This window comes from Coregonus lavaretus (assembly GCF_964263955.1).
Source record: "Coregonus lavaretus genome assembly, chromosome: 9".
NCBI lineage: Eukaryota > Metazoa > Chordata > Actinopteri > Salmoniformes > Salmonidae > Coregonus > Coregonus lavaretus.
In genome coordinates this window covers 17,065,452-17,595,598 of record NC_139996.1, presented here as the reverse complement: position 1 = coordinate 17,595,598, position 530,147 = coordinate 17,065,452, and the positions used below count along the sequence as shown (strand labels likewise).

The 530,147-nt window shown below is 44.1% G+C and overlaps 2 protein-coding genes, 1 long non-coding RNA gene and 2 pseudogenes across 5 annotated transcripts; 3 read left to right on the top strand and 2 right to left on the bottom strand.

The window, feature by feature from the left end:
• Positions 1-51,492: 51,492 nt before the first annotated feature.
• LOC311135029 (protein-methionine sulfoxide oxidase mical3a-like) lies at positions 51,493-157,637 on the top strand. The gene is made up of 32 exons (XM_084168882.1): positions 51,493-51,693; positions 76,392-76,776; positions 77,057-77,264; positions 77,480-77,596; positions 77,869-77,970; positions 78,674-78,829; positions 81,048-81,148; positions 84,527-84,784; positions 85,128-85,243; positions 85,488-85,614; positions 86,234-86,330; positions 92,207-92,354; positions 96,108-96,310; positions 96,570-96,688; positions 96,856-96,927; positions 97,054-97,236; positions 111,419-111,605; positions 113,909-114,003; positions 115,641-115,734; positions 119,525-119,720; positions 119,953-120,185; positions 122,204-122,266; positions 125,945-126,019; positions 126,436-126,635; positions 129,512-131,546; positions 132,103-132,197; positions 133,902-133,952; positions 135,001-135,108; positions 137,380-137,473; positions 152,605-152,704; positions 152,894-152,967; positions 154,799-157,637. The coding sequence occupies exons 2-32, from the start codon at positions 76,498-76,500 to the stop codon at positions 154,981-154,983; spliced, it is 6,171 nt and encodes a 2,056-aa protein (XP_084025008.1). The 5' UTR covers positions 51,493-51,693; positions 76,392-76,497; the 3' UTR covers positions 154,984-157,637.
• Positions 157,638-158,502: 865 nt separating this feature from the next.
• LOC311134881 (tetratricopeptide repeat protein 38-like) lies at positions 158,503-210,683 on the top strand (annotated as a pseudogene). Its single transcript has 13 exons — positions 158,503-158,538; positions 158,944-159,021; positions 164,154-164,235; positions 164,508-164,682; positions 169,838-170,008; positions 176,316-176,391; positions 177,074-177,175; positions 177,368-177,427; positions 177,902-177,941; positions 178,549-178,798; positions 181,560-181,665; positions 205,554-205,639; positions 210,596-210,683. The product of its transcript is annotated as a tetratricopeptide repeat protein 38-like (transcript).
• Positions 209,340-209,834, top strand: LOC311134659. Its single transcript, XR_014613711.1, has 2 exons — positions 209,340-209,417; positions 209,541-209,834. It is a non-coding gene; the product is annotated as an uncharacterized lncRNA (long non-coding RNA).
• A 2,207-nt stretch (positions 210,684-212,890) lies between the features above and the next one.
• LOC311134880 (tetraspanin-33-like) lies at positions 212,891-229,538 on the bottom strand (annotated as a pseudogene). Its single transcript has 4 exons — positions 229,443-229,538; positions 213,642-213,699; positions 213,277-213,404; positions 212,891-213,029 (listed from the first exon to the last, which is right to left on the bottom strand). The product of its transcript is annotated as a tetraspanin-33-like (transcript).
• An 8,944-nt stretch (positions 229,539-238,482) lies between these two features.
• Positions 238,483-357,685, bottom strand: LOC311134414 (tetraspanin-9-like; the record flags this gene model as incomplete). The annotated part of the gene is made up of 7 exons (XM_084168090.1): positions 238,483-238,562; positions 243,659-243,742; positions 244,992-245,123; positions 256,267-256,368; positions 274,636-274,710; positions 277,271-277,462; positions 357,305-357,685. The coding sequence occupies 7 exons, from the start codon at positions 357,683-357,685 to the stop codon at positions 238,491-238,493; spliced, it is 1,038 nt and encodes a 345-aa protein (XP_084024216.1). The 3' UTR covers positions 238,483-238,490.
• Between the last annotated feature and the right edge of the window lie 172,462 nt (positions 357,686-530,147).

Here is a 530,147-nt window from a genome sequence, read left to right as displayed (position 1 = left end):
AAACAGATCTGGAAGTCATGCTAAGCTGTCAAATGATAGAGATTGCTGCTGCATCAATGACTTTATCACATCCCCTCCAATCATTGAAGAAGTCAGTCAGTTCTATTAAACATTGGTCTGTTTTGGTACACTATAGCAGCTTGACTAATGCGACTCACATGGTATACAGCGAGGGAGAGCTGTGACACACTGGTCTGGACAGGAGTCCAGTTGTTGGTGCAATATTTGCGCAGAAATTGGTGTGAGCTTTGATTCAAACTCAAACTAGTTTTTTTCCTGGGGGGGTTGAGACCTCTCGTTGTTTGGATTTGAAAATCCAACAGTTGTATAGGAAGGGGGCGGCGCTCGCCCCCAGCCACACAGTGTGGTGTCCATGTGGGTGTTTGAGTGAGAAAAACACAAACGAGAACCAATCAGTAAAAAAGCACATCCCCTTCATTACCGACGCATCGTGCCGACAACATCAAGGAGCCTTTCCAGACTCTGAAGTCAAGAAGACATCCAGTTAGGTGTCAGCCAGACTAACACTAGATCACCAGTCATAGACCATAGAGCACCAGTCATAGACCATAGATCACCAGTCATAGATCATAGATCTCCAGTCATAGACCATAGATCACCAGTCATAGATCATAGAGCACCAGTCATAGACCATAGATCACCAGTCATAGATCATAGATCACCAGTCATATACCATAGAGCACCAGTCATAGATCATAGATCACCAGTCATATACCATAGAGCACCAGTCATATATCATAGATCACCAGTCATAGATCATAGATCACCAGTCATAGATCATAGATCACCAGTCATAGACCATAGATCACCAGTCATAGATCATAGATCACCAGTCATAGATCATAGATCACCAGTCATAGATCATAGAGCACCAGTCATAGATCATAGAGCACCAGTCATAGACCATAGAGCACCAGTCATAGACCATAGATCACGAGTCATAGACCATAGATCACCAGTCATAGACCATAGATCACCAGTCATAGACCATAGATCACCAGTCATAGATCATAGATCACCAGTCATAGATCATAGAGCACCAGTCATAGATCATAGATCACCAGTCATAGATCATAGAGCACCAGTCATGGACCATAGAGCACCAGTCATAGATCATAGATCACCAGTCATATACCATAGAGCACCAGTCATAGACCATAGATCACCAGTCATAGACCATAGATCACCAGTCATAGACCATAGATCACCAGTCATAGACCATAGATCACCAGTCATAGATCATAGATCACCAGTCATAGATCATAGAGCACCAGTCATAGATCATAGATCACCAGTCATAGATCATAGAGCACCAGTCATAGACCATAGAGCACCAGTCATAGATCATAGATCACCAGTCATATACCATAGAGCACCAGTCATAGACCATAGAGCACCAGTCATAGACCATAGATCACCAGTCATATACCATAGAGCACCAGTCATATACCATAGAGCACCAGTCATAGACCATATGATGGTGGTCCTCTGTAGCTTAGTTGGTAGAGCACGGCGCTTGTAACGCCAGGGTAGTGGGTTCGATCCCCGGGATCACCCATATACAAAAATGTATGCACGCATGACTGTAAGTCGCTTTGGATAAAAGCGTCTGCTAAATGGCATATTATTATTATTATTATAGAGCACCAGTCATAGATCATTGCTTAAAACCTGTTCATGAAACACAGTGACAGCTCTGTTGTCAGTTTGTTCTAACCTCATTAAAGTCAACCTGTCAAAATTTGTTTTGGCTTAATCATTATCCTATCTGTTCATTATCCTACCCAACTGTCCTAACACTCTACACACAGTCATAGGACACAGGCATGCTTTCTAAGAATTTAGACTGTGCTATAAAAGACTCTCTCTCCTCCAGTAATCCAAGACTTACGGTCCCAGGGTGTGTCCGAAATTCCCTAGAGCCCTTAACCGTCAAACAGAGACTAGGAGCCTGGAGGCAGCAGGGAGCTCCAGTTGACAGCCCTTCTTGAGAAGGCTCAAGAGAAAGCCCTGGGGACAAGGGAGACATACCAGCCCAGGCCTGGTTGTCTGTCTGGTGAGAAAGGGGGGTGAAATTTGTATGACCTGGTTTGGGTTTTGGTTGTGTGTGTGTGTGTGTGTGTGTGTGTGTGTGTGTTTGAGGGGTGTTTGATTACTGTCCTTGGGATTAACTTGGATCCAGGTTTTTTGACCGTGAGAGTCATGGCTGCCATGTGTCCGATTCAAACACTGCACACTGAAACCATGACCTCTGTCTGTTTCATGCTGACAAAGTAAACAGGCTTGTGTTTAGTCTGAGTCTAATATATCATCTGTGAATATCCCTGATAAAAATATGTCTGCTGCTATTCCCCCTGTAGCTCAGTTGGTAGAGCATGGCGCTTGCAACGCCAGGGTTGTGGGTTCGTTTCTCACGGGGGGCCAGTATGAAAAATGTATGCACTCACTAACTGTAAGTCGCTCTGGATAAGAGCGTCTGCTAAATGACTAAAATGTAAATGACAGTCAAGATCTAGCAAAGGTCAACATCATAAAACTCTGATTATTTTTTATACAAAGAAAGGTATGGCTATTTTAGTGCGTCTCCTTAGAACGTACAATACATCAAAGTGCTCTTCCTGACCTCCGGGCCAATGTGTTGATTTAGAATTGGTCCAGGCTACTTTCTGTGATGTCCTTTAAGGTCATTGTGTAACCTGTAACCACAGAGCTCTGAATGGTCTGTGAGAGAGTTTTAATGAAAGGCTCTGTCCAGGGCTGTGCCTCAGTGCTGCCTATGTTACCTACAGTATGTTAACACAGGCTGGCAGGGAATGGCTGACCATGCTTACATAAGACCTCCGCTCTCTCTCTCCCAGTCACTCTCCAGGCATTAGAGAGAGGGAGAGAGAGGGAGAGAGAGGGGGTGGTGGAGAAAAAGGGAGAGGGGGAGAGAGTGAGAGAGAGGGATAAAAAGAGAGAGAGAGAGAGAGAGAGAGAGAGAGAGAGAGAGAGAGAGAGAGAGAGAGAGAGAGAGAGAGAGAGAGAGAGAGAGAGAGAGAGAGAGAGAGAGAGAGAGAGAGAGAGAGAGAGAGAGAGAGAGAGAGAGAGAGAGAGAGAGAGAGAGAGAGAGGGGACAAGTTGGCAGTGATCAAGAATGCAATTCATATTCTGGTCAAGGACAGACACAGGGGGGGAAAAAACACTGGGTAGAGTGGGTAGATTGTGTGAGCGTTTGTGTGAGAGCAGAGGACTACTCTCTCTTTCTGTGTCATCACATGCACGATTGGCTGGCTACACTGTGTCACTGATATTACCTGAGAGTAGACTCCACTAAAAACATGCATCACAAATGAATCAGTGTTTAACCCATAAACAACATAAACACATACACACATAAAGATGTGGGATCTTAATTTGACCTATATTGTCACAGCAAAATAAACCTGCAGCAACAGGATTTGAACGTTTAGTCCATAACTTTGCTTGATCGGTAGTAGGCTACATGAAAGGTGCAATACTGTTAATATAACTGTGTGTTAGTGTGGGTTTTCAGTGAATTCCTGCAGTGCAGGAAAATTCTCCTCAACAAAATAGTGATTAAATGAAGATCCTAAATCTGTACAGGTCAAAGTGTTTCCATTCTGACATCAACCTCATGACATCTCCAGATGATGCATCCATCGCCTAGATGGAAGTGAAGTGAACCATCAATTCAACATACCGCCTAACCTGACATCATGGATCAAGCGTCTCAGACTAGGAGAGCTGATCTAGGATCAGGTCCTCCTCTTTCCATATAATCTTTTTCATCATGATCTTAAAGGCTAAACTGATCCCAGAGATGCTACATGAATATGTGCCCAGGTTGGCTCTGTGTGGAATTGTTCATCTCCATTCTAGGCCTATCAGTCCAATAAGCTTCTTCCTCATCATGTCCTGAGTTGATATTAGCATTGACATGTTTATTGATGTAGTTCACCTGTAATTAATTTAGGAGAATGGAACAAGACAATGACAGTGACTCAGCTTCAGTCATTATGTTGGATTAGACAGGGCACAACCCTATTACCATTCCCCTGTCTGTCTCTGTCACTGTACAAACGCCATCTGCAAATAAACCTACATGGTATCTCTCCTTAGTCTATTTTGACTCATTGTTAGTAAGACATACACCGATAGATTTGTGTGGACAATGTGTGCTGTACTAGGAAAAGCAGTCGAAAGAGACAGGCACAGTGTGTGTGTTTGTGTGTGCTTTTGCATGCATGCTTGTGTCTGTCTGTCTGTACAGTGTGTGTGTATGTGTGTGCAGTCTCCCGCCATGTTTCTCTCTGTTCCCAATGGAGTGATGTCACCAACAGTGTCTCAGCCAACAGGGCTGTGGATCCTCACGCAGGCCGCGGCGGGAAGATCTGGTTGCCATGGTGACTGATTAAAGCCCTGTTTGCCAGTCGCCGGGGTAGTGCTGAGTCGCAGCAGACGGTCAGCCTGTGATTGGCCGTCTGAGAGAGGCACAAAGACATAAAGCTTTGGCTTAATACACATAGAACACAAACAAATACACACATACTAATACACACATATGCACATACCATGCATCGCACACACACACACACATGCCCACACAAAACCACCCCCACACACAATCAAGCACACATGACAGGATATATAGCCTGTCAAAATAAATGCCTGCTTCAATTGTATCCGGCGATTTATTTATAATTATTGATGTTGAATAAGGTGCTCTTAACTGCACCGTATAACTGTAGTTATGTTGGATGGTAAAAACATGGACCCCCGTACTCCTGATCAAATCATGGTAATTAGTATTCCATCTACTGCTTGTTTGTAGAGTGAGACAGCAAGAGCATCTATAAATCCTACTAAGACCACTCTCCTGTCCTGTCCCAACCTTGCTCTGCCACTGCCCTGTCCTCAACATGACATGAGTGGAGGAGGAATAGCAATATGAACCGAACAGCTGCTCCTTATTCAATTAGTGTCCTGCCGCCTGTCTGTGCTTCTGCTGCTGGTTGGGTTAGACTAATGCATCCTGATCAATACCCTGTAATGGGTTCTGCACGCTGGGAACAGCATGTGCTCTGAGTCTCTCTCTGTGCTCAACCATGAGACTGGTCGGAACCAGAGGGTCATATTCATTAGGGTACACCGTAACGAAACGTTTCTTATTTAAAAAATAAAAGTTCAGGTAGTCCCTCCCTAAGTCTGTTTTCTTTCATTTGGTGCCTAATAATACAACCTAGGATACTGAATGTCGGTAGAAGACACTCTCCATAGAAGAACATTGCACTACGAGATAGGTATTTAGAATACGGAGATGTTTTAGTCACAATGACCTTCATCCGACACCATGAGAACCATACAAGCTTCCTCAGTTACCCTGAACTCTTTGACACCTGACTACTGACCACTGAGCAGGACTTTTGACCCCTCAATGAGTTGAATAGAGTCCATCTAGGAGCATAACTGTAGAAGGCCTCAGTTACCATGAACTCCACGACACCCTCAGTCATTTTGTACAGGACTTATTTTTAGGTATGGACCGTCTCTCTCTCTTTCTCTCTCTCTCTCTCTCTCTCTCTCTCTCTCTCTCTCTCTCTCTCTCTCTCTCTCTCTCTCTCTCTCTCTCTCTCTGTCACTCTCTCTCTCTCTGCTGAGTCTGGGCTCCTCAGACAGACTGTAGTTGATTATAGCGTGTTGTCTCAGGTTTAGCCTGGATAGCACAGGAGGAAATTAAATGTACACGTTACAGGTTAGCCTGGATACATGTTGCTTAATATATTGATGGGATTCTGGGAACGAGTTAAAATTTCAGAGAAACTGCAACTATTATGTCATAATTCTGAAATCCCAGTGTACAGTCAAAAGTTTGGACACACCTACTCATTCAAGTTTGTCTTTATTTTTACTATTTTATACATTGTAGAATAATAGTGAAGACATCAAAACTATGAAATAACACATATGGAATCATGTAGTAACCAAATAAGTGTTAAACAAATCAAAATATATTTTATATTTGAGATTCTTCAAATAGCCACCGTTTGCCTTGATGACAGCTTTGCACACTCTTGGCATTCTCTCAACCAGCTTCATGAGGTAGTCACGTGGAATGCATTTCAATTAACAGGTGTGCCTTGTTAAAAGTTAATTTGTGGAATTTATTTCCTTCTTAATGCGTTTGAGCCAATCAGTTGTGTTGTGACAAGGTATGGGGGGTATACAGAAGATAGCCCATTTGGTAAAAGACCAAGTCCATATTATCAAATCAAATCAAATTAAATTTTAAAGATGGGGTGGGAGGGCAGTGCAAATAGTCCGGGTAGCCATGATTAGCTGTTCAGGAGTCTTATGGCTTGGGGGTAGAAGCTGTTGAGAAGCCTTTTGGACCTAGACTTGGCACTCCGGTACCGCTTGCCGTGCGGTAGCAGAGAGAACAGTCTATGACTAGGGTGGCTGGAGTCTTTGAAAATTTTGAGGGCCTTCCTCTGACACCGCCTGGTATAGAGGTCCTGGATGGCAGGAAGCTTGGCCCCAGTGATGTACTGGGCCGTACGCACTACCCTCTGTAGTGCCTTGCGGTCGGAGGCCAAGCAGTTGCCATACCAGGCGGTGATGCAACCAGTCAGGATGCTCTCGATGGTGCAGCTGTAGAATTTTTTGAGGATCTGAGGACCCATGCCGAATCTTTTCAGTCTCCTGAGGGGGAATAGGCTTTGTCGTGCCCTCTTCACGACTGTCTTGGTATGTTTGGACCATGATAGTTCGTTGGTGATGTGGACACCAAGGAACTTGAAGCTCTCAACCTGTTCCACTACAGCCCCGTCGATGAGAATGGGGGCGTGCTCAGTCCTCTTTTTTTTCCTGTAGTCCACAATCATCTCCTTTGTCTTGGTCACGTTGAGGGAGAGGTTGTTATCCTGGCACCACACGGCCAGGTCTCTGACCTCCTTCCTATAGGCTGTCTCATCGTTGTCGGTGATCAGGCCTACCACTGTTGTGTCGTCGGCAAACTTAATGATGGTGTTGGAGTCGTGCCTGACCATGCAGTCATGGGTGAACAGGGAGTACAGGAGGGGACTGAGCATGCACTCCTGAGGGGCCCCCGTGTTGAGGATCAGTGTGGCAAATGTGTTGTTACCTACCCTTACCACCTGGGGGCGGCCCGTCAGGAAGTCCAGAATCCAGTTGCAGAGGGAGGTGTTGGTGTTTAGTCCCAGGATCCTTAGCTTAGTGATGAGCTTTGAGGGCACTATGGTGTTGAATGCTGAGCTGTAGTCAATGAATAGCATTCTCACGTAGGTGTTCCTCTTGTCCAGGTGGGAAAGGGCAGTGTGGAGTGCAATAGAGATTGCATCATCTGTGGATCTGTTGGAGCGGTATGCAAATTGGAGTGGGTCTAGGGTTTCTGGGATAATGGTGTTGATGTGAGCCATGACCAGCCTTTCAAAGCACTTCATGGCTACAGACGTCAGTGCTACGGGTCAGTAGTCATTTAGGCAGGTTATCTTAGTGTCCTTGGGCACGGGAACTATGGTGTTCTGCTTGAAACATGTTGGTATTACAGACTCAGTCAGGGACATGTTGAAAATGTCAGTGAAGACACTTGCCAGTTGGTCAGCACATGCTCGGAGTACACGTCCTGGTAATCCGTCTGGTCTGAATGTTGACCTGCTTAAAAGTCTTACTCACATCGGCTACGGAGAGCGTGATTACATAGTCATCCGGAACAGCTGGTGCTCTCATGCATGCTTCAGTGTTGCTTGCCTCGAAGCGAGCATAGAAGTGGTTTAGCTCGTCTGGTAGGCTTGTGTCACTGGGAAGCTCGCGGCTGTGCTTCCCTTTGTAGTCTGTAATAGTTTTCAAGCCCTGCCACATCCGACGAGCGTCAGAGCCGGTGTAGTACGATTCAATCTTAGTCCTGTATTGACTCTTTGCCTGTTTGATGGTTCGTCGGAGGGCATAGCGGGATTTCTTATAAGCGTCCGGGTTAGAGTCCCGCTCCTTGAAAGCGGCAGCTCTACCCTTTAGCTCAGTGCGGATGTTTCCTGTAATCCATGGCTTCTGGTTGGGGTATGTACGTACGGTCACTGTGGGGACGACATCATCGATGCACTTATTGATGAAGCCAGTGACTGATGTGGTGTACTCCTCAATGCTATCTGAAGAATCCCGGAACATGTTCCAGTCTGTGCTAGCAAAACAGTCCTGTAGCTTAGCATCTGCGTCATCTGACCACTTTTTTATTAACCGAGTCACTGGTGCTTCCTGCTTTAGTTTTTGCTTATAAGCAGGAATCAGGAGGATATAGTTATGGTCAGATTTGCCAAATGGAGGGCAAGGGAGAGCTTTGTATGCGTCTCTGTGTCATGCCCTGACGCAGAGGACGCTTATATGTTGAGTCAGGGTGTGTATATTCTATGTTGTGTATTTCTATGTTGGTTTTCTAGTATGTGTATTTCTATGTTGGCCGGTGTGGTTCCCAATCAGAGGCAGCTGTCGCTCGTTGTCTCTGATTGGGGACCATACTTAGGCAGCCTTTTGGCACTAGTTAGTTGTGGGATCTTGTTCCGTGTGAGGTATGTTGTTTGTCTACCTTGGACTTCACGTTTCGTTTCATTTGTTGTTTTGTCGTGGTGTTTAATCAGTATAAATAAACATGTATGCATATCACGCTGCGCCTTGGTCCGTCCCGTCTATAAACGATCGTGACAGAAGATCCCACCAAACGAGGACCAAGCAGCGTGTCCAGGAGCAGACAGCCTGGACATGGGAGGAGATCCTGGAAGGAAAGGGTTCCTGGACATGGGAGGAGATTAAGGCCGGGATGGATCGCCATCCTTGGGAGGAGACAGTGGAGGCGCGGTATAGAGAGAAGCAGCGGCAACGCAGAAGGTGCCGGCCGAGGAAGAAGCCCGAGAGACAGCCCCAATAATTTTTTTTGGGGGGGGGCTAAAAGGGTGGTTGGCGGAGCCTAGTGTTAGAGCAGAGCCAACTCCCCGTACTCACGCGAGGAAGCGTGTGACTGGACAGGCTCCGTGTTATGCGGAGCTACGTACTGTGGCGCCAGTGTTCCGGCACAGTCCTGTACGTCCTGTGCTAGCACCACGCACGTGTCGTGCGAAGATGGGAATTCAGCCAGGACGGGGTGTGCCGGCTCAACGCTCCTGGTCTCCAGTACGCCTCCTCGGTCCCGCATATCCTGCGCCTGTTCTACAAGCTGTATCGCCAGTGCACGTGCACAGCCCAGTGCGTCCTGTGCCAGCGCCCCGCATGTGTAGTGCGAAAGTGGGCAGCCAGCCAGGACGGGTTGTGCCAGCTCTCCGCTCCAGACCTCCAGTCCGCCTTCGCAGTCCGGTCCGGCCCGTTCCTGCTCCTCGCACCAAACCAGTGGTGCGTGTTCCCAGCCCGGCCCGGCCTGTTCCTGCTCCTCGCACCAAGCCAGTGGTGCGCGTCGCCAGCCCGGCCCGGCCTGTTCCTGCTCCTCGCACCAAGACAGTGGTGCGCGTCGCCAGCCCGGCCCGGCCTGTTCCTGCTTCTCGCACCAAGCCAGTGGTGCGCGTCGCCAGCCCGGTCCGGCCTGTTCCTGCTCCTCGCACCAAGCCAGTGGTGCGCGTCGCCAGCCCGGCCCGGCCTGTTCCTGTCCCTCGCACCAAGCCAGTGGTGCGCGTCGCCAGCCCGGTCCGGCCTGTTCCTGTCCCTCGCACCAAGCCTGTGGTGCGCGTCGCCAGCCCGGTCCGGCCTGTTCCTGTCCCTCGCACCAAGCCAGTGGTGCGCGTCGCCAGCCCGGTCCGGCCTGTTCCTGTCCCTCGCACAAAGCCAGTGGTGCGTGTGTCCAGTCCGGCACGGCCCGTGCCTGTCCCACCGGTGCCTGGTCCGGCACCGGTCAGCTGATCCACTCCGGAGCCAGAGCAGTCCGCTCCACCGGTGCCTGATCCAGTTCCGGTTAGCTGCTCCACTCCGGAGCCAGAGCAATCCACTCCACCGGGGTCCAGTCCAGCTCCGGTCAGCGGATCCACTCCGGAGCCAGAGCAGTCCGCTCCACCGGTGCCCAGTTCAGCTCCGGTCAGCTGCTCCACTCCGGAGCCAGAGCAATCCGCTCCACCGGGGTCCAGTCCAGCTCCGGTCAGCGGCTTTACTCCGGAGCCAGAGCAGTCCGCTCCACCGGTGCCTGATCCAGCTCCGGTCAGCGGCTCCACTCCGGAGCCAGAGCAGTTCGATCCACCGTCGTCGGGTCCAGCTCCAGTCAGCGGTTCCAGTCCAGACCCAGACGTCAGCCCCTCTCCAGGTTCGGGGAAGGAGAGGGGAAGCGACGCGCCGAGGTCTAGACCAGACCAGGGGCGCAACAGGGAGGCGAAGAGTGAGAGGTCGTCACGCCCTGAGCCGGATCCGCCTCCGAGGCGGAATGCCCACCCGGTCCCTACCCTGTTATGTGTATGTTGTGCGGTCGGAGTCCGCACCTTTGGGGGGGGGGGGGGTACTGTCACGCCCTGACGCAGAGGACGCTTATATGTTGAGTCAGGGTGTGTATATTCTATGTTGTGTATTTCTATGTTGGTTTTCTAGTATGTGTATTTCTATGTTGGCCGGTGTGGTTCCCAATCAGAGGCAGCTGTCGCTCGTTGTCTCTGATTGGGGACCATACTTAGGCAGCCTTTTGGCACTAGTTAGTTGTGGGATCTTGTTCCGTGTGAGGTATGTTGTTTATCTACCTTGAACTTCACGTTTCGTTTCATTTGTTGTTTTGTCGTGGTGTTTATTCAGTATAAATAAACATGAATGCATATCACGCTGTGCCTTGGTCCGTCCCGTCTATAAACGATCGTGACACTCTGTGTGTGGAGTAAAGGTGGTCTAGAGTTTTTTTTCCTCTGGTTGCACATTTAACATGCTGGTAGAAATGAGGGAGAACGGATTTAAGTTTCTCTGCATTAAAGTCCCCGGCCACTAGGAGCGCTGCCTCTGGATGAGCGTTTTCCTGTTGACTTATGGCCTTATACAGCTCATTCAGTGCAATCTTAATGCCAGCATTGGTTTGTGGTGGTAAATAGACAGCTATGAAAAATATAGATGAAAACTCTCTTGGTAAATAGTGTGGTCTACAGCTTATCATAAGATACTCTACCTCAGGCGAGCAAAACCTCGAGACTTCCTTAGTATTTGATTTTATGCACCAGCTGTTGTTTACAAATATACACAGACCGCCACCCCTTGTCTTACCGGAGTCAGCCGTTCTATCCTGCCGATGTAGCGTATAGCCCGCTAGCTGTATGTTATCCATGTCGTCGTTCAGCCACGACTCGGTGAAACATAAGATATTACAGTTTTTAATGTCCCGTTGGTAGGATAACCGTAATCTTAGGTCATCCAATTTATTTTCCAATGATGAAGATTGGCTAATAGGATTGATGGGAGCGGCAGTTTACTCGCTCGCCGTCGGATCCTTACAAGGCACCCCGACCTACGTCCACGATATCTCCATCTCTTCCTCATGCGAATGACAGGGATTTGGGCCTTGTCGGGTGTCTGTAGGATATCCTTCGCGGCCGCCTCGTTGAAGAAAAAGTATTAGTCCAATATGAGGTGAGTAATCGCTGTCCTGATATCCAGAAGCTCTTTTTGGTTATAAGAGACGATGGCAGAAACATTATGTACAAAATAAATGGCAAGAACAGCTCAAATAAGCAAAGAGAAACGACAGTCCATCATTACTTTAAGACATGAAGGTCAGTCAATACGGAAAATTTCAAGAACTTTGAATGTTTCTTAAAGTGCAGTCGCAAAAACCATCAAGCGCTATGATGAAACTGGCTCTCATGAGGACCACCACAGGAATGGAAGACCCAGAGTTACCTCTGCTGCAGAGGATAAGTTCATTAGAGTTATCAGCCTCAGAAATTCCAGCCCAAATAAATATTCACAGAGTTCAAGTCACAGTCACATCTCAACATCAACTGTTCTGAGGGGACTGTGTAAATCAGGCCTTCATGGTCGAATTGCTGCCAAGACACCACTACTAAAGGACACCTATAAGAAGAAGAGACCTGCTTGGGCCAAGAAACACGAGCAATGGACATTAGACCGGTGGAAATGTGTCCTTTGGTCTGGAAGCCAAATTTGAGATTTTTGGTTCCAACCGCCGTGCCTTTGTGAGACGCGGTGTGGGTGAACGGATGATCTCTGCATGTGTAGTTCCCACCGTAAAGCATGGAGGAGGAGGTGTTATGGTGTGGGGGTACTCTGCTGGTGACACTGTCTGTGAATGCACACTTAACCAGCATGGCTACCACAGCATTCTGCAGCGATACGCCATCCCATCTGGTTTGGGCTTTGTGGGACTATCATTTGTTTTTCAACATGACAATGACCCAACACACCTCCAGGCTGTGTAAGTGCTATTTTACCAAGAAGGAGAGTGATGGAGTGCTGCATCAGATAACCTGGACTCCACAATCCCCCGACCTCAACCCAATTGAGATGGTTTGGGATGAGTCGGATGGCGGAGTGAAGGAAAAGCAGCCAACAAGTGCTCAGCATATGTGGGAACTCCTTCAAGACTGTTGGAAAAGCATTCCAGGTGAAGCTGGTTGAGAGAATGCCAAGAGTGTGCAAAGCTGTCATCAAGGCAAAGGGTGGCTATTTGAAGAATCTCAAATATAAAATATATTTTGATTTGTTTAACACTTTTTTGGTTACTACATGATTCCATCTGTTATTTCATAGTTTTGATGTCTTCATTATTATTCTACAATGTAGAAAATAGTAAAAAGAAAGAAAAACCCTTGAATGAGTAGGTCTGTCCAAACTTCTGACTGGTACTGTACATATCTGATTGATGACTTAAATGACATAAGAACTGGTGGAATTTGTTTTAGCTTGAATAGATGATCAACTAAAACACGTAAATATTTGTTTAATTGTTGACTACCAGGAATTCTATAATTCATATTTGGAGTACTTAAAGACTAGTCTGTAAGATGAGTTCCTCATGTCATAGGAGTGTTTGTTTAGCTTTAGTGATACCTTCTGTCCATACTGCTCCCATTAATGATGATACATCTATGGGCCATAGCAGAGAACCCAGTCACACCAAACCTGTCAGCCCACATTGGTTTGGAGACTGGAGAAAAACAGCAGGTTACAGGAGGGGAGGGTCACCTTGCATCATGTACTAATCCCTATGTCTCGCTCTATTGCTCCCTCTTAGTCTAATGAGCATTAAGAGGTCACGGCCAGGATGACCCCAAACGCCTTGTCTCTGATTCAAACTGTTTGGCAATTACATCTACATCTGCTCTTTTACTTCTTTGTTTTTCTGTGTGTGTGTGTGTGTGTGTGTGCGTGCGCGCCTGTGTCCCACTAAGTAACACATGTTGACTGCAGCAGTCCCCTTGCTCTCCTTTGTGCACTGAGCAGTCCCAGCAGCAGGCCTGTGCAGTGTGCTCTCCATGCTCAGTGGCCCGTGACAGAGCTCCTGATGACTTGCCCATGATGACCATGCCCATTAGTATCACTGCTGTTATCATCACACCAGCCCTTTATGATGCTCCAGCCTGGTCGCCCAGAGAGGCGCATGGCCATGTACATCAGACATGACAGACAGGGAGTGCAGCCATTAACAGGCTCAGCCAGGCAATGTCTCCCTATAGTCCCTATGTGGCCTGAAAATCCCCCACAGAATACAACACTCTGGAGGCCCATTGTAACACAGGTTCTGGGGTAACGCAGGGTCTCACAGCACATTGTCACACCATAGCATTCCAGATCTGTCAGAGAGCTGGCTTTAACATGTTTTAGCCAGACCTCTGTAAATACATAGTATAGCCTGGTTGTGTTGCCCTGAGGCAAGGCTGCATGGGATCTGTGTGAGGGCGTCAACGGTGGTTGTGTGTGTGTGTGTATGCGTGCGTGTGTGTGTTCGTGTGCATGTGTGTGTGAGGGTTTGTGTTTTGTACCAATCTGCTTTTCATTGTACAATTAGATCCATTTGGCTGTAATGATGTTCACGCTAAAGCTTTGGGTATACGTAAGGGGTTCAATCATGATGTGTTGTTATATAGCACTAGTTGTTTTAAACAAGATACAGTACTAAACTCCTGCCATTGAAGAGTTGTACTGTTGTGCTGCCAAATATAGATTTCACTGACCACTCTTTCCCCGTTTTTGTAAGATGTTTTGCTTATCCATAATTTACTGTAAACAAACATACTTCTCTTTCCTCAGTTCTTTAATTAGAGCAGTAGAGGCATAAAAATAGAATTAGTTGAATGGGCAATAACGTAATACAGATCTTCTTTATTGGTACAATTCCTGCTTTACTTCCTGTCCGCCAGTCACTGATTTGAATGGGGATTCCCGTTCTAGTCATTCTATTTCTATGAGTAGTGGATCCAATGCGTCATAAATCATGACATCTTACATAAAGGTGTCAGAAACCCATGCAGCGATTAGGACAGGGAGGCATCTTGGTACTAACTGCCTCTCCATGTCTCTCACAACTCAAGAGTTCTCAATAGCAGTTTCACACTTGTTGCTCACTTTGACTTAATTAATGCAGAATGCTGGGCGCTCCACCCTGATTCCTGTACTTTATGATCCAGTGGAGTGCTAAAAGAGGTGTCAGGAGAGCTTAGTGTAGCGAGAGGCCTTTCCTATACACCAGTGGTTCTCAATCCTGGTCCTGGGGAAATAATCAAAGCCTGATGATGAGTTAATGATTTGAATCAGGTGTGTAGTACTAGGGCAAAAACAAAAATTTGCACCCCTTTGGGTCCCCAGGATCAGGTTTGAGAACCACTGATCTACACGCTTCAGATCCATGGTGGTGATATAGACTACACACACACACACACACACACACACACACACACACACAAACACACACACGGTCGCACACAGGCACTCCCCCACACACACGTTCACACACACACACACGTTCACACACACACGCTCACACACACACAAACACAGAGACCAGCATAGAGCTCCTGTCAGATTTGTAGCAGTTACCAATGAGATGAATTAAACTATCTTTACGCAGTTAAAAATGTCTTGTAAGACTGGAGATTGGACATAAAACAAAAGCAGCTCTGTTCAATTGTAAGATAATGAATCCAATGGCTTTAACCCCTGTTATTTTTCTGTCTAAACCACCACTTGATGCAATGCTTATTCAACACACGGTTCATGTGGATAATCCCTCTCCTCTGATTCTGTGATACGGCTGTTTGTTTTTCTGGCCCGTGGGAAGTCTGACTGGCAGTCGAAGTTCGTGTGTGTGTGTGTGTGTGTGTGACACACACCAGTAGGGCAGAAGGGAGTTGTAACAGAGATCCACACACACTGACATTTTTCCTTGTGAGCCTGAGTGGAATGTGAGCCCACTAGCGCCCACTCACATGTTAGAGAGGCCATCAAAGCCCTACCGACTCCCAATATGTAAAGCAATATGGCTGAGGAGGCAGGCCTGGCATCAAGGCTGGTTATATCAAGGCTGGGTTTATCGACATACAATATATAAAAAGGATACTAGGCTCTCTGATACAAAAATAATCTATCCAGATACAACCAAATGCTTTGCAGAACCCTGTATAACCCACCTTCCTAATAAATGCTTTGCAGAACCCACCTTCCTAATATTGAGTTTCACCCACCCCCTTTTGCCCTCAGAACAGCCTCAGTTCATCGGGGCATGGACTCTACAAGGTGTCGAAAGTGTTCCACAGGGATGCTGGTCCATGTTGACTCCAATGCTTCCCACAGTTGTGTCAAGTTGGCTTGATGTCCTTTGGGTGGTGGACCATTCTTGATACACACGGGAAACTGTTGAGCGTGAAAAACCCAGCAGTGTTGCAGTTCTTGACACAAACCGGTGTGCCTGGCACCTACTACCATACACCGTTCAAAGGCACTTCAATCTTTTGTCTTGCCCATTCACTCTCTGAATGGTACACATACACAATCCATGTCTCAGTTGTCTCTAGGCTTAAAATTAAATCTTTAACCTCTCTCCTCCCCTTCATCTACATTAATTGAAGTGGATTTAACAAGTGACATCAATAAGGGATCATAGCTTTCACCTGGATTCACCTGGTCAGTCTATGTCATGGAAAGACCATGTTTTGTATACTCAGTGTATATACCTACCATTGACTTTTAATATTGTGATCAAGAGGGTCATTCATTTACAGTTTATTCATATATTTGATATTATATATATATATATATATATATATATATATATATATATATATATATATATATATATATATACATATATTTAAAAATATATATAGATATATATACTTTTTTTTATAGGGGGTAGATCAGATTTAATATTGCAGATAGATTGTAACTTCTATCAACGTAATTGTCTGCATCACTTCCAATACCCCACTTCCAATACCCCAGTGGGGAGAACAAGTATTTGATACACTGCCGATTTTGCAGGTTTTCCTACTTACAAAGCATGTAGAGGTCTGTAATTTTTATCATAGGTACACTTCAACTGTGAGAGACGGAATCTAAAACAAAAATCCAGAAAATCACATTGTATGATTTTTAAGTAATTAATTTGCATTTTATTGCATGACATAAGTATTTGATACATCAGAAAAGCAGAACTTAATATTTGGTACAGAAACCTTTGTTTGCAATTACAGAGATCATACGTTTCCTGTAGGTCTTGACCAGGTTTGCACACACTGCAGCAGGGATTTTGGCCCACTCCTCCATACAGACCTTCTCCAGATCCTTCAGGTTTCGGGGCTGTCGCTGGGCAATATGGACTTTCAGCTCCCTCCAAAGATGTTCTATTGGGTTCAGGTCTGGAGACTGGCTAGGCCACTCCAGGACCTTGAGATGCTTCTTACGGAGCCACTCCTTAGTTGCCCTGGCTGTGTGTTTTGGATCGTTGTCATGCTGGAAGACCCAGCCACGACCCATCTTCAATGCTCTTACTGAGGGAAGGAGGTTGTTGGCCAAGATCTCGCGATACATGGCCCCATCCATCCTCCCCTCAATACGGTGCAGTCGTCCTGTCCCCTTTGCAGAAAAGCATCCCCAAAGAATGATGTTTCCACCTCCATGCTTCACAGTTGGGATGGTGTTCTTGGGGTTGTACTCATCCTTCTTCTTCCTCCAAACACGGCGAGTGGAGTTTAGACCAAAAAGCTCTATTTTTGTCTCATCAGACCACATGACCTTCTCCCATTCCTCCTCTGGATCATCCAGATGGTCATTGGCAAACTTCAGACGGGCCTGGACATGCGCTGGCTTGAGCAGGGGGACTTTGCGTGCGCTGCAGGATTTTAATCCATGACGGCGTAGTGTGTTACTAATGGTTTTCTTTGAGACTGTGGTCCCAGCTCTCTTCAGGTCATTGACCAGGTCCTGCCGTGTAGTTCTGGGCTGATCCCTCACCTTCCTCATGATTATTGATGCCCCACGAGGTGAGATCTTGCATGGAGCCCCAGACCGAGGGTGATTGACCTTCATCTTGAACTTCTTCCATTTTCTAATAATTGCGCCAACAGTTGTTGCCTTCTCACCAAGCTGCTTGCCTATTGTCCTGTAGCACATACCAGCCTTGTGCAGGTCTACAATTTTATCCCTGATGTCCTTACGCAGCTCTCTGGTCTTGGCCATTGTGGAGAGGTTGGAGTCTGTTTGATTGAGTGTGTGGACAGGTGTCATTTATACAGGTAACGAGTTCAAACAGGTGCAGTTATTACAGGTAATGAGTGGAGAACAGGAGGGCTTCTTAAAGAAAAACTAACAGGTCTGTGAGAGCCGGAATTGTTACTGGTTGGTAGGTGATCAAATACTTATGTCATGCAATAAAATGCAAATTAATTACTTAAAAATCATACAATGTGATTTTCTGGATTTTTGTTTTAGATTCCGTCTCTCACAGTTGAAGTGTACCTATGATAAAAATGACAGACCTCTACATGCTTTGTAAGTAGGAAAACCTGCAAAATCGGAAGTGTATCAAATACTTGTTCTCCCCACTGTATACACATACATATAAATACATATACATATATATATATACATATCCTTTAAAAATATATATATAATATATATAATATTACTTTCCAACCCCACCACCTCTCCCCTAATTGGAGTAAACTAGGCCTCTACTTCCAGCTTATACATACTATATACATTTTATGGACACAGTCAATTTTAGAATAATTATATTATGTTTGTTTTTACTCCTGAACTTCCTCTACCCTCAACCTCTCCGATCATTGTCCATCCGGTTTGCTTCTATATGCCATTTCTTTCTAACTGTGCTCTTTCACAAAATCTCTCAACCTATAACCTATATACTTATTATGGACACAGTATGCTTACATTATTAGTTATCTTGTTGTTATTAGTTGTTGTTATTTCCATCCTTCAGCTCCATTCAACACCACCCATCTATCTCTTAACACCATATTATTATATTGACTTCATCAAAACCATAGAAGGTACAGTACAGTACATATTATCGGACCTTAGGAGGGAAGGAATCCAGCAGTCAGCATCTATACTGTATGTCTTTTGTTCTATAATCTCTATGTTGATGATCTAAGCTCTTCTCTGTCTCTTTGGAAAAGTCAACATAAGTGGGAAATGAGTGGAAAGATCATGCATTTGTCTGAGAGCAGGGATGAAGGTAACCTAATCTACTAGACTGATTTGTGTGTGTGTGTGTGTGTGTGTGTGTGTGTGTGTGTGTGTGTGTGTGTGTACGTGCGTGCGTGTGCGTTTGTGTGTGTGTTTGACCAACAGGATGGGCCACTCCTTAGTAAGGGCTAAGGGCTTCGACTTCTGAGGCGATTGTCTAATGTGGGATGGTCTGTACAGACTACTCCACTAAGCCATATACACTTCTAACATTACCACTCTCTGTAACAACACATTTTAAAATAACCTAATGCAAAGTCCTTCAATCTAAATGCAAAACAAGCATTTATTTAGTGTGAGGAAAAAACATCACATTGTAGAATATACTATAGTAATGTTTCCTTAATCTTAAATTGAATTGCACTTCCATATTGTTTGTCTGTCTGCTTTGGAGAAATGGACGGCCTATTCCACAGGCCCAGTATGTTTTATTCATGGGGCTTAACAGTCCGCCTGCCTGGCTACAGTATTGCATTAGAAGTAAAAATGGGCTGCATAATACATAACTCTGAAGTGCTGCGTTTGAGTGACCTCTCTGATTGGCTGTGACAGTCACTGTCCCAACAAGACCCTAGCCAGATCCAGCCAATCAGGAGACTGTAAGTTCACTCTGGTAAACACAGATCAGAGATAACCAGACAGTTAATTCATTGTTTACTGAAAACCCTGGGAAGTTTAGCTACACCTTATTCTAGCAGTAGTGCACAGTTGTTTTGTGTATGTCTGTGTGGAGTGATCCTGATCTTGGGAAAACTGTTTTATTTGTTGGTGTGGTTATCAAGCTTAATTGCAGCCAGAGCTGATGGATCTGGCAGTCAATCACTAGCATATCTCCTTGTCTTTGGAGAATAGTGTAACCACATGTTGTTGACTAAATCTAATGATTATTATTATTTGCTTAGATTCAAAGCTTCAGAAAGGAATGCCCTTGGTCCATTACAGTATTCCATGTATAGGAAACAACACGTTATTGAATATGTCTTTTACTATGAAGAATTGCATGTAGATGCTCTGAGAGTATGTGTGTTCCTGGCAAAGACAACACAATGACCTTACCGATATGTTCCAGAAACACTTCACGTCTCCTCCCTGGTTTGGCAGACTGGACCAATCACAGACCATTATCTTTGCATCAGTGTCTGTGGTCTGGTTGAATCAGGGTGTACCCTGAACCACGATCACAATTCACATTTGTCATCATTTGGAGGGACAGTGAAATAGACAGAGAGCCCCTCTTTCCCAGATGGATTGTAAAATATTCTAAACCCTCTTTCCAAATTAGTTTGTTGCTGCCATGAACAGTGGAATTAATGTTCTTTCCCAGCTTCCCAGCCACCAGCTAACTGCGCTCCAATTGCTAGCTGCACTTGGTCCAAGCCTCAAGACCAATTTTCTTGACTGTAAAATGTCTAAAAATGTAAATCAGGTTGTTATCATTATGTAATTATGGCACTTATGCTGTTCATCAGCCTGCCCTGCTATGACGGTACCTTGGGTTTCTTGCTTGTATCACTCTTCAACTCTGGCAAGTTCATTCTTTTGATAAGTAAGTGTGCAGTAATCTGTTCATTCAGGAAATTCATCTGCACCACGTATTGTTAGATATGGTTTATCAGCAAATGCAAGGACAATCAATGCTATTTTACCCTACTGCAAACAGAGATCTTGGTCTGTGCTACAGAGTGTATAGACTCAATGAGTTCTGTAATAGGTGAGATCATCTGACATTGGTTTTTGTTCAATGCCTCTGTCAAAGGAATATTATAATATGCATTGTAAGGGTGTGTATGTGCTTGAGCATGTGATCTATTGTTTACCATTCACAGAAAGGTATCTAATGTTGTCATGAGGTGAGGTGTATGTGTGGTGGAAGTCAGGCGCAGGACACCGAGGCTCAGTCCAACAGAGTTTACTCAGAATTCCAAAAAGGACACGGTAAACTAACGACCTCAAACAAAAAGAGGCGAGCATTTACGCACATGCGTAAAACACTAAAATAACAAACAAGAAACGTAACACGCAACACAAGACAGGCGAACAACAACACACAATCCTACCAAGCAAAAAGACGGAACTTATAGGACAGGTGATGAATACACAATAGGACACAGGTGTGACAGACAGACAAAAGCAATCACACACAGAAACATAGATCGGTGGCAGCTAGTACTCCGGGGACGGCGACCGCCGACGCCTGCTCGTACCAGGAGGGGGAGCAGCCTCGGCAGAATCCGTGACAGTACCCCCCCCTTGACGCGCGGCTCCAGCCGTGCGCCGACCCCGGCCTCGGGGACGGCCAGGAGGACGCGGACCCGGGCGCGTGGGATGCCCACGGTGGAAATCAGTCAGGAGGGATGGATCGAGGATGTCCCTCCTGGGCACCCAGCACCGTTCCTCCGGACCGTACCCCTCCCACTCCACGAGATACTGGAGACCACTCATCCGGCGCCTCGAGTCCAAGATGGTCCGGACTCTGTACGCCGGGGCCCCCTCGATGTCCAAAGGGGGCGGAGGGGTCTCTCCTATCTCATTATCCTGGAGTGGACCAGCTACCACCGGCCTGAGAAGAGACACATGGAACGAGGGGTTAATATTTTTGTACTCTATAGGCAGTTGTAACCTGTAACACACCTCGTTCAACCTTCTCAGGACTTTAAAGGGCCCCACAAACCGCCGACCCAGCTTCCGGCAGGGCAGGCGGAGGGGCAGGTTTCGAGTCGAGAGCCAGACTCGATCTCCCGGTGCGTACACCGGCCCCTCACTGCGGTGGCGATCGGCGCTCGCCTTTTGTTGACGGATGGCACGCTGCAGATGGACATGGGCAGCGTCCCACGTCTCCTCCGAGCGCCGAATCCACTCGTCCACCGCAGGGGCCTCGGTCTGGCTCTCGTGCCACGGTGCCAGGACCGGCTGATACCCTAAAATACACTGGAAAGGTGTTAATCCGGTGGAGGAGTGGCGGAGAGAGTTCTGGGCCATCTCTGCCCAGGGGATATACCTCGACCACTCCTCCGGCCGGTCCCGGCAATAGGACCTCAAAAACCTACCCACATCCTGGTTCACACGTTCAACCTGCCCATTGCTCTCTGGGTGGTACCCCGAGGTAAGGCTAACCGAGACCCCCAGGCGTTCCATGAAAGCCCCCCAGACTCTGGAGGTGAACTGGGGACCTCGGTCGGACACAATATCCTCGGGGACCCCATAGTGCCGGAACACGTGGGTAAAGAGGGCCTCGGCGGTCTGTAGGGCAGTAGGGAGACCCGGCAGTGGGAGGAGACGACAGGCCTTAGAAAACCGATCCACAACGACCAAAATGGTGGTATTACCCTGGGAAGGGGGTAGATCGGTCACAAAATCTACCGAGAGGTGGGACCATGGTCGTTGTGGAACGGGCAGAGGATGTAACTTACCTCTGGGCAAATGTCTAGGTGCCTTACACTGGGCACATACCGAGCAGGAGGAGACATAAACCCTCACATCCCTGGCTAACGTTGGCCACCAGTATTTTACGCTAAGGCAGTGCACCGTCCGACCAATACCAGGATGTCCAGAGGAGGGTGATGTATGAGCCCAAGAAATAAGCCGATCACGAACCTCGAGCGGAACGTACGTCCGCCCCACAGGACACTCGGGGGGAGTAGGGTCGGTACACAGCGCCCGCTCGATTTCCGCATCGACCTCCCATACTACCGGAGCCACCAGACAAGACTCCGGCAGTATGGAAATAGGCTCAATGGACCTCTCCTCTGTGTCATACTGCCGGGACAGGGCGTCTGCCTTACCGTTCTGGGACCCAGGGATGTATGTGATCTTAAAAACAAACCGGGTCAGGAACATGTTCCACCTAGCCTGACGAGGGTTCAATCTCCTAGCTGCCCGGATGTACTCCAGGTTACGGTGATCAGTCAGAATGAGGAAAGGGTGTTGAGCCCCCTCAAGCCAATGCCTCCACACCTTTAGGGCCTGGACTACAGCTAACAGCTCTCTGTCCCCAACGTCATAATTGCGCTCCGCCGAGCTGAGCTTCTTAGAGTAGAATGCACAGGGGCGGAGCTTAGGTGGCGTGCCGGACCGTTGTGACAGGACTGCCCCAATACCGGTCTCGGACGCGTCCACCTCTACTTGGAAAGGCAAAGAGGGATCCGGATGCGCCAGCACCGGGGCCGAGGCGAACAGGTTCTTCAGCTTGACAAATGCCATGTCCGCCTCAGCTGACCACTGCAAGCGCACCGGACCCCCCTTTAGCAGGGACGTAATGGGAACTGCAACCTGTCCAAAGCCCCGGATAAACCTCCGGTAGTAATTAGCAAAACCCAAGAACCGCTGCACCTCTTTTACGGTGGTTGGAGTTTGCCAATTACGCACAGCCGATACCCGATCTACCTCTATCTCCACGCCAGACGCGGACAACCGATAACCCAAAAAGGAGACGGACTCCTGGAAGAACAGGCATTTCTCTGCCTTGACATACAAGTCATGCTCCAACAGTCGTCTCAATACTCGGCGCACCTGGGCTACATGCTCGGCTCGTGTAGAAGAGTACACCAGGATGTCGTCGATGTAAACTACTACACCTTGCCCATGCATGTCCCGGAAAATCTCGTCAACAAAGGATTGGAAGACTGAAGGAGCATTCATTAACCCGTATGGCATGACGAGATACTCGTAATGACCCGAGGTGGTACTAAATGCTGTCTTCCATTCATCCCCCCCCTTAATGCGCACCAGATTGTACGCGCTCCTGAGATCTAACTTTGTGAAGAATCGCGCTCCGCGTAATGATTCCGTCATCGTCGCAATCAGTGGCAGTGGGTAGCTGTATTTAACTGTAATCTGATTGAGACTACGATAATCAATACACGGGCGCAATCCCCCGTCCTTCTTCTTCACAAAGAAGAAACTCGAGGAGACTGGGGAAGTAGAAGGCCGTATGTATCCCTGTGCCAAGGACTCGGCTATGTATGTCTCCATAGCCGCTGTCTCCTCTTGAGACAGGGGATACACATGACTCCTGGGAAGAGCTGCTCCAGTCTGGATATTTATCGCACAGTCCCCCTGTCTATGAGGAGGTAGCCTTGTTGCCCTCGATTTACTAAAGACCAGTGCTAAATCCTCATACTCGGGGGGAATGCGCAGTGCGGGCACTTGGTTCGGACTCTCTACCGAGGTCGCCCCTAAGGAAACACCTAGACATCTCCCTACACACTGGGCAGACCACTCCATAAGAGCCCTCTGTTGCCACGCTATGGTAGGATCGTGGGTACTTAACCAGGGAAGCCCCAACACCACTGGGTACGCAGGAGAGTCAATCAGATAGAACTGAATGATCTCCTCATGACCCCCCTGCGTAGTCATCGTCAGCGGTGCTGTGACATCCCTGATCAGACCCGACCCCAACGGCCGGCTGTCTAATGCATGGACAGGGAATGGAACTTCTACCGGCCGAAGGGGAATTCCTAACCTAGCACAAAATTTACGATCAATAAAGTTCCCAGCTGCGCCTGAATCTACTAGCGCCTTATGCTGGGAATGAGGTGCCACCTGTGGAAAACGCACAGGAATACTCATGTGACCAACAGAGAGCTCTGGGTAAGTGGGGCGCCTACTCACCTGAAATGACTCCCCAGTGCGTGACCTGTTGTCCCCTCTCTCAGAAGACCCTCCCCAGCACCTGGCCGTGGTGTGTCCTCCACGGCCACACTTGGTGCAGGGGTGGGCCCTCCTCGGGTTCTCCCTCCTCCTCTCTCTAGCGCCAGCACCCCCGAGCTCCATAGGAATAGGCTCGGAGGTGCTGGAGGATGGAATGGACGACCCCCACTCGGGACGTCCGCGGGTAGCCAGCAGGGTGTCTAGACTGATGGAGATGTCCACCAGCTGGTCGAACGACAGGTTGGTGTCCCTGCAGGCCATCTCACGACGAACGTCCTCTCGTAGGCTACACCGATAGTGGTCAATGAGGGCCCTCTCATTCCATCCCGCATCCGCTGCTAGTGTCCGGAACTCCAGTGCGAACTCCTGTGCGCTCCTCTTCCCCTGTCGGAGGTGGAATAGACGCTCTCCCGCCGCTTTCCCCTCAGGTGGATGATCGAAGACAGTCCTGAAGCGGCGGGAAAACTCCGCGTAGGTGATGGTGGCGGCGTCTATTCCCCTCCATTCGGCGTTGGCCCACTCCAACGCCTTCCCGGAGAGACAGGAGATGAGGGCGGAGACGCTCTCGTATCCCGAGGGCGCCGGGTGTATGGTGGCAAGGTAAAGTTCTACCTGTAGGAGAAAGCCCTGACACCCGGCTGTAGAACCGTCATATGCCCTCGGGAGCGAGAGCCGAATGCCACTGGGTTCCGGTGCTGAGAGAGGAGGACTGGCCGTTGGTGCTGGGATGGTGTGAGAAGGCGTGGGCACCTCCCGATTCATCAACCGGCGCAGACTGTTGGACACCTCGTCCATGGCGACCCCGAGTTGCCGGATCATGGCGTCCTGGTAATTAATCCGGTCCTCCAGGGAATCGGGTATCGCCGCTGTTCCTGCTGACTCCATGGAGATGGTGTGTTGTTCTGTCATGAGGTGAGGTGTATGTGTGGTGGAAGTCAGGCGCAGGACACCGAGGCTCAGTCCAACAGAGTTTACTCAGAATTCCAAAAAGGACACGGTAAACTAACGACCTCAAACAAAAAGAGGCGAGCATTTACGCACATGCGTAAAACACTAAAATAACAAACAAGAAACGTAACACGCAACACAAGACAGGCGAACAACAACACACAATCCTACCAAGCAAAAAGACGGAACTTATAGGACAGGTGATGAATACACAATAGGACACAGGTGTGACAGACAGACAAAAGCAATCACACACAGAAACATAGATCGGTGGCAGCTAGTACTCCGGGGACGGCGACCGCCGACGCCTGCTCGTACCAGGAGGGGGAGCAGCCTCGGCAGAATCCGTGACAAATGTGCATTGTTCAAGTGTTTGCATTTGCACGCAGAGTAGAATATCACACATAGCTTTGAATGAAACAACAGCAGTGCATCTGTCTGGTTTCTCCGGCAATATATACAAGTGGCTTGCGAAAGTATTCACCCCCCTTGGCATTTGTCCTATTTTGTTGCCTTACAACCTGGAATTAAAATAGATTTTTTGGGGGGTTTGTATCATTTGATTTACATGCCTACCGCTTTGAAGATTAAAAAAAACAGAAAACTTGAGAGTGCATAACTATTCACCCCCCCCAAAGTCAATACTTTGTAGAGCCACCTTTTGCAGCAATTACAGATGCAAGTCTCTTGGGGTATGTCTGTATAAGCTTGGCATATCTAGCCACTGGGAGTTTTGTCATTCTTCAAGGTAAAACTGCTCCAGCTCCTTCAAGTTGGATGGGTTCCGCTGGTGTACAGCAATCTTTAAGTCATACCACAGATTCTCAATTGGATTGAAGTCTGGGCTTTGACTAGGCCATTCCAAGACATTTAAATGTTTTCCCTTAAACCACTTGAGTGTTGCTTTAGCAGTATGCTTAGGGTCATTGTCCTGCTGGAATGTGAACTTCCGTCCCAGTCTCAAATCTCTGGAAGACTGAAACAGGTTTCCTTCAAGAATTTCCCTGTATTTAGCGGAATCCATCATTCCTTCAATTCTGACCAGTTTCCCAGTCCCTGCCGATGAAAAACTTCAACACAGCATGATGCTGCCACCACCATGCTTCACTGTGGGGATGGTGTTCTCGGGGTGATGAGAGGTGTTGGGTTTGCGCCAGACATAGCGTTTTCCTTGATGGCCAAAAAGCTCAATTTTAGTCTCATCTGACCAGAGTACCTTCTTCCATATGTTTGGGGAGTCTCCCACATGCCTTTTGGCGAACACCAAATATGTTTGCAAATTTTTTTCTTTAAGCAATGGCTTTTTTCTGGCCACTCTTCCGTAAAGCCCAGCTCTGTGGAGTGTACGGCTTAAAGTGGTCATATGGACAGATACTCCAATCTCCGCTGTGGAGCTTTGCTGCTCCTTCAGGGTTATCTTTGGTCTCTTTCTTTCCTCTCTGATTAATGCCCTCCTTGCCTGGTCTGTGAGTTTTGGTGGACGGCCCTCTCTTGGCAGGTTTGTTGTGGTGCCATATTCTTTCAATTTTTTAATAATGGATTTAATGGTGCTCCGTGGGATGTTCAAAGTTTCTGATATTTTTATATAACCCAACCCTGATCTGTACTTCTCCACAACTTTGTCCCTGACCTGTTTGGAGAGCTCCTTGGTCTTCATGGTGGCGCTTGTTCGGTGATGCCCCTTGCTTAGTGGTGTTGCAGACTCTGGGGCCTTTCAGAAACAGGTGTATATATACTGAGATCATGTGACACTTAGATTGCACACAGGTGGACTTTATTTAACTAATTATGTGACTTCTGAAGGTAATTGGCTGCACCAGATCTTATTTAGGGGCTTCATATGCACGTACCACTTTTCTGTTATTTATTTTGTATAATTTTTTGAAAAAGTTATTTTTTTCATTTCACTTCACCAATTTGGACTATTTTGTGTATGTCCATTACATGAAATCCAAATAAAAATCCATTTAATTACAGGTTGTAATGCAACAAAATAGGAAAAACGCCAAGGGGGATGAATACTTTTGCAAGGCACTGTATAAATATAGCCTCTCTCCCAGTAAGCCTGTGTAAGGCCCGTGGGTCAAGCTGCCATATATGGGACCAGTGGTATGTCTTATTGAACATGTGTTATTTCTGTACCCTGCCAGCTTGGAGCACTGGGGGTACATTTTGTGCCCACCCCATTACAAAGCCCAACCCAGTAGTAGTAGACAGACCGACAGACAGATACCTCTCAGATCAGTCAGTCAAGTCCTCCCTGTTGCCTTGGTGCATTATCTCCAGTTACCCCACCCCTTCTTAAGACTTCCCATTGTGTGTTTCTTTACAGGCGGACCAGGGAGCCCTCCCTTTGTGAGCCAGTGGGCGTGTGACGTCACCGCTGAGAGGAGGGGCCTCCTTTCCCCTGTCTGGCCAATCCTCAAGCTCGGCGACTAGGTCACGTAAGAATCTCCCCTTTCAGGTTGCCATGACAACGTGCACTGGACCAGGCAGCATCTTACTGTGGTGAGAAGGGAAGACGAGGGAGGAGAGAACGAGGGAGGAGAGAACGAGGGAGGAGAGAACGAGAACAAACCACAAACAGAGGAAACACCTAAGCTCTTCAGCGGCTGCGCCTCTTCTCTCTGTAAGTACTGTCACCACTCTCTCCTACACATCCAGCACACTGAATTCCTTTTTGCTGCATATGTGACATTGTGAGTTTATCATTAGCAATGTCATACCTGGTACATGCCTTTGAAGATTGCAGGGATGACATTGTGCATGTTTCCTTTGTTACATGTGGAAGGTGTGTAGAGCTGTCTACCTTAGGTAAGAGTCCTTTGTTAGCAGGAGTCAGTGAGACTTCACAGTTGTTCTGTGTCTGTAATTTACAGATCTTCAGTGGAAAAGGATGCCGTACAACAACAAAAAAAGAGGGGTGGTTTCGTTAGAGTATAATTAGAGACAGTTAAATAATGTCACCTGCAGAGATCTGGGTGGATTCCTCTCTGATGTTTCTTAATGACTGTTATCCTCACAGTTGGTTGTGAATCTCCTCTTTTATATTAGCTCTCTTTATTAGCTCCTCACCCAGCAAAGTTTCCTCCTTTCAGTCTCAAATAAATTGGAGTCAGTCGACATCCTCAGGCCCCCTGTGGTTAGTTGAATTAGCAAACCCCTGCAAATACAACTAGGGCAACCTGTTCTGACAGGAGGCCCCATATGTGGAATGTCCTTGGAGGGAGGATGGAGACAATTATGCTATCCTTCACTATGGGAAGCACTACAGGTTTCTTCAAAGTCAAGCTATTGTTGCTGTGGCTGAATGTATTTTTGGTCCTATGGAGTGACCTTGTCCTGTGCTGTGACGTGACAGGTGTGGTGTGGTAATTTGGTCATTATGCAATCAGTATTTAACCTAAGATATGTGAGAGCAGCAATTTGAAATGTTGTCAACCCTAGCCAATGAATATGCTGTTGTAGGGTTGTTTCATAACATTACATAGCATAACATTATTGTCATAAAATATCATTAGTGTTATTATGCAGCGAACATGCAATCTACACACTACGGTACAGTCATTTCATTTATTGGACAGCAGGATTTTTCATAGAAGCTGGTTTCTCCCCTAATTGGATAACTATCATAGCTCTGTAAATGGCAACTAATGTAATGGGAAGATCAGAGTTTTCTGTTTACTTGACTTTATTTAATGGAACCGTTACACAGGACCGTGATTCACTGTGTGTTAAACGGGGAAGTTAAAAGGGTAATGGTTTAACCCACACATAAAGAAAACATTACTGAACTGGCTACTGTTTTTGCTGGACTGGGAGTCCGTGTGTGAGTTTTTGAAGCCCCAGGAGCCCATGTCCCTGCCATTGTTCTGTAGGCCTACCTAAACCTCTATTAGATATCTGCATGATAAGAAATTCATGGAGGTAGCAGTGTGTGTGATCAGGGCGCTAAAGTGGCACAAAATATTTTGCTGTGCGACCACAAGTTTTATTTTGAGAGCACTGTGCTACTAGGAAAAAATCTTCCAGATAATGTTGTAATGATAAGGCTTCGCGCTGAACGGTTGTTTCCTAGTGCTCTAGAGAAAAAAGCGAGTTCAGATTCGATAGCATCATGGTTGCACCATTACTACAGCGAAAACGGATTGTTTCTACCCGAACCAGGTCAAAAGATCTGTATCTGACCCATATTACATGTGCAACATTCTTATCCTCCTATAGCATAGCTGATCGCAGGGACCGCATTTTACATAAATAAACCATGTCGTGGCCAGTTCTAAAACTACTCGCGCGTTGTTAACCGTTTGTTTACACTTTGTTCAGTCATGTTACCTCATTGGCTAGCTTGCTAACAACCTGTTAACTTTAACAGTATATCCAAACATCTGGGGGCACACAATGAAAGGAAAAGGTGGCGCTTGTTATAGCGGATAGCTTTTTCAGGAGATAAATTATCATAGCAATGAATGAATGACAGATCTCTTGCATGTCATCATCACAAGACCGTTTTTAAAGACAGTGTACAATTTTCAATGTAATGCATCCCAAGAGAAGGATGTATTTGCAGACCGCAATTAGGGGCCTTTTCTGATATAGGCGTTTCTTGATATCAAGTTACACCCATTGATGCTCGTCATTGGTTGTGGCTGTTTCTTTTGCATCAGGGACAACAACTGTAGCATTCTAGCTAACCCTAACAACCTATTTATGCTTGATCCGAAAATGTGATCGGAGGCGCCATATGGATGGTGTGACGCAATCGCGGAGTCACCAGAGGAACGCAGAGGCCAAATTGAGCTCTGTACCACGCCTCTCAAATTTTGTAACAATGCAGAGGGCTCCGTATAGCTCCGCATTGACGGTAGGGCGGGAGGTCCTGTATAAACACAAACTCACTTCCTTGACAACTTCCTTCACAACAGCTCTGCGCTGCTCAGCGATGCCCTGAAAGGCAAACGCCATGCTCTATCAACTGAGCTAACTCCCTGCCGGCCATTCCCTCCCCTACCCTGGACGATGCTGGGCCAATTGCGCGCCGCCCCATGGGTCTCCCGGTCGGCTACGACAGAGCCTGGATTCGAACCAGGATCTCTAGTGGCACAGCATGATGCAGTGCCTTAGACCACTGCGCCACTCGGGAGACAAAGTCTGCTGCCTCAGTTTTGATGATGGCATATACTCCAGAATGTCATGAAGAGTGATCAGATGAATTGCAATTAATTGCAAAGTCCCTCTTTGCCATGAAAATGAACTTAATCCCAAAAAAACATTTACACTGCATTTCAGCCCTGCCACAAAAGGACCAGCTGCCATCATGTCAGTGATTCTCTCGTTAACACAGGTCAGAGTGTTGACGAGGACAAGACTGGAGATCACTCTGTCATGCTGATTGAGTTAGAATAACAGACTGGAAGCTTTAAAAGGAGGGTGGTGCTTGAAATCATTGTTCTTCCTCTGTTAACCATGGTTACCTGCAAGGAAACATGTGCCGTCATCATTGCTTTGCACAAAAAGGCCTTCACAGGCAAGGATATTGCTGCTAGTAAGATTGCACCTAAATCAACCATTTATCGGATCATCAAGAACTTCAAGAAGAGAGGTTCAATTGTTGTGAAGAAGGCGTCAGGGCGCCCAAGAAAGTCCAGCAAGCGCCAGGACCGTCTCCTAAAGTTGATTCAGCTGCGGGATTGGGGCACCACCAGTGCAGAGCTCAGGAATGGCAGCAGACAGGTGAGAGTGCATCTGCACGCACAGTGAGGCGAAGAAGGGCAGCAAAGAAGCCACTTCTCAACAGGAAAAACATCAGGGACAGACTGATATTCTGCAAAAGGTACAGGGATTGGACTGCTGAGGACTGGGGTAAAGTCATTTTCTCTGATGAATCCCCTTTCCGATTGTTTGGGGCATCCGGGAAAACACCTTGTCCGGAGAAGACAAGGTGAGCGCTACCATCAGTCCTGTGTCATGCCAACAGTAAAGCATCCTGAGACCATTCATGTGTGGGGTTGCTTCTCAGCCAAGGGAGTGGGCTCACTCACAATTTTGCCTAAGAACACAGCCATGAATAAAGAATGGTACCAACACATCCTCAGAGAGCAACTTCTCCCAACCATCCAAGAACAGTTTGGTGACGACCAATGCCTTTTCCAGCATGATGGAGCACCTTGCCATAAGGCAAAAGTGATAACTAAGTGGCTCGGGGAACAAAACATCGACATTTTATGTCCATGGCCAGGAAACTCCCCAGACCCTAATCCCATTGAGAACTTGTGGTCGATCCTCAAGAGGCGGGTGGACAAACAAAAACCCACAAATTCTGACAAACTCCAAGCATTGATTATGCAAGAATGGGCTGCCATCAGTCAGGATGTGGGCCAGAAGTTAATTGACAGCATGCCAGGGCGGATTGCAGAGGTCTTGAAAAATAAGTTTTTTTTTGCATAAACTTAATGTAACACTTATGGAATGCTTGTAATTATACTTCAGTATACCATAGTAACATCTGACAAAAATATCTCATAACACTGAATCAGCAAACTTTGTGAAGACCAATACTTCTGTAATTCTCAAAACTTTTGACCACGACTGTAGGCTGTTTCTCTATCAATTTAAAAAATCGTATTTTCTGATGCTCCTAAATTTAATGTGGTGCTCCTAACTTTTTGAAGTTGGGAGCACCAGTGCTACCAATTAAAATGTTTAATTTAGAGCCCTGTGTGTGATTCATTTTGGTTTTGTAAGAGGCATTTTTCTTCATGCTTTTTCCAGTGGCTTTCAAATTCTTTGACCATGAAATGTTTTCTATTTTTATTGCTTACTTGTGAGGTGACAGTTTTATCACTTTGGGTGGTGGTTGTCAGATACCGTAGGCCTTTAGTGTATTATAGCATAGTTACCTGGTCATATATCTCTTCTCTATTACTTTATGGTTATCAAATCAAATCAAATGTTATTTGCCACATGCGCCGAATACAACAGGTGTAGACATTACAGTGAAATGCTTACTTACAAGCCCTTAACCAACAATGCAGTTTTTTAAAGAAAAAAGTTAAATAAAATAAGTGTTAAGTAAAAAAAAATTAAAGCAAATAACTAAAGAGCAGCAGTAAAATAAAATAACAGTAGGGAGGCTATATATACAGGGGGGTACAGGTACAGAGTCAATGTGCGGGGGCACCGGCTAGTCGAGGTAATTGAGGTAATATGTACATGTGGGTAGAGTTAAAGTGACTATGCATAAATAATAAACAGAGTAGCAGCAGCGTAACAGTGGGGGATGGAGGGGGGGGGGGGGGGGGGGGGGGGGGGTAGTCTGGGTAGCCATGATTAGCTGTTCAGGAGTCTTATGGCTTGGGGGTAGAAGCTATTGAGAAACCTTTTGGACCTAGACTTGCCACTTGCCGTGCGGTAGCAGAGAGAACAGTGCCTTGCGGTCGGAGGCCGAGCAGTTGCCATACCAGGCGGTGATGCAACCAGTCAGGATGCTCTCGATAGTGCAGCTGTATAACTTTTTGAGGATCTGAGGACCCATGCCAAATCTTTTCAGTCTCCTGAGGGGGAATAGGCTTTGTCGTGCCCTCTTCACGACTGTCTTGGTGTGTTTGGACCATGATAGTTCGTTGGTGATGTGGACACCAAGGAACTTGAAGCTCTCAACCTGTTCCACTACAGCCCCGTCGATGAGAATGGGGGCGTGCTCAGTCCTCTTTTTTTTCCTGTAGTCCACAATCATCTCCTTTGTCTTGGTCACGTTGAGGGAGAGGTTGTTATCCTGAAACCACACGGCCAGGTCTCTGACCTCCCTATAGGCTGTGATCAGGCCTACCACTGTTGTGTCGTCGGCATACTTAATGATGGTGTTGGAGTCGAGCCTGGCCATGCAGTCATGGGTGAACAGGGAGTACAGGAGGGGACTGAGCACGCAACCCTGAGGGGCCCCCGTGTTGAGGATTAGCGTGGCAGATGTGTTGTTACCTACCCTTACCACCTGAGGGCGGCCCGTCAGGAAGTACAGGATCCAGTTGCAGAGGGAGGCGTTTAGTCCCAGGATAATTTGCTTAGTGATGAGCTTTGAGGGCACTATGATGTTGAACGCTGAGCTGTAGTAAATGAATAGCATTCTCACGTAGGTGTTCCTCTTGTCCAGGTGGGAAAGGGCAATGTGGAGTGCAATAAAGATTGCATAATCTGTGGATCTGTTGGGGCGGTATGCAAATTGGAGTGGGTCTACGGTTTCTGGGATAATGGTGTTGATGTGAGCCATGACCAGCCTTTCAAAGCACTTCATGGCTACAGACGTGAGTGCTACGGGTCGGTAGTCATTTAGGCAGGTTATCTTAGTGTCCTTGGGCACAGGGACTATGGTGGTCTGCTTGAAACATGTTGGTATTACAGACTCAGTCAGGGACATGTTGAAAATGTCAGTGAAGACACTTGCCAGTTGGTCAGCACATGCTCGGAGTACACGTCCTGGAAATCCGTCTGGACCTGCGGCCTTGTGAACATTGACCTGCTTAAAAGTCTTACTCACATTGGCTACGGAGAGCGTGATCACATAGTCATCCGGAACAGCTGATGCTCTCATGAATGCTTCAGTGTTGCTTGCCTCGAAGTGAGCATAGAAGTGATTTAGCTCGTCTGGTAGGCGTGTGTCACTGGGCAGCTCGTGGCTGTGATTCCCTTTGTAGTCTGTAATAGTTTTCAAGCCCTGCCACATCCGACGAGCGTCAGAGCCAGTGTAGTACGTTTCAATCTTAGTCCTGTATTGACTCTTTGCCTGTTTGATGGTTTGTCGGAGGGCATAACAGGATTTCTTATAAGCGTCCAGGTTAGAGTCCCGCTCCTTGAAAGCGGCAGCTCTACACTTTAGCTCATTGCGGATGTTGCCTGTAACCATGGCTTCTGGTTGGGGCATGTACGTACGGTCACTGTGGGGACGACGTCATCGATGCACTTATTGATGAAGCTAGTGACTGATGTGGTGTACTCCTCAATGCTATCGGAAGAATCCCGGAACATATTCCAGTCTGTGCTAGCAAAACAGTCCTGTTGCTTAGCATCTGCGTCATCTGACCACTTTTTTATTAACCGAGACACTGGTGCTTCCTGCTTTAGTTTTTGCTTATAAGCAGGAATCAGGAGGATTGAGTTATGGGCAGATTTGCCAAATGGAGGGCGAGGGAGAGCTTTGTATGCATCTCTGTGTGTGGAGTAAAGGTGGTCTAGAGTTTTTTTCTCTCTGGTTGCACATTTAACATGCTGGTAGAAATGAGATAGAACGGATTTAAGTTTCCCTGCATTAAAGTCCCCGGCCACTAGGAGCGCTGCCTCTGGATGAGCGTTTTCCTGTTTACTTATGGCCTTATACAGCTCATTGAGTGCAATCTTAGTGCCAGCATCGGTTTGTGGTGGTAGATAGACAGCTACGAAAAATATAGATGAAAACTCTCTTGGTAAATAATGTGGTCTACAGCTTATCATGAGATACTCTACCTCAGGCGAGCAAAACCTCGAGACTTCCTTAGTAGTAGATTTTATGCACCAGCTGTTGTTTACAAATATACACAGACCGCCACCCCTTGTCTTACCGGAGTCAGCCGTTCTATCCTGCCGATGTAGCGTATATCCCGCCAGCTGTATGTTATCCATGTTGTCGTTCAGCCACGACTCTGTGAAACATAAGATATTACAGTTTTTAATGTCCCGTTGGTAGGATAACCTTAATCTTAGGTCGTCCAATTTGTTTTCAAATGATTGAACATTGGCTAACAGGATAGATGGAAGAGGCGAATGACGGGGATTTAGCACTTGTCGGGTGTCTGTAGGATATCCTTTGCGTCCGACTCGTTGAAGAAAAATCTTCGTCCAATACGAGGTGAGTAATTGCTGTCCTGATATCCAGAAGCTCTTTTTGGTCAAAAGAGACGGTGGCAGAAACATTATGTACAGAATACATTACAAATAACGCAAAAAAACACACATAATAGTACAATTGGTTAGAGGGCTGTAAATCAGAATTTAAAGCCAGGGCCATATTTTCTGCTTAACACATATTTCTTACATCAGCTGTCCACTGATATAACAGATAACAATGTCAATACCATAAGAAAGCCACCAGGTTGGTGGCAAGGTAATTAAAAATTACCCTCTCACACACATGCCACGTAGCGTCGAGTCAACATTTCAAGTTGAAGTTCATGCTGTATCAATTTCAGTGGCAGAGATAGAGAACCTTTATCTATCTGTTCTGTACATTGATGCCAGCTTGGCTGACCACTGCGTTCAATGATAGGAGGTGACAGGAGAGTGTCTGCCTTTTTGGGACCTAGAGAGAGAGCAGCCAGAGTCTCTAATGTGCAGAAAGCTGATAGTGAGTGCATGTGTGTGTGTGTGTGTGTGTGTGTGTGTGTGTGTGTGTGTGTGTGTGTGGGGGGGGGTATGTGTGTGTAACAGGGTCGCCTCCTGCCAGCGTAACAATACACTCTGGTTTGTAGGGGGCTCACAGCTGCACACAATCCCCCTAAACATTCATGTTAGAACAGATAAGGGCCTATTTTTGACACGTTTATCTGGGCTTTATCTTAACAAGTCACATTTTGGAGTGGTCGCTGTCTTCTGATCCCCCATGTCCTTTGTGAACATTTGTACATTTGCAACCCAAGTCACTGATACAGAAGTGTTTCTTATTAAGGGCAGCCAGCACAAACGTTTATTTTGATTGGCGTCCCATCAGGTAGCCTGATTTCAGATCAACTCAAATTCTATTGGTCGTGTACACATACAGTACCAGTCAAAAGTTTGGACATACCTACTCATTCAAGGGTTTTTCTTTCTTTTTACTATTTTCTACATTGTAGAATAATAGTGAAGAAATCAAAACTATGAAATAACACAAAAGAGTGTTAAACAAATCAAAATATATTTTATATTTGAGATTCTTCAAATAGCCACCCTTTGCCTTGATGACAGCTTTGCACACTCTTGGCATTCTCTCAACCAGCTTCACCTGGAATGCTTTTCCAACAGTCTTGAAGGAGTTCCCACACATGCTGAGCACATGTTGGCTGCTTTTCCTTCACTCTGCCGTCTGACTCATCCCAAACCATCTCAATTGGGTTGAGGTCGGGAGATTGTGGAGGCCAGGTCATCTGATGCAACACTCCATCACTTTCCTTCTTGGTAAAATAGCCCTTACACAGACTGGAGGTGTGATGGGTCATTGTCCTGTTGAAAAACAAATGATAGTCCCACTAAGCCCAAACCAGATGGGATGGTGTATCGCAAAGAATGCAAAGACGGTTGGAACCAAAAATCTCCAATTTGGACCAAGGGACACATTTCCACCGGTCTAATGTCCATTGCTCGTGTTTCTTGGCCCAAGCAAGTCTCTTCTTCTTATTGGTGTCCTTTAGTAGTGGTTTCTTTGCAGCAATTCGACCATGAAGGCCTGATTCATGCAGTCTCCTCTGAACAGTTGATGTTGAGATGTGTCTGTGACTTGAACTCTGTGAAGCATTTATTTGGGCTGCAATTTCTGAGGCTGGTAACTCTAATGAACTTATCATCTGCAGCAGAGGTAACTCTGGGTCTTCCTTTCCTATGGCGGTCCTCATGAGAGCCAGTTTCATCATAGCGCTTGATGGTTTTTGCGACTGCCCTTGAAGAAACTTTCAAAGTTCTTGACATTTTCCAGATTGACTGACCTTCATGTGTTAAAGTAACAATGGACTGTCGTTTCGCTTTGCTTATTTGAGCTGTTTTTGCCATAACATGGTATTGGTATTTTACCAAATAGGGCTATCTTCTGTATACCAACCCTATCTTGTCACAACTTAACTGATTGGCTCAAACGCATTAAGAAGGAAATAAATTCCACAAATTAACTTTTAAGAAGGCACACCTGTTAATTTAAATGCATTCCACGTGACTACCTCATGAAGCTGGTTGAGAGAATGCCAAGAGTGTGCAAAGCTGTCATCAAGGCAAAGGATGGCTATTTGTTTAACACTTTTTTGGTTACTACATGATTTCATTTGTGTTATTTCATAGTTTTGATGTCTTCACTATTATTCTACAATGTAGAAAATAGTAAAAATAAAGACAAACCATGGAATGAGTAGGTGTGTCCAAACTTTTGACTGGTACTGAACGAGGGGTTAATACGGTAATTAATAGGAAGATGTAACCTATAACAAACCTTGTTCAATCTCCTCAGGACTTTAAATGGCCCCACAAACCGCCGACCCAGCTTCCGGCAGGGCAGGCGAAAGGGCAGGTTTCGGGTCGAGAGCCAGACCCGGTCCCCCGGTGCATACACCGGGGCCTCACTGCGGTGGCTATCGGCGCTCGCCTTTTGTCGCCTGATTGCCCGCTGCAGGTGTACATGAGCAGCGTTCCAGGTCTCTTCCGAGCGCCGAAACCACTCATCCACCGCAGGAGCCTCGATCTGGCTCTGATGCCAAGGTGCCAGGACCGGCTGATAACCTAACACACACTGGAAAGGCGTATGGTTAGTAGAGGAGTGGCGGAGTGAGTTTTGGGCTATCTCTGCCCAGGGGATATAATCTGACCACTCCCCCTGCTGGTCCTGGCAATAGGACCTCAGAAACCTACCCACATCCTGGTTAACTCTCTCCACCTGCCCATTACTCTCGGGGTGAAAACCTGAGGTAAGGCTAATCGAGACCCCCAGACGTTCCATGAACGCCCTCCAGACCCTTGAGGTGAACTGGGGACCCCGATCCGACACAATATCCTCAGGTACCCCGTAGTGCCGGAAGACGTGTGTAAACAGGGCCTCAGCAGTTTGTAGGGCTGTAGGGAGACCTGGCATAGGAATGAGACGGCAGGACTTAGAAAACCGATCCACAACGACCAGGATCGTGGTGTTCCCCTGTGAGGGGGGAAGGTCCGTCACAAAATCCACCGATAGGTGGGACCACGGCCGTTGTGGAACGGGTAGGGGTTGTAATTTCCCTCTGGGCATGTGTCTAGGTGCCTTACACTGGGCGCACACCGAGCAGGAGGAAACATAAACTCTCACGTCCTTGGCTAAAGTGGACCACCAGTACTTTCCACTAAGACAGTGCACTGTCCGACCGATGCCAGGATGACCAGAGGAGGGTGACGTGTGAGCCCAATAGATCAATCGATCACGAACCTCGAGCGGCACGTACATCCGACCCTCTGGACACTGGGGGGGAGTGGGCTCGGTACGTAACGCCCACTCGATGTCTGCGTCAACCTCCCACACTACCGGTGCCACCAGACACGACGCCGGAAGTATGGGAGTGGGCTCAATCGACCTCTCCTCTGTGTCATACAGTCGGGACAGGGCGTCTGCCTTAGCGTTCTGGGAACCTGGTCTGTAAGTGAGAGTAAACACAAAACGAGTGAAGAACATGGCCCACCTTGCCTGACGAGGGTTCAGCCTCCTCACCGCCCGGATGTACTCCAGATTACGATGGTCAGTCAAAATGAGAAAAGGGTGTTTAGCCCCCTCAAGCCAATGCCTCCACACTTTCAGAGCTTTAACCACAGCTAACAGCTCCCGGTCCCCCACATCATAGTTGCGCTCCGCCGGACTGAGCTTCTTAGAAAAGAAAGCACAGGGGCAGAGTTTTGGTGGCGTACCCGAGCGCTGAGACAGTACAGCTCCAATCCCAGCCTCGGACGCGTCCACCTCAACCTGGAATGCCAAGGAAGGATACGGATGAGCCAGCACCGGAGCCGAAGTAAACAGGTCCTTCAGATGCCCAAAAGCCCTGTCCGCCTCAGCTGACCACTGTAGACGCACCGGTCCTCCCTTTAGCAAGGAGGTAAAGGGAGCCGCTACCTGACCAAAGCCCCGGATAAACCTCCGGTAGTAATTGGCAAAACCCAAGAATCGCTGCACCTCCTTCACCGTGGTAGGAGTCGGCCAATTACGCACGGCCGAAATGCAGTCAATCTCCATCTCCACACCTGACGCGGACAGGCGGTGTCCTAGGAAGGAGATGGATTCTTGGAAGAACAGACATTTTTCCGCCTTCACATACAAGTCATGCTCCAACAGTCGACCAAGCACCTGACGCACCAGGGACACATGCTCGGCCCGTGTAGTGGAGTATATGAGAATGTCATCAATATACACCACTACACCCTGTCCATGCAGGTCCCTGAAAATCTCATCAACAAAAGATTGGAAGACTGAAGGAGCATTCATCAAACCATATGGCATGACGAGGTACTCATAGTGCCCCGAGGTGGTACTAAATGCAGTCTTCCACTCATCTGCCTCCCGGATACGCACCAGGTTGTACCCGCTCCTGAGATCCAATTTCGTGAAGAAGCGCGCCCCGTGCAATGACTCCATCATGCTTGCAATCAGAGGTAATGGATAGCTGTATTTGACAGTGATCTGATTTAGACCACGGTAGTCAATGCACAGGCGTAAGCCACCATCCTTCTTCTTCACAAAAATAAACTCGATGACACAGGGGAAGTGGACGGCCGAATGTATCCTTGTCTCAGAGATTCGGTGACATATGTTTCCATAGCCGCCATCTCTTCCTGTGACAGAGGATACACGTGACTCCGGGGAAGCGCAGCGCCTACCTGGAGGTTTATCGCACAATCCCCCTGTCGATAGGGTGGTAATTGAGTCGCCTTCTTTTTACAGAAGGCGAGAGCCAAATCGGCATATTCAGGCAGAATGTGCATGGTGGGAACCTGGTTTGGACTTTCCACCGTAGTTGCCCCTACGGAAACACCTACACACCTCCCCAAGCACTGACTTGACCATCCCTTAAGAGCCCTCTGTTGCCATGAAATAGTGGGGTCATGAGAAGCTAACCAGGGAAGACCCAACACCACTGGAAACGCAGGAGAATCAATCAGATATAGACTAATTATTTCCTCATGCCCCTCCTGCGTCTTCATCCAGAGTGGCGCTGTGACCTCCCTAATCAGACCTGACCCTAAAGGGCGACTATCTAGGGCATGTATAGGGAAGGGCACATCAACTGGCACAATAGGAATCCCTAACCTACGGGTAAACTGACAATCAATAAAGTTCCCAGCTGCGCCTGAATCTACTAGCGCCTTATGCTGGGAATGAGAAAAAACTCGGGAAATACAACTTTATACACATATGCACAACAGTGAGCTCTGGGTGAGTTGGGTGCCTACTCACCTGAAACGGTTCACCAGTGCGCTGCCTACTGCCTCGACTCCTTGAAGGCCCTCCCCAGCACCGACCAGCAGAAATGATCAGTCTATAATTTTAATGGTAGGTTTATTTGACGGCCCCTCTACCGGTCTCCCTCATAGCAGCACCTCCATAGGGGTAGGGTCGAAGGTGCTGGGGGATGGAACGGACGGCCCCTGATCCGGACGTCCGCGGGTGGCCAACAGGTTATCCAGTCGGATTGACATATCCACCAGTTGGTCCAGGTTTAGGTTAGTGTCCCTGCAGGCCAATTCCCGACGAACGTCCTCCCTTAAGCTGCAACGGTAGTGGTCGATTAGGGCCCTCTCATTCCATCCTGCGCTGGCAGCCAGAGTCCGAAAGTCCAGTGCAAATTCCTGCGCGCTCCTCTTCCCCTGTCTGAGGTGGAATAGACGCTCACCCGCCGCTCTCCCCTCTGGTGGATGATCGAATACCGCCCTAAAGCGGCAGGTAAACTCCGCATAGCTTACAGTCGTGGCATCTATTCCCCCCCACTCGGCGTTGGCCCACTCCAGCACTTTACCGGACAGACAGGAGATGAGGGCGGACACGCTCTCGTATCCCGAGGGAGCTGGGTGGATGGTTGCCAGGTAGAGCTCTACCTGGAGCAGAAAACCCTGACACCCGGCAGCTGTACCGTCATAAGGCCCCCAGTGGGAGCGAGAGCCGAATCCCACTGGACCCAGATGGTGAAGAGATGGACATCGGTGTAGGTGGTTGTGTAATTGGAGGAGGTATAGGGATACCTCCTCTCTCCCATCGCTCCATAGTATTAACTACTCGTTCCATAGCGGTGCCGAGAGCCTGGATCATGGCCGCTTGTTGTTGGACGCGTTCCTCCATCGATCCGGCTGGCATAGCTGTACCTGCTGACTCCATGTTATGGTGCGTGTTTCTGTCAAGGCGTCAGTGTAATGCGGTAGGCGAAGTCAGGCGCAGGACACAGAGCTAATCAAAAGGCGTACTTTACTCGTAGGTAAAAGAATGAACAACAACCTCCACGCAGGGAGGGAACAAACCCGCACACTAACGACAACCAAAACATGAACAACCACGCACAACACACAGTGTGAGACAGAGGGTTAAATAGGGAAGACATAACTACATGATAGGAAACATGTGTGACTAATTAAGACAAAACAAGTCGAACATAGATACATGGATCGGTAGCAGCTAGTACTCCGGTGACGACGAACGCCGAAGCCTGCCCGAGCAAGGAGGTGGGGCAGCCTCAGCTGAATCTGTTATATCTATATATATGTCACGGATTCAGCCGAGGCTGCACCTCCTCCTTGCTCGGGCAGGCTTTGGCGTTTGTCGTCACCGGAGTACTAGCTGCTACCGATCCATGTATCTATGTTAGACTTGTATGTGTATATATATATGTGTGTGTGTATATAATTGTGTGTATAGACAGTATATGAATAAGATATGAATAAGAAAGGTGTGTACAGTGAGGGAAAAAAGTATTTGATCCCCTGCTGATTTTGTACGTTTGCCCACTGACAAGGAAATGATCAGTCTATAATTTTAATGGTAGGTTTATTTGAAAAGTGAGAGACAGAATAACAACAAAAAAATCCAGAAAAACCCATGTCAAAAATGTTATAAATTGATTTGCATTTTAATGAGGGAAATAAGTATTTGACCCCCTCTCAATCAGAAAGATTTCTGGCTCCCAGGTGTCTTTTATACAGGTAACAAGCTGAGATTAGGAGCACACTCTTAAAGGGAGTGCTCCTAATCTCAGTTTGTTACCTGTATAAAAGACACCTGTCCACAGAAGCAATCAATCAATCAGATTCCAAACTCTCCATCATGGCCAAGACCAAAGAGCTCTCCAAGGATGTTAGGGACACGATTGTAGACCTACACAAGGCTGGAATGGGCTACAAGACCATTGCCAAGCAGCTTGGTGAGAAGGTGACAACAGTTGGTGCGATTATTCGCAAATGGAAGAAACACAAAATAACTGTCATTCTCCCTCGGCCTGGGGCTCCATGCAAGATCTCATCTCGTGAAGTTGCAATGATCATGAGAACGGTGAGGAATCAGCCCAGAACTACACGGGAGGATCTTGTCAATGATCTAAAGGCAGCTGGGACCATAGTCACCAAGAAAATGATTGGTAACACACTACGCCGTGAAGGACTGAAATCCTGCAGTGCCCGCAAGGTCCCCCTGCTCAAGAAAGCCATATACATGCACGTCTGAAGTTTGCCAATGAACATCTGAATGATTCAGAGGAGAACTGGGTGAAAGTGTTGTGGTCAGATGAGACCAATATGGAGCTCTTTGGCATCAACTCAACTTGCCGTGTTTGGAGGAGGAGGAATGCTGCCTATGACCCCAAGAACACCATCCCCACCGTCAAACATGGAGGTGGAAACATTATGCTTTGGGGGTGTTTTTCTGCTAAGGGGACAGGACAACTTCACCGCATCAAAGGGACGATGGACGGGGCCATGTACCGTCAAATCTTGGGTGAGAACCTCCTTCCCTCAGCCAGGGCATTGAAAATGGGTCGTGGATGGGTATTCCAGCATGACAATGACCCAAAACACACGGCCAAGGCAACAAAGGAGTGGCTCAAGAAGAGGCACATTAAGGTCCTGGAGTGGCCTAGCAAGTCTCCAGACCTTAATCCCATAGAAAATATGTGGAGGGAGCTGAAGGTTCGAGTTGCCAAATGTCAGCCTCGAAACCTTAATGACTTGGAGAAGATCTGCAAAGAGGAGTGGGACAAAATCCCTCCTGAGATGTGTGCAAACCTGGTGGCCAACTACAAGAAACGTCTGACCTCTGTGATTGCCAACAAGGGTTTTGCTACCAAGTACTAAGTCATGTTTTGCAGAGGGGTCAAATACTTATTTCACTCATTAAAATGCAAATCAATTTATAACATTTTTGACATGCGTTTTTCTGGATTTTTTTATTGTTATTCTGTCTCTCACTGTTCAAATAAACCTACCATTAAAATTATAGACTGATCATGTCTTTGTCAGTGGGCAAACGTACAAAATCAGCAGGGGATCAAATACTTTTTTCCCTCAATGTATATACTCCCTCTGCCATTTGTCTTTGTCGGTCATTGTAAATGTTACTTGTTTTCCTGAGAGGAATCTCTCATACTATTTCCTGAGTACTTTATATTTTGCACTTTGGGTTCGCCCTGTTTATTTTATTTATAAAGATATATTTTGAGCACAACAGCGTTTGGATTTTGTCCCGCTTTGAGCTATGTTGCTTAAATAAATTCAGTAGTTCTAAACCTGCGACTGCCTCCTGCCTACTCCTCTCTACACCAGTGACAGAATGACCGACCCGAGAAAACAGGAAGCAGCAGCACATCCCGACCTCTCCATTTACATTTACATTTACATTTACGTCATTTAGCAGACGCTCTTATCCAGAGCGACTTACAAAATGGTGCATTCACCCTATAGCCAGTGGGATAACCACTTTACAATTTTTTTATAAAAAATAAAATAAAAAATTAGGGGGTGGGGGGGTGGGGTAGAAGGATTAGTTTATCCTATCCCAGGTATTCCTTAAAGAGGTGGGGTTTCAGATGTCTCCGGAAGGTGGTGAGTGACTCCGCTGTCCTGGCGTCGTGAGGGAGCTTGTTCCACCATTGGGGTGCCAGAGCAGCGAACAGTTTTGACTGGGCTGAGCGGGAACTATGCTTCCGCAGAGGAAGGGGAGCCAGCAGGCCAGAGGTGGATGAACGCAATGCCCTCGTTTGGGTGTAGGGACTGATCAGAGCCTGAAGGTACGGAGGTGCCGTTCCCCTCACAGCTCCATAGGCAAGCACCATGGACTTGTAACAGATGCGAGCTTCAACTGGAAGCCAGTGGAGTGTGCGGAGGAGCGGGGTGACGTGAGAGAACTTGGGAAGGTTGAACACCAGACGGGCTGCGGCATTCTGGATGAGTTGTAGGGGTTTAATGGCACAGGCAGGGAGCCCAGCCAACAGCGAGTTGCAGTAATCCAGACGGGAGATGACAAGTGCCTGGATTAGGACCTGTGCCGCTTCCTGTGTAAGGCAGGGTCGTACTCTCCGAATGTTGTAGAGCATGAACCTGCAGGATCGGGTCACCGCCTTGATGTTAGCGGAGAACGACAGGGTGTTGTCCAGGGTCACGCCAAGGCTCTTCGCACTCTGGGAGGAGGACACAACGGAGTTGTCAACCGTGATGGCGAGATCATGGAACGGGCAGTCCTTCCCCGGGAGGAAGAGCAGCTCCGTCTTGCCAAGGTTCAGCTTGAGGTGGTGATCCGTCATCCATACTGATATGTCTGCCAGACATGCAGAGATGCGATTCACCACCTGGTTATCAGAAGGGGGAAAGGAGAAGATTAGTTGTGTGTCGTCAGCGTAGCAATGATAGGAGAGGCCATGTGAGGATATGACAGAGCCAAGTGACTTGGTGTATAGCGAGAATAGGAGAGGGCCTAGAACTGAGCCCTGGGGGACACCAGTGGTGAGAGCATGTGGAGCGGAGACAGCTTCTCGCCACGCCACTTGGTAGGAGCGACCTGTCAGGTAGGACGCAATCCAAGAGTGAGCCGCACCGGAGATGCCCAGCTCGGAGAGGGTGGAGAGGAGGATCTGATGGTTCACAGTATCAAAGGCAGCAGACAGGTCTAGAAGGACAAGAGCAGAGGAGAGAGAGTTAGCTTTAGCAGTGCGGAGAGCCTCCGTGACACAGAGAAGAGCAGTCTCAGTTGAATGACCAGTCTTGAAACCTGACTGGTTTGGATCAAGAAGGTAATTCTGAGAGAGATAGCAAGAGAGTTGGCTAAAGACGGCACGCTCAATAGTTTTGGAAAGAAAAGAAAGAAGGGATACTGGTCTGTAGTTGTTGACATCAGAGGGATCAAGTGTTGGTTTTTTGAGAAGGGGTGCAACTCTCGCTCTCTTGAAGACGGAAGGGACATAGCCAGCGGTCAAGGATGAGTTGATCAGAGAGGTGAGGTAGGGGAGAAGGTCACCGGGGATGGTCTGGAGAAGAGAGGAGGGGATGGGGTCAAGCGGGCAGGTTGTTGGGCGGCCTGTAGTCACAAGTCGCAAGATTTTGTCTGGAGAGAGAGGGGAGAAAGAAGTCAAAGCATAGGGTAGGGCAGTGTGAGCAGGACCAGCAGTGTCATTAGACTTAACAAACGAGGATCGGATGTCGTCAACCTTCTTTTCAAAGTGGTTGACGAAGTCATCCACAGAGAGGGAGGAGGGGGGGGGGGGAGGATTCAGCAGGGAGGAGAATGTGGCAAAGAGCTTCCTAGGTTTAGAGGCAGATGCTTGGAATAAAGCTCCACCACCACGACTCGTGCCTGGAGCGCATCGGGACTGCCATGTACGAGGTGCTCCGGACCGTACACCAACTGCAGGCTACACCACCACCTTCACAGCTCCCCACGGTCATTCCAGCCACCCCACCACCATCTACATCACCCGGTCCGATCAGCAACGTCCACCTGCCCCTCCCGGAGCGGTTTGACGGCACCACAGCTTACTGTAGGTGGTTTCTCCTGCAGTGTGACCTCCACCTTGCCCGTCATGCTGGAACAACCTCAGAGAGGGGCAAGGTGGCCTTGGTGATCTCGGTGCTGACAGGCCGGGCTCTGGAGTGGGCGCACGCCGTCTGGGATAGGGACGGTCCAGAAGTGCAGTCCTATGAGCGCTTCACCCAACTTTTCCGTGCCGTCTTCGACCACCCAACAGAGGGCCGAGAGGGAGGTGAGCGTCTCCTCCATCTACGCCAGGGCTCCAGGACAGCGTCGGAGTACGCTCTGGATTTCCAGACAGTGGCTGCGTCCACTGGCTGGTACGACCAGGCCCTGTTGACGGTTTTCCGCAGCGGGCTACAGGCTGACGTCCAGACCGAGCTGGCCTATCGCAATGAGGACCTCACGCTGGACCAGCTCATCACCATGGCCATCCGCCTGGATAATCTCCTGCGTGTCCGTCTTCGCCCATCCCGGGGTTTCGAGTCTCTCCCAGGAACCTCCAGCGAGACTGAGCCCATGGAGGTGGGCACGACGCACCTTCCCCCTGCGGAACGTCCACCCAGCCCGTCCTCCTCCCTGTCACTTTCCCTGACTATCCTGGTACCCCACTGAGTCCTGCCCTAGTGGACTCAGGTGCTGCAGGCAATTTCCTAGACCGGTAAGTGGCCTTATCATTACGCATTCCTCTAGTCCCTTTACAACCCACTATCCCAGTCCATGCCCTAGACAACCGTCCCCTAGGAACAGGACTGGTGCGCCAGACCACAATTCCCATTTCCCTCACAGTTAATCACAACCACCATGAATGCATCACTTTCCTCATCTTAGACTCTCCTGCACACCCCGTAGTTTTAGGTTTCCCCTGGCTACAGTTGCATAACCCCAGTATATTGTGGACAGAGAGGAGGTTGTTGGGTTGGTCGCAGGAGTGTCAGGGGAGGTGTCTCTCTGTGTCAATCTGTGCCACCTCCGTGGAAAGTCCGAACCAGGCCACCCACGTCCCTATCCCGGAGGAATACCGGGACCTACAGGTGGCCTTTTCGAAGATTCGTGTCACGTGCCTGCCCCCTCATTGCCCATGGGACTGCACTATCGACCTACTGCCTGGTTCAACCCTCCTGTGGGGGCACATCTACCCTCTCTCGCATGCAGAAACCGAAGCCATGGAGGCCTACGTCCAGGAGGCGCTGGCCCAAGGATTCACCCGTCTGTCCATCTCTCCGGCCTCCTCCAGCTAATTTTTCGTGAAGAAGGACGGTGGTCTCCGCCCCTGTATCGATTACCGGACACTGAATAAGGCTACTGTTAAATTCTGTTATCCTCTGCCTCTCATACCCACTGTGATCGAACAGATGCACAGTGCTAAGTACTTTATTAAATTGGATTTACCCAGTGCATACCACTGGTGCGCATCAGAGAAGGGGATGAATGGAAGAACGCCTTCAGCACCAGCACCGGGCACTACGAATACAGGGTAATGCCCTACAGCCTGACAAATGCACTCTCTGTGTTTCAATCATTCATTAACGAGGTGTTTAGAGACATGTTGGGTCGCTGTGTAACATGTCTCTCATGTCAGGTCCGTTTTGGAGAGGCTGATAGGGCATCACCTGTATGCCAAGGTGGAGAAGTGCCTTTTCTTTCAGCAGACGGTCTCCTTCCTGGGCTATCGTATATCCATTGCGGGAGTGGAGATGGAAGAGCAGAGGGTCAGTACAGTACGGTTGTGGCCTGTTCCATCCAACATCAAGGCGGTGCAGCACTTCCTTGGTCTTGCCAACTATTTCAGGCGCTTCATTAGGGGTTTCAGCACAGTGGTGGCCCCTCTCACCTCCCTCCTGAAGGGAGGTCCTCGACAGCTGCACTGGACTGAGGAGGCCAACGAAGCCTTCCGTGCATTCAAGGAACGTTTTACTAACGCACCTGTTCTGGCTCACCCTGACCCGTCTCTGCCCTTCATCGTGGAGGTGGACGCCTCCGAGGTTGGAGTAGGGGCTGTTCTCTCCCAACGCACTGGATCGCCGACTAAACTCCATCCATGTGCCTTCTACTCACGGAAGCTGTCTCCCGCGGAGCGGAATTACCATGTGGGGCCGTCATGAGTTGTTGGCCGTCAAGAAGGCGCTGAAAGCATGGCAGCACTGGCTGGAGGGTGCTAAACACCCATTCCTTGTCTGGACGGACCACCGGAACTTGGAGTACATTCGAGCAGCGAAGAGGCTGAACCCGCGTCAGGCCAGGTGGGCCCTATTCTTCGGCAGGTTTGACTTTACCCTCTCCTACCGACCGGGATCAAAGAACATTAAGGCTGATGCGTTGTCCCGGGTGCATGGATCGGAGGGAGAAAGTGACACCCATTATTCCCCTGTCCCGTATTGTGGCTGCTGTCGTGTGGAATGTGGACGTGGACATCCGTCAAGCCCTGCGACAAGAGCCCTCACCTTCCCACTGTCCCGAGGGACGTATCTACGTGCCCTCTGTTTTGCGGGACCGTCTCCTCGCCTGGGCACACACAGCACCTGTGTCGGGGCACCCGGGTACAGCCTGTACTATCGACTGTCTCTCCGCCAAGTACTGGTGGCCCACCTTGGCCCGGGACGTCCGGGTTTACAGCTCTTCCACCTTCACCTGCGCACATAGCAAGACACCTAGACACCTCCCCTATGGCAAACTCCACCCGCTGCCGGTTCCACAATGACCCTGGTCCCATTTCTCCATGGACTTTGTCACAGACATTCCCCCCTCGGAGGGGCACACCACCATCCTGGTCATTGTGGACCGGTTTTCTAAAGCCTGTCGTTTGATTCTTCTGCCTGGTCTCCCTGCGGCCCTGCAGACCGCAGAGGCTCTCTTCTCTCACGTCTTCTGGCACTACGGGATCCCGGAGGACATCGTGTCTGACCGTGGTCCTCAGTTCACCTCCTGTGTCTGGAAGGCCTTCATGGAACGACTGGTGGTCACGGTCAGCCTCACCTCCGGATACCATCCCCAATCTAACGGGCAGGTGGAATGGGTAAATCAGGAACTGGTTAGGTACCTTCGGAGTTACTGTCAGGACCAGCCGGGGGAGTGGGCTGCGTTTCTGCCTTGGGCAGAATACCCAAAAAACTCCCTCCGTCACTCCTCCACTAACCTCACACCCTTTCAGTGTGTTCTAGGCTAACAGCACTCTGGCACCGGAGTCAGATCCTGCGGTGGACGATTGGTCTCCAGCGCGTCGTCCTCCGGCAGAAGGCGCAGGCCGATCGTCACCGCAGTGTGGCCCCGGTCTTTCACCCCGGTGACAGTGTCCAGCTTTCAACGAAGGACCTGCCCCTCAGCCTGCCCTGCCAGAAGCTGAGCCCACGGTTTGTGGGGCCGTTCAAAGTTCTGAGGAGAGTCAATGACGTGATGTACAGATTACAGCTCCCCGTCAATTACCGTATCTCACCCTCATTTCATGTATCTCTCCTCAGGCCGGTGGCAGCTGGTCCCTTGGCTATTGCTGGACCCCACAACGCCCTTCCCCTCCCTTGGACGTCGAGGGGGCCCCGGCGTACTCCGTCCGCAACCTGTTGGACTCAAGGCATCGTGGGGGGCTTCTCCAGTACCTGGTCGAGTGGGAGGGGTACGGTCCCGAAGAGCGGTGCTGGGTTCCGGCGCGGGACGTCCTGGATCGCTCTCTCATTCGGGACTTCCACAGGCGTCGTCCCGACCAACTTGCACTGCGTCTCCGGGATACATAGGGCAGCAGTCTCTAAGGTGCAGGGTAGAATACCGGGTGGTAGCTGGCTAGTAACAGTGACTAAGTTCAGGGCAGGGTACTGGGCAGAGGCCGGCTAGAGGTGACTATTTAACAGTCTGATGGCCCGGAGATAGATAGAAGCTGTTTTTCACTCTTTCGGTCCCAGCTTTGATGCACCTGTAGGCCGTCATTGTAAATAACAGTTTGTTCTTAACTGACTTGCCTAGTTAAATAAAGGTAAAATAAAAACCTGTACTGTCTCCGCCTTCTAGAAGGTGAACAGGCCATGGCTCGGGTGGCTGAGGTCCTTGATGATCTTCTTGGCCTTCCTGTGACACCGGGTGTTGTAGATGTCCTGGAGGGCAGGCAGTGTGCCCCCGGTGATGCGTTGGGCTGACTACACCATCCTCTGGAGAGCCATGCGGTTGCGGATGGTGCAATTGCCCTACCAGGCGGTGATACAGCCCGACAGGATGCTCTTAATGGGGCATCTGTAGCAGTTCGTCAGCCTCTTCTTATTGTCACCTTGTCTAGGATCAGAATGTCATTGTCCTTTTCCTTAGTAGCCGGCTATTTGACCTAGATAGTGTGTGTGTATGCATTGATATGTAGGCTACGTGTGCCATTTTTAAATTGATGTAGTTCTGTCCTTGAGCTGTTCTTGTCTATTAATGTTCTGTTATGACGTTTCATGTTTTGTGTGGACCCCAGGAAGAGTAGCTGCTGCTTTTGCAACAGCTAATGGGGATCCTAATAAAATACCAATGCCAACAGTCACAACACATTAATGTTATTAGTACAAGAGGCAATGTAAGTTTCTGATGGTCGCATGGAGGCCTATTGTTCTGATGATCTTTAGGGTAATGAACCTCTGATGTGTTTGTTCTGGCAGGGCAAGGTAGGATCCTTGACAAAATATTTAATTTGCTGGATGTTAGATGCAGAATGTAACAGTGAAAATGTTTACTTTTGTCTGTAAAGGCTCTCTCTGCTCTGGGCCTTTTCATGTGATGTCTTGCCATACTGTATGAAAAGGATCAAGTGGGAAACCTATATTGTTCTCACAATGTAATCTCGGTTTGATGATAGGCATTGCATTCGCTCAGCCTTTTCTCATCTACAGTTTAAAGTTAAATAACAGAAACCATTGTAGTTATTTGTGCTTCACAGCTTGACAAGCTCTCCCTTCCCACATCAGTTAGACTCTAGACTAGGTGACAATAATAATTTGTTGGAGCACCTACGCACACACACACACATACAATTTCACCAAATTAAAAATGTCTCATTATTACTAGGCTTTCATTACAGTAGCCTACTACGCATGGTAGGGCTACATCGCAGGTATCGCTGTCTCGACGTACCTTATATCACACAGACAAGAGAAAAACTTACACAAGACTTTGCTGCCTCTACGTATGTTTTTGGTGTATTGACTGACTCACACTCCAGCGTCACTTTCGAAGAAACTAAACTTAGTTAAAACATGTCTCACTTTGAACAGTTGAGGGGGTTTTCTCATTGCAGTTCTATGAACATTCAGAGTTGTATCACAACATGTGAACAATTTTCTTTGATTAGAGCAATCTAGTTTTTATATATAGCGGTTTAATTTATGTCGTTGGCATATTTGCGCAAATATGTTGTCTTCGAAAACCGCTTCTATTGTCGAAGGTTTATGTCCCCCCTCTATAACATCGTTATGCGCTCTCCCGCTCCCTCTGTCCGTTTTCAAATTGCGCCTTCTCGCAGTGTAGCTGAATGTGCCAAACAAGCTATAGATTTCACACACATACAGTACTAGGCGGAATATAGAAACGGCAATAATAATCGAAATGGGATATATCTTCCGGATATACGGCAGGATTCTATAAACATATGGACCAAAGCTAAGAAGAGGTGCATTCGTGGATCGTTTGTAACAGTGTCCATTTTCTAAGATTCAAGCTAGGTAAGTGAGCGACTCCTGCACGTTTCAGAATGTCACGCTTTGGTGATTTTATTTTTTAAATAAACTCGTTCACATACGTTACCTTTTTTCGAAATGCTTCTCCTCTATTTTGACGTGCATTCGGCTACAAAATATTATTTTCACTTGTTGTTTACATTGGCAGTTGACAATGCTTGTTGGTTTGCAACATTGTAACACATGACTGAGCTAAATTGTATATATTTTTAGCCACATTTTTGGCCAGACTGCAAGTGGTTAACATTTTACCCAACTTGTTACATTGTCTCATTTTGCATGAAACATTCTCTGTTACAGAAGAGATTAGGTGGCCTATTCATTACATTGGGCATGATAATTATTGGTCCTGCAACTACAGTAGGTTCCATATTTTTAGTACAGTCCCATGTTTTCTCATATTGCTAACTGGTAGACATCATAAGGTGTAGACTAAGATATGTATAGGCTATAAGTGGGCTAAAAAGTTGACCATGACATCTGTCCTCCAGTAGCGGTGCATGGGTAAATCCCCCAAAAAGCCACATTACAACCTATGTGTTGTGATAATTGCGTTGTTTGCTATATAACCTGTTAGTTCATATGCCTTGCACAGTGATATATAGGCCTAAGGCCGAGACAATAAGACACAGTGGCAGAAAAATTCAACCACACATTTGTTTCATTACAAAACCGGACAGATGTTGCTGTCCGGTTTTGTAATGAAACAAAACATATTCTATGTAACAAACAGTTACATGACCTACAGCATTGTCAAGCAAGGTAATTTTTATGACATTTCGGACCACTAAACAACTATTGATTTAGAACCATGGAGAGAAACAGTTGCCTCCACTATTCCAGCACCATTTCAACTCCAACATTTAAACATAATCTAATCACCTATGCATAGTCTAATACAGTGAAAACTAAAAGATACCAAATCAATTTAGTCCAATCAACTTAAGCGAAATATGATGTGGCTGGCCATGGTACTGATTTCTCTGTGGGTTGGTGTGTGTGTGTGTGTGTGCGCAAGTAGAAAAAACATGTTGATTCACCCGACTTGTAGAGAAACGCCAATGCCATCCTCCGCTTTCATGTTGCCTAAACGGTCTATGACTCTGTCATACAGTAGACGCTTTTAGTTTTTGTTGTCCTAGGCTACATGGCTAAAATACTTGCTCACTAGCCTAACTTCCTTTCATGGGCAACGATACGCCAGGCCAGCTAGTTAACATTACTATATATGTTGAACTTCCATCCTCTCAGGCCAGGGGCACAATGTATGAATTTATGGTTGGATCAGAATCCCCGTTATAATCATTGGCCAGTACGGAGAATTAAGTAAAATCACAAGTCCAAATCCCTATCTCCATCGTTGGCTAATTTAGGAAAGGGCCGATTTTAGCTAGCTAGCCAGCCACCGGAGGAGAACAACACAACGAGATGCAACAATTCAAGTGTTTTTCTGTCAATAATGATGTTTGGCTTGTGATGTGTTTGGTCTGAAGCCAAATCCAAACTTGCTTCCCGTGACACTTTTTTGGTGCGCCAGGACCACTCATAGCTGAGCTCACTCAGTTTAGCTCAACGCTAATTGGCTACTATTTTATACTTTTTTTAAATCAAGGGAGGCCAAATGCTCACTGGCTTCCCTTGCATTCAATGTTATGGGCGGCAATAATGTCATACTCTTTCTGACCAGACAGCGTCAGATAGATACGCTACACATACTGAGACAGAGGGGCACTTTTTCTTTCGCTCGGATGCTTTCTCCGGTGAGATACAGTACATTTAGCCTCTTGCGAACTGAAGGACATTTATGAAACACATAAAAAATTTTTTTTCTTTTTTTCTTTTTTTTCTTGGTCAATTTTTTGGGGAAGCCTGTCTTCCCTTGGCATCCATGAATACACGTCATTGCTGTCCTCATAACACCCAGTCCAGGCTGTTGGGTATGTCTCCATTTTCTATTTGAGACCACAGCATGGTGAGGAAGAGGTGTATGCTGGCTTCTTATGCAACTTGTACTTGTTTTCTTGCTCAAAGCTAGGAATCTCAAATTGACTTATGCCGGTCAACAACAGGGTTACACTGAAACACTGGAAGATGTTAATATTCAGGACAGGAGGGAAACTGACTGCAAAGCACTGAAGTCCCTAGGTACAATGAATGGGAAATCTTGCACAATGACAACAGAACAACCTCATTCAATGTTTGACAATTCTGTCACAATGTACTATATATATCATCTGCTTTTGTTGCAGATGCACATTTGACTCTTGTATGCCATTTTAGGGGGATTCTCTGTCTTGCATTGATCTTTGTTGATAGACCGTACACTGATGCCAGCAACACTAGCCTAATGTACTTCGCATGACTCCATCTGACCCAGATTTGACCATTCATCAGCACATACACAAAAGTCAGTCTGTGGCTAAGTGATAAGGTCTCGACCTGACAGACATTTCCTCTGTGGACAAATGGGCTCTTACTCCCTCTTAGCGGAGTAATCCAGTGCATTTAGCCTACATCATTGATTTTGATTATGAATTCCATTTGCTGCATTTTGCCAGGCCCTCTGTGTACTGTATGCTCCTAGACCAGAGCAAAGGTCTGGGCTTAGTGTGCATAGTAATGTGAATTTTACTATAATGCTGGCAGTGGTGTCTGGGTTAATGCAGCTAACCCAGGCCCCTCTGATCTGTGCTACTGTAGATCTGTATTCCCTTTACCTAAAGACCGTGATTAGGGTTGGGCGCTATCCAGGTATTCATATCGCCGTACCGTCCTTCTCTCACCCGGGATTTATGGTATTACCAGTTTAGTACACAAGGGGGTGCCAAAAAACACAAAAAAAGCCCATTGGGTGTTTATTACCAGAATGCTGACAATTGGCACAAGTAATAGTGAATTTCCATGGAGGGTGCTGGCTAAATATGCTAACGAGCGCAAACAAAAATAAACTAATTGCAAAGACCGGCAATCCAGCTCATAAAGTTATATATATATACACTACCGTTCAACATTTTGGGGTCACTTAGAAATGTCTTTGTTTTTGAAAGAAAAAAAAAGTTTTTGTCCATTAAAATAACATCAAATTGATCAGAAATACAGTGTAGACATTGTTAATGTTGTAAATGGCTATTGGAGCTGGAAATGGCTGATTTTTAATGGAATATCTACATAGGCGTACAGAGGCCCATTATCAGCAACCATCAGTCCTGTGTTCCAATGGCACGTTGTGTTTGCTAATCCAAGTTTATCATTTTAAAAGGCTAATTGATCATTAGAAAACACTTTTGCAATTATGTTAGCACAGCTGAAAACTGTTGTGCTGTTTAAAGAAGCAATAAAACTGGCCTTCTTGAGACTAGTTGAGTATCTGGAGCATCAGCAATTGAGGGTTCGATTACAGGCTCAAAATGGCCAGAAACAAATAACTTTCTTCTGAAACTCGTCAGTCTATTCTTGTTCTGAGAAATGAAGGCTATTCCATGCGAGAAATTGCCAAGAAACTGAAGATCTCGTACAACGCTGTGTACTACTTCATTCACAGAACAGCGCAAACCGGCTCTAACCAGAATAGAAAGAGGAGTGGGAGGCCCCGGTGCACAACTGAGCAAGAGGCCAAATACATTAGAGTGTCTAGTTTGAGAAACAGGCACCTCACAGGTCCTCAACTGGCAGCTTCGTTAAATAGTACCCGCAAAACACCAGTCTCAACGTCAACAGTGAAGAGGCGACTCCGGGATGCTGACCTTCTAGGCAGAGTTGCAAAGAAAAAGCCATATCTCAGACTGGCCAATAAAAAGAAAAGATTAAGATGGGCAGTCTGAGATATGGCTTTTTCTTTGCAACTCTGCCTAGGTCAGCATCCCGGTGTCGCCTCTTCACTATAGACGTTGAGACTGGTGTTTTGCGGGTACTATTTAATGAAGCTGCCAGTTGAGGACCTGTGAGGCGCCTGTTTGGAACCAACAAGACTCTTCCTAGAGCTGGCCGCATGGCCAAACTGCGCAATCGGGGGAGAAGGGCTTTGGTCAGGGAGGTGACCAAGAACCCGATGGTCACTCTGACAGAGCTCCTGAGTTCCTCTGTGGAGATGGGAGAACCTTCCAGAAGGACAACCATATCTGCAGCACTCCACCAATCAGGCCTTTATGGTAGAGTGGCAAGATGGAAGCCACTTCTCAGTAAAAGGCACATGACAGCCCACTTGGAGTTTGCCAAAAGGCACCTAAAGGACTCTCAGACCATGAGAAACAAGATTCTCTGGTCTGATGAAACCAAGATTAAACTATTTGGCCTGAATGCCAAGCGTCATGTCTGGAGGAAACCTGACACCATCCCTACGGTGAAGCATGGTGGTGGCAGCATCATGCTGTGGGGATGTTTTTCAGCAACAGGGACGCAGAGACTAGTCAGGATCAAGTGAAAGATGAACGGAGCAAAGTACAGTGAGATCCTTGATGAAAACCTGCTCCAGACCGCTCAGAACCTCAGACTGTGGCGAAGGTTCAAATTCTAACAAGACAACGACCCTAAGCACACAGCCAAGGCAACGCAGGAGTAGCTTCGAGACAAGTTTGTGAATGTCCTTGAGTAGCCCAGCCAGAGCCTGGACTTGAACCCGATCGAACATCTCTGGAGAGACCTGAAAACAGCTGTGCAGCGACGCTCCCCATCCAACCTGACAGAGCTTGAGAGGATCTGCAGAGAAGAATGGGAGAAACTCCACAAATACAGGTGTGCCAAGCTTGTAGCGTCATACCCAAGAAGACTTGAGGCTGTAATCACTGCCAAAGGTGCTTCAACAAAGTACTGAGTAAAGGGTCTGAATACTTATGTAAATGTAATATTTCAGTTTGATTTATTTATATACATTTTAAAAAGATTTCTACAAACTTGTTTTTGCTTTGTCATTATGGGGTATTGTGTGTAGATTGTAGAGGGGAAAAAACAATTTAATCCATTTTAGAATAAGGCTGTAATGTAACAAAATGTGGAAAAAGTCAAGGGGTCTGAATACTTTCCGAATGCAGTGGACATACACTACTAGTAAGATAGAATGATCAACTAAATCAAATGCTTTTGATAAATCAATAAAGATTGCACCAGGTAGTTTGCCTTGGTCAGATGAAGAATGTATATAATTAGTAAGTTTCACTAATGCTTTAGTGGTAGAATGGTTGGATCTAAAGCCGGATTGAAAGGGTGAAATAAAATAAAATTTTCTAGGTACTGATACATTTGGGAATGTATTCATTTCTCAAAGATTTTTGCTATTACACAGATTACTTGTATTGGTCTATAGTTATTTGGGTCCTAAGGAGTGTCCACCTTTATGAAGAGGGGTCACTCGGGCACATTTCCAGGTCATTAAAGAGATCTGCTACTGCAGCTAGAGGATACATTATAACATTAGTGGACCACTTTAGACAGTCATTTATCGAGGACGTAGGTTGCTACTCCCCCACCTCGAGTGTACCTATCCATTCTATATAATATGTAACCCTGGATTTTTAACTCAGTTCTTTTTAACTTTATGTTCTTCTGAAGGCCATTGTTGTCATATTTAGTCCTATGAGGGCAACTTTTTCAAAATAGAACAGACATATGGGACATTTTACAATAAAGCGGTTATCCTCCTACCTTCCTGCCAACTTAACCAAATATCTAAGTATACCATCAAAGATTAATGAGCTGGAATTAGAAATGTGATTTAAATCAAGAATGTGGTGAAAGCAGTGCCAACAAAGGCATTATTGATTGTCTGATTAAAACATGAAATCTAACGGCAATTGCTAAACCTTAGGACATAATATGCCGTGTCTACAACCTTTTGCTATGGTGATTTAGCGTACACAGGTCTTTCTCTGGGGGTCAGGACTGGGTCAGTGTGACAAGCATTCCATAGTCAGATGAGGCATTTACATTTAGCCAGTTAAGAGACCCTTGAACTTTTCCAGTGGAGATGCAGTGTTTTTTGTTGAACTGTATGAAAACCGGACTTGCAGGTAATGTGGGCTTAAATTTTTTAAAAGACAAGATACTGTAGCTTGTCATTTTTTAAAACATTTTTGTCATTTAGCAGACGCTCTTATCCAGAGCGACTTACAGGAGCAATTAGGGTTAAGTGCCTTGCTTAAGGGCACATCGACAGATTTTTCACCTAGTCGGCTCGGGGATTAGAACCAGCGACCTTTCAGTTACTGGCACAACGCTCTTACCCACTAAGCTACCTGCCGCCCCTTGTCTACCTAGTAAATGTTGTTTTAACGGTTCAGCCCAAAAGCATTATACTTTTCTGTACTCTATATGTGTGCAATTCGTTTTTTTTTTATTGCATGATGTTTTTCTCATCACATATTTCACAACAAAAACATTGCACTTAAGTCCAATATAACCTTGGAAACAAAAGTGTAATGGGTCCAAATGTAGCATAAAGCTTACTTCATTTAAAAATGTTTTTTATTCTTTTCACTGCATCAGGGATAGCGTACACAGAAGTTTAGGCTTTACAGCCTTCAGTGTGTAGGTCAAATTGTATTTTAATTCAAAACAGCATTTGTAGGGAACAACTGATGAGCTGCAGGTGCTTCTAATCAGGGTTGCCACTCATCTGCCAATCAGGGATGTGGCTTTTCTGGTCTACCTGTATACAAGTTAGTCACATAAAATACAGAATTATAGGGTATGGGAGCGGGCACGAAGGGCAATTCATGAATCAATTGCCTTAGGTGTTGGCTCACTTCGATACATTATATAAATTCATGAGATTGCTTACCACAAAGGACATCCGGCTCAGTCGTTCATAAATATGTGGGGCTAACTCATAAACGAGATGCAAAATCTGATATGGACAGTGTTCTTGTATAACAGTCTAGATTTGGCCTAGAGGTGAAATCTAATTATTTGTGTAACCAAGTGTAGATACAGAATTTAATTTATACTGTATATCCACATGGCTTCTCTTTGGAGTAATTTGTTGTCGTAATCACCACCTCTGCGGGTGGATGAACTTTTTAGATCCCGACACAACGCAATTCATTAATAGAATAATTTTGTTTTATAAAGTGTCTCGCAACTGGTGAGGTGATATCTTGACGTCTAATAGTGGATTGATGTTCTCTTAGGCGTACTTTCAAGGCGCAGGAGCTTTTTCCAATTTAAATCTTATTGCAAGCTTGGAATTTTCCATGTCAGTGAAAGTATTCTGCAGGAGTGGACTTACCTGTGCTGGCAGGTGGAGTGACTCCTGAAATGACCTCTGTCATGACTGTCATTAATGCCATGCTGGAATGTACAAAATGTATATACTATACCACTGAGCTTAGTGACCTCACCTCTTAAGATACACTGGCTGAGATTTATGTGTGCTTTGATGAACTCTTAACAACAAACCCAGAAGACTACATGATTAATATACCATGCCTGCATAGAGAGGCCAAGGAGCAATGACACCCCTGGGTTTAGTACACAGCTGATATACCCTTCAAGATTGAGGGCGACGCTACCTTTCAGGTCGCATGCGTCCAACACTTTTTCAGTTAACTTTATTTTAACATTTTCCACTTTGTTGTAAGAGAACACTTTATAAGGTGAATGTGATTTTTCGATCAGGCTATACTGCAAACAGCTGTGATTTTTCGATCAGGCTATACTGCAAACAGCTGCAACTTTTGCTCCCACCACACCCCTCCCCAACTCCAGCCCCTCTTCTCTAGAAAACCTTTCGCCTCTTGAGACCACATCATATTTCACATTCCCTAACTCTCTGCATTTGAAGGTGCCCCTGGCTCCTTTACCACCTTATCTGGAGAAAAGAAAATAATGGAACAGATGAACAGAACTTTCCCTGCTTGTCAGAATGTCAGACTTGCCCTCCATGTCCATGGTGGCCCATCCCTCTTTCCCTCAGGGTTGTGTGTCCTGCTGAACATGTGTCTCAGAGATAACCTTCCCCCAGTGCTAGTCCACTGCCACCCTTGCCCCCCATTGCCACCCACTGCACATCAAAGCACACTGTCACTTCCTTTCACTCACCCCTCATCCTGTTCCTGACTTCCTTAGCGACGGTAGTCAGGCATGCCAGACGAGGGGGCAGGCAGGCAGGCAGAGGGAGATGGTAATAGGAGTAGGCCTACAGGCGTGTGAGTCAACGAGTGGGACTCCACAGATGGATTAGGATTGAGGCTTTGTTTTGTTGGTCGAATATTTATTCAATATTTTGTTCAAGATCACTTTTTTCCCCCATATGAGGATTATTTTCTCCAGGTGCAAAACTGAATGCGCTGACTTCCTGACCACTATGACAGCTGTCAAGACCACAAGGCCTATGCCTATGTTTCTTCACCTCACAAAGTAATGTGAAAGCCATTGTGTGGTTACATTTGATATAGGACTCTCTCTCTGCTGGAGGATCACTTGCTCAAGTCAAAACTCTGTTACCATGTTAATTTCAGTCACTTGAAATCAACTTAGTGCAGATGTACAAAAATACCCCAAACTCTTTGAGTTACATTCACGACAGAGAACGTAAAGAACCCACTTGTCACCTGCAGGCTTCTTCACACCACGTTTGGCCAAGCGTTAATTTAACTAGCGCCTGCAGCCCGTAAAATCAGTTTGGGATTAAAGTGTAATTCAGTAGGAATCTGTTTTCATGCTTTCAGGTAAAGCTATCAGCGTGCTTCATGGCTCTGCACGGTGCTGGGGTTTGGTTACCGTCCCATTGAATGAACGACAGCAGCGCCGCACCATTCAGACAGGAAAGCCTCTCTTCCTATAGCTCAGGATGTGTGGTGCTGCGGTGAGTGGAGCTGGCAGCAAGTCTCTTACTCTTTAAATTTAGTAATGGAAGGCAGGAAAGCAATTCACAAGTTAAACCAGTCCTTTCCCACTTCTCCTGTCCGTCTTGGCCAAGTTGGCCTGGCCTGGTGTTGGCTTGAAGCCTTCAAATGAGAGGTGGCCTAACACTCCACTGCTGCTTAGGTAAAGTGGTGAGGGGAGATTATTTAGCAGGTTTTTCCCACTGATTGATGAGAAGGGGATGTAGCCTAGCGTAGTCTTCTGTGTCTACGCTTTGTGTTAAGCCAACTCACTACTGACATGTCAACAACTGATCCCAACAAATGAGTTTGCTCAGACTGAGATTCTGTGAGCTCAAACATTATCTGGAATCTGGCTATTCCTGGCTTTATGAAGCCTGGCCCAACCATTCCCTCTTACTCCAATAATAACAGTGAACTTGGGCCTGGCTCTCTCAAACAGTCTGTGAGAGGAGACTTCTCCAGTGCTGCCTGGAGGCCTGCTGGGGCAACAGCTGTTTTACTGCCTGTTTGTCCATATGACCTGAGGTCACAGGTCATGGTGGGGTCCAACAGGTCAAAGCTGCCCTGATCACAGGCCCAGAGGTCCAGGGCCCTGGGGGCAGAGGGCTGGTGGGGCCCGCCTCTCTCGGTCTCTCTGGTCCTTCCATGATGGACCATAGGTCCACTGGTTTTCTACCCTCTGAGCTGCTCATAAGTCCACCCACGAAGCGGGATTAAAGCTAGTGTGTGTGTCTGTGTCTGTGTGTGTGTGTGTGTGTGTGTGTGTGTCTGTGTGTGTGTGTGTGTGTGTGTGTGTGTGTGTGTGTGTGTGTGTGTGTGTACTGTAGGCTGCAGGATTATGGCTCTGCTGTGCTTTGGGACTGTGTGGCACGGGACAGACATGCTAGTCACTACACAACATTGTCAGCTTGATAGCCCCAATAGACTAACGTTGTCCTTTTGCCAATATTTGTAATGCAGGACATTTGTTAATATTCGAGACATACTGAAATGTAACATCATTTGAACTTTCCATGGCTCATTGTAACATTGCTGTGAGTTGACTGCATTTATTTATTTACTCTCCAACAATTTTGCAACCAAGAGGTATTTAATCAACCACTGCTTTTAAGATCTCTTACTTAGAAAAATCCATCTTCATGGCAGGAGACAACACGTTTGGCTCTGGACGGTCATAACCACAAATTCTGCGAGGATTTCGTCATACCAAAATCTTGCAGTTCACCCCAAAATGCATGAAATGTCACAGTGCAGTTGACTCCTCATTCTTAAGATTGTATGATTTACTGCACCATTTGTGTTTATATTTAGCGCCCGGCCAAACGGCCTGGAATTCCGTCTATTTGCTGAGGCTCTCCAAAGTTTAAACAGTGACTTTGTAATTAATATGAAGACCAATAATGGAGTAGAGTGCAGAGAGCTGTAGGTTCCCATGCATGACCACTGCGAAAGCCAATGGAGTTTAGACTAGCTGCTCTGTGTTATGCAGGTATGTCATGATACTGTGGGATATAGCCTAGCTACTGTTCATGTGTGGACCTCCAACCTATCAATCATACGTCTTAGCCTAAGTGGCGAGAGGGAGGTAAAGCCTCCAGGGATCCTTTTTAAAATTCTGTGTTTGTTTTGTATCATGAACATGGTCACGGAAAACATATAACCTCACTGAACGGCAAGTGAGATATTTCACGATGGAAACCAAGAGAAAGAGAGTCTGTGTTGTAATATTATTGCTATTGGTAAGGAGGTGAATTATGGCTTGGCCCACATAATAAGTGACTCTTTCACAAACAAAAGGATTACAGATGATGAAAAGCAAACATGTTCTTGGTCTGAGGCCTCCTCCTCTCCGGCTCCACCATTCCACAGTTGACATGACTAAGCCTTGGAAACTAGGAAACTACTCGCTGTATGGCTCTGTTTGCTCCCAGGTTTCAGATTGGGCTTCCTAGTTTCCTAGGGATCTAATCTAATGAGTAACTGGAGATACGCCACCACACACCCTACTATTGCAGTAAAGTATGCAAATGCTTTGAAAGATTGGCATTGACAGCTGTAATGGCTGGTACAACCCAGGGCTGGGAGGCTAGAAGGGAGGTGGTGTCTAAACTGAGATTTGAGAGGTAGCCTAATCCAGGTGACTGACTGGCTCCTGTAATCGAGCACGTAGAGGCATGACACCACAAAGCAAGCACACACCGGCCACACAATCAGATTACACAGCTCCTGTTACTAATAGACATTTGTTAAGAGTAATCCTTTGTTGCTGCTAAATATTCCCAATGAGTAGTTAAGAGATGTTGAGTTACTACTGTAGGCTAATCCCTTTTTTTTTTTTTTTCATTTGTCAGTGACTGAGTTCCCTAACAAATCCATAGTCCAGGTTGGGATGAATTTAATGAAAAATCTGGAATTCAATTGCTTTCCAATTCAGAAGAAATCCCATGTCTAATTCAATTGGCAGGAATTAAAATGGAATTCCACTCTGTCCTTAGTTCCCTCCATAAAGGGTCAATATATGTTTTTGCCTGAATATGAAATGAGAAAGACAGATTGTTCGGATACGGTCTTTGCCAGAGGTGGTTTTTGGTTACAGTCAACAAATGGCGTGTACTACATGTGCTCTGAATCCTTGTCTTTTCATAGCCCTTTGAATGAACACAGACAACCGTCTGCTTTAGGAGGGGAAGCTGAAAAAGGTGAAAGGGTTGAGACTGCCCTTGTATGTGGAGCTGTAAGATCTGTGGGATGCTGTTGACAGGCTTACAATTGGTATATTTCATTTAAAACAGAAATGGTAGAGGCCAGGGCTTAAACCCAATACATCAACCCATTGACTTCAGGGCTGTAATCTTATTAATAATCTGTATTTTCATTTAACCACCAGGGTCTCATTTACAAGGGTGCCCTGGGAACAATAAATCAACATGATCAGTCTCAATATAACACTTTACATTTACAATTACACATTACAACAAATCAAATTCCAAAGCGACAGATAAAATTACACATCAATGAAAACAAGTGCAGTTCTCCTTCACCACATTCATCAAGTCCCAAACTGACCCTCCGAGACCAGAAAGTCAAGCCTCAAAGTGGCCTGCAGGTCATTCCATGCGCTAGGGGCACAATAACTAAAAGCAGTCATCCTGGACTCTGTGAAGACCCGCGGAACCGTTTAGAACCAGCCAGTCTTGAGATTGAGTCTGATGGTGGTTGGATTTCTAATTAAGAAGTGAGGTGAGGTAGTATTGGAGTTTCTGTAGAACTGCTTTATATACAAGTAGCAGCCAATGTTGGGCCTTTCTGGTAGTCAGAGAATCCCAGCAAACACAACTACATAAAAGGCAATGATGTGTACAAAAATTGTCTCCAGTGATAAAACGCAGGGCTGAGGGATAGACTGAATGTAAAGGTTTTAAACCAGAGGCTGCTGCTTCCATGTAGATTATATCACCATAGTCAAGTACTGGGAGGAGCGATGCTTGAACAATCTTCCACCTGTTTTCAAAAGTATTGCAGAATTTATTTCTATAAAGGAAACAGATCTTAATCCTCAGCTTCTTTGTATGTTTTTCAATGTGTTTTAAAAGAAAGCTTATCAATGTAAATACTTATAATGAGGGACTTGTTCAATTTGGGCTCCCTTCAAGGTGCAGATACGCAGATCTTTAGGGTCAATTTTACGACACCTGGAGAACAACATCAACTTGGTTTTATCAACATTTCGCACTAATTTAAGATCGGTGTGGGCTGAAGGTCGTTAATGGCCTGCTGCACAGAGGGGCCACGGGAATAAATAACTGTGTCATCCACATAGAGATGTAGACCCCAGTTATTATTATTCAGAGACAAACCAACATTATTAATGTACATAGTGAACAGTAAAGGGCCTAGTATTGAGCCTTTTGGCACTCCTTTGGTTATGTTAAGAAAATTAGACTGAACTCCATCAGCAGATATACATTTACTTCTGTCGTGCAGGTAATTTTTTAACCAGCCGCAGCCCGCTTGGTCTAAACCAATTTTGGATAGCCTCCGTAGCAGGAGTGCATGACCAACCATATCGAATGCTTTCAACAGATCAATATAAAGGGCAGCGCAGTGCTGTTTCCTGCCTAGTGTGTTAACTATGTCATTTATGACTAGAGAAGCAGCCAAGATGGTGTCCTGGACTAAAAGCCTGACTGGTGAGCATTAAGAAATACATTTTCTATCTAAAAAGGACCGCAGCTGAGAATTTACCAACAGTTCTAATATTTTAGCTAAACATGAACATTTTGAAATTGGGCGACAGTTATTAATAATGGCAGTGATCACCACCTTTGTGGAGCGGGAGAATAAGGCATACCTTAGGAATAATGCCCAAGAGAATGGGATAGATAAAAATACGTGTCAAGGGCTCCACAATCAGAGGTGCAGAAAGCCGTAGAAGACACGACTCAAGCATGTCTGCCCCAGTGGACTTTTTAACATCAATTACAAAGAGAGTCCAGAACTTCCCTAGTAGTGACTTGCGGAAGAGAGAACAGTGTGTCACCATTTAGAGTAGCAGGCAAGTTCAAGTGATTGAATAGAGGGGTGCATCAGAGATGAGCTTGTGTCATGAAGAGTCTTTTCAGAGTTGTCCTTATTGCTGCTATTTCCCCTTTCAAATAAATGGCCTACTGCTGGTTAAACATGTCAGTTATTTCAGTTTTGTCCATTACGGTATTGGAGTTAAATAGAACCTCATTGGGCAGAGAGGTGTGGCTGCTTCTTTTTAGCGATTTAATAGCCTTCCAAAACTTACCTGGATCGCCACGAGAGTCAGAAATTAAATAATTAAATAGTACATTTGTTTCTGTGTTGTCTGAATGTAAGCCAGAGCAGAGCTATCACTATGTCTGGCTTCAGACTAAACTTTGTTCCTTAGCTGAAATAACTCAGCAAGTTCAGGCGTGAACCATGGGTTGGCTCTATCTTTAATTCTTTATCTCTTCATAGGAGTATGTTTATCAGATACATAGATAAACATACTAGAGAAAGGTTCCGCTTCCGGAATGTCATTAACACTAAGTAAGCCTGAATGGTAAAGGTCATGTAAGAACCCTTGCTCATGGAAGTGTTTAAAGTTTCTCTTAGAAACTGATAAGGTGTGGTTTAGTTTTAGGCAACTTTGTGTTAAAGACACAGACAATGAAACGATGATCACTGAGGTCCATAGAAAAAACACCACTAGTTGAGTATACTGTACAGTGGCTTCGGAAAGTATTCAGACCCCTTGACTTTTTCCACATTTTGTTACGTTACAGCCTTATTCTAACATTGATTACATTGTTTTTTTCCCTCATCAATCTACACACAATACCCCAGAATGACAAAGCAAAAACGGGTTTTTAGAAATGTTTGCCAATTAAAAAGAAAAAAACTGAAATATCACATTTACATAAGTATTCAGACCCTTTACTCAGTACTTTGTTGAAGCACCTTTGGCAGCGACTACAGCCTCGAGTCTTCTTGGGTAGGACGCTACAAGCTTGGCACACCTGTATTTGGGGAGTTTCTCCCATTCTTCACTGCAGATCTTCTCTAGCTCTGTCAGGTTGGATGGGGAGCGTTGCTGCACAGCTATTTTCAGGTCTCTCCAGAGATGTCCCCCCCTACCTTGTGACAACACAACTGATTGGCTCAAACGCATTAAGAAGGAAATAAATTAGACAAATTAACTTTTAAGAAGGCACACATGTTAATTGAAATGCATTCTAGGTGACTACCTCATGAAGCTGGTTAAGAGAATGCCAAGTGTACAAAGCTGTCATCAAGGCAAAGGGTGGCTATTTGAAGAATCTCAAATGTAAAACATATTTTGATTTGTTGAACACTTTTTTGGTTACTACATGATTCCATATGTGTTATTTCATAGTTTTGATGTCTTCACTATTATTCTACAATGTAGAAAATAGTAAAAATAAAGAAAAACCATTGAATGAGTAGGTGTTCTAAAACTTTTGACTGGTAGTGTACAGTCTGAGGGGGGGGGGGGGGGGGGGGCAGCAGACTGGAAGAGCAAGAGCAAACAGTACTAATGGGGGGAAGTAACTTAACAGGAATTAGATTAGAGATTTTACCACCCCTAGCACATTTCTAGCAGAACATACACTGGACTGAGTAGTAATAATGGGAATTACCTCTGGGCTTGGGCTGTCTGAGAGTCACTGGGTTATGTTATGTTCAAACAGCCGCTGTGCTCCGTTTGGGTGTCTTCCGTCTTCATTTAAACAATCCTCCCGCTTCCAAAATCGGTTGAAATTGTCAATGAATGCCACTTTCACTGAGGCACAGTATGTTTTCAGCCAGTTGTGCATGTGGAGGAGTCTGCTGAAGCGGTTAGACCCACGGCCTATTGAGGGTAGCGGACCCGAGATAAGTATCCGCTTGCCTGCTTACTTTGGGGTTCCCATCAGGTCCATGAAGTCTTGTTTCAGGGCATTTGGAGCTATCCTGCTTAATGTCATTCAAACCCACATGTATTACCAGAGTGTAAGCCTCAGGTACAGTGGCTTGCGAAAGTATTCATCCCCCCTTGGCATTTTTCCTATTTTGTTGCCTTACAACCTGGAATTAAAATTGATTTTTTGGGGGGTTTGTATCATTTGATTTACACAACATGCCTACCACTTTGAAGATGCCAAATATGTTTTATTGTGAAACAAACAAGAAATATGACAGCGTGCATAACTATTCACCCCCCCCCCCCAAAGTCAATACTTTGTAGAGCCACCTTTTGCAGCAATTACAACTGCAAGTCTCTTGGGGTATGTCTCTATAAGCTTGACACATCTAGCCACTGGGATTTTTGCCCATTCTTCAAGGGAAAACTGCTCCAGCTCCTTCAAGTTAGATGGGTTCCGCTGGTGTACAGCAATCTTTAAGTCATACCACAGATTCTCAATTGGATTGGGGGCGGGGCTATGTTGACATGGTGCACTGGTACCTCCGTAGCCCGGTGGTGTGGGGGTCCCTGTTGGAGACAGGCCGCTGCCTCAGAGAGTGGGGCTGTTGCGGGGAGCGACGATGGCCTCCGTTGGCTCAGTGGACCGATGCTGCGGTGGTGTGGTGGATCTCTGTTGGGAATTGTCTGGCTGCCAGCTGGAGGCGATTCGGATTGTTATGCATGGCTGGAACTGGTGTTGTCGCCTGGTTGTTTGAGGGTAGCGACTGCTCGCCTGCTATCTGCTGCTGGAGGTTCTCCAGGGCAAAGCTAGTTCCCGGGTCCGGACAGTCCACTTCCAGTGGCGCAAAGCTAGTTGTTAGGCAGAGCGTATCTTACAAGGCAGGAAGGGGCCGCCTAGGTCGTGGCTCCTTTCGGCCCTTTCACCTAACAACACTGGCCAAGTCCCTGTGTAGCGGAGTCGAGCAAGCAACCTGCTCCGAGGAGTGGAACAGGTCGGTATTTCCCAGCTCACCACTCCAATGGGCGAAAGAGATTTAGCGCCGAGATGTGCTTAGCCTGGGCTGTAGCAATGTCGGTGAACTTGGTGACGAGGCTCTCCTTTTGTTTAGCTTCTCGGTTAGCCGGCGAATGCCTCTCTGTAGCCACCCAATGTCACATTGGAGACACTTTTTACAGACAAATCCCTGCCCAAATGATAAAGAATGATATAGAACTTACGTAGTATGTCCAGGTCCATAGTCTGTATGTGCCCCATAACTGCATAACACATACAAGCTGCTGCTACTCAGTTTATCTTATATCCTTAGTCACCTTATCCCTTTACATATCTACCTCCATCTCTTCCGTATCCCTGCACAGTGTAAATATGGTATTGGAACTGACCCTGTATGTCAGGGATCATCAACTAGATTCAGCCGCGGGCCGATTTTGCTGTATATATATTATGCTTACTTATGCCTACTTATTGTGTTCTTCATATTTCTTCTTATTTCTCATGATAATTTTCTAGTATTACATTGTTATTGCATTGTTGGGTTGTGAGTTTGCAAGAAAGGCATTTCACTGTACTTTTGCTTGTGACATTAAAACTTGAAACTGTTCTGATAACCTCATTAAGGTAAGTTGCATATTTTCACAGAGAATGTTAATATGATGTTGGATAAGGACATGTTACTGCTGTCATAATGCCTTTGTTTTGAACAAGTTTGACCTGGGTTCCACATAACCAATTGTGTAATTGTATTTTAATTAGTGTGGAGCCCTACAGTCCTACAGTCACACATTCTCTCCGCAAATTCTCCAGAGCTTATCACACCTTTATCTTGTTCTTATCGTCTGGCTGGCTGACTGGAGGTTGGTGGCGGTTTTCCACTGGAATGTGGAGTACTGCTTTTCTCAGAATGGTCTTAAATCAACCCATACTGTAACTAACTGTATGATGCTTACAGTCATGTAACTATATGCACAATTTCATAACTACTTGCCTAAAGAAAAGGAAAGTCATAGACCTAATGTGAGCAAGAATTAAACATGTTTTGTGTCCTGACCGTCCTAATTTAACCCTTCTTTGTCCAATTTTGCTCCAGTACCCAGTTCCTCTGCCTTCAATCTCAGACTCTAGAAACACATTTCGCATGCGCTGACAAGCTATTCGTCTGTCACTGAGACTACACTACCTTAAACATAGTCTCATCCCAGGAGCACCAAGAGAAGGTCAGCAGAGATGATTGTGTGATGACACACTAGCTGTACCACTGTGATTATCCACTTCATCCACACCACCTTACTGCTCTGTGGAGGGTATATGACATCATGCCGTCATCATGCTGTGTTTTAGTTCAGACAGCAGAGTGTCTGGAGCATGGGGAGCCCATTCCGGAACAGTCTCTGGAGGCTCCCGTCGTGGAGTTCACCAGGAGAATGCTTCTTTCTGGAACAAAGAAAAAGAGGAGAGAGGGAAAGGACAAAGGGAAAATAGGGAAGGAGAAATTGGATTATTTCTTTGCTCCTTTCTCAGTCTAAAGGCTTTGATCATCTGCAGTGGAGAATGAACACTTAGTCTTAGGTTGAAGCCCGGACACTTAGTCTGTTTATTGTGTCTGGGACCCCAGACCATCTCTCCAAGATCCTCTCTGACCCAACATAAAATATGTCATGAATGAATGTCTAACAACCAATGGACAGCGAATGATGTCCATTCAAACATGTAATCTGCTCTTTTTTTTTTAACGAGAGTGATGTAATCCAACCTCAAAGCTACAAAAGCAAACCATATGGATGTGTTTGTTTGCTTGATTGTGTTTGTATGTGTGTCTGTGAGTGTTTGCGCGTGTGTGTACCCTTACATTTGTGTGTGTGTGTGTGAGCTAACGTGTTTGTGTGTGTGTGTGTGCGTGTGTGTACTATTTGTGCATGTGAAAGCCTGCCATATGTCCAGATGCCACAAAATATTTGCTTTGTGAGGCAGAGAATGATGCAAAACACGTTTTGCTGCTTCTTGGTCTTTCATTTGTTTCTTACCCATAGAAACACTGCTGGGGGTCTAATTTAATGACACCTGAGTAGGCCTACACAATAAACATCTTGATTCACAGGATTCATCTTTGGAAAAGCTTGAATTGTTTGCATTGAGTGGCCCATTCCTGTCTCTCCCATCCCACCCTTTCTCACTCTAGATGTCACTTAGCTATTTCTATAATGGCCACGATTTAATGTAAATGCCCTTCTCCCATTCGTAAACAGTGCCATAAAGGTAAAAGTTCCCAACACTGATAGGCTAGTTCTTAATGTGCTGAGTTTTATTTATACCTACTGTATGTATAGAGATGCATGCACAGCATTTCCTATGGCGTGGATAATATGAGTATCCACATTGCTCTAGCCCATCTAATTATAGTCTTCTCTGGAAGCACGCTGTAGCATACTGCACACTGGTGACATGGCACATCCTGTGTTGACTGTCTGGCTTGAATCACCCCCCCTCTACCTCCACCCCCCCAAACTTTAGTCGTTTCTGGGTTGTAGAGAGGCGAAGTGTGCCACGGGGTGTGATTCTGGTGGAGTGCTCCTTGCTCCCCTGATGATCTCGCGTGATGGTGTGTCCTCCTCTCCAGACTAGAGCCTAGCGGTTTGGGTTTCCAGGACCTTGAGAGTAAATGCTTCAGTCCCTGTGAGAGCTTCTAAAGTTAACTTTCAGGCTCGGCTCAATTCCAGCCAGTCTCAAAAGGGTGATATTGTCCTGCCAGAGCAAACAAGGAGACCAAGATACTCTGTCCACATGGAGTCTGGGAAATGTTTACTCTGCTTTTCTGGTTTTTCTTGGCCTCAAAGTGTTCCAGTAGTGGGACTGTTCTCCTCTCCCCTCTCCTGTGCTGTTTAAAGTCTTATTCTGACCCCCTGTTCTCAGCCAAGAATCTCCCATAGAGGGCAGTCAGGGCACACAGACTCCTTTTTGGAACTTGAGGACTGTAACTTCAGAGGTGTTTTGAAGTTCCACTACTTTCAGTTTGAGGAAACGTACACCTTGTATGAACAGAGAATCCCAGTAATAGATACTTCCTGGTTCATAGTTCTACTATATAGTTCTAGTCTGCTGCTGGTATATTTCAGAGGTTATCCAAGTTACAGGGAGGAACTGAACCAGTCCACCTATGCAGGTGGCTAGTGTACATCAGCAGGTGAACCCACACAGACTGAACCCACAGGTGCAGAAAGCCTTCTCAAGGAGCCCTTTGAGGTATTTAGGGAGAGTACAAGCATGGAGGTGGTGTCGAGGAAAGGGATATGGGGGCCAATATGGAGAGGCCACCTCTGCTTGCACTGCACTTCCAGAGCTGAGAGGGCAAGCCTAGTTGTTTTGACAGCGGTGAGGAGTTGGCAGGGTGTGAAACAGCGATTAGAAGACCCCTGTTCCTGCCTCACACTCTTGTCTTTCATCTGCTGGAGTCAGGGACAGTTTTTCCATGAACTGGTTTTCAACAGTAGACGTGAGACCTTCAGAAGCCACATTATCAAATCAAAGTTTATTGGTCGCGTACAGGGATTTGCAGATGTTATTGCAGGTGCAGGGAAATGCGTGTGTTTCTAGCTCCAACAGTGCAGTAATACCTAGCAATACAAAACAAAACACACATAATCCAAGAAGAAAAAAATTAAGAAATATCAGAACGGGCAGTGTCAGAGTCCGGAATTAATTAATATATACAGTGCATTCGGAAAGTATTCAGACCCCTTGACTTTATCCACATTTTGTTACGTTACAGCCTTAATATAACATTGATTAAATCGTTTTTTCCCCTCATCAATATACACACAATACCCCATAATGACAAAGCAAAAACTGGTTTTTGAAATTTTTGCAAATGTATATATATTTTTTTTTACAGAAATACCTTATTTACATAAGTATTCAGACCCTTTGCTATGAGACTCGAAATTGAGCTCAGGTGCATGCTGTTTTCATTGATCATCCTTGAGATGTTTCTACAACTTGATTGGAGTCCACCTGTGGTAAAATCAATTGATTGGACATGATTTGGAAAGGCACACACCTGTCTATATAAGGTCTCACAGTTGACAGTGCATGTCATGTACATATACAGTACCAGTCAAAAGTTTGGACACACCTACTCATTCCAGGTTTTTTTTTATAAAAAAAAAAACTATTTTCTACATTGTAGAATAATAGTGAAGACATCAAAACTATGAAATAACACATATGGAATCATGTAGTAACCAAAAAAGTGTTAAACAAATCAAAATGTATTTTATATTTGAGATTCTTCAAAGTAGCCACTCTTTGCCGTGATGACAGCTTTGCACACTCTTGGCATTCTCTCAACCAGCTTCATGAGGTAGTCACCTGGAATGCATTTCAATTAACAGATGTGCCTTTTTCAAAGTTAATATGTGGAATTTCTTTCCTTCTTAATGTGTTTGAGCCAAATCAGTTGTGTTGTGACAAGGTAGGGGTGGTATACAGACCAAGTCCATATTATGGCAAGAACAGCTCAAATAAGCAAAGAGAAACGACAGTCCATCATTACTTTATGACATGAAGGTCAGTCAATCCTGAAAATTTCAAGAACTTTGAACGTTTCTTCAAGTGCAGTCGCAAAAACCATCAAGCACTGTGATGAAACTGTTTCTCATGAGGACCACCACAGGAATGGAAGACCCAGAGTTAATTAGAGTTACCAGCCTCAGAAATTGCATCCCAAATAAATGCTTCACAGAGTTCAAGTAACAGACACGTCTCAACATCAACTGTTCAGAGGCGACTGCAGGAATCAGGCCTTCATGGTTGAATTGCTGCAAATAAACCACTACTAAAGGACACCAATAAGAAGAAGAGACTTGCTTGGGCCAAGAAACACGAGCAATGGACATTAGACCGGTGGAAATCTGTCCTTTTGGTCTGATGAGTCCAAATTTGAGATTTTTGGTTCCAACCGCCGTGTATTTGTGAGATGCAGAGTAGGTGAACGGATGATCTCCGCCTGTGGTTCCCACCTTGAAGCATGGAGGAGGAGGTGTGATGGTGCTTTGCTGGTGACAATGTCTGTGATTTATTTTTCGAATTTAAGGCACACTTAACCAGCATGGCTACCACAGCATTCTGCAGCGATTCGCCAGCGCTTAGTGGGACTATCATTTGTTTCTCAACAGGACAATGACCCAACACACCTCCAGGATATGTGTAAGGGATATTTGACCAAGAAGGAGAGCGATGGAGTTCTGCATGAGATGACCTGGCCTCCACAATCACCCGACCTCAACCCAATTGAGATGGTTTGGGTTGAGTTGGACTGCAGAGTGAAGGAAAAGCAGCCAACAAGTGCTCAGCATATGTGGGAACTCCTTCAAGACTGTTGGAAAAGCATTCATCACGAAGCTGGTTGAGAGAATTTCAAAAGTGTGTAAAGCTTTCATCAAGGCAAAGGGTGGCTACTTTGAAGAATCTAAAATAAATGTTGATTTGTTTAACACTTTTTTGGTTACTACATGATTCCATATGTGTTATTTCATAGTTTTGATGTCTTCACTATTATTCTACAAGGTAGAAAATAGTAAAAAGAAAGAAAAACCCTTGAATGAATAGGTGTGTCCAAACTTTTGACTGGTACTATATGTGTGTGTATATATTTAATATAATTTTGTGTATGGACAGTATATGAATAGAAAAGGTTTGTACAGCAGTAGTTATATAGGATGAGTCTTGACTAGAATAAAGTATATACATATAAAGTGGGTAAAACAGTATGTAAACATTATTTAAGTAACCGGTGTTCAGTGACTCTATGTACATAGGGCAGCAGTCTCTAAGGTTCAGGGCAGGGTACTGGGCAGGGACTGGCTAGTGCTGACTGTTTAACAGTTTGATTGCCTGTGGACGGAAGCTGTTAATCAGTCTCTCGGTCCCAACTTTGATGCACCTGTACTGTCTCCGCCTTCTAGATGGTAGCGGAGTGAACAGGCTGTGGATCAGGTGGCTGAGGTCTTTGATCTCCTTGGTCTTCCTGTGACACCGGGTGCTGTAGATGTCCTGGAGAGCAGGCAGTGTGACCCCAGTGATTCGTTGGGCTGACCAGACAACCCTCTGGAGAGCCCTGCGGTTGCGGACAGTGCAGTTGCCGTACCAGGCGGTGATACAGCCCGACAGAATGCTCTCGATGATGCGTCTGTAGAAGTTTGTGAGGGTTTTAGGTTCTTCTTCAGCCTCCTGAGGTTGAAAAGTCGCTGTTGCATCTTCTTCACCACGCTGTCGGTGAAGAGGGACCATTTCAGGTTGTACATGATAGGCTGTACCGTTTGTACGTGTGCCCACTGCCAGGGTGTGTGTGTGTGTGTGTGTGTAGGCATGCAGTTAAAAAAATGTTAAGTTAAAGTATATTCTAATAATCTACTAGCAGTCTAGTATCTGTAGCCATGACTTCAAACCTTCAGTAAAACTCAGACCTGTCTCTAGAGCTGTTAAAGTATTAACCATGGCAGTTCATATTCTTGGTGAATTGGTTTGGATTCTGGAATTCTATGGACTAGCTAATTCTGGTGAATTTGTCCCATCCATCCCCTCACTGGGACGTTTGACACTGACAGGTCCTAGGACAGCAGTGTTTCCCACTGTATTCATTTAGCTGTGACACACCGCCACTGCTAAATTGTTGCCACCACTAGGGCTGTGACGGTCATGGAATTTTGGATGACTGTAATTGGCCAGCCAAATGACCGCGGTCACCGAAATAACTGTTTGAATAGTAACGCGTACACTCTTGACCGCATGTGCTGCCATAGAAATAGAATGAATAGAACGGCATTGGGATACTTTTTGAAGAGGTAGGGTTTCAGAAGTTTTCGGTAGATGGGCAGGGACTCTGCTGTCCTAGCTTACCTGCCAGAATCATATCAGGATTATTTGCATTAATAGAGTGGGCATTTGTTTTGCATACTCCATCACGTGTGCTACAGAAACACAGCTAACCAAACAACAGTGCTAGGTAAATGTGCACTTGAATTAAAGGGTAGGTACATAAAAAAATAAAAATAAATCACAGATGTTTCCCAGACCTCAAAAGTGGTCTCCTGATGTGGTTTTGGCATTGTTGTGTAGCCTACCTGAAAACCTGAAAAAACAGGGGGAAATCCGAAACCTGAACACCACCAACTCACCAATTGCTCAGAAACATGGTTGGATCAAACACAGTAGAGTTCAGTACAGAGCTGTTGCCTTTCATTCACTGCTGACTAGTTTGCATTGCTCATGCTTTCTCTTCATCCTTTCTGTGCACTGCATTGAACTAGTAAAATATGGCTTATGGCTGTTTTAAAGGGCACAGTCTGCACTTTAATCCAGTCTTGAAGAGAGTAGACAGAGAGACATTCCAGACCTGACAGCTGATTTATAGACACCAACATGTGGGAGGGAACTCTCCCCTGAGCTGAAAGAGCTGGAACAAGAACATTTAAAACCACACTGCATGTTTAAGCAGGTGAACACAACAGAACAGGGGAAAGTGAACATTCATAAACAAGAGACATTGCCTGGTGCCTACGGTTGATGCCATTAAACCACAAGCTGAATGAATGGGAGTTTTTTATTTTTTATGAAAGTGTTTTGGGATGAAAGAAGGAAAGACATCCTGTGTCTAGAGTCTGAACTCCTGTACCACTGAGAGTGGCGTGCTGTGCTCACTGGTGCCCCTGTTGCTTTTCCTGTTTGGCCTGTGTGTTCAGTGGACTTCCTGTCTCCGGTGACAGTGGCCTCATTCCTAGATAACAGGGTTAAGGTCCTGTGGCCACAGAAGCCCTCGCCAGTCAGCAAACACAGTCAGCAAAAAACAGTCAGCAAACATTGGCACTGCAACAAACATCTAAGACCTGAGGTAACCGCTCTTTGGTTGGCTGGCTAGGTAGGCTACCTCCTTACAAACATTTATGTCAAAGAGGCTGTCTTGTAGTTGATCACGGAGGGATTTCACCTACATAATGGCTAGCAGTCACAACTGATGCTTGTGATGAAAGGAGAGGAAAGGCAAGGAAGGGTCAGTCAAAGGCTGAACAGCGTGATATGGATTCATAAATAGATTTTAATTGGAGCAATTCAAATTCTCATGTACAATCAACCTATGGATATTTTGTTTGATGTTCTGGCATTTATAGCTGAGTAGGCCAATCTTCCATACCCTGTTTATGATGCAGTGGACTTGATATGCTGCAGGAATCCCGCAGTAATGGAAAATGATATCCCATTAGATCCTGTTGGATCACTCCTCTACACTGTCACCTGTGGTATGTCCAGAAATTCTTATTGAAGATCATTTAAGGAAGTTCCAAATCAGCCTCAGTAATGTGTCTTGATGACCTTGTGAAATATGCAGACATTCTCCTAACTCAGTAATCATTGTGCTTGTCGTCTCTCTCCCTGACAGAACGAAGATGCCTGAGGCAGGGAGCTAAAGGCCTCACCGGAGCAGAGTGCGTGCTAGAGCCAGGGGCTGGGGCCTGACCAGAGGCCCCTGAGAGGGGTGCAGGACCATGGGGGATCCTGGAGGCTTCACCACCACAGGGGAGAGGGTGAACCCTGCCCACGTCATGTTTGACCGCTTCGCCCAGGCCTCCACCTGTAAGGGCACGCTCAAGGCCTTCCAGGAGCTCTGTGACCATCTGGATCTCAAGCCCTGCGAGTACCGGGTCTTCTACCACAAGCTCAAGTCCAAGCTCAACTACTGGAAGGCCAAGGCGCTCTGGGCTAAGCTAGACAAGCGGGCCGGCCAGAAGGAGTATAAGAAGGGACGAGCATGTGCCAACTCTAAGGTACAGTATGCAATGATGTGACTTTTTTTCTGTCTCAGATCCTTGTTCAAAGTACCTCAGAGAGAATTGTTCTGTATATAATAGGGTTGGGCCGATATCCACATTGTAATATTGTCTATTTGCCCTTGTTGAATATTGTAATAAAAAATATATTAATAAATACTAAATAAATGATATATACTTATAAACTATATTTCGCGATAATCTATATATCGCCAATATTCAATCATATTTTTATATCAGCCAACTCTAGTATATGAGACATTTTCCCCTTCCTCAGTGTCTGATCATCGGGGCGGGACCATGTGGCCTGCGGACGGCTATCGAGCTGGGCTTCCTGGGGGCCAAGGTGGTGCTGCTGGAGAAGAGAGATGCCTTCTCCAGGAACAACGTGCTCCACCTGTGGCCCTTCACCATCCAGGACCTCAGGGGCCTCGGGGCAAAGAAATTCCACGGAAAGTTCTGCGCCGGAGCCATCGACCATATCAGTGAGTGGATAAGACTATCCTACTCCCATTTCCTACTCTCTGTCTTTTAGAAAAGGGTTTAAATGATTTCATGTTTTACTGTGTACAGCATTATCATATATTAGGAGAAGACTTCTGGTGCTTTCCAGGACTATCGATCAGCTGGAACATTGCAGTCTTTTTGGTTGTTGAAGCTAATAAATGTTCTCCTCTAATCTGTCTGACTCTCTGTGCAGGTATCCGTCAACTCCAGCTGATGCTGCTGAAGGTGGCCCTGCTCCTGGGCATCGAGATCCACGTCAACGTGGAGTTCAAGGGTCTCATCGAGCCCCCCGAGGACCAGGAGAACGAGAGTAAGACCCTTGTAAAGTGACTGCTCTATAGACCCCTGTCACATGACTGCATTAAGACCCCTGTCATATGACATGACTGCTCTACAGCCAGACATTATGGGAACAAGGAAGGGCCATATGTTACTGTACTGTTACTGTATGCCACAGTGCTAACAGAGAGCTCTCCCTCATCCTCCATGGTTGTCAGTGAAGGAAAAAGTCAAATCATATGCTAAATAATACAACGTTACATGTCTTGTCATACTTATTTTTCCCATGGTGTGTTTTTGCAGGTATAGGGTGGAGGGCTGAGGTCCATCCCAGGACACACCCAGTCAACGAGTTGGAGTTTGATGTCATCATCGGTGCAGACGGAAGAAGAAACACGCTGGCAGGTAAAAAGCAACACGTGGTTCAACATGAGTCTCTCTCTCTTTCTTTCTTTCTTTCTTTCTTTCTTTCTTTCTTTCTTTCTTTCTTTCTTTCTTTCTTTCTTTCTTTCTTTCTTTCTTTCTTTCTTTCTTTCTTTCTTTCTTTCTTTCTTTCTTTCTTTCTTTCTTTCTTTCTTTCTTTCTTTCTTTCTTTCTTTCTTCCTGCCTCACTCTATCCGTTTTCAGAGAGCACTCCTCCGTGGCCTCTCACTGGAGCGGAGCAGGAACCTGTTTCCTGTATGAGCTAACATCCCTCACAAGCAGCATTAGGAGCCCTGTAGTGTGTGGACTGCTCTGACCCCTCTCCTCTGCTGCTGCTGGTGCCTGCTGAAACCACTTTAGAGATTCACTCTAGAGGGGAGGGGGAAGCAGTTTCCCTCAGGGCTACGCAGTAGTCACTGCATACAGTGTCCGTACTCAGCCCGCAATCTTACATGAGATTATTAAAAAGTATTGCAGTTACATTGATAGTCAGTCAATGACAGTGTGCATCAAAGCCTAACAAGCACCACATTTTTTCTCCCGTCTCTTTTACAAACATGTGAGTAGTGTGTAATACAAGGCAATGTTCTCTTCATTTCTGAACCTAACAAAGAATGCTGACATATTCACTGTCTACATAATGACTCTGACCCCAGTCTAACGTTTACATCCTGTCTCCAAACAGGGTTCAGGAGGAAGGAGTTCCGAGGCAAGTTGGCCATCGCCATCACTGCCAACTTTATCAACAGGAACACCACGGCCGAGGCCAAGGTGGAGGAGATCAGCGGAGTGGCCTTCATCTTCAACCAGAAGTTCTTCCAGGACCTCCGGGAAGCCACGGGTCAGTCATTTATCCTTAGGGAGACCTAACATGTAATAACCCTCGTTATAAGATGTTATAAAGGCTCATAGGTGCTTATAACAACTTATAAACATTGTAACTCTAGGCTTTAAGTAAAGTTGTATAGATTGTTATAGATTTAGAGCCTATGGATTAGGTGATACACAAAAAAAAGTAATAGCTGATGAGCACATACAGTGTCTTCAGAAAGTATTCATACCCCTTGACTTATTCCACATTTAGTGTTACAGACTGAATTCAAAATTGATTAAATAGATTTTTTTTCTCACCCATCTACACACATGTTTTTATAAATGTTAGCTAATTTATTGAAAATTAATTACAGATATCTAATTTAGATAAGTATTCACACCCCTGAGTCGATACATGTTAGAATCACCTTTGGCAGCGATTACAGCGTTGAGTCTTTCCGGGTAAGTCTCTAAGAGCTTTGCACACCTGGATTGTACAATATTTGCCCATTATTATTTTCGAAATTCTTGCTAGACAACCATTTTCAAGTCTTGCCAGCAGATCAAGTCAAAACTAACTCGGAATGACGGAACATTCACTGTCTTCTTGGTAAGCAACTCCAGTGTACACTGAATGTACAAAACATTAAAGGACATTTTCCAGCACCACCCCCAACATCAACATATGTGAAAATTGAGCATTTCTAGATAGAAGATATCTAAAAGATAGAGAAAAGTGTTTCCAATGACATCATCAAAATCAAATCACATTTTTATTTGTCACGTGCTGAATACAATAGGTATAGACCTTACTGTGAAATCAGTGTGCATTGTGTGATTTTTAACCAATTATGAGTAGGCATTGCCTACTAATTGTCTCCTAATTGGTGGTTGATGTCATTGGAAACACTTATCTTTACTACAAAACATAGAAACGTGCCATTTTCACATATGTTGATGTTGGGGTGATGCTGGAGATGATGAATATGAAGTTGAACATTTTTGAAATGTCCCTTTAAGAACACTTTCCTAATATTGAGTTGGACAAAGTTTTGAAAGCATTCCACAGGGATGCTGGCCCATGTTGACTCAATGCTTCCCACAGTTGTCAGATTGGCTGGATGTCCTTTGGGTGATGGACCATTCTTGATACACATGGGAAACTGTTGAGCGTGAAAAACCCAGCAGCGTTGCAGTTCTTGACACACTCAAACCGGTGCGCTTGGCACCTACTACCATACCCCGTTCAAAGGCACTTCAATATTTTGTCTTGCCCATTCACCCTCTGAATGGCACACATACACAATCCATGTCTCAATTGTCTCAAGGCTTAAAAATAATTTTTTAACCTGTTTCCTCCCATTAATCTACACTGATTTGAAGTGAATTTAAGAAGTGGCATCAATAAGTGTTCATAGCTTTCACCTGAATTCACCTGGTCAGTCTATGTCATGGAAAGAGCATTCATAATGTTTTGTATACTCAGTTTATATTTGGCCTTGTGTTATATTTTAATGTCCTGCTGAAAGGTGAATTCATCTCCCAGTGTCTGGTGGAAAGCAGACTGAACCATGTTTTCCTCTAGGATTTTGCCTGTGCTTAGCTCCATTCCGTTAATTTTTTATCCTGAAAAACTCCCCATTCCTTAACGATTACAAGAATACCAACTATACCACCACTATGCTTGAAAATATGGGGAGTGGTACTCAGTAATGTGTTGTATTGGATATGCGCCAAACATAACACTTTATATTTGCAGTATTACTTTAGTGCCTTGTTGCAAACAGGATGCATTTTTTATTCTCTACAGGCTACCTTCTTTTCACTTAGGTGAAATTAGGTTAGTATTGTGGAGTAACTACAATGTTGTTGAGCAGTGTATCACCTAGGAACTGACAGTTTTATGCCGCCATGCATTTTCTATCTGCATGGTTTATCTATGGATTAGAGAAAAGGTAAACAAACAAAGAGGTACTTCCTGGTTGGGAGCTGAAATCTGTTCACATTTCTCAATTAAACATTTTGATCCCATGCCATGAGAGCTCGGCGCTGAGCTGGCACCGTCTATATGGGCCTTTAGTTTTGTCTCCTGGGTCGTGTAATCGTCGAGGTTGTCCTCATTCCCCTAACAAAGACAACCAGAGAGACTGTCAATAGAGGAGCCATAGGAGCAGCTATAGCCATAGAAAAAACATTGGTTTACCAAAAGTAAATAACAAAACTCTCTCTTTCTATTGATTCCGTAGGAGTTGACCTGGAAAACATTGTCTACTACAAGGATGACACGCACTACTTTGTCATGACTGCCAAGAAACAGAGCCTGCTGGAGAAGGGAGTCATTCTGCATGTGAGTGATCAAAGGGACGATCGCAGAGGGGGAGTGAGACATATCTGGAGCTGTCTCTCTCGTACACACACAAACACACACACACACACACACACACACACACACAAACACACTTTATCCCTCTGTGTGCCTGCTCCATGCCTAAGGACCAAGCCAAAACTGTGCCAGGAACAAACCACCAGCTCAACCACATTTAATGAGTTTGTGTCCCACTCCCAACACATCACTTCAGAACACTGCTGTTTCCTTTGACTAGACTGGGCACTTTCCACAGGAAATCAGTCACAAGCTCTTAGGACATTAGGACCTATTTTAGAAGTTCAGCTTTCATGTTCCAATAAAAGTTGCCAGTGCTTTTCTATCTCACTTTGAGATTAAAGCCTTGTGGGGGAAAAAAAGTGTTTGGTAACGTTTTGCAAATCCAATCAAAATCGTTCCGAAGGCATTCGAGTAGTTGGGACGTGTTACCCTTTTGGTAATTGGATAGGATTTTTAAAATTACCACCGAATGTGAGTTTTCATCAGCAGTCATAATCAGGCCAAAACATAACCAGACCCTGTAGGTCCTGTGCTGGGTCGTAGTCATTAGCCACCAAAGTGAAGAAAATGGACTGGGACAGGGAGGGTTTTAATTTCAGTTGCAAAAGTTTTGCTACAAGTGTACACTAATGAATATGACCCTGATGAGTTGGGCCAGGCTGTTGGCTGAAGGAGGACGTGAGAGTGGACACACTGTGTCCTGTGTTTCAGACTTCAGTGTTTTCACGCCTGCCAAGTTTGCATAATCCCTAATGAGGGGTGTGTGTTTGTTGCAATGGGGGTGTGAGGGGACAGAGCCCTGCTGCTCACACTCTCCAGACAGGCCTCCCCTAGTTACCCCCAGGCCCCTATACAGTCATTTACTTATACAGTAACAGACCAGTGTGTTTGAGTGAGCTAGGAGAGACTGACACAGGCAGGGCATGCTGTACAGAAAGGGGTGGTGCATAGACTAACTCTTCTTCAGGGTATTTTTCCATCCAAAATCAAGACCCATTACTGAGCTGATTACAGTACTTGCACACCCATAAACCTTTGGTGGGTTTTCTACAAGATGACTTACTTCCAAGCAAGGTCCTTTTATAGCAATGGAAATCACTCTCTAGTCCCTTTTTAATGCTCCATCCTGCCCCTGGGAAAGGGGAGGTTGGCAGACAGGCAGGCAGACAGACAGGCAGGCAGGCAGGGGAGTGCTGGGTCGAGTCCACACTGTTCCACCCAGCACCATGAATCAGAGAACAACACCCTTTCAGATCCTCTGTCTGCTCCACCTTCACACCCATCCAGCTCACCAGTCAGCCTGGCACTGCCGGCCCAGCCTAGCCAGGGAAAGTCAAGGGAAAAGAATGTGCCTCTCACCGCCCTCTTCTAAAACACAGTCATTTAAAGCGTGCCTTGATTTGATGCTACATTCCGGAGACCTATAGGAGCCTCGCTACATACACACAGTACCAGAGAGTTAGGTATAATAGACTATACAGTGCCTTGCAAAAGTATTCATCCCCCTTGGCGTTTTTCCTATTTTGTTGCATTACAGCCTGTAATTTAAATGGATTTTTATTTGGATTTCATGTAATGGACATACACAAAATAGTCCAAATTGGTGAAGTGAAATAAAAAAAATAACTTGTTTCAAGAAATTCTAAAAAATAAATTACGGAAAAGTGGTGCGTGCATATGTATTCACCCCCTTTGCTATGAAGCCACTAAATAAGATCTGGTGCAACCAATTACCTTCAGAAGTCACATAATTAGTTAGATTGCACACATTTAATTAGTTAAATGAAGTCCACCTGTGTGCAATCTAAGTGTCACATGATCTGTCACATGATCTCAGTATATATACACCTGTTCTGAAAGGCCCCAAAGTCTGCAACACCACTAAGCAAGGGGCACCACCAAGCATGCGGCACCATGAAGACCAAGGAGCTCTCCAAACAGGTCAGGGACAATGTTGTGGAGAAGTACAGATCAGGGTTGGGTTATAAAAAAATATCCGAAACTTTGAACATCCCATGGAGCACCATTAAATTATTTTAAAAAATTGAAAGAAATGGCACCACAACAAACCTGCCAAGAGAGGGCCACCAACCAAAACTGACAGACCAGGCAAGGAGGGCAGTAATCAGAGAGTCTACAAAGAGACCAAATATAACCCTGAAGGAGCTGCAAAGCTCCACAGCGGAGATTGGAGTATTTGTCCATAGACAACATTAAGCCGTACACTCCACAGAGCTGGGCTTTACGGAAGAGTGGCCAGAAAAAAGCAATTGCTTAAAGAAAAAAATAAGCAAACACGTTTGGTGTTCGCCAAAAGGCATGTGGGAGACTCCCCAAACATATGGAAGAATGTACTCTGGTCAGATGAGACTAAAATTGAGCTTTTTGGCCATCAAGGAAAACGCTATGTCTGGCACAAACCCAACACCTCTCTTCACCCAGAGAACACCATCCCCACAGTGAAGCATGGTGGTGGCAGCATCATGCTGTGGGGATGTTTTTCATCAGCAGGGACTGGGAAACTGGTCAGAATTGAAGGAATGATGGATGGCGCTAAATACAGGGAAAGTCTTGAGGGAAACCTGTTTCAGTCTTCCAGAGATTTGAGACTGGGACGGAGGTTCACCTTCCAGCAGGACAATGACCCTAAGCATACTGCTAAAGCAACACTTGAGTGGTTTAAGGGAACACATTTAAATGTCTTGGAATGGCCTAGTCAAAGCCCAGACCTCAATCCAATTGAGAATAAGTGGTATGACTTAAAGATTGCTGTACACCAGCAGAACCCATCCAACTTGAAGGAGCTGGAGAAGTTTTGCCTTGAAGAATGGGGGGGGGGGGGATTGATTAGTTATGCACGCACAAGTTTTCTGTTTTTTTGTCATATTTCTTGTTTGTTTGGCAAGAAAAAATATTTTGCATCTTCAAAGTGGTAGGCATGTTGTGTAAATCAAATGATGCAAACCCAAAAAAAATCCTTTTTAATTCCAGGTTGAAGGCAACAAAATAGGAAAAATGCCAAGGGGGGTGAATACTTTCGCAAGCCACTGTAGTGGTGTTTAGATTGTTATAGTAGGAATGGAAGACATTTAAATGGACCTATATTTATTAAATTCAATATTACTTCAGAATGACATTGGCTTGATTTGGAATGAAAGTACTGCTTTGGTGGTGCAGGCTAACCTCTGTGTAAAATATATCCTTTTCCAAATACAACTTCATCGATGTCATGCCCCATTCTCTGTGCATGACAGGCCATGTTCCATCTCTTATGTGTCTCTTAGTCCTCCAGTCATCTGAGCCATCTAACCTCTTCATGTCTCTCCTGGTTTCCTCCAGGATTACGCAGACACAGAGATGCTGCTGTCCAGGGCTAACGTGGACCAGGAGGCCCTTCTCTCCTATGCCCGCGAGGCCGCAGACTTCTCCACTAACCACCAGCTGCCCACTCTGGACTTTGCCATCAACCACTACGGACAGCCCGACGTGGCCATGTTCGACTTCACCTGCATGTACGCCTCAGAGAATGCAGCGCTAGTGCGCCAACGCAACGGACGGCAGCTACTGGTGTCTCTGGTGGGGGACAGTCTACTGGAGGTGAGGGGGGCTACTGGGCCGAGGGTGTTTCAGTCTTACTTAGAAGATATACTCTGTCAGTCACTCTGGATAAGGTAGTGTCTGACTGTCTCGTGTATAGAAATTAAAAAGGGAGTGAATATCAGCGTGAGCAAGAGTGTGGGAGAAATTACAGTGAATTGAGAGAGCGATTCAAGTATCAAGGATGACAGATGTGGATTGACGTTTGCTTGCTTGAAACAGACAATTTTACTTTAAAAAAAATTGTATATATTAAAAAAGGTGTATTTTTTAAATAAATTTCATTATTCTCTGTATGCTTACTTGGAATTCACCATGTTACTGTATTTGTCTGTTTCTACAGCCCTTCTGGCCCATGGGCACTGGTATAGCCCGGGGTTTCCTGGCAGCCATGGACTCAGGCTGGATGGTGAAGAGCTGGGCCCAGGGAAACAGCCCTCTGGACGTGCTGGCTGAAAGGTGAGGGAGCAGACGCGTCATAACACACACATTATACTCGCACGTCATACTTGCACGCACACACCCTCGACACACTGTTATCTCTGCGTGCTTTATCTCTGAGTGCTCCAGTGTCAGCCCCAGCCCCTACTTTAGTACTGTAGTTGGAATGGAATAAGAGCCTCTGGAGCTCTGAATGGAATGTGTTGAGTCCTCTGTTCTCCTGCCTTCTATAATTAAGTAACCATGGTTTCCTCTTTTTTAGGGAGAGCATATATCGCCTGCTGCCTCAGACAACGCCAGAGAACATCAGTAAAAATGTCAGTCACTACAGTGTGGATCCCACCACGCGCTACCCTAACATCAGCCTCCACTTCCTCAGGCCCAACCAGGTAGTGTATACTCTGAGATCATATGACTGTATGATTGTAGCATGATGAACTACAGTACCCATAATGCTCTGTGTATGATATCCAGTTTGAGTAGGGCAAGGACTTTGTCCTTACTACCTAACCATCTTGTGAATGAAAACCCAGTGTCTGCTTAACTAAAGACACACACACACACACACAGACACACACACACGATACGATACGATATACTTCATTGTCCATTTCATTTTGTGACGTCAGCATTCAAATACACAAACACAACACAAAATATTACATGCAGTACGAAAAACTGGGAAGTTAGTATACAAGTCACACATTTACATTTTCACATATTCAAAGTCTCTGCGGCCTACAGTCTGACCGTGTGTTTGGCCTGCATCTGTCCTATGTCCCACTGTTCAGCAGCCTGATGGCTGATGGAAGGAAACTTGCCTTGTTCCTATTCTTACTGTACAGCGGGACCGTTAATCTCCTTCCGGAGGGCAGCAGCTCAAAACATAACTAAGAACCAGAGTTTTTTTCCCCAGTCCAGATGCATGGTCATGAAAAACTCCTATCAGTAGCTATGACCTATGGAAGATGTCCTATGTGAAATCCCACCCCACTCTGTTGTTGTCAGGTACGACACCTCATTGACACAGGGGATTCAAGCAGTGAAATGCGTATCGAAATGGAGAATGTAGTCAACTCGTCAACACCCAAGCTCACCAGAAATGGTGAGTAGTGTTTAGAATAAGCTATACGATTTTTCATAGCGTTGTCTATTCATACCAAGTTCATATTATTTAATTGTCATTCATGTCTGTTTTTCAATGTCTCTTGTTTTTGGGACCTGGTTGTTATTACGATCACCGAAATGTAACAATGAATTGCTTTCATCCTAGACCATTACCTGCTTGAGAAGCATTTCCAAGGTAATATCATTAATGACTGAGGTCCAAATGCATGACCATCTGAGGATTCCTTCATTATAGTCCTTAACAGTAGAAACAAGCAACTGCCATGACTCCATGTGACTTGGTGGATGTAGATGGATGGACTGATTTTATTTTATTTATTTTGTGTTCACTAACCTGGTCATTAACGGGATGGTGAAATATCACTTTCTTTGTCCGAAAAGTTAAAAAGGTCACTTCACTTAAATTGACAATGGGACTAACATGGATGGCAAATCAAAATCAAAGTTTATTGGTTGCGTACACATATTTGCAGATGTTATCGCAGGTGCAGCGAAATGCTTGTGTTTCTAGCTGCAACAGTGCAGTAATACCTAGCAATAATACAAATTAAAATACACACATAATCCAGAAAAATTAAGAAATTAAGAAATATCAGAATGAGCAATGTGTCACGCTCTGGCTCCAGGACTCTGTATGTTGAGCCAGGGTGTGTTCGTTTCTTTGTGTTCTGTTTCTTGGTTGGGTTGTTCTAGGTTGTTGTATTTCTTTGTTTGAGTGACTCCCAATCAGAGGTAACGAGTGTCAGCTGTTGGCTCGTTGTCTCTGATTGGGAGCCATATTTAAACTGTCTGTTTTCACCTTGTGTTTGTGGGTTTTTGTTCCTAGTCAGTCATTGTACTGTGGACTTCACGAATCGTTATTTGTTTTGTTGTTTCGTGTTTCGCTTTAATTAAATAAAGCATCATGTTCGTGCAACACGCTGCGCTTTGGTCCGCTTCCTGTAACGACGATCGTGACACAATGTTAGAGACTGGAATATAAATATATATATATATATATATATATATATATATATACATATAATTTATATAAATATATACGGTGTGTATATATATATATATATATGTGTGTGTGTGTGTGTGTGTGTGTGTGTATATATATATATATATATATATATATATATATATATATATATATATATATATATATATATATATATATATATATATATATATACAGTTGAAACTCGTTTTTCAACCACTCCACAAATTTCTTGTTAACAAACTATAGTTTTGGCAAGTCGGTTAGGACATCTACTTTGTGCATGACACAAGTAATTTTTCCAACAATTGTTTACAGACAGATAATTTCACTTATAATTCACTGTATCACAATTCCAGTGTGTCAGAAGTTTACATACACTAAGTTGACTGTGCCTTTAAACAGCTTGGAAAATTCCAGAAAATGATGTCATGGCTTTAGAAGCTTCTGATAGGCTAATTGACATAATTTGAGTCAATTGGAGGTGTACCGGTGGATGTATTTCAAGGCCTACCTTCAAACTCAGTGCCGCTTTGCTTGACATGGGAAAATCGAAAGAAATCAAGACCTCAGAAAAAAATGGTAGACATCCACAAGTCTGGTTCATCCTTGGGAGCAATTTCCAAACGCCTGAAGGTACCACGTTTATCTGTACAAACAATAGTATGCAAGTATAAACACCATGGGACCACGCAGCCGTCATACCGCTCAGGAAAGAGACGTGTTCTGTCTCCTAGAGATGAACATACTTTGGTGTGAAAAGTGCAAATCAATCCCAGAACAACAGCAAAGGACCTTGTGAAGATGCTGGAGGAAACAGGTACAAAATTATCTATATCCACAGTAAAATGAGTCCTATATCGACATAACCTGAAAGGCCGCTCAGCAAGGAAGAAGCCACTGCTCCAAAACCCCCATTAAAAAAAGCCAGACTACAGTTTGCAACTGCACATGGGGACAAAGATCGTACTTTTTGGAGAAATGTCCTCTGGTCTGATGAAACAAAAATAGAACTGTTTGGCCATAATGACCATTGTTATGTTTGGAGGAAAAAGGGGGATGCTTGCAAGCCGAAGAACACCATCCCAACCGTGAAACACAGAGGTGGCAGCATCATGCTGTGGGGGTGCTTTGCTGCAGGAGGGACTGGTGCACTTCCCAAAATAGATGGCATCATGAGGAAGGAAAATTATGTGGATATATTGAAGCAACATCTCAAGACATCAGTCAGGAAGTTAAAGCTTGGTCGCAAATGGGTCTTCCAAATGGATTTGACCCCAAGCATACTTCCAAAGTTGTGGCAAAATGGCTTAAGGACAACAAAGTCAAGGTATTGGAGTGGCCATCACAAAGCCTTGACCTCAATCCTATAGAAAATGTATGGGCAGAACTGAAAAAGCGTTTGCGAGCAAGGAGGCCTACAAACCTGACTCAGTTACACCAGCTCTGTCAGGAGGAATGGGCCAAAATTCACCCAACTTATTGTGGGAAGCTTGTGGAAGGCTACCCGAAACGTTTGACCAAAGTTAAACAATTTAAAGGCAATGCTACCAAATACTAATTGAGTGTATGTAAACTTCTGACCCACTGGGAATGTGATGAAAGAAATAAAAGCTGAAATAAATCATTCTCTCTACTATTATTCTGACATTTCACATTCTTAAAATAGAGTGGTGATCCTAACTGACATAAGACAGGGAATTTTTACTAGGATTAAATGTCAGGAAATGTTAAAAACTGAGTTTAAATGTATTTGGCTAAGGTGTATGTAAACTTCCGTATGTGTATATATATATATATATATATATATATATATATATATATATATATATATATATATATATATATATATATATATAATGGTGTGTAAAGACAGTATATGAATAGAAAAGGTGTGTACAGCAGTAGTTACAGTGAGGGGAAAAAAGTATTTGATCCCCTGCTGATTTTGTACGTTTGCCCACTGACAAAGACATGATCAGTCTATAATTTTAATGGTAGGTTTATTTGAACAGTGAGAGACAGAATAACAGCCAAAAAATCCAGAAAAACGGATGTCAAAAATGTTATAAATTGATTTGCAGTTTAATGAGGGAAATAACTATTTGACCCCTCTGCAAAACATGACTTAGTACTTGGTGGCAAAACCCTTGTTGGCAATTACAGAGGTCAGACGTTTCTTGTAGTTGGCCACCAGGTTTGCACACATCTCAGGAGGGATTTTGTCCCACTCCTCTTTGCAGATCTTCTCCAAGTCATTAAGGTTTCGAGGCTGACGTTTGGAAACTCGAACCTTCAGCTCCCTCCACAGATTTTCTATGGGATTAAGGTCTGGAGACTTGCTAGGCCACTCCAGGACCTTAATGTGCCTCTTCTTGAGCCACTCCTTTGTTGCCTTGGCCGTGTGTTTTGGGTCATTGTCATGCTGGAATACCCATCCACGACCCATTTTCAATGCCCTGGCTGAGGGAAGGAGGTTCTCACCCAAGATTTGACGCTACATGGCCCCGTCCATCGTCCCTTTGATGCGGTGAAGTTGTCCTGTCCCCTTAGCAGAAAAACACCCCCAAAGCATAATGTTTCCACCTCCATGTTTGATGGTGGGGATGGTGTTCTTGGGGTCATAGGCAGCATTCCTCCTCCTCCAAACACGGCGAGTTGAGTTGATGCCAAAGAGCTCGATTTTGGTCTCATCTGACCACAACACTTTCACCCAGTTCTCATCTGAATCATTCAGATGTTCATTGGCAAACTTCAGACGGGCCTGTATATGTGCTTTCTTGAGCAGGGGGACCTTGCGGGCGCTGCAGGATTTCAGTCCTTCACGGCGTAGTGTGTTACCAATTGTTTTCTTGGTGACTATGGTCCCAGCTGCCTTGAGATCCTCCCGTGTAGTTCTGGGCTGATTCCTCACCGTTCTCTTGATCATTGCAACTCCACAAGGTGAGATCTTGCATGGAGCCCCAGGCCGAGGGAGACAGTTCTTCTGTGTTTCTTCCATTTGCGAATAATCGCACCAACTGTTGTCACCTTCTCACCAAGCTGCTTGGCGATGGTCTTGTAGCCCATTCCAGCCTTGTGTAGGTCTACAATCTTGTCCCTGACATCCTTGGAGAGCTCTTTGGTCTTGACCATGGTGGAGAGTTTGGAATCTGATTGATTGATTGCTTCTGTGGACAGGTGTCTTTTATACAGGTAACAAGCTGAGATTAGGAGCAAAATTCATAATGTCATTTAGAGCATTTATTTGTAGAAAATGATAACTGGTCAAAATAACTAAGATGCAGTGTTGTCAGACCTCGAATAAAGCAAAGAAAATAAGTTCATGTTCATTTTTAAACAACACAATAGTAATGTTTTAATTTAGGAAGAGTTCAGAATAACCCTGATTTTTCAATCACAGCTTGTATGCGTCTTGGCATGCTCTCCACCAGTCTTTCACATTGATGTTGGGTGACATTATGCCACTCCTGGCGCAGACATTCAAGCAGCTCGACTTTGTTTGATGGCTTGTGACCATCCATATTCCTGTTGATCACATTCCAGAAGTTTTCAATTGGGTTCAGGTCTGTAGATTGGGCTGGCCAAGACAGGGTCTTGATCTGGTGGTCCTCCATCCACACCTTGATTGACCTGGCTGTTTGGCATGGCACATTGTCCTGCTGGAAAAACCAATCCTCAGAGTTGGGGAACAATGTCAGAGCAAAAGGAAGCAAGTTTTCTTCCAGGACAACCTTGTACGTGGCTTGATTAATGCGTCCTTCACAAAGACAAATCTGCCCGATTCCAGCCTTGCTGAAGCACCCCCAGATCATCACCGATCCTCCACCAAATTTCACAGTGGGTGCGAGACACTGTGGCTTGTAGGCCTCTCCAGGTCTCCGTCTAACCATTAGATGACCAGGTGTTGGGCAAAGCTGAAAATTGGACTCATCAGAGAAGATGACCTTACTCCAGTCCTCTACGGTTCAATCCTTATGGTCTTTTGCAAACCTCAGCCTGGCTCTTCTTTGCTTCTCATTGATGAAGGGCTTTTTTATAGCTTTGCACGACTTCAGCCCTGCCCCTAGGAGCCTGTTTCGAACTGTCCTCGCCGGGCACTTCACCCCAGCTGCCGTTTGCCATTCTTTTTTTTTAGATCACTTGATGTCATCCTACGGTTGTTGAGTGACATTCGAATGAGTTGGCGGTCATCCCGGTCAGTAGAAAGTCGTTTTCGCCCTCTGCCGGTCTGTAGCTTTGTTGTCTCCAATGTTTGCTGCTTGACCTTGTTCTTATGAACCGCCGTCTTTGACATTTTAAGGATGGAAGCAACCTGACGCTCACTGTATCCCTCTGCCAGTAAAGCCAGAATTGAACCCTTCTTTTCCTCACTCAAACCTTTCCTTTTCAACTCTTTTGGCATGGTCAATAGTTATTTTTTGATTAATATTACTTTTGAGGTACTATTAGCACTGTTTTTGCCATCCAGCTGGTCCTATTGCAACAGGATAGTGATGATCACAGCAGTGGTTTTTATACTTTTCCTCGCTAAATAAGATTTGGTTCATGTGATCACCTAATCAGTACCTAATTAAGTAGAATGAGGTGTGCCTGTGTTGGAATTCAACAGACATTGGAATGGAATGGCTGTCATACATGTAGATATGCTGATTTAAGAAAAAATTGCAGTGGTCTCTTAATTTTTTCCACAGCTGTACATATAAAGTGGGTAAAACAGTATGTAAACATTATTGAACTGACCAGTGTTCAATGACTGTATGAACACTCCAAAGAGCAAAACTTCTGACTGTTTGGTCTAAAACACCCTCAGCCCTGGTCCAAAAAATGTAATAATCCACTACTCACTGACTGTGCTTTTCCTTTCCCAGAGTCCATCGCTCGCTCCAGCAAGCTGCTGAACTGGTGTCAGAGACAGACGGAGGGTTACAGGAAAGTCAGTGTGATCGACCTCACCATGTCCTGGAAGAGTGGCATGGCCCTGTGTGCCCTCATCCACCGTTACAGACCTGACCTCATGTGAGTCATATATACAGTGTATATATGTGTGTGTGTGTGTATATATATATATATATATATGCATGTGTGTGTGTATATAAACACCAGTCTCAACGTCAACAGTGAAGAGGCGACTCCGGGATGCTGAACTTCTAGGCAGAGTTGCAAAGAAAAAGCCATATCTCAGACTGGCCAATAAAAAGAAAAGATGGGCAGTCTGAGATATGGCTTTTTCTTTGCAACTCTGCCTAGAAGGTCAGCATCCCGGAGTCGCCTCTTCACTGTTGACGTTGAGACTGGTGTTTTGCGGGTACTATTTAATGAAGCTGCCAGTTGAGGACCTGTGAGGCGTCTGTTTCTCAAACTAGACACTCTAATGTATTTGGCCTCTTGCTCAGTTGTGCACCCACTCCTCTTTCTATTCTGGTTAGAGCCTGTTTGCGCTGTTCTGTGAAGGGAGTAGTACACAGCGTTGTACGAGATCTTCAGTTTCTTCACAATTTCTCGCATGGAATAGCCTTCATTTCTCAGAACAAGAATAGACTGCAGAGTTTCAGAAGAAAGTTATTTGTTTCTGGCCATTTTGAGCCTGTAATTGAACCCACAATTGCTGATGCTCCAGATTCTCAACTAGTCTCAAGAAAGCCAGTTTTATTACTTCTTTAATCAGCACAACAGTTTTCAGCTGTGCTAACATAATTGCAAAAGTGTTTTCTAATGATCAATTAGCCTTTTTAAAATGATAAACTTGGATTAGCAAACACAACGTGCCATTGGAAAACAGGACTGATGGTTGCTGATAATGGGCCTCTGTACGCCTATGTAGATATTCCATAAAAAATCAGCCGTTTCCAGCTACGATAGCATTTACAACATTAACAATGTCTACACTTTATTTCTGATCAATTTGATGTTATTTTAATGGACCAAAAAATTGCTTTTCTTTCGAAAACAAGGACATTTCTAAGTGACCCCAAACTTTTGAACAGTAGTGTATATATGAACAGAACAAAAATATAAATGCAACATGTATGTAAAGTGTTGGTCCCGTGTTTCATGAGCTGAAATAAATATAATTTTTCTCCTTTGCCAAGATAATCCATCCACCTGAGAGGTGTGGCATATCAATAAGCTGATTAAACAGCATGATCATTACACAGGTGCACCTTGTGCTGGGGACAATGAAAGGGGGGGCGGTGCTGAAGAGTATTTCTGTCTGTAATAAAGCGCTTTTGTGGGGAAAAACTCATTCTGATTGGCAGGGGCTGGCTCCCCAGTGAGTGGGCCTGGCTGCCAAGTTGGTGGGCCTATGCCCTCCAAGGCCTACCAATGGCTGCACCCCTGCTCAGTCATGTGAAATCCATAGATTAGGGCCTAATTTATTTATTTCAATTGACTGATTTCCTTATATGAACTGTAACTCAGTAAAATCTCTGAAATTGTTGCATGTTGCGTTTATATTTTTGTTCAGTATATATCTGTATTTCTCCTGTAGAAATGCTTACAGGTGAGGTTTACTGTCATAAGCGACTTTGGGTTCTTGAAAAGTGCTATATACAGTGGGGGAAAAAAGTATTTAGTCAGCCACCAATTGTGCAAGTTCTCCCACTTAAAAAGATGAGAGAGGCCTGTAATTTTCATCATAGGTACACGTCAAATATGACAGACAAAATGAGAAAAAAAAATCCAGAAAATCACATTGTAGGATTTTTTATGAATTTATTTGCAAATTATGGTGGAAAATAAGTATTTGGTCAATAACAAAAGTTTCTCAATACTTTGTTATATACCCTTTGTTGGCAATAACACAGGTCAAACGTTTTCTGTAAGTCTTCACAAGGTTTTCACACACTGTTGCTGGTATTTTGGCCCATTCCTCCATGCAGATCTCCTCTAGATTAGTGATGTTTTGGGGCTGTCGCTGGGCAACACGGACTTTCAACTCCCTCCAAAGATTTTCTATGGGGTTGAGATCTGGAGACTGGCTAGGCCACTCCAGGACCTTGAAATGCTTCTTACGAAGCTACTCCTTCGTTGCCCGGGCGGTGTGTTTGGGATCATTGTCATGCTGAAAGACCCAGCCACGTTTCATCTTCAATGCCCTTGCTGATGGAAGGAGGTTTTCACTCAAAATCTCACGATACATGGCCCCATTCATTCTTTCCTTTACACGGATCAGTCGTCCTGGTCCCTTTGCAGAAAAACAGCCCCAAAGCATGATGTTTCCACCCCCATGCTTCACAGTAGGTATGGGGTTCTTTGGATGCAACTCAGCATTCTTTGTCCTCCAAACACGACGAGTTGAGTTTTTACCAAAAAGTTATATTTTGGTTTCATCTGACCATATGACATTCTCCCAATCCTCTTCTGGATCATCCAAATGCACTCTAGCAAACTTCAGACGGGCCTGGACATGTACTAGCTTAAGCAGGGGGACACGTCTGGCACTGCAGGATTTGAGTCCCTGGCGGCGTAGTGTGTTACTGATGGTAGGCTTTGTTACTTTGGTCCCAGCTCTCTGCAGGTCATTCACTAGGTCCCCCCGTGTGGTTCTGGGATATTTGCTCACCGTTCTTGTGATCATTTTGACCCCACGGGGTGAGATCTTGCGTGGAGACCCAGATCGAGGGAGATTATCAGTGGTCTTGTATGTCTTCCATTTCCTAATAATTGCTCCCACCGTTGATTTCTTCAAACCAAGCTGCTTACCTATTGCAGATTCAGTCTTCCCAGCCTGGTGCAGGTCTACAATTTTGTTTCTGGTGTCCTTTGACAGCTCTTTGGTCTTGGCCATAGTGGAGTTTGGAGTGTGACTGTTTGAGGTTGTGTACGGGTGTCTTTTATACTGATAACAAGTTCAAACAGGTGCCATTAATACAGGTAACGAGTGGAGGACAGAGGAGCCTCTTAAAGAAGAAGTTACAGGTCTGTGAGAGCCAGAAATCTTGCTTGTTTGTAGGTGACCAAATACTTTTTTTCCACCATAATTTGCAAATAAATTCATTACAAATCCTACAATGTGATTTTCTGGATTTTTATTCCTCATTTTGTCTGTCATAGTTGACGTGTATCTATGATGAAAATTACAGGCCTCTCTCATCTTTTTAAGTGGGAGAACTTGCACAATTGGTGGCTGACTAAATACTTTTTTTCCCCACTGTAAGTCCCTTTAAAAAAAGTATTATTATTATTATAAGCATAGGAATAAAGTAGGACCTGCACACATGATTGCTCCATCACAAAATTAGGCTAGTAAATATTAATTAGGCTAGTAAATATTCATCAGGCTAGTCAATATGCACACGGTTTTGATCTTTGTCAGGTCCTTACACACACACAGCAGAGACAGACACATTGCCTAACGAAGGGAGAGATTGGGTCGTTACCCTCTGCTGGCTACACAGCGATTAGCATTATAACCCTGACTGACCTTTACCAAATAGTTCTGTTCTGCCCTGCTGCCTTTCATAGTCCAGATGATTGCATCAGGGGTGTGTGAAAAGGCTGCATTGATGGGAAATATGCACTAAGTGCAGGGCACAGACAGCACTAATTAGTTCACTGACTTCCCGCACTGCTAACAGTATGGTGCTAATGCACTAACACTAACCATTCAAGGAAAGGGGGTGGTGTGCTAACGTCAACCTTTGCATCCACTGCATTAGAACCTGCTTAGTGTGCTTGTCATGTTTGTGATGTTAACATTCACAGTGCTACTGGTTGTTTTGACTGTCATTTTGACTCCCAGCCATTCTGTCCCTCTCTGCCCCAAAGTGACTTTGACTCCCTGGACGAACAAGACCAACAGAAGAACAACCAGTTGGGCTTCGACGTGGCCGAGCGGGAGTTTGGCATCTCGCCCTGCATGACGGGCAAGGAGATGTCCCAGGTGTCAGAGCCCGACAAGCTCTCCATGGTCATGTACCTCAGCCAGTTCTACGAGATGTTCAAGGACACAGTCCCCCCTGGGGCCGGAGGTGAGTACTGCTCACCTTTGGTTGGTTTCATAAATATCATTTTTATTCGGGGGGGGGGGGGGGGGTAGTGGTGAAGATTGATTGAAATGTTATACACACTGAGTAATTGGTTATATACATTATGCACCAAACAGACCAGAAACAGGGAGGGACTACCTGAACTCGTCCAATGGGAAATGCTTGTAATTTTTCATTGCAAAACCTTAATGGATACAACCCTGGTTTAACGCCTTACATTTTCTATATTTTCTATTTCCAGATAACCAAAACATGAGCCCTGAGGAGAAGGCTGCGTTAATCAACAGCACCAAGTCTCCCATCTCCTTCCTTAGCAAGCTGGGCCAGAGCATCGCCATATCCCGCAAACGCAACCCCAAGGTCAGGACCTCCAATACATCATTGTTAGCTCAGCAGTCCCATTCCCTTTCGCACTGTGTTTTACTGTGTTACAACTGTGTTTAACGTCATGTTATAATGCTACTGTATGAGTCAATAGCTGTCTGCCCGAAAAAAACAGTGACAACAGGTGATTATGTGATCAACAGGACAAAAAGGAGAAGGATGTGGATGGTTTGGGGAAGAGGAGGAAGACTAGCCAGGCTGGCCATTCTGAAGACGTGAGTAAAACTTTCAAGGGTTAAAAATATAATTCAGACGTTGAACTCTGCGTTGCAGACGGATAGAAACGGTCTCTCAGGTCAAACTCATTCTCTGGTGTCATACTGTCCATGTGTTTGTAACAGGAGGAGGTTTCGAGGGGTAACCGTGATGACAGGCCGTCCAACAGTACTGCTCTAACGGAGAGGAATATGAAGGAAGAGACAGCGGCTGTAGGGAACCACAACAAAGTCAAGTCCATGGCCACCCAGCTCCTCGCCAAGTTTGAGGAGAATGCTCCTGCAGAGTCCAAGGACCTCAAACGACAGGTATGGAGAAACTCATTATGTCTAGGTGGTGTTAACAATGGGAGAAGGAGTAGTCTTGCTTGCCCGGATGTGGGAAGAGACTAGAGATGGAGTAAACGTTTTAAACATGAGAACTGTTGGTTGGGATTTAGCTTTCCTGGATGATAATGACATGACGACAGCTTTGTTTGCACACAGTGTTTTGTTTGTCTAGACAGAGTAAATATGCAGACGTTAGATGTAGATCTATTTCATCTCATGGTGTCTAACAGGACTCCTAGTCTCGTGATGCTGAATGTATAGCAACACTGTACTACTGTATTAATGTGTTGAACTCCATTTAGCAGATGCTTTTATCCAAAGCAACATACAGTCACGTGTGGATAGATTGTTTTAAGTATAGATGGTCCCAGGAATCCAACCCACTATCCTGGTGTTGCAAGAGCCATGCTCTACCAACTGAGCTACAGAGGACCTGATCCTAGGTCAGCACTCCTACTCTGAGATGCTTTGTGAATACGGGCCCGAAATGCTAATATTGATGTGGCCCGGGCCTGACGGCGTACTGTTCTGTGGTACAGTAGGTGGTCTAATAGTGGTGACTGGCTGACTCCTCCAGGACTAGGGGGTGAAATGGGTTTACAGACCCAGCCCACGACCTGATCCTGGGACAGTCACCCTGAGAGCCAGTACTGCAGGCCTGGAGCAGTGGGAGGTCTATGTGGGCTAGTGGAACACAAGCCACTATTGTTGACATAGAAAGACAACTCACAGGCAGCGTTCCCAAGTGGTGCCATTCCAAAATTCCTGCTCGGGCTGTGTGTTTTGCAGTTGTTACATCTGATACCATCTTTGATACACAAAAGACTCGGTTCATGTAAATTGAATTGATGAAACCTTAGAAGTGAATAGCCTGCCTCAGGTCAAGTGCTGTGCTGAGTAAACAGGCTTTGTGCAGAACACTAGAAGCGTTTCTCTCTTGGTCACCGTTTTTTTCTCTTGGTCACAGATTTGTACAATCTGAAATATGATTGGTTAATCAATGTTGAGTCATCATCTATCCTAATGGTATAATAACCAGCTACAAATGCCCGTCAAAGAGGATGTACAGGTTGGTTTATAGGAGCTAAGCCCTACTTATGTTGAGTCCCACTGGTGGTAATATTCAATTTGATTCTGCTGCTGCTGTGTTGAATTGGGACTGTGTGTCGCACCAGAAAGGCTGAAAGTGGAGTGTGTCTGCGTGCGTGCCTGCGTCTTTCCAACCAGGAGGCTTCTCTTTTTCATCCCTTCTTTGACCCTTCTGCTCTCTGCATGAAATGCTGATAATGTCTTTGCTACAGTGTCCATATTCTTTTTCTTAAGTTTATAGTCAATTAAAAGCCTAAAATAGTTCCAGTTGGTACAATAATAACGCATGTCATATTGTACAGATGTAGGATTTTAATTTGCTACAGCAGGAAAAGAATCCTGGAGCAACAGGAAATTGAAATTATTATGTGGATTATAATTAATGGACATGTTTGCAGGGGTTGATACATTTTTAATTACAGCATGTCAAGTCTGAAATTTAAAAGTGGAAATTACAAACTTTAGAAGCCTTTTTAAAACTTAAATACACTACAAGTTTGCATTTCCTGCTTTGCAGGAAAATTCTCAGCAACAAAACAGTGATCAAATTAACATCCTACATTTGTAGTCACATTACATTACACAGCATGCTATTCTTATGACACACACAATTTCCTTTGGGTTTTTGCTCCCAGTTTGTTTTCCAACCAGCATGACTCTGTGTTCTCATGATTCACTTCCCTCTATTTTTCTCTCTTCTTCCTCTCCTCCCATCATGGATCATGACCTTGACTCATGGTTGGTTGCGCTCACTGTGTCCTGGTCTCTTTTTGGCCACTTTGACTGTCACTCATCTTCCAGTGGTCAAAGGGGGATTCTCTGCCCAATCTGGATCTCCTCGTGGCGCTGCCCCCTCCCCCTGCACCCCTGGACCCCCCCAGGGAGCCTGTCCGCCTAGCTCTGGTCCCTGCATGGAGACAGGTAAAGAGTGGACATCTCACCTCCCTCCCCTAGACCCTAGTCTAACCCCTGGATGTCCCTAACCAACCGTCTCTCTGCTGTGTTTTACAGTAGTATACAGTATAAAGCTGCTTTGTGTCCAGATTGTAGCTGATTAACTCTTATTGATCCTAGACATAGCATGTCTTATTTTCTGTGGAGTGACGAAACCAGTAGTTCCAATTTAAAGGTCTCTCGCTCTCCTCCAAGACCTAAGGATCAGATAGTTGTCGGGATGTCGTGTGTGTGTTGCCAGAATAAGCAGCTGTGTGTGGGTGCTGTTCGTCCCAGACAGTGAGTGACGTGATGTCATGTTCTCTCTTGTCTCGTGTGGCGTACCCCTCTCCTTTTCCCTATCACTATCCCTCTCCCTCTTCCACCCCTGCAATGTTGTCTCAGAAACAAACCCAACAGCAGGAGCAGCTCAGCTTCGGCTATAAGGAGAAGTTCAAGTGTCAGACCCTACCCAACAGAGGGGAGCAGGTACGACTGGCCGGTCTGACGCTGTAGTAGTCCCTGCCTACTAGGCTGTCTCCCCTCTCCAGCTAACCAGTTAACCATGCTATCAGAGCTAGCTACTAGCTAGCTAATATCCCCTACTTTGATAAACAAACAGGCTATCGCTTCAGCTTAGCTCTGTTAGCTTCATTGTGCTAATCATCAAAGTTTTAGCTTAGCTTAGTTCGCTTAAGTGCGCTAATCATCAAAGCTTCTTTCTTTGTTTTTTTGTTTAGTTCTTTTTAAATCAAAGATGCAAAGTCTTAACAGTTTGAGCCACTAAGTGAAATGGCTAGTTCAGAGCTGTGCTTGATTGACCCCTGAAAGCTAATCCGCAGTTGAGCTAATTGGTTGGAAATAGTCTGCCGTGAAAAAAATTAATGTTCAGTGGAAATATTAGCTAATGCCGTTAAGACATTAGCATCTAGACCAGGGCTCTCCAGCCCTGTTCCTGGAGAGCTACCCTCCTGTAGGTTTTAATTCCAGCCCTGTTCCTGGAGAGCTACCATCCTGAAGGTTTTCAGTCCAACCCTAATCTACCACACCACATTCTAATAATTAGCTGGTTGATGAACTGAATCAGGTTAGTTATAACGGGTTGGAGCGAAAAGCTACAGGAGGGTAGGTAGCTCTCCAGGAACAGGGTTGGAGAGTCCTGATCTAGACTGAGTGGACAGTGAGAATTCTCCAGTACATTTACATTACATTTTCATTTACTTTTTCGTCATTTAGCAGACGCTCTTATCCAGAGCGACTTACAAATTGGTGCATTCACCTTATGATAGCCAGTGGGACAACCACTTTACAATATATATATATATATTTATTTTTTATCTTTGGGGTGGGGTAAGGGGGGGAAGAAGGATTCCTTTATCCTATCCCAGGTATTCCTTAAAGAGGTGGGGTTTCAAGTGTCTCCGGAAGGTGGTGAGTGACTCCGCTGTCCTGGCGTCGTGAGGGAGCTTGTTCCACCATTGGGGTGCCAGAGCAGCGAACAGTTTTGACTGGGCTGAGCGAGAACTGTGCTTCCGCAGAGGTAGGGGGGCCAGTAGGCCAGAGGTGGATGAACGCAATGCCCTCGTTTGGGTGTAGGGACTGATCAGAACCTGAAGGTACGGAGGTGCCGTTCCCCTCACAGCTCCGTAGGCAAGCACCATGGTCTTGTAGCAGATGCGAGCTTCAACTGGAAGCCAGTGGAGTGTGTGGAGGAGCGGGTTGACGTGAGAGAACTTGGGAAGGTTGAACACCAGACGGGCTGCGTCGTTCTGGATGAGTTGTAGGGGTTTAATGGCACAGGCAAGGAGCCCAGCCAACAGCGAGTTGCAGTAATCCAGACGGGAGATGACAAGTGCCTGGATTAGGACCTCTGCAGGGTCGTACTCTGCAAATGTTGTATAGCATGAACCTACAGGATCGGGTCACCGCCTTGATGTTAGCGGAGAACGACAGGGTGTTGTCCAGGGTCACGCCAAGGCTCTTTGCACTCTGGGAGGAGGACACAACAGAGTTGTCAACCGTGATGGCGAGATCATGGAACGGGCAGTCCTTCCCCGGGAGGAAGAGCAGCTCCATCTTGCCGAGGTTCAGCTTGAGGTGGTGATCCGTCATCCACACTGATATGTCTGCCAGACATGCAGAGATGCGATTCGCCACCTGGTTATCAGAAGGGGGAAAGGAGAAGATTAATTGTGTGTCGTCTGCGTAGCAATGATAGGAGAGGCCACTTGGTGTATAGCGAGAATAGGAGAGGGCCTAGAACTGAGCCCTGGGGGACTCCAGTGGTGAGAGCACGTGGTGCGGAGACAGATTCTCGCCATGCCACCTGGTAGGAGCGACCTGTCAGGTAGGACGCAATCAAAGAGTGAGCCGCGCCGGAGATGCCCAACTCGGAGAGGGTGGAGAGGAGGATCTGATGGTTCACAGTATCAAAGGCAGCAGATAGGTCTAGAAGGACGAGAGCAGAGGAGAGAGAGTTAGCTTTAGCAGTGCGGAGAGCCTCCGTGACACAGAGAAGAGCAGTCTCAGTTGAATGACCAGTCTTGAAACCTGACTGGTTTGGATCAAGAAGGTCATTCTGAGAGAGATAGCAGGAGAGTTGGCTAAAGACGGCACGCTCAAGAGTTTTGGAGAGAAAAGAAAGAAGGGATACTGGTCTGTAGTTGTTGACATCGGAGGGATCGAGTGTAGGTTTTTTGAGAAGGGGTGCAACTCTCGCTCTCTTGAAGACGGAAGGGACATAGCCAGCGGTCAAGGATGAGTTGATGAGCGGGTGAGGTAAGGGAGAAGGTCTCCGGAAATGGTCTGGAGAAGAGAGGAGGGGATAGGGTCAAGCGGGCAGGTTGTTGGGCGGCCAGCTGTCACAAGTCGTAAGATTTCATCTGGAGAGAGGAGAGAAAGAAGTCAAAGCATAGGGTAGGGCAGTGTGAGCAGGACCAGCGGTGTCATTTGACTTAACAAACGAGGATCGGATGTCGTCAACCTTCTTTTCAAAATGGTTGACGAAGTCATCCACAGAGAGGGAGAAGGGGGGGGGGGGGGGATTTAGCAGGGAGGAGAAGGTGGCAAAGAGCTTCCTAGGGTTAGAGGCAGATGCTTGGAATTTAGAGTGGTAAAAAGTGGCTTTAGCAGCAGAAACAGGGGAAGAAAATATAGAGCGGAGGGAGTGAAAAGATGCCAGGTCCGCAGGGAGACTAGTTTTCCTCCATTTCCGCTCGGCTGCCCGGAGCCCTGTTCTGTGAGGTCGCAATGAGTCGTCAAGCCATGGAGCAGGAGGGGAGGACCGAGCCGGCCGGGAGGATAGGGGACATAGAGAGTCAAAGGATGCAGAAAGGGAGGAGAGGAGGGTTGAGGAGGCAGAATCAGGAGATTGGAGGGAGAAGGATTGAGCAGAGGGAAGAGATGATAGGATGGAAGAGGAGAGAGTAGCGGGAGAGAGAGAGCGAAGGTTGCGACGGCGCATTACCATCTGAGTAGGGGCAGAGTGAGTAGTGTTGGAGGAGAGCGAGAGAGAAAAGGATACAAAGTAGTGGTCGGAGACTTGGCGGGGAGTTGCAGTGAGATTAGTAGAAGAACAGCATCTAGTAAAGATGAGGTCAAGCGTATTGCCTGCCTTGTGAGTAGGGGGGGACGGTGAGAGGGTGAGGTCAAAAGAGGAGAGGAGTGGAAAGAAGGAGGCAGAGAGAAATGAGTCAAAGGTAGACGTAGGGAGGTTAAAGTCACCCAGAACTGTGAGGGGTGAGCGATCCTCAGGAAAGGAACTTATCAAGGCGTCAAGCTCATTAATGAACTCTCCAAGGGAACCTGGAGGGTGATAAATGATAAGGATGTTAAGCTTGAATGGGCTAGTGACTGTGACAGCATGGAATTCAAATGAGGAGATAGACAGATGGGTCAGGGGAGAAAGAGAGAATGTCCACTTGGGAGAGATGAGGATTCCTGTGCCACCACCCCGCTGACCAGATGCTCTCGGGGTATGCGAGAACACATGGTCAGACGAGGAGAGAGCAGTAGGAGTAGCAGTGTTTTCTGTGGTAATCCATGTTTCCGTCAGCGCCAAGAAGTCGAGGGACTGGAGGGTAGCATAGGCTGAGATTAACTCTGCCTTGTTGGCTGCAGAACGGCAGTTCCAGAGGCTGCCGGAGACCTAGAACTCCATGTGGGTCGTGCGTGCAGGGACCACCAGGTTAGAGTGGCAGCAGCCACGCGTTGTGAGGCGTTTGTATAGCCTGTGCGGAGAGGAGAGAACAGGGATAGACAGACACATAAGTTGACAGGCTACAGAAAATTCCTACAATGATGCAAAGGAGATCGGAATGAAATGAACTAAACATCTGGAAAAGCGAGAGAGCGGGGCCTCCCTCACTTACGTTTCACTGAAACACTCAAATATAACTCCCAACTTCCACTTTAGAAATTATAATTGTTGTAAACTACAGCGGTTCAATGTTTTCTAGGAATTAACTAACTTAGTTTATTCTGCTAGCTAACTTGGTACAGTATTCTTCCGTGAAAATCGTCCAGGGCACCAAATCCTATGACGCCATAGCCAACTAGCATGCCAGCCTCCAATAACACGGTTTAGCACCAATACTCGGTTACAACAAACCACCAGTGTGTTAACACGCCAAGCAGATCATTCGTGTCCGTGTCTAACGTTGTGTAAAGTTTTGGGTTAGTTTTGACAGTTTGAGTGAGTCCGCCAACTTATTCAGCCAGTTAGTTAGCTAGAATAGTTAGCATACTAGCTAGCCATTGCTCTCTGCCAATGAAAAACCCCTCCTCCCACGGCACGAACACAGAGAGAGCCAAGCTAACGTTAACTAGTCACCCATGTCCCGAATTCCCTTGAACGACTCTGGTTACCAGTATGTAAAAACAAAACACAAATGTAGGTTATAACTTACCCTTAGTAGCTACTGTTAGCCAGTTAAGTGCAAAGCTAGCCACTGAATCGATTCAGCCAGTTCGTGTCTGTTCGCTAGGTCGTTCCAGCTATTGTTTAGTTAGCTATCCAGGTAGCAACAAGCTAGCTACATTTCGAGTACAGTAGCTACTAACTACCTAACGTTAACGCTTCAGATAATGAGGTTAGAAAAACAGCTGAATGGTAGGCAGCTAGCTGGCATAATTACAGGTACTCTTAAGTGTGAAATAACATTGGAAACAACTATCCACAGTTGCTAATAGTTACCAGTAGCTACCCGCTAGCTAGTCCAGGTAGTGGGTTAGCTAGCCTCGTGCTTCACCAGGCTCAGGTGAATACAATACTTACCTACAATAATTACCTACAATAACCTACGATAACTACCTAGATAAACTACCTACAATACCTAACTACAATCTAAATACATGGTTTAAACTTTACTCGACACCATATAAGCCAAGCTTACCTCCCGCCAGAGAGAGACACAACCTCACCCGACGACTCCGACTCCGGGACAGTACCACTTTTCCATCTCACACACTTTTTTTTCACTGATTAGTGTGAATGTTTTAGTAGCTCTTCAGACTCACAAAATAGGGTTTCAAAATGTCTGGAACTTTCAATAAATTCCCTGGTTTTTCAGAAATCCCAGTGGAGGATTTCCCGGAATCAGGAGTGAATAAGCAGGAAATCCGGACTCCTCCAACCAGGATTTCTGGAAAACCAGGGAATTTATTGAAAGTTTCCGTTATTTTGCAACCCTACACATAAGTATACTCTCGCTCACCGCAGTATCATGATATTCCTCACATTTTTTTCTCATTCACCAACAAGAGCGACCCAAAAGGTTTTTGTGGCCGTTGAAGAAAACATTATTTATTTTTTAATCTCATGCTTGCTAACTGTAAACTAACTAGAGTTGGGAAATGTGAAGAAATGTGGTTTATTTGCCTTAATTTTCCACATACATCCAGTGGGTGGTGTGTGTGTGTGTGTGTGTGATGCAACAGTGTTGGCTTGAGTGTGTAGTGTGGTAGAATGCCAGCGGTAGTTACAAGAATGAGTGTGTGGGTGAGGGTGACACTGTAGAAGATGATTGTTTTAGCCTATTGGATGTGAATCATTAGTTAAATTGATTAATATGTAAATGTGTATGGATGAGGTAATCAAAAGTGAATTTGGATGAGGTAATATGATACCTTGAATGGTGTGTGTGTGTGTATGTGTGTGCACGTGTTGAATGGTGGAAGTGTGCACGTCGGTGACACCAGCAAGTGATGGCCTGTCCTCCTCTCCACTCTCAAGCCAAGAAGCAGTACAGAGTCAACCTCGGGCACACGGAGCTGCCCTAAGAAACCCATTCTGCTCTCCTCCTCTTCTACCACCTCCTCACTCTCTCTTCACTCACAGGTGACCAGTCTGTGCCAGACCAGACCAGACACACTCTCCTGTCCTCTTCCTTGTTGATCCTTTAGCTAACATCTATCCTCTCAGGTCTTGACACTTGTCTTACCTTACGTACAAGTTCTCCAATTGTGCCGTCAAAGTAGAAAGCTAAATGTAGTGACTCTTCTTCCCCTCCCCATATTAACGTTGTAGAGGACTTCCAACCTAAATAAAATAAACTATATCTAGTCTTAGTTTCCATTCTTCCTGTGAGTGGGTTGCTTTTTGTTAACTTTGAGAGGGTTTGCTTGTGTTGTGGCTGACCAGTGTGTAGGTGGGGGCCTTGTTGCCATACTTTCTGCAGTGAAAGATCTGATGCTGTATATGTAATGATGTGGTTTGTTTATGAAGGCCCAGAGAGGAGAAACATGGTCCTAGCTGTCAGTGGTCAGTATTGAAGTGTCTGTGTGTGTGTGTGCGTCCTTCAGCATTGTGATAGAGGAGGTATGGAGGAGGAAGACACCACACAGGACCAGACCCCTCTGACACACAGGGTAACCATGGTTGAATGGGCCTGTGATCCGTGCTAACCCTATGGGAACTAACAACACAGGCAGAGTGTGTGTGACTGGGTGTCTCTACGGATTGTGTGGAATGGAAGGGATTGTTGTGGTCAGAATATAATGATTGGAACAATCAACAAAGTGTAAGCAGATGATGACTTAAAGTATGTCATTTCAAGGCTGGTTTCATATGTTTAGTTTGGGCACCATTGTTTGTTCTCTATCACCATAGCAGTGCTTGCATGCTGACTCATATACAGTATTATATGATATGTGTGCAATTTGTAAATTATAATAATAATTTGGTGGGTGCTTATATTTGTCCTATTTCACACATGTACAAGTGTGTGTTAATACGCATGTGTGAATTGGAAATGTGTTTTTTGCATATCCCAACTCCCCCTGAAAGAGTGGGTTGTCAATAGAGCTATGTTATTCCATAGCCTGTCATAAATTCTCAGGCCAGCCATACCAGCTAACTGCATCAAACCAGTATTATCATGTTTTGGGACAAACAGACTGTAAACACACACAATGCTTACCTTGGTTTAATCTGCAGAAATGGAAACCCGTGCAGCTTGAGGAGCCAGAGCCTATTCACATCCCTAGCATTCAGGAGAGGTCTGCGAGATTAGTCGCTAAATTTAAGTGTAAACCTGAGAAACAAAAGGTATGGCATGTTGTGTGAAAAAACAGAGCCGTAAATAATCAGTCAATTCATTATCTGTAAGTGATAGGCCTAGTGGATTTATTTCATTTTTTCATAGTTTGAATGTCTTTGGTGTTGGTTTACTACTGTACTCTAGCTAAGTGCTAATTCCTCATTCTCATCATTCTCAGTCCTGTCCTCTAACACACCACATTCACTACCTTAACTGTATGGTCTACACCTGTTGTATTCGGCGCATGTGACAAATACAATTTGATTTGATTTGTTGCCTTTTATGAACTGTCCTATTTTGATGTCCTCTCTCTTTCCCCTGGAGCCTAAGAAAAAGCCCTCACATTTCTTTATAGAACAGTGGCATCTGTCTCGCAGCCAGAACCCAGAGAGCCCCCTCTCCTCCCCTGAAACTATCAGACAGGTAGCCCCTCCTCTCTGGCGACAACTACACTAACACATTACCTCATCTCTGCTTCCTGGAAACCTCACTAGATTGATTTTGATAGATTGGCTCTATTTAAATTATATAAGATATACCTACTGCCGTCAATGACAGCTGCATTATAACATTTCTCCTCAGACTGCTACATTTTACATTTTAGTCATTTAGCAGACGCTCTTATCCAGAGCGTCTTACAGTAGCAATTAGGGTTAAGTGCCTTGCTCAAGGGGACATCAACAGATTTTTCACCTAGTCAGCTCAGGGATTCGAACCAGAAACCTACCAGTAACCACCCTGCTAACCAGTAACCTCATAAATTGACCTAAGCTGAATTTGCCCCTGTGTTTCTACTGCATGGCAAATGGAGATTGGCTTTGGAACAATGCAGCATTTACAAGTACATCATAAATGAGTAGTTACCTCTGCTAATAGTGGATTAGTTATGTCAAGGCGCAGCAGTCAGGGCACCCTTGTTAGTATGCATAGGTCAGATGAACCTGTCACATAAAAATCCCTTAAACCACTAAAGCACGCACAAATAGCCTAACACACAAAGCTAAATCATCTATCACAATCAATCAGGTTGCTCTCGCAAAATAGTTTTCTAACCTCAATGGTCTTTCCTGGTTAAAGAAAGGTTAAATAAAATCTGGATCTTGTGTGGAGCATGGGATGTTTTGTGAAAACAGCACAAAAACAAAAGTGCATGGCTAAATTCTGCCTTACCCGTCCTATTCTGTTCTTTGTAATCTAATAATGCCTTCTTCTGCAGGAGCTAGAGCATCTGCGCTCTGATGACCAAATGCCGTTACATGTCCTTAGTATACAGGAGAGGGCTGAGCAGCTAGCCTCACAGTTTCAAAGCAAGCCGACAAAGCCACAGGTGATACACACCACTCGATAGCCTTGGCCTGGGTTCAAAGTCCAGGTGATACACACCACTCGATAGCCTTGGCCTGGGTTCAAAGTCCAGGTGATACACACCACTCGATAGCCTTGGCCTGGGTTCAAAGTCCAGGTGATACACACCACTCGATAGCCTTGGCCTGGGTTCAAAGCCACAGGTGATACACACCACTCGATAGCCTTGGCCTGGGTTCAAAGTCCAGGTGATACACACCACTCGATAGCCTTGGCCTGGGTTCAAAGTCCAGGTGATACACACCACTCGATAGCCTTGGCCTGGGTTCAAAGTCCAGGTGATACACACCACTCGATAGCCTTGGCCTGGGTTCAAAGTCCAGGTGATACACACCACTCGATAGCCTTGGCCTGGGTTCAAAGCCACAGGTGATACACACCACTCGATAGCCTTGGCCTGGGTTCAAAGTCCAGGTGATACACACCACTCGATAGCCTTGGCCTGGGTTCAAAGTCCAGGTGATACACACCACTCGATAGCCTTGGCCTGGGTTCAAAGTCCAGGTGATACACACCACTCGATAGCCTTGGCCTGGGTTCAAAGTCCAGGTGATACACACCACTCGATAGCCTTGGCCTGGGTTCAAAGCCACAGGTGATACACACCACTCGATAGCCTTGGCCTGGGTTCAAAGTCCAGGTGATACACACCACTCGATAGCCTTGGCCTGGGTTCAAAGTCCAGGTGATACACACCACTCGATAGCCTTGGCCTGGGTTCAAAGCCACAGGTGATACACACCACTCGATAGCCTTGGCCTGGGTTCAAAGTCCAGGTGATACACACCACTCGATAGCCTTGGCCTGCGTTCAAAGTCCAGGTGATACACACCACTCGATAGCCCTGGCCTGGGTTCAAAGTCCAGGACTTTACCACAACAACTGACCTGATCTCTGATCTCCTTAGTTACTTTACAATATGTCATTAATGTCAGATCGAGTAATAAAACAATAGATAAAACACCACTGTGATTCGTCCTACTGTTTACTCAGTATCTGTCATTCTTGTATTCTGTAGAATTAGAAAATGACCCAGCCAAGGGATTTCCATACCAGCTTCTCTACCTACTCTCTCTGTTCTCATGCCATGTCCTCCTGCCTTAACTGTCCTCTCTTTTCTCTCTTTCCCCTGGAGCCTAAGAAAAAGCCCTCACGTTTCTTTATAGAACAGTGGCATCTGTCACGCAGCCATAGCCCAGAGAGCCCCCTCTCCTCCCCTGAAACTCTCCGACAGGTAGCCTCTCCCTCCTGAGGAGATCTGCAGTGTGGCTGACTCTAACACACTACCTTACTCAGTGCCTCTGGGAGATGGGCCAAATAACTCACTGCCTGGCCTCTGATATGGGATTGAACTGATATCCAATGTGTGTCCTAACAAGCATGTGGATAATGCATACAGGAATGGTTCATCTCTATGGGTGTAAACGCATGTGCCGTTTTAGTCCAAGATATTGCTCAGCTAGCTGTGGTGAAAAGTGTGATGATGACACAGTGAAAAGTGGAAGAGAATGTACTGTAGTCATAGCTATATGAATGATTTATGTTCCAATAGATTTATATTAGCAGTCCCTTAGGTGTGGCCTGCATTATTGCAGTTTTGTGGTCACTGTGCTTAGGGAGACCCGGCCAGGTGTTTTTGCCTCAGGACAGCCTAATTTGATCTTCATGTTGACAACAAATAATTTTCTGTTCCAACTGTGTTGGTGTAATCATGGCTCAGAGATGATATATTATAATACAGCATGGTATATTTACAGTAAATCTCATCCATACTTTTAAATATTTAAATGTCATACTTTTCTATGGCTTACACTGTGCTAACTCTGACCTAAATTCTGTCTCTCTGCAGGATAAATGTTATTTAGGGATTTTTGTAGATCTATTCCCGGCCATTTTAGGGTTACAGTTAAAGCGTGTTTGAGATAATACAATGAATCACTGATCTTTTGAATGTACATAGTTGATCCTAACATCCTGTGTCCATGGTGAGCAATTATGTTTCTTGTTTTATTAGCCAAAGGGTTGCGCAGGGAAAATTAACACCATAAATCTGGATTTGTGCGGATGCTCAATCACATTTGTGCGTGTGTCTGTGTGCATCTGTGTATGGGTGTAGGTTCATATAGCCACAGTTTATTGCTCAGCATCACAGGGCCAGTCAACAGCTGTTTGCTCCTCATTAAAGTAATAGTGTATAGACATCACTGGTGTTGTAATGCTTCAACTCCCAGTACCCTTTCTGTCGGACACTGCATGTGGTGGTGTGGCTCATGGCTTGATTAGTGTAAATGAGGGTTCAAGAGTTCTAAGCAGTTGGTTTGTACATATTTCTCTTCTGTTGAAAACACTAATTCAAAGCAGTTCATTGGGTTGGTGGGCCAACACATCTACATGCTTGATCAACCAAACATGGCTTCATTTCCCTCTCATGATATCAGTTTATTATTATTTTCCAGTGCTCTTTAGTGCCTTACATAGTGTACTACCTGACCTCCTATCATAGTTTACCCCTCTTCCTCATACTACTACTCTGTCGTTCCGTTCTCTCATATTCCTTTGCATTCTTTGCATGTCTTTATTTTTCCTCCATGTCTCTTTGTCTCTCTCATCCTACTGTCCTTTCTTCCTCTCTCTGCCGTCCATAGAGATATTTAAAGATGTACACAGGGGGAGTAAGCTTATTGGCTGATCAGATAGCCAATCAGCTTCAACCTCAGGAGGAACCTAAGCCCTCACTTGACAAGAGGGAATTGGTGGAATTGGTAAGAGCCAATGGTGTCGTAGGGCACTGGGCATGTTGTGGACCCAAGAGTGAAGTGACTCCAGCTTGCGAATGCAGCTGTGGTGTTTGGTGATAATGAGTGTAACTAGGACTTCCTGCTAGTTCTAGAGAAGTATTATAATTGTGTGTTTCTTAGGAACTAACTCTGTGACCATTGTTCTGTGTGTGTCGAACATTTGACCTCGCGTTTGTTGTGGTATCCAAAATGTGCTATAATCTCCGGTGTTTCTGAAAATGCGAAGTTCTTCTATTTTAGTTTCCCATTTTATGGCCTACTAGGTTGTGAATGGTTTGATATCAATGGAACAGTTGATCCCATATCCCATAATTCTCTATCAGTTAGATTTTCCCACTAAGTTGTGAAGCTGGGGCTTCAGGAAAATAGCTACCCTCTCTCTCCATCACTCTGCACCTCTCCCGTGCCCCTGATTTAGTCTCCTCTCTTCCTCTACAGGGTTCGCTGAGGAAAGAGTTTCCCCAGAACATCGGGGGCAGCGACGTGTGCTTCTTCTGCCGGAAGCGTGTGTACGTGATGGAGCGGCTGAGTGCCGAGGGCAAGTTCTTCCACCGCAGCTGCTTCAAGTGTGACTACTGCGGAACGACGCTTAGACTGTCATCCTATGCCTTCGATGTGGAGGATGGTACGTACGCCCAATAAGCTTCTTTAGACCACTCGCCATGATCATATTGTAGTGTTCTTTTCAGTCAATACAAATGTAAGCTGGTCCCAGATCTGTTTGTTACATGTGAACAGACCTACCTCGCATACACTGTTGATATGTTAACAAAAACACCTCACTGAATGACAGTCACTTTGTTTTGTCTTGACAAAATTCAAACAGGGCACAGACATTACTGACATGCAATCAGATCATTTGAGAGTCGCTCAAATGAGCTTGTTACATGATCATGATACTGTAGAAAATGCTGACTGACATGTTGGCCTACTCATAGGCAGACATACAGTACCAGTCAAAAGTTTGGACACACCTACTCATTCAAGTTTTTTTTAAATTTTTACTATTTTCTACGTTGTAGAATAATGAAGACATCAAAACTATGAAATAACACATATGGAATCATGTAGTAACCAAAAAAGTGTTCAACAAATCAAAATATATTTTATATTTGAGATTCTTCAAATAGCCACCCTTTGCCTGGATGACAGCTTTGCACACTCTTGGCATTCTCTCAACCAGCTTAACCTGGAATGCTTTTCCAACTGTCTTGAAGGAGTTCCCACATATGCTGAGCACTTGTTGGCTGCTTTTCCTTCACTCTGCCGCCGACTCATCCCAAACCATCTCAATTGGGTTGAGGTCGGGGGGATTGTGGAGGCCAGGTCATCTGATGCAGCACTCCATCACTCTCCTTCTTGGTAAAATAGCCCTTACACAGCCTGGAGGTGTGTTGGGTCATTGTCCTGTTGAAAAACAAATGATAGTCCCACTAAGCGCAAACCAGATGGGATGGCGTATCGCTGCAGAATGCTGTGGTAGCCATGCTGGTTAAGTGTGCCTTGAATTCTAAATAAATCACAGACAGTGTCACCAGCAAAGCACCCACACACCATAACACCTCCTCCTCCATGCTTTACGGTGGGAACTACACATGCAGAGATCATCCGTTCATCCACAGCGCATCTCACAAAGCCACGGCGGTTGGAACCAAAAATCTCCAATTTGGACTCCAGACCAAAGGACACATTTCCACCGTTGCTCATGTTTCTTGGCCCAAGCGGGTCTCTTCTTCTTATTGGTGTCCTTTAGTAGTGGCTTCTTTGCAGCAATTCGACCATGAAGGCCTGATTCACACAGTCCCCTCTGAACAGTTGATGTTGAGATGTGTCTGTGACTTGAACTCTGTGAAGCATTTATTTGGGCTGTAATTTCTGAGGCTGGTAACTCTAATGAACTTATCCTCTGCAGCAGAGGTAACTCAGGGTCATTCCTGTGGCGGTCCTCATGAGAGCCTGTTTCATCATAGCGCTTGATGGTTTTTGCGACTGCACTTTATGAAACTTTCAAAGTCCTTGAAATGTTCCGTATTGACTGACCTTCATGTCTTAAAGTAATGATGGACTGTCGTTTCTCTTTGCTTATTTGAGCTGTTCTTGCCATAATATGGACTTGGTCTTTTACCAAATAGGGTTATCTTCTGTATACCCCCCTTACCTGGTCACAACTCAACTTCTTGGCTCAAACGCATTAAGAAGGAAAGATATTTCACAAATGAACTTTTAAGAAGGCACACCTGTTAATTGAAATGCATTACCTCATGAAGCTGGTTGAGAGAATGCCAAGAGGGTGCAAAGCTGTCATCAAGGCAAAGGGTGGCTATTGTTTAACACTTTTTTGGTTACTACATGATTCCATATGTGTTATTTCATAGTTTTGATGTCTTCACTATTATTCTACAATGTAAGCAATATAAAAATAAAGAAAAACCCTTGAATGAGTAGGTGTGTCCAAACTTTTGACTGGTAGTGTACATATACTGTTAGCATGGTCAATTATACCAAGCCTTGTCCTTGTGGTTACAGTAGGAGTTATCAGATTGTCCTGCATTGCCCTCTTAGAGCCTGCTCCAGTCTTGTGATTTCATTACTTTTTCTCTATGGGTGTCATAAGGTGTCTGTTGTGCTCGTGGAACAAGTAGCAGATTGTTAGCAATGACAGAGTGACTGTTTCTCCCTGTTTAGTTAGTGATCCCAGTCATCCCACTGGTAGAGCAGACTCCAGAATGTCCACTGGGAACCTAGGGAGGGAGGGAGGGAGGACAATAATAGTGTCTACCTATGAGCAGCATACTCTCATACACACAGAGGCTTTCACCATACTGAAGAGTATGCAACAGCCAGATGAGGTGAATGCAGGCTGATCTGGAAAAGTGTTTTGTTTTGCACTGATTTGATATTTCTCTGTTTTTGTCTCCTCTCCTATAGGGAAGTTTTACTGCAAGCCCCACTACTGTTACCGCTTGTCTGGTCAGGCTCAGAGGAAGAGGCCGGCACCGAGCCCTGCTCTGCTCAATGCAAGGGTACTACTGACCCATCCTCTCTCTCTACACACACACACACACACACACACACACACACACACACACACACACACACACACACACACACACACACATACAGTGGGGAGAACAAGTATTTGATACACTGCCGATTTTGCAGCTTTTCCTACTTACAAAGCATGTAGAGGTCTGTCATTTTTATCATAGGTACACTTCAACTGTGAGAGACGGAATCTAAAACAAAAATCCAGAAAATCACATTGTATGATTTTTAAGTAATTAATTTGCATTTTATACATCAGAAAAGCAGAACTTAATATTTGGTACAGAAACCTTTGTTTGCAATTACAGAGATCATACGTTTCCTGTAGGTCTTGACCAGGTTTGCACACACTGCAGCAGGGATTTTGGCCCTCTCCTCCATACAGACCTTCACCAGATCCTTCAGGTTTCGGGGCTGTCGCTGGGCAATACGGACTTTCAGCTCCCTCCAAAGATTTTCTATTGGGTTCAGGTCTGGAGACTGGCTAGGCCACTCCAGGACCTTGAGATGCTTCTTACGGAGCCACTCCTTAGTTGCCCTGGCTGTGTGTTTCGGGTCGTTGTCATGCTGGAAGACCCAGCCACGACCCATCTTCAATGCTCTTACTGAGGGAATGAGGTTGTTGGCCAAGATTTCGCGATACATGGCCCCATCCATCCTCCCCTCAATACGGTGCAGTCGTCCTGTCCCCTTTGCAGAAAAGCATCCCCAAAGAATGATGTTTCCACCTCCATGCTTCACGGTTGAGATGGTGTTCTTGGGGTTATACTCATCCTTCTTCTTCCTCCAAACTCAGCGAGTGGAGTTTAGACCAAAAAGCTCTATTTTTGTCTCATCAGACCACATGACCTTCTCCCATTCCTCCTCTGGATCATCCAGATGGTCATTGGCAAACTTCAGATGGGCCTGGACATGCGCTGCCTTGAGCAGGGGGACCTTGCTCTCTTCAGGTCATTGACCAGATCCTGCCGTGTAGTTCTGGGCTGATCCCTCACCTTCCTCATGATCATTGATGCCCCACGAGGTGAGATCTTGCATGGAGCCCCAGACCGAGGGTGATTGACCGTCATCTTGAACTTCTTCCATTTTCTAATAATTGTGCCAACAGTTGTTGCCTTCTCACCAAGCTGCTTGCCTATTGTCCTGTAGCCCATCCCAGCCTTGTGCAGGTCTACAATTTTATCCCTGATGTCCTTATACAGCTCTCTGGTCTTGGCCATTGTGGAGAGGTTGGAGTCTGTTTGATTGAGTGTGTGGACAGGTGTCTTTTATACGGGTAACGAGTTCAAACAGGTGCAGTTAATACAGGTAATGAGTGGAGAACAGGAGGGCTTCTTAAAGAAAAACTAACAGGTCTGTGAGAGCCGGAATTCTTACTGGTTGGTAGGTGATCAAATACTTATGTCATGCAATAAAATGCAAATTAATTACTTAAAAATCATACAATGTGACAGACCTCTACATGCTTTGTAAGTAGGAAAACCTGCAAAATCGGCAGTGTATCAAATACTTGTTCTCCCCACTGTACACACACTGGATCTGTCATGTCGGACAATCAGCAGATGTAGGATGTGTATTGACCCCCTCCTCCCCTCCACCTCTGTTGCGTCTTCAGGAAAACCAGGCGTCCTTGCCCGCCGTGGTCACCGTGGACTCCCCCGGGAGGGGGGAGATGGCATCGCCGTCTCCCACCGAGCGCCGGACCTCAGGTACCCCCACTAGCCCACTCTCCTCTCCTCTAGCTGTGGTGCCACTGCCCCGCCTGGCCCCGCTGGCCCGGGCTCGAGGGGTGGGGGAGGGGCCCCTGCGCACCCTCCGCCGCACCCTGTCCTGGACCTGCCACCAAGTGGAGCTAAACCCCCTCGACTCGCCCTTCCTGTATACCTACTGTATCTACCTCGTCTGCTGTTTCACCCTCAACGCCCTGCTCAATCTCCTAGCATGACCTGCAGCATGATGTACTACAGTACTCATAGAACATATCCCCCTCCCCCCTCCATACTTCATAAATGAATGACTCTGAGTGAATGTAAGCTAGCATCCTCTATTCCTCTTTCGTATAGCTAGCTGTCCTATGGATGTGAATCTTGTGATTCTGTGCGTGTGGTGTGTTGTTTATTTCTTGAAGATGCAGCATTCCCTCCCCTTCGCATCCAATTTTTGCCAGTAAAGTAGCCCCACTGGCAGCTAAATTTTAAACGAATGGTGCATCTCCTTTGATTTCTCACGGCTGGGAAATTAAAATAACAGTCAGGCAAAATGATGAGCCTTCGCTGTTTGCTTCTCTGGGTTTTTAAGACTTAATTCAACTGTAGTTACTTACCTTTTCTCACTGTGTTATTATTAATTTAACGAGTTAAGTCATTTAACAGTAACCTGTTGAATTGATTTAATAGTTGTACATTAAATGTAATATTTATATTAATTTAATTAAAATATTAAACATGTTATATTACTCAACAAATACATTGAGTATGCTCTTTTGCCTGCCTGTGCTTTAATCGAAGGCCAAACTCTATTGTGATTGTAACCTGTAGTGGTCTGTGACTTTCTTAGCTTTACCTTGTCCTATTTGACCTGCTCACTAGAAACATGCCTGTATAGGTGCTTGTGATTGGTTCTTTGTAAGCTTTACCTTTTCACCCTCCTGTCAGAGCAGCCTGAAGCTGAGAGCTAGTGCTTGAAACAGTGCTTGTGATTGGTCCCTTGTTAGGTCCACCCTCCCTCTCCTCTCTCAGACCGTACCGTCAGTGGCTGTCCTGTCTGTCCTCCTGCATCCCTCTACCTTCCCACCCCTCTCTTTGCATTCTAACACCTCCACTGCTTTTGCTAAATGCTGCATTTCTCTTGCATGTACTGTAGTCTCATAGATGCTACAGATGAAACGTGTAGGTTGATGTATCTAATGTACGGCTAATTATCTAAAGTGTGAAGTTTGTAGCTTAGATTATTTTATTAAGTAATCTGTAGGCCTACTAGGCCAGTATTATATTTAAGGTAAGTATAAGGTATCATCCCGCAACTACTAGAACATTTATACTTGGTAATAAGATAAGATAGAAGCAGGCCGCAGACATGACATATACACTACAAAAGTATGTGGACCCCTGCTCGTCGAACATCTCATTACAAAATCATGGACATTAATATGGATTTGGTCCCCCCCTTTGTTGCTATAACAGCCTCCACTCTTCTGGGAAGGCGTTCCACTAGATGTTGGAACATTGCTGCGGGGAATTGCTTCCATTCAACCACGAGCATTACTGAGGTCAGGCACTGATGTTGGGTGATTAGGCCTGGCTCACAGTCGGCGTTCCAATTCATCCCAAAGGTGTTCGATGGAGTTGAGGTCAGGGCTCTGTGCAGCCCAGTCAAGTTCTTCCACACCGATCTCAACAAACCATTCCCCAAACTGTTGCCACAAAGTTGGAAGCACAGAATCGTCTAGAATGTAATTGTATGCTGTAGCGTTGATTTCCCTTAACCGGAACTAAGGGGCCTAGCCCGAACCATGAAAAACAGCCGCCCGACCATTATTCCTCCTCCACCAAACGTTACAGTTGGCACTATGCATTCAGGCAGGTAGCATTCTCATGGCATCCGTCGGACTGCCAGATGGTGAAGCGTGATTCATCAGTCCAGAGAATGCGTTTCCACTGCTCCAGAGTCCAATGGCAGGGAGCTTTACACCACTCCAGCCAACGCTTAGCATTGCGCATGGTGATCTTAGACTTGTGTGCAGCTGCTCGGCCATTGAAACCCATTTCATGAAGCTCCTGACAAACAGTTATTGTGCTGATGTTGCTTCCGGAGGCAGTTTGGAACTCTGTAGTGAGTGTTGCAACTGAGAACAGACGTTTTTTACACGCTACGCGCTTCAGCATTCGGCGGTCCCGTTCTGTGGCCTACCACTTCACAGCTGAGACGTTATTGCTCCTAGAAATGTGTACTTCACAATAACAACACTTACAGTTGACCGGGGCAGCTCTAGCAGGACAGACATTTGACCAACTGACTTGTTGGAAAGGTGTCATCCTACGACGGTGCCACGTTGAAAGTCACTGAGCTCTTCAGTAAGGCCATTCTACTGCTAATGTTTGTCTTTGGAGATTGCATGGCTGTGTGCTCGATTTTATACACCTGTCAGCAACGGGTGTGGCTGAAATAGCCGAATCCACTAATTTAAGGGGTGTCCACATACTTTTGTATTAATGGCTAACATTGATCATTTCATAACACATACTAACCTGTGGGAATCCCTATCATCAGGTTGGTCGAATCGGATTCATTGGCTCATGAATCTATTGTCTCATGAGACTGTGATGCAGACTCTATTGTCTTCTAAATGCTCCCTCTGTGATACTAGAGTTCTGCATTCTTCAGTTTCACTAATCTGACATAAACTGTCACCACTAGCGCCATCACATAAAAACAAATGAAGTATCTCACTCGCTGCCTCACCACACCATGCTTTGGTGAGGGTTGCATGCGGCCATTGCTTACAACACATTTTCTGTTGGTAAGTTTATCTCTCACCTTATTTTAAGCTATATTTATCATTTTAAATAACAGTTGCAGTGCCCTATGCCAGTGTGTAATCTCACCTAAAATTTAGACTGATTCTACTAGACCAGGAATGGGCAACTTTGATGGGGGTAGGGGGCCACATAAAATCATGAAGGGCCGCATTGGCTCACTGGTCTGCGTACTCACATCCATATCCATCCTGCAACTCTACACATTTTGCCATGGGGCGGAGAGAAGATTTTGACATTTTATAACTAATTTCATACAACTCTACACATTTTGTCATGGTGCGGAGAGACGATTTTGACATTTTATAACTCATTTCATACAACTCTACACATTTTGCCATGGGGCGGAGAGATTCGGGATGCTAGTTGCCCAATCCTGTACTAGACTGTCAGTGTCTGTCAGTTTTACGACTTGCTAGAAAGGATGGGAAAAAGGCAAAGTAGTACCAACCTTTACCCTGTTGCATATAGAATTTTAGATTATATCATTCTATATATTATAGTATAAATAATATATATTATATTTGTGAGCCACTGTAGGAAAAACAATTAATGCAATAAATTCTTAGAATGACTGTGTGTTTTTGTCTGTTTGTCCTAGAATCTAAAGAAATGTGTATACAAACATAAAAATGTCTCAAACATGACACACATCAGTTGGTGCTCAACTATAGTCATGGAAACGTGACTATGGAAAAGATCTGGTTGCTAGAATGTTATACAGTAGGTACAGTATACTGGTCCGATGGTATAGTGCAAACCTTGAGAGAAGTTGCAAAGGAGCATAGCACCAGTTTGAATGATACGCGAGCCTGCATAGTGTCTACAGCCTTGCATGGCTCTTGCACTGCTGTATCCCTCCAGCTCCTCTCCTCAATCATGCTACCCATCTGATTCTTAGAAAGCCTGTCTGTATTCTCTCCCCCACACCCCTCCGCCCTCGCCCCTCCACGGTCCACCCCAGTCCCAGAGGTCAACGGGCTGCAGGAGCCCAGCCTGCCTAAGCGTCTGCGGGGCACGCCGGAGCGCATCGAGCTGGAGAACTACCGTCTATCTCTGCAGCGGGAGGAGGATCTGGAGGAGGTGCCCGAGGAGATGCTGGCCGAACACAACCTGAGCAGCGTGCTGGACAAGGACAAACACGCAGACCTGGGCTCCAGGTAAGACAGAGGGACAGTCAACTCTGCGAGGGGTGGCTAGTGGCAGCAACTGTTGAATATCACCAACTTAGGACTGTGTATTGTAATGTACACAAACCGTGGCAGATGCTTAAATTATCATTTAATATTGCATGCTCCTATGTGATGGTTATGGTCAGTGCTTGTCTAGTATTAGATACATACAGTGCCAGTAAGTGTTGGTGTGTGTATATCCTCTGTTGCACTCCTACAGCAGCTCTGAGTCTGACATGGAGGAGGAGCAGGAGCCCCCCAGCCCCTCAGACCTGGGAGGGGTACCCTGGAAAGAGGCTGTGGAGCTTCATGCTAAGCTGAAGACCGACAGCGACCCAGGGGCTGAGGGAGAGGACGGGGCTCAGGCTCACATTGTTAGAGACCTAAAGGTGGCGGAAGAGGAGGAGGAGGAAGATGATGAAGAAGAGGACGATGAGGAGGAATCGAGTGATGGTAAAACTATTTTTCTTTACAAAATGAAACAGTTTAAATTTGACAAAGTGTGTCTACTGTGTGTAGTTTATCTACAGGTTCAGTTTTCAGATGTCCTGTTGGAGTGCTGATATTCTGTCATGAGAAAATGTATTTTTTTTTAATGAGATGTGTGATTTGGAATGTAGCAGACCTGTCACTCAGTGGGTTCTACAGTAAACTGGTGCCAGAGAGGTGTCATCCCTATGATGTCATCCCTATGATGTCTTCCTCATCTCTCCTCCTCATTTGTATGTGAACATTCTGTCTTCATCTCAACTCTGTGACTATCGGTCCTCTATTTATCTCAGAACAGACTAATTCTGCTTTTTAGAGAAAAGTGTACCTCTTTCACCTGTCACTGTAAAGTCATTGTTTTCCTCATCTTCTCCGACCTCCTCCCTCTCCCTCTCCTCCTTTCTTCCTCCGTGTGTGTGTGTGTGTGTGTGTGTGTGTGTGTGTGTGTGTGTGTGTGTGTGTGTGTGTGTGTGTGTGTGTGTGTGTGTGTGTGTGTGTGTGTGTGTGTGTGTGTGTGTGTGTGTGTGTGTGTGTGTGTGTGTGTCTCTCGTGTGTCTGTGTGTGTGTCTCTCGTGTGTCTGTGTCTGTGTGTGTGTCTCTCGTGTGTCTGTGTCTGTGTGTGTGTCTCGTGTCTGTGTGTGTGTGGGATATGATATGGGCCATGTCTCCCCCTACTGGCAGAGGGGGAGTACTGCCCGTGGGACAGGGAGCTCCAGTCAGGCGTATGGCTGGAGAACCTCAAAGATGAAGAGGATACAGGTACATTTAAAGGTAGCACCACTGCCTGCAGATGGGGTTTGCACACTTATCGACGAGTGAAGGAACCTTCTCATTAATTAACTCTTGTGTTGGGTTTGTTTCTTTTTACCAGGCTTTCTCCTGAAGTGTTGTGTTGGCATCTTTGTGTGTTTGTGTTATCTGTTTTGGTTATGTTTGAATTGTGGAATTTTGATTGAGAAGGACGGTTATTTTTTATTCTCAGTTTTACATTCTCAAGCTGAAATATTACCACTTGTTTTATTCTATCCCTTAACATTCTTCTTATTCACTTTTTTTCTTGCAACTTTGTTTTTGTACTAATCCACTTATACTAAGAAAATGTACAGTGTCCCTTTTAGTCAGTCAACAGTTTTGCTATGGTAGAGACTTTGTCTTTCAGATGTATAATATTTTACTGTAAAGCTGTTACTGTTGTTCTAGGACACTAGTGCATGCAGCCTCCATCTCCTTCCTGTGGTAAATCATATTTCAACCTTACTGTCTCCTACTGGTCTAAAATCACCTCTCTGCCTTCTCTCTCGTCTCCCTCTCTTTCTCTGTTCTGTCCTGTCTGTTTACATTTGTGTTCCTACCCCCATTCCTCAATGACTCTCTCATACAAACCACACACACCACCATCACACACCAACCATATACGGTCCACCCCCTACACCTCCATACAGCCAGATACCTGCAGATCCAGCAAGTGCTGCAGCCTGTGGATCCTACAGGCATTAAGAATATCAGAGGAGTCTCCGTGCTGTCGGAGGGGCCTCCTGCCTCGGCCTCCCAGCCCTCCACCACGCTCACCCAGCCCTCCTCCACAGGTAACCCAGCCCAGAGGAGCTGATCCCTGGGTACACTTCCCAGGCCGACCCCTTGGCTCCCTGGCTGTGGGTCTCCCGGTTGGGGGAGGGGACCAGTGTCTCTCATCAGACTGGCTACTGCCAACCCTCCCTCCCACACTAACCAACCTCTTGTCTATAATCATATGTGGTTTTGATTGTCCTGCTTTCTTTTGTGTCTCTGATTTATGTTGTGTCTCAGTGTTGTCGCGAAGGGGTCTGGGGTTGTGACCGGTGGACAGAGACACAGGTGTCACTTGGTCAGGTCAAAGTTCACCAATCACACCCCAGATTCCTTCCTTTATTTATTCCGTTGTTTCTTTCCCATGTGTCTGTTCTGTTAATTTCCTGTCCCAACCATGTTTGTTTTAAATGTAGCCCCCGCCAACACATCCGCCCGTCATGAGGCTGTGCGAGTCTGGTTGGAGTCGGTGTCCGGAGGTAGTGCAGAGCGATATATGTGATCATTATATATGATGATCCCTATACCTTTGGCTTACAGCTCTATTCTGCTCTACCTTCCTTATAGCATGGCAGCACACACAGACACACACTCACAAGCATGCATGCTGGAACTATACCAACACTTTACCAGTTTACTCACCACCCAACCTTGCTTCCCTGTACGTCTGATCAAACTATAAAGTAAAGTATTGGAGTAGAAGGAGACGAGTTATGGGGTGGGGGGGGGGGGGGGGGGGGGGGTAGTGGTAGTTTAAAAGCCTGTCAGATATAAGGGGTCTGATCATTCTGGGGCATCACCGCAGGGTGCCAGGCCAGCCAGGATAAAGCTCTGTAAAAGCTGTGCTTCTCTTGTAGGCTACACACCACACTCACCAGGGCTGTTGCAAGCCTATGGTAGTCTGCCTGGCGTGCACAATGATGTCACTAGATGGGTAATGACTTGTGTGGGTGGAGTTGTCAGTTAGAGCGCTGTCAGTTCTCTTGAATCCTTGTTTTCCTTTGATATTAACAGTGGCATGTTTCTGAGGTGGGCTGACTCCCATTTCAAGGTTTTGGGGCAGTTTCGTTCTTGACAAACACACAAAAAACATACAAACTAGTAACATAAAGTGTATGGATCTCACAAGGACCCTTTTGACAGGAGGGATACTTTTGCTTTCCCACTTCAACATGGATGCAATTAACACCTTGTGGATTTGCAATTGCTTGATGCAAGTGTCCTCCATTTGCATTTGCAGAAATGGATCAGTGCATGTCTCTAACCACGAATCATGTCATGATATATGCTCTTCTTTTTGTTTATTGTTTATCTGCAAAGGCTGTTTTGTGCAAATATATGTGAGTGTTATAATGACGTGTCTATGAACATCTTACCACAAATCTCTTTTTATAGTTGTCCCAGAAATGGACTTTTCCTAAGCCTAGTCTGTATTAGGAGTTATTATAGATCCCCTTTCATGTGCTTTTCTCATTTCTGTCTCCACGCTTCAAATTCACCCAAAGGCCTTTTTCTTAAGTGTTTGTTTAACCTTTCATTTCTTGCCTTTGCCCTGAGGTCAGAAAATGAGAGGGTTCAGATTAGACAGCTTTGAGCGAGTCTTAGACAGCTCTCTTTGGTTGAACCTAGGGCTGTTACGGTGATTGTATTACCGCCACACAGGTGGTCACGAGTCATGATGGCAGTCAAATTCCATGTGACCGTTTAGTCACGGTAATTAGGTTTCTCCAAGCTCTGATGCTGCTGATGGTCATTAGTAGCCTACCAAACTTGCTAACTGCCTGGTACTCAGCACTCTATTGTCCCTCTAATCACTCTGACATTAATGCAAAGGTAATCGAAAATCTAATCAAACACTTCATGAGAGCTCATGTTGCGCAACATTTCTGTAAGCTATGCAATTGCTTGAGAAAAAAGAGTGATGGCCTCTATTAAAAAGAGGAGGATCCCATCAGCTCTCTATTATCTAGGCCTACTATATTTATTTGTCAACTTTCCTAATATTAAGCACGTTGCTTCTCTTTAAAACAGGAGTATAGCCCACCTGGCTGGCATGAAAATGAACCACAGGAAAAGCGTCCTCCATTCGCTATTTAAGTGCATAGATTACATGTTTTTTCCCTGCTGCCCCTGTTTCGAGACAGGTGCATGATAATGGTCCATTCTAAATCAAAACAAATTTCACACATATATTCTTTAGTATATAAAAAATAAAAAATAAAAATGTGCCATTTAGCAGACGCTTTTATCCAAAGCGACTTACAGTCATGTTTGCATACATTTTTTGTGTATGGGTGGTCCCGGGGATCAAACCCACTACCTTGGCGTTACAAGCGCCGTGCTCTACCAGCTGAGCTACAGAGGACCACGTAAAGACAAGATTAAATCAAGAATAGTGTGATGGGTGACAATATTAGCCTATCACTTGTCAATGATGCCCAGCTTAAGGCAAACAGCGCATGCTTTTTTTTTTAGACTTTATGAAATCATAGTCGCACACCTCATGTAGCCTAGCCCATAGGCCAATATGTTTTGTTAAGGTTTGTATCAGAACTAAAGTGGTCAAATAACTTCTTAAAATGAAGCACATTAATTCACTTTATAACGGGTGTATAGCCTAACTGGCATACATACGCAGCGCGTGAGTTTCAAGTTTGGGGAAGATAATTTTCACCATACAAATGCACCTTTATAATAAAAGCATTACATGCATAATCACATTTGTGGTCACTTTTGAGAATGGTGTTTTCCTGCTAATGGAACATTTGCAATTACAGCTTATATTATATTACTGCTGTGTGTGCATTGCTGCGTGACAGAATGTGACAGCCTAATAGTTTATCAACATTTTAAGCTAAACGTTCTCATCTGTTGCGTCAGACTCATTGCTTAAAGCATTTTTTGATGCTAGTGGTTGTATTAATTTGGGATCTATCGCATCCCACAACTGTCCCGGACTATGTTTGGAATATTTCTTTCTCACATAGAATAGAATAGGTCAACTTTTGTAATACGGGTGATAGTAGATTGATATAGGCTAGTGCTTTTGCTGTGTGTTAGGCGTAATCATCTTGTTGTCTGACGAAAAGTAAATGTGGACAGTTCTTCCAATATCTTCAATATGTGCCTCGGAATTGGATAAGGACATTTGCAGTTGCGTCCCCCGATGTGTCTGTCTTTACTTGTAGCCTGTGAGAAAGACCTGATCACGTGACTGAGAGCCATGTGAGTGAGAGGTGCTTTGGCACGCAGCGGGGAGAAGGGAATTATAATTATTATATTCAGCCCAAGGGCACAGCGGCCGCTGTCCGCAAAAGGCATGGATATTTTTTTTGGGGGGGGTTTAAAATAAAAATTGCAGCCGGGAAATTCGAGGCAATATCAAGTGCTTGTCAAATTGTGAATGAGAGACTGATGAAGTGTGTATAGCCTGCGCAAAAAACAAAGCAGAGCTCATGCCTTTCATGCAACTTTTTTCAAATCATCATTAGAGTCTCATCATGCAGCCTTAGAATGTATTAAAAATCTAAACTTATAGCCCAACATTTGTATCACAACTAAAGTTACATAAATATCTCTAAATTAAGCATATAGGAGTACCTGTTTAACTGCTCAACACAGAATAGCCGCATGTGCGCACTGCCTCAAATTGTTTGTAGAAAATATCCTTTCTATTTTATTCAGCTTTGTTCAATTGTATTCTTCATACTATAAAATAATATAAAATAATGCCACTTGTCTGCTAAATGAACTAGTGTAGCCCACAGCCATATGGTATAGCCAGATCAGGGCCTAACATAAGGACAACGCAGAGTATGCTATTCTGTTCTTCTGAAATAGACTACATTTTCTTCATATCATGTTTCTTTAGACCTGTCTAGAATAAATAATGGATTTATTGTGATGGTGTAGGCTATATTACATGGATTTATTATACTTTTTAAAATGTAGATATTCCAAAGGTCTGCATCAGTGGCTTGTAGGCTATGCTAAATGTGTTTATGTTAATTAACGGTAAATTACCGTGAGACAGCCAGTTATTTGCTTGACCATCACCGGCTGACAAAATGTCATGACCGCCACAGCCCTAGTTGAACCAGACTAAAAGCTCAGTTGGTACCCTGTTTAACTGTTTCCTCACTCTCCTGTGCCCTCAGAGACCTGTGAGGATGATGACCCGGAAGCAGAAGTTGGCAGCCATGATTTTGAGCCAGGCACAGAGATGGACCAGGGTATGGAACCAACTTTTTCAACAAATCTGCTATTTAGTTTTCTACTTATTCATTTAATACTAGAGTGAGGTTTCACAGAATGTGTATGAACAACTGTACTTTATGAGCTATGATGACAGCAAGGGTTAGACTGGTGAGGTACATTATCGGGTTCTAAGATGTACTTGTTAGTACATTGTTAGGGCGGAGACATGAGCATCTCGTCATTATATACAGATCTCTGGTATAAGTGAGAGTCCACCAGGAAGTGACATCACACTTACCTCTCACCTCTCACACCACAGATGGAACAATGAACCAGATATTTCACTGGATGTATAAATGTGAAGCATCCGGTTGGCGTTCCCACTCACTACCAAATATGGTGAGGTACATTATCGGGTTCTAAGATGTACTTATTGTCTATGTTATTACAGAAGACATTCCCTCCGACGCGGAGGCTGAGGCTCATCTACACCAGTCAGAGATCAGTGAAGCACTTCCTGAAGAGGACAAGAAGTCGGAGAGTCAGGGGTTCGCCTCCAGCATTGAACAATCTAGTGTCAGTCTGGTGAAGTTAGTTGGGGAAGTTGTGCTCTTGCCAGTCAAACCACCGACTCCACAGCCTGATTCACAGGTAAGAAATGTTGGTAACACTTTACATTAAGTTGCCCCTATTACTAACAACGTAGGAGTTACATAGGCTTTACTATATAATTACATGGTAATCGGGTTGTTTTGTGGAATCAGTTATTACACAATTGGAACAAGGAATGTGTAATTACACATTCACTTGCTGAAGGTTATGCCACATGAGTAACTTTATGTTATTACTCATTTTCTTGTTCCACTATGTAACTAATGTTTTGTAATTACATGTTTGAAAGTCACCTGTGAATTACAACGTTAACACCTCAAACCAAAATCGGACCTTGTTACATGTTACTACATGGTGCCACTACCATTGAATCCAATGTAGTTACATAGGATATACTTGTAATTATCATGTACCTATGCAGGCGCAGGCAACTTAATGTAAAGTGAAACCCAGTAGAGTATAATCTTTATAATTACTATGTAGTTACAATGTAACAACCTTTGCAGACACTAGGCTAAACAGGAGAAATTAGGAGACATGACAAATTAGGTATAAACCTTTTAGTTACAATGTACTTACAATGCAACAATCTTTAACAACCAACCCTGTATTTGCAATATTGTTACAAGGGATATACACTGAGTGTACAAAACATTAAGAACACCTGCTCTTTCCATGACATAGACTGACCAGGTGAATCCACGTGAAAGCTATGATCGCTTATTGATGTCACTTGTTAAATCCACTTCAATCAGTATAGATGAAGGGGAGGAAACAGGTTAAAGAAGGATTTTTAAGCCTTGAGACAATTGAGACATGGATTATGAATGTGTGCCATTCAGAGGGTGAATTGGCAAGACAAAATACTTAAGTGCTTTTGAACAGGGTATGCTAGTAGGTTCCAGGCGCACCGGTTTGTGTCAAGAACATGTTATTTCTCCAACCTCGTGAAAGTGACAAACTGGCCCATTTTCATTTTTGTCAAAAATAACATTATATCGAAGGACCGTTAGACCCGATGACATGTTTCTGGGCATTACGTGTTTCTGAGCTTAGCTAGACAACGTCACCATGACATCGCCTACAAGTGTGATCAGGGATGTGCCTATCTTCATACTGTACTGTCTTTGACCTAAGCTTGTCACCTGCCTTCCCACCTTTGGGACAGCGACTCCCATTGTTAGGGCGGAGACATGAGCGTCTCGTCATTATATACAGATCTCTGGTATAAGTGAGAGTCCACCAGGAAGTGACATCACACTTACCTCTCACCTCTTACACCACAGATAGAACAATGAGCCAGATTTTTCACTGGATGTATAAATGTGAAGCATCCTGTTGGCTTTTCCACTCACTAGCAAATATGGGGATGAGAGGAAGCCCAGTGGCTGGCAGTGGGAGAAGATGGAGCAAGATGGATTTTGGTCGACATTCTGCACATTTTCTCATCGATGAAACATTTGATCTCCATACAGTTTTCTGTTTTCAAAACTAAAATCTGTAACAAACTGAGTGGGCTGCGTTTTGTAGACTTTAACCTTTGCCAAAGTTACAAAAAAATTGAGTTGTTTAGAAGGGGTGCAAGGGCGAATTGAGTTATTGCACATGTGCACTTCACAGAGTAGACATTCCCTAATGGAAATATGCAAATAAATGCTAGAATGCGCCAATAGGATCTCACTAGCTCGTGCTTGTTCTGCCCACTATGATTCATTTGCTCCCATTGGAAACAACAGGCTCTGGTCTATCTTGGGTTAGTTATACAAATCTTTGCTCACACTCTCCTCTGTAGCCAAAATGGAAGACGCATGCTATTTCTTTCTCTTCATTATTTTGTGTTTGTATAGGTTTATAATGTGCAAAAGTGCAATGTAAGTCTAAAAATAGTGAAATAACATTGTTAACTAAATGTTTCGTAAGATTTATGACGATTTTGTAATGTTTATTGACCAAGTTAGAAAATGTGTTGACATTGTGCCAGTGCTTAGCTAGTTAGCTAGCTAGCAACATTAGTGAATGATGGGGGAAGCTAGCTAGCTAGCTTTACCACCACCCGGTGTTAGTACGTTTTACTAACTAAAATAGTTATTGCTTTGAGTCTGAAATGGGGAATTTAATTTGAATGGTTTGAATATGAATCTTTGTCAAATCCATTCAAGAAAAGTCAAACTGAAACATTTCTCCTGTCTCCTTATTTCTCCCGGTTAGCCTATTGTCTGCAAAGGTTGTTACATTGTAACTACAAAGTAATAAAAAATGTCACTTCACTTTACATTGTTGCTTGCTCTTGGGTAAGTACATTGTAAATACATGTAAATCCCTTGTAACAACATTGTAATTACAGAGTTGGTTGTTAAAGATTGTTACATTGTAAGTACAATGTACCTAAAAGGGTTATACCTAATGTTGTCCTGTCTCCTAATTTCTCCTCGTTAGCCTATTGTCTGCAAAGGTTGTTACATTGTAACTACATAGTAATTATAAAGATTATACTCTACTGGGTTTCACTTTACATTAAGTTGCCTGCGCCTGCATAGGTACATGATAATTACAAGTATATCCTATGTAACTACATTGTACTAACATTACACTTGATTCGGTACAGCCTTTGAGCCAGGTTATAACATACAAAAAACGAATTGAAAATGACCAGTAGTTAATGACAGGGTGTTCCTTGTTACAATTGTTGTTACCAGGTCCGAGCATATTTATCAACTCTGGTAATACCATGTAAATGCATAGTAAAACCTATAACTCCTATGTTATTACTGTGTTAATTACATAATAATAGGGGCAACTTAATGTAAAGTAAAGTGTTAACTAAATGTTTTCCTCTCATCTACTAGTTCTGTGGTCTTGGCATTCTATGAGTTTCTCAGAGTTTAAATGCTCCTCTTCCTCTGCTTGTCTTCCAGATGTCTCACACCTCTCCTCCCTGCCTGGTCAAATCCCCCGGCATGCACTTTTTCCCAGAACCCTTTGCACTGGAGGACGTCACAACACCACAGAGGACAGCTCAGACTCCCAACGCCAAGAGCCCTCAATACCCTGCCCCCACTACGTCCCCCATCCGCTCCCCCGTTCGTTCCCCCGTCCATTCCCCTATCTGCTCCCAGCCTGTCCCACTGCTCGAAACCGTCACCACCAAATCCCCCGTCAACTCTCCGCCCTGCTCCTGTCCCCCGACAGGGAACCCACTATCTCCCATCTGTGCCCAGCCACTGCCCTGCCGAGAGTCCTCCTCATCCCTCACCTCTGACTCCCCCGTCAGAACTCAGCCTGTCCCTGCAGTCACCTCCACGCCGCTGGCCAAACCAGCCTCCTCTGACAGGGCTACCCCTGAGCCACAAAAATCCCTAGACTTCTCAGAGCAGGAAACCACAGTCAAGAAGACGGACATCATCGAGGAGTTCTGGCTGAAGAGTGCCGAGATCAGGAAGAGCCTGGGTCTCACCCAACTGGAACGTAGCAGCAGCAAATCCCCAGAGAAAAGTCATGTTACTGTGGGTAGGGTTCCCACCCCAGACTCCTCCTCGCCCAAGTCCTACACCCCAGAGGACCTGTCGGAGGAGCTTTCCCCTCTCCCCTTCACCGGCCGCTCGGTAATCCGCAGGCTGAACATTACGGTGGAGGGCCAGGTCATCTCCCCCGTGGAGGCCAAGAGCAACGGCACGGATCAAAGGGACCTCAGCAGCAGCTCTGGCCTGGGCCTCAATGGCAGCACGACCACCAGCCAGACCAGCCAGGCGGCCAGCGACAGCTACAACACCTCCAACTCCACCATGCTCACCCCGCCCTCCAGCCCCCCGCCGCCCCCGCCCAACGAGGAGCCAGCCACCCTAAGGCAGCAGCAGAAGCACCATGTCTCCTGGAACAATGGGATCGATGGCCCCACTACACCTGAGCCAGCCAAGGAGCCAGCCAAGGCAGCACCCACCAAGACCAAGAGCCCTGTGCCTGCACCGAGGACCCAACTCAGCCATGTATCTATGCCAGTGCCCAAGCCTGCCCCCAGGACTACACTGGTCACCTCACCGGTCACAGCTCCGGTCACTGCTCCAGTGGTGATCATGAGACGGGAGAAGAGCAGCAAACCATGTCGGGAGGAGGGGAGGAAGTCATTCGTGGAATGCGTGGCAGAGATCCCGTTTGCGGACGACGTGGAGGACACATACGATGAGCGGACACCAGACACGACCATGGACAGGTTCTACACCCCACCCACAAGCAGGCCCAACAGGGAGAGGGAGAAACCTCCTCTTTACCTGGCCCTGGCCATGGAGAATGGAACAGCCAATTTCACCGGGAACCAGCAGGCCTCAAAAAAGGCCCAGCAGTTCTCCCCTGAGGCCAAGGAAATAGCAGAGGAGCGGATGAGAGCCAGAGAGAAGTCAATCAAGAGCCAAGCTCTAAAAGATGCCATGGCCAAGCAGCTCAACAAGATGAAAGAGACGGACTCGGCGAAGGGCGCTGCCGCCACGGCTAAAGTGGTGTGGAACGTGGCCTCATCAGAGACTTCCGGAAAAAGTACTAAGAAGTCGTCCGGCTCTCCAAAGACGTCTGCGGTGAAAGCTCTGGAGTCAAAGAAGGTGGAGACTTTGCCAGAGCTTTTATTCAGCAGTCAGATTAACAAGAGTCTGGACGGCTCAACTGTCTCCTCTGAAGGCTCCGCCTCGGGAGGCAAGAGCAAGAAGCGCAGCTCCCTCTTCTCTCCACGCAAGAACAAGAAGGAGAAGAAAGCCAAGAACGAGAGCCGGCTCTCCGACAAGCACGGTACAGACAAGACGCCGTCGCCTCCCAAACACAAGTCCCTGTGGAAGGCAGTGTTCTCAGGGTACAAGAAAGACAAGAAGAAGAATAAGGACGACAAGTCGTGTCCCAGCACGCCATCCAGCTCTACCACCAACGACTCTGGGAGGAAGAGATCGTCGCCTCTCGGGAGGTCGTCAGGTGAGACAGACACAAAGGATTTCATGGAGCCTGTAGTTTACCATGGACCATACCGCACTGACTTGCTTAGAGCTTGGTCAAGGCATTTAGTCTAGATATCAAATAAAATGTTATTTGTCACATGCGCCAAATACAACAAGTGTAGACTTTACCTTGAAATGCTTACTTACGAGCCCTTTCCCAACAATGCAGTTCAAAAGTAAGAAAATTAACAAATAGATAAAAAGAAAATAGCAACAATAAAATAACACAATAAAATAACAATAACGAGGCTATATACAGGCTATATACAAGGAGTACCGGTACCAAGTCAGTGTACTGGGGTTTGGTTAGGTGATTGATTGAAGTACTATGTACATGTAGGTAGGGGGTGAAAAGTAGAAAGTCTGGTTAGCCGTTTAATTAACTGTTCAGCAGTCTTATGGCTTTGAGGTAGCAGCTGTTCAGGAGCCTTTCAGTCAGTCTTTGGTTATATGTTCTAGGCTAGTTATTTTAGTTATGGTCACTTCAAGTCCAGACAGAAATAACAGGTAGATTGTTTGTTTCTCCGTTCCAGATTTGAAGTCGCGCAGAAACCTGAGCTTCTCTGAGGACTCGGATATGTCATGTGATGATGTGCTGGAGAGGTCGTCCCAGAAGTCTAAGGCAGACGTGAGTCATGTTTGTCACAGTTTTATTTTCATCTATCATCAGTTCACTCTCGAAAAACCTCACCCCCACTGTGGTAATTGTTTGTGATTTCATATGTTGATTTAAACCCTTAACCCAAGCGGCATACAGACATCTTTGACCTAGTGTCAGGCATTCAGAAGGAAATAATAGAGAAGAAAGCGGAGAAGGAGAAAAAAGTGAGGGAAAGGGAAAAAGAAAGAGAAGGGAATGAGAACGAGGTCGAGACCTTGATCGAATCATGAAGACATCATGGAGGTACTACACCAGGTGCAACAGTGGGATGAATGCTTTTGAATTTCAAACAAGCATCAAAATTCAAATGTCGAATGTCAATTACAATAACTTTTTGAGGACTGTATTATACTCAAGCACCTAAATTCTTATTTTAACAGGAAGTAACTCAACCCAAAACAGAATTATAAAAGTAATCAAAAAAGGTCTGGAGCTTTTCCATTTTCTACGTATTGAATTGGCATTTTATTCTGTCTGCAAGCAAAGTATTGTTATATTCACATTATAACTGGACTCGGGCATCTTCTAGGGTGGGAGTTGAATTTAATTAGTTTTACTTATCATATTAGTGAATAGTCAAAATATGCAGTGTAATTTGCATTTATTACGCTGAAATGGTTGAAATTCTAAAGTGTTTAGTCCGCTGCTGCTGTATTTGTGGAGGTTTATACAGTAGAATAGATGGATCTCAGGGCCAGAGGCACGCATTCATCATCCTAAACTTTTAAACACTTTCCAAAGCAACTCGGAAGAAAGAAAGTGGTATTTTCCGGTTGTCGTTGTTATTGTCTAGCCCATGGTTATGATCACAACAGTCTGAACATGTGTCGAAGCATCAATGGGCATGACAAACATGCTCAGAGTTTCCTTGACATATTTTGGACCCAGGTGCCTAGTCCCAGACGGTATAGGTCTGATGGTGCAGCATAAAACGTATTTTTAGCTCAAACACTTAAAAGGGCACTTCCTGTTCATAAAGAGTGGATCTCTTTGCTAGATGCTAATAGGCCCTGTGACGCTCAATGAGGAATACCAGGACTCATTTGGTTCTGTGGTTTGTTTAGTGTTTGTAGTTCTTTAGAGATGTGACGTTGAGTAGTGACAGTTCTGTGAGGTGAAATAGTACCTTTTCTTCTCACTGGAATAGTAGGTAGTCTACTGTATCTTATTGTCACCTGTTTTTGGCACAGACTGGTCTGCTATTAGCTGTTCAGATTCATCTATTTTTGGGCAATCCCTTAATATTCATTTAATCAACCGTTGTGCGTCAATGTTTTGGGTCAATGTTTTGGTGACTTTGTCGCTGGGTGCCTTGGGTATCTATTTAAAAACAAATAATTTAATTTAAATGTTTGATGAATAATTCATGGTCGTAATGTGGATTCACAACTCATAAATAATAATAATAATAATAATAATAATATGCCATTTAGCAGACGCTTTATCCAAAGCGATTTACAGTCATGCGCGCATACATTTTTGTGTATGGGAAGAGCACCCTCGTCTTTGTGTAGGTGGGGGCCCTTTAACATTGTCTGTTTGATTGTGTTAGGGATTGTGTTGAAATATGTAGTTTTTGTTGCCGATTTTGATTTAACATTAATCAATTTAATAATTTCATTTGTTTGTTTGTTTTGTTTTTTCTGTTTGTTTTGTTTTGTCTTCCCCAAGTCTGTTTATGTCCCTCACGCATTGGCGTTCAAGAGAGCGTACGCCACCAAGGTAGTGTGTACATACATGTCCATTGTCCCACGTCATATCACCCCTGCGCATGCGCCAATCGTTGCACTACTACCCTAACCCTCTCTGTCCATTTTGCCACAGCGGCTACCCTGACCGACCTGCTGGAGGTCCAAACTACTGCACTCACTTTTCTGGTCACAATGAATGACAACTTTCCAACTTTCCAATGCTGTTCATTTTTCTGCTCCGGTCGGGTGTCAATCAGCTTACCTTTTGTCTGTACTGGTCTGATGTTAACCCACTGTTCTCCAGTGCTGCTATCGGATCCACTTGGATTCCAGCTACCTCTCCTTGTTACGGTGTACTCCTTCTCTATACTACTATCGCTTTTCCTATATCGCTCCAGCTTTTTATTGCAGAAAAATTATAACTGAAAGATGACAAAAACCTTGTTAAATGTAAATGGACCAACTCATAAAATATCCATACATTTCCATACATTTCAGAGAATTTATAGACTGGGGAAATAGTACGAGTTTGAAATATTATACAAGGAAATCTAAGGTATCTCAGACATTTATTGTTTTTGGTGGATTTATGTCTGTTCAGTTTTAATTGTGTGTTTTGAACATCAGGTTGTGTTAGAGCAGATTGTGTTAGCAGCTCTGTCTATTAGATCCCTGTAGTAAAAGTCTCACCCTGTGGGCCTTATCCGAGCTATGCCATTTCTAGAATTGGTGAGCTCTTCTCGTACTCTCAATAGTAGTCTTTGGTATAACTGATAGCCACCTCTCAAAAAGAAACACCAGTTTGTTATTTACTCCCACTGTGGAGGAGGAGAGCTATCGTTCTCTCCCATAGGAGAAGGCTCCTCTGGTGTTTTTCTGCAATGTCATAGATTGTAGATTACATTATACTATATCAGTCACATCTCGCTGGTCTCTCCCTAGAAAACGTTCTGTGAATGTGTTCTGAACATTCTGTGAATAGAGAGGTTCCACTGTCCTGTCCGTGAAGGGCTTGGTTCCCACAGAGCCTGAGGGAGCACCTCTCTAAAGGCCTCTAACATGGTGTAATGTTGTTACAGAAAACCTACACAGAGGAGGAGCTCAATGCCAAGCTGACACGGAGGGTACAGAAAGCTGCCAGACGACAGGCCAAACAGGAGGAGTTGAAGAGGCTGCACAGAGCCCAGGTAAGTAGTCAATAGGAAATGTTGTTTCTGGAAGAAAACTTAGTTGGTGTAGTAAGTATCTTGTGTGTGAGTTCACAGGAGGGTCCAACTGGTGAACCAAGACTGCTGTGAATTTTGAATGATTTTGGCAAGCCCAATCATCAAAACAGAACTTCATGCAGAGATCAAGACAATACTAATTAGCTATGCACCCTCTGTGTTACCGCTTATAAATACTTGATAAGACAAAAAGTGTGCCTTTTTACCGAAGAACAAAACCAATCCAACTTTGAGAAATTAATTATTAAGAGGGTTTCAGACATTAACTTTAAACTCTTCTCATACAAAAAGTTTTTAGTCCAGGGAACTGTCAATTCATTCAAATATGTTGAATATGTGTACTATGAGACACTCTCCAAGTGTGTGTGTGTATGTATGTGCGTGTTCATATGTGTGGGTTCATATGTGTGGGTTCTGGCCTGTCGTTCCTTCCTCGGATCATACAGAGGGTTAGGGTTAAGGTTAGTACAAGCTTCACTCTGTTGACCTACGTTCGTGTATGCACGTGGGTGGAGTGGGATTTTTGGAGTAGCGGACACCTTTTGGTAACATAATATCCTCGCAAGGTCCCACTCCCATTCACAAGGGGGCGATAGCAAAGTTCTTTATTTTTGTGTTTTTATTTTGTGAAAGCAAGGAAGAGTTGCCTTCCTTTGCTAGTAGTAGCTACAGTGCATTCAGAAAGTATTCAGACCCCTTGACTTTTTCAACATTTGTTGCGTTGCAGTCTAATTCTAAAATGGATTAAATTGTTTTTTTCCCCTCATCAATCTACACACAATAGCCCATAATGACATTTTACATTAACATTTTAGTCATTTAGCAGACGCTCTTATCCAGAGCGACTTACAGTTAGTGAGTGCATACATTTTCATACTGGCCCCTGTGGGAAACGAACCCACAATCCTGGCGTTGCAAGCGCCATGCTCTACCAACTGAGCTACAGGGGACAGACAAAGCAAAAACAGGTTTTTTTATGTGTGTGCAAATTTATATTAAAAACAATATCACATTTACATACAGTACCAGTCAAAAGTTTGGACACACCTACTCATTCCAGGGTTTTTCTTTATTTTTAAAATTTTCTACATTGTAGCTCAATTTCGAGTCAAAGTAAAGGGTCTGAATACTTATGTAAATAAGGTATTTCTGTTTTTTATTTTAAATACATTTGCCAAAAAGTCTTTACCTGTTTTCACTTTTTCATTATGGTGTATTGTGTGTGGATTGAGGATTTTTATTTGATTAATCCATTTTAGAATAAGGCTGTAACGTAACAAAATGTGGAAAAAGTCAAGGGGTCTGAATGCATTCTGAAGGCACTCTATCTGGCAGCCTGGCTAGCTGGCTTTTGCCTGGCTAAAAACATTGCAAGCTAGCTAACCTTTTAAGCTTCCCACATCTCCATGTGAAATAATCAGATTTGTAATAACAAAATATGCCTTGGCAAATATTCTTATACCTGCCTGTGTAACCTAAAACATTATCCCAGTTTGGTAAGCGGAGAAAAAAGCACATGGCTAGCTAGTTGGCTACAGCAGGTTCTACCATTTCACAATAGCCTGTAATCACTAGTTATTACTTCTAAACAAAAAAAAGTTTTTTGTGGATTCTTTTTGTTTGGTTTACTGTTTGAAAAGTTGCTTTCATTATATTTGGTTATCGATGCAAAATAGGCTACTTTGATGAATAGCCTATATAGCATATAGATCAGATCAAGTGACCAAGCGACAACACACAGCCCCCACGGCTGTGGAAGGAATGATAAGGCGTGTCTCAATTTTCATGTAGTAAAAAAGTATGTTGAATGCCGGAGTGTATTACAAGGAGCCGCCCCTTTTGTGAACGACATTGCAACACTCTGAATCTTGCGTTTTGCGTAAAGCTTGTAGTAAGCTTTACGCCTTGATCACACCGATAGTCATTGCGCAAAATAGTACGCAGCATCATCTCAATATGTGTGCAACAAAAGTTCAACATTCACCTTCTGCTACCATTTCTGTCAAGCCGTCTACGCATACAGTTTGACGCATACGTTCGATAAATCCAACATATGGACCACACAGAACGCACTGCAACTGTCTCTGCAGCGCAATGCTGCAAGGCAAACGCAGTGTTCCATTGGAAATGAATGTACTTCTGGTGTACCAAAATGCAATAACCCTGTCGGTGTGATCGAGGCGTTAGTGTGTGTGTTCTAAATTGTTCTCTGGCATGTCCTTGCTCCGTCAGATCATCCAGAGACAGCTGGAACAGGTGGAGGAGAAGCAGAGACAGCTGGAGGAGAGGGGCGTGGCCGTGGAGAAAGCCCTGAGAGGGGAAGCAGGTACCTATCTGTCACTCACTTCTTATTTTTCTGATTGGGTTACATCCCCCCATGGCCCACCTATGGGGTGTGGTCATACTTTTTATGGAATGGATATGGAGTTTCTGCATCTCAATTTGCCAAGGCAAAAATACTGATATTTCTGTACATGTGCAGGATTTTTTTATTTTGTAGCCGAGTGCCCACTCCGCTGCCTACGTAGCTGCTGTACTGAGTGCTCCGCTGCCGCTCCCCCCCTCCTTCATCACCTTTGTCTGGTCACTGGTGTAGCCTACAAACTTCATGTTGTGCACAAAACAGTTTGAACTCACATTCCCTCAGTAGGCTGTTAAGCATAAGCGCGATTTCCTACAAACTTCATGTTGTACACAAAACTGTCCCAACTATTGCATTCCATGTCTTAGTAAGCATAAGCGTGATTTCATGTTCTTTTTTCAGGAGGGGAGTAGGCTACATGCAGCTATTTACATGTTTTAAACAAAATACATTATTGACATGTACAAACTTTGTCAGTATTGCAAAGATACGCACGACACAAACAGGCAGTCTCATGATATCATGTTCTTCTTAGTTGCTGAGTTACATGCAGCTATTTACTCTTGCCACGATATCAGCAAATATGGCATAACTATGGCACAGGTCGATACAAAACGAACTTGCCCATTGTCCGACTCTTTTTACCGGTCCGGATACACACTCGGCTGCCTAGAACATTCGGCTGCCCAGAGGTGGAGCGCAGCAATACACAGACACTATAATTAGCAATTGAATCTTATTTTTTCATCATCATTGCAAACATTGGCTAAGATGTGCAGGCAGACAGGTAGTCAAGTAGTGTTATTTTTTCAGGAACTATGATATGGCAGCAACTATAAAGATTAGCATACATCATCACACAAAACGCTGATTGTTTTTGCTCCAAAGTGTAGAGACTGCGACCTGCTTGTGCAACTGCAAAATCCATTACAACAGACATAGGGAGAAGGTTGTAGCATTCATAATATACAGTGCCTTCGGAAAGTATTCAGACCCCTTGACTTTTTCCACATTTTGTTATGTTACAGCCTTATTCTAAAATGGATGACATTGTTTTTCCCCCCACATCAATCTACACACAATACCCCATAATGACAAAGCAAAAACAGTTTTTTAGAAATGTTTGCTAATTTATAAAAAAAAAAAAACATATATCACATTTACATAAGTATTCAGACCCTGTACTCAGTACTTTGTTGAAGCACCTTTGGCAGGGATTACAGCATCGAGTCTTCTTGGGTATGACGCTACAATCTCTGCAGATCCCCTCAAGCTCTGTCAGGTTGGATTGGGAGCGTTGCTGCACAGCTATTTTCAGGTCTCTCCAGAGATGTTCGTTCGGGTTCAAGTCCGGGCTCTGGCTGGGCCACTCATGGACATTCAGAGACTTGTCCCGAAGCCACTCCTGCGTTGTCTTGGCTGTGTGCCTAGGGTTGTTGTCCTGTTGGAAGATTAACCTTCACCCCAGTCTGAGGTCCTGAGCGGTCTGGAGCAGGTTTTCATCAAGGATCACTCTGTACATTGCTCCATTCATATTTGCCTCAATCCCGACTAGTCTCCCAGTCCCTGCCGCTGAAAAACATCCCCACAACATGATGCTGCCACCACCATGCTTCACCATAGGGATGGTGCCAGGTTTCCTCCAGACGCGACACTTGGCATTCAGGCCAAAGAGTTCAATCTTGGTTTCATCAGACCAGATAATCTTGTTTCTCATGGTCTGAGAGTCTTTAGGTGCCTTTTGGCAAACTCCAAGCAGGCTGTCATGAGCCTTTTACTGAGGAGTGGCTTCCGTCTGGCCACTACCATAAAGGCCTGATTGGTGGAGTGCTGCAGAGATGGTTGTCCTTCTGGAATGTTCTCCCATCTCCTCAGAGGAACTCTAGAGCTCTGTCAGAGTGACCATCAGGTTCTTGGTCACCTCCCTGACCAAGTCCCTTCACCCTCGATTGCTCAGTTTGGCCGGGCGGCCAGCTCTAGGAAGAGTCTTGGTGGTTCCAAACTTCTTCCATTTAAGAATGATGGAGGCCACTGTGTTCTTGGGGACCTTCAATGCTGCAGAAATGTTTTGGTACCCTTCCCCAGATCTGTACCTCGACACAATCCTGTCTCTGAGCTCTACGGACAATTCCTTCGATCTCATGGCTTGGTTTTTGCTCTGACATGCGCTGCCAACTGTGGGAACTTATATAGACAGGTGTGTGCCTTTCCAAATCATGTCCAATCAAGTTGTAGAAACATCTCAAGGATGATCAATAGAAACAGGATGCACCTGAGTTCAATTTCGAGTATCAAAGCAAAGAGTCTGAATACTTATGTAAATAAGGTACTTCTGTTTTTAAATTTTTTACATTTGCAAAAATTTCTAAAAACCTGTTTTCACTTTGGCATAATGGGGTATTGTGTGTAGATTGATGAGGATTTGTATTTATTTAATCAATTTTAGAATAAGGCTGTAACGTAACAAAATGTGGAAAAAGTCAAGGGGTCTGAATACTTTCCGAAGGCACTGTATGTTTTGGAATGTTCGTTCAAATCGCAGCAGGGTATTTATTCAGCTGTTCAGAAATATGAGGCCTAGACATAGGCTATGTCATCATGGTTCAGAAGTGGGTGAGTAAAGAGCGAAACATGAAGGGAGGGGGAGTCAGTGGTGGGTAAAGTAAAAGTTAAAAAAAGTGAAATTAAACCAGTAAAATATTACTTTGGTAAGTCTGAAAGTATTTGGTATTAAACACACTTAAGTATCAAAAGTAAATGTAATTACTAAAATATACTTAAGTATCAAAAGTAAAAGTAAAAGTGTAAATAATTTCAAATTCCTTATATTAAGCAAACCAGACAGCGTTTTTTATTTTTTATTAATGGATAGCGGGGGCACACTCCAACACTCAGACATCATTTACAAACAAAGCATGTGTGTTTACTGAGTCCGCCAGATCAGAGGCAGTAGGGATGACCAGGGATGTTCTCTTGATAAGTGTGTGACTGAATCATTTTCCTTTCCTGCTAAGCATTCAAAATGTAACGAGTACTTTTGGGTGTCAGAGAAAATGTATGGAGTAAAAAGTACATTATTTTCTTTAGGAATGTAGTGAAGTAAATAAAAATATTAAAGTACAGATACCCCCAAAAACTACTTAAGTAGTACCTTAAAGTATTTTTATTTAAGTACTTTAAACCACTGGGGGGAGTGTGAGCAGCAGCTACGTTAGAAAAACGAATGTGTGCGTAAAATAAACACATGCGCAGAAAGTGATCCGGATCCTTTCCGTGGGGGCGTGGGTGAAAACTCAGTATCCGTACCAACGGCCTACTTTTTAAAAGTTGGGATTGGGTAATGAGTTTGGAGCTTTTCATTCAGTTTGTTGATGTACAAGTGTCCTAGTTGGGTGGAGATGATCCTCTTCAACAGTTTATATGTTAATCTCTGTTTTGTGGTAATACATTTCTATAAGTTATACGCTAATATACCCTAATTGTATACTAATTACATTCTGGATATGTAAATACAGATTCAGTTTTGACAGCTTGCACTCTGAATCAACTCAAACACTCTCAAATACTGTTACTGATGGGTTCTTAACTATGTACCTATTTTCCTCATGCATTGACCTCCCTTTTATCTCGTTAAAGTAGTTGTGATAGCAGCAATTCTGCTTATCTTTCTTGCTTGAGAGTATCCAAACTATACTTTTCACAAACATTTCACAAAACCAGTCACCCAGGTTTAGCAATGAATGAAAGTATATTCTTACATTTGTAGAAATCCTACTCTTGGTCCATCTTGTACAGTGGGGAAAAAAGTATTTAGTCAGCCACCAATTGTGCAAGTTCTCCCACTTAAAAAGATGAGAGAGGCCTGTAATTTTCATCATAGGTACACGTCAACTATGACAGACAAATTGAGAATATTTTTTCCAGAAAATCACATTGTAGGATTTTTAATGAATTTATTTGCAAATTATGGTGGAAAATAAGTATTTGGTCACCTACAAACAAGCAAGATTTCTGGCTCTCACAGACCTGTAACTTCTTCTTTAAGAGGCTCCTCTGTCCTCCACTCGTTACCTGTATTAATGGCACCTGTTTGAACTTGTTATCAGTATAAAAGACACCTGTCCACAACCTCAAACAGTCACACTCCAAACTCCACTATGGCCAAGACCAAAGAGCTGTCAAAGGACACCAGAAACAAAATTGTAGACCTGCACCAGGCTGGGAAGACTGAATCTGCAATAGGTAAGCAGCTTGGTTTGAAGAAATCAACTGTGGGAGCAATTATTAGGAAATGGAAGACATACAAGACCACTGATAATCTCCCTCGATCTGGGGCTCCACGCAAGATCTCACCCCGTGGGGTCAAAATGATCACAAGAACGGTGAGCAAAAATCCCAGAACCTCACGGGGGGACTTAGTGAATGACCTGCAGAGAGCTGGGACCAAAGTAACAAAGCCTACCATCAGTAACACACTACGCCGCCAGGGACTCAAATCCTGCAGTGCCAGACGTGTCCACCTGCTTAAGCCAGTACATGTCCAGGCCCGTCTGAAGTTTGCTAGAGTGCATTTGGATGATCCAGAAGAGGATTGGGAGAATGTCATATGGTCAGATGAAACCAAAATAGAACTCTTTGGTAAAAACTCAACTCGTCGCGTTTGGAGGAAAAAGAATGCTGAGTTGCATCCAAAGAACACCATACCTACTGTGAAGCATGGGGGTGGAAACATCATGCTTTGGGGCTGTTTTTCTGCAAAGGAACCAGGACGACTGATCCGTGTAAAGGAAACAATGAATGGGGCCATGTATCGTGAGATTTTGAGTGAAAACCTCCTTCCATCAGCAAGGGCATTGAAGATGAAACGTGGCTGGGTCTTTCAGCATGACAATGATCCCAAACACACCGCCCGGGCAACGAAGGAGTGGCTTCGTAAGAAGCATTTCAAGGTCCTGGAGTGGCCTAGCCAGTCTCCAGATCTCAACCACATAGAAAATCTTTGGAGGGAGTTGAAAGTCTGTGTTGCCCAGCGACAGCCCCAAAACATCACTGCTCTAGAGGAGATCTGCATGGAGGAATGGGCCAAAATACCAGCAACAGTGTGTGAAAACCTTGTGAAGACTTACAGAAAACATTTGACCTGTGTCATTGCCAACAAAGGGTATATAACAAAGTATTGAGAAACTTTTGTTATTGACCAAATACTTATTTTCCACCATAATTTGCAAATAAATTCATTAAAAATCCTACAATGTGATTTTCTGGATTTTGTTTTCTCATTTTGTCTGTCATAGTTGACGTGTAACTATGATGAAAATTACAGGCCTCTCTCATCTTTTGAAGTGGGAGAACTTGCACAATTGGTGGCTGACTAAATACTTTTTTCCCCCACTGTATCTAGATATGAAGTGTCTGGATATTGGCGGTATCCCTTACTCTGAAACGATACGTTACAACTGTGCAAGATAAGGGACTATCACAGACATCAGAACTTTCACTCAGTGATGAAGTGATTATTGGTTACTGTAGAACATTACACAATACAATGCTAACACAACATTCATATTGTTTCAAGGCATGCAAAGTATAGCATAAATATATACAATTTTGTAATTTACTCTTGGCATGAAAATAAATGGTAACTTTTTGAGTGATTAAGTCTAAAAATAATATATTATTGGTAACCTACATGATGCTTGCTATATGAACTACACAAACTGGTGAATGCTTGCTTATAACATACAGTGCCTTCAGAAAGTATTCATCATCCTTGACTTTTTCCATTTTTTTTTGTGTTACAGCCTGAATTTAAAATGGATAAAATTTAGATTTTGTGTCACTGGCCTACACACAATACCCCATAATTTCAAAGTGGAATTATGTTTTTATATATGTTTTAAACCAATTAATACAAAATGAAAAGCTGAAATGTCTTGAGTAAATAAGTATTCAACCCCTTTGTTATTGCAAGCCTAAATAAGTTCAGGAGTAAACATTTGCTTAAGTCAAGAAATAAGTTGCATGGACTCATTCTGTGTGCAATAATAGTGTTTAACATGATTTTTTAAATGACTACCTCATTTCTGTACCCCACACATATAATTATCTGTAAGGTTGTTCAGTCGAGCAGTGAATTTCAAAAACAGATTCAACCACAAAGACCAGGGAGGTTTTCCAACGCCTCACAAGGAAGGGCACCTATAGGTAGATGGGTAAAAAACAACAACAACCAGACATTGAATATCCCTTTGGGCATGGTGAAGTTATTAATTATTGTACTTTATCAAAACAACACAAAAGAAGATCAGGTATTAGACTCACTGTAGTTAATACAACACCCGTACTGTACTCTGTCGGTCATCGTCTGAGCTGCATGCCATTTGGAGAATGTCTGTGTTTCGACATAGATTTGTGTGTGCTCACATTGGATGTGGTTGTCCACAGCCTCATATGGAAGAGTTTCTGTTCGCCAAGACAGTCGAATTTTGCCCGAAGGGCATACATATGCTATATTGCATTTATGTATTGGTATGGTTACCAATCAAAAGTGGGAATACTACTGTGCATATAAGAAATCTAAAGCATCAGTGTATCAGATGAGTGAGTCACAGGTACTGTGACACTCCAGACCTGGTGTTGCTTCACACACACACACACACACACACACACACACAGTTCATGTGTCATACACAGAGGCAGTACACAGCCATACAGGAAATCTATGTAGCCACCCTATCATTACGGAAAAGTCCATGTAGTACAAGCCAATATGTGTACTTGACTGCATATGCATTGTGGTGAGTACTTGGGTGCATGTTGGAACTGTGTGTGGTTGTGGGGTGTGTGGTTGTGGTGTGTGTGGATGTGATATGTGTGCAGGCATATGCATGACCCTCTTGTTGCAGATTGGTGTTGCCCAGTGGGGGCTGTGTGTGTACAATAACTCATATCTCTAATATATCCCTGTTGTAGACTTTTGGGGAGAGTCTAATTACAGTGAAATCCTGGACTTGCATCTGGGCGGTATGTATTTCAAATCTGTCGCTTCCAACTAACTAACAGCTAACCCACCTATCTGTCTTTCCCTTCTTTACTACTGGTCTGGAGCTTGTTTCCCCTGAGCTACATCCCCTGCTGCTGCAGTACTCACCCTCGGATCCAATTTCGAAATTGGGTAGTGCATCATCAGTTCCTCTTGTCATGTTAGTCATTGCATACTTTAGAGAGCTATTTATAACTTGTCAGAAATGTCCAGATCAACTAGCCCATGTCAGCTAAAATTTTTTTATTTAGGTTTTTTAGCCCATACATATTATTGTAATTTTTTTGTCACTCAAATATCACGAATACACATTAGACATAGAATTGTATAGAATTGCAAGAAAATGTGCTTTAAAACGGAACAATTTTCTTTGCACCCCATGGCAGAATGTGTAGAATTGCAGGAAATAGACGTGGCACGTGCACGGTATGTTCCCCAATGCTGGAAGGGCCCCGAGTGGAAAGAGTTTGAGAACCCCTGCTTACACATAACACACCTATTTATGATAATGTTAAAGTAGAACTACACACACACCCACCCACTTACCCAACTGGAAAATAACTAAACTGGCCCTTAACTAGCCGATGCTATATCCCTGTAGTCCCAGCTCTGGTGCTGCTGTATCCCTGTAGTCCCAGCTCTGGTGCTGCTGTATCCCTGTAGTCCCATCTCTGGTGCTGCTGTATCCCTGTAGTCCCAGCTCTGGTGCTGCTTTATCCCTGTAGTCCCAGCTCTGGTGCTGCTGTATCCCTGTAGTCCCAGCTCTGGTGCTGCTGTATCCCTGTAGTCCCAGCTCTGGTGCTGCTTTATCCCTGTAGTCCCAGCTCTGGTGCTGCTGTATCCCTGTAGTCCCAGCTCTGGTGCTGCTGTATCCCTGTAGTCCCAGCTCTGGTGCTGCTGTATCCTTGTAGTCCCAGCTCTGGTGCTGCTGTATCCCTGTAGTCCCAGCTCTGGTGCTGCTTTATCCCTGTAGTCCCAGCTCTGGTGCTGCTTTATCCCTGTAGTCCCAGCTCTGGTGATGCTGTATCCCTGTAGTCCCAGCTCTGGTGCTGCTGTATCCCTGTAGTCCCAGCTCTGGTGCTGCTTTATCCCTGTAGTCCCAGCTCTGGTGCTGCTTTATCCCTGTAGTCCCAGCTCTGGTGCTGCTGTATCCCTGTAGTCCCAGCTCTGGTGCTGCTGTATCCCTGTAGTCCCAGCTCTGGTGCTGCTTTATCCCTGTAGTCCCAGCTCTGGTGCTGCTGTATCCCTGTAGTCCCAGCTCTGGTGCTGCTATATCCCTGTAGTCCCAGCTCTGGTGCTGCTTTATCCCTGTAGTCCCAGCTCTGGTGCTGCTTTATCCCTGTAGTCCCAGCTCTGGTGCTGCTGTATCCCTGTAGTCCCAGCTCTGGTGCTGCTGTATCCCTGTAGTCCCAGCTCTGGTGCTGCTGTATCCCTGTAGTCCCAGCTCTGGTGCTGCTGTATCCCTGTAGTCCCAGCTCTGGTGCTGCTGTATCCCTGTAATCCCAGCTCTGGTGCTGCTGTATCCCTGTAGTCCCAGCTCTGGTGCTGCTGTATCCCTGTAGTCCCAGCTCTGGTGCTGCTTTATCCCTGTAGTCCCAGCTCTGGTGCTGCTTTATCCCTGTAGTCCCAGCTCTGGTGCTGCTTTATCCCTGTAGTCCCAGCTCTGGTGCTGCTTTAACCCTGTAGTCCCAGCTCTGGTGCTGCTTTATCCCTGTAGTCCCAGCTCTGGTGCTGCTTTATCCCTGTAGTCCCAGCTCTGGTGCTGCTGTATCCCTGTAGTCCCAGCTCTGGTGCTGCTGTATCCCTGTAGTCTCAGCTCTGGTACTGCTGCTCCTCTGACACGCCCATACCTGCCCCGTTGCATAACTCCCTGTAAAATACGTGTCTGTGCTGAAAAGCAGTGTTTGTTTGGTCCTGACCCCTCGTAGCCGTCCTATTCACATTGTGAGTGTATCCCAAATGGCACCCTATTCCCTATTTAGTTCCAGGACCCTATATTGTGCACTACTGTTGACCAGGGCACATAGGGCACTGGTCAACATTAGTGCACTATATAGGGAATAGGGTGCGGGCCCTGGTCTAAACTAATGTCCCATACAGGGCCATAGAGCTCTGGTCAAAAATAATGCACTACATAGGTAGTAGGGTTCCATTTTGGATGCAGCCTGTGATTGTCCAAAAGAGTCTCTGTATTAGTGATCCAGCGTGGATGTGGTGTCTTGACCGCCTGACTGTTAGACTGTCCTTCTCTCTGTGATGATGATGTCGTTGTCACCCATTAGACAGGAGATAGATTTTCCCAGTGTTACAACACTCCACCCTATCTGGTCATTGTCCCCAAATAGTATGATCACATTCACGTCCCCCTTGACTATCGTTCTTCACTATGTGGTTTAAAGACCCTCGGTACAATTGCATGCAACCATTATAAACGTTTTGTTTCTTGAGTAAATCACAGCAAGTTAGATGAGGCATCCATTGAAGGTAAGTATTTCTGGAATTGAAGAATGAGAGACACCATTGACACTTGGTTTGATCTTCCAAACTGAATGCAGTGTATGTCTGGTGTTCTCAAGCTTCTGGGCTGTGTGGAGGACAAGGTATGCATGGTCAGCATTCTGCAACTTGGGCCTGGTACAGTGTTGCCCTGTGTGGTGAAGTGATGTGGACTGGCCTCCATCTGGCTGGCACTGGCCAAATCATGCTCCGAAACACAGGCTATTGAGGGAGGCAGCATGGCTGTGCTGTGTGTGCAGTAGCCCTGCAGGGGGTGCTAAAAGCTAGCGAAGGAAACTGCTGTCATGCTCTCGCTTTTGGCCAGCAGGGTTGGTTGACTGCAGCGACACATCTTGTCTATCACTCCATTTACAACCATAATCACCTCCAATAGGCACACTAGTTTCACAATGATTCTCAATTATTTGGTACTTTATATACATATTATTATCAATAACTGCGGTTTTATGATGAGGTATGAGGCGGAACCAATGCACTTTAAAATCTCACAGCAGTGAGTGTATGAATGACAGCCTATCTTGTTTGAGTCGAGAGTTATGATTCTACTGTGATAGTCCCTTGTGGTTAATTTTCCCAGCATTCCATTCTCTCCTAGCTCTTTCACCCACCCAAGTCTCAGACTGTTGAGTACATTGTGTGCGTTTCCTGTTGTATCGGTGTGTGACAGGGTATGACGCCGTCCCTCTTTTTCACTTGTCCTATCAAGATCCTCCCCTACTAATCGTTTGTCCCATACTCTCTCTGATAGAAGGCTCTTCTTTGTTGAGAAACTCAATGACTTTATCTACTCTCCACTTTACAGAGTGTGCCTAGTACAGTGTTTTGTCTCTACTTACTTACTATATCCAGTAGACAGTATGACCTAATTATCCGTGACAACTTTCTCGTGGAGGTTCACACGCATTTGTACGAAATGCTAATTTGCACTTCAAAAGTAGCCACAACAACATCAACAAATAGAAGTTGTAATGTTTACCTGGGAGAGCTGAAATATTTTCTAAGATGGAATAATGAAATCATCTAAGCGGGAAAGGGTTATCTACTATTTCTGTAAACCTCAAGTGATGATGAATAAAAAGCTGTTTTTATTTGGATGAATTTAATTTGCAGAGCATTGTCGACACATTACACAACATTGGTATTGTGAAGGCTCCTGTATCACCCCATAGAACTCTATTGACACAAAACAGTTTTGCTGAGTTTGAGGAGTAATATTCTGAGTCCAACAGATGAAAGAAGAGGATTATTTCCCCCGTTCTTTCCAGCCCTTTGTGTTTTCACTCTCCTTTTTTTCTCCTTCTCTCACCACACAACTGATCTCTCTCACCTCCTCTCTACAGGTGCTTTCAGTCCTCTCCCCTCCTCCCCCCTAGTGTTCTCACTCTTTTAGATTTTTCTCCTCACTGTTCTTTCTTCCTCATCTTCCCCCCATCTCCCCCTCCCTCCTTCACTTCCTCTCACGCTTTATGTCCTCTACACTTGTTTTCTCTGTCTATCACTTCTCCCTCTTCCTCCTCTTCCTCCACCCCACTCCTTGGCACTCTTTCCCTATGTTGTGGAAGTAGTTGAGCCTTTTGTCGGGACCCCTCGCCGAAGACCTATCTCCTTCTGTCCCTGCTGTTCCTCTGAAGGTAACGTAACCTATTGCCTCGCCTGCTACTGGCTGCTGCAGGTTACCACAGCAACCGATCGTGGGGATCCATGGAGCAGGGCTCCTCCCCCTGGTCTCCTGAAACTCCTCTCCCTCTGTGTGTCCAGGCTCAGTAGATTTCCCCAGGATGTCACCGTTCTCTATCTACCATAGTCGTATCACATTCAACATTACACACATTTATGTAGACATTTGTAAACTTGCTGGAAAGGTGTAGATGAGAAAATAAGGACAGGACATGTCTATGCTACTGATGTACTTTTGGTTAGTTCAGTTGAGGATACTCAGAGACCTAGTGCACATTGCCACCAATAGTATTTTTAAATGGTTTATTTACTGCCTGTCTTGAATCAACCATGTAACATTGACGCTTCTATAGACCCCCTCCCAGATTAATTTGCCTTTGAGATTAACAGTCTCAAGCAGAAACATATTAGAAACCCCTCAACCCTGGTTAACAACCCAAGTAAGTAAACAACTATTGTGCACACATTTTTCCATCATTCCAAGTAGCTGCAGCTAAAGCTAAAGGGGAAACTACTCTGCTTCATTGTGTGTTTAATCAACAGCATGTCCTCTGCTGTAAAACTAATGGACATCTGCACGACTGAGTGGTCTAGTCTCTCTATAGTGTGTGAAAGCTGCCAGACAGCCTCTGTCCCTTGACTATAGTGTGTTAGAACTAAGACTGTGTGTGACAAGGTTGTGGTAAAGAGAGCGATAGACCTACAACGTGTGACACGTCTAAGCTTTGCATATTCTATACAAACATAGAGTATTTAGAACAAGAAATTCAACATTTCTGGATCGTCTGGTCTACTGTCTCTAACACCTGTCTGTGTGAAACTGCTTGAGAAGCCTTCTGATCAATGTGGTAAACAAAACATGCCTGTGTGTGTTCTGTGCGATCTGGTTTTCAGGCTGGTGTGTGTGTTATGTTGCTAACTGTGGCTCTTCTCTCCTGTGATCTTGGAACCTGGGCTAAGGGTGGTGGACGAGGCGCAAAGAGAGAAAGAGAAAGAGAGAGGGAGAGAGAAAAGCAAGCACATTGTTGGATAAGTTAGCAAATCCACCTGTTTCCATCTCCTCTTTGTCCTGTCTGAGTTCCTCCGTCTGAGGAACTCCGCTTTGCCTCTCTCTGTCCTTGTCTGTTAATCAGCGAAAGCCGGTAGCAGCACCCGAGAGCACAGCCATTCGATTTATGTGTGTATTGTGTTTTTCCTTTTCGTTTTGCAAGAGACTCCACCACTCCAGCTAAGTACGTCATGCTGCATCATTGGTTTGCCCCCCAGTGTCTCATTGAAACCGCTTGGCTCCCACCTGCGTGCGACAGATAAAAAATGCTAGCAGACTTTCTATAGCATAGCATAGCATAGCATGGACTGGCCACCTTTACAGTGGCACAAGGGTGAAAGTAATTTGTCCCCTGGCCCTTGGCTGCATTGGCCCTTGACTGCAGTAATGTATAGCAAATACCAGTAGAGGCTTCTCCCTCAGGCAAATCTAATAGGGGATAATGATAGATTCACTATTGGTCTAAATGACAGATCGCCGCCACCATTTGACCCAGTAGTAGAAGCTGATGGGAGAATTAAATAATTCATAACACGGGTCTTATGAAACCACTCTGTATAAATAGGATCTGACAGGATCCTTTATTTCTACTGGTGGTTCATTGTTGCATGTAGGGATGTAGAACTTCCATAGAGATAAAAACTCTTCTGGTGTTTTATCTCTGTGTTGAACGTCCATAGGTTCCTTGAGTACAACGTCCTGGGTACAATGGGGTGGAATAGACCACAGGTTTCTGCCCTGTACCCCCCTACCCATGGGCCTCTCTGTAAGGAGGGCACAAACACGGGTATGAGACGACCACTGCTCTGAACATACAGTGGTCCTCTGTAGCTCAGTTGGTAGAACATAAGGTAGAACATAAGCTTCCAACACCAGGATAGTGTTTTAGTTTCCCGGGACCACCCGTATGTTAATGTATGCAGGCATGACTGTAAGTCGCGTTTGGATAAAAGTGTCTGCTAAATGGCATATATACTGAACAAAAATATAAAGGCAACATCAACAATTTCTAAGATTTTACTGAGTTACAGTTCATATAAGGAAATCAGTAAATTAAAATTAATTCATTAGGCCTTAATCTATGGATTTCACAACTGGGAATACAGATATGCATCTGTTGGTCACAGATACCTTAAAAAATAGGTAGAGGCGTGGATCAGAAAACCAGTCAGTATCTGGTGTGACCACCATTTGCCTCATGCAGCGCGACACATCTCCTTCGCATAGAGTTGATCAGGCTGTTGATTGTGGCCTGTGGAATGTTGCCCCACTCCTCTTCAATGGCTGTGTGAAGTTGCTGGATATTGGCGGGAACTGGAACACGCTGTCGTACACGCCAATCCAGAGCATCCCAAACATGCTCAATGGGTGACATGTCTGGTGAGTATGCAGGCCATGGAAGAACTGGGAAATGTTCAGCTTCCAGGAATTGTGTACAGATCCTTGCGACATGGGGCCATACATTATCATGCTGAAACATGAGGTGATGGTGGCGGATGAATGGCACGACAATGGGCCTCAGGATCTCGTCACGGTATCTCTGTGCATTCTAATTGCCATCAATAAAATGCAATTGTGTTTGTTGTCCGTAGCTTATGCCTACCAATACCATAGCCCCATCGCCACCATGGGGCACTCTGTTCACAACGTTGACATCAGCAAACCACTCGCCCACATGACCCCATACACGCTTTCTGCCATCTGCCCGGTACAGTTGAAACCATGATTCATCTGTGAAGAGCACCCTTCTCCAGCGTGCCAGTGGCAATCGAAGGTGAGCATTTGCCCACTGAAGTCGGTTACAACGCCAAACTGCAGACAGGTCAAAACCCTGGTGAGGACGACTAGCACGCAGATGAGCTTCCCTGTGACGGTTTCTTCAGTTGTGCAAACCCAAAGTTTCATCAGCTGTCCGGGTGGCTGGTCATAGACGATTCCCGCATGTGAAGATGCTGAATGTGGAGGTCCTGGGTTTGCGTGGTTACACGTGGTCTGCGGTTGTGAGGCCAGTTGGACGTAGTGCCAAATTCTCTAAAAGGCGGCTTATGGTAGAGAAATAAACATTACATTCTCTGACAACAGCTCTGGTGGACATTTCTGCAGTCAGCATGCCAATTCCATGCTCCCTCAAAACTTGAGACATCTGTGGCATTGTGTTGTGTGACATAATTGCAAATTTTAGAGTGGCTTTTTATTGTCCCCAGCACAAGGTGCACCAGTGTAATGATCATGCTGTTTAAACAGCTTCTTGATATGCCACACCTGTCAGGTGGATGGATTATCCTGGCAAAGTAGAAATGCTTACTAACAGGGATGTAAATACATTTGTGCCAAACATTTGAGAGAAAAAGCTTTTTGTGCGTATGGAACTTTTCTGGGATCTTTTATTTCAGCTCATGAAACATGGGACCAACCATGAAACATGGGACCAACACTTTACCTGTTGTGTTTATATTTTTGTTCAGTGTATTATTATTGATTATTATTATATTACAGTACAGTAGCAAGGGCGTCTGTCTCAGAAGTCCAGATTGAGTGACACACAAACTCTCAACTTTGAAACACCTGTTTTTCCTGTGCATTTTCCAAAGTTGAAATCTCCTCCATTTCATCTTCTGTGAGCCATACGGCAAGACCATCCCGACCCCTGGTCAACAGTCCGGTCCATCCCCACTTTGCCATCCATTCCCACAACAAAGACGTCTTGGCTTGGCTGTCATTGCATTGCCTGTGTCTGCATCAGACCCACCTAAAGCCTCCTCTGCCCTGCCGTTTCCCTCACTCCCCTTTCTGTGTTGCTTCTTCTTCCAGGGATGGGGAAAAAGGACGACACCAAGCTCATGCAGGAGTGGTTTAAACTGGTCCAGGAGAAAAACGCCCTGGTGCGATACGAATCTGAGCTGATGATATTGTGAGTTAACCATTATTATCCTTTGTTATAGGCCTACTGGAGGTGAACTCTGTATCTATATAAGGTGCTGTAACTGAAGGTAGACAGACATCATTTAGACATAGATTGGAGACATCATTTAGACATGAGACATAAGTCAGGTCCACAGGTGTCATAGTTGGGCCGTAAGTCTGTCTTTCTGTCCCCCAGTGCACGAGAACTGGAGCTGGAGGATCGCCAGAGTCGACTGCAGCAGGACCTGAGGGAACGAATGGCAATTGAAGGTGAGGACTGCAAATGTTCAACTCAATAAATCTTTATTGTCCCGAAGGGCAATTCGTGTGCAGCTTTAACAAATATGAAAGGTGCAGGACCATGGGAAACAACATTCATGGTTTCATCAAATTCTGATTACCTCAGAGTGAGACACTTTTCACTTTCCTCTCCACATACAGTGGGGAAAAAAAGTATTTAGTCAGCCACCAATTGTGCAAGTTCTCCCACTTAAAAAGATGAGAGAGGCCTGTAATTTTCATCATAGGTACACGTCAACTATGACAGACAAAATGAGAATATTTTTTCCAGAAAATCACATTGTAGGATTTTTAATGAATTTATTTTCAAAATATGGTGGAAAATAAGTATTTGGTCAATAACAAAAGTTTCTCAATACTTTGTTATATACCCTTTGTTGGCAATGACACAGGTCAAACGTTTTCTGTAAGTCTTCACAAGGTTTTCACACACTGTTGCTGTTATTTTGGCCCATTCCTCCATGCAGATCTCCTCTAGAGCAGTGATGTTTTGGGGCTGTCGCTGGGCAACACAGACTTTCAACTCCCTCCAAAGATTTTCTATGGGGTTGAGATCTGGAGACTGGCTAGACCACTCCAGGACCTTAAAATGCTTCTTACGAAGCCACTCCTTCGTTGCCCGGGCGGTGTGTTTAGGATCATTGTCATGCTGAAAGACCCAGCCACGTTTCATCTTCAATGCCCTTGCTGATGGAAGGAGGTTTTCACTCAAAATCTCACGATACATGGCCCCATTCATTCTTTCTTTTACACGGATCAGTCGTCCTGGTCCCTTTGCAGAAAAACAGCCCCAAAGCATGATGTTTCCACCCCCATGCTTCACAGTAGGTATGGTGTTCTTTGGATGCAACTCAGCATTCTTTGTCCTCCAAACACGACGAGTTGAGTTTTTACCAAAAAGTTCTATTTTGGTTTCATCTGACTATATGACATTCTCCCAATCCTCTTCTGGATCATCCAAATGCACTCCAGCAAACTTCAGACGGGCCTGGACATGTACTGGCATAAGCAGGGGGACACGTCTGGCACTGCAGGATTTGAGTCCCTGGCGGCGTAGTGTGTTACTGATGGTAGGCTTTGTTACTTTGGTCCCAGCTCTCTGCAGGTCATTCACTAGGTCCCCCCGTGTGGTTCTGGGATTTTTGCTCACCGTTCTTGTGATCATTTTGACCCCACGGGGTGAGATCTTGCGTGGAGCCCCAGATCGAGGGAGATTATCAGTGGTCTTGTATGTCTTCCATTTCCTAATAATTGCTCCCACAGTTGATTTCTTCAAACCAAGCTGCTTACCTATTGCAGATTCAGTCTTCCCAGCCTGGTGCAGGTCTACAATTTTGTTTCTGGTGTCCTTTGACAGCTCTTTGGTCTTGGCCATAGTGGAGTTTGGAGTGTGACTGTTTGAGGTTGTGGACAGGTGTCTTTTATACTGATAACAAGTTCAAACAGGTGCCATTAATACAGGTAATGAGTGGAGGACAGAGGAGCCTCTTAAAGAATAAGTTACAGGTCTGTGAGAGCCAGAAACCTTGCTTGTTTGTAGGTGACCAAATACTTATTTTCCACCATAATTTGCAAATAAATTCATTAAAAATCCTACAATGTGATTTTCTGGATTTTTTTTCCTCAATTTGTCTGTCATAGTTGACGTGTACCTATGATGAAAATTACAGGCCTCTCTCATCTTTTTAAGTGGGAGAACTTGCACAATTGGTGGCTGACTAAATACTTTTTTTCCCCACTGTATGAGTTCTCCACTTATCTGTCCCTCTTTCTCTCTTTTTCATCCCCCTCTCCTCCTCAGACCACCTGAAGACGGAGGTGGAGCTGGCGCAGGAGAAGCACATCCTGAATGAGATGCTGGAGGTGGTGGAGCAGAGAGACTCCCTGGTAGCCCTCCTGGAGGAGCAGAGGCTCAGTGAGAAGGAGGAGGACAAGGACCTGGAGTCTGTCATGCTCTCCAAGGGCTTCAACCTCAACTGGGCCTGAGGAGGAGAGACTAGACTCACCATCCACCCTAACTCAGATAATACTCTACCCCTCCCCTGTGTCAGGGCTCAATGAAGGCCCAACCCACGGTCCCATGCTTGGTCCCAGTTAACCCAGCAGAGAATGTGTGCAGAATGGAGTTGTCCCATTACGGCTCCTCTGTTGGAGCAGTCTATAATGTTTACATATCTACCCTGCCACCAGCCAGGCATCATTACCTACAGTGATATCTCACCTCACGGTGGGAGGAGCAACTACAGCCTGGACTTTCTCAGAACCTCAGTGGTTCTCCAGAATGGGGAACTGTTTTTCTTTTAATTATTTCTTTTAATCTCAGACACGCAAAGGGAAGGAAGAGGTTAGGTCCTGCTGATGTAAAGGAATTCAATGTATGATACCTGTTTCTATGTACTACATGTGTAGAACACGACACATTAGCGAAGCTGTGGTTTTAGATGAGGGTAGGCCCTTGACCTATTGCCTGTTACAGTGTTACAGGGTTTCTGTGGGAAGGGGAGGAGTGGTCTCACTCTCATCCTATCAGTCTCAACCTAACCTCGTGACATCCTCTGCTATTGTGACTGCTGACTGGGGGAGGGACATCCTCTGCTATTGTGACTGCTGACTGGGGGAAGGACATCCTCTGCTTTTGCTGCCTTTCACTCCAATTACACACTGGCTTCCACGTTCTGAGGAGCCAATAAGGATGGCACTCTAAAAGGCCCATCATTTTTTTGCACAGAGATTCACCCTAAGAGTCAACACTAAGGATCAATAGAATCTGGTCACTTGTTTGTTTTGTATTTATTAGCTTGGTTTTGACAGAGAACCTGAATGAACTGTTTTTGGTATTTTCCGTGTTCACGGAGGAGAGTGCCCGAACTGGAGGCTCGACGGATTGCACTTGTGCTCTCTTTATGACATTGACTGCAAGGACACCAACTGAAAACTCCATCACCAAGAAGCCATTGTGTGTCAGGAGTGGAGGCTGCTGCAGGCTCATAGAGAAAAATATCCTGCGTTACATTGTCTTTGACTCTGAAAGTTGTGCTGGTGTGAATAGTTAACCTGTAGCATAGATTAATTGACACATGTACACTTTAGCAAGCAACCCACTTGACACATCTGTTGGTGTCCTAGTTACATTTACATTTAAGTCATTTAGCAGACGCTCTTATCCAGAGCGACTTACATAATTTTTTTATTTTTCATACTGGCCCCCCGTGGGAATTGAACCCACAACCCTGGCATTGCAAACGCCATGCTCTACCAACTGAGCTACATCCCTGCCGGCCATTCCCTCCCCTACCCTGGACGATGCTGGGCCAATTGTGCGCCGCCCTACGACAGAGCCTGGATTCGAACCAGGATCTCTAGTGGCACAGCCTTAGACCACTGCGCCACACGGGGACTAGTTCTGAGTGATCATGCGACTTCTCCATACCATGCCATTCACCATAAATCACACTGATATTTCATTTTATAATCAGTAACCCTTATTCAATACTAATTGGCATATACCATGAAATGTCCTCAGTGTATGTTAAACAGTGAAAAGATAATGACATTAGGGGCAGTGTCTTATTGAGCTTACACAGTATCAATGCATCGTGTTATCATCATAATAACCTTAAGTGAACTGACACATCACTAACTGGTGTCACAAGACACTTGCGTCATTGGATATTTTGCAATATCAAATGGATAAACCACAGAACTCAAACACAGCCTCTGGCTTCACTATCCCTGGGGCTGAGACATGACCTGCTTTGGAGCAAGATGCCTTTTACACTTAAGTTTAAATTTTTTACCGTTTTCTTTTTAGGGTTTAAACTTTTATGTATCCTACCGGAGGTACATTTCTATTTTGTGTTTTTTGGTAAAATCCTTTCATACAACTACAGGTTGTCAAACAGCAGTTATGAGTAGAAGTGGAGACACGAAGTTGCTCTATTGCTCTAAGTAAACCGCTTCTATTCTGTCAGTCACAGGAGGCATTTGACCTTACTAGCCTTTCTGCCAAACTGTAAATCTTTGGTTGCTCACAGTTTTGTTTTTTTGCTGTATAGATGGGTACATACAGTGACAATTTGTGTAAGAATTAAATGGAGCTGTGAATACAAAAAAGTTACATAATTTCAAGGCTGGATTAGATGGTGTGTAATAAGTTTGACAGATTTTATTGATATTTATTAACATGTGTGCAAAAATGTATCATATGTAAGAAAAATGAATCCTAATTTTTAAAACTGTATGTTGACACACAACAGATACATAAATGCTGCTTCATTTAGTCATAATGCATAGGGTGTTGGATGTATGCTGAAACGGCAATAAAACAATGCAGTTGTTCATTTAGAAAAGTATGTCTCCTTTTATGGGTAGGCTTTTGTATAAACCTACTACAACTATGATTTTATAATAGAAATGTGAATAATAACCTTAATGACAGTCCTGCATAGCAGGTACCCCCTGTCAATTCCACTTATTTGGTATATTCCAGAACTAGCACACCTGATGAAAAGCTCAGCTTGATTAGTTGCCCAATTCAAACCAGGAGTGCTTATTTTATGGCATATTAGTGCAACTGTCTCAGAATCTTCCCAACATGACAGTATGGCAATAAATTAATTAAAGGAAGTTTTCACTTTTACAAGGGCAAAACCTGGCATTTAGTTTCTTCACACACTGATACATTTGATCCACTTGCTGGTTGAAAACGCCACTCCGGTATTTGTGTATCCAGTATTCTAGCGAGGCCATCTGATGTCTGCAGACGAGACGGAAACGTTTTTAGACACGCAAGACAGCTGAGTAGAAATGATCTAGTTTCAGGGACTGTCAGATAAGATGACCAATGACCAATGCTGCATGTTATGAATTGCATTGCATAGTATTTGTTTAAATTCAATAGTCCATAATAAAAGGAAAGTTAAAGGTGATTGTTTGGCCATGCCAAATTCCGGACAGAGGTTTACAGCTGCTTTTCAGTGGATAGCTACATTTTACACTATTGTCCTGTCTTTATCGATATCATTGTGCACACAAACATAAAAGCATGACAACAAGCTGCATTTGCTACTGTAATGTTTGTAGGCTATGTTATCGCGATAATAAACTATTTTCTATTGCAGTAGCCTCAGTGCAGTGAAGGTGTCTGTCGGCAGTACACACTAGAATCCCACTTCACAACAAAAGTCTCCTGAGGCCAACAGTTTATAGTTTCTTCTCAAGGAACAAGGTTAGTACAGAAGTCCAGACATATGAATAAAAAAATAATTCCCTCGTTATGTTGAGATCACAACTTATTTATCTCATGATCATGACATAACAAAAGTTGTTTTGTCGAGATCACAAGATAATTTTCTCGTGATCACATAACAAAGGTTGTTTTGTCACGATCACAAGTTAATAAAAAGTATCACGCGTCATCCATTCATTTGTTCAGATGCATGATAACCACCTCATCAAGGAGCCCAGTGGTCGCAATGCTCTCATGGGGCATTTAAGCACTGAACAATGCCTAACAGGCAGCTCTGTCTCCCACGCTGCGTGGTAAGGGACATTTAGCGTGCTAACATTCTAACTTATAAAATGATAATGTGCTCCAAACATAAATGAAAGCATGATGTTAGCATGAAATGTACCATCCGTAAGTGTAGCGATCAATAAAAACGTATGCGCTGATCTACTGTGGGCTCTGCCGCCTCAGCCTCAGTCAATCTATGATCAATATCTCCACTCCTATTTATAGATTATCTCGTGATCTCGACAAAACAACTTTTGTTATGTCGTGATCACGAGAAAATGATCTTGTGTTCTCAACAAGACAACTTTTGTTATGTCGTAATCATGAGAAAAATAAGTTGTGATCTCGACATAACGAGGGAAGTTTTTTTATTCATATGTCCTCTCTGGACATCCGTAGGTTATTGTCATAACAGCTTTCTATTTCCATAGGCTTGGAGGGCAGAGGGTCTTCCATTGTCCACATCTAGCAATGAGGCCTGCATAATGTATGATGCCATACTCACACAGGCAGTCCTTTTATTAGCTTTGTACACACAAGCACACACACACACAGAATGGTCATTATGTATAATTGCTGACATTATAATAATAGTAATAATTTATTCAACTTTTATAGCGCTATTCATTACATAAAGAATCTCAAAGCTATTTAAAGCACCACAAAAAAACAAGCAATTTAAAAAACAACAGCATCATTCATCAGATGGAAAGTCATGAGAGGGTCAGGAAAGTTCATGGCTTGAGTGGTCATCGGAGGGAGGATGTCAAAGGCGGAGAGCAAGCAAAGATGATCTCTGGGGCAAGGCCGGGGGCAGGCAACATGGTGTCATCAAGGTGTCTCGTTGTCCTTGCAGCTTCTCCATAGTAGGACTCAGATGAAGTTAGAGCTCAGCCACTGCAGTTCATGGACTCCATACCAAAATGAAGCACCAACTTGGGTGAAGCTAAAGCAGTCATTTGGCGCCAGAAAGCACACCACATTTAAATAATAATTAAAGAGTAATATCCTCAACCTCCTCACCCATCTCATTAACTGCTGGTGCGAGATGTCTAATATTAATATTTTATGTAATTTCTACCAGCATGTCACATGTGCAACCAGAGGGAAAATAACTTTAGACCACCTTTACTCCACACACAGAGACGCATACAAAGCTCTCCCTCGCCTTCCATTTGGCAAATCTGACCATAATTATATCTTCCTGATTCCTGCTTACAAGCAAAAACTAAAGCAGGAAGTACCAGTGACTCGCTCAATTCGGAAGTGGTCAGATGACGCGGATGCTACGCTACACGACTGTTTTGCTAGCATAGACTGGAATATGTTCCAGGATTCATCCAATGGCATTGAGGAGTATACCACCTCAGTCACCGGCTTCATCAATAAGTGCATCGACGACGTCGTCCCCACAGTTACCGTACAGTGAGGGAAAAAAGTATTTGATCCCCTGCTGATTTTGTACGTTTGCCCACTGACAAAGAAATGATCAGTCTATAATTTTAATGGTAGGTTTATCATGACTGTAAGTCACTTTGGATAAAAGCGTCTGCTAAATGGCATATTATTATTATTATTATTTGAACAGTGAGAGACAGAATAACAACAACAAAATCCAGAAAAACGCATGTCAAAAATGTTATAAATTGATTTGCATTTTAATGAGGGAAATAAGTATTTGACCCCCTCTCAATCAGAAAGATTTCTGGCTCCCAGGTGTCTTTTATACAGGTAACGATCTGAGATTAGGAGCACACTCTTAAAGGGAGTGCTCCTAATCTCAGCTTGTTACCTGTATAAAAGGCACCTGTCCACAGAAGCAATCAATCAATCAGATTCCAAACTCTCCACCAAGGCCAAGACCAAAGAGCTCTTCAAGGATGTCAGGGACAAGATTATAGACCTACACAAGGCTGGAATGGGCTACAAGACCATCGCCAAGCAGCTTGGTGAGAAGGTGACAACAGTTGGTGCGATTATTCGCAAATGGAAGAAACACAAAATAACTGTCAATCTCCCTCGGCCTGGGGCTCCATGCAAGATCTCACCTCGTGGAGTTGCAATGATCATGAGAACGGTGAGGAATCAGCCCAGAACTACACGGGAGGATCTTGTCAATGATCTCAAGGCAGCTGGGACCATATTCACCAAGAAAACAATTGGTAACACACTACGCCGTGAAGGACTGAAATCCTGCAGCGCCCGCAAGGTCCCCCTGCTCAAGAAAGCACATATACATGCCCATCTGAAGTTTGCCAATGAACATCTGAATGATTCAGAGGAGAACTGGGTGAAATTGTTGTGGTCAGATGAGACCAAAATCGACATCAACTCAACTCGCCGTGTTTGGAGGAGGAGGAATGCTGCCTATGACCCCAAGAACACCATCCTCACCGTCAAGCATGGAGGTGGAAACATTATGCTTTGGGGGTGTTTTTCTGCTAAGGGGACAGGACAACTTCACCGCATCAAAGGGACGATGGACGGGGCCATGTACCGTCAAATCTTGGGTGAGAACCTCCTTCCCTCAGCCAGGGCATTGAAAATGGGTCGTGGATGGGTATTCCAGCATGACAATGACCCAAAACACACGGCCAAGGCAACAAAGGAGTGGCTCAAGAAGAAGCACATTAAGGTCCTGGAGTGGCCTAGCCACTCTCCAGACCTTAATCCCATAGAAAATCTGTGGAGGGGGCTGAAGGTTCGAGTTGCCAAACGTCAGCCTCGAAACCTTAACGACTTGAAGAAGATCTGCAAAGAGGAGGGGGACAAAATCCCTCCTGAGATGTGTGCAAACCTGGTGGCCAACTACAAGAAACGTCTGACCTCTGTGATTGCCAACAAGGGTTTTGCCACCAAGTACTAAGTCATGTTTTGCAGAGGGGTCAAATAGTTATTTCCCTCATTAAAATGCAAATCAATTTATAACATTTCTGACATGCTTTTTTCTGGATTTTTTTGTTGTTATTCTGTCTCTCACTGTTCAAATATGCCTACCATTAAAATTATAGACTGATCATGTCTTTGTCATTGGGCAAACGTACAAAATCAGCAGGGGATCAAATACTTTTTTTCCCTCACTGTATGTACATTTCCCAACCAGAAGCCATGGATTACAGGCAACATCCACACCGAGCTAAAGGCTAGAGCTGCCGCTTTCATGGAGCGGGAAACTAATCCAGACGCTTATAAGAAATCCTGCTATGCCCTCAGACGAACCATCAAACAGGCAAAGCGTCAATACAGGACTAAGATTGAATCCTACTACACCGGGTCTGACGCTCGTCGAATGTGGCAGGGCTTGAAAAATATTACGGACTACAAAGGGAAAACCAGCCACAAGCTGCCCATTGACGTGAGCCTACCAGACGAGGTAAATGCCTTTTATGCTCGCTTCGAGGCAAGCAACACTGAAGCATGCATGAGAGCACCAGCTGTTCCGGATGACTGTGTGATCACGCTCTCCGTAGCTGATGTGAGCAAGACCTTTAAACAGGTCAACATTCACAAAGCCACGGAGCCAGACGGATTACCAGGACATGTACTCAAAGCATGCGAGGACCAACTGGAAGTGTCTTTACTGACATTTCCAACCTCTCCCTGACCGAGTCTGTAATACCTACATGTTTCAAACAGACCACCATAGTCTCTGTGCCCAAGAAAGCGAAGGTAACCTGTCTAAATGATTACCGCCCCGTAGCCCTCACGTCGGTAGCCATGAAGTGCTTTGAAAGGCTGGTCATGGCTCACATCAACACCATCATGCCGGAAACCCTAGACCCACTCCAATTCGCATACCGCCCCCCAACAGATCCACAGATGATGCAATCTCTATCGCCCTCCACACTGCCCTTTCCCACCTGGACAAAAGGAACACCTATGTGAGAATGCTGTTCATTGACTACAGCTCAGCGTTCAACACCATAGTGCCCACAAAGCTCATCACTAAGCTAAGGACCCTGGGGCTAAACACCTCCCTCTGCAACTGGACCCTGGACTTCCTGGCGGGCTGCCCCAAGGTGGTAAGGGTAGGCAACAACACATCTGCCATGCTGATCCTCAACACTGGGGCCCCTCAGGGGTGCATGCTTAGTCCCCTCCTGTACTCCCTGTTTACCCACAACTGCGTTGCCAAGCACGACTCCAACACCATCATCAAGTTTGCTGACGACACAACAGTGGTAGGCCTGATCACTGACAATGATGAGACAGCCTATAGGGAGGAGGTCAGAGACCTGGCAGTGTGGTGCCAGGACAACAACCTCTCCCTCAATGTGAGCAAGACAAAGGAGCTGATCATGGACTATAGGAAAAGGAGGGCCGAACAGGCCCCCATTAACATCGACGGGGCTGAAGTGGAGCGGGTCTAGAGTTTCAAGTTCCTTGGTGTCCACATCACCAACAAACTATCATGGTCCAAACACACCAAGACAGTTGTGAAGAGGGAACGACAACACCTTTTCCCCCTCAGGAGACTGAAAAGATTTAGCATGGGTCCCCAGATACTCAAAATGCTCTACAGCTGCACTATCGAGAGCATCCTGACTGGTTGCATCACCGCCTGGTATGGCAACTGCTCGGCATCTGACAGTAAGGCGCTACAGAGGGTAGTGCGTACGGCCCAGTACATCACTGGGGCCAAGCTTCCTGACATCCAGGACCTACATACTAGGCGGTGTCAGAGGAAGGCCCAAGAAATGGTCAAAGACTGCAGTCACCCAAGTCATAGACTGTTCTCTCTGCTACCGCACGGCAAGCGGTACCGGAGCGCCAAGTCTAGGACCAAAAGGCTCCTTAACAGCCATAAGACTGCTGAACAATTAATCAAATGGCCACCCGGACTATTTACATTGACCCCCCTTTGTTTTTACACTGCTGCTACTCACTGTTTATTATCTATGCATAGTCACTTTACAAATTACCTCGACTAACCTGTACCCCCCCACATTGACATTGACTCGGTACCGGTACCCCCTGTATATAGCATGTTATTGTTACGTAATTTTCTTGTGTTACTTTTTGATTTTATATAATTTTTGTACTTTAGTTTATTTAGTAAATATTTTCTTAACTCTATTTCTTGAACTGCATTGTTGGTTAAGGGCATGTAAGTAAGCATTTCACGGTAAGGTATACACCTGTGTCACGCCCTGACTCAGGGGACGCTTATATGTTGAGTCAGGGTGTGTATATTCCTTGTTGTGCTTTTTCTATGTGTGGGATCTAGCATGTATAGATCTATGTTGGCCGGTGTGGTTCCCAATCAGAGGCAGCTGTCGCTCGTTGTCTCTGATTGGGGACCATACTTAGGCAGCCTATTGGCACTGTCTAGTTGTGGGATCTTGTTCCTTGTAAGGAATGTTGTGTGTTCTACCTTGGACTTCACGTTTCGTTTCGGTTGTTGTTTTGTCGTTGTGTTTATTTCGTGTTAAATAAACATGTACGCATATCACGCTGCGCCTTGGTCTGACCCGTCATTCAACGAACGTGACAACCTGTTGTATTCGGCGTGTGACAAATAACATTTGATTTGATTTGATTAACCAACTCATTACTGGATAGAGAACATGTGTTCCTTTTTATGACATGCACACATTCTCGCTTTCTTTTTTGGTTTGTGAATGGTTTTCTTGTCACCCAGTATGTAACCTGGCGCAACGATGAGACCCTTGGAGGAATCGAGGGATGCATCGCTGCAGTCAGGTCAGCTGACTTAGACTTTGCTATGTGAGAACATGGTGAGACTTCTGGCAAATCCATTCTCTTTATAAAAGATAGCACTGTGTGGGTGTTAAACCCTCAGTAGGCTTGCACAGAATGAGATTCAGCATATAAAGATACAGTTTTAAAAAGCTATGACACTCTATAATCTACGTTCAGTACTTTAGTACTAAATCATTCACTCATGTCCCCACTACTACCTTGTGATAAGTGAATAGAAGTAGTGGCTAGGGCTTGACCACATACTTCTGTGGCCCTGTGCCCTGCCTTGCAGTGATGGGTCATTTGATCAGCACAGGGCTGGATCTGGTGGGGAAGGGGAGTTTGGTGCGTCTGAACGATCACCTGGCCAGCGTGGTCAAGAGGACTGTAGAGCTGGCCCAGAGCCAGCTGGACATCACCTCCAGGGAGAGGCTGCACGTCAGGGCCATGGACCACTTCTCCAAGGGGTGAGAACCAGGGAACTACTGGACATCAGAAAGTGATCTGATTTACTTTATTGATCCCCAAGGGGAAATAGAAGACTCACAACAACACATATTACAAACCAATAAAGTAATGTTATGCATTAAAATGTATACATATTTTACACTGAATGGTAGGAAAAGACACATAGTAGAACACTTTATTAAATCTACAAAAGGCATTATTCAAGATGAGCAAAAATAAATGAACACTGGGGCAGTAGTAAGGAGAATGGGGGAGGCAGGTAGCCTAGCGGTTAAGAGCATTGTGCCAGTAACCAAAAGGTTGCTGGTTTGAATCCCAGAGCTGATGTACCCTTGAGCAAGGTGCTTAACCCTAATTGCTTCTGGATAAGAATGTCTGCTAAATGACAAAAATGTGAATCCCTAATAGTTTTACAATCTGCCAAAAGGTTAAAACATAGAGAATGGTACACTATATATACAAAAGTATGTAGACACCCCTTCAAATTAGTGGATTCGGCTATTTCAGCCACACCCTTTGCTGACAGGTGTATAAAATCAAGCACACAGCCATGCAATCTCCATAGACAAACATTGTCAGTAGAATGGCCTTACTGAAGAGCTCAGTGACATTCAACATGCCATCGTCATAGGATGCCACCTTTCCAACAAGTCAGTTCGTAAAATGTCTGCCCTGCTAGAGCTGCCCCGGTCAACTGTAAGTGCTGTTATTGTGAAGTGGAAACATCTAGGAGCAACAACGACTCAGCCGCGAAGTGTTAGGCCACACAAGCTCACAGAACGGGACCGCCAAATGCTGAAGTGCGTTAAAATCGTCTGTCCTCGGTTGCAACACTCACTACTGAGTTCCAAACTGCCTGTAGAAGCAACGTCAGTATAAGAACTGTTCGTCAGGAGCTTCATGAAATGGGTTTCCATGGCCGAGCAGCTGCACACAAGCCTAAGATCACCATACGCACTGCCAAGCATCGGAGTGGTGTAAAGTTCCCCGCCGTTGGACTCTGGAGTGATGAATACGATTCACCATCTGGTAGTCCGACAGACGAATCTGGGTTTGGCGGATGCCAGGAAAACGCTACCTGCCCGAATACATAGTGCCAACTGTAAAGTTTGGTGGAGGAGGAATAATGGTCTGGGGCTGTTTTTCATGGTTCGGACTAGGCCCCTTAGTTCCAGTGAAGGGAAATCTTAACGCTACAGCATACAATGACATTCTAGACAATTCTGTCCTTCCAACTTTGTGGCAACAGTTTGGGGAAGGCCCTTTCCTGTTTCAGCATGACAATTCCCCCGAGCACAAAGCGAGGTCCATACAGAAATAGTTTGTCGAGATCGTTGTGGAAGAACTTGACTGGCCTACACAGAGCCCTGACCTCAACCCCATCGAACACCTTTGGGATGAATTGGAACGCCGACTGCGAGCCAGGCCTAATCGCCCAACATCAGTGTCCGACCTCACTAATGCGCTTGTGGCTGAATGGAAGCAAGTCCCCGCAGCAATGTTCCAACATCTAGTAGTAAGCCTACCCAGACGAGTGGAGGCTGTTATAGCAGCAAAGGGGGTACCAACTCCATATTAATGTCCATGATTTTGGAATGAGATGTTCAACGAGTATGTTCAAGTAAGAGGAGTGCGATTGAGGTCCAAATCTTGGACAGCAGAACAGATTCCACAAGATAAAACAAAAAACATCTGTTTATCTTGTCTTGAGTAACAGCACTGGAATTGGGTCAAAGGAAATCCTTGGATTGAGGTCACCCAGCAAAACAGACCATTCACACCCCCACTGCCTCTGTTTGTTTTTACTAGGGGACTCAGCCTTATGACTTCGGCACAGGCTTCTAAAAACAAATGGTTACCTCCTTAAAAAGTCTAGAAACACATTAAGCAATAGAGATGTGACGAGGTGTGAATGAAGGAGTCAGGCGCAGGAGGTAAAATACCGAACTCCAGAGTTTATTCCGTTTACATAAATCAAACGCTCCAAGCGTCAAACGAAACTATACAAGGGAAAACATCCACCTTGGCATAAACACAGTGAATAGTAGCTCAACCGAGCTACACGCTCTCACAACAAACAATCACTCACAAAGACAAGGGGAACAGAGGGAACACTTATACACATAGTAATTAGGGGAATGAGCACCAGGTGTGTGTGATTGACAAGCTTACCCGCTGGGAGGTGCCTTACTCTGGGCGCACACTGAGCATGAGGAAACATACACCCTCACGTCCTTAACCAAGGTAGGCCACCAGTACTTCTCGGTCAGGCAGCGCATTGTACGACCGATACCTGGATGACCAGAGGAGGGTGACGTGTGTGCCCAGTAGATCAGACGATCACGGATAAGCGCAGGCACGTACTGCAGCCCAGCTGGACACTGCGGTGGAGATGGATCTGTGCGTAATGCCTGCGCTATTCCTGCGTCCATCGCCCATACTACCGGCACAACAATGCATGAGGCCGGGAGTATGGGGGTGTTGTCTCTGGGCCTCTCCTCTGTGTCATACAGCCGAGACAGTGCATCTGCCTTCATGTTCTTCGTACCCGGAATGTATGAGAGTATGAAATCAAACCGGGTGAAGAAGAGGGCCCACCTGGCCTGGCGAGGATTCAGCCTCCTCGCTGCCCGAAAGTACTCCAGGTTACGGTGGTCTGTCTAGACGAGGAAAGGGTGTTTCGCCCCCTCGAGCCAATGTCTCCACACCGTCAAAGCTCGGACAACAGCCAGCAGCTCCCGATCACCAACGCCGTAGTTCTGCTCCGCCGAGCTGAGCTTCTTAGAAAATAAGGCACAGTTGCTTGGGTGGCGTGCCCGAGCGTTGGGATAAGACAGCTCCTATCCCTACCTCGGACACATCCACCTCCACTACGAACGGTAGTGATGGATCGGGGTGAGCCAGTACCGGGGCTGAGGTGAACAGGCCCCGCAATCTACTGAAGGCCAAATCAGCCTCAGCAGCCCAGCGGAGCCGGGACGGCCCACCCTTCAACAAGGAGGTAATGGGAGCTGCGACCTTGCCAAAGCCCCGAATAAACCTTCGATAGTAGTTGGCAAAGCCAAGGAAGCGCTGCACCTCCTTTACCGTGGTTGGAGTCGGCCAATTACGCAAGGCTGCAATGCGGTCTCCCTCCATCTCCACACCTGTGGTGGTAATGCGATATCCGAGAAAGGAGATTGACTGCTGGAAAAACTCACACTTCTCTGCCTTGGCATAAAGATCATTTTCCAGCAGTCGGACCAGTACCTTGCGAACCAGGGACACATGCTCGGCGCGCGTAGCGGAATACACCAGGATGTCATCAATGTAGACCACCACACCGCGACCAAGCATGTCTCGTTCACAAAGGACTGGAAAACGGATGGAGCATTCATCAAACCGTAGGTCATCACCAGGTATTCATAATGCCCCGAGGTTGTGCTGAATGCTGTTTTCAACTCATCCCCTTCCCGAATACGCACCAGGTTGTAGGCACTCCTGAGGTCTAATTTGGTGAAAAAGCGGGCCCCATGCATTGACTCAATCACTGAAGGAATGAGGGGAAGAGGATAACTAAATCGTACCGTCACATTATTCAGTGGTCGATAATCAATGCACGGGCGTAAACTGCCATCTTTCTTCTTCACAAAGAAGAAACTCGAGGAGGCAGGTGAAGTGGAGGGACGTATATACCCCTGGCGCAGGGACTCGGTGACGTATGTTTCCATAGCCTCCATTTCAGCCTGCGACAGGGGATACACATGACTCCTGGGAGGTACAGCGTCTACCCGAAGGTTTATCGCGCAATCCCCCTCCCGATGAGGTGGTAATTTAGTCGCTTGCATCTTGGAAAACGCGAGCGCCAGATAATGGTATTCAGGGGGAATGCGCACGGTGGGGGTACCGTCTGGACTTTCCACCGTGGTCGCACCAACGGAAACACCTAGACACCTACCCAACCACCCCGTAAGAACCCTCTGCGGCCATGAGAAATTGGGGTTGTGAAGGGCTAACCACGGGATACCCAAGACAACAGGGTAAGCAGGAGACTCAATAATCATAAAGGTGATCTGCTCAACATGCGTAATCATGGTGACTGGTACCGTAACTTCCTTAACCAACCCGGACCCTAATGGTCGACTATCAAGTGCTCTAATGGGGAGTGGAATGGTTAGGGGAACCAATGAAATGCCTTGACGGCGTGCAAATGCCCTGTCCATAAAATTCCCAGCTTCGCCTGAATCGACTAGTGCCTTACACTGGGAACCTACCAAGTGATCGGGAAAGGAGATAGATAAAGTACACTGCGCCGCAAAGGGCTCTGAACACGTTTGGGTGTTCGTTGGAGTAGGAATCCCTTACATCGCGCTGCCGTCCCATCAAACGCCGGTGGCCGGGATATCTGGATCCCTCCAGGGGCTGGGGTGTAGGTGGCTGGATCCGGTTGACCAGCTGGTCTCGATAGATCGGATCCTCTCCTCTACAGGCGTTGTACCACCTGAAAAACCCAATCCGTTGCTTCCCCCATGCTGGCCAACATCGAGGAATACTCCTGGACCCTTGCCACAACTCCAGGCATGCAGTCTTCTCCTGCTGACTCCATATCAGATCGGGTGAGTGATTCTGTGATGAGGTGTGAATGAAGGAGTCAGGCGCAGGAGGTAAAATACCGAAGTCCAGAGTTTATTCCGTTTACATAAATCAAACGCCCCAAACGTCAAATGAAACTATACAAGGGAAAACATCTACCTTGGCATAAACACAGTGAATAGTAGCTCAACCGAGCTACACGCTCTCAAAACAAACAATCACTCACAAAGACAAGGGGAACAGAGGGAACACATACACATACTAATTAGGGGAATGAGCACCAGGTGTGTGTGATTGACAAGACATGACAAGTGGAGTGATGAGAATGAGATCGGCAGTAGCTCCGGTGACGACGAACGCCGAAGCCTGCCCGAACCAGGAGGCGGGGCAGCCTTGGCGGAAGTCGTGACAGTATAAATAATATTACATTTTAGTAGTAATTTACAGTTAGTGAATGACTACTAAAAGTTAGTGTTCAAGGTAACATCTAATTTGCTCTTTTGTTGATTTGCTTTCATTGTGTTTTTGTGGTTTTAAGGTGACTTGAGACAATAGAGAATAACTACTGGCTGTCCTCTGTAGGAGTTTCCCTAAGGCATGTGACGTGTGTGAGGAGATCCTGGTGGATCCTACTGACCTGCTCGTCCTCAAGTTTTCCCACGATGGCTTCTTCTACCTGGGGGCCCAGACCCAGATGAGGGACTCTGTGGCCCGGGTGCTGCCCCACTGGAAGCCCCACATCCCCATCTATAGGTAGGGAACTGTGCTGCTTCACTGGAAGCCCCACATGCCCCTCCACAGGTAGTGATTACACAGTAATTGGGGCTTTTTTGTACTCTGAGGAGATGCTATTGTTTAACTGTCCCAAGGGTACCCTTATCTGATTACGCTTGTCTCGGAATTGCGATAGGTTAATGCGAGTTACCATTTCTCTGACAACTTGAAACTCAAGGTTTCAGTCAGATATAGCCTTCTTTTCTTTTTTCTTTTTTTTTTCTTTTTTTCGGGGGGAATGGATCAGCTTAATATTGCAGATAGATTGTATCTTCTATCAATGTAATTGTCTGCATCACTTCCAATCCCCCATGTTTTTTTGTTTTTTTTTAATATATATATACTCCCCTTTATTAATTTTCAACCCCACCATCCTTTCCCTACTTGGAGTAAATTAGTGAACAACAATGCCCAGGCCTCTACTTCCGGTCTATACTTACTATCTACACCTTATGGACAGAGTTAATTTTACAATAATTCTATTATATATATATATATATATTTTTTTTATTTTTTATTTATTTTTTTTTTTGCTCCTGAACTTCTTCTACTCTCAACCTCTCCGATCATTTTCATGATGTCCATCCGGTTTGCTTCTATATGCCATATCTTTCTAACTGTGCTCTTTCCCAAAAGCTCCCAATATACAACCTATATACTTATTATGGACACAGTATGCTTACATTATTAGCTATCTTTGTTATTATTTGTTGTTATTTGTTATTAGTCCCATCCTTCAACTCTATTCAATACCTCCCATCTATCTCTTAACACCATCCATATAGGATTTCTATTTGCCATATATATTTTAACCGTACTGTGATGTTTTACAAAAGTTCTGAACCTTTCTATTCTCATTGCTTCTACAGATTGTGAATTAAAAATAAACATTTTTGCTAAAAGTATTATTATATTATTGATTGATTGACTATGACTTTTCAGATCACCCAGTAATGCTATCTGCAAGGTTAGTTCCAGGTAAATATTGCAATCCTTTAGCCATTCCTGGACCTGTGTCCAAAAACAAGCTACAAATGGACAGAACCAAAATAAATGATCTAATGATTCTGTCTCTTCACAGCAAAATCTGCAGAGCTGGGAAGATTGTATCCCCCAAATAAATAACATTATATTGGTAGCAAGAATTTTATATAATAATTTAAATTGAAAGATTCTAATTTTTGAATCCGGTGTCGTTTTGCGTGTCAGTTCATAAACACTATGCCATGGGATCGGTACGTCAAAGATCTCTTCCCAACTATTTTGCAATCTATATGGGACGGCTGTCAATCCTTTGGTCCTTAAGTGAAACTGATATCAATCAATCAATCAATTTTATTTTATATAGCCCTTCTTACATCAGCTAATATCTCGAAGTGCTGTACAGAAACCCAGCCTAAAACCCCAAACAGCTAGTAATGCAGGTGTAGAAGCACGGTGGCTAGGAAAAACTCCCTAGAAAGGCGAAAACCTAGGAAGAAACCTAGAGAGGAACCAGGCTATGAGGGGTGGCCAGTCCTCTTCTGGCTGTGCCGGGTGGAGATTATAACAGAACCATGCCAAGATGTTCAAAAATGTTCATAAGTGACAAGCATGGTCAAATAATAATCAGGAATAAATCTCAGTTGGCTTTTCATAGCCGATCATTAAGAGTTGAAAACAGCAGGTCTGGGACAGGTAGGGGTTCCATAACCGCAGGCAGAACAGTTGAAACTGGAATAGCAGCAAGGCCAGGCGGACTGGGGACAGCAAGGAGTCACCACGGCCGGTAGTCCCGACGTATGGTCCTAAGGCTCAGGTCTCTCAGTTGGCTTTTCATAGCCGATCATTAAGAGTTGAAAACAGCAGGTCTGGGACAGGTAGGGGTTTCGTAGCCGCAGGCAGAACAGTTGAAACTGGAATAGCAGCAAGGCCAGGCGGACTGGGGACAGCAAGGTGTCATCATGCCCGGTAGTCCTGACGTATGGTCCTAGGGCTCAGGTTCTCAGAGAGAAAGAGAGAACGAGAGAATTAGAGAGAGCATACTTAAATTCACACAGGACACTGGATAAGACAGGAGAAGTACTCCAGGTATAACCAACTAACCCCAGCCCCCCGACACATAAACTACTGCAGCATAAATACTGGAGGCTGAGACAGGAGCGGTCCGGAGACACTGTGGCCCCATCCGAAGAAACCCCCGGACAGGGCCAAACAGGAAGGATATAACCCCACCCACTCCGCCAAAGCACAGCCCCCGCACCACTAGAGGGATATCCCCAACCACCAACTTACAATCCTGAGACAAGGCCGAGTATAGCCCACAGAGGTCTCCACCACAGCACAAACCAAGGGGGGGGCGCCAACCCAGACAGGAAGATCACGTCAGTAACTCAACCCACTCAAGTGACGCACCCCTCCCAGGGACGGCATGAAAGAGCACCAGCAAGCCAGTGACTCAGCCCCTGCAACAGGGTTAGAGGCAGAGAACCCCAGTGGAGAGGGGAACCGGCCTGGCAGAGACAGCAAGGGCTGTTCGTTGCTCCAGCCTTTCCGTTCACCTTCACACTCCTGGGCCAGACTACACTCAATCATATGACCTACTGAAGAGATAAGTCTTCAGTAAAGACTTAAAGGTTGAGACCGAGTCTGCGTCTCTCACATGGGTAGGCAGACTGTTCCATAAAAATGGAGATCTATAGGAGAAAGCCCTGCCTCCCGCTGTTTGCTTAGAAATTCTAGGGACAATTAGGAGGCCTGCGTCTTGTGACCGTAGCGTACGTATTGGTATGTACGGCAGGACCAACTCGGAAAGATAGGTAGGAGCAAGCCCATGTAACGCTTTATAGGTTAACAGTAAAACCTTGAAATCAGCCCTTGCCTTAACAGGAAGCCAGTGTAGGGAAGCTAGCACTGGAGTAATATGATCAAATTTCTTGGTTCTAGTCAGGATTCTAGCAGCCGTATTTAGCACTAACTGAAGTTTATTTAGTGCTTTATCCGGGTAGCCGGAAAATAGAGCATTGCAGTAGTCTAACCTAGAAGTAACAAATGCATGGATTAATTCTTCTGCATCATTTTTGGACAGAAAATTTCTGATTTTTGCAATGTTACGTAGATGGAAAAAAGCTGTCCTTGAAACAGTCTTGATATGTTCGTCAAAAGAGAGATCAGGGTCAAGAGTAACGCCAAGGTCCTTCACAGTTTTATTTGAGACGACTTTACAACCATCAAGATGAATTGTCAGATTTAACAGAAGATCTCTTTGTTTCTTGGGACCTAGAACAAGCATCTCTGTTTTGTCCGAGTTTAAAAGTAAAAAGTTTTCAGCCATCCACTTCCTTATGTCTGAAACACAGGCTTCTAGCGAGGGCAATTTTGGGGCTTCACCATGTTTCATTGAAATGTACAGCTGTGTGTCATCCGCATAGCAGTGAAAGTTAACATTATGTTTTCGAATAACATCCCCAAGAGGTAAAATATATAGTGAAAACAATAGTGGTCCTAAAACGGAACCTTGAGGAACACTGAAATGTACAGTTGATTTGTCGGAGGACAGACCATTCACAGAGACAAACTGATATCTTTCCGACAGGTAGGATCTAAACCAGGCCAAAACTTGTCCGTGTAGACCAATTTGGGTTTCCAGTCTCTCCAAAAGAATGTGGTGATCGATGGTGTCAAAGGCAGCACTAAGGTCTAGTAGCACGAGGACAGATGCAGAGCCTCGGTCTGACGCCATTAAAAGGTCATTTACCACCTTCACAAGTGCAGTCTCAGTGCTATGATGGGGTCTAAAACCAGACTGAAGCATTTCGTATACATTGTTTGTCTTCAGAAAGGCAGTGAGTTGCTGCGCAACAGCTTTTTCTAAAATTTTTGAGAGGAATGGAAGATTCGATATAGGCCGATAGTTTTTAATATTTTCCGGGTCAAGGTTTGGCTTTTTCAAGAGAGGCTTTATCACTGCCACTTTTAGTGAGTTTGGTACACATCCGGTGGATAGAGAGCTGTTTATTATGTTCAACATAGGAGGGCCAAGCACAGGAAGCAGCTCCTTCAGCAGTTTAGTAGGAATAGGATCCAGTATGCAGCTTGAAGGTTTAGAGGCCATGATTATTTTCATCATTGTGTCAAGAGATATAGTACTAAAACACTTAAGTGTCTCTCCCGATCCCAGGCCCTCGCAGAGCTGTGCAGGTCCAGGACAGCTAAGCCTTGGAGGAATACGCAGATTCAAAGAGGAGTCCGTAATTTGCTTTCTAATGGTCATGATCTTTTCCTCAAAGAAGTTCATGAATTTATCACTGCTGAAGTGAAAGCCATCCTCTCTTGGGGAATGCTGCTTTTTAGTTAGCTTTGCAACAGTATCAAAAATAAATTTTGGATTGTTCTTATTTTCCTCGATTAAGTTGGAAAAGTAGGATGATCGAGCAGCAGTGAGGGCTCTTCGGTACTGCACGGTACTGTCTTTCCAAGCTAGTCGGAAGACTTCCAGTTTGGTGTGGCGCCATTTCCGTTCCAATTTCCTGGAAGCTTGCTTCAAAGCTCGGGTATTTTCTGTATACCAGGGAGCTAGTTTCTTATGACAAATGTTTTTCGTTTTTAGGGGTGCAACTGCATCTAGGGTATTGCGCAAGGTTAAATTGAGTTCCTCAGTTAAGTGGTTAACTGATTTTTGTCCTCTGACGTCCTTGGGTAGGCAGAAGGAGTCTGGAAGGGCATCAATGAATTTTTGTGTTGTTTGAGAATTTATAGCACGACTTTTGATGCTCCTTGGTTGGGGTCTGAGCAGATTATTTGTTGCGATTGCAAATGTAATAAAATGGTGGTCCGATAGTCCAGGATTTTGTGGAAAAACATTAAGATCTACAACATTTATTCCATGGGACAAAACTAGGTCCAGAGTATGACTGTGGCAGTGAGTAGGTCCAGAGACATGTTGGACAAAACCCACTGAGTCGATAATGGCTCCGAAAGACTTTTGGAGTGGGTCTGTGGACTTCTCCATGTGAATATTAAAATCACCAAAAATTAGAATATGATCTGCTATGACTACAAGGTCTGATAGGAATTCAGGAAACTCAGAGAGGAACGCTGTATATGGCCCAGGAGGCCTGTAAACAGTAGCTATAAAAAGTGATTGAGTAGGCTGCATAGATTTCATGACTAGAAGCTCAAAAGATGAAAACGCCATTTTTTTTTTTGTAAATTGAAATTTGCTATCGTAAATGTTAGCAACACCTCCGCCTTTGCGGGATGCACGGGGAATATGGTCACTAGTGTAACCAGGAGGTGAGGCCTCATTTAACACAGCAAATTCATCAGGCTTAAGCCATGTTTCAGTCAGGCCAATCACATCAAGATTATGATCAGTGATTAGTTCATTGACTATGACTGCCTTTGAAGTGAGGGATCTAACATTAAGTAACCCTATTTTGAGATGTGAGGTATCACGATCTCTTTCAATAATGGCAGGAATGGAGGAGGTCTTTATCCTAATAAGATTGCTAGGGTGAACACCGCCATGTTTAGTTTTGCCCAACCTAGGTCGAGGCACAGACACAGTCTCAATGGGTATGGCTGAGCTGACTACACTGACTGTGCTATTGGCAGACTCCACTAAGCTGGCAGGTTGGCTAACAGCCTGCTGCCTGGCCTGCACCCTATTTCACTGTGGGGCTAGAGGAGTTAGAGCCCTATCTATGTTGGTAGATAAGAGGAGAGCACCCCTCCAGCTAGGATGGAGTCCGTCACTCCTCAGCAGGTCAGGCTTGGTCCTGTTTGTGGGTGAGTCCCAGAAAGAGGGCCAATTATCCACAAATGATATACTTTTTTATTTATCAGAAATAGCCTTCTTGGTAATACTGTATTTTTCCTAGTATGTGAACTCATGAGGGAACTCCAAGGCTCATACTATTGCAGTAGCATTCCGTCAAGGGCTGGGGCCTGCCTATACATTCTCAGCCAGACAGTAATTGCCTCAGTATATTAGTGCTTACTGTGATCAACAATCACCACTGGCAGTCAGACCATGAAACGAGTCACAACAGTCGATTCAAATCTAATGATTCCATCGATTTTTCTCAAACAAATTGATGGCTATTTATAACAAGCCATTATCATTAATTCTTAATTGTTTTCCTTGTCAACTGTGCTCTGCGATCCCACAAAATCAATGCATGCTTTATTATTTCACTAAAATAATGAACTAGCTAGCTAGTCTCGTGTCTGGCATTGCTGTATGACTGCTTTTATACTTGTACAATATCTATTGTATTGAGATTCTCTGTACTTTTGCCTGCAGCTACCTAAAATGATTATATTCCTTTGGACTTCTGGAGACAAATTTCTATGACCAGGCTGAGAAAATGGCTAAAGAGGGAAGACGTTCCACTGTGTCAATTTGCCATGGAAATGATTTGCAGCTGTAAATCGTTAATTCTGTCATCATTAAACGATGACCTCTGCTGGTTAAATTGCCATCAAGGTTGGACAATCAAACCACATTCCGAAGACATAATTTTTTACATTTGAGTCATTAAGCAGACGCTCTTATCCAGAGCGACTTACAGTTAGTGCGTTCATCTTAAGATAGCTAGGTGGGACAACAACATCATAGTCATAGTAAACACATTTTTCCTCAATAAAGTAGCTATCAGCAAAGTCAGAGCTAGTAAGAAAAGACAAGTGTGAGTGTTTAGTGCAAGAAAGGCAAGGGTGTTACTTTTTATTTTTAGAATACATTATTACTGTGCATAAGTTTTATTTGCATAGACAATCAACTTTACTTGACTGGACTGACCAATGTGCTACCATCGCTGCATTTAGACAGGTATCCCAATTCTGATATTTTTCCACTAATTGGTCAGTCCAGTCAGGTAGAGTTGATTGTCTATGCAAATGTTTTTCAGAGCTGATCTGATTGGTCAAAAGACCAATCAGTGAAAAAAAGTTTAGATTTGAGCTGCCTGTCTAAACGCAGCCCATGAGAGGTAGTTCAATCTACTGCTAGCATTGACAGGGTCCAGAAACTGTCCCCCTCCTCTAACCTCTGCCCCCCAGGGCCTGGCTCTGACCCCGGAGGACGCCTGCTGTGTCCACGAGATGAAGGCTGAGATGGATAAGGGCCTCAAGTTCATGGAGAGTACAGAGAAAGACTGGGTGGTGGGTCATTATGAGTCCCTCTGCTGCATGTTGTTGTCATTCAACACCTCAGTATGGCTTGCTCCCAGATCTGTTTGTGCTGTCTTGCCAACTCCTATGGTTATTGTCACACCAATGCATACAGATCTGGGACCAAGCTAGGCTTAAACTATCTGTGTAAATAGGTAATTAATTTAATGTTTTCATTTGCAGGGATGTGACATGTTAGCCTGTCATAACTACTGGCATTTGGCCCGATACTTCATCAAAAAGGTACATCTTGTAATGAGCTACTCCAGTCAAGCACACTGTTGTCAGACAGTAGAACTGTTGAGATACAATTTACATTGATATACCCTCCTGTGTGTTCTCTGAAGTGTAAAGTTGATTACAGTAGGAAATTAGTTTGTATTGTATTAGAGTGCATTATCTGTATAATGGACTTTAAAGTTGGAATCCTTAATGGTGAAACTGCCATGTCCGTTTGCGATATTACAACAACAAAGAAGTTACTGCAAACAACAAACACAGTTTTTTTCCCTCGGACATCATTGCACGGGCCATAGAACAGCAGCATACGTACTGCAATTTTTATCCCTTGATGTGCGACGCTCCCCACCTCTGCTTGTCAGCAAAACAATAACGGTCGTGGGGCTAACCGGGGCGCTGTTTCCCACTACTGTGGATTTCATCTTTAAGACTCATGCTTGTTTTTCAATTTAGATTTGTTTGTATTTTTCCCCGCAGGGAGAGTATGATGCGGCTCTGAACAAATTCGATCAGCCAGGTTAGTGCTCCCAACAAGTTCATCAAGACTCATTTGGCCTCATAGACAGTGTACCAGAGGCCTTCCAAGACTCATCCTGTAGCAGCACTTATGGGAGCAGAGTCAAAGGAATATGGTGTTGTGCTTCTGAGTGCTACATACTGGGGGTCAATCTGTGTCAAGGAAAATGGAAGTTCAATCTGTTTTTGTTTACATGATACCCGTGTGCTATTCCTCTGGGCAAAGAGCTAATCCCAAAATTATGAAAAGATGAAAACTAAAGTTAAATGGTGTCTCTGGGCTATATGCTGACATTTTATAATATGACATACTGCAGTCAAGTCGGCCTTATTATTGTATTGCTACATTGGTAATGGCTAGAAAGTAAAGCAAATATGTTGGAGAGGCATTTGATTAGATCTGAGGAGGCTGCTGAGGGGAGGTCGGCTCATAATAATGGCTGGAATGGAATACATTTATTGGTATCCAACACACCAAACACATGGTTTCCATGGGTTTGATACCATTCCATTTACTCCACTCCAGCCATTATTATGATCTGTCCTCCCCTAAGCAGCCTCCTCTGGATTAGATAGTCAACCATACGGCTGCAGTCTGTGCTGAACAGAAGTGACTGTTTCCCCTTGGGCGTCTCGGCGCGGTAGGGCTTCAGGGGCCATGCTGGACGCCTGCTCTCTACTCTATAGACTGGAGATGGAGGGTTAGACAATCTTTCTACTGTACTCTTACTATTACACACTCAGCCATGTGCTACTGTTCAACGACCTCCACTTCTTCATGTCGTCGCTGGGAGCCATGGAGTCCGGGGGAGCGGCCCAGTCCCAGCACCTACTGGAGGGTCTCCGGGAGAGCACCACACCGCCGCTACCACAGGCTCCTTAGGCAACTCCCACACAGCCCACTTACAGTGAGGGAAAAAAGTATTTGATCCCCTGCTGATTTTGTACGTTTGCCCACTGACAAAGAAATGATCAGTCTATAATTTTAATGGTAGGTTTATTTGAACAGTGAGAGACAGAATAATAACAAAAAAATCCAGAAAAACGCATGTAAAAAATGTTATAAATTGATTTGCATTTTAATGAGGGAAATAAGTATTTGACCCCTCTGCAAAACATGACTTAGTACTTGGTGGCAAAACCCTTGTTGGCAATCACAGAGGTCAGACGTTTCTTGTAGTTGGCCACCAGGTTTGCACACATCTCAGGAGGGATTTTGTCCCACTCCTCTTTGCAGATCTTCTCCAAGTCATTAAGGTTTCGAGGCTGACGTTTGGCAACTCGAACCTTCAGCTCCCTCCACAGATTTTCTATGGGATTAAGGTCTGGAGACTGGCTAGGCCACTCCAGGAGCTTAATGTTCCTCTTCTTGAGCCACTCCTTTGTTGCCTTGGCCGTGTGTTTTGGGTCATTGTCATGCTGGAATACCCATCCACGACCCATTTTCAATGCCCTGGCTGAGGGAAGGAGGTTCTCACCCAAGATTTGATGGTACATGGCCCCGTCCATCGTCCCTTTGATGCGGTGAAGTTGTCCTGTCCCCTTAGCAGAAAAACACCCCCAAAGCATAATGTTTCCACCTCCATGTTTGACGGTGGGGATGGTGTTCTTGGGGTCATAGGCAGCATTCCTCCTCCTCCAAACACGGCGAGTTGAGTTGATGCCAAAGAGCTCCATATTGGTCTCATCTGACCACAACACTTTCACCCAGTTCTCCTCTGAATCATTCAGATGTTCATTGGCAAACTTCAGACGTGCATGTATATGGCTTTCTTGAGCAGGGGGACCTTGCGGGCACTGCAGGATTTCAGTCCTTCACGGCGTAGTGTGTTACCAATTGTTTTCTTGGTGACTATAGTCCCAGCTGCCTTGAGATCATTGACAAGATCCTCCCGTGTAGTTCTGGGCTGATTCCTCACCGTTCTCATGATCATTGCAACTCCACGAGGTGAGATCTTGCATGGAGCCCCAGGCCGAGGGAGATTGACAGTTCTTTTGTGTTTCTTCCATTTGCGAATAATCACACCAACTGTTGTCACCTTCTCACCAAGCTGCTTGGCGATGGTTTTGTAGCCCATTCCAGCCTTGTGTAGTTCTACAATCTTGTCCCTGACATCCTTGGAGAGCTCTTTGGTCTTGGCCATGGTGGAGAGTTTGGAATTTGATTGATTGATTGCTTCTGTGGACAGGTGTCTTTTATACAGGTAACAAGTTGAGATTAGGAGCACTCCCTTTAAGAGTGTGCTCCTAATCTCAGCTCGTTACCTGTATAAAAGACACCTGGGAGGCAGAAATCTTTCTGATTGAGAGGGGGTCAAATACTTATTTCCCTCATTAAAATGCAAATCAATTTATAACATTTTTGACATGCGTTTTTCTGGATTTTTTGTTTGTTATTCTGTCTCTCACTGTTCAAATAAACCTACCATTAAAATTATAGACTGATAATTTCTTTGTCAGTGGGCAAATGTACAAAATCAGCAGGGGATCAAATACTTTTTTCCCTCACTGTACATAACATAAGAGGGGAAAAACAAGAAACGAGTGGGGGAGCACTCGGAGAGAGGGAGAAGCCTCAGAGTGGAAAGGGGGGGCAGGGACGATGTGTCAATGCAGAGAGGTTTCCCTCCCTCTGACAGGCTATTTCCTCCTTTCTCTATCCCCCTGACAGGCACTCTCTCTCTCTCTCTCTCTCTCTCTCTCTCTGCCTCTCTGTCTGTGTGTGGCTGGTAGTGGTAACGTATGTGGCTGTAATTTGTTCTGACAACCCAGACCACAGGCTCTATACAATGCATGTTCCTCAGCGCACAACCCCATCTGAAAAAAGAGCACCATTAAATCCAATCCTAGGCAGATGTCATGTTTCGTAATGTTACGTTTTGTAACATGAACACGTAGTGTGGAGGCAGCCAAAGCACCTTTGGGCCAACGCAGCTGTTTTAAGAGGGACAAATCAATTCCCAAAGTGAGGTGAGGGGAACTCGATTCCATTATGCTGCTATTTTGAATTGGCCAACCGGGCTCTTTTCAGATGTATGATCTTTTGGTAAATGAATTTCCATCGCTTAATGCATTCCTTAGACCCTGACACATGGAATAGGCTAACCATAGAAATAGTATGTCTCAATATACACTTCGTCTATTCTATTTCTTTGAGACTTCCTTTTATGTTTCCGTGTTTGTGAACAGTGATGCATGCATGATCTAGTCTAGAGATTGTATGAAACCAACTCTGATGTCTGGTGTGCTGTATTGTCATTTTACACAGTTTCACATTCTCTCTGTTGCAATCACATGCTGTAGTGCCCTACGGTATCCATTGTCAAATGTTAATCCTACAGAGTTTTATAACTCCAATTTACCTTTAGTCTGGATGTGGAATGATGAAACCCTAAAGCTCTAGCCATTACCTGTATCTGACAGTACAGAATAAATATCAGACCTTGTCTTAATCATTCTATGATTCCTGTGTGGCTCAGTGAGTAAGAACATGATGCTAGTAACACCACGGTTGTTGGTAAAATTTCTGCAGGGATCACTAGACAAAAAAAATGATGTTCTCACTGAACTGTATGTTGGCTCCATTGTCTTTTTATCTTCTCTCCTGCTGTGTGTCCAGAGCTCCAGAGGAGAACTACCATCACCAGCTGACTGGCAGCGTGTGGCTGCCCATGTGTCAGGCCCTGCTAGAGTATGACCATGGCAACTTCAATGGTAAATATGATGTTCGTATATACGGGTCCACTGAAACACCACGCAAGGCAGTCAGAGAACTAACTGTCCCAACCCAAAATTATTATTTTAATACTCTGACAGAGATAGTTCCTGCTCCAAGCAGGCCTATCAGAGTAGAGACTGAGCGTGGTTTAGACTTACTCAGCCTATCGTTGGCGCACAGGCTGGTCCCAGTCCCTTGGCGCTTCACTGTTGCCAGGTATTAGTTGTTATCTCCACAACTTGTCTCGAGTCAGCAACCTCAGACATCTGTGTAGCAGAACACATGTCCTTGAGCGGTTTAACAAAGAGGCAGTGTGTGTGTATGTGAGACACAAGTCTTATCTCATCCTACCCCCTAACAGTTCCTCACATTAATCACAGCTTGTTATGTTAAACAGTCTATATCAGTACAGTACAAACCTATTATGTTTAGTCATTAATGCTTTCTTATTAAGCTAACAGCACATCTAAAATATAAGAGAATAATTTCCCACAATCCCCCTTTTCACACCCACTGGGTGTGAACCCAAAATAAGAAAACCCAAAGTAAGAAATTTCAGGGAAATGTAGGATTCCCCCTTTTGACACCCACTAGGGTGTCACTCATTAAAATACAATACAAACAAAAAGAATCACACTTTTATTAATAGGCAATAATGATAATAAAAAGGCCTTCAGTCCTTCCATCTAAACCCAACTTGTACTAGGTTGGCTACCAGTCACCCAGGAACTTTAAACCTTCACATAAGGAAAGACAAACATTCACAATGGTTAACTTGATTAATAAAGCATAAAACATAAACAGGGAAGTAAATTTTGGTCCCCTTTAGACACCCACTATGGTGTCACTCCACCACCTCACCAATAGCAAACCAAGGGTCATCCTTTGTCAACCCCATCTCAGTGTCTGTATCCCCTTCTTGAGGCCCTAGGAGGGGCATCATACCAGCCGTATGCACGACATCTGTAACAGACTTTCTCAAACAAGGAATTACACAGGCAGCACAGCACATTAATATTAGAAACACAACTACTAGGGTCAGAAATCCAGTAACCACCAATGATGCGAACTTACCAAACCACTCCCCCAACCAGGAGAACAGTCCGTTTCCCTCCATTCCAGCCATGCTCTTCATTTCAGCTGATAGTTTATCTAAACCAACTAGGGCTTTAGAGATACTCCCGTCAGGACTGGTATTGTTAGGGATAAACGTACAACAATGGCTTACCATTCTATAGACACCACCCCTTTCTGCCTGATCTAGAGCCAACCTCTTTTTACTAAGTCATAAGAGTGAGATGGCGGATAATTGTTCAAAAGATCCCTTCTGTTGCATCCCTAGTACAGCCAATAAATCGTTGTTGGTCGTAATAGATATAATTAATCCAATTCACAATTTTGTTTATTGTCACCCACCAAAAGAATGTGGTAGTAAACCCTTCCCCTAATTGTTTCATAGCTCGGTATCCATCCGATACCCCCCTTGGTATCCCAATCGCATCCATCTAAATAGGGCTATTCTCCTTCTTGTTAAAACTCCTCCTACATCTGTTTAATCCTTGGTTCCTGGTGACTAATTCTAACTAGCTGAACCAGTAGAACCAGGGCACACGTATCTAGCCACCCCTTTGGAATTCTCTGCCTTACACTGCCCTTACTGGCACACGCCCACCACACATCGGTTACAGGGGCTGTAAGGTTTAGAATTGTCTCCTGTGCTTCCGAACTTAAGTCTGTCACATTACTACTATCTCCAATTGATAATTGGTGATGTCTTTATTTCTCTTTACCCCCCTTCTGGATGTTCAGTCCCCCTCGGTCTCATATCCCCATCCCCAAGTGTATTTAAACACTTGAGTCTAGGAACAATCCGCCGTGGGGGCCGAACACGAATATAATAGGATTTTATAATCCCAAGTTGCTTATTGACATGTACCCCACCCGTTGGCTACGTCCCTAACCCTAATCATTTTTTTTGAATCTGACAGTCTGCCCTTCTCTGACTCCCATTTTGTAGGCCACTCGTCCTTGACGGTCAGTATGTCGGGTCGCTTCTCTTCTCTTTTACTTCTTAACAATGGTAAGGGCATAGCGTAATTGGTGGTGGATCTTGACATATCAAGACCATTACCGAGACTATGATGCAACTCAAGTTATCCATATTCCCAAAAACCGCCAACCCTCTCCTGTCCTCAGTCTTTCTGCTTGGTACTACCCCATACTCACACCCTGAGAACACACTACAGTGATGATAGGTCGGGGTAGGAGATCTTCGTTAACAGAGGTGATCCCCAGACCCTATTGGGGTAGTCCTTCTCTCTAACTCTGCATGTGTTCTTACCTTTTTGCAGTGGGTAACGTGGACCCAGGTTGCTCTTTCTGCTATTCTAATGGCAAAGGCAGTGACCAATATAACCTGATAGGGCCCTTCCCAACAGGCCTGCTTCCAGTTTTTCTTCTTTAGGGACTGGATGTTCGCCAGTCACTTGGTTAGATAGAGTGGGTCACCTTCTCCTTTAGTTCACCTGTGGGGCACAAAACCTCTGACATACGGGTGTGGTTAATAAACTATCTTCACACATGTTCAGCTCTCAATTTCTATTTCTGACTGCATTCTCTTTCTAGACTGTATCTAAAAGACTGTATTTTTTTAAAAAGTATTTTGTCCTCTCCTTCGTATATATTTATTATTTAATCCTACCATCCCCCTTTTGACACATGTTTTGCTCATGTGTCAATATTACCACCTACCTAAACAATCACTTAGGTAATATTGGTAATTTATCATCCAATTGCCATCCCTTATTTTTAAATACTGCCTAATTTTAACATAACAACCCTTTATAACCATCATACTAGGTGTGTTGTTTTTTATTTGAAAAACCCAATTTGAAAAACAACAACCACAAATAGCCAGGCCCCACTTGATTTGGTAGCTCACTGCCTAACTTCACTACTGCTCCCCCTCGCCCTGGGCAACATTCAAATGAGATAAGCTAATCTCTTTCTCCTGGTTAAACATTTTGTTAACCTTCAATTACCATCAGTAATCTAAAGATGGTAGTACACACAAAACATGATACAGATATCCCCAGTCCTAACCCATCAATAATTGTTTGTATCAATCTAATTCCTCATAACTAATCCATAAAACCACTCAAAATTCCTCGAGTATACAATGATTATTTAATTGATTACCCTAAATCTGCTACATGTGATCTCATCTCAAATGATCCATTATCAATTATTTGATCAACCCCCTAGGAAAATCTGTCTCCCCTTCTATTGTTCCTGTCCCCCCTGTAAATGTCATATTTCATTTTTTAGCCAATACAATCACGGTTACATCAAATGTTCCCTCCTTTGGCCATTTAGTTACTATCTTTCTGGTCCTTTTTCTCATTTGTTAGAGATATTACCAATATCTTCACTATTTTCTGGGAACCTTCTCTTCATGATTGCTACTGGTGATCCTGCCATCTCTACTTCTGTTGTGGTCTAATGTCTATATTAGGGTGTAAGGTAAATTATTCCTGTTGTCTTTTTCAGCTAAACGTTTTATATCCCTCAGTTAATGGTATTTTCTCCCTAATATATCTTCATACTCTTCCTCTTTCCCTAAATGAGATTTAATCCCTTGCCTTTCCTCTACTATCCTTCTATCATTACTGGATCAATGATAACTGTAATAACTATTAATAATAATTGTAATAACTATTTCACATTAAATTGTGCCTTTTTCTGATAATGTTATAATTGTAGCCTATTGCATTACTTTAGTTTAAAATATAAGTTTGTTTATTTAACAAATCTAGAACCCACTATAGGTTGGTGCTATTCCCTCAGTGTCACGCACTGGCTCTGGGGACTCTTAAATGTTGAGCCAGGGTGTGGACTTGTTATGTTTAGTTGTCTATGGGTGTTCTAGTTCACGTATTTCTATGTTGGCCAGGGTGGTTCCCAATCAGAGGCAGCTGTTGCTTGTTGTCTCTGATTGGGAACCATACTTAGGCAGCCTGTTGGCACTTTTGTTTTGTGGGATCTTTTTCCGGAAGGTTTGTGTATTTAACCTAGGACTTCACGTATCGTTTATTGTTTTGGTTCGTTGTGTGTACAAGTAATCATTAAAAGATGTACGCCTATCACGCTGCGCCTTGGTCCGCTTCTTACGACGATCGTGACACTCAGCATAATAGCTAAAGCTACTTGCATCCCCTGGTCCCCGTAACGAAAATAAATTATCGTTCTAGAATTCACCAACTATTTGCATACACCACTGGTGTTAAGCAACCTATCGAATAAAGTAATAACAATTAGAATTTATCAAAGCACTGCCTTCCAGTCAAGTATTTAGACCTCTACTTGAAATCTTACAGCTCAATCTAACTCGCTGGACTGTCTCTATATTTTTTTCCCGCTAACCAGAGCCATAAATTATTCTCCTTTGTCCTCAACTCAATTTTCACAGCTCTATCGCCATTTCAGTTCGCTATTCAATTTCTTTAACTGTTCTCTCTGATTAGGCCCTAATTAATAAAACAAATACTTGCTATCGTTGATAAGCATACATTTAATGATATTCCCATCATTTGAACTATCTCTCACCCCTCCCCTTGCTCCTTCCTACACAACGGGGAAGACCTTGTAACATATTTTCATCGACCTTTCTAGAATACTTCTACTTAAGCTATCTAATTCAACCTTTCACATTTCTCAATCCACGTAGTAATCTAGGTCTATAGCCCCAATGCGAAAGCTTTACCCACTGTCCCTACCTGTGTTCGAACCAGGGACCCTCTACATACATTGCCAGTCACCCCACACATTCCGCGATGCTTTCAAAGTAAATACTTCCAGTTCATAGAGCAAGTGACGTCACCAAATGAAAACCGCACTAGCTCTCACCTCATTCAGCAACACAAAAACTCTCTCTCCCTTCACCCATTCCCTATTGAATAAGTGAGTCTTTCTATTTAACCCCAACCACGCTACAAATCTTCCATTCAACATCAACAAACCAAATACTCAGTAGTATCCGGTCACCACCCATACCAGCCGCCGAATTCACTCATACACACAGACCCCACCCCATGCCACCGAAATGCCCAACAAAACATAATAGTTCAATGGAACCCCCTATTGGCTCTCCACTATTTATACATTACTTCCATAACCCAAATTGCTTCAACTTAATTATTTAAAACCAGTATTATGCTATGTCAAACATCAAACGTTAAATCAAATACTAAACCAAATTGCTTCAACATAATTATTTAAAACCAGTATTATGCTATGTCAAACATCAAACGTTACAGTTCAGTTATATCAGTTCAAACGTTTCAGTTTAGTCATACTAGTTATTCATTATTCTACCTTTATATTCCCAATTGTTATTAACGGGTTATACGGTTTAAGCAACCACAGACTTCTTTAACTCCTAATTAGTTTTCTATCAAGGTATACAGGTTTATTAATTTTAATAACCTGCATTCACTCTTTTATTACACTGGGATCATTCGCACTCTCATGCATACAACACCCTATACTCTAAAGTGTCCCTCTGATCCTAGCCCTCTGGTACGAGTCAGTAGTGCAACACTATCTAAAATTGTAAGTGTCCCTCTGATCCTAGCCGTATCTAGCCCTCTGATACGTGTCAGTAGCGTAACACCTTTAACCAATAATTCCCTACGCCTCCAGTTCTCACCACTGGTGATCCTAGCCTGGAGTCGACTAAAATGTAATTATCCATATGATCCTAGCCGTATCTAGCCTTCTGATACGTATCAATAGCGTAACACTATTAAGCCAATAATTCCCTATATCCTCAGTTCTCACTCCCGGTGATCCTAGCCTGGGAATTTCAGTATTTTCCCCGATCCTAGCCGTACCTAGCCCTCTGGTACGTGCCGGTGGAACAATACTTTATCTACAATTTTAAGTGTCCCTCTGATCCTAGCCGTACCTAGCCCTCTGGTACGTGTCAGTAGCGCAACACTTTTAGACCAATGATTCCCTATATCCCACAGTTCCCACCCCTGGTGGTCCTAGCCTGGGGATTTCAGTATTTTCCCCGATCCTAGCCGTACCTAGCCCTCTGGTACGTGTCGGTGGAACAATACTCTATGGTACCAAGATTTAACATCACATTCACCACAGGTTTGCATGTCACAATATGGTGCTTATCTACTCATAATAATTTGTATAATAATTCATAATTTAGTTCACTTACATTAGACAGGTGTTTCACAAAATGTATTTGGATAAAGCCAATGTGCAGAACTTTAGTTATATAACAATAGGTGTCTGCTTACCTGTTTTTAGTAGTCCGGACTCTTTGTAAAACACACCGTCCAATGACAGAGATGTCCAATGGGCCGGACAATACCCAGCGAAGTCCCTCTACCAGATCACGTCGGTGGTCACCAATTGTTAAGTTGCGTCAATTCAAATCTGGTATAGGAACAAAAAGAGGTCAATACACGTCTTCTAAAATAGACTAGTATTTTAATTAATGCAAAACACTTCAATGGTAAATATGATGTTCGTATATACGGGTCCACTGAAACACCACGCAGGGCAGTCAGAGAACTAACTGTCCCAACCCAAAATTGTTATTTTAATACTCTGACAGAGATAGTTCCTGCTCCAAGCAGGCCTATCAGAGTAGAGACTGAGCGTGGTTTAGACTTACTCAGCCTATCGTTGGCGCACAGGCTGGTCCCAGTCCCTTGGCGCTTCACTGTTGCCAGGCATTAGTTGTTATCTCCACAACTTGTCTCGAGTCAGCAACCTCAGACATTTTTGTAGCAGAACACATGTCCTTGAGCGGTTTAACAAAGAGGCAGTGTGTGTGTATGTGAGACACAAGTCTTATCTCATCCTACCCCCTAACAGTTCCTCACATTAATCACAGCTTGTTATGTTAAACAGTCTATATCAGTACAGTACAAACCTATTATGTTTAGTCATTAATGCTTTCTTATTAAGCTAACAGCACATCTAAAATATAAGAGAATAATTTCCCACAAAAGTATGCCTTATTTACTTTGAAAAACTACTAAAATAGTGATTTTGTCAGACAGCATAGGCAGCAGCTCTATAGAGATGAGATGATGACTTGGAATGAAATGATAAAGTCATCAAATAAAACAAATGTAATATACACAACAACTGAAATATTTATTAAAGTAAATGTGAATAAATTAAGTGGAGCCAGTTCAGAAAGGAAACCCTAGTGCCCCGCCTCAGGCTGATGCATCAGCTGAGATGGCATCAACTAGAGGCTAGTATCAATCAGGCCTACCTTATTTGGCTGTGTATTTAAGGTGACCGGGTCTGCTCACTCATCCTGCAGCCGCTTGCTGCTACTATGCGCTGGCATCTATTTCTGCATTGATGCTGTAACTAGCTTTTCTCACTATGCTGCTGTTTTCTGGTATAATATTTTCTTTGGGAACGCTCGCTAGCTGTGTTTGAACCTCCCCCGCGTCGTTGAATATGCTCATGTTGCAATGTTTGGCTGCTGCAGGGATGTCATTGATTGCGAGGATCAGCCATGTTGTTTCTCTACTGTTGTCAGTTAATAGCCGGCTACAAACTAGCTAGCTAAGTAGAATTAACCTCAGGAGTAGCCTATCATATAGCCTACTTGTTTGTTCCCAAGAACAGCTTTCGGGCAGTGTCGGGGGGCTCTGTCAACACATCCCATCATGGAGACTCATCCCTCATCCATACAAGAAGGAAGTAGCCTATGCTATGCTAGCATACAGGATATGCACCGATATACAGTGAGTGATTAGAAATGTTTTCCGATCATGAGCAAGAGATGGAGCTTATCACGGTGATTCGACTGTATTTTAGTCTATGTGGACGTTAACCTCTATGGGATCGGTGTCCCGTATACGGGACGGTTGAGCTAACGTGCGCTAATGTGATTAGCATGACTGTTGTAAGTAACAGCAAACATTCCAGAACATAGACATGTCTTTATGGGCAGAAAGCTTAAATTCTTGTTCATGTAACTGCACTGTCCAATTTACAGTAGCTATTACAGTGAAAGAAGACCATGCTATTGTTTGAGGAGAGTGCACAACAACAACAAAATTATCTAGACTCCATAGACAAACATTGGCAGTAAAATGGCCAGTAATGACGAGCTCAGTGATTTTCAACATGGCACCGTCATAGGATCATCTGTTTTGAGCCCCACCTGTTTAGCAAAAATAATATATATACAGTTGAAGTCGGAAGTTTACATACACATTTAAACTCAGTTTTTTACAATTCCTGACATTTAATCCTAACAAAAATTCCCTGTCTTAGGTCAGTTAGGATCACCACTTTATTTTTAGAATGTGAAATGTCAGAATAATAGTAGAGAGAATGATTTATTTCAGCTTTTATTTCTTTCATCACATTCCCAGTGGGTCAGAAGTTTACATACACTCAATTAGTATTTGGTAACATTGCCTTTAAATTGTTTAACTTGCGTCAAACGTTTTGGGTAGCCTTCCACAAGCTTCCCACAATAAGTTGGGTGAATTTTGGCCCATTCCTCCTGACAGAGCTGGTGTAACTGAGTCAGGGATGTAGGCCTCCTTGCTCGCACACGCTTTTTCAGTTCTGCCCACACATTTTCTATAGGATTGAGGTCAGGGCTTTGTGATGGCCACTCCAATACCTTGATTTTGTTGTCCGTAAGCCATTTTGGAAGTAAGCTTGGGGTCATTGTCCATTTGGAAGACCCATTTGCGACCAAGCTTTAACTTCCTGACTGATGTCTTGAGATGTTGCTTCAATATATCCACATCATTTTCCTTCCTCATGATGCCATCTATTTTGTGAAGTGCACCAGTCCCTCCTGCAGCAAAGCACCCCCACAGCATGATGCTGCCACCCCCGTGCTTCACGGTTGGGATGGTGTTCTTCGGCTTGCAAGCAACCCCCTTTTTCCTCCAAACATAACGATGGTCATTATGGCCAAACAGTTCTATTTTTGTTTCATCAGATCAGAGGACATTTCTCCAAAAAGTACGATCTTTGTCTCCATGTGCAGTTGCAAACCGTAGTCTGGCTTTTTTATGGTGGTTTTGGAGCAGTGGCTTCTTCCTTGCTGAGCGGCCTTTCAGATTATGTCGATATAGGACTCGTTTTACTGTGGATATAGATACTTTTGTACCTGTTTCCTCCAGCATCTTCATAAGGTCCTTTGCTGTTGTTCTGGGATTGATTTGCACTTTTCGCACCAAAGTATGTTAATCTCTAGGAGACAGAACGCGTCTCCTTCCTGAGCAGTATGATGGCTGCGTGGTCCCATGGTGTTTATACTTGCGTACTATTGTTTGTACAGATGAACGTGGTACCTTCAGGCATTTGGAAATTGCTCCCAAGAATGAACCAGACTTGTGGAGGTCTACAATTGTTTTTTCTGAGGTCTTGGCTGATTTTCTTTTGATTTTCCCATGATGTCAAGCAAAGAGGCACTGAGTTTGAAGGTAGGCCTTGAAATACATCCACAGGTACACCTCCAATTGACTCAAATGATATGAATTAGCCTATCAGAAGCTTCTAAAGCCATGACATCATTTTCTGGAATTTTCCAAGCTGTTTAAAGGCACAGTCAACTTTGTGTATGTAAACTTCTGACCCACTGGAATTGTGATACAGTGAAATAATCTGTCTGTAAACAATTGTTGGAAAAATTACTTGTGTCATGCACAAAGTAGATGTCCTAACCGACTTGCCAAAACTATAGTTTGTTAAAAAGAAATTTGTGGAGTGGTTGAAAAACTAGTTTTAATGACTCCAACCTAAGTGTATGTAAACTTCCGACTTCAAATGTATGTTGTTGCCACTTTTGCATGTTATTTTGGCATTAATATGTGTCACATATCAGTTTGCAAACAATATACAAAAATAAATAATAATAATCATACAAACATGGTCTCTTTTTTGCTTTCCTGAGTAAGGCAGCTCCAAAATGCAGGCGTTTCAGCCTAGCTCAGTGCTTTCTGTGGTGGTGGGGCAGCCAGCAGAAAATACGGAGCGTAGGGGTTGGTAATGGTCCCGTTGCGCCGTGATTGGCTCTGTGTTCTACGTCACCGCAAGATCTACGGGGAGAGCTCGAAATTTCAAGCCCCTTGGGTGCTGCCATAGTTGCATTAGAAGTGCCCATCCAAGAAGGCTCAAGATCATTGGCCACAGATAAATTGACGTCAAAACACATATCTACCGTAGCTTTGATTGGACTGGTCATGTCAAAATCATATTTTCAAAATCTTAGCTAGCAAGCTAGCAGTCATCATGATGAATCAAGTCGACAATCTACTGGCAAATCCTTGTCATATGAAGAGAAATAATAGATAAAACGTATCAGTGCTCATCGGCCATTGGATATAAACATTACACAACAAGTTGGAAATCGCAAATTCAACAGTGAGTGGTTTGGAAGGAATTAGTGGCTAACTGCAAGTATTGCAAAGCAATCACTAGCCTGCTATTCAGTGGAGTGGGGTGTGTGGTCCAAGTCTGGGTTTATGGGTCTCTTTTCCAAGCTTAAAAGGATAAACATTCAATATTGGCCATGCTGTCAATCCAGCATTACTACTGCAGCGTTCATAACAACTGGAAACTCTGAACTGGAAAATATCAGACTTCAGTGAGTTCAAGGCAACTGGGTACTCAGGAAAGAAAATGAGCTCAGACTGGGAAAATATGTTTTGAACGGTCATCCAACTCGGAATTGCAAGTCGGGAACTCGGGCCTCTTTCTAGAGCTCCGACCTGAAAATCACTGACGTCATGAGTCGACCTTGTTTTTTTCAGAGTTCCCAGTTGTCTTGAAAGCACCATACATCCAGAAAATGTCAGAATTTGATGACAAAGCTTGATGACAAAAATTGCCCATGAAGGACCGCCGCGCCATCTTCCTCTTCAAGTGAGCACAGCACAACAAGGTGAGTCCAAAAATGTATTGTATGCTGCTGCATAAATGATGTTATATGCCAGGGAGATATGTATACTGTAGCTAAGAAAGTAATATTAAGTGTATGTTGTGTAGTAAGCTGTTAGTAGCTGTTAGTAGCTGCCGCTTTCAAGGAACGGGACTCTAACCCGGACGCTTATAAGAAATCCCGCTATGACCTCCGACGAACCATCAAACAGGCAAAGAGTCAATACAGGTCTAAGATTGAATCATACTACACTGGCTCTGACGCTCGTCGGATGTGGCAGGGCTTGAAAACTATTACAGACTACAAAGGGAAGCACAGCCGCGAGCTGCCCAGTGACACAAGCCTACCAGACGAGCTAAACCACTTCTATGCTCGCTTCGAGGCAAGCAACACTGAAGCATGCATGAGAGCACCAGCTGTTCCGGACGACTATGTGATCACGCTCTCCGTAGCCGATGTGAGTAAGACTTTTAAGCAGGTCAACATTCACAAGGCCGCAGGGCCAGACGGATTACCAGGACGTGTACTCCGAGCATGTGCTGACCAACTGGCAAGTGTCTTCACTGACATTTTCAACATGTCCCTGACTGAGTCTGTAATACCAACATGTTTCAAGCAGACCACCATAGTCCCCGTGCCCAAGAACTCTAAGATAACCTGCCTAAATGACTACCGACCCGTAGCACTGACGTCTGTAGCCATGAAGTGCTTTGAAAGACTGGTCATGGCTCACATCAACAGCATAATCCCAGAAACCCTAGACCCACTCCAATTTGCATACCGCCCCAACAGATCCACAGATGATGCAATCTCTATCGCACTCCACACTGCCCTTTCCCACCTGGACAAGAGGAACACCTACGTGAGAATGCTATTCATTGACTACAGCTCAGCATTCAACACCATAGTGCCCTCTAAGCTCATCACTAAGCTAAGGATCCTGGGACTAAACACCTCCCTCTGCAACTGGATCCTGGACTTCCTGACGGGCCGCCCCCAGGTGGTAAGGGTAGGTAACAACACATCTGCCACACTGATCCTCAACACGGGGGCCCCTCAGGGGTGCGTGCTCAGTCCCCTCCTGTACTCTCTGTTCAGGGGTGCGTGCTCAGTCCCCTCCTGTACTCTCTGTTCACCCATGACTGCATGGCCAGGCACGACTCCAACACCATCATTAAGTTTGCCGACGACACAACAGTGGTAGGCCTGATCACCGACAACGATGAGACAGCCTATAGGGAGGAGGTCAGAGATCTGGCCGTGTGGTGCCAGGACAACAACCTCTCCCTCAACGTGACCAAGACAAAGGAGATGATTGTGGACTACAGGAAAAAAAAGAGGACTGAGCACGCCCCCATTCTCATCGACGGGGCTGTAGTGGAACAGGTTGAGAGCTTCAAGTTCCTTGGTGTCCACATCACCAACGAACTATCATGGTCCAAACACACCAAGACAGTCGTGAAGAGGGCACGACAAAGCCTATTCCCCCTCAGGAGACTAAAAAGATTTGGCATGGGTCCTCAGATCCTCAAAAAATTCTACAGCTGCACCATCGAGAGCATCCTGACTGGTTGCATCACCGCCTGGTATGGCAACTGCTTGGCCTCTGACCGCAAGGCACTACAGAGGGTAGTGCGTACGGCCCAGTACATCACTGGGGCAAAGCTCCCTGCCATCCAGGACCTCTATACCAGGCGGTGTCAGAGGAAGGCCCTCAAAATTGTCAAAGACTCCAGCCACCCTAGTCATAGACTGTTCTCTCTGCTACCGCACGGCAAGCGGTACCGGAGTGCCAAGTCTAGGTCCAAAAGACTTCTCAACAGCTTCTACCCCCAAGCCATAAGACTCCTGAACAGCTAATCATGGCTACCCGGACTATTTGCACTGCCCCCCCACCCCATCCTTTTTACGCTGCTGCTACTCTGTTAAGTATTTATGCATAGTCACTTTAACTCTACCCACATGTACATATTACCTCAACTACCTCAACTAGCCGGTGCCCCCGCACATTGACTCTGCAACGGTACCCCCCTGTATATATAGCCTCCCTACTGTCACTTTATTTTACTGTATATATAGCCTCCCTACTGTCACTTTATTTGACTTCTGCTCTTTTTTTCTCAACACTTTTTTTGTTGTTGTTTTATTCTTACTTTTTTTGTTTAAAATAAATGCACTGTTGGTTAAGGGCTGTAAGTAAGCATTTCACTGTAATGTCTGCACCTGTTGTATTCGGCGCATGTGACCAATAAAATTTGATTTGATTTGATTTGATGTGCCTCACCCTAATAATTTGGTCCCTTTTCCCCTCATAATTTAGCCTACTGTTCTGACTTGGTGGTGCACATGTAGCCTATAGCCTGTTTTAGAGAAATGTCATCATTGAATATTGTAAGAGCTTTCATTGTCTGCTTATATGCCCCCTTTATTTATCCTACGGTTCTGACTTGGTGTACAGGGAGAATACTGTAAGAACAGCCCATGTTCTGAATTCTGTCGCTGTGCTGAACAAATAGTTACAGTGCATTCGGGTATTCAGACCCCTTGAGTATTCAGTATTCAGACCCCTTGACTTTTTCCCCATTTTGTTACATTACAGCCTTATTCTAAAATTGATTAAATAAAAAAATGTCTTCATCAATCTACACACTACGTCCGTCCTAGCTCACTCATTAATGGCTTAATCGAATATCAGCTATGTATTTTTTTTGTTTAGGCAGTAAATGAGGCTGAATTAACTGTTTCACTGCCAGACAAGGCTCCGCTGATCGCCAGGTGTAGCAGTGGTAAGATGTTGGGACTCTACTGTTGGGACAGCTTTATGTAGGCCCTAACAGTTTGTGGGTACTGTTTGTCACCGTTATAGTGCAGTTAATGTATTGTTTAGTGTTGTGTAGTGGCTTTGCTGGCATACATATAAAAAATATAAAAAATTGCCCCACCAAGATTTACATTGCTAAAATCGCCACTGCATGGGTTGCCACCTTTCCAACAAGTCAGTTCATCAAATGTTTTCCCTGTTAGCGCTGCCCCAGTCAACTGTAAGTGCTGTTCTTGTGAAGTGGAAACATCTAGGAGCAACAACAGCTCAGACGCAAAGTGGTAGGCAACGCAAGCTCACAGACTGGGACTGCCGAGTGCTGAAGCGCGTAAAAATAGTCTGTCCTCAGTTGCAACACTCACTACCGAGTTCTGCCTCTGGAAGCAAGGTCAGCACAATAACTGTTCGTCGGGAGCTTCATGAAATGGGTTTCCATGGCCGAGCAGCTGCACACAAGCCTAAGATCACCATGCGCAATGCCAAGTGTCGGCTGGACTGGTGTAAAGCTCGCCACCACTGGACTCTGGAGTAGTGGAAACACGTTCTCTGGAGGGATGAATCATGCTTCACCATCTGGCAGTCCGACAGACAAATCTGGGTTTGGTGGATGATAGGAAAACGCTACCTGCCTGAATGCGTTGTGCCAACTGTAAAGTTTGGTGGAGGAATAATGGTCTGGGGCTGTTTTTCAGGGTTCGGGCTAGGCCCCTTAGTTCCAGTGAAGGGAAATTTTTACGCTACAGCATACAATTACATTCTAGACGATTCTGTGCTTCCAACTTTGTGGCAACAGTTTGGAGAAGGTCCTTTCCTTTTTCAGTATGACAATGCTCCCGTGCACAAAGCGAGGTCCATACAGAAATGGTTTGTTGAGATCGGTGTGGAAGAACTTGACTGGCCTACACAGAGCCCTGACCTCAACCCCATCGAACACCTTTGGGATAAATTGGAACGCCGACTGCGAGCCAGGCCTAATCACCCAACATCAGTGCCCGACCTCACTAATGCTCTTGTGGCTGAATGGAAGCAAGTCCCTTCAGCAATGTTCCAACATCTAGTGGAAAGTATGAAACATATATGCACTCACTAACTGTAAGTCACTCTGGATAAGAGCGTCTGCTAAATGACTAAAATGTAAATGTAAAATGAAAGCCTTCCCAGAAGAGTGGAGGCTGTTATAGCAGCAAAGGGGGGACCAACTCCATATTAATGCCCATGATTTTGGAATGAGATGTTCGACGAGCAGGAGTCCACATAGTGTATCTGCTAGCTCAGTCGTGCATACTGTTGCATGGGTCACTCTTAGCATACATTTTACGGTATCATTTCAGTCAACGTAGTTATTTCATTCTTAACTGCAGCAGTAGTTTTAGGCTCTGAGTTTATGTTCTAATTACATTTTACATTTTAATCATTTAGCAGACGCTCTTATCCAGAGCGACTTACAGTTAGTGAGTGCATACATTTTTCATACTGGCCCCCCGTGGGAATCGAACCCACAACCCTAGCGTTGCAAGCGCCATGCTATACCAACTGAGCTACAGGAGGCCCTAATCATGTGTCATGCATTTTACATAGGTGGTCTTACCTGTCAGTCCATCTTTGCGTTCTAGTAGTATTATTCTAGTGACTGTTCTTATTCTTACATATGGTATTGTATGCTATTGTTGCAATGACTTAGTTCTAGTCATCACATTATCACTGTTATTAATTCTTATTTTTCTTGCATTTTGTTATCTTCATGTCTTACATACTAGTTCTATGTGTTTTAGGCTGCAACTCTCGTGTGGTGAATGCTCTCATATTCAGCTGTTAGTGATATTCTTGCTTCATCTACACACAGTATGCATGGCATGGCTGCCAATATTTGCATCGCGGGAGCACGTGCATGGTTAGGCTCTGTATCCATCACCTTGCCGAGGTGAATGTTGTGCTAATTCATGCATTGGCTGTTATGTTCTGTATCATCTGCACATAGTTGTTATGGCATGGTTGCTATTATTGCTATTGCCAAGAGCACACCGTGACGTCATAGTGACAGAGGCCTACTCTAGCTATCCCTTCCACAGCATCTGCTTGGAGCATGGCAGCACGATGGCACATAATTTTAGGATAGTAGTAAGCAAGTTTACGTGCGTTATCATGCATGCTTGTACATAGTGCGTATGCAGGCATCTTATACCTTGATGCAGCTCAGTCTGCTACAGTCATTTTAGTGAGCGTATCTCATAACTACCACAATTGTTCTGGCCCAAATGCTGTGGGCCGCTACAGGCACTGTTCAGCAGTCGAGCAGCGTGATATCTTGTGCTACTTGAATGGCGGTAGTCTGTCGTCGGCTAAACATTACTGGTTCTTTCCATCACTAAGCATATATTCCAGAAGTACAGCCTCATTTTGTATTGATACTACTGCATATCCCTTTCTTCCTCAGATTTCAAGTTATCACCTTGGACCTTAGTTTCAGCCGTGTTGGATGGGCTGTTGATACTAGCATTACCTAGCATGCGGTGGGCTTGCTAAACACCCTCATGGTGATCAAGAGTTAATTGCCTGTTATGGAAATGTCTGTTAGAAAGCTTATTTCAGACACTCTTAAATGCAGGCTTTTTCTAGTAATCTATGGGGTCTATTTCTCTCATTATCAGGCCATTTATTCTTCTCTCATGGCTTACTGAAACACTAATATAATACATTTACTATAATAATAATCATCATGTCAATGACCGTAATAATATATTATTTAAAAAGTTAAACATTTAACCCCTGCCCTCACAAAAGGTGCCTGTTTGAACCTTTACAAATGAACTGAAAGGGTTCCCCAACAGTAGCAATCATTTTGAGCACCAAAAGGTTCCTTGAGGCTCCTTTTCTTCTTCTAAGAGTGTGCACTGAGGACACTTACCTACAAAACCTTCCTCTCCGACCAGCTTCAGTGCAAGCTTGTCTGCCAGCACCGAGGAGTTGCCATGGGCGATGTTGGCAAACGGCCCCACGTGGACAAACACTGGAGAACCCTGATCCTCTGCTGCTATGATGTTAAAATTTTATTGATTCTGAGAGTGTGAAACATACATGAGTTCCTGCAGTATTGCTGTATGATCATGATTCTGATTCTGTCAGCCCGTGTTCCAGTAGCTATGTTGCATCGGTAGAATATCCTCATACACCAAGATGACAGCTCTCTCTGCCTCAACGGGCTTCAAAAAGAGCAATCTTCAGGCAATGACAAAATATAACTTATCACCCTCACTCGATTGAAAAAAATAGGTTCATGTTAAAGGAAGGGTGTTTCGGCTCATACAATTATATTTTATTAGAGGCAGTCTGTTTTTTTGGCTTTCTGCGGGTTTTTACAGTTGGGGAATACACTTCGTATTCATTTCTATTTAATCATTGCATAATCTCATGATTTCTGATTTAATTGTGGACACTCACATGGTCACTGTGTTGGTAAAGCATTCTTAAACTGATAGGAAGGGTAAAGCTCCTCCAGTTGTCATTGCTCAAACTAAAACTGCTTTCTGTCCTCTCATTTTACGCTACCTGCGATGGCGACTACTGGCCACGCCGGGCGACCCATTATTTATCACTGATGCAGCAAACCAATGACGAGATGCTGGTTTTCATCATGGCTCAGTCTCCTCTGCCAACGCTGTGGGCTATCTCCTGAGCTATACGCAGCCATTAATTTTGCATCAGCGCCGCTTCAACGGCTTTTCTTTCTGTCCCTGCATCCACAATGAAGATCATGGGGCGTGGTCCTCTGCTTCCTATGAACGCTATATTAGATTAAACGCCAAGGAGATTTTGGAATGCCCAAAAGTGATGAGTTTATCTGCGAGTTCCATGCCTTATATAGTTCGCTATGTCGGCGTTCAGCCCAGTCAATAGCATTGCTTTGGTGGTTATTGTAATAAAGTTCAGTGCATATTAGCTACAAGTGGTTGGCTGGGTGCATATTGCTTGTTAGTAGATATTTCATGGCTACTCCTATAGTTCAGTGAGAGCACCTGGCGGTGCCTCTCTAGGGCGGCTGGATTCACACTGCTACGTTGGCAAGATGGGCAGATAGTTCACACGTGCCAACATGAAGCTCACCTTGCCTCAAGTGAGGTTACCCAGTGAAACGTCACGAGGGATAGAAGTCATACGTCGCTCAGTTTATGCCACACATGGTTTACATTCTCATATAGTATTCATTCTTGTGATGGTAGGTTTACTTTAGCTGGTCTACTTGATAATATCTGAATGGCGCGCTGCCGTAGCTACACATAGTCGGCTGACGTAAGGTTCTGCTGTTTTGGGGGATTGGTATAGTTTACCGCGCTCACTGCCTGTAGGCGATTTTATATTGACGCTTTGTTTGGGCAGTGAGCTACCCTGAAGCCACTGAGCCTATATCGCTAAGACTTGCATTATTCATTGCTTAATACATGGTTAAACATATTTCCACGTGGCGTTTTCTTTCTGAACTAATGGTTAATAAGTGATAAGCAGTCATGGCCAGTCACTACCATCATGTGACTTTTATTAATTATTTTATTCTGTGTTACAGCATTCAACCCACATAATGCAAGGTGCATTTCATGTTTTAAAAAATTATTGAAAATCGTGATTATTTTTTTTGTAACCGAACCAACCTCAAAAAGCACTAATCACTCAGCACTAGTATAAACCCATGTTCACAGTTAGCCATTATGTAAATGACGCATGAAAAGCCCCAGCCAGCTTGCCTTGGCCCCAAGTCAGAGCAGGTCCACTGAGACCATGGCCCAGTGAGTCCCAGGAGCCGGGCCATGCAGGTGGAAACACAAAAGTCTGAGGCTTTTGGGTAAAACACCAGGGATGTAGCTCAGTTGGTAGAGCATGGTTTGCAACGCCAGGGTTGTGGGTTCGATTCCCACGGGGGGTATGACAAATAAATAAAAAATAATCATGCACTCACTAACTGTAAGTCGCTCTGGATAAGAGCATCTGCTAAAAGACTTAAATGAAAAATGTAAATTCTCATTGGAAATGCACCATTGACATACACTCACTGAGGCATTCAGGCTATAGCTCTGTGTGTTTCTATTTTTTTTTATTTAACCAGGTAAGCCAGTTGAGAACAAGTTCTCATTTACAACTGCGACCTGGCCAAGATAAAGCAAAGCAGTGCGATAAAAACAACACAGAGTTACATATGGGGTAAAAAAACAAAGTCAAAAATACAACAGAAAATATATATACAGTGTGTGCAAATGTAGCAAGTTATGGAGGTAAGGCAATAAATAGGCAATAGTGCAAAATAATTACAATAGTATTAACACTGGAATGCTAGATGTACAAGAGATTATGTGCAAATAGAGATACTGGGGTGCAAAAGAGCAAAATAAATAACAATATAGGGATGAGGTAGTTGGGTGGGCTAATTTCAGATGGGCTGTGTACAGGTGCAGTGATCGGTAAGGTGCTCTGACAACTGATGCTTAAAGTTAGTGAGGGAGATAAGAGTCTCCAGCTTCAGAGATTTTTGCAATTCGTTCCAGTCATTGGCAGCAGAGAACTGGAAGGAATGGCGGCCAAAGGAGGTGTTGGCTTTGGGAATGACCAGTGAGATATACGTGCTGGAGCGCAGACTACGGGTGGGTGCTGCTATGGTGACCAATGAGCTAAGATAAGGCGGGGATTTGCCTAGCAGTGATTTATAGATGGCCTGGAGCCAGTGGGTTTGACGACGAACATGTAGTGAGGACCAGCCAACAAGAGCGTACAGGTCACAGTGGTGGGTAGTGTATGGGGCTTTGGAGACAAAACGGATGGCACTGTGATAGACTACATCCAATTTGCTGAGTAGAGTGTTGGAGGCTATTTTGTAAATGACATCGCCGAAGTCAAGGATCGGTAGGATAGTCAGTTTTACGAGGGCATGTTTGGCAGCATGAGTGAAGGAGGCTTTGTTGCGAAATAGGAAGCCGATTCTAGATTTAACTTTGGATTGGAGATTCTTTATGTGAGTCTGGAAGGAGAGTTTACAGTCTAACCAGACACCTAGGTATTTGTAGTTGTCCACATACTCTAGGTCAGACCCGTCGAGAGTAGTGATTCTAGTCGGGTGGGCGGGTGCAAGCAGCGTTCGGTTGAAGAGCATGCATTTAGTTTTACTAGTGTTTAAGAGCAGTTGGAGGCTACTGAAGGAGTGTTGTATGGCATTGAAGCTCGTTTGGAGGTTTGTTAACACAGTGTCCAATGAAGGGCCAGATGTATACAAAATGGTGTCGTCTGCGTAGAGGTGGATCTGAGAGTCACCAGCAGCAAGAGCGACATCATTGATATACACAGAGAAAAGTGTCGGCCCAAGAATTGAACCCTGTGGCACCCCCATAGAGACTGCCATAGGTCCAGACAACAGGCCCTCCGATTTGACACACTGAACTCTATCTGAGAAGTAGTTGGTGAACCAGGCGAGGCAGTCATTTGAGAAACCAAGGCTATTTAGTCTGCCAATAAGAATGCGGTGGTTGACAGAGTCGAAAGCCTTGGCCAGGTTGATGAAGACGGCTGCACAGTACTGTCTATTATCAATCGCGGTTATAATATCGTTTAGGACCTTGAGCGTGGCTGAAGTGCACCCATGACCAGCTCGGAAACCGGATTGCATAGCGGAGAAGATACGGTGGGATTCGAAATGGTCGGTGATCTGTTTGTTAACTTGGCTTTCAAATACTTTCGAAAGGCAGGGCAGGATGGATATAGGTCTGTAGCAGTTTGGATCTAGAGTGTCACCCCCTTTGAAGAGGGGGATGACCGCGGCAGCTTTCCAATCTCTGGGGATCTCAGACGTTATGAAAGAGAGGTTGAACAGACTAGTAATAGGGGTTGCGACAATTTCGGCGGCTAGTTTTAGAAAGAAAGGGTCCAGATTGTCTAGCCCAGCTGATTTGTAGGGGTCCAGATTTTGCAGCTCTTTCAAAACGTCAGCTGTCTGAATATGTGTGAAGGAGAAGCGGGGGGGGGGCATGGGCAAGTTGCAGCGGAGGGTGCAGAGTTGGTGGCCGGGGTAGTGGTAGCCAGATGGAAAGCATGGCCAGCTGTAGCAAAATGCTTGTTGAAATTCTCGATTATTGTAGATTTATCAGTGGTGATAGTGTTTCCTAGCCTCAGTGCAGTGGGCAACTGGGAGGAAGTGCTCTTATTCTCCATGGACTTTACAGTGTCCCAAAACTTTTTGGAGTTAGTGCTACAGGATGCAAATTTCTGTTTGAAAAAGTTAGCCTTTGCTTTCCTGACTGCTTGTGTATATTGGTTCCTAACTTCCCTGAAAAGTTGCATATCGCGGGGGCTATTTGATGCTAATGCAGTACGCCACAGGATGTTTTTGTGCTGGTCAAGGGCAGTCAAGTCTGAGGAGAACCAGGGGCTATATCGGTTCTTAGTTCTGTATTTTTTGAATGGGGCATGTTTATTTAAGATTGAGAGGAAATTACTTTTAAGGAACAACCAGGCATCCTCTACTGACGGAATGAGATCTATATCCATCCAGGATACCTGGGCCAGGTCAATTAGGAAGGCCTGCTCGCTAAAGTGTTTTAGGGAGCGTTTGACAGTGATGAGGGGTGGTCGTTTGACCGCGGACCCGTTACGGACGCAGGCAATAAGGCAGTGATCGCTGAGATCCTGGTTGAAGACAGCTGATGTGTATTTAGAGGGTATGTTAGTCAGGATGATATCTATGAGGGTACCCATGTTTACGGATTTAGGGTTGTACCTGGTAGGTTCGTTGATAATTTGCGTGAGGTTGAGGGCATCTAGTTTGGATTGTAGGATGGCCGGGGTATTAAGCATATCCCAATTTAGGTCACCAAGCAGTACGAACTCTGAGGATAAATGGGGGGCAATCAATTCACATATGGTGTCCAGGGCACAGCTGGGGGCTGAGGGGGGTCTGTAGCAAGCGGCACCAGTGAGAGACTTATTTCTGGAAAGGTGGATTTTTAGAAGTAGAAGCTCAAACTGTTTGGGCACAGACCTGGATAGTATGATAGAGCTCTGCAGCCTATCTCTACAGTAGATTGCAACTCCACTATTAGGCCAATAGCAGTGGTCACCAACCTTTTCTGAGTCAAGATCACTTTCGCATTCAAAAAGCAAGCTGAGATCTACAGCTCAGACATTTTTTAAAACATGACTTAAATGTAACATTAACCTAATAAAACCTTTTTGAAGGAAGGCTTGTGCAGTAGGCCTAATAGCCTACATTATTACAGTATATTGGCTATATGCCTGGCCTGCCAATAGTTCTTCTCAGACCATCTATTTCAAAACTCGAGCTTTGATAACAAAATAGATCAGTTGGTGTAGCACTTGCAAGGCACAGCTGAGCATAAATTGAAATAATTTCCTTTTCTATTTTACTGGACTGATGGTACCTGCATCGGATGGTCATGGTGCTTTCAAGACAACTGGGAACTCGGGAAAGAGGTCAAATCATGACGTCAGTGATCTTCAGGTCGGAAAGTCTGAGCTCTAGAAAGATTTCAGAGTTGGAACGATTTCTCCCATTCGGATCTCGTTTTTTTTCGGAGTTTCCAGTTGTCTTGAATGCACTGAATCGAAAATCAGAGTTACGAGTTCCCATTTGTTTGAAAAATAAAATAAAAAATGTATCCTCTTACTAACTGTAAGTCGCTCTGGATAAGACCGTCTGCTAAATGACTAAAATGTAAAATGTAATGTAGGCTAAATCAAGTGTTAACCAAATGTTATGCTGTTGTGGCAGTACTGTTGATTTTTAAACTACACTGAACAAAAATATAAACGCAACATGTAAAGTGTTGGTCACATGTTTCATGAGCTGAAATAAAATAAATTGTCCATATGCACAAAAAACATATTTCTCTCAAAGTTAGTGCACAAATTTGTTTACATCCCTGTTAGTGAGCATTTCTCCTTTGCCAAGATAATCCATCCAGCTGACAGGTGTAGCATATCAAGACGCTAAACAGCATGATCATTACACAGGTGCACCTTGTGCTGGGGACAAAAGGCCACTCCCATTTGTTTTGAACACGGCATTCGTCTCAGCGGAGGGAGGGAGTGAGCAGCAGAGGGTCCGCCTCTAATAGTCCCTGCTCTCTCCTTCCTTTCCTCCGGTGAGACTGACCAGAGAGAGACATTCTTCCTCCTGATGGAAAAACTCGAGTCGCACCGCAGTTCATGTTGTTCCTATGACATGAGAAAGTGAAACATTCCTCGATATTAAAATAGACACGAGCTGCTAATAATAATAACAACTCAGGGCTATCGATACGCTTGGCTACTCATTCATTGCAGCGCAAGTGGAATTGGGGAGTAGCGCATTTTATGTTTTGTAAAGGTGTTGAATAAAAACAGTGACGTGCTGAATAAAAACTTAGACATGAACTCACTCATAACAGCAGCTCTTGGCTGTATTCTTTGACAGTCTCTCTCTGGTCATGCTTTTAAAAGTTATGACATCTCACGTAGGCTAGTATCAAACTTTGCTGGTTGTGGAAACTGTAGGAACGGTCCGATTGGCCAGCGCAGTAAGCGAACTCCATTTAGCCGCAGATCTCCGGGTCCGCTGGGCAGGCAGATTTGGTCTTTTTAGACAAATGAAAAGGTTCAAAATGGGAACACTTTGCCTACCTGGTGTGCACGGCATCTGAATCAAGTGCTACCTCCAACTGCGCAACACGAATAATATACACATAGGAGCGCAAGCCTTTATCGTCGGCCTTTCTATAGAAATGTTTGATGTACTAGGAATGCCTGGAAGATCGACCAGTCAATCGCGATCGACCGGTTGGTGACCACTGGCCTATAGGGATGGGAATGTAAAGCACATTGCAATGAGTAATAAATAATTTAACCCTGTGTTGGCAATCAATGGTCGGTCCATAGGTGTTGTCCATAGGAAAACAATCCCTATATATAGGTACAACGCCAAGGTCGTATTCACTTGGCACAAAATAGAAGCAAATGTGTCGAAACAGACAGGTGTTACCCGAACTTGTTGCACCGTGAAATGGTGTGCCGTAGTGAATACAATGACCCAGAGGAGTGGATACAGTTTGTTCTGTGTACTGTAATTGCCTTGTTTGTTCCCATTTATCAGAGAGATGTCTTCAGTCTGCTGCTGATTCACGCGGCCATGAAGTCAGGAGAGACGCATCACCAGAAATTAGCGAGGAACATTGAGCGGCCAAGTCCAATTGAAAGGCTTTTAGCCCTGAATCACAACGTTATTAGCCCTACGGTGACTTCCATTACTGTGTCACTGTGATTCGACATTGGCGTAGATTCAGTGCATGTTACTTTCTCAATTTCCATTGATGAGAAAAAAGTGAATGGCTAAATACACATGATTGGTTTCTCTGTATAATATAGTTTTTTCAGTTTTCCCATAAACACATAAACACGACTAAGAAAATGGTCCTCTCTCTGTCCAGTAAGATTCATATTTTTTTCTGCTCTGCCTGCTCCCTCCTTAACATGAGGCGTGTTTGTAAACCACAAGGGGAGCTGAAGAAAGAAGGTCTCTAGAGTGTAATCTTGACTGCTACATTTCATCAGTATCTTCTCATGGCTAAGCTTGTCCTTATTGATGCTCCTGCAGTCTGTAAAATGCAGAATGTCTAGGAGCCATACAGACACAATTCTTTGTAGCAAATTTTCCCCAAACATCGGACACCCCCTAACCTCGGACACTCTCTAGCGGTTGGAGGACTGAATCACCTCGAGCTCAACATTTAAATGGATTGAAAAATAACGGTACGTTTTGTGACTAACGACACCCTTTTAGCTAGCTGACCACCGATTTTCAGTGCAATTTATGTAAGTTAAGTTAAGTTTTGAGAGTTTTCAAAAAAGTTATATGTACACATTTTGTGGAACACGCTGCATATTGTAAAATTCGACTGCGCGACAGACCACACCTAATTTCGGGAGACTCATGGGCGGCGCACAATTGGCCCAGCGTCGTCCAGGGTAGGGGAGGGAATGGCCGGCAGGGATGTAGCTCAGTTGATAGAGCATGGTGTTTGCAACGCCAGGGTTGTGGGTTCGATTCCCACGGGGGGCCAGTATAAAAAATAAATAATGTATTCACTAACTGTAAGTCGCTCTGGATAAGAGCGTCTGCTAAATGACGTAAATGTAAATGTAAATGTAAGTAAGCAAAAAGGAAATAAATTGTAAGTGTTAGATAATACATATCACGAAAACAGCTGCATGTTGTCAAGCTTTACCGTATCAAAATTGGAGTCCTCTGACGGAGGCGTTTTGCACAATCTGCAAAAATTTATTTGGAACTTTGAACCATGAACTTTTTGACACCTATCACTGTTGGCTATGTTTCATCTTACAACAGCTACATAGAGGCAGTATTTAGTCAAATGGTACAATGTATGCATCAATATTACACTAATTGGGACACTAATTTTCATTACAGATAACATCAAACAAAAAATGTGGGTACACTTTCAGTTATTGTGAAAACTTTCATCACCTTTCAATGCCTTAGCTTTGAAATGTAAATGTTTATACATATTCAGATTGAGTTATCTTTCTAAAATGTGTATTGTATGCCAAGTTATTTAGCTACATGTATTTACCACTGCAGCATGGAGAAAGTCAAGAGGAAGCAGTGGAGTGAGGTGGACATGTTCCATGCCATGGAGGACTGCGGGGCAGGGATGGCTATCCGCCAGGCTGCCAAGGTTAGGCATCTTTTGTTTTTAGGAGATTACCATGTGTATGTGAATTTTATCTGCTAGTAACAGTTTTATTTTCTTATCTACCAAGGTGCGTGGTGTACCTCGGCAGACCCTGGCGGACAGGCTGAGCGGCCAGGTGACCCATGGTTGTTGCAGTGGACCACCCACATTGCTTGCACCAGAGGATGAAAAGTCTCTGGTGCAGTACTGTATCTACTGCGCCAGCCATGGGTTCCCCTTCACCAGACAGAGGCTGATGAAATACGCCAACAAAATACGCAGGTATTTGGTGTTCTATGTGTTTATGTATGTAGATTGGTGGACTGACTGTTCTCAATGTGTGTGATGTAAATGTGGATGTGTATGGTGATGCCAAAACAAACATTTTCATCCTGGATGGACAATTATATATTATATTCTATTGTAGGTTACGGCACCCAGGGGAAACAATCCCACCACTGGGGAAGAGGTGGTGGGAAATGTTCAGGAGGAGGCACAAGAACCTAAGCATGAGGAGGCCGGACACCCTGGATAGGGAGAGAGCTGAGTGTGCCACACGTCCGACGATGGACACCTTCTTCACTTCTTATGAGAAGCACTTGGAGGAGAGTGGGTTGAGGGAGAAACCCAGACAAATATATAACTGCGATGAGTCTGGGTTTCGTAGCGACCAGAGCAGGCACAAAGTGCTGGCTCCCCGGGGCGCAAAACACGAGGAGCACATCAAGGAGCACATCACAGTGCTGGCCTGCTTCAACGCAACTGGGGAGGACGTCCCCCCGTTTATCATCTACCCCAAGTGTTTCCCCGGTGGCCACTACACACTGGGAGGCCCCCCCCCAAGCCTTGTATGGACGGTCAAGCAGTGGCTACATTGACGGGGACCTGTTCAGGAAGTGGTTTCAGCACTTCATTAAGCATGCAGTGAAAGAGCGCCCTCTCCTTCTCCTCTTCGATGGGCACAAGAGCCACATGGACCCGGAAGTGCTCGCGGCGGCACTAATGGAAGGGGTTATACTTCTTTGTCTTCCACCACACTGCACCCATGTCCTGCAGCCGCTGGACGTGGCATACTTCTGCCCTTTAAAGGCTGAGTTCTCCAAGGTAGCTGGAGACCTTAGCCATTTTGACCACTCCTACATGGTAAACAAATCAGAATTTGCCAGAGTATTCCGCTACCCGTACCAGCGATGCAAGGACATGCGCTATGTGGTGGAAGGGTTTAAGAAGTGTGGCCTCTTCCCTTTTGACCCTTCAGCCATTGAAGGGTCCCGTTTAATGCCGTCTCATACCCTACCGGGTCCCAACACCGCCTCTACTGGAACCAGCAGCACTGTGCCATCCATCAGCACCTCCTCCCCAGCGACCACAGGAGGACCCTCAGCCCCTGCTCCAGTCCCAGCCGCTGCTCCAGTCCCATCCCTAGCTCTAGAAGAGCACCCCCTAATAGAGGGGGGGCTGATAGCGAAGGACCTGGGGCACATCCTTACTGTCCTGAAGTATCGGCTGGACCGATACAGAAGACTCCCTGTGGTCGCCACATGCCTCACCGGGGAGGAATACACGCGCCAGTGGCAGGAGAGGGGTGAGAAGGAGAGGGCCGAGGCAGAGGAGAAAGAGCGTCGGGCAGCCCTCAGAACACAGAGGGCACAGGAGAGGGCTGCCATGGATGAGACCATTGACGCCATCGCCTCTGCTGGACCCCCTGCTGGAACCACATGCCTACTCTCCCGGCCACACCATCGTCGGCCCCTCAACCCCACCATTACAAACACCAGCTCCTCCAAGCCATCGTCGGCGGTTTTGTCCACCACCACCCCAATGCACACCACCCCCCATGTCTGTCACCACCAACACGGCCTCCTCTGGACCAACTGCCTCCTCCGTCTCCCCTGGTCACACCACCATGGCAGCCTCGTCTGGTGTCCTTGCCCCCTGCAATTTGAATACCACCACCTCCACAGGTAAACACATGTTAAATTACGAAAAAATTACTGTTTGTTATCTGTTTTATAAAACAGCAATGTAAAAAAAATACATATATCTTGATATATCTACAGTACATAGCACCAGCCCTCAAGTCATCTCCACCTCCTCCAAAACCTCTGCAGCTTCCTCCAGAGGTATTGATGTAAAAAAGTTGAAAAGGGTTTTTATGCAACATGCTCTGTCTAACACTACTTTTTCTCAAACTGCAGCACAGAAAAGGAAGAGAAAAGCTACACCGGTCACATCTGTCACACCACCCATGGCACCACTCTCAGGTACTTCATAATCTGTTTTTCTCGCTCTCTCAGTTGTATCAATTACTATTGTTGTTGAAGAACTTCTACATTTTGCAAAACCATATTAATCCATTTGTATTATTATTTTATTTTTTATAAAAGAAGACACCACCTGCTGTGCTCGCTGCGGGGAGCGTGATCCGCCTGCAAGCTCCTCTCAGGAGTGTAGATCCGAGGTGCCATGGGTGTGCTGTGACTTCTGCCAGCACTGGTTCCACTGCAGGTGTGTGCAGTGGGATCAAGAGGTAGCGGTGGAGCTGGATTTTTATTGTGATTTTTGTGACAATATAGGGATGGAGGTCGAGATTTAATTGTTTGTTTTGTTTGTGTTCATATGAAATTATTTATTTGTTCAAAAAAATAAATGTCTAAAATATAATATATATATTTATTGAACCCATCTTGTGTATTTCTTCCTTTACTTTCCAAATGCACCTCTGCAACACAAACTCCAACAGTGTTTTCATTGTTTATGTTAATGCACATAACTGAAATTAAAGTGTATTTGATGTAAATTATTAATACTCATATTTTATTTGGTTACAACACTGAATATGTTGGTGAAGAACCATTTTTTAAGAGTCCACAGGAGGGCGCACCGGGCTACGCAATGAAAAGTTGACAGGCAAATCATTATTTTTTACCGGAAGACTAGCCAACTAGTCAACTATCTAGTAAACACTTCGGGTACGTGGTTGGTGTCTCTTTTTTCAACAAAATTAAACAGATATATCTTGTAATTGAACAAAATAGTAAGGTGGCCAATAACTAGGGGCCGTATACCGATAATACGGGACGTATTTTTTTGCTAAACCGCTTATCAAAAGCTGATAACAGTAGCATTTCCAATGAAATGTCAAACTTGCTAATTGCTAACCCGTTAGCTAACATTTTTACGACACCAATAATCACAAAATATTGAAGGCTTGATCACAAGATAACACTGTTGAAGGTAATATATTTCTTAAACGCTGTTGAATATGCCGATGATACGGGATTCTACGCTATACTGTGTTGAGGACACTGTTTACTCTATCTATTTATTACCATTGCTGAGAGCCTTTGTTCTCCAAGTAGATGTTCTACATAAGGAACTCAATCTAGAACATTTTAAACCAGAACTCTCTTTTGTCTTGTGTTGTGGTGTCCTCCTGCAGATGTCTGTTGGTGGAGCGAGAGGCAGTCGGGCCCAATTCTCCCCTCACTGACTGGCTGATCCAGAGAGCCCATGTCCTGCATGCCTAGCCTGGGTAGCCTGGGCACAGAGGGCCTAAAGCTGGACTTCATTGGGTCTGTACCAGAGGCTACTGCAGAGGTACCCTCCCCAAATTGACTGGATGTTTGGCTGAAGAGTATTGCCTTTATTCTTCAGGTACATGGACCTGCTAGAAATAAAGCATTATGGGTCATCTGTATAATCAACATGGTCCAATATCATCAACATTTTCAGTAGCCAATGATGTTTTCTGTTACTTCAACCTTTGGTGAAAAGGATTTGTTTTCAATTAAGTAATGTTGTTCTCAGGGCTGTGCACAGACCTTTCAGGGGGCAGGTGCTCAAAATGTTTTTTTTACTTTCATAATATCTCAAAGTTTATAAAATACCAGATGCCTTGAGCAACATTATTATTTTTTTAAAAGCATAGGCTGCTTATTTATTTCTGCAACAACACTCACTCATCATCACAACTTGTAAGCAAGCTAGTTACAGTGCCTCCTAAAGACATGATTGACATCAGGAAAAGAGGGTGGGATATCAGCTGATCGTTGATGATTGATGTAAATCTGCTAGTCAGATAGCTCTATTTAATTTACTGATTGTGATTTACCTGTCTTTCTGCCTCTCTATGCTGCGCGTATCAGCCAACCAGACTGAATATTGATGGTAGTCCCGTGTAGCTCAGTTGGTAGAGCGTGGCGGTTGTGGGTTCGATTCCCACGAGGGGCCAGTATGAAAAAAAATTTAAAAAATGTATCCACTCGCTAAATGACTAAAATGTAATGTAGGCTAAATCAAGTGTTAACCAAATGTTATGCTGCTGTGGCAGTACTGTTGATATTTAAACTACACTGAACAAAAATATAAACGCAACATGTAAAGTGTTGGTCACGTGTTTCATGAGCTGAAATAAACGATCCCAGAAATTGTCCATATGCACAAAAAATGTATTTCTCTCAAAGTTTGTGCACAAATTTGTTTACATCCCTGTTAGTGAGCATTTCTCCTTTGCCAAGATAATCCATCCAGCTGACAGGTTTTAGGTTTCAGATAGCACCTTTTTTTCTAGAGTGTAGCCCTTGTGTATGGTTACCTGAGGCAGGGAGAGACCCAGAGCTAGGACCCCACCAACAACAGATGGGACTCGATCCACAGAACCGCCCTGTCTGCACAGCCCACTGAATAGATTCATTTGGTGGCCTCCAGATAGTTTGAGTCTGGACCTCAAAGCCACACATGGTGTTGACCACAACCTGTACAACGACAAAGTAACACTAAGACATTATACATAAGCAATCATGATGCACTGTTGACTCAAATATAATTACATTATAACATGATCTAATTATAATAAACCATCTACTTTAAGAGTGATTAATTTAATCTGTTATAATTGCCATGCAGTTACAGTAGGTTGCTGCACTACCTCTTATTGTGTCTAATTAATGGGTTTCTGAACGTGTTGCAAAAGGTCAGTGTAATTCCATCCAGAGTGAGAAATGGATGTCTATGCTTTTGTCTGTAGATCTCCATGTAATATTATGTTTTAATTCTCTCCAGTATTGAGTGGTTAATGTCAGCAATTATACATGATGACTTGTGTGTGTTTAGTGACCTTACCCCAACACCATCCCACTTCTGATACCAATGCAGAACATTTGGAGAGTAGCCCTGCCCTGGACTCGAACCCTTGTCCAGTGATCATCAACCCAACACCATAGCCATTATACCAAGAGATCCGAACCCCTTTAGGTAGGTTGCTTTGTGTTGGGTTCTGCAGATCCAGGTCATCCCTGTAGGCCTCCTGTAGCTCAGTTGGTAGAGCATGGCGCTTGCAACGCCAGGGTTGTGGGTTCGATTCCCACGGGGGGCCAGTATGAAACATTTATGCACTCACTAACTGTAAGTCGCTCTGGATAAGAGTGTCTGCTAAATGACTAGAATGTACACAATGACTTATTTCACAAACTTCTCCAGAGCGTCTCCTGTCTGGGGTTACATAGTAGAGGGGCGTTTCAGATGCGTAAGGGATTTAAATACGTTTGTAAAGCACTATGGTAATATCCATCAGATTGTTTGAATATGGGGGGATGTTGAGAAGGCTTCACTTAGGGGCCCATAGACTGGGAGCATTGGGTCCTAATGTGCTATGACTGGTGTAATACCATATGCTTTTAGAGTGGTAATGAGCTCGCGGTTCCACTGGAGAATCTCCCCCTACCTCCCCTGCTGTCTAGCACAGGCAGAGAGTAGGAACAAGAAAGGCAGTAGGTACAGTACCAGACCCCAGGCAGTGTAGAAACAGTCCCTGGTCTGAGTACAAGAAGCCTAGGACAGCTATGGCCAGCTGAGTGAGTCAGACTGAAGGAGAACTGGAGAAGAAGAGAGCAGACACATGCTGATAGTGGGTATGGACAATAAAGAGTATCACAGAGAAAGTGTTTGGTCTGAAGGTACAGAGAGAAGTTGCTCATTAATGATGTTCCTAGTCCTTACCTTTGCCAATTGAGGGCCAAAAAGTATTTGTGCTGATCATCATTTTAGAGCACTTCTTCCTACTGTATAGTATCAAGGTGGGTTGAAATGAAGAAATAAGAATAGGAAATGTTTGGTCTTAAAGGTCTTCAGAAGGTGAATGTTCTCTCGCAGGGATCCGATGCAGCCGCAGAGGGTGATGAAGAGCATCACCACGCCCATCACAATCAGGATGACCGCAGGGTCAATCAGGAACGTGTCTCTGACCGTGTCTTCAAGAAATGAACACAGAAAACCATGTGGCGTGTCCCACTAACACAACCTACTAGGAGCTGGGGCATCTTTCTGGGCACCACCACTGGTGATTCATTTCACAGTTTCACAATGATATTGGAAAGCAAGAAAAGAAAACCATGGAATTACATCTTGATTGTAGAAAGTCAGGTATTGATTCATATTTTCAGATGCAGATTCATGGTTTGGAATATGCTGAATAAAATGGGTCATACCTGTTGATTTTCTAACCTTTGCATATACCCCTATAGCAACAATCAGCAAGGATAAGCCCTGAAAGAGAACAAGACATTGATATGCATATAATCTCTTTACAATATTAATACTAACACTTTTATTTTTTAAAGGGAATAGTTTTAGAAGTATTTTTATTGGCCTATCCACCACCCTTCCATCTTATATAGCGCAAGTGAACAGCAAACCTGGTTTCAAAAAAATAAAATAAGGCAGCACCTCACAACACCTCTCCCCCATGTGACCTACTTGTTGTGTGTATGTACTGACATGTATGTGATAGATGCACACACGCACACTTCATGTTTTTAAATGTATGTAAATTGTAAAGTCTGTAATGTATTTTTCGTTATGTGTTGGAACCCAGTAAGACTAGCTGTCGCCATTGGCATCGGTTAAAGGGGATCCTAATAAATCAAATCAAAATCCCCCCTCTTCAGAGATCAAAAATAACTTTTTACATCTTACATTTTTTACAGAGTAGTTACATAGAAAATATATATTTATTTGATAGACATTACATCTGGATAGATAGTACTTAAACATACATTATACATTGTGTTTTATATATAGTGTCTTCAGTCATAACTATGTATTATACAGTAGATCATAAGCTTTTATTCCCCCCCTCAGCTACTCTCAACCCATCCCACCCATCTCTGTAAACCACCCTTTTATGATTTCCATGTGCCATATATTTTTTAACTCTGCTGTGCTGTTTCATACATCCTGAACCTTTTTAATCGCATAGTATCTACAGATTGTAAGTTAAAATGAATATTTCTACTAAGGATTCTATTCAATCTGTATCATTGAAACGTTACAGATAGCGCACTAGAAATGTTAATGTAATTTCCTATTGAGACGACATCTGCAGCGTTTACCATGAATGCAGTCTCCACTAAGGCGGGAACATTTTTTACATTTACATTTTAGTCATTTAGCAGACGCTCTTATCCAGAGCGACTTACATTTTTATTTTTTATTTTTTTCATACTGGCCCCCCGTGGGAATCGAACCCACCACCCTGGCGTTGCAAATGCCATGCTCTACCAACTGAGCTACATCCCTGCCGGCCATTCCCTCCCCTACCCTGGACGACGCTGGGCCAATTGTGCGCCGCCCCATGGGTCTCCCGGTCGCGGCCGGCTACGACAGAGCCTGGATTCAAACCAGGATCTCTAGTGGCACAGCTAGCACTGCGATGCAGTGCCTTAGACCAGTGCGCCACTCGGGAACATTGCCTTAAAATTTCAATCACACTATAATGCTGAATTTACGCAATATGCTTGAATAGAGCCCAAATAGTATTATTATAGTGTTGATTGATTGACTATGGCTTTCCAAATCTCCCAACTGTGCTATTTGTAGGATTAGTTTTAATGTGATTTTTCTGCCATTCCTGAATATGTGACCAGAAACCAGATACAGTACATGGGGCAATACCAGAATAAGTGATCTAATGATTCTGTCTTTTCGCAGCAACTATTTTGCAATCTCTATGGCGCTGCTGTCAACATTTTGGTCCACAAATGAAACTTAGATTTTTTTATTTCTGATTTATTGTTTAGCCAATTTTGGTCTTTAATAAAGGGCAGATAAACAAGTTGCCAACCATCTCCCCCTTCCACTTGCCTTCTCCATTTTTGCAGTAATGCTGCAATCAGTTGGTTGTAATTTAGGATAGAGCAAACATTTCCATATATTTTTGTTAACTGCCCATGTGACAAACTCCACCATTCCTATTCATAATATCAGTAACAAAGATAATTGCTAAATCCATAAAGAATGTTTTTTTAAAAAAATCAATTAGTATATTTCAGTTTAACCAGAATATTTGTTATAATATTTGTTCTGTCTTTTCTGGGGGATGAAACTGGAATTGCAAACTGCTTTGTATGGCTTGTTTTTAGAAAGGGTGATATTTTGAACATGGTTTCATTTTCAAGTAACCGAAAGTGAGAGGTTGTAATCTGGATAAAGGGAAAAAGGCAATAAAAAAGAAAAAGGGTGAACCATTCTAATCTACTGGAGAACCAGTTTGGGTTTAAGTATAACTTTTGTATGACTGAAGCTTTTAGTGAGAGGTTTATATAATTTTAGCCCCCGAACTCCGAAAAGAGCTTCTGGACATCAGAACAGCGATCACTAACATCGATTTGGATGAAGATTTCTATTTCAACGAGTCAGCGGTGCAGGAAATACAGTTCACCCCAGACCAGGCCCTAAACCCCGAGACTCGGAAAAGGAAGAGACGGCGTAAGAGAGGCCGACGTGTGGGCACCCTTATGAAACTACATCAGCGAGTAAATAACCGCCTCTACCCTCCGTTCTATTGGCAAACGTACAATAACTGGATGAGCTCCGTTCAAGACTATCCTATCAACGGTGGATCTGAAGAACTGTAATATCCAATTTCTCGGAGTCGTGACCAAGGTTGGGAAACCCTGCTCTAGGCAGCTACAGGGCGAGTTTGGGGATTAGGAGAGGAGGCCACCGGGTTTGGGGGGCTGGAAGGGAGGTTGGCGGAGCATAGAGGTAGAGCAGAGCCAACTCCCCGTACTCAGGCTAGGCAGCGTGAGACTGGGCAGGTTCCGAGGTATGCGGAGCTGCGTACTGTGCCGCGAGTGGTCCGGTACAGTCCGGTACGTCCTGTGCGAGCACCACGCGCGTGTCGTGCTAAGGTGGGCATGCAGCCAGGACGGAGTGTGCCGGCTCAACGCTTGTGGCCTCCAGTACCCCTCCTTGGTCCCGGATATCCTGCGCCAGTGTCACGCGCTGTAGTGCCAGTGCGAGTACACAGCCCTGTACGTCCTGTGATGATGCCTCACACAGAGTGTGTAAAAATAGGCATTCAGCCAGGACGGGTTGTGTCAGCTCTTCGCTCCAGACCTCCAGTCCGTCTCCACAGCCCGGTCCGGCCTGTTCCTGCCCCTCGCACCAAGCCTATGGTGCGCGTCGCCAGCCCGGTCCGGCCTGTTCCTGCCCCTCGCACCAAGCAAATGGTGCGCGTCGCCAGCCCGGCCCGGCCTGTTCCTGCTCCCCACACCAAGCCTATGGTGCGCGTCGCCAGCCCGGCACGGCCCGTTCCTGCCCCTCGCACCAAGCCAATGGTGCGCGTCGCCAGCCCGGCCCGGCCTGTTCCTGCCCCTCGCACCAAGCAAAGGGTGCACGTCGCCAGCCTGGCCCGGCCGGTTCCTGCTCCCCGCACCAAGCCTATGGTGCGCGTCGCCAGCCCGGCACGGCCCGTTCCTGCTCCCCGCACCAAGCCAATGGTGCGCTTCGTCAGCCCGGTCCGGCCCATTCCTGCTCCCCGCACCAAGCAAATGGTGCGCGTCGTCAGTCCGGTCCGGCCTGTTCCTGCTCCCCGCACCAAGCCTGTGGTGCGCGTCGCCAGCCCGGTCCGGCCCGTTCCTGCTCCCCGCACCAAGTCAGTGGTGCGCGTCGTCAGCCCGGTCCGGCCCATTCCTGCTCCCCGCACCAAGCCTGTGGTGCGCGTCGTCAGTCCGGCACAGCCCGTGCCCGTTTCACCGGTGCCTGGTCAGGTACCGGTCAGCTGCTCCACACCGGAGCCTAAGCAATCCGCTCCACCGATGTCCAGTCCAGCTCCAGCCAGCGGGACCAGACCAGGGGCGCTACGGGGGGGTTGTTAGAGGGTGGTGGTCACGCCCGGAGCCGGATCCGCCTCCGAGGAGGAATGCCCACCCGGCCCCTCCCCTGTTGGGTTTATGTTGGCGCGTACGCAGTCCGCGCCTTTGGGGGGGGGGGGTACTGTCATGCCCTGGCTCTGGGGACTCTTGTATGTTGAGCCAGGGTGTTAGTTTCGTTGTGTAGAGTCTATGTTTCGTGTTTCTATGGTATGTTCTAGGTTATGTGTTTCTGTGTTGGCCGGGTGGTTCTCAATCAGAGGCAACGAGAATCAGCTGTTGCTTGTTGTCTCTGATTGGGAACCATACTTAGGCAGCCTTGTGTGCACTTGTTATTCGTGGGATCTTGTTCCGTGTTGGTTTGTGTTCATGACCGAGGACTTCACATTTTGTTTTGTTGTTTTGTATTTTGTATCGTGTTGCTAGTACACTATTAAAGAGATGTACGCATATCACGCTGCGCCTTGGTCCAATCATTATGACGATCGTGACAGCACCAATTCTGGAACCAACAGGACGGTGCACAGCTTCTAACCCCAAGCTATAAGACTGCTAAATAGTTAGTTAAATAGTTAACCAAAAAGTTACCCAGACTATCTGCATTGACCCTTTTTGCACTACCTTTTTTGACACACCACATACAGTGCATTCGGAAAGTATTCGTACCCCTTGACTTTTTCCACATTTTGTTACGTTACAGCCTTATTCTAAAATTTATTCAATTGTTTTCTTTCCTCATCAATCTACACACAATACCCCATAATGACAAAGCAAATACCGTTTTTTTCCTTCTGCAAATTAAATATAAAAAACGGAAATATCACATTTACATAAGTATTCAGATCCTTTGCTCCGTACTTTGTTGAAGCACCTTTGGCAGCGATTACAGCCTCTAGTCTTCTTGGGTATGACACTACAAGCTTGGCACACCTGTATTTGGGTAGTTTCTCCCATTCTTCTCTGCAGATCCTCTCAAGCTCTGTCAGGTTGGATGGGGATCGTCGCTGCACAGCTATTTTCAGGTCTCTCCAGAGATGTTAGATGTTCAAGTCCGGGCTCTGGCTTGGCCACTCAAGGACATTCAGAGACTTGTCCCAAAGCCACTCCTGCGTTGTCTCGGCGTGTGCTTAGGGTTGTTGTCCTGTTGGAAGGTGAACCTTCACCCCAGTCTGAGGTCCTGACCGCTCTGGAGCAGGTTTTCATCAAGGATCTCTCTGTACTTTGCACTGTTCATCTTTGCCTCGATCCTGACTAGTCTCTAGGTCACTGCCGCTGAAAAACATCCCCACAGTATGATGCTGCCATAGGGATGGTGTCATGTTTCCTCCAGACGTGACGCTTGGCATTCAGGCCAATCTTGAGCTGTCATGTGCCTTTTACTGAGGAGTGGCTTCTGTTTGGTCACTCTACCATAAAGGCCTGATTGGTAGAGTGCTGCAGAGATGGTTGTCCTTCTGGAAGGTTCTCCCATCTCCACTTACAGTGAGGGAAAAAAGTATTTGATCCCCTGCTGATTTTGTACGTTTGCCCACTGACAAAGACATGATCAGTCTATAATATTAATGGTATGTTTATTTGAACAGTGAGAGACAGAATAACAACAACAAAAATCCAGAAAAACGCATGTCAAAAATGTTATAAATTGGTTTGCATTTTAATGAGGGAAATAAGTATTTGACCCCTCTGCAAAACATGACTTAGTACTTGGTGGCAAAACCCTTGTTGGCAATCACAGAGGTCAGACGTTTCTTGTAGTTGGCCACCAGGTTTGCACACATCTCAGGAGGGATTTTGTTCCACTCCTCTTTGCAGATCTTCTCCAAGTCATTAAGGTTTCGAGGCTGACGTTTGGCAACTCAAACCTTCAGCTCCCTCCACAGATTTTCTATGGGATTAAGGTCTGGAGACTGGCTAAGCCACTCCAGGACCTTAATGTGCTTCTTCTTGAGCCACTCCTTTGTTGCCTTGGCCGTGTGTTTTGGGTAATTGTCATGCTGGAATACCCATCCACAAGCCATTTTCAATGCTCTGGCTGAGGGAAGGAGGTTCTCACCCAAGATTTGACGGTACATCGCCCCGTCCATCGTCCCTTTGATGCGGTGAAGTTGTCCTGTCCCCTTAGCAGAAAAAAACACCCCCAAAGCATAATGTTTCCACCTCCATGTTTGACGGTGGGGATGGTGTTCTTGGGGTCATAGGCAGCATTCCTCCTCCTCCAAACACGGCGAGTTGAGTTGATGCCAAAGAGCTCGATTTTGGTCTCATCTGACCACAACACTTTCACCCAGTTCTCCTCTGAATCATTCAGATGTTCATTGGCAAACTTCAGACGGCCCTGTATATGTGCTTTCTTGAGCAGGGGGACCTTGCGGGCGCTGCAGGATTTCAGTCCTTCACGGCGTAGTGTGTTACCAATTGTTTTCTTGGTGACTATGGTCCCAGCTGCCTTGAGATCATTGACAAGATCCTCCCGTGTAGTTCTGGGCTGATTCCTCACCATTCTCTTGATCATTGCAACTCCACGAGGTGAGATCTTGCATGGAGCCCCAGGCCGAGGGAGATTGACAGTTCTTTTGTGTTTCTTCCATTTGCAAATAATCGCACCAACTGTTGTCACCTTCTCAACAAGCTGCTTGGCGATGGTATTGTAGCCCATTCCAGCCTTGTGTAGGTCTACAATCTTGTCCCTGACATCCTTGGAGAGCTCTTTGGTCTTGGCCATGGTGGAGAGTTTGGAATCTGATTGATTGATTGCTTCTGTGGACAGGTGTCTTTTATACAGGTAACAAACTGAGATTAGGAGCACTCCCTTTAAGAGTGTGCTCCTAATCTCAGCTCATTACCTGTATAAAAGACACCTGGGAGCCAGAAATCTTTCTGATTGAGAGGGGGTCAAATACTTATTTCCCTCATTAAAATGCTAATCAATTTATAACATTTTTGACATGCGTTTTTCTGGATTTTGTTGTTGTTATTCTGTCTCTCACTGTTCAAATAAACCTACCATTAAAATTATAGACTGATCATTTCTTTGTCAGTGGGCAAACGTACAAAATCAGCAGGGGATCAAATACTTTTTTCCCTCACTGTATGTAAATAAGGTATTTCTGTTTTTAACTTCTATTAAATGTGCAGAAATTTCGAAAAACCTGTTTTCACTTTGTTATTATGGAGTTTTGTGTGTAGATTGATGATATTTTTTATTTATGGTTTTGTGTGTAGATTGGTTAGATTTTTTATTTATTTAATCAATTTTAGAATAAGGCTGTAAAGTCAAGGGGTCTGAATACTTTACGAATGAACTGTACACTACTGCTACTGTTCATTATCTATCCTGTTGCCTAGTCACTTTATTCCTAGTTAAATGTTCATATCTACCTCAATTACCTCGTACCCTGCACATCGACTCAGTACTGGTACCCTGTGTATATATAGTTGAAGTCGGAAGTTTACATACACCTTAGCCAAATACATTTAAACTCAGTTTTTCACAATTCCTGACATTTAATCCTAGTAAAAATTCCCTGTCTTAGGTCAGTTAGGATCACCACTTTATTTTAAGAATGTGAAATGTCAGAATAATAGTAGAGAGAATGATTTATTTCAGCTTTTATTTATTTCATCACATTCCCAGTGGGTCAGAAGTTTACATACACTCAATTAGTATTTGGTAGCATTACCTTTAAATTGTTTAACTTGGGTCAAACATTTCGGGTAGCCTTCCACAAGCTTCCCACAATAAGTTGGGTGAATCTTGGCCCATTCCTCCTGACAGAGCTTGTGTAACTGAGACAGGTTTGTAGGCCTCCTTGCTCGCACATGCTTTTTCAGTTCTGCCCACACATTTTCTATAGGATTGAGGTCAGGGCTTTGTGATGGCCACTCCAATACCTTGACTTTGTTGTCCTTAAGCCATTTTACCGCAACTTTTGAAGTATGCTTGGGGTCATTGTCCATTTGGAAGACCCATTTGCGACCAAGCTTTAACTTCCTGACTGATGTCTTGAGATGTTGCTTCAATATATCCACATAATTTTCAATCCTCATGATGCCATCTATTTAGTGAAGTGCACAAGTCCCTCCTGCAGCAAAGCACCCCCACAGCATGATGCTGCCACTCACGGTTGAGATGGTGTTCTTCGGCTTGCAAGCGACCCCCTTTTTCCTCCAAACATAACGATGGTCATTATGGCCAAACAGTTCTATTTTTGTTTCAACAGACCAGAGGACATTTCTCCAAAAAGTACGATCTTTGTCCTCATGTGCAGTTGCAAACCGTAGTCTGGCTTTTTTATGCCGGTTTTGGAGCAGTGGCTTCTTCCTTGCTGAATGGCCTTTCAGGTTATGTCGATATAGGACTTGTTTTAATGTGGATATAGATACTTTTGTACCTGTTTCCTCCAGCATCTTCACAAGGTCCTTTGCTGTTGTTCTGGGATTGATTTGCACTTTTCGCACCAAAGTACGTTCATCTCTAGGAGACAGAACGCGTCTCCTTCCTGAGCAGTATGACAGCTGCATGGTCCCATGGTGTTTATACTTGTGTACTATTGTTTGTACAGATGAACGTGGTACCTTCAGTCGTTTGGAAATTGCTCCCAAGGATGAACCAGACTTGTGGAGGTCTACAATCTTTTTCTGAGGTCTTGGCTGATTTCTTTTGATTTTCCCATGATGTCAAGCAAAGAGGCACTGAGTTTGAAGGTAGGCCTTGAAATACATCCACAGGTACACCTCCAATTGACTCAAATGATGTCAATTAGCCTATCAGAAGCTTCTAAAGCCATACAGTGAATTATAAGTGAAAGTAGATGTCCTAACTGACTTGCCAAAAGTATAATTTGTTAACAAGACATTTGTGGAGAGGTTGAAAAACGAATTTTAATGACTCCAACCTAAGTGTATGTAAACTTCCGACTTCAACTGTATTTCAAGGCAAATATTAAGAAGACACAAAAGATTAAGACTGAGTTGTACTGTTGTACTGTACATGCATATCTATTTATATTAAGGAGAGACAGAAGATGAAGACTTCACCTACCTTATGCCCAATCAACTTTATACATATTTTATACATGTATAATAATTGAGTGTGACCATACCATGGACAAAGACTGACACTTGTATCGTTGAACGTTGATCCCGAGTCTGTCGCCCGACTGTATTCTGTCAGCATCCACTGGGTCATTCAGTTATTATAATTTTTTGACATAAGTGCAGACACCCCTGCCAGGGGTGCCGGGCCAGCGTCAGCGCCGTTTTCATCTCGTTAAACTCGATGGAGCAGCCCACAAAATTATTCCAGCCAACGGGAAAACCAGATTGAATGCACCGTCTTTTCTTCTTCAATCTGAGCCAGATTGACAGTGCTCTGACTCCATGATACTCCCTCCAGAGGTACCCCAATAATAATTTTTTGGGTAAAACAGATTTTTAAAAAGGAAAACAACTAACTTCCTGCATTTCAAAACATTTTTCATGAGGCTGAGAGAAAATGTTACAGTTTTAAAGAGCGATTGCCCCTAAAAAGCTACTTCTCATTTTGAAAATGGCCTATGTGTCATCAATATGAGTCAGAAAGATTTATTCTAGTATCGAAATTGACTACAAAGTGTAAATAGGATAATTGGGTTGGGTTTATTTTAATCCTGCCCACATGCCACAGCTGGCAGCACCCAAGTAATCATCAATTCGGAGCGCAGCACGCGACCCGATAATAATGTTCATGGTGGATTTGGTATAGTGTGTTTCTGAAGAGAAACTATGTGGGTTATGCACACCAAGGACACATGAGGGCGCCTACTGCCGCCGACGAAGATGGCGGCCTCGCGACTAGCTCTTAGGAAACTTTGCGGTATTTTGTTTTTTTATGTATTATTTTTTTACATTATTAGCTTAGAATATGTTTTGTATCATTACATACAACTAGGGAAAACTATTGGATATCAGAGCGGCGGTAACTCATTACGACCAGGAATACGACTTTCCCAAAGCAGATCCTTTGTTTGCTCTCCCCAGGGAGATTGGGCAATTGAACTGATTCCAGCGGCTGACCCAAAACATCGCCGGCGGAGGAGGAGAGGCACTCGGAGTGGCCTGCTGACTTCCAAGTATACTACTCGCTAATGTTCAGTCTTTGGATAACAAGGATGACGAGCTCAGGGCAAGGATTTCTTTCTAGAGAGACATCAAGGCCTGTAATATACTTTGTTTCACGGAAACATGGCTCTCTTGGGATATTCTGTAGAAATCGGTCCAGCCAGATGGGTTCTCAGTTCATCGCACAGACAGAAATAAATATCTCTCCGGGAAGAAGAAGGGCGGAGGTGTGTGTTTCATGATTAACGCCTCATGGTGTAATTGTAGTAGCATACAGGAACTCAAGTCCTTTTGTTCACCAGGCCTAGAATACCTCACAATCAAATGCCGAACGTATTATCTCCCAAGAGAATTTTCTTTGGTTATAGTCACGGCCGTGTATATCCCCCCTCCAAGAACCTCACTGGACTTTATGCAAACTGGAAACCACATATCCTGAGGCTGCATTTATTGTAGCCCGGGGATTTTAACAAAGCAAATTTGAGGACTAGGCTGCCGAAGTTCTATCAACATATCGACTGTTGTACTCGCACTGCTAAAATCCTTGACCATTGCTATTCAAACTTCCGGGATGGTTATAAGGCCCTCCCCCACCATCCTTTCGGCAAATCTGACCACGACTCCATTTTGCTTCTCCCTTCCTATAGGCAGAAACTCAAACAGGAAGTACCCGTGCTAAAGACTATTCAACGCTGGTCTGACCAATCGGAATCCACGCTTCAAGATTGTTTTGATCATGCGGACTGGGATATGTTCCGGGTAGCTTGCCAAAATAATTTTGACGAATACACTGAAACGGTGACTGAGTCTATCAGGAAGTGTATAGGAGATGTTGTGCCCACTGTGACTATTAAAACCTACCCAAACCAGAAACCGTGGATAGATGGCAGCATTCGCACAAAACTGAAAGCGCAAACCACCTCATTTAACCATGGCAAGGTGACTGGGAATATGGCAGAATACAAACAGTGTAACTACTCACTCCGCAAGGCAATTAAACAGGCAAAACGTCAGTATAGAGACAAAGTGGAGTCGCAATTCAACGGCTCAGACACGAGACGTATGTGTCAGGGTCTACAGATAATCACGGACTACAAAAGGAAAACCAGTCGCTTCGCCGACACCGACGTCTTGCTTCCGGACAATTTAAACACCTTCTTCGCCCGCTTTGAGGATAACACAGTGCCACCGACGTGGCCCACTACCAAGGACTGTGGGCTCTCCTTCTCCGTGGCCGACGTGAGTAAGACATTTAAGCATGTTAACCCCCACAAGGCTGCCGGCCCAGACGGCATCCCTAGCCACGTCCTCAGAGCATGCGCAGACCAGCTGGCTGGTGTATTTACGGACATATTCAATCTCTCCCTATCCCAGTCTGCTGTCCCCACATGCTTCAAGATGGCCACCATTGTTCCTGTACCCAAGAAAGCAAAGGTAACTGAACTAAATGATTGAAGTGCTTTGAGAGACTCTAACTTACCTGTCACCCTAGACCCACTTCAATTTGCTTACCGGCCCAATTGATCCACAGACGATAAAATCGCCATCGCACTGCACACTGCCCTATCCCATCTGGACAAGAGGAATACCTATGTAAGAATGCTGCTCATTGACTGTAGCTCAGCATTCAACACCATAGTACTCTCCAAGCTCATCATTAAGCTCGAGGCCCTGGGTCTGAACCCCGCCCTGTGCAACTGGGTCCTGGACTTCCTGACGGGCCGCCCCCAGGTGGTGAAGGTAGGAAACAACATCTCCACTTCGCTGATCCTCAACACTGGGGCCCCTCAAGGGTAGGTGCTCAGCCCCCTCCTGTACACCCTGTTCACCCATGACTGCGTGGCCACTCTCGCCTCCAACTCAATCATCAAGTTTGCAGACGACACAACAGTAGTAGGCTTGATTACCAACAATGACGAGGCAGCCTACAGGGAGGAGGTGAGGGCTCTGGGAGTGTGGTGCCAGAAAAATTACCTCTCACTCAAAGTCAACAAAACAAAGGAGATGATCATGGACTTCAGGAAACAGCAGAGGGTGCACCCCCCTATCCACATCGACGGGACCGCAGTGGAGAAGATGGAAAGCTTCAAGTTCCTTGGCGTACACATCACTGACAAACTGAAATGGTCCTCCCACGCAGGCAGTGTGGTGAAGAAAGCGCAACAGAGCCTCTTCAACCTCAGGAGGCTGAAGAAATGTGGCTTGGCACCTAAAACCCTCACAAACATTTACAGACGCACAATTGAGAGCATCCTGTCGGGCTGTATCACCGCCTGGTATGGCAACTGCACCGCCCGCAACCGCAGGTCTCTCCAGAGGGTGGTGTGGTCTGCCGTACACATTACCAGGGGCAAACTACCCGCCCTCCAGGACACCTACAGCACCTGATGTCACAGGAAGGCCTCGCTATCATCCAGAAGGCGAGGTCAGTACAGGTGCATCAAAGCTGGGACCAAGAGACTGAAAAACAGCTTGTATATCAAGGCCATCAGACTGTTAAATAGCCATCACTAGCACATTAGAGGCTGCTGCTGCCTATTGAAATCACTGGCCACTTTAAGAAATAGAACACTAGTCACTTTAATAATGTTTACATATCTTGCATTACTCCTCTCATATGTAAACTCAGCAAAAAAAGAAACTTCCCTTTTTCAGGACCCTGTCTTTCAAAGATAATTCGTAAAAATCCAAATAACTTCACAGATCTTCAATGAAACAATGAATGAACATGCACCTGTGGAACGGTTGTTAAGACACTAACAGCTTACAGACGGTAGGCAATTAAGGTCACAGTTATGAAAACTTAGGACACTAAAGAGGCCTTTCTACTGACTCTGAAAAACACCAAAAGAAAGATGCCCAGGGTCCCTGTTCATCTGTGTGAACGTGCCTTAGGCATGCTGCAAGAAGGCATGAGGACTGCAGATGTGGCCAGGGCAATGTCTGTACTGTGAGACGCCTAAGACAGCGCTACAGGGAGACAGGACGGACAGCTGATTGTCCTCGCAGTGGCAGACCACGTGTAACAACACCTGCACAGGATTGGTACATCCGAACATCACACCTGCGGGACAGGTACAGGATGGCGACAACAACTGCCCGAGTTACACCAGGAACGCACAATCCCTCCATCAGTGCTCAGACTGTCCGCAATAGGCTGAGAGAGGCTGGACTGAGGGCTTGTAGGCCTGTTGTAAGGCAGGGCATCACCAGACATCACCAGCAACAACGTCGCCTATGGGCACAAGCCCACCATCGCTGAACCAGACAGGACTGCCAAAAAGTGCTCTTCACTGACGAGTCAAGGTTTTGTCTCACCAGGGGTGATGGTCGGATTCACGTTTATCGTCGAAGGAATGAGCGTTACACCGAGGCCTGTACTGTGGAGCGGGATCGATTTGGAGGTGGAGGGTCCGTCATGGTCTGGGGCGGTGTGTCACAGCATCATCGTACTGGGCTTGTTGTCATTGCAGGCAATCTCAACGCTGTGCGTTACAGGGAAGACATCCTCCTCCCTCATGTGGTACCCTTCCTGCAGGCTCATCCTGACATGACCCTCCAGCATGACAATGCCACCAGCCATACTGCTCGTTCTGTGCATGATTTCCTCTAAGACAGGAATGTCTGTGTTCTGCCATGGCCAGCGAAGAGCCCGGATCTCAATCCCGTTGAGCACGTCTGGGACCTGTTGGATCGGAGGGTGAGGGCTAGGGCCATTCCCCCCAGAAATGTCTGTGAACTTGCAGGTGACTTGGTGGAAGAGTGGGGTAACATCCCACAGCAAGAACTGGCAAATCTGGTGCAGTCCATGAGGAGGAGATGCACTGCTGTACTTAATGTAGCTGGTGGCCACTCTTACTTTTGACCCCCCCTTTGTTCAGGGACACATTATTCAATTTCTGTTAGTCACATGTCTGTGGAACTTGTTCAGTTTATGTCTCAGTTGTTGAATCTTGTTATCTTCATACAAATATTTACATGTGTGAAGTTTGCTGAAAATAAACGCAGTTGACAGTGAGAGGACGTTTCTTTTTTTGCTGAGTTTATATACTGTATTCTATAATATTCTACTGTATCGTAGTCCATGCCGCTCTGTCATTGCTCGTCCATATATGTATATATTCTTAATTCCATTCATTACTAAGATTTGTGTGTATTGGGTATAGATTGTGAAATTGTTAGATATTACTTGTTAGATATTACTGCACTGTCGGAGCTAGAAGCACAAGCATTTCGCTACACCTGCAATAACATCTGCTAAACACGTGTATGTGACAAATACAATTTGATTTGATTTGATTTGAAATGGTTTGTTGTGTTGTTTTTCCTTTATGGCATCATAGTCTGAAAAGAGTTGCTGTCATGACCTTCTTGGTTGGAGAGCGAGACCTAGCAACAGTGTTCTTTTCCCTACACCACCTCCAGACAATACATCTGTAACGCAGCAACACAGCTTGATTGGAGCTCCAGTGTTTTCAAGGTCTTCTAATACTGTAATTGCTGCTCTTAGGTTGGCTGGCTGACTGAAACATGGCTATTGTATTGGTCTGTGCTGGGAATAAGGGAAACTCTCTGGTGAAAGTATTCCAGATATGTTCCAGGCTTTGAAAGGGGAGAGTCGGTCTTGTATCCTGGGTGGATTGTGTTGTGGCGGCCTTAGCCCCTGACTGAGCTGAGCCAGGCCAGGGGGACAAGACAGGAACAAAGGGCTGAAGGATTAGGCTGCAGTACTGCAGTCTGGAGCCTGTCTCAGGTACACACACACAACTAGCCCAGTGATGTTTGGCTGCCTCTGGTCCCCTGGCCTGGACGGTTCAATAACACACATCTCTGTCCTCTCTGTTTGTCTAGAGATGGATAAAGAAGGATTGATAGAGCTGTGATATCACAGGTTGCATTATATTCCAGGTGGGAGTTGCTCCTGCACAAAGAGCCAATGGAACTTCAATTTGACTCCCATCCCATGTGCTTCCGTGTCTCGTCTATAACATAATCTCTGTCCTATCCTTTATCTTATTCTAGATGTCCGCTTCACCCATAGAGAAAAAACCTAGTGTTATCTCTATGGCTTCACCACCATGCACCAGCATCAAGCTCAAAGTCTATCCGCCGCATGGCCACACATTCAGAATGACAACATAGCCATGGTCATGCGGGCTTTACGACAGCCATTCAGCCCCAGTGCCTGGTATGAGAGATTCATCGTCCTTATAGATGACATCACAATGTGCTCATCAGAAAATATGCTCTTTAATGTTCTACATTGAACAAATACAAAACAGGTCAACTAGCCTACAGATGTAGGATCTTAATTTGATCAACCTGTTGCAGGAGAACTTGTAGTGTATTTGAGGTTTAAAAACGCTTATGAAATTTGTAATTTCCACATTGAAATTTCAGACTTGATTATGCCTTACGAAAAATGTATCAACCCCTACAGAAATGTCCATTAATTATAATTCACATAATAATTCATATTTCCTGTTGCTGCAGGACTAGTTTCCTGCTGTAGCAAACTGGCTCAAATTAAGATCCTACATCTGTATAGGTTTAGCACCTACAGTACAACAAACTTGTCATTTTGGGCATGTAAAAGATTTCATGAAACTATTGTACTGCACATTTTGGATAATCAAAATTTCTCAGCACACTGAACATATTTGTATAGATTTTAACACCACCCCTGAGACTTTTGGCAAGTTTTTAGTATTAATTAAGGTTGCAAAAATCATGAACAACCATTGAAATGAGACAAGTGTCATTTTTATATATTGTTGATGTGAATGTCTAAATATTACAGTTGTGAATCATCCAAAGGGAGCATCTGCCTGCTGTTTGCATCTGAATGACATCTCACCATGTTTAATTCACGAGCTTTTAGCTTGAGAGTGTATTTCCCTGTTTTTACAGGGGGGGGGGGGGGCATTTAGTTGCTCAGTGGTTTGTACACTGCCTACATTACACTCACTGGTGCTGGTGCTTGGGGCTTTTGTTTGTTATGTTGTTAGAGGTCTTAAGCCGAGCAGCTCCACTTACCCAGAATAAGAAGCTGAAAAATAACAGGAAGTACCTTATCCAAGGGTTGACGAAGGAAAAAGTCTCTGCTTGGTTAAGATTCAGTTTCCTATCCATTTTTAGGCTTTTCTACAGTCCAATTTTTAAAAAATATAATAAGCCATTTAGCAGACACTTTTATCCAAAGCAACTTACAGTCATGCGTGCATACATTTTTGTGTATGGGTGGTCCCGGGGATCAAACCCACTACCTTGGCGTTACAAGCGCCGTGCTCTACCAGCTGAGCTACAGAGGACCACAGAAATATCTCCAGAGAACTTCCAGTGCTCCCTTGAGAAATACGTTTTCTTACCTCAATGGCTCTTGCCGGTTAAATAAAGGTTAATAATGAAAAAAAAATCTCAAAAAACAAACACAGAAAAGCCCAACCCAACCCCAGAGTTATTTGCCCACCATGCGAATCAGCTGCTGCAAATCAGCTGCTGCGTAAAGTTTGCAGTGGCTGCTGCCTAAAAAGGGGGGTTAGCAGCTGTGGTGCTGCCCTGCCATGGCTGGTAAGCACCAGAACTGTCCTGCAGGCCTAGGAATCAGGTTACACAAAAAATATATCCAGCCTCAGTGCAGCTGAATAGCCCGTTGGCCCGGGAGCTTTGGTGTATTGTCAACCTGTCTGTAACTGAGAATGCCTGTCTCTCTCAGTAAAGGACCACAATGAAGCCTACTGAGAGTAGTCTACAACACGAGGAACATCTTGTCAAACCAATCCATATTTATCTGTGGGTATATATAGGTTGTCTAGGCCCTAGGTGCTGATTAATGGACATTGTATATTGACTGTGGCCGGAATTCAATCAAAAGCAATTTCCAGTTGAGTCGACATCTGCAGCGTTTACTGTAAAATTCATGCGATCTCTGCGAAAGTCAGGAAAATTACCTTTAAAAGATGCATTGTTGGTAGTGCAATGCACTTGACGTCAAAGCACCCTTTGATTGAATCCTGGTCACAGTTTTACTACATTACTGTAGGCTATTTATCAAATGTTCTGATGTTGGGCATATCCAATGAAAGTGGGCTTCAACAATGTGGAAATGTGCATTTGACCTAAAAAGCATCCTCTCATGTCCTGCTCTTTCGCTCGCTGTAGACCAAAGTTAAAACTTGCTGTTGGGATGTTGTGGTCCCCCTGACCCCCAGTGTGTAATGCCCTCTGCGCTGGTGGATAGATCCTGTCCTGGATGCTCTCAGGCTCAGCCTGGCCGGTTGACAGGTGACCCAGCCTGAGACTATGGACAGGAAAAAGTAGTGAGGTCATCAAGCAGTCCACTCTCAGGCTGCTGGACCAATGGCCTCTCCACCCACTGCCCTATTGAATACTTCAGAGCACCTCAGGTATTCAAGGACATCTGGAGGAATTGCAAAAGCCAAAGAAGGCAATTAATGGGTTCCATTCAATCAGATCCGCTTTAGCCGACTACCGCATATCAGTTATTTTGGGGGTGTTGGAGGTGGAACTGCGCTAGAGCTGTCAAATCCACAAGTGGCTCCTGGCATTATACCGAAAGTGGACATTGCCATTGGCTGCACGGAGTCGCATTAGGAGAAATCCTATGCAGCCTTGTTTACAAGTCTGAACACTGGAATTTGAGACGTAATCTACACCTCCATTAGGATAGAAATCCTCATTTTTTTGTTGAATGCTTTTTCATTTTGAGCATATAATTTCTATATAGCCTGCCCTACACTTTCTCAGTCTGAACTTTTAACGTGAGTGGGGTGGTGTGGCTTCGTGACAATGATCGCAAGAGCAGTTGCTCACCGATTTGACAGCTCCAACGCAGTTCCATCACAGCTAAAACATCCGCTGTGCGGTTGTCTGTTATCGCCTCGTAACGCTAGATCTGATTGAATCTAGGCTTTATTAGAGTATAAGAGAAGATGTATGTCACAAGTCACGTCGTTAGGGTTGAACATATTATTAAAAAGTCCCAAACCATCACCAACAATAGCGGCTCATTGTCAGCCTTAAAGAGCAACTGCCTCTAAAAACCAACTTCTCGTTTAGAAAACAGCCTACGTGGCATCGATGTAACAGAAACATTTATTCTACTGTCGAAATTGACTACAAAGTGTAAATAGGATATTTTTGGTCATAAAGTCAAAAACAGAGTTTCGTGAGACGTGGTAATTTGGCTAACTCTTCCCACATCAAACCACACCCCGAAACCAACTCACGTTTGAATTTAGTTGTGGCCGCTAGCATATTATTATTATTTTTGTTATTTTTACCCCTTTTGGTAGTTACAGTCTTGTCCCATCGCTGCAACTCCCGTACGGACTCGGGAGAGGCGAAGATCGAGAGCCATGCGTCCTCCGAAACATGGCCCTGCCAAGCCGCACTGCCCGCTTAACCCGGAAGCTAGTCCCGCCACAGGTGTCGCTAGAGTGTGATGGGACAAAGACATCCCGGCCGGCCAAACTCGCCGTGTTTGGAGGAAGAAGAAGGATGAGTACAACCCCAAGAACACCATCCCAACCGTGAAGCATGGAGGTGGAAACATCATTCTTTGGGGATGCTTTTCTGCAAAGGGGACAGGACGACTGCACCGTATTGAGGGGAGGATGGATGGGGCCATGTATCGCGAGATCTTGGCCAACAACCTCCTTCCCTCAGTAAGAGCATTGAAGATGGGTCGTGGCTGGGTCTTCCAGCATGACAACGACCCGAAACATACAGCCAGGGCAACTAAGGAGTGGCTCCGTAAGAAGCATCTCAAGGTCCTGGAGTGGCCTAGCCAGTCTCCAGACCTGAACCCAATAGAAAATCTTTGGAGGGAGCTGAAAGTCCGTATTGCCCAGCGACATCCCCGAAACCTGAAGGATCTGGAGAAGGTCTGTATGGAGGAGTGGGCCAAAATCCCTGCTGCAGTGTGTGCAAACCTGGTCAAGACCTACAGGAAACGTATGATCTCTGTAATTGCAAACAAAGGTTTCTGTACCAAATATTAAGTTCTGCTTTTCTGATGTATCAAATACTTATGTCATGCAATAACATGCAAATGAATTACTTAAAAATCATACAATGTGATTTTCTGGATTGTCTCTCACAGTTGAAGTGTACCTATGATAAAAATTACAGACCTCTACATGCTTTGTAAGTAGGAAAACCTGCAAAATCGGCAGTGTATCAAATACTTGTTCTCCCCACTGTATATATATATATATAGAGAGAGAGAGAGAGAGAGAGAGAGAGAGAGAGAGAGAGAGAGAGAGAGAGAGAGAGAGAGAGAGAGAGAGAGAGAGAGAGAGAGAGAGAGAGAGAGAGAGAGAGAGAGAGAGAGAGAGAGAGAGAGAGAGAGAGAGAGAGAGAGAGAGAGAGAGAGAGAGAGAGAGAGAGAGAGAAATCTCTATGTATGGCTCTGACGACAACTGTCATTTGAGTTTTTATTATCATTAGTTCATCACACTGTCTGCCGTACCGGTCCTTAGGTTTCGTTATATTTAAAAGAGACCATTTTGGGGGGGAAGATGGTGTTCGGGGTTTCCCTTGGTGTAGCCTAACCTCTGACAGCTGGCAACAGCTCACTCATTGGTTCACTGCAGTTAGAAAATCTTACAATATACCAAAATGTTGTTTTTCAGATTCAAACAATATTGTAAATACTGTATAGTTAACAGTGCCAAGAAAAAAGCAACACATCAACAGCATCAGTCTTCAAACATAAAAACCAAATGAGTGTACAGGGTATCATGGGATTTTGCAACACACTTTCCTTTATTTAAAAAATAGTAGGATTTAAAGAATGAAATGTAGTGCACCACCTAATATATATATATGTATATATATATATATATATTCAGTGATTTTACATGTAGCAGAAAAACTCCACAGGACAAAGCTGACAGGTAGCAGATAATACTGCCGTTTGCCACGCCACTACTTCAAACACACTATTCAAGAGCATACATTTCAGAACAGCTCAGATAGTCAGCTTTAGTGGTGGGGGATTAGGGATGAGGTTATAAAAATATGTCAAAGGTGGTAGATATAGAAATGAGCTGCTTCCTTTCAAATTCCCTCATAGCCAAAAAAAAAACCAATAACCATTCTTCCCTTTCCGTCTCTGAGCTACAGAGGACCACCGACTTCATCAGGACTTCAATTGTAAAGTTCTATAAAGACAATTTTAAGTTGATCAGAAGCACAGTTTGAAGAGACAGCTAGCTGACACACTATCCTCAGAATAGTTCTCAATTGATAGGGGTCAATACCAATATTTTGGCAGATTTGTGGGGAAATAGCAACCATTTCATATATAAGCAAATGTGGAAAAGTAAAGGTACTTAATTCTCTTCCGTATATCCACTAAATCAGCCAGATTGTTGCCAAAGCAGTTTGTGGCACACAAATATCTAATTGTAGATCTAATGTGGTTTTATTTAGAATTAAACCAGGGTTTATTGCGTTACGATAGGCTAATGCGTGTCCAGGGTAGGGGAGGGAATGGCCGGCAGGGGATGTAGCTCAGTTGGTAGAGCATGGCGTTTGCAACGCCAGGGTTGTGGGTTCGATAAAATAATGTATGTGCTAACTGTAAGTCGCTCTGGATAAGAGCGTCTGCTAAATGACTAAAATGTAAATGTAAATGTAAATGTAGTCTGTGGCAGTGTTTCAATGTGAAGAGAGTAAATACTTAATGCTCATTCCAAATCCATGGATGAAATGTATCTCTCACTACCAGCTGCAATACTGTAAAAATATGAATACAGTACTAACCCCCAAAAACATATTAACATTTAATTTAATTTACACTGCTCCTGAATTAAAAAGTACAAATGAAAACAAACGATCAAAGGAATAAAATATGAATAAAATAACAATTAATGGGTAGGAAATGAGTTAACGCCCATACAGCTGAGAAAATGACTTCCAAAAATATACAGTCAGAGAGGTGTTAGTTGGTAACCTCCTGCTATCATTTAGAATTTCAATCAATATCAGATGATGCCAATGGGCATTAGGTTCATGAGTTCCTTCCTATTGCAGAGGTGCAACTGCAACAGTTTATCAGTTGTGAAATTAGATAATTTACACCCAGGACTAGGATAAGCGTAATGCAGTAAAAGGAATTATGTTGCTCAGTAATGTCATCTGAGATTTTACACATTCCACAGGGCAGACATTTACAAAAGCGGTACAGGCATGGTTAAAAAGACATACCACAGATAATAGAATAGCACTCCTAATTTACAAGGTCTTCGTATAGAGAAACAAAACAGTGTGCAGTATGTCTTTTACCTCCTGCTCTGACTGCATGTTCCTCCCTCAAAACGGGACTTGAATAAATGCCTGCGGAAAAGTTAAGACAGGAAGGCGGTTAAGTTTCGCCTTGAACAGGAAAGTAACGTTAAATAATTTTTTATCTTCAACTCTCCCGTCTATAATCCCGAGGATAAAATACAAATGAAGTCATGTTCTCCTGATGACTGACAGTGAGCTGATGACTGACAAAGCCAAGTAGAACATAGTAAAACAGCATACTGTATAAAAACAAGAGACAAAAACTATTTGTGTTAAAGTAAGGCCTTCTTCTACTGCACCCCTACGAACATGAACAAACAACAATTGTTAAAACACTGAGAAACCAATTGACGATGGGAGAATGCGAGAGAAGCAAAGACATGAATGAATTCCTTCAGAAGAACAGAAACATTTCTGAATAGTTGAACACTGACATTTCAAAGAGGGCAGTGACAGTTACACGTTACATGAATGACAACGGAAAAACAGTTTGGGATTTTGAGATGATTCTTGAACCAAGTCTGACATATAAACTGTGTGAAGCCAGTTTGTCTTCAGGATTTTAAAATACATATCTATCTTCATGCTGAAGAGGCTATTCTGCATTTCATTCAACATAAAACCATTCCACCCCAAATCACTTCACACAATGTGTCAATGTCAGACTTTTACAATACAATAATGATCACAGATATGATCAGTTGAATCTATGATGTTAGATGCAGTATTACTTCTGGGAGCAAGCATAGTGGCAAATAAAGCTCCCCTCACCACCACCCAATCTTACTCAAGGGAGAGGGTGCAAGGATGTACAAGGGAGGTACAAGGGATACACATGTAGGGCTACACTCTACAGCAAACATGTTCTTAAGTGACCAAAAACAACTGTCACGTCGCTACAAATGTCAATCCTGGCATGTACCTCGCAGAATTTGCTGGAGCGCTAAATTGTGACGACTGTTTGTGGATGCTCCCAGGCTGAGGGGATGTGAAGCCTGTGCTTTACATCAGCAGCTGTCATGTTTTCCCGGTGGTTGTAAAACATGGAGGATGATGGGGGCATCCGGTGAATCAGAGACGGAAAGGTGAGCAACAACCATCTGAGTCTGTGACGCAGCTCCACACAAACCAGCATCTGCTGCAATATACCACTATGTAGATTATGTACATCCCAATATGTTCAAATAAAGATATCCCAATCAGCCTTAATTAATGACCTTAGATGATCCTGCAGATGATCCTTACTGCAGACGGAGAGTGAGAAAGCTAGGCAGCAGTGTCTCTGAGCTAGCTGTGTTTGGTTAAATTACCTCTACCTCCCATTTATCCTCCATACGACATCCCCATGTAGTAGCAATGCAGTATCAGAGTTCTTACACTTCTTATCCCAAGCAGAATCCTAGCCCCTAACCCTCCTGCATTTGTAAGATTACATTTTTTAACTGAGCCACTTCTGGTCCCGATTATCTAACTTCTTACCAAATTTCCCAAAGTACAGTAAACATCCAGCCAGTTCAGCCAACCTCCTCTCCTTCATGTTAACAATGAGTCAGTTAATCGATTACTACAAGCTGACGGTTGGCAGTGAATGCTTCTTAAAGTTCCCTCTTCTTCTGCATGATGACATGTTAAAGGAAAACTGGGTTGTGTTCATTAAGGCAAGCATTGAAAAATGTTTTGCAACAAAAATGTGCGTTTCCAGGTAGTCCCACACTGTTTCGGTCCGTTTTGTTTTGATGGTGCCTAATGAACATGACCCTGTTGGTAAAGCCCTCTAAAGTAGTTTAGAGTGTAGTTATCCAAGTAGCCTGAACAGAACTACCCTTGTTGTTGTACTAAACAGGACTCCTGCTGTTGAACCATACATAGGCCTATGTTGTAGCGCTAGTAAAACGACTTGACCTGCCCTGTAGTTGCCATATCTAAACCACTGCCTCTGCTTTTGATCTGATTCCCTCCCTCACCTTCCACCCCCTCTGTGACAGACTGAAGCAGGGGATGTGCTTTGAAAACTACAACAGCATTAGCATCCAGACTAGAGGTATAGATAGATACATCATCACTTAGTCTAGCAGGAATGTCAGTGGAAATGTGTACTGCAAAGAGCTTTTCTCACCCCCCTGCCATGTAAAAAGAGTTCAATGGTTATTTTGACCCTTGGTTATTGTTGTTACTGTTGTCCCGTTGACATTATTGATTATTATTATTTTAATTATGTTAATATTGTACATTTACATTTACATTTACGTCATTTAGCAGACGCTCTTATCCAGAGCGACTTATCCAAAGTAAGCTTTGGCAATATGTACACTGTTACGTCATGCCAATAAAGCAAATTGAATTGAATTGAGAGAGAGGGAAAGAGAAAGCGAAAGAGCGAGAGTGAGAGCGAGAGAGAGAGAGAGAGAGAGAGAGGGAATACAAAAATAGTTCAGGTGTGCCAGAGGAGAAACACTGCGGAGAGACTCTTCCTTCTACTCCTCCGTTCAGACGATCAATGCTGTTGTAGACATTTGAAGGCAGCCATCCATCCAGCAGTTCTGTTCTCTCTCTCCTCTCAAATCTCACACTGCCTCCACCATAGTAGCAGCTGTCTGATCTAACGCTGCACTCACTAGTCTCAGCCCTCAGAGAAAGAGAGAGTGATAGAGCTGCATCGGATATCTCTACATGCCAGTCCTGACGGGCCCATATTAAACACATTCATTTTGTACCATTTATTTTTATGTCAGAATGGAAGTACTGGTGGTTATAGACTATCTTAAGATGAATGCACTAGTTGTAAGTCACTCTGGATAAGTGTCTGCTAAATGAACTAAACTAAACTAAACTTTCCAATGTAAATGTAGGATGGGTGGAAGTTGAAAAGACAACAACACTGGTATGTTTCTTTGTGTGTTGCGTGATGAGATGGTTTTCTAGGTGATTTGGTTGAAATTACTCTTGATTTCAAGAAGTATAATTCTTCTTATCACAGAAAATTCCTGACGTTCTGAGAACCTCTCTGAATCCAGAGCACCGCGCACTCAGGACTCCTGGCATTATAACCTTGACCTATGACCCATCCTAACCCCTGACCTCTGACCATCCACAGCCTCTAATCACGTCTCATCCATTTTACACCTCTGACAATAGATAAGACTTAGCATATCAAACACTCCATTCCATATGAGGACACATTTAGAAAAAAAGTAATGTTGTATTGGGAAAAAAAACATTGTTGTCTGACATTTTCAATGACAAATGGTTCCAGGGAGTAGAAAACTAGCATGCTATGTTGGAGCCTTTCATCATTTACAAGGGAAAGTTAACATAAATAATCAACACAACAAAATCCACGAAAACCAGGAGGGAACTACAATATAGTTTTTCTTGTCTTCTCTTTCTTTGCCTTGCAGGGGGGATGTGAGCATTAGTAAAGCGTTTGTCGTTTCAGAAAATCCGTACTTCCCACAAAACTGTTAGTATAAGCGCCCCAAAAATAGAAATGTACTTCTAAAGAGGAGAGAGATAACCTAAGGGTTCCTTGCCAAAAGTAGATTTGTCCTTTTATCTTCCAGTCCCATTTTTCTTTGGCAAATGAATGGTGGAGTGGACAGAGCAGAGGAGGAGGGTGACACAGCTGCAGATTGTACAGGGTTTCTGGGAAGAATGGGGAGGGGGAGGCTTAGTGATGCATGGGGTATGGTGGGGATAGGGGAGTCATCCAGAGTCTTTCCCATCAGGCAGTGTATGGGGCTCCTTTCCCTGTGTGCCGTCTGTCAACCGCTAAGCGTCGTACTTCTTCCCCGTTCTATGGATTTGTTGGAACAGTGTCATGGAGAACGCCATGCCGAGGAGCTGCAGAGGAGAGGGAGAACACAGTTTTATTAATGTTATTGACACAGTGAATGGTACAGTGCAGCCAGCTCTGAGTGATGTGTGTACAGATGTAGGATCTTAATTTAAGCCAGTTTGCTACAGCAGGAAAATAATTCTGCAGCAACAGGAAATGTGAATTATTATGTGGATTATAATTAATGGACATTTTTGTCAGACCTGAAGTATCTTGTATAAAACATATATTGTCTGTGTATTTAAGTATTTTCAAATACACAGTCAAAAACATTTGAGTATTTGAATGGTTATTTGTAAAACAAAAACAAAAACAATTATTTAAACTACTATTTTCAAATACCTGGGTAAATGCATGCGAGTGTATTTGAGTCAGTATACCAAGTATATTTCCAAATACATTAAAATGCTTACTTCGAATGTATGTGATATTTGAAATAGTATTTGAACCCGTGTCAGATTTCTGTAGGGGTTGATACATTTTTCGTAAGGTAAAATCAAGCCTGAAATTTCAAAGTGGAAATTACAAACTTCAGAAACCTTTTTAAACCTCAAATACACTACAAGTTGCAGAAAGTTATCCGGTGATCAAATTAAGATCCTACATCTGTACTCTAATACACTAGTGTTGCGTTACATTTGTTGTTAGTGCTTCTGGGCATGTGTGGAGTTTGAGAGTTTGAAAACAACCCACAACCCAGGCTGAGAGTTTTACTACCTCCTCTCTCTCTCAGGCAGTCTTGAAACATCAAACACAACAAGCTTCCTCTGTATCTCACTGATGGAATAACGTGAGATAAGTGAGCGCATTATGTCAATGAGGCAAATTATGATGCACCGGGAAAAAAGTGTCTTCTCTTTGAAGTTTTCCATTAAGAAATAACCTGTGATACGCAGGACTACTTTCACATCAAACAAAGTCGGAAGACTGATCCTAAATTCATTATCTGAAGCAGTATGGACGGGAGTGAGTGGTACTCTTTACTACAGAACAGACCTGGGTTCAAATACTATTTAAAAACTTTCAGCATTTATTTTAGTCTGCCCGGAGTGCCATATGGGTGGGGTTTACAGTTTTGAGACTGAAACCAGGTCTGTTACAGAAGCAGACTGCACTTAATGCAGCCAGAAGTTAGCTAGCTGGCTACATTAGGCAACCTACTACTGTGATTAGCATTAGCCTTTGTAAAGCTGCTGCTGACTTTCCCTTCAGTTCCAGTCAAACCTGGGTCCGTAGGGATGGTTAGGGATACCTTCTTAAGCTCCTGCCAGTCTCACCTAATATCTAACACAGTGTGGTGAAAACAACAAACACTGTGTGATCACATTTATTATACCAGGCTCCGGAGCAAGGCCAAGCACACATTACAGATCACACCCCAACCCATACACTGTCACACACAGACCCACACCCTTGTTGTGTGTATGCACTGACATGTACTGTATGTGTATAGATGCACTTACACACTACATATTCATGTTTTTAAATGTATGTAAATTGTAAAGTATTTTGTCTGTAATGTCTTTCGTTATGTGTCAGACCCCAGTAAGACTAGCTGTCGCCATTGGCGTCAGCTAATGGGGATCCTAATAAAGAAAATAAATATATATAATTTTAAAAAATCACCCAGTCTGTCTGCATTAGGGATGCACCTTTAGGGCTTTGAACTAAACTCATGCAGACTCTCCCCAGCTTTCTCCAGCTTACTGTACAGAGCAAAGTGTCTTCTATCTATGGTTCTAGGTAGATGTAGTACAAGTATTTATATTATACTATATATATATATAGTAGAAGTATTTCCTCCCATATTTTGTTATTGAACTGATTGGACAGTAGAGACAGGACAGAAAACATAGGAGGGGTTTGAGTCAAAGGGCAGTGGGCCGGATTCTAACCCACGCCGGCTCTGGAATACACGTGTGCCGGCACTAAGCGCTGGACCACACAGGCCACAGATGTACTGTACAGTCTCACTAATGGGCTGGGGGATGTTATCTAGGTGGTGGGGTCAGGTCAAAGGTCAAAGCCCTGCAGAGGAAAGGGGAAGGATGTATTGTCCTTCTGCTGCTGCAGGCTCAGCCTACTACAGTGGCTTGCGAAAGTATTCACCCCCCTTGGCATTTTTCCTATTTTGTTGCCTTACAACCTGGAATTAAAATGGATTTTTGGGGGGGTTGTATCATTTCAGTTACACAACATGCCTACCACTTTGAAGATGCAAAAAAACTGAAAACTTGAGCGTGCATAACTATTCCCTGCCGATGAAAAACATCCCCACAGCATGATGCTGCCACCACCATGCTTCACTGTGGGGATGGTGTTCTCGGGGTGATGAGAGGTGTTGAGAGGTAGCTCAGTTGGTAGAGCATGGCACTTGCAACACCAGGGCTGTGGGTTCATTTCCCACGGGGGGGCAGTATGAAAATGTATGCACACACTAACTGTAAGTCGCTCTGGATAAGAGCGTCTGCTAAACGATTAAAATGTAAATGTGTTGGGTTTGCGCCAGACATAGCGTTTTCCTTTATGGCCAAAAAGCTCAATTTTAGTATCATCTGACCAGAGTACCTTCTTCCATATGTTTGGGGAGTCTTCCACATGCCTTTTGGCAAACACCAAACGTGTTTGCTTATTTTTTTCTTTAAGCAATTGCTTTTTTTCTGGCCACTCTTCCGTAAAGCCCAGCTCTATGGAGTGTACGGCTTAAAAGTGGTCCTATGGACAGATACTCCAATCTCCGCTGTGGAGCTTTGCAGCTCCTTCAGGGTTATCTTTGGTGTCTTTGTTGCCTCTCTGATTAATTCCCTCCTTGCCTGGTCCGTGTATTTTGGTGGGCGGTCCTCTCTTGGCAGGTTTGTTGTGGTGCCATATTCTTTCAATATTTTAAATAATTTTGGATTTAATGGTGCTCCGTGGGATGTTCAAAGTTTCTGATATATTTTTATAACCCAACCCTGATCTGTACTTCTCCACAACTTTGTCCCTGACCTGTTTGGAGAGCTCCTTGGTCTTCATGGTGCCGCTTGCTTGGTGGTGCCCCTTGCTTAGTGGTGTTGCAGACTCTGGGGCCTTTCAGAACAGGTGTATATATACTGAGGTCATGTGACAGATCATGTGACACTTAGATTGCACACAGGTGGACTTTACTTAACTAATAATGTGACTTCTGAAGGTAATTGGTTGCGCCAGATCTTATTTAGGGGCTTCATAGCAAAGGGAGTGAATACATATGCACCACTTTTCCGTTATTCATTTTTTTGATTTTTTTTTAACAAGTTCTTTTTTTTCATTTCACTTCACCAATTTGGATTATTTTGTGTATGTCCATTACATGAAATCCAAATAAAAATCCATTTAAATTACAGGTTGTAATGCAACAAAATAGGAAAAACGCAAAGGGGGATGAAAACTTTTGCAAGGCACTATATATACTGTACGCATTAGAGGAGATCCACATCCCCATTGTCTCTCTCCTTTTCCCTCTCCTTCTCTCTCATTCTCCCTCTCCTTCTCCCTCTCCTTCTCTCTCCTTATCTCTCCTTCTCTCTCCTTCTCCCTCTCCTTCTCTCTCCTTCTCCCTCTCCTTCTCTCTCCTTCTCCCTCTCCTTCTCTCTCCTTATCTCTCCTTCTCTCTCCTTCTCCCTCTCCTTCTCTCTCCTTTTCCCTTCTTCTCCCTCTCCTTCTCTCTCCTTCTCCCTCTCTCTCCTTCCCTCTCCTTGTCCCTCTCTCTCCTTCTCTCTCCCTCTCCCTCTCCTTCTCTCCCTCTCCTTCTCTCTCCCTCTCCCGCTCCTTCTCTCTCATTCTCCCCTCTCCTTCTCCCCTCTCCTTCTCTCTCCTTCTCCCTCTCCTTCTCCCTCTCCTTCTCTCTCCTTCTCCCTCTCCTTCTCTCTCCTTCTCCCTCTCATTCTCGCTCCTTCTCCCTCTCCTTCTCTCTCCTTCTCCTTCTCCTTCCCCTTCTCTCTCATTCTCCCTCTCCTTCTCTCTCCTTCTCCCTTTCCTTCTCTCTCCTTCTCCCTCTCCTTCTCTCATTCTCCATCTCCTTCTCTCTCATTCTCCAACTCCTTCTCTCTCCTGCTCTATTTATCTCCCTCCCTCCCAAACACCCTATGCAAATATTAGGTGTGTTTGGAATTTGTGTGTGTGTGCAGACAGAGTGCAGACCATCCCTGTGGTACAGTCTAAAATCATGGTGACAACACTACTCTACATTGAAGAGATTGGGCTCTGCTGGCTCTGCTGCTTCTGAGACAGAGAGGGTAGGAAATAGCAGAGAGACAGAATGCTGGAGTTAAACAGGTAGGGAAGACAGGAAGGGTAGACCAGGAAACAGACAGGTAGGGCACACTGAGAATCAGACAATAACAGAAGATAGTCAGACAAAAAGGAAAGTGTGTCAGACTTCGGAGTCAGGTACTTTAGGTTAGTTAGAGAGACAGATAGGTACTTTAGGTTAGTCAGAGAGACAGACAGGTACTTTGGGTTAGTCAGAGAGACAGACAGGTACTTTAGGTTAGTCAGAGAGCAGACCACAAGGACAGAAAGACAGACAGGTACTTTATGGTAGACAGAGACAGACAGGTACTTAAGATTAGTCAGAGAGACAGACAGGTACTTTATGTTAGCCAGAGAGACAGACAGGTACTTTAGGTTAGTCAGAGAGACAGACAGGTACTTTAGGTTAGTCAGAGAGACAGACAGAAACTTTAGGTTAGTCAGAGAGACAGACCACAAGGACAGAGAGACAGACAGGTGCTTTAGGGTAGACAGAGAGTAAGACTAGAAGGACAGACAGGAGGAACATAGAGATGCAGCAGCAGGCTGAGATCTCTTCATCAGGTCTCATATCACTTCCTGGTGTCTGGCTCTGGCTCCAGCTCCAGCGTTCCCAGCATTTGATTCCCTCAGACAGGACCAGGGTGCACCAGACACAATCTTCAATATTTCAGTATGGCAGAATGTGTGGGTGCTACTACGCCCACTGAGCATGGACCTTATTACTGGCCTGTCTCTCACAGGGAGAGGGAGAGGGGAGTAACACACACGCCCGGACGCACGCACACACCCACACACACACAGGCTCCATGGAGTGATTGCTGCTTACCTGCACTACCAAGATGCACATGCCAATGGTTCCCATGAGATGCTTATTGTCATCGAGCCACTCCTCCACCTTCTCATAGCAGCCCTAGGGGACAGAGGGACAACAATAGAAGTGTGAACAGAGACTAGCACTTGACAGAGAGAGAGATAGAAAGGGGGAAGGATGCGGGTGATGGAGAAGATATAGAGGAATAGTTAGTGACTTGATAGAGATGAATAATGGTCTGTTGAAAATGGCAATTGAAAAGCACTTTAACACGATCAATTCTGAATGTGGGAAGACATTAAATCTTTCAAACAAACAAGAGTACTGGGAAAAGAACACAGATGCAGTTAAATCACTGTAGCTATCATCTCTGGTTCATTCATACTGTTAGATGTTATCGCAAGTTCATTCGCAGGTCACTACTACTATCTCCATCTGGCTGGGGGAGTTTGTTATAGTTTCAGCTGTTACAATGTGTCCTGTCTATGCTGAAACATGCATGACTTTATCTGGCCACCCCCGCTGGGCAGGATTACATGGTAGATATTAGAACTACACATCCCATAGGGCTGGCAGTCTGTCTTCTCTATTCTAATTTGGTCTATTTAATTTGGATTGTAACGAATACATCTTCTACACTTGAGTGGTGAACAAACCACAACAATAAGATTTTAAATGTACTATCTGGGGATATGGAGGGAACAAGAAGTCCCTGACTTTGTATTGTAAAAGCAAAAGTTTACATGGTGACCAAAAATGCAAGCCACTTAAAATCTTAATGATATTCAAAACAACATCATCCTTATCTCAACACACTTGCAAAGTAACTACTGTATAGTAATATAATAATCTATTATTGCACCTTTTTTTCTGAGCAGAAAAGTGCTCTTTGTTTTCCCAGGCTTGTCACACTGACATTGGATTGTTGCATATGACCTACAGATGTACATTTACATTTTAGTCATTTAGCAGACACTCTTATCCAGAGTGACTTACAAGAGCAATTAGGGTTAAGTGCCCTGCTCAAGGGCAGATTTTTCACCTGGTCGGCTCGGGGATTAGAACCAGCGACCTTTCGGTTACTGGCACAACGCTCTTAACCACTAAGATACCTGCCGCCCCGTAGGATCTTAATTTGAGCCAGTTTGCTACAGCAGGGAAATAATCCTGCAGCAACAAGACATGAATAATTTTCTGGATTACAATTAATGGACAAGGGAAAATCAAGTCTGAAATTTCAAAGTGAAAATTACAAACTTAAGAAGCCTTTTAAAACAAGTATTACATCTTGTGACGGTGACTGCCCATTGCCCGCAGTGCCCACCCAGCGCCCAGTGTGCCCACTCACCCGTGTCCAAAACATGTTGGTGGAGTTGCGTCCACATTCTTGGTAGTGCTCCTGGCAGCAGCGGTCAGGCACCATTTTCTCCTTGAGGGCCTCGTGCCAATCTGTGTACCCTACCACCCCACAGCACTTCCACTGCAAGACACACACACACACACACACACAGGGAGGAGAGGGAAAAGGAGTCGTTAGTGCTACCTGTCTGTGAGTCCAGAGTCCTCAAACCAACTCTGATAAATACCTCAGTAAGTAGTCTACTGTAAAGATTTACACTCCCTGTACGATGCTGTCCCTATGTACAGTTGAAGTCGGAAGTTTACATACACCTTCGACAAATACATTTAAACTCAGTTTTTCACAATTCCTGACATTTCATCCTAGTACAAATTCCCTGTCTTAGCTCAGTATGGCCACTCCAATACCTTGACTTTGTTGTCCTTAAGCCATTTTGCCACAACTTTGGAAGTATGCTTGGGGTCATTGACCAAGCTTTAACTTCCTGACTGATGTCTTGAGTTGTTGCTTCAATATATCCACATAATTTTCCTTCCTCATGATGCCATCTATTTTGTGAAGTGCACCAGTCCCTCCTGCAGCAAAGCACCCCCACAGCATGATGCTGCCACCCCCGTGCTTCACGGTTGGGATGGTGTTCCTCGGCTTGCAAGCCGCCCCTTTTTCCTCCAAACATAACGATGGTCATTATGGCCAAACAGTTCTATTTTTGTTTAATCAGACCAGAGGACATTTCCCCATGTGCAGTTGCAAACCGTAGTTTGGCTTTTTTATGGCGGTTTTGGAGCAGTGGCTTCTTCCTTGCTGAGCGGCCTTTCAGGTTGTGTCGATATAGGACTCGTTTTACTGTGGATATACAGTGAGGGAAAAAAGTACAAAGAAATTATCAGTATATAATTTTAATGGTAGGTTTATTTGAACAGTGAGAGACAGAATAACAACAAAAAGATCCAGAAAAACGCATGTCAAAAATGTTATAAATTGATTTGCATTTTAATGAGGGAAATAAGTATTTGACCCCCTCTCAATCAGAAAGATGTCTGGGTCCCAGGTGTCTTTTATACAGGTAACGAGCTGAGATTAGGAGCACACTCTTAAAGGGAGTGCTCCTAATCTCAGTTTGTTACCTGTATAAAAGACACCTGTCCACAGAAGCAATCAATCAATCAGATTCCAAACTCTCCACCATGGCCAAGACCAAAGAGCTCTCCAAGGATGTCAGGAACAAGATTGTAGACCTACACAAGGCTGGAATGGGCTACAAGACCATCGCCAAGCAGCTTGGTGAGAAGGTGACAACAGTTGGTGTGATTATTCGTAAATGGAAGAAACACAAAATAACTGTCAATCTCCCTCGGCCTGGGGCTCCATGCAAGATCTCACCTCGTGGAGTTGCAATGATCATGAGAACGGTGAGGAATCAGCCCAGAACTACACGGGAGGATCTTGTCAATGATCTCAAGGCAGCTGGGACCATAGTCACCAAGAAACAATTGGTAACACACGACGCCGTGAAGGACTGAAATCCTGCAGCGCCCGCAAGGTCCCCCTGCTCAAGAAAGCACATATACAGGCCCGTCTGAAGTTTGCCAATGAACATCTGAATGATTCAGAGGAGAACTGGGTGAAAGCGTTGTGGTCAGATGAGGCCAAAATCGAGCTCTTTGGCATCAACTCAACTCGCCGTGTTGAGACCCCAAGAACACCATCCCCACCGTCAAACATGGAGGTGGAAACATTATGCTTTGGGGTGTTGTGACTTGGTGTATAGAGAGAATATGAGAGGGCCTAGAACTGAGCCCTGGGTGTCCCCCAGGGCTCAGTTCTAGGCCCTCTCCTATTCTCTCTATACACCAAGTCACTTGGCTCTGTCATATCCTCACATGGTCTCTCCTATCATTGCTACGCAGACGACACACAATTAATCTTCTCCTTTCCCCCTTCTGATAACCAGGTGGCGAATCGCATCTCTGCATGTCTGGCAGACATATCAGTGTGGATGACGGATCACCACCTCAAGCTGAACCTCGGCAAGACGGAGCTGGAGGACTGCCTGCTCCATGATCTCGCCATCATGGTTGTGTCCTCCTCCCAGAGGGCAAAGAACCTTGGCGTGACCCTGGACAACACCCTGTCGTTCTCCGCTAACATCAAAGCGGTGACCCGATCCTGTAGGTTCATGCTCTACAACATTCGCAGAGTACGACCCTACCTTACACAGGAAGCGGCACAGGTCCTAATCCAGGCACTTGTCATCTCCTGTCTGGATTACTGCAACTCGCTGTTGGCTGGGCTCCCTGCCTGTGCCATTAAACCCCTACAACTCATCCAGAACGCTGCAGCCCGTCTGGTGTTCAACCTTCCCAAGTTCTCTCACGTCACCCCGCTCCTCCGCACACTCCACTGGCTTCCAGTTGAAGCCTGCATCTGCTACAAGACCATGGTGCTTGCCTACGGAGCTGTGAGGGGAACGGTGTCCCACTGGCTAACATAAGGTGAATGCACCAATTTGTAAGTCGCTCTGGATAAGAGCGTCTGCTAAATGACGAAAATGTGTTTTTCTGCTAAGGGGACAGGACAACTTCACCGCATCAAAGGGACGATGGACGGGGCCATGTACCGTCAAATCTTGGGTGAGAACCTCCTTCCCTCAGCCAGGGCATTGAAAATGGTGACAACAGTTGGTGTGATTATTCGTAAATGGAAGAAACACAAAATAACTGTCAATCTCCCTCGGCCTGGGGCTCCATGCAAGATCTCACCTCGTGGAGTTGCAATGATCATGAGAACGGTGAGGAATCAGCCCAGAACTACACGGGAGGATCTTGTCAATGATCTCAAGGCAGCTGGGACCATAGTCACCAAGAAACAATTGGTAACACACGACGCCGTGAAGGACTGAAATCCTGCAGCGCCCGCAAGGTCCCCCTGCTCAAGAAAGCACATATACAGGCTCGTCTGAAGTTTGCCAATGAACATCTGAATGATTCAGAGGAGAACTGGGTGAAAGCGTTGTGGTCAGATGAGGCCAAAATCGAGCTCTTTGGCATCAACTCAACTCGCCGTGTTGAGACCCCAAGAACACCATCCCCACCGTCAAACATGGAGGTGGAAACATTATGCTTTGGGGTGTTGTGACTTGGTGTATAGAGAGAATATGAGAGGGCCTAGAACTGAGCCCTGGGTGTCCCCCAGGGCTCAGTTCTAGGCCCTCTCCTATTCTCTCTATACACCAAGTCACTTGGCTCTGTCATATCCTCACATGGTCTCTCCTATCATTGCTACGCAGACGACACACAATTAATCTTCTCCTTTCCCCCTTCTGATAACCAGGTGGCGAATCGCATCTCTGCATGTCTGGCAGACATATCAGTGTGGATGACGGATCACCACCTCAAGCTGAACCTCGGCAAGACGGAGCTGGAGGACTGCCTGCTCCATGATCTCGCCATCACGGTTGTGTCCTCCTCCCAGAGGGCAAAGAACCTTGGCGTGACCCTGGACAACACCCTGTCGTTCTCCGCTAACATCAAAGCGGTGACCCGATCCTGTAGGTTCATGCTCTACAACATTCGCAGAGTACGACCCTACCTTACACAGGAAGCGGCACAGGTCCTAATCCAGGCACTTGTCATCTCCTGTCTGGATTACTGCAACTCGCTGTTGGCTGGGCTCCCTGCCTGTGCCATTAAACCCCTACAACTCATCCAGAACGCTGCAGCCCGTCTGGTGTTCAACCTTCCCAAGTTCTCTCACGTCACCCCGCTCCTCCGCACACTCCACTGGCTTCCAGTTGAAGCCTGCATCTGCTACAAGACCATGGTGCTTGCCTACGGAGCTGTGAGGGGAACGGTGTCCCACTGGCTAACATAAGGTGAATGCACCAATTTGTAAGTCGCTCTGGATAAGAGCGTCTGCTAAATGACGAAAATGTGTTTTTCTGCTAAGGGGACAGGACAACTTCACCGCATCAAAGGGACGATGGACGGGGCCATGTACCGTCAAATCTTGGGTGAGAACCTCCTTCCCTCAGCCAGGGCATTGAAAATGGTGACAACAGTTGGTGTGATTATTCGTAAATGGAAGAAACACAAAATAACTGTCAATCTCCCTCGGCCTGGGGCTCCATGCAAGATCTCACCTCGTGGAGTTGCAATGATCATGAGAACGGTGAGGAATCAGCCCAGAACTACACGGGAGGATCTTGTCAATGATCTCAAGGCAGCTGGGACCATAGTCACCAAGAAACAATTGGTAACACACGACGCCGTGAAGGACTGAAATCCTGCAGCGCCCGCAAGGTCCCCCTGCTCAAGAAAGCACATATACAGGCCCGTCTGAAGTTTGCCAATGAACATCTGAATGATTCAGAGGAGAACTGGGTGAAAGCGTTGTGGTCAGATGAGGCCAAAATCGAGCTCTTTGGCATCAACTCAACTCGCCGTGTTGAGACCCCAAGAACACCATCCCCACCGTCAAACATGGAGGTGGAAACATTATGCTTTGGGGTGTTGTGACTTGGTGTATAGAGTGAATATGAGAGGGCCTAGAACTGAGCCCTGGGTGTCCCCCAGGGCTCAGTTCTAGGCCCTCTCCTATTCTCTCTATACACCAAGTCACTTGGCTCTGTCATATCCTCACATGGTCTCTCCTATCATTGCTACGCAGACGACACACAATTAATCTTCTCCTTTCCCCCTTCTGATAACCAGGTGGCGAATCGCATCTCTGCATGTCTGGCAGACATATCAGTGTGGATGACGGATCACCACCTCAAGCTGAACCTCGGCAAGACGGAGCTGGAGGACTGCCTGCTCCATGATCTCGCCATCACGGTTGTGTCCTCCTCCCAGAGTGCAAAGAACCTTGGCGTGACCCTGGACAACACCCTGTCGTTCTCCGCTAACATCAAAGCGGTGACCCGATCCTGTAGGTTCATGCTCTACAACATTCGCAGAGTACGACCCTACCTTACACAGGAAGCGGCACAGGTCCTAATCCAGGCACTTGTCATCTCCTGTCTGGATTACTGCAACTCGCTGTTGGCTGGGCTCCCTGCCTGTGCCATTAAACCCCTACAACTCATCCAGAACGCTGCAGCCCGTCTGGTGTTCAACCTTCCCAAGTTCTCTCACGTCACCCCGCTCCTCCGCACACTCCACTGGCTTCCAGTTGAAGCCTGCATCTGCTACAAGACCATGGTGCTTGCCTACGGAGCTGTGAGGGGAACGGTGTCCCACTGGCTAACATAAGGTGAATGCACCAATTTGTAAGTCGCTCTGGATAAGAGCGTCTGCTAAATGACGAAAATGTGTTTTTCTGCTAAGGGGACAGGACAACTTCACCGCATCAAAGGGACGATGGACGGGGCCATGTACCGTCAAATCTTGGGTGAGAACCTCCTTCCCTCAGCCAGGGCATTGAAAATGGTGACAACAGTTGGTGTGATTATTCGTAAATGGAAGAAACACAAAATAACTGTCAATCTCCCTCGGCCTGGGGCTCCATGCAAGATCTCACCTCGTGGAGTTGCAATGATCATGAGAACGGTGAGGAATCAGCCCAGAACTACACGGGAGGATCTTGTCAATGATCTCAAGGCAGCTGGGACCATAGTCACCAAGAAACAATTGGTAACACACGACGCCGTGAAGGACTGAAATCCTGCAGCGCCCGCAAGGTCCCCCTGCTCAAGAAAGCACATATACAGGCCCGTCTGAAGTTTGCCAATGAACATCTGAATGATTCAGAGGAGAACTGGGTGAAAGCGTTGTGGTCAGATGAGGCCAAAATCGAGCTCTTTGGCATCAACTCAACTCGCCGTGTTGAGACCCCAAGAACACCATCCCCACCGTCAAACATGGAGGTGGAAACATTATGCTTTGGGGTGTTGTGACTTGGTGTATAGAGAGAATATGAGAGGGCCTAGAACTGAGCCCTGGGTGTCCCCCAGGGCTCAGTTCTAGGCCCTCTCCTATTCTCTCTATACACCAAGTCACTTGGCTCTGTCATATCCTCACATGGTCTCTCCTATCATTGCTACGCAGACGACACACAATTAATCTTCTCCTTTCCCCCTTCTGATAACCAGGTGGCGAATCGCATCTCTGCATGTCTGGCAGACATATCAGTATGGATGACGGATCACCACCTCAAGCTGAACCTCGGCAAGACGGAGCTGGAGGACTGCCTGCTCCATGATCTCGCCATCACGGTTGTGTCCTCCTCCCAGAGGGCAAAGAACCTTGGCGTGACCCTGGACAACACCCTGTCGTTCTCCGCTAACATCAAAGCGGTGACCCGATCCTGTAGGTTCATGCTCTACAACATTCGCAGAGTACGACCCTACCTTACACAGGAAGCGGCACAGGTCCTAATCCAGGCACTTGTCATCTCCTGTCTGGATTACTGCAACTCGCTGTTGGCTGGGCTCCCTGCCTGTGCCATTAAACCCCTACAACTCATCCAGAACGCTGCAGCCCGTCTGGTGTTCAACCTTCCCAAGTTCTCTCACGTCACCCCGCTCCTCCGCACACTCCACTGGCTTCCAGTTGAAGCCTGCATCTGCTACAAGACCATGGTGCTTGCCTACGGAGCTGTGAGGGGAACGGTGTCCCACTGGCTAACATAAGGTGAATGCACCAATTTGTAAGTCGCTCTGGATAAGAGCGTCTGCTAAATGACGAAAATGTGTTTTTCTGCTAAGGGGACAGGACAACTTCACCGCATCAAAGGGACGATGGACGGGGCCATGTACCGTCAAATCTTGGGTGAGAACCTCCTTCCCTCAGCCAGGGCATTGAAAATGGTGACAACAGTTGGTGTGATTATTCGTAAATGGAAGAAACACAAAATAACTGTCAATCTCCCTCGGCCTGGGGCTCCATGCAAGATCTCACCTCGTGGAGTTGCAATGATCATGAGAACGGTGAGGAATCAGCCCAGAACTACACGGGAGGATCTTGTCAATGATCTCAAGGCAGCTGGGACCATAGTCACCAAGAAACAATTGGTAACACACGACGCCGTGAAGGACTGAAATCCTGCAGCGCCCGCAAGGTCCCCCTGCTCAAGAAAGCACATATACAGGCCCGTCTGAAGTTTGCCAATGAACATCTGAATGATTCAGAGGAGAACTGGGTGAAAGCGTTGTGGTCAGATGAGGCCAAAATCGAGCTCTTTGGCATCAACTCAACTCGCCGTGTTGAGACCCCAAGAACACCATCCCCACCGTCAAACATGGAGGTGGAAACATTATGCTTTGGGGTGTTGTGACTTGGTGTATAGAGTGAATATGAGAGGGCCTAGAACTGAGCCCTGGGTGTCCCCCAGGGCTCAGTTCTAGGCCCTCTCCTATTCTCTCTATACACCAAGTCACTTGGCTCTGTCATATCCTCACATGGTCTCTCCTATCATTGCTACGCAGACGACACACAATTAATCTTCTCCTTTCCCCCTTCTGATAACCAGGTGGCGAATCGCATCTCTGCATGTCTGGCAGACATATCAGTGTGGATGACGGATCACCACCTCAAGCTGAACCTCGGCAAGACGGAGCTGGAGGACTGCCTGCTCCATGATCTCGCCATCACGGTTGTGTCCTCCTCCCAGAGTGCAAAGAACCTTGGCGTGACCCTGGACAACACCCTGTCGTTCTCCGCTAACATCAAAGCGGTGACCCGATCCTGTAGGTTCATGCTCTACAACATTCGCAGAGTACGACCCTACCTTACACAGGAAGCGGCACAGGTCCTAATCCAGGCACTTGTCATCTCCTGTCTGGATTACTGCAACTCGCTGTTGGCTGGGCTCCCTGCCTGTGCCATTAAACCCCTACAACTCATCCAGAACGCTGCAGCCCGTCTGGTGTTCAACCTTCCCAAGTTCTCTCACGTCACCCCGCTCCTCCGCACACTCCACTGGCTTCCAGTTGAAGCCTGCATCTGCTACAAGACCATGGTGCTTGCCTACGGAGCTGTGAGGGGAACGGTGTCCCACTGGCTAACATAAGGTGAATGCACCAATTTGTAAGTCGCTCTGGATAAGAGCGTCTGCTAAATGACGAAAATGTGTTTTTCTGCTAAGGGGACAGGACAACTTCACCGCATCAAAGGGACGATGGACGGGGCCATGTACCGTCAAATCTTGGGTGAGAACCTCCTTCCCTCAGCCAGGGCATTGAAAATGGTGACAACAGTTGGTGTGATTATTCGTAAATGGAAGAAACACAAAATAACTGTCAATCTCCCTCGGCCTGGGGCTCCATGCAAGATCTCACCTCGTGGAGTTGCAATGATCATGAGAACGGTGAGGAATCAGCCCAGAACTACACGGGAGGATCTTGTCAATGATCTCAAGGCAGCTGGGACCATAGTCACCAAGAAACAATTGGTAACACACGACGCCGTGAAGGACTGAAATCCTGCAGCGCCCGCAAGGTCCCCCTGCTCAAGAAAGCACATATACAGGCCCGTCTGAAGTTTGCCAATGAACATCTGAATGATTCAGAGGAGAACTGGGTGAAAGCGTTGTGGTCAGATGAGGCCAAAATCGAGCTCTTTGGCATCAACTCAACTCGCCGTGTTGAGACCCCAAGAACACCATCCCCACCGTCAAACATGGAGGTGGAAACATTATGCTTTGGGGTGTTGTGACTTGGTGTATAGAGAGAATATGAGAGGGCCTAGAACTGAGCCCTGGGTGTCCCCCAGGGCTCAGTTCTAGGCCCTCTCCTATTCTCTCTATACACCAAGTCACTTGGCTCTGTCATATCCTCACATGGTCTCTCCTATCATTGCTACGCAGACGACACACAATTAATCTTCTCCTTTCCCCCTTCTGATAACCAGGTGGCGAATCGCATCTCTGCATGTCTGGCAGACATATCAGTGTGGATGACGGATCACCACCTCAAGCTGAACCTCGGCAAGACGGAGCTGGAGGACTGCCTGCTCCATGATCTCGCCATCACGGTTGTGTCCTCCTCCCAGAGTGCAAAGAACCTTGGCGTGACCCTGGACAACACCCTGTCGTTCTCCGCTAACATCAAAGCGGTGACCCGATCCTGTAGGTTCATGCTCTACAACATTCGCAGAGTACGACCCTACCTTACACAGGAAGCGGCACAGGTCCTAATCCAGGCACTTGTCATCTCCTGTCTGGATTACTGCAACTCGCTGTTGGCTGGGCTCCCTGCCTGTGCCATTAAACCCCTACAACTCATCCAGAACGCTGCAGCCCGTCTGGTGTTCAACCTTCCCAAGTTCTCTCACGTCACCCCGCTCCTCCGCACACTCCACTGGCTTCCAGTTGAAGCCTGCATCTGCTACAAGACCATGGTGCTTGCCTACGGAGCTGTGAGGGGAACGGTGTCCCACTGGCTAACATAAGGTGAATGCACCAATTTGTAAGTCGCTCTGGATAAGAGCGTCTGCTAAATGACGAAAATGTGTTTTTCTGCTAAGGGGACAGGACAACTTCACCGCATCAAAGGGACGATGGACGGGGCCATGTACCGTCAAATCTTGGGTGAGAACCTCCTTCCCTCAGCCAGGGCATTGAAAATGGGTCATGGATGGGTATTCCAGCATGACAATGACCCAAAACACACGGCCAAGGCAACAAAGGAGTGGCTCAAGAAGAAGCACATTAAGATCCTGGAGTGGCCTAGCCAGTCTCCAGACCTTAATCCCATAGAAAATCTGTGGAGGGAGCTGAAGGTTCGAGTTGCCAAACATCAGGCTCGAAACCTTAATGGAGATCTGCAAAGAGGGGACAAAATCCCTCCTGAGATGTGTGCAAACCTGGTGGCCAACTACAAGAAACGTCTGACCTCTGTGTGTCTCCCGAGTGGCGCAGTGGTCTAAGGCACTGCATCGCAGTGCTAGCTGTGCCACTAGAGATCCTGGTTCGTATCCAGGCTCTGTCGTAGCCGGCCACGACCGGGAGACCCATCGGGTGGCGCACAATTTGCCCAGCGTCGTCCAGGGTAGGGGAGGGAATGGCCGGCAGGGATGTAGCTCAGTTGGTAGAGCATGGCGTTTGCAACGCCAGGGTTGTGGGTTCGATTCCCACGGGGGGCCAGTATAAAAAAAATGCTCTGGATAAGAGCGTCTGCTAAATGACTTAAATGTAAAATGTGATTGCCAACAAGGGTTTTGCCACCAAGTACTAAGTCATGTTTTTCAGAGGGGTCAAATACTTATTTCCCTCATTAAAATGCTAATCAATTTATAACATTTTTGACATGCGTTTTTCTGGATTTTTGTTGTTGTTATTCTGTCTCTCACTGGTCAAATAAACCTACCATTAAAATTATAGACTGATCATGTCTTTGTCAGTGGGCAAACGTACAAAATCAGCAGGGGATCAAATACTTTTTTCCCTCACTGTAGATACTTTTGTACCTGTTTCCTCCAACATCTTCACAAGGTCCTTTGCTGTTGTTCTGGGATTGATTTGCACTTTTCGCACCAAAGTACGTTCATCTCTAGGAGACAGAACGCGTCTCCTTCCTGAGCGATATGACGGCTGCGTCGTCCCATGGTTTTTATACTTGCGTACTATTGTTTGTACAGATGAACGTGGTACCTTCAGGCGTTTGGAAATTGCTCCCAAGGATGAACCAGACTTGTGGAGGTCTACAATTTTTTTTGATTTTCCCATGATGTCAAGCAAAGAGGCACTGAGTTTGAAGGTAGGCCTTGAAATACATCCACAGGTACACCTCCTCTAATTGACTCAAATGATGTCAATTAGCCTATCAGAAGATTCTAAAGCCATGACATCATTTTCTGGAATTTTCCAAGCTGTTTAATGGCACAGTCAACTTAGTGTATGTAAACTTCTGACCCACTGGAATTGTGATACAGTGAATTATAAGTGAAATAATCTGTCTGTAAACAATTGTTGGAAAAATTACTTGTGTCATGCACAAAGGAGATGTCCTAACCGACTTGCCAAAACTATAATTTGTGGAGTGGTTGAAAAACAAGTTTGAATGACTCCAACCTAAGCGTATGTAAACTTCCGACTTCAACTGTAGATTCAAGAAGCCCATAGCATATTTGAAGAAACAGTATGGACTTTCCATACCGGATGTTCCGTTAATAATACATTTTTAAACATCCATGGTAAATCCCGCAAAAATTGTTTCAGACGAAGGCTTCACTATACAATAAATACATTTATGCACTATCCTGAGGTGAACTTGAGTCCACATGAAAGTCATGATGATCCCAGAGTGTGTTCACATACTACAAACCTCTGCTTGGATTATGTTCCATGCGTTCCTAAGGCCTACGTTGTTGTCTGTGTTGTACAGAGACAAGCCATCCTTCAGGTCCTGCTTGGCATTCTCACTGACCTGAGGACAGAGCACAGACAACACATAAACCTTGGTTACAACAATACTTGCTTGGCATTCTCGCTGACCTGAGGACAGATAAAACAAACCTGGGTTAGATAGATGGCTTCAGGTGAGCTAGAAATCCAGGAGAAACATTGGATTATACCGTATATCTATTTGAATTTGATTGACATCACTCGAATCCCTCCACTGGGCTTACATTTAAATATGCCTTTTGGCATAGCTATAGCATTGGCCTCTCGACTGGATCTTAACAATACGACTGGTGGAGATACATATTTCATCACACGTGTTAATGAGACCAATGCATACAATCAATGCATACAATGCACTAACTGTCAGTCGCTCTGTGCCATTCACTTCAATGGGGGGGAAATCTTGTACTTCTACAGACACAGTACTTACGTTTTAAAATGTCAATATGATACAAATTGCCTTCCCCAGCCTCTTTCCTTCCTTCTCGTGAAATAATCGGCACACACTCCTCACGCAGACACAGTGGAAATTCCTAATATAATGACTCCCATATCCGCTCACCGCCTACAGTATTCCAACGGCAGTTTCCCAGCCCTCTAGGCATACAGGGCTGCTGTGGAACAGCCGCCGATTATTTCACGAGAAGGAAGGAAAGGGGCTGGGGAAGGCAAGTAGTACAAGATTTCCCCCCCATTGAAGTGAATGGCACAGAGCGACTTACAGTTAGTGCATTCATCTTAAGATAGCTGGGTGAGACAACCACATTGTTATTAAAGACTGGCTCGTTGTATGGCATAAAGTGAGAGGACCGGGCATCAAAGTACAATTCTGTTTGGACAGGAACTGAGCAGCTGGAGAATAACAACACTAATGATGACAATCACTTCTTGCTGAAGACATTCAAAAATAAGATTCCCCTTTGAAAGACCAGAAGACGTCCCCTACTATTCACTGTCACAGTTAGCGAGCCACAGCAAAACATTTGAACTCATTTTAATTATCTTGAGTGGTGCATACTGATTCATAATCAGTGCGAAAAAATTACAATTTTTCTACTATGTAATAAGTGTAAATAAACTATTTGCTGAATTAATCATAAAAGAGGAATTTGCTTCTTCATAGTAATTATAATTTCACAAAGATAAAAAGTATTCATTAATCATGCATAACGCACTTAAATTCTCCCAAATCTTTGAAATAAGATGACTATAATTTCGAATCATCATTTTTTCTCCCTCTCTCTGCCAAAGTGGAGCAGTGTGTGCGTAATGTACCTCGTCAGCCGGGAGGCATCATCATATCTGTCTTTGTGCAGGGAAAAGAGATGGAGAGTACTATCATCCATCTCTCCCTCTCTCAGCCCCATGTCTCTCTACTCTCTCCCTCCTCCCTACCCCTCTCCTCTCTCTTGCTCATTACTGCTCCCACAGCCACACAATCACCGGAGAGAACAGGGGACCAGTCATCATTGAGCCCAAAAGCCCCTTCTTCGAACCTGGCTTGAAATGCAACATAATGATCTAGTTTTTACCACAGTTAATGAGGCATACTAATGACTGCAAAACAAACGACGGGCTTGATCTCTCACTATTTTGACCCATTTTTCTCTCTTCACAGCAGAAATGGATACAAACACATATTTGTGTGAGTTCTGATAAAACACTTGACTCAAGTCTATACTGACGGTGAAGTTGTTCTCTGATAGCAAAACTATGCCGTTCCTAGAGAAAACTATCACTCATCACTCATGATGAGATTAACTTTCCTCACACCCATCAAAATGCATCAACAGAATACCTCAAGGAGACATATTGACAGAGCGTAAAATCTCTCTCATTATGGAGCACACTGTACTGGATTCCTCTGGGCTGCAGATCCACCTGCATCAGCAGAATAGAATGGGAGAGAGAGAGGCCATCCATCATGGCCAGGCCAGCCAGGGGGCTGCAGGCTGGAGCCAGGGACAAGTGGATGGGATGGACAGCGAGAGGGAGTGAGAGGGAAAGGCCATTACACTACTGTAAGTGAATAGATAAGGAGCCAGCTTCCCTCCGGTCACCGTGTCTCTCCGGTGTCGGAGGCAGACAGACACACTGTAACACATAGGTGGGTTGTGTTGTTTGGTGTCAATGTGTCCTGCCCTGGCTGCAGGGAGCTGCTGGGCCCAGCAGGGAGATGCCATTTTGGCAAAATAAACAAAGAAACAAACAGCGCTGTCAAAAAAGCCCCTATGACTTCCACTACTCTGTGTGGCACTTAGTATTTCAAAAGCAGTTGGAATCCCGTTTTGGTGCTGTTCATTTCAAACGGGCATAGCTACATATCATCATTCCCACTGCCTTCTCAAGGATAACGCACCATGAGAGATGGTGAATAAAGGTCCATTAGAAGATACTAATCTCTTTGGACAGTAGAGCCACTTTCCTGTGTTGTCAGAATGGGGCCCTGGGCCTATGATGTCTGGCCCCTGAGGACCAGTGGCTCTGGGATCACTGTAAAGTGTTTCAGAGCAGACAACCAGTGTGAGAGGGAGGAACACTGCCGCCCCCTGCTTACTAATGACCTACAGACCTGGGGGATGCCTGGCTCCTCTGGCTCCTTTGTCACGGAAGACCATGGCCATGTCCGAAATCTCTCTTGCCTACTACTTACTAAAACGATATACTGTGTACTTATCATACTATTTTTCTTACTTTTTAACTCTACATTGTTGTGAAAGGGTTCATAAGTAAGCATTTCACGGTAAAGTCTACACCTGTTGTATTCGCCGCATGTGACAAATAAAATGTTCTTTGATTTGATTTGACTACATACTATTTAGAATGTACTATTTAGTAAAAATGTATGCAGTAAGCATATACTGAGAATGCGTAATCTAAAGCACAATTGCGTAGTTTCCCACCATTCGTTCATTTTGGTATAGCCCGTCCTCTTAAGACGCTTCTCTTCCTCAATAGTGTGCAGCGAATTCTACCAGATGAAAAGCCTAAATGAGTATGACATCCTGGCATTTAAAGCATACAAATGTTTCTAAATATCAAATACCATAAAAATGTATATTTTCGCATACCCAAGCAGCCTACTACTTAGACCGCAAGTACAGGTATTCGGACACGGACCATGATTTTCCTCTGTCATGGAAGACAATGGCTTTCTCTCTCTGGGGCTTGGGTCACTATGGCCAGGTGAATGCAAAGAGAATAGCTTTTTAGTATCAAAGCTTTTTTAAGTAGAATATCCCGTTTGAAAATGTAAAACATTTTTTGGAGTACATTGCCCATTGTTTTGTTCACTTTTAGAAGTGACATGTTTACACGCATGAAGTGACATGTTTACATGCTACGCTTTTCTTATTTGTGGTGCAGGGAATTACAGCCCCAGAGTTGACTACTTTGTAGAAAAGATAGCTCCAACACACACATCACCTCCGCTACCACTGTTTATTGTGTTGATGTTACAAGGTCAGATATTTATTGGAAATGAAAATGAGAATTACATGACATAGGTAGCTTACCTGGACAAATAAGGGTTACATTCAGGTAAAAAGAGGTAAGGAAACCGCTAAAGGCTGTGTGACTCACCACACATCTTACAGCCTACCTTGTGGTGCCTTAATGCTCACTGAGGGAGAACTATATTGTTGATCAAAGAGAAAGGATTTCTTAGACCTCCACACTTTCAAATCCCCACAGCCAAATCCTAGCGTAATCCCCTATACCTGTTCCTCCTGACCTGCTCCTGTTGGATATGTTCTAACCACAGATCACTGAACACTCCGCTACCTGGCCAGGGCTGCTACTGAGCACACCTGGGATCAGATACTATTCACTATCTTTCAAATACTGTTAGTGTTTGCTCTAGCCTTCCATTAATTGCCAGATGTTCAGATTTTGCACTTATATTCTATTGGTTCCATTGAGACAGGCAAGCTCAATCAAGCCCAACTAAAGTATTCGAAATGATTTCAAATAGTATTTGAACCGAGGTCTGCTACTGAGACCCAGCCACACCACCTGGGACACTCTAGGATACAGACAGACACGCACAGGTGCCCATGCTAAGAGCTGGCACAACAACACTCAGCCAGGCTGGGTCCCAAATGGTATCAGTCACATGGTTTTGAATGGGACAGAGCGCCACACCCAGTGTCCCTTGCCAGTGCTCACGCACATACTGTACATGAGACACTTAGCCAGATTGGGTCCTACTGTATGTTTGGAACTTGTCCCAGTGCCCCACCCAGTGTCCCTCGCCAGTCCTCACATACAGTAAGACACTCAGCCAGGCTGGGTCCCATCCCATGTCTGTCAAATGGTTTGGAACTGGTCCCAGAGCCCCGCCCTATCTATGCCCCTCCCTCATCAGTCCACATACACAGATCTCCAGTGACTTGAACACTAACAGCTTGTTCACTGTCCCTCTAATAGAGAGAAACAACAACAAAAACAACAGGGCAAAGCCAAGAAGCCAAAAGATCCCAACAACACAAGCTCATTAATAGAGCTACTCTAATCTCCCTCTGGTTAAGGTCAGCGCTGACTGCAGGGGGTCCTGGCTGTGGACCGACAGACAGGGCAAGAGAGTGTAATTGAGGGTGGATGGTGGATAAATAATGCATGGGAGGGGATTTATAGTACAGTACTACTGTAACTCTCCCCATTTGTTCAGCACTGTGAAATGCCAGAGGGGCTCACAACCCCATACACATTAAAATGCTGTTGTGGTCTTCTAGCAGGGGCAAGCAGGAGCAACCAAACCTCCAACCACGTCTGAACCCCACTAAGGCCCAACCATCACCCCGTCCTCCCTGATTCTCCATCCTCCCTTTCCCCAAATCAAATAAAATGTTATTTGTCCCATGCTTCGTAAACAACAGGTGTAGACAGCGAAATGAAATACTTACTTACAGGTCATTTTCCAACAATGCAGAGTTAAAGATAAAGATACAAATAAAATAAACAATAGAAATAGTGACATGAGGAATGAATAATGCATAACAATAACGAGTAAAAATAACGTGGCTATATACAGGGAGTACCAGAACTGTCGATGTGCAGGGGTACTGGTAATTGAGGTAGCTATGTACATATAGATAGGGGTAAAGTGACGAGGCAACAGGATAGATAGTAGCAGCAGTGTATGTAGTGAGTGTGAAAGAGTGTGTGTGTGTGTGTGTGTGTGAGTGAGTGTGTGTGTGTGTGGCGTCAGTATGCATGTGTGCGCATGTTATGTGTGTGTTTGTGTGTGTGTGTGTGTGTGTGTTTGGGTGTCAGTGTAAGTATGTGTGAGTGTGTGGGTAAAGTGCAAGAGAGTTGGTGCAAAAAAGGGTCAATGCAGGTAGTCCGGGTAGCCATATGATTAGCTATTTAGCAGTCTTGTTTAACAGTCTTATGGCTTGGGGGTAGAAGTTGTTCAGGGTCCTCTTGGTTCCAGACTTTGTACACTGGTGCCGCTTGCCGTGCGTAAGCAGAGAGAACAGTCCATGGCTGGTGTGGCTGGAGTCATTAGCGTTAGCATAGAGTAGCTGACCTAGAATGAAGCCACGGCGCTGAAGACAGATGGGAGTCATTTTGTCTCTGGCCTTGCCATCTGCTGTAGTCAGATAGTGGGTCACTGCAGGGCCAGTAGTAGTATACTGGAGTAGTTTCATCAGAGATGAAGCCTGTGTTTGCTTATTTTGCACTGCAGTGGAAAGAGACGTACCTGAGTATCTGCCATACCTGGAGGCAGGACTCCCACTGCAGAGCCACCATGGGAAAAGGGGAAGATACTAGCCTGGAATTAAAAACTGATATGCTATGTTTCAATGGTGAAATTAAGCATATCAGCTAGATTCCAGGCTAGGAAGATACTCCCATACTCCAGTGAACTGACATATTCAACGATGGTCTGAGAGTAGTTAGCACCTCCCCATCATGCACTATCACAAACATCAGAGCATACTCACTCATGATTTAATAATATCACTCGTTTGAAACAGTAAAATATCAATTTTTGAGTCTCAATTGGTAGACGGCCTAAGTGTCTGCATATCGTTTAGACTTTCAGTTAATAAATGCCTTGTGATTTCCAGATCAAATAGCCTTGGTAAATTAGCCATTCTTCTGATCGCAGAGCTCGAGGATGGGGGCGAGCCTCACACGACATACCATATAGCGAGAGAGAGAGAGAGAGAGAAAAAAGAAACAAAGAAAGAAAGATATCATACTCTCCATACTTTCTCCTCATCATTCTCAGATCCAATAGCCTCATGTAATCTGAATACACAGTCTGAATAATCCTGTGCTGAACCATTCCTGATCTGAAACGGAGTTCCTGAACCAAGGAAGCAAGAAATGCCACATTCAATAACACGCAATCTGCAGTAACAGCTTCACATTTTAATGACATTTCAAGACCAATAAAGGGAGATACATTTCAGGCCATCAGCGTTATCGTCACTTCATCTAACCTTAATGTGCAAGTGGAGATACACACAGGAGACAGAGGACTCATAAACCACTGGAGCTTTTGACTGGTCATCTAATGGCGCCAGAGGAGATGGCTGCCGTTTTACGGCCCCCTAACCAATTGTGCTTAAATGTGTGTTTTTTCTTGCTTTTTGAAATTTATTCTGTACATAATGTTTCTGCCACCGACTCTTATGACCAAAAAGAGCTTCTGGATATCAGGACAGCGATTACTCACCTCATATTGGATGAAGATGTTTTATTCAACGAGTCGGACGCAAAGGATATTCTACAGACACCCGACAAGGCCCAAATCCGCGTCATTCGCATGAGAAAGAGACTGAGATATCGTGAACGTAGGTCGGGGTGCCTTGTAAGGATCCGACGGCGAGCGAGTAATCTGCCTCTTCCATCAGTCCTATTAGCCAACGTACAATCATTGGAAAACAAAATGGATGACCTACAATCACGGATATCCTACCAACGGGACATAAAAAACTGTAATATCTTATGTTTCACAGAGTCGTGGCTGAACGACGACATGGATAACATACAGGGTTGTGAGTTCGTTTCCCACGGGGGGCCAGTATGAAAATGTATGCACTCACTAACTGTAAGTCGCTCTGGAAAAGAGCGTCTGCTAAATGACTAAAATGTAAAAATAAGCTGTAGACCACACTATTTACCAAGAGAGTTTTCATCTATATTTTTTGTAGCTGTCTATTTACCACCACAAATCGATGCTGGCACTAAGACTGCACTCAATGAGCTGTATACGGCCATAAGTAAACAGGAAAACGCTCATCCAGAGGCAGCGCTTCTAGTGATAGGGGACTTTAATGCAGGGAAACTTAAATCCGTTCTTCCTAATTTCTACCAGCATGTTAAATGTGCAACCAGAGGAAAAAAACTCTAGACCACCTTTACTCAACACACAGAGATGCGTACAAAGCTCTCCCTCGCCCTCCATTTGGCAAATCTGACCATAATTCTATCCTCCTGATTCCAGTTTATAAGCAAAAACTAAAGCAGAAAGCACCAGTGACTCGGTTAATAAGGAAGTGGTCAGATGACGCAGATGCTAAGCTACAGGACTGTTTTGCTAGCACAGACTGGAATATGTTCAGGGATTCGTCCGATGGCATTGAGGAGTACACCACATCAGTCACTGGCTTCATCAATAAGCAATAGCACGAAACCAAGGCTTTTGCGATTACAGAAGTCAACAAATGATAGCGCCTGGGGGGGTAGGAGTGATACTGGGAGCTACAGGGCCTGGGTTAAGCTCTACATCACCAGAGGAACAAAGGAGGAATAGAATAAGGATACGGCTAAAGGTTTTAAGAACTGGTCTTCTAGTGCGTTGGGTACAGAGAATAAAAGGAGCAGATTTCCGGGCGTTGTAGAATAGATTCAGGGCATTATGTACAGACAAGGATATGGAAAGATATGAGTACAGTGGAGGTACACCTAAGCATTGGGTAACTATGAAAGAGATAGCATCACTGGAGGTACCGATTGAGCCGGTCTCCGCGTGTATGGGGGGTGGGACAAAGGAGCTGTCTGAGGCTGGTTGAGCTTGGGGCTGTAGAGTGAAATTGTATAATAAGAACTAACCCAAACAGCAATAGGCTAGGCATATTGACATGGGAGAGAGGCATAACGCAATCACAGGTGTTATTCGAGAGGGCTAAGACAACAACTGGTAATGGCGACAAAAGTTTGGGCTGAGGCTAAACAGTTAAACAGGATGGGGTACCGTGTAAAGGAACAGTCCAGCAGGCATTAGCTGTGTAACTGAGTGATCATAAGGTCCAGTGAACAGCACTAAGTCCGGGAGCAGTGAACAGCACTAAGTCCGGGAGACGATTACATCGTCAGAGCAGTCGTGATGGATCGGCAGGGCTCCGTGTCGACACTAGGAGGTCCCGTCCGGTTGACAGAGAGGTAGATAGCCGGGAGATGGGCCTGGCTCGAAGCTCGCGCAAGGCTAACTGGTACGTCGGGACAGTGGTGATTAGCCAACAACAGCCATTCGGTTGCAGCTAGCTAGTTGCGATGGTCCGGTATTAAGGTCCAGTGTTTCAGTGATTCCGGCAGAAAATCCGATATGCTCTGGGTCGATAGCACGCTGTGCAGATTGGCCGATAATTGTCCAGGCTAGAGCTGGCTGGTACGTAGTGCAGGCCACGGACAGTGGTGAAGACCGGTAACAGTGTCTAATAGCAAGTAGCTAGTTAGCTGGCTAGCTGGCTAGTTTCAGCCGTAGGTTCTTGATAAAAATAAAGAAATAATAGAATCCGTTCCACATTGGGTGAGGCGGGTTGCAGGAAAGTATATTTAGTTAAAGGATGGAAAGTTAGATAGAGAAATATATACGAAAAATAAAAAAACAGGCTATTTACACGAGGACACAACAGAATACACGACCGCACTACCATGCCATCTTGAATGCTTAGCAGGACACCTATCTTCATCTTTAGATCTTAATTAACAAGATTACATGGACAGAGGGGACCTGATCCTATAATCAGCACTCACCAAGTCCCCCTGTGTATTTATACCTGGTAAAATAAGGGTAAAAAAATAAAAAAATAATAAGATATAATCTAAAAGGAAAAACTGATCCTAGATCAGCACTTCTACTCCGAGCCCAGGCTTCTCTGATTGATGATCACCCCACACCTTCACAGGTTATCTGAGACTGCTGTACTGCTGACAAGTACTCTCCTATAAGATCCTTTGGAAAGGCTCTCATTTGGGTTTACAATATTAAGCTGGTGATATCTGCAGAAAATACATATTGACTCCTGATGGTGTGTGCCTGCCTGCCTGGGAGACAGGGAGAGATTCAAATATCTGAATGGATTGGGTGCTAACTGCTAAGTAATTCCTTTATCTGTTGGAGAAGCTGAATTTGAGCAATAACCTCAGAACAAACATAATTAACTTATGTCCCGGAGGGAAACGACTTTGAATATATAAAGAACGGGGAAAAATCGAACTCATACAATGCCCTTGGAAAAAATTGGATAATTTCACCATTTCATTGCTGGTCCATTTGACCTACACAAAATATATGTTTATTCTGCTTATATACTGTTGTTTACTCACTGTGTATGTACAGTATATACTGTATTCTCGACATAGCTCATCCCAATATAACTACTACTGTACATACCATTTTCTTTCTGTCATTTCTTGATTTATTGTTTAGGAAAAAAATGGTGTGTGTATTTGTATTGTATTTCTGTGACATTCTACTGCACTGTTCGAGTTAGTAACATAAGCATTTAACTGCATTTGCTATAACACCTGCAAATCTGTGTACGCGACCAATAAACTTTGATTTTAAATATTTTCCTCAGGCTTGGGTGCTTCATCTATCTGGGGACATTTATAGGTTGATTTTAAGACTTCACCCATGGCTGTCAATAATCTCATGAGCTTTACATGCTATCCTGTGTTCTCAGATTCTCAGACCCTGGCCATACATAGCAGCACATAGCCCCATCCCTGGCCCTAGGGGTCATGGGAAATGCTGATCTAAAACTTTAGTTGGGGGAAATAAGAGAGTGGGGCTAAAACAGAGCTCAGTAGCAATTACACTGAGCCAACTGGCCAGGGGTTAGACTGCATTGTGTGGGCTGACCTGTGATCCTTTTAACCCTGGGGGTCACCTCTGAGGGGTGAAGACGCTTAACCTCTCGCTGTGAGACAAGTGTCTTTGAAAGGGGAGACTGAGGATACTCAGCATGGAACAACTGGGCCGTGCTTTTGTACGTGACACCATTTGTGTCTTGGGATGTGTGTGTGTGTGCAAATATGCTTTATGTCTGCATGTTTCATGTCGGTTTTCATGTCAGGCCTAATTACTGGTAAGTAGATGTTAAGTGAATTGGGAGATTCCACGCCAGAGTTGGACGAAAATATTTTTGGTGTCTCAGGTTGTTCTGGCAATTCTCACATTGTAACTTCATTGGGAGGAAGGAAGTTTGACATGCTTATAAAATTTGAATCACAAACCAGTTTTTTGAAAATCATGATGAAAGTGACCATTTTAGGTCCTTTTTAGACCTATACATGCCTGCTGTAAGACCCTGATCTGTGAACCGTACATGATACAGACAACATATTGGTGTCAATACAGGGTGCTCTCAAAAATGGAGTATGCCTAGATTCTGAAACTATTTTTCACATTCATTTATTCAACATTAAAAAGATGAATATGACTATCTCAAAAGTACAATGTTTGATTTGTTTGAAACAATATACTCTTCAAACACGTCAAATTTCCAGATTGGGCTCTCTGGTACTTTTAATGATATGACCCATTTTATACATATTAATTGACATTACAGGTCATTAACCAATCACAGCCTTCCTTTAGGACTCGCACATTCAGCAAATCACCAGAAGAGGGAGTTCCCTTTGAATCCATTTTCCCATTCACTGTGTTGGTGGTGCTCATAAAATAAAATAAAATAAAATTGTATTTGTCACATGCGCCGAATACAACAGGTTTAGACATCAACGTGAAATGCTTACTTACAAGCCCTTAACCAACAATGCAGTTCAAGAAATAGAGTTAAGAAAATATTTACTAAATAAAATAAAAAATACAATAAAAAGTAACACAATAAAATAACAATAACGAGGCTATATATAGGGGGAACCGGTGCCGAGTCAATGTGCGGGGGTACAGGTTAGTTGAGGTAATTTGTAGATGTAGGTAGGGGTAAAGTGACTATGCATAGATAATAAACAGCGAGTAGCAGCAGTGTCAATGTAAATAGTCCGGGTGGCCATTTGATTAATTGTTCCGCAGTCTTATGGCTTGGGGGGTAGAATCTGTTCAGGAGCCTTTTGGACCTAGACTTGGCGCTCCAGTACCGCTTGCCGTGCGGTAGCAGAGAGAACAGTCTATGATTTGGGTGACTGGAGTCTTTGACACCTTTTTTGGGCCTTCCTCTGACACCGCCTAGTATATAGGTCCTGGGCTATACGCACTACCCTCTGTAGTGCCTTACGGTCGGATGCCGAGCAGTTGCCATACCAGGCGGTGATGCAACCGGTCAGGATACTCTCGATGGTGTAGCTTTTTGAGGATCTGGGGACCCATGCCAAATCTTTTCAGTCTCCTGAGGGGGAAAAGGCAATGTCGTGCCCTCTTCACAACTTTCTTGGTGTGTTTGGACCATGATAGTTTATTGGTGATATGGACACCAAGGTACTTGAAACTCTCGACCCGCTCCACTACAGCCCCATCGATGTGAATGGGGGCGTGTTCGGCCCTCCTTTTCCTGTAGTCCACGATCAGCTCCTTTGTCTTGCTCACGTTGAGGGAGAGGTTGTTGTCCTGGAACCACACTGCCAGGTCTCTGACCTCCTCCCTATAGGCTGTCACATCGTTGTCAGTGATCAGACCTACCACTGTTGTGTCGTCAGCAATCTTAATGAGGGTGTTGGAGTCGTGCTTGGCCACGCAATGGTGGGTGAACAGGAGGGGCCCCAGTGTTGAGGATCAGTGTGGCAGATGTGTTGTTGCCTACCCTTACCACCTGGGGGTGGCCCGTCAGGAAGTCCAGGATCCAGTTGCAGAGGGAGGTGTTTAGTCACAGGGTCCTTAGCTTAGTGATGAGCTTTGTGGGCACTAGGGTGTTGAACGCTGAGCTGTAGTCAATGAACAGCATTCTCACATTGGTGTCCTTTTTTCCAGGTGGGAAAGGGCAGTATGGAGTGCGATTGAGATTGCGTCATCTGTGGATCTGTTGGGGCAGTATGCGAATTGGAGTGGGTCTAGGGTTTCCGGGATGATGGTGTTGATGTGAGCCATGACCAGCCTTTCAAAGCACTTCATGGCTACCGACGTGAGTGCTACGGGGCGGTAGTCATTTAGACAGGTTACCTTCGCTTTCTTGGGCACAGGGACTATGGTGGTCTGCTTGCAACATGTAGCTATTACAGACTCGGTCAGGGAGAGGTTGAAAATGTCAGTGAAGGCACTTGCCAGTTGGTCCGCGCATGCTCTGAGTACACGTCCTGGTAATCCGTCTGGCCCCGCGGCCTTGTGAATGTTGACCTGTTTAAAGGTCTTGCTCACATTGGCTACGGAGAACGTGATCACCTTACCTTCAGAATTAGCAGAGAGCCCACTCTGGAAATGTGATGTACTTGTACAGTATATTGTTCCAAACAATATGTCTTAAGCTAAATCAAAAAGGCTATTTTGAGATATTAATATTAATATATAATATTAAAATCAGAATTTTTTTATTTCAGAATCAAGACATACTTCATATTTTAGAGCAGCACACTATAAGGAGTATAATGACAGCAATATGTTGTCTGTGTCATTTACCATTCACAGATCATAGGGTCTTTCAGGAGGCATGTATACTGTAGGTCTAAAAAGGGCCTAAAATGGCCACTTTCATAATTTTCCAAAAAATTGTTTGTCATACAAATGTAAAAAGCATGTCAAGCATCAAGCATTCCTCCCAATGAAGTTTCTCTGTGAGAATTGCCAGAACAATCTGAGATATAAAAAATATTTTCAGGCTACGCTGGCATGGAATCCCAATTTTGATGTCATTCAGCACATTGACATTAATCTGTGTAACATGGGATCTGTAGAAAAACCTTACAGTTGCCCATGAGTACTTCTCAGAAACATCTCTCAAACCCTATCTCTGGTCCTGGGATGTAGAGACAAACTTTGTGACTTCTTACAGCTGGGGTAGGATACCAACCCCCAACCTGAGCCTGAGCTTCTAATATAAATAATAATAATAATATGCCATTTAGCAGACGCTTTTATCCAAAGCGACTTACAGTCATGTGTGCATACATTTTTACGTATGGGTGGTTCCGGGGAACGAACCCACTACCCTGGCATTACAAGCGCCATGCTCTACCAACTGAGCTACAGAGGACCACTTCACACCTATGTGTTATGGACCAGGTTGCCAGCGAACCCGGTCAGCCAATCAGTGGCATATCCTGGGGTTGGAGACCCCAGTCTGGCCCTGAACTCTTTAGTTGTCTCCAGGAGGGCAGGTTGAGACAACCTTAATAAACTCCTGTCCTCCACCTCAACTCACATCTGGACCCTTTCCACATGGACAATCCTTCTTCTGGAGTCCCTGACCGGTGTTAGTGCGTCTTTGATCATGTAAGTGTACTAGTAACTGGTTAGGGTTCAGTTGATATATACTGAACAAAAATATAAACGCAACATGTTTTACTGAGTTACAGTTCATATAAGGAAATCAGTCAATTTAAATAAATTCATTAGACCCTAATCTATGGATTTCACATGACTGGGAATACAGATATGCATCTGTTGGACACAGATACCAAAAAAAAAAAAAGTAGGGGCATGGATCAGAAAATCAGTCAATATCTGGAATGACCACCATTTGCCTCATGTAGCACGACACATCTCCTTCGCATAGGGTTGTTGATTGTGGCCTGTGGAATGTTGTCCCATCTCCTTTTCAACGGCTGAACACGCTGTCCTACAAGTCCATCCAGAGCATCCCAAACATGCTCAATGGCTGACATGTCTGGTGAGTATGCAGGATATTTTCAGCTTCCAGGAATTGTGTACAGATCCTTGCGACATGGGGAAGAGCATTATCATGCTGAAACATGAGGTGATGGTGGCGGATGAATGGCACAGCAATGGGCCTCAGGGTCTTGTCACGGTATCTCTGTGCATTCAAATTGCCATCAATAAAATGCAATTGTGTTTGTTGTCTGTAGCTTATGCCTGCCCATACCATAACCCCACCACCACCATGGGGCACTCTGTTCACAACGTTGACATCAGCAAACTGCTTGCCCACACCACGCCATACACGCTGTCTGCCATCTGCCCAGTACAGTTGAAACCATGATTCATCTGTGAAGAGCACACTTCTCCAGTGTGCCAGTGGCCATCGAAGCTTATCAATTCCCCACTGAAGTCGGTTTTGACGCTGAACTGCAGGACGACAGGCACTCAGATGAGCTGTCCGGGTGGCTGGTCTCAGACGATCCCGCAGGTGAAGAAGCCAGATGTGGAGGTCCTGGGCTGGCGTGGTTACACGTGGTCTGCGGTTGGGAGGCCGGTTGGACATACTGCCAAATTCTCTAAAACGACGTTGGAAGTGGCTTATGGTAGAGAAAGGAACATGCAATACTCTGGCAACAGCTATGGTGGACATTCCTGCAGTAAGCATGCCAATTGCACACTCCCTCAAAACTTGAGACATCTGTGGTATTGTGTTGTGTGACAAAACTGCACATTTTAGATTGGCCTTTTATTGTCCCCAGCACAAGGTGCACCTGTGCAATGATCATTTGATCATTTAATCAGCTTCTTGATATGCCACACCTGTTAGGTGGATGGATTATCTTGACAAAGGATAAATTCTCACTAACAGGGATGTAAACTAATTTGACCACAACATTTGAGAGAAATAAGATTTTTGTTCGTATGGAAAATGCACTCACACATGTGCAGAAATACGAAAAGTACTTTGTCTGAAGTAGGGCCAGTCGAAATCAGCAGGGAAGTTACCTCATTAATCAATTTGTGAACTGTACTATCTGCATATTCAATCAACTGTGTAGCAGCAATATTTGGTTTGCTTTGAATCAATTCCACAGATGCATTTTCCTTTCAATAGATTCCTGGGAGGTTCTAGTGCAGAGTCTGACTGGCTGTGATCACAGAGAGTAAGAAGAGGACAGCCAGTGGGAGCGAGAAGGAAAACAGTGAAGCATTAGAGAACACAATCCGTCATAACTGGTCCCCCTACCTCTGCGGAAGCACAGTTCCCGCTCAGCCCAGTCAAAACTGTTCGCTGCTCTGGCACCCCAATGGTGGAACAAGCTCCCTCACGACGCCAGGACAGCGGAGTCACTGACCACCTTCCGGAGACACTTGAAACCCTACCTCTTTAAGGAATACCTGGGATAGTATAAAAGTAATCCTTCTACCCCCCCCCCCCCCCCCCCCCCCAAAAAAAAATAATAATTATTATTATTATTATTTTTAAAAAAAACACATATAAAAAAATAAAATAAAAAAATAATATATATATATATAAAACAAATGAAAATTAAAAACACTCTAAAAAAAATATATATATATATTTTAAACATTTGAAAGAAATTCAAAAAAAAAAAAAAAAGTCGCTCTGGATAAGAGCGTCTGCTAAATGACGTAAATGTAAAATGTAAATGAAAATGTCTGGGATCTTCTATTTCAGCTCATGAAACATGGGACCAACACTTTACATGTTGCGTTTATATTTTTGTTCAGTATATTTAATCTATACATGTCATAGGTTCTTATTGCTAAGTTAGTACATGCCTATACATACAGTTGAAGTCGGAAGTTTACATACACCTTAGACCAAATACATTTAAACTCAGTTTTTCACAATTCCTGACATTTAATCCTAGTAAAAAGTCCCTGTCTTAGGTCAGTTAGGATCACCACTTTATTTTAAGAATGTGAAATGTCAGAATAATAGTAGAGAGAATGATTTATTTCAGCTTTTATTTCTTTCATCACATTTGCAGTGGGTTAGAAGTTTACATACACTCAATTAGTATTTGGTAGCATTGCCTTTAAATTGTTTAACTTGGGTCAAACGTTTTGGGTAGCCTTCCACAAGCTTCCCACAATAAGTTGGGTGAATTTGGGCCCATTTCTCCTGACAGAGCTGGTGTAACTGAGTCAGGTTTGTAGGCCTCCTTGCTCGCACACGCCTTTTCAGTTCTGCCCACAAATGTTCTATAGGATTGAGGTCAGGGCTTTGTGATGGCCACTCCAACACCTTGACTTTGTTGTCCTTAAGCCATTTTGCCACAACTTTGGAAGTATGCTTGGGGTCATTGTCCATTTGGAAGACCCATTTGCGACCAAGCTTTAACTTCCTGACTGATGTCTTGAGATGTTGCTTCAATTTATCCACTTAATTTTCCTTCCTCATGATGCCATCTATTTTGTGAAGTGCACCAGTCCCTCCTGCAGCAAAGCACCCCACAGCATGATGCTGCCACCCCCGTGCTTCACGGTTGGGATGGTGTTCTTCGGCTTACAAGCACTCCCTTTTTTCTCCAAACATAACGATGGTCATTATGGCCAAACAGTTCTATTTTTGTTTCATCAGACCAGAGGACATTTCTCCAAAAAGTACGATCTTTGTCCCCATGTGCAGTTGCAAACCGTAGTCAGGCTTTTTTATGGCGGTTTTGGAGCATTGGCTTCTTCCTTGCTGAGCGGCCTTTCAGGTTATGTCGATATAGGACTCGTTTTACTGTGGATATAGATACTTTTGTACCTGTTTCCTCCAGCATCTTCACAAGGTCCTTTGCTGTGGTTCTGGGATTGATTTGCAATTTTCGTACCAAAGTAAGTTAATCTCTAGGAGACAGAATGCGCCTCCTTCCTGAGCGGTATGACGGCACTGAGTTTGAAGGTAGGCCTTGAAATACATCCACAGGTACACCTCCAATTGACTCAAATCATTTTCTGGAATTTTCCGAGCTGTTTAAAGGCACAGTCAACTTAGTGTATGCAAACGTCTGACCCACTGGAATTGTGATTCAGTGAATTATAAGTGAAGTCTGTAAACAATTGTTGGAAAAATGACTTGTGTCATGCACAAAGTAGATGTCCTAACCGACTTGCCAAAACTATAGTTTGTTAACAAGAAATTTGTGGAGTGGTTGAAAAACGAGTTTTAATGACTCCAACCTAAGTGTATGTAAACCTCCGACTTCAACTGTACCTCTTTCAGTGTATATGCTAATAATTAATTCCTGGGTACTAGTCATTTTACTTACTCCTGTTTATCTGCCCCTCATGGCATAGTTTATGTGTGTCTTAGCTATTCAGGCCATGAGGTAAAATCTCTCCCCATTGTTCACACTCACTCATTAGGCCGACCAGTGATGTCATTATGCCCAGAGTCACTTCCTGGCCTCTACCAACATGGCCGTTGTTTACATGTTAGCATCCTAGCATGCTACCGCTAACTGTTAGCCTTGCTAGCCTCTAATGCTATTCATAGCTGCTACCTGTATATACCCTTTCTAGCCTGAAGCATACTAGCCTGTAGCCTAGCGTGCTCGCATACAGCTATTGCCTATGTTTATCACAGCCCTTGGCATACTAGCCTAATGTGCTAACTTCTACTGTTTAAATTGTGTGCTAGGTTAGGCTAGTCCCATGTTCATTGTGTGTTTATTCTGTGCTACGTCCTGCTTATTAGCCCAGTGCAATTACATGCTAATCCCTTGCCATTACGTTGTGTACATTACTGCTGCATAGCGGTGCTATTACTGTTAGCCTGTGCTACATGCTACATTGCTATTAGCCTTCACTGCTAGGGAAAGGGAAAGGAAAAGGGGGATACCTAGTCAGTTGTACAACTGAATGCATTCAACTGAAATGTGTCTTCCGCATTTAACCCAACCCCTCTGAATCAGAGTACTCTTGTGTAATATATTCCCTGTTTCTTCTGTTCCATTACAGAAAACCACTATACACTACAACACTATCCCTACCACTAGCTCCCTCCTCTGTAAAGTCCTGTGTGTGTCTGTTTGGTGTGTGGCAATAAAGTGTGGATTGAATCCCTGTCTCCTGCTGGTCAATATCAGTCCTCTTACCAGGACTCTGAGACAGTTGTACCTCTGTGGAAGACCACCACTTGGTGGCGCTCTTTTTCATGGTCTCTGAGAAGTACTCTTGGACAACTGTAAGGGTTTTCTACAGGATCATATAATGTATCATAGTCAAACACGGTTAACATGGGGGACATTAAAGTATCCTTACCTTATCTGAATACACAAAGAACAGGATGAGTAGTATCAGCTCTGCCAGCAGGATTATCAGCAAGACAATGAAGAACTGCAAAAGAAAGGGAGATGGAGAGAGAGAGGGGGGGCGAGAGAATGAGAGGGAGATGGAGAGACAGAGAGAGAGATACAGAGGGAGAGAAAAACAGCGAGAGAGGGAGGGAGAGAGATGGAGAGAAAGTGAGTGCCTGAGGGACAGTGAACATGCGAGGAGGAGGAGGTTTAATTGCTCCACTGATTAATCTTCCACGGACGCAGCTCAGCACCTCCTCACTCCTTCAACTAAATATTTACTCTATCCCTTCTTCACAGCATGTGAGCGCAGCAACCGGCAGATTCAGAAACTCAATTTGCGGAGAGTTCTATTAATTTTGCACTGTTTGCTTTGCGTTTATTATTTGTGTCACGTTCTATATGAAAAAGGGATCACAGTGAAAACCGCACAGAGTTGTTTATTGAATCTTTAGGTGGCCAGTTCAGTGTTAGACTGTTTCATTGAATATTTTGTATTTTGTTGGCAGGTCCCACAAAGTTTGTTTGTCATATATCCTCCGGGTGTGGAAAGTTTCAGGAACAGCTTGTTTAGACAAAAAGTTAGTGCTCTGATTACGGTGTGTTTGTGTGTGTATGCGTCCGTGCGCGCACACACTCACTTTCATGTCTGCAATGTCGGCCGAGTGTGTCACACATTTCGATCTTGCCTTGAATTTTGCGATGGGCTCATTCAACTTGTCTAGCCTAGGCGCAAGCTTCCTGATGGAAAAGGTTCTCTGACCTTTATATATTTCAAATATTTCCAATCCAAAGAGAGTTTGTTCACAGAACAACTTCACAGATAATATGTCAGGCCGGTACCTCAGATCTGGCTGGCCCAAAGAGGGCTACCTCCAAGCGTTCAACACCATAGTGCCCACAAAGCTCATCACGGCAAGTGGTACCGGAGCGCCAAGTCTAGGTCCAAAAGGCTTCTTAACAGATTCTACCCCCAAGCCATAACACTGCTGAACAATTAATCAAATGGCCACCCGGACTATTTACATTGACCCCCCCCCCCCCTTTGTTTTTACACTGCTGCTACTCACTGTTTATTATCTATGCATAGTCACTTTACCCCTACCTACATCTACAAATTACCTCGACTAATATTGACTCAGTACCGGTACCCCCTGTATATAGCCTCGTTATTGTTATTTTATTGTGTCACTTTTAATTACATTTTTTACTTTAGTTTATTTAGTAAATATTTTCTTAACTCTATTTCTTGAACTGCATTGTTGGTTAAGGGCTTGTAAGTAAGCATTTCACAGTAAGGTCTACACCTGTTTTATTCGGTGCATGTGACAAATACATTTGGATTTGATATGACTTAAAGATGCACTATGCAGAAATTGCTCTGCCATAGTAGGTCACCTAATTTTAGTTTATGTGACAAAACAAGCAAGTATAGTGTAGAGAATCATTGTACCATCTAAATCGCAGTGAAATATATGTTCCATACCCCAAAATATTGTATTTTCAGCTGTTTGAAACTGGTGTACAAAACCGAAAGTAAAAGATGCAAAAACTAAACTGAAGACCCGTGTGGCTCAGTTGGTAGAGTTTGTCACTTGCAACGCCAGGGTTGTGGGTTCGATTCCCACGGGGGACCAGTATGAAAATGTATGCACTCCCTACTTTAAGTCGCTCTGGATAATAGTGCCTGCAAAATAACTACAATGTAAGACCGGGAAGCAAAGAAATAGCGCACATAGAACAGATCTCCTGCTTCTTAGACTTGCTTTCAATGAGAATGACAGATCTATAACTTACATTTCTATGTGAATTTGGTTACATATTGCAGCTTTAACAGTGATGTGCTATGAAGCTTTTACACCAGAGTTCATTACTTATCACTGTGGTGTTCTGGCTGAGATCCAGGCTCTCCCTCTATCTTTCTATCTTTCCGTCTCTCTATTTCTCTTTCTTTCTGTCTCTCTATTTTTGTCTTTCTCTCTTTCCATCTCTCTCTCTCGCTTCATGCTATACAAAATTGTTAAAGCAGGTAGTGTAGACCTAGTGTTGTGCTGATGCAGACTATTCAATATGCTTTTAACTGATGTGTTAGCTAGCTGCTCCAAAGGATTAGAGGTGTTTGAAATTCTGACAACTTTTCAAACTTTGCTAATTAAATCAAACTTGAGATAAATCTCTTGAGTTAACACTTCTCCGGGAACAACATGAGTCTAGAGTATTCTTTGTATTAAATAATTCAGCACTCTCAGTTTTCTTTTTACCAATACAATGAATGTGTCATTATGAGTGCTACATAATTCAAGCATGTGACACAAAGGGCCTCACACTGACAATTATTTCAATCAGGCTGTGACCATGGCAATGGAGGAATGGGAGACTCCCGCCATGGCTGGCACTCGGGTCTAATTTTCTCTGTGAGCCCCCAAGGTTTTTACTGAGGATTCATCTCCCCCGTTGAGCTCATTAGCCTGGCTGCTCTATTGAAGGCTGGTGTGTGTGTGTGTGTGTGGGACTGGGGTAGAGAGAAAAATAGATAGATGGAGAGAAGAAAGTGTGTTTGTATATGTCTGCATGTGTGGGCAGGCCAGATCATAACTCACACTCAGAAGCAGGCACTTGTTCTCCTTGATGGCTCCCAGGCAGCCCAGGAAGCCGGTCACCATGACGATGGCGCCAATGGCGATGACCAGGTTGGCAGCGGAGAGCGACGGGAAGGAGGGTGAGAAGGTGGCAAAGCTGCCCTGGGACACAGACAGCCAGATGCCCACGCCCAGCAGCCCACAGCCACACAACTGCAAGGCAAGAGATACCAGGTAAGAGAGGTAGAAAATAGAATCATCACAAAGACATGTCTGTTCTGAATTAATTGAAGTTGGTAGAAAACAAGAGGCTTATAGTTTCTTTGCAGTACTGAAACGGGCATGCATATTCACACATAATGAAAAAATATATATTCATTATGTATTTTCATAGTCTTCACAAAGTATAAATCCAAGCTAAGTGAGCATATAGATATCCTCGAAAAGGCTGTATCAGTAGGCTGACCACCCTCTTTCGCGCCAGGGGAGGAGAGAACAACAAAACAAGAGCGTTTACACCCATTACAGCACATTAACTGATTCTGTTAAGCCAAAAAGAGCTCTACCGGTGATTAGGAGCAGAAATACGTTCCGCAGGTCTGAGCAGCTTACTGGCATAGAACAAACACAGAATTACACGCACACGACCCCAACCCCCCCCCCCCCCACCACCACCACCACCACCACCACACACACACACACTCTGAATGCAGTCTAGGTACAGGGCAGGGGTATTCAACTCTTACCCTATGAGGTCCGAAGCCTGCTGGTTTTCTGTTCTACCTGATAGTGAATTGCACCCACCTGGTGTCCCAGGTCTAAATTGGATTTTGAGGGCTGTAGAGGATACAACAGCCCTCTAGGTGGAGCAGTTCCTCAGGGCTGGAATTCCTCCCCAGGACACTACCCCCTACAGAGACTGACTCACTCTGCAGGGCCTCATTGAATGTCTCACATCTAGCATGCCCTCCATTAATGCACCAGAGAGTTGCCTTGGCTCTAGTGATAAGAGAAGACAGAGCAGACACTGGGTGCATCCTGTTCCCTATATAGTGCACTACTTACACTAAAGTGCCATTTGAGACGGCAGGGTTGTGGGTTCGATTCCCACGGGGGGCCAGTATGAAAAAATGTATGCACTCACTAACTGTAAGTTGCTCTGGATAAGAGCATCTGCTAAATGACTAAAATGTAAAAAATGTAAATGTTGAGACACAGCCTGATACTGTGATGTTGGCAGACAATGATGCGCTGCAGCCCGCCATGCCGGACCGGCCCCAGTGAAATATAAGCGGAGAGGTAAGTGGTGACATTTTCCCTCTGCCTAATGGAATGAAATATCCAATGCAATCATGTTGTGAATAAGAAATCACAATGAGGTGAAATATGGTTAGATGCCGTGGTAAATCATAGCACCGCCACTCCTCCCTCCATCCCTCCTACCTTTCCCTCCCTCCTTCCTTGTGTTCGCACCAGTGCTTCTGAACACATTAACGCCTGTCAGCAATATATGGAGTAGTGTACACTAACCAACCTGCAAACCTGCAGCCCCAACTCAGGAACACAGGCAAACCTGGACGCGATAAATAATGAATCACACGTACCCCCAAGCTAAATGAGTTGTTTAATTGGACTGACAAATACAGTGCCTTGCAAAAGTATTAAACCCCCTTGGCGTTTTTCCTATTTTGTTGCATTACAACCTGTAATTTAAATGGATATTTATTTGCATTTCATGTAATGGACAAACACAAAATAGTCCAAATTGGTGAAGTGGAATGAAAAAAATAACTTGTTTCAAACAATTCTAAAAAATACATAACGGAAAAGTGGTGTGTGCATATGTATTCACCCCCTTTGCTATGAAGCCCCTAAATAAGATCTGGTGCAACCAATTACCTTCAGAAGTCACATAATTAGTTAAATAAAGTCCACCTGTGTGCAATCTAAGTGTCACATGATCTGTCACATGATCTCAGTATATTTACACCTGTTCTGAAAGGCCTCAGAGTCTGCAACACCACTCAGCAAGGTGCACCACCAAGCAAGCGGCACTACGAAGACCAAGGGTCAGGGACATATTTGTGGAGAAGTACAGATCAGGGTTGGGTTATAAAAAAATACCCAAAACTTTGAACATCCCACGGAGCACCATTAAATCCATTATTAAAAAATTGAAAGAATATGGCACCACAACAAACCTGCCAAGAGAGGGCCGCCCACCAAAACTCACGGACCAGGCAAGGAGGGCATTAATCAGAGCGACAACAAAGAGACCAAAGATAACCCTGAAGGAGCTGCAAAGCTCCACAGCGGAGATTGGAGTATCTGTCCATAGGACCACTTTAAGCCGTACACTCCACAGAGCTGGGCTTTACGGAAGAGTGGCCAGAAAAAAGCCATTGCTTAAAGAAAAAAATAAACAAACATGTTTGGTGTTCGCCAAAAGGCATGTGGGAGACTCCCCAAACATATGGAAGAAGGTACTCTGGTCAGATGAGACTAAAATTGAGCTTTTTGGCCATCAAGGAAAACGCTATGTCTGGCGCAAACCCAACACCTCTCATCACCCCGAGAACACCATCCCCACAGTGAAGCATGGTGGTGGCAGCATCATGCTGTGGGGATGTTTTTCATCGGCAGGGACTGGGAAACTGGAGCCACTGTAGTGCCTTTAATACCTCTAAGCACTGAGCACTTAAAGAACAAGCCGGCTTACATCCAGAGATGACTAATGGCTCTGTCAGCCTCTCTCAACATCATCGACACCCTCATCTAAGAGCCCCACGAAAGTGTGACTTTACTTTACAGAACATACAGTAAGAAAGAAACAAGTGTCTGACTTAAAGTAAGCATCTTCCACACTGGTGGTGTATATGAGTGTGTATGAGAGTGGGGTCTGTGAGGGTTCTGTGATGGTTATGTGAGGGCTGTGTGATGGTTATGGGAGGGCTGTGTGAAAGGGGGCTGGCCCACGGGGGCAAGGCCAGAGGGATAAACTTCTGTCTGCTGCTGATGGTGGCGTCGAGAGACGTCTCGATCCTAATGAGTCCTACGGGGTCTGGAACCCTGGATATATAAACCTGTCGTTTGGGGTCGTCAAACCCCAATCAACCCCCCCCCCCCCCCCATACATGGGGGCTTCAGGGGGTCTGCATAACTGTTTAAGACCTGAAATGGATGGAAAACACTCACGAAAACACTCCTGTAATACGTACCTCAGTCACTTAGCAACAAAAGGTTGCTGAGTTGAAAGTATTGAGATTCTACCATAGAGAATCTGTTGCTAGGGGCGCGATCCTGACTGCCTGACTAAAATTAGACCCTCTATCATAACAAACAAAAGGGAGGAGAGCTCCTGTGAAGGGTAAGGGATGGAGCGAGAGATGAGTCCATGAAGCCTCAAAGCGAAGTACAGCGTTCGATCCCTCCTGAGCTGCAGATTAGATTGGCCACCCGATGGGCATCCTATTCAAAGGGACACAGGGAGCATTTGTTCCTTCCCTCAGAAAAATAGCAGTAAAACAAACAACTAACTGCTGTGTGGCTAACAAAGAGAGAGACCGACCCAGGAGTTGTTTGTTTGAATGGCATCAGATCAAGGGAGCCTCAGCTCAGTACGGGGCCTCAAGAATGCTATAATTGTCGCTCTGGATAAGAGCATCTGCTAAATGACTAAAATGTCAATGTAATCACCTTAATAATACATAACCAACCACTCACTGGGAGGAGTGAGCCAGGAGTCCCCGATTAAACATAGAAAATGAAAATGTCAACTGGAAATGCTGTGAAAGGTTGCGTATGTCTTTATGCTGAGTGGATATGCAGATAGATTTCCCAGCTCATGAGGCCACCGCCATAGAAATAGAATAACTATAACGGAATTTCCCATTCATGTCAATGGGTCTGTGATGGCTGGAAAGGCGGCCATATTGAGTGTACCTATAGGAGTAAAGCAAGAAAACATTATTTTTTCTGTCCAAGTGTGTCTGCTGTAAGTGACTGTGAAGCCATCCAGCCCCCACTCAATCTGTCTGATCTCAGTCTATGTAATCTTTGTCTCACTACACCACTACTACCAGCCCTAATGTCAAACGTGAACAGATGTTATGTAGGGAAGCCCAGAGTAGAGAGCGAGGCCTGCCAATTGGTTGTTTGACCTTCGATGGTCGTGACTGACCTCAAGACTGCCTACTGAGATGCTTATCCGGTTTTAATTGGAGAAACTAGGTTTGTTTTCACATCTGTGTGTATTTGTCACATGCACCGAATACAACAGGTCGGTCACCTTACTGTGAAATGCTTACTTACGAGCCCAACAATGCAGAGTTAAAAAAAAGTAAGAAACGTGTGTGTGTGTGTGTGGTGTGTCAGTGTAGTACAGTGAGGGAAAAAAGTATTTGATCCCCTGCTGATTTTGTATGTTTGCCCACTGACAAAGACATTATCAGTCTATAATTTTAATGGTAGGTTTATTTGAACAGTGAGAGACAGAATAACAACAAAAAAATCCATAAAAACGCATGTCAAAAATGTTATAAATTGATTTGCATTTTAATGAGAGAAATAAGTATTTGACCCCTCTGCAAAACATTACTTAGTACTTGGTGGCAAAACCCTTGTTGGCAATCACAAAGGTCAGACGTTTCTTGTAGTTGGCCACCAGGTTTGCACACATCTCAGGAGGGATTTTGTCCCACTCCTCTTTGCAGATCTTCTCCAAGTCATTAAGGTTTCGAGCCTGATGTTTGGCAACTCGAACCTTCAGCTCCTTCCACAGATTTTCTATGGGATTAAGGTCTGGAGACTGGCTAGACCACTCCAGGACCTTAATGTGCTTCTTCTTGAGCCACTCCTTTGTTGCCTTGGCTGTGTGTTTTGGGTCATTGTCATGCTGGAATACCCATCCACGACCCATTTTCAATGCCCTGGCTGAGAGAAGGAGGTTCTCACCCAAGATTTGACGGTACATGGCCCCGTCCATCGTCCCTTTGATGCGATGAAGTTGTCCTGTCCCCTTAGCAGAAAAACACCCCCAAAGCATAATGTTTCCACCTCCATGTTTGACGGTGGGGATGGTGTTCTTGGGGTCATAGGCAGCATTCCTCCTCCTCCAAACACGGCGAGTTGAGTTGATGCCAAAGAGCTCCATTTTGGTCTCATCTGACCACAACACTTTCACCCAGTTCTCCTCTGAATCATTCAGATGTTCATTGGCAAACTTCAGACGGGCCTGTATATGTGCTTTCTTGAGCAGGGGGACCTTGCCGGCGCTGCAGGATTTCAGTCCTTCACGGCGTAGTGTGTTACCAATTGTTTTCTTGGTGACTATGGTCCCAGCTGCCTTGAGATCATTGACAAGATCCTCCCGTGTAGTTCTGGGCTGATTCCTCACCGTTCTCATGATCATTGCAACTCCACGAGGTGAGATCTTGCATGGAGCTCCAGGCCAAGGTAGATTGACAGTTCCTTTGTGTTTCTTCCATTTGCGAATAATCACACCAACTGTTGTCACCTTCTCACCAAGCTGCTTGGCGATGGTCTTGTAGCCCATTCCAGCCATGTGTAGGTCTCCAATCTTGTCCCTGACATCCTTGGAGAGCTCTTTGGTCTTGGCCATGGTGAAGAGTTTGGAATATGATTGATTGATTGCTTCTGTGGACAGGTGTCTTTTATACAGGTAACAAACTGATATTAGGAGCACTCCCTTTAAGAGTGTGCTCCTAATCTCAGCTCGTTACCTGTATAAAAGACACCTGGGAGCCAGAAATCTTTCTGATTGAGAGGGGGTCAAATACTTATTTCCCTCATTAAAATGCAAATCAATTTATAACATTTTTGACATGCGTTTTTCTGGATGTTTTTGTTGTTATTCTGTCTCTCACTGTTCAAATAAACCTACCATTAATATTATAGACTGATCATTTCTTTGTCAGTGGGCAGACGTACAAAATCAGCAAGGGATCAAATACTTTTTCCCCTCACTGTATATGTGAGTTTGTGGTTAGAGTTCAGTGAGTGTACGTCGAGCCTGTGCAAGAGAGTCGGTGCAAAAAATTATAATAAATAATAATAAAATAAGGGTGTTAATGCAAATAGTCCGGGTAGCCATTTGATTAACTGTTCAGTAGTCGTATGGCTTGGGGGTAGAAGCTGTTAAGGAGCCTTTTGGTCCCAGACTTGGTGTTCTGGTACTGCTTGCCGTGCGATAGCAGAGAGAACAGTCTATGACTTGGATGGCAGGAAGCTTGGCCCCAGTGATGTACTGGGCCGTAGGCACTACCATCTGTAGCGCCTTAAGGTCGGATGCTGAGCAGTTGCCTTTTTGAGGATCTGCATGCCAAATCTTGTCAGCCTCCTGAGGGGGAATAAGCGTTGTCGTGTCCTCTTCACGACTGTGTTGGTGTGTTTGGACCATGAAAGGTCCTTAGTGATGTGGACACCAAGGAACTTGAAGCTCTCGACCCGCTCCACTACAGCCCCGTCAATGTGAATGGGGGTGTGCTCGGCCCGCCTTTACCTGTAGTCCACGATCAGCTCCTTTGTCTTGCTCACGTTGCGGGAGAAGTTGTTGTCCTGGCACCACACTGCCAGGTCTCTGACCTCCTCCCTATAAGCTGTCTCATCGTCATCGGTGATCAGGCCTACCACCGTCATGTCGTCTGCAAACTTAATGATGGTGTTGGAGTCATGTGTGGCCACGCAGTCATGGGTGAACAGTGAGTACAAGAGGGGACTAAGCACGCACCCTGATGGGCACCCTGTTGAGGGTCAGCATGGCCAGCGATGTGTTGTTGCCTACCCTCACCACCTGCTGGTGGCCTGTCAGGAAGTCCAGGATCCAGTTGCAGAGGGATGTGTTCAGCCCCAGGGTCCTTAGCTTAGTGATGAGCTTGGAGGGCACTATGGTGTTAAATGCTGAGCTGTAGTCAATGAATAGCATTCTCACATAGGTGTTCCTTTTGTCCAGGTGGGAAAGGGCAGCGTGGAGTGCAATAGAGATTGCGTCATCTGTGAATCTGTTGGGACAATATGCAAATTGGAGTGGGTCCAGGGTTTCTGGGAGGATGGTGTTGATGTGAGCCATGACCAGCCTTTCATAAATGGCTACAGGACAGTAGCCATTTAGGCAGGGTACCTTGGCATTATTGGGAACAGGGACTATGTTGGTCTGCTTGAAATATGTAGGCATTATAGACTGGGTCAGGGAGAGGTTGAAAATGTCAGTGAAGAAACTTGCCAGCTGGTCAGCGCATGTTTGGAGTACGTGTCCTGGCATCAGAGCCGGTGTAGTAGGATTCGATCTTAGTCCTGTATTGATGCTTTGCCTGTTGATGGTTTGTCGGAGGGCGTAGCGGGATTTCTTATAAGCATTCGAATTAGTATTCCACTCCTTGAAAGCAGCAACTCTAGCCTTTAGCTCAGGGCGGATGTAGCTTAGTGCGGATGTTGCCTGTAATCCATGGCTTCTGGTTGGGATATGTACATACGGTCACTGTGGGTACGACGTCGTCGATGCACTTATTAATGAAGCTGGTGACTGATTTGGTATACTCCTCAATGCCATCGGATTAATCCCGGAACATACAGTGCCCTCCACTATTATTGGCACCCCTGTTTAAGATGTGGTCGAGGACTTCCAAAAATTCTCATTTTTTTAAAAACAAAATAGAACCCAAATGCAAAAAAAGAGAAAAATCCAACCTTTTATTTAAGTACATTACTTTGGTGGTAAAAAAAAAAATCACACATTTAGAAAAAAAAAAAGTTGAAATCATGTGTCCCACAATTATTGGCACCCCTAACAATTCCGCTGAAAATTTTTATTGATTTTTTTTAAAATATATTTTTCTGTAGTTGCTAAAGTTGGTCAGGGTATCTAGGAACTTTTAATTAGTAATTCATGACTTCCTGTTTCCCTGGGGTATAAATATGACGTGACACAGAGGCCTAATTCTCTTACCCATTTGTCAACATGGCAAAGACAAGAGAACACACCATTCAAGTAAGGCAGATTTGTGTCGACCTTCATAAGTCAGGCAATGGCTACAAGAAAATAGCCACTCGCCTTAACTTGCCCGTATCTACAGTCAGAGGAATCATTAAGAAGTTTAAAACAACTGGAACAGTGACAAACAAGGCTGGAAGAGGTCCCACGTTTATCTTGCCACAACGCACAGTGAGGAGGATGGTAAGAGAAGTAAAAAAAAGTCCTAAGCTCACTGTCACAGAATTGCATCAAAGAGTGGCATCTTGGGGTCACAAAGTCTCCAAAACAACCATCAGACGCTCTCTACATGCCAACAAGCTGTTTGGGAGGCATGCAAGGAAAAAGCCTTTTCTCACTAACACTCACAAACGTAAACGTCTGGAGTTTGCTAAGCGGCACTGGGACTTCAACTGGGATCGTGTGCTTTGGTCAGATGAGACTAAGATTGAGCTTTTTGGCAACAAACACTCTAAGTGGGTCTGGCGTAAAACAAAAGATGAGTATGCCGAAAAGCACCTCATGCCCACCGTGAAGTATGGTGGAGGATCTGTGATGCTGTGGGCCTGTTTCTCTTCCAAAGGCCCTGGGAACCTTGTTAGGGTGCATGGCATTATGAACGCTTTCAACTACCAGGACATTTTAAATAAAAACCTGATGGCCTCTGCCAGAAAGCTGAAGATGGGTCGTCATTGGGTCTTTCAGCAGGATAATGATCCAAAACATGTGGCAAAATCTACACAAAAATGGTTCAGCAGTCACAAACTCAAGGTCCTCCCATGGCCATCTCAGTCCCCAGACCTCAACCAATCGAAAACCTGTGGGGCGAGCTAAAGAGGAGAGTGCATAAGAGAGGACCCAGGACACTGGATGATCTAGAAGGATTGTGCAAAGAAGAATGGTCAAAGATCCCTCTCTCTGTGTTCTCCAATCTTGTGAAATGTTATAGGAGGAGATTAAGTGCTGTCTTGTTGGCAAAAGGGGGTTGTACAAAGTATTAACATCAGGGGTGCCAATAATTGTGGGACACATGATTTCAAGTTTTTTTTTTTCTAAATGTGTGATTATTTTTTTTTACACCAAAGTAATGTACTTAAATAAAGGTTGGATTTTTCTCTTTTTTTGCATTTGGGTTCTATGTTGTTTAAAAAAAAAGGAGACTTTTTGGAAGTCCTCGACCACATCTTAAACAGGGCTGCCAATAATTGTGGAGGGCACTGTATTCAAGTCTGTGCTAGCGAAACAGTCCTGTAGCTTAGCATTCGCTTCACTTCCATATTGAGCGTACTGGTACTTCCTGTTTTAGTTTTTGCTTGTAAGCAGGAATCAGGAGGATAGAGTTATGGTCAGATTTGCCAAATGGAGGGCGAGGGAGAGATTTGTACATGTCTCTGTGTGTCAGTGAAGGCTGCTGAGGGGGGAACGGCTCATAATAATGTCCGGAACAGAGCAAATGGTATCGCATGAATCACCTGGAAACCATGTGTTTGATGTATTTGATACCATTCCACTGATTCCGCTCCAGTCTTTACCACAAGCCCGTTCTCCCCAATTAAGGTGCCACCAACCTCCTGTGCTGTGAGTGGAGTAAAGGTGATCTAGAGTTTTTTTTTCTCTAGTTGCACGTGACATACTGGTAGAAATGTCAGTTGTTTTCCTGCATTAAAGTCCCCGGCCATTAGGAGCTCCGCCTCTGGATGAGCATTTTCTTGTTTGCTTATGGCCTTATACAGCTCGTTGAGTGTGGTATTAGTGCCAGCGTCGGTTTGTGGTGGTAAATAGACAGCTACGAAGAATATAGATGAAAACTCTCTTGGTAAATAGTGTGGTCTACAGCTTATCATGAGGTACTCTAACTCAGGCGAGCAAAACCTTGAGACTTCTTTAATATTAGAGATCGCTGTCGTTGACAAAGAGATACACCCCCCCCCCCCCCCCCCCCCCGATCTTACCAGAGGCTGCTGTTCTGTCTTGCCGCTGCACGGAAAAATCCAACTAACTGTATATTATCCATGTCCTTGTTCAGCCACGACTCAGTGAAACATAGGATATTACAGTTTTTATTGTCCCGTTGGTAGGATAGTCTGGAACGGAGCTCATACAGTTTATTCTTCAGTGATTGCACGTTCGCCAGTAGAACGGAGGGTAAAGGCAGATTATCCATTTGCTGATGCAGTCTTGTCAGGCATCCGGCTCGCCGACCCCTGTAGCGGCCTCTCCTCTTCATATGAATGACGGGGATTTGGGCCTGGTCCGGGAAGAGCAGTATATCCTTCGTGTCCGACTCATTAAAGAAAAATCCTCATCCAGTTCTAGGTGAGTAATCACTGTTCTGATGTCCAGAAGCTCTTTTCGGTCATAGGAAACGATGGTGGAAACATTATGTAACAAAAGGGGAGGGTGGTTAGGAGCCCGTCAAACGGCAGCCATCAGCTCCAGCGCCATTAATGATGGACCAAATGTCCTTCCACATGTGAGATAGTTAGGTCTTCATCCCAAATGGTTCCCGATTCCCTAAAGATATGTGTTAGTAGTCCTGCGTTACCATACTTCCAAGTCTTGTTTCTCATTAAGCTGGTGGGAGAGGGAAAAGCCTGGAGTTGAGGCTAACTATCGGGGAATAGGGCGCCATATAAGACAAAACCATAGTTTAATGTTTAGATGAAAGTAATGTGTAAATTGGGTATTTTGGCACCGGCTGCCTCTCTTTGCTGCATGGCAAATCCTGCAGTAATTACCTCTGTGTCGAACGGGGCAGAGAGAGAGAGGGGTGCGTTGGGCTCTGACATTCTGTCTTAGCTCCTACAATCCCCCTGGCTCCCCGTGCGCGCCCTTGCAGTGACACAGTCTCTCTCATTAAGCCAATGCTGGTAGTGTGTGGGGGCAGTACGCTGCTTTCTACTATTTCTCAGCCAGCGGTAGCAAGCTTTTACTGGCTGATGGGGATGTGTTAAAAGTTTTTAGTGCATCATTACATTGAAATATGTATAGCTTTGGCATACTGTACATACAGTGAGCTCCAAAAGCATTGGGACAGTAACAAATTGTGAGAAAGTTACAGAGGCATAAATATCATACACCCCCCCCCCCCCGCAAAAAAAAATGCTTGTCTTGAGCATGTCTTGAGGGTATGATATTTGTGCGTCTGTAACTTTATCAGTCATCATTACTCACGATTCATTCAGGACTCCCCATAATCATGGTAGCATCCACATTAATGTAGAAGTGTTTAGAAATATATTATATTCTTATTTACAATAAAGGTGACTCCAAAATGACACAATATATTATTTACCATTCATTTATATAGGGCACAAAATAATCTGAAACGCAACCAAAACAAACAGCAAATGCATCCAACAAATTTGTAGAGTCACAAGCTTGATGTTATCATTGCGTGCTATGAATGTGGGACCAAATACTAAACTTCTGACTAGTTATATACACATACAGTGCATTCTGAAAATATTCCGACCCCTTGACTTTTTCCACATTTTGTTACATTACAGACTTATTCTAAAATTGATTAAATAAAATGTTTTCCTCATCAATCTACACATAATACCCCATAATGACAAAGCGAAAACAGGATTTTTTACTCCCCATCCTTTTACTGAAGAGTGGCTTCCATCTGGCCACTCTACCATAAAGGCCTGATTGGTGGAGTGCTGTAGAGATTGTTGTCCTTCTGGAAGGTTCTCCCATCTCCACAGAGGAACTCTGGAGCGCTGTCAGAGTGACCATCGGGTTCTTGGTCCCTGACCAAGGCCCTTCTCCCCCGATTGCTCAGTTTGGCCAGGCAGCCAACTCTAGGAAGATTCTTGGTGGTTCCAAACTTCTTCCATTTAAGAATGATGGAGACCACTGTGTTCTTGGGGACCATCAATGCTGATACATTTTTTGGTACCCTTCCCCAGATCTGTGCCTCGACACAATCCTGTCTCTGAGGTCTACAGACAATTCCTTCGACCTCATGGCTTGGTTTTTGCTCTGACATGCAATGTCAACTGTGGGACCTTATATAGACAGGTTTGTGCCTTTCCAAATCATGTCCAATCAATTGAATTTCCCACAGGTGGACTTCAATAAAGTTGTAGAAACATCTCAAGGATGATCAATGGAAACAGGATGCACCTGAGCTCAATTTCGAGTGTCATAGCAAATTGTCTGAATACCTATGTAAATAAGATATTTCAGTTTTTTACTTTTAATACATTTGCAAACATTTCTAAAAACCTGTTTTCTCTTTGTCATTATGGGGTATTGTGTGTAGGTTGATTAGGAAAAATATATATTTAATCAATTTTAGAATAAGACTGTAACGTAAAAAAATGTGGAAAAAGTCAAGGGGTCTGAATACTTTCCGAATGCACTGTACGTGACATGGCTGCCTGAGGTGGGAGAGAGTAGGGGTAGGGGAGAGATGCAGTTCATCGAACCGTAGAAGTGAAGGACCTCCAGATTTCATAATGGGTAGGAACATTATATTTTTTGGTTAAAGGGCTGTAGTACACAATCCCTGGAATACATCAAAAGAAAAGGTCCAAGTCAATACAAGTCTAAAGCTCTCAACATCGAATAGAACTTAGAAAGTTGGGGAGACATCTCTTTATGTTAGAAAGAGGACATTGAGTTTCAAGGTTAAACTGGTTACTACGAGGGTACTAAGGAGATAAAGGCTGAATGAAGACCAAGCTTGTTTTAGATTTGTGACTAGACTACTGTACCTATTCCTTTAGCCCTTTATGACTAGATTGAGATGGGCCAAAGTCAAAAGTCAAAATGTAATTGGTGACTAGCTGGCTGTCAGTGTTGTGGCTGTGGTGAGAGAGGAGCGAAGCAGGGCTGTGGAACCATATTAGCTTTTGGGAGAAGACTGGAGGACATGAGAGAGGGCTCTATTTGACTGGATAAATGGGAGCCCTGCTATGTGGGTCCTTCTCAATGCTCAAGGTCAGGGTAATTGAAACTGCGGAGACAAATTCACCAGTAGAGAGGATGGAGAGGGGAGGAGGGTGAAGGAGGAGAGCAAGGGAGAGGGGGGAGAGAGAGAGCGAGAGAGAGGGGGATAGAGGGAGGAGAGGAGAAGAGAGAAAAGAAGAGGAGAAGAAGAGAGAGAGCAGCCCTTCTCCATCACACTGGCTGGGTGTTTTATCAGCCTCTTCAGTAACCTGCTCAGTGACATGGAGAGCCACCCTTCGCGGGACGCTACTTCAATCTTCCCCCCCAGCGGTGCAAGCAGGCCCAGCAGGAGGGACGTGACTCGGAGAGGGGCTGAGACTGAGTGTGGGCGGGTGGAGTTGACCTTTTCACACTCCCTCTCAGAGGTCACAGGGAACACAGTCCTCAAACCACCCGGAATGATGGCTTTGATGGCTTTTGTTAAATAAAACTGCTTCAGCTCTTTTTTTGGGCTCTTAGTATTACAATGGAGGTTGATCAGGGGTTGATCTCTGAAGTGGTTTGGTGTGTGTGTGGGTTGGTTCTTCTATCCTTGTGGGGACCTAAAATCCCCAAAAGTCCCCACAAGAATAGTAAAACAAGAATAATTCTCGCTAGTGGGGACATTTCCCACATCCACATGAGGACAAAGGCTATTTTAAAGGGATACTTTGGGATTTTGGCAATGACGCCCTTTATCTACTTCCCCAGAGTCAGATGAACCCATGGATACCATTTGTATGTCTCTGCGTGCAGTTTGAAGGAAGTTGCTAACTAGCACTAGCGCAATTGCTAACTAGCGTTAGCGCAATGACTGGAAGTCTATGGGTATCTGCTAGCATGCTAGTTAGCATTGGCGCATGAAACTACATCTAACTTCCTTCATACTGGACACAGAAACATAAAAATGGTCCCCACGAGTTCATCTGACTCTGGAGAAGTAGACAAAGGGCCTCATGTCCAAAATCCCGAAGCATCCCTTTAAGCTTGGGGGTTAGGTTTAGGGTTTGGGTTACAATTAGGTTAGGGTAAGGGGTTAGTGGTTAGGTTTAGCATTAGGGTTAGGAGTGAGGGTTATGGGTTAGGGTAACGTTTAGGGTTAGGGGTTAGGGAAAATAGGATTTTGAATGGAAATCAATTTTAGGTTCCCACGAAGATAGATGAACAAAACGTGTGTGTGTGTGAAACTGACCCCCCAAACTACTCGATCACCTCAGCCTGTTTATTGGCTTGACAACATAATTTTGCAACACAGGGGCTGAAGCTGATGACTGGCCTGGCCAGCTTAGAAGCCATCTATTCTGGACACAAAACTCTCTTCAGGAGTGTAATGTTTCAGTGAAAGTGCGTTTTGTCAAAGTATACCTCTAACATTACAGTCAGTGCAATCACAAGAAAGAATGGTAACAAAGCCTCCCGACTGTTCTGGTTCTGAGTATTAGTGCTACATTATCCCTTTATCATTCCTTGAGTGCCACGCTATTCTTCACTTTATTGGAGAAAACATAGTTTTAGCAGCAAGCATGATTGCCCATCTTTAAAAGGGCAGTTAGCTCTCATTGATTATACACTGAAATAACCCTGGATACCGTAATGAAGACAGACAATGTCTAGCACCTTACATAAAAGGTGTTGGGGGGGGGGGGGGGGCATAATTATAATATGTACACTGCCAATTGACCACAACTAAGCCCAAAAAGAGGTTGTATTTGATAATAACAATCATTTCATACCTTGATTACATTGAGACACAATCATGTCTCTTTTTTTTTATTTGTGGGAATACTTTGGAACAGATTTCCAATATATACATATTTTTTTTGCTGAATTCCTGGTTTAAAAAAATCACTCTCAGGAAATTTTTTGACGCAGGCAGCATGTTGCCGACCCCTGATATAGGCCTACAATGCTGCCTGGAGATTCTTGTGGCATATGGCCATACTATAGGCATATGGGCATAGTTCAGGGAAATTGACTTTTGACAGTGACATATTGTATGTGCAAATAGGCAAATATCTGAAATGACTGAACAAATTAAACTTAAAAATGACATGAGAAATTATATAATTTCCTTTCCATACTGCATCATGACTCTAAATAACGTTAGTCTAAAATAAATGGAAAATAAAAAAATTTCATGAAAGTCCTTCATCGTGAATCAAAAGGATCACATTTACCAGTCATCTTTCCGGAACAAGCAAAATATTTTTTATTGTGAAACAAACAAGAAATAAGACAAAAAAACAGAAAACTTGAGCGTGCATAACTATTCAACCCCCCCAAACTCAATACTTTGTAGAGCCACCTTTTGCAGCAATTACAGATGCAAGTCTCTTGGGGTATGTCTGTACTCCCGAGTGGCGCAGTGGTCTAAGGCTCTGCATCGCAGTGCTAACGATCCTGGTTCGAATCCAGGCTCTGTCGTAGCCGACTGGGAGACCCATGGGGCGGCGCACAATTGGCCCAGGGTAGGGGAGGGAATGGCCGGCAGGGATGTAGCTCAGTTGGTAGAGCATGGCGTGGGTTTGATTCCCACGGGGGGCCAGTATGAAAAAATAATGTATGCACTCACTAACTGTAAGTCGCTCTGGATAAGAGCGTCTGCTAAAATGTAAATGTCTCTATAAGCTTCGCACATCTAGCCACTGGGATTTTTGCCCATTCTGCAAGGCAAAACTGCTCCAGCTCCTTCAAGTTGGATGGGTTCCGCTGGTGTACAGCAATCTTTAAGTCATACCACAGATTCTCAATTGGATTGAGGTCTGGGCTTTGACTAGGGCATTCCAAGACATTTAATGTTTCCCCTTAAACCACTCGAGTGTTGCTTTAGCAGTATGCTTAGTGTCATTGTCCTGCTGGAAGGTGAACCTCCGTCCCAGTCTCAAATCTCTGGAAGACTGAAACAGGTGTCCCTCAAGAATTTCCCTGTATTTAGCACCATCCATCATTCCTTCAATTCTGACCAGTTTCCCAGTCCCTGCCGATGAAAAATATCCCCACAGCATGATGCTGCCACCACCATGCTTCACTGTGGGGATGGTGTTTCTGCTGCTAAAACCACATTCTACCACTCTAAATTTCAAGCCTCTGCCTCTAATCCTAGGAAGCTCTTTGCCACCTTCTCTTCCCTACTGAATCCTCCTCCTCCTCCCCCCTCCCTCTCTGTGGATGACTTAGTCAACCATTTTGAAAAGAAGGTTGACGACATCCGATCCTAATTTATTAAGTAAAATGACACTGCTGGTCCTGCTCACACTGCCCTACCCTTTGCTTTGACTTCTTTCTCCCCTCTCTCTCCAGATTAAATCTTGCGTCTTGTGACGGCCAGCCGCCCAACAACCTGCCCGCTTGACCCTATCCCCTCCTCTCTTCTCCAGACAATTTCCAGACAAGAGACCTTCTCCCTTACCTCACCTCGCTCATCAACTCATCCTTGACCGCTGGCTATGTCCCTTCCGTCTTCAAGAGAGCGAGAGTTGCACCCCTCCTCAAAAAACCTACACTCGATCCCTCCGATGTCAACAACTACAGACCAGTATCCCTTCTTTCTTTTCTCTCCAAAACTCTTGAGCGTGCCGTCTCTAGCCAACTCTCCTGCTATCTCTCTCAGAATGACCTTCTTGATCCAAACCAGTCAGGTTTCAAGACTCATTCAACTGAGACTGCTCTTCTCTAAAGCTAACTCTCTCTCCTCTGCTCTTATCCTTCTAGACCTATCTGCTGCCTTTGATACTGTGAACCATCAGATCCTCCTCTCCACCCTCTCCGAGTTGGGCATCTCTGGCGCTGCTCACTCTTGGATTGCGTCCTACCTGACAGGTCGCTCCTACCAGGTGGCGTGGCGAGAATCTGTCTCCGCACCACGTGCTCTAACCACTGGTGTCCCCCAGGGCTCAGTTCTAGGCCCTCTCCTATTCTCTCTATACACCAAGTCACTTGGCTCTGTCATATCCTCACATGGTCTCTCCTATCATTGCTACGCAGATGACACACAATTAATGAAACTTCTGATAACCAGGTGGCGAATCGCATCTCTGCATGTCTGGCAGACATATCAGCGTGGATGTCGGATCACCACCTCAAGCTGAAACTCGGCAAGACGGAGCTGCTCTTCCTCCCGGGGAAGGACTGCCCGCTCCATGATCTCACCATCACGGTTGACAACTCCATTGTGTCCTCCTCCCAGAGTGTAAAGAACCTTGGCGTGACCCTGGACAACACCCTGTCATTCTCCGCTAACATCAAAGCGGTGACCCGATCCTGCAGGTTCATGCTCTACAACATTCGCAGAGTATGACCCTACCTTACACAGAAAGCGGCACAGGTCCTAATCCAGGCACTTGTCATCTCCCGTCTGGATTACTGCAACTCGCTGTTGGCTGGGCTCCCTGCCTGTGCCATTAAACCCCTACAACTCATCCAGAACGCTGCAGCCCGTCTGGTGTTCAACCTTCCCAAGTTCTCTCACGTCACCCCGCTCCTCCGCACACTCCACTGGCTTCCAGTTGAAGCTCGCATCTACTACAAAACCATGGTGCTTGCCTACGGAGCTGTGAGGGGAACGGCACCTCCTTACCTTCAGGCTCTGATCAGACCTTACACCCAAACAAGGGCACTACGTTCATCCACCTCTGGCCTGCTAGCATCCCTACCTCTATGGAAGCACAGTTCCTGCTCAGCCCAGTCAAAGCTATTTGCTGCTCTGGCACCACAATGGTGGAACAAGCTCCCCCACAACGCCAGGACAGCGGAGTCACTGACCACCTTCCGGAGACTCTTGAAACCCTACCTCTTTAAGGAATACTTGGAATAGTATAACAGTAATCCTTCTACCCCCCCCCCCCCTCCCCCCCCCCCTCCCCCACCCCCCCATAACAAAAAGGGTGGTTGTCCCACTGGCTATCCTAAGTTGAATGCACCAATTTGTAAGTCGCTCTGGATAAGAGCGTCTGCTAAATGACTTAAATGTAAATGTCTCTCGGGGTGATGAGAGGTGTTGGTTTTGCGCCAGACATAGCGTTTTCCTTGATGGCCAAAAAGCTCAATTTTAGTCTCATCTGACCAGAGTACCTTTTTCCATATGTTAGGGAATGTCCCACATGCCTTTTGGCGAACACAAAACGTGTTTGCTTATTTTTTTCTTTAAGCAATGGCTTTTTTCTGGCCACTCTTCCGTAAAGCCCAGCTCTGTGGAGTGTACGGCTTAAAGTGGTCCTATGGACAGATACTCCAATCTCCGCTGTGGAGCTTTGCAGCTCCTTCAGGGTTATCTTTGGTCTCTTTGTTGCCTCTCTGATTAATGCCCTCCTTGCCTGGTCCGTGAGTTTTGGTGGGCGGCCCTCTCTTGGCAGATTTGTTGTGGTGCCATATTCTTTCCATATTTTAATAATGGATTTAATGGTGCTCGGTAGGATGTTCAAAGTTTTGGATATTTTTTTATAACCCAACCCTTATCTGTACTTCTCCACAAATATGTCCCTGACCTGTTTGGAGAGCTCCTTGGTCTTCATGGTGCCGCTTGCTTGGTGGTACCCCTTACTAAGTGGTGTTGCAGACTCTGAGGCCTTTCAGAACAGGTGTATATATACTGAGATCATGTGACAGATCATGTGACACTTAGATTGCACACAGGTGGACTTTATTTAACTAATGATGTGACTTCTGAAGGTAATTGGTTGCACCAGATCTTATTTAGGGGCTTCATAGCAAAGGGGTTGAATACATATGCATGCACCACTTTTCCGTTATTTTTGTTATTTTTATTTTTTATTTCACTTCACCAATTTTGACTATTTTGTGTATGTCCATTACATGAAATCCAAATAAATATCCATTTAAATTACAGGTTGTAATGCAAAAAAAAGGAAAAACGCCAAGGGGGATGAATACTTTTGCGAGGCACTGTAAATGTAGGGAAATGTAGTTTCTATGATGAATACACTCTTTTGGGGGAGTTAAGCAAAACAGAGTGATGAGAATAGCAATTTAGCATGACATTTTTCACAAAAACATCCCTTACGCTTAAATGTGTATTCCTTTTGCTCTCATCAAATACTAATGAAATCACAGTTGCCATTATACAGAACATCTTATTTGACTATGTGTCAAGTTGGAATGATCGAGGAGAGGGGAAGTATCCTCTCTTGTTGCCCTCATTACCCAGCAGAAACCAACAGATAGATGAATCTGTGTTTGATGTTTTTAGAGTTTGGGATGTTCATACGCCTACATCCTTTAAAAACCCAGGTGCTTATGGCTTATGATAGTATGGCTTATGATAGTATGTCTACACTTCTGTTTGATCTGACGAAGATCATTTTTGGATCGAAACGTTGCCATTAAAAGGTAGTATAAGAAGCATACGGAGTGTGGGCCTTTCTGTTCTTTTCATGTACAACATAACAGCTTGAGTATTGTCAGTGGATTCCTGTACAGTTTTCTCATACTGGAGCGTAGTCTATGAGAGTGAGCCATACAATATCCCAGGTAGATGTCTTGAACAGGAGACCCACTGGGAAAATACTGGTTGAATCGACGTTGTTTCCAAGTCATTTCAACCAAAGAAATCAATGTAATGACGTTGAATCAACATGGAAAACTGATTGTATTTGCACAACAACAAAACAATTTAAATCAAAACTAGACATTGAACTGACGTCTGTGCCCAGTGGGGAGAAACAATTGTATCACACAAGTACCAGTGAAGTACAGAGTGAATATAATGACCCACAGCATCTCACAGTGCTATCTGGTTTAAAGTCCAGGTCAGGGAGGAAAACTACTGTATATATAGTTCTGTTCAGAAAACTCTGTTCTGACGCTGAACTCTTCAATACAGAAGCATCTCTTCTGCAGCTCAGATGAAATTGCAGGGCATCATCATACTGTGTGTGCGCGCGTGCGTGTGTGTTCAATATTGATTGCACTCGACTCGAGTCTGTCTAAACTATACTTTGGCACAAACAAATATACAGCATTTATAACCCTGTCTCGATCTACATTACTCTTGTTTTGCAACACCCAGCAGGCACTACAAACAAACACGACCGATGACATTTAGGAAGCCTTTCTCTCTGCTTTCCAGTAAAACACATCCTATGTACTGTACACTATCTCCTTGGTGTGTTCCTAAGTTGCTACTCCGCTCTGCTCCACCGTCCTAGGTTGAGTATGGTACAGTAAACTTCCCACTAAATAATTCACTAGGGCAATTTCGAGAACAGCACAGTGCTCTCTGGGCTGAGAATAAACATGAAAAACGCTTAAAAAGTGAGACAGATGCAGAGTATGAGATTAAAAAGCAGTAGCGCCTGGTTAAAGTTTCATTCGGGGCACCAGAGAGTCTCGGGGGAATTCACATTCTATAGAGATTACATTTAAAAAAGCACAGTTGAAGGCAAAGCTGTGTAACAAAGTACTCTGTAAATGGGACTATCGCCAATGGCTTTGAAATGATGCCTCTGTTGGAATGTTAATGTAAATGTCTCAATATAGTCCTGGTTCATTAATGCCCCATCCAGTCTTGCTTCTCCATCAGAGTCTTAATCAAGCGTTCCGATTCAGAGCGAATTCTGCTGACTGCGGCAGTTGTGCCCTATACGCTGCTCTGCTAGCGGCTTGGTTGAGTTCTCTGAACCCTGTATGTGTAAGATTGGCTAGTTTAAGGGCATTTAAACTATAGTTTTTTTTTTTTTTTGATATTCTGTCTCTCACTGTTCAAATAAATCTACCATTAAAATTATAGACTGATCATGTCTTTGTCAGTGGGCAAACGTACAAAATCAGCAGGGGATCAAATACTTTTTTCCCTCACTGTATATAGGGCAGCAGCCTCTAAGGTGCAGGGTGATGGGAGGTTGGGTTACCATCGCTCTCAGAAATTAGATGGACATTCGCTTAGACTGGAGGGCTGCACGAAACTGCACATTACTTGAGCAACTGTACGCGCTTCAAGACGTCAAAAGATGTTGACTAGGTATTGTGGTTTGGTTTGTGTGCCACTGCTACCTGTACTTTTTTTGTTCCGATGATATGCGGAGTACCTGACTTTTTTTTGCTGGATGTAGAGTCGTTTCACAAATGCATGGTTAATTTGCGAAAATTGAACATGCTTATTCCAGAAGCAATCTGACCATGTGTTGGAAAGACACTCGTGTTATGCAATGTGCATAACATTACACATCCCCTGGATGGAAGGAAGACTCAAAGTACGCACATCCACTTAAGTACAAACAATACGAGCATCATCATCAGGTACCTCCATCCTAGTAAGAAAGAGGCAATTCACCAGGGTGGGCGTCTAATCAATAGCCACTTCACATGCTTTAGCCACCGGCTAAAGGTCTATTTTCCTCCTTCTCTTTGTGTAGTAAATAATTCACCACACTCTTAAGGCAGAGAGAGAGAGAGAGATGCTCTTGTGGCTGAATGGAAGCAAGTCCCCGTAGCAATGTTCCAACATCTAATGGAAAGCATTCCCAGAAGAGTGGAAGCTGTTATAGCAGCAAAGGTGGGGGTGGGGGGGGGGGACAACAACTCCATTTTAATGCCCATGATTTTGTAATGAGATGTTCGATGATCAGGTGTCCACATACTTTTGGTTATGTATACTAAACAAAAATAAAAACGCAACATGTAACAATTTCAAAGATTTTACTGAGTTCCAGTTCATATAAGGAAATCAGTCAATTGAAATAAATAAATTAGGCCCTAATCTATGGATTTCACATGAATGGGCAGGGGCACAGCCATGGGTGGGCCTGGGCCCACTCACTTGGGAGCCAGGCCCAGCCTGGAGGACATTCCCGCAGTCAGCATGCCAATTGCGTGCCCCCTCAAAACTTGAGACATCTGTGGCATTGTGTTGTTTGACAAAATTGCACATTTTAGAGTGGCCTTTTATTGTCCCCAGCACAAGGTGCACTTGTGTAATGCTCATGCTGTTTAATCAGCTTCTTGATATGCCACAGCTGTCAGGTGGATGGATTATATTGGCAAAGGAGAAATGCTCACTAACAGGGATGTTAACAAATTTGCGTACAACATTTGAGAGAAATACGCTTTTTGTGCTTGTGCAAAATGTCTGGGATCTTTTCTTTCAGCTCATGAAACATGGGACCGACACATTACATGTTGCGTTTATATTTTTGTTCAGTATAAAAAATAAATACAAATACACACATAACTAAGCTACATATTCATTTGAAAGAGGTAATGAACTGGCCATTGATCAGCACAGCAATTGACAAAAAAGGACCACGTTTGCAAGTGTTTCTGAGCACATTTTGTTACGTTACAGCCTTATTCTAAAATGGATTACAGTGTCTTGCAAAAGTATTCATCCCCCTTGGCGTTTTTCCTATTTTGTTGCATTACAACCTGTAATTTAAATGGATTTTTATTTGGATTTCATGTAATGGACATACACAAAATAGTCCAAATTGGTGAAGTCAACTGAAAAAAAGAACTTGTTTAAAAAAAATCTAAAACATTAATAACGGAAAAGTGGTGCGTGCATATGTATTCACCCCCTTTGCTATGAACCCCCTAAATAAGATCTGGTGCAACCAATTACATTTACATTTACATTTACGTCATTTAGGAGTGTGACTGTTTGAGGTTGTGGACAGGTGTCTTTTATACTGATAACAAGTTCAAACAGGTGCCATTAATACAGGTAATGAGTGGAGGACAGAGGAGCCTCTTAAAGAAGAAGTTACAGGTCTGTGAAAGCCAGAAATCTTGCTTGTTTGTAGGTGACCAAATACTTATTTTCCACCATAATTTGCAAATAAATTCATAAAAAATCCTACAATGTGATTTTCTGGATTTTTTTTCTCATTTTGTCTGTCATAGTTGACGTGTACCTATGATGAAAATTACAGGCCTCTCTCATCTTTTTAAGTGGGAGAACTTGCACAATTGGTGGCTGACTAAATACTTTTTTCCCCCACTGTATTTATGTATGTGTATGTATGTATGTATGTATGTATTTGACCCTGTCAGAAATTCGGTATAGTGGTTTCTCGGTAATGGACGGACAGATCATGATGAGAGGCGGGGAATGTGTTATGTACCTCCAATCAAGTTGATTTGCGAATTGTCATCGACATTGGTGTCATATTGGCTTAGATATGACTGTAGGGAGATTTGAATTTAACATTGAGCTTCAATCAATCCCTACTATAGTTGCGCCGAGCGGCACGACTATAATCTCTCTGTTTTATATTCTGTATGGAACCAGAGTTTAACCCTGGTGTGTTTTAGTACTTCCTACACACTTGGCTCATTCCAGCCAACAAGTCGCACCTGCTGAATCAACAGATTTTGGCAATAACAAGCATTGGGAATACTACCGAACGTGGTGTAAAAACCCACAAACACATACACTGTATACACATGCGGTGCAGTGTACACACTCACGCACAGGTACACACTGGCATCTGCACACACTTGAAAATAAGCTTAGAGCGTAGAGAGAACAGCGAGTGAAAACAACACCATATATTTATCCATATGCTCAGCCCCATCTGTATTCATGAAACTCTAATGTGGTCGTCCGTGCTCTGTGAGTGTTGATGATGCTCACTCTGGCCCGCAGCTGTCTCCACATCAGGGGGAAAATGTGTGTGTGTAGTGTGGTGTGTATGTGTGTGTGCATGCGTTCATGCGTGTGTGTTATTTCACCTTTAGCATGAAATAAGATGCATACACATGCAACACAACCCCAGTGCCTGTCTAAAGGCTAAACTCTCCTGTATTCTTCATGATTATGAAAAGCCCATTCAAACACACCACCAGGGTGGGATAAAACAGACTTGACTCAGAATAAGAATCACAATGAGACTAGCCTTGACAGCTCCAGTGTATACTGATTAGAATCAGAGGACGCATGCATTGTCCTCCGGCTACAATAGAAATGATAAGAGAGCGGCTGAGTGTTAAGGGAGCTCGGATAAAAAAATGAAAAGAAACGTCATTCAGAATTTCAAACTTATGCAGGTTTCTTTAAAATGACATTCTATCTCCTCAGTCGTGGTAGGTAGCTCTTCTAGAATCCTCTGTTGATTGTACAGCATCCATCTCTCTCCCCATCTCTAATCTGTATTGTCTTGCACCATTCACGGAAGGACTGTGTGTGATGGAGGGGGTAGGATTGTGTGCTTCTCTGTATGTGTGAGAATATTACGGTTCTCATGGAGGGCTCCCTAACACACTGACCTCAGTCACACCTCATTCTGATGACACTGAATAATAAAATCCTGCCCTCCCTCATGGCTCCTCACACACACACACACACACACACACACACACACACACACACACACACACACACACACACACACACACACACACACACACACTCCCCACACACTAACCACAGACATACTGTATTGACACCCTCATCACCAGTGCAGGGGTAGTGCCTTCCACGCTATGAACCCTTCATGCCTCTCCCTCCCCTTTGACCTGTGAAAAGGTCAGGTTTTATGCTGCTGGGTGCAATGGTGCAGGGAGGATCCACCACCAACCTGCCCCCACACCCCCTCCACCTTAATGGCTCATCGGAGGCAACTTTACAGTTGACATGCTAATTAGCAGAAAGGGAAGGCTTCTGGGCTGTAAGGTCTCAGACACACCAGTAGTGTTTGCTGGAGGAGAGCACTTAGCCCCTCTGGACAGAGTGCTGGAGGAGAGCACTTAGCCCCTCTGGACAGAGTGCTGGATGTAATTTCTGAACTGAGTGCGCACCGATTTTACATGTAGAATTGTTTGGAAATGTCGGCAGTCAGACGTTTACAGCGAGTGGTCCCTAAATCACACCCAGCTGTACGAAAAAGGCAGACCAACGCAAAATCCACATTTCGTGCGATGTGTGCGAGCCTTAACCAGTATGTTCTAGTCAGCGAGCTCCTGAATCTCTAACACTCCCTATCCCAAGGCATTGGAACGCATACATGGGGGTGTATTACATTTACATTTAAGTAATTTAGCAGACGCTCTTATCCAGAGCGACTTACAGTTAGTGAGTGCATACATTTTTCATACTGTTTCATATTACTAAACCATATCCGCACATTAATCCATTCATGTGCGGATATCCATTCTGTCATATTATATGTGTGTGGTATAACGCAGCCATTGGAACAGACCCGGGGCGAAGGGAGGGGATCGGTGAGGGATCATGTAAGCCTGTTCTGACAGTTATGTTCCCCCCTGATCGGCTGGTAATGCCATACAGATGATGACCTCCACTGCAGAGGAGGCTGGGTAGTGCTGAAGGCCAAAAAGCCAAACTACCTAATCAACTCCCCCATCGCCCTGCTCCCAACGCTGCCATAAATGAATAGAAAATTGGCCCGGGACAAGGAGAATAAGCCATTAAGCATGCTTATCATTTACACACAGGTAGTCCTAGCTATTCACACAAGACGTTTCCCTAGGCACATCAATAACATCAACTCACAGAGCCGGGTTTGAAGGCAGGGGAGGAAAGTAGAAACCTTCCCCCCCTCCACAATATTGAAATATTACAATGCTTATCCGATTGTTTCCGAGGTGAGGACGTCAGCGCATGGGGAGAAAAGTAATCTGGGTTCATCCAGAACTAAAGTCTTGCGTAATTGGTCAGATGCTCGATTAAATTCTGGGTCCATATGCGTTAAGAGAAGAGATAGAACGAGGATCGGAACCGGAACGAAGATCTCCACCCACTCTCTCTCTTTGCAAGTTACGGGCCAGTCTATGGGATAATTGTCCCCTCCCCTTCCAAACTTTGAAAGATGCTAACACCTGCAAAATGGTGAATGTCCAAAGCACCGGAACTAATGCTGCTTGTTATCTCACGCATCCCATTGTATCATGACAGATCTACGGTACCACGTCTGTCCACGAGAGATTAGGAGAAAAGACACTGGGATGAATGGGGACAATATGGATCCCTGCCTTGCTCCGAAAGACTGGCCCTGAATAAATCAAAACTCAGTCCATAAGCATGAAGGTGTGCGATAAAAAACACTGGTTAAATTAAACAAAACACAGTGGAATAAGGGGCAATCCCCCCAAAACAATATGAATTATTCTCACACTTTTAACATAATCCTATATGCGTGCTATTTGTGTGTTCTGTCAATCCTCCACGGACTCCCAAAGGTTTAATAAGGCAGTAATGCCTATTCCCTCTGGGCCTAGCTAGGTGGGGTTGCTAGAGTTCTATGGTAGTTTAGGGTGGGGGGTGGGGTTATGGGGTGCGTTGAGATAGCAGCTCAGTTCCTCTCCAGTCCCTCCCAGGCTGCTAGGCCACCTGTCACCAGACACAGGTTCAAAGACAGCCAGCAGCAGGAGGAGTGAATGCCAACAGGAGGTCGTCTCTCTCTGTGACCACTACACCACTACACCACTTCCCTTCCATACCGCTGGTGGTTAGCTTGGAGCTTGGTCCCTGGCCAAGACATAAGGCACACAGGGAGAATGTGACATAGCTTGTCATGGGGTCTTCAACAATAAATGATGGTAATCCCCAGACCTCCTATTCCCTAATTCCAATCAATGGTGCTGTTAAAGGGTCGTCATGATTCTTAATATAGCCGGCTGTTGTTGCGACTGTTGTATATCTTCTTTATAGCGGAATCAGTATATCAAGCCAGTTAAATTGCTCAAAGATAGGACACAGTCTAACCCGAAATGGGGCAGCAGACTACTTCTCGAACATCAAAGTCATCAAATATGTATGAGTGTTTTTGACAAATTCTAATTTCCATACCCAATTAACTTTTTTAAAGGATTTTAAATATCAAGACATCAAAGTCCAATTTCACTCTCATTTCGAAAGGGGAAGGTTGATTATACACTTCAGGGGGCTTTTGAGATGTAATGCTGATCACTTGTTTACTTACACAGATGTGGAGGATATGCTGCTGAGTGCCCTTGCTGGGCAGCAGTAGTAAGACACTGACATCTACAGACTCACAGGGATTTGATGTAGATTTGATACAGGCAGACAAATCTCTACTCTGTCCCTAAAACATGATTACAGAATGACAAGATCTGACACTAATGCTCTAGGCCTCCAATTTGTAGAGATAGTGTACTGTACATGCTCCTTCATATTCAACACAATGAATGAGTGATGCAATTTAGCAGACGATTTTATCTAAAGCGACTTACAGTCATGCGTGCGTATACATTTTGTTTGGGTGGCCCCGGGAATCGAACCCACAACCCTGACGTTGCAAGCGCCATGCTCTACCAACTGAGCCATACACACTTGTAAAGGTGCTGTGTAGTCAACTTCCATGAAAAAATAAAAATGATGCGATAATGGAATAAGGGTTTGGAAATGAACCAGTGTTGTTACGTGTAGAGGTAGCCGGGTTCAGATGATACTAGTGCACACCATTAGCCCCATAGAAATATAATTTCCTGTTCTAGTAATATGGTTAGCCCTGACTCTGCAGAAGTAGAGGCAGATCATCTAATCTTCAAGCTGTGAGAACGTTCAAACTCTCTCCCACCCTCAATTGGGTATCTTCCACCGAGCATGTGGCAATCAGAAAGTCATGAGTCCCCTCCGGCCTCCTAACCATAACCTGTTCCGGGAATAGAGGGGAGTTTGTGACCAGAGGAGAATGCTCCAGCCAGGCCTTTTGATAAAGCACCGGAGCACACATGTGGCCCAGGTCAAAGTGAGACGCTAGTCAGGCTTCCTCCAGAGAACACACATCACCAGCATACTGTCATAAGAAAGTTTAAATCTTCTGTAGGAAATGAGAAATACATGCAAACAGCTGTAGGGAAGAGTAAACACTGCAGGGTACAATATTGACGTGGGAGTTGACAACTGTCAGGATCACTTGTTATCTGTTCAGCTGCAGCATTCAACTAAAAAATTAATTGTAGGCGGTAAATGCTGCCTTCGAGCTCGGATAAGGACTGTCAATGCACTCTTAGAAAAAAAAGGTGCTATCTAGAACCTAAAAGGGAGAACCCTTTGAAGAACCCTTTTTGGTTCCAGGTAGAAGAACCCTTTTGGTTCCAAGTAGAACTTTTTTTGGTTCCATGTAGAACTATTTCCACAGAGGGTTCTACATGGAACCCAAAAGGGTTTTACCTGGTTCCAAAAAGGGTTTTACCTGGAACCACCAAAAAGTGACCCGGGGCGAAGTGTGGAGTCAGTCATGTACCCTAAAAAAACAGTTATTTCTGTGTGGTATAGAAGAAGGCTATTTTGGAGGAAACTGACATCAGCAATGACACACACCCAGGCATAGATTTCCCTTCAGGAGGCACTCATGGGAAATGTCAGGTCAATGTGACCTCTGGCTATGGGGTTGTCCACCTTGGACCCCTATGGATTTTCTGCTCTCCATCTTCACATACCAACAATCCCTTTCTCATACCGACGATTCCTCTGCATGTATTTCAGTCCCTTCTGCTCTCAAGGTCTCATAAACACCTACTGTCAATGTCTTACACCTACAGTGTCTCTCACATCTATTTTTTATCAAACCAGGCAACATGTCACTTTGCATTCTGTCATTTTCCTGACTAATTCAAAAACATGAGTTTGAATTAAACAAGATATGTGTGTGTGGGTGGGTGACTGAAAAGAAACAGAACAAAAACTGAAGTACAGTTCTGAAACTTTTGCAAAGGCATGAAATGAAACAAGTTTTTTTTATGTTTATTTTTATAAAACAAGTGAAAATGGCCATTGTCTACACAGAGAGGCTCTCTTGGGTAGGATAATATCAGGTTTAGCAGGTAGTGTCTTGTACTAGCTGCTGTGTCTGTGTGACTGAGACCTCTCAGGTGTAGGGGTGTGAACAGTGTCATATCAGCCTGTTTGCCTCACTCAGCTGTTTCACAATTCACACACCAGGCAGTCAGAGGGTCTTGCTCACCCATGGCAGCTAGGGCTCTCCCAGTGTAAAATCACAGGGCCTCTCTACCCCATTTAACACTGTAAGGTCATGGCAAGTCCAGCCAGCCACTCAGCTGAGGGGGTTATATTTAGAGATGCCACTGAGCCAGCAATGAGGGCACCGCACACTGAACTGTTCCTGCAGTGCTATCAGCCCAGCAGAAATAATACGAAGGACGTAATACCATGGCATACCAATTATAATGAAACTTTATTGAGACAGAAACGGTAACAATATTTCCCCTTAATTGTATTGAACCAATTTAACATAAATGGATAAGGATGATCCATTAAATGCCAATGCGAGAGGCCACAGCCACCGCAGCGGAGTAAGAGCAGATCTAAGCAGGGCATGGTGAGCGGGTGGTATGGAACCATTTCACTGGTCTGTGCCTTAGAGGGATCATGCCCATGGGATTCAGATAATTTAGACATACTCTGAATAGCATTGTGTGCCAGTGTGATATCAATATCTATGGGCTCTGTACTGGGCTATGTACTGTATGTGGACACAGGGGCCGCAGTAGAAAGCTACAGTGTGATCCCCGGGCACCATTGCTCTAGGCATGCCTGGTGTAGCAGACATGGAACAACACCGGGTCCCTGAGGGCAACGCGGCATTCTGGGTACTTACAGTGTTCCATCGGTCCCGTGGCATCTCATAACATGGCTGAGATTAGCCTTTTATGCTGGCCCTTATAAAACCTAGTCAGATTGGGAGATATATTTAACTAGGAGGAGGTGATGTTTAACTGGTGAGGAACTAGCAGGAGGTGATGTTTAACTGGTGAAGAACTAGCAGGAGGTGATGTTTAACTGGTGAGGAACTAGCAGGAGGTGATGTTTAACTGGTGAGGAACTAGCAGGAGGTGATGTTTAACTGGTGAGGAACTAGTAGGAGGTATGTTTAACTGGTGAGGGGTAACCAACTGGGTGAATGAGTGGCGAAATGCTCTAAATATAGGATTTAAGTTCAATCATTTTGTGCACTCATGTATCTTAAATGATACACTGTTCCAATGGAAAATGTATTGATGCGCAAAATAACTTGTGTAGCCGGCACAGTGTAGGCACCATGAGTACTCTCTCCTTTTCTCCCTATACACCAAGTCACTTGGCTCTGTCATATCCTCACATGGCCTCTCCTATCATTGCTACGCTGACGATACACAACTAATCTTCTCCTTTCCCCCTTCTGATAACCAGGTGGCGAATCGCATCTCTGCATGTCTGGCAGACATATCAGTATGGATGACGGATCACCACCTCAAGCTGAACCCTGGCAAGACGGAGCTGCTCTTCCTCCCGGGGAAGGACTGCCCGTTCCATGATCTCGCCATCACGGTTGACAACTCCGCTGTGTCCTCCTCCCAGAGTGCGAAGAGCCTAGGCGTGACCTTGGACAACACCCTGTCGTTCTCCGCCAACATCAAGGCGGTGACCCGCTCCTGCAGGTTCATGCTCTACAACATTCGGAGAGTACGACCCTGCCTTACACAGGAAGCGGCACAGGTCCTAATCCAGGCACTTGTCATCTCCCGTCTGGACTACTGCAACTCGCTGTTGGCTGGCCTCCCTGCCTGTGCCATTAAACCCCTACAACTCATCCAGAATGCCGCAGCCCGTCTGGTGTTCAACCTTCCCAAGTTCTCTCACGTCACCCCCCTCCTCCGCACACTCCACTGGCTTCCAGTTGAAGCTCGCATCCGCTACAAGACCATGGTGCTTGCCTATGGAGCAGTGAGGGGAACGGCACCTCCGTACCTTCAGGCTCTGATCAGTCCCTACACCCAAACGAGGGCATTGCGTTCATCCACCTCTGGCCTGCTGGCTCCCCTTCCTCTGCGGAAGCATAGTTCCCGCTCAGCCCAGTCAAAACTGTTCGCTGCTCTGGCACCCCAATGGTGGAACAAGCTCCCTCACGACGCCAGGACAGCGGAGTCACTCACCACCTTCCGGAGGCATTTGAAACCCCACCTCTTTAAGGAATACCTGGGATAGGATAAAGTAATCCTTCTACCCCCCCCCCAAAATTGTAAAGTGGTTATCCCACTGGCTATAGGGTGAACGCACCAATTGGTGAGTCGCTCTGGATAAGAGCGTCTGCTAAATGACGTAAATGTGCCCTTGAGCAAGGCACCTAACCCTAATTGCTCCTGTAAGTCGCTCTGGATAAGAGCGTCTGCTAAATGACTAAAATGTAAAATGTAAATGTACTCCTATTCTAGACTAAAACGGTTTTCATAACAGTATAACCAAAGCCTATAACAGTACAGAGCGCTTCTGTTACAGTATTCTGATAGGAAATTCATATTTCATGGACTGTAGAAAAAGTATGGGAGGATATTTATTTGACTGCACTTCATTTTTATCTAATTCCTTATCTCCATTTTGTGTCACAGGGGAATTATTTGATTGATGGGAATCCCGGTAATGAAACAGAGGAACATTTTCATTAAGTCTGGTCCTCCTTACACGTAGAATAGACTCAATTCAAGCCCTTTTGAGCCAAAAAGGTTAACTTTATTGGAACATAATCGTAAGTGGAAATCAAAATTACAAAATAGAGGAGGAGGACCATTAAGAACACTTCAGGGAAGCGGACTTAACTTTTAATGGAGTTCAATTGAGTTCAATGGAGTCCAAATAGAGCACAGGAACAGCTGGAGATGGACAGATAGCATCCATCTCCAACATTCATTTTACACCGGGTGCCAGCTTTGGACCTCGAATCAAACTCAAGTAAGGCAAGTGATAGCATACACGTATGCAACACACACACACATGGCTGGATTAAGAAATCATAGGCCTCGGGGCTTAGTTGTTTTTTATAGGCCCCCCCCCTTCCCATCACACCATAATTGTCTGTAAACAAATCCGTGCACCAAGATGCAATTCGATGCATAGTCAATTTACTGTTGAAGAAAAAGCCCCTTTATAATTAAGCGATAATAACGTTTGCCATGTGGCATAGGCTAGAGTTGAGCAGAGGCGGTTTTAGGATTTACACACACATTTTTTTGCAGGGTCTGAAAGAAATCTGCCTTTTAAACGCATTTCATGCAATTCTACGTCATTTATATTAAAGAAGACATTAGCTGAATCTTTTTTAATATCACACAAATGTCCTTGAGTGGCCCAGCCAGAGCCCGGACTTGAACCCGATAGAACATCTCTGGAGAGACTTGAAAATAGCTGTGCAGCAATGCTTCCCATCGAACCTGACAGAGCTTATGAGGATCTGCAGAGAAGAATGCGAGAAACTCCCCAAATACAGGTGGGTCAAGCATACCCAAGAGGACTCGAGGCTGTAATTGCTGCAAAAGGTGCTTCAACAAAGGACTGAGTAAAGGGTCTGAATACTTATGTAAATGTGATATTTATTTATATTTTTTATACATTTGCAGACATTTCTAAAAACCTGTTTTTGCTTTGTCATTATGGGGTATTGTCTGAAGATTTACGAGGGAAAAAACAATTTAATACATTTTAGAATAAGGCTGTAACGTAACAAAATGTGGAAAAGTCAAGGAGTCTGAATACTTTCCGAATGCACTGTACAGTAGAACGCTATGGACTCACCAGCTCCTGCATTCTCCCGTTGTGCTATTTACAAACAAACACATGACTGGCTCAACTGTTCTGGGGAACTACGGTAAGCTTCATAATGTAAAATAATGTGACAGGTGAAATTAAGAACGTGATCTGCTTCATCTCCTAACGTATTGCACAAGTTGACTGCATGCATTTACTTAAAAACAAACGTAAATAGTTTTGACGGTATTGAAAAATCATCCCGTGGCTTTTTCCAAATACCCGGTATACGATCTATACGGTATACCGCATGTATGCATGGACAGACGGCTGCGCAAAGACACAAGAATGCGTACGGCCACACAGGCACACACACACACGTTGGCCTGGATCCTATTTTACTGTGTATGGGTTATATATTCCACCTGGGCAGAGGAGTACAGGAGGAGTAGCTTTGTAAATGTCTTCATTAATGCTTCTGCATCTGTCGAGCCAGGCTGCTCACAGTGGGCTTAGTGAAAGAGGGCTGGCAGCATTAATCTCTACTATGGGACGATTGGAGAAACAGGGACATTTGACGTAGCCAGTGAGAGGAGATTACAGTGTACTATGTCTGCTTTGGGAGTTTTCCCTGAAAGGACCTTTCACTGTTTTACATACAGATTTAAACATTGGTGCATTTGACATTAGAGCCAAATTAGCGCCACCAGTAGAGCTCACCTGATATATACTGTATTTATATATATATATATGATGATATTTGAGGCGTGCACACAAGCCTATTGGGTGTTGAGGTCCAGATGCTCAGAAATGTCTAAATATCACTGAAGGACAGCTCATCATCCCACTGCATCCATCTCAACACTTACAATACAGGCAGTTTTCTGGGCAACTAAGGATCTTCAATGTGGGTTCCCAATACCATTCACATGGGCTGACCTCAATTTCAGAATAGGCGGAGACTGAATAGACGCAATGTTGTCCCATTCTGGTGGGAAGTTCAACCTCTCTCTTTCCCTAACACAAAAATGGAATGACTAATAGATTTCTAGAGGCAGCCATGCAAGATGAAAAGATCACTGTTCCTAAATCTAACCAGACCTCTAGAGTGAAGGACTCTAGAGGACGCCACGTATTTCATCACTTAAAGTTCAGGACAAAAACTGAATGGCAATACTCTAAAGTCAGTGAGTTACACAGTATGAAAAGACCTCTTTCAGAGTAAAGAGTACTAAAATGGAAACGCACTATTCCTGCTATACTACCATTAATTGAGACACAAAGCTTACTGTGTATCGAAATGTGAAAGAATAACGGCTGAGTTGACCTTTTTTTTGCTAAGCAGGACTAATTGATTCCTTGATTAACTTAATTAAAAATAACTCCACAATTATCCACAGTTAGCTCAGCCCATCTCATCTCCCCCCAGTCCCTGACTCACGGCTCTAGACAATAATCACTTCATTTGGCTGGGCACATTATCATTCTGATACTCTAAGAAAGGTTAAGCTTCTAGGCCGTTCCATCACAAGGGAACAGCCATTTATAACGGAGCCACCTGGCTTTTAAATGTGATCATCTCTGTCTCCTTTGTGTGCTGAGCACATTACATTTGGACTGGACATTGGTACAGAGCAGGCCATTATGAGAGGCGAGCGGTCACAACCCAGGGAGGGAGTAGATCAGACAGAGAGAAAGCCTCAGTCCAGCCACCTCTGTCTCCACTGTACGGGCTCTGGGATAATACCAGCTAGCAACAAGCACATCACATGACTTCAATATCCTATTGTGTGTGTGTGCGTTTACGTTTGCCCCCCCTCCCAAAAAGTACAATCTAGTAACAGCTAATCTCATATAAGGTATGATCTCGTCAATAACTGTCACATAATCCTTTCTCCAACATAATAAAGATGGATTGCATTTACACTACCGTTCAAAAGTTTGGGGTCACTTAGAAATGTCCTTGTTTTCCATGAAAACATACATGAAATGAGTTTGAATAGGAAATATAGCAAAATGCATAGGAAATGTAGTCATTGACAAGGTTAGAAATAATGATTTTTAATAGAAATAATAATAGTGTCCTTCAAACTTCGCTTTCGTCAAAGAATCCTCCATTTGCAGCAATTACAGCCTTGCAGACCTTTGGCATTCTAGTTGTCAATTTGTTGAGGTAATCTGAAGAGATTTCACCCCATGCTTCCTGAAGCACCTCCCACAAGTTGGATTGGCTTGATGGGCACTTCTTACGTAGCATACGGTCAAGCTGCTCCCACAACAGCTCAATAGGGTTGAGATACGGTGACTGTGCTGGCCACTCCATTATAGACAGAATACCAGCTGACTGCTTCTTCCCTAAATAGTTATTGCATAGTTTGGAGCTGTGCTTTGGGTCATTGTCCTGTTGTAGGAGGAAACTGGCTCCAATCAAGCGCCGTCCACAGGGTATGGCATGGCATTGCAAAATGGAGTGATAGCCTTCCTTCTTCAAGATCCCTTTTACCCTGTACAAATCTCCCACTTTACCACCACCAAAGCACCCCCAGACCATCACATTGCCTCCACCATGCTTGACAGATGGCATCAAGCACTCCTCCAGAATCTTTTCATTTGGTCTGCGTCTCACAAATGTTCTTCTTTGTGATCCGAATACCTCAAACTTCGATTTGTCTGTCCATAACACTTTCTTTCCAATCTTCCTCTGTCCAGTGTCTGTGTTCTTTTGCCCATCTTTTCTTTTTATTGGCCAGTCTGAGATATGGTTTTTTCTTTGCAACTCTGCCTAGAAGGTCAGCATCCTGGAGTCGCCTCTTCACTGTTGACGTTGAGACTGGTGTTTTGCGGGTACTAATTAATGAAGCTGCCAGCTGCCAGGGGCCTCCCACTCCTCTTTCTATTCTGGTTAGAGCCAGTTTGCGCTGTTCTGTGAAGGGAGTAGTACACAGCGTTGTACGAGATCTTCAGTTTCTTGGCAATTTCTCGCACGGAATAGCCTTCATTTCTCAGAACAAGAATAGACTGACGAATTTCAGAAGAAAGTTATTTGTTTCTGGCCATTTTGAGCCTGTAATCGAACCCACAATTGCTGATGCTCCAGATACTCAACTAGTTTCAAGAAGGCCAGTTTTATTGCTTCTTTAATCAGCACAACAGTTTCAGCTGTGCTAACATAATTGCAAAAGGGTTTTCTAATGATCAATTAGCCTTTTAAAATGATAAACTTGGATTAGCAAACACAACGTGCCATTGGAACACAGGACTGATGGTTGCTGATGATGGGCCTCTGTACGCCTATGTAGATATTCCATAAAGAATCAGCTGTTTCCAACTACAATAGCCATTTACAACATTAACAATGTCTACACTGTATTTCTGATCAATTTGATGTTATTTTAATGGACAGAAAAAAAATATTTCTTTCGAAAGCAAGGATATATATACTGTACATTTAATTCATAGGAACTTAAAGGAATTACCAGATACAGTGAGGAAAAAAAGTATTTGATCCCCTGCTGATTTTGTACGTTTGCCCACTGACAAAGAAATTATCAGTCTTTAATTTTAATGGTAGGTTTATTTGAACAGTGAGAGACAGAATAACAACAAAAAAATCCAGAAAAACGCATGTCAAAAAAGTTATAAATTGATTTGCATTTTAAATGAGGGAAATAAGTATTTGACCCCCTCTCAATCATTAAGAGTTCTGGCTCCCAGGTGTCTTTTATACAGGTAACGAGCTGAGATTAGGAGCACACTCTTACCTGTATAAAAGACACCTGTCCACAGAAGCAATCAATCAATCAGATTCCAAACTCTCCACCATGGCCAAGACCAAACACCTCTCCAAGGATGTCAGGGACAAGATTGTAGACCTACACAAGGCTGGAATGGTCTACAAGACCATCGCCAAGAAGCTTGGTGAGAAGATGACAACAGTTGGTGCGATTATTCGCAAATGGAAGAAAAACAAAATAACTGTCAATCTCCCTCTGCCTGGGGCTCCATGCAAGATCTCACCTCGTGGAGTTGCAATGATCATGAGAACGGTGAGGAATCAGCCCAGAACTACACGGGAGGATCTTGTCAATGATCTCAAGGCAGCTGGGACCATAGTCACCAAGAAAACAATTGGTAACACACTACGCCGTGAAGGACTGAAATCCTGCAGCGCCCGCAAGGTCCCCCTGCTCAAGAAAGCACATATACAGGCCCGTCTGAAGTTTGCCAATGAACATCTGAATGATTCAGAGGAGAACTGGGTGAAAGTGTTGTGGTCAGATGAGACCAAAATCAAGCTCTTTGGCATCAACTCAACTCGCCGTGTTTGGAGGAGGAGGAATGCTGCCTATGACCCCAAGAACACCATCCCCACCATCAAACATGGAGGTGGAAATATTATGCTTTGGGGGTGTTTTTCTGCTAAGGGGACAGGACAACTTCACCGCATCAAAGGGACGATGGACAGGGCCATGTACCGTCAAATCTTGGGTGAGAACCTCCTTCCCTCAGCCAGGGCATTGAAAATGGGTCATCGATGGGTTTTCCAGCATGACAATGACCCAAAACACACGACCAAGGCAACAAAGAAGTGGCTCAAGAAGAAGCACATTAAGGTCCTGGAGTGGCCTAGCCAGTCTCCAGACCTAAATCCCATAGAAAATCTGTGGAGGGAGCTGAAGGTTCGAGTTACCAAACGTCAGGCTCGGAATCTTAATGACTTGGAGAAGATCTGCAAAGAGGAGTGGGACAAAATCCCTCCTGAGATGTGTGCAAACCTGGTGGCCAACTACAAGAAACGTCTGACCTCTGTGATTGCCAACAAGGGTTTTGCAACCAAGTACTAAGTCATGTTTTGCAGAGGGGTTAAATACTTATTTCCCTCATTAAAATGCAAATCAATTTATAACATTTTTGACATGCGTTTTTCTGGATATTTTTGTTATTAATCTGTCTCTCACTGTTCAAATAAACCTACCATTAAAATGATAGACTGATCATGTCGTTGTCAGTGGGCAAACGTACAAAATAAGCAGGGGATCAAATACTTTTTTCCCTCACTGTATACAATCAAAAATCTATAAAAAAACAAATTATTCCCCAAATAGCAATATTGACTAAACCATAACTGTAATGGTGGAACAGGGATACATTTCCAAGAGTTTCACAACACATCATGTGCTCTAAAGTAATCCTAGTTGAGATCACAAGAATGCAATTTCAATTAATCATAAGAGCGCTTTTTTGTCAACCTCGTTTTGAAAACACCAAAATGAACGCAGAGAATGGTCTCATGCATATTCATTGGAAAATTACCAAAGAAATTCCACATGTACATACTCAGCATAATCACCTAACACGTACATACACAATTATTTCATGTGTATTACCGGAAGACAACAGTACCTAGATGCATATGAAACCCTCTGAAGTATGCTCGTTAGCACACATTAAACAAGGTTTTTCTCAGGCACTAACACAGAGAGGATATACAACCAAACATGAACCTTAATTCACCAAGCCACAGCTAGGGAGGGAAGGAGGGAGGAAGGGGAGACACTGAGTGGAGTCCTCAAGGCAGAAATGTAGTAAAATGAATGTTTTGAATATCAGAACGCTAATGCCTTTATATAATATTTCTAATTCAAGCCCAGATCTTCCTCTTTGGGGAAAGGATGCAGCCCTGAAAACTCATTTAGAAATCAGAAATCAGAAATCTGAAGAAAATCCTAAAATGAGAAAGAACGGTTGCCTCTATAAAGAGAGAGGGCTGCGCAGAGGAAGGGGTGACAGAGATTACTCAGAGAAAGAGACGCACTAAGCACATGCAAATCCCTGGAGCGGTGGCACATTGACTGGTACATTTTCACTGCTGCCTGGTTGATGAACTATAATGGAGTGGTAAAGCTGTGACTTGGAATCCAGCAGCAAGTGACTTACTACAGTGAAACAGCACACGCTCCTGACACATTAGAGATATAGGCATGGCTTCCAGCTTTAAGGGACGGTAACTGGTACAGACAGTAACAACCTACCTAACATTAGCCTAGCTGTGATATCTGATCTGATCTGGAGTCAGATGTTTGAGGCCAGGTGATGCTAAATACTAATACAAGCCTGGCAGCTTTGACTTCTGATCTGGAGTGAGATGTGGAGTGATTTATTAGGCGAACAAAGAGCCCTTGTGATTGACTGACTGCTCCACCTCATTTGTCACGCCAGGTAACACACACGGCCCTGACGGGGGCCTATCTCTTCCAGTTGACCAGGCAAAATTTGGCCAGCTATATTTCCAAGCTGACGTTATTCTTTGTCATTGCTAACGTTATGGTCTCGTCCTGGTGTCCAAGTCTATAAACAGAACAGCCCCCCTAAAGCTGGGGAGCAAGAGACTAGAGCTGTGTCATGATACCTGTAGCAGCATGACAGCTGAAGTGTAATAAAGATGTACAACATCTCTCACCAGGTGTCCATCTAACAGAAGAAAACATGGACTTGACGTACTGTTACTTATACTAGTCTACAGCCTGGAGATCTATCTACAGTATGACGTCCCGACCAGGCAGATAAGCTCGAGGCACTACCTAACTCCACCGACTACGCCATCTCACTCAGAACTCGCTTGGCTGGACAGAGAGAGAGAGAGAGAGAGAGAGAGAGAGAGAGAGAGAGAGAGAGAGAGAGAGAGAGAGAGAGAGAGAGAGAGAGAGAGAGAGAGAGAGAGAGAGAGAGAGAGAGAGAGAGAGAGAGAGAGAGAGAGAGAGAGAGAGAGAGAGAGAGAGAGGGGATGGAAGCAGGCGCTGCATTATAGAACACCAGAGGAAACACCAACTCTCTCCGGGCCATTAGACAGAGAGGCTTGTGGAGATCTGGAGGAGATACATAATGATCTCACTATACCGCTGTTTAATATTACATCAGCTTCCATAATCTCCATTCCATGGTATTGTTTAGGGATGTGCATCTTTCAATTTCAAGATGTAGTCTCCTGAGTGGCACAGTGGTCTAAGGCACTGCATTGCAGTGCTAACTGTGCCACTAGATCCTGGTTCGAATCCAGGCTCTGTCGCAGCCGGCCGTGACCGGGAGACTCATGGGCGGCGCACAATTGGCCCAGGGTAGGGGAGGGAATGGCCGGCAGGGATGTAGCTCAGTTGATAGAGCATGGCGTTTGCAACGCCAGGGTTGTGGGTTTGTTTCCCATGGGGGGCCAGTATAAAAAATAAAATAAAATATATGTATTCACTAACTGTAAGTCGCTCTGGATAAGAGCGTCTGCTAAATGACTAAAATGTAATGTAAATGTAAGATGATTCGATACGCATCTAGATACATAGGCTCTGATATGATACAGGAATGATACGTTTTAGTTTGAAATGATCTGGTGCGATTCGGTTTGATTAGAGGAATGAATCGATGTGATTCGGTCCGATGCAATACAATTCGTACTAACATTTGTTGCATAAACACATACATTTTCCATTCTAAATTGTGTGTGTGTGTGTGTGTGTGTGTGTGTGTGTGTGTGTCACGGATTCTGCCGAGGCTGCCCCTCCTCCTTGCTCGGGCAGGCTTCGGCGTTCGTGGTCACCGGAATACTAGCTGCTGCCGATCTATGTTCTATGTTTCTATGTTGCACCTGTTGTCTATTGTCACACACCTGTTGCCCATTGTTGGAATCATGCCTTCCCTATTTAACCCAGTGGCTCCCAATGTGTTTTGTGCGTGGTTGTTTTCGTTTCGTGTGTCGTTTGTGAGCGGGTTAGTTCCTCCCTGTGTGGAGAGATTTCTGTATTGTATTCTTTACTCATTTCTCAGTAAAGTACGTTTCTTCGAGTTCTGTGTCCTGCGCCTGACTTCGACCCACCGCATTACACTGACACTCGTGACAGTGTGTGAAAATTATGTAGAGGTAACTGCCAAAAATAAAGGAAACAACAACATAACGTGTCTTAACCACGAGCCGAACAGCTTCAATGCACCTTGGCATAGATTCTACAAGTGCCTGGAACTCTATTGAAGGGATGTGACACCCTTCTTCTACGAGAAATGTCATAATTTGGTGTTTTGTTGATGGTGGTGGAAAACGCTGTCTCAGGCACCACTCCAGAGTCTCCCATAAGTGTTCAATTGGTGACTGAGAAGGCCATGGCATCTGGTTTACATTGTTTTCATGCTCTTCCAACCATTCAGTGACCACTCGTGCCCTGTGGATGCGGGAATTGACATCATATGGGTGCATAGCCATGGTATAACCAAACAAATGGCCTGCCCAACATTTTTATACATGACCATCATCATGATGGGATGTTAATTGCTTAATTAAATCAGGTGCCACACGTGTGTGGAAGCACCTGCTTTCAATGTACTTTGTATCCATCATTTACTCAACTGTTACCTGTACAGTGCCTTTAGAAAGTATTCACACCCCTTGACTTTTTCCACAGTTTGTTGTGTTACAAAGTGGAATAAAAAATGATTTAATTGTCATTTATTGTCAACCATCTACACAAAATACTTTCTAATATCTAAGTGGAAGAAACATTTTTATTTTATTAATGGAAAATAAAAAACTAATATATTCAACACCGTGAGTCAATACATGTTAGAATCCACTTTGGAAGCGATTACAGCTGTGAGTCTTTCTGAGTAAGTCTCTTAAGTGCTTTGCAAACCTGGATTGTGCAATATTTCTCAAATTCTTCAAGCTCTGTCAAATTGGTCATTGATCATTGCTAGACAGCCATTTTCAAGTCTTGCCATAGATTTTCAAGAGGATTTACAGTGCCTTGCAAAAGTATTCATCCCCCTTGGTGTTTTTCCTATTTTGTTGCATTACAACCTGTAATTTAAATGGATTTTTATTTGGATTTCATGTAATGGACATACACAAAATATTCAAAATTGGTGAAGTGAAGTTTCAAAAAATTAAAAAAATTAATAATGGAAAAGTGGTGAGTGCATATGTATTCACCTCCTTTGCTATGAAGCCCCTAAATAAGATCTGGTGCAATTAATTACCTTCAGAAGTCATATAATTAGTTAAAAATAAAGTCCACCTGTGTGCAATCTAAGTGGCACCATGAAGACCAAGGAGCTCTCCAAACAGAACAGGGACAAAGTTGTGGAGAAGTACAGATCAGGGTTGGGTTATAAAGAAATATCAGAAACGTTTAACATCCCACGGAGCACTATTAAATCCATTATAAAAAAATTGAAAGAATATGTCACTACAACAAACCTGCCAAGAGAGGGCCGCCCACCAAAACTCACGGACCAGGCAAGGAGGACATTAATCAGAGCGGCAACAAAGAGACCAAAGATAACCCTGAAGGAGCTGCAAATCTCCACAGCGGAGATTGGAGTGTCTGTCCATAGGACCACTTTAAGCCGTACACTCCACAGAGCTGGGCTTTACAGAAGAGTGGCCAGAAAAAAAGCCATTGCTTAAAGAAAAAAATAAGCAAACACGTTTGGTGTTCGCCAAAAGGCATGTGGGAGACTCCCCAAACATATGGAAGAAGGTACTCTGGTCAGATGAGACAAAAATTTAGCTTTTTGCCATCAAGGAAAACACCTCTCATCACCCCGAAAACATCATCCGATGTTTTTCATCGGCAGGGACTGGGAAACTGGTCAGAATTTAAGGAATGATGGATGGTGCTAAATACAGGGAAATTCTTGAGGGAAACCTGTTTCAGTCTTCCAGAGATTTGATACTGGGACGGAGGTTCACCTTCCAGCAGGACAATGACCCTAAGCATACTGCTAAAGCAACACTCGAGTGGTTTAAGTGGAAAGATTTAAATATCTTGGAATGGCCTAGTCAAAGCCCAGACGTCAATCCAATTGAGAATCTGTGGTATGACTTAAAGATTGCTGTACACCAGCGGAACCCATCCAACTTGATGGAGCTGGAGCAGTTTTGCCTTGAAGAATGGGCAAAAATCCCAGTGGCTAGATGTGCCAAGCTTATAGAGACATACCCCAAGAGACTTGCAGCTGTAATTGCTGCAAATGGTGGCTCTACAAAGTATTGACTTTGGGGGGGGGGGTGAATAGTTATGCACGCTCAAGTTTTCTGTTTTTTTGTCTTATTTCTTGTTTGTTTCACAATAAAAAATCTTCAAAGTGGTAGGCATGTTGTGTAAATCAAATGATACAAACCCCCCAAAAACTCATTTTTAATTCTAGGTTGTAAGGCAACAAAATTTGAAAAATGCCAAGCGGGGGTGAATACTTTCGCAAGCCAATGTAGGTCAAAACTGTAACTAGGCCACTCAGGAACATTCGATGTCGTCTTGGTAAGTAACTCCAGTGTATATTTGGCCTTGCGTTTTAGGTTATTGTCCTGCTGAAAGGTGGATTTGTCTCCCAGTGTCTGTTTGAAAGCAGACTGAACCCGTTTTTGCTCTAGGACTTTGCCTGTGCTTAGCTCCATTTCTTTACTTTTTATCCCCTTTTGCCCTCAGAACAGCCTCAATTCATCGGGGCATGGACTCTACAAGGTATTGAAAGCGTTCCACTGGGATGCTTGAACATGTTGACTTGAATGCTTCCGACAGTTGTGTCAAGTTGGCTGGATGTCGTTTGGGTGGTAGACCATTCTTGAAACTGTTAAGCGTGAAAAACCCACCAGTGTTGCAGTTCTTGACACACTCAAACCGGTGCGCCTGGCACCTGCTACCATACCCCGTTCAAAGGCACTTCAATATTTTGTCTTCCCCATTCACCCTCTGAATGGCACACATATACACAATCCATGTCTCAATTGTCTCAAGGCTTAAAAATCCTTCTTTAACCTGTCTCCTCCCCTTCATCTACACTGACTGAAGTGGTTTTAACAGGTGACATTCATAAGGGATCATAGCTTTCACCTGGATTCACTTGGTCAGTCTATGTCATGGAAAGAGTTCCTAATGTTTTGTACACTTAGTGTATGTCAATGGTGTATGTAGGCATCTGAGCTAAGCCATAAGGAAAACTGGGCATCTATCAATGTCTTTTGATCTGAAATCACCATCACCCACTAATTAATTTGTCTTGTTGCAGATTAAAAGTGTTAGCGCTAGTAATGTATCTTTAAAAGTTAGCTATGACATAGCCAATGAATATATAGCACAACTTTGGATTTCAATCGAATGGTTTAGACCGTTTGGTAGTTGAGTGAGCTTCTCTTCTCCCGCTTCAACCATGCAGTGCGGGTATTTTTATTTATTTATTTCCTCTTTATGAAATTATCAACTTTACACTGTATATCTAAAAATGACCATTTATACTGAACCTGAACAATCAAAATAAAATGTAAGCCCCGATCAGCCCCGATCAGCTATAGCCAGATGAAGCCTCATGTCAACCAAATTCGTCAAACTCTTTGCGTTCCGGCGGAAGTCATTCATTGTCAATGGAGCAGTGCGCAACGCTGCGTTGGGGATGCCGCACTAGGCCGTGGTCCGTTCTGTGTACTGCATGCATTCAATATTTTCAACTCATGCCTTGCTTTATGGTGCGGTGGTACAAACACACAGACTCCAACTAGCCAGCTTTTAACTACTTGAAAAGCAAAGCACATATACGTCAAGTACGGGAAAATCCGGGCTAGACATCTAACAAAACAAAATACATATGCATCTGGTGGACATCGGGCGAGTTGTGTCTCCCGGTAACTTAGCAAATTAAATTTGTTGTCACTTAACTAATAAAGCCTAATATTGCGCAAGCCATTTCACAAAGTTTTTTTTGCAGATGCTCTTATCCAGAGCAACTTACAGTTAGTGAGTGCATACAATGTTTTTTTTTTTATACTGGCCTCCCGTGGGAATCAAACCCACAACCCTAGCGTTGCAAACGCCATGCTCTACCAACTGAGCTACATCCCTGCCAGCCATTCCCTCCCCTACCCTGGACAACTGTGCGCCGCCCCATGGGTCTCCCGGTCGCGGCCGGCTACGACAGAGCCTGGATTCGAACCAGGATCTCTAGTGGCACAGCTAGCACTGCGATGCAGTTCCTTAGACCACTGCGCCACTCGGGAGACACAAACATTTGAATGCGACAGATCAGGAATAGGCATACCTCTCCAGAGCGACTTACAGTTAGTGAGTGCATACATTTTTCATACTGGCCCCCCGTGGGAATCAAACCCACAACCCTGACGTTGCAAGCGCCATGCTCTACCAACTGAGCTACAGGAGGCTAGCACAGTGCAGTTTGACTAGGCTACTGATATTGCATGGGGTTGTTCGGCATGCAAAATGACTTGCAGATCAATGACTGTCAAGATAATGACATGCTTAGTTTGACACTGAAGGAGAGGACACAGTTGTCACAAATAATGAGAGGCAGAAAGAAAGTAATTTGAGAAAATATTATATAGTGAACCGGCAATTAGTAACGTTTAAATCGATTTTCTGACCGATGCATGCTACATTTGTATCGGTTTGGGGTCCCGTTATCGGTATAACATAGAGCAGCATTTCTCAAACTCGGTCCTGGGGACCCCAAGGGATGCACATTTCGGTTTTTGCCCTAGCACTACACAGCTGATTCAAATAATCAAAGCTTGATGATGAGTTGGTTATCTGAATCAGCTGTGTAGTGCTAGGGCAAAAACCAAAACGTGCACCCCTTGGGGTCCCGAGGACTGAGTTTTTGGAAACATGCCACAAAGCAGGACTACATTTATTTTCAGTTCTCGCACCCCCCTTCAATACACTGGAAGTCGTCATAGGGTGTATCGTTTGGCACATGAAGCCCAGTCCCGCCCACTTCATGGCCAATTATGTGTGAAACACATCTCACTGACCTAGAAATCCCTCGGACATGATCAAAACAAACCGGGGACCGATACATATCGGTAAATCGTTACATCCCTAGTATTGTTCCATTACTGTCACCCCCAATTGGAAGTTCCTCGTTTAAAAAACAAAGAGAACAGTTACTGTACAAACATCGTCGCCTGAGGAAGACTTCGTTGGAACGATGTCAGGCAATTTCCTATCTTTAAAGATCTCGCTTTACCATCTACGGTCTCTGAGGACACACCACTGTGGGACTGGGTTTTAATGTGTGTAGTTCTCTAAACTAAATATTTTATCTTTAGCCTGTTATGTGTCTAAAGAGAGTAATGAATAGTCAACCAGTCATAAAAAGAGATACTTGGAATGTTGGCAGTGACGTAAATGGTCAATTGAGACAAATGGGAGAATGTATTAGCCATTCTATTAGCAAATACATTTAGGATGCTTGCTATTACCATTGGTAATTGGTATTTCCAATTCTTGACCGCAAACTAAGTTAATGAATATAGAATGGTTAGAACTTAAAGAGTGTGTGTGTGTGTGTGTGTGTATACTGAGAGAGTTAGAGTTCCTGATGAGAGCTGTCTAGGCTGTTTACATCCCCAGCATGTCTTACCGTCTCTCCTCTTCATTACTCTGCAGCACGGCTGCTGATCCATGTTGTAATTTTAATTAAAAATCCTAAGTACGCAGGGAGAGGAGAGGGATTGGCTGTTTTTTACTTCCTCTTCTTTAAAACACTCGAGTCTAGAGAGACATGTTCCTGACTGTGGGAAAGTCATAAATATGGGAGGGGAGAAGACTGAGGACTGTGGGATCTTGTTCTCTGTGGCTGACGTGGGTAAGACGTTTAAGCGTGTTAACCCTCGTAAGGCTGCCGGCCCAGACGGCATCCCTAGCAGCGTCCTCAGAGCATGCGCAGACCAGCTGGCTGGTGTGTTTACGGACATATTCAATCTCTCCCTATCCCAGTCTGCTGTCCCCACTTGCTTCAAGATGTCCACCATTGTTCCTGTACCCAAGAAAGCAACGGTAACTGAACTAAATGACTATCGCCCCGTAGCACTCACTTCTGTCATCATGAAGTGCTTTGAGAGGCTAGTTAAGGATCATATCACCTTCACCTTAGCTGACACCCTAGACCCACTTCAATTTGCATAACGCCCCAATAGATCCACAGACGATGCAATCGCCACCACATTGCACACTGCCCTATCCCATCTGGACAAGAGGAATACCTATGTAAGAATGCTGTTCATTGACTACAGCTCAGCCTTCAACACCATAGTACCCTCCAAGCTCATCATTAAGCTCGTGGCCCTGGGTCTGAACCCCGCCCTGTGCAACTGGGTCCTGCACTTCCTGACGGGCCGCCCCCAGGTGGTGAAGGTACGAAACAACACCTCCACTACGCTGATCCTCAACACAGGATCTGTACTCCCTGTTCACCCATGACTGCATGGCCACGCACGCCTCCAACAGCGCCTCTTCAACCTCAGGAGGCTGAAGAAATTTGTCTTGGCCCCTAAGACACTCACAAACTTTTACAGGTGCACTATTGAGAGCATCCTGTCTGGCTGTATCACCGCCTGGTACCGCAACTGCACCGCCCGCAACCGCAGGGCTCTCCAGAGGGTGGTGCGGTCTGCCCAACGCATCACCGGGGGCACACTGCCTGCCCTCCAGGACACCTACAGCACCCGATGTCACAGGAAGGTCAAAAAGATAATCAAGGACATCAACCACCCGAGCCACGGCCTGTTCACCCCGCTATTATCCAGAAGGTGAGGTCAGTACAGGTGCATCAAAGCTGGGACCGAGAGACTGAAAAACAGCTTGTATCTCAAGGCCATCAGACTGTTAAATAGCCATCACTAGCCGGCCTCCACCCAGTACCTTGCCCTGAACTCAGTCACTGTCACTAGCCGGCTACCATGTGGTTACTCAACCCTGCACCTTAGAGGCTGCTGCCCTATGTACATAGACATGGAATCACTGGTCACTTTAATAATGGAACACTGGTCACTATAATAATGTTTACATACTGTTTTACTAATTTCATATGTATATTTTGTATTCTACTGTATTCTACTCAATGCCACTCCGACATGGCTCATTCTAATATTTATATATTTCTTAATTAAATTATTTTACTTTTAGATTTGTGTGTATTGTTGTGAATTGTTAGGTACTACTGCACTGTTGAAGCTAGGAACACAAGCATTTCGCTACACCCACAATAACATCTGCTAAATATGTGTATGTGAGCCAATAATGATTTGATTTGATTTGATTTGAGAGAAGAGGAAGAGGAGAGAAAGTGTCTGTTCTTCATTCCTGTCAGGCAGGTCTGAGACCTGGTATACTCAGCTCACTTGGTGCTAAGGTAACCTGCGGTAATCCTCTGCAATTGCACACTGAGCACCATGCTTCTCTGTGTGCTGAATGTTTTCCAATTATGACAGAATGGCAATTTGTCAAACACTCTCTCAACTCTGCAATTACAGTGTATTAAACACCAAACTCTCTGGCCAACTAACCATGCAGTCTTGAATTACTGCAAAGTATCAGTACCTGAGTACAATAAAGGTGTGAAGGTGCTCCATGGGCATGGTAAGATCTAGCCAGGCCAGTGCTTATGGTGAAGTTAATGGCTTTTAGACTAGAGATAGAAAGCCAGATCCATGCTTTATAGACATTCATTAAGATTCTCCCAGCACTGAGCCTGAGCTCAGGGCAGCCATGTTGATCCCGATCATAATTAATGAAATCTCTCCTTTCTCTATGTGCAGCATGAGGGACACTAACCAGAACCACGGTCTTCATTGGGGACCTCTTGCATAATTTACTGAATTAAAACCCACTGGCATCATCTAAATGAAGTGTAATGAAAGAAGAAGCCAGCAAAATTTGCCCTTGCTAATTGAGAATCTGCAGACTCTGCCTCCCGAAGGAGATGGGATGTTTTGATTCCACACATCTCTATCCTTGTTAGAACCACAGAAACCCAGTCATACATTCCCTCCCTCCCTACCTTCTGTATTCACGACCTAAACAATGTATTCTCTGAGGGCTTTCTCTGAATCCAATTTCAGATGCAATCCCACTTCCGCAGGGAGCTGTGTTTGCCATAGATCCACACAGTGGCTTCTAAGAGTAAGAAGTAATTAATATTCTTTAGAAGATAAATGACAGGCAGACTTTGTTTGGAAGTGCCACTGCAGACAAATTGGGGCCGTGTTCCCTGGAAGTGGTGGTTCCTCACACGGCTGTATCTTCCTTCGATTGTCTATAAACAAAGCTGGAAAGTTCTGACATGACTTATAAGGAAGATTGATACAAAAGATCCCAAATAAAAATAATAACTCAAATACCGTCAGAAGATAAGGACAAACTTGCATTTTCTGGATAGGGTAAAATAAACTATTGTTCAAAAACTGGTTGGAAAACACGCTGTTAAAAATGTTGCTCAGAGTCGACATGTTATAGTCTTATTAGATCCATGCCTTGCCAGTGACCTATTTAGTCATTAAACTATTTAGTGATTACCTATTTAGTCATTAAGCTATTTGGTCATTACCTATTTAGTCATTAACCTATTTAGTTAGTCATTACCTTTTTAGTCATTAACCTATTTAGTCATTACTTATTTAGTCATAACCTATTTAGTCATTAACCTATTTAGTCACTACCTATTTAGTCATTAACCTATTTAGTCACTACCTATTTAGTCATTAACCTATTAAGTCACTACCTATTTAGTCATTAACCTATTTAGTGATTCACCTATTTAGTCATTAACCTATTTAGTCACTACCTATTTAGTCATTAACTTATTTAGTCATTAACCTACAGTGGCTTGCAAAAGTATTCACCCCCCTTGGCATTTTTCCTATTTTGTTGCCTTACAACCTGGAATTAAAATGGATTTTTGGGGGGTTTGTATCATTTGATTTACACAACATGCCTACCACTGAAGATGCAAAATATTTTTTATTGTGAAACAAACAAGAAATAAGACAAAAAAACATAAAACTTGAGCGTGCATAACTATTCACCCCCCCAAAGTCAATACTTTGTAGAGCCACCTTTTGCAGCAATTACAGATGCAAGTCTCTTGGGTTATGCCTCTATAAGCTTGGCACATCTAGCCACTGGGATTTTTTCCCATTCTTCAAGGCAAAACTGCTCCAGCTCCTTCAAGTGGATGGGTTCCGCTGGTGTACAGCAATCTTTAAGGCATAACACAGATTCTCAATTGGATTGAGGTATGGGCTTTGACTAGGCCATTCCAAGACATTTAAATGTTTCCCCTTAAACCACTTAAGTGTTGCTTTAGCAGTATGCTTAGGGTCATTGTCCTGCTGGAAGGTGAACCTCCGTCCCAGTCTCAAATCTCTGGAAGACTGAAACAGGTTTCCCTCAAGAATTTCCCTGTATTTAGCACCATCCATCATTCCTTCAATTCTGACCAGTTTCCCAGGCCCTGCCGATGAAAAACATCCCCACAGCATGATGCTGCCACCACCATGCTTCACTGTGGGGATGGTGTTCTCGGGGTGATGAGAGGTGTTGGATTTGCACCAGACATAGTGTTTTCCTTGAGCTCAATTTTAGTCTCATCTGACCAGAGTACCTTCTTCCATATGTTTGGAGAGTCTCCCACATGCCTTTTGGCGAACACCAAATGTGTTTGCTTATTTTCTTCTTTAAGCAATTGCGTTTCTTCTGGCCACTCTTCCGTAAAGCCCAGCTCTGTGGAGTGTTTGGCTTAAAGTGGTCCTATGGACAGATACTAAAATCTCCGCTGTGGAGATTTGCAGCTCCTTCAGGGTTATCTTTGGTCTCTTTGTTGCCTCTCTGATTAATGCACTCCTTGCCTTGTCTGTGAGTTTTGGTGGGCGGCCCTCTCTTGGCAGGTTTGTTGTGGTGCCATATTATTTCCATTTTTTAATAATGGATTTAATGGTGCTCCGTGGGATGTTAAAAGTTTCAGATACTTTTTTATAACCCAACCCTGATCTGTACTTCTCCACAACTTTGTCCCTGACCTGTTTGGAGAGCTCCTTGGTCTTCATGGTGCGCTTGCTTGGTGGTGCCCCTTGCTTAGTGGTGTTGCAGACTCTGGGGCCTTTCAGAACAGGTGTATATATACTGAGATCATGTGACAGATCATGTGACACTCAGATTGCACACAGGTGGACTTTATTTAACTAATGATGTGACTTCTGTAGGTAATTGGTTGCACCAGATCTTATTTAGGGGCTTCATAGCAAAGGGGTGAATACATATGCAAGCACCACTTTTCCGTTATTTATTTTTTAGAATTTTTTGAAACAAGTTATTTTTTTCATTTCACTTCACCAATGTTGACTATTTTGTGTATGTCCATTACATGAAATCCAAATAAAAATCAATTTAACTTACAGGTTGTAATGCAACAAAATAGGAAAAACGCCAAGGTGGATGAATACTTTTGCAAGGCACTGTATTTAGTCAACCTATTTATCACGTGACACAGTCCATTTGGCATCGTTGTGCACTGTCAATTCTCTTCCTGATTGACCTTGCCTGCCTGCCTGTTAAAGACTTCCCGCTTCCGTACAATGCACCAGGGAGAACAGATAGCTTTGCAAAACCAACCCAAAATAAAGGTGCCTTAGGGGGCTCCGCACTTACATTGGCAGGAAATTATCATAATGTTTAAGATATTTTGGCTACAGTGCGTCTCGCAGTGGGAACCAAACATTACAGGGATGAAGAAAATATGGAATGTACCTTCTCCAGGTTATGTACAAAACAGGGTAAGCTTTGAGGGAGGGAGGGAGGAGAGCAGCGGTAGACCTTTTATTCACAGTCACGCCTGCCATCCATTGCTAAGGGGCTACTGCAACACAAACTGCTGCCCTCAGTCCCCCATATCACCATATTCACCTTGTGCAGCTGCAATATGAAAGAATATTAAGGCACTGGAGGCACTCACCAAAAGTTTTGCTATCTCTCTCCAGACACTAACTGCTGTGACTTCTTAACTTTGAAAACAAGGCAAAATGATGTCTAAATTGGCAGCTTTGCCCGTTTTCTGTAGTAGCATCTCATTTTCGACTCAATCTCTTTATCATGCAGTGGTTCAGTGCTGACAAAGGCTGTGATTGAGATTCCTGGCAGCCCCTCAGAGAGCAGGGTCCTGTGCTGTGTGTTTGATGTGAAGGTTGGCTGCCTACAGTATGTATGTGCTGGGCAGAGTCAATAGGATCCATAACTCCACACACCAGCATCCATCCTGTCTGTCAAAGCCAGGGGAGGAAGGGGGGGGGGGGCAGCGCTGCGTGTGTGTGTTGTACAATATGTGAGGAAGTGCACCACACGTGTTGACAGGTCTTTCTCTATAACGAAAAAAATATTTAATCACACAAACCCCATACATCTGAGACACTACAATGAGGTGTCCATGCTACAGAAACCAGAGTGGAGATCACACAGTAGCTAATGGATCATCAGGCGGCTCACCGTGCTCATTTGTTGGAGCTAATTAACAAAAAACCCTGCAAACATCCGCAGGACGACCTCTGCAAATCTACACTCTTGACTCAGCCACCCCGCTCGCTCACTCATTCCAACGTCAATACACACTTAATACACACATTCTCATACACTATACACAGTCACATCCATACACCTACAGAAAATACATTCAACAAATTACATGTCAAGGCTACTACTCTCCCTGGAGTCCTCATCTCCACTCTATTCAGTGGGTAATTACAGTGTGATTAGCAGAGAGAGGAGAGGAGGTCATAGACGAGATAGACAGAGAGGCTCATATGGTAAAGTGGGCTGCCGCTAGTCTCTGAAGGGGGAGTCAGTGTAACTGTTCTGCATGAGTGGCCATTGAGGATCCTCGCTAAACAAACACACACACACACACTCACCTACACTTGCACCCACACCCTCACACACACAATCACTCACACACTTCTTTCTGGGCTATAAGAGGAACTCGACTCTGACACATCGCTGGAGGCTTGGATTTCCCAGAGGCAATGGCTGCATGGCAAGCTGCTCACTTCTAAAATATTAAGGGCAGAATTCATTGTGTGTTACTAATTCTAGAAATGTGTGGAAAATCTGGAAATAGGCAGTTGTGTTCCCGATGTTTGGACTTGAGAACAAACCCAGATTTCTGCTGCCTTTATCTTAGAGCCAAAGTCCCAAATCCTTCATATAATTGAGGTCATAAATAAGCATTGCTGCCCTATCACGTCCCTGACTGACACTGAATTAAAAATTATGTGATAATACACCAGAGACAAATCTATGAATGCGAGATGTCAAAGGCATGAGGAAATAAATTGAAGTTTAGCACTGTAAATAACTTCTCTGGCGTTTATATTTGCCGACACATGACGTCATAAACATCAACAAACAAGACAGATTCCATTGCAAACAAACCGATCCCATTTCTATACTCCGCATCTCATCCATTTTAATTTTTTGAGTTTATGATACAATAAAGCTCTCGGGCGGCCAATTGAGGTATAATCTAGAATGTGTCGTATGTAAACATCTAGACGCCACTCATCTTGGCAGCGCCACAGGTTGAAATAATGGCTGATGTGCACCCATATGGCGAGGATGGGGAAGCCCTGTCTGTCTCAATGTCAGGGAAGGTCTGTGGGAGGGCAGTGGAAATCTTTTTGGAGTAGTTTTTATTCCCACCGAGAGTGGATAAAAGGTCATTCATATTGTGGCCAATGATAACATACAGCCTCTTAGCAGTCCCAGCTCAATGCCGTGGTGATAAACAGAGGGAGGTTATGAGTAGAGAGAGGTGATCAGGATCCCTTCTGGAGCTAAATGCCTGCCTGCCTGCCTGGGAAACTGTGAAGCTACGCTGCTGGAAAGATCAATACCCTCCAATCGTAGTATTTTTCTCCCCGGAGCGCTGAGAAATCACTTTCTCCTGCAGCAACACAATGGAGAGTGTGTGGAGAGGAGGTGGTCAATTCAATTACACCTCTTTCAGCTCACATTTTCTATGTTGTTTACTCAGAGCCAAAGGGGGAAATGAGGCGACAAACATGTCAGGGGACTCAACACATTTCCAATGGTCGTATCCAAATGGCCATTGGCATCTTCGAAACTTGATTGAAAGCTCAAAGCTCTTTTTTTCCGGCACCGAAATCTCAAAGCCTTGATGTGATTTCCAATTGGAATCAAAGTAGAACACAATCTGAGATTCGAGTAGAAGGTTTGCAGCATCCAGTCTAAATAAACAGAAATGGGGAGCTAAGATGGGCGCTGAACTTCTCAAAGCTAATTTCCTCTCACAAAGGTTAACAAAGCCCTTGGTTATAGTGACATTGTCATCCTGTGAATAAGCAAGAGTATGTGACATGGTGGGGTTAGAAATGTCAGCAGTCCATCAACAGATTGTTTTTTAGCCATGACGACTCATGTCTAAAGCAACAGCAGCAGGTGCATAGGGGTGTGTCGACTCTGAGCAAGGTTGACTCAACCTCCAACAGGGCTGCTAGTGATTTCACAGTTGTCATATCTTTCACTTCTAACAAACCCAACTCCACATTTGGCCCTCACACAGCAAGCACTGTGGTTTTCACCACCCAAGCTGAATTGATATTCTTATTTTCCCTGTTTTTTACCGTAATCATTTGACTCCCATTTGTTTAGGCTCTGGCTGGCAAACGAAAGGAAGTCCGAGAGAGGTTGTAATGACAATAAGGATAACAAATACGATTTATAATTTCTGCCTAGATTTCGACTGGGCGCTAATCCAATCTGGGTCCATACCCTTCCATCATACCGAGGTCAGAGAAACTGTTTCACCAATAATACTCTCCCTGGCCGGGCTACAGAAATAAACAGAATAGACGAGGTTGGTAATAGATGGAGAGAAGCAGAGCTGTAATGATTATTTCCCTGTGGGGGGAAATGTTCAGAGCAGAGCCGCGGTCATCTAGTCTAATTCCTCCTCACATCCAGATTGAAAAACTGCACTCTGCAACAGAACCAGGTCAGGCCAAGCATCTGCAGAACGAGGCCCGTCATCCAATTGATGTGTCTCCAGATATGTGTCCACATACAGTCCACTGCCATCACAACTCATATCCCATTAAGCTAGAACGTAAACCAAAATGTTTCAGATGAGTTGCCAGGTAAACAAAACCCCAGGATTTATCTCCCAACTCTTCCATTAGTGGAGCCATGATGAAGTGATTTGTATTAGCTCGTTTACTCAAGAATGCATTACTGTTGTATAACATGTCAAGGTAAATATTTGGTTTGAAAACTGTCATATAGATGATTTTGGTGTGTTTCAATTGTTCCTTTTTATCAATCAAGTATTCCCAGAGCTCCTGGAAAGAAAGAAGAAAAAAATAAGAAACAGGAGAGGCCTTGTTGGAAGTCTTAACTAAATGCATACAATATGAAATTAGTATTAAAGAGACGTTCCCCGGGGGCCTCCCGAGTGGCGCAGCGGTCTAAGGCACTGAGTACTAGAGGCGTCACTACAGATCCCGGTTCGATTCCGGGCTGTCGCAGCCGGCCGCGACTGGGAGACCCATGAGGCGGCGCACAATTGGCCCAGCGTCGTCCGGGTTAGGGGAGGGTTTGGCCAGCTGGGATGTCCTTGTCCCATTGCGCTCTAGCGACTCCTGTAGCGGGCCGGGCGCATGCATGCTGATTCCGGTCGCCAGCTGTACGGTGTTTCCTCCGACACATTGGTGCGTCTGGTTTCCGGGTTAAGCGAGCAGTGCGGCTTGGCGGGGTCGTGTTTCGGAGGATGCATGGCTCTCAACCTTCGCCTCTCCCGAATCCGTACGGGAGTTGCAGCGATGGGACAAGACTGTAACTACCAATTGGGGAGAAAAAGGGGTAAAAAGTACAAACACCTGCTCACGCCGATAAAGATAAAGACAATGTACGCTGTCACCCTTCAGGGATAAGTCAAAGCTCTGTGTTGTGTTCATCATTTCCCTCATTATGTTGAGGTGCTGGAAGTTTTCACGCCTACTTGGCCAGGAAAAGACATGCAAAATCCAGGCACTTTTGAGGGAGAGGGTGTGTGAACTATCACCCTCTGATGAGTAGACAACGAAACAGTGCACAGGCAGTCCACTGGGAACTGGAGAGGGGAGTCGAGATACAGCAAATGTAAAAAAAGGAAGGCAAAACGAAAAACAACACAAACAACTGAGAAACATTGGCAGTCCTGTGGGGGGATATAGGCCTGCAAATCCACAGAGTAATAAACGCAGCATAAATGCAGCAGGGAGATGTGTGGATACTACACGATGTGCTAGGGAGCAGCCTGTCGCTGCAGACCTGCAGACACGGGAGCTCTCGGCTCATGATCTAGGCTGCAGTACGTGGGGCTCAGTAAATATCAGCTTGCTCTTCTGCTATGAATACTCAGCCATCCTTAGGTTCCAACCTGCAGCGAGCGCAGTCAGATATGAGTTGGAAGGCTACTCTGCGCCACAAATAGGCTGTGTCACAAGGATAACCTTAAAAGCTACGGTGAAGGTTATTACCGTCTATAATGTCTATAAACGATCATTCTTAACCCTGTGTGCACTGGCTGCACTTGCACCCCCTACCTACAAATGCAACAGCATGATATGAAATATGCATGGTGGTGCCATCATGCATAGATTTAAAACTTCGCAAAAATTGGGAGGAAATCGGTTCTGGGAACTTTCGGTCTGTCCTTCTACTTTTGCCGCTTGGCACTCCATATTTAGCATTATCCTCAGCCTGAGTTCCTCAGCCTGAGCCCAGAGAATGGGGACGCAAGCGCCCAAAGAAAGTGGATAAAAACACTCCAATCTCACCGGGGAGCATAGTCAGCGTACGCATTGAGACACAGCAGTGCTCCACCTCCATAAATCAAAATACATCACAGCCATCCTTCAACCACTGCTGCAACAGGTGTCCCCTCCTCCCCCCTCCCCTCGTCTTACTATGCAAATAGCCTTCCTTCAGAGTTGTTGTGTTTACTGAGCAATGTCTCTAGATTCTCTCAAGAGGTCCACCTAAGAACGCTCAACATGGTAAAAGGCTTGGAGAGCCCTTGCCTCAGAGTGGTGGGGAGAGACTGAATGCAGGAAAAAGCGTTGTGCTTCATCTTCTACGGCATGTACAGCTCCTGCAGCCCACCTGCGGCCCAAACGCCAACAAAGCCTGATGTTTACCAAAGTATAAACAGACAGCGTGATACTTACCGCAGTGTTAACAGACACCTCCGCTCCTGGTGCTTTGTCTTCTAACTGGCCTTTCTTTGGGAAGGCCTGTAACAGCGAGGATAATGGTGATGGTTGTGAAAGTCGGCGGTCCCTACGCCTGTCACACAGGTGCCAACAACCGCGACTGGCCTTTATGAGCGCAGCCTGGTCGCCAACTGATAAAAGCCTGTCCCATTCAAACAGGAACAGTGAACCACAGGAGACCACCACTGGTTGATCCATGCAACAGCTACTTACAGTATCTGTGTCTACAAATGCCCATCACCCGGACCATAGATTAGAGCTACATGGCGCTATAGGGGCTATGATTGTAATTCAATGCAAAAAGCATTCTGGTTTCTAGTATTTCCATTCACATTGAAGTGTAATGGAAGCGTAATTCAACTCTTTCACTATCCTACCCATTAATATCAAAGGAAGAGGAGGAGGTATTATTGCAGCTGCTGAAGCGGCCATTTGTTCCTCCTCTTTAGCTACTTGAGTTACCCCCACTGCTGTGCATCCTATATGATTGGCTATACATATCTAATGAATGGTGTTTATGAGATGGAAAAAGCTGTCTCAGGTCCTGTGTGGTTGGACATGCCAGACCTCAGCCACTCTATTGTGTTGCACATTCTGAGATGGCCTGATCTCTCTAATCACCATGTTCTACATTACCTGGACATGGGAGAAGGTGCAGAGGACATTTAGATCAATAGAGGACTTATATAAATTACAGTGAGGGAAAAAAGTATTTTATCCCCTGCTGATTTTGTACGTTTGCCCACAGACAAAGAAATGATCAGTCTATAATTTTAATGGTAGGTTTATTTGAACAGTGAGAGACAGAATAACAACAAAAACATCCAGAAAAACGCATGTCAAAAATGTTATAAATTGATTTGCATTTTAATGAGGGAAATAAGTATTTGACCCCTCTGCAAAACATGACTTAGTACTTGGTTGCAAAACCCTTGTTGGCAATCACAGAGGTCAGACGTTTCTTGTAGTTGGCCACCAGGTTTGCACACATCTCAGGAGGGATTTTGTCCCACTCCTCTTTGCAGATCTTCTCCAAGTCATTAAGGTTTCGAGACTGACGTTTGGCAACTCAAACCTTCAGCTCCATCCACAGATTTTCTATGGGATTAAGGTCTGGAGACTGATCATGTCTTTTTCAGTGGGCAAACGTACAAAATCAGCAGGGGATCAAATACTTTTTTCCCTCACTGTATATGCTTAGTGCACTAATGTCCTGTTTATAAACACATCCAGATACAGACTAAAGAAGAAGTGTCTTTATAACTCCCAACATGAGAGTCTAATGAGGCTTGCACTGGCATTTTGGGTGGCCAATGTTGTCGCAGATTGGTATTTATTGTCATGAATTTTGCCCTGGAGGCAGCGCTACAGAGTGATCACTAGCTGGCACAGCCACAAAGTCATAAAATCACATTTTAAACCTAACCCTAACCTTATCCACACTGCTAATCCTAATGCCTAACCCTAACCTTAAATTAAGACCAAAAAGCTAATTTTAGTTTTCATGAATTGCTATGATATAGTCAATTTTGACTTTGCCGCTGGCCCATCTAACTGAAATCGCTCAGTTCTGCCTCCAGGGCATGATAATAAACGTCAACCTGTGATGTTGTCATCCGAGTTATTTAACACACAATACGACCTTGACAACTTGACGAGGGAGCCTTATTTTTTGTTGCAGGCTTCATGGTGTTGGTCAAACTTTATCAGGCTGACAAGCGAGGTTATCCCAAGCATGCATTCTCCCAAGAACGACCGTCTGTCTACTTCTGTGTACTTATACTAATCAGAGAAGGAAGACAACAAATAAATTGGGAACATTACCTTAGGGCTTAAGCCACAGATATAAATGTCAGTTATATAAAGGAGTAGTCACCAAGTTGAATTGATCTTTTGCACTTTGAGCAATCCAAACACACTTTGATAGTGTAATTCAATTAAACGAGTAAAAGAAAGGGGGACAGACAGTGAGTGTAATCCAATCAAATAAAAAGGTAACTAAAAAGCTATGGCGTATGGTACATCACAAGACGTACGGTCATGGTGGTCACCTCTAATCATTAGAGCCCACTGACTCTGCTGTGTGTCTGTTCTTCCCCTCATTACTGGAGGGAACACAGAGAGAGGGGCCATTGCTCTTTCTCTCTGAGCTGTGACCACTTTACGTCACTTTATGTCCCCTGTGCCTGGGAAGAATAGGTCACATTACCACCAAAGAAAGTGAAAGAAAGACGTACGGAATGAGGGAAGGTGAGAAGGGTATCTCTCCATCCATGAAAAGCTTTCTGTTTAATGGCAGCCTACTTTTCTTCATACCTTCCTCCTATCCCAAGGCTACACTTTGCCTTTTGTTTCCATTTGCGAAGCGAGACAATAACCAATAAAAAAACAAAAACAAAGGGAGCGCAACAGAGCCAAATCCCGATCCGGCTGACATTTATTATCAGTGGGTCTATGAATAACTATTATCAAGTAGTGGGGGCTTAGATGCCCACAGTTTGCCGGGCCCAGAGCCAGAGCCCACAGTGACTGACACTCCTAAGGAAACCTATTAACTGGGAGCTTATTTTCATGTCTGGAGGTTTGCAGTAAATACATTTAAATGTATATGCCTTCCAGGTCATGTCAATGAGTATACATGGGCCATGCTCTGCTGACCTTGCCTGCCTCCTGTACTCCTGTACACTGGGACTCATCGTGGACTGCATTATGCAGAAACTAAATGTTGACAGCAGAAAACCATGGGAAGATACTCAGCTATGTGCTCCCTGCTGCACAGCAAGCCCACACAAATCCAATGGACTCATCTCTGTGAATTGCAAATGCACTGTGATATAATGGGAGTGTCTTCCACACCAGCCTCACTCTAGTATAAATGGGTATTGATGCAGAGTGTAGATGTGTTTTGAAGACATATCGATGTTTTGTTTTGTTTGTTGCTTTTGTGCAACTTAATGTGCCTCGAAATTAAGTTATTCTTGTCGGCGAGACGAAAATGGAAACCGATGATCACTGGGGAATTCAGGGCTTATAAAGGCATCCGCCTATATTGCTTAATATCTGTGAAACAGCCAACTTCCTCTAGCGGAGAATCTTAAAGAGGCAATGTTCTGTCTGCAACTAAAGCAGATAAATAGACAGGGGGAGATGGAGGAATGTATGCTATGTGATTGCTTTTCATGAAGATTTAACACTGTGTTAGCTAGTAAAAACTCAGAAGATATTCTGATCTGTAATCAGACCTCAGAAGAGTTTGACCAGAAGAGTTTGATCATGTCTAATCTGTCAGTAGTCAACAGCCCCCATAAGTGAGGAGAGAAGAAAAATCAAAGGATGTTACTGAGACTCAATCCCAGCTAAAGGTAGAATGTACCCCCTTCATCTCCAACCTAGATTTGGTGAGCACTCACGAAAGAACATGCCTCAGGATAGCGTTTTCTTCTCCCATTAAGCACTTTTATTGAGTGGGATTGTGAGCAGAGGTTGGAACCGAAATTATTTTCCAATCCTTTCGTTCTGAACAGAACCATAATTTGTTTCGTTCCGTTCCACTGTTCCGACTGTCACGCCCTGGCTCTGGGGACTCTAGTATGTTGAGCCAGGGTGTGAGTTTTCATGTGTGTTGGTTCTAGTTGTTGTATATCTATGTTGGCCAGGGTGGCTCCCAATCAGAGACGGCTGTAGCTCGTTGTCTCTGATTGGGAGTCATACTTAGGTAGCCGTTAGGCATTCATTCAGTGTGGTTTCTTGTTCCGTGTTGGTTTGTGTATGTAACCAGGGACGTCACGTTTTCGTTTTGTTGTTTGGTTCGTGTGATCATTATATAAATAAAATGTTCGCATTCCACGCTGCGCCTTGGTCCTCCTCTGTTCCCGACGAGCGTGACACCGACCAGCAAAATAAAGTTCTGAACTGGTTCGAACCCCAAAAAATTTACGGATTATATCGTTCCTTTCTGTTCCTTTTTAAACCTCTGAAATCATTTTTTTTTTTTTACATTTAGCTCGACATTAAATTACTTCACCAATGGATAGAGTAGCTTGCTATGGAGTGGGCAAGCTATGTACATGCATTGGACAGTGTAGGGTGTGAGATGCTACAGACATTTTGCAGGTGAGGAGAGCGTTGTGCATGAAGCACTGGGCATCTTGTTGTTATGACATGTAGTTTAAAAAAATTATAAAGAGAGTCGCACACTTTATATAAACTCCCAGTAATTTACTGGGCAAAACACCAACGTTTCGGCATCACTGTGCCTTCTTCAGGGTAATGTCATAAATGCTTGAACCTGGTTATGTAGGCAAACAGTACAATTTGTGCAACCAATGACAATCGTGATGGGTGTGTCATAATTATTAGGTTGATTAGAATGAATTGAGTGAAACTGTTAAAAGACAATAGTTTACAGAATATTGAATATATTGGGCTATTGTTATCATATGGAAACATAATTAGATATTGTACATAATATTAGCATCAACATACATTATTGTTTAATTTAATTTCACATACACTACCAGTCAAAGGTTTAGACACACCTACTCATTCAAGGGTTTTTCTTTATTTCTACTATTTTCTACATTGTAGAATAATAGTGAAGACATCAAAACTATGAAATAACACATATGGATTCATGTAGTAACCAAATATACTTTATATTTGAGATTCTTCAAATAGCCAACCTTTGCCTTGATGACAGTACTTAGTGCAAAAGACTGCTGCGTTGTTTTTCTTCTTTGGTTTAGTTTTTAGCAATCCTCTTGGTTTTTGAAATAGTTTCATCATTGCAGCATCAAGAGTTTTGTCCTTGAAGCCTCTCATTTTGAATTTATCTGTCATTTTCTTAGCATTGCTGTCAAAATCTGATTGGTGGCCACAGATTTGTTTAACCCTGCAGAACTGGCTATATGGTAGACCATTCTTGAGGGGAAGGGGATGCACACCATCCGCACGTAGCAGGGAATTGCCGTCTGTGGGCTTTGTGTATAGGTCTGTGTGTAATGCATCATTCTCTTTGAGGATCCATAAAGTCCAGGTAGTTTATTTTTCTCTCATCAGTCTGCATGGTGATTTTGAGATATTCAGACCTCTCGTTTAGCAGAGTTTGGAATTCATTTTGTTCCTGCTGACTTCCTTCCCAGAGCACAAAGACATGATGTGAATATCTCAAATTCACTATGCAGACTATGTATCTCTTCCATAGGAGGATTTTAGAAAATAAGGGGGGTGTCTCTGTTTTGTAAATGAGTGCTTCCTCAAATTGTCCCACATACAGGTTCACATAGTTGGGAGCAAAGGGGGAGCCCATGGCTACACTCTGAATTTGACATGTAGTTAATGAATCTAATGTGAAACGTGATAACTATAGCATCCTTAACTAGCACTGAAAAAGTGAATCTCTCTCCCTAATTTCTGAATCATGCTTGTAACGTCAGTAGCTACAGTAGACTATGCTTCGGAGGGAGGGGGAGGGGGAGGGGCAGGTAGCCTACACACACACTGGCAAAGATTTTTAGGCAGACACTGGAATATATTTCTAAGTGACAAAGTTAGGGCTTTGCATAGACGGTTTGTTGCGGTTTTTGTGTTCCCATGCTTTTAAAATAACGGTATAGATCACTTTTGTTCTGGTTCTGTTCCTCGAAAAACTTTTTTTACCGTTTTCGGTTCTGTTCCCTGAACCGGTACCAACCCCTGGTTGTGAGTGAGATTTCCTATAGAACTGTGTTCTTCCAATAGTGAGATGAGGTGTGCTTTCATATCATATGAACACAGACATGAGTGACAGGGACTGGCAATTGATATATCATCCTTCACACGTGAGGGCCAATGCAATGACGGTTATGTCCTCCTGCATCCAGCTGTCTCAGGATAGGCCTATTTCTGGAGAATGCCATCGGCACACAATTAACCAGCCCACCCCCGGACCAGGTTGAGGTCCAGCTGAGAACAGGATGACCTCATCTGGTGGGTCAACACAGTGCAAAGTCAGCACACCAACGTCACACCGCCCATAAACAATGTCAATTGATTTGTGTGGGAACTGACTGTACACTGGGTGTTCACACATCTAACACTGTCATCATGTTTGGAATACATGTATAGTATACATTAGCCACATGTTACATTCTAGTGATTATGGGCCATGAATGAATGAATGAATGAATGGATGGATGGATGGATGGATGGATGGATAAGTGAACAAACAAACAAATTAATGCATTTATCCACCTATCATGGTAAAGCGGAGGTCATTTTTAATTTAGCATAGTACAGCTTAATACAATTGCAGCCTTCCATATAGAGATGCATAATGCATAACGTGACCATGAAATCAATGTGCTTAGCACAGCTAATCAGAGACTAGAGAAAGGATACAAGTAAGCACTAAACACACACTGATTGTGTCAGCTTAATTCAGCTTTCAAACAGCCACTTAAAATCTAACCCCCTCTTTATAGTTTATCTGTTTTTATCTGTTCATCTCTTTCTTAAATGTTCCCTCCTTTTGCACAGAGCGATAAACCTCATTACACCTCAAAGGTGAGGGAACATTTCATCAGTGCAAATGACTCACAAACATTTTCAGGATTTTTCTTCTGCTCTGTTAATCAACGTGTGCAGTCACTTGATGAACACGTCATTTATAGTGTGTTGCAAATTGTTAGCTAATTAGCAAGTATTCACCAGAGAGAATGAGAAACACAACACTGTACTGTAAAATATAACAAATATAAACGGTTGTGCTTTTGAGCAGTTATAACCACTCTTTCAGTTTTTTCCCCTTAAAACTGAGTTGGAATGATAAGCAAACCCTCCTCCTGAGGGAGAGTGACAAACAAACAAACATGACGTGATGTGTATGCCTGAGAGATCGCCAACAGGACCACTGAGATAGGGCTGGGTGAGTCACGTCGTGGGACCTGTCACTACACATCACTGTCTTCACCTGACTGGGCTGTCAGGGCCCTGGGGTAGCAGAAGGGCCCCTACTACCCCAGCCCTATGAATAGAGCCCATGCATCCACAGATCCAGGACTAGGAAGCCAATTTGGGTCTGCCATGGGTCTGTGTGTTCAGATGGAGGATGTAGGAGCCCTGTCCAGCACCGTCTGTTCCCTATCTCCCAAGGAGCTGAGCTCAAGATGGTCCATGTGGCCATGCCAGCTACAGCAAAACCCACTACCAACCAGGACCTAATATTTATATATTTCTTAATTCCATTCTTTTACTTTTTGATTTTTGTGCATTGTTGTGTATTGTTAGATTGGAGCTAGGAACACAAGCATTTCACTACACCCGCAATTCAATGCTTGAATGACATCATGCAGAGGGATGGTGGTGATGAGCTCATATTAGAGTGTACAAATCACAGTTCTCCTCGCCTCTATCTATATCCACCTTCATCCGCTCTTTTGTATTTTGCCACAGAAACAGAAATCACCCATTACTCATGCCTGGTTTGCCTAATCAGCCTAATAAGTGTAATGGAGACATCTGGTCAGAAATAATGACTCCATTCAATCAATTTGCCTTAGAGCTCTATGCATGCCGCATACGCCGTAAAACTATACGATCCGTTCTAAAATGCTTTCTAAATGGGGGCATGTTCAGTGCTCTAGATATATACGCTGCTAGTAAAAGGAGACAGGCTGGTTAAATGCGCTTCCTGCTTCAATATAACACTTTATATGCTGCGGGCAGTCAGACCTCTTCAGATCAGAGACGGCAAAACACATAAAACTCAGTCCCCCGTGAAAACGCAGATTTTAATTTATGTCGGACTATGTTTGCATTTGTGAACATAGTCCGATTCGGTTGTGAAATAAATGAGGAGGAATACGAGAGTGAGGCGTTTGATAAGACATGATGAAGGTCACAGGGACATGGTAAAGCTCAGTTCATGAAAGGAGTGAAGATTGGTAATTCGCTTTTTTTATGTTAAAATCCCTGTAAATGTCAGCTTGCTATAGATAGAGTCGATGTTGCCTTGTTGCCGGTTTTCCCTCTATCTTCAGGGAGATTTATCTTGTGATAGATAGAAATGCATCCACTTCCACTGAGAACACGCATTACTGCATATAACACAGGGTCAGTACGTGCCAAATAAACTCAGCCCACTAAACTAATAATGATATAAACATGGCAGTGATTCATGTCCAATCATTGGGCCGGGGCGTTTGTGTTTCCGTTTACCCCATCCATAATGCTGTGCAACCCAGTCACAGCAGAGTTATTACCTGGCAGGATGCTGGGGCAGTAAAGACTAATAAATCCATGAGTGTTCTTATGTTTAAAGCATAAATATGCCTGACGTAGATGAGTCCCTGGTCCCTCCCTCCCTGAGTGGGGCCTTGTTTAGGGCTCTGTGTCCTATCGGAACCTGACAGGGGACCAAGTTGTTCACCCTGTCGCTGTGGGCCAATTCTCATTCAGACTGTGCACCACACTGGATCCCCAAGCCCAAATGCAAGATGACAACCGTTTGAAATGCACGTATGCAAAGGCAATTTGCAGCTCATATTTTGCACGCATCACTATTCGAGACTGAGATGCCAAAGTGAAGAGGTTGTGAAGTGTCTAGGTTATCTAACTTCGGTTTGGAGAGAGGAGAAGAGATGTATTAAACAGGAGGATGAGGAGAAGGATGAGGATGAGAATGAGAAGGATAAGGAGGAGGATGAGGATGATGATGAAGTGAAGGATGAGGAGAAGGATGAGGATGAGGAGGAAGAGAAGGATGAGGATGAGGAGAAGGATGAGGATGAGAAGGATAAGGAGGAGGATGAGGATGATGATGAAGAGAAGGATGAGGAGAAGGATGAGGAGGAAGAGAAGGATGAGGATGAAGAGAAGGATGAGGAGAAGGATGAGGATGAGGAGGAAGAGAAGGATGAGGATGAGGAGGAAGAGAAGGATGAGGATGAGGAGGAAGAGAAGGATGAGGATGAGGAGAAGGATGAGGAGGAGGATGAGGAGGAAGAGAAGGATGAGGATGAGGAGAAGGAGGAGGATGAGGAGGAAGAGAAGGATGAGGATGAGGAGGAAGAGAAGGATGAAGAGGATGATGAGGATGAGGAGGAAGAGAAGGATGAGGAGAAGGAGAAGGAGGAGGATGTGGATGAGGAGAATGATGAGGATGAGGAGGAAGAGAAGGATGAGGATGAGGAGAAGGATGAGGAGAAGGATGATGATGAGGAGGAGGAAGAGGATGAGGAGGAGGATGATGAGGAGGAGAAGGATGAGGATGAGGAGGAGGATGAGGATGAGGATGAGGAGGAAGAGAATGATGAGGATGAGGAGAAGGATGAGGAGGATGAGGAGGAAGAAAAGGATGAGGATGAGGATAAGGAGGATGAGGAGGAGGAGGATGAGGAGGAAGAGAAGGATGAGGATGAGGAGAAGGATGAGGAGAAGGATGAGGAGGAGGATGAGGAGGAGGAGGATGAGGATGAGGAGGAAGAGAAGGATGAGGATGAGGAGAAGGATGAGGATGAGGATGAGGAGGAGGATGGTATCTGGGTATGAGGGATGGAGAGCTATGGTGGGAAAGCAATCAAGCCCTATAGAATCAATTGTAGGATAGTGACCTTGGGGAATTGTTTTATTTATTTCACCTTTATTTAACCAGGTAAGCCAGTTGAGAACAAGTTCTCATTTACAATTGCGACCTGGCCAAGATAAATCAAAGCAGTGCGGAAAATACAACACAGAGTTACATATGGAATAAACAAAACGTACAGTCAATAACACAATAGAAAATCTATATACAGTGTGTGAAAATGTAGTAAGTTAAGGAGGTAAGGCAATAAATAGGCCATAGTTCAAAATAATTACAATTATAATTTAGTAATAACACTGGAGTGATAGATGTGCAGAAGATGATGTGCAAATAGAGATACTAGGGTGCAAATGAGCTAAATAAATAACAATGTAAATAACAATATGGGGATGAGGTAGTTGGGTGGGCTAATTACAGATGGGCTGTGTACAGGTGCAGTGATCGGTAAGCTGCTCTGACAACTGATGCTTAAAGTTAGTGAGGGAGATAAGTGTCTCCACCATCAGAGATTTTTGCAGTTCGTTCCAGTCATTTGCAGCAAAGAACTGGAAGGAATGGCGGCCAAAGGAAGTGTTGGCTTTGGGGATGACCAGTGAGATATACCTGCTGGAACGCATACTACCGGTGGGTGTTGCTATGGTGACCAATGATCTAAGATAAGGCGGGGATTTGCCTATAAGTGATTTATAGATGACCTGGAGCCAGTGGGTTTGGCGACGAATATGTAGTGAGGGCCAGCCAATGAGAGCGTACAGGTCACAATGGTGGGTAGTATATGGGGCTTTGGTGACAAAAAGGATGGCACTGTGATAGACTACATCCAATTTGCTGAGTAGAGTGTTGGAAGCTTTTTTGTAAATGACATCGCCGAAGTCAAGGATCGGTAGGATAGTCAGTTTTACGAGGGCATGTTTAGCAGCATGAGTGAAGGAGGCTTTGTTGCGAAATAGGAAGCCGATTCTAGATTTAACTTTGGATTGGAGATGCTTAATGTGAGTCTGGAAGGAGAGTTTATGGTCTAACCAGACACCTAGGTATTTGTAGTTGTCCACATATTCTAAGTCAGACCCGCTGAGTGTAGTGATTCTAGTCGGGAGGGTGGGTGAGAGCAGCGTTTGATTGAAGAGTATGCATTTAGTTTTACTAGCGTTTAAGAGCAGTTGGAGGCCACGGAAGGAGTGTTGTATGGCATTGAAGCTTGTTTGGAGGTTTGTTAACACAGTGTCCAATGAAGGGCCAGATGTATACAAAATGGTGTCGTCTGCGTAGAGGTGGACCTGAGAGTCACCAGCAGCAAGAGCGACATCATTGATATACACAGAGAATAGAGTCGGCCCGAGAATTGAACCCTGTGGCACCCCAATAGAGACTGCCAGAGGTCCAGACAACAGGCCCTCCGATTTGACACATTGAACTCTATCTGAGAAGTAGTTGGTGAACCAGGCGAGGCAGTCATTTGAGAAACCAAGTGATTGACAGAGTCAAAAGCCTTGGCCAGGTCGATGAAGACGGCTGAACAGTAATGTCTTTTATCGATCGCGGTTATTATATCGTTTAGGACTTTGAGCGTGACTGAGGTGCACCCATGACATGGGCATGGGCAAGTTGCAGTGGAGGTGCAGAGCTGGTGGCCGGGGTAGGGGTAGCCAGGTGGAAAGCATGGCCAGCCGTAGCAAAATGCTTGTTGAAATTTTTGATTATCGTAGATTTATCGGTAGTGACAGTGTTTCCTAGCCTCAGTGCAGTGGGCAGCTGGGAGGAGGTTCTCTTATTCTCCATGGACTTTACAGTGTCCCAAAACTTTTTGGAGTTAGTGCTACAGGATGCACATTTCTGTTTGAAAAAGTTAGCCTTTGCTTTCCTAACTGATTGTGTATATTGGTTCCTGACTTCCCTGAAAAGTTGCATATCGCGGGGGCTGTTCGATGCTAATGCCATACACCACAGGATGTTTTTGTGCTGGTCAAGGGCAGTCAAGTCTGGGGTGAACCAGGGGCTATATCTGTTCTTAGTTCTGAATTTTTTGAATGGGGCATGCTTATTTAAGATGGAGAGGAAAGCACTTTTAAAGAACAACCAGGCATCCTCTACTGACGGAATGAGGTCAATATCCATCCAGGATACCCGGGCCAGGTCAATTAGAAAGGCTTGCTCGCTGAAGTGTTTTAGGGAGCGTTTGACAGTGATGAGCGGTGGTTTGACCACGGACCCATTACGGACGCAGGCAATGAGGCAGTGATCGCTGAGATCCTGGTTGAAGACAGCGGAGGTGTATTTAGAGGGTAAATTAGTCAGGATGATATCTATGAGGGTGCACATGTTAACAGATTAAGGGTTGTTCCTGGTAGGTTCCTTGATAATTTGTGTGAGATTGAGGAAATCTAGTTAAGATTGTAGGACGGCCGGGGTGTTAAGCATATCCCAGTTTAGGTCACCAAGCAATACGAACTCTGAGGATATATGGGGGGAACATATGGTATTCAGGGCACAGCTGGGGGCTGTAGCAAGCGGCAACAGTGAGAGACTTATTTCTGGAAAGGTGGATTTTTAGAAGTAGAAGCTCAAACTGTTTGGGCACAGACCTGGATAGTATGATAGAGCTCTGCAGGCTATCTCTACAGTAGATTGCAACTCCGCCTTCCTAAGCCAGGATTCAGACACTGCTAGAACATCAGGGTTGGCTGTGTGCTAACATAGTGAATAACTCAAACTTAGAAACCAAGGCTTTTGCGATTACAGAAGTCAACAAATGATAGCGCCTGGGGAGCAGGAGTGATACTGGGGGCTACAGGGCCTGGGTTAACCTCTACATCACCAGAGGCACAGAGGAGGAGTAGAATAAGGATACGGCTAAAGGCTTTAAGAACTGGTCTTCTAGTGCGTTGGGTACAGAGAAAAAAAGGGGCCGATTTCCGGGCATTGTAGAATAGATTCAGGGCATTATGTACAGACAAGGATATGGAAGGATATGAGTACAGTGGAGGTAAACCTAAGCGTTGGGTAAAGATGAAAGAGATAGCATCACTGGAGGCACCGATTGAGCCGGTCTCCGCGTGTGTGGGGGGTGGGACAAAGGATCTATCTGAGACAGGTTGAGCAGGACTGGGGGCTCTACATTGAAAAAGTACAGTTAGAACTAACCAAAACAGCAATAGGCAAGGCATATTGACATGGGAGATAGGTATAAAGCAGTCACAGGTGTTATTCGAGAGAGCTAAGACAACAGTTGGTAATGGCGACGAAAGATTGAGCTGAGGCTAAACAGATCAACAGGATGGGGTACCGTATAAAGGAACAGTCCAGCAGGCATCAGCTGTGTAGCTGAGTGATCATAAGGTCCAGTGAACAGCAATAAGTAAGTCCGGGAGCAGTTCAGTGGCTGCTACGCTACAGGCGAGCTGGAGGCACGGCTGTTGATTGCGTGTGCTAGCGGGCCGGGGCTAGCAGATGGATCTTGGTGGTCGTTGCAACGGGAAGCCTACTGAAACCACATCAGACGATTACGTCGGCAGACCAGTCGTGATGGATCGGCGGGCTCCGTGTCAACACTAGAAGGTTCCGTCCGGTTGACAGAGAGGTAGATAGCCGGGAGATGGGCCTGGCTCGAGGCTAGCTCAAGGCTAACTGGGGTTAGCTTCAGGACAGTGGTGATTAGTGGTTATTAGCCAACAACAACAACAGCCATTCGGTTGCAGCTAGCTAGTTGCGATGATCCGGTGTTAAGGTTCAGTGATTCAGTGATTCCGGCAGAAAATCCGATATGCACTGGCAGACTGATGATAATGACTGTGCAGACTGGCCGATAATTGTCCAGGCTAGATCTGGCTGGTAGGTAGTACAGGCCACGGCCACGGACAATGGTGAAGACCGTTAACGGTGGCTAATAGCAAGTAGCTAGTTAGCTGGCTAGGTTCTGGATAAAAATTTATGAAGAAATAATAGAATCCGTTCCACATTGGGTGAGGCGGGTTGCAGGAAAGTATATTTAGTTAAAGGATGGAAAGTGAGATTGAGGAATATATATGAAAAAAACAGGCTATTTACATGAGGACACTACAGAAAACACGACCGCACTGCTATGCCATCTTGGAACAACCCTTAGATCCAGTCAATTATGGATCATCAGCCCAGAATGTCTAACCTCTGGAGGACCTGGCCAGTCAGTAAGACGGACCAGGCAGCTAATATCATTTCCTGACAAATTCAATTGGAAAACATCAGAGATTCCCATGATCTAACTGGCAATAGCCTCACATGATGACCATTAAAGAGAGCCACAAAATCCCCTATAGCAGCTACAACTATAAAGATTATAATATATTACTAGAGGGGTGTGTCATAAACCCTCAAAGTTCCATAATGGGTTGAAAATGGCAGCCATCTTGGTCAGGGAGAAATCCAAAACCAGTCTAATTGGAATGAATGGCAGTAGAGGCATAGGTGATGTATTTCCTGCTTTTACTTATACAGGACAATAAAAGTATGGCATGTGATGTATCAGAAATTGTGTAATGGAATTATAGTCAACCTAAAATATTGTCATATAATTATAAATACAGTTTATATGGGGTTTATACAAATGTTCTGTATAAATAGCCTCTAAAATATACACTGAGTATACAAAACATTAAGAACACCTGCTCTTTCCATGACATAGACAGACCAGGTGAATCCAGGTGAAAGCTATGATCCCTTATTGATGTCACCTGTTAAATCCACTTCAATCAGTGTAGACGAAGGGGAGGAGACAGATTAAAGGATTTTTAAGCTTTGAGACGATTAAGACATGGATTGTGTATGTGTGCCATTCAGAGGGTGAATGGGCAAGACAACAGATTGAAGTGCCTTTGAACAGGGTATGGTAGTAGGTGCCAGGCGCACTGGTTTGTGTCAAGAACTGCAACGCTGCTGGGTTTTTCACGCTCAACAGTTTCCCGTGTGTATCAAGAATGGTCCACCACCCAAAGGACATCCAGCCAACTTGACACAACTGTGGGAAGCAATCCCTGTGGAACGCTTTCGAGGGGGCGGTGCAACTCAATATTAGGAAGGTGTCCCTAATGTTTGGTATACTCAGTGTATGTAAACAGACCATAAATATCTCCGATTTTGTTTTCTTGGAAAGCTGTGAGTTTCACTGCATTGTTTGAATAGAATGTTGGCATATTGGCAGTTAATTTGAAATATTAATGGAATCATTCCTCTAAAACTGGCTGGCTAGCTAGCTAGCTAACACACATACAGTGCAGATAATTATTCAAATGTATTGTTTTACACAATATCTTATCACAGCATTGGCAAACCATGGTTGACCAACTCCCTGATCAACATGGCTGACCTTTGGACCATCATAAGAAGTTTCTTGTCTGTTCTAGTATTCTAATTCCTAACTCTATGGCTACATCAAACACAGGAAACTGAGTGTGTTAGGGTCTGCAGCCAAGGTGCATCAAAGCCAGCCGCCCATAATGATTAATTTAATAGCAGAGAGGTAATCCAGTCAAAACCTAGTTATCGCACAGTAGACCAAGTGGAAAGAAATAGTCCCAGCCTTCTCCCTTAGAATTGAGGCTGAGCTGGTGCGGCTAGGGGCATAGATCTTTCCTTAATTTGCCTTTGGGTGACAGAGGAAAATGCTGAGTAGGGCGAGGCGAACGAGCTAGTCTAACGTTCTACATTAATTCACTGCAGATTAGCATCGATCGGAGTGCCTGGAGTTAGTGGAGGCATGAGATAAAGACAAGTTTCCAAGCACCTCCTACACTGTAAGACTTTTCTGTAATTTCAGCCGTAAAATACTGTAGAATGCACAGTAAAATACTGTAAATGTGTTTTACACCATTAATGCTGTAGATTGCACTGCATTATGGGTAAAATAATGTTAACTGTAATTGGAAGCCTCCTGTAAAATTACTCTAACATACTGTACCTTATGCGGAAGCCTCCTGTAAAATTACTCTAACATACTGTACCTTATGCCTACTGTAGAGTCAAATGATCCGTTTCAGATGCCAACCTCATGCTGTTAGGTGAGACACATGAAACTCAGACTATTTTAGTAAATATCTTCGTGAAGTGGCTGTTAGGTGGAACAATATTTTCAGCAGCTGCTGCGTAGGTACCTTGACTAATAATTATCTTTATGGCTAGCCAACGTTGAATTACTGCATTGTTTCTTAGCTAACCTCGCTAGCTAGATAGCTAGCTGGCAAACATTATAGCATTCCTGTACATTTACAGCATCTCTGATGTAAAGCAAAATTACAGTATTAAGCTGGCAACTCTGGTGCCAGTATGATGCTGTAAATTTACAAGGAAAAGTTTTTCAGTGTACAGTACAAGGACACGCATGAGCATGTGAACACTTTATTCTCAACACCTATTTGCATGAAACTCCTTAGAACAGTGCCTTGCAAAAGTATTCATCCCCCTTGGCGTTTGTCTTATTTTGTTGCATTACAACCTGTAATTTAAATGGATTTTTATTTGGATTTCATGTAATGGACATACACAAAATAGTCCAAATTGGTGAAATGAAATGAAAAAATAACTTGTTTCAAAAAATTCTGCAACACCACCAAAAATAGTCTGCACCACCACTAAGCAAGGGGCACCACCAAGCAAGCGGCACCATGAAGACCAAGGAGCTCTCCAAACAGGTCAGGGACAAAGTTGTGGAGAAGGACAGATCAGGGTTGGGTTCTAAAAAAGACTAAAATTGAGCTTTTTGGCCATCAAGGAAAACGCTATGTCTGGCACAAACCCAACACCTCTCATCACCCCGGGAACACCATCCCCACAGTGAAGCATGGTGGTGGCAGCATCATGCTGTGAGGATGTTTTTCATCAGCAGGGACTGGGAAACTGGTCAGAATTGAAGGAATGATGGATGGCGCTAAATACAGGGAAATTCTTGTGGGAAACCTGTTTCAGTCTTCCAGAGATTTGAGACTGGGACGGAGGTTCACCTTCCAGCAGGACAATGACCCTAAGCATACTGCTAAAGCAACACTTGAGTGGTTTAAGGGGAAACATTTAAATGTCTTGGAATGGCCTAGTCAAAGCCCAGACCTCAATCCAATTGAGAATCTGTGGTATGACTTAAAGGTTGCTGTACACCCACGGAACCCATCCAACTTGAAGGAGCTGGAGCAGTTTTGCCTGGAAGAATGGGCAAAAATCCCAGTGGCTAGATGTGCCAAGCTTATAGAGACATACCCCAAGAGACTTGCAGCTGTAATTGCTGAAAAAGGTGGCTCTACAAAGTATTGACTTTGGGGGGGTGAATAGTTATGCACGCTCAAGTTTTCTGTTTTTTTGTTTTATTTCTTGTTTGTTTCACACAAAAAAATATTTTGCATCTTCAAAGTGGTAGGCATGTTGTGTAAATCAAATGATACAAACCCCCCCCCAAAATCCATTTGAATTCCAGGTTGTAAGGCAACAAAATAGGAAAAATGCCAAGGGGGGTGAATACTTTCGCAAGCCACTGTAAATATTGTAGCACCATAAAACATACTGAGAGTCCCATTATTCTAGGTATTAAAGGTTGGGGATTTTTGTAACGGTGTAAAAACTGTGCAGTAGCTCTGAACGAAAGAAGAACCTGACTATCTCTGAAAATAAAAGTTAACTTTATTGATGCAGTATCAAGGTAACTCAACAAACCGACTGAGATTTTATTCATACAGTAGACAAATAATCTGCTATAACCCTTGACAAGGTAAATTTACTTCAAGGATATTGTTATGTTCTTTTAAATGTTGCTTTTACATAGATAAACAGCACCAGAACATCATATCTCAGTTTTGTGAGTAGACTACTTTGGCACAACAAAAAGTGTGTGCAAACCTGGTCAAGACCTACAGGAAACGTATGATCTCTGTAATTGCAAAATATTAAGTTCTGCTTTTCTGATGTATCAAATACTTATGTCATGCAATAAAATGCAAATTAATTACTTAAAAATCATACAATGTGATTTTCTGGATTTTTGTTTTAGATTCCGTCTCTCACAGTTGAAGTGTACCTATGATAAAAATGACAGACCTCTACATGCTTTGTAAGTAGGAAAACCTGCAAAATCGGCAGTGTATCAAATACTTGTTCTCCCCACTGTATGTGTGCGCATAGTTCTCAAAAGTAAAAAAGCGATATTGCCAGCACCACAGACGTCTCCCACAGATCAAAATATATTTCGAACTGCGCATTCTCAGTACTGAACCCACTTCTGTGACCAAGTGATACTATTGCTTCGAAAATAATCCCTCATTGCCAGAGGCACATGGTTTGACATGACATGTTTATTAATGAGGTCCTGGTTATCTATGCAGAACTAATGATGGTCATCTCACTCTCTATATCTTTCCTTGGCTATATTTTAAAAGGAAGAGGCCTTCCTCCGAGAACAGGGGAAGTCAGAGGGATGCCAAGCAACTGTCACACAATGGCAGGTGCCCAAGGTTTTACGGAGATAGTTTAGCTACCTCTCTCACAGCAGTTGTTATTTCATCTGGTCTCTATCTCTAGCTGCTCACCTGGCACACACTAGTCAATACAATAGCACCCCATCCTCACATCCAAGGTCCTATTTCCTCTATTCCATTAAACCTGATTCAACCAAATAACATTTCCTCCTGCCCTAAGACAGTGTTTCTCCAGTCCTCGGGTAACCTCAACAGCACACAATTTAGTTGTAGCCCGGGACAAACATACCCCATTCAACTCATTTAGTACTTGATGATAAGTTGACAAGCTGAATCATGTGTGCTTGTCCAGGGCTATAATAAAAATGTGTACTGTTGGGGGTACTTGAGGACTGGAGTTCGGAAACACTGCCCTAGTATAATGCCTGTTTAGATTTAAAATGTTTACCACAAAAAACGAAAATACTTAACTCTTTGACTAACTACACCCCCCACCAGCCCCCCTATCTACCGCCTCCAAGCCCCCAATCCTCCCCAATCCCCTACCTCTGGGCCCCCCTGGAGTGAAACATACGTGCCCATATCCCATTTGATCTGCTACACAAGCTAATGAGCTCTGCAGAGGTATACAACGCAGCAGGGTGATGATCGAAGAAGCGGGGTGGGTGGAGATGTGTAAATTAGACTGATCTCCCCAGACACTTAGCTACTGGACACAGGCAGGGAGAGACGGTATAGTATGGAGATATTCAAAGTGCAGGTTAGGGTAGGAATATTGAGCCAAGGCTTTACCTTCTCCTGTGGGGATGCTAATTACAAAACTTCTAATAATTAAATGCATATCAACTACGTCAACACTTCTTCTATGTAAATGTAAAGAAATGAAATGCATGGTCCAATACAGGAGAATCAGATATGCCATGTCCATATTTGTAAAAATGGACACGGCAGGATGATGTGCTTTTGTACTGTTATGGATGGATATTAATTTTCTTTATTAACCTAAAGTGCTGATCGATTTAGCTTCACAATACTTTAATGTGTTACTTAGGCCATTCGTAAACAGCACAAGCCTCATTAATCAGTATGCATGGCAGTATAGGAATTCCGCGTAGGAAGGTGTTATGAATGATTGAAAGCTGGTTTCAGAATTCCAAACAATTCAGTGCACCTCTATTTCAGCACAACCCCCTAGCAGTAAGGGATTAAGGTCACTTGTGATAGACTTCTGGTGAGAGAGGACGTCGTAAAGTTTGTTACAATGTGAAGTCCCTTGCGGCCGAAGGGCTGGGGATTAGTGAACTTTTTAGCACTCTGTGAGGGCCGAAAATAGCAGGCAAATTGCTTCGGTACCTTGGATGGAAACCCATGGCATGGAGGAATGGGACAGTGTTTGCCAAGGCAATGCTTTATAGAGTTACCATTCAACTAGGAAAGCCCACGCACACACACACAACTTGAAACTGTGATTAGGTTTGAAACTATTCTTTGGGTGGCGGCTAGCTACATTTAAAACAAAAATGTCAACTTAAATACACCAGCGCCAGTCTGCTAGTTGACACACATAGGAAATCACAGCCAACCCAATCTTGCTGTCCGACTGATAGTGTGACTACCAACATGTCATCCAAATGGCATATAAATAAGCAAGCATAGGAATTGATGAATGCTAAAGACAGTTGGTTTCTCTACTCCCCTCACAAAAGATTAGCTTTGATATCACCACTGCTTTGGCACTTTATAAGGATGCTGAGTGGACATTTATTCTCTAAATATAAATACCAAAATGTGGCTTTGCTTTTGATATAGTATAATAATGACAGAGTGGTGGGATGTGGGCTCCAGGCTCACTGCTCTCCCTAACAAAGGAAGTGTTAGAGAAAGGAAGGAAACAGGGAGGTTTTAGGGATTGGTAACCGATTAATAGTGGAGGGAGTGAAGGAGGGCAGAGCAGACCTGAGATTCTGTCAGACAGCACAGAGAGAGAACACAGAGCAGGGGGCTGCAAATACACCAGTGCCAGTCTGCTAGCTGACACACATACTGTAGGAAATCACAGCCAACCCAATCTTGCTGTCCGACTCATAGTGTGTCAAACCAACATGTAGTTGCTGTCTTTTGGGCATAGCTACTGTGACTCAATGTGATTGGCGTGAACATTGGCTTTATTGGTGGTGCTGTGCGTCACCCGAAGGAGACTTCAATCCTGACTACTAACCCACAAGATACTCTGATACTCTAATCTGACCCCCCCCACTCCCCTCCCACCTGATACTCTGATACTCTAATCTGACCCCCCACCCCCACCCCCACCCCACCAGATACTCTGATACTCTAATCTGACCCCCCCCCACTCCCCTCCCACCAGATACTCTGATACTCTAATCTGACCCCCCACCCCCACCCCCTTCCCACCAGATACTCTGATACTCTAATCTGACCTAGCCCCGCCCACCTCCCTGCAGCCCAGACGAACACTAATCCCCATAAGTAAGAGAAGCCAGATGGTCACGAACAACTGCTGAAGAGGCCTGGAGATAAGTGCATTGGACATGCCTCCTACTAGCACTGACTTTTCTGATAGCTACTTTATTGAGGAAAAATGTACTTACTATGACTGAGATATGTGGTTGTCCCACCTAGCTATCTTCAGATGAATGTACTAACTGTAAGTCGCTCTGGATAAGAGCGTCTGCTAAATTACTAAAATGTAAATGTTATGTCTGGAGTGCCTGCCGCTGTTTACCTTGTGCTTAAAGTTACCACTGTAAGCCCTGTGGAGGAAGTGGAGGATGGGGGAGTATATGGGAGCTGGTGTGCGGCTCAGGGGAGGCCACATCCGCACCACCACTCCAATCTGGGGTGTCAGAGCTGAGGCCCTGGGCAGGCAGAGTAACCTTGCGAGTGCCACAGAGAGAGCAGCTCTGTCCCAGGCGTGTCGTCAGGATACAGGGCTGCTTTTTACTCTTTCCCCCAGTCCTCATGCCCCTCTGTCTGTCCCTTAACTGGGGCCCACCACAGGCTTCAATCAGTTCCATCCCTGCCTCTAGACACCCAGACCACTATGGGGTCTGATACTGGGGCTGCAGCAGACAGACAGACAGACAGACAGACAGACAGACAGAAAGAAAGAGACACTTGCTGCCTGCACAGAGAGACAGATAGATGGCCACCCAGGAAAACAGTGACTCCCCTGGGGCAGTGATTAAACTGTCATTAAAGGGAATCAAGGCGCCAAAACGACTATCAATCTCCTAGCAAGGTGCGTGATCATTAAGTGAACATTACCAGTGTGAGGAGCTCAATTACTGCACAGCGGGAGCCACAGCGCTAGTGAAAGCCCCCCCCCCCCCCCCCAACTGCTCCAGGATATCCCCACTGATTAACACACACACACACACACGAATGAGAAGGGACACAATCTCCTCACATCATAAGGTGCCCTCAGCCCTCCTTAAGCTTACTACAAGCTCTACACAGACGCAAGATTCAGAGTGTTGCAGCCTCTGCTCAACAAATTAGAACTAGAGAACTAGTTTGTGGGGCTGCAGTTCGCAAATGATATTGTGCTTATCACCCTCATGGCAGTCAAGCAATGCATTCCGAAAAGAGTCGTTCACAATTTGGCAGTGTTGTCCCTTGGTTCCTTGATCTGATCTATAGGCTATATAGGCTAATTATCAACGTAGCCTATTTTTCATTGCTAACCAAATATAATATCAGCGACTGTTCAAACAGTAAACCGAACAGCAAGAATCCACCCAAAAAGGTATTTTGTTTAGAAGTAATAACTAGTGATTACAGGCTATTGTGAAATGCTAGAACCTGCTGTAGCCAACTAGCTAGCCATGTGCTTTTTTCTCCGTGACCAAAACATGATGTTTAATTTTTTATTTTAGCTGACATGGGAATGAATACACAAGCAGCATATCAAACTCGGATAATGTTTTAGGTTACACCGGGAAGTATAAGAATATTTGCTAGGGCATATTTTTTATTATAAATCTGATTATTTCACATGGAGATGTGGGAAGCGAAAAAGGCTAGCTAGCTTGTTATGCTTTTAGCCAGGCTGCCAGCTAGCTACTACTAGCAAAGGAAGGCAACTCTTCCTTGCTTTCACGAAATGAAAAAATGAAAAAAAAAAATTTTTGCTATCGCACCATTGTGAATGCGAGTGGGGACGGCAAAGATCTCATGTTACCAAATGGTGTCCACTAGTCCAAAAATCCCACTGTACCCACGCACGTAGATCAACGGAGTGAAGCTTTTAGTAACCTTTACTCTACCCAACCCCAGGAGGGTACATGCAGTGGTAGTAAGGCAGGTCTATGGGGACCAGCTCAGAGCCAAAGGCAAAGCCTCTTTACACACTCTTCCCTCCCACTCCTCCTCCCAGTGTGGAGCTAGAGCAGCAGGTTTTTAACGTGGGGGGTTTTACCGTCACCAATAGGGGTTAAGAACAGGTTTAGCCACACAGACCCCGGGGAAAGTGAGGGCAGCACTGACACAATGACCTCAGCCTAGCCTCTGATCCCTCCAGATTCCACACGAACTGTACACACACCTTGCCTAGAGTTACATTGGAATCTGCTCTGTGCTGTGGACAGTTGGTCTCGCCATGGTTCAGATATAATGTGCAGCAGCCTGAGCCTCAGATGTGCCCCAGATTGCAGGGTGCACGTAGTAGGCTAGTGCTGACGTGATTAGAGATGTTGACCCTGTGGTGTTGTCATGTTATTATGCTTCACGCATGATTGGCTCCACACAAAAGGCTCCGGCCCATCAACTAAGCCCCCGTAATCCACTGGTTAATTGGATGATGGGTGGAAGTGCTAGTAAAGATGTAAAAATATATATAAAAAATATTGTAAATTTTTGGGTAGCAGGGACCAATCTTTATATCAAAACAAAAAAAATGTCAATGTGTGAAATACAGATTAAATAAAAACCACAAAGCAGATTAATCCTTTCCATCTCTTCTTCAGTGCCTCACCAAAATGAATGGAAACATTCTCAGTCATTCTAAATCATTCATAATCAATCCACAGATATGTCATGCATCCATCTCATATATGTAAGCAATGCCCCCTGTCCTTTGCCTAGACAACTTAACACGCTCAAATCTCCTAATGTTTGCAGTAAATCAGCAGCACCCATGAGGACCCATGTTGTAAAGCCATATGAATGAGTGGCAGCCCTTGCACCCCAGCAGAGCACCCACAGGGAGACATGGTGGAGCAACCATTTCAACGACTCAATGACAACCAGGAATAGTAATATGCAAATTTTATGAGCCCCAGCATAAATCTTTCTCTCACATACGCCTGAACAGAAATCTTTAAATGATCAGTATATTAGTTTACAAGTATTATGAAATATGGCATTTTATCATCTTCCCTTACTCATATCACTGTTAACCTAATGACTACTACTTTTAGATTTGTATCTGCTGAGTAACTTCCAGAACCATGTGTCAGCGTCACACTGCTTCTACATCCTAACAGATCTATAATTAGTACCCCCAAAAAGAGAGAAAGCATGATGGAGAGATGTGAAAGAGAATAATAAAATTATAAAATAATGTTTGCTTACCCAGAAGATGAGGTTGAAGAGGAACATCATGTACTTCAAACAGCAGAGACAGCCCCGTGCCATGTTGTACTTCTTGAACTCTAAAAGGAACACAAAGGATAGATCCAGGTAAAAGACCACGTATTTGCTGCCTTTGGGCGCCGTGTACTTGTTATTGCTGCTCTTGTCTCCTCCGACGTTGATACTGGTGTCGGCCGCTGTCCCAGCCTGCCCCTGTGCGGTGGCACCGCGCGGCCCCGTGGAGCCGTAGAACGCGCCGGCGGTGAAGCCGCGGCCGCCGAACGGGCGGCCAGACGTGGAGGCGCGTGCAAAGTCGGAATCGCGGCTATCCACGGACGGGCTGCGGTGAATGGCTGACTCCTCACTGCTGGACTTCTCCATGCTCTTGGGCTAACACTGCTGCTGAGGGGCTCGCTACCGTAACACACTCTACCATGTCTCAGAGATGAGAGGACACAACTCTCAGCCTCCAGCAGTCTACGCTCTTCCTTTCTGCTCTGTACTGGTTCTCTCCAAGCCCTGAAACTCTGAATCTTTATATCCACCCAACAATGGCGCAACTAAACTGGCTCAGGTTAGTAAAAGGAAGGAAAGACACAGGCACTATTCCCAGCTCTATGTGTCTTCTGCCCGGTGTCCAGTGTCTACTCTCATGCTTCTGAGTTAGCCATGCAGAGAAGTCCTAGTCCAGTGAGGAGAATTATTACCCTGATGAGTTACAGCAGGCTACGTCCTTGAGTCAGTAAGTTTCAATAGTGTCCCCTGGATCTCCTGTGCTCTCCTCTGCTGTGCCGTGTGTGTGCCTGTGGGAGCAGACCCCCTGTGAGTCTCTCTCTCCAGCTCTCAGCTGCTCCACTTCTTCCACCACGTTCCCTTCTCCCTGCTGCTGACCTCAGTACTGATTTTTGCCTGGGGAGCTGGAAACTTTTGCCCCCCCCCCCATTCAACACAATCCTGTATCTTTATTCCTCTCTCCTCTTCTTCTCCTCCTTTCCTGCGCTCTCTCAGTCCTCTGTGCTTTGCGCTCTCCAACGTGCTGATGATACTCTGATTCAGTTATTCTCTCTCTCTCTCCCCTCCTGTCTTCTCTATTGTATAATTTTGTGCTCAGCTGCTCAGTTCCCCGCTCTCTGCCTGTGCTGTCAGTGTCAGTCGCAGCGCATTGGCTGATGTGTGCTATTATCGGCAAGATGCATCTAACAGGCATTCCCTATCCTATCCCCCTTAACTAGAGCACTGCCCTTGTCCCCCCCTCCTCCGCTCTCTGCTCTCCCTCTCACTCTCTCGCTCCCTGCCTCTCATCAGCCCCTCCCCGCTGCTGAGGGAGCAGCCAATGAGGCAGCTGCAGGCGGCTGCAGGCAACCCGGGCTCCTCCCCCTTGCCCTGACCATGTCTTTAATAAGCTGATCATAACACAGCTTTGACTATACAAGTTCAGCAATTTCCTCAGTGTTGTCTGTGCGTCAGGGGGTCTGGGAGGCCATTCATTAATACAAAAAATCATGAGTCCAGGGAAATGTGTGGGTGGTGTGGGTGAAGGAGGGGGGGTGCATGTTTCAGGGTGCGTTCCTCTGCCCAGGCGTTGCTGATGCATGCCAGATCTTACAATGTGTGGATAGGTATTTTTCAGCTAACCACATTATGTTATAGCAATCTGTCAGTCAATGACACAGTTGATGATGTGGTTCGCAACAATTGGTTGATGCATGCAACGTCTGAGCAGGAGAACGCAACCAATATTTGCGTGTGACTGAGGGCTTCTCCTGTCAGTGTGGAACATATCAGCTCCTCTGATTACCTGCATAAAGATAGTGGACTTCTCTGGCGCTGACGATGCAACCTTCAATCCTGTGATTTCATTGCGACACTTACTATATTTACGGCCAATTAACTTTCACAGTGGCTATTTTCTATTTGTCATCAGAGCGCTATCATGATTAGGAGAATTACTGCATGCAGAATTACTGCATGCAGTCACAAAGTCGTCAGTTGCTCAATGCCGGCTCACTTCCATGTAAGGAGCACTGATAAATTGGCAGAGACCCAGCCTTTGGAATTATCGCACCATTTCAAGCATGGAAATGGGAGAGTGGCTTAAAGATACTAAACACTTTCCTATGGAAACCCAGGGTCAAACACAGACTATCTCAGTTGTTTCACACATGGAGCTGACAACATATTACAGCTCTAATATTCTAGAGCTCCGTCCTTACATTTATCTAACCCTCTGGTTTGAAATACAATCTCAGATGCCTAAATGTACATGATCTGTGAACAAAAAGAAAATGCATTTTACCAGATAAGACATCAAACCCCCACTGATAGAGAGGCCATTTCATTCATATTGTACATGCTGATTTTATGAGATGGGGATGAAAGATGTGCAACCTTTTTATACAGCGTTTGAGTTTCCTTTGCTATGCCACATCTTTTCCTTCAGAGAACTACTATACAAACAACAGCAATACCATTATCTGTCCACCCACTCACATAGCCCTTTCACAGGGTTGGGTTTGTGAAAACAGCATAATCTTTAATCCGTACCTCTGCGCTGTGGTAATGGTCCCTCTCTCTGTCAGCAAGGTGAGATTGAGTGCTTGTGATGGCTGCAGCTCAGAGACAGATGGAGCAGAATTTCAACTGAATGGTCTTAAAGTAAACCCAGTAATGCCCTGTATACACAGAGATACACTAATTAATTTATCTTGTGTTTCTACAGAGTATACACAGCTCAAACAAGTCTGACATACTGTAGCTTGATGGAATTGTAGTGGTTAGAAGACAACACGAGACAAAATCACATTATACTAAAGTCTTAATTAGCCAGGAACAATGGAAGTGCTCCTCCAAATCACAAACCATTACGGTAATTAGCAAACTGGGGAAAAAAATACACATCTTATTTCCATTTACAATTAGCAATACCATACTTAAAATGGCACAGGTCTATAATTATAATTAAGTGGTATTAAAAGGTATGGAACTGGCAAACTTCCAATTGCTCCCAGTACTACCACATCTTTCTTGTAAAAAATGACTTAATGTCAGCGTCACTTTTCACGTCAGCCTGGTGTGGGATGAGAATTATGAAAGCAGTCCCACACAGATAGAGCAGGGGAGATTTTACCCACAATACCCTGTCCCTAGTGGTGCCATGGAGAGCTGAAGAAGCATTGGCTCAGCTCCCATGGGTCGTCTGATCACAGCCCGTCAGGCCCTTAACTATTAATTCAATATGTTGTATTTCGGTAGCCGCCGCCTCAGAGGAGGACATGCATTCATCAGAGCGCTATTGGGGCCCTTAGCTAGCGTGTGCTGCTGATGCCTCGACCAGACACAAGGGCACGTTCCTCCTCTTACTCCCTCCTGAGCCAAGCGCAGCTCAGTTCATCGCCATCCACTCAACAGAAGAAAACAGAGAGGCATGGGGCTCTGAAGTCCTTTATTAGGCAACCAGAGGTTACTCAGATACTCAGAGAAACTCAGGAGAGACAAGATCTATAGCATAGAGCCAGAGGAGTGAGCATAGGAACAGTCGAGATACAGTGTATGTATGCGGTACAGCAGAGCAGGGTTGGACAGGGATTCTTTATTCTAACTTTCCCTCTGATGCTGAATAAACCTGGCAGCTCCATCAATACATGCTAAAAAGGCATACTGGAAGGCAAGCTTCGTGTTCAGTAGGAATTCATCTTAGAATCCTCCATTTCAGGGCTCTTCTAGCCAAGACACTGCTGCTTTTCTATCATGGTATGAAAGAGTATAACAAGATAATAAAAGTAGAAGTGTAAATATTAAATGGAGAGTATTGGTTCTGGCATATCTGTGTGGAGCTCTATTGGACTAAAGTTTATGTAGTCTATCCAACATGGCTACACCGCCAGCACAACAGAAACAGTAGGGGGTGGAGGGCTAGTTCTTATTTATTTACACAGGAGGTTGGTGGCACTTTAATTGGGGGAGGACAGGCTCGTGTTAATGACTGGAGCAGAATAGGTGGAATGGTATCAAATACATCAAACACATGGTTTCTATGTGTTTGATGCCATTCCATGTGCTCCATTCCGGCTATTATTATGAGCCGCTCAGCAGCCTCCTATGTTTAAGAAGCACTTCAATAATTAGACCAATAGTGCAAAGTTGTCTTAGGTGGATTGTTTCTTCTTAAACCTAAAGATAAATCTGTAGGATTAAGACTTGGGCAACTGCTCTTAACGGAATCCAAAACAAAACTATTTTCACATGAAGAAATTAGATGTGTGATCATAAGCCAAAAAAACATCCAAAACAATATATTTATTTTGTTTTACAATGAGCAAAAATATCAACGCAACATTTAACAATTTACTGAGTTACAGTTCATATAAGCACTTGTATGCACTTGTCATCTCCCGTCTGGATTACTGCAACTCGCTGTTGGCTGGCCTCCCTGCCTGTGCCATTAAACCCCTACAACTCATCCAGAACGCCGCAGCCCGTCTGGTGTTCAACCTTCCCAAGTTCTCTCACGTCACCCCCCTCCTCCGCACACTCCACTGGCTTCCAGTTGAAGCTCGCATCCGTTACAAGACCATGGTGCTTGCCTATGGAGCAGTGAGGGGAACGGCACCTCTGTACCTTCGGGCTCTGATCAGTCCCTACACCCAAACGAGGGCATTGCGTTCATCCACCTCTGGCCTGCTGGCTCCCCTTCCTCTGCGGAAGCATAGTTCCCGCTCAGCCCAGTCAAAACTGTTCGCTGCTCTGGCACCCCAATGGTGGAACAAGCTCCCTCACGACGCCAGGACAGCGGAGTCACTCACCACCTTCCGGAGACATTTGAAACCCCACCTCTTTAAGGAATACCTGGGATAGGATAAAGTAATCCTTCTACCCCCTCCCCCCCCCCCCCCCCCCAAAAAAAAAAATGGTAAAGTGGTTATCCCACTGGCTATAGGGTGAATGCACCAATTTGTGAGTCGCTCTGGATAAGAGCGTCTGCTAAATGACGTAAATGTGCCCTTGAGCAAGGCACTTAACCCTAATTGCTCCTGTAAGTCGCTCTGGATAAGAGCGTCTGCTAAATGACTAAAATGTAAATGTAAATAAGGAAATCAGTTAATTGAAATAAATTAATTAGGCCCTAATCTATGGTTTTCGCATGACTGGGAATACAGACATGCATCTGTTGGTCACAGATACCTTAATAAAAAGGTAGGGGTGTGGATCAGAAAACCAGTCAGTATCTGGTGTGACCACCATTTGCCTCATGCAGCGTGACACATCTCCTTCGCATAGAGCTGATCAGGCTGTTGATTGTGGCCTGTGGAATGTTGTCCCACTCCTCTTCAATGGCTGTGCGAAGTTGCTGGACATTGGCGGGAACTGGAACACGCTGTCGTACACGTCGATCCAGACCATCCCAAACATGCTCAATGAGTGACATGTCTGGTGAGTATGCAGGCTGTAGAAGAACTAGGACGTTTTCAGCTTCCAGGAATTGTGTACAGATCCTTGCAACATGGGGCTGTGCATTATCATGCAGAAACATGAGGTGATGGCGGCGGATGAATGGCACAACAATGGGCCTCAGGATCTCGTCACGGTCTCTCTGTGCATTCAAATTGCCATCGATAAAATGCAATTGTGTTGGTTGTCCGTAGCTTATGCCTGCCCATACCATAACCTCACCGCCACCATGGGGCACTCTGGTCACAACATTGACATCTGTAAACCACTCGCCCACAGGATGCCATACATGCTGTCTGCCATCTGCCCGGTACAGTTGATTCATTCCATGAAGAGCACACTTCTCCAGCTTGCTAGTGGCCATCAAAGGTGAGCATTTGCCCACTGAAGTCGGTTACGACGTCGAACTGCAGTCAGGTCAAGACCCTGGTGAGGACGACGAGCAGGCAGATGAGCTTCCCTGAGACGGTTTCTGACAGTTTGTGTAGAAATTATTCGGTTGTGCAAACCCACAGTTTCATCAGCTGTCCGGGTGGCTGGTCTCAGGTCTTGGGCTGCCGTGGTTACACATGGTCTACAGTTGTGAGGCCGGTTGGACAGATTCTCTAAAACAACATTGGAGGCGGCTTATGGAAGAGAAATGAACATTAAACTCATTTCTGCAGTCAGCATGCCAATTGCACACTCCCTCAAAACTTGAGACATCCTTTGCATTGTGTTGTGTGACAAAACTGCACATTTTAGAGTGGGCTTTTATTGTCCCCAGCACAAGGTGCACCTGTGTAATGATCATGCTGTTTAATCAGCTTCTTGATATGCCACACCCGTCAGGTGGATGGATTACAGTATTTTGGCAAAGGAGAAATGCTCACTAACAGGGACATGAACAAATTTGTGCACACAATTTGAGAGAAATGTGCTTTTTGTGCTAAGGAACATTTCTGGGATTTCTTATTTCAGCTCATGAAACATGTGACCAACACGTTACATGTTCTGTTTATATTTTTGTTCAGTGTAGTTTAAAGGCCGTCATGAGCCCATTTTGAAGGTGCTAATTGAAATTAAACAATGTCTGTCACATCTACGGTCAGACCGTTTAGACATTTAACACGATATCAGGCTCAAACTCATTGAGCTTTACTGACTCAGTGACCCTTGATGAACTCTCTCAACTGCCTACAGTATTTTAGGAGCCTGTTTTACATTTGAGTTAAAGTAAAGAAAATGTCATACATTGCTTACAGATTTGAGTTACTTACAGTTAGAGTTTTAGACTAGAGCAGGGTTGGGCAAACTATATGCCCATTCAATCCGGCAAGCGGGAGGTTTGAGTAAAGAAATTGGGGGGATAAAAAACATTCCAGGCAACTCTTGGATGTCTAAAACTAGATAGAATGTATGTAGAATTAGAATGGGCCTATATATTTTCAAATAACATCCCTTTTTCTGGCATGCCAATTGATTTCGACAAACAAATCGGTCCCAAAGAAATCTGTGTGGCACTCCGTTTAATTTCAAAATTCCCGATGTGGCCCTCGAGCCAAAAAGTTTGCCCACCCCTGGAATAGAGTGACTTACAAGCAGGAGCAGGGAGGCAATTCTAAAGCCTTGCTGGAAAATGACTGCTTTGCTTCCCACTGCATATGTTTAACTGAATGCGAGGGGAAAATCCAAAGCAATATCCTAAACCCCAGGATTCACAGCGGGCAGCAAGGGGATACCCACTGATCTATGAAAATAGAGGTCAGCTCTTCAACAATCATTATTACCTGTCTTTTCTGTTCCAGCAAAAGAGAAATAGTCTTTACCCTATAGCCTACCACATACTGTTTGTGTGCCCTATGTATGTGTGTCCTATGTGACGTGATAGTAGATAATCACCACTGTGAAAGTCTCATGGAAGACTGAGCGTGTGAGTGGAATAGGACTACGAAGGGCCTGTTCGCCAACACTATCTCAGTTCTCATTCCCCCTGGTTACTCTATACACTCTATACACACTGGGACCAAGGCTGTTGCTGTGTACATGGAGGACAACATGGAAGACAACATGGAGGACAACATGGAGGACAACTTGGAGGATAACATGGAGGACATGTCAGGTGATAAAACAACCTAAATGGACCACACACTCAAATGTCACCGGGGGCCAAACTGAACAAACAAGAGGGGGTTATCCCTAATTTGTCAGACATGAGTCAGTCTCCCCCATGTCTGGCACCTCCCTGCCTATCATTCCGGCTGGCTAAAGGTTATTATACATAGAAATGTGGTCAAAGACTTACTGTCCTGTCCGTCCTTGTCAGTATGCTAATGAGCTCTATTCTGTCTGGCCCAATCGAATTGACAGACGTCAATCCAATCTGATATTTAAGATTCTGTCTTGGCCTTTTATAACAAAGTCTGACATCCACGTAATTGGGCAACGAGACGATAGCGAACATTTTAAGTCCCTCCCCGGTGACTTAAAACAATAAAGTCGATAAAGGTGTCTGGAGAGTGGAACCAATTAGGGATTCATGATGCTCCTCTTCTCAGCAGACCCAACTAGAGGGTGTGACAGCAGTGGTGAGCTCCCAGGAAATCAGTGTACATTTATGGTTGTGTTGTTAAGCATCAGACATTTCTAATAATGTCACAAGTTGCTACTCATGCGAGAAGTTTGCTTGTGGTTGTTTAAAAAAAGATAGCAGTGTTAAAGTGAATTTCACATGCGTTTTCACAAACACACTCAAGCGTGATACACACTGGTGTAGGTCTGTTTATTGTAATACAGTGGAAAACTCCCGCCTGACATCACCCATATTCTGAGCCAATGACTGCAGGAGAATACACGTTTGTGCTCTCTTGTCAACCGGAGAGTAAGGAAGCTATAGAGATGACAGAGCACACAGTCCACACACACCTAGAGAAGCCCCTAGAGAAGTCCCCCAGTCTAAACAGTAGACCTGCAGGCATGTCCATCAGACAGAGCTGCAGCAGATAAGAGGACAGGACAGGCAGGGCCCCACTAACAGAACAAACACAGGCTAGTCATTAGCATTTAGAGAAGAAACACAGCCCTTTTCTCTCCTGAAATACAACATATGCTACAAAAGATATCAGACTGTAGCAAAATAAGACAATTGGCGTTCAATAAGGCAACATGTTTGCGATGTTAAATACTATAGAACTGTATATGACGCCTGGAGTTGTACTGTAGCTCACATGAATCCAAAGATACACAAAAGAGATATGGTTAGTGACAGGGTTTCATGACTATTATGTTGATCAAAGGAGCAGAACAGCTAAGTCCTCTGGACAGTGGACGAGTTAATGTAATATTTAAAAGGCCCATAACGGTATATGAAAGAATGGAACGTCAGCAATATTAATCTTATTCAGTTCAGTGGGAAATCAGCAGAGTGTTGAAGTCAGACCCCGGTCATCGATTTATTGGCTGTAAGATAATTTAAAGTTCACTGTAAGCCTTTGAATAGTGTGTGGAAACCATCCATTCGTCCTCAACATGAGCTAGATTCAACTCTTAGATTCTGAAGATTTGTGATTTTATTTTGCTTACTGTGGGTAACTCAAAGGTTCACGAGAAACACACATGCACCGACGTGCACATACGCACACGCATGCACGTACACTCTCGCAAGCCCACACATGATTATATTAAATAGCTCTTTTGTGCAGGAAAAATGGAACAAGGCAAAGCAAAGCAGAATAAGCCTTTGAATTAAATCACATTTTCAGGTGAACAACGCACACACTGCTTGGCTGCTGAGTTAGACAAATGCTTCCCTGAGAGCTACTGTCTGTGATAAATGTTGAAAGTCATAGGTTTCCTACCCTCTGCCTCCTCTCTGTAATGCCTTGAATCCATTGTCTTGGAGAAACTGGGGACCAAGGATAATTGAAGCCATCAACCAAGCAAACCTACACAAGTCCCTATACACAGCCAGTACACTGCAGAAGGTTACCTGCAAAATTGCTGTGAGATGCAAAGCTTTAAAGCTACAATCTGGGATTTGTTTTAGCTTTAAGAGACAGGGGTCTCTTTTTAAAAGGTCATTATCAGTTACACTTGCCATGATGGATGCCTTTTCGTCTGCATGCTTCCACAAATCTAATAAAACACACACCGGAAATTAGCAACGGAAAAGAAAACGTCCACTTCTATAGTTAGTGACAGGGGGTTAAGTTACTGGCTCTAGACTACTAGGAGAAAAGACGAGTGATCCGGGGGGCTTTTATTTTGGGCCGGTAGGGAAAAGAGAGACAGATAAAGGGGGATGTGGTTTACGGCCCCCTGGCCTCACCGCATGGAACCATCCGTAACGTAATCATCTCTCTGGGCACATACTTTCATCCCTGTTTCCTAAGAACCTGTGGAGGCTATCCAGCCACAACCAAAGCCTATTTAGGGCTCTGGAGGTAAGTGATTATATCAGCAGTCAGTCTGGGCTTGCCTGCAGATGGAGCCTCTGTGAAGCAGTTTTCCTGTGGCGCCGTGCAGGCAATCTGACACATATTTAAATCTCCTCTGTGTTTCAGGGAAACAGGTTACAGGACACGGCATGGGACAAGGATAGAAATACATACACCGTCCTGGGCACTGGCTAGGACACTACAGAGAGATGGAGGGGGAAATAAAGAGATAGGGAGGTTAGAAAAGGGAGCGAGAGAGTGAGTGAGAGATGGAGAGAGAGAGAGAGACGGAGAGAGAGACAGAGAGAGAGAGATGGAGAGAGAGAGACAGAGAGAGTGATAAAGAAATGTGTGAGTAAGATATGACTAAAATTTAATACCCTCAGTTAAATTAATAATGTATGACTAATTAGTAGACTAGAGCTTAGAGAGTTAATCAAATGTGTTTATATCCCAGCAACAGAGTATTTGTGTCTTGTAATTAGGCAAGCAGAAGTGCAAAACGATTTAAACCAAACAACAGGAGACTGGTTCCCAAAACACACAGGGAGAGGGGAGTGAAAAGGCTTTCAGGATATTGTGAGGACGCGATAACTGAAGAATGCAGCCTGCCCGAGCAAGGAGTAGACTATGATAAGAACGTGTGTGTGTGTGTGTGTGTGTGTGTGTGTGTGTGTGTGTGTGTGACCTGATGGTCAGGAGAGCAGAGGAAAATCACATGAGCTAGACCCAGGTGTGAACTTACATGATGTGTACAGTGGAAAAATACAGCCCGCCTACAGCAGGGTGGGATTTTTCCTCTGACGTGTGCGTATAAAAATATTGTACGACCATTTTGTTGCAGAGCGCTCTCATGAATAAATATGCTGACCATGAGCAGAATTGGGTCTTTGTTTAATTTATTTAAACTAAGAGATTTACAACCTTTTGGGAATTATTCAAAGATTTAAAAAGTAGTTCACTTCAACCATTGAGATAACAAAATTCTCGTAACAGAGAGAGATGGAGAGAGAGAGCAAGACGGAGAAAGAGACAGAGAGAGAGACAGAGAGAGATGGAGAGAGAGAGCGAGACAGAGAGAGAGAGAGAGCGAGACAGAGAGAGAGAGACAGAGAGAGAGAGATGGAGAGAGAGATGGAGAGAGAGCAAGACAGAGAGAGAGAGACAGAGAGATGGAGAGAGAGAGAGAGAGAGAGAGAGAGAGAGAGAGAGAGAGAGAGAGAGAGAGAGAGAGAGAGAGACAGAGACAGAGACAGAGACAGAGACAGAGACAGAGACAGAGACAGAGACAGAGACAGAGACAGAGACAGAGAGGTAGATAGGCTCAGCCAGTGGTTCTGGCCTGGGTCAGATCCTTTATTAACCTGGTGGAAGAGAAGACGAGAGGGGCCCTAAAGATCCCTCTGTGGTTTTCCACTAAGGCTCGGGCTATGGAGTCTATGGCAAATCCCATAGACCCATAGATCTGTAGTGTTAGGCTCTCTGTCTGTCCATGGTTCAGGATTAAGGGGTCAGCTTGCAGAAAGGTCACCTGGGTTTAATATGGAGCTGCTACAGTGGGAAACAACTGGTACACCACATGTGGCACAGTATGTGGAGTGTCCTATACATGAGAGTTAGTCAATAATACCAGGCAGAACAGGGTAGTAGCTACAGGATTCCAACCTGCTGACACAGCGGCGAAAGGTCAGGTGAATCACATCGATATTTCAGGGGCTGTCACCTACAATGCAAACAAAGGAAGGGGTGTCGACGTGCTGCTGTGTTGAGAGAGAGAGGGATGAGGGAACATGGAGAGAACATGCGTCCGTCTATTTGTTCTGTTCAGAGAGGACAGACACAGCAGCTAGATGCCTGAGGAGATTTCCCATTGTGCTCCTGCTCCGTACCACAAATAATGCCATTCTTCAATCCTCTAATACTGCCTGTTGTTGGCTGCTCTGATTTACTGTTTTATGTTGTATATACCGGACCTCCATACTATTAGCATATCAAATTATAATAAAATACCACATGTATGCTCACATACAGTACTACCCCAAGGGATGAGTGCCATACTGATCATAGAGCAGGACCCAACAGGCTCAAACAGCTCTATCTATATGAAGAATCTAAAGGTAAAGAGCCTTCCTCGAGTCCACTCCAACCAGCCCACTGGCACTGATGCCTGCCTGCTGAAAACACACAGATAAGTTCCCCTAGTAGAGCCCAGGTTCTCAGACCCACCAGCTGGGCAGCACCTCCACTCGATATGGCCAGATGTCAGCAGCCTGTGTACTTTGAGCTGTGTTTGTGTGTGTGTATGTGTGTGTATGTGGTTGTGTGTTTGTGAACTGGCTGCTGGCTGCTGGCCCAACCCAATATGGCCCTGGGTCAACCTGGGCAGCCACAATGTCCTGGCTGTGCACCTATGGACGGACAAACACAGGGCAGCCAGGAGACCAGATCAGCAGTAAGCAGAACCGGCCAAGCCCTAATCCAGGCCTTAGACACCCCAGATGGTGTGGAGAGCAAATGGTAGTACAGGGGAGCGGAGCAAGCAGCGGACCACGGCTCCCCGGATACCTTCTATTTTGATAAGCATTAGAGAAGCCATCCAGTAGGGTAGGGGTCATCAACTAGATCATTTGTACTCAGCAAATTGATGCAAGAAGCACAAACAGATATTGTATTTGACAAAAACATAATACTTTCAAACCTTGATTACATTGGTACACAATCACATACAGTATGTCTCTCTATTTACGAGTGGAAATATTTGGGAATATACTTCCTAAACTAAAATAATTTTGAGGTGAATTCCTAGTGATTTTACAGTGTTTTATTTGGGGGGCCAAATAGAATCGGCCACGGGCCGCCAGTTGATGATCCCTGTAATAGGGGATTATGGCGCTGGTCCAAGGAAGAGGCCAGCCCCCCTCTCTGACATGGACATGCTCCACTACTGATATGAATCAACAACTGCTGCTAATAAACCTGACAGTGCACGGAGGAGAACCCACTCACAGGAAACACTGTATGAGGCACAACCAGAGAGTCACTCAATGAAGTGCTTCATCTGACAAAGTACCCCCATTCAGAAAGTACCTGTACAATGAAATTCCCTGGTGGTTTCCAACTCCATACCAAAGTGAAACACCAGGCCAAAGAAAATAGTTGATTACATTGTAAAGTGAAAGAAAATAAATCTTGAACGGATGCATGTTTTATGCAACGGGGCACTTCATGGGTAAAATCTAGCCTCTTCACCTCGCTGCCTCTGCGGATCCACAGAGATCCCAGCAGCAGATGTCTCCGTGTGCCGTTACCGCCGTAGCTCTTTGGTGTGGAACAACCTCGGGATGAACGCCATCACCATCCAAACCTGCTGAATACCAAAGAGCATTGCCCTAATCTGTCAACACAACATATTTACCGCACCTCACACTTTCTCTCGCACTCTCACTCCTGCAGCCTCCCTGTGGATTTCTAGGAGGTAAATAAACCGCAGATACAGAAGACTGAGTTTGATGTTTTACACTCCTGTTAGACAGTGATATGAATATTGAACAGAGTCCACGGTTAACATCTGATATTAAACTAACCAGATGATGGAATAATCAATTACCCACATTTATTCATTTCCCTCACAAAAACAACTCTGTCCTGCTAATAGGCAGTGTATATGAACATATTGCGCCTGGCCCTGACAGATTTTCTTAATTAAAGTCTGCAGAAGGAGGAAATTCTCTTGAGGGCTTAAGTTTAAATTAGCTCAGGCTACTTCTGTTATTACACTAATACGTACTGTGCTGAGGGCTCCCAATTTCACACAGCCCTCTGAGCATTGTTGATGCTAAATTGACTTCTTCTTCTTGTACTCCAAGCAAGCAAGAGTTTGGCAGTGAGATATATTGAAATACAATTGCTTGTAGATGATTTCAATAAAACATCTTTATCGTTTCCCAATATATGGGAGGGTGGGAAAGTACATTACGTATTAATGTTTTAAATACATCCATTTATGCATATATATGTTACACACAGCTATAGGTAAATAATAAGGGACAAATTAACATATCATTCTCTTGGCGGAGTGCTTTGAGTGAGACTGGGTACGACAGCTCTCCAAAACTTCAGAGGAAAGTGGCAGGCGGGGAGAGGCATGCAAACCCAGTCTGCCACTCTGTCATCAATTTTAAATCACTCTCAGGAGCACAAGTTATCGCTCAAAATGATTTAGGGCCATTAAATAGCTTCCCCCAGAGCGCCCATGGCCTAGGATTATAATATCTGCCACCCATGTGTAAAAATCATCATCTTGCATCTTGAAAAATTAACCCTGTCTGAAACATTTCCAAGACGCACTTGGGCTGTCTAATGTGACTCTAATGCAGACAGGCACACTTCCTCCATTATAAATCTAGGTGAGAGAGATAAAGAGAGAGAGAGAGAGAGAGAGAGAGAGAGAGAGAGAGAGAGAGAGAGAGAGAGAGAGAGAGAGAGAGAGAGAGAGAGAACAGCAGACCCACACGCTTTTACCATTTTATGACATGGCTTTCTGGATGGAGACACCTTGGATATGCACATTATGCAGTGTGTGGTTTTCCTGCAGATCTGGAGGGCCTGGCTGTTCAATGCCTTGAGTCGTCCAGGTAAAAATATTCTGCAGCTGTTGCTGCAGTGCTGGATGACAAGTCACAGCACACGGCCCTCTAATAAAGCCTAAATCACTTCCCAACATTCAGCACTACATACTATACTGTTTCACACCGCAGGCTTTAACCACACACACCATTAGAAATCAGATACAGGTTCTAAGACATAACCTGCCTACAGAGATACTGTATGTTTAATGCAGGCCTCAAGTTCCTCTTCTCACATTGACTTTTTCCACATTTTGTTGTGCTACAAAGTGAGATTAAAATGGATTTAATTGTCATTTTTTGTCAACGATCTACACAAAATACTCTGTATTGTCAAAGTGGAAGAAAAATTATAACATTTGTAAAGAATTAATGAAAAATAAAACACTAATATATTTACATAAGTATTCAACCCCCTGGCTCAATACATGTTAGAATCACCTTTGGCAGCAATTACAGCTTTCTGGGTAAGTCTCTAAGAGCTTTCCACACCTGGATTGTGCAACATTTGCCCATTATTCTTTTCAAAATTCTTAACGCTCTGTCAAATTGGTTATTGATCATTGCTAAACAACCATTTACAGGTCTTACCATAGATCTTCAAGCAGATTTAAGTCAAAACTGTAACTTGGCCACTGACGAACATGCACTGTCTTCTTGGTAAGCAACTCCAGTGTAGATTTTAGGTTCTTGTCCTGCTGAAAGGTGAATTAATCTCCCAGTGACTGGTGGAAACCAGACAGAACCAGGTTTTCCTCTAGGATTTTTCCTGTGCTTAGCTCCATTCCGTGTCTTTTTTATCCTGAAACACTCCCCAGTCCTTAACGATTACAAGCATACCCATAACATGATGCAGCCACCACTATGCTTGAAATTATGGAGAGTGGTACTCAGTAATGTGTTGTATTGGATTTGCCCCAAACATAACACTTTGTATTCAGGACAAAAATGTTAATTGCTTTGCCAATTTTTTAGCAGTTTTACTTTAGTGGCTTGTTGCAAACAGGTCATATGTTTTGGAATATTTTTTATTCCTTCTTTTCACTCTGTACATTAGGTTAGTATTGTAGAGTAACAACCGTGTTGTTGATCCATTCTCAGTTATCTCCTATCGCAGCCATTAAACTCTCTTTTAAAGTCACCATTGGCCTCATGGTGAAATACCTGAGTGGTTTCCTTCCTCTCCGGCAACTGAGTTAAGAAGGACGCCTGTATCTTTGTAATGACTGGGTGTATTGATACTTAATAACTTCAATTAATAACTTCACCATGTTCAAAGGAATATTCAATGTCTGCTTTTTTTGTACCCATCTACCACTAGGTGCCTTTCTTTGCAATGCATTGGAAAACCTCCCTGGTCTTTGTGGTTGGATCTGTGTTTGAAATTCACTGCACGACTGAGGGATCTTACAGATAATTGTATGTGTGGGGTACAGAGATGAGGCAGTCATTCACAAATCATGTTAAAGCACACAGTGAGTCCATGCAACTGAGACTACTCTTCTCTGTGTTACGGAGGCTCTCCGCACTGCTAAAGCTAACTCTCGCTCCTCTGCTCATATCCTTCTAGAACTATCTGCTGCCTTTGATACTGTGAACCATCAGATCCTCCTCTCCACCCTCTCCGAGTTGGGCATCTCCGGCGCTGCTCACTCTTGGATTGCGTCCTACCTGACAGGTCGCTCCTACCAGGTGGCGTGGCGAGAATCTGTCTCCGCACCACGTGCTCTCACCACTGGTGTCCCCCAGGGCTCAGTTCTAGGCCCTCTCCTATTCTCTCTATACACCAAGTCACTTGGCTCTGTCATATCCTCACATGGTCTCTCCTATCATTGCTACGCAGACGACACACAATTCATTTTCTTCTTCTGATAACCAGGTGGCGAATCGCATCTCTGCATGTCTGGCAGACATATCAGTGTGGATGTCGGATCACCACCTCAAGCTGAACCTTGGCAAGACGGAGCTGCTCTTCCTCCCGGGGAAAGACTGCCCGCTCCATGATCTCGCCATGACGGTTGACAACTCCATTATGTCCTCCTCCCAGAGTGCAAAGAACCTTGGCGTGACCCTGGACAACACCCTGTCGTTCTCCACTAACATCAAAGCGGTGACCCGATCCTGCAGGTTCATGCTCTACAACATTCGCAGAGTACGACCCTATCTCACACAGAAAGCGGCACAGGTCCTAATCCAGGCACTTGTCATCTCCCGTCTGGATTACTGCAACTCGCTGTTGGCTGGGCTCCCTGCCTGTGCCATTAAACCCCTACAATTTATCCAGAACGCTGCAGCCCGTCTGGTGTTCAACCTTCCCAAGTTCTCTCATGTCACCCCGCTCCTCCGCACACTCGACTGGCTTCCAGTTGAGGCTTGCATCTACTACAAGACCATGGTGCTTGCCTACGGAGCTGTGAGGGGAACGGCACCTCCTTACCTCCAGGCTCTGATCAGACCCTACACCCAAACGAGGGCACTACTTTCATCCACCTCTGGCCTGCTAGCCCCCCTACCTCTACGGAAGCACAGTTCCCGCTCAGCCCAGTCAAAGCTATTCGCTGCTCTGGCACCCCAATGGTGGAACAAGCTCCCCCACGACACCAGGACAGCGGAGTCACTGACCACCTTCCGGAGACACTTGAAACCCTACCTCTTTAAGGAATACCTGGAATAGTATAAAAGTAATAATTCTACCCCCCCCCCCCTCCCCCCCTACAAATAAATACAAATAATAATAATAATATTGGCTATCATAAGTTGAATGCACCAATTTGAAAGTCGCTTTGGATAAGAGTGTCTGCAAAATTATGTAAATGTAGATGCAACTCCTAAACTTAATTAGGCTTTCCATAACATAGGGGTTCAATACTTATTGACTCGAGACATTTCAGCTTTTCATTTTTCATTCATTTGTAAACATTTTGAATAACATCATTCCAATTTGACATTATGGGGTATTGTGTGTAGGCCAGTGACCATAAAGAAAAAAAATTCTGGCTGTAAAACAACTAAATGTGGAAAAAGTCAAGGGATGTGAATACTTTCTTAAGGCACTGTACATACCCCAACGTATATGTGCATTCATGAATCAAGATGGCGTTGAGGGCTTTTTATGTTTGGGTCCTGACTTACTACTACTTCCATAGATAATGGTGGCAGAGAGGAGTCAACAGGGAACTTCATGATCTTTCTCATCACAGTCCTGCTCCAAGAACACTGCATCCAAATCTCCAGTTCCAGTTCAACACCTCTCTGACATGAGCCTGGAATCTGCATCCTTATTAATATTCATAACGAGTCAGATTTAAAACTGCATCCAATTATACTTGATCATTTTGTGAGTGACTCAAGCTGGCTGCCTGATTGCAGTAACCAGAGAACTGCCATGACACCATGACTTCCCCAAGGTCGTGTTCATTAGGCACCAAACGGAAGAAAACTCACTGAAACAGGGAGGGACTACCTGGACTTGTCCAAATACATTTTCTGTTGCAAAATGTTTTAAAGCACTCTGGTTTCGTGCCCTAATGAACACGACCAGGTTATCTGGCAGAGCGAGAGAGAGCAGCAGCCTTTACGACGGCTATAATATTCACAGTGCTGAGCAATAAGGGACGATACCAGCATCGCGATACTCGTTAGTATCGTGGCAAGGAAACAAAACACGAAGCAGATTTAACTTCTTTATGTTGTCATCCAGAGTCACATTTATTTATACTGGTATTGTCACAGCCCTATGAGCCATGGAGCTGAAGATGTGTCCAGGAGCAGCTCTGTCTATCGGGGGCCCTGGGGAGGGGCAGGAGGGCTTGGATGGCTGCATTATTATGACAAGGTGAGTACACTCAGCCTCAAACCTGACAGCTAGGGAGGCAACCCTTAGGTCACGCCTAGAGGAGACGTCTGCGGGTAACATTGACAACCTTCACAGTCACACCGCAGTTACACATTGTGACTCGCCTCCCGCCTCTCTCCCTCCCATTTTCACTTACTGACGCATTTTTCCCAGAGTCATATTTCATTGTGATTTGACTAAATCTTCTAGGCCACCTTGAGAGGAGCACATGGATGGAACACACCCTGATTGAATTATCTCTAAACTGTGCTGAGTGCTGACAGTGCAGTGGTAAGAGGTATTTCTGAGGAAGAGGTTTCACACTCTTAGTCATTTGTAAGGATTTTGACATTCCCATATCTGGAATCATCAAAACTAAAAGTGAACAGCAAGGTGCTTCAGAAATAATTCAGCCGAGGCAGCAGCAACGCAGGAAATTACTTTGTTTATTTCTCTACTTAATGTTCTATTTTTGTGGTGCTTTTAATAAAGGAACGGTCTAATGAAAAGAGCACCCAGCCTGAGTCATCTGGATTATAGGATGTATCACACACCATTGGTCATTCTTCTTCTTCTGATCATTGATGTCATCTGATTCCTTTCTGTGGACCCTGCAGGGTATATTGGGAAATCTTGATGGCCTATTGAAGCAATGTGGAAACTACTGTGTACGAAGCTGATTAAAATAGGCCTCCCTCACACAGAGAAATATATAACATTGACTATGCAGCCTAGTAGTGCCCCACTGCCCCTCTAAGAATACATTACCATTTCAAATAAATATCACAAACAAGGCCAGAGATTCAAACATCAACTGTGCCTAGGTTGTGAGGAGCGAGATGTCCTGCCGACCATCTTGAAAATGAAAGCCCAGTGTCTAAATAACTAGAGCCACACACACACACACACACACACACACAAACAAACACACAAACACACACACACAGATGACAGGACTGAGTGAAGGAGGAAGAGATGCAGTGAAATCACAATGTTTGTTTCACCACTGTAACTGGAGCTCTGCATTCGCAAGTAATGCAGTGATTTATCGGCTTTGTCGTGAGCAGCTGCTGTGGGAGACAATAGCCCTGCAGCGGCCTGCACTGAGGAAGGAGCTTTCAGCAGCTAATGAGGCTGGCCTAGGCTGAACCACTACTCCACCACCACCCTTACTCTCCCTACAGTACAGAACAGTACAGTACATGGACAGAGCTCGGGAGTAAGAAGGAGGGAGGAGGGTCGGTGGCACAGAAACCTGAACCACTCAGAGTGAGAGAGAGCGAGAGAGGGCCCAGCCCAACCACGATCCATTTCGGTACGGTAAACAGAAGCTGACAGAACATTATAGCCCCATTTTGCTCAGGCTGTATGCCTATGACAATGTTAATAGTGCAGTAGCATCTTAGAATGCAAAACGACTGCATGTCTTGAGCAGACATAATGTAGTGCTGGCCAAAACCTGCCGTTCTCTGGTGCGTTTTGCATCAACTCTTTCATCCATGCACCAACCTGAGTACACAAAAAAAAACATTCCCTTCTCCAAGTCAACGTACAGCTCAAATCAAAGTGTTGAGTTACAGCAGTAACTATCTCCTACACCAACTGTCCCCAATAGCAGAGGATGACTTGTCCAGCATTACACAAAGCAGCCAGTTTAGCAGCCAGCCAGTGGAGGGGTCTGATAACTGGCCCTGTTTAGAGTAGAGATTTCCCTCCGTTCCTCCCAGCCAGCTGCTGAAGACTGTCTGTCACTCATTCACTCAGTCACCCTGCCTCCCCCTTCACACAGCACCGAGAACCAAGCCAGTCCACTACTCCACTTCCTGCAGGATGGGTAAAACACTTAGAGAAGAGAACAGGACAGTCCCCAGCTCCCAGGCAGCATGGGGAAAACACAGAAGAGAACAGGACAGTTCCCAGCTCCCAGAGCACTCTCCACACATGTCTCCGAAGTGTCCAGAGTGGCCGTTTAACAGAGCTTGACAGTAATGCTGCTTCTGTATGTCAGAAAAGTGTAGCAAAAGGGATGGTGCCGTGTAAGGTCCCTCTGCAATGAGAAGAGACCATACAGGCGTTGGTTGTACCATGTTCGCTGCAGAGGCTTCATAAATTGATGATGGGTGCTGCAGTACATGGTAGACGGCTGGGACTGGAGAGTGGTTATGAAATGCCCTTATCACTCAAGGAGCTCTGAGTGAAGACAGCCAGCCCAGTCCTCGGCTCACTGAGCCAAAACAATGGAATAGAGAGAGAGGAAAAGGAGGGAAAGTGAAAGAGGGTGAGTTCATCGTGGATTGAAGGGAGAGGTGAACACTGCACTGAACAAAGTGGCAATATGTCTAACTAAGCCTGTAATTTCACAGTGCGAGATAGGGGAGCGAGGTGAGCGGTAGAAGTAACAAAATGATAATCCACGGGCTATGGGTGTGGGATTCGACATGTCCAAACTGTTAACACGAGAACCGCTAAAGCCGATTTTTTTGACTGCTCATTAATTTAAAACAATTTTTAAAAAATTAAATCATGCCCCCCTCCATCCTTGACATTTCCTAAATACATCTATATAACACACTGTCATTGTTAGAATCTTAATATCACTTACAGAACTGGAGTTTAACCAGTTTTATGAGGGCATGTCATTTTTTAATTGTTTTCCCCCCTTGCCCCTCCTTCTCCTGACAGTAGGGCCTGCTCCACTACTTCTCCCGACAGTGCCGTGCCCAGTTGATAATCACCACGATAATTGCGTCGAAACTGAACCTAAACTATATCGAAACGGTGTAGTTATTCCCTCCGTAAGGCAATCAAACAGGTAAAACGCCAGTACAGAGACAAAGTGGAGTCGCAATTCAACGGCTCAGACACAATACGTATTTGGCAGGGTCTACAGACAATCACGGACTACAAAGGGAAAACCAGCCACTTAGCGGACACCGACGTCTTGCTTCCGGACAAGCTAAACACCTTCTTCGCCCGCTTTGAGGATAACACAATGCCACCGACACGGCCCGCTACCAAGGACTGTGGGCTCTCCTTCTCCGTGGCCGACGTGAGTAAGACATTTAAGCGTGTTAACCCTCGCAAGGCTGCTGGCCCAGACGGCATCCCTAGCCGCATCCTCAGAGCATGCGCAGACCAGCTGGCTGGAGTGTTTACGAACATATTCAATCTCTCCCTATCCCAGTCTGCTGTCCCCACTTGCTTCAAGATGTCCACCATTGTTCCTGTACCCAAGAAAGCAAAGGTAACTGAACTAAATGACTATCGCCCCGTAGCACTCACTTCTGTCATCATGAAGTGCTTTGAGAGGCTAATTAAGGATCATATCACCTCTACTTTACCTGATAACCTAGACCCACTTCAATTTGTTTACGCCCCAATAGATCCACAGACGATGCAATCACCATCGTACTGCACACTGCCCTATCCCATGTGGACAAGAGGAATACCTATGTAAGAATGCTGTTCATTGACTATAGCTCAGCATTCAATACCATAGTACCCTCCAAGCTCATCATTAAGCTCGGGGCCCTGGGTCTGAACCCCGCCCTGTGCAACTGGGTCCTGGACTTCCTGACGGGCCGCCCCCAGGTGGTGAAGGTAGGAAACAACATCTCCACTTCACTGATCCTCAACACAGGGGCCCCACAAGGGTGTGTGCTCTGCCCCCTCCTGTACTCCCTGTTCACCCATGACTGCGTAGCCATGCATGCCTCCAACTCAATCATCAAGTTTGCAGACGACACAACAGTAGTAGGCCTGATTACCAACAATGACGAGACAGCCTACAGGGAGGAGGTGAGGGCCCTGGGAGTGTGGTGCCAGGAAAATAACCTCTCACTCAACGTCAACAAAACAAATGAGCTGATCGTGGACTTCAGGAAACAGCAGAGGGAGCACACCCCTATCCACATCGACCACTGCGCCTGAGTGGCGCAGTGGTCTAAGGCACTGCATCGCAGTGCTAACTGTGCCACTAGAGATCCTGGTTCGAATCCAGGCTCTGTCGCAGCCGGCCGCGACCGGGAGACTCATGGGCGGCGCACAATTGGCCCAGCGTCGTCCAGGGTAGGGGAGGGAATGGCCGGCAGGGATGTAGCTCAGTTGATAGAGCATGGCGTTTGCAACGCCAGGGTTGTGGGTTCGATTCCCACGGGGGGCCAGTATAAAAAAAAATATATATATATATGTATTCACTAACTGTAAGTCGCTCTGGATAAGAGCGTCTGCTAAATGACTTAAATGTAAATGTAAATGTAATCGACAGGACCGCAGTGGAGAAGGAGGAAAGCTTCAAGTTCCTCGGCGTACACATCATTGACGATCTGAAATGGTCCACCCACACAGACAGTGTGCTAAGAAAGGCGCAACAGCGCCTCTTCAACCTCAGGTGGCTGAAGGAATTTGGCACCTAAAACCCTCACAAACTTTTACAAATGCACAATTGAGAGCATCCTGTCGGGCTGTATCACCGCCTGATACGGCAACTGCTCCGCCCGCAACCGCATGGCTCTCCAGAGGGTGGTGCGGTCTGCTCAACGCATCACCAGGAGCAAACTACCAGCCCTCCAGGACACCTACAGCACCCGATGTCACAGGAAGGCCAAAAAGATTATCAAGGACAACAACCACCCGAGCCACTGCCTGTTCACCCCGCTATCATCCAGAAGGCGAGGTCAGTACAGGTGCATCAAAGCTGGGACCGAGAGACTGAAAAACAGCTTCTATCTCAAGGCCATCAGACTGTTAAATAGCCATCACTAGGTGGCTTCCACCCGGTTACGTAACCCTGCACCTTAGAGGCTGCTGCCCTATATACATAGACATGGAACCACTGGCCACTTTAATAATGGAACACTAGTCACTTTAATAATGTTGACATATTTTTGCTTTACTCATCTCATATGTATATACTGTATTCTATACTATTCTACTGTATTTTAGTCTATGCCACGCCAACATTGCTCGTCCTAATATTTATATATTTCTTAATTCCATTCTTTTACTTTTAGATTTGTGTGTATTGTGTGTATTGTTGTGAATTGTTAGATATTACTGCACCGTTGGAGCTAGAAACACAAGCATTTCGCTACACCCGCAATAACATCTGCTAAATATGTGTATGTGACCAATAACATTTCATTTGATTTGAACTAATTTCACACATATAACAACAGATGAAATAAATGAAGTAAAGTATGATGGAGGAGAAAGGGGGAGAATGGGTGAGTTGATGAGCGAGTGGAAGCGAATTATGCAAAATTATGTAATCACCAATTGCGAATGAAAATCAGAGTGAGTCATTCTATTATATTGGTATATTGTCATTATAATCTCAAAATGTTATGTACCCTATATCAGCCCAAAGAATCCAAGCAGTTTTATCAGTCTACTCTGGCCTACTTGGAGTACACAGTCAGAGCGTGTGTAATTTACAATGGCAAGTAGAAGAAGACGAATGGATGCACATGCTGAGTTAGCGCTGCTACAAGATCTGAATGAAAACGACTCCGATGGCGGGGAAGAAATTAATCATGACATCTCTGATGATTATTCTTCTGATTCTGAGCCTCAGCCTGAATAACCTATACCTCCGAGGCCTAAGCGCAAAAAAAGCCAGAAAGGGGCGCACTGAGCAGGTGCCCGCGTCACTACCAAATGAAACAGTGAGACAGGAGAGAGGAAGGGAAGGCACCGTTTAGATAGAACAAGCCAGTGACAATGTAATCACTGAGAGAGCAGGCCCTACAACTCAAGCAAAAAACAACACCAGCAATGCACTCACCAGCTTTCATTGTTTATGTGACATGGACATGCTACAGCATTCAGGGACTAAGGTGCACACGAGCAAGGAGACACTGCCTGTTATCTGTCTGTAGATGAGCTGGAAGCGTTCATTTCAATCCTGTATGAGTGTATATGGAGAGCTTCTGGTCTTTGGAGAAACAATGTCACAGGATCGTTTCAGAGAGATCATGGGTTAACTCCATTTTGATGACAAAGAAACAGACAAATTCGCCATGGTATCCGACGTATAAATAATTGACTATTTTTGACTGCTGTCATATCGACACATATTCATTATAATGCCATTATTGCTTTTGCGTTGATTTTCACTATTTATCAAGCACACTTTGCGCTTATAATGATGTTTAGGCTACTGATGTTTTCATCACTTGACAGCGCGTCTTGCTGACTGTGTGTCTTGGTCGTTGTGGTATTTGAAAGAAATGTGTCACTATAAAAAAGAAGCTGTTACCCTGTTCCAACACATACAGTGAGGGAAAAAAGTATTTGATCCCCTGCTGATTTTGTACGTTTGCCCACTGACAAAGAAATGATCAGTCTATAATTTTAATGGTAGGTTTATTTGAACAGCGAGAGACAGAATAACAACAAAAAAATCCAGAAAAACGCATGTCAAAAATGTTATAAATTGATTTGCATTTTAATGAGGGAAATAAGTATTTGACCCCTCTGCAAAACATGACTTAGTACTTGGTGGCAAAACCCCTGTTGGCAATCACAGAGGTTAGACGTTTCTTGTAGTTGGCCACCAGGTTTGCACACATCTCAGGAGGGATTTTGTTCCACTCCTCTTTGCAGATCTTCTCCAAGTCATTAAGGTTTCGAGGCTGACGTTTGGCAACTCGAACCTTCAGCTCCCTCCACAGATTTTCTATGGGATTAAGGTCTGGAGACTGGCTAGGCCACTCCAGCACCTTAATGTGCTTCTTCTTGAGCCACTCCTTTGTTGCCTTGGCCGTGTTTTTTGGGTCATTGTCATGCTGGAATACAAATCCATGACCCATTTTCAATGCCCTGGCTGAGGGAAGGAGGTTCTCACCCAAGATTTGACGGTACATGGCCCCGTCCATCGTCCCTTTGATGCTGTGAAGTTGTCCTGTCCCCTTAGCAGAAAAACACCCCCAAAGCATAATGTTTCCACCTCCATGTTTGACGGTGGGGATGGTGTTCTTGGGGTCATAGGCAGCATTCCTCCTCCTCCAAACACGGCGAGTTGAGTTGATGCCAAAGAGCTCCATTTTGGTCTCATCTGACCACAACACTTTCACCCAGTTCTCCTCTGAATCATTCAGATGTTCATTGTTAAACTTCAGACGGCCCTGTATATGTGCTTTCTTGAGCAGGGGGACCTTGCGGGCGTTGCAGGATTTCAGTCCTTCACGGCGTAGTGTGTTACCAATTGTTTTCTTGGTGACTATGGTCCCATCTGTCTTGAGATCATTGACAAGATCCTCCTGTGTAGATCTGGGCTGATTCCTCACCATTCTCATTATCAGTGCAACTCCACGAGGTGAGATCTTGCATGGAGCCCCAGGCCGAGGGAGACTGACAGTTCTTTTGTGTTTCTTCCATTTGCGAATAATCGCACCAACTGTTGTCACCTTCTCACCAAGCTGCTTGGCGATGGTCTTGTAGCCCATTCCAGCCTTGTGTAGGTCTACAATCTTGTCCCTGACATCCTTGGAGAGCTCTTTGGTCTTGGCCATGAGGGAGAGTTTGGAATCTGATTGATTGATTGCTTCTGTGGACAGGTGACTTTTATACAGGTAACAAGCTGAGATTAGGAGTACTCCCTTTAAGAGTGTGCTCCTAATCTCAGCTCGTTACCTGTATAAAAGATACCTGGGAGCCAGAAATCTTTCTGATTGAGAGGGGGTCAAATACTTATTTCCCTCATTAAAATGCAAATCAATTTATAACATTTTTGACATGCGTTTGTCTGGATTTTGTTGTTGTTATTCTGTCTCTCACTGTTCAAATAAACCTACCATAAAAATTATAGACTGATCATTTCTTTGTCAGTGGGCAAACGTACAAAATCAGCAGGGGATCAAATACTTTTTTCCCTCACTGTACACTTACTGTTTTATAGTTGTAACAAAGGCACTCCACTTGAAATGTGTTTTTTTGTAAAACATTTTTTTACATATAGCCTACAGTAACAAACGAATGAAAATGCTATTGTGCAATTTGAAATAAAATAAAAAGTGTACTACTGTTACCGTAGGCCTTCATAAACACAACCAAATGATTATTTTTGCGATTGCATATATGAAATGTATTAATTACACCGTTAGAATGTTGCAGTGAAAATGACTGCTCATTAGCTTGAATGGGGGTCCCTCGAGGCCCAGCGGTTTTAGTGTTAAGGATAAAATACATACACAGGCCGGCTGAAGTCTTTAGGAAACACACTGCTAATAGGACACTTTGCCATTGTGTGTAAATTACAATGTAAAAGGATGAATGCCAAACGCTGGGCAAGCAGCTAGGCTTTGCCTTCAATAGAACGTTGGGTTCCGGCACCAACTGCATTTTAATGAACAGCTGCTCGTCTCTCCCTCCCTCCTTCCCAGCTTCCCTCTCTCTCTTCGTTAATGATCTATGACTAAGTGAATTGAACTTGAACACACACTATAACCCAACCTTTTTTGGCCTCTTTGTAGGTCACCACACAGTACGCATGTCTGCCTGAGAGACTTTATCATAACCTCTTTTTTCCAAGTTTATTTTGGTCCCTTGCCCTTTTCTTCATTTAATGATATTATCATTCATTGGAGGAAAATGCCATGAACTCTCAGCATAAAACAGTGATAGTAGTGTGACCTAATTTTGACATTTTGAGGCATCAGCCTTATGACAGCACCTTTGGCCGATGGGAAGTGATGACCAGGTCAGTGAGCCAGTGAGTGAGTGTATTGCTGTTAATTAATGAATATTTAATGATAAACTGGCTGTGCGGCTAGCTACAGCACTGGTCCCACGCTCTGATCAAGGTCGCTGAGCTGTGGCTGTATGCTCCGAGTGGCAAATACTGCTGCTGCTGTATGCTGCGGGCATCCTATTGTTGGCTCTCAACCCTAAACTATCCTCCCCCCTCGTTCAACTCCCTCTCTCCATCCCCTCTGACCTCTCACTGTGTCTCTCTCTCAAAATCTCTGCTCCCCTCTCTTCCCCTCAACTATCCGCCCCCTAACTCGACTACTTCTCTCCCTCTCCTCTCTCTGTCGCCATCCATCCACATCTCTTTCAAAATCTCTTCCCTCTCTACTCTTTCCCCTCCCTTTCTCTCCATTGGTGTCCTGTGTCTTTGTAGATGAAAGCCTTCCAGTGCTGTCTTGTTGGTTCATACCTAAGTGCTATGTGTGACAGCAGAACTGTAAGAGACGAGGGGAATGAATCGAGGAGTTGTGTTGTCCTTTAACGGTCCTTCTCCATACTGCTGCGGTGCCATGGAGGGTATGTGTGTGTGTGTTTGTGTGCATATGTGCGTGTGTGTGCATCCGTATGTGCCAGCCTGTATGTGTGTGTGCAAGCGTATGCATTAACATGTGTGTTTTCTGTGTCTCTCTATCGGTGTCCGTTAAGGTGTCAGCATGCTTCAGTTCGGCTGGCGCCTAGCCGAGCACGAACCAGTGTGCTCGCATACTCCCTTAAAAGACCTTCGCTTGAAAAACTAGAAAAAACCAGCAATAGTACTGTTTGTTCATTTTGAGATGCCTTAGCCATTATACACTTCCTCAAAATAGTCAGAATTAATCTAAGATAACGCAAGAAATCTGTCATTAATTTTGGCGTTTTTGACGAGGAGATCTTAGTCGTGCAATTTTGCATCTGACTAGGATGTCTGATGCAGTATTTCTCAAGTGTAAAAATGTGCATGAGGGCGAGTCACCTCTCGTTGAATGATAACAGGCACTTCATTGAAGAATCCGTCCAATCGCCGACGAGTGGGGCGTAGACTTCGGCTACCACTTCGGCTTGCCTCGAGAAAAAATGTTGTGTGCTCGAACAGCCGAAGAAACCCTTGCCGAAGTCCAAAACTAACAAAAACGTCACAAAATGTCGTCATAATATATGCACAAACTGTTCCGAACTGTTTCGGCTGGGAAGCATGCGGACGCCTTAAGACTTGCTGTCACAATTGGAACGCTCACTGCAGCTTTCTGTGTACACTCTACACTGTTCCGTGCGGCGCAGCGTGTCACGCACACAGTCTCTCTACTGTCTGGGAGAGTCAGCCACAGCAGATCTGTCTGCTCAAACACCCTGCAACTCTCCTCTCAGTGGGTGACAATCAACCCCTGAAAGTTACAGAAGAGGAAGTCCACCAGGCATCTTTAACCTCATGGGAATTGTAGTCTTATTTGTTTTGGCCCCAAGGTGTTGCTGTGAATGTTGGTCCCCATTCGAAGCCAACTTAATTAGTATGCATGTCATGACGGTGAGTGCTGACAGCATGTCTTTTTAAAGTTAATTAGCTAAGCCTTTTTCATGATTAGAGGATGGCACCATATCAAGCAGAATTGTCTAATTGGGGGTATAGAACTTCAATTTCTCAGTCAATGTAAAAACAGGTTTTCAGTCATTCTTGTAGTAATTATGATGCTCATCTCCATATCTCTTTATTCGGTTAATTATGACATGCAATAATTGCTGGATAGAAGTGACTTGCTTGATGCTCTGTGCTTTATTTAAGAGAATACTTCAAGTAGAGTAAACATTTTTGTCATTTAGCAGACACGCTTGTCAGTGCATTCAACTAAGTTTAGTAGGAAAAAACAACCACATATCACAGTTATTGCCGAGTTACTGAGATCCTCAGTATTTTCAATATACTGAAGTAGAGACAGGACTGAATAAATCAATGAAGTAGAAAAACAACCGAAGTTGAGCCGATATAAGCTGTTAAAACAACCTGAGATCTGTTGAAGCAGTGACACAGAGTCCCAGTCCAGGTCCCGGTCCAGACTCCAATCACCTGCTAACGTTCAACACAACACCTGTTACTTCAGTAAACAGCTTGCTAGCTGATGCTCTGTCCCCTTGATGAAGAATGATTAAGCGCACACTCATTGTGCCTCATTGCGCTTGAGAGGTTACGATTGACGCACATGCATGCACAGACACCCTCTGTCTCATGCACACCACACACACACACACAGATGATTGGTTTTGTTCAAGCTCAATTACCCCAACCGCAAAAACATTCCCCCATTCGATACAAATTCATAAAATCATAGTAACCTGAAAACTGCATCAAATTCACGTGTCAGACGGAAATGCAGGATCTGGTGAAATCACTTAAGCTAGCTCGGAGACCAAGCAGAGGCCAGCTAATATGACTCTGGAGCTTATGGCCCGAGCTCCTGCCCCATTGCAAATGCACAGATAATTGTAATTCAATATCAAAGGGTATGAATAGGGGGAAACATACAATTATATTTCCGCCAGCGGAACTCATCAATTAAACTCTCCAGTCGCACATTCTCCTCGCTGCTTAAAATACTACCTAGCCCCACAGTGCACTTTTTCTCTTTTTTCTGAGACCTGCTTGGAATTACAATTCTCTCCCCTGTTTAACACTTGGCTGGGCTCTCATGCTGTGTTGTGGTTTACACCGGGAGGAGGCAGGGATATGCCATATGCACTGCATATTTCTGTCAGACAGTCAGTGCTGTGTGGGGGAAGAGATGTGACACTTTTGAAAATGTACTCTTACATTTACATTTACATTTACGTCATTTAGCAGACGCTCTTATCCAGAGCGACTTACAAATTGGTGCATTCACCTTATAGCCAGTGGGATAACCACTTTACAATGTTTTTTTTTTTTTTTTATTGGGGGGGGGGGGGAGGGATAGAATGATTACTTTATCCTATCCCAGGTATTCCTTAAAGAGGTGGGGTTTCAAATGTCTCTTCTCAGAATGTCTGAGTGGCTGCAGTCGGCAGTAGGGGGAAAGTAACCCTGTTTCTGTTTACTGATGATATATGAGTACACAGGCTAGAGGACATGGGTACACACAGCACAGTGTGTGTGTATGAGCATACCGTGCGTGTGTGCATGCATGCATGTGTCCTCAGAGCATCTGATGAATTGTGAAGTTAAGTTTGTCACCCATACAAAGTGTTCCACAAATGTTCCTTGGGACTCTATGGCCCTGCATTAGAGTAGACAAGTAAAATCAGTAAGGACGAGAGGAAATATTAATATTAAATGCCCTTGATGGCAAAACAGGCCACCGCTGCTAAATCCTTGCCGCCACTCCATATGGGATGGTAAAACGTTTTCAGTGTAAACTTAAATGACTAAAACCAGCACAGTGTGTGGGTATGTGTATGCACGTGCCGTGCGTGTGTGCATGCATGTGTCCTCAGAGCATCTGATGAATTGTGGGGGCAAACGAGGCCAGGTGAAATTAAGTTTGTCACTCATACAAAGTGTTCCACAAATGTTCTTTGGGCCTCTACGGCCCTGCATTAGAGTAGACAAGTTAAATCAGTAAGGACGAGAGGAAATATTAATATCAAATGCCTTTGATGGCAAAATGAGTTTATGTAAGGTGAGATGGCGGGTGTCATGGAGACTGTGTCTCCACGATTCTGGTGTTAGTGCAGCTCTGCTCCTGTCCTGGTCACATCAGGATAGAGTCATTACTTTGACCTGTCTGACTTCTCTTCTGAAGAGGACACGGAGCAGAGGGGAGCTTGAGCAAATGGGGCCTAGCTGTCCTCACTACATAACACTTAGATTTTACTCCAGTCAAAACCTCTCCTCTCCCATTCCCAATGATGTGTTATTAATATAATATTTTAGCAGACGCTTTTATACAAAGCATCTTACAGTAATGTGAGTGCATACGTTTTCCTATATGTGGCCCCAGCAGGAAATGTCATGACAGGTGTTGTATCATAGACCCGGATGTCCCAACAGTCATTTTGTCTGTCTTCTGCAAAAACATTCCCTCATCTACATCCTCATTACTCTCAGTATTTCCCTTATAGTTATTTAGCAGCGGTGAGCCACCGCTGCTAAATCCTTGCCACCACTCCAACAAATATGAACAAATAATAATAATTGGGATGGTAAAACGTTTTCAGTGTAAACTTAAATGACTAAAACCGTAGACCACCGCTTCAAGCTGCTTTCGTTCCTTGATGATGCAAAACGGGACAAAGCCTACATCAACGTGTCCCAGCTGGCCGACCGTTTGAGGGTGGCACAGAGACAGCTCTACATCCACGGATGAAGAGGAGAAACCTGCACAATTTTTTTGAAAATGGACAAGGAGATGGAGATGGTCATGTGTGGAGAGTAAGGAGAGAAAGAGGATCAAGGGGATAGCAAAAATGAAATGAAGGATTATCTCCAAGATAGAACAGAATTCTACACTGGACCGCTAGCTTGGTGGGAGAAAAATGAGGTGTATAAAATCGAGCACACCACCATGCAATCTCCATAGACAGACATTGGCAGTAGAATGGCCTTACTGAAGAGCTCAGTGACTTTCAACGTGGCACCGTCATAGGATGCCAGCAGCATACCACCCTGCATCTGGGGACATTGTAGGGTGCTGTCTTTCAGATGGGATGTTAAATGGGTGACCTGACTCTTTGTGGTCACTAAAGATCCCATGGCACTTATTGTAAGAGTAGGAGTGTTAACCCTGGTATCCTGGCTAAAATCTCAGTCTGACCATCATGGCCACCTAATCATCCCCAGCTTCCAATTGACTCATTTTTCCTCTCCCCTGTAAACTATTCCACAGGTCGTTGCTGTAAATGAGAAGATAATTTATTATCAGTCAATTTACCTGGTTAAATAAAAAATGCCACCTTTCCAACAAGTCAAATTTCTTCCCTGCTAGAGCTGCCCCGGTCAACTGTACGTGCTGTTATTGTGAAGTGGAAATGTTTAGGAGCAACAATGGCTCAGCCGTGAACTGGTAGTCCACCCAAGCTCACAGAACGGGACCGCCGAGTGTTGAACGCATAGTGCATAAAAATCATCTGTCCTCGGTTGCAACACTCACTACCGCGTTCCAAAATGCCTTTGGAAGCAATATCAGCACAATAACTGTGGCCAGGAGCTTCATGAAATGGATTTCCATGGCCGAGCAGCCGCACACAAGCTTAGGCTCACCATGCGCAATGCCAAGCGTCGGCTGGAGTGGTGTAAAGCTTGCCGCCATTGGACTCTGGAGCAGTGGAAATGCGTTCTCTGGAGTGATGAATCACGCTTCACCATCTGGTAGTCCGACAGACAAATCTGGGTTTGGCGGATGCCAGGAGAACTCTACCTGCCCGAATGCATAGTGCCAACTGTAAAGTTTGGCGGAGGAGGAATAATGGTCTGGGGCTGTTTTTCATGGTTCGGGCTAGGCCCCTTAGTTCCAGTGAAGGGAAATCTCAATGCTACAGTACAGTACAATGACATTCTAGACGATTCTGTGCCTCCAGTTTGGGGAAGGCTCTTTCCTGTTTCAGCATGACAATGCCCCCGTGCACAAAGGGAAGTCCATACAGAAATGGTTTATCGAGATTGGTGTGGAAGAACTTGACTGGCCTGCACAGAGCCCTGACCTCAACCCCATCGAACACCTTTGGGATGAATTGGAACACAGACTGCGAGCCAGTCCTAATCGCCCAACATCTGTGCCCGACCTCACTAATGCTCTTCTGGATGAATGGAAGCAAGTCCCCTGAGCAATGTTCCAACATCTAGTGGAAAGCCTTCCCAGAAGAGTGGAGGCTGTTACAGCAGCAAAGGAGGGACCAACTCCATATTAATGCCCTGTCTCATAACTTGAAAAGATTGGGGAAGTAGGTTATTAAGTGGCAGTCCAGGTCTATGTGAGTAGGTAGGCCAGTCCGATACAGTTGACAGATAGAGAGACTTTTAAGCTATTATGCAGGCTGCTACATTTTGGGAATTGTGCATTAAAGTATCCAAGGCCTATACAAGCAATTTTATGTTCAGCATCGAGTTTATAAGCATTTTATGTTCAGCATCGAATTTATAAGCTGCTGTTGAAGCCAATGGAAATAGTCTAGCCTCCTGTTGTGATTGGCTACAACTTGTTCTCTATTTAGGCTATTTTCTTATTCATTTATTTTACTTGTTATTAAACATAATATATTTACTGTTTAATGTTCAACTATGTTAATAATATATTTACTGTAATACTGTTCAACTATGTTGATTAAATACTAGGCCTACTGGCTGTAACTCCTGCTGTTCGTCATTTATTTTAATTAAGCACAGTTTTGTTGTTTATTGTTCAATTTGTTATGTTACAATGTTAACTTTTTTAAACCATCTGCTCTTTATTTTATAGCCTATATGATTTTTCCATTTTGCAATATATCATATTTGAGGGACATAGGCTATTCGTGCTTGGAGTCAGTGATAGTCTTAGCTGTTTTAATCTAGGCTACTGTAGGTCTAATTCAGATTGTTAACTACCACAATAAAGCCATTATAAAGATGTTACCTGGTTTGTGTGGTCAAACAAAAGTATAGGCCTGTGGTGTATAATCAGGTTTTGGGGAAAGGGGAATGGGAAGGGAACAATCATCAAATCAAAATCAAATGGCATTCTCTAGTCCGGCAGCCTTCTCCTGCTATGCCAAATATTTCTGTCTCTGTAGCACACAGTTCCCCACTCCTCTGCCATAAATGCTTCTGTGGGTGCGGGACGCGGCTGCTGCAGTGGCACTCTCAAATGTGCTTAACTGAATCTTCAGTGAGCGCTTTTTCCCGCGTTGGATAGTGGGTAGGGTCGGAAAGGAGGGTAGGGTCGGGAACAGGATGTTTTCTTCTGGTTATCTTGATCTCTGGCTCCCTCGAGTCATTTGTGTGTCTTAATTATTTAATCAAACAGTGCGCTTAAAGCATCAGACAAGCTCAGTGCATATAGTTGATTTTATTAAAACACATAGGGTGTGTCTTTATATTTTAAAATACACATTTAAAATTTTTGACCAATCAATTAGTCAATTAGTCGAAATAACTTATCTCGGTCGACCAAGATTTTTTTGGGTCGGGGACAGACCTAAAATCTCTACGCAATTTTGCCACTGCTGCTGAAAAAAATCCTAGGGGAAACACTGATGGACTTGAGCCACAATGTAAAATAAACAATTAAAGGCAATTAAGATTCAATTAAGCCAGCAAAGTGCCAGGCTGCTGGGATCGAAAAACGTATAAAGCCATGGGTAAAGATTACCACGGTTGACTCCTCTTTACTTCACAGAGGACGGCCCGCCTTTCATCCCAGCTACTGTACTCTACCCACCACAAGAGCACTGGGGCGGCAGATCTCACTAATGCACTGTGGGGGAAGTTGGAAGTGAAATCTTTAACTGAGTCAGATTGCTGCGACTGCACCGAAGAACAGATGAAGCCAACAGGGAGCAGGTAGGGTTTTCGGGGAGGATAATTGCGAAAGCGCCTTCAATCAATTAAAATGAAAAATTCAAAGAAAAACAAATTTACTTTCTGCAAAGGTTTACTCAATCAATGATTAAAACAAATAGACAATTAACCTGCGGGTCCCCATTGAAATGGATGATAAGATGTGGGTATCGACTCAAACTGGCTGATAAGGAGTCTCCCTGATCTCTCTGGCTTGACACACAGATTTAGGGTGCGTCCAAAATAGCACCCTATTCCCCATAAAGTGCACTACAAAAGTAGCACTATATAGGGAATAGAGTACAATTTCAGATGAAGCCATAATTTAAATCCATGCACGGAGAGTTAGTGGCTACCATCTGAAAACTCAAACACAGTGTCATATCTGTTCATATGGCCATCTGCTTCATTCAAGAGTACTCTATTGACAACGTGTACTTTATGTGACTAACACAACCATAGATCGAGACATTTTGTTGATGTTCTAAAGAACATAACTCAGCAAGGTTAATGCACAGAGGGACGTTACACAAGACCTAAGGCGTCCAATCAGCATGCAACTTTAATACGAAACTCTCTGCCGTTATTTCTCCCAGCACATGCAGAGAAAAAGCCTTGGTTCATGTAAGGTGAGGTACAAAATGGACTGAAGTCATCTAAAGTGCAACACAAAAGAGTGAGAGTGAAGTGAAGTGCTTCTCACTCCACTCTGATTCAATAAATCTCATCCTGAAAAGTATGGCTTTCAGCTATCTGATATCTCCTTCACTTCAACAGTCCTTTAACCTGGTTTCAGCCCATTGGCTGGAATACAGCCCTCACTTTCACTCAGAGGACGGGGAGAGGAGAGGCGGGGAGAGAGGAGAGGTGAGAATAGGAGAGGATGGGGAGAGGAGAGGTGAGGAGAGGTGAGAATAGGAGAGGATGGGGAGAGGAGAGAAGAAAAGGTTGTTTAGCCATTCGTAGGCTGTACACAGTCAGTCCAGGGTTTTACTTTGTTCAAACCTCCTCCGTTTTCTGGCACACGTGCTCCCCAAACGCCACAAAGCAGGCTAAGGGCATAGTACTTATTTATCATTGCTGCTTTTAGAGATGAGCTCAAGTTACATTTACCAACATAGAGCTGTGAAAAAATTTGAATGCAAATAGGATGCAAGGTTCTTTGAATGTTTTACTTAGGGATTTATGTAACCAAACTCTGGGTAGTTGGAAAAGTACAGTTCACTATCTCAAGTGTATCAATTGCCCTGAATAACACTCAACATGTAATAACACACTTAAAAATACAGGATACCAGGTAAAAAAGCAAATCCTCGTCATATCTGCACTGATTTTAATCAAAGACAATAGCTATCCCTGAGCATCATAAATGCTTCATGTTCAGGCCTTCCCAAAGACTGAGCAAACATATCAATAACATCCCATTTATTTCACACAAATAATTTTTTGTAAGTTCTTGAAAGAAAAAAAATATATCCTTAAAATATCTGGACTGGATTCACAGGCAATGGCCATCCCTAAGCATCATAAATGCTTAAAGTTCAGGGGACAGGGCAAAAACTGGGCAAAACCTAACAAAAACATCCCAATCACTTCACACAAATTATTTTATTACTAGTTCACACACATGTGCGCACTCGCACACAAACTCACGCACACACACTGCAGGCTAAAAGGTGCATAGTTGACACTCCTCCATAGAATGTGAGCTGCAGCAGTGCTCCAGTTGTCTGTGTGCCGTGACAGAGAGAGAGAGAGAGAGCTGTGTGATGAAAGAACTGATTCAGCACAGGGGAAATGAAGACCTAGCAACCCTGCAAAATTATCAATCAAGAGACGCCTCTCATCAATTCACCTCACTCTATTCCCCATTTACAGCGGGAGGGAGTTACGCAGTGAGTTCTAGGGAGGGAGAGAGGGAGGGAAGGAGGGAGGGAGGGAGGGATGGAGGGAGGGAGGCAGGAGAAGAGTTCAAGAGGACCCCAAGGCTGGAGATACAGGAGAGGAGAGATTAACATGAGGATCAGGAACCGTAAAAGGTGTTCATTTTTAACTACAGTATGCAGCACTGAAACAGTAAATTTGACATGGGAGATAGAATGAGTCAATTTCACCATTCTAGATTATACAGTAGGAACGCATTCATAGATAAATTACGCAACAATGTCAATTTCACCATTTTACATGATAGGACTTCAATCATATAGATAGAGGTCCTCACTTTCTGAAGCCCTGACTCTATTAAAGGGATACTGCGAAATTCTGGCAATCAATTCATCTGACTGTAAGTAGAAAAACGGCTTAATTGGCAGAATCTCGCAGTATCCCTTTAACCAGTTTGAAGAGGCAGAGAAGAGATAATGTATTTATGTGTGTGTGTGTGTGTGTTTGTGTGTCATATAAAACATTTTCTATGAACAAAACAAGCTGCTATTGCTGCTATTGAAATCAAGGTCAAAAGATTGAAAAAAAGATTGAAGCTCAATGGAATTAATCCCAGGTCTGATCCATCTTCAAAAGCAGTGCTTTGGATGATTGAGTTTATCTTTCCGGAGGAGTTATTCCTTTGAGAAATACAGTATATGCTATCCTGATCACAGCCCTATCTTGAGGCATGACTGTTTGCAGCATGGGGTGTGGATGAAAAACAATGAGCTGAATGCACAGAGCCATGAACAAGGCCCTTTTTCCCATTACTCAGGCCTGGCTTAATATCATGTAGATATTAGAGAACAGAGGCAAGCTCTCAGTGTGGGAGACACCTGTGTACAATCTCCCAGGACAGGCACTGATACTGTTTTATATGATGTTATAGTGTATTATAGTGCATGTTCCACTGTTGAAATTGCATAAAGATCCAGGTTGCATCTCAAATGGCACCCTACATTGCACTCCTTTTGACCAGGGCTCTCACACACTCGCCATCACGGTTGACAACTCCGTTGTGTCCTCCTCCCAGAGTGCGAAGAGCCTTGGCGTGATCCTGGACAACACCCTGTCGTTCTCTGCTAACATCAAGGTGGTGACCCGATCCTGTAGGTTCATGCTCTACAACATTCGGAGAGTACGACCCTGCCTTACACAGGAAGCGGCACATGACTAATTATTATTTATAATTATTAGGTCCTAATCCAGGCACTTGTCATCTCCCGTCTGGATTACTGCAACTCGCTGTTGGCTGGGCTCCCTGCCTGTGCCATTAAACCCCTAAAACTCATCCAGAATGCAGCAGCCCGTCTGGTGTTCAACCTTCCCAAGTTCTCTCACATCACCCCGCTCCTCCGCACGCTACACTGGCTTCCAGTTGAAGCTCGCATCTGCTACAAGACCATGGTGCTTGCCTACGGAGCTGTGAGGGGAACGGCACCTCCGTACCTTCAGGCTCTGATCAGTCCCTACACCCAAACGAGGGCATTGCGTTCATCCACCTCTGGCCTGCTGGCTCCCCTACCTCTGCTAAAACACAGTTCCCACTCAGCCCAGTCAAAACTGTTCGCTGCTCTGGCACCCCAATGGTGGAACAAGCTCCCTCGCGACGCCAGAACAGCGGAGTCACTCACCACCTTCCGGAGACATTTGAAACCCCACCTCTTTAAGGAACACCTGGGATAGGATAAAGTAATCCTTCTAACCCCCCCCCTTACCCCACCCCACCCCCCCCCAAAAAAAAAAATATTGTAAAGTGGTTATCCCACTGGCTATAAGATGAATGCACCAATTTGTAAGTCGCTCTGGATAAGAGCGTCTGCTAAATGACGTAAATGTAAATGTAAATGTAAAAGTAGTGCACTATTGAGGGAATATGGTGCCATTTTGAACGCAGCCATTACCTGTCCGGAACACAGTTTCATACTGAAGGGAGCAAATAAGGTAAATGTAGCTACTATGTACCATTCTGGCTCACTTCTGAGTAATTACAGGAGTCGACCCACAGAGTGGGCGATTTAAGTAGATCTTATTAGGAGCGAAGCAGGACTTTAACTAATGAAACCTCCAAATTGATGAAACAATAAACTAATGAAATATCCCCGGCTCTGAATGCTTTCTAATGAACTGAGATGAATGGGAGCAGCTCACCCAAAACATTAGCTATACTGAGTCAGCGGCTGGCTGACAAATCTGTGAGACTAGTGTAGAGACTGAGGACAATCGCTGGGGAGGGCTGGGAGGGCTGCCTGGGAGGGCTGGCTGTGGGCAACATGCAGAGCTCCTGGCTGATACTGAGTCTGTGAGAGTTGAACATCAATGCGCTGTGGAGGAGGACCATCACCACCATGAACCCCGCCCTGCGCAACTGGGTCCTGGACTTCCTGACGGGCCGCCACTGGGTGGTTAAGGTAGGCAACAACACCTCCAATATGCTGATCCTCAACACAGGGGCCCCACAAGGGTGCGTGCTCAGCCCCCTCCTGTACTCCCTGTTCACCCATGACTGCGTGGCCATGCACGCCTCCAACTTAAACATCAAGTTTGCAGAAGACACAACAGTGTTAGGCCTGATTACCAACAATGACGAGACCGCCTACAGGGAGGAGGTGAGGGACCTGGCGGAGTGGTGCCAGGAAAATAACCTCTCCCTCAACGTCAACAAAATGAAGGAGCTGATCGTGTTCAGGAGACAGCAGAGGGAGCACGCCCCCATCCACATCGATGGGGCAGCAGTGGAGAAGTTGAAAGGCTTCAAGTTCCTCTGTGTACACATCACTGACAATATGAAATGGTCCACCCACACAGAGAGTGTGGTGAAGAAGGTGTAACAGCGCCTCTTCAACCTCCGGAAGCTGAAGAAATTTGTCTTGGCCCCTAAGACCCTCACAAACTTTTACAGATGCACCATTAAGAGCATCCTGTCAGGCTGTATCACTGCCTGATACGGCAACTGCACCGCCCGCAACCGCAGGGCTCTCCAGAGGGTGGTGCGGTCAGCCCAATGCATCACCGGGAGCACACTGCCTGCCCTTCAGGACATCTACAGCACCCGGTGTCACAGGAAGGCCAAGAAGATCATCAGGGACCTCAGCCACGGCCTGTACACCCCGCTATCATCCAGAAGGTGAGGTCAGTACAGGTGCATTAAAGCTGGGACCGAGAGACTGAAAAACAGCTTCTATCTCAAGGCCATCAGACAGTTAAATAGCCATCACTAGCCGGCCTCCACCCAGTACCCTGCCCTGAACTTAGCGTACTGTCACTAGCTGGCTACCACCCGGTTACTCATCCCTGCACCTTAGAGGCTGCTGCCCTATGTACACAGACATGGAACACTGGTCACTTTAATCATGGAATATATATATATATATACCAGTCAAAAGTCTGGACACACCTACTCATTCAAGGGTTTTTCTTAATTTTTACTATTTTTTACGATGTAGAATAATAGTGAAGACATCAAAACTATTAAATAACACATATCCGTCTGACTCATCCCAAACCATCTCAATTGGGTTGAGGTCGGGGGATTGTGGAGGACAGGTCATCTGATGCAGCACTCCATCACTCTCCTTCTTGGTAAAATAGCCCTTACACAGCCTGGAGGTGTGTTGGGTCATTGTCCTGATGAAAAACAAATGATAGTCCCACTAAGCCCAAACCAAATGGGATGGCGTATCACTGCAGAATGCTGTGGTAGCCATGCTGGTTAAGTGTGCCTTGAATTTTAAAATAAATCAGAGACAGTGTCACCATAACACCTCCTCCTCCATGCTTTACAGTGGGAATTACACATGTGGAGATCATCCTGATTCACACAGTCCCCTCTGAACAGTTGATGTTGAGATGTGTCTGTTACTTGAACTCTGTGAAGCATTTATTTGGGCTGCAATTTCTGAGGTTGGTAACTCTAATGAACTTAACCACTGCAGCAGAGGTTTCTCTGGGTCTTCCATTCCTGTGGCGGTCCTCATGAGAGCCAGTTTCATCATAGCGCTTGTTGGTTTTTGCGACTGCACTTGAAGAAACTTTCAAAGTTCTTGAAATGTTCCGTATTGACTGACCTTCATGTCTTAAAGTATTGATGGACTGTCGTTTCTCTTTGCTTATTTGAGCTGTTCTTGCCATAATATGGACTTGGTATTTTACCAAATAGGGCTATCTTCTGTATACCCACCCTACCTTGTCACAACACAACTGATTGGCTCAAACGCATTAAGAAGGAAAGAAATTCCACAAATGTACTTTTAACAAGGCACACCTGTTAATTGAAATGCATTCCAGGTGACTACCTCATGAAGCTGGTTGAGAGAATGTCAAGAGTGTTCAAAGCTGTCATCAAGGCAAATGGTGGCTATTTGAAGAATCTCAAATATAAAATATATTTTGATTTGTTTAACACTTTTTTGGTTACTACATGATTCCATATGTGTTATTTCATAGTTTTGATGTCTTCACTATTATTCTACAATGTAAAGAATAGTAAAAATAAAGAAAAACCCTTGAATGAGTAGGTGTGTCCAAACTTTTGACTGGTAATGTATATATATACACACACATACATACACACACATATACACATACATATATAGATGCACTGTTCGAGCTAGTAACACAAGCATTTCGCTACACCCGCAATAACATCTGCTAAACGTGTATGCGACCAATATAATTTGATTTGATTTGAATTGACAGTACTCACCACGGTGCTATTCTCTTGCTCACACAGCAGGCTCACACAGAGACCCAGGAGGAAAGACTCAAACAAACAAAAAAACAAATAAACACACAAGTCAGACAGGGCAAAGTAATGACTCTATCCTGATGTGACCAGGACAGCAGAGCTGCACTAACACCAGAATCGTGGAGACACAGTCTCCATGACACCCGCCATCTCACCTTACATTAGGCTGTGCAAAACACTTTCCCATCAAGGAGGTTTGATATCAATATCTCATGACTACTTTCAGATTTTCAGACTTTGCTTGCCTAAAGCAGGGCCTCAAAGGCCCAAGGAACATTTGTGTAATGTGTTTGACAGTGAGAAACGTAACTTCATCTGCTCTTGTTTGCACGCATGCACGCACACACACACACGTACTCGCAGGCCCCCTCTCTCAGAGCACTGTATGTGAAATGAGAATGCGCAATAAAAGAGAGGAGTAGAAATGAGACTCCTTTAATAGGTAACCACTGACATGAGATATTGCTACGTCAAAACCTGAGACTGCAATTCAATGCAAATGATCCAACCATTTTTGTAAATAACAATCATCTTCCCCTCTCATTAATTTGTATAATGTGACCTCTGTGCATGCTGTCTAATGGGACTGTAACAAACTACTAGCAACCAGGCAGGCACAGACCTGTGGTAATGGAAACCTATTAGTAGCAGTCTTAGGCTAAATGGGACAGTAATCAATTTGGAGTATTTTTGTAATGCCTTTTTTGTATTGAATCTACTTGTAAAGCTACTGCCTTTTGTTTCTCCATTGGAGTATTTAGCCTGTTGAATATCTGTGGGTTGTTTCTGTGGACTACATGAGGAATGTAGATAGGAGTTTTTCGACTGAAAAGCAGGCACGATGCAGGCCTACTAATGACTCAAGTGGGTCTGAACCTTTCATTTCTGGCACGTACCAATAATGACTTTTGAACTGCCTTTTGACTTCCTCCATCCATGTGAAGTCAAGGACTTGTGTTCAAACTGAATTCCATAAAACATATATTTTAATCAACAGACTTCAACAGACTTCAATAGCCCTGAAAGGGGAGAACAAAGTGTGGTTCTGACAACCCTCTGAAAAGCAGCTGGACCCACACGGCGACAGATCTCTAACTGGAAGTCAACCGTGCCTTTTACATGCTCTTTAACACTAACAAGTTACAGCCTGGTGTCTAGCTTCAACTTTTACCTTACATTCTTAGAAAAAAAGGTGCTATCTAGAACCTAAAAGGGTTCTTTGGCTGTCCCCATAGGAGAACCCTTTGAATAACCCTTTTTTGTTCCAGGTAGAACCCGTTTGGTTCCAGGTAGAGAGTTCCCTTTTTTCTAAGTGTAGCCCCTAAAATGAGCTGTGTGTGTTTGGGTGTGTGTGCGCGTGCATGCGGTAGACCTGTTATAGTGCTGTACAGACAGACAGGAAGACAGACAGACAGAAAGACACTCCCCATGCATATTCCAGACAGCAAACCACCCTAAACCGGGTTTAAAGCCATTCTGCAGGTAGACTATATAAATCAGCATTCAATGTGACCAGACAGACAGGCCCACCTGCCATCGTAATACCCCCCTCTGCTCTGTCTTAAACCTGGCTGGACCGTTTACTATAGTCGCTAGGCCAGGGATTTCATCCTACCAAATAAAAATACACCAGTTTATGGGTATAATGCAGATGTCAAGGGCATTGTGTCTTTGATTTACAGCAACCCCATTGCTGCATTGTGATGTTTTAGGGAGGAGTGGCCATTTTACATTTTGATGAATACTCTTCTGTAGGACCAGATCAATTCTGAAGGACACCGTAGGGGCTGGGAGGTGTTGTGCACAGTACACACTGCCTAAGGTTGTGACAGACGAGTAAAACCATTGTTTTATCAGCTCTTGACAAGAAACAAAGAAAACATTCACGTCTCTTTTTTTATAGGTAAGAGTGGAAACTCAGGAAAGGACTTTTGTTCTGTTTGAAAACCGGAAATGAATTAGCCCACCTAGGTTTGAGGATGATGTGATCTGACGAGCGGTAGGGGAGTAAGCTCTAACAACATCTCCAAGCCTTTCTTCTGAACAGCTGTGCTTTCAATTTCAATTCATAAGCCAGCTGATTGCATGATGGAGAACACATACTTCTTTGCCTGCTGGGAAATAATTGTTCATTCCCTCTCGAACATGAAGGTGAATAAGAACACAAGTAAATGTGTTAGTAAACACAGGGGAACAAACAGGAGAGAAACCTTGGATAGTGTTGCAGTGCTGCATCTAACTAACAGTAAACACCTCCTACTGTTGTCACGAGAGCTGCATTCAGTAAGTGTGCCTTCTCTAGTCCGCTTAGTGAGGAAAGCCTGGTCGCCAGCCACCCCTGATAACCATGCTTCTAGTTTAATGTCATAACATGCTTTAATCCTCTTAGGCTGGTAGATGATCCGCAGACAAAGGGAGCCCAGCCCCCCCTCCCTCCCCAGGACACCAACAGACCACAACAGCACCCCCCAGAGTAGGTACTGCACTGGGGGTGGGGTAGACAGACAGTCCCCCCCCTCCCTCCCCAGGACACCAACAGACCAGAACAGCACCCCCCAGAGTAGGTACTGTACTGGGGGTGGGGTAGACAGACAGTCCCCCCCCTTCCTCCCCAGGACACCAACAGACCAGAACAGCACCCCCCAGAGTAGGTACTGTACTGGGGGTGGGGTAGACAGACAGTCCCCCCCCTTCCTCCCCAGGACACCAACAGACCAGAACAGCACCCCCCAGAGTAGGTACTGTACTGGGGGTGGGGTAGACAGACAGTCCCCCCCTCCCTCCCCAGGACACCAACAGACCAGAACAGCACCCCCCAGAGTAGGTACTGTACTGGGGGTGGGGTAGACAGACAGCCCCCCACTTCCTCCCCAGGACACCAACAGACCAGAACAGCACCCCCCAGAGTAGGTACTGTTCGATGTCTGGATAGGTATAAACAGTTTAGTGGTGGAGCTGCATTACAATCATATTGCTTATACCTTACAGATCTGTAAACACCAAAGGCCAAGGCGGAGGGGTAGGGAGAAAATTGGGACCTGCTGGGACCCCAGCCCCCGATAGCGTTCCACAGGAATGCTGGCCCATGTTGACGCCAATGCTTCCCACAGTTGTGTCAAGTTGGCTGGATGTCCTTTGGGTGGTGGACTATTCTTGATACACACGGGAAACTGTTGAGCGCGAAAAACCCAGCAGCATTGCAGTTCTTGACACAAACCGGTGCGCCTGGCACCTACTACCATACCCCGTTCAAAGGCACGTAAATGTTTGTCTTGCCCATTCACCCTCTGAAATGTACACACACAATCCATGTCTCAATTGTCTCAAGGCTTGAAAATCCTTCTTTAACCCATCTTCTCCCCTTCATCTACACTGATTGAAGTGGATTTAACTGGTGACATCAATAAGGGATCGTAGCTTTCACCTGGATTCACCCGGTCATGGAAAGAGCATGTGTTCTTAATGTTTTGTACACTCATTATATATATATATACTGAACAAAAATATAAACGCAACATGCAACAATTTCAACGATTTTACTGAGTTACAGTTCATATAAGGAAATCAGTATATTGAAATAAATTCCTTAGGCCCTAATCTTTGGATTTCACATGACTGGGCAGGGGTGCAGCCATGGGTAGGTCAGGGAGGGCATAGATCCACCCACTTGGGAGCCAGGCCCACCCATTGGGGAGCCAGTCCCAGCCAATCAGAATGGGTTTTTCCCAACAAAAGGGCTTTATTACAGACAGAAATACTCATCAGTTTCATCTGCTGTCCGGATGGCTGGTCTCAGACGATCCCGCATGTAAAGAAGCCAGATGTGGAGGTCCTGGGCTGGTGTGGTTACATGTGGTCTGCGGTTGTGAGGCCGGTTGGACGTACTGCCAAATTCTCTAAAACGACGTTGGAGGCGGCTTATGGTCAGCATGCCAATTGCACGCTCCCTCAAAACTTAAGACATCTGTAGCATTGTGTTGTGTGACAAAACTGCACATTTTAGAGTGGCCTTTTATTGTCCCCAGCACAAGGTGCACCTGTGTAATGATCATGCTGTTTAATCAGCTTCTTGATATGCCACACCTGTTAGGTGGATGGATTATCTTGGCAAAGGAGAAATACCCACTAACAGGGATGTAAACAAATTTGTGCACATAATTTTAGATAAATAAGCTTTTTGTGCATATGGAACATTTCTGGGATCTTTTATTTCAGCTCATGAAACATGGGACAAACACTTTATATTTTTGTTCAGTTTATATCCCTAATTCTTTGTTTGAAATAATGTCAACATCCCATATCATATCAGTGACAACCATTCCTTTTGAGAATGACATTCATGTAACACATTTAATACAGCAACCAGAGATACAATGGAAGGGACAGCAGATTGGATAATGTTGGATCCCAAATATATAACCTATTATTGAGGGATATTAGTTTAAAGTAAGGTCAACATACCATACTTGTTGAATGACATTGACATGATAACCAGAGAAACAATATAAGATACAGTAAATAGGATATTGCAACAACAAAAAAAAAAATGCTAGATATCAAATATGTAACCTATTATTGTATGCATAGAAGGAGAGGTAAGACTGTCTGAGTATGATCAGGTTGACCGACGATTTACGTCTAAGGAACATTGTAGTATTAATAGAGCTGCTCACTCTCACCTCCGCTCCGGCCCAGCACATTAAACCCAGCTCCTCTCTCTCTATCTCTCCCTCTCTATCTCTCTCTCTCTCCCTCTCTCTCTCTCTCTCTCTCGCTCTCTCTCTCGCTCTCTCTCTCTCTCTCTCGTTTTCTCTCTCTCTCTCTCTCTCTCTCTCTCTCTCTCTCTCGCTCTCTCTCGCTCTCTCTCTCTCTCTCTCTCTCTCTCTCTCGCTCTCTCTCTCTCTCGCTCTCTCTCTCTCTCACTCTCTCTCTCTCGCTCTCTCTCTCTCTCTCTCTCTCTCTCGCGCTCTCTCTCTATCTCCCTCTCTCTCTCTCGCTCTCTCTCTCGCTCTATCTCTCTCTCATTACATTTGTAATCCTTGTTCTAATCCGTTAAATTATTATGTCAAGTCTTTGGACTGTTCCTCTCTGATTAGCATCTTTCAGCAAATTAGTTAATTTGTTGACCTTGTCTGTGTAAGACCTTGTCTGTGTTCACTTAACCCTATCAACTTCTGAACTTTGAACTCTCTGGCAGCACATAGTCTACATATCCAGGGTTGAGGTCCCAGGATGACGAAAAAAAAGGATAGTTGTCAGAACATTTCCTCCAGTCTATGTCGACTCAGAATAGGACAGGGTAGCTCCAGGTGTACGACATAAAATCAGAGTACCTGATTCAAGTTAAGGTATGATCAAGACAAAGGGGTTATGAAAAGAAGGAAAAAATAGATGTGAAAAATTGATAAACTAATATAGAGCGGTAGATGGATAAAATACGTTTTTAATAGTTTATCCATTTTTCACGTCTATTTTTTTCACATCTATTTTTGTTTTGGGGGGAGTTCAGATGGATCAAATCTATACAGATGACAACATGAAAGCTCAGGATAGCAGCAGTGGTCCATGTGATGAATACTGTCATGGAAGATTAATGTGAAGCCATAGCTAGTCATGTACCATCACTGTACAGTAAAATGCATTTCTACAAGACAGACTATCAATCCACTATGACGCTGAGCATGTAATCTCCAAATGAGATGTATGGAGTAGAACAGAACTGTCATGTTACAGAAGGAATCATGTCAGCTCTATACATTACATTTCTATTTGCAACATTCTGAACTTTCCACCTCAATGAAGACACCCCTATGTTTGTGTGTGTGTGTGTGCGTGTGTGACGTTTTGAGGAGTAAAAATGTTTATTTTATGTTTGCTCTACTATTATTGTGAAATTAAAATAGCATGCAACATTCCAAAACTGTAGGGCAGGCAGTTAGGGCACAGTATTGGATCATTAGAGAAAGCAGACAACAGAGGTAATACACACACACACACACACACACACACACAGAACGCTGAACAGATGATGGATCTGGTGGAGGAGGGCAATAAAGAAGGACTACAGGCCAAAAAGGAGGCCGAGAAGGTAGAAGAGGACAAGAAAAAGGCTGAAGATGGGGCCAGCAAGCCCATAGACCAGGAGCAAAAGGCCAAGGCCAGGAGACATAAGCTGGAGCTGGAGGTCAAGGTAAGGGAAACTGCAAAACAAATCTTCTATTTGTATGAATAAACGAATGAATGGTAATATTACATAAGTACTAGGCCTTAGCCTATACATCACGTATTGGAATAGAGCAGCACATCGCTTATTAGTTCTTGAGTTAGTCAACATAAACAAACACACTTAGTTACACAAGATACATTAATACAAAAAGATGCTAATCAGCCCGCTTCCTGTTATAACACGCTCTAAATACCCTATGAATGCATAGGTTTCATTGTCCTTTAACCACATTATGAACTGTTTTTGTCTCTAAAGGCTCTTCTAAAAGAAGGGGAGCAAGCCATAGAGAAAGCCAAGGCCAAAGTAATCGAGATAGAACACGAGATGAAGGTGAGGGAAACTGCACAACAAATCCTCTATATGAATGAATGAATGATAATATTTTGTCTTTTGTGTCATTTATCACAAAGCACAAGAAAAACAAATAAGTACTAATCCTACATCTTCTTTCATGGTGTAGAGCAACACATGCCGTACCAGCTTATAGTGGCCAACATACAAACTTAGTTATATACAGAGTGCTCCTATAGTTTTGTCTGGGAGAGTCACCTGTTGAAGGGTCCTGGGCTAAAGAAAGCTTTTTCGGATTATCAAGTCCCTAAATTGAGCGATTGATTGCCCTTTTTGTACAAGCTGGGCTGAAGTGCTTTTGGGTACGCTTTCATTCCATGAGACTATCGGTGTGTTTGACGTCTAGTAGATACCGAAATAGTGTAATGCGATAATGACAAGGAGTACAGTGTATCATAGACGACTACATACTGTACATGACCTTGGCTACATCACACAGAGTCAACATCTCTATTCACTTTACACAACATGTTGTTTCTGACATTCAGATCAAATCAGATTTAGGCTACAATGAGTGAAGATTGCGCTCAAAAGCAAATCTCCTGCAAGTTAAAGCACTGGGAATATTCTTATAGTCGCAAACATCGCTTCTCCAGATGAGATCTGTTCACCTTTGAAGTCCTTTTCGAGTCATTATGCGCTCAGTCTAGACATAAGCACTGCATGATTAATGTAGTTATGTTCCACAGGCCTGAGATTTATCCCCAGTACCGTTTGTTTGTGATGAAGAGGACACTACAGTCAGGCTTTGAATGTATTCTTTACCCAGCCACCGCTCTAAAAGAGGGCCTGTTTGTCTCAATCAAGGCAGCCAAGTAGAGGACAGTGTTATAGCCATGGTATTGTCTCACACACACAAACACACAAACACTGATATACTAAATATTCTATATGTCTATACATCCCATCACATTCATATATACACTACCGGTCAAACTTTTTAGAACACCTACTCATGCAAGGGTTTTTCTTTATTTTTACTATTTTCTACATTGTAGAATAATAGTGAAGACATCAAAATTATGAAATAACACATATGGAATCATGTAGTAACCAAAAAAGTGTTAAACAAATCAAAATATATTTGATATTTGATATTCTTCAAATAGCCACCCTTTGCCTTGATGACAGCTTTGCACACTCTTGGCATTCTCTCAACCAGCTTCACCTGGAATGATTTTCCAACAGTCTTGAAGGAGTTCCCACATATGCTGAGCACTTGTTGGCTGCTTTTCCTTCACTCTGCCGTCCGACTCATCCCAAACCATCTCAATTGGGTTGAGGTCGGAGGATTGTGGAGGCCAGGTCATCTGATGCAGCACTCTATCACTCTCCTTCTTGGTCAAATAGCCCTTACACAGCCTGGAGGCGTGTTGGATTATTGTCCTGTTGAAATACAAATGATAGTCCCACTAAGCCCAAACCAGATGGGATTGCTTATCGCTGCAGAATGCTGTGGTAGCCATGCTGGTTAAATGTGCCTTGAATTCTAAATAAATCACAGACAGTGTCACCAGCAAAGCACCCCCACACCATAACACCTCCTCCTCCATGCTTTACGGTGGGTACTACACATGCGGAGATCATCCGTTCACCCATACCGCGTCACACAAAGACACGGCGGTTGGAACCAAAAATCTCAAATTTCGACTCCAGACTAAAGGACAAATTTCCACCGGTCTAATGTCCATTAATTGTGTTTCTTGGCCCAAGCAGGTCTCTTCTTCTTATTGGTGTCCTTTAGTAGTGGTTTCTTTGCAGCAATTCGACCATGAAGGCCTGATTCACACAGTCCCCTCTGAACAGTTGATGTTGAGATGTGTCTGTGACTTGAACTCTGTGAAGCATTTATTTGGGCTGCAATTTCTGAGGCTGGTAACTCTAATGAACTTATCCTCTGCAGCAGAGGTAACTCTGGGTCTTCCATTCCTGTGGTGGTCCTCATGAGAGCCAGTTTCATCATAGCGCTTGATGGTTTTTGCGACTGCACTTGAAGAAACGTTCAAAGTTTTTGAAATGTTCCGTATTGACTGACCTTCATGTCTTAAAGTAATGATGGACGTCATTTCTCTATGCTTATTTGAGCTGTTCTTAATCACACGACCTCAACCCAATTGAGATGGTTTGGAATGAGTTGGACTGCAGAGTGATGGAAAAGCAGCCAACAAGTGCTCAGCATATGTGGGAACTCCTTCAAGACTGTTGGAAAAGCATTTCTGTTACAGGAGGGGGTCGCAGTTCCGGAGCGACCCACTAGGTTTCTAAGTTGAATGCACCAATTTGTAAGTCGCTCTGGATAAGAGCGTCTGCTAAATGACTTAAATGTAAATGTAAATTTGTCATCCTCCGAAAACCTTAGGCACCTCCTCACTTACAGTCTGGACTAATCATTATCCTATTGGTGTCACCTGTGTCTACCTGTTCACCTGTGTATTTATGCCCTCACTTCCCTGTGTTCCCTTGCTCTGTTGTCTCTCCTAGTTTCTCGATGCCAAACAGTACTAATCAGTGTCTGATCGCGAGACGTATGTACAGGTACTTGAGAAGTGTTCTCGCTGTTTCATTGTTGTTTTCAGTCATAGTTAGTATTTCGTATGTTTGCTGTCAGCCTGTTTTTGGTGACCAATTTGCTCCTCCTTTATTTTATCGTGACAAGTCCGTTATTTTGAATCCTGGTTTTGGGACCACAAGTAAAGATCCATGTTTCACCATCTCTGCCTACTGCCTATCCTGCACCGCACCTGGATCACACCTCACACCAACCCTTACACATTTCAGGTGAAGCTGGTTGAGAGAATGCCAAGAGTGTGCAAAGCTGTCATCAAGGCATAGGGTGGCTACTTTGAAGAATCTTAAATATAAAATATTTTAGATTTGTTTAACACTTTTTTGGTTACTACATGATTCCATATGTGTTTTTCATCGTTTTTATTTCTTCACTATTATTCTACAATATAGAAAATAGTAAAAATAAAGAAAAACCCTTGAATAAGTAGTTGTGTCCACATTTGTGACTGGTATTGTATATATATATTTATACTCTGGACTCCGACATTGCTCGTCCTAATATTTATACATTTCTTAATTATATTATTTTACTTTTAGATTTGTGTGTATTGTTGTGAATTGTTAGATATTACTACACTGTTGGAGCTAGGAACACAAGCATTTCGCAACACCCACAATAACATCTGCTAAATATGTGTATGCGACCAATAAAATTTGATTTGATTTGACAAACAAACACACACACTGAGTGGGATTAGTGATCTGAGTAGAGAGAGTACAGGGCGCTGAGGTAATACCCTTGACAGATGATACAGCATGCTGTTTGAGCTACAGCTGGAGACGACCACAGATCAATACAGTGCCTGTCATCAGTGGTGCTACTGGGGGGCAGGCAGGATCAAACCTTATCTGAGCCTCATGGCATTTACAGAAAAAGGACCTGGATGTGTCCGACACGGCAGGGGGGACATTCCCCGGATGCTTCCCAGTGAACAGGGGGGAACAGAGGGGGACAGTGGTGCACCGCTTATAAGAGAGCCAAGGAATTTTTTGGGGAAATTCCTCCTGTCTCCCGGTTAAACATAGCAGGTTGGGCCGGTGCTTTCCAGAGAAGGAGACAGGTCGAGGGAACAACACATCACTCAGAGCCGGTGTGGAGTGTGTGTGTGTGTGTGTGTGGTGACCGGTTCAACTCAGACAAAACCTTATACAGGGATACCTGTGGAGAACACTTATTGCTAATGACCGCTTCTATTCTGAAGGCGCAAAACAAACAGAAGAAAACTTATGCTGCCTGGAACACCAAAGAAGACTTTATGAAACAAGAGAGCAGCTCAGAACTCCGCTGTAATACATCATTTACCCGCTGTAGAACACACGTATACACTACCAGTCAAAAGTTTGGACACGCCTACTCATTCAAGGATTTTTCTTTATTTTTGCTATTTTTTACATTGTAGAATAATAGTGAAGTCATCAAAACTATGAAATAACACATATGGAATCATGTAGTAACCAAAAAAGTGTTAAACAAATCAAAATATATTTTATATTTGAGATTCTTCAAATAGCCACCCTTTGCCTTGATGACAGCTTTGCACACTCTTGGCATTCTCTCAACCAGCTTCATGAGGTAGTCACCTGGAATGCATTTCAATTAACAGGTATGCCTTCTTAAAAGTGAATTTGTGGCCTTTCTTTCCTTCTTAATGTGTTTGAGTCAATCAGTTGTGTTGTGACAAGGTAGGGGTGTATACAGAAGATAGTCCTATTTGGTAAAATACCAAGTCCAAATTATGGCAAGAACAGCTCAAATAAGCAAAGAGAAACGACAGTCCATCATTACTTTAAGACATGAAGGTCAGTCAACACTGAACATTTCAAAAACATTGAAAGTTTCTTCAAGTGCAGTCGCAAAAACAATCAAGCGCTATGATGAAACTGGCTTTCATGAGGACCGCCACGGGAAAGGAAGACCCAGAGTTACCTCTGCTGCAGAGGATAAGTTCATTAGAGTTAACTGCACCTCAGAAATTGCAGCCCAAATAAATGCTTCAAAGAGTTCAAGTCACAGTCACATCTCAACATCAACTGTTCAGAGGGGACTGTGTGAATCAGGCCTTCATGGTCGAATTGCTGCAAAGAAACCACTACTAAAGGACACCAATAAGAAGAAGAGACCTGCTTGGGCCAAGAAACATGAGTAATGGACATTAGACTGGTGCAAATTTGTCCTTCGGTCTGGAGTCCAAATTGGAGATTTTTGGTTCCATCCGCCGTGTCTTTGTGAGACGCGGTGTGGGTGAACGGATGATCTCTGCATGTGTAGTTCCCACTGTAAAGCATGGAGGAGGAAGTGTTATGGTGTGGGGTGCTTTGCTGGTGCCACTGTCTGTGATTTATTTAGAATTCAAGGCACACTAAACCAGCATGGCTACCACAGCATTCTGCATCGATACGCCATCCCATCTGGTTTGGGCTAAGTGGGACTATCATTTGTTTTTCAACAGGACAATGACCCAACACACCTCCAGGCTGTGTAAGGGCTATTTTACCAAGAAGGAGAGTGATGGAGTGCTGCATCAGATGACCTGGCCTCCACAATCCCCCGACCTCAACCCAAGTGAGATGGTTTGTAATGAGTCGGACGGCAGAGTGAAGGAAAAGCAGCCAACAAGTGTTAATCATATGTGGGAACCCCTTCATCAAAAATAAATAAATAACAGAGACAGCTGTACAGATGACTCATCCAATTGCTTTGACTTCTCAAACACGGCAGAAAGCTAACACAATATGACGCCCGTCACCTTATTAATTCAGCCACTTACTTAGATAAATAGCTAGTTAAACTTAGGGGTCGCATTAATGCAGAATTCTGTGCTTTTCACTCAGTAAAAAAAGATAAAACGCATAAAAAAAGAATGTATCTTGCTGGGTTTTGTAAATGCATATCGAAAATGCTTCTTATTGTAATTTCTGCTCGGCATTACATCAAATCAAATCAAATCAAATTGTATTTGCCACATGCGCCGAATACAACAGGTGTAGACATTACAGTGAAATGCTTACTTATAAGCCCTTAACCAACAATGCATTTTTCAAGAAACATTTTTAAATAGCAAATAATTAAAGAGCAGCAGTAAAATAAAATAACAGTAGGGAGGTTATATACAGGGGGTACCGGTACAGAGTCAATGTGCAGGGGCACCGGTTAGTCGAGGTAATTGAGGTAATATGTACATGTGGGTAGAGTTAAAGTGACTATGCATAAATAATAAACAGAGTAGCAGCAGCGTAAAAGAGGGGGTTGGGGTGGGGTGGGGTGGGGTGGGGGGACAATGCAAATAGTCCGGGTAGCCATGATTAGCTGTTCAGGAGTCTTATGGCTTGGGGGTAGAAGCTGTTAAGAAGCCTTTTGGACCTAGACTTGGCGCTCCGGTACCGCTTGCCGTGCGGTAGCAGAGAGAACAGTTTAAGACTAGGGTGGCTGGAGTCTTTGATCATTTTTAGGTCCTTCCTCTGACACCGCCTGGTATAGAGGTCCTGGATGGCAGGAAGCTTGGCCCCAGTGATGTACTGGGCCGTACGCACTACCCTCTGTAGTGCTTGCGGTCAGAGGCCGAGCAGTTGCTATACCAGGCGGTGATGCAACCAGTCAGGATGCTCTCGATGGTGCAGCTTTTTGAGGGTCTGAGGACCCATGCCAAATCTTTTCAGTCTCCTGAGAGGGAATAGGCTTTGTCGTGCCCTCTTCACGACTGTCTTGGTGTGTTTGGACCATGATAGTTTGTTGGTGATGTGGACACCAAGGAACTTGAAGCTCTCAACCTGTTCCACTACAGCCCCGTCGATGAGAATGGGGCGTGCTCAGTTTTTTTCCCTGTAGTCCACAATCATCTCCTTTGTCTTGATCACGTTGAGGGAGAGGTTGTTATCCTGGCACCACACGGCCAGGTCTCTGACCTCCTCCCTATAGGCTGTCTCATCGTTGTCGGTGATCAGGCCTACCACTGTTGTGTCGTCGGCAAACTTAATGATGGTGTTGGAGTCGTGCCTGGCCATGCAGTCATGGGTGAACAGGGAGTACAGGAGGGGACTGAGCACGCACCCCTGAGGGGCCCCCGTGTTGAGGATCAGCATGGCAGATGTGTTGTTACCTACCCATTAGAATAATTTTGTGCTTCAGTTGCACTTCTCCATCTTGAAAGAGAATTCACGAACAGGAATTCTTTTATCGAACAGGCATTCTATCAGTAGACAGCGCTCTGACTGATGTATAGCAACTTTTCTCCAGTAGGCTACTTTTCTCGGTGTAGCCAGCCTATCTTTCTCCAGTAAAATGCCAGGTTAACTTAAGCGAAACATTAGGAAATGTAGCTGGCTACATTATTTCTATGATAAACATTAGAAATATGATGGCCATACATTGTTTTTGCAATAAATACCAGCCTAATAGCGTTGCACTTCTGTTGTCATCTGACGAAAATGAAGCTAGTTTCTGCCGAATGTGTTGCGCTAATTTCTTTTCTGTGAGGGAAAACTATAGTTGCACGTCCCTGATCACTCTATTGAGGCACTAAAACACTCTTGACTTTCTATATAAAATGCGACCCCTGTCAATACACAGCTGGACTCACCTGCTCCCGCTTTCTCCTGTTGTGCTATTTACAAACTACGGTAAGCTTCATAATTAAAAATAATGTCACAGGTGAAATGAAGAACGCAATCTGCTTTATCTGTTAACGTAAAGCACAAGTTGACTACAGGTATTTACTTAAAAAGTAGCTACAAATATTAAAATGTATTGAAAAACGTTGGTATTGACGGTATTGAAAAACAATCCCGTGGCGATTTCCAAATACCCCGGTATACGGTATATACAGTTGAAGTCGGAAGTTTACTTACATCTTAGCCAAATACATTTAAACTCAGTTTTTCACAATTCCTGACATTTAATCAGAGTAAAAATTCCCTGTCTTAGGTCAGTTAGGATCACCACTTTATTTTAAGAATGTTAAAGGTCAGAATAATAGTAGAGAGAATTATTTATTTCAGCTTTTATTTCTTTCATCACATTCCCAGTGGGTCAGAAGTTTACATACACTCAATTAGTATTTGGTAGCATTGCCTTTAAATTGTTTAAGATGGGTCAAACGTTTTGGGTAGCCTTCCACAAGCTTCCCACAATATGTTGGGTGAATTTTGGCCAATTCCTCCTGACAGAGCTGGTGTAACTGAGTCAGGATTGTAGGCCTCCTTGCTTGCACACGCTTTTTCAGTTCTGCCCACAATTTGTTGTCCTTTTTTGCCACAACTTTGGAAGTATGCTTGGGGTCATTGTTCATTTGGAAGACCCATTTGCGACCAAGCTTTAACTTCCTGACTGATGTCTTGAGATGTTGCTTCAATATATCCACATAATTTTCCTTCCTCATGATGCCATCCATTTTGTGAAGTGCTCCAGTCCCTCCTGCAGCAAAGCACCCCCACAGCATGATGCTGCCACCCACGTGCTTCAAGGTTGGGATGGTGTTCTTCGGCTTGCAAGCTCCCCCTTTTTCCTCAAAACATAACGATGGTCATTATTGCCAAAAAGTTCTATTTTTGTTTCATCAGACCAGAGGACATTTCTCCAAAAAGTACAATCTTTGTCCCGATGTGTAGTTGCAAACCGTAGTCTGGCTTTTTTATGGCGGTTTTGGAGCAGTGGCTTCTTCCTTGCTGAGCGGCCTTTCAGGTTATGTCGATATAGGACTCGTTTTACTGTGGATATACAGTGGGGAGAACAAGTATTTGATACACTGCCGATTTTGCAGGTTTTCCTACTTACTTAATTTTTATCATAGGTACACTTCAACTGTGAGAGATGGAATCTAAGACAAAAATCCAGAAAATCAGAAAATCACATTGTATGATTTTTAAGTAATTCATTTAAATTTTATTGCATGACATAAGTATTTGATACATCAGAAAAGCAGAACTTAATATTTTGTACAGAAACCTTTCCTGTAGGTCTTGACCAGGTTTGCACACACTGCAGCAGGGATTTTGTCTCATCAGACCACATGACCTTCTCCCATTCCTCCTCTGGATCATCCAGATGGTCATTGGCAAACTTCAGACGGGCCTGGACATGCACTGGTTTGAGCAGTGGGACCTTGCGTGCGCTGCAGGATTTTAATCCATGATGGCGTAGTGTGTTACTAATGGTTTTCTTTGAGACTGTGGTCCCAGCTCTCTTCAGGTCATTGACCAGGTCCTGCCGTGTAGTTCTGGGCTGATCCCTCACCTTCCTCATGATCATTGATGCCCCACAAGGTGAGATCTTGCATGGAGCCCCAGCCCGAGGGTGATTGACCGTCATCTTGAACTTCTTCCATTTTCTAATAATTGCGCCAACAGTTGTTGCCTTCTCACCAAGCTGCTTGCCTATTGTCCTGTAGCCCATCCCAGCCTTGTGCAGGTCTACAATTTTATCCCTGATGTCCTTACACAGCTCTCTGGTCTTGGCCATTGTGGAGAGGTTGGAGTCTGTTTGATTGAGTGTGTGGACAGGTGTCTTTTATACAGGTAATGAGTTCAAACAGGTGCAGTTAATACAGGTAATGAGTGGAGAACAGGAGGGCTTCTTAAAGAAAAACTAACAGGTATGTGAGAGCCGGAATTCTTACTGGTTGGTAGGTGATCAAATACTTATGTCATGCAATAAAATGCAAATTAATTACTTAAAAATCATACAATGTGATTTTCTGGATTTTTGTTTTAGATTCCGTCTCTCACAGTTGAAGTGTACCTAGGATAAAAATCACAGACCTCTACATGCTTTGTAAGTAGGAACACCTGCAAAATCGGCAGTGTATCAAATACTTGTTCTCCCCACTGTAGATACTTTTGTACCTGTTTCCTCCAGCATCTTTGCTGTTGTTCTGGAATTGATTTGCACTTTTCACACCAAAGTACTTTCATCTCTAGGAGACAGAACGCGTCTCCTTCCTGAGCGGTATGACGGCTGCGTGGTCCCAGGGTGTTTATACTTGCATACTATTGTTTGTACAAATGAACGTGGTACCTACAGGCGTTTGGAAATTGCTCCCAAGGATGAACCAGACTTGTGTAGGTCTACAATTTTTTTTCTGAGGTCTTGGCTGATTTCTTTTGATTTTCCCATGATGTCAAGCAAAGAGGCACTGAGTTTGAAGGTAGGCCTTGAAATACATCCACAGGTACACCTCCAATTGACTCAAATGATGTCAATTAGCCTGTCAGAAGCTTCTAAAGCCATGATATCATTTTCTTGAATTTTCCAAGCTGTTTAAAGGCACAGTCAACTTAGTGTATGTAAACTTCTGACCCACTGGAATTGTGATACAGTGAATTATAAGTGAAATAATCTGTCTGTAAACAATTGTTGGAAAAATTACTTATGTCATGCACAAAGTAGATGTCCTAACCGACTTGCCAAAACTATAGTTTGTTAACAAGAAATGTGTGGAGTGGTTGAAAAACGAGTTTAAATGACTTCAACTGTACGGTATACTGCATTCATTACTTCTGAATTCTGCAAGAGAGCTAATAAATCTTTACAGGTCAAATCGTTTTTATCTCACACTAGTTTTATCTCATTTAACTGATAATAAACTATTTCATAGCACAAAGCTGCCTGATGCTCAGTCTATAGGTTTTCTTCCAGAAAATGAATGTACTGTACAGTCATTGCTGATAAATATGTAGCTACTCTTCCCACACAATGAAAGTCAACCTGCCAGCCAGTACAAGCAGTGTTCAGCCTGTGTGGAGGGAATACCAATCTCCCAGTAGATCAGAGAGGCTCAAAGAAGATATCAGCCTCCTCTCAAATGCCAAGCTTGTTAATTAGACTGTCTACAACAAGAGATTTGAACATTCTATTTCTTATAACATCATAATACATATATTGTATTGGAGATGTGTGTTGCAAATGCAGATGCTGGGAAATACTTAATTATAGTCATTCATTAGCTTTCTCATGGAAGGGTGGTTCCTCCTCGCATTGTGGTGTGACTGAGACACATTCACACCCAAGCATACATGATGAACCATTGTCTCCTGGAAAATGAAAACAATGTGCAGGAACCAATTTAATTTCAAATGGATGTCATCAGAGGGCCAAATTGAATTTCTCGTCCTTTCGCACTGACATAGCTCGCCTTATGCTTGCGACCTCTCCACAGAATAGAACCTGTGTCCATGTCTTGACCCTATATAAATAAACCAAGTCGGAAGATTACATGTTGCCATCCCTCCATCTCGTACTGCATCATTAATCATCTCACGCTACAGTGTGTATAGCTAGCTAGCTATCTATCTACACTGAACTAAAATATAAACGCAACACGCAACATTTCAAAGATTTTACTGTGTTACAGTTCATATAAGGAAATCAGTTAATTTTAAAACATTCATTAGGCCCTAATCTATGGATTTCACATGACTGGGAATACGGATATGCATCTGTTGGTCACAGATACCTTTAAAAAAAAAAAAAGGTAGGGGTGTGGATCAGAAAACCAGTCAGTATCTGGCTGATGCACATTCAAATGTCATAAAAAATCAACACTGCAGAGCGCTCCCTGTCCTCTGCCGTGCCCTGATTGTATTACTGTTGATGATATCTGGAAATGTGCATGTACACCCTGGCCCATCTACTAGCCCCAATTCTGACTTGTGCTCTGATATCTGTTTCACTGATTTCTGCTCTCGTAAAAGCCTGGGTTTTCTGCACGTTAACACTAGAAGCTTATTACCTAAAATTGATCAATTGAAGGTGTGGGTTCACAGCTCCAATCCAGATGTGTTGGTCATTACTGAGACATGGTTAAGAAAGAGTGTTTTGAACACCGATGTTAACCTTTCTGGTTATAATGTTTTTCGGCAAGACAGATCTTCCAACGGTGGTGGAGTGGCAATCTTTACCAAACAATTTGATTTGCTGGTTTTAAGCATTACACTTTCAAATAGCTCTTTGTTGACTGTTGCTGGGTATTATCGTCCACCATCAGCACCGGCCTGTACCCTACCTGCCCTAAGCTCTCTCCTAGCCCCTTACACTAAGTCTGAATTTGTCCTGCTAGGTGACCTAAACTGGGACATGCTTAAACCACCTGACCAAGTCCTAAAGCAATGGGACTCCCTAAACCTTTCTCAGATTATTACCAATCCCACAAGGTATGACTCCAAACACCCAGAAAAGGCTACTCTCCTTGATGTTATCCTCACAAATAATCCTGATAGGTATCAGTCTGGTGTTTTCTGTAATGACCTTAGTGATCACTGTTTTATAGCCTGTGTTCATAATGGCTGCTCAGTGAAAGACCTGTCCTGATTTGTCATAGACGCTTGCTAAAAAACTTGAATGAGTAAGCCTTCCTTCATGACCTGGCCTCTGTAAATTGGCATAGAATCAGCTTGATCCCCTCTGTCGAAGACGCTTGGACTTTATGTTTTGATATTTTCAGTGGTATTGTTAACAAACACGCCCCCATAAAGAAAATGAGAATTAAAAACAGGTTCAGCCCCTGGTTCGACCGTGATCTGGCAGAGTTACTCTACCTCAAGATTTCCATTTGGCGAAAGGCTTGGCACACGCATACTCAGGATGACTGGCTCTCATTCAGGCAAAGGAGAAATAAGTGCACTCAGGCTATCCGGAAGGCCCAAGTTAGTTACTTTAAGGAGCAGTTCGCTCTCTGTGGGTCTAACCCCAAGAAGTTCTGGAAAACGGTTAAAGACCTGGAGAATAAACCCTCCTCCTCACAGCTGCCCATGTCCCTTAATGTTGATGATGTGTTGTTACTGACAAGGAGCACATGGCTGAGCTCTTTAATCACCACTTTATTAAGTCAGGATTCCTATTTGACTCAGCCATGCCTCATTGCCCGTCCAACATTTCCTCATCTCCCACCCCTTCTAATGCGACTAGCCCCGATGCTCCTCCCTCTTTTTCCCCCGCCCCGCAAACATTTTTCTCCCTGCAGGCAGTCACTGAGTCTGAGGTGCTAAAGGAGCTCCTTAAACTTGACCCTAAAAACCATCGGGGTCAGATGGTTTAGATTTTTTCTTCTTTAAGGTTGCAGCCCCTATCATCGCCAAGCCTATCTCTAACCTTTTTTTACCTGTCTCTCCTTTCTTGGGAAGTTCCCATTGCTTGGAAGGCAGGCACGGTGCATCCTTTATTTAAAGGGGGAGATCAAGCTGATCCTAATTATAGTTATAGGCCAATTTCTATTTTTCCCTGTTTATCAAAAGTGTTGGAAAAACGTTTCAATAATCAACTGACTGGCTTTCTTGATGTCTATAGTATTCTCTCTGGTATGCAATCTGGTTTCCGCACAGGTTATGGATGTGTCACTGCAACCTTAAAGGTCCTAAATGATGTCACCATTGTCCTTGATTCTAAGCAATGTTGTGCTGCTATTTTTATTGACTTGGCCAAAGCTTTTGATACGGTAGACCATTCCATTCTTGTGGGCTGGCTAAGGAGTATTGGTGTCTCTGAGGGGTCTTTGGCCTGGTTTGCTAACTACCTCTCTCAAAGAGTGCATTGTATAAAGTCAGAACATCTGCTGTCTCAGCCACTGCCTGTCACCAAGGGAGTACCCCAAGGCTCGATCCTAGGCCCCACGGTCTTCTCAATTTACATCAACAACATAGCTCAGGCAGTAGGAAGTGCTCTCATCCATTTATATGCAGATGATACAGTCTTATACTCTGCTGGCCCTTCCCCAGAGTTTGTGTTAAATGCTCTACAACAAAGCTTTCTTAGTGTCCAACAAGCTTTCTCTGCCCTTAACCTTGTTCTGAACACCTCCAAAACAAAGGTCATGTGGTTTGGTAAGAAGAATGCCACTCTCCCCACCGGTTTGATTACTACTTCTGAGGGTTTAGAGCTTGAGGTAGTGACCTCATACAAGTATGGCTAGACGGTACACTGTCCTTCTCTCAGCACATATCAAAGCTGCAGGCTAAGGTTAAATCTAGACTTAGTTTCCTCTATCGTAATCGCTCCTCTTTCTCCCAGCTGCCAAACTAACCCTGATTCAGATGACCATCCTACCCATGCTAGATTACAGAGATGTAATTTATAGATCGGCAGGTAAGGGTGCTCTCGAGCAGCTAGATGTTCTTTACCATTCGGCCATCAGATTTGCCACCAATGCTCCTTATAGGACACATCACTGCACTTTATACTCCTCTGTAAACTGGTCATCTCTGTATACCCGTCGCAAGACACATTGGTTGATGTTTGTTTATAAAAACCCTCTTAGGCCTCACTCCCCCCTATCTGAGATACCTTCTGCAGCCCTCATCCTCCACATACAACACCCGGTCTGCCAGTCACATTCTGTTAAAGATCCCCAAAGCACACACATCCCTGGGTCGCTCCTCTTTTCAGTTCGCTACAGCTAGCAACTGGAACGAGCTGCAAAAAACACTAAAACTGGACAGTTTTATCTCCATCTCTTCATTCAAAGACTCAATCATGGACACTCTTACTGAGAGTTGTGGCTGCTTCGCGTGATGTATTGTTGTCTCTACCTTCTTGCCTTTGTGCTGTTGTCTGTGCCCAATAATGTTTGTACCATGTTTTGTGCTGCTACCATGTAGTGCTGCTGCCATGTTTTGTTGTCACGTGTTGCTGCCATGCTATGTTGTTGTCTTAGGTCTCTCTTTATGTAGTGTTGTGGTGTCTCTTGTCATGATGTGTGTTTTGTCCTATATTTTTATTTTGAATCCCAGCCCCCGTCCCCGCAGGAGGCCTTTTGCCTTTTAGTAGGCAAATAAATATGAATTTGTTCTTAACTGACTTGCCTAGTTAAACAACGGTTCAATAAAGAAATCATAAATAAAAATAAAATAAATTGCCTCATGCAGCGCGACACATCCCCTTCGCATAGAGTTGATCAGGCTGTTGATTGTGGCCTGTGGAATGTTGTCCCACTCCTCTTCAATCGCTGACCGAAGTTGCTGGATATTGGCGGGAACTGGAACACCCTGTCTCACACGTTGATCCAGTGCATGCCAAACAAGCTCAATGGGTGACATGTCTGGTGAGTATGCAGGCCATGGAAGAACTGGGACATTTTCAGCTTCCAGGAATTGTGTACAGATCCTTGCGACATGGGGCTGTGCATTATCAAGCTGAAACATGAGGTGATAGCGGCGGATGAATGCCACGATAATAGGCCTCAGGATCTCGTCACGGTATCTCTATGCATTCAAATTTTCACTGATAAAATGCAATTGTGTTCATTGCCCATAGCTTATGCCTGCCCATACCATAACTCCACCGCCACCATGGGGCACTCTATTCACAACGTTGACATGAGCAAACCGCTTGCCCACATGACGCCATACACGTGGTCTGCGGTTGTGAGGCGGGATGGACGTACTTCGGAGGTGGCTTATGGTAGAGAAATTGACATTCAATTCTCTGGCAACAGTTCTGGTGGTTATTCCTGCAGTCAGCATGCCAATTGCACGCTCCCTCAAAACTTGAGACATCTGTGGCATTGTGTTGTGTGTCAAAACTGCACAATCTAGAGTGTCCTTTTATTGTCCCCAGCACAAGGTGCACCTGTGTAATGATCATGCTGTTTAATCAGCTTCTTGATATGCCACACCTGTCAGGTGAATGGATTATCTTGGCAAAGGAAAAATGCTCTCTAACAGGGAAGTAAACAAATTTGTGCACAAAATTTGAGAGAAATACGTTTTTTGTGCTTATGGAACATTTCTGGGATCTTTTATTTCAGCTCATGAAACATTGGACCAACACTTTACATGTTGCGTTTATATTTTTGTCTCTAGCAGCAGTACCACCACAGCGAGCGGCCGGAAAACTAATTGTCTCCCTTTTGCCAAAGCACACTCAATCAATAGCCAATAAACAGAGGCATGCCGTATCTCTGGTGGCCAGCGGTGCGTACTGCTGCTGCTTCGGCCTGGGAAATAAATATGTAAATAGATCCATTGGAGGAGTAGCGTCAGGTAGACTAAGATGGAGGGAGGGAGGGGGGAGTAGTCTGGCTCGGTAAAGTCTATAGCTGTTGTATTCGGCGCATGTGACAAATACAATTTGATTTAATTATTTGATTTATTTGAGTTGAGGGGGGTGAGGGTTTGGACATCCTCTCTGAGCAGGCCCTCTCCGTCCTGTCCTACCTCCTCCTCCACCGGTCTCAGTTACTCCTGACCTCCCAGCAGTCCACTTCTCGCTGGCCCACATGCCTGTGGTCGAGGCCTGGGAGGCTGGGGAGGGGGGTGGGGGGGTGGTTACTGATGTTTCAATGACCTCATCTGTCAATACCCTAAATGATCCGCCAGCTGAAGGCTCTCTGATTGAGTGGGGGGGACTCTCTTCACACTCACACACATATTTGCATGTGCACATACCTGTAAATACATACATACATACATGCATTGCACAGTCACAGTCATTCACTCACTCACTCACTCACTCACTCACTCACTCACTCACTCACTCACTCACTCACTCACTCACTCACTCACTCACTCACTCACTCACTCACTCACTCACACACACTATCACTCTCTGCCTCACACACACACACACACACACACACACACACACACACACACACACACACACACACACACACATCTCCTGCAAACCACAAAGCCCAGAGGGGGATGTTTGTATACATTACCAGGGACAGTGAGGGAGAGAGAGTGATGCCCAGATCCTTGACCCTTCATCCCCAAACCCCCCGTCCTGCTGATTTCTCTGCTTTGGATCTGACACCTCAGGGCCTGAGGCTTCTCACTGCATCACTCACATGAATGGCACAGCAGCCCTGCCGCCGTCAAGCCTGACAGTTCAGCTACCCTACGCTTTGATCTACAGATGTAGGATCTTCATTTGTTCACTCTTTTGTTGCTGAGAATGTTCCTGCATAGCAGGAAACACAAACTTGTAGTGTATTTGAGTTTAAAAAGGCTTCTAAAGTTTGTAATTTCCACTTAGAAAATGTCAGACTTGATTTGGCCTAACAAAAAATGTATCAACCCCTACAAAAATGTCTATTAATTATAATTCACATAATAATTCACATTTCCTGTTCCTGCAGGATTCTTTTCCTGCTATAGCAAACTGGCTCAAATTAAGATCCTACATCTGTAGCCAAACGCAAGTTAGCCTATCTGCCGAGCGCCGGCAAGAGGCACATTTTAGTCCTCCTTTTCAGAGACACTTGACTTTGAAGTGGGGAGCCACTGGAAAGGGGTCTGAGTGGCTATCAGAGAGGACCTTACACCTTGGACGGCGCAGGGAATAAGAGCACAACTGACTGGGGAGTGTTGGCTGTAAAATGAAGAAGATTATACCATGCTACTTATATAAGACACACTGAGTATGTTTACATTCACAGTAATAATTCTATATTAAACTGATTATGGCTGTAGGCAGATTATGCAATAGTCATGTAAACACCTTACTTTGCTTATCTTAAATGGCGTAAGGTAAAAATCAAAGTAAGCATACGCCGATTAAAACTGGATTTCTGAGCCATCTTTCAAATGATTAGGACATGTAAACACCTTAATCGGCATTCCAGTGGTGTATATGATCTGCACATGTTCTAGCACCAGCCGACCAAGCCTCCCTCTTTAGCGTGAGTCAATTGACTTCAGAACAACTGAATGTATGCGTCTTAGAAGTAGTTTTCACATACAAATTTATATGTGCGAAATCAGAATAAAATATGCTTCCCAAAATGTACATGGTCGCTGTGGTAGAACGTTTATTTTTTGATTGGCAATTTTCTGCATTTATCAGTGTCATCGGGTAGCCTAATATCAGATGTGTCCATGTAAACAGGATTATTAGGGAAATCGTTCTTCTTGCAAAGCATGTAAATGTTTTAATCGAACTACTATATTAATCTGACTATCCACAATAATCGTATTATTGTGTGCATGTAACCGTACTCACTGCAGATAAAGCAGTAGGGCTGTCAAAGGTGCAACAGTGCACTGTGATATCAGAGCAGAGGGGGTTGAGCTAGAGGAGCTAATGCTGACTACAGTGCAACTGAATCTAAGTTAATTGAACAAACACATCGACGGTGACTGAGACGCGGCTAGGGCACTGGTATTACATCTCTGGTTGGTGTAATTACAGTGTCTTGTTCCCATTGATAATGTGTTAAACAGATCCTGAAACAGATGGGAGCCCTGTGTGTGTGTGTATGTGTGTGTTTGTGTGTGTGTGTGTGTGTGTGTGTGTGTGTGTGTGTGTGTGTGTGTGTGTGTGTGTGTGTGTGTGTGTGTGTGTGTGTGTGTGTGGTCTTACCTTTGCTCAGGGGGTGAAGATGAAGAGTGAGGGTGTCTGTTCCTCTGTTCCTCAGTCACAGGTCAGAGTCTCAGAGTCTCAGAGAAGGAAAGCCCTGAAGTCTGCCAAAAACACAAACTCAGTCAGCCCTCTACTCTCTCTCTCTCTTTCTCACCACAGTCCATGAATAATAATGTCATATTTATAGAGGGCCAGGCCTGTAAAACACAATAAAACCCAGAATATAAAAATGGCCACATGGATAGCGCTATTCCACAGGCCAGGAGGGACCGTTAAAATGTAAAGAGCATCAACACCACAGTTTGAGAGACTACAGTAAGTAGTAAGCTGTTTTCCACAGAGCAGAGTGGTCAGTGCTTCACTCAGCTCCAACAAAACTCTAGGCTCTGTAGGCGTGTGACCTTGAGCACTGCAGCAGAATACTGAGAGGGGGCAATAAGTAAGGACAATATGCTGGGAGTGGATGACAAGATGTATACACACTGTAGCGCCTGGGTCTGATTCAGTTATTCTCTCTCTCTCTCTCTCTCTCTCTCTCTCTCTCTCTCTCTCTCTCTCTCTCTCTCCCCCCCCCCCCCCCCCCCCCCCGCAGTGCCACTTGGCAGGAATGGTAAAATACACAGACTATCAAAAGCCAGCACTTGCTCTGCAGAATTAATGATAGCACTCCATGAACAGGTGTGTGCAGCAGGCATCTAGTCTATAGGCTGATCTACAGCCCCAATCATACACAACGTGGCCCGGGTTGCTTCGCCCTATATGATGACTTACGATATCCCAGCCAATACCTTTCATTTCCATGTAATGATGAGCAATGGCATCTCCAGTTTCCTTTTATCATTTGGAGGGCTGTTCTACAATAGCAGTAGAAGGGAAACAGCCTTGGCAGTGCCAACAAACTATTCCTCCAGGGACAATATGGGTTGATATCCGAATGGAAGTCCCTGAGTCATCTGGCTTTAGAATTTAGATCTTCAGGATATGGGATACTTATATTTACATTTACATTTACATCATTTAGCAGACGCTCTTATCCAGAGCGACTTACAAATTGGTGCATTCAACTTATGATAGCCAGTGGGACAACCACCTTTATTTTCTTTATTTTTTTTATGGGGGGTGGGGGAAGAAGGATTACTGTTATACTATTCCAGGTATTCCTTAAAGAGGTAGGGTTTCAAGTGTCTCCGGAAGGTGGTCAGTGACTCCGCTGTCCTGGCGTCGTGGGGGAGCTTGTTCCACCATTGGGGTGCCAGAGCAGCGAATAGCTTTGACTGGGCTGAGCGGGAACTGTGCTTCCGTAGAGGTAGGGGAGCTAGCAGGCCAGAGGTGGATGAGCAGGCCAGAGGTGGATGAACGTAGTGCCCTCGTTTGGGTCATATACATAGAGAAACACAAAGACACATACACTGAGTGTAAAAAACATTAGGAAAACCTTCCTAATATTGAGTTGCACCCTCTTTTGCCCTCAGAACAGCCTCAATTCGTCGGGGCATTTGTATTTATTAGGGATGCCCATTAGCTGCATTAAGGCACTTTCATTAAATATAAAACAAAAGATAAAACAGTACATCATATAACATTATTACACCACTACATATCTACACTAAAAAATTTATAATACCACCATAAAACAATACTGTGCAGAGCTGTTGTGAAGAAAGTTGTCAAGGAAGTGAGTTTGTGTTTATACAGAAAGTACCTCCCCCACATACCGTCAACCAATCATGTCAATGTGGAGCTATACAGAGCCCTCCGCATTGTTAAAACATTTGGGAGGCGCATGGCGATGCGTTATGGAGCTCGATTTGGCCTCTGCACCCTCCGGAGGCTCCGCAATTGCGTCACACCCTCCATATGGAGCCACCGACCACATTTACGGATCAAGCATAAATTGGCTTTTAGTCTAGGCCTCTGCAATGGATTAGTTCACTGAGATGGGTTGAAATAAATATATTTACACTACCGTTCAAAAGTTTGGGGTCACTTAGAAATGTCCTTGTTTTCGAAAGAAAATTCATTTTTTTGTCCATAAAAATAACTTCAATTTGGTCAGAAATACAGTGTAGACATTGTTAATGTTGTAAAATGGCTATTTTAGCTGGAAACTGCAGATTTTTAATGGAATATCTACATAGGCGTACAGAGGCCCATTATCAGCAACCATCAGTCCTGTGTTCCAATGGCACGTTGTGTAGTCCCCTTGAGCTCAGTTGGTAGAGCATGGCGCTTGCAACGGCAGGGTTGTGGGTTCGTGAAAATGTATACACTCACTAACTGTAAGTCGCTCTGGATAAGAGCGTCTGCTAAATTACTAAAATGTAAATGTTGTGTTTACTAATCCAAGTTTATCATTTTAAAAGGCTAATTGATCATTAGAAAACCCTTTTGCAATTATGTTAGCACAGCTGAAAACGGTTGTGCTGATTAAAGAAGCAATAAAACTGGCCTTCTTGAGACTAGTTGAGTATCTGGAACATCAGCAATTATGGTTTCGATTACAGGCTCAAAATGGCCAGAAACAAATAACTTTCTTCTGAAACTCATTAGTCTATTCTTGTTCTGAGAAATGAAGGCTATTCCATGCGAAAAATTGCCAAGAAACTGAAGATCTCGTACAACGCTGTGTACTACTTCTTCAGAACAAGAATAGACTGACGAGTTTCAGAAGAAAGTTATTTGTTTCTGGCCATTTTGAGCCTGTAATTGAACCCACAATTGCTGATGCTCCAGATGTATTTTTATTTTTATTTAACCAGGCAAGTCAGTTAAAAACAAATTCTTATTTACAATGACAGCCTACACCGGCCAACGCTGGGCCAATTGTGCGCTGCTCTATGGAACTCCCAATCACAGCCAGTTGTGATACAGCCTGGATTTGAACCGGGGATCTGTAGTTACGCCTCAAGCACTGAGATGCAGTGCCTTATGCCGCTGCGCCACTCGGGAGCCCGAGAGATAGTCAACTAGTCTCAAGAAGGCCAGTTTTATTGCTTCTTTAATCAGCACAACAGTTATCAGCTGTGCTAACATAATTGCAAAAGGGTTTTGATCAATTAGCCTTTTAAAATGATGAACTTGGATTAGCAAACACAATGTGCCATTGGAACACAGGACTGATGGTTGCTGATAATGGGCCTCTGAACGCCTATGTAGATATTCCATAACAAAATCTGCCGTTTCCAGCTACAATAGCCATTTACAACATTAACAATTTCTACACTGTATTTCTGATCAATTTGATGTTCTTTTAATGGACAAAAAAATTGCTTTTCTTTCGAAAACAAGGACATTTCTAAGTGGCCCCAAACTTTTGAATGGTAGTGTATGTATATATATACAGTACCAGTCAAAAGTTTGGACACACCTACTCATTCAAGGGTTTTCGTTATTTTTACTATTTTCTACATTGTAGAATAATAGTGAAGACATCAACACTATGAAATAACACATATGGAATCATGTAGTAACCAAAAAAATTTTAACAAATCAAAATATATTTTTTATTTTTAGTTCTTCAAAGTAGCCACCCTTTACCTTGATGACAGCTTTGCACACTCTTGGCATTCTCTCAACCAGCTTCATGAGGAATGCTTTTCCAACAGTCTTGAAGGAGTTCCCACATATGCTGAGCACTTGTTGGCTGCTTTTCCTTCACTCTGCGGTCCAACTCATCCCAAACCATCTCAATTGGGATGAGGACGGGTGATTGTGCAGGTCTGATGCAGCACTCCATCGCTCTCCTTTTTGGTCAAATAGCCCTTACACAGCCTGGAGGTGTGTTTTGGGTCATTGTCCTGTTGAAAACCAAATGATAGTCTCAATAAGCGCAAACCAGATGGGATGGCGTATCACTGCAGTATGCTGTGGTAGCCATGCTGGTTAAGTGTGCCTTGAACAGTGTCACCAGCAAAGCAACTCCACACCATCACACCTCCTCCTCCGTGCTTCACGGTGGGAACCACACATACGGAGATCATCCGTTCACCTACTCTGCGTCTCACAAAGACACGGCGGTTGGAACCAAACATCTCAAATTTGGACTCATCAGACCAAAGGACAGATTTCCACTGGTCTAATGTCCATTGCTCGTGTTTTATGGCCCAAGCAAGTATCTTCTTCTCATTGGTGTCCTTTAGTAGTGGTTTCTTTGCAGCAATTCAACCATGAAGGCCTGATTCACGCAGTCTCCTCTGAACAGTTGATGTTGAGATGTGTCTGTTACTTGTACTCTGTGAAGCATTTATTTGGGTTGCAATCTGAGGTGCAGTTAATTGCCGATTTCTGAGGCTGGTAACTCTAATGAACTTATCCTCTGCAGCAGAGGTAACTCTGGGTCTTCCTTTCCTGTGGCGGTCCTCATGAGAGTCAGTTTCATCATAGCGCTTGATGGTTTTTGCGACTGCACTTGAAGAAACTTTCAAAGTCCTTGAAATTTTCCGGATTGACCTTCATGTCTTGCTTGCTGTTTGGGGTTTTAGGCTGGGTTTCTGTATAGCACTTTGTGGCATCTGCTGAGGTAAAAAGGGCTATATAAATACATTTGATTGATTGATTAAAGTAATAATGGAATGTCGTTTCTCTTTGCTTATTTGAGCTGTTCATAATATGGAGTTGGTATTTTACCAAATAGGGCTATCTTCTGTATACCCCCCTACCTTGTTACAACACAACTGATTGTCTCAAACACATTAAGAAGGAAATAAATTCCACAAATTCACATTTAAGAAGGCTCACCTGTTAATTGAAATGAAGCTGGTTGAGAGAATGCCAAGAGTGTGCAAAGCTATCATCAAGGAAAAGGGTGGCTATTTGAAGAATCTCAAATATAAAATATATTTTGATTTGTTTAACACTTTTTTGGTTACTACATGATTCCATATGTGTTATTTCATAGTTGTGATGTCTTCACTATTATTCTACAATGTAAAAAATAGTAAAAATAAAGAAAAACCCTTGAATGAGTAGGTGTGTCCAAACCTTTGACTGGTACTGTGTATATATATATATATATATATATATATATATATATATTTACTGTATATATTTGCTACTGCTCGACTAAAAATGTCAGTCAACCGACAGCCTATCGACCAAACAATCGACCAGTCGACTAATTGGGGTCAGCCCTAGAGAGCAAGAGAGTCTGCATAACAAAACAGTTATGTCTGTCCCATTAGTGACCCAAATGAATGTTGGCTTCAGTGACAGTACCTAATAAGACTTATGTAATTACTCGCAATTATTTGGAGCAGCCCATTTCCTCCTCAGAGAGTGTGGACAGCCACTGGACCTCCAGCTATAAACACAAGCCAAGGAAAATGATGGCCATCAGCACATGTTTAAGAAACTGCTGGCGCAACATTTCCACACTGGGCCGGGGTATTATAATGCACTCCCCTGTGTGTATGACCAGAGGAGATGGATGACGTGGGGATGGGATGGTCAGCCGGTCAGCCTTCTGAGGAGATCTGCTGAGGAGATGTTACTATATAAACCACCTCAATCAGTATGGCCCGTAGTGCTATAAACAGGCCCGCTGTAATTTGGCCCTGGCTGTGATCGCTCACCCTCATTATTATTTTAACCGTCTGTGGGCCTATGTCTGTCTGTCTGTCTGTGTGTGTGTCTGTGTGTGTGTGTGAGGTTTCTCCAAGCAAGCCGATGATGACTGGGCATCTTGAGAGACGTACGATACATGCTCCATTACACTGGGTGAACTATGGGAAACAGAACTTCCTCCTCCAGCTGCAGCTGCTGCTGCCTTAACTGAAACCAGGCCTGCGTGATGTGTGTCAGTGTGTGTCAGCCCCATTCCACCAAGCTTCAAGGCCAGCCGTGAGATAAAAGTCTGAGGTGACCTTTGAGAAGCAGCCAGACCAAAATACACTGCGTGGCTCCCTCTGTTCATGAGAGAGTGAGACAAATCAAGTATTCACACAATAGGGCCGGAGCCGAGAGTGGGAAATGATCTGGAGCAATGGTCTGCCGTAGAAGGGCTGTGATCTTGCTAGCAGTGGAGAGCCGTGGAGACTCACTGGAGACTGGAGGGAGAGTAGCCTTGTTCTAATAAGAAAGCTGGAAGGAGGTGTTGATAGGCCGATGGCATGCTGTAGGCTGTATTGGTGTATCATTAGCCCAAGGGGAGAGAGGGGAGGCAGGCAGCTGCCCCTGTCACAGAGCCCCTCCTGCTGTGAGGGTGGCAGAGGGATGTCACTGTGGCACAGGAGGGCACAGGGCAGTCAGTTTGGCCTGGGTCAAACACACACACACACGAACGAACATACACACACACGCACACACACACACAGGCCCAAACTCCATTCCAGTCCCACACCCGGCCTGCCAAGGGACAGTGAAATTAAAAAGGGATATGGAACGAAGTACATCTGGATGAGATGAGGGGATGTGCTGAGACGCTACTGATCACGCTCAGAATAAGCCCTCCAGTTAGAACTAAATGTGTCCATGCCCTGCAGGGCTGGACTATTTCTCTCATCCTTAAGTAGGGTTCAACAGCTGTCCTTCCTCATCTGTCCTTTCCAATACGGCCTTGCACATTTCGCTGTTCTCATCCTCAGGGCCCAGTGGTGTCCTCTCTCCAGGGTCTATGAGTTTTCTGAGGCCAGGGCTCCTCTGCTGTTGTCCCTGCTTAATCCTGCTCTGAGAACAGCAGGGTAACTTCAGTCCACAAATCCCTAACAGCTGCATTGGTGCTGAGCCCCTCCAGCCCCCCAGCCCCTCCCACTCTAACCACATCCCCGCCTCTCCTCACTCTGAGGCCTAGTGGAGGACAGGGTTACACCACAGGGCATGACACCACCGCCCAGGAATGCCATGAGGAAGGAGCCGTGGCTGATTCCATATCACAGTATGCCGTGAGGGCTGAGGGAGAAAGAGGCAATGGGAAGGATGGATCCCATCATCCATGAGCCATGATCAGTTTAACTTCTACTGTACCAACGTACTCCCTTGTCAATGGAGCTCCATGCCAACGAGACTCCATGACTTGTGTCCAGGTACTTATCAGAGTAGAATGGACATATAATCGAAGACTGTGGGGGGTTTGGATCTGCTCTGATTACAGTGTAATGTGTGGTGAAATCACAGAGCGCTACCGCATATCTGTCAGAAGGCCAGACACTGTAGCTGTGCTGATTTATGTAAAACACGTCTGGAGGTCTCTGCACAATGGAGCATTAGAAGCTGGAACAGAAATCAATGAGCAGCCGCAAACATGCTATTACATTCTACATGGGAAGCAATGGCAATCATAGACAGGACAGTGCACTACTACATTGTTCACATTTCCAATAAATGTGCTGATCAATATTCAGAAATAACTTCTAAGTCATTAGGGATAGTTCCTATGTATTCACACATAGTTGTAGGCACATCTAGATATATTTGGCTTCCTCTGTCTGTCTTGAATATCAATTTTAGATATCAGCTCAAAAGGGAGTGTAGAGATCTGGGGCCTCATTTATAAACCGTGCGTAAGTACAAAATATACCCCAAAATGTGTGTGAGAGCCAGTTTCCACACAAAAGTTGGCATTTATAAAAATGTAACTTGACATGAGAATCCCCGCAAATTTTAGACCACACGTACGCACATTTTCTAGTGGTTTAAGTATTGTATTGGAAGCAGGCAAGGAAGTATTTTGTGAATATGGGGGATATGATGACACGCTTATTCATAAAAACATAATAACAAGATGCAGCCATTTGCCGTTAATGAGTAGAGCCTTTTTTTGGGGGGGGGGGGGGGGGTCTAAAATAATTTGAAATATAATTAGGAATATATTTCCTATTTATTTTATTTTTCTTACCATTGCAGAATAAATTCCTCACCTTTTCTGGCCGTGATGGGTTCATAATTCCTGAAGTAGCCATAAAACAAATTGTATTCTGGAGGTTTGCAAATGTTTTGGGTTGATTGTGTTTATTTGTGTTGAGTTGTGTCTGTATCTGCTGTGTAGTTTATATTTAGCTGTTTTATTGATTTATTGAAATATCATGTGACTTGTTTTTTCTCAGGGAACCATTTTGAATGAGACCCTGGTCTCAATTGGGCTCCCCTGAATAAATACAAGTTAAAAAGAATAACAAAAATACAATGTGCATCTCTCATTTAATTGGGCCTATAGTAGCCTAGTAAATAGATAGGTTATGTATTTCAAGTTTTGCTGTATGCAATCCCATACGCAGCACGGTTTATAGGTGAACATCAAGACAGTTGATATTTTACTTTGAAGTAGCCTATATATGCTACCACTGTATAAAACCTACTGTAATTTCAATGTGTTTTGAGTAGCTTAGACAGTGTTTCAGTCCAGCATATATAGGTTGGGTGAAAAGTCGATGCAAAACATTGTTGAATTCAATCGTTCTGCTGACAGGTCCACAACAATTTGACATTGTTTCAGAAACTGTCACAGTCCTTTGCCAAATAAGTATAAATTACTGCAAAAGATGAAAACATTCTGCCAACACAGTAAATAGAACTGTAGCTTATGTAAAACATTGAAATGTATGTACAGGCTACAGTAGGCCTATTGCTGTGCGATAGGAGCGTGACATCATCAGAGGCTATACCAAAGCAGGACATAGAAACACAATCTATTGATGAACAAAATTTTGAACAACAATTCATATTTTGCATAGAAGTGTGGGCTGTAGCATTTAGACTATTTTTAAATTGTTTCAAATATACAATCAATCTTACAGAATGCGCTGACAGACAGTCGCTATAGGCAGCATGCATGTTTAGTTTGAAAAAGTCACTGCAAAATATCACAACATTTTGCCCACACCTACACAGAAATGTACCATTGCTTTTTCTTTAAGATACTGCAGTTGCCTAATTCAAATATTTCCAAACTATACAGCAAATAAAGGGTGTTATTGTCACCATAAAGAGGGAACGGAGGGCATTTTCCAGATTGCTCGTTCACACACACAGTTTTATGACACTTCTTTATAATGGGAAATGTGTATGTATGGCATGAGACAAGTTTATAAATCTCAATATTTGTACAACATTTTTCAGAAATGCCGCACACAGATATTTAGTGTGAAATTTACACTACGTTTATAAATGAGGCCCCTGGTCAGTGCATTCATGTGTAGGTTCATGTGCTGTACTATGAGTTGTACAGTACATCACAGGAGGTTGGTGGCACCTTAATTGGGGACAACAGGCTCGTGGTAATGACTGGAGCGGAATCAGTGAAATGGTATAAAATACATCAAAACACATGGTTTCCAGGTTTTTGATGCCATTCCATCTGCTCTCTTCCGGCCATTATTATGAGCCCTTCTCCCCTCAGCAGCCTCCACTGGTCAGTCCATGCAGTATATCAGTGAGCTAGCCTATAACTCAGAGTGCAAGTGTTGTACAGAGAGCTTCTCTCCAGCCTTGGTCTGTCTCATCCCCCACCTTGTCATCTCACCATGGCATCAGCTGGAGAAGTACTAGGATAAAGAGGACATTATTTATCTCTCCAAAGCCTTGCCATGAACTGTAAACAGAATGGACTTTGTAAATCACCCCTCTATGCTATTTTACTACTGTAGCGCAGGGGCTCAAAGTAAAGCAAATGTCACAAATGTCTCCTGAATAGGCCAACTGAGCACACACCGAGCCACATGAACTACAGCCCTTTCTCATAGACGGGTTGGCTGACAATGTCACGAAAATGAAGCCCGCGCATCGATGAGGCAGAAGGCCGTGTGGTGTTATGATTCTAAACAGTCAGATAGCTAGCAACAGTGACAAGAAGCTGCCATGTGGGGAATCATAGGTGGCTCATTTCAGCTCGTTATATCTTGGTCCTCTGTAGCTCAATTGGTAGAGCATGGCGCTTGTAACGCCAGGGTAGTGGGTTCCATCCCTGGGACCACCCATACGTAAACATGTATGCGCACATGACTGTAAGTCGCTTTGGATAAAAGCGTCTGCTAAATGGCATATTATTATTATTATTATTATTATTATTATTGTTATTGATACCATGTCTTGTTTTGAGGTGTTTTGGCTCATGTCAAGTCTAGGGTTGCAAAGCTACCGGTAATTTACTAAAGTTACCGGAATCTTCATTAATTTCGGTAATGAACAGAAAATCTTTATTCTATCTGTGTCCAAATTGTCCATTAGTTTCTAGTAGATTGACCATATGGTTCAAGAGAAAATAGCCTAATTAATGAAAAAAGCATCAAATCAACAATGGCATTATTTTCTATTAACTCTGCAACTCTTCCAACTATTTACTTTTTTTACAACTGTCACCAGTTTGTAAAATATTAGGCTACAACACATCCGCCACACTGACCCTCAACATGTGGGCCCCTCAGGGCTCCAACACCATCATTAAGTTTGCTGACGACATGAAGATGGTAGGCCTGATCACCGACGACAATGAGACAGCCTACAGGGAGGAGGTCAGTGACCTGGCAGTGTGGTGCCAGGACAACAACCTCTCCCTCAATGTTAGCAAAAAAAGGAGCTGATCGTGTACTACAGGAAATGGAGGGCCGAGCACGCAAGTATCCAAATTGACGGGGCTGTAGTAGAGCGGGTTGAGAGCTTCAAGTTCCTCTGTGTCCACTTCACTAAGGAATTAACATGGTCCACACCAACATAGTCGTGAAGAAGGCACGACAACGCCTCTTCCCCCTCAGGAGGCTAAAAATATTTGGCATGGGCTCTCAGATCACGGCAAACGGTACTGATGCACCAAGTCTAGAACAAACAGGACCCTGAAAAGCTTCTACCCCCAAGCCATAAGACCAAATAGATACCCGGACTATCTGAATTGACCCTTTTTGCACTGACTCTTTTGACTCATCACATACGCTGCTGCTACTGTTTATTATTTATCCTGTTGCCTAATCAGTTTACCCCTACCTACAGTGCATTCGGAAAGTATTCAGACCCCTTGACCTGTTCCACATTTTGTTACATTACAGCCTTATTCTAAAATGTATTAAATAATGTTTTCCCCTAATCAATCTACACACAAAACCCCGTAATGACAAAGCAAATTCAGTTTTTTTGAAATTTTTGCAAATTTATAAAAAATAATAAACTTTATATCACATTTACATAAGTATTCAGACCCTTTACTCAGTACTTTGTTGAAGCACCTTTGGCAGCGATTACAGCCTTGAGTCTTCTTGGGTATGATGCTACAAGCTTGGCACACCTGAATTTATTCTCCCATTCTTCTCTGCAGATCCTTTCAAGGTCTGTCAGGTTGGATGGGGAGAGTCGCTGCACAGCTATTTTCAGGTCTCTCCAGAGATGTTCGATCGGGTTCAAGTCCGGGCTCTGGCTGGGCCACTCAAGGATATTCAGAGACTTGTCTGGAAGCCACTCCTGCGTTGTCTTGGCTGTGTGCTTAGGGTCATTGTCCTGTTGGAAGGTTAACTTTCGCCCCAGTCTGAGGTCCTGAGCGCTCTGGAGCAGGTTTTCATCAAGGATCTCTCTGTACTTTGCTCTGTTAATCTTTCCCTTGATCCTGACTAGTCTCCCAGTCCCTGCCGCTGAAAAACATCCCCACAACATGAGGCTGCAACCACCATGCTTCACCGTACGGATGGTGCCAGGTTTCCTCCAGATGTGACGCTTGGCATTCAGGCCAAAGAGTTAAATCTTGGTTTCATCAGACCAGAGAATCTTGAGTCCTTTAGGTGCCTTTTGGCAAACTCCAAGTGGGCTGTCATGTGCCTTTTACTGAGGAGTGGCTTCCGTCTGGCCACTCTACCATAAAGGCCTGATTGGTGGAGTGCTGCAGATATGGTTGTCCTTCTGGAAGGTTTTCCCATCTCCACAGAGGAACTCTAGAGCTCTGTCAGAGTGACCAGCGGATTCTTGGTCACCTCCCTGACCAAGGCCCTTCTCCACCGATTGCTCAGTTTGGCCGGGAGGCCAGTTCTAGAAAGAGTCTTGGTGGTTCCAAACTGCTTCCATTTAAGAATGATGGAGGCCAATGTGTTCTTGGGGACCTTCAATGCTGCACACATTTTTTGGTACCTTTCCCCAGATCTGTGCCTCGACACAATCCTGTTTCGGAGCGCTACGGACAAAGGATGATCAATGGGAACAGGATGCACCTGAGCTCAATTTCGAGTGTCAAAGCAAAGGGTCTGAATACTTATGTAAATAAGGTATTTCAGTTTTTTGCACACATTTCTAAAAACCTGTTTTCGCTTTGTCATTATGGGGTATTGTGTGTAGATTGATAAGGATTTTTGTTTATTTAATCCATTTTAGTATAAGGCTGTAACGTAACAAAATGTGGAAAAAGTCAAGGGGTCTGAATACTTTCCGAATGCACTGTATATGTACATATCTACCTCAATGACCTCATACCCCTGCACATCGACTCGGTACTGGTACCCTGTATACATAGCCAAGTTATCGTTACTCATTGTGTTTTCTTTGTGTGTGTTTTTTTCTCTGCATTGTTGGGAAGGGTCCGTAAGTAAGCATTTCACTATTATTCTACACCTGCTGTTTACAAAGCATGTGACAAATAACATTTGATTTGAGTGTGACGTCAAAACATTGACAACAAATACATATTGACATAGTAAAAAAAAAATGTTTGGCCTCGCACTTGACTTTTCCCCCCCTACTAGCAATGACTTTGCTGATAGCTACTTTATTGAGAAAAAACGTACTTACTATGACTGAGATATGTGGTTGTCCCACCTAGCTATCTTAAGATGAATGCACTAACTGTAAGTCGTTCTGGACTTTTTTAAATAGAAGTGTGTAGAATTGTTTTTAAAGGATATTTAATGCTGAAATCCTCATTTTAAACACCAAGCTTTGTCATTCCATTTTTATTATAAAATCATCTTATTTATTTTGTTCATATATTTTACATTTAATATGATAACACAGAGGGCCAGAGATAATTACACACCTGTGATAATCTGAAGTACCCAAAAGGGACACTAGTGATAGATTACATAAAATCCATGAAAGATACCAATATTCTGGTAGTTTACAGGTAAACTCCCAATGCAGCCCTAGTCATGTCTATGTAATATGGCAAAGATTTGCTAGCTAGCTGTAACAACAACTGTAACGATGTATTGGAGAGACAAGTGCTCATTGTGCAAATTATTTATGTTTTCAATAAACATTTGGAGATTAAATATAGTTTACATGTTGTCAACAATCTAAGCCAATCCTGTCTGTTTTGCCCCATAGTTGCGTACGTAAACAACCAACCCATCTATAAGGCTGTAACGATGTTCTTCGCTGTAAAATGTATGTGGCGACTGTCGGGAAAACAAGGAGAGCAGGACGTTGAGGCTCCAGATTAAAATAAAAATGTACGAATGAAAACCTTCTGGCTATTCCGTGACTCGGCTCCAATGAAAGCTTAGCAGAAGAACACACAAGGACAAGGAATTAAACTACTGGAACTGAGATTTTTATGGTTGGCTGAGCCAACAAATTGTTTTACTTTCTAAAAGCTTTTCTCGGCATCTTGTGACAAAGACCATATTTTTACAGACACTTGTCCTTCAAAAGTCTGTTGATTTAATTCAGCCCTGTTCTCATATCTTCAGGGCTGAAGTTTCACAACAGTAGAAGACAACAGCACCTCTGGCATGTGAGGAACAGATGGGTTTTCTGATGTTGTGAAACTCTACTCAACTGGAGCAGATTCATTAGTGGGGAGATATGAAGACCCTCAGGGAACTTGGGGTATGATAATCCATAATTAGTTTCTTGTTGAGAAGAGACAGAAAACAGCATTCTCCAAACCACAGATTCCCCCCACTGGGCACATTGTTAGGGGTTCATCAGCAAGACATCTGTAATACGGGGAAGCAGTGCTGGTTGACTGTGGGCCAATGCCCATCCTTTCTGGCCAACACCTATTTTTCATAATTATTAAGACACAATACAGCAAGTCACTTCTGACATTCACCAACATTGTTATTCTATGCAAGCTGTGGGCAACAGGGGCTGCGATATTAAATAAATACAGTGTTTTAAGGCTGTTGTTTTGGAGCCCTCGCCTGGTCCTACTCTCCCACGCAATGTTCAGGTCAAATAAACAAACTAGAATCCAAGGGGAGACACAATTACAGTAGAATATCTCCATACTGTGTAATACAACGTTATGAGTCAGGACGACGTAAAAAAAACAAAAATACTCTTTGTGAAAGTGATGGTGATGGTGTCCAATTTCAAACTTCCAATCTTGGCTATTGTTTTCTGAACGGCACATTTATGCAACACAAGTTAACATCCCATATGGTCGTACCTCACGAGTAATACGGTGCATAAATAATGCAGTGTAATAATGCAGGGTTTTACACAGTCCAGCACCGTCCAATGAATCCAATGACTTCACAAATGTACTTTAATTACAGCTCCGTAATCTCACATGGGTTGGATTGCATGCAGATGACAACAGCTAGCTAGGCCATCCATCCATGTTATCTAGCTACCTCCTGTAGCCATCTTTGGCTTAGAACAGCCCAAGCCGCAGCCTGACCTGAAACTGACGGACAGGAGACGTGTTTTGTGTCCCAGGAGACTCGTGAGGAGATTAGCACCTCGGTCAGTAGATAAACAGCACTCATCAAGTCCACCCATGTCTAGAGGTCTGGATTGGATTCTCCACTGAAGCTGAAACATAGGCTTAGGAGCTTGGCAGGCTGGCAGGACATGGGCAGCCTTAAGCGTCTACCATAGTCCAAAACGTGTACACGTACGCACAACAATGTTCTTGGCTTTCATACTTTTCGAATTCTCAGCGCAGCTCAAGCAATTTCTCCAACTGTCAACACATTCAAATAAATATAGGACACGTACCGGAGTGTTGGTTGGGAATTGTACATTCGGGCTTTGCGTCTCCCGAGGCGAGGCTGGTGGTCTCAGAGCTGCATTGCTATGTCAGAATGGAACACTGGACTATCGCGTCTCAGCGTCTGTGATTTAGGCCTTAGTCTTCTTTGCCCCAACAAGCCCCAAAACTTCACTGGCCGCCTCTTGTCCATTCATTTACATTTTAGTCATTTAGCAGACGCTCTTATCCAGAGCGACTTACAGTTAATGAGTACATACATTTTTCATACTGGCCCCCCGTGGGCATCAAACCCACAACCCTGGCGTTGCAAGCGCCATGCTCTACCAAATGAGCTACACGGGACATTTGGATGACGAATTTCCTTCCTGATCCTTCAAGCAATCGGAGGCATCTGCAAAGTCCATTTAGCCAAGATTCTTGTCTCCCCAAACGTTTACGGATATACTGTGGCATCTGCCTGGGATGAGCCGGGGAGGGGTGCAGCTGTGCGCTTCTCCATACCCATCCAAATCCCACACAAACACCGGAGTCTACTGTGGAGGAGCGGGGGGCAACAAGTGCGGCATAGCTACAGGATGAACTGTCATCACCCACGACCCCAGCATAATCTACCGCATCATCGGCCAGGCATGACATCATCGGCTGGACAGAGTTCAAAACCTTGCAGCTAATGCTTCGGTTCTTTGGACCTGTGGTGCATCAGGCCATTAGACCATGAGATCAGGTGACAAAGTGGACCTGTGGTGCATCAGGCCATTAGACCCTGAAATCACGGTGACAAAGGAGAGTAAGGGGAGAGGAAAAACGGATTGTGCTGACTGAGCCGTGCTAGGCTACACATCCGTTTGGCTGGGGCTCCTATCCTTCATGCTAATTTTACAGTGTCTGCTGACAGTTATGCCACACCGGATTTATGAGAGATTAAAACATCAATTATTTCATCTCTCTCCCCTGGTTTTAAATTACGTTAATAGACCAGCTTGGTGAGATTTTACAGAATGAAGTGAGAGAAAGGGAAATAATGAGGGACTGGGAGCAGAAGATGAAATATGTGCTTGGAAAACATAATTTGCAATCATTGTCACTCGCTCTTATACTGCAGCACTGCACAGTGCAAACTCAGCCTCACCAGAGACAACGTCAAAGGGAAAGTGGGTGTATGCAAAGATGGTCTGTCTTTACAGATAATGTAGGCTCACAAATCCGACATCCCGTCTTTAATTCTCAACACGCTATACATACAGAACATCTTCATATGGGATTATACTGTATAAACATGAAGATCTATCAAAATAATTATTATCCAGCGCTACCACAGGGGAAGAGGAACGAGGAGGGTAGAGGAGAGCTAGCATTGATCACTATTTCACACATTGTTTTATTCCTCAGAGTACATCTCCTCCACCATGGTGTGAAGATAAAAGGCTAGCAGCCAATGTTCCATAAATGGCTTCTAGCAACACACTAGTTCTACTGTAGCTCCCTGTGTTGAACAACCTTCAGGTCTCCACTGCTGGTGTTGATAGGTGGAAGAGCCACACAGCATGTGTGTTTCCTATCGTGAATCTGTCCTTTAGTGTGTGTATGTGTTGACCTGAACCCACTGCCCACGCTCCCCTCTGCAGGAAGCCTGCTCTCCCACAGATCCCTCTTCCCACCTGATGAAGGGAACACAGGGCCTGCCAGGCTGCGTTACTGTTTCTTAGGCCTGGGCAGGATAGGGATTGCTGCCAGCTCCTGGTGCATGGCATCTGCTCACTGGGCACTGTGTCAGCAGACATAGGAGAAAGTGAAGGGAGGGAGAGGGGAGGGTGGACTGAGACACGGAGGGACAGAGAGAGAGAGAGAAAGAGAGAGAGAGAGAAAGAGAGAGAGAGAGAGAGCGAGAGAAAGAGAGAGAGAGAGAGAGAGAGAGAGAGAGAGAGAGAGAGAGAGAGAGAGAGAGAGAGAGAGAGAGACAGGCAATGTGCACACTGCCCACAAAATGAGGTGGAAACTGAGCTGCACTTCCTAACCTCCTGCCAAATGTATGACCATATTAGAGACACATATTTCCCTCAGATTAACACATAAAATTCAAAAACAAATCCAATTTTGATAATTTTGATGTGTATTTATATTTTTTGGGAGTTTGATATTCAAATAGTTTTTAATAGGTAAATACACTACATGACCAAAAGTATGTGGACACCTGCTCGTCGAACATCTCCTTCCAAAATCATGGGCATTAATATGGAGTTTGTCCCCCCTTTGCTGCTATTACAGCCTCCACTCTTCTGGGAAGGCTTTCCACTAGATGTTGGAACATTGCTGCAGGGATTTGCATCCATTCAGCCACAAGAGCATTAGAAAGGTTGAGCACTGATGTTGGGCGATTAGGCCTGGCTTTTAGTCGGCATTCCAATTCATCGCAAAGGTGTTCGATGGGGTTGAGGTCAGGGCTCTGTTCAGGCCAGTCAAATTCTTCCACACCGATCTTGACAAACCATTTCTGTATGGACCTCGCTTTGTGCACGGAGCATTGTCATGCTGAAACAGGAAAGAGCCTTCCCCAAACTGTTGCCACAAAGTGTGAAGCACAGAATCGTCTAGAATGTCATTGTATGCTGTAGCGTTAAGACTTCCCTTCACTAGAACTAAGGGGCCTTGCCCAAACCATTAAAAACAGCCCCAGACCATTATTCCTCCTCCACCAAACTTTACAGTTGGCAATATGCATTGGGGCAGGTAGCGTTCTCTTGGCATCCGCCAAACCCAGATTTGTCCTTCGGACTGCCAGATGGTGAAGCGTGATTCATCACTCCAGAGAACGCGTTTCCACTGCTCCAGAGTCCAATGGCGGTGAGCTTTACACCACTCCAGCTGATGCTTGGCATTGCGCATGATGATCTTAGGCCATGGAAACCCATTTCATTAAGCTCCCAATGAACAGTTATTGTGCTGACGTTGCTTCCAGAGGCAGTTTGGAACTCGGTAGTGAGTGTTGCAACCGAGGACAGACGATTTTTACAGGCTAAGCGCTTCAGCACTCGGCAGTCCCGTTCTGTGAGCTTGTGTGGCCTACCACTTCGTGGCTGAGCCGTTGTTGCACCTAGACGTTTCCACTTCACAATAACAGCACTTACAGTTGACCGGGGCAGTTCTAGCAGGGCAGAAATCACTTGTTGGAAAGGTGGCATCCTATGACGGTGCCATGTTCAAAGTCACTGAGCTCTTGAGTAAGGCCATTCTACTGCCAATGTTTCTCTATGGAGATTGCATTGCTGTGTGCTTGATTTTATACACCTGTCAGCAACGGGTGTGGCTGAAATAGACAAATCCACTCATTTGAATGGGTGTCCACATACTTTTGTATATATAGTGTATCTCAGGAATAGTTTGGTGAGTTTTCAGAGCAGTGTAATAATTATTTCACATTAAATAAGAGCTTGTTAATAAATGTCCTCTGTAGTGGACATCAGGATGCACTAACTATGTTTTTTACCTACTGTCCCCATTTACTGTAATGTCAAATGTTTCATATTTAATATCAACCGAGTCCTAATGGCCACTTCAGTGCACATACAATAAAACATTAAAAAAATATATCTAATAATAATAATATTATGTGATGCAAAAAATGTATCATCCTAAAACCTTTTTTTGCCGGGTCTCAGGAGATATAGTAAATGACCTACAGACTCCAACCCCAACACTAGCATACTAGCGTGGATTCCTTAAGCAGCTTCATAAAGTATAGTGCCTTGGTCGAAAGTAGTGCACTATGCAGGGAATAGAGTGCCATTTGGTATGCAGCCCCAGAAGCATCCATTAGTTCCCGAGGGAGAAACTTCTGGCTGATAAATCAAACGTGCACATGAAACACGGGAGATATGGACGATTTGTTTGCGTCTCCCAAGAGAAACTATCCTCCGCCATTATTTAAGGGCTGAAATGAGATATGGCTGGAGGAGGAAGGGCGAGCAGACAGAGGCATTCATACAGGAAGTCCTGTTAGGAGATACATGGGACTGTCTGCTGGTGCTCCTCACGTCGGGTAAAGAAAAAGCCTGTGATTCATCTGAGATATCCAGAAGGAGGAGAGGAAGAGAGGGGTCCAGTAAAGCAAATCTGGCAGAGGATAGGAAATTGTAAGTCTGGTGTGGGAATGGGGAATGGGGCGTTTAACAAGCGTTTCATGAGGAGTGTGTGACAGATAGACAGATCGGTGCTGAAGATTCAGCCACTCCTCCTCGGATGCACAGGCCTCTTATGATGTCCAGTCATACATCACACACAACCTGTCCAGTGGCCTCCCTCTCCTCCATCTTTCACTAAGCTTTACTGGCCCCTGTAATAATGTGGAACAGGCCTGGCAGATTCCATAGAGGCTCGCCCCGTGTACACTGCATTTTAGGCCTTCTTCCTTCCCTTTGGATTCTTATTTATTTATCTGCTGACAGGAGTGTTGATGAACAGACATCTCTGGATTTTCTTTCCCTGACGGCTTTATTAGGCAGAGGATGGGCCTTTGATCATGCAGCGCCCAGGGGATTGACAGGGTGACTGATAGGCCAGGGCCCTCTGGGTGCTGTACATCTCCTTACGGGGCCAGTAGAATCTCAGCGATGGGGCAATGATAAATCCAGACCGGGGGAGCGGTTTCGATTTTCACGCCTATGGGAGTCTGGATTTTAATGCCGTGTATCACAGTTCCTATTTTAATGCTCCCCAGTAATTCAGAGGAAGGACATGCTGGCCTTTTCCAAGCAACCCTCCATAATATTTAGTGGTGGCGCTCTGGGGGCAGCACATAGCTGAGCGGGGCTGCGAGGCTGTGGTGTGTGTGTGTGTGTGTGTGTGTACGTGTGTGTGTATGAGCGCCATGCCACCCTCTGCGTCTGTCAGAGGGGGAGAAGATGAGTCAGGCGCCTCGCAGACTCACTGGCACCTGGCCACTGTTTGTCCTTTAGGTGTCCTAGTGACCAAAATGTCTGCCTGCGCTCACTGATGGCTCTCCGCAGGGGAACACTAAGACCAGAAACATGGCATGAGCCTGAGGCTGGGGTGTCAATACGTCCTCCAGATGTGTGTGTGTGTGTGTGTGTGTGTGTGTGTGTGTGTGTGTGTGTGTGTGTGTGTGTGTGTGTGTGTGTGTGTGTGTGTGTGTGTGTGTGTGTGTGTGTGTGTGTGTATGCGTGCGTGCGTATTGTGACAGGAAAAGACACAGCAGGTAATGTCGGCTATATGCTTTTCTCATTGCAGGATTCACACTTTCCCCTGGCGTCATTTCCATTATCCACTTATCTAAGCCTGAATCCTTTAAGCTCTACAGTGCGATCGTGAATAAAGCCTTCATGGAGAACCGTTAAAAGAAACAACCTTCAAATCCTGGAATCATCGTGAATGAAATAGTGAAAGTGTGCAAGACTATGGACATCCACTACAATACATCACTATACGCACCGAGGGAAGCAATCATAACCTAGGGGTCAAAGTACAGTATTGTACTGTAGATAAGACGGGTGTCGCTTCTCCACCTTCGCAAGGCTGTGGCATTCTCTGTGTGACGAAACGTGTGGCGGGTGCATCATTCATCATCACAGTCGGTGCACACTGAATAAGGGCTGACTTAAAGGGAAACTTCGGTATTTTGGCAATGAGGCCATTTATGTCTCTGTGTCCAGTATGAAGGAAGTTAAGAGGTAGTTTCGCAAGCGAATGCTAACCAGCGCAATGACTGGAAGTCTATGTGTGTCTGCTAGCTTCCCTCATCACTCAGAGCCCACTTTCTGAGTGCTACTCTCCGCAGTCTCTGACAGCTGTTCTCCACACCTGAGTGCTTAGTCTTAATGCATATTCATTCACTGGCTAAGACACTAAGACCAGTGGAGGCTGCTGAGGGGAGGACGGAGGAATGGAGTCAATGGAGTGGTATCAGCCATTATTATGATCAGTCTTGCCCTCAGCAGCCTCCACTGACTAAGACACACCAGAAGCCAGCCAAAAATTTAAAGAAACTATAGTTTTTCCACAGACACCTCATCAATGACATCAATGACCATGCAAATAAGTAAGTTTAACTCTCATTTAGGGCTGACCCCATTTAGTCCACTGGTCGATTGTTTGGTCGATAGGCTGTTGGTCGACCAAGTTTTTTTAGTCGAGCAGTGGCAAATAGATGTATTTTTTTCATGGCACACAAGACACCTGTCTGATTCACGCCTCTCTCAGTGCACTAATCCATTGAGCAGGCCACGGGGATGCCACGGTCCAAGAAGAAGGGTGTGGCTAAGATGCACAAGGCATGTCTCTCTCCAGAATGCACTCTCTCCTGCCATTTCGTTCGCATTCATTGTTTCATAACTTAATTGTGTGAATTGTTTTGATTGTTAGTGTCTATCAATTCCCCATTACATATATCACGAGTAGTAGCCTACATTTACCGTTAATTCCCATAATTTCGTTTGGTTACTGTAATTTCTGTTAATGCATTCAATATATTATTATTACAGTCGTTTACCATTCTCATTGTCGGAGTGGACACGATGTTTGCAGAGCTCACAAACTCAACATTGACAGAAGTGCTCCAAACAAAAGGCAATGAATAAATTGACAAAACTCGTAAATGGATTGAAATAAACCAACTTGTTTCTCATTTACGAGTTTTGTCAATTTATTCATTGTCTTTTGTTTGGAGTGCTTCTGTCAATGTAGAGTAAGGAAGCGTACCTGATTATGCATATAGAACTAGTCTACCTGGCCTGCACTCAAATGTAGGCCTATAAATGTGCCCATTTGGGGATGTTTGATAGTATTTCCGATTGTCTTAACTCACCACCAGTAATGAGCTGTGGAACTTCTCAAAGTATTTTTTTCTTCACCTCAAACAGCAAGTAAATGAAGTCTTTTTAGAATCCATTGAAATGACAATTGGTCCTTTGAAAAATATTTCCAGCTCACTCCCTTTAGATAACCACTTGGCATGAAAGGGAAAAATGTAATGCTCTGATCCAGTGAAAACATTATAAAATACCTGATTACTTCTTATCCCTTGCACAAATAGCCTACAGCTATGTCTGTCCCAAGCTCACTGGCGCGAGAAACTCTGAGGGCCCAGAATATTTTATACAATGTTACAAGTTTGCTAGCGCAAGTTGATAGTTGATACAATGTTGGAAGTTCGTTGCAGACAGGCCATGCGTAGCCAATGTGGCTCAGTTGGTAGAGCATGGCACTTGCAACGCCAGGGATGTGGGTACGATTCCCATGGGGGACCAGTACGATGAAATAGTTGCTCTGGAAAAGAGCGTCTGCTAAATGACTAAAATGTACATTTCTAGGATATTTATTTTAATCAGGATATTTTCTACTTGCAGGCTGCAATGTTTTTATTTGTTGGCTTTCTGTAGGCTATTTTCACATAGTTCGCAATAGAAGTTAGGATACTTTTAGATTTGTAACATTTTCATTTAGATAGAATTTAAATTAACCATATGACAATTATTTTGAGATACAAAAACTATTATAAATTAAATGTGCATATGAAATGGTAAGATAAATTGGCACTCCTATAACCCATTCGTTCATACGCCACCGTGATATACAATAAGGCCATGACAACAAGAAGACAACAGTCACACAGTGGCGGAATAAATTCAACTACACATACGTTTGTTTCATCACAAAACCAGAGAGCAACATCTGTCCGGTGAAGTCCACAAAGCAAACATTGCACTTAACAAACAGTTATATGATCTGCAGCATGGTCAAGCAAGTTAATGTTTTCTACAGTTTACTAAACAACTACTTATTTAGAACCACAGAGTTACCCCAAGTCAGCACAAAGACAACAGGAGCACTGCCTCCGCTATTCCAGCACCATTTCAACTTAAACATTTAAACATCATCAAATCAACAAGGCTATATATGCTTAGTTTAATACACTGAAAGCAAACTTAAAGATACTAAAAACTATTTAGTCCAATCAATGTTGCTAAATATCATGTGGCTGTCCATGGTACTGATTTCTGTCTGTCTGTGTGTGTGTGCGTATGCAAGTTTTTAAAAAATATATAGGAAACAAGTTGACTCACCCAACTTGTAGACTAGTTGAACGCCAACTGGGAGATACTGGGGTGCAAATGAGCAAAATAAATAACAATATGGGGATGAGGTAGTTGGGTGGGCTAATTTCAGATGGGCTGTGTACAGGTGCAGTGATCGGTAAGGTGCTCTGACAACTGATGCTTAAAGTTAGTGAGGGAGATAAGAGTCTCCAGCTTCAGAGATTTTTGCAATTTGTTCCAGTCATTGGCAGCAGAGAACTGGAAGGAATGGCGGCCAAAGGAGGTGTTGGCTTTGGGGATGACCAGTGAGATACACCTGCTGGAGCGCATACTACGGGTGGGTGTTGCTATGGTAACCAATGAGCTAAGATAAGGCAGGGATTTGCCTAGCAGTGATTTATAGATGGCCTGGAACCAGTGGGTTTGGCGACGAATATGTAGTGAGGACCAGCCAACAAGAGCGCACAGGTCACAGTGGTGGGTAGTATATGGGGCTTTGGTGACAAAACGGATGGCACTGTGATAGACTACATCCAATTTGCTGAGTAGAGTGTTGGAGGCTATTTTGTAAATTACATTGCCGAAGTCAAGGATCGGTAGAATAGTCCGTTTTACGAGGGCATGTTTGGCAGCATGAGTGAAGGAGGCTTTGTTGCGAAATAAGAAGCCGATTCTAGATTTAACTTTGGATTGGAGATTCTTACATTTACATTTACATTTACGTCATTTAGCAAATGGGTGCATTCACCTTATAGCCAGTGGGATAACCACTTTACAATGTTTTTTTGTTTTTTTTTGGGGGGGGGGGGGGGGGGTTGGAGTAAAAGGGGGGGTAGAAGGATTACTTTATCCTATCCCAGGTATTCCTTAAAGAGGTGGGGTTTCAAATGTCTCCGGAAGGTGGTGAGTGACTCCGCTGTCCTGGCGTCGTGAGGGAGCTTAATGTGAGTCTGGAAGGAGAGTTTACAGTCTAACCAGACACCTAGGTATTTGTAGTTGTCCACATACTCTAGGTCAGACCCGTCGAGAGTAGTGATTCTAGTCGGGTGGGCAGGTGAATATGAATTCATGGTTAAATCAGAATTGGTGTAATAATCATTGGCCTGTACAGAGAATTAAGTCAAAACCACAAGTCCAAATCCACATCTCCATCCATCGCTTAGGAAAGGGACGATTTAGCAAGCTAGCTACTGCAGGACATCAACACAAGCAGACCGAATTATAACGTTTTGCTTAGGATGGGATTTGATTAGTGTGAAGCCAAATCCAAAATGACCTCCCTTGAGGTGTGTTTTGCTGCACCAGGACAACCCACAGTTGAGCTCAGCTAATTGGCTAATTATTTTTATATTTGTTTTTATCAAGGGAGGCCAAATGCTTGCTGGCATCAATCAATCAAATGCTACAGCGGCAACATGTTATACTCTTTTGGTCCAGACAGCATCAGATACATGGGCTACAAATACTGAGACAGAGGGGCGCTGTTTCCCTCGCTCTGATGATTTCTCCGGTGAGATTCAGCCACTTGATCTCTGGCTCTCTCGAGTCATTTGCGGGTATTAATTATTTAATCAAACAGTGCACTTAAAGCATCAGACATGCTTAGTACTTATAGATGATTTTATTAAAACTCAATATATATACATTAACATTTTTCGATTGGTCGAAAGAAAAGACTACTCTCGGTCTACCAATATTTTTGGGGGTCATGGACAGCCCTACTGTAGTTCTTGTGTGTTTTTTACTCTTACTTATATTTTTTCTTCTATTTTCTATTATTATGTATATTATTATTATTATCACTGCATTATTGGAAAGAGCTCTCAAGGTAAGAATTTCAATATACTGTTTTACACCTGTTGTATCCTGTGCACGTGGCGAATAAACTTGTAATCTTTTGAAACTTTGAAGTTGGCGATGGCTAACAGGATGGGATACAGATCTTGACTGCAGTGAGTCAGTGACCACCCAGGCATGGCCTGGTAGGAGTGTGTTTGGTTGGAGGAAGTTTTTCCAGAGACACCTATAAAAAGAGCAACTCTGCGGGGCGCTAGTGAGCAAGCTATGGAGTAGGTCACATTTTTCCGAGCTTATTTAATACTTTCTTTGCCCTTTGACCCAAAAAGAACCAGGAAACACAGCCTTTGAATGACATGCTTTACTTTGTTCAACTTTTATTTTTGTTTTAATACTAAATGGCACATAACCTGCAAGTTTACATTTAGCGGAGTCACTGACAAAAGAGAAAACACTAGGCCCAAGACGAGGAGCTCGAGTTCTGTGGGAGCAGCGGATCCTCCCCTCGAGGATTTGAAGGCCGAAATTCTTTCTGCCCTCAGAGCGGACATTTCATCTATACTCAAGTCGGAACTCAAGGAGGCGCTCAGTGAGGACTTTATTTGTATTAATGGTTCGTACTGAACTGGATACAGTTAAGAAAACTGTCTCCGACATGGAACAAGGCTTGTCAACATGCTCAGACGACACGACTACGCTACAAACCACTGTTAAGAAGCTTAAAGTGCCTTGCAAAAGTATTCATCCCCCTTGGCGTTTTTCCTATTTTGTTGCATTACAACCTGTAATTTAAATTGATTTTTATTTGGATTTCATGTAACGGACATACACAAAATTGTCCAAATTGGTGAAGTGAAATGAAAAAAAGTACTTGTTTCAAAAATTTCGAAAACATTAATAACGGAAAAGTGGTGCGTGCATATGTATTCACCCCCTTTGCTATGAAGCCCCTAAATAAGATCTGGTGCAACCAAGTACCTTCAGAAGTCACATAATTAGTTAAATAAAGTCCACCTGTGTGCAATCTAAGTGTCACATGATCTCCGTATATATACACCTGTTCTGAAAGGCCCCAGAGTCTGCAACACCACTAAGCAAGGGGCACCACCAAGCAAGCGGCACCATGAAGACCAAGGAGTGCTCCAAACAGGTCAGGGACAAAGTTGTGGGTTGGGTTATAAAAAAAGATCAAATCCATTATAAAAAAAATTGAAACGAATATGGCACCACAACAAATCTGCCAAGAGAGGGCCGCCCACCAAAACTCACGGACCAGGCAAGAAGGACATTAATCAGAGAGGCAACAAAGAGATCAAAGATAACCCTGAAGGAGCTGTAAAGCTCCACAGCGGAGATTGGAGTATCTGTCCATAGGACCACTTTAAGCCGTACACTCAACAGAGCTGGGCTTTGCAGAAGAGTGGCCAGAAAAAAGCCATTGCTTAAAGAAAAAAATAAACAAACACGTTTGTTGTTGGCCAAAAGGCATGTGGGAGACTCCCCAAACATATGGAAGAAGGTACTCTGGTCAGACGAGACTAAAATTGAGCTTTTTGGCCATCAAGGAAAATGTCTGGCGCAAACCCAACACCTCATCACCCCGAGAACACAATCCCCACAGTGAAGCATGGTGGTGGCAGCATCATGCTGTGGGGAGGTTTTTCATCGGCAGGGACTGGGAAACTGGTCAGAATTGAAGGAATGATGGATGGCGCTAAATACAGGGAAATTCTTGAGGGAAACCTGTTTCAGTCTTCCAGAGATTTGTGACTGGGACGGAGGTTCACCTTCCAGCAGGACAATGACCCTAAGCATACTGCTAAAGTAACACTTGAGTGGTTTAAGGGGAACATTTAAATGTCTTGGAATGTCCTAGACAAAGCCCAGACCTCAATCCAATTGAGAATCTGTGGTATGACTTAAAGATTGCTGTACACCAGCGGAACCCATCCAACTTGAAGGAGCTGGAGCAGTTTTGCCTTGAAGAATGGGCAAAAATCCCAGTGGCTAGATGTGCCAAGCTTATAGAAACATACCCCCAAGAGACTTGCAGCTGTAATTGCTGAAAAAGGTGGCTCTACAAAGTATTGACTTTGGTGGGGTGAATAGTTATGCACGCTCAAGTTTTCTGTTTTTTTGTTTTATTTCTTGTTTGTTTTACAATAAAAAATATGTTGCATCTTCAAAGTGGTAGGTATGTTGTGTAAATCAAATGATACAAACCCCAAAAAAATGCATTTTAATTCCAGGTTGTAAGGCAACAAAATAGGAAAAATGCCAAGGGGGGTGAATACTTTCGCAAGCCATGTGAAGATCCAATATCAGGATAATGGGGGTAGCTGAGGACCCAGGCTCAAGTTCTACTTAATCTCATCGGTCTCAAAGTTATTGAAGGAAGCCCTCAAATTGGATAAAGACGTCCTTGTAGACTGCTCACATCGGGGCTCTCAAGCAAGAAAGCCTGGCGGAAAACCTTGCGTCATTGTGGCTAAACTACACTACTATCAGGATTGCATTGATGTTCTTCGGTGTGCCAGAGAATTTGGCCCACTTCGATGCAACGAAGCACCCATCACTATTTTCCCAGACTATGCCACCAGCGTTGCTCATGACCGTGCCGCTTTTAACGATGTCAAGAGTCTGCTCCGTGGACGGACCAACGTTCGGTATGGTGTAGCTTTTTTTTTCTTTTTCGTAAAGGCAAACATTCTACCGAGATCGGACATATTTGGTGATTAGGGTAATGGACGAATGTGTCTACCACTGCAGATTCAGTCTCTCTTTTGTAGATACTTTATAGCGTTGCCAGTGGTATCAGATGATATTGTTATTATTAGGTAACGTTAGTGCCTTAGTTCTGGTGAGTCAATTCTCCTTTTTTTTTTTTCGTTTTATTTTATTACCATGAAGCTGCTCATTTCTATTTATCGATGGTACCCGTATCCAGGGTAGATGAAGCACAGTTCTATTATTAGGTTACGTTATTTCTTTAAAGACATTGCTGCTAACATTTACATTTTAGTAATTTAGCAGACGCTCTTATCCAGAGCGACTTACAGTTAGTGAGTGCATAAATTTTTCATACTGGCCCCCCGTGGGAAACGAACCGACAACCCTGGCGTTGCAAGCGCCATGCTCTACCAACTGAGCTACACGGGGCTAATTAGTGGTATTGCTGTAAGATGTGATTTATAAAATGTTTTATAGTTTCTTTTAAAACAAGTAAGTTTTAAATAAGTATTTATTAATTATTTATTATGCACTTGTTTTAAATCCTTCACTATTTCAGCAGGGCTCTCTACTCGATAGGTTTAGTGTTCCCCACAACAAGCACATTATGTGTGGATATCGCTGCGTGGGGATTAGCGGTTACCTTGTTCTATTAGGTGACCAGGGTGGGTTTTCTTTTTCATACCAGACTTCAGAGTATTGTTCGTTTATGTTTTTTATTCTTCTTCAACTTTTGGGTTTTTTATTTGCTATTTTTTTGGGGGAAATTAATGGATCAGTTGTTATTGTAATCTGGCATCTATCCTTTTCCCACCTGACTTTACATGGCTAGGCCTAATATCATGAGAGTGACCGCTGGTTGCTCGGTCACTTTTGCTAGCTGGAATGTTAAATCTTTAAATCACTCAGTGAAACGTAAAATTATTTTTCTAATTTAAATCACCTTAAAGTAGATATCGCTTTCCAGTAGATATCGCCTTCCTTCAGGAGACACATCTCTGCACTTTCGACCGCTCTCGTTTAAAATTAGGGTGCATCGGTCAATCATAACATTCCAGTGTCATTCTACAACTAGAGGAGCAGCCATTTTAATTAGTAAAAACATACCTGGATAACAAATTGATCATTTAAAGGTCATTTCATGCTTTTATAACTTTTACTCACAATTATACACTTCAGAATCTGCTGGTAATGCTAACTTACTCAACACCTTCTTTGAGAATTTAGATATTCCTACAGTTGAACCTGAGATAGCTGCTGAATTAGAAGAACAGTTCTCTGTAGAAGAGATTGTGTTGGCAATTAAATCTATGCAGTGTGGTAAATCCCCTGTACCCGACGGATTTCCGAGCTAATTCTTTAAAAAATTATCCGATCAACTCTCTCCTCTCTTGCTTTCCGTATTTGAGGAATCATTCACCTCAAACTCTTTACCCTCAACAATGAGACAAGCATGTATTTCACTTATTCTGAAAAAGGAAAAAAATACTATTGAGTGTGGTTCATATATGCCAATTTCTTTACTGAATTGCGATGTAAAGATACTTTCTAAGATGATTGCCTGCCGTTTTGAGTCAGTCCTTACCTCCATTATCTCTACATATCAAGCTAGTTTAATTTTTTCCCAAACATCAGACGTCTTTATAATATACTTTATAAACCCTCTTCATCTGACACTCCAGAGATATTGTTATCACTTGATGCTGAGAAGGCGTTTGATCGGGTGGAGTGGGATTATCTATTTTATACTCAAACAATTTGGATTCGGTCCCAATTTTATGTCCTGGATCAAAGTCCTTTACTCCTCCCCTATGGCTGCAGTGCGCACAAATATGTGGGACAAGACAGGGTTGTCCTCTATCCCCTCAGCTGTTTGCCATCGCAATTGAGCCTTTAGCCATAGCAATACGTAATAATACCACTATCAAAGGTATTCAAAGAGGGGGGTAGAGCATAACGTTTCAGTCTATGTGGATGACATGCTATTATATATGCCTGACCCTTTAACTGGTCTTCCAGAGATCCTGGTTCTACTAAAGACATTTGGTAAAATATCCGGGTATAAGGTTAATATACAAAAATGTGAATTGATGCCTATTAATCCTTCTGCCATGCAAACTTATTTTATGAATCTATTACCAACTTTTTAATACTTATTTCAATGTATTCCTATCTTTCTGACAAAATCATTTTTTATCTCCATAGATAAACTGATATCTGCTTTTATCTCGGATACATAAGAGCGTATTGCTGAGAACTCGTCCCAAGGGTGGTCTAGCACTTCCAAACTTTCAATATTATTACTGGGCAGCTAATATAAGAATCATTCTATATTGGATGACAGTTTCCAAATACACTAAAAACCCTATTGTGAAACATTCAAAAAAAATCTGGAAACAGTTCAGGCGATTGTTTGGTCTCAGTGAATTTTCAACTTCTGCCCCATTATTAAAGAACCATACATTCTCTCCATCATTATTAGACCGGGCTTTTCATATCCGGTCTGGAAAAGGGATCTCCTCACTGAATAACTTGTACATTGATATGGATTTTGCATCTTTTTAACAGTTAGTACAAAAGTTCAATATTCCTATATCCCATTTCTTTAGATACCTGCAATTGCGTAGTTTTGTATCTTCAAACTCTAGTCATTTCCCATCACGCCCACCTACCTCCCTTCTAGATTCTATTTTTAAAGTGAACCCTTATCTCAAAAGGGGGCATAAGCTTAATCTATACGTTATTAAACTCGCACAATCTGGAACTGAACTCTCTTAAGAACCAATGGGAAGAGGATTTAGGTGAACAACTTTCAGACGAAACTTGGCAGAGTATGCTTCAGAGAATACATTCTTCATCTATATGTCTAAGAAATGCTGTAATTCAACTTAAAATAGTTCATCGGCTGCATTGGTCAAAGGCATAATTATCCAAGATTAGACCAGAAATAGATGCCACTTGTGACTGATGTAAGCAGGCTTCTACAACTTTATTACACATGTGTTGGACATGCCCAAAATGGACAGATTTCTGGATATCCATTTTTGAAACTTTTTCTAAGATACTGGAGAGACCTATAGAACCTTCTGCCTTTATTGCATTATTTGGAGTGGCACCACAGGAGGCCCCTCTAAACAGCTCTATGGGCAACATGCTGGCATTTACTACTCTTCTAGCTAGACGTCTTATACTATTTAAGTGGAAGGATCGGTTTCCTCCTACTTTTAACCATTGGATAAAGGAAGTTATGCAACATCTCAAGATAGAGAAAATACGCTACTCCGTTAGGGGATCTGCAATTACATTTTATCATATCTGGCAACCTTTCCTATTCTTTGTAGAAGACATGGACCCAGCTAATTTCACAACTCCATGAACCCAAATTAGAATTTGTATCATTATTTTAACTCTTTTTAACTTTTTGTTTATTTTAATCATTGTACTGTATATCATACCTGCTTTAAGTCTGGTTTTGGGGTGGGGCTCTGCTAGAGCATGGGGGGGTTGGGGTGGATTTGATTTGATTTGGTAGGGGATCCGTGTGTGTTCTGCCCTCTACCTGTTCTGTCTGTTATCTGTATAATTATAAAAAATGCCAAAGAAAAAAACGTTTGAAGAAAAACTAAAGAGTGACGCTGCCACCCGTGTGGCACAGCAGTGGCAGCCATGATGGATCCCACAGTGAGCCATGTGTACCTGTCTAGACAGCCCGTGTTTATTATTAGTCAGTCTTCTCTACAGGGATAGACAACAGGAGAGCAGCTGAATGAACACACACCCTGATGAGCTCTCTCTGAGTGGGGCCCGACCTGATTCTAGAACTGCCCTTCCCAAGGTCACTAAAGGTCACTGAGCAACTGTAAGCACAAAGATCCATAGGCTAATGGCTGTTCTCAATGTGTTGAACAGGCCTAATTGAAAAAGGACAGACTGTGTTAGCCACTGATAGAGTGAGTGACCATCTAGAAGCTTGATTGATAGAGGAAAGAGATGAGGGACTGAAAGACTGGACTTTGGAGATGTACAGCTGAAGTCGGAAGTTTACATACACCTTAGCCAAATACATTTAAACTCAGTTTTTCACAATTCCTGACATTTAATCCTAGTAAAAATTCCCTGTCTTAGGTCAGTTAGGATCACCACTTTATTTTAAGAATGTGAAATGTCAGAATAATAGTAGAGAGAATTATTTATTTCAGCTTTTTTTTCTTTCATCACATTCCCAGTGGGTCAGAAGTTTACATACACTCAATTAGTATTTGGTAGCATTGCCTTTAAATTGTTTAACTTGGGTCAAACGTTTCGGGTAGCCTTCCACAAGCTTCCCACAATACGTCGTGTGAATTTTGGCCCATTCCTCCTGACATAGCTGGTGTAACTGAGTCAGGTTTGTAGGCCTCCTTGCTTGCACACGCTTTTTCAGTTCTTCCCACAAATGTTCTATAGGATTGAGGTCAGGGCTTTGTAAGCCATTTTGCCACAACTTTGGAAGTATGCTTGGGGTCATTGTCCATTTGGAAGACCCATTTGCGACCAAGCTTTAACTTCCTGACTGATGTCTTGAGATGTTTCTTCAAAATATCTACATAATTTTCCTTCCTCATGATGCCATCTATTTTGTGAAGTGCACCAGTCCCTCCTGCAGCAAAGCACCCCCACAGCATGATGCTGCCACCCCCGTGCTTCACGGTTGGGATGGTGTTCTTCGGCTTGCAAGCTGCCCCCTTTTTCCTCCAAACATAACAATGGTCATTATGGCCGAACAGTTCTATTTTTCTTTCATTAGACCAGAGGACATTTCAAAAAGTACAATCTTTGTCCCCATGTGCAGTTGCAAACCGTAGTCTGTCTTTTTTATGGCGGTTTTGGAGCAGTGGCTTCTTCCTTGCTGAGCGGCCTTTCAGGTTATGTCGATATAGGACTTGTTTTACTGTGGATATAGATACTTTTGTACCTGTTTCCTCCAGTGTCTTCACAAGGTCCTTTGCTGTTGTTCTGGAATTGATTTGTACTTTTCACACCAAAGTACATTCATCTCTAGGAGACAGAATGCGTCTCCTTCCTGAGCGGTATGACGGCTGCGTGGTCCCATGGTGTTTATACTTGCGTACTATTGTTTGTACAGATGAACGTGGTACCTTCAAGCGTTTGGAAATTGCTCCCAAGGATGAACCAGACTTGTGTAGGTCTACAATTTTTTTTCTGAGGTCTTGGCTGATTTCTTTTGATTTTCCCATGATGTCAAGCAAAGAGGCACTGAGGTTGAAGGTATGCCTTGAAATACATCACAGGTACACCTCCAATTGACTTAAATTATGTCAATTAGCCTATCAGAAGCTTCTAAAGCCATGACATCATTTTCTGGAATTTTCCAAGCTGTTTAAAGGCACAGTCAATTTAGTGTATGTAAACTTCTGACCCACTGGAATTGTGATACAGTGAATTATAAGTGAAATAATCTGTCTGTAAACAATTGTTGGAAAATTACTTGTGTCATGCACAAAGTAGATGTCCTAACCGACTTGCCAAAACTATAGTTTGTTAACAAGAAATTTGTGGAGTGGTTGAAAAACAAGTTTTAATGACTCCAACCTAAGTGTATGTAAATGTACGACTTCAACTGTATAGATTAGTTCGGGAATGGATGTATTGAGTACTGAGTTGATTGACAGAGTAGAGCAAGGCAAAACTAAATGGGTTCCTATTCAAATGTTAATATTAAAGAACATTGAGGGTTTTCTTTGGTATATTCCAGGTACATGTAATAGTTATATTACCTTCAACAGCTCCGAAAATCATTTGAAGTGGTTTTTAGCACATTCAACATACTTATTCGTATTGATATTCGTACATATTGTTGGTGTTTCTTATTTTTATCACAGCCACCAAAGACTGTGCATTCTTTGCTAAATACGCTGTGCTCTTGTGTATTTATTATATTTCAATGCCAATTATGCATTGGATTCCTATTGTTTACGTTGACCTTGTGTTGAATATAGTCATGTTCAATTGTATGGTAAGATTCTGAAGACTTTTCTTATGTAAAAACCCTACACAATTTCTTTGGACGAACATTAACAATTGCCAATAACAATCGCAATGAAATTCAGTGCTTGGAATAGCATGTTGGGTCGTTTCACGAAAATAGTGTATTTTGCATACCTTTTGATATTTTAAGTAGAAATTGTGCACCAATATTGAATTTTAAAAGCCTGTTATATTACATTAAGTGCCATTTTATATAGACCACATGGAGAATTCAATAAATCAGATTTTTTTATATTAATAAAGGCTGGCTAAAGTGCAAAAATTCGACATTTTGACTTCCCTCCATCAACCCTGTGTCACTTCTAGGAAGATTTTAACCCACTTAATCCCAACATTTTCCCAAGTTTCACCATCATTGTAAAGCATTAGTTATTTTGTTGCTTTGACAAAGTCATTTCTGAAGATTATTATTTACTTCATGTGATTAGTGTTTCATTCACGTCTGTCCCTCATTTTAAGGTCAACCCAGTCACGTGAACTGAACTCTCATTTTAATATGGTGAAACTATTCCTTAAAAACTAAAAACTAAAGAAACATTGAAAATCTAATAGTCAAATCATAGAGTAAAAGCTGGTGAGCTGGTTCTACTCTTTTTGGCGTTTTGTGGTGGAAAACTGAGCCGGTCTGAAGCTTGCTTTCAATTGCCACTCCATTCCCCTTGTCACATGGGATTTTATAGCTGATTTAAGAAGAAATCGTCAACCCTGTTACGGTCAACCCTGTTACTTTATTTGGCACTTAAAAGGCACTTACTATAGTAAATTTTTTATTTAACCTCTTGGAATGGGAAAACTAGTTTTTTTAATGAAGTTGAACATGTGCTCTTTATGACAGAATGTTAAAATTAGGTTAAATCGAACATTTTCTTTGACCACGTTACACTTCTCAAAAGGCACCGAATTGGTGGAATGACCCTGGTACGTTTTTTGAAGTAAAAGGTGTTAAGTTCATGTTTTACGTATCCCTATATTTCTGTTATTACGGTGCTATCACTCTGTTATTAGTACGCCTGCGCTGTAGTCTCACTGGAGATGGACCTAGCCTAAGTGTGATGGCGACTATGTACTGTGGTAATACGGTGAAGTAAATATTGTTAAACTGGAACCTAGTCATTCTGTCTTTTTGAGTTAACAAATGGTCCTGATGGAATTTAATGACCACTTGGGAAGCTGGTGTAGTATTCCAGCCCATATCTACAAAAGGAATGCCCTCTGACCCCAAGGAAACAACAAGGAATTCCTGATTTTGATTGGAATGACACCATCACTCTGTAGAACTTAACACCAGCGCGGGTCCACTGAATTTTTACAAGGAGATTAGCAAGGTATTATCCAACATCTGCACTGGATTTTGGTGACAAGATCCCAAGTTAAAAGGTTCCTTGAAACTTCCAAAGAACTTCAAAGAAATGGCATAAAATGCAACTTGAGTTTTATAGTGCAGATAACCCTAAGCCTATTGATGAACCGATGAAAGGTTGAATTACTTGCATTCCACAGGGAGCACATAACACACCGTTTTCTTAGTGGGATGATGGAATTGATGTGGAATGGGTGTGATTTGTGTTTCATGACAGCCTAAACAGATTGGGAGACATTGGTATTCAACACCGCTGCACCCAGCTGTAACGATACACATTTAGCATATTGGCAAATACACATTTAGCAAAATGTCTCCCATTAGGAGATTTAATACATTTAGCTACTGTAATTATATCAAAATACAACAATTATGTAATAGTTAGGCTAATATACAAATGTCAGCAACTGTCTCTGAGGTTGAATGCAAAGGTAATAATTTCATATTTACGATTAATAACGATTCATAAATATTTAGATATTTTGACAACATGCGTTCACAGATGATTTATACACAAGCTATGATATAATAAGCCTATCTTAACAAAAATGTACATACAAAAAAAAACTTGGGACTACAAAGCCCTCACGTTGATCTACAAAGCAAACAGCTATCATTTTCAGTTTACTTGATCAGTGAAAAGCAGATTACAAAGGTTACCGTTCCCACAGAGTTGCAGTTTGAAGATTCATTTGCAATCCTTTGAGTCTTTGAAAGGCTGAGAATGTTGCAGCATGAACACCATAGGGTAGACATCTGCTTTTTACCAAGCCAGTCTGAACGCAGGGCTCATAAAGTTGCTTCAATGCGTCTGACAATGAGACAGCGGAAACTATAGTGACATGTCACACCTGGGCACTCCTGGATCCATTATTGCATTTCCAAAACAACATCAGGCAACATTGTCTTTTTGTCTTTGAGCTTTAGAGGGCAAACTAGCTTTCTCTACCACAACAAAATGGCGCGAGAAAGCATGAGGGCTATTATATGACGTCCTGATGTACGATGACCACTTCTCAACACATGTTAATCATACCAGTGCGTGGCTATAATAGACGTTTGCATCATCATGGTGGTTTGGACTTTAAAGACACCAATCAATCCGTCATGGCCTTTGTTCTGATGCTGGACTAGTATAGCTTGCTGACCCACTGCAGGGCGAGTGTATATAGCCAAGTTATCGTTACTCATTTCTTGTACTTATTTCTTGTGTTATTATTTTTCTATTATTTCTCTTTTTTTCCTCTCTGCATTGTTGGGAAGGGCCCGTAAGTAAGCATTTCACTGTTAGTCTACACTTGTTGTTTACGAAGCATGTGACAAATACAATTTTATTTGATTTTATGCAAGGTGGCTGCAGTTCAAGCACCACTCAGAGGAATGGAGAGATGTACTCTCCCTTTCAAGGGCAGGTCAGTCGAGTCGGTCCTCAGGACAGTTTTATACAGTCTGTTTAGCCACACTAATTACTTTACTACAGCCATACTGGAAAAAACAACAACTAAATGAACTAGAAAAGGAAGTTTCAGTAGAAATGTTGTGTGCTTGCTCAGCTGGCTGAAAGTATTATTGTTAATGGTAGTGGAAGAAGTTTACATAGTTAGTTGATATACAGTTGAAGTCGGACGTTTATATACACTTAGGTTGGAGTCATTAAAACTTGTTTTTCAACCACTCCACAAATGTCTTGTTAACAAACTATAGTTTTGGCAAGTCAGTTAGGACATCTACTTTGTGCGTGAATGTCACGCCCTGGCTCTGGGGACTCTTATATGTTGAGCCAGGGTGTGTAGGGTCTATGTTTTGTGTTCTATGTTCAGTTTCTAGTTCATGTGTTTTCTAGGTTGGCCGGGGTGGTTCTCAATCAGACGCAACGAGAATCAGCTGTTGCTTGTTGTCTCTGATTGGGAACCATACTTAGGCAGCCTGTTGTGCACTTGTGTTTTGTGGGATCTTGTTCCGTGTTGGTTTGTGTTCATGACCGAGGACTTCACGTTTCGTTTTGTTGTTTTGTATTTTGTATCGTGTTGCCAGTACACTATTAAAAAGATGTACGCATATCACGCTGCGCCTTGGTCCGTTCATTATGACGATCGTGACAATGACACAAGTAATTTTTCCAACAATTGTTTACAGACAGATTATTTCACTTATAATTCACTGTATCACAATTCCAGTGGGTCAGAAGTTTACATACACTAAGTTGACTGTGCCTTTAAATTCCAGAAAATTATATCATGGCTTTAGAAGCTTCTGATAGGCTAATTGACATCATTTGAGTCAATTAGAGGTGTACCTGTGGATGTATTTCAAGGCCTACCTTCAAATTCAGCGCCTCTTTGCTTGACATCATGGGAAAATCAAAAGAAATCAGCCATGACCTCAGAAAAAATTTTGTAGACCTCCACAAGTCTGGTTCATCCTTGGGAGCAATTTCCAAACGCCCGAAGGTACCATGTTCATCTGTACAAACAATAGTATGCAAGTATAAACACCATGGGACCACGCAGCCGTCATACCGCTCAGGAAGGAGACGCGTTCTTAAATTATTATTTTTTTACCTTTATTTAACTAGGCAAGTCAGTTAAGAACAAATTCTTACTTACAATGACGGTCTACACCGGCCAAACCCGGACAACGCTGGTCCAATTGTGCGCCGCCTTATGGGATTCCCAAACACAGCCAGTTGTGATACAGCCTGGAATCGAACCAGGGGGTCTGTAGTGACACCTCAAGCACTGAGATGCAGTGCCTTAGACCGCTGCGCCACTCGGGAGTGCTGTCTCCTAGAGATGAACGTACTTTGGTGCGAAAAGTGCAAATCAATCCCAGAACAACAGCAAATGACCTTGTGAAGATGCTGGAGTAAACAGGTACAAAAGTATCTATATCCACAGTAAAACAAGTCCTATATCGACATAACCTGAAAGGCCGCTCAGCAAGGAAGAAGACACTTCTCCAAAACTGCCATAAAAAAGCCAGACTACGGTTTGTAACTGCACATGGGGACAAAGATCTTACTTTTTGGAGAAATGTCCTCTGGTCTGGTGAAACAAAAATAGAACTGTTTGGCCATAATGACCATCGTTATGTTTGGAGGAAAAAGGGGGCTGCTTGCAAGCCGAAGAACACCATCCCAACCGTGAAGCACGGGGGTGGCAGCATCATGCTGTGGGGGTGCTTTGCTGCAGGAGGGACTGGTGCACTTCACAAAATAGATGGCATCATGAGGAAGGAAAATTATGTGGCCCTGACCTCAATCCTATAGAAAATGTGTGGGCAGAACTGAAAAAGCGTGTGCGAGCAAGGAGGCCTACAAACCTGACTCAGTTACACCAGCTCTGTCAGGAGGACTGGGCCGAAATTCACCCAACTTATTGTGGGAAGCTTGTGGAAGGCTACCCGAAACATTTGACCCAAGTTAAACAATTTAAAGGCAATGCTACCAAATACTAATTGAGTGTATGTAAACTTCTGACCCACTGCGAATGTGATTAAATAAATAAAAGCCGAAATAAATCATTCTCTCTACTATTATTCTGATATTTCACATTCTTAAAATAAAATGGTGATCCTAACTGACCTAAAACAGGGAATTTTTACTAGGATTAAATGTCAGGAATTGTAAAAACCTGAGTTTAAATGTATTTGGCTGTATGTAAACTTCCGACTTCAGCTGTATCTTCCAGTAAATGAAAAGTAAATATTTGGTGACCATTGAAACTAATGTTCCAATGTTGATTAATGCAACTTTAAATGCTAACAGTTTAAAACTATAGCCTAGCAGTTATCAAAATGCTGCATTGAAGCAACTGAAGTAAGAAAAAAGTGTGTTTTGGATGTCTACCCTAAAAGATGAAAAAGACAAGTTTAACCGTCCTTGTCTTGAAATTCAAAGGAACGCACCTGCCTTATTATCACCCCTGGCGTCACCATAACTACACATGCAGTTCACCATAACAATTATTATTATTTTTATTATTTTTTAAGTCATTTAGCAGACGCTCTTATCCAGAGCGACTTACAGTTAGTGAATACATATTTTTTTATACTGGCCCCCCATGGGAATCGAACCCACAACCCTGGCATTGCAAACACCATGCTCTATCAACTGAGCTACATCCCTGCCGGCCATTCCCTCCCCTACCCTGGACGACGCTGGGCCAATTGTGCGCCGCCCATGAGTCTCCCGGTCACGGCCGGCTGCTACAGAGCCTGGATTCGAACAAGGATCTCTAGTGGCACAGTTAGCACTGCGATGCAGTGCCTTAGACCACTGCGCCACTCAGGAGTACATGCAGGTATGAATAACTACACATGCAGGTAACCATAACTACACATGCAGGTAACCATAACTACACATGCAGGTCACCATAACTACACATGCAGGTCACCATAACTACACATGCAGGTGACCATAACTACACATGCAGGTGACCATAACTACACATGCAGGTCACCATAACTACACATGCAGGTCACCATAACTACACATGCAGGTCACCATAACAACACATGCAGGTGACCATCACTACACATGCAGGTTACCATAACTACACATGCAGGTGACCATAACTACACATGCAGGTGACCATAACTACACTTGTAGGTGACCATAACTACACATGCAGGTCACCACTCTACACATGCAGGTCACCATAACTACACATGCAGCTTACCATAACTACACATGCAGGTCACCATAGCTACCCATGCAGGTCACCATAACTACACATGCAGGCTTGACGACTCTTCCGTAAGACACAGTTAACAGTACAGATCACACCTTATTATGTAGCTAGATGACATTGGGCTCCAGCACAGTGGTGCGCAGCACTAAAAACATGTCCAAAGACCGTTTTGGTAATTTGGTGTCACCCCAAGTTGTGTCTGCTCCGACAAACACAAACTTTGCAGTAAAATATAGTGGAACAGTAAATGGGGGTGTTCGGGGCACTTGTCAAGGGGAGAAGGCAAAGTAGCCATTCCACGTTCAATAATTAACAATAGGAGAAAATAGACACTTCATTTATCATAACAGGTACACCATTGATCGGGGATAATCCCTCCTACCACCTGTAGTCTACATATCCTTTACAAATACAGTGCCTTCGGAAAGTATTCAGACCTTTTTCCACATTTTGTTATGTTACAGCCTTATTCAAAAATGGATTCAATTATTATTTTTCCTCATCAATCTACACACAATACCCCATAATGACAAAGCAAAAATGGGTTGTTAGAATTTTTTGCTAATTTATTACAAATAAAAAACAGAAATACCTTATTTACATAAGTATTCAGACCCTTTGCTATGAGACTCGAAATTGAGATCAGGTGCATCCTGTTTCCATTATCTACAACTTGATTGGAGTCCACCTGTGGTAAAATCAATTGATTGGACATGATTTGGAAAGGCATACACCTGTCTATATAAGGTCCCACAGTTGACAGTGCATGTCAGTTCAAAAACCAAGCCATGAGGTCGAATGAATTGTCCGTAGAGCTCCGAGACAGGATTGTGTCGAGGCACAGATCTGGGGAAGGGTGCCAAAACATTTCTGCAGCATTGAAGGTCCCCAAGAACACAGTGGCCTCCATCATTCTTAAATGAAAGAAGTTTGGAACCACCAAGACTCTTCCTAGAGCTGGCCGCCCACCAAAATGAGCAATCGAGGGAGAATGGCCTTGGTCAGGGAGGTGACCAAGAACCCGATGGTTACTCTGACAGCGGTCCAACTAGTCAGGATCGAGGCAAAGATTAACGGAGCAAAGTACAGAGAGATCTTTGAAGAAAACCTGCTCCAGAGCGCTCAGACTGGGGCGAAGGTTCACCTTCCAACAGGACAACAACCCTGAGCACACAGCCAAGACAATGCAGGAGTGGCTTCGGTCCTTGAGTGGCCCATCCAGAGCTCGGACTTGAACCCGATCTAACATCTCTGGAGAGACCTGAAAATAGCTGTGCAGCAACACTCCCCATCCAACCTGACAGAGCTTGAGAGGATCTGCAAAGAAGAATGGGAGAATCTCCCCAAATACAGGTGTGCCAAGCTTGTAGGGTCATAGCCAAGAAGACTCAAGGCTGTAATCGCTGCCAAAAGTGCTTCAACAAAGTACTGAATAAAGGGTCTGAATACTTATGTAAATGTGATATTTCTGTTTTTTATTTGTAATAAATTAGAAAACAATTCTTCTTGCTTTGTCATTATGGGGTATTGTGTGTGGATTGATGAGGAAATAAAACAATGTAATCAATTTTAGAATAAGGCTGTAACCTAACAAAATGTGGAAGAAGTCAAGGGGTCTGAATACTTTCCGAATGCACTGTATGTGGAAGTAGGCCTAGTATATTCTATCATTACAAAAGTATGTAAACAGCAAGATATTCCCTAAAACATAGAATGACCAATGTTGCATACATCGATTGCCTCCGCTCTCGGTGCCAATTACTAATGAAATCATGCAACCGTGCAGGTCTTTGATAGGGTATACAATTAAATAGGATAATATCTTAAACATTGTAGGCTGTACTGTAGATTAGCCTAAAAACTAGCATAACCTCATCCTACCGACGGTCAAAAATCATTGGATTTGATTGCTTTAACTCACTGTTGACAGGCTACCATTATTTTATACAGTAGGACCATTTTTACAATGGCGCTGTCACAAAGTGGGAAACCAGACAGTGGCAGTGGTGATGAACAACGCTCCAAAGATGTCATGTCATTCTAAGAACAGCCTACAGAAAAAGTGTTTCCTAAGCCCGCTATCAGACATTTTTCCTAATGCCCCGTTCATTTCTTCTAGACTGTCGCATTGGATCAGTGGAATGTGAACATCGCTGTCTTAACAGGTTCAACCAACAATGTTTGTGTATCCGTTCCACAATGATCCCGCAAGGTATTTCTTTTTATAGGGTGTCCACCCAGGCACAGGCTCATAGTGCGAGAAAATGCAATTTAGTGAAAAAATTTCACTTCCTTATGGTATAAAATAAATTTCCCCAGAAAAATATGACCCATTAGTTTCTGAGTTGCTCAGTGTTGTATGTCTCTAACAAATCATCAACATTAGGCTTATATCCAAAATCAGATTTTGTAACGTAATAAATCCTACAACAAAGCACTTGACACTGTTGACAGCAGTGCCGCTTCCTCGTATCAACCTTTTGAGATTTTATGTTGCAGTGATTCTCTTACGTTTTTTCCGCGGGTAGCAAAAAGTAAAATTAGGATGACAGGAGCTGAAATATGCAGGCTTTGAAATGTAAAATTTTATGTAAGCCTACTCTAGAAGCTCCGTTGAGATTTCGCAAAACTACGTACACCACTTTTTATCTAGCGCCTCTGTTGATTTTGTTCCCATAATGTTGTAACCTAATGGGAGTTTATCAGAATTATTTTTACAGGGTTTCTGATTTGGAGTGTTCTGCACATTTTAAAGTTGGTTTGGAGTGTGTTTCTTAAAAGGTGTACGAACAGCAGTGTTCCAAAAATGTCATATTTTGGTCACCTTAGACCTCCATGTTAAAATTAGCATTTCTAAGTGTGATGAGTATCAAAAAAATTATTTAAGCAGCTCAAGCTAGACCTCTCTGCACGTTATAAAGTTGAAATGGCATGTTTCGCATAAAAGCTGTAGGAGGAGTAGCGGTCGGAATAATAGTAAGTACCGGGATTGAAGTATGACAAATAAAAGCCAATTTATGCTTGATCCGAAAATGTGGTCGGAGGCTTCGTATGGAGGGTGTGACGCAATTGCAAAGCATATGGAGGCATGCAGAGGCCAAAATCGAGCTCCGTAACACATCGCCGTGCGCCTCCCAAATGTTCTAACAATGCTAAGGGCTCCGTATAGCTCCGCATTTACATGATTGGTTGACGGTAGGTGGGGGCGGTACATCCTGCATAAACACAAACTCACTTCCTTGACAACTTCCTTGACAACAGCTCTGCGTTGCTCTGCGAAGCGCAAGAAGTATGAATGCCCTGACTTCTGCAGAGGCCATATCACCGTAAATGCTGCACGGCCAATGCAGAAGCAGACTGACCATGCAGCGACTTTTTCTTTGTAATCACACTAAATATGGAAAATCCATTCTACCACAGCACTTCTATTCATGGTAGTAAATCTAATAAATGCATTATATGCAGAGTAAAGTCGAGCCAACAGATGCACCATGCCGCATGATGCCTGGGAAATAAAGAGAGGTCTTATCTCCCACGCCCAGTGCAACGTGATATATCCTGCCATTTGGCCTACTGCGATATACTGTATGTATAGGGGGGTGAGCTGGGTGATTCATACTGTGATTGCAGCAGTGCCCTCTCTATCCTTCTGAGCTCTTCCAGAAGGGTGAGGGGCAGTGAGAGAGGGGTAGGCAGAGAGGGGCAGCGTGGGCCTCAGTTTCTGCCCACAGCCCTGCAGTAACGTTGCTGCTCTCCGTACTTCTATATTTACTCCCTTAGCAGCCCAGGACATCACGCTGGGATTCTGTTACCCCCCTCGCGTCCCGGCATATACACTGTTAGTTATGTGAAAGCCTGTCGGGTCGGTCACAAGCCTCGCCGGCTGCCTGCGCCTGCCTGCATTCACTCCAGCTAACACCATCCTACCCAGTTGGCCCCTCCGGACTGAAACAAGGGGTCAGCAGGGGGCGAACCAGGGAGATTAATGACAAGGCAGGGAAGACAGAATGAACTCAGACCAAACTGGGATCGATACGGAGCAGAGAGAGAGAGCTAAGGGATGGTGGATGGCTCACTGCTCCTGATTTGGGCAGAGCAGGGGTTCAAGGAATGCCACTGGCAGATCGGATCTCATCATGGTTTGATTGCCCCTGGCCCTGACTGACTGACTGACGCAAGTATTGCTGATCTATGATGGAAATCACCAGTAGATCTTTTAGCCTCACACATCACATGAGATGGATGATTGGGAGCCCTGAAATAGAGTGGCTGAGTCACTCTTAGTTAGCACAGTACAGTCCGTCAGTGCTGTGGAGTCATAAGCTATTCCATTTGAACAGTGAGCTTCTTCTGACTGTAAATACACAGGGTTGAAGCATGTTCTGAAGTTTCCTTATGCTAATTGCATATTTAACTTTAATAGGTTTCTTGTTAAAATGTGATCACAGAAGTGATATGGTAAAACTTTGACGACATCCAAAGCCTTCAGCTACACATTTTTAACATGAACATATTGCAAACGCTGCAAACTGCCCAATCCAAATATGACATCTTCACTGAATCTGGGTTGTCACTAGTTACCACAGCCACAAAGTCAAAATTGGCTATATCTTAAAAATTCATGAATTTGATTTGTTGCTTGGTCTTAATTTAAGGTTAGAGTTAGGCATAAGGTTAGCAGTGTGGTTAAGGTTAGGGTTAACATGAGATTTATGAATATACATTGTAGAAATAGGCAGGGTTTAGCCATAATTATGACTTTGTGGTTGTGGTACCAGTGACAACCGTGAATCTGCCACATCAAGACTACACTACTTCCATCTAGTGGCATTGTCGGGAATATCACCCATACCACATGTACAGTCGTGGTCAAAAGTTTTGAGAACGACACAAGTATTGGTCTTCACAAAGTTTGCTGCTTCAGTGTTATGAGATATTTTTGTCAGATGTTACTATGGTATACTGAAGTATAATTACAAGCATTCCATAAGTGTCAAAGGCTTTTATTGACAATTACATTAAGTTTATGCAAAGAGTCAATATTTGCAGTGTTGACCCTTCTTTTTCAAGACCTCTGCAATCCGCCCTGGCATGCTGTCAATTAACTTCTGGGCCACATCCTGACTGATGGCAGCCCATTCTTGCATAATCAATGCTTGGAGTTTGTCAGAATTTGTGGGGTTTTGTTTGTCCACCCGCCTCTTGAGGATTGACCACAAGTTCTCAATGGGATTAAGGTCTGGGGAGTTTCCTGGCCATGCACCCAAAATGTCGATGTTTTGTTCCCCGAGCCACTTAGTTATCACTTTTGCCTTATGGCAAGGTGCTCCATCGTGCTAGAAAAGGCATTGGTCGTCACCAAACTGTTCTTGGATGGTTGGGAGAAGTTGCTCTCGGAGGATGTGTTGGTACCATTCTTTATTCATGGCTGTGTTCTTAGGCAAAATTGTGAGTTAGCCCACTCCCTTGGCTGAGAAGCAACCCCACACATTAATGGTCTCAGGATGCTTTACTGTTGACATGACACAGGACTGATGGTAGTCACCTTGTCTTCTCCGGACAAGGTGTTTCCCGGATGCCCCAAACAATCAGAAAGGGGATTCATCAGAGAAAATGACTTTACCCCAGTCCTCAGCAGTCCAATCCCTGTACCTTTTGCAGAATATCAGTCTGTCCCTGATTTTTTTTCCTGGAGAGAAGTGGCTTCTTTGCTGCCCTTCTTGATACCATCCTCCAAAAGTCTTCGCCTCACTGTGCGTGCAGATGCACTCACACCTGCCTGCTGCCATTCCTGAGCAAGCACTGCACTGGTGGTGCCCCGATCCTGCAGCTGAATCAACTTTAGGAGACGGTTCTGGCGCTTGCTGGACTTTCTTGGGCGCCCTGACGCCTTCTTCACAACAATTGAACCTCTCTCCTTGAAGTTCTTGATGATCCGATAAATGGTTGATTTAGGTGCAATCTTACTAGCAGCAATATCCTTGCCTGTGAAGCCCTTTTTGTGCAAAGCAATGATGACGGCACGTGTTTCCTTGCAGGTAACCATGGTTAACAGAGGAAGAACAATGATTTCAAGCACCACCCTCCTTTTAAAGCTTCCAGTCTGTTATTCTAACTCAATCGCATGACAGAGTAATCTCCAGCCTTGTCCTTGTCAACACTCTCACCTGTGTTAACGAGAGAATCACTGACATGATGGCAGCTGGTCCTGTTGTGGCAGGGCTGAAATGCAGTGTAAATCATTTTGGGGGATTAAGTTCATTTTCATGGCAAAGAGGGACTTTGCAATTAATTGCAATTCATCTGATCACTCTTCATGACATTCTGGAGTATATTGAAATTGCCATCATCAAAACTGAGGCAGCAGACTTTGTGAAAATTAGTATTTGTGTCATTCTCAAAACTTTTGACCACAACTGTACAGTACGACTGACTGAGTGATAATTTGTCCTCAATGTAATTTTGTCAGAACATTGATTTTGAGTCAGGGAGGTAGGTTCAGTGGCTCTCAGTATAATATAAATGAATAGCCCAGGGGAGCACTTTCCTTCAGCACACTGCATCTGTGATGTGCTGTCTTCACCTCCCAGGTTTCCAATTATCCACTGGCCCTCGATAACACCACTACTGGTTAACAGCAATTTAAAGGCCCAGTGCATTCAAAAATGAGATTTTATTGTGTTTTATATACATATTTCCACACTATGAGGTTGGAAAAATTCTGTGAAATTGTGAAAATTATGATAATGCCCTTTTAGTGTAAGATCTGTTTGAAAAGACCGCCAAAAATGTCTGCCTGTTTTGGTGGGATGGAGCTTTGGCCTGTAAATTAATTAATAAACCAATAAGAAAAAGAGTTCCAAACCTCTGCCAATAACAGCTTGTTTTCAGTTTTCCCCTCCCCACTCAGACCACTCCCAGACAGTCCTAGAATAATTATTGCTTGAGAAATTGCTCTTCGGTAAGAAGCTATTTTTGTTTATTTATGACTATTTGAATTGAAATCACAGTAAGGTCCTTACTTGCTACCCAGAAATTATTTGATATTGAGATAAAAAGGCTGCATTGGATCTTTAAAGCAGTCTCATCTCCCAAACAAACACTGTAGTATTGTTGACATTGTAATAAAAACATTTCAATGGAATTGACTTCACTCAGTTGGTCTACAATTAGGAGTTGTAGAAGTAATGGATGAAACAATGGGAACCAGTGGAGGCTGGTGGGAGGAGTTATAGGAAGATAGGCTCATTGTAATGGCTGGAATGGAATTATCGGAATGGAGTCAAACATGTGGTTTCCATATGTTTGATGTGTTTGATACCGTTCCATTTATCCTATTCCAGCCATTGCAATGAGCCCGTCCTCCTATAGCTCCTCCCACCAGTCACCACTGATGGGAACACAAAAAGCGATGAATGAGTTTCCCTAGAGTATACAACATAGAATCATATGTAGTTTCATGCAACTTTCACCAGATGGCGATCCTTGCAAGGAAACAGAGATTGAGCTTCCTTTGATTTTCCAAAATGTTCACTACCACAAGAGTCACAGACTAGTTGATTGTATGTTTGATAATATATTCAAATATACTCACTGGTACAAACATGACTACTGTCACACAACTATCAGCTTGAAAAATAGGGGTTCAGCTTGAAAAATAGGGGTTGGTTACCTTGTTAGAAGAGTGATTGCATCATCAGAAGAGTGATTCATAAACAACTCCAGTAATGTTCCAGCAACCTAAACCTTGTTTTAGTCCATCAAACCAAATACCTCCTTGTTAAATAATGTTCTTTAGATAGTCTCTAGCTGTCATCCAACCTATAGGGTCCTGTTACCTCCCATGTCTAATATGAGAGTCACTCATCGTCATCATCATGGCCTTTGATCCAGATTTCCTGAGCTGGAGAGCACTTTATTTCAGTGTGATGTATGCGATCGGGGTTACGCCCACTGCTCTTTGGACATACATTGACCTGCATTGATCTTCCAGTGATAGTTCAGTTAGTCCAACATGTTGAGACTTGTCTGCTTTCTTTACAAAACGTCTCAGAGTGCTAATCTAGGATCAGGTGGCCTCTGTTGATATAATTAAGATCTAAAAGGCTAAATTGATCCTAGATCAGCACCCCTACTCTACAATTTGTGTGGTTACTAGTGTAGCCTGTGTGACTGTGGTCCTTTGGCTCAGCAGGCCTGATGGGAGACAGAACTCTTAAGTGAACTGTGAGTAAGTAGTAGCCCACATCAACCCCACTACCAGCAGCAGCAGGCCTGGCACAATCAAACTGTGTGAATATTCCCTCAGACGGGCCAGCACCGTCAGCACACAAGAAAATCCCCCCATATTTACAGAACTAATGAGGGAATGTACACAGCCAAGGTGATAACGAGAGATAGAGTGAGTGGAGAAAGGGGAGCTAGGGGATACAGAGAGGGGAGTGGAAGTTAGGGCAGAGGCATTGTTATGAGATTATATTGCTACAGTAACTCACCCACTGCCTGCTAACCCGATTCACTCACTCATCCCTGACTGACTCCTGTGCCTCTATTGCTATTCCACTGCTCACAGGAGACCAAACACAACCCAAATGTTAAACAAACACAACAACCAGTGCAGAGATAATACGGGCCCAGGGACTGGCGATATATTCACATGGAGAAAGTGAGAGAGTGGAGTTGTAATTATTGAAATAGTCTGTTGGTGTGTGGTTCACACAGGCTCCAGTGAGGCAAGAGTGTGAAAATAACACATCATTTCAAATCAGATATGCATTAAAAAAATTCATAGCACGTGTGATTAAAATCTGTTTAACTAAACATAACAGAGCATGTGTGACTGACTATAACATAGACCATATGACTGTTATTAGGGCTCTGTAAATGTAATAAAGGAGAGAAAAAGTCCCACTAATCTTCACTCACTGAAAAAACTGTAAGGTCACTATTGTCCACTGTTTTCTCTGCTTCTAACTTAAGCAGAACTATACAAGGCCAATCTTGCATTCTTATTTCTCTCTCCTCCCTAGGTCCCCTAGTTCCATGAAACCCCCTAGTAGGCAAAATAACCGTCATTCCCCTCTCTCTTTCAGCAGGAGCAGAAACTCTATAGCAACACATTCAGGAACAGAGAAGAGAGGCAAGATAATCATACGTCTTGATAAAACCAAAATTTGCGAGCAAAGTAGCACAAATTAATACCTGCTCGACTTTATATCGTTAATCTCTCTCTTGAACAAGGCATCATTCCCAGGGACATGAAACACACTAGTTATACCTCTGTATAAGAAGAGGATAAAGTCTATCCCTGGGAATTATAGGCCTGTATCTATCCTCAGTATAACATCAAAGATCCTGGAGAGAGTTGTACATGAGCAAATTTATGAATATGTCAACAAACAAAGTCTAATGTATGATTTTCAGTCGAGTTTTAGAAAGACATACTCCACTGATTCATGTCTACTTTACTTGACTGACTTCATCAGGAAAGAGACTGATGAGGGAAATCTCTGTGGAATGGTACTGCTTGACCTACAGAAGGCCTTTGATACAGTTAACCACTGTCTCCTAATCTCCCAACTGGAGGCACTAGGGTTAAGCAGGCTGGGTAAAGTCCTATTTATCAGGTAAGTAGTAGAGGTTAATGGTTCACTGTCTCAGGCAAAACCAATGAGTGTGGCGTTCCGCAGGGGAGCGTGCTTGGGCCTCTACTGTTTTTACTGTACATTAATGACATGAAAGATGCTTGTTCTTGCCGTCTTTTCCGTTATGCGGATGACTCAACACTTCTGGTGTCTCACAAAAGTAAAACTATGTTGGAGAGCATACTTAGCACAGAGCTTAGGATCACCACTTTATTTTAAGAATGTGAAATGTCAGAATAATAGTGGAGAGAATGATTTATTTAAGCTTTTATTTATTTCATCACATTCCCAGTGGGTCAGAAGTTTACATACACTCAATTAGTATTTGGTAGCATTGCCTTTAAATTGTTTAACTTGGGTCAAACGTTTCGGGTAGCCTTCTACAAGCTTCCCACAATAAGTTGGGTGAATTTTGGCCCATTCCTCCTGACAGAGCTGATGTAACTGAGTCAGGTCTGTAGGCCTCCTTGCTCGCACACGCTTTTTCAGTTCTGCCCACACATGTTCTATAGGATTGAGGTCAGGGCTTTGTGATGGCCACTCCAATACCTTGACTTTGTTGTCCTTAAGCCATCTTGCCACAACTTTGGAAGTATGCTTGGGGTCATTGTCCATTTGAAAGACCCATTTGCGACCAAGCTTTAACTTCCTGACTGATGTCTTGAGATGTTGCTCCAATATATCCACATAATTTTTCTTCCTCATGATGCCATCTATTTTGTGAAGTGCACCAGTCCCTCCTGCAGCAAAGCACCCCCACAGCATGATGCTGCCACCCCTGTGCCTCACGGTTGGGATGGTGTTCTTCGGCTTGCAAGCAACCCCCGTTTTCCTCCAAACATAACGATGGTCATTATGGCCAAACAGTTCTATTTTTGTTTCATCAGACCAGAGGACATTTCTCAAAAAAGTAAGATCTTTGTCCTCATGTGCAGTTGCAAACCGTAGTCTGGCTTTTTTATGGCGGTTTTGGAGCAGTGGCTTCTTGCTAAGCGGCCTTTCAAGTTATGTCGATATAGGACTCGTTTTATTGTGGATATAGATACCTTTGTACCTGTTTCCTCCAGCATCTTCACAAGGTCCTTTTCTGTTGTTCTGGGATTGATTTGCACTTTTCGCACCAAAATACATTAATCTCTAGGAGACAGAATGCGTCTCCTTCCTGAGCGGTATGACAGCTGCGTGGTCCCATGGTGTTGATACTTGCGTACTATTGTTTGTACACATGAACGTGGTACCTTCAGGCGTTTGGAAATTGCTCCCAAGGATGAACCAGACTTGTGGAGGTCTACAATTTTTTTTCTGAGGTCTTGGCTGATTTCTCTTGATTTTCTCATGATGTCAAGCAAAGAGGCACTGGGTTTGAAGGTAGGCCTTGAAATACATCACAGGTACACCTCCAATTGACTCAAATGATGTCAATTAGCCTATCAGAAGCTTCTAAAGCCATGACATCATTTTCTGGAATTTTCCAAGCTGTTTAAAGGCACAGTCAACTTAGTGTATGTAAACTTCTGACCCACTGGAATTGCCATACAGTGAATTATAAGTGAAATAATCTGTCTGTAAACAATTGTTGGAAAATTACTTGTGTCATGAACAAAGTAGATGTCCTAACCGACTTGCCAAAACTATAGTTTGTTAACAAGAAATTTGTGGAGTGGTTGAAAAACGAGTTTTAATGTCTCCAACCTAAGTGTATGTAAACTTCTGACTTCAACTGTAGCTCAGAATAAGCTGATCAGGGTAGTATTGAAGGTGAGTCCACATACTCACATAGGCAAGAGCTGCTTTCAGGAACTCAACTGACTGCCTGTTGAGGCTAGGGTGTCCCAGATTAGACTGGGTCTGGTTTACAGGAGTATTTATGGTTCTGCGCCCAGATATCTAACTGATTACTTTCCCCGTGTTAGGGATGCACACAATCACAGCACCAGATCAGGTGTTGCTAATGTGTGCTTATACAGGTTCAGGGGTAATGCTGGGAAAGGTACTTTCTTGTATACAGGAGCCTCAGAGTGGAATGTGTTGCCTCTGCCGATAAAAACGACGTCCTCTCTGGGCAGCTTTAAAAATAAAGTTTAAAACTGTTTGATGTCTTCTGTGCCCGTTTGAATGTACCCTACGATGTAACTGCAATGATGAGATAGATGTTCTTCTTCTTTGTTTTTTGTTTTATTATCTAGTTGTCATACTGTGTTCAACCGTGTTCGATCATGCCTAGCCATCTTTTTTCAAGAGGACCACAATGGAAATAAGTCCCAGACTTTATTGTGTGTTATCCTTGATGATTTTACTCATGTGCATGTATGGCTTTTTCAAGTTTTGTGTGTGCTTGTTTTTTTTTTTATGGTTGAATTATTCAACTAAACTAAACTATGACTGTGTCTGTTCTCTTTGCCCATTGGACCTGTCGTGTATGAAGATATGGTCCTGTATGGCTCAGTTGTGAGAGCTTGGTGCTTGCACTGCCAGGGTAGTGGGTTCGATTCCTAGGGCCACCCACACGTAAAATGTATGCATGCATGACTAAGTTGCTAAATGTCATATATTATATTATATATAATATGAAATTAAAACTCATATTAGATTTTCCCTATCAGGAGCTTTTGGCAGTATGCCAGTGAAAGAGCTTCAAACTGATTATATGGGGCATTTAAAAGGGATAGAATAGAAAATGTTAGTGATTGGCCTAGTTTGAAGTTGCAGTGTTCTCAAACTAGGGGCAGTTTGACATGTATTGTCATGACTCTTGCCCTGGAGGCAGCAATGCAGAGTGGTCACTAGCTGGCACAGCCACAAAGTAATAACATCAGATTTTAAACCTATCCTTAACCACACTGCTAGCCCTAATGCCTAACCCTAACCTTAAATTAAGAAGAAAAAAAAACGATATAGCCAATTATGACTCAGTTCTGCCTCCAGGGCAAGATTCATGACAATACAAGTCAACCTGCAAACTAGGGATGAACATGTCTAATAAAAGAACGCCAAAAGCTGGTGTATTCATCTTCTTCACATTCTCTGCTAACAATAAATGAGTCAGTAGAAATGGTCGCCTAAAGTCGGCAGGACGTTGTGTCATGGTCGTTTTTAGGACGTTCTTGGTATGTTGTGTCATGGTCCCCTGGAGGTTTTATTTAGTTCCCAATTTGTCCCAAGGATGTTTTTAGGACGTTCTTGGGACGTGGTGTTATGGTCCCCTAGAGGTTTTTGTCTATTCCCCGGTTTGTCCCGGGGATGTAACCTGATGGTCTCAAATATATGTTCCATCAGGGCCCTGATTGGTAAACCACTGATCCATTCACAGCTCTTAGTCTTTTGGCAATGCAAGGGACACCGAAACACACACAAACAGAGCTTTTAAAATAGTGTTTTCAACTTAAATATTTAACACACATTACATTGTGTATGTTTATTCATACAGTAATTACTAGTTATCATGTCGTCACCTGGGATTTGAGCTCATAACCTCTTGGTTCACAGCATTCCGATTTTCCTGCCATGTTACCATGTCTGATTTCACCTATAGGCCTATTCCTACACTTTGCACTTCAAAGTAAATCTCAGCTCTGTTAAAAATACACTGAAGAAAAACTATTATACACTGAAGAAAAATATAAACGCAACATGTTGGTCCCATGTATCATGAGCTGAAATAAAAGTTCCCAGAAATGTTCGATACGCACAAAAAGCTTATTTCTCTCACATTATGTGCAGAAATTAGTTTACATCTATGTTAGTGAGCATTTCTCCTTTGCCAAGATAATCCATCCACCTGACAGGTGTGGCATATCAAGAAGCTGATTAAACAGCATGATCATTACACAGGTGCACCCTGTGCTTGGGACAATAAAAGGCCACTCTAAAATGTGCAGTTTTGTCACACAACACAATGCCACATATGTCTCAAGTTTTGAGGGAGCGTGCATTTGGCAAGCTGACTGCAGGAATGTCCACCAGAGCTGTTGCCAGATAATTTAATGTTCATTTCTCTACCATAAGCCGCCTCCAACGTAGTTTTAGAGAACTTCGCTGTACGTCCAAACGGTGTCACAACCGTAGACTTTGTGTAACACTTTACATGTTGCGTTTATATTTTTGTTCAGTATAAATAAAATCAATGAGAGAATAGTCAGATTAAATGATAATTAAAATATCGGTGCAGATGGCACTCTTTTGTTAAGTGCAGAGATGTATTATAAGTAATGAATGTGTGGGAGACTTAATAAATTCTAAATACTTTTTAGCTCAAATCCAGAGGTTGTGAGTTCAAATCCAAGGTGGGGTCATATTGAAAAGTCAATATTAAGTGATCATGTCAAATGTAATAATATTGTTTAAAGATTTGTACACTATTTTAGCTGAACAGCGTACCACTTACCTTAAAACCCCAATACCACTTCATTACTTTACTTAAAATGGTTTGGGTCACCTGGGACAATCAAGGGAGCTTCAAGGGACCATGACACAACATCCCAAGAATGTCCTAAAAACATCCCCGGGACAAACTGGGAACTAGAAAAAGGTCCCCCAGAGAACATTCCCTTGGGACCATCACACAACGTCCTAAGAACTAGTGAAATGAAAGTTATGAGAACGTCCTAAAAAGGTCCTGACATGGTCCTCAGTGACGTCCTAGGAACTTACAGGGCACTAACAAAGGTTCCCGAGAGAACGTTCCCTTGGGATCATCACACAACGTCCTAAGGACTAGTAAAATTAACGTCCTGAGAACGTCCTAAAAAGGTCCTGACAGTGACATCCTGGGAACTTACAGGGAACTATACAGAGGTCCTCCAGACAACATTCCCTTGGGACCATGATGCAACGTTCTTAGAATGTTCTCAGAATGTCAGAACCCTTAAGGGACCTAATGGGAACGTCGCCGAAAGTCCTCAGGAATCCTCGTGAACATAATATGTAAACAATAAAGCACAACACCCTACAAATAATATATTTCAAAGGTTATTTCGTAACATTCTCTTAAGCATTTAGGCTTTGTGTCTCCTTCTGCAAGTTCACCAGCCAATAACAGGAAAACTACAAAGACTCAGGGGCATACCACCAATTGCATTGGTATTTTGAGGACAGTCTCGTACAAGGTTGGCTTAACATGTATGAGCCACTACACCAGGGTTCTTCAATTCCGGTCCTGGAGGGCCGAAACACCTCTGTTTTTCATCCTCTCCTTCTAATCAGGGGCTAATTCAGACCTGGGACACCAGGTGAGTGCAATTAACTACCAGGTAGAAATAAAAAACAGAAGAGTTTCGGCCCTCCAGGACCGGAATTGAAGAACCCTGCAGTACAGTATGCAAAGGAAAAGGCGCAACACTCGCTCACCATTAAACATTCTTTGTTTTATTTAAGCAAGGTTAAAATATAAACATTTCGGCCTACAATGGCCTTAATCAGAATCATAATGTTTTTTATACACAGTAGGCACATTGATTAGACACAGTAAGTTTAACATAGTAGAAAACACACACAAACTCCCGGTCTTATAATGTCACATCAGTAACCCATTTGAGCATTACATGTTGGTCAAGAGCCAACATCATTCCTGAACCTGTTGACCTCGCACCGTGTTCTGTCCTGTTCCAGCACAGCCATCCCATCACACAGGCAGGCCTTGTACTGCAGAGCAGTGCAGTGAAGCGAGGCCTTGATGTTTTAACAAAAAACACATAACTGGGGCAGTAAAATAGGACACCCAACTCACTCTGTCTTCATCTCCTCTCACTTCACCTGCACCTGTGCTATTAATCTTGGCAGCCCACTCAGCATCTACCACAGAATATGCAGCCCACAGGATGTACTGCAGAATGTGTAGATGCTGTAGCATGTGCAGTGCAAAGGGTTGTGTGAGGACAGAGACGGCATTAGGCATAAAGACTTGAGAGATAGGTATCTAGCATGACAATAACAATTCAACAACCGGGTGGGCTGTGTGCAAACTTCACATCTCAGTGAGAAAATAAAAAGTTTGACTAAGACCATTTCCTTAGATACTCCGATCTAAAGTTCCACTTTATGTTTGCCACAACATAAACCCTCCTGTGTTGTGCATCCATTAGACACCAGCTGCTTCTACAGTACTGCCAGAATGCTTGCTTAAAGAGCATTGGAAATCCATGCCTTCTTTGTGAGGCTACTGACTTAGCCACCAGCGAGATCTCCCATCTCAGCTCAAAGGAATCCTAAACTTTGGTGTTCTATCTTGTTTATTTCTTCATGGCTATTGACTGACTCCACATGAAACCTGGCCAGTGCTGTCCGTCTGTAGTGTTCAGAGAAAATCCTAGCTAGCATAGAAACACACAGTGCTGAGGGAGGAGCAGCTCCCACACCACGAAGAGACACAAAACATCACATGCATATTATGCACCCACACACATACCACAGAAACACCCGCACTAGTCACACAAGTTGGTAAGCGCAGCTATACCTCTTCATAGGGATTTATGGTGATAACGTTGGGCTTTTATTTGCTTTTCCCGCCGCAATTTCCCCCCAGAAATGGCCTGGCCCGGCCGTCTCCCTGGGCGACCCCCTTTTCACTGGGCTAACGAACGTAGCAGATGTTGCTACGGTACTGAGTGCCCAATAGGGAACACTGCATCATGGAAACTACCTGCCAGAGGTCACTGCTGTACTGTGCACAGGGCAGTACTGCTGTACACAGCCACTCTCTCTCAGGCCAGCCAGCCTGACCAGCATACCAAGCGGGGGCTCACAGGCTCACAGCTCGGTTAAATGAAATCACTGGGCTTCTCTGGGTCAAAGTTTACTGGAGCTGGAGGGACTTATTGTTGGTTATTGCTGACGGGGCACTTCGCTCCTGGTCAGCGAGACCCAGAATTAGTTATTTTTCTTCTCTGCACCCTGGTTTCACAGTCTGTGCTGGCACCTGGTGTACCCAATGATGTACAGTGCCTTCGGAAAGTATTCAGACCCCTTGACTTTTTCCACATTTTGTTACGTTACAGCCTTATTCTAAAATGGATTAAATAAAACACTTTCCTCATCAATCTACACACAATACCCCATAATGACAAAGCGAAAACAGGTGTTAGAAATGTCTGCACATTCATAAAAAATAAAATAATAAAATACCTTATTTACATAAGTATTCAGACCCTTTGCTATGAGACTCGAAATTGAGCTCAGGTGCATCCTGTTTCCATTGATCATCCTTGAGATGTTTCTACAACTTGATTGGAGTCCACCTGTAGTAAATTCTATTGATTGGACATGATTTGGAAAAGCACACACCTGTCTATATAAGGTCCAACAGTTGACAGTGCATGTCAGAGCAAAAACCAAGCCATGAGGTCGAAGGAATTGTCCGTAGAGCTCCGAGCAGGATTTTGTCGAGGCACAGATCTGGGGAAGGGTACCAAAACATTTCTGCAGCATTGAAGGTCCCCAAGAACACAGTGGCCTCCATCATTCTTAAATGGAAGAAGTTTGGAACCACCTAGACTCTTCCTAAAGCTGGCTGCCCTGCCAAACTGAGCAATCGGGCCTTGGTCAGGGAGGTGACCAAGAACCCGATGGTTACTCTGTCAGAGCTCCAGAGTTCCTCTGTGGAGATGAGAGAACCTTCCAGAAGGACAACAGCACTCCACATATCAGGCCTTTATGGTAGAGTGGCCAGACGCAAGCCACTCCTCAGTAAACACAGTTGCCTGGAGGTCAGGCCTTGGCCCTGTGATGCTGGGGAAACTGGGAAAACTCAAGAGCCGACTAGGGTGGTGGTGGGGGGGGGGGGGTCTTTCCTGTTGCCACCGACCCAGGGCCTTGGAGACAGCCAGACAGGAAGCAGGCCCCATACCCTAACAGTGAGCCACCCTCTCTGGGTAGCCTCTAATTTACCCCCAGGAGTGTACTTCCTGGTAGGCCCATTATCAGCCTTTATGTGTAAACTACCCAAAATACCCGAAAGGGTTTTCCCTCCTAATACAGAGTGCATAAATTGTCCGAAAGCAGTAGGGAATCAAATCAGGTAGGTATTTTCCACCACATAATGACATAATGAATCATGAAACACAGGAGGATACCTAAACCTGACCAGATGAATAAGCGATAAATCTGATTTTATGGTTTCTTGACTTTGGGGAAGCCAAGTGGTATTTAGTTCATGGATGGCGTTAAAAAACAAAGTCAAGTGTAGAAACTAAGTAAGGTAGATTTTATTAATGTCGTCATTATTGGTTAATAAAATGACCAAAATACTGAAATTATATAACAAACAAATTATTCAGAATGAATCAAGTTTGATGGGGTACACAGAAACAGTCCATCACAAGACCAGAAGAAATTAAGTAATTTAAAAGGTGATCTCATGTCTTACCGGCTTAGATGTGGTGGAGGCCAACAGAACAGAAGCAGTGGGACCTCTGGTTGTAATGGAACAGCCTGTCAAACAAAAGAGAAAAAACAGGGTCTGAACTTCAAGCTGACTCTTCTGATGAAATACAGGATGGATGGGGACATTTTACAGTACAAACCACATACAAACACAGCTACTGTAAAGAACAGGCACACAGCAGTGAAGGGTTCTTTGTGGGTAGATGTTTTGTAGAAGCCAGAATGGAGTCTACTAATAATGTGAAGGTAGGCTGTGTGTTTTGTGAATGAGAGAGAGTGCAGCCGAGTGGGGAATGTAATTCAGGGGCCATGAAAGGACTGGGAGACCCCAGTAAACAATATTTAGCCTGATACACACACAACTCTGAATTGGAAAACGAGGTCAACTGCTCCTCTGCCTGTGCGTGTGATTGTGTCTGCTGCACATCTGTTTATGTGTTTGTGTGTGTGGATGTGTGAGTGTCTGTATTCACCTTTAAAAACCTCTACAAGCAGATGGCAATTGTGACGATGTTATTCAACCACCAACACATGGGAATGATACAGTGGAAAGCAGTACAAGAGGCAATGCACTTGTGATGAACATAGTATTCCTTTTGGAGTGAATTGAGTCAATGAAAATGACAGTCAGAACAGACACTAGAATTACTGTGTCATAGTACTTAGTACAGCAAACCGCCGTCTATTTTGGGTCTTTGGACATACCATAGCTGTCCCATGATCAAATGGACAAAATGTCTTATGGGTGCATTTAAACACTCAAGAAGCTATTCTAGGCATGATTAATAAGCTACCGAGCAGAGATGTCATCCTTTTTTGGGTAATGGGCATGCCAAATCTGTTAGACCAGAGGTTAGAATGAGTCCGTCAGTGTCTAAGTGGAAAGAATGCAGGTTGACAGTGAGTGGAGCAGGAGCTTCCAGTCTAGTCCATTCCATGAGCTCATGCTGCATTAGGCCCTGCAGGTCTGAGTCTGAGCGGTATCTTCTTCCATTTTCCTAGTTAACATCAGGCCAGCTGCTCAGCCTCTCTCTCTCTCTTTCTTGTGGGGCTTTTCTCTCACGCTGCACTCATTCAATTACAGGCAGACCACAGTCAGGGCCTGGGTGCTCCGCTTCCAGCCCCAGTCCCAGTCCCACTCAGTTCCCATTGACGAGTGGAGGGTGCAAGGGAGGGAGGGAGGTAGGGAGGGAATAAAGAGAAACGATAACTGAGGACGTGGCATTTTTAATAGAGACATTTTTCTTTTTTCCCTCTTTTTTTTCAATAAAAAAAACTAACGTAAAGTCAACATGTCATTCGTTTTTGTTTTTGTTGTGGCTCTCAAACCATAAATAAGCTTGTGAAACATAAGTTAAAGATGGCAATGAACTGGCAATTGGTATTTTTCTTTCTTCCTCAAATCTCCCCCTGATCCAAGTGTTTCCTGCATTCTGGGAAAACAGACTTCACACTCCACTGCTTTTGTATTACTGTTCTCCTGTGAAGCCTTAAAGGGATAGTTCAAATTTTTGGAAGTTTTAGCTTATTCACAACCTCCCTAGAGTTGTTTTTAAATGGGTTAGCTGGTTCTTTGGCAACGTCCAGAATCTACTGGCTAGTATTTTCATCATCCTTGGTAAATGGAAAATAAGCTTAACTTCAAAAAAGCGAACTGTCCCTTTAAGACACCCATGTACGAGCACAGGGGATAGAGACAGAATCTCACTTTTTTGAGCGATAATACCATCTTTGATGTCAGATCTCGAGGATTATCAAAGGAGAAGAGATCTTAAAGGACACTCAAAGAATAGCAGGTGTGCTAACAAAGAAAAGGAACACATCACCTCAAAGGCATTTTCTTTCATTCTCTGACCTTTTTACCTTTTCAGAAATTATTCAACAGATGACAGAGCTTAAAAACTGCATGCTTGGGGGTGTTAATAACGAGACAAAGTATTTTACAATACATCTGATTTCACTTAGCAGGTTGTACTAAAGTCTTTGCCAAAATGTGTTATAATTACTCCAGCTGTACTTTCTCACAGCCTACACACTGAGAATGACCACCAGGGCTGTCCTATTAAACAGCTTACACACTGAGAATGACCACCAGGGCTGGCCTATTAAACAGCCTACACACTGAGAATGACCACCAGGGCTGGCCTATTAAACAGCCTACACACTGAGAATGACCACCAGGGCTGGCCTATTAAACAGCCTACACACTGAGAATGACCACCAGGGCTGGCCTATTAAACAGCCTACACACTGAGAATGACCACCAGGGCTGGCCTATTAAACAGCCTACACACTGAGAATGACCACCAGGGCTGGCCTATTAAACAGCCTACACACTGAGAATGACCACCAGGGCTGGCCTATTAAACAGCCTACACACTGAGAATGACCACCAGGGCTGGCCTATTAAACAGCCTACACACTGAGAATGACCACCAGGGCTGTCCTATTAAACAGCCTACACACTGAGAATGACCACCAGGGCTGTCCTATTAAACAGCCTACACACTGAGAATGACCACCAGGGCTGGCCTATTAAACAGCCTACACACTGAGAATGACCACCAGGGCTGGCCTATTAAACAGCCTACACACTGAGAATGACCACCAGGGCTGGCCTATTAAACAGCCTACACACTGAGAATGACCACCAGGGCTGGCCTATTAAACAGCCTACACACTGAGAATGACCACCAGGGCTGGCCTATTAAACAGCCTACACACTGAGAATGACCACCAGGGCTGGCCTATTAAACAGCCTACACACTGAGAATGACCACCAGGGCTGGCCTATTAAACAGCCTACACACTGAGAATGACCACCAGGGCTGGCCTATTAAACAGCCTACACACTGAGAATGACCACCAGGGCTGGCCTATTAAACAGCCTACACACTGAGAATGACCACCAGGGCTGTCCTATTAAACAGCCTACACACTGAGAATGACCACCAGGGCTGGCCTATTAAACAGCCTACACACTGAGAATGACCACCAGGGCTGGCCTATTAAACAGCCTACACACTGAGAATGACCACCAGGGCTGGCCTATTAAACAGCCTACACACTGGGAATGACCACCAGGGCTGGCCTATTAAACAGCCTACACACTGAGAATGACCACCAGGGCTGGCCTATTAAACAGCCTACACACTGAGAATGACCACCAGGGCTGGCCTATTAAACAGCCTACACACTGAGAATGACCACCAGGGCTGGCCTATTAAACAGCCTACACACTGAGAATGACCACCAGGGCTGGCCTATTAAACAGCCTACACACTGAGAATGACCACCAGGGCTGGCCTATTAAACAGCCTACACACTGAGAATGACCACCAGGGCTGGCCTATTAAACAGCCTACACACTGAGAATGACCACTAGGGCTGGCCTATTAAACAGCCTACACACTGAGAATGAACACTGAGAATGACCACCAGGGCTGGCCTATTAAACAGCCTACACACTGAGAATGACCACCAGGGCTGGCCTATTAAACAGCCTACACACTGAGAATGACCACTAGGGCTGGCCTATTAAACAGCCTACACACTGAGAATGAACACTGAGAATGACCACCAGGGCTGGCCTATTAAACAGCCTACACACTGAGAATGAACACCAGGGCTGGCCTATTAAAAGGAAACGAATACTTCATATTTTACATTAAACAATCAGGGGTTTAACATTAAACAGTCAGGAAGGGAGACTGATGAAGTACAGCGATGTACAGGGTAGTGATGATTATATACAGTAAATCCAATGAGAGACAGAATGGCTGCTGCCTGTAATAAGAGTGAGTTACTCTGCTGAGCTGGTTGCCAGGTCTGTGGTGTATTCTCCCTTAGGTTGTTTAATTCCTCACTCTGGGATGGCAGCTTGGGAGAAAGAGAGAAGAGCCCTGGTGTCCCTGGCAGATACCCTGGTACTCCCCTCCCCTACTCCGCCTCCCCTCCTTCCCCTCAATCCCCTCTCCTCCTTGGCCTCAATCAAATAAAATAAAATGTTATTGGTCGCGTATACATATTTTGCAGATGTTATTGCAGTGTGTGTGTGTCTGTGTGTGTGTGTCTGTGCGTGTGTGTGTATCTGTGTGTGTGCACATGCGTTCGGGCGGACAGGCGGGCAGCCGTGTAGGAGTGCTTGTGTGTGTGTGGTGCAGTGTGGTCCAGCGATGCCTCAAGTTGTTAACACTGTAATTATACTCCGAGAATGCTGGAGACGGGCCAGTCATGCAGGGTGGCCGGCCATTCACCCCTCTGAGGAGCAGCCTCCACGGGCTCCACGTTCCAACAGGAAAACAGCATTTGGAAAAGATAAACGCAGCACAGGCATCCCAATGTCAGATCATCAAATACTCTGAGATGCTGAAATACAGTAATGTCAAAAGCAGAGCCACGTGTTTTGATACTTAAAACAGTGATATACTGTGCACCCGTCTTGACTGGAGGCATTTTTATTTGGCGTGTGACCCTGCATTGCTGATATTAATCAGAGGCACAGGTTACTTCGCACGAGGGGCAGAAACTACAGGTCATTAAATCAGAGAGGCCTGCCTGTGCCTGTGGGTGGGTATGGCTAGTCAGGCTAGTCACTGTGAAAAGGAAACAGAGCAGCTGCTGAACAGACCTGTCTGTCACTGTGGAAGCTCACTCTGCACTCCACTGGCTGGTCTGTCACATTCTGCCACTTCACTGCCACTAGGGCTTGGGCCCACATAGACCGCTCTCTAACCCGACACACATAGTCAGTCTGAACTTATTTAACAGGCACTGGGTAATTAGGCCATCTGTGCATTAACAGTGCAGAATATTTCAGATCAGTTATAAACACCTTAAGCATTAGAAGTGTTGAGCCAAATATCACAAAAATGGGACACAAGTGCAGATAGGCTTTGTTACAGTTCCGATTCCAAACATACGCTTGTAAATCTGGAACAAAGTTTCCCTCTCTGACCAGAACTATTTACAAGTCTATGATCTCATCTATCACATTACAAAACAAAAATTACCAAAATAACTCTTAATGGGAAAAATATGTTTCCCTGCAAGTGAAAAGCGATACATAAAAATAAACTGGTTGAATTAAACAGATACTTTCCAAGGAATCAGGTCAATAAACAGTTGCATTTGGTGCAGTAACGTTTACTTAATAGTTAACCAGGTTCATAAACACACTTTTGCCTGAGGGGGTATATTTCTGCCAATACTACTGTAAATAAAGGAATATAAGTCACATACTGTATACGTAACATGATCTGTAAACACAAAAACACAATGCAAAAAAATATAGTTCACTATCTGCAAGTGCTAGTCAAGTCAAGTGCTAGCAAAAAATGGATTAAGATTTACACACAACTAGAAGCAGCCTGTGTATGATGCACCAGCTACTCTTGTCAACTGCCCACACTGCCCACATCAGTGTTCCTCTTGCATGGTCTGAGAGCTCCTGTCCTCTCCTGCAGCAGCAGTAACAGAAGCAGCAGTGTGCTAAAAGTCTGATAGTCCCATCACAGTCCTGAGAGTGAATGATGGGACCCTCTCCTGACTGACACAGCTTTTCCCAGCTACACATGCACACATGCACACACACACTGACATAATCTCTGCCCTCAGCCGCAGTACCCTGTCCCAGCTGCTTTCCCTGCACACTGGCAACTGAGAAGCATAGCTTAAAGGGATACTTTGGGATTTTGGCAATGAGGCCCTTTATCTACTTCCCCAGAGTCAGATGAACTAGTGGATACCATCGTTATGTCTCTGAGTCCAGTATGAAGGAAGTTAGAGGTAGTTTTGCGAGCCAATGCTAACTAGTGTTAGCGCAATGACTGGAAGTCTATGGGTTTCTGCTAGCATCTGACTGTGGGGAAGTAGATACAGGGCCTCATTGCCATAATCCGGAAGAACCCCTTTAAATCTGAGGTTTTTCCATCTCGGCTAATAAAAATAATTGATTCCTGATTTTTTTGGGACATGCATAAGAGAGCTTCCAAAATGTTTTACACTGGGTATATATAAAGAGGAAGTGAGAAGAGAGCCTTTATATGGAGTTAGTTAGGCTCCATTCATGAATGAAAGGTTTTTGAGTTGACAGTTTAGCTGCAGGGTCAATCACAATGTGAACAACAAAGACAAAGTAGTGTGACATTGTGTATTTATTCCTCGTTTTATTATTTTTTTATATTATTTTTCAATGTTTCTCTCTGCATTGTTGGGAAGGGCCCGTAAGTAAGCATTTCACTGTTAGTCAACACCTGTTGTTTACGAAGCATGTGACAAATACATTTTGGTTGATTGATTTGGATTGATTTGATTGAGAAATAAATGCAAAGTTCGAGTAGACGTCCCCAACCTGTGTCTGTGATTCACATGGGCCCTATCCCCTTGGCAAGGTGCATTTAAACATCATTCAATTCACACAATTTCTGAAGTTAAGGAGAAGTGAGCATGTTAGACGTTGCCATTAGGGCACAGTCAATTAAATACTTTACATTGACAAATATTAGAAGCAAGAAACTCTTGTTATACTTCCTCATTTCTAAATTGCTCTTTCAGAATAGCTACTATATAATAATCCTCTTGACACAAGCCACATTATTAATTATCACTTTGGACAGTGTATTAAACACAGGCCTCAGTCAGATTTGACTTCAGAGCCAGATACTGACACTACCAAAAAGCCAGACTGGGCCACAAAGCCATAAAGTCAATCTTAAGAACAACCTCAGTCAGCACTGGAAACTGGCTTGGTACAAGAAGGCCATTGTGTGGTGCTTAGCCCCCATATAACACCATACTGTCCCTTTCTACATACGAGATACGTATAGTGATACATACAGTATGTGACCTCATAGAAAAATCATTACCTTTTGATCCTATATTAGCTTCCATAGTGCAATAACAGTAAATCAATCATGAGATGATTCATATCTTCAGTTCATTTTCAGAAAGTAGTCAATTCTTATTGATTTGATATCAAGCATTTACTGCAAAATCACTTGACATTCCTCATTTGAAAATTACCTGATAAAGAACAAAATGATGATACATAATCTTCGAAGTCATATTACTTGAAAGATTCATTTTGGGTCACCATCAGTTCAGAAACGTGCTAAATTATTTTTTGCTAATTTTCTTCTTCCATATTCTTCTCACACTCTGAAGCTAAACATCTTATCCACTTGAATTGCTTCTCAGGTATTAATATCCACCTACAAATAACTGAGAGTTATTGAAAACGAGCCATTGCCAATAATTGGCATGGATGTCTCAGTGACGCTGAAGGACACTTTAAAATGACCTTACTTTTAAGTGTGCCAGTATAGGCATGACAAATATAAAAATTACACTGTGCACCCACTAATTCCTTCATTCTATTTCTATGTAATTATCTTTCAAAAGGCCGACGTAAAGCCATGATGAGAGTAAAGCTACCTCTAATATGTAATTAGTCTGGCTATCCAGCAGCCCAATTACTGTATGCCTAGCAGTAGCTAACCATTCAAATGCAGTGACACTGGCCATTCCTAAGTTTAATGTCTTATTTAGTGGACTTTAGTTTGTAAACTGTGTACCACATACTAAAATGACTTGGTCCTGCCTCATGCCATGTGCCTGTATAGTGTCCAATGAGTTGTCTGAGCCGGTCTGTGGCAGTTCCCACGTCTGTTGGGAAAGCCAGCACTCCTAGACCCAGACCCAGTCCCACAGCTGCAATGGGGATAGGATATAGTATGCCCTGTGTCTGTGTCCATGTCTGTCCTGTGGTCACGTCTGCACATGGTCCATCATTCTTAACCACAGTCTCTAAAAGGAGAACAATACTCATGGAAACGCCTCTGCGAAAGCTCTCATGGATTCTGAATTATCCTCACAGTTTGGGGCAGAAAACACTAGCATCCTCTCTGGACTGTGTTTTCCATTGCTTTCCATTTCAGGGATTGGCCAATGTTTTCTAATGGTCTTAAATGGGATCAAAACCTTCAAACACAAACTTTACCAAGTGGCCCAGACAATGGGTGTATTCAGCCACTTTCCTGGTGTCCCATTTAGCTCCAGAGTTCAAGCCTTGCTCGACTCTCCGTACGAGCTAAGCAAGCATACAGCAGGCTACGCAGCATGCGTGGGGTCAACGCCATTTACAGTGGGGACCCCTCAAAATATGTGAATGCGATTTAGCAGCACCAAACAAACCCCCGCTGCTGCCCCCGGGTGGTGCATTGAGAGGGGGACAAAGAGAGAGGTAGGGAAGGGGTTAATGGGTCAGCTTGTCTGCGTCATCTCAGCTGAGGAGAGGCCAGTCCCTGGAACAGAGCACAAGGACCTGATGACCGTAAACAAACACCAATCATCAACACTAACATGTCACTCTAGAAACAACAGCTGGTGCATAAAATCTAATACTAAGGAGGTCTCAAGGTTTTGCTCGCCTGAGGTAGAGTATCTCCTGATAAGCTGTAGACCACACTATTTACCAAGAGAGTTTTCATCTATATTTTTCGTAGCTGTCTATTTACCACCACAAACCGATGCTGGCACTAAGATTGCACTCAATGAGCTGTATACGGCCATAAGTAAACAGGAAAACGCTCATCCAGAGGCAGCGCTCCTAGTGGCCGTGGACTTTAATGCAGGGAAACTTAAATCTGTTCGACCTAATTTCTACCAGCATGTTAAATGTGCAACCAGAAGGAAAAAAACTCTAGACCACCTTTACTCCACACACAGAGACGCGTACAAAGCTCTCTCTCGCCCTCCATTTGGAAAATCTGACCATAACTCTATCCTCCTGATTCCTGCTTATAAGCAAAAACTAAAGCAGGAAGCACCAGTGACTCGGTTAATAAGAAAGCGGTCAGATGACGCAGATGCTAAGCTAAAGGACTGTTTTGCTAGCACAGACTGGAATATGTTCCGGGATTCTTCCGATAGCATTGAGGAGTACACCACATCAGTCACTGGCTTCATCAATAAGTGAATCGATGACGTCGTCCCCACAGTGACCGTACGTACATACCCCAACCAGAAGCCATGGATTACAGGCAACATCCGCACTGAACTAAAGGGTAGAGCTGCCGCTTTCAAGGAGCGGGACTCTAACCCAGACGCTTATAAGAAATCCCTCTATGCCCTCCGACGAACCATCAAACAGGCAAAGAGTCAATACAGGACTAAGATGGAATCGTACCACACTGGCTCTGACGCTCGTCGGATGTGACAGGGCTTGAAAACTATTACAGACTACAAAGGGAAGCACAGCCGCGAGCTGCCCAGTGACACAAGCCTACCAGACGAGCTAAATCACTTCTATGCTCGCTTCGAGGTAAGCAACACTGAAGCATGCATGAGAGCATCAGCTGTTCTGGATTACTATGTGATCACGCTCTCCGTAGCTGACGTGAGTAAGACTTTTAAGCAGGTCAACATTCACAAGGCCGCAGGGCCAGATGGATTACCAGGACATGTACTCCAAGCATGCGCTGACCAACTGGCAAGTGTCTTCACTGACATTTTCAACATGTCCCTGACTGAGTCTGTAATACCAACATGTTTCAAGCAGACCACCATAGTCCCTGTGCCCAAGAACACTAAGATAACCTGCCTAAATGACTACCGACCCGTAGCACTCACGTCTGTAGCCATGAAGTGCTTTGAAAGTCTGGTCATGGCTCACATCAACACCATTATCCCAGAAACCCTAGACCCACCCTAATTTGCATACCGCCCCAACAGATCCACAGATATTGCACTCCATGCTGACCTTTCCCACCTGGACAAGAGGAACACCTACGTGAGAATGCTATTCATTGACTACAGCTCAGCGTTCAACATCATAGTGACCTCAAAGCTCATCACTAAGCTAAGGACCCTGGGACTAAACACCTCCCTCTGCAACTGGATCCTGGACTTCCTGACGGGCCGCCCCCAGGTGGTAAGGGTAGGTAACAACACATCTGCCACGCTGATCCTCAACACGGGGGCCCCTCAGGAGTGCTTGCTCAGTCCCCTCTTGTAATCCCTGTTCACCCATGACTGCATGGCCAGGCACGACTCCAACACCATCATTAAGTTTGCCAACGACACAACAGTGGTAGGCCTGATCACCGACAACGATGAGACAGCCTATAGGGAGGAGGTCAGAGACCTGGCCGTGTGGTGCCAGGATAACAACCTCTCCCTCAACGTGATCAAGACAAAGGAGATGATTGTGGACTACAGGAAAAATAAGAGGACTGAGCACGCCCCCATTCTCATCGACGGGGCTGTAGTGGAACAGGTTGAGAGCTTCAAGTTCCTTGGTGTCCACATCACCAACAAACTATCATGGTCCAAACACACCAAGACTGTCGTGAAGAGGGCACGACAAAGCCTATTCCCCCTCAGGAGACTGAAAAGATTTGGCATGGTTCCTCAGATCCTCAAAAGGTTCCACAGCTGCACCATCGAGAGCATCTTGACTGGTTGCATCACCGCCTGGTATGGCAACTGCTCGGCCTCCGACCGTAAAGGCACTTCAAAGGGTAGTGCGTACGGCCCAGTACTATATTATTTTTAATTTTTACTTATCTATTTTTTACACTTTTTTGTTGTAATCTTAAAAACTGCATTGTTGGTTAAGGGCTTGTAAGTAAACATTTCACTGTAATGTCTACACCTGTTGTATTCGGCACATGTGGCAAATAAAATTTGATTTCATTTGATTTGAGAATGTGTGGATTGCTGCAATGGTCCGAGGACTTTATCAATGTAATGTTTCTCTGCGTATTTACACAGTGTTGTTATTTTAGTCAACCATTTTCACACTTCAAAGAAGCTTGACAATTTGCCTGCTAGTTTGAGTGATAATAGTACATGGCTCTGGTTTGCGAAGTGGCAAGGACTTATCATGGTCTGCAGGCTTCAGTGGAGAAACTCATTCCGGCCAACAATGTGCAGAAATATCTAGACATTCAAAGGCCATCATCCTGGCCCATTGCTTTAAATCAAGACAAATCCCTGAATCCCTCCTTCTCAAAATAGCAAAAAAAATAAGATTCCAGGATTTGTATGGATTTGTATGGATTTGTATGAGAAATGCTGAAGGTCGCTTCCTTCCTGTGAACTGTTAGAAATCCATTAAATGTAGCTAGCTTGCAGGAAATTGTTGACTTTGTTTAGTTGCATTATGTAAGCACAAAATAAATGTTACGTTCCACATTAAAATGGCCATTGCAATGTATTTGAAGAACATTTTATTATCCTCCCTTTACAAAGAGCGACTGAAATGCTAAATGCTTCAGTCGGTCAGCACAGCAGCACCCTTAGTACAGTACCAGCCTGCCCCTCTCTGGTGGTTGCCACTGCAAGCAGGGCCCAGCCAGCTTTGTATTTGGATGAGAGATGAGGACTGCTGCTGCGTGTGATTTTGGAGGGCCAGTAGGGGGCACTCTTCCATCTGGATAAACAGTAGAACCCACGGCTGGAGTGCAGTGATGGGGAAACTGCTGTGAGGGATGCTAACGGAGCAAGCTCACAGTTAGATAGTTCACACTGTCATACAATATCCTTCCTGTCATTTAATTAGGCTAACTGGAATTAGGCTAATCCTTTATTTTCAAGGCACATTTCTTAATATTTATAATGTTATTAGTGAGGGAGAGGATAAAGAATCAAAATTCCTTTCCAAAACAACTCTTACAATTTTATAGCAACATGAAACAAACCAAACAGCTAATTTGCATGCAAATGAAGTGTCAGTTTAATGAGGAAAACATAAATAGTTTAAACGAAATATCTGAGGAGAACATGGCTAAATGGGAGTTAATCTGCTAAATCAACACACATCCAATCAGTGTTCTGGGTGTCTCGGCAGCCCAGTGAACACTACTTCCTGTGTGTGAGGTCACTCATATGACAGAGCAGGGAGGAAGTGCTAGGTCAGGAATAACCTCCTGAATGGATCTGCTGACTCGGACTGCCAGCATCGTCACTCTGTTTTCTCTAAGATAAACACAGTGTCAAACAAAATATATTAGAGCTGGGAATAATGCTAAAAGGAGTAGACGTGCACGGGCAAACACAAACACGCAGGCACACACACACACACACACACACACACACACACACACACACACACACACACACACACACAATGCAACAGGAAAAGGGAACAAGAGAGGCTTCACATACCAGATCAGATGTTTGAGTGGATAGTGTTATTGATACTCTCTGGTGAAACCACTGGGGAGGACATTAAGAACATCTATTTTAGGGTCATAAAAGGACAACTATTTACGGAGAAGCTAGGGGGCAAATCAGACGGACATACACTCAATACACCAGGAAAAGCACTGACATGACTGCATCTTTAGAGCATCATAATCAGTGTTTCCATTTGCTTCATATTGTGAATTTCAGTGAACCAGTAAAAAGGCTGGAGCGAATATGATTTGAGCTTGTGTTCAACTTGCAGTAATACAATGCAGGGGAATCAATACAATGAGTGGGATTAAAAGGCAAATGACCCATGACTAGTCACTCAGCTGATGTTGGGGCAGACAGCAGGGGAAATAAGAGGCTTGGCTGTTGCTTCCAGATGCACTAATGACTGTATTTAAGTGGTGTCAAATATAGTTTACGTCAGAGCGAGCAGACCAGTCCAAAACCACGGTGGTTCAAGTCAAAACCATAAGGATTTCGCGAATGAAGGTGGCAGTGTGGAGTTGTGTTGTGGTAGGTGCTCAGAGGAGTCACACAAGTCAACAACAGGGATGCAGCTATCCACTCCGGTGAGAGATCTATGATGCACAGTGACACAGTCATAATAGGGGTCATAGGGTCACATAGTGCAGCAGGTAGCCTAGCCCTTGCGGTAGCCTAGCCCTGCGGCTAAGCCTAGAGGTTAAGCGTGTTGGGCCAGTAACCGAAAGGTCACTGGTTCAAATCCCTGAGTTGACTAGGTGAAACAAATCTGGCAATTTGCCCATGAGCAAGGCACTTAACTTAACTTAACACTTAACACTAATTGCTCCATTAAGTTCGCTCTGGATAAGATTGTCTGCCAATTGGATCAAATAAAAATCTACATCCACAAAACTCTTCCAAGTCAGAGAATGAAAAGGACAAATATTTCCCTGTCAGGGCTGGGAAGTGATACATGATGTAGTAATTACAGGTATAGGAGCATCTAATCAGTAGTTTATTACTTCATACACAGCAGTAAATGATAGACATAGCCTAGCTGACCTCCTTCTGCAAAACATTGATGAAAAGAAGAGATGAGTTCAGAATGATATGTCTACAGTGAGGAGGCCCGGGGGAAGTCGAGAGAAATAGCGAGAGGGAGGTCCATGTTTACCGACTTGTTTAATTGCCACAGTGTGGTAGCCTAGCCAAGAAGCCCACAGAGACACAGAGGTCAATGGTAGGAGTGGTCAGGCAATGAGCAGTGAGTGTCTGTGATAAGTGATTGATGCTAAAGACTAGCCTATGAACATTAGGTAGGGACTAAATCATCTTGAGGTCAGAGCATACAGTAGATGAGAACCTCATGCAGTAGGCCTAATGTCCATTCATGTTACTTCTGTAGCTTGCTGTCAACACCAGTAGTCAGTCCCATGATCACACACACACCCTGTCTTCTCAATGTCTCACATATGGGCTCCGTCTACCAATGAGAATCCTTAAGACTCCACTTTGTATTGCTAAATTTCACCCAAGCATGATGTCATCAACACTCCATAAAATATCATATTATGCTGAGGTACTTCTCAAAACGTATATTATTATAAAACTGTTTTATAGCCAGTTAAAATGTATGAGGGATACATCCACCTCTGGACCTGCCTCTATCAGTCCTCTAGAAGAGATAAAACATTGAGCCAATTCATCAAACACAGGCCAATCAAAAACTGACTTCAGCTAGCTGGCAAGCTCCTGAAACAGAAATAATTTCCATATAACACTCTTCGGATAGTGAGAGATAGGTTAAGTATGGGTATGATCTTTAAAGTTGAATTGCAACCCAATATAGCAAGGGTTAGACATTAATAATATCAAACTCTTAAATAATATATTCTCTCCTGAAAGATAGACTAGTTACCTAAAGCTACACAAAGAAATTGCTCCATCATGCCTGACTGTGCATACTCCATCAAGCCTCTGCTAAATAAAGGTTCACAGATACGTACTACAACTCCGAAGCCTGCTCATCTTCCAAACTCTATTTGGGGCTCCACTTTACTGTCTCCCACGTCATCCATAATGTTTTAGTCTTTAAAAGGACATTTCGAAATCTTTCAACTTTATATTAATCATCTCTGTGGTCCTCTGTAGCTCAGCTGGTAGAGCACGGCGCTTGTAACGCCAAGGTAGTGGGTTCGATCCCCGGGACCACCCATACACAAAAAAAAGAATGTATGCACGCATGACTGTAAGTCGCTTTGGATAAAAGCGTCTGCTAAATGGCATATTATATATATATTATATCTCCAGCACCACCCCTAAATCAACATATGTGAAAATGATGCATTTCTATGTTTTGTAGTAAAAAAGATAGAGGAAGATAAGTGTTTCCAATTACATCATCAACCAATTAGTAGACACTTAGTAGGCAATTAGTAGGCAATGCCTACTCATAATTGGTTAAAATCACATGATGCACACATTTTTTCTTCCACACATCATAGAAACGCGCCATTTTGACATATGTTGATGTTATTAGGGTGGTGCTGGAATTGATTAATATATATGAATTTCCCTTTACAAAAACACTAGGACCAGACATCCCTGTAGTGTTACTGTAACAACATGGCCCAACCTATCCCTCAGATTGTGGCAATAAGTGCACTTATGATGCCTTCATTTCCAAGTAATTTTTTCTTCCTCCCAAGAGAAGCTACCATTTCGATCATGATAAAGTTTACAGCACATTTAGCTGATAGGGACCTTAAAGGTGTTGTCTAATCATTTACTACCTCACCAGTGCTATATAGGTGCCTTGTAAAAGTCCATTTTTATGCAGCAGCAGTGGCTCTCATCTCAGATAGCAGTTCAAACAACCAGAGGCCATGCCCAGACAAGGCTTGCCAACAACCCAGACAAAGGCAATTGTCACCGGCTACATTCACTGTCAGGAAATCCTCCCCCATTAGTCAACAAGCCGGACATTACCACTGCTGCGACGTAGGGTTGCACTGAGAATGACTTATCGTAGAGTAACAGCCAGTCAAGTCTTTCTGAGTTCTGAGGAACTCTAACCTTTATAGGTAATAGGACATGTTGTATCTGCCATCATCTACCAAAATACTAAATAACAGAGCAATTCTGAGCCGAATAAGTAAGATATGAACATGGCTCAGTCTGAGCAGGAAATAGCTTGCCTTCCCATTCACAATATTATCATTGTTCGATAGCACCTGTAAAAGCCTTGCCGAAGCTGAAATAATCTGAGCTAATGGCAGGGGATGTTTTGGCAGTCACACCAGAACAACACTTCTGAAACACTATAACCCAACACAATCTGTAAACAAGATACCATTAACCGCAAGGAAACCGAGCTAAAGGCTCACTACCATTTTATAGCAAGTGCAACACAACAGGATGCCTCCATTCCCTGGGTTCACGCTGAGATTTCAACAGAAATACTGCTTAAAAATAAGCATGCAAAATGCATGGCTCAAAAATAGTAAACAGCAGCGTGAGGTTGCTCAAATAGCCGTGTCAAAATACAGGCATAGAATGTGCTCGCAGTGTATGTATAGCTGGAGACCGCATCCGAGACGCATTTCATAAATGTGCACTACAGCACAGAAAAACATGGAGAGAAGTTCACTGTCTGCAATCCTGAAATGTCTGAAAAGTATGGGTGTGATCTGAGCTGCTCTGTTTGTGAACCAGCCAGGGGTAGATGCACAGTCAGAGTCTGACCCCCTGGACCGATCCAGCCAGGGACGTCTCAAATAGACAGAGGCCAAGCCTCGTTCCTGTTTGTGATTGGCCCTCAGCTGTAGCCACAGAGGGTACAGACTGGCACTGAGATCCAGAGCCAGAGAGGTCAAAGGGACAAAAAAATGCTGATATAGCAGCAACACAGGCTCAGCCTTTGTGGCCCAGTGGCATGGGATCTGCCCAGTGCTGTTCAGCCTGTCCAAGAGAATGGGAACTTTCATGAAGGGGCAGCGGAAAAGGGCTCTAGCTGGTCACCAAGAGTGTAGCCTATGGGACACAGAGACAAAATAAACATAATTGGGACTGCTGCTGTTGTTTGTCTAAAACTGTTGCAGCGAATTAACCAGTGTATCTGAGAAGGAGTTCTATGAGCTGCACAGAGTATGATTGTTCATTCCAAATAGTCATGGAGAGGGATTGCTGTGCACAGTGCCCTTTGATGGCAGTTTTATATTGGCTTCATTAAGCAAACCAGCCCAATGAACGGCTCAAAACAATGAAAAGCAGATGAGGGTTCTGGAGTGCAGTCATTTGTCTTTGGGTGTGGCATTGGTATAAATTATCCCTGGGCCTTCCTTGTAAGGGATATATGGGAGATATCCATTTGATGTATGAGGTATGTCGCAAAGAACACATCCATCTTCACATGTTGTCTACATATTCACATCACTCCACTGAGAAGGACATAAAACAGGAAATTTACATTTCTCCTCAGTTACAGGTCTAAGAGGTCACTGACCCTTGGCCAGCATTAGAGCAGGAAGTGTTTGAGAAAACGTGGGGTCAACTGCAAAGGATTCAAAGCAGAAGACTTAACAAAGTTAAATGAATTCCCTCTGCCAGAGCAAGGATGTGAACCAGACAGCCGTGTGAAAAGAGAGAGAAAAGCAAAAACAGTTCCCCGTAAATCATTATCTTTTAGAAAATCGTACTCTGACTTCTGTATTGGAGAATGAGAAGGTTCTATTTGGTTTGTGTTTCCTCAAGAGTGACTTCAACACTTCCCGCTGGAGAGGGTGAAGAATCAGAATTTACGGCAAAATTTGGTATCAAGGGACATTGGTCTCTTTAGGTGGACTTGGAAAACACTTGACAAAGACTGATAAATTAGAAAATGTCTGAACAAAATGTTTGTACAGGCTTGACAGACAGAGTACAGTATATTGAGTGGTCAGCCACAATGGGCCTAAAAGTGAACCGTTGAATATGCTTCAAAGCATGTAAAGTGCAATGCACATAACATCTGGAGAATGCATTGAAGGAATGAGATGCACCCCAAAAATCGCCCAGTTTCACTCATGGCTCAGCTTTAAGAGCTCAATAAAAAAAACAGGGCCAAATGTCTATGGAAATAAAGGTTAAAGCCAGAAATGTGGCTGTTGACAATGGAGACCTAGTGCTATCGAGGAAACATGTCAGTTTGCAGTATCTGCATATCAGATCCAGGACAATGGATAATGCAAGAAATGCCTTTAAAAGGAGCAATCTGATTTTGTATTTGATTTATTAGGATCCCCATTAGCCAAAGCCAACAGCTATTTTTTTTTTTACAGTTAGTGAATACATATATATTTTTATACTGGCCCCCCATGGGAATCGAACCCACAACCCTGGCGTTGCAAACACCATGCTCTATCAACTGAGCTACATCCCTGCCAGCCATTCCCTCCCCTACCCTGGACGATGCTGGGCCAATTGTGCACCGCCCATGAGTCTCCCGGTTGCGGCCGGCTGCGACAGAGCCTGGATTCGAAACAGGATCTCTAGTGGCACAGTTAGCACTGCGATGCAGTGCCTTAGACCACTGCGCCACTCAGGAGTCTTACTGGGGTCCGACACATAACGATAAAGACATTACAGACATTACATTTACATTTTAGTCATTTAGCAGACGCTCTTATCCAGAGCGACTTACAGTTAGAGAGTGCATAAAACATTTTCATACTGGCCCCCCATGGGAATCGAACCCACAACCCTGGCGTTGCAAGCGCCATGCTCTACCAACTCAAGTCCAGGCTCTGGCTGGGCCACTCAAGGACATTCAGAGACTTGTCCCGAAGCCACTCCTGCGTTGTCTTGGCTGTGTGCTTAGGGTCGTTGTCCTGTTGGAAGGTGAACCTTCACCCCAGTCTGAGGTCCTGAGCGCTCCGGAGCACGTTTTCATCAAGGATCTCTCTGTACTTTGCTCCATTCATCCTTCCCTAGATCCTGCCTAGTCTTCCAGTCCCTGCCACTGAAAAACATCCCCACAGCATGATGCTGCCACCACCATGCTTCACCGTAGGGATGGTGCCAGGTTTCCTCCAGACATGACACTTGGCATTCAGGTCAAAGAGTTCAATCTTGGTTTCATCAGACCAGAGAATCCTGAACCTCATGGTCTGAGGGTCCTTTAGGTGCCTTTTGGCAAACTCCAAGCATGCTGTCATGTGTCATTTACTGAGGAGTGGCTTCCGTCTGGCCACTCTACCATAAAGGCCTGATTAGTGGAGTGCTGCAGAGATGGTTGTCCTTCTGGAAAGTTCTCCCATCTCCACAGAGGAACTCTGGAGCTCTGTCACAGTGACCATCGGGTTCTTGGTCGCCTCCCTGACCAAGGCCCTTCTCCCCCGATTGCTCAGTTTGGCCGGGCGGCGAGCTCTAGGAAGAGTCTTGGTGGTTCCAAACTTCTTCCATTTAAGAATGATGGAGGCCACTGTGTTCTTGGGGACCTTCAATGCTGCAGACATTTTTTCTTACCCTTCCCCAGATCTGTGCCTCAACACAATCCTGTCTCGGAGCTCTACGGACAATTCCTTCGACCTCATGGTTGGTTTTTGCTCTGACATGCATTGTCAACTGTGGGACCTTATATAGACAGGTGTGTGCCTTTCCAAAGCATGTCCAATCAATGAATTTACCACAGGTGGACTCCAATCAAGTTGTAGAAACATCTCAAGGATGATCAATGGAAACAGGATGCACCTGAGCTCAATTTCAAGTCTCATAGCAAAGGGTCTGAATACTTATGTAAATAAGGTATTTCTGTTTTTTATTTTGAATAAATTTGCTAAAATTTCTAAAAACCTGTTTTCAGTTTGTCATTAGGGGGTATTGTGTGTAGATTGATGAGGAACATTTTTTTAAAAATCCATTTTAGAATAAGGTTGTAACGTAACAAAATGTGGAAAAAGGGTAAGGGGTCTGAATACTTTCCGAATGCACTGTATATGTTCCTCTCAAGTTCTTGGCTCTTTCCAGAACAGCTACCTTGTCCTTGAACCTCATGAACTTGAACACTATCGGCCTGGGTCTGTCACCTGGGCCAGTGGTGGGTTTTCCAGTCCTGTGGGCGTGCTCCACCTCAATCTTCCTGTGGTCCATCTTCAGTTTCTCCGAGATCATTTTCCTAATTTTGTCCTCAGACTCCGTCCAGGTCTCATGTGGTTATTCTGCAATTCAATCCACAACCATGTTGTTCCACCTTGATTGTCCCTCGAGATAATCTGATTTCTCCGCCATTGTTATCATGGATTCACATACAGATCTGATGTCCTCTCTTAACGACTTACAAATTGCTGTCATCTTGCCATTCTCCTGTTTAAGCTCATCGAGCTGACCCTGGGAGAACTGCAAACTGTTCTTCAAGTCCTGGACCTCTCTGGTCAGGTTGTCCATTATTTTATTAGTTGACTCCACCAGTAGTTGGACAAAACACTTGAAGCTATTTTCTTGTTGTTGTAACAACTGCTTGTAGAACTATTTTTGTTCATTTGATAGATCCTTTACTTGTGATAGAAACACACCACTGTCCTCAACGGTATTCCCGCCGGTTTTGGTCTTTGTCATGGTAGCAACGTATGTCACGCTGTTAATCCTCACAGTTTCAGACAGGGCAGGTCGCAGGGAAGACAAAACATTTTAAATAAAAAAAACAGCAGGGATCCAGACAGCCACAAGTCCGGGACAATCTGTGGTCCCAGCCACAATGGCTAACCTTATTTTGATCTCATGGATGGTCAGTCCTTGCATCCATAGCTCCATCTATGAATTTGAGAGTGGTTACATTTCTCCAGCCCAGTCCCTAAACTGTTTAGCTAAAAAAAGTGGTGGGGTAACCGATTTGTTATCGTTTTAACTGTAGATTGCCCCTTAAAGGAATGACAATGGCTATAGGCTAAACAAGGAATGCTCTGACTGTCATGTCTTGGTCTGAAAAGCCATTGATACAGATGTGATAATATTATTAAAGCAATAAACAGGCTTCATCTGTGCTTCAGACATCGCATTTGCAACACAGACAGACAGTCACTATGGTACTCAAGCTAGGAGACAGTTGTTCGGCAAGGCATGCTTCCCACATACTAGATCAGCACTAGCCACCTCTCAGCTGTTCCTCCTCAAAGTGCTCTGAATTTATGTCTTGATACTTTACATTGCTTAGGTCTCTGCATGAGAGAGGCATAACCCCTATACATTCCTTTAGGAATGATGCACGCAGCAATTTCTGCTGGCATCATTTTATGCAAATTATATGCTCACTTGTTGGCTAATCACATGTGAAAACGTTCTACCGAAAAGTAAATGTCTCTTTAGACTAGAGTGACAATGTTGTGCTTATTATGCTTCTTCAGACCTTATGAGGCTACATTTTATTTTGTAATAGTTTAGTAGCCTATAGTGACTATTATTACATGTTCACGCATTAATCCCATGTAACTAACATCATGTGAAAGTGATGTTATTTTATGGTAGACTACACAACATAATCGTTGTGTATGTCGCATTGTAACAAATTATACGTGCTCTGTATGAAGCCCTAACAGCTTCAGGACAGTCTCGTGAAATCAGCAGCTCTGCTAAACAAAGCTACCAGCAAAGTTGGTAAAGTTATTGAACTGTCATAGTCAACAACGAAATACCCATTAATTGTCTCAAAACAGTACTGTAAATTATTACAATACAATGTAGACTTTAATATGCGGTCTTACCTGTCGAGAATCTCCTTACAAATTACTTCGTTGTAAACTGTCAGACTTGTATAAACGCAGAGCAATTCCAGAAAAAAACTATGCCTTGGAACTTGCAAGCAAAGAACAAAGTATTCATTCGGTCTTCTACAGAGAGATATTAGCCTACTATTTCATAATTTGTTCGACTTTTGTCCCTCCATAAGGTGCCCAGGCTGACGGGTTGTTTAGCAAAGACGTAAATCGGGACTTTCTGTGCCTACTTCTGACTCCGTTATTCCCGTTTACTTGCTGATACTGACCTTGTATTTCTCCCGTGGGATAAGGAAATGGAGCACGCTGGAAAAAGGTGGAGAAGCTTAGTTTACTGACTCCTACAGGCGTGATACGAACGTCTATTTAGGAATTTGATGTTTGAAGGGACCGCTATATTCCAAAACTGAACCATTTGTTTTAACAATCCTTGTTTCTGCCATAGAGTAGAATGTATGTAATATAACTCACAGATCGTATCTTTATGAAAGCTGACTCTTCAGTCCTAGGGAATTTAAGTATTCTTAAACAATGGATTATTCCTGTCAAATAACATAGGTGACTAGGCAGTGTTTGTCACAAGCAAAATTAGTAGGCCTAGCTTATAGATAAACCAAATGCCTAAACCCCAATGTTGTTTTAAAAGTTACTAATGTGCTACTACTACATTTACATTTACGTCACTTAGCAGACGCTCTTATCCAGAGCGACTTACAGTTAGTGAGTGCATAGATTTTCATACTGGCCCCCCGTGGGAAACGAACCCACAACCCAGGCGTTGCAAGCGCCATGCTCTACCAACTGAGCTACAGGGGACTTTACTTTACTTCTTTTGATACATAAAATAAATGCAATTGACTTCCCTTTAGGCCTATGACATTAAGATATTAGATACACTACAGTAATACAACACTTGTGTAACCGGTGTGAAATGGCTAGCTAGTTAGCGGTGCGCGCTAGTGGCATTTCAATCGGTGACGTCACTCGCTCTGAGACCTTGAAGTAGTTGTTTCGCTTGCTCTGCAAGGGCCGCGGCTTTTGTGGAGCGACGGGTAACGGTGCTTCGAGGGTGACTGTTGTCAATGTAACAGTGTTGCTTCCGTCCTTCTCCTCGCTCCTACCTGGGCTTGAACCAGGGACCCTCTGCACACATCGACAACAGTCACCCTCGAAGCACCGTTACCCGTTGGAAGCTTTGGTAGCCATGATGGTATGAGGGCCAGATTGGAAATTTAGCCAGGACACCGGGGTTAACACTCCTACTCTTACGTTAAGTGTCATGGGATCTTTAGTGACCACAGAGAGTCAGGACACCCGATTAACGTCCATTCCGAAAGACGGCACCCTACACAGGGCAATGTCCCCAATCTCTGCCCTGGGGCATTGGGATGGAAAGAGTGACTCCTACTGGCCCTCCAACACCCCTTCCAGCAGCATCTGGTCTCCCATCCAGGGACTGACCAGGACCAACCCTGCTTAGCTGTACAGTACCCAATCTGACACACAACACACACATCACAGGCTGGGAGCAGCACAGGGGTTGCTTAGGGGTAAAGTGGGAATCAGATCCACTATGTGAAACAGCAATTTCCATATGTTTACCATGCAGTTGCTATTGGCACGCCCAACTCTACCCATGAGTTTCAAAATAGAATTATCCCTTGTTAGTTTTCCTTCGAAATTCCCACATGAAAGCAGACTGACAAAGTGGGAAAAGTGAGATCCATACAACCTGTGGAGAGATATCCTCTGTCGTACTAACAGTGTGTTATCGAGACAAATCTAAAAGGCATAACCATTAAACAACACATGGATGGAACCATTTGACTGGAAATAATTTCTTTAAAAACAATGTCTAATGACAGCTCACTAAAAACCTCTTAATGGAGCCTCCACCAACCCTAACTCCAGGAGCTAACAGTTGATTCAGATGCTGACAGAAAGGAATATGTATGTAGAACCCCACTAAATATAGTATTAAGTACTGTAATTAAGCTTATTGAAGTGGAAGGACCATAACTTATGGCCACTGGCATAGAAGATGTGAATTACAATATACAGTGGGGTTGTGTGGAAATCCTCCATGCAGAACGGGAGTCTCCCTCCCTGCTTTTCTGCTCCTGACTTACTGTAAAGCAAGCTCACCATGCCAGGCTTTGTTCTGCCTCTGTATGGGTCCATTTTAATGCAGAAGATATTGCTTTACAACACTCCATTATCCCACTACATCTTTTCTGCTGGTAGGTCTCCCACAACTGTATGAGTTGGAAATCACTATGACTGAAATGTATTCCCAACCAGGGTATGGCAAGGGATTTCTGTGCTTCAGAATGAAATTCCTTCCAGTTATTTCCCAATGCTGGGAGGTGTGTTGAGTATAATGTACTGCCTCTCCTATAACAATACTGTGAGATAAATACAAGCCAAAGATCCAAACAGCTCATCTGTAGGGAATGGGGAGTGGTCCCGAAGTCTAGATGTTCTTATGATGATAAGAATAATTCCTACATCTCATCTGATACAGTTCATTTCATACCCTGTGCTTTTCTCTTGTGACCATCTTGACCATTACATTACAAAGAGAAGGCAGGTCATTATCATAATAAGATGCTAATTTAGTCCCTGTTCGCAGCAGTAGTGATTTATCAAGCATGAAAGTGGCCCAGGTCGGCCATGCTGGGTTAATGACTTAATCACAGGCGTGGTCCGCACATGGACCAGAGACAGACCCTGATTATCTGCATACTGTAGACCACTGGAGCTTAAACCAATCAGTCCTGCCTTCTGGACTCTAGCACCTTGGTTTCTTGGTTTCTGTTCAGGTATCTACAGAGGCCAGTGCTCCTATACCCCATACTCTCTGTCTCACTAGAGGTCATTCCTCCAAATTGGTATTCTGTGCAGCCAGGCAATCTTGGATATTAGTGTAGCAGAGGAGATGAATGGCGTGCTGTGCGAGCAGTATGGTGGAATCACTTTTAACAGCATGGGCAGCGGCTGGGAGATATTGCCATTGTGAGGTGTTGCTCATTGTGGATTGATGCCGTGTGATAAATGTAGTGCCCAGGAGGACTGTTCCTCAGAGGCACCAGGCATGTGTGTGCCTGGTATGAGACACCAGAGGAGAAATTATGGTTGCTCAATGATAGAATATATCTGCAGTATGTGCTCTGTGAAAAGCTTACAGGAGTGACGTAGGACTGATGATGACAGGTGTACATGCTATATGTGCGCTCTTAGAAAAAAAGGTGCTATCTAGAACCTAACAGGGTTATTCGGCTGTCCCCATAGGAGAACCCTTTGAGGAACCCTTTTTGGTTCCAGGTAGAACCCTATGGGTTCCAACCAAAAGGGGTACTCCTATGGGGACAGCTGAAGAACCCTTCTGGAATCCTTTTCTCTAAGAGTGTGTATACTTAGTCTCCCGTAGCCATTCCTCCAAATCATGTTGTTGTCACACCTCCTTCCGATTAGGGAAGCCTGGTTCTCAACAAGGCTAGTGTAAACTATACATTCTTTCATCATAGTTAGAATCTACACTAGGCCTACATGTGACTGAAGAGGTAGAATCAGACCTCACTGTCATCATCATCAGCTGTTCCTTCCATCCTTACCTTCTTAGTTTGGTCCTGTAAACCACTGTATCTCATTAAAGCAGGTCACCATGTTCACCATGCATTAAACCCCTCACATCAAATACACTTTAATTGGCTTAATCAGAGCCAATCAGGCGTGGCCCATTCCTCTGAAGTCAGTCGTCGTCCAATCACCCAGTGTTTATTGTTGTAGCTGCGGTAGCCTTCCCCTCTGACTGGCTGAGAGTCAGGTGCAAGGTGTCCTCCAAGGCTCTGTCAGCCCACAGACATGGCTGGGGACCTTGAATAAACCCAATCCATTCACCAGTCCTACCACATCATTAATCCAGAGGTTTGCTTGTGGAGCAAGAGGTTGCAATCAAATCCATTAAAACAAACGATTGACTTGAATAAAGTACTGGGGTGAATTATACTGTGTAATGTCACACAACTATCACTTACTGTATGTAGGGCATACTAAAGTTGTGTACCTTTGTAAACCAAAGTTGTCAGAAAGTCAAATGTTCTTTTTAGACAACATGTGCCAGCTGCTGCCTGTAGTGTGTTTATTCAAAAGGGCAAATACTGGACGACAGTACTATGCATAAAAGTAAACCACAGCACTGTGCACTCAAACAACTGTCCGATTTAATGAGTGTTCACTTATGAGAGGCGAGTGACCCTTTACAGGTAGGCTATTTTCATCAGCCTATTCAACTCCAGAAAAAAATGGCTTTGCTTATACTCACACTTTAGTCTGGCAAAATAGAAGTGCCATTCTGCAAGACATGTTCCAGATCTTTCTTGAGTACATAAAGTCCAGCATTGTTTATATGAAACAGAGATAACTATTTTTTATGATCTGCGGAAAGTGCATGTGATTGCAAAGAACAGAGGGTGGGATAGCCTAATAATGTTCTATCCCTCCATAAGACGTGTTGGATATAGAAAACACATTATACTGTATATTAAAATATGATAATGTATATAAACCAGAACTTTTGATTTTATATTGGCAAAGGAATGTCAAAGGAAAATGACATAGAAGGCTTGTTCTGTAGCCTATATTATATTTCATGATACAATAGCTGTTTAACCTAATGTCCTTTCAATGACATGCTCTGCCTCTGACATTTCATATCAGTTTTGAATATATTGCTGTCATCTCATGTCAAAAGCAGATATATAGAGGCTCAGGGAAGTGCGGAACCATAAAAGAGACTTCAACCTTGACTTGTCACTGTCACTGCAGGGAGTCTTGTCATGTGAATCTGAGGTCACCAGTAGAGCCCTTCAGCAGAGCACAGGTCCTGCAGGGCCCAGGGGACGTGGTGACGGTGGTGTCATATCACAGCTGGGAAAGCACACATCTACATCCCCGCAAATGAATCTGACTGGCCAGTCAGAGAAGTCAATGATATCACAACAGTTCTCTGATTACAATAAGTTGTGGAGATACTACTGTCTGTACCCTTCTGTTTTTACACTATGTCTAATTCTGTTTAGTCTAATTCTGTTTATTTTAAAGTGTTGATGTTTTTATTTGCATAATATGGCATTGGTGAATGTGGTATGACGTCAGACAAAGAGTAAGTAGTAAGGTATAGCAGTAACACATCTACAATTGTGTGTCTTCAATATCTACAGTTCTGTTCCTTTAGTGTAGGTTGTCTTTCTGAGTTATAGAATTGTTCCTTTGAGTGTTCATATGTCAACATGTTTCTTGTTTGGGGAGTGTGTCGAGGTCCAGTGGCTCTGAGCGTATACTCAGGAGTTAAAACTTCGCTCTAACTGTTGATTGCAGGGTGAAACGGGCTTTGCTTTTACTACCCTAAAAACTCAGCAGGGGCTTCTCCATGTCGGCTCATATAGCTTCTTGAATGGGGTTTGCTTATATTAGATTACATGGTTAGCTAGCACCATTTCCCTGTTTTTAACATTTAGCTGTTTGTGAACAACGGCGCTCTATGCTGCTAGTCGATGCTCACTCTACGGGAAGTCACTTTAAAAAACATTAAAGTATGAACTATGAGGTAAGTGAAAATTGAGGGTCTTTTAGGGCCTTTGGGCTTCATTGAACATGCTGTTGCCATTCAGCAAGAAATCATTTTTCATGGAAAGTCAATATTCAGTAAAGTCTTGCTGTATAACATAAAATATATAAGAATTGGGCAGACGAAAGAAAAGTCACATATATTTTACAATACATTACCAGATAAGTCCAGATACTGTACATCCTATACTATTTGTACTACACCCTACCCTATCTGTACAACATTGTATCCATTTCATATCTTTGATGGAAGGGGCTTAACAAGCAGCTGGGGGTCAAGGACTCAAGGAGCTGAAGGTAACAGACTGCTGATAAACCCTTCAACTGGAACCCAGAAGCTACTGAGATGATTCAATAAACAAAGATTTGTTGCAGCTGGCTGCTTCTCTGGTTCCTCTCTACCTCCCCTGCCAGAAGCAAACCACTGGGCACACACTGGTTGAATCAACGTTGATTCCACGTTATTTCAATGAAATTACGTTGAACCAACGTTGAATAGACATTGAATTGATGTCTGTGCCCAGTGGGAATGCCCTGGAATGCATCATCACGCAATGCATCTGCTCTGACCCCCAATCTGTGGGCTGTGCCACTGCCAACCACCCATCTGGAGAGAGAGTAGGAGAGAGAGAGAGAGAGAGAGAGAGAGAGAGAGAGAGAGAGAGAGAGAGAGAGAGCAGCAAGATTTGTGACATGTTGCCACAAGAAAAGGGCAACCAGTGAAGAACAAAAACCATTGTAAATAAAACCGATATTTATGTTTATTTATTTTCCCTTTTGTACTTTAACTATTTGCACATCGTTACAACACTGTATATAGACATAATATGACATTTGAAATGTCTTTATTTTTGGGAACTATTTTGTTTATTTATCTTTTGTTCATTATCTATTTCACTTGCTTTGGCAACGTAAACATATGTTTCCCATGCCAATAAAGCCCCTTACATTGAAATTGAATTGAGAGAGAGCGAGAGCGAGAGAGAGAGAGAGAGAGAGAGGGAGAGAGAGAGAGAGTGTGTGTGAGAGAGAGAGATGTAAACATATGTAAACATGTTTCCCATGCCAATAAAGCCCTTTGAATTGAATTGAGAGAGAGAGAGAGAGAGAGAGAGAGAGAGAGAGAGAGAGAGAGAGAGAGAGAGAGAGAGAGAGAGACAGAGGAAAATAAACAAGAGGGGCAGCACAACTCACATCAGAGAATGACCCCTTTAAACCTCACTTATTACACCTTTAAGAGGTGAAATTGAGTACTTGAGTCATTAGAACAGGCCAAACCAAACAGATCATAAGATGAATGAAGTGTAATAGCTCTTTGTCATTCAGAACAATGGGCTTGTCCTCTGAGAGCCCAGGAAGATGTAAGCCACTATTAAACACCTCCAGCAGCAGCAGACACCAGAGGAACAGCAGGAAGCCAAGGTGGTATTGAGCTGCTTCAACACACCACGCCTAAAACAATAATTCTATGTTGGGCCACTTCGAGTGACAACAGATTACACGGAGCACAATTCTCGGCCAAGGTGACACCTCCCCTGCAACCACAGCACTCTCCCTTGCCTAAGTCTGAGACCCAGAGAAGCCATTTGTTCTACTCATTATTACAGTGGCCCATAGTAGTTTTTCGTATATTTATAAGCTCTTGGGTTATTGACACATAACACAGAGAGGAGAATGAGAGAAAATAGCTATTTCTTTCAAGACTGCCATTTTCCCCTGACTTTCCTGTGAATTAAGGACTGGATGAGCCAAAACCAAGGCTACCGCACTATAGCCTCAATCATGAAACATAGACATTCATGACTTCTTAATGAAACTCACATGCCCCAAAAAAGATGTTCAAATACACTGTCCCACTTCAAAGGTGATGCCTCATAACTATCTGTGTCAGTGTCATCTCCTGCAGCTTCAAATCTATTCACTACAATGCTTTGGTGTGATTGTGGCAAGCCGGATCGGTTCTAGTGTTTTATTCTCCGCATTTAAACCTGTTAATGGAGAATTTAAAATAATTTATACATCTTTTTAAGTTTTTTTGTTAGTAAAACAAAAATGACAAACACAATGTTGCTCGATTTACGTCACAAGTTAATGCTATCAAAGGCATGCCGTAATAAACAGTGGATAGATGCACATTTTATCCATTACTTCTAGGGAATGGCACTGGGGTATTGTAAACACATAGGGTGATTAAAAACAAATAAACACATTTGATGGTCTTACCAAGAGCCGTCTCTCAAATAAACAATCTTCACTTCTTCCATCTTTGTGTCATTAGCTGGATATGTTGCACTGTCGAGAGCAGCTTGTTTAGATGCTCTGAGTGGCCCTTAACTACTATGTAATTACAGTGTGTGTGTTCATGGGGACCCTCAGTACATCAGGGAGGCCTCTCTGGGGAGTCCTGTGCCACGACTAGGAAGGACATGTATCCGAATTAATGTGATGCTGCCCCATTTCCCTTTGTTAAGTTTCAATGAATCATGGAAAGAAACATAACACAAAACACAAAAAATGATTGCCTAAAATGTTGATAAATAATTGAGTGTTGGAGAGTCTGAGTGAAAGTCTTCAACACACCCACTCAGAGAACTGGGTGTTTGACTGTTATTGGCTTTTGTCAGCTGTATTTTCTCAAAACAGTATCACAGATTGTTGTGAAATAGACACAAATTACTTGCGAAATTCGTGACAGGCACATGGGTTAAGGTTATGGTTAGCTAACATGCTAGCTAAGTAGTTAAAAAGTAGTAAGTAGTTGCAAAGCTGCTAATGAGCTAAAATGCTAAAGTTTGGGTTGCTAGACCTTAGCGTTATACGCCCACCTATCCTCCCCGACCAACCTCCCTCCTATCGTTTCTGTCTTAAGTAACCTACTGCCTTCATCTGTGATTGGAATGGACTGTATACAAAATCGTGTGGTGGACACAAAAATATATACTTTTGTGTCTATTTCACGATAATAATAATAAGCCATTTAGCAGACGCTTTTATCCAAAGCGACTTACAGTCATGCGTGCAAACATTTTTTGTGTATGGGTGGTCCCGGGGATCGAACCCACTACCTTGGCGTTACAAGCGCCGTGCTCTACCAGCTGAGCTACAGAGGACCATAATCTGTGATAGTGGGTTGGTTTTTCCTGTGGGAAAGAGAAGCTCCATGGTTCTGAGCTCTGCATGGATCCTCTGGAAGACTCCTTCACTGTAAAAACATTTACTTACATCTGACCAAGACACACAAGGAACCATGTGTAAAATCTGATCTGTGTCACACACAGCATAGTGCAAACTGGCGTTTTCCATTAAATGAGGTGGGTGTGTCATTGAGGGGACTTTTACAGCGTTAAAGCTTGCACATTATAGTTACTATGGGAACTGAGACTCAGTGGTTACTCCACTGTTGCCATAATTAGGTCGTAAAGAAAGTGAGAGAGAAAGAGAATGTAAATGTATGTGTGTGTTAAGTGTGGTGGGTATGTGTGTGACAAGTGCATTTGTGTGTTATAACCATTACCCCACATACAGGGGGTCAGGTAGACGTTAGACAATGGCCAGGCAGCCATGAAACTGAGTATCCCACTGTGGGGTTCATTAGGAGTGAGAGATTGTACCTGTTTATACTTCACTGTTCACATACTGCCTTTTTTCCTTCTGATGACCTCTCTACCTTTTGTATCACAAATGCCTCGAAATGGAAACGGGCCATTTACACACAAAGCCAGTTTCAGGACATAACAAACTCAGGGACATGAGTCTGAGGTTAAAACAGCATCTGCAAATAAATTCAATGGCAGAGTAATGTGCTACTTTAGTCGTATAAATGACGTTTTCCAACAATTCATGGTCATAACAGTGTGTAAAGGAATAGTAAAAAGACACCACAGCTATTTCCGGGTTGTTTTATTTGCAGAAACAAAGGAGGGATCGCACCAATGCAGTTTTATGGGTATTGTAGTTAGTGGAACAGCTTTTGACACAGATGACTGGCCAAGTTGGTCAGCGGTCACACCCTAACCAACTTCATGAATCTGCTTCTCTAAACATTGGGTAGGATCAGAATGGCTTGGAATGAACAGATCAATTACAATCTAGAGATCAATTACAGTTCAGGCGCTGCCAAAAGCCAAGGAGGAGTGCCTATCAACACAATGATCCTCCAAACATTGAAAAGGCAGCCTTGAAACTGCAAGCAAGATGATTCTAAGATCACCCCACCACTTTGTCGCAGGCAGAATAGCCGACCTGCAAGCCAAGAGACACAATCGACTGTTTGGGACCCCGTTTTTTTTAGGAACTTAGTAGGGCTCTCAATTTACTGTTGAGAGTTTGAATTGTAGAATACACGCAATTTCGAAACGTAGTTGTGTATCAGCTGTTTTCCTCTAGTTATGTCAATGACAGATCTTAGCTCAATTAGCCCAGGGCAGCTAACATTTTTTAGCTTGCTAGGTAAGTTAGGCTATCCAGCTACCTAAACCTTGTAGTAATCATGTCAGGATTGTCATTGATCTGTTCATTCCAAGCAGCCATGGCAAAATGTTTACAATTGTAGGAAATTATCTTTAAAACTGCATATTTTTCTTTCCGCACCATGGCAAAATGTGTACATTTTTATGATACCACACTGCTGCAGGGTCCCTCAGGAGCGACATCATCAAACCCAGTTGTTTCTCTGTGGGCCCTCCCTCGGTGGAGTGTCTGACACAGCCTGATAAGGAGGAAGCATCTCAACCTCAGCCATCTGGACCACAGACAGGGGTGTACCTTGGCAGCTGTTCCCCACTAATCATGGACTGTAAGCATACAGTAGTGTATATGCAGCCAATAATGAGTGTACTTAGACAGCCAAAGGACAATATACTGTGTGTCTCTTTGTTACAGATGGCCTCGTTAGATAGCGAGCTGTCAGTGTTCAAGGCTCTGCTGCAATAGCTTATAGTATCAGAGTATCAGACACCCAGATTTCGGCTGGCTCACAGGAGCAGCCCAATCAGTGGCTATGGGGCCAGTTTCTGCATTGTTGTCATGGCAGGTTTAGCCGGCCCTGCCTCTCTGAACGATCTCTCGGCAGAAAGTCATTTTGGAGTCGATCAGACAAGACTATCGTAATAACCTTATAACTGCTGAAATATATCAGTGGTGTCCGCGAGGCAACATAATATAACAAAAAGGGATTTTTATGTAACAAATTCAAATAGCGGGTATACAATTACGACTTTGATTAGGTTGAATCATTAGCGCACATCAGAGGAATAGAAGAACAATTATGGAAGCATTCGTTATTGAGTCAGGGAATGGAGGGAGGAGAATTCATCATTCATTAGAGAGGACGAGCAGCAAAGCCGTCATGGTTCCATTTTAGTCTCTCCTGTATCATCTACCTGGCAGCCCATTCACAGGGAACGATGGAAAAGAGGCCCACTTGGCCTCCATAGATACTGGCATGGCGGGGTTTAGCCTGATGCCAACACCAGCAGTGGAGGCACTGTCATGGAGCATCTGAGTAGCTCTCAGCTCTCAGTAAGCGCTTCATAGCTTTTAGGGACCAAAACAAGGTAAAATAGAGGCCATTCAAAAAATCTGAATTACAATTAATGAGTGATTTATATCCATTTACAGTTAGTCACCACAGTAAGATATTTACTAAAATGTTTTAAACAAGACAGATAAAGTCGAAGTACTGTTCCCCCTTGCTTTAGCACATGACCACTAAAATATGCCACTGGGACAAATGGTCGATGCTATCAGTTCAATTGGCTTAACCTTTTATGTTGCTTTGACCAATGGAAAATGACTGTTACTGGTACATCGATATAGTTAGATCAGAAAATAACTGGCTTCTTCCTATGTGTCAAAAAAGTGAATTCAGGAAGATACTATTCAGGACAATACAATTTGCTTATTGGGATGGTGCAATGTCACCAATGGTAACGTCTCATTCTCTTACCAAATTTAAACACCACCTTGTAACCATCATCACATGTTCGCAGAAGGTGTTTTTACAGAGCTATCTAGCTAGTCTAGCTAGCAAAGATACTTATAAGGTTTCCCCCATTCATCTGCGTTTCCCATTTTATCTGTGTCTGTGGTGTTAGCTAGTTACTGGCTAACTAGGTCTTTAGCCAGCATGGTATTTTCCCATTCAAATTACAAACATGCATCCCGATAAACCAAATCATTAGGGTTTGTTTTCGTGTGTAATTACAAGATTAAAGTGAGCAAGGAGTATGAAAACTGAAATTCAACATCAAAGCTAACATCAGTTTAGCCCATGTCCAAGCCCTTCCTATAGGAGGGCACTGGTGGGGAAAACTGCTGAGAAATGACACACACCCTTGACTGACATAACACTTCATTATTGTCACGACTTCCTCCGAAGCTGCCTCCTCTCCTTGTTCGGGCAGGTTTCGGCGTTCGTCGTCACCGGCCTTCTAGCCACTGCCGCTCCTCTTTTCATCATTCCATTTGTTTTGTCTTGATTTTCACACACACCTGCTACATATCCCCTCATCAATCTCTGTATAAGTATTCCCTCTGCTCCCCCATATCTTTGTGTGTTATTGTTCCATGTGGAGGTGTTGCTAGCTCGGTTGAGCATTATGTACTTTTATCGCTGGGATATTCACCCGCCGTACGCATTGAAGGCGCACTGTATTTGGTTTACGCATTGCCGCTAACTGCTGTATTGGACGAATAAACCATATTCTGTGATTCACACCTCCTATGCCTGACTCCGTCCTAATCACCCGCTACAATTATAAAGATTTACAGAATGGATTTTGGCAGACTTTGACCGTATTGTTGCTTATCTGTCTCACTATAACAGAACATGTAACAAGTAAACTATTAGCACATTTTCACACTTATACACCCAAGGATCTTCTGCAGGAATATACAAATATCTTATCCTTGTGCTGAGGACATCATTTACCTAGATGTACCCAAGGCTTACGTAAAACAGTGTATATTTCTTCTTCCCATGAGAGACTGTTACTGAGGCTGGGTTTGTCCCGCTGCCAAGCCTCACGGTCCAGGCTTCGCTGGAGGACGACACACATGGCCTCGTAACAAAGGAACAACACTGATTTCCATCTGTTTCCTCTTTCCCTTTGGTCAATAATCAATTGTGTTCTTCCATGAAGTGTACTGTCTAGCCTTGCTGTTGGTTGACATGGTGCTCATTCTAATCTAAATTAGAGTATTTCTTATCTCATCACATTCCATATTCTATTGGCACAGTGTTTATTCTATTCTGAATTAAGCTGAATCTATTACAAACCTGACAGTTTTGATTTGTCAAGTAATGAGCAGGGCGGAAATACTGTGAAAGTTAAAATATGATCTTAATTGCAGAGTTCAAACAAAACCCAGCGCAGTCCCTCACACAAAAGGAGGCACACGATAAGAGGGTCTGGACTGAATAAAGGCCAAAGATACTCATATATTTTCTGTGAATGAGAAAGGTGAAAATTACTCAGTCTGGCTTTCTGTGGAGTTACTCCAGTGACTGAATTGTCTTCCCAATTGAAACAGAGCAACTTTCTCAAACTGTGAATATAATGAAAAGGTGATGCTATACTGAGGGTTATGAGGAAGGCAATGATTTTGGTTTTAAACCCTGTCAAGAACATTGATTAGGTCAGGAAAGTAGGTTAAGGCTAGCACTGTGCCTTGACCGATGGATTCGTTTTCTTAACTAGTACAGTGTATACCCATTAGTCTTGGTCATTAGTCTCATTATGTGTCACGCCCTGACTCAAGGGACTTGTATTTGTTGAGTCAGTGTGTGTATTTTCTGTGTTGGGTTTGTCTATGTTAGATTCTAGTATGTCTAGATCTATGTTGGCCTGTGTGGTTCCCAATCAGAGGCAGCTGTCGCTCGTTGTCTCTGATTGGGGCCCATACTTAGGCAGCCTTTTGGCACATGTTAGTTGTGGGATCTTGTTCCGTGTGAGGTATGTTATTTGTCTACCTTGGACGTCACGTTTCGTTTGTTGTTTTGGTTGTGCGTTTATTCGTGAAATAAATATGAATGCATATCACGCTGCACCTTGGTCCTTCTCGTTCATGAACGATCCTGACATTATGTCAATTAAGAATAAAGAGTTGATCCAAGTCAATCTGTAATGTTTTATGCAAAAGTAAGCATAGAGAAAACAGGTCAAACCCCTCTCTATGTGGTCATCTTCTTTATTTTCTTTTTTTGTGACAAATCACTACTTACTGGATGAGTCGTGGCAAAAAAATCACTACTTACTGGATGAGTCGTGGCAAAAAAATCACTACTTCCTGGATGAGTGTGGCAAAAAAATCACTACTTACTGGATGAGTCGTGGCAAAAAAATCACTACTTACTGGATGAGTCTTGGCAAAAAAATCACTACTTACTGGATGAGTCGTGGCAAAAAAATCACTACTTACTGGATGAGTCGTGGCAAAAAAAAAGAACTTTTGAAAGTACCCCTTCACCTCTAAATCAATAGTCTTCTGGTGGGGGAAAAAATTATAGATCAATAGATGCTCTGTTCTTCTGAACATGTATGTCTTGTGATTCTGTTTCATGGCGCGTAATGCTTGCTATAAAGTAATAACGAAATGTGGAGGTTCACAAGAGCTCAGTACAAACCTTGTCATAATCTGTAGCAGTTGTTGGCTGGCCACACATAGTGGTTTTTGACAATGCTCTGCCCACATTGGTCAGTAATATCAACACCCTGACAGGCTGATCTCACACATCATTAACGAGTAAAAATTGGTCTCAACATTGTTTTTTCCTTGATGAGGAAACTATATATACTGTATGCTTTGGCATGAGGTGCAACACAGTGTGAGAGGTTGTTCCAATCAAAGTCACAGAGACAAAAGAGCAAAGCCAATAACATAGTGAGGGATGTCAGGCCGAGATGGTTATCCTGACAAAGTAGCCCATTTCTTTAATTCAGAGGAGTCTACTTTCAATCTCTATTGCAGTTTACATTGGCTGAGGGAGTTAACAGTCACTCTAATTCCTCAACTGGCATGAGAGCCCCGATGCCTCTGTTTATCCCTTAGATGTACATGTAGATGTCTGTCTCTGCATCACAACAGAAGAAAACAGGGCTAGGTTGACAGCTTTCAAATGGAACCAAATTGAGATGGTTTGGGATGAGTCGGACGGCAGAGTGAAGGAAAAGCAGCCAACAAGTGCTCAGCATATATGGGAACTCATTCAAGACTGTTGGAAAAGCATTCCAGGTGAAGCTGGTTGAGAGAATGCCAAGAGTGTGCAAAGCTGTCATCAAGGCAAAGGGCTACTTTGAAGAATCTAAAATATCGAATATATTTTGATTTGTTTAACACTTTTTTGGTTACTACATGATTCCATATGTGTTATTTCATAGTTTTGATGTCTTCACTATTATTCTACAATGTAAAAAATTTTAAAAATAAAGAAAAACCCTTGAATGAGTAGGTGTGTCCAAACTTTTGACTAGAACTGTATATATTTTTTAAATGCAACCCTACGTATCTAATTTATTATTTATTTATTTGCATGTTGAAATGAAAACCTTTCTTTCAACATGATGGCAAGACATGCAGTTGATTAATAGTTCTGGACAGGGAGGGGCTGTTGGGTAATTCATTGCTCTTCAACTCTTTATACACATTCATTAAAAGCTTAATTCGCAGACATAAAGTAGACTCGCCCCCAAGATCCCAAGCAGTCGACTTCACTGATTCCAGCTATCAGGCCTCTTTCTAGCATACCAGCCAGTCATGTGAGTCTTGTGGAAACTGTGTGCAGCAGAGCAGACAGTCATTACGAGCATCACTCGTAGGCTACATACTACTAGTGTCTTGTGTTAGAATCTTGGGTGGATGTGTTAGGGTTCATCAAGCATGCTTTACATTGATAGGAACAAGGTCAGGATGGCCTCCTCTTGCTTTACCTACGTTTAAACACCTGACAGAACTGACAGAAAAGGTCCTCCTTGTTTCAAATGAATAATAATATATGAATTATGTATTTCACTACAATATTTGAAAATATTTTTGTACTTGAAAAGCAACTTGCTTGCTGAAAACAATTTTGTAATTTTAACCAAACTCTCTATGCTTGAAGCAAAGGTAAACACACTATTACAGAACAAAACATCCGACAAACACATTTCCTCACATAAGCTAACTGCTAATTACTGCTAAAAGAAAAGAGGGAAATACATAGCTTTGCCAAACGATGAGGTAGTTCAATTAGATCAACTGAAAAACATTGTTTGTGCTTCAGGACACAGGGCAGATTCCAGCTGGATACATATCAAGATAATAGATAAACTTGCTCTCTATCTCTGTCTCTATTTTAGGAGAGAACTCAAAACCCTGAGTAACCTACTGTATATCCAGCAGGTTTAAACTCTGGGTCAAGTTAGGGGTGCAGAGTGTTCCCTCATAAAAACATTATCCCCTCACAATCCAACAAAAAAAAAGACACAAGGCCGATTTATAGTGGAACTAAGTCAAAGTGCTACAACTCAAGCTGTCACTGTTATATCACTCAATCAACTTGTGTTGTGCTTGAGCCCCTGACATGAAGAGAAATATCAAAGTCAGTTGGAAGCTGAAGAGGATGGCCTCACTACTCAATAAAGAAACCCTAATGAAGACAGTTTACTGCTGTAATATTGTTGATCTAGTAAATAATTTGCATCAAAGCTGTAGCGGAAAACCTCGCAGCCCCCGCAAGGCAGGGAGCTCCACGAGCTCTGTGGGCCCATGCACACTTCATCTCACACCTGTGTCTAAATTTTTATTTTTATTTTTATAAATAATTTTGACAATAACCCTCCTTTATAATTTCCACATGTAGCAAGCGAAGTGTTTGTGTTGTCCAGTCTACATGGTAGTAGGTGAGACAGAGACAATATGGTTATCATGAATCTAATTAGCCAATTTCTCAGCGGCGCCGGCGGCAGCCTGCCTCGGTTTCCACTTCACAATAACACTTACAGTTGACCGGGGCAGCTCTAGCAGGACAGAAATTTGATGAACTAACTTGTTGGGAAAGGTGGCATCCTATGACAGTGCCACGTTGAAAGTCACTGAGCTCCTCAGTAAGGCCATTCTACTGCCAATGTTGGAGATTGCATGGCTGTCTAGGGAGATTGCATGGCTGTGTGCTCGATTTTATACACCTGTGAGGAACGGGTGTGGCTGAAATAGCTGAATCCACTAATTTGAAGGGGTGTCCACATACTTTTGTATATATAGTGTATACAGTGCCTACTGAAAGTCTACACACCGCTTCCACTGTCTTTACATTTTGCTGCCTTAAAATAAAATCTAAAAAAGGGATTACATTCGTTTTTTTTACTACCGATTTACACAACCTACTACACATTTTCAAAGTAAAAGAAAATTCCAAAGGAATACTTTTTTTTTTTTACGAAAATGTATTGATTGCATATTTCTTTACACCCCAGAGTTAACACTTGGTGGAAGCACAATTGGCAGCCATTACAGCTGTGAATCCTTTTTGAATAAGATACTACCAACTTTGCACAACACTTAGGGCAACATACATCCATTGTTTTTGTCAAAGTTGCTCAGGCTCAGTAAATTCGGTTGGGAATCATTGATGGACTGAAACGATCAAACCTTGTCTCTGATTTTCAAGCAAATTTAATTCAGGACTGAGACTGGACCACTCAGGAACACTCAACACCTTCTGGAAAGCCATTCTGGTGTCTCTTTGGCGTTACAATTTGTGTAATTGTCCTGCTGAAAAATAAAGATCTATTCCAGGGTTAGGTTTTCAGAAGACTGAGGTGAGTTTTCCTCTAACTTTTTACCTGGGCTTTGCTCCTCCTGACATGGCTAATTGAGTGACTGTCAGTGACAGACATAACAAGAGAAAAACTAATGATGCACAACCAAATTTCGAAATTGCATTCAATTGTGTATTTTACTATTCTAACTCTCAACAGTAAGTTGAGTACCTGAATGAGTTCCTAAAAACCATTAAAGAATCTGTGTCGGGGGCCTCGTTTTTGGAAATTCAGCCCGCGGAAATTGCCCATCCCTGGTCTAAACCTTGCTGTCTGCCTCTCTGACCTGTTCATTTTTGTTGTGATCTCCACTGTGCCATAGAGAATAAACGTCCGGATGAGACTGACAGCTGATCTGAGCAAGGCGTATTCAATTATCAGGATCATGGACATATCCAAAGAAATGGCAATAGAAACAAAGGTTAAACAAACTAGAATGCACATAGTTTGTTGTCATTTCAGCTGCTTGATGTGATTGTGTTTTAGCTTTAGTTGCCTAGCTAGTAACCACCCTCAATAGCAACCTTGTCCATTTGGCTGGCAACCATGCCAATAGAATGGAAAACCCACTATCTCTATGGGACGACCACCCCGTTTGGTTAGCAAGCAACTTGAGAATCTCAGAACTAACGACTGGCTTTTGCCCGGACTATATTGTCTGGTCGAAGGATGAAATAAAACAAATTTACTCATGAAAATAAAGTATGTTGGCAACTGTTTTATAAAACCAAGAAGGCACTCGAACCTGGGGATTATCATGAATAACACCCTCCTAAGGGCTGTTTCCCTGGCCCTCTGCTCTGCGTCGGGCCTTAGAACAGCCTTTAGTCGGGAGTTATTCACACGATAATCCCTTTAACACAGGCTTCCTTATTTTCACTTTTTCATACATGATAGTAATAAGGAGTGAATGCAATGTTGTTGATCCTCTGTATTTTCAAGTCTATTCATTATTGTTGTTCTATATCTATGGACGTGCACCAGTCATTCGTTTTTTTACTTGATTGCTATGCTGGCTGGCAACGTTCTTATCCCTTGCTTACTCGTAGTCAGCCAACTACGGCTAACACAGTTGCGTCAAACAGTGCAACCAGAATAGCAACGAAGTAGCTTCATTTGAATTTGTTTAAATCTGGAATCCTTCATGGTGAAACTGCCGCGTCGGTTTGGGATATTACAACAACAAAGAAGTTACTGCCAACAACAAACACTGTTTTTTCCCCCTTGGACATCATTGCACGAGCGATAGAACAGCAAGTTTTTTTTTACCACACTGCTCGATGCACCACACCTCTGTTTCATCCACAAAACAAAAACAACAACAAAGGTGCTGGGGCGGACAGTGGCACTGTTTCCCCTAATGCAGATTCCATTTTAAGCTGTTTTCTAGTAACATTTAGTTGGATACATCCATAACAATGAGCTGATGATGCACAATTTCTCCTGGCATAGAAAAGTTGCTTTCTCGTCAGGACACTCACACTGTTCCTTACAATGGAGGAGATCGCATTGCAAATCAAACACTAGGATAGAAGCAAGCCAAATAGTTTGTTGCTAGCAAATCTGCCAAAATGACAACCGAATCATCAATACCTGATGCTGAAAACAGCTGGTCAAACGAGAAACATGTGGGATGATTTTACAGCATAGCACAACTTGCATCATGACTGTCATATATAGCTATACAGTATACTGTATTTTATAATATTTTTGTCATTGTTGTCATCTTTGATTATAAAATCCCAGTCTGATGTTTGCATGCAAGCGAGATGAATCCACAGCCATCAACGTCATTGTGTGCCGCACATCTAAGCAGAATGAGATTCCAGGGAGCCCTATGCTAACACAGCAGAGCCAGCAGCAGGCTGGCTGAAACATACAGACTATTTTCTCATATGAACACCTGTCTGCAGGCTAGGATGGGCTTTCGCTCTTTTCCATTTTCTTATTAACTTCTCTCCATTCTGCCCACCACCTCTCTCGCTGTTAGAAATACATCTGCATACACAATAGGTTTTTAGGTGTTTCCCTACATGTGGCCAAAGTAGACAAATAAAGTCATTTGTTTATGGGGATGAGGATTCCTCTTTAACATTATACCATTACACTGTCCATTTGAGTGTTTATTGAATTGTAGTTTTACAGGGCCTAGATTAGAAGTTGATCCATGGTCAAATAGCTCTCGTAGTCCATAAGTACGAGCTAACTATCGATATACCAGAAGATAAATTCCCCTCAGACAGAAGAAAATACAAATGACAGCATAAAGCCTCAAATTATAGCTTGCGTTAACATGCACTCAAATCTAATGAATCTGAGGATTCCCATAAATTACCTGTATGCTTTGACAACCACGTGTCTGTTATTGTTGATGATTAGATCTTACAGCAGTGAAATACAACACAGCCACTGTTTCACACGCTCCCATTGTCAATGTGGAAGTGATCAAGCTGTCGAACGTGCAAATCCCACCTGACAGAGCCATTCATTTAAGTGAAGTCTGGGGACAGCATACATAAAAAAAATGCATTTTTGCCATTAAAGTCTTTAAACTTCAATTAAGGCGACTAATTGTCTAATCCTGGAGGAGTAGGATTAATGAAGCCACTCACCACCCATCTGCTTGTGACAGAAACAAATTCAAACCAGGGAGAGGGACAGAGCCGCTCCTCCCTGCCACCCCCATAAGCCTGCCTCTCTCGCTCTCTCTCTGTCTCTCTCTCCCTCTTTTCTCTCTCTCTCTCTCTCTCTCTCTCTCTCTCTCTCTCTCTCTCTCTCTCTCTCTCTCTCTCTCTCTCTCTCTCTCTCTCTCTCTCTCTCTCTGTCTCTCTCTGTCTCTCTCTCTTTCTCTGTCTCTCTCTCTCTGTCTCTCTCTCTCTCTCTCTCTCTCTCTCTGTCTCTCTCTCTCTCTCTCTCTCTCTCTCCCTCTCTCTCTCTCTGTGTCTCTCTCTGTGTGTGTGTCTCTCTCTCTCTCTCTCTCTCTCTCTCTCTCTCTCTCTGTCTCTCTCTGTCTCTCTCTCTGTCTCTGTCTCTGTCTCTCTCTCTCTTTCTCTTTCTCTCTCTCTCTCTCTCTCTCTCTCTCTCTCTCTCTCTCTCTCTCTCTCTCTCTCTCTCTCTCTCTCTCTCTCTCTCTCTCTCTCTCTCTCTCTCTCTTTCTCTTTCTGTGTGCTTAGGGCCATGTGGAAACATCTATATTACACAGTATCTCCGCTCTGAGAGACACAATTATTATAGTGTCGTCTCTCACTGTCGCTACCGGCTTCACTTTATTATAGCCTACATCCACTCTGAAAACGGTCAAGTCATCATAGGATCTGATTTCATATCCACATTATAGTTGCTTGTAAAAACCTAAAGCAAAGCATTTCTCGCCAGAGTGCTGAAGCGGCCTGTAAGTGGATCCATGTGTGAACTGAAGGGGTTTGATACCCAATAATGATGATGCAAGACAGCTCTATGGACCCAACCCTGGTTGCACACCATGGTATGGACATTAGGTCATATGGGAATGATTTCTCCCTGTAAGGTTAGCCCTTAAGCCCTATTAATGTCCCCATGTAAAAGATACACGAGCCAATCCTGGCTCCATACCCCGTCAATTAGTTCTATAGGAGTAGGTCAGTCAAATTACAGTAAGAACTGTTTACCCACTATCAGAAGTGCCTAAGATTACTCGGTTAGCTGAAAAAGCGCAAAAATGTACTTTATCTTGGGCCTCCTGAGTGGCACAGCGGTCAAAGGCACTGCATCGCAGTGTTGCGGCATCACTACAGCCTGGGGTTCAATCCCAGGCTGTGTCACAACTGGCCGTGACCGGGTTAGGGGAAGGTTTGGCCGGAGGGGCTTTACTTGGCTCATCGTGCTCTTGTGGCGGGCCAGGCGCCTGCATGCTGACTTCGGTCGTCAGTTGAATGGTGTTTCCTCCGACACATTGGTGCGAGCGGGTGTTAAGAGGCGCGGCTTGGTGGGTCATGTTTCGGAGGACACATGACTCGACCTTAGCCTCCCCTGAGCCCATTGTGGAGTTGCAGCAATGAGACAAGATCGTAATCATAAAAAAGGGGTAAACATTTTGTTTTTTACTTTATCTTTGCAGGCTCAGGTTGACTGTCCCATGGAATTGCCCTTATATGGTGAGTCATAAAAAGCGGGAGTTTTAAAAGGTGTATTACAAAACATAACCCCAGTAACTCAAGAAACCTGAATTTGTTTTGAAGAGTGGCGCAGTGGTCTAAGGCACTGCATCGCAGTGCTAGCTGTGCCACTAGAGATCCTGGTTCGAATCCAGGCTCTGTCGTAGCCGGCCGCGACCGGGAGACCCATGGGGCGGCGCACAATTGGCCCAGCATCGTCCAGGGTAGGGGATGGAATGGCCGGAAGGGATGTAGCTCAGTTGGTAGAGCATGGCGTTTGCAACGCCAGGGTTGTGGGTTCGATTCCCACGGGGGGTATGAAAAATGAAAAAATTATGTATGCACTAACTGTAAGTCGCTCTGGATAAGAGCGTCTGCTAAATGACTAAAATGTTAATCTAGTAAACCAATGACTAGCTTAAGTGTAAAAATATACCATAATGGAGATAGCATTGAACCTGGTGAGAAGAATAACAGTCTCCCAGCCTAAACACCTATCAGAGTAAAAAATACCACCTAAGGGTTCACTCCAATGTAAGGATCGATAAAAGTGAGAATTCAATTAGAAGTCTGTTTATTTATAAAGAGCAGATCAATATCTCTCCAGAAACTCAGTCTGCAGCCTGACCAACCCTAGCATTTACATTCAAGGTTTTAACCTAAAACGCCTCATCTGATTTTTGTGGAAATTAATTGGATCTCATTGGAACCACATGGCTTAAACAGCAAAAATAAACAGCCATTACAGTGCCTTCGTTTTTTGGTTTGGGACTGATTGGATCTTTCAGTTACATTAGGAAAATATTAATTTGATTAGCGTTTTCCAGGGGCTTTATACTGTGCAGTTTGTCAGTGGGACAAACAGGGTCATGTTGATGTACTGTACCGTATTAGTATATGGTTGTGACAGAGACTTCATCCATATGCCTCATGTTTGACCAAAAGTATCTCTGTTGTTGGACTTCTAGTGAATTATCAAGTCATGAGACTTACAGTAGATCAACAACGTCAATACAGCTGAAAATAATGTATTCCCTTTCAGAGGCACACAGCATACTGGGTTATCATACGTCAACATATAAACAATACATGTTTAATGCATGGTAGCATACCTAATGACTCACATACTGTACCAACAGTTAGCGATCACAGCTACGGCTGTTTGAGTAGCATGCTTTGTAATACAGTTAATGTAACTCTGCACAAGGGGTGTTTGATAGGCTTGACCATTAAGGAATTTCCTCCATTCACAAAGGGAAACACCTTGAAAAAGCTCCAACAGGGTCAATAGGCCAAACCATTTGAAGAGCAATCTAACAACATCAGTCACCTCCACCTCTAGTTTCACTTTGCATTGTTTGCTCTTGGCTGGTCAGACAATTGCTGCAGCTCAATGAACCGGCTTTGTGAGGACCACCATGTATCAGACAGAATGTGAAGTGAACAACATAAAGGACTTCATTAGGGTACAGAACAGAGATAATTAAGCCTGAAGGCCTCAGACAGTTCCTATCATTGAGCACAATGTTCAGTTTGTTTTAATCAGACAGTAACAGAGTGAATAGTATGTTACCCTGGGGAAGGTGTAACTTTATAACCTGAAATGTCTTCTGATGACCTTTGAACCCTGCATGGTGTGACACGTCACTGGTGTTCAAGAAGAAGCGTGTTCGCTCTGTGTGTAATCCAAAATGTACAGAAGTGCCATGTAAATCATATGGGTTATGTCCAACCACAGTCTTTTTATGATGTTAAAAAGTACTGCTGAGCGACCCGACCGAGTACATTAGCCCCTTCCAGCAACTTGAAATGGAACATTCTGCTTATTGGAGTTACACTCTTTTTAAGTACTAGGGCAGTGACTGATGATAATGATTTGCTGCTCAGCGCTTACACACACATCCATTCACCCACAAAGGAGATGCATTGACAAGATGAAGGCTGATGATGGCAAAATGGTGCCCTGGCCTGCTGTTTCTGCTGAGAAGACCAGTGTATGGTCTTGTCTTGCTCATGTTCTGTGATCTTCCCCAGGTTTTCCACTGTTAGACAACGAGGACCAGATGGTTAGCTTAGCGTTTCAGTCCAGATTTGTCCTTGACAGCACAACAAATAAAAAGTGCATTTTGGGATTGTGAAAGGAAATGAGTGTATACTGGGAAGGATTAGCATACAGGGAAAATACTTTAATGTCTTGACTCTTTAGTGCAGTAGTTGTACGTCCTATAATGTAAATCGAGCCCTAGTTTTGGCGTACAACATTATCTCTTTATATCACCCCGTCGCTACACGCTTTGGCATTGGAGGAGAAAAGAGGAGCACAGATGAAATCAATCATAGACACTAATGACTTGTGGGATCAAAGAAGACGCCACTTCTCTGTAAATGTTTAACATAAGGCACGTAAAGAGGGCCTGCTCCTTTATGTAGAAGTATATTCTCCCTGTGCGACCCTGAGAATGGCTGGGAGGCAGCGACGACGGCAACCTGGCCTAGCACCTCTGGACAGTAAAACCTGCCATTTGTCAAGACCAGAACCCAGTAGGGCTGTAACTGCTGCTGGGACAGGGGCACAGGTCAGCCTGTCTGCTGACAGATCTGCAATCTTGTGGATCTGAACCTCAATCTCCTCCCTCTTTCTCACTTCTTCTCACTGTCTTTCTATCTCTATCTCTTTCTCTCTCTTTCTCACTGTCTTTCTCACCGCTCACAGTCTCTCTGTTTCTCTCCCTGTCTCAACCCACTGTCTGTCTCTTCTCTCTCACTTAACCCTCCCTCTGTCTCTCCATCGCTCTCTCTGCTTCAGTTAATCAGGCACCATCATATGTTACTTGCCACTTGTCCCAGAAAAGACCATGGGAAGAAAATGTTGTCTCTCAAACACAATCCTGTCAAACAATTACCGTTTTTTATTTCCTAGGAGATTCATGAATGTTGATCACAGGTCTGTGCTGCTAGGAACCAGGCAGAGGGAGTCAAACTTGAAATAATGTTAGTTTCCTGTCACCTGGTATTTTCAGTGGGAGCTTGTAAAAAGTGCCATTGACATGCTATGCCTGACCTTAAATCTCCTAAATTCCTGCCAGCCTGCCTTATGTCACCGGGGTAGTAACACTAGCTTTGGAACAGTCTCCCTGCTTAGCAACTTAAATGGTTCTCAATACCTTACTAGCGCGGTGGTTTACTTCACAACACGCTCTGCTGAGCAAAAGCAGTACACAGCTTCAAAGTTCCAAACTAGATAGTAATCTTTTCTCCTCACCAAAGAACAGACCTCAAGGTCAGCAGCATACATTAACTTCAACGTGCCCATTCATCATCACAGCACTAATACACTAACCAGTAACAACAATGAAGCCAAATGTTATCCAAAGAAAAGATAGCTGTTATAAGCGTGTGTCTTTAACAAACATTCTTTATGACTATTAACATGCATATTTCTCTGTTCGCCTTAACAGCATGGGGGTTTATATCAGTAAATAAAACAGTCCAGGGACATCAAAATCAAGGCATGATTGTTTATAAATGCATGTAACCTCAAAGGCAGGCAGAGGTGTTGTAGTAATATACTGCCAGTCAGACATAACAAGTATTACAGGAGGAAAGAGTAGGGCGATAAGGGGCAAGCAGGAGGCAAGGTCTGTTAGGAGGCAGGGCCTGTGGTCTCAGTGAAAACCCTATCCTTTCACACAGCCATGAAAAACAATTCATTTCTACATGTCAAATGTCTTGTATGAAGTCTTATGGGAAGTGAGTGGCTGCATTGCTGAACCAGAGTGTGTGTCCTCACAGCAGTGTCACATCCAAGCCTCCTTCCTCAAGGTTGGGTGGAAGAGTTGAGCTTAATGGTGTTGCTCACTGGGAATCTCCCTTCCCAGAGTGTCCACAGCTCCCAAGGAGATCGCAACACACAGTCCTGCTACATTAGGCCTCACATCACATGTGGCTCGCTGTGTGGCTTTTAAACACACTTCAAACACACACACATTAACGTACGCACGAACGCATGCACTCACACACACAGTCTGTTTACATACAAGGCCCACAGTATGACTCTCTTTTCTGGGCTGATGAGACATAGCATACAGTAAATAAATTACAAAGCCATTAGAAGAAGAAGAAGAAGAAGAAGAAGAAGAAGAAGAAGAAGAAGAAGAAGAAGAAGAAGAAGAAGAAGAAGAAGAAGAAGAAGAAGAAGGCTTCATTGTCCAATTGTACAAAGGTCAACTTCCGTTTTATCACAACACCTCCAAAAGACACACATACATAAACACAGATTGGAGAGGTTGGAGCAGAGGGCAGCCATACTGCAGGGCCCATGAAGCAGTTGTGGGGGTTAAGTGCCTTGCTCAACGGCACAATAGCAGGAGATGGCATCTAGGATGTTGATACCAGCAACCCTCCGGTTGCCAGTTCGCTTAACTCAAGATTTTTCCTGTCAGACCTGGGATTTGAACTAGCAACCCTCTGGTTGCTGGCTCGCCTCTCTATACTCTAGGCACTTCAAACTCAACTCTGGAGCTTGAAGCCAGCTCCACTGCATGTTTTCAGTGTCAAACTCAACTCTGGAGCTTGAAGCCAGCTCTACTGCATGTTTTCAGTGTCAAACTCAACTCTGGAGCTTGAAGCCAGCTCCACTGCATGTTTTAGACCTGGGACACCAGGTGTGTACAATTAATTAGCGGGTAGAAAAGAAAACCAGCAGGCTCTGGACCTCATCGTGTAAGAGCTGAACACCCCTGCTCTACACTATTTAAGTTTACTCTCACCCCCCACTTTTCAGCTCTTTGCTGGGAACGCATGATTCCACACCGTTTGCCCTGCGGTCCTCTGAGTATAGAGAAAGAGCCCATCTCCAAATCAACTTCTTTAGGAAAACACCCCTTTTGTTGGAAACAAACATCATTCTGTTGTTATCCAGAGTCACATTTCTTTATTTTCCAAGCTATAGCACACAATATTTTACATACAGCAGGTTTTTAAAGGATCAAAGACTTTGGTCTGCTTTGTGTTTTAACTTTTTATTTTCATGTTTTCATTCTTGCCATGGAAAGAAATATAGAGATACTGGTATCATTACCATCCTAAATAATACATTTTATCTCAGAGGTTCAACAACAGCCTTTTCAAACATCCTTGTATTGGTGCACTGATGAATATTCTGTCCTTAAAAATGTAGTGAATATTTCTGCTTTACTTCCTATAATTTGTTTTAAAGACGTACCTACAACAAGTTCTACATAGAGCCATGACTACATGGAACTCTATTCCACATCAGGTAACTGATGCAAGCAGTAGAATCAGATTTTTAAAAAAACAGATAAAAATACACCTTGTGGAAGAGCGGGGACTGTGAAGCAACACAAACATAGGCACAGACACATGCATACACACATGATAACATACGCACTATACACACACGTACACATGGAATTTGGGTTGTAGATATGTGGTAGTGGAGTAGGGGCCTGAGGGCACACACTTAGTGTGCTGTGAAATCTGTTATGAATGTATTGTATTGTTTTTTAAATGTATAACTGCCTTACATTTGCTGGACCCCAGGAAGAATAGCTACTGCCTTGGAAGCAGCTAATGGGGATCCATAATAAATACAAATAGAAAGAAATACAGTGTCTGCCACCAAGGCTCCCCTTGCTAACACTTCCCTAAGCACCCACAACCATAGTTGTAACATGAGCATGACCAGAACGTATTGCCCTAGTCACACCTCCTCAATGTTATTTGTAACACTCACGGTCACAAACAATAGGATGCCAGCTCACTGTTTGCATACTGACACATTCGTTTCCATTTTACACACTCTAGGCTCACATGTCATCAGAGTTTGCGTCCATGTGTGTAAATGCTCCAGGAGCCAGGGAGAGCCTGGAATAGATCATGGGGAAGAGAGGCCAGCCAGGGAGGATGCTTGGCATTTCAGCCGTCAGTAGTCACTTATGCATGGGGCCTGGGGAGCTCAGACTGCTATTAATACTGCATGATGTTGGAGTGAGGAGCCAGCAGACACCCCTCATAGTGCCCTGGGCTAATGGTCCAGGGCTGAGTTTCCCAAAAACATCGTAGCACTAAGATCATCTTAATTCCATTGAAACTAAATGGATGAAAGATGATCTAAGTGTTACGATGCTTTTGGGAAACCAAGCCCAGCACTGCGGCAGAACCAAGCATACCCCCATAGGACTTCACAGGGATAGAATAGTCAGGCAGCACCACCAGAAGCACCACAGCAGAATCTCAACATGATGGATATGCCACTCCCTGGTTTATCGCAATTTGATGTCTGGGAACAGATCAGGGTGTGATTCCAGCAGACAGGGATGCTTAGTTCACCAGGGGTTAGATTCCTAACAATGCATCTTAACTGTGGCCACATCGACAACCCTGGATTAGCTCTTATCAATTCTTCAGATTCTTCTGGCCATGCTATCTAGGGACAAAGGCAATATGGATGGGGTTGTGTAACCTAACCAACTGTGGTCTCTTTGTTACTGTAACTGGGACTTTTCCTTAAACCTCTTTAAATAAAGTTGGAGACTTTGTTCCAAATGATAATTGTGTTAGATTTAATTACTGCAATCATTTGTGGCATCTCAAACTCAAATGACAAAATAATTTGAAGGTTTCATTACCGTCATAGTTATCAGGATGTTATTTACAGTAATATAACTTTCTAAACAGTGAGGATATTGCAGTTTCTCTGAAAGTCAACATAGTAAAACAAAAACAGCCCTGTGACAATAAATGTCACTATTATTGTACATTTATATAATATTCCTCATATAAGGATAGAAAATAAATGTTTCAGTGTAGGAAGCATGTTATTTCTTCACAAAACTAACTACACGATGTCATAGTATTCCACCTAATGGTCTTATACTCACTATATGACAGACCTGCCAGCCTTGATGAATCTGTATGAGTACCACTTTTATATGCCATTTAGCAGACGCTTTTATCCAAAGCGACTTACAGTCATTCGTGCATACATTTTTGTGTATGGGTGGTCCCGGGATTCGAACCCACTACCTTGGCGTTACAAGCGCCGTGCTCTACCAGTTGAGCTACAGAGGACCACTTCAGCTTGGAGCTGGGTGCGCCCGGGACCCACACTGCTTAAATCATAGGTAAATGCACCTTTTTTAGCCTTATAATGATGT

Bases quoted from the DNA above. Each gene is read 5' to 3' on its own strand.
- LOC311135029 (XM_084168882.1), top strand. From the start codon at position 76,498: ATGGGGGATCCTGGAGGCTTCACCACCACAGGGGAGAGGGTGAACCCT. The intron at 85,615-86,233 runs GTAGTGTATACT...TGTTGTTGTCAG, and splicing joins ACTTCCTCAGGCCCAACCAG to GTACGACACCTCATTGACAC. The intron at 111,606-113,908 runs GTACGTACGCCC...CCTCTCCTATAG, and splicing joins TGCCTTCGATGTGGAGGATG to GGAAGTTTTACTGCAAGCCC.